The 425,527-nt window shown below is 37.7% G+C and overlaps 4 protein-coding genes, 2 long non-coding RNA genes and 2 pseudogenes across 15 annotated transcripts; 2 read left to right on the forward strand and 6 right to left on the reverse strand.

The window, feature by feature from the left end:
- Positions 1-11,737: 11,737 nt before the first annotated feature.
- P4ha1 (prolyl 4-hydroxylase subunit alpha 1) lies at positions 11,738-96,204 on the forward strand. Of its 5 annotated transcripts, XM_021259613.2 has the most exons (16): positions 11,827-12,014; positions 12,745-12,834; positions 27,209-27,316; positions 28,492-28,588; positions 29,522-29,673; positions 33,230-33,367; positions 41,520-41,759; positions 43,434-43,630; positions 47,334-47,510; positions 55,794-55,864; positions 83,331-83,430; positions 85,513-85,566; positions 88,945-89,010; positions 92,383-92,451; positions 92,942-93,038; positions 95,154-96,204. In XM_021259613.2, the coding sequence occupies exons 3-16, from the start codon at positions 27,226-27,228 to the stop codon at positions 95,222-95,224; spliced, it is 1,620 nt and encodes a 539-aa protein (XP_021115272.1). In that variant the 5' UTR covers positions 11,827-12,014; positions 12,745-12,834; positions 27,209-27,225; the 3' UTR covers positions 95,225-96,204. The 5 variants fall into 5 exon arrangements, with proteins under 5 accessions (XP_004846318.1, XP_087041546.1, XP_021115272.1 ...); XM_004846261.4 differs by lacking the exon at positions 12,745-12,834 and having other exon boundaries at positions 11,738-12,014; XM_004846260.4 differs by lacking the exons at positions 12,745-12,834; positions 55,794-55,864 and adding an exon at positions 56,852-56,922 and having other exon boundaries at positions 11,828-12,014.
- On the reverse strand, positions 58,646-124,015 carry LOC110349577 (uncharacterized). Its single transcript, XR_002395603.2, has 3 exons — positions 123,838-124,015; positions 82,730-82,826; positions 58,646-58,829 (listed from the first exon to the last, which is right to left on the reverse strand). It is a non-coding gene; the product is annotated as an uncharacterized LOC110349577 (long non-coding RNA).
- Positions 123,711-151,862, forward strand: Pla2g12b (phospholipase A2 group XIIB). 2 transcript variants are annotated; one of them, XM_004846258.3, is made up of 4 exons: positions 123,711-124,059; positions 133,094-133,182; positions 147,014-147,179; positions 151,502-151,862. In XM_004846258.3, exons 1-4 carry the CDS (start codon positions 123,849-123,851, stop codon positions 151,621-151,623), a joined length of 588 nt encoding a protein of 195 aa, XP_004846315.1. In that variant the 5' UTR covers positions 123,711-123,848; the 3' UTR covers positions 151,624-151,862. The 2 variants fall into 2 exon arrangements, with proteins under 2 accessions (XP_004846315.1, XP_004846316.1); XM_004846259.3 differs by having other exon boundaries at positions 151,505-151,862.
- Positions 151,863-153,106: 1,244 nt separating this feature from the next.
- On the reverse strand, positions 153,107-180,684 carry Oit3 (oncoprotein induced transcript 3). Of its 3 annotated transcripts, none has more exons than XM_004846254.4 (9): positions 180,495-180,682; positions 176,966-177,340; positions 176,017-176,124; positions 166,820-166,942; positions 162,803-162,925; positions 161,540-161,700; positions 160,020-160,435; positions 155,439-155,538; positions 153,107-154,052 (listed from the first exon to the last, which is right to left on the reverse strand). In XM_004846254.4, the coding sequence occupies exons 1-9, from the start codon at positions 180,553-180,555 to the stop codon at positions 153,879-153,881; spliced, it is 1,641 nt and encodes a 546-aa protein (XP_004846311.1). In that variant the 5' UTR covers positions 180,556-180,682; the 3' UTR covers positions 153,107-153,878. The 3 variants fall into 3 exon arrangements, with proteins under 3 accessions (XP_004846311.1, XP_087041544.1, XP_087041545.1); XM_087185418.1 differs by having other exon boundaries at positions 153,689-154,052; positions 162,854-162,925; positions 180,495-180,684; XM_087185419.1 differs by lacking the exon at positions 162,803-162,925 and having other exon boundaries at positions 153,689-154,052; positions 180,495-180,684.
- A 5,819-nt stretch (positions 180,685-186,503) lies between these two features.
- Mcu (mitochondrial calcium uniporter) lies at positions 186,504-359,651 on the reverse strand. 3 transcript variants are annotated; one of them, XM_004846251.4, is made up of 8 exons: positions 359,468-359,651; positions 230,179-230,248; positions 213,170-213,340; positions 211,857-211,961; positions 203,043-203,203; positions 200,757-200,960; positions 190,281-190,397; positions 186,504-188,425 (listed from the first exon to the last, which is right to left on the reverse strand). In XM_004846251.4, the coding sequence occupies exons 1-8, from the start codon at positions 359,612-359,614 to the stop codon at positions 188,348-188,350; spliced, it is 1,053 nt and encodes a 350-aa protein (XP_004846308.1). In that variant the 5' UTR covers positions 359,615-359,651; the 3' UTR covers positions 186,504-188,347. The 3 variants fall into 3 exon arrangements, with proteins under 3 accessions (XP_004846308.1, XP_021115265.1, XP_004846309.1); XM_021259606.1 differs by lacking the exon at positions 359,468-359,651 and adding an exon at positions 269,590-269,670; XM_004846252.4 differs by lacking the exon at positions 359,468-359,651 and adding an exon at positions 232,005-232,051.
- On the reverse strand, positions 215,488-215,598 carry LOC147825570 (U5 spliceosomal RNA; annotated as a pseudogene).
- Positions 329,246-330,049, reverse strand: LOC106009501 (ubiquitin-conjugating enzyme E2 C pseudogene; annotated as a pseudogene).
- An 890-nt stretch (positions 359,652-360,541) lies between the features above and the next one.
- Positions 360,542-371,042, reverse strand: LOC147825571 (uncharacterized). The gene is made up of 3 exons (XR_015440525.1): positions 370,885-371,042; positions 361,794-361,893; positions 360,542-360,659 (listed from the first exon to the last, which is right to left on the reverse strand). It is a non-coding gene; the product is annotated as an uncharacterized LOC147825571 (long non-coding RNA).
- Positions 371,043-425,527: the final 54,485 nt, after the last annotated feature.

The raw sequence follows: 425,527 nt of genomic DNA on the forward strand, positions 1-425,527 counted from the left end.
AGTTCGATCCCCGGTACCAAAAACAAACACACAACAATAATAAAAGGACAGGAAAACTTTGTATGTTTGAGCTTTTGGTTTTTTTACATATATTATTAATTTTATTGGTACATTTTAGGTATACAATATAATGACATTCATCATTGGGAATTTGTACCTTTACATACTCTATCTTGGTTCTTATTTTTTTCCCCAATCTCCTGCCCTCCCTTCAACCCCTCCGCCCCTCCCTAATTACAAAGACTTTCTTTCCATTTTTTTTTCATTTTCTCATATTAATTCCATTCCTTTCTTTCCTTTCCTGTTTGAGCTTTTGGTAGAATTCATCCCTTGATCAAGAGAAAAGCCCTCCATCTAACTAAAAGTCTGTCCCCCAGTAAAACTACTTTGGTTCTGCCCTGTTCTTTTCTTACTACTAAAGCTGCTGGCCAACTTCTTACTACTTACTACTTCTTACTACTAAACTCATTCAACATATCATCATTTTTTTTAAAGAACTCAATAAAAACTATTTTTTTATTTAAAATCATGTACAAAGTGTTATTTCTTCAAGGCTATCCTGTGGGTGTGGTACCCAGCTCTGCATTAAATATTTGCACATAGCTCCAGCAGGCCCACTGTTAGGTCACTTTGGGATCCTTATTGCACCTTAGCTTTGGTGGGCAGTCACTGAATAGTGCATCTCTGTTCAGTAGTTTCAGGGCACTTCTCACACATTGTCTGTTCCTATTTCATGGTTGAAAGAGGAGACAAGTGATCCATTACTTCCTGTAGGATATCCTTGCTTTCATTAGGAGGCAGATTACTGAAGTAGTATTGTGGTACCAGGTGCATAAATAGTTCAGGAGAGATTGCAATGGTAATCCTGATGTAGTTGTTCTCAGATATGCTGAACTGGTGGAAGAGGACCCACTCGGGCATTTTCTTGGTGATATCGTATCTTTTTTTTTTGGAACCAGGGATCAAACTCAGGATGACGGAACCACTGAGCTAAATCCCTGGCCCTCATTCAACATATATTTAATGAGCCTGAGACTCTTAAATGCACAGGATACATGAACATTTTTGTCCCTATGTGACTTATATTCTACAGAAGACATACAAATAAACAAGTGAATATACAATTTACCAAGTGGTTAGAAGTCCTAGAAAGAAAAATAAAACAGGAGAATTGATTTTGCCATTTTGTATAGGAAGGTCAGCCTCACTGTTAAGATGGTATTTGAGTAGACTCTGAAGGAAAAACACAGGAAGTAAAACTGATATCAATGGAAAGAGATTTGTAGACAAAACAAAATGAGTACTATACATGCAAAAGCTTTGGAGTGGGAATATGCCTGTCAGGTTTGAGGAAATGTTAGGACAGAGCATTGTACAAGAGATGAGGTCAAAGAGTTGTCAGACATTAGACCACATAAGATCTAATAATTCTTAAATTCTTATAAAGCTGTTGTGATGCTTTTGACTTTTACTTGGAGAGGGATATCACTAAAGGGCTTAAGCAGGAGATGATCTGATACACTTTTTTTTTTTTAAAATACTGAAGGCCTCCATAGTGAACTATATTCCCAGCCATTTAAAAATTTTTAATTTAGAGACAGGGTCTCACTAAGTCACCAAGTTACCCAGGCTGGGCTCAAACTTACAATCCTCCTTTATCAGCCTCCCAGGATGTGGGGACTAAAAGTATTCACCACCATGCCTAGCTTGATTTACATTTTAAAAGAATCATCATGTATAGAGATTGGACTGTAGGGGACAAGGATGATTAATCCTTGAATATCATTGTTGACAAGTACTTAGATTACATGGGAACGAAGAGCATACCTGGTTAGTTGGCTAGCTATTTCTTTTTCATTTTTCCATTAGATATATACTGAAGCTTTTTATCAAATTCATTATCCTTAAGGAAGGCTCAGAAAATTTGAGAGAAACAAGATATAAAGTCAAGGATATAGGGAAGCATACTTAGGAAAAAATTTGGGCTCTGATAATTTAAAAAATATATAGCTACTAATAGTTAAGTGCAATAATAATAAATAGCAGTTAGTCACCTTTCTGTCACTGTGGCACAATACCTGAGAAAATCAACTTAAAGGAGGAGAGATTTATTTTGGCTTATGGTTTCAGAAGTTTCAGTCCATGGTCTCTGGGCCTTGGTGAGGCAGAACAGCAGTGTGTGGTAATGCAAAGCTGCTTACCTCACAGTGGCTGGAAAACAAAGAGAGAGAGAAAGGGACCTGAGACAAAATATAGCCTTCAAAGGCATGTGCTCAAGGACCTACTTTCTCCAACTAGGCTGCACTTCCTAGCTTTCTACCTCCCAGTATCCCATTAAAGTATGAATCCATCAGTGGATTAGTGCTTCGATGATTTTAGAAGACTCATATCCAATCACTTTCCAAAGGGCCCACCTTTGAACACTGCTGCACTGGGGACCAAGCCTTCAACACAGGAGATTTTGGGGGACATTTCAGATTCCAACCAGAACAATAGCTAAGACTTAGCATTTATTGGGTTCCAGATACAACAATGCTGTGTCTCACACATTTATTGTTAATCTTCACATCCTGTGAGATAGATATTAATATTTGCACTATACAGATGAGAAAATAGAGGCTAAGCAAAATTAATTTGTCCATATTTACATAGCTAGTCAGAAGATGTCTAAGGGATATGTGGTCTAATAGAAGCTGTGCTTTTGATCACCATAATGTATAATAGACCTGAGTTGTATCTCTGATGGGATATGGGACAGGAAAGCTGAATATAGTAAGTATTAAAGAATGTTGGATTAATAGAATCTCTTGATCATAGATTGTGATACAATTCCCTCCGATTTAGGGTGGGAGCTATATATAATAGCTGCCTTCTTCTTCCCATAATGCCCTGCTCCCCACCTAAAGCCACCCCAAGATGGCTTCTCCCACCAAAGGACAAACTCTTTTTCCAGCATGCCCCTATTCCCACCAAAAGAGTAACCTAATACTTGGTCTCCTCCTAGCAGCTAGTGATGTCACAGTCTCCTCTAGTCCCTAGCCACTACCTCACTCAACCCCACCCCAGCTCCTACAAGCCCCACCCCAGATGTGCTCCCTGTCCCCAGCCATATTGCTTTTGTCTCTCCTTTGTTGAGAGACAGCCCGGCAGATCGCCCTTGCCCTGATGTGGCCTGGTCTGGTCTTGATTTTTGGCTCTTTTACCTGACAGATCGTTTATACATTTTGTTAAGATAGTCATATTCCTCAAATTGATCTTCAGATTCAATGCAACTCCTAATGAAATCCCAGCCTGCTTTTTCATAGAAAGAGTAAAAAAAAAATAGGACTTTATTTAAATTTTAAAAACTTTTGTACTAAAACAATACTATAAAGAACATGCAATGAAGTCAGGCACAGTGGTGCACACCTATAATACCAGGTACTTGGGAGGGTGAGACAGAAGGATCACAAATTTGAGGCCAGGGCTGGGGATTTAGCTCAGTGGCACCGAGCCTGCCTTGCAAGTGCAAGGTCCTGAGTTTGATCCCTGGTACTGCAAAAAAACAAAACAAGTTTGAGGCCAGCCTGGACAATTTAATGAGCTTCTGTTTCAAAATAAAAAAAAACAAAAAAGGGACTGGGGAGGTAACTCAGCAGCCCTTGGGTTCAGTCCCTAGTACTACAAAAAATAAAAATAAAATAGAGTGAAAAGACATTCCAGGTATGTGAAAAAATTATTATATCTGATAAGGAACGTGTGCCCAAAATATATAAAGAAAACTTACAACTCAGTAGTAATAAGATAAACAATGCTACTTTTAAAATGAGCAAAGGATCTGAATAGGTATTTCTCAAAAATAATGAAAAAATGCTCAACATCATTAGCTATCAGGGAAAGGCAAATCAAAATTACAAGATACTATTTAATTCTAGGATGACTACAATCAAAAAGGCAAATGATGACAAGATGTGGTGAAGGTATGGAATAATCAGAACCTTCATTCAGGTGCAGCCACTTTTTTTTTCCGAGTGTGTGTGTGTGTGCGTGTGTGTGTGTGCGTGCGCGTGTGCATGGGTGTGTGTACACGTGTATGTGAAGGAGCATGTAAGGATGTGAAACTACAGCTCATTTACTCAGCCTTTGACCAGTTCCAGGAATGGATATTAGGAAGGAGGGCACACATTAACAATCTTGGAGAGAAATTAGAAGTGCAGTTAGTAAGCAGGTTTGTAGTTGGACACTGTTTTACTTTATGTGGGTCAAGAAAGAGATCTTAGCAAATATGGGCAGGAAAAGGCTTCCATGAGGGCCCCTCAACTGGCAAAGAGCCCAGTCCATTTGCAAAGCCAGCAATGTCATAAACACTGGTAGGACCTTATGCTTCTCTTCAAAAGTAAAGTATGGTAGGTTTCCCTGCCACCTCTTCCCAAACATGGAGTAAAGCTTAACACACAGCAGTGAACAGATCTAAGACTTAGTTAGAAGTCGAGATGAAAAAGAACAGTTAGAGCTTACCAAGGTCGAAACTAATTTGAATACATGAGTTTGTTAGGTACATACTGTTATGGCCATTTGATTGATGAAAAAATTTCAGCATAAAAGTTAAAGCAATTCCCTCAGGGACATCCTTCTGTATTTTATTGGTGGAGAGCCATCTGAACTACACTAGTGCTCCTTTCAAACCACTGTTCTTACTACTAAATACTGAATGAATTCCAGGTCCTAAACTCTGATTCTTACTTCACCAAACAAAGTTGAGATTTCTGGCATTCTTGCTGGGTGTGTTTGAGCTCTTGACAAGTTCATTTGGTTGGAAGAACACACAGACTGGCCAAGCTCTACAAATCTTTCAGACAGCCAAGTCAGATTCCATTTGTTTATAAACAGAAGCATTCTTCTCAAATGTAATTTATTATTTTCAGTAAAATATTTCTTTTTAATTTGTAAATATTTTTTATCCTTGTTAGAATAGTTGTTGGATATTCAAACTATAGAGCTTGAAAATATTTACTTATTTAGGTGTTTTTAGAACTGGGTCTTGTTTTGTAGTTCAGGCTGGCCTTGAACTTGTGGCAGTCCACCCACTTCAGTGCTGAGAGTAAAGGTGTGTGTCACCACTCCTGGTGAAAATATTTAATGTTCACAACTGAAACTATTTATATTCAAAGGGTAATGCATTACTAAGCAAAGATACTGTACCAGAAAATGGAAGAGGAACAAATGGAATCTGCTACAGTTGTCATGCTACTCATAAATTTTCATACACCAAAATTAATAAATGAGTGTGCCTTATTCACCAGTGTATTTCTAAAGCCAGGAAAGGTTCTAAGTTTTTTTGTTTGTTTTTTGTGGTTTTGTTTTTATTTTGGTGGTATTGGTGAACTCAGGACTTTTGCACTGAACTACATCTCCAGCCCTTAAAATTTTTTTTTTTTTTTTAAATTTTGAGACCAGTTCTTATTAAATTGCTGAGTCGCCCATGCTTGGCTTGAACCTTCAATCCTCCTGAATCAGCCTCCAAAGTGCCCAACTAGGTTCTCAGTTTTTTTTGGTACCAGGGATCGAACTCGGGTCCTTGTACTTGCAAGGTAGGCGGTGTAACCATTGAGCCAAATTCCCCGGTCCCTGGTTCTCACTTTTAAAGAATCCATGTAATCACATTGCACCCATCTGGATCATCCAGGCTAATCCTCCCACCTGAAGGTGCTTACTTACATCTGGTAACTTCTTTTGCTAGCAAGGTAACATATCCATGGGTTCCAGAGATTAGAATGTGGAGCAGTCATCATACTATCACTGTGAGCATCCCCTCCCTACTGAGGCCACACAAGGTGGGTGGATCTGGGTCTTCCAGTGCAGGGTGGATCTGGCCCTTCCAGTGCAGTGTCACAGCAGCAGGATGTTAGTGACTAGAATATTTTCCAGTTTCAGCTACATTCTAGAATCCCTCATCTCTTGATCTTCACGTGCAAAGAGAAAGATTCTATTAGTGCCGTTCCCAAAGCTTATTATTCCTATGTTCAGTGACACGTCATTCACAAGAAAACCTATTTTCTTACATTTTTCTTTGTTAAAGGTAAATAATACATGCATACCCATGTTTAAAGCAGTACAATTCACAATAGCTAAATCTTGGAACTCTAAATCTACTCAGCCATAAAAAAGACAAATTTGAGTCATCTGTAGGAAAATGGATGCACCTTGAGACAATAATGTTGAGTGAAATAAATCAGTCACAGAAACTTAAATATCACATGGTTGTATGAGAAATCAAAAGTACAGATAAATTATAGAGCTAAATAAGAGATAGATAATGGGATACAGGGAGATAGATCTTTTGCAAAGCCAAGAGATGGAGGGAGGGGAAGAGGAAGTAAAAATAATTAAGATGTGCCATGTTCATGTACCAACACCCTATGATGAATGTAATCATTATGTACTGCAAACATGTACTAATTTTATAAGAAGGGTAAATAATATGTTACTCTTTACTTAAAATACTTCCGTGCCTTCTCATTATACTTGTTATAGTACCAAAAAGTGTCCTGCATAAGCTAGACTGCATACCTTTCCAATGTTTCTCTACAAGTTTCTTCCTGTGTTACTGTACTACAGCCATACTGAATTTCTTTTGGCTTCTCAAATGCTCCAAGGTTTTTTTTTTTGGTATAGGGGATTGAACTCGGGTCCTTGCACTTGTGAGGCAAGCGGCGGAACCACTGAGCTAAATCCCTGGCCCCTCTCCAAGGTTTTCTTGCTACATATCACTTATTCTACTTCCTATCTTTAAACTGTTATTATTCACACACTCTAGTCAATTCAGGCTGTTTAAACAGCACCTCTTTAGTGACACTGCCTGCTATCAATCTAAATGATGTCCCTGATTCTCCCCCTTAACAATCTGATATTTTCCTTGTTATACTCACTTATCAAAATGTGTATCCAGCCTGGCATGGTAGTGCACACATTTAAATTTACTATAGTAAAAGACATTGCCATTAATCTTCCTCAAGATGCTACCCCCTTACTGCAAACACTCTTATTCCTATTACTCTTCCCACTTTCTGAAACAGTTCTAGAAATCCTCTTTTGGTTGTGCAGCAAGAAGCACAGTGCCAGATCCAGTGATTAAGGTGGATGAGGACACACTGTGGTGTTTTTACAAGCCTGCCTTTCTGTTGGATGACACTCAACAGCAGTATTCACTACATCTGTGACACAAAAGAGGACATCCAGAACTGTTTCAGAAAGCAGCAAGAATAATGGAATAAAAGTGTTTGAAGTGAGGGGAAGTTTAAGGGGGAATACTTTGAGGAGAATTAATGGCAATTTCTTTTACTGTAATAAATTTTTAAATTAAAAAATAACTGCATATTTGATCACACCTAGTGTGTGTACATGTGTATTTGCTAATTTTATATGTTGTCAGTTTCCCTAGGAGGATTTCAAGTTCTATGATGGTATGAGTTATACACCCAGAACTTTGCATAGTATAGCTCATCCAGACAGACAAATATTTATTGGATGAATGAATTTCTATTGCTGCAAGTGCAGGTTTTAACTCTATCTAGTAAGATTATAAATTCGTTTTTTGAGACAAGGTCTTGCTATGTAGTTCAGGTTGGTCTTGAACTCACTACTTAACCCAAGCTAGCCTTGAATTTGAGGTGCTCCTCCTGCTTTAGCCTCTCGGGTGCTGGGATTTTAGGCATGTACCATCACACCTGGCTATAAACGTCTTAAAAATAGATTGTCTAATTAAAGTTTTATTTTCTAAGTCCAGTAGGCAGTATCTCAGGCAGAGTAGGGTACTGTAAATATTCCATAAATATTTATTTAATGAACTTTAGATTAACTAGACTCCACTTTCTCTTGTAATTCATATAGCATATTTCTAAAATAGTTTTTTCATCATTTTTTGTTCTCTGCCAAAAAAGCTATTCACTATTACCCATTTGTCAAATTTAACTATTAAATCTAACTGTAAAGTACATAATATTTCATAATCCTTATAACACAATTAAATACTTTACTATCTCAAATGATTTTTAATCGTTTTATATACGTGCATGCCAGGTGTTTAAAACCAGCTTTGAGGGGCTGTGGATTTAGCTCAGTGACACCATGTTTGCCTGGCAAGTGCAAGGTCCTGAGTTTGATTCCCAGTACCAAAAAAAAAATCAGCTTTGGTAACAGGGTGTATATCTTGTATTTTTGTCTTCCCTTCCTTTGATCACATAAGTGCTCAATGTTAAAAGGAAAAACTCTCATTCAAAATGTGAAATAAGAAACTGACTTTTCTCTGTAGAAGTGGTGTGTTTGACAGCTTATGTGCCTGATCATATTCATATAGTATTTTGAGCAAGGAGGATTAGCTAACTTTCAAAGGTGGGTCAAGGTAGACATCATCCTCAGAAACACAGTTACTCTGGTGAGAAGACCACTGATGATTGGCTGACTTTCAGAGATGAGTTCACTAGAGTGGAACTGTTTGTATGTTTGGCTGACTTTTAAAAAGTGTTAAGTTGTCATTGATAGGCTGCTTTTTAGAGGCTGTTTCCTAAGTTGACTTGCCACTGATCTGTTAGTTGAAATTACTTCTACTTGTACCATAGATATAGAATTATCTTTCCCTAAGAACATATATAACTTTAAACATTTATCCATGAATATTGATGAGCACATCAAATGCAAGAGAAGAGATTTAGTGGAGGTTTACTGTGGGCTAGAGTAGCTCTGCTCTGCTGTTTGACCATTCAAAGGGGATCATGTCCATCTTTTTTTCTTCTTGTCCAGGCATCTCTCATGTTCATTCTCACCAAACAGGTGATTAGGTTAGATAGTAACATGAAGTATCTTTTCGTGGCAAACAAATATCAAATTTAAGAAAATGCTAGACACCACTGCCATTGTTTAATGTTTTGTCAGCCAAAGGTTCATGTGCTGGAGTTTTGGAACCCACTGCAACAGTATTGAGAGGTGATGGAACCTTCAACAGGTGGGGCTCAGTAGGAGGTGATTAGGTCATTGAGGCCACCACCCTTGGAAGGGATACATTTCTTTTCCTTATAATGTACCCTAAGGTATTTTACTGTAGCAACACTAAAGGGACTGACACAATCACAAACATCATAAAATTCAGAAAAGGAGCATAATAATGTTACTAATTAACTGCCTGACACACTTCTGTATTCTTTTTCTTTCCTTACATTTGTTTACACCTCATACTCTGTCTCTTCATATGATAACAATTTGTTAACAATTTTCTATAGAAAAGATTAAAAATTTAGCTTCTTCCGCTAGTGTTTATTATAACTTTTAGAGTTCAGGGAGCCAGGTGTGGTAGCACATGACTGCAATCCCAGGACTCAGGAGGCTGAGGCAAGAGGATCACTGTTAAGGTTGAGCTCAGCCTGGGCTACACAGGGAATTAAGGCTACCCAGAACTACATAGAGAGACCTTGCCTCAAAAAAGCAAAACCAAAAAACCAAAAAATTTCAGGGCATATCAGGTTTCTTCAGATATATTATATTCTTCAATCTGTGGTGAGTGCTCATTAAATTCTAACAGAAAAGAACTTCTTTTTGTGGTTTAGCATTGATAAATGTTAAATCTTTAAAATTACATATCTAATAATTGGAGGCTTTTCTCACAGATTAGCCTCAGGCTCTCTAAATATCAACCTGCTTCTCCTTTACTATGTGCACATTTTTATTTGTTATTTTTGCAGTGATGGGGCCTGAAATAAAGGCATCATGCATGGTAGGAAATCACTGTACCATTGAGCCACATCCCCAGTCCACATACATATATATATATATATATATATATTTTTTTTTTTTTTTTTTTTTTTTTTTTTTGGTCCCAGGGATTGAACTCAGGTCCTTGCGCTTGCGCAGCAGGCAGCAAAACCACTGAGCTAAATCCCTGGCCCTACATATATTTTTTGATGCTAGAAAATAGCACACATTCAAATAACATTCAAAGAGGTCTCGCCCTGCATCTTTGTTTTACAATCCCGAGTGGGTCAGCACAATGGGTGATAGGAGTACGTATTCTTGGAAGCTTGGAAGAGCTGGCAATATCTTAGCTATACATGGAAGACTGTGGGTTACAAAAATATACCCCATTAAACTCAAACCAAATGTATCCTAACTTAACTTTAGCTAAATTGTAAAACTGCCAGTTGGCTACACCAATGTCTCTAGCATGGTAGAGGGAAAGTTACTGAAGACTGAAGATTGTAGTTAAAATATCTTCTTTTTAAGATTTTTACAAAAGCATATGAACATGTGACCTTTCAGGGACTTGGAAAGGGGCAGTGCAGATGAGGAAGCTGAAGCTTCCCTAGCTTTAGCAACTTTTTTTTTGGTACAGGGATTGAACTCAAGAACTTGTACTTGCCAGGTAGGTATGGTGCCAATGAGCTACATCCCCACCTTCATAGTGAATCTGCCTCTGGGTCTGAAGCCCTTCTGTGGTTCTTGACACTTTGCACTCCTAAAAATAGTGCTGAAGACTACAAGAAGCTTTTATGTGGATCATATCTATCAACATTTACTGTATTCAGAGTTAAAACAAACATGTAAATATTTGTTTTACATTTCTGCAAATCTCTTTAATGTCTGACCTAAAAGAAGATTCTCATATATGCTCTGCACTCACATCTGTTATAATAGCACAGATCTGTAGCCTCTGGAAAACCCCACTGTATTTCCATTACAGTGAAAGAGGCAAATAGTCTTAACATGAAGTAATTTTGACCTTGTTGACCCTCTGGCCATACTTTGAGAACTACTGATTTAGACATCACTGAGTACCCTTTCTCTACTTCTGTATCTGTATAATCAACCCCACCCCCCAGATAATTATCAACTGTTAATCATTGCTATACTTTTTGGCACATAATGAAAACTTTAGAAGGAACAATTTTTAATGAATAACAAATCTTAGGGAGGTCATTCTTTCCTTTCACTGACGAGAGAAAAATCACCTCCTTCATTGCCTCCTGGTAGTCAAGCTTTCTTCTTTTAGGAATATGACTCAGAGCAAACACAGTATTTGATGCCTTAACTTTAATTTGTGTGTGTGTGTGTGATTCTGGAAAATGAACCCAGGGCCTCTTCTTGCATTCTAGGCACGCACTGTACCACTGAGACCCTGTAGTGTTTAATATTAGAACAACAGATTCTAATATTTACCAAGTTCTTGCTGTTTGCTAGGTACATGCTAAGGGCTTTAAACCATTATCTCATTTAAGTTCCACAATTATCCTAGGAAACAGATAATATTGTCATACCTGTTTCTCAAATGAGGAAACTGAGATACAGAGAGCCCAACCTTGAACAGTCAGGATTTCAATCTAGATAACCTCACTCAGAAACTGATAAAGTATAAAGGAGGGAGATAGAGCGAGATTCCTACAAAATGTGGAAATGTTAGTAAAGTTAAAAGCCTTTAGGGCCAAGACAGCTGACCATACCAAGACTAGATGCACTGTATTATTTTCCACTGTAAGGTTCTTTTCTGCTCTATTTTCTATGCTCCCATGTTCCTCCTTGCTGGTGGCTTCGTCTCTTAGACTAAAAAGTCAACCCTGAAATTCAGGCGCTAAGTAGAACGCGAGCGGGGGAAACCCCGTGGTAACCCCGGTAACGGTGGAGGGGCTAGAGCACTACGCAGGCGCAGGCGCATTACATCCCAGCCCCGCCCGCGCTCCCGCGTTGCCCAGTCCCAGCCGCTCCTCTTGGGCTCAGACTCTACCGGCCTGCCGCGTGTGGGTGTGAGAGGAAGGCCAGACTGCGCGCGTGCGCAGTCCCCGGGGCGCGGGTGTGATCGAGCTCACGTAGCTAGGGCTCCAGTCGCCTCCTCCCTGGCGTGGTAGCCGCGGCCTAGAGGTTATAAAAGGGCTAATGGGCTCCCTCTGCTGCCCAGTCGCGCCGCCAGGGGTTGAGGGCAAGGAGTGAGTAACCGGCCCGGGAGAAGGCGACGAGAAGCCAAGAGCGAGCCGCCCTCCTGTCCCGTTTTCCAGGTGAGACGCTCCTGCGACCTTCCAGCTGAGGCCGAGGCCCGGGGCAGCCGGGGGTCCTCCTCGTGCGGCCGCGGCGGGGCAGTGTGTCTTCGCTAGGATGGCTAGGGGCCGGGGCCACGCGCTTCCTCGCGGCAGCCTCAGTCCTTCTCCCCGGAGCTCGGCGCCGCGTCCCCGGAGGCCCGGCCGCCCTTCTCCGCGCCCCGCTTCCCGCCGCTCCCGACCCACCTCCCGCCTCCGCTGTCAGGGTGCAGCAGCCTCTGTCCCCGCCCTGGGACCTGGACTTTCTTCAAAGTTCCTTCCCGGCGGGGAATCGCCCTGTTGGTCTTTCCGAGTTCCCTTGTACCTGGTCCTCCCTAAGGAGCTGAGAGGAACGCGAGGGCGGGGCGTGGGGTTTTGGCCGCAGCCGGCGCAGATGGTTAGCATGTGGCCCCAGAGAGCGGATTCGAATGTTTGGAGCCCGAAGCTGAGGCTCCCAGGCGTTTGTTCCCCTCGATGGAAAGTCGTCGGGTCGGAGAGATGGACCGACTCGGAGAGTTGGGGCTGAACCCATCTGTTGCGCGGCGAGGTGCCGCTTCTGCAGCTAGACGTAGCCTAGGGCGCGGAGTTCCCTGCTGCAGGAGCTGGGGAAGTTGCTGTCATTTCACTCAGCGGGGGAAGCTGGGCTTCTTCCTTCCCTCTTGGTCCCCGTGACTGTTTAAAGGCACATAAGCTCCCCACCTCGAATTTGCAGGGGTTAAACGCCCAGCCAGACGTTCCACGGCGAGGGAGAATTTTGAGTATGGATTATATGTTTCAAGCGGGGGGAAGGATGGATGGTACGGTAAGTATGAGATTATTTCTCCTGAATAATCCAACCTAAGAAATACAAAGTTCAGCTTTTGGACGCTAACTGCTTGTGTGTTCTGCACGGAGTGGAGAAGACTCTGGGAACTTGCACTGTTTTAAGAAAGGGAGGAAAAAGCAGCTAGGTCTTCTTTTAGGAATGGATCTCAAAGGCCAGAGGCTTGCCAGTTTCGACTTAACTGTTTCTCCGAGAGCTGTGGCTCTTGGACTTACCCTAGGAACGCACTCGGGAGGGATGGAGTAGCCACTACGGGAGTGGAGGAGGGGGAGAGACGTGGCAGCAGGGTTCTTTCATTGACTTTGCTCGGTTTTTTTTTTAAGGTTCTGGAAAGAAACACATTATCCTTGTAGGTTGAGATGTAGCTTATGAATGGGACTAGTCTTTTCCTAAAATGATGAAAAATTCAGTCTGCATAAAAGGACATTGGAAGGTAATTTTAACAGCACTTTAAGGAGGATTTTTTGGGATCAGGTTTCTGTGGAGAAAATAGATACCTAAAGCAGGAAATAGTCAAGAAGCTGAACGTGAACAACCTTGAATATATTTTTGTCTTGATTTGAAATATGAATAGTTATTCTCTGCTTTTTCTTCAACTTTGACTTTTAGCCTCAGGGCATTATTTTCAGAATCTTAAATGCAACTAAAAATGTTATCTTTCTTTCCCTGGGAAGCATAGATTTTATCACTTACCTGTAAAAGTCATGTCAATTTTGTTTTTGGAACATTGTGCCTTATTAAGTCCTGCCAGTGTTTTTGATAGCTAGTGACAAACGCTTCTTAGATTTTATAGAAGCCAGGAAAAGGACTACTTTTTCTGTTTTAGATGAGTAATGTTGTTTCCATTGACATTGAAAAGAGTTTTATTTTGAAGTACTGAAAGTCAAGATTTTGATATAAGAATAGTTACACTGGCCATTTTGTGTGTTGCTAACTTGGCTGTTAAAACAAATGAAAAATTTGAACAAATTCTAAGTATCACAGAAAAAAAGTGCAAATGACTTGATAAAGAAAGCTTTGTATCACCTGTGTAGTCCACATTATTGCAGGTGGATCTTGGTAAGGAGATGCTAACCTTTTGTATTAATACAGAATGATTTGAATACATCTTTTAAATTCAAACTCCTGCTTTTAGTCCAGGGATTGACCAAGAGTTGGGACAGTCATAAAGCTTGTGAACCTTCATTTCTGTGGGAGAAATGCCTTATTTTACTTACTGATTAATTATCAACTGGAATATAATTACTGCTCTTAGATTGACCTATTTTGAGGTCATGAAATTCTTGAAAATCTGCTGGCAAGCATGGATTTACGTCAGAAAATGTAAATATGTATATCCACATGGAATTTTAGATACCATTTTCTCCCCTCTCAACCCACCCATGAACTGTATTATAACCTCTAAAAAGTAAAATAGATAGGAAGCAAATGTTCAAGGATATCTAGGTGTCTTGAGGCAGAATTTCTTGAATATTTCTGAAAATTGAGCTGGGCATGTAAGATCAATTAGGGTTTTTTTTTTTTGATACTGGTGATCAAACTTAGGACCTTGTGCTTTCAAGGCAGGGACAGTGCTACTGAGCTAAATCCCCAGCCCTGACTAGATTTGAATATATAGATGGCCATAATAAACTTTTGCTAAAAAGATTTTAACAGAAGTTAATGTTGTTAAAATCATTGAATTGTTAAATTGTCTAGTCACTCAAAGTACGATTGTGTGCCCCCTCACTTCACACTGTAACATATCTTTGTTTTTTCCTCTGAAAATAGAATAGGCATAAGGTAAACAAAATAGAATGTGTAACCCTTGGCATTAAATTTTATTGCTCTTAGGCCGGGGATTTAGCTTACTGGTTTCGTTGCCTCCTGCGCAAGCACAAGGACCCGAGTTCGATCCCCGGTACCAAAAAAAAAAACCCAAAATTTTTATTGTTCTTGCAGTGAGATCTTGAATCTTAAATTATGGTAGAGCTTGGCGCAAGACCCCCCAGCCCTCTGACAAACTAAGACAGGAGGATTCCAAGTTTGAACTTAGCTCAGGAAATTTAGCAATTTAGCAAGACCCTATCTCAAAATTTAAACAAATAAAAAGGGTTGGGGACGTACCTCATTGTGAAGGCCCTGTGTTCACTGCCAGTACCACAAAACAAACAAAAAACATAATGGGGAGAAGTGTGTATAAATATAGGAGTATAAGACCGATAAAGTGGGTATGCATATAAGTGAAGCCAGTTAAAGCTTTGTGTTTCTACTCAATGAAATAAATTGAAGTTATCTTGTCATAGGTTTCCCTCTAGCCAAGTAAATATTGCACCTGAATAAAAACTTGTGAAATTTAAAGGATTCTCATTTAGGCTACTTGAGCAGCTTTTGAACTTGATAAATGAAAAACATTCTTTTTCCTCGCCTTCCTATAGATGATCAGTATGACAATTAGTATGTTTGATTGGATGTTGGCTAAAACTAGAGTACAGAGATTCGTGCTTATTTCATAGTTGTCATCAGAGAATGAGTACTGTCTGGGACTTCCTGCTTAGTGTTTCATAGAAATGGGTCCATGTTTTGGTGATTTCCAAATCTGTCACCTAATAGTAAGATTATATCAAGTTAATATTGTCAGCCTCTCTTTTACTGGACATTTGCCCTGTTTCTCCATTATAAGTAATGCAGAGAGAACACTAATTTAGTGGTTCATTTTATCCATGTGCATAGCTAGTTAACTTTAGTTTTCTTTCCTTATTATTATTTTTTTTTGGTACTGGGGTTTGAACTCAGGTCCTTGTGCTTGCACAGCAGGCGGCGGAACCACTGAGCTAAATCCCCGGCCGCTCTTTCCTTATTTTTTTTTATTTATTTATTTTTTTGTTTGTTTGTTTGGTACTGGGGATCGAACTCAGGTCCTTGCACTTGCAAAGCAGGCGGCAGAACCACTGAGCTAAATCCCCGGCCCCTCTTTCCTTATTTTTTAAGAAAGGAAACACTTGACAATAAGATTTTTAATCAGCATATTAGTCTGTTTTTCATTGCTGTAATAAGATACCCAAGGCTGAGTAATTAGTAAAGAAAGAAGGTTTATTTAGCTTGCAGTTCTGGAGGTTCCAAGAGCACAGCCCTGGCTTTGTTCAGCTCTAGTGAGTACCTCATGGGGAAAGGTATTACAGTTGTGGCAGTGTATGTGAAAGTGATCACGTGGTAAGACAGGAAGGTAGAGATTCAGGGGTCAGGCTCACTGTCTTATAACAACCCACATTTGTGGGAACTTTCTCTGAGACCAAGATTAATCCTTTCTGAGGGCAGTGTCCCCAGATGACCTAATCACTTCCCACTAAAGCCTACTTCTTAAAGACTGCACCACCTTGCACATTACCACATTGGGGATCAAGCTTCCAACACATGAGCTTTTGGAGTATTGATGTCAGAACCATAGCGATCAGTCCTTTTTCTGTTTCTGAGCCTAGAAGAATGTTCTAGGGATTAGATTGCACTCTAAAAAGATTTGGAAAGTCCTCTTCTAGACAACTCAATCACTTAAGAAAGTGTTGCTTTATCCCAGCATGATACTATTTTGCTTCATGTTAAATCTGTCTGTTTTAGTTTGGGTCTAGATATCCCCCCAAAGCCTCATGTGGTCAGAGGTGACTGAATCTAGAGTCTGTGATGCTGGGATTAAAGGTGTGTGATTACTAAATCAGTATACAGATTGGCTTGGCACTGCCCTAATCCTAGTAGTCTGGATAAGATAAAAGGGGCAAAAAGATGCTGTTAAGGTCCCTTGTTGCTTTTGCTACCATGTGGGCACCATGAACTGTTTCTCCTCTGTGACTCCCCTCTGCCTTGGAGCCAGCCAGTTATAGACTAAAACCTCTACAAACTGAGCTAAATAAACCCTTTCCCCTTTAACTCTGAGTCTTGGGTATTTTGTCTCAGGAGTAAGGAAAAGTAACTGAGAGACTATGCTTAATTATGTGCTTAATGGAAGTACATAATCTCAATTTACATCCTCTGGAACCATGGATTTATTTCCCATTTTAGTATATGTCATCTTATTTTATGTATATTTTCCTCAACTTGAGCACTTTGAAACTAGTATTAGAAAAGAGGGAATTATTGAAGGCTAGGAAAGGAAGAGGTTTACAAGAGTAAAGAAAAGGAATTTTGGCAAAATAGCCTTGGGAGGAACAAAGTTGAGTATACTTGGGTGTCTGAACCATAATCCATGATTTAGGAGGAGAGAGGCTGCTTAGACTGTTTTGGGGATTCCATTCTGAACTAATGAGCCATGGCCTGAATCATTCAGTTTCAGAGATAAGAGCATACATAACCACTTTTATATCAGAAATGATATTTAAATAATATTATAGGTACATGTAGGAATTTGTTCCTCATACACAGAGTGGGTTAAACAAAAGTTTAGCTAGATGTTTCCATTATAAGAATTAGAATTACTTTGGTCTTGGAACTTAAGACCCAAGAATTAAATCACCAGCAGCTACAAGTCATTTAAAAAAAAAAGCGTTGAATGTTGTATGAAGTGTCAAAAGAAGAACAATATACACTAGTACTCCCTTTTACCCATGGAGGCATACATTCTAAAACCCCAGTGGGTACCTGAAACCTGTTAGTACCAGATCCCATATGTGCTATGTTTTTTCCTATACATACATATCTATGGTAAATTTTAACTTATAAATTGGGCACAGTAAGAGATTAACAACAGTAAAAATAAAATAGAACAATCATAACAATATGCTGTAATAAAATTTATGTGAATTTAGCCTCTAAATACCTTATCAAACTTTTCAGCTTTTCACTTAAAGGGAGCAGTTTATGACTTTTTTGCATATCTGAATTTGCCAGTGCACTACACCTATGTTCAAAATATTTTCTTCTTCATTTTTCATTCTTTTGCTTTGTTTTGTTTTGGTACCAGGGTTCGAACTCAGGACCTTGTGCTTTCGAGGCAGGCGCCGGTACCACTGAGCTAAATCCCCGGGTAATGTTATTGTCTCAATAACTTTTTTTTTTTGGTACTGGGGATCGAACTCGGGCCCTTGCGTGTGTAGGGCAGGTGCTGGAACCACTGAGCTAAATCCCCGGCCCCAAAATATTTTAAATTCTTCATTGCACTGTGGAAATATTTTTCGATCACTTGACCATGGGTAACTGAAATCATGGGAAGTAAATCTGAGGATAGGGGGAACTACTCTACTCTGTTATGTATGTCTACAACAAAGACATCTTGTTAACATTTTGGAAGAAGGGCCCGGGATTTAGCTCAGTGGCACCGTCCCTACCTCACAAGGGCAAGGTCCTGAGTTTGATCTCTGGTACCAAAAAAAAATTTTGGGGAAGGAAGTAAGCATTCCAGAAGTAACAGAAATAGACACTTGTGGGCCAGGGATTTAGCTCAGTGGTTTCACCGCCTGCTGTGCAAGTGCAAGGATCCGAGTTCGATCCCCACTACAAAAAAATAAAAAAGAAAGAAAGAAAAAAAAGAAATAGACACTTGTAAAGTTTTAATCACTTAATTTAAGATGTCTGCTTTAATCCATTTTTTTTGTTCAAAATGTGTAAGATTCTTTACCTTAGTCCCTTGCGCTATTGTCCAAATAAATTCTCAAGTTTTTTAACCCTGAAAACCATTTCTTGAATATTTTAAGAATTATTTCAGTTAAGAAGGAAAATATGTATACAAAGACTGGACTAGTGTTTAATTTTAGAAAAATTATCCTGAAGATATTCTCCTTGATTTTATATTGTGATCATTTAAGCATTTATTGTGTCTGTTGCTATGTATTGAACATTGTGCTGAAAGAATAACTTGTTTTGAAATAATTTGCAGAATGGAGGACAGTTACATACATTTGTATTTAAAGTATTTAGTAAATGTTGATTAACTGGCTTTAAATAGATGCAAGATTTCTCTTACACTCTAATCTTATACTGTGTTAACTGGATTTGCATATCCAGTTTCTTAAAAAAAATGATCAGTAAGTGTTTATTTAGTATTTCTAAAACCTACTTGCTCAATTTAGGACTTCAAAGGATTACTTGCTATGTTGACCTTTGTTCTTGCCCCATTGTTCCAACAAATCCCTGCTCCCATTATTTAAAACTCAGATTTTATTCATATTTAAAGGTTACATTAAGATAGTTTCAGATTTACATGGCTTCAAAATTTACTAGTTGTTTCTTTTAACCTTGGAGATATTTTGAAATAGATCTCAGTTTGCTATGCCTAAATGATAAGCACTTTCATGAAGTTATATCTGAAAACAGTAAACAGTTATTATAACCACCAGGTATATCAATCAGTACAGCCAGGCATGGTGGCGTGTGCCTGTAATCCCAGCACTTGTTGCAGGAGGCTGAGGCAGGTGGAGACCAGCCTGGGCTATGTAGTGTGTTCAAGGCTGGCCTGAACTACATAAGCCCTAGGAGACTGTCTCAAGAAAAAAGTCAGTACACCGAAGTTAGGGAACCTGTTTGTCTCTTCCTTTTACTTCGGATTAGTTTGTATTTTCTAGAACTTTATATAAATGGAATTGTATAGTATGTTCTCTTTTTTGGAGCGGTGGTAGGAGTCTGTCTTCTTATACTCACCACAATTATTTTGACATTCATTCATGTTACCATATGTTCATTCCTTTTTACTGCCAAATAGTATTATATAAAAAGACCATATTTTTAAAACTCCACTTAACAGTTGATGGACAGTTGGACTGTTTGCTGTGTTTTACTATAATAGACAAAGCTGCTGTAAGCATTCATGTACAAGTCTTTGGAGGGCATATACTTTATTTTCTCTTGGATAAATGTCTAGGAGTGGTATAGCTAGATCCTATGTGATAAGGAAAATTTTTTTTCAAGTTGGTGCTTGTCTCATTATTTGAACAGTGTGTTTTTGAAGAGTAGGTACTGTCTTCTGTTCTCAGATAACATGTCTATGGAGAAAATCTAAAGGACTATTCAAAAAGTTCTAGTGAATAACTGAATTCAGGAAGATTGCAGGATAGAAGGTCAATATGTAACAATGAGCTGTGTTTCTGTGTCCTGGTAATGAACATTTCAAAACTGAAATGAAAAATTACCATCTCAAAAGCACTAGAAACCTGAAATATTTGAAGTATAAACTTTACAAAATATGTGCAACAACTCTGCTGAAAATTACAAAGCAATGATTGTACCATGTTCCTGGATTGGAAGACTCCATATTAAGGTGTTTGTTCTTCTCAAACTGATTTATAGATTCCATGCAATTTCATTTCAAATCCCAGAATTTCTTTTCTTTTTCTTTTTTGGTACCAGGGATTGAACTCAGGACTTTGCGCTTGTGAGGCAGGCTCGGTACCACTGAGCTAAATCCCCGGCCCCCAGGATTTCTTATACAAACTGACAAGCTAATTCAACAATCAATAGGGGAAAGCAGAGGAACTAGAAAAGCTAAAACACTGGGAAAAGAAGAACAAAGTTGGAAGACTTACTACCTGATTTCAACTTACTCTAAAGTTACAATAACCAAAACAGTATGGTATGGAACAAAATAGAGAATTGAGACACACAAAAATGTTCAGTTCTTTTTTTTGGCAAAATAAAAAGGCAGTTCAATAGAAGATAATCTGGAACAGTTGGATATTCATATTAAAAAATAACTTTCTGAGAAATCTTTCAACAATGTTAACATTTGGATATAGCATTTATAAAGGCAATGAAAGAATGTGTGTATGTATAATGTTCATTTCTTTCCCCTCTTCCCTTCCACTCCCTTTGCCCACTCTCCCTCTCAGATTTCTAAGATACAAAGGGGTCTACATCCTTCTAGTGGACTGAGCTACTTGTTCCTTCTCACTATCTTAGCCCAGGGTTGATGTTGCCTGAGCTTTATACTTCAAGTCTTCTTTTTCCATGTCCCCAAGACACCTTTAGCAATAAATCCAGCTATTCTTGAGTTCTTGCCCCACATCCCCAAATAGCTGATATTGCTTAAGTGTTTTCTGTGTGGCAGTATTATATTAGGTACTTTCATCTACATTAGTGCTTTTACAATTACTTGCTATTAGTTACATTTGACCTCATATTTTAATATCTTTTTTCCTTATGTAGGGACAGCCAAATAAAGATGGACATTATTGATTAATTGTGTAAATTTTTTATGTTCTATATCCTGGAAACAAAAATCTTGCCTTTTTCTTACATTAGGAAATGTATGTATTTTTAACTAAGGGTTGAAACAGTTGAAAGACATTAGATAGTTTAAAATATACAGTGTAAAAAATCAATGAAGAATGGCACCATTTTAATAAGATTAATTTCTTTCTCACATTTTCTCCATTAGCATACATTTACTTGTAGTATGTTTCTGCTATAAGAATACCTGATTTTCCTAGCTGAAACAGAAATTTTAGACATTTGAGTTTGGGCTGGGGTTGTAGCTTAGTGGTAGAATGCTTGCCTAGCATTTTCAAGGCCCTGAGTTCAGTCTGCAGCACCACAAAACAAGAAAACAAAACTAAATATTGAATTTATTTAACTTCAAATATGAGTCCAAATTCCAGTTTAAATCTTTTTAAAAGTAGATTAAAATCACATGTAGTATTCTTAAACTGTACTGTGTCTTTGAAATAGAGTTACCATTTATTGGATCTCTAACGAGCAAAAACATTGAGAAGTATTACATTCTGGTGATAGGGAGTAGAGAGTTAAAACACATGAGCATTATTTAAAACTATTAATTACAGGGTTGAGGGGAGAAACTGTATTCGTGAGTACTCTGGGTTGAACCCAGCCCTTAGTAGCACACGTGAGAATTTATTTAAGTATTATGTGGATAGAGAGTATTTTCTTCTCTCTCTTGTCTTTCTTCCTTTCTGTATATCTGTCTCACATTTCAATATTTTTACATAAGCTTTTACTACTTTTTTGACCTATATGATAGAACTTGATTCCTCATTTCTCAACTTTAATTATATATTTCAGGCATTTAAAGTGTAACTACCATTTCTTTCTTTTATTTCCAAAATTTTCAGAAAAGAACTTTGAATAGCCACTTGGTTAGGGAGAAGTGTCATACTGTTTGTAATATGACTGCTAAAACTGGATGGATTAAATGTAGCAAAAAAGGCTAGAAAGGGGCACTATAACGGCATGGTGGCGCATGCCTGTGATCCCAGCACTTGGGAGGCTGAGGGAGGAGAATTGCCCTGAGTTTGAGGCCAGACTTTACATAGTGAGACCCTGTCTCAAAAAACAACAACAAGGGCATGGGCTATATTCTGTAGAACAAAGAGAATAGGAGAGGTGGAGGCGCCATAAACAAAATCTAACCTTGCGTGTTTTTTAAATCTTAAGATTATCTTGGGACTGTGGAAGAATTTCCAAAAGGTATCCTGTGTAGCGCTCTCAGTTTAAGGGCAGTGTCTTATAGAGCTGATTTCCTATATAAATCTTGAAATATTATTAATTTTAATTATGTCAAAAACTGGATTCACTGCACAAGTACAGAAAGCTGTGGGGAAAAGCTAGTATGATTTCTAGGTTTTGATAGAAAAGTTAGTCATAGCATTAAAGCTCTTGTCCATCAGATTGTAAGTACTAGATATGTAGTTCACTCTCTGGGAGCAGAAGTATGACTGGAATTCATGGAATTAAGTTAAATGACAATTTGCTGAGGGATTATAGAGAAGAACAGAAATAAAACTAGTTCTGTTAGCAATCAGTCTTCAGTGTTATGGAAAATCCATCCTGCTTAGATGGCAAAGGCATGCCAAATCTTGACATGTAGCACATTGTAATGGCCTGAATTAGCCTGAATTCATGCTGGTCTTTTGTGTTGATCCTGAAGACTCAAAAAGACTAAAGTGTGAACACAAATGCCAGGAGTATCAGCAATTGAGTATGATATATCTATGAGGAGAAAAACTCAAAGCAGGAGTCCTCTAAAAGAAGGTTTAGAACAAGCGTGGAAGGTGTGGAGAGACTGTTAAAAGGAGCTTTGTGGAAAATTTTTAGTGTCCAAGTTTAGATTTGAATATCAAACATTCTTTAGTCTGCTTATTACTTTTTGGATTTGTCTGGGGAAAACAAACTTTTCAGTGTTGCAACTTTTTCTTGGATGAAAAATGTGAAACTGAAAGGATAATAGGATTATTTGCCAGATGCCCTGTTCTAGTAATTCATTGAAAAACTTGTACCTAAAATTCAATGAATCCTGATAACTCAACATCATAAATATTTACAATGTAGTAGAACTGTTTTAAACTCTGTTCCCAGGTTTGATTGATCTGTGGAGTGTGTGGGGCGGACTTTCCTGGAAGAAGTGCTGTAGAAAACTTTTTTGTTTGGATAAGTAGTAAACTTTGCAATTTATTTTTTATCCAAGCTTACCTGAGGATATGTGTTTCAATAAGATTTCTTCCATGCTGTTTTTCCTTATACTTAAAAAAGTAATATGCATATAAAACATTATATGTAATGTGTGTTACAAAAATTATATAATAAACACTCATGAGCCTACTATTCAACCAAGAATCAAATTATTATTAATAACTTTCTGATATAGTTACAGCACTGTTTTATTCCAGTGTAAGTTTATCTTTGGATCTTTGACTCTTCCTGCATTTTCTTTTTTCTTTTCTACTCTCCTTTCTCTTTGTCTTTTTTTTCTTTTTAAATGAGGGCAAGATGTCTCAAAGATTTTGTCTGAAAGGGCCACTTTGACCCATTTAAATTGTTTCAAGCTTGTTTGAAGTTTTAGAACAACAGTTATTTATATCTTTCTTTTTTATAAAGCTGTAATTTCTTGGGATGTTTGACTTAGATGCTCTAGAATGATTTGCTTAATAAGCTGCTGAGTGAGGGTAGAAAGAAATAGAAATGAGACACCATAAGTAGGAAATAATTATTTTTTTTTTTCTTTTGTACTGGGGATTGAACTTGGGACCCTGAGCTTGCAAGGCAGGTGCCAGAACCACTGAGCTAAATCCCTAGCCCTGAAATAATTATGTTTTTAAAACCTGTGAATGATAGAGACATGCTTGCCTATTAAATGCCACTTAAAGCTTCTGAATGAATGTGGATAAATGAGGCATATTATTAAAACCAGAGAATCATTCCATAGAATAATTACTAAAAATTCAATTATAATTTTAAATAGATAAATTGAATCTTATTATTTTGGAGGATTCTGCCTAATTTAAGGGCAGAGGCAGAGTATCTTTTGCTTGATTTCAAGGGGGTATTTATATCCGGTGTTTCTAATGCTGTATTGTTCTATACTTTCTATTGCAAATAACAGAATTCACACATATACACACACACACGCCTTATACTTGAACCTAGGTCCTTGAATGCGCTAGGCAAGCAATCTACCACTGAGCTACATCCTCACAGTCTCAGAAATTTCATTTGAACTAGTTTAGGAATAAGGGGATTTGCAGGCTTCCTTATGTGGTCTGGGAGATTCTTTGGGTAGCTCACATTCAGTTTAATAGAAGTAGAGAATTAGAGACCTGTGGATTGTAACTACTTGCGTCTGTATTACAATAGTTTGTTTGGTTTATACACTGGGTTTTTGTGTATCCTTAATGAGTAGAAAAGATGGTCATAAGGCAGATCCAACTTTAGTTTCTGAGTTTACAAATTCCAAAAAGAGCTTTTTCTAGATTTCCCAAGCCTATCCCATCTCAACCATTATGTTCATGAGGATATGTTCACTTGCATATGTCTATTTCTAGAAGGAAGAAAAATGAGAAAATGTGCTACTCTGGTGATATAGTCACTAGTAGATTATTAGGTTGTTTTTAAGGCTTGGACGAAAAGAGTAAAATCTGGAGGCTTAGAGTTCATGAGTGTGCTCAAAAACTCATAGTATTTTTAGCTACTTTCTTTTGTTATGGAGTAGTTAATCACTTCTTAAAAGGCTTAGGGTCCCTTAATATGGGAGTTTATATTTGTGGTTTATTATTTTATATAAATATTTTGTTGCTATACAAATACAAGGCATCTGCTATACAAATACAAGGCATTAATTTTCAGAAGTCACCTAACATTCTGCTATCTAGAGACAGCTACATTTCGATGAATTTCTAATGCATATTTTCTTACATAGATATAACCATATTATGATGCTAATTTCTCCTTTGATCAGTATAAATTTATTTATAACTTTTTTTCAGGTAGTGAAAACTTAATCTCATTCAATAAAGATTCCATCACAGTTGTATGATATTAGTTTTTCATTTAACTTGCCAAGCTTAAAGATAACTTTTAACTTTCTTGACATATGACACCATCATTAAATAATTTTAATTGTTAATTTGTTTAATTGTTCATCTGACAGGCATAGATACTATCTTAATTTTTGTGTCCTTTATTACTAATAAGATCATTTTTTGTTTTATTTAACTACTTACAGTTCTTTTTGTGGGGTTCCTTATTCTTTATCCACTTATCTATTAGCATATTGTTATTTTTTCTTATTGACTTCTCTGAGGTCCTAAAAAGAACTCTTTTCTGTAAATGGTTTTCTAGCTTGTAGTTTATAGTTTTTTCATATATAAACTTAAATTCTTTTGTGTATTTAAATTCCATTTGGCTTTTGGTAAGTTTTTTGTTTTTTTGTGGTTTTTTTGCAGTACTGGGGATCAAACTCAGGACCTTGTGCTTGCAAGGCAGGCATGGTGCCACTGAACTAAATCCCTGGCCCTGTTTTCTTATTTTTAAATTTAGAAATTCTCTGCTTTTGAAGATCCTATAACTTATTTTATTGTTTTACTTTGTTTTGTTGATTAGAACTGTTTAATCTCTATAATTTATTTTGAAGCATAAAAGAAGGTTAAAGGCATACTTATTCTTCATAAAACCAATGCTTTGAAGTTTTATGTAAGCCCTCTAAGTTTTCAAGTTACTATATATGAAGAAAAACACTATTTTAAGTTTCTTTTTAGTTATTTCTATAAGCTAATATTTCTTGATTTGTTGTGAGATTTAAGGAGAATGAAAGGAGACAAAAATTTTTAGTGACAATAGAAATGAAAAAAATAACCTCTTATCTGGCAAATCTAATTTTTGTACTATAATCCTGTTGGTATAGTGAAAACATTTGTATTTTTTGGAAACAGCATTTATTCATGAAGAAAATTATAACAGAGCTCTGTTTAAACAGTGAGAAAATTCTAGACTCTTTAGAGAGCCCAGGGTTTTGAAAAAGTCTTGTGCTTTGGCAGAAGCCCAGGGGAGGAAGTGCCTGCATCTGCTGCATTCTAGAAGCCTTCCCAAAGTCACTGTAAGGCAGCCAAGAAAGCAGTGCATTTCACTACTGTGTGGTTCTGGAAGTATCTGGAAGTTTGCAGCAGACTTGAGGGAGTAGATTTAGGGGTTCTTCCAGAATCATTTTTTCTGGTGATCTATTTTGATTGAGATTCAAGGTTAACTGTTGGTTAATTGATACATTCATTTGCTGTGAAACATCCTCACTAGAAAAGACTGCTACCAGAGATAAGGAATAAAAAGAAGAGCTTTGCTACTGGGATTAAAACAAGAAAGGAGGGGGAAAAAAGCCACAATTATGTAATTAGCTAAGATTTTTTTTTTTATAGACATGGTAGGTAAAAGGGGAAAAAAACCTAAAGCCTGGGCCCTTGGAGAGAAATTACTAGTTTAAATGGACAGGGCTGTTTATTTGAGATACAATTCATATACTATACAATTCATTCATTTAATATTTATGATTCAGTACTTAAACAGAGTTGTTTAACCATCAGTTACCACAGTCAGTTTTAGGACACTTTCCTCATCCCTATATCCACAACTTTTAAATGACTTTATTTTACAATATAAAATCATATAGGTTAAATATGGAACAAGTTAGGAATTTTAAGGATTAATCAGAGAACTGTGAAATCTTTTTTCCTTTAAAAAGATTGCAATGTCTTTAAAATATATTTGTAATATTCAAGCTGTCATTCTAATAAACTTGTTTTTATGAAAAAGTCATTGTTTAGATCCAGATCACAGAAGAAAACAACTTTTCAGGCTATATGAAAAGCTACTATTATTACTTACTCTAATAGTCATAATAACTAAGGAAAAAACAAGCAGGTTGAATTTTAAAGAATAAGTTACCAGGTTATAACAAACATGTATATTTTTCTTTAATGTGAAATATTGAGGTAATATTCTGAAAAATAAGAAATTAGCTATTATTAAATCAGTGTATAGTAATTAATATTATTTTGTAGGTAGCCTAATCTTGGAGTCTGACCTTTACTTTGTTCATGGACAGAATAGGTAACTTTTTGTTTGTTTGTTTGTTTTTTGGGGGTTTTTTTTGGTAATGGCTCTATTTCTCTTACAGGTGTGTGAACCTGTAAAATGAAATCTTCCAAGATGATCTGGCATGTTTTACTTGTAGGGATTCTGCTACCCCAAACTTTGGCCCATCCAGGCTTTTTTACTTCAATTGGTAAGTCTTAACTACTTTTTTTGTGTAGTTTTGCATTCAAAAATTTCAATTTTTTTGTTTTTAAATAAATAAAAATAAATTCAGTGCATTCCCAAAGACTAAAGCATTTGGCTTACCCCCTGCCCTTCTAAAAGATCCTCTCTCTCATTTTTAACTCAGTTGTTTTGCTTTAAATTATTTCTTTATTGTAAAAATCATACATCTTCTAGTTAGAAACTTAAAATTTAGAAAAGCTTGTCAAAGAATATTACTATTGTCTATTTAGCAAATAGTGCCTATATTTGTACTTCAGTCGTTTTCAATGCACAGATACTCAAATAAACTACATATTATTTTCTGACCTGATTTTTACATGTAAGAATCTACTGTGAGCATTTCTTTTTGCTACACTGTAATTTTTTAAAGTCCTTAAGAGTATTATAAAAAGAATATATCAGGGCTGTGGGTTTGACTCAATAGTACAACACGAAGCCCTGGGTATAACTTCCAGCACTGGGGGAAAATTGGTTAAAGACCAAAAGTACAGTACGTAGAATATAAGACCTCCTCATGTCCCTTGATCCTAGAATACTCTTCATAGTTTGATATGTATTGTTTTATATTTTATTTTGTATTTCATTGTCTTAAATGAGATGTTTTCCTTCATTCTCTTGACCATTTTGACCCTTGGGGAATTATAGAGCTAAATCATAAGTATTAATATATTTATGACACTTGATTTCAGGATATAAAATGATGACTCCTCTAATCCCTTATAAATAATTAAGCATAAATCATTTGTAATTTTTTAGTGTGATTTTATTGAATAAAATGTAATTAGTCCTGCAAACAAAACAAAAGGTGTAGAGGGAGGTGGTGAAGAAAAAACATTGATCCTTGGAAAGTAGTGTTGTGTTGTAATTCTGTTTGTATATGAAAAGATAATTTGCCAGCACAGCCCAAGGTTGTAAAATTAAGTAGCTTGAAAATTAGACCTGGAGCACATAATTAGAACAGGTTTTGGCTTTGTTTTGATTTAGCTAATGAAAAAGAAAAAAGATAATTTGCTCCAGCATATCTACTTCCTGCCAGTTAATCCTCTCAGAGGATGAAGTGTTCTCAGTCATTCTTAGCTGATTCTAGTATATGTGTGTTGAGGAATATTTGATAACCTTCTTTCTTTTTTCCCCTCATAGGTCAGATGACTGATTTGATCCATACGGAGAAAGATCTGGTAACTTCTCTGAAAGATTATATTAAGGCAGAAGAGGCCAAGTTAGAACAGATAAAAAAGTACGTGATGTGTTACTTAGTAAGACTGACTCCATCTGGTTGTTTTCTTTTTGAGCTAAGACCTTAGAATTCCTGTGTTTTGTTTAATGAATAGCTAAATAGTAAGGCTTTTTTTTTTTTTGAAACAGGGTCTCATTATGTAGTTCAGGCTGGTAATGAACTCACTACGTAGCTCAGGCTGGCCTTGAACTCATGATGATCCTCCTCCCTTCCTGCCCCAGCCTCCTGAGTGCTGGGATTACAGGTGTGTGCCACCACACATGGCAAGGCTTTTGTTTTAAAATGTAGTTTCTAGATATTAAATGTAAAAATTGCATTAGGCCAGCTCAGTGGTGCATGTGTATAGTCCCAGATACTCAGGAGGGTGAGGCAGGAGGATCAGTTGAGCCCAGGAGTTCTAAGCCAGCTTGGGCAGCATAGTGAAAAGTCACTTTAAGCAAATGTGTAAGTGAACTTAGGTTGGGCCAGTTTGAACTTTGTAATAGTTATTTGGCCTTAAAGATCTGTAGGGAAATGATTTTTTTTACTCTTACTAGAGGGATCAAATCCTAACTTTTACTAAGACAGGGAGATTCCATTTACTGTAGTCATTTGGGAGAAACAAAACTAAACAAAAAAAAAATCTTATTATTGTGTTTTGATTCTGCCAAGTTATATTTTATCAAGATCTTACTCTTTAAAGGGCCTTTATAATTTTACTTTAGAATAAAGTCATATGTGTAGAGGCCGGGGATTTAGCTCAGTGGTTCCGCCACCTGCCTGCCGCTTGCCTCGAAAGCACAAGGTCGCGAGTTTGATCCCCGGTACGAAAAAAAATCATATGTGTAGTTTTAACTCAGAAGCCTCTAATCTAGTCTTTTTTTCCCAAGTACCTTACTAAATTGTGATTTTCCTTAATGAGTGTATGTACATTTTTATGTCATACATTTATAGATGGGCAGAGAAGTTAGATCGGCTCACTAGCACAGCAACAAAAGATCCAGAAGGATTTGTTGGGCATCCTGTAAATGCATTCAAGTTAATGAAACGTCTGAATACTGAGTGGAGTGAGTTGGAGAATCTGGTCCTTAAGGATATGTCAGATGGTAAGTCTGAAGAAACTAATTGAGCCCCCCTCCCCATAAAAGGTATGGTAATAATCCTACTACCTATAGAAATGTCAGAGTTAGTCATAAATTCAGTTCCCAGAATGTCACGTACTCAGTGTTGTAATTATCGCCTGGGTGCATTTGGTTTGACTAGAGTTCATTTAGTCAAGATCCTGAATTCTTTGATTATAAAAAATAGTAATTTCTGCTACTGGTGACTAACACTGGTGATTTTGTTTTGAAATCTATAGAAGTGAATAGATTATTTAGCATATAGCTTCATTTCTGAGGATAATCATTTTTATTTTAGGATTACCTTCAGACTTTAAAAATTTATGTTACCTGGGTATGGTGGCCCACACCTGTAATCTGAACACTCTGGAGACTGAGACAAGGAAGATGGAGAATTTAGGGCCAGGCTGGCCTCCATAGCGAGTTCAAGGATGGCCTGGACTACCTAGTGAGACCTTGTCTCAAAAAACCAAAAAGAAAAGGGAAAAAAAATTGTGTGTAAATCTTTATTTTCAGTCAGTTTTTAAAATACTGGGTCAATTGCCAGGCTGGTGGCACATGCCTGTAATCCCAGCACTCTGGGAAGCTGAGTCAGGAGGATCATAAATTCAAAGCCAGCCTGGGCAATTTAGCAAGACATTATCAAATTAAACATTTAAGAAAGGGCTGGGAATGTAGCTCAGTGGTGGGCTTTCCCTAAGTTTGATTCCCAGTACCACAAACAACAAAATGGGTATGTCTTTATTTCTAGTCAGTTTTTAAAATACCAAGAGTGATGTTATAAAGAGAAGTAAGTGTTCCCTGTATTCTACCTAATAATTTGGTTTTAGGATTATTTTATTCAATGTAGGCACTAGATTAAAAAACGGAAGCTATAAATACCAATAATTAAGTCTTTCTAAGTGAAACAATAAAATTGTTGGAGTGTTGAGGTGTTTTAGATAGTATTAATAGAAAACTGAGTCTGGAGTTGAAGGAGGTAAAGGGATTATTAATCTTACTACATATTAGAGGCTGAAATATATATTGCATCAATGAAGATGGAAGAAAAAAACGGGCTGTGTAAATAAAATACTCCGAGAGTACTTCTCATTGTTTGCAGGCAGTGTACTATAGTAGACTCCCTTACCCATAGTTTTTCATTTTGCAGTTCTATTTACTCAGTTCAAAAATATTAAATAGAAAATTCCAGAAATAAACAAGAAGTGTTAAATTGAGTGCCTTTCTGCATAGTGTGATAAAATCTGGGGCTATCCCACCAGGGATGTGAGTTGTCCCTTTGTCCAGCATACCTGTGCTGTATACACAACTTGCCTTCAGTTACTTAGTAGCCTGTCATTTATCAGATCATTTTCACAGTACTTCGTGATCAAGTAACCCTTATTTTACTTAATAATGGCTCCAAAATACAAAAGTAGTGATGATAGCAATTTGGATGTGCCAAAGACAAGCCATAAAGTGTTTACTTTAAGTGAAAATTCTCAGGAAAGAAGAAGAAGAAAAAAAAAACCTGTGTGCTAAAGTTGAAAAAATTATATGCAGAGGTTGCTAAGATCTGTGGGAAGAATGAATCTTCTGTCTGTGAAATTGTGAAGGAAAAAGAAATTCATGCTAGTTTTGCTGTCATACTTCAAACTACAAATATTATGGTCATAATGCATGTTAAGTGCTTAGTTAAGATAGAAAGGCATTAAATTTGTATATGTATGTATAAGAAAAACATAGTATATATAGGATTCCATAGTAATCATGATTTCAGCAACCTCTTGGGATGTAAGTGGGGACTCCTGTGTTACGCATAAAATAGGGAACCTTGAAAAGTAATGGCAGGTACTTGTGAATACTTATTCACTATGAGAAGGAAATGCCTGTGATTATTTTCTGTACTGTATAATACTGTACATTACCCTGAGAATATTTTTAAGGAAATATATAACCCCGTCCCACTAGCTTTCCTACCTTTTCTACCCTCCTTCTTTCTGCCTGTCCCTACCTCCCTTCCTCTCTCCCTTTCTTTTCATCCCTCTCTCTCCCTTCACCCCTCTACACACACACACACACACACACACACACACACACACACACACACCATTCATTCATTCTAGAGTAATGACCTGTGCACTTCTTCTATAATGTGAACCTTGGCATTTTTATGTTTTAATCGGTGGTAGTTATCCCATGCTATATATATTTTTTCTGTTTTTATTAGAGAGGACTTAAGTAACTTAGATTTAAAAAAAAAACTTAAAATTATGTTTTATATGAACTTTAGTCCTTTTCTAGCTGGTTGTTTCTTTTGTACATTTCCATTAAAATAAAAATACTTGGGCTGGGGATCTAGCTCAGTGGTTCCGCCGCCTGCCTCGCAAGCGGAAGGACCCAAGTTCGATCCCCGGTACCCAAAAAAAAAAAAAAAAATGCTTGATTTATTGCTGGTCAAAGTACAAATAGTTGACCAAAAGTTAATGAGAGAGGAGGGAAGTCTCATACCTAATTTTTTATTTTTTTAAAGACTTTCTCATTCATGAATGTATTTATTTATTTTTGGTACCGGGGATCGAACTTGGGTCCTTGCACTTGAGCTAAATCCTCGGCCCTCCTAATTTTTATTACAGTGATAACATTTACATCACTAAAAGTTTAATCACTTTTTTGTTTTGTTTTCTTAAGGAGTTATTTAGCATCCATTCTCCTAGACATTACATAGTTACCAGTAATTTGATAGTTTGACTTTTGCTGTATTTTATATAAATCTTCCTTAAATTAACATTAGATTTTATGTACAGCTAATCTTGACTAATTAGCACAGTATTTGCCAATTAAATATGTAAATGTATTTTAGAAAACTAGCTGTTGATCTTAAATATATAATTAACATTTTTTCTTTGAAGAATTTCATCAAAATGTATATATTTCCATATTTATATAATGTGTGGTCAAGAAGAAGAAAAGAGAACTTTAAGAGCACAAGTTTTATTTATCATCTGTTATTTGAAAGTATAATTGGTTGTCAGTGAAAGTGTAAGTGTTTAAAATCCTACAAATAACCGGGTGTGGTGGCAAACACCTATAATCCCAGGACTTGGGAGGCAGAAGCAGGAGGATCGCCACGAGTTCCAGGCCAGCCTGGGCTACGTAGTAAGTTTAAGACCAGCCTGAACTAGCAAGAACTTGTCAAAAAAAATTAAAAAGCAAACAAACAAGAACAACAAAAAAAATCCCATAAATGAGTTCATCTCATAGTGGAGGCACTGTTTGTTTTCTTGCTGAATTGTGTAAAACTCAGTTATTATGTTAGTTGATCTTTACTCACTAATATAATTTATGCAGTGAACTCAGATTACTTAAAATTAGAAATTGGGAAAATTGAACAAGTTAGGTATATGTTATACTCAGTGTATTTTATTTTTTTCTTAACTCATGGAACTTTGGTGTTATAGCTGAAAATGATAAGATTTTGAGAAATCCTTATAAAGATTCTGCATTAGATAGAAGTGTGAGGTTCTACAGTCCCTTTTTATCCCATTTTGTCTATTTCAAGGCTTTATCTCTAACCTGACCATTCAGAGACAGTACTTCCCTAATGATGAAGATCAGGTTGGGGCAGCCAAAGCTTTGTTGCGTCTCCAGGATACCTACAACCTGGACACAGATACAATCTCAAAGGGTAATCTTCCAGGTAAGATAATTTTTCCAATCTATGAAATGCCTATTCAGTCCACTAGAACAATGTAAAAAAGACAAGTTTTTTTTTTTTTTTTTGGTACCAGGGATCGAACTTGGGTCCTTGTCCTTGCGAGGCAGGCAGCGGAACCACTGAGCTAAATCCCTGGCCCAAAAAGACAAGATTTTAAAGCTATAGTTTTTTCATAGCTTTTGGATACTTAATAGTGATGGATATGCTTCTGGCTTGTTGCTGTGAAAGCTTATATTTATGGGGACTAATTTAAGTAAGCTATTTTTAGTGCATGAGAAAAGGGAACAACCATTTTTCCAGATTTTTAAAAGAACGTGATACTGCTTATGTATGCAAAGCTATAATGAAATTGATAAAATTTGTGTTTTCATTAATTAAAAGCCCACTGGGATATGCACAGATGTTTAAAGTGTTCTATAGGATGGAACATTCTGCTTTTTATTTTTGGCAAAACTGCTTCTCTTTTATAAAGTTACATTTGATTTTATGATAATTTACATCTTACACATTTCTGTGAGTCTATGGTTTATTACCATTAATATCCCCTGTCACTGTTAACTGGAGAAATAAAATATGTTACCTCTGTTTTCATACTGAAATTGGTTTTTCTCAGTAAGAAAAAAAGAGTGGTGTGAGTTATTAGGATGTTTTCCTTGCTCATCTTCCTTCATTTCATTCTTTCTTTTTGGTATGGGGGATCGAACTCAGGTCCTTGCGCTTGCGAGGCAGGTGGTGGAACCACTGAGCTAAATCCCCGGCCCCCTTCATTTCAGTATAAAGATATCAAGTGTAAAACTAAACATAGTATAATATTAAGTAAAATTTCTGTTAAATTGGAGTAATTCCATTAGTTTGGATTTCCAAAAATGTACAAATTTGCAGATATTATTTTGTCTCTACTAATATTCATTATAACATTTTTGATAAAGTTATAACTTCTTTTGGGGGGCGGGGGCTGGGGCGTGAACCCAGGGAGCACTATACCACTGAGCTACTCTCATCTGATAATCTTTTTTTTCTTCCCCAATACTAAAGATTGAACTCAGGGCCTTCACACTGAACTACATCCCCAGCCCTTTTTATTTTTTCCTTTGAGACAGGGACTCATTAAGTTTCCCATGTTGGACTCAAACTTGAGATCTTCATGCTTCAGCCTCATGAGTAGCTGGGGTTACAGGTGTACATCACTAGGTCCAGATCTTAGAGCCATATTTTGAAGATTAGCTTCTGAGGGGCTGGGGATGTAGCTCAGTGGTAGAATGCTTGCCTAGACTACACAAAGCCCTGAGTTCGATCCCCAGCATTGTGGGAAAAAAAATGGCTTCTGGTTTTAAAACAACACATTTAATAGCTACTAACTACTTGATATGTGCCAGCTGTTCAGTACTAAGCATATATAATGAATAAGACAGACACTATCTTTGCCTATTTACACTTTTAACATACACTATGATGAATGCCTGAAGGGAGGACATTTAAGGATACCATGAGAGCACATAGAAGGAAATCTAATTCTGGACTTGATAAGAAATATAAAGGGAGACTTCCTAGAAGACATAATTTACAAAATTAAGACTTACTGAACAAGGGATTATCCAGAAAAATGGGGAAGAGGGAGAGAAGAGTGGGCATGACAAAGTATTCCAGGTAGGGCCAGGGATTTAGCTCAGTGGTTCCGCCACCTACTTTGCAAGTACAAGGTCCCGAGTTCGATCCCTGGTACCAAAACAAAAACAAAAACAAAGTGTTCCAGGCAAAGGGAACATCTTAAAGACTGGAAAGGAGAAAGCATGTCATATTCAGATAACTAACAGTTTGTATGATTAAACTGCAGTTAAAACGGTGAGTGTCTGAGGTGGAGATGGGGTTTGATTTTGTGAGAGATGAGGCTAGGGAGGTAAGCAGAAGCTATCTCTTGGAGGGGATGTAAGACATGTGAAGTTTGAACTGTCCTGAGCACAATGAAGAGCTATCAAAAAGTTTTAAACAGAGAAATTTATGATTTTCCTTTTATAAATACCATTCTAGCTACAGAATGGAGATTAGGTTGGGCCCAAGGGAAAAAGAACCAATTTTTGGTACTGCGAAAATTTAAGTAGGAGATTATAGTAGTAGTTAGTGCAGTTGGAGAGAAGTGCATAGATTTTCAGTGGGGAAGCAGATGGTAGAATTTGATGATGGACTTGATATGGGTTCTTGGGCTTGAACAGTGGGTGGGTTCCATCTAACAAAATAGAGAATACAAGAAGCAGGGGGTTTTTTTTTTTAGGGGGATGATAATTAATTTCATTTAGTTTTCAATATTTTAAAAAAACTTTTATCTTCCCATTCCAAAATTGAATATTATTTTACCCCAGTTTTGCTGTGTTTAGCCTTAGGAAAATCACTGGATCCTCGGAGAACCAAATCTTTAGAGATCAGTTGGTAAGACTCATATAGAATGGCTGAAAATAAAATATCCTGAGAATATGTAGAGTTATTTTTCATTATAGCATATTAATATTTTCTCACTTTTTTTTTTTTTTTGTTACTGGGAATCCAACTGAGGGCCTCACACTTGCCAGGAAGGTGCTGTGCCACTGAGCTATATCCCCAGCTCTCACTTACTTTTTATCTCCTCCTTGACTTTTCTTCCTCTCCTGTATTTTTATATACAATAATTTTTTATTTCAGTACATTATGTTCATTATTTATTTTGATGCTTGTAATGTCCCATTTTAGCCAGAGGGAGCCTCTTCAGATTAATATATCACTTTTGGCTTTCTGAAATCATCATATTATTCTTTGATAGCAAGGAAATTTCCTTCCTTCTGTACAGGAGTCAGGAATTTATCTAATAATGAACCTTGAGTTTTATTGTTGTTGTTGTACTGGACATTGAACCCAAGCCCTTCTTTATTTTTTGAGACAGGGTCTGGCTAAGTTGCCTAGGCTAGGCTCTCAAACTTGTGATTCTCCTGCCTCAGCCTCGCAGAGTGTTGGGGTTATAGGTGTGCGCCATACCACCTGGGTCAGCCTTAATTTGTTTTAACAGGGAATGGCATTTAAAAAGCAGAGTCTAGCTACCGGTAAGTTGTAGGGTGTTTATTACTGTTGAGTTTGTAATTTATTCCAGGTCTTTCAAATGAACAGAGATAGGAAATGTGCGAGTTCATATTAGTTCCAGTTGAAATTGAAGGTTACAGGGTTTATACTGACATCTCTTTTGTGTTGAAAATCCTGGTTCCTAATGACATTAATTTTTTTGTATTATCTACAATATGCCTAAAATAACTTAAAATAGTAGCACCTTCATTATTAATAACGTTGACCAGGCCGAGGATTTAGCTCAGTGGTTCCACCACCTGCCTCGCAAGTGCAAGGTCCTGAGTTCGATCCCTGGTACCAAAAAAAAAAAAAATAACGTTGACCAGTGAATTCAGTACTTTTTAATCCTTAGTATATATCACACCAGATATGATCAGTCAAAATACTGTCTTGAATATTCCTGAAATAATTCATTTCTCTGAATGATTATCCCTTCAACATGCTCTACAGTTGGGTTCAATTATTTCAGTGTTGTTTCTTCATTTTTAAATACTGTTGCCTGTTTTTTTTAGTTTTTTGTCTTTATATAGAATTTTCATATTCTTTCACTATCCAGTCTATACTGAGTGCATTTACACTCACTTCCATTCTTGTACTCTTCAATCTATTCCCTTTTTCCTATATGCAACCATTTTACTAGTTTTTCTATTTCCATAGTTTCTTTTCGAAAAAGAAGTAAATTTATATATATGTACTTGTATTTCCTCTTGACATTTACACAAAAGGTACCACGGTGTGAATATTGTTCTTAACTTTGGTGTTTTTCTTTCATATTCCCTAGATATCATTTCATATGATACGTAGGAATGTTCATTTATTTTTACAGCTGCATGTTAGTGTATATTGTGGAGGTTCCATAGTTTATTTAACCATGTCCCTTTATAATGAGCATTTGGTTTATTTGAAGTCTTTTTCTACTAAAAAAGTAATGTTGCTAATAACCTTGTGCGTATTTATTTTGTATTTTTGCTAACTGACCTTTACAGATATTTTTCTAGAAGTGGTCTCACTGGTTCAAAGAGTAAATGAATAGGTAATTTTGCTAATATTGTTCTAATACCCTTATAAACAAGATTTATATTATTTTGCATTTCGACCAGCAGGATATGATTGCCATTTTCCCCCATAAGATCACCAACAAATGTCAACTTTGAGATTTTTGCCAATCTTTATGGTTTAGATTGGTGCATATATACATTTGTCGCACATATATATATATGTATTTCTTTATCATTCTTATACTTCAAACTTTCCTTTTAGAATTTTTCTCCTAGAAATACATCCTTAAACACCTTTATATGTACTTTATTTGGGTGGGATTCTTTCTTTTTTTTTTTTAATCTTTTAATTTTTTTTTGTTGTTGTTGTTGTTTTTTGTACTGGGGATCGAACTCGGGTCCTTGCACTTGCGCAGAGGGTGGGATTCTTTATTCTTCCTGAATCTGAAGTTCCATATGTTTTAATTCTGAAAGATTTAAAATAGTGTCTCATAATCTTTTTCTGAAATTTTAACTATTTTTTCTTTCTGCCTTTTAAAACAAGCATTTCATGTATACTTCTTTCTCTGCTGCATTCTGAGTAGTTTACTCTTGATAATTAAGCTCTGTTTTCTAGATTCAGTTTCTTTTTAGTTATATCTGATTTACTTTTAAACCTGCCCAGTGAATTTTTAATAGTACTGAATATATAGGTTGAATATCCCTTATCTGAAATGAGTGACTAGAAATTGACATCTAAAAGTGCTTTGGATTTTGGATTTTTTTTCAGATTTTGGAATATTTGTGTGTACATAATGAGATATCAGGGGATGAGGTCCAAGTCTAAACTCTAAATATGACATTTGTTTCTGTTTCACGTATATCTTTACATACAGCCCTAAAGGTAAATTTTTACAATATTTTTAGTACAATTTCACTTTGTGACCTGTTGCATGAGGTCAGATGTGGAATTTTCCACTTGTTGCATTGCATCAGTGCTCAAAAAGCTCTGCATGTTGGAGCACTTCAGATTGTAGATTGGAGATACTCATCCTGTGTTTAGGATTTCTGGAAGTTTTTTTTCCCCTTTTGTTCAAATCCACTGGGTCTGTTATAGTGCACCATGTTAGTCAGCTTCATATTACTGTAATGAAATACCTGAAATAAAGAGAAAAGATTTATTATGGCTCATAGTTTTAGAAGTTCCATTTCAAGATCTGATGGATCCACAGCTCTAGGTTTCTGATGAGGGTGCCAGAAGGCAATAGGGAGGAGCACATGGCAAAGCAAATTGCTTACCTGATAAGCCAGGAAGTGAAGAGGAAGGAGCTAAAGTCTCACAGTCCCCTTCAAGGGCGCATTCACAGTGACATAAGGGGTTCCTGTTAGACACCCCACCCCCATCCCGACCCCAAGTCCACCATCTCCCAGTAGTGCCACTCTGGGGACCAAGCCTTTAACATTGGATGTTTGGGGAACAATCAACATCCAAACTGTGTAGCAGGTATCTTAATTGTTCATATTTTTTGTTTTTGTATTTCTTTAAATATTTTAATCTATTATTGTTTTGTTTTGTTTTGTTTTGGTACTGAGGATCAAATTCCAGACCTTGGGCTTTCGAGGCAAGCACACTTGTGAGATGGCACTACTGAGCTAAATCCCTGCCCTAATCTATTATTTTGTATTCTTAATCTGTTAATTCCAGTATATGAAGACCTAAGGGAATATTTAGTACTATTTTTGATAATTTCTGCTGTTTGCTCATAGTAGCCTGTCACATGCTTTGCAGTTTTAGATTGTGTGCTGCTTCAGCGAATGTCTTCTGTGGAAATATTGCAAAATTTGGGGAAAGGGCACATTTTCCGGAGTATAAATGTTGTTTATGCTAGATGTCCTATAACTTTACCAACCCAGGATCACTTTAGCTAATTTCTTGGTTTTAGTTTCCCAGACCATTGAGACAATGTAAATTTGAAATTAAAACCTCCCTGAGGATATGCCTGTGGAACTGACTCTGAAAAATAAAAATTCTTGTAGTTTCTCTTTGTCAGCTGACAGTATTTTTAAAGCTCATTATTTCATCCAGGGTGTAATTTTCAAAGGTTTTGCTCTACATTGAGCTCTTAAGACCAGTTGCTACTCAGAATGGTCTGGAGGCTTTCATCCCCTGTCCCTTCTGGTAGTTAAAATCAAACCTCTATGTTTCTAATTCTGGTGACTGCCTCCAGAGCAGATGCAGCTTCCTTCTTAGTGTATCTCTCTGGGTTTCAAGTTCCCTTTTCTTTCGGCATCAGGAAATTTGCCTAATTCTTATGAACTTGGCTATAGTATAAATGAATAATTTTTTTTTTATATCAAATGCTTTTTTCTCTAACACCTGATCATGCATGTGGCCCTGGGCTTAATCACCAGTGCTGGGAAGAAAAAAAAAGGAATGTTATATGGTTGTTATCATTTTGTGTACATCATTCAGAGTTAATGCTTTTTAAATGTTTCTTTCTATAATTCCCTATTTTTCTTTGTTCTTGTCAAAGTAATTGTACAATTTTTGAAAAATTTAAAAGGTTTAAAGATTTAGGAAACTAGTAATATGTCTAGCAAGGTAACAATTTAACATTTTGACATATTTGTCTAGATTGTTCTGGCTTTTCTATATGACATTTGAAATTATCTCACTGAAAAATATTCCATTATGTTGACATAGTGCTTATACATTTCCATGCTTTTAACTTATATTTGGTTCATCTGCAAAAATATATATATATATTTTTTGGTACCAGGGATTGAACTCAGGACCTTGTGCTTACAAAAATCTTTTCTATGAGAATGTTCTCTCAAATCTCTAATGCTAATTCTTAAAGAAATAATTGAAAAATAATAATATTAAGTTTTGAGTTTAAAGTTATTAATTCTTGTCTTATACTGAATTTTTCAAAAAGCAAAGTTACCTGTTGACATTGCTACCCCCTCTCAGTATCACATTTTCTCATTTCCTCAAGATATTAAGTGTAGAGTTGCAGCAGTTTTACTGCTCTCTCTTTATATATATTTTCTTGAGAAATGAAATCATATGTCCACACAAAAACTTGTACACAAATATTCATGGTAGCATCATTCATAAAAGCCAAAAAAGTGAAAACATTGCAAATGTCCATCAGCTAACAGACAGTTGTGATCTGTCCATGCAGTGGACTGTTGTTTAACAATAAAAAGGATTCTGCAACATGGATAAACCTTGGAAACATACTGAGATAAATTGATCAGTCACAAAAGACCACATACTGTATGATTATATGAAATGTAATAATAGGTACTGTAAATCCTTAGAGATAGAAAGTAGATTAGTGGTTGTCTAGGGCTGGGGTTGGGAAGGTAATAGGTTGCAACTGGTGATGGTGACAAGACACCGCCCCGCCCCGTCCCCACTGGGGATCCATCTTGGGACCTTGCACTTGCAAGGCAGGTGTGGCACCACTGAGCTAAATCCCCTGCCAAGATTTCCTTTTGAGGTGATGAAAATGTTCTAAAATTAGATTGTGGTGATTGTTGCATACATCTACAAATATACTAAGAACTAGTATATTTAAATATATTACTAGTGACCTTTAAATGGGTGAGTAAACTCTGGCATTTAAATTTTACATGTCATTAGTGTAGTTTAGAAAGAAAAGAAAATTAGCTGACAGGTTTGCTTTTCTCTCTATACATTCATCTCTTGACTAGATTGTTGGTTAGAAGTAAGACAGATGTATCTTCTATGGTGATTCCTGCTGTGTTAGAGAATAGCACATTTCGTTGTAACTGATGTTTATTTTGGTACAATGTCTGATAATCTAACCCATGGGTTCTTTAGGTACCAGGTCACCCAATACCAGTTGTGTGATTCTTGGTCATGCTACCTTACCTTGCAGATTGTTTATTTGTTTACAAGATTAAGATAAATTTTGCTTATCTCAGGACTGTTGTAAAGTTCAAGTAAAAATGAAGTGGCACTTTGAAAGCTATATAGTCATAAGTAAATATACAGTAGTATGAAGATTCTGAAAGTTCTCTGCATTTTCTTTTCATAGGAGTAAAGCACAAATCCTTCCTAACAGCAGAGGACTGCTTTGAATTGGGCAAAGTGGCCTACACAGAGGCAGACTATTACCACACTGAACTGTGGATGGGACAAGCTCTCAGGCAGCTGGATGCAGGCGAGGTGGCCACCGTGGACAAGGTCTCTGTGCTAGATTACCTGAGCTATGCCGTATACCAGCAGGGAGACCTGGATAAGGCTCTTCTGCTCACAAAGAAGCTACTTGAACTAGGTATGTTATCAGGCCTTAATTTAAGGTTATGATTATATTGGGGATATATATTATCTATATATTTATCTGTCCATCGATCCATCCACATACCTTCAGTACTTTTTGGTAGAAATTAAGAGCCTTATCAGTCAGACACTTTATCGTCTCACTGCTTCTTCTCAAAGGAAGTGGCAATTGATTTTTCTCACATGATTAGTACTGGCATTATGGCTATGTTCCTCCACTCTGTATTCTGGAATTTCCAGATTGAATCTAACCTAAATAACTTAGTCAAAAATGTTTTCATATTAAATGTTAAACTTCTTTCTTCTGAAGAGTGTTATTGGTATATTGCATTTCTTATTCAAATGTTAGAAAAATATATCTTGTGAGAATTTTGTCACTTGTGCTTTGAACAGAGATATAGAATTTCTCTAAGTATGGTTCAGGCACCACATACATCAGAATTACTTGAATACTTGTTAGAAGTGAAAATTCCTTGATTTCTACTAAATCATAATCTTTGGAGATGGAGACAAGAATTTATATAGTAATAAGTTTAGGTGGCCTTTGCTTTATAATGAAGCCTTAAAACTTAAAAAATTATTTTATGAATCGAAAAATATGCATTATGTCAGAAAAATCAACTCAGATCGATCATCTGAAAGTCAACTTTTGATAAGTGGTTTATTTTCTAGTTGGGTGAATTGATAAATTAAAAGATACTAGTTCAAATAACTTTTTTTCTTTTATTATTTTTCACTGAATTTTCCTTCTGATTTAGAACATACTTTGTACTCATTGTAGGAAATTTATTAAAACAGAAAAAGATATAGTCATCCATCCGTAAGCCAATTACCCAAAAACACAAAATTTTTGTTTTATTGTAGTATACATTCCCCTTCCCTGCACAGTATTTCCTTTTAGAAAATTGTTTTTATTGTATATCATAATAAATATTGAGACCAGTCTCTGAAGGACAAGAAGTATTTTATAATCTAGAGTTACATTTCTCAAACACTTCAATTATGTCACAGGTGAAGTCTCAACCACTGTTTTGCCTTTTTATTTTTATCCCTGTGTGTGGTTGTTGGATTTTTCTCTTTTTCCCAGCTGGATGATGTAGCTAAAAATCATCAGTAATTTTGAGTCAGTCAGTAGATTCTGGCTTATTTGAAAATTAATCTTTAGTTTCTTCTTTCTTAGAAATTTGGGGCTGAAATCCACTCAAATGTGTTTTGCGTTTATAATGTATCTGTGGTAAAGGTTGCTTTTGAAGTATGTATGCTTTGTTTTTATAGTAGTGATTATTTTACAGTCTTAGAAAAATATTTCCCATTTCCTAAAATAAGTAGGATAATAAAGATTTTAAGACTCATTTTACATAAAATTGAACATAGTTCCTCTGGCTGATTAGTAAGTTCTCAAAGTAGAAGCAATAATTGCAACCTTGAAATAAAAAGCTGTTTTTGTCTCTAGAACTGTTTTTACATAGGGTGACCATATGTTCTGACTTACTTGGGATAGTACTAGTTTACATCCATTTTTGGTATTATAATTTGTCTTAGTGGCTCTTTTTACTCTTAAAAAGTACTCTGGTTTGGAAGACAAATCATGTGGTCCCCTATATTTATAATCAGAGGGTTTAGCAATTGCAGACTTACTCGTGGACATACTTTATTTCTCTTCAAATAGATCCTGAACATCAGAGAGCTAATGGTAACTTAAAATATTTTGAGTATATAATGGCTAAAGAAAAAGATGCCAATAAGTCTGCTTCAGATGACCAGTCTGATCAGAAGAGCACACTGAGGAAAAAAGGGATTGCTGTGGATTACCTGCCAGAGAGACAGAAGTACGAAATGCTGTGCCGTGGGGAGGGTATCAAAATGGTAAAGTGGAAAAGTCAACTGTGTGTGTGTGCATGAGTGTGTATGTGTGTGTTTTGTACGTAGTTGTAGAGAGAATTAAATTTCTTTTATATTTAAGCCTATGGGGTGAAAATCATGATTGCATTAAATATTACAGTATGCCATATTAGCTTGCTGTCAGTGTCACGTTCAGTATGCTGCAGTTAATAAAATAGTTTTAATATAAAGTTTGTGGGGCTGGGGGTTTAGCTCAGTGCTTCCGCCACCTGCTTTGCAAGTGCAAGGACCCAAGTTCAATCCTTGGTACCAAAAAACAAGTTTGTGAATCATATACCATTATATACATTTGTGATGCTATTACCCTGTTCACATATAAAAAGAGGCTTATTTTATAGGGTGAAGAATCAAATAAGTTTAAGGAAGTGATAATTCTTTTTATATTTAATGCAAAAGAGATTTTAGTAGTCTTTTAAGTAAAAATAATATTCTATTGGTAACTGATTTTATGAGATACAAGACTCATCTGTTCAGTAATCTCTTGTGATCTTGCTCCTATTCAGCCTTAAAGAGATTCCTTATTTGTTTAAGAAATACTCAGAATGTAGATGTTCATCAGATTTTAACTTTAACATTTATTCTTAAAAAGACCCAAATATATCTGTAAATATCCCTTTTTTTAATGTATATTTCATATTTAAGTAATTATAATTCAAAATGCCATCTCTTTAGAATATCAGTAGATCTTAAATCCAAACTCAAAATGTTCCAAGTCTAAGGAACATTTGTTAAACTAAGTTGAACACAGGTTTTGGTTTAACTTTGGGACTTCTCAAGAGTCTTTTCATGATATGATATGTGCATTATTGTGGATATATACATAACCAATATTGACCATGGAACCACCTTTGCTTTTATTTTTGCAGTACTGGTTATCAAATCCAAGGCTTTTTGCACACTACGAAAAACTGCTGAGCTACATCTCCAGCCCATGAAACCTTTTTTAAAGGACTATCATGTGGTACTAGTGTTCAAACAGATTTTTCTTCACTACTAGCAAATTCAAGCTGAATTTTATAGTTTGATAGTGTTGACTGCTGACCGCCTAACTGCTAACAGCAAACATTTTTGTTGGCACTTTTGATAGCTGGGTTCATGGACACTTAGCATGGCATGCTTGCTTTTGTTTTGAGAACTAATGAGTAAATTCAAGGATAATAACACTTTGTTATACTCATTAAACTTTCTTTTTCATTTGTAAATATTTTAGCATGTGCCAGTCAGATTTGTGTCATTGTGACAAAATACCTGACATAAACAACTTAAAAGGAGGAAAGATTTATTTTAACTTACACTTTCAGAGGTCTCAGTGCATGGTGATTTCACCTCCATTGCTTTGGGTCTGTGGTGAGGCAGAACATCATGGCCAGGATGGGGAGCAGCAGGTGAGGTGCAGAGCTGTGTACCTCATGAGAAACACTAGGGCAGAAATCCCAGTATTCCCTTTAAGGGGTAGCCCCCATGGCCTTCTATGAGGCTTACCTCTTGAAGGTTCTGCTACCCCTCAGCTGCACCACAGGCTGGTCACTAAGCCTGTAACACACAAGCCTTGTGTGTGGGGAGTTCTAAATCTAAACTAGATGTATATCTTTTAAAGATAAGGACCGCAGGGCCTGGGATTTAGCTCAGTGGGTCTGCCGCCTGCCCCGCAAGCACAAGGTCCCAAGTTCAATCCCCAGTACCAAAATAAAATACAATACAAAAATAAAGATAAGGACTCAGTCTTTGCATGGTGGCACATGCCTGTAATCCCAGCACTAGGGAGGCGGAGGCAGGAGGATTGCCTTGAGTTCGAGGCCAACCTGGGCTACCTAGTGAGTTCAAGGCCAGCCTGAACTACAGAGCAAGACCTTGTCTCACTCCCCCACCAAAGGTAAGGACTCACAATAACTAAAAGGCCATTATCACACCTAAAAAAATTCACAGTAGTCCATATTTTTTTCTCAGATTTACATCTGAATTTTACTTTTTTTTTTTTTCGTAAAACATTTATTGGTACATTTTAGATATACACAATGATAACATTCATTATAGGGAATTTGTACCAGTACATGATATATCTTGCTTATTCTTTTTTTCCCCATTTCCCCCCCTTATGTAAACATAATATTAATACTAGTTTGGGGCCGGGGATTTAGCTCAGTGGTTTCGCTGCCTGCTGTGCAAGCGCAAGGACCCAAGTTCAATCCCCGGTACCAAAAAAAAAAAAAAAAAAACAAATATTAATACTAGTTTCAGTTCAAATTTCCAGTAAACAGATTCTTAAAATTGCCTTTATTAAGTCTTAAAGAAAATAAAATAGAACTATAAGTACAAAATGGGATCCAGCTGGTTTACGAGTTTGTTGTGACACATGTCAACTCTGCCCATAATCAGAGGCGCATCCTTCTGTTCAAATGGTTCAATCCATTTCATCATTGTATAAAGACTTACTTGATATAAAGCCTTGGGTTTGATTCTAGGTAAAGTGCATGTATGGAGAATAAACGTGAATGAATCTTTAATTTATTGTATTAACTTAGTAATTAAACTAAATATATTCCTGCTTTGTATATGACATACTTGTTTAATCAAGGGAAGAATACCAGGGTTAGTGATAGATCCCAGTTGTACAGTTCTCTCTCTCTCTTTTTTTTTTTTTTGGTACCGGAGATCGAACTCGGGTCCTTGTACTTGCACAGCAGGCAGCGAAACCACTGAGCTAAATGCCCGGCCCTAGTCGTACAGTTTTCACTGCGCATGCGCCAGGCTCTGGGTTTGATTCCCAGCACCATGGAGGGGGGATATGGCAAAGAGAAGAACCAGCTGTCAACTAATGTATTTCATTTATATAACTGATGATTGAAGAACATTTATTTGCTTTGTGGACCACCGCTACAGTAATTTTATACTCCCTCTTAAAAGCACTTGGCTTCTTTAATAACTTTTCACTTTTTTGGAACTACCCATTTTCACCTTTGTTGTTATTTTTTCCTTTTTTACCACAAGCATTTAACTGTAAGGTATATTAGGGAAACCTGTTTTTGGTGTTTTGTTTTTTTCCCCTTCTAGAAACTTTCACTTTTCTAGGTGCTTCCCAGTTACTTTTTGAAGTTTGGGAACAATGTGGGCATTCATTTCAAATTTCCATTTTCATTGTTTCTTTCCTATTTCCTGATGAGTGAAGGGTTAAAAAAGAAACCTCACCTTTTTTCCCTGTTCTCCCATCTCTCCCCCAGAAAATAATCATTAATAAAAATTTTTAATCCTGAAAACTATTTGATACCAAATATTAGCAGAGTACTGCTTATTTATTCTTCCAAATATATTCTGTATATATGCAAACATGATTATTGTTTTGTGTCTGCACAGGGATAGGTATTAAAAATATTATAACTCTTAGCCAGGTATGGTGATGCATACCTGTAATCCCTGAACTCTGGGAGGCTGAGGCTGCAAGATCCTAAGTTTGAGCCCAGCCTAGGCAACTTAGCAAGACCCTGTTTCAAGATTTAAAACAAAAAGTGCCAGAGTTGTACCTAAGCATGAATGTCCACTGGTTTAGTCCTCCATACTGCAAAGACATACATATATGTACATATATGTGTGTACATGTGTATATATTGTATGTGTATATATATGTGTGTGTATATATAATTAATATATTTATCATTCTCTTTATGTTTAGACTCCTCGAAGACAAAAAAAACTGTTTTGCCGCTACCATGATGGAAACCGGAATCCTAAATTTATTCTGGCTCCAGCCAAACAGGAGGATGAGTGGGACAAGCCTCGTATTATTCGCTTCCATGATATTATTTCTGATGCAGAAATTGAAATTGTCAAAGACCTAGCAAAACCAAGGGTGAGTTTTTTTTTCTCCTCAACTTACTGTACCTTTGTATCAGTTTTTCATTTGTAGGATAACAGGATAATTGATATGGCACTAACTCCACAGATAGTTTTAGATACTGTTGCTGCAACATAATGGACTTGTTAATTATGTTCTTTGTATGCCAGTTGCTCTTAGTTGTTGCCACGAGTAACATACTCTACAACTGGGCATTTAACACTGAATTATGAAAATCATAGATGAGATTTTTATTTACCCTTCACAAAAAGTTTTCACTGTCTTACTGAATAACTTTTCTATATACTTTGTCACCTTAATCTCAGAGATTACCCTAAACTCAGCTTAATCTTTTTCTTTTTTCTTTTTTTGTGGTGCTGGAGATTGAACGCAGGGCGTCTAACATGCTGGACAAGCACTGTCCTTGGGCTACATCCCTAGCTCATCTTCTTCATATCTTCTATGTTTTTATCTGAAAGAATATTTGAAGTATTTTTATTCCTTCTTAGGCACATTAATACTGTAGTAGAAAAATATAATTGGGTGCAAGCATCATGCTACTCTTTAAATGGTGACATCATAGTTTTCTGACTTCAACATAGGTCATTTATTTTACTAAGAAAAATAGTTAAGTGGGTGAAGCCCAATCCTATAAACTCAGTGTTCAGCACAGACATTCTTCTTTTGTGAGAGAATGTGGGGAAGACAACCCTTTATGACTTTGCCTTTTCTCCATCATCTTGCTTTTAATAGCTCATCTTATTGATAGTAAAATACAAACCACTGTCGCGTCCATAAAGAGACTGTTAAATCAGTGCTAAGCTTAGTTTTGCTCTCATTACACAGGGGCTGATAATTTTTTTTTCTGTAAAGATCAAGATAGTAACTATTTTTTAGGCTTTGCTGACCATATGGTCTCTGTCACAACTACTCGGCTCTATCACTGTAATGTAAAAGCAGCCAAAGAAAATATGAAAATGAATGAGGGTGTCTATATTCCAAAACAACTTCATTTCTGAAAACAAGAGGCAGCTGAATTTGGGTTTGCCGACCCTTGTTGTAATATAAATATTTTAATTATCTAGGTATTTGTACTGCAAAGTAAATAGTCAAATGATTAAAAAGTTTTACTGACCATCCCTCCTGCCACTGGGAGCCCAGAGGAAAGGGCTTTTGGGCCACTGTCTGTCCCGCCATTCGCAGCCCAGAGGAAGTGGCTTTTGGGCCACTTTCTGTCCTGCTGCTCCTGGCCCAAAGGAAGGGGCTTCCGGGCCACCATCCATCCCGCCTTTCCCAGCCCAGAGGAAGGGGCTTCCGGGCCACCATCCATCCCGCCTTTCCCAGCCCAGAGGAAGGGGCTTCCGGGCCACCATCCCTACTGCCGCTCCCAGCCACTGTCCCACCTCTCTCAGCTCAGAGGAGGTGAGCTGCGCGGGTGCCAACAGCACCCCCCCCCCCAGTCACAAGGAGAAAACACATAAATAAGTCTCAAAACCAGACTTCCAGATCACCTACAGCAACCTCAAAGGGAAATGAGATGGAACACTCAGATACTCAACCACCTGGACCCACTGAAATGGCAACAAAAGAGGATCTAGAAAAAATGAAATCAGAAATAATTTCTCAGATAACAGGAGAAATTGTGCTCCTAGTGCAAGACATGATTAATAAATCTAGAGAGGAGCTGAGGAACATGATGGAATCCCAACATAGGAAACAAATGGAATCCATAAAACAAATGCAAATAGATTTCCAGGAGATGAAAAACTCCATTGAAAGTCTACACAGCAGAATGAGCCAATGTGAGGACAGAATTTCAGATATAGAAGATAAGATTGCAGTTAATGACCAGGAAAAGAAAAATTGCTTCAAAATTATAAGGGAGCACGAGAAATCAATCCAGCAGCTGCTAGATGATGCAAAGAAGAATAACATAAGACTGATTGGAGTCAATGAAGAAACGGGAGAGAGTGCAGATGACATAAAAAAAAACTCTTCACAGAAGTAATGTCAGAAAACTTCCCAAGCAGGGGAAAAGAACTTGACATACAGATAAGTGAGGCATATAGGACTCCAGCTAGCCTTAATCAAAAAAAATCTACACATAGGCATATGATTATTAAGATTCCAGAAACTCAACAGAAAAACAAAGTTCTACAGGCAGTTAGAGAAAAGAAACAAATCACATACAAAGGAAAGCCCATCAGAATCACAGCAGACTTCTCAACACAAACCATCAAGGCAAGAAGAGCTTGGAGTGACATATTCCAAGCCCTAAAAGAAAACAGCCTCCAACTCAGATTAATGTACCCTGCAAAACTATCTTTCAAAATTGATGGAGAAATAAGATACTTTCATGACAAAGAGCACCTTATGATCTTCGTGAATACCAAACCAGCACTCCAAAAAATTTTACACAATAACCTAGGAACAGACATTGAGGATCACAACCCCAGGAAGCAAAGCAGAATGAACCCATCTGGCAGGACAAGGAATTAAATGTAAAGGGGGTGAACCCAACAAAAAGAAAAAGTCATGGCAATGACAAGTCAATACGTTTCAGTTATAACCATCAATGTTAATGGTCTCAATTCACCAATCAAAAGAAATAGACTGGCAGAATGGGTCAAGAAGCAAAATCCAACAATATGCTGCATACAAGAAACATACTTCATTCAAAAGGAAACTCATAGACTGAAAGTTAAAGGGTGGAAAACAATACTGCATGTGACAGGAACCCGAAAAAAAGCAGGAGTAGCTGTCCGCTTTGCAGATCAAGTAGCTTTCAAATCAACACTGATTAAGAGAGATGAAGAAGGACACTACATCCTTGTAAAGGGAAGAATCCAAGAGGAAGAGATGACAATCATAAATATCTATGCACCAAACACTAGTGCGGCAAACTATATAAAACAAACACTAACAAACATGAAAAGTCATATATGCACTAATACAATTGTAGTGGGGGACCTCAACACCCCACTGTCACAAATAGATACATCAACTAGACTAAAAATAAGTAATGAAATACTAGAACTCAATCAAACTCTTGAACAAATGAACTTAACAGATGTTTACAGAGTCTTCCACCCCACAAAATCAGAATACACATTCTTCTCAGCTGCACATGGGTCATTCTCCAAAATAGACCACATACTCACACATAGAACATGTTTAAGTAAGTGCAAAGGAATTGAAGTTATCCCCTGTATATTATCAGACCATAGTGCGATGAAATTGGAGATCCATAGCAAAAGAAACTCCAAAAATTTCATAAACACGTGGAAATTGAACAACACACTTCTGAATAACCAGTGGGTCATAGAGGAAATTAAAGAAGAAATCAGACAGTTCCTTCAATTAAATGACAATGACAATACAACATATTGGAATCTATGGGACACAATGAAAGGAGTCTTATGAGGGAAATTCATAGCAGTGAATACACATATTAGGAAAACAGAACAAGCCCAATTAAACAACCTGATGCTGAACCTCAAGCTTCTAGGAAAAGAAGAGCAAGACAACCTCAAAGCTCATACAAGGGAGGAAATTATAAAGATCAGAGGAGAAATCAATGCAATGGAGACTAAGAGAACGACACAAAAAATCAATGAAGCCAAGAGTTGGTTCTTCAAAAGAATTAACAAAATTGACAAACCCTTGGCCAACCTTATCAGAAAAAGGAAAGAAAAGGCCCAAATCCATGCAATTAGGAATGAAAAGGGTGAAATGACAACAGACCCAGCAGAAATCCAGAGGATCATCAATACCTACTTCCAGAACCTATACACCAATAAGATGGACAACACAGAAGAAATGGACAGATTCCTAGATACATATAAATTACCAAAGTTGAACGAAGAAGACCTAAAAATTCTGAACAACCCAATATCAACCAATGAAATTGAAAGTGTAATTAAAAACTTATCAATTAAGAAAATCCTGGGCCCTGATGTCTTCACTGCTGAATTCTACAAGACATTTAGAGAGGACCTGCTGCCACTACTGTTTAAACTCTTCAATGAAATTGAAAGGGAAGCAATACTCCCAAATTCATTCCTGGAAGCAAGCATCCCCAAAGCAGAGAAAGACCCAACCCAAAAAGAGAACTATAGGGCAATCTCACTAATGAACATAGATGCAAAAATCCTTAATAAGATAATGGCAAACAGAATGCAGAAGATCATCAAGAAGATCATACACCCTGATCAAGTGGGATTCATCCCAGGGATGCAGGGATGGTTCAACATATGCAAATCAATCAATGTAATACACTGTATCAAAAGAACCAAGGACAAAAACCATAAGATTATCTCCATAGACGCAGAAAAAGCATTTGACAAAATCCAACATGCATTTATGATAAAAACCCTACAAAAAATTGGAATAGATGGTCTCTCCCTCAAACTGATAGAAGCCATCTATGAAAAACCAACAGCCAGTATCATACTAAATGGTCAAAAACTGAAATCCTTCACACGAAAATCAGGAACAAGACAAGGATGTCCACTATCACCACTCTTGTTCAATATAGTTTTGGAAACATTAGCCACAACAATTAGACAAGAGAAAGAAATAAAAGGAATTAAGATAGGTAATGAAGAAGTCAAATTGTCATTATTTGCAGATGGCATGATACTCTATACAGAAGACCCCAAGAATTCCACCAAAAGTCTTCTAGACTTAATAACCAAATTCAGTCAAGTAGCTGGTTACGAGGTCAACACACAAAAATCAATAGCTTTCCTCTACACCAATGACAGACTCACTGAGAGAGAAATAGGGCAAATCCTTTCACAATAGCATCCAAAAAACTGAAATACCTAGGAATCATCCTAACAAAAGAAATCAAAGACCTCTTCTCTGAAAACTATAGCACTCTGAAAAGAGAGATTGAAGATGATATCAGAAAATGGACAGACATCCCTTGCTCCTGTGTAGGAAGGATTAATATAGTGAAAATGGCCATACTTCCAAAACTGCTATATAGATTCAATTCAATTCCAGTTGAGATCCCAGCAGCATACTTCATGGACCTTGAGAAAACAATCCAGAAATTCATTTGGAGCAAGAAGAGACCCAGAATAGCAAAAGCAATTCTAGGTAACAGAGACATGGCAGGGAGTATCACAATCCCCAACCTGGAACTTTACTACAAAGCTACTGTGATAAAAACAGCATGGTACTGGCAAAGAAACAGACCTGAGGACCAGTGGAACAGATTAGAAGATGCAGAAACAATGCCAGACACACTCAGCCATCTCATCTTCAATAAAGGAGCCAGACACCCTCACTGGAGGAAAGATAGCCTCTTTAATAAATGGTGCAGGAAAAATTGGTTTTCAACTTGCCAAAGGTTAAAACTAGACCTATATCTCTCGCCATGCACTAAACTAAAATCCAAATGGATTAAAGATCTAAATATTAAAATAGAAATGCTGAACCAGTTGGAACAGAGGTTAGGTAGAACTCTTGAAGACATCGGTGTAGGAAAAGATTTTATGAACAAAACCTCAGTTGCCTGTGAACTAGCACAAACGATCAACAAGTGAGATCTCTTCTTATTAAAAAGCTTCTGCACAGCAAGAGAAACCACCAGCAGTGTGAAGAGACAACCCACAATGTGGGAAAAAATCTTCACCTGCTTTTACTCAGACAAAGGTCTATCTCGAATCTATAAAGAACTTAAAAAGATCAGATCTCTCAAATTTAAAGACCCAATCCAAAAATGGGAATCTGAAATGAACAGACATTTCTCAGATAAAGAAGTAGAAATAGCAAATAAATACATGAAAAAATGTTCAACATCACTGGTCATTCGAGACCTGCAAATGAAAACAACACTGAGATTCCACCTCACTCCAGAAAGAATGGTTGCTATCATGAAATCAACCAATAATAAATGCTGGCGGTAGGGGCCGGGGATTTAGCTCAGTGGTTTCGCTGCCTGCTGCGCAAGTGCAAGGACCTGAGTTCGATCCCTGGTACCAAAAAAAAAAAAAAAAAAAAGAACAAATGCTGGTGGGGCTGTGGGGAAAGAGGAACCCTGTTCTACTGCTGGTGGGAGTGTAGACTGGTGCAACCACTGAGGAAATCAGTATGGAGATACCTCAAAGAACTAGGACTGGAAGTCTCATTTGAGCCCGCTATTCCACTGCTGGGGATCTTCCCCAAAGAATTAAAAGAATCATGCCACAGTGATATATGTGCACCTATGTTCATAGCAGCACAGTTTGTGATAGCTAAAACTTGGAAACACCCCAAATGCCCATCAACTGGAGACTGGATAAAGAATATGTGGTTTTTTAAATAAAATGGATTACTGCTCAGCCATAAAAAATGAGAAATTAGAGACTTTTATAGCTAAGTGGATGCACATTGAGGCGATACCCTTAAATGAAATAAATAGGACACACACGTATAAATACCGAATAGTTTCTCTAGCGTGAGAAACAGAAAGTGTAAAGAAGGACTAAAATGTATAGTAGGTAATGTGAAATAGGAAGAAAAGGGGCAAAGGGGAAGGAAGTGGGAGGGGTGGGGGAAAGGATAAAAGGGAATGGAATTAATATGAGAAAATGAAAAAATAGGAACAAAATCTTTGTAAATAGGGAGGAATGGAGGCGTTGAAGGGAGGACTGGGCAAGGGTGAAAAATAAGAACCAAGAGATTATGTAAAGGTGCAAATTTCAAATGATGAATGTCATTACATTGTATACCTAAAATGTACCAATGATTACAATGAATAATCGATAATGCAAAATAGGAAGAAAAGGTCCAAAGGGGTAGGGGTAATGGGAGGGGCAGGGGAAAGGAAAGAAGGGAAAGGAAAAATGATGAGAAATGGAAAAAATGGAAATAAAGTCTTTGTAAATAGGAAAGGGTGGAGGGCGTGAAGGGAGGGCTAGGAATGGGGAAAAAATAAGAACCAAGATGCATTGTGTAAAGGTACAAGTTCCCAATGAGAAATGTAATTGTGTTGTATACCTAAAATGTACCAATGAAAGAATTTTAAGAAAAAAAAAGTTTTACTGCTTTTCCTTATTGATACACTTTATCAAAGAAAGATTATAAATGCAAAAGACTCGTCTAATACATGTGGATGCTATTCAAGGGAATTCTAGTAAATCTGCTACCAAGCAGACTGCTACTTATATTGTTATTCTTTTTTGAATTTCTATCCTTTATTTGTGGTTAATAAAACCCACTTTACCAAAATGTCTTGGTAGAATACAGTAAGTCCCCAACTTACAAATGAGTTCCATTCCAGGAGAACGTTCATTGAGTTGGAGTTTTTTCCTCAGCCTGACAAAGTGAGTTTATACAGTACACCTGTGAAAGTTCACAAAGTCGAATGTTCATAAGCCAGGATCTTACTGTATTCACTCAGAATTAGTCTCTGGGTTTGAAGAGTTCAGTCTTCAAAGGAGATTCCTCAGTTTAGATTATTTTGTGATCAGTAAATTAAGTGACCTTAAAATTTCCCTTTTGTTAACCTCAGAAGTTTAAAAATGTTTGAAATGATTGCCTTGGCTGTCATGTCTTTCCTGTTGTTTTAACATTGATGAATTACTTTTATTTACCTTTCTGCTCAGATTATTTTACTGTATGTTATTGAGTGGCTATCTTTAAGGGAGAAAAGATTGACCTCAAAATAATTTTCAGTAGTATTAACCTTTGTATACAGTTCTATAGCTAAAAGTAATTTTAATTAATTTAATCTTGAAAGTTTTGGAATATATCATTAACTATATTATATTCCTATTGCTATAATTTAACTTCAAATTTTGGAAATTTCTTTTCTTCATTATCATATTCTTTAACCCCTGAAATTTAAAATTTTCAATCTTCTTATTTATATACCCTCTATTCATGTAACACCAAAACAATATATCATTTTAAAAAGATGTAAAAATCTTAGCGACACATAGTGTTGCACACGTGTAATCCCAGCCCTCTGGGAGGCTGAGGCAGGAGGATCACAAGTTCAAGCCCAGCCTGGACAATTTAGCAATTTAGTGAGACCTTGTCTCAAAATAATAAAAATTTAAAAAGGGGATTGGGGGTGTAGCTCAATGAACAGGCCCGGAATTCAATCTCCAGTACCAAAACAAACACAACATCGAAAAACCAACTGGCTTTCATGGCTCCACTCAAGGTGACTGGAAGTATATGGAGTTATTTCCTCTATTCACCTTCTTTTGTTAGAACAATACACCAGAGTTCTGACTGGTTGGATAAATATGATTCATGTTTTGTCTTGTAATGCATCTGTTTTGATGGTTGGCTTCACAGCTGAGGCGAGCCACCATTTCAAACCCAATAACAGGAGACTTGGAGACGGTACATTACAGAATTAGCAAAAGGTAAGAGATGTGTGTGTTCCATATTTTCCCCTCTAATGAGTGTTTTGTACATCCTACAGGAATTTTTATTCATTTAGGGGAAGTAGGTCATTTTCAGTCTCCAGCTCAAATCGCTGCCTTACCCATGAGCAGGATAACGCATGGATAAACTGCTTCGTGTTTCACAAGCTTTTACCTTTAACTAGAAGTTCTGTTTTTAATCTTTAACCGGTCTGTTATATTTAGCAAATTAATATGCTTGCTTTTTTTTAAGATTAGGTTTCGAATATCCAGGAAAGAGCCTGATACTTGTTTTCTTTTTCCTCTTTGTTGTCAAAGAGGGAAATAAAAAGCAGCAGCCGGGTTAATCTGAGAATCTGTGCTTATGCAGCTCTCATATTTGTAAGGGCTGCAGTGATGCAGATCCTCCTCCATGGTGATTGTGTTGGTCTTATGTCTTATAAAATATTATGGTCATTGTGGAGTAATCTCTGTTCCTCCCGTTGGAGTTTTATTTTGCTGACTCAAAAGTTGGCAATGGAAAGAATTATGCTTTTGAATTCAGTCTTCCAAAAATCACTTGAATTTAGATGCCTTTTACTTTGCATAGAGGTTGAATAACAGTTTTATGTGAGTTAAAAAAATGAACTTCAGACTAAATTTTTTTTCAAAATATTTAAAGAACATTAAACTTCTAGATCTGGGAAAGCGCCTGTGAAACCCAGTGCTATATATATCATTTACATAAAGCTTCAAAAGATTTTCTTAAAAAAAGTGAAAGGACAATAAATATATATCAAATAACTGTCAACCCATTTTTCTCTTGACTTCGAAGTGGCTGTTCTGACCGCCACCTTTCTAAATGTTTTTGAAACTATTACCTGCCTTCCAGCGCAGTCTGAATCCTTCCAATCACCTGTGGCTTGGCAAAACAAAACAAAACAAACAAGCCCAAAATTGCCTGCTACTAGAGTAAGTCCTTGTCCTTTCTCTTTTTTTTTTTTGTAGCTGAGCCGAGCTACAGTACATGACCCTGAGACTGGAAAATTGACCACAGCACAGTACAGAGTATCTAAGAGGTAAGGTAGCAGTGGAGGGAACTTGAATCATATTTGGGTCTAATTTCAACAGAGTCCATGATATGATTTCTAAGACCCAGACTGTTAGGTGTAGGTATTTAAAGACACCTTTGCTTGAATTTTTATGATGGACTAATAAAAAGACATGGTTATGGGGCAATTAATCGACTGCCAGAGTGATTTATTAGATTGCAAAATGCCTAGTGAGGCTCCTTAAACCCTGCTAAGTGAAATCGTATTCTCACATTGAAGTAAAAGAAGTTCCTAAAGATGTTTCATTTGGGCCCTGTTGGAAAGTTGGGTTTAAAAATCTCTGGGTCTCCAGTAGCTGTAGATATTAAGAAAATAAATACCTTGAAGGACTACATAACAAGTCAATCAGTTTCAAATTTAGCAATGTTTGAAGAGACTCTAAATTAGGTTTTTAGCCCATAGATCACTAAAGTAATTTTTGAAAATAGATCATGGTGTAACTCAGGTACACAACTTAGGACGAGCTCACAGAATTGAGTAACATTGCAACAGAAGTCCTTTTTCATTGACTTATATAAAAAGATTTCTGTTGCTCATAAATATGAAAATAGAAGTATCATTGCAGTAAATTATTTTATTTTAAATCTAAGTAATAGCCACAGATAAAACTAATTAAAAATATAAGCACCAGCCATCTCATTAGAAACATTTAAATGTATTTTTTACATTTGATAGTGATTGTTTAATCAGTTTATTTAGATTAATGTGTACTAATAATTGTAATAATACTACTAAACAGGCCTTTTTTTTTTGGTACTAGGAATTGAACTCAGGGCCTTGTGCCTGCCAGGCAGGTGCTGGGCCTCTGAGCTAGATTCTTGGCCCAAACAAGCCTTTTACGTCACAGAAAAATCTATATTTTTTCTCAATTATATAAATATTATTACTGGTGCAACCACTGTGGAAATCAGTATGGAGATACCTCAAAGAACTAGGACTGGAAGTCGCATTTGACCCACCTATTCCCCTGCTGGGTATCTTCCCCAAAGAATTAAAAGAATCATACTACAGTGATATATGTGCACCCATTTTCATAGCAGCACAGTTTGTAATAGCTAAAACTTGGAAACAGCCCAATTACCCATCAGCTGGAGACTGGATAAAGAAAATGTGGTTTTTTAATAAAATGGAGCACTACTCAGCCATAAAAAATGAGAAATTAGAAGCATTTATAGCTAAATGGATACACATTGAAGTGATACTCTTAAGTGAAATTAATAGGACACATGTACATACCGAATAGTTTCTCTGGTGTGAGAAACTGAAAGTGTAAATAAGGACTAAAAGGTATAATAGATAATGTGAAATAGGAAAAAAAGGGACAAAGGGGAAGGGGAAGTGGGAGGGGTAGGGGAAAGGAAAGAGGGGAAAGGAAAAAATATGAGAAAAGGGAAAAATGGAAACAAAGTCTTTGTAAATAGAGAGCGATAGAGGGGTTGAAGGGAGAGCAGGGGACAGGGGGAAAATAAGAACCAAGAGAGTATGTAAAGGTGTACATTTCCAATGATGAATGTCATCATATTGTATACCTAAAATATACCAATGAAATTAGTTTTAAAAACATTTTTATTTTAAAGAAGTACAGAGGGATGAGTAGAACACTTTCAGGTATAAAAATGTATCACTTTAAGAGGTGGTTTCTCAGTCTTGAAACATTGACATTTTGAATCAGACCATTCTTTGTTGTTCAGGGCAGTTTGAGCTGTGTAGGGTGTTTAGCAGCATCTCTGGCACCCGTTAGATGCCCATCATCCTTTCTCCATTTGTGACAGTTAAAAATGTTGCCAGACATTGCCAGTCGTCCCCTGGTAAGCAGATTTCCCTGCCATCACCTCTGGGGACTTGCTCTTCCACTTCTGTTGAGAACTGCTGTTCTAGGATAATAATGGAATGAAAATTCAAGTTTAAGGGAGAAAAGAATGTTGTAAAATTTTCAAGTATTACAATCTATTTCTTGTATTTTAAAAGCAGATAGTGGTGGATGCCAAGTTGTTATGGTATTTAGATTCCACTGGATACGTTAAAAAGTAATCAATTTCCATAAATTACCAATATTTTAAGTGTGACATGGTGAAATCATTTCAAACTAGGTTATAAAAACTTTAGTTAACCAGAAAATTATGGAAGAAGTACACAGATTTTTAACAAGTACTTTAGGAGATGCTCAAAGGAAAAAAAATTTTTTTTTGAGATCTAGTCTATGTAATTCAGGCCAGCCTTGAACTCACTGTATAGCCTAAGCAGGCCTGGAACTTAAGATCTTCCTGCTCCAGCCTCCATAGTTCTGAGGTAGATTATAGGGATGTGCCACCATGCCCACCTCTCAAAAATTTGATGATCACTGCTGTAAGTCATAGCAGGTTTATACAGAATACTATACTGATTCAGTATTCCCTTACTTTGTAGGGGCAGAGTCTTATGTCCTTGATATATTAACCTTAAACATCACCATATACATATTATAATTTCCTCTCTCTGCTGTATGCACCCCTTGCCCACTTGTCACATTAAAAAATATTTTTTCTCACCCTTCAATAGGTTCATTGCTGAGGCCTCTATCGAAAAAACAAAAATAGGGGCCAGGGATTTAGCTCAGTGGTTCTGCCACCTGACTTGCAAGCGCAAGGACCTGAGTTCAATCCCTGGTATCAAAAAACAAAAACAAAAAACAGAGTAACAAGAGAAAAGTCTAAAAATTTAAAGTTTTACCTGACAGAGAGCCTTTAGAAATGAAGAGCGAAAAAACCAAAGAAACCTGTGTATTTTTATGCTGTCATTCAAAAGTATGATTAGACAGAGGGTGTGATGTAATGGTAATACACTGGGAGGAGCAGCACCCGGAAGGAAGCTCCCAGCCTCCATCCCAGGCTCCTAGGGCAGTGAAGCTCAGCTGGACCCAGCACCTGGAAGGAAACTCCTGGCCTCCATCCCAGGCTCCTAGGGCAGTGAAGGTGAGCCGGTCCCAGCACCCAGAAGGAAGCTCCCCCGCCTCCATCCCAGACTCCTAGGGCAGTGAAGCTCCGCCAGTCCCAGCACCTGGAATGAAGCTCCCAGCCTCCATCCCAGGCTCCTAGGGCAGAGAAGCTCAGCCGGTCCCAGAACCCGGAAGGAAGCTCCCGGCCTTCATCCCAGGCTCCTAGGACAGTGAAGCTCAGCCGGTCCCAGAACCCGGAAGGAAGCTCCCGGCCTTCATCCCAGGCTCCTAGGACAGTGAAGCTCAGCCGGTCCCAGAACCCGGAAGGAAGCTCCCCCACTGCCATCCCAAACTCCTAGGGCAGAGAAGCTGAGCCGGTCCCAGAACCCGGAAGGAAGCTCCCCTGCTGCCATCCCAAGCTTCTAGGGCAGGGGTGAGCCATGTGGGTGCCAGAAGCACACCCCCCACCCCCGTGGAAATGAGAAGACACATAAACAAGCCTCAAAAACAGACTTCCAGATCACCTACAGCAACCCCAAAGGGAAATGAGATGGAACACTCTGATACTCAACCACCTGGACTCTCTGAACTGGCAACAAATAGGATCTGGGAAAAATGAAATCAGAAATAATTACTCAGATAACAGCAAAGATTTTGCTCATGGTGTAAGACATGATTAATAAATCTAGAGAGGACACATAAAAAAATAGAGGATCTGAGGAACATGATGGAATCCTAACATAGGAAACAAATGGAATCCATAAAACAGATACAAACAGATTTCCAAGAGATTAAAAACTCCATCGAAAGTCTGTGCAGCAGAATGAACCAATGTGAGGATAGAATTTCACATATAGAAGATAAATTGCAATTAGTGTACAGGAAAAGAAAAATTGCTTTAAAATTGTAAGGGAACACGAGAAATCAATCCAGCAGCTGCTAGACGATGCAAAGAAGAATAACAAGACTGATTGGAGTCAATGAAGAAACAGGAGAGAGTGCAAATAACACAAAAAAACTGTTCACAGAAGTGATGGCAGAAAACCTCCCAAGGAGGGGAAAAGAACTTGACATACAGATAAGTGAGGCATATAGGACTCCAGCTAGCCTTAATCAAAAAAAATCTACACATAGGCATATAATAGGATTCCAGAAATCCAACAGAAGAATAAAATTCTACAAGCAGTGAGAGAAAAGAAACAAATCACATACAAAGGAAAGCCCATCAGAATCACAGCAGACTTCTCAATGCAAACCCTCAAGGCAAGAAGAGCTTGGAGTGACATATTCCAAGCCCTAAAAGAAAACTGCCTCCAACCCAGATTGATGTACCCTGCAGAACTATCTTTCAAAATTGATGGAGAAATAAGATACTTTGATGATAAAGAGCACCTCAGGAACTTCATGAATACCAAACCGGCACTCCAAAAAATTTTAGACAATACCCTAGGAAAAGACAATGAGGATCACAACCCCAGGAAACCCAGCAGAATGAATCCATTGGGTGTGACAAATTAAATGCAAAGGGGGAGAATCGAACAAAAAGAAAAAGTCATGACAAGGCTTTTAAAACTTTTGACTTCATCTCGCTCATGAGTGTATAATTCAATCTTATTATTGTACTGGTTGGTATTTTTCTGATTCTAGAATTGCACACCATTCCTTGTGCTATATTGACTGTTTATCATCTTCTTATGTCTACATTTTAATTGGGTTGTCTATTAATGAGCTCTAAGAATTCTTTATATATTCTGGTCATGGGTTATATGCATTGTAAATATGGTCTTTAAGGACTACTTTTCATTTTAATGATGTCATTTAAAGTTCTAAATTTTGATGGAATCTCATTTATGAAGTTTTTTCTTTTATACATCATGTTTTTTGTATCCTAGGTAGTTCTTGCCTACCCTGAATTCATAAATATTTTCCCTTATACTTTCTTCTTAAAGTTTTATACTTTTAGGCTTTCTTATTTAGGTTCATAGATCCCTTCAAGTTATTTTCATGTATGGAAAAAAAGGGTTGAGGTTAATTTTTTATATATGGATACCAGGTGTTCTAGTGCCATTTGCTGAAGACACTGTCTCTTCCTTGGCTCTAGAATCGAGTTTATATTCTATAAAATGCTAAATGTTGGATAAAATGTTGGATAGTGTTTCAAAACTCAGTGGACCATGTGTGTGTGGTTCTATTTCTAGATTCTCTGTTTTATTCAAATGATCCATATGTCTTTCCTTACACCAACACTGCCTTGATTACTGTAGCTTTAGAAGAAGTCTTAAAATTGGGTGCTAAATGTCTTCCAACACTGTTTTTGTTTTTGGCTTTTCTGGGTCCTTTGTACTCCTGCATGACTTTTAAGTTTCAATATCCAGTTCTTCATTTATAGAAAGTGTGCACAGACCTGAATTTTTGTATGTGCCTTGTGTTTTCTGGTCCTGCTGGATTCTGGTACAGGTTCTAGGGGCTCCTAGAGATTTCTTGGTGTTTTCTCTGTAGATGATCGTTTCATCTACATGTAAAGATTTTGCTTCTGCCATGCCAATCCTATCCTAGTTATGTCATTTTATTGCCAGACCATTTTGGTTTGGACCTATGTTTCAGGTTCTAATGGACAGATGAATAGTGGGCATATGTGCCCTTGTTCCCCACTTTAAGGAGAAAGCATTGTATCGTCTCCATTCATAGAAGGAGTTTTTGTTGGAAGTATGGAGTGCATGTCTTTTGATCTGTTGAGAGGGTCTGTTCTACTTCTGGTCTCCTGGTGGCTTTTGCCTTGAACAGCTGTAGAATTTAGTCCAGTGCTCTTTCTCCAGGTGATGACAGGATCATGTGGCTTTCTCCTTTCCTCTGTTGAAATGATTACTTTTGGGGGTGGATCTTCCAGTGCTGAGCCAACACTGCCATCCCTATAGTGAAACCACTTTCTATATACTGCCAGATCTGACTTCTAAGAGTTTGTTTTGTTAAACAAATTTCTATCTTTGTTCATACATTTTTCTTCTATTATCTTTATCCAGTTTTAGGTTTAGCACAATGTTGAGTTCCTAAAATGAGGGGAGAAGTGTTCCTTCTTTTTTCTGCTTTAAATGTTTGATATAATTTATCAGTTAAAATGTTTATGAGCCTGTTGTTGTCATATAGGTAGGTTTTCAAGCTAGGAATATACTTTCTTTAATAAGTGCTATTCAGATTCTATATTTCCTCCAGAGTTAGTTTCATTAATTTGTCTTCTAAGTTACTTCTTAGAAGTTGTCAAATTTATTTCAAAAAAGATTTTTGTGATATGCTTTCTATATCCTTTTAAATTCTGTAAAATCTATGGTAATGTCTCCTAGATCTTAATATTGTAATTTAAAAAATGTATAACTGATATTGTGTAACAGGAAGAAAAGGTCTAAAAGAGCAGGGGAATTGGGAAGGGTAGGGGAAGGGAAAAAAGGGAAAGGAAAAAATATGAGAAGAGGAAAAAAATGGAAACAAGGTCTTTGCAAATAGGGAAGGGTGGAGGGGGTGAAGGAAGGGCAAGGGAAGGGGAAAAAAAATAAGAACCAAGAGACTTAGGTAATGGTACAAGATCTCAATGATGAATGTAGCTGTATTTTATACCTAAAATGTACCAATAAAGCTAATGGGGAAAAAAATAAATAAATAAGCTGGGAGGAATTTAGCAAGACCTGATGTTCAGATACTTCTTGATATCTGTGACTTTGAGGATAAGGCTGTTCCTTTCCTTTAGGTGTAAGAAGGGCACCTCTGGAATGAAAGTCTCATCATCTATTTCAGAGGAAGGTCATAGAATTTTTTTATAGCCTATTTGAGAGAAGATCTGAGGAACCTTCCTCCTTCTGCTGTTTGCTCAAATTCCAAGGTGCTGTATTTGGGAGTAGAATATCATGACCTATCAGAAAATATAAGTAAAACTTAAATTTGCAATAATATGATTTTGATTATTGCACTAATAGATGGTAAGGTTTTACAGAAACCAATTTGGATAGACTTGAGACATCATATACAGTGCTTTTGAGCATTGTAATTAATTCTGCTTTTCAGGTAAGCTTGAGCTTATTTTCTATCCTATCATAGAATGTTATTCTGTTCTGTCTGCAAAAATGAATCCCCCATTTTGCAGTAATGGGGATTGTGCTAGACAAAGTGTCCTACTATGAGCTATCCCTTTTTCTTTTATTTATATTTTCAGACAGGGTCTTGCTAAGTTTCCCAGGCTGGATTTGAACTTGAGATTCTTCTGAGTAGCTGGGATTACAGGCGTGTGTTACCATCCCCTGTTTGGCCAGGGATTTAACTCAGTGGTTTTGCCGCCTGCTGCGCAAGCACAAGGACCAGAGTTCAAGCCCCACTACTGAAAAAAAAAGGAACTTTAACCTTAAAATATTGACTATATTTTAACAAATAAAAATTTTTTACCATTTTGAGAACTTAATAACTCTGTTGATGTTTGGTATCTACCACTGTAAATATTTATTTCTCTCATAAATTACAGTAAAAAGCCATCTCAAATGCAAAATGGAAGAAAATTTATGTGTTCTGATGTCAGTTAATTTAATCCCTTTTGCTTTGGGAACATCTGTATTTTGAACAAAAGTTCCAGAAGAGAATTTAAAATATCTCTGTTTAAAGATATTTCTAAATACATGTGGAAATTCTTTACTTTTTTTTTTTGGATATTGGGGCTCAAACTCGGGTCCTTGTGCTTGCCCAGCAGGCGGCAAAACCACTGAGCTAAATCCCAGGCCCAGCACTTTTATAGTGTAAAACAAGTGTAAGGCAGCTGTGGTTGTGCATACCTGTAGTCCCAGCTGCCTGTGAGACCGAGACAGGTGGTTTCTTGAGCCTAGAAATCTTAGGCCAGCTTGGGTTTTTATTTGTATTACTAACCATCTTGTCAACTTTTGGCAAATCATTTCTGTCTTTTTCAATATTAAAAACTCTAAAAATTAATTATAGTTTATTAATGGAAAAGTAATTTTGGCTAGATTAAAAGATTTTAGTTTTTGAAAAATAAACATTCAGTTATGTGCTCTGAAAAAGACAGTTCATTTGGTGAGCTCATAAAATACAGTTAAAGTAATATAAATAATGATATAAATAAACAATAATCTGTTTAAAGTAGTAGAAAAAGCTTTGATTTTGGTGAATTATTCTTGGAAATGGTTTTCATTTTTTTATTCTGAAGTAATGATTTCCTAAATATGATATTTATGCATAAGATTTCATTTACCTGCCAGGTGTAGTGGTGCATGCCTGTAATCCCAGTACTCAGGAGACTGAGGCAAGAGGAAGGCCCTGAGTTCAAGGCCACTTGGGTTCCATGGTGAGTTCAAGGCCAGCCTGAAGTACATAGTGAGCCCTGTCTAAACAAAAAACTGGATTTTGTTTACCCATGTTAGTAAGAAACAAATATAACTGTATTTTTATAATATATAAGCAAATACAAATACAAAGAGTTTTGAATGATTTCAGATTTTTAAAAATTGGCATAGCTTTTGACAACACTGCCCTCTGCTGGGTTGAACAATGATTCTCAGACTTAGATAAGTGAAAGGGACAGATCTAGTTTTACTGTATAATTATCCAAGACTGAGCACTGAGGAAGTTATCGGAGATTTTGCCCCTGGTAACTGGCATTTTAAGCCCGGAACTATTTTCTGCCTTTGCAAAGAAACAACATAGTTATTTTATCTTTTTTTTTTTTTTGGTACCAGGGATTGAATTTGGGACCTTGTGCTTGCAAGGCAGGTGGCAGAACCACTGAGCTAAATTCCTGGCCCATAGTTATTTTATCTTAACTAATTATAAAAGACAGCAATGATACTCAGATTACATTGCTGACATTATCTTTGGAAGTCTTGTAACAATCCCCCAAACTCCAAAATGCTGTTGTGTTTACTTGCACATGAGCTCCCTTTGTTCTCAAGTCCTGTGATTAAGGCCAAAAGGAAGATATTTGGAGCTAGTTTTTAATGAAAATTAGAGATATGTAGTTATTTGAAGGAAGTTTTTTTTCTTCTGGTATTAAATACTATATGTGTTTTATGGGGAAAACTCTGAATAACTTGATTGAAATTTTCTGTTACTAGTTGGACAAAAGAAAAATGATCTTCAAATGATTTCTCCTATTAAAGTAAAGGCTACAGAGCCCAGGATTTAGCTCAGTGGTTCCACTGCCTGCCTCGCAAGCGCAAGGACCTGAGTTTGATCCCTGGTACCCCCCCCCCCAAAAAAAAGTAAATGCCGTAACTTTAGAGTCTAACTTAATTAAAGCAATGGGTACTGGAAGAAAGAAACCTTGATTTCTGATGATGTGATATAATGCAGGAATAGCACATCCTAGAAGAATGGACAGTTTACATAAATTACAGTATAGTTGTCATTACTGAATTTTTACCACTATTACAACAATGTGCCTTTCAGAATTGAATTCATAGAATACCTGGTTGGTTTACAATAAGGTCACTGAAGACATGTTAGCAGTAATGATTTAAGAATGGGATCCAGATTAATAAAATGCTTTAAATGAATATAGTCCTGTAGTTAGGAAGAATCTTACTAGATTTTCACATGAAAGTCAAAGTGAAATGACCCCATGCATCAGTAGAATCATTTTCTTCTGCAATGACTACAACAGAACACAATGAGTCTTTTAAACCTGTAATTATGATTGGCTTGAACTGCTATGCCCCAAATCTTCCATTGAGTTCTATATGATAACAAGGAGGTGAAATGAAAACTTGTTAAGCTTAAAGATGGACAAAGAATAAAAAGACTGGTACTGGCAAAGATTTTATGAAATAGGCAGGTATAACTCACTGCAACATTTTAAGAGGGTAATTTGACTTAATTTATAAAAAATATAAAGTTCACTGAGTGATTCCTGCAGAGATAATCTCATGAATATGCAAAGATATAAATTTTCATTACTATAATGCTGCAGTGAACATTCATGTACAAGCTTTTGTAGGAACAGACATTTAAATTTCTCAAATGTGTACACCTAGAAGTAGAATCGCTAACCCATATTGTAACTCTGTTTAATCATTTGAGAAACTGCTGAGCTCTTTGCCAATATGGCTGTACCATTTTACATTCCCACCAGCAGTGTGCTGTATCAGGGTTCGGATTTCTGTAGATCCTTGCTAACACGTATTATTTTCTCTCTTTTGAGACAGAGTCTCACTATGTAGTTCAGGCTGACCTTGAACTCACAGTGATCCTCCTGCCTCAGCCTCTCATGTGCTGGGCTTACAGGCGGGTGCCACCATGCCCAGTTTATTGTCTTTTTGATTTTGTGTTTTTTGTGTGGTTTTTTTTTTTTGGTACGGGGGATCAAACTCCGGACCTTGTGCTTGTAAGGCAGGCGGGTGGAACCACTGAGCTATATCCCCAACCCTATTGTCTTTCTTTTTGAACATAGCCATCCTAGTAGGGGTTAAGTAATACCTCATTGTGGGTTTGTTTTTTTCTTTTGGAGGAGGAGAGTTTTTGTTTGTTTGAAATAAGTTTTCATCATGTTGCCCAGGCTGGCCCTGAACTCTTGGAGTCAAGTGTTTCTCCTGCCTCAGCCTTCCAGCCTGCTGGGTCTAATAAGTGAACACGATCGTGTCTGGCCTCCTAGTGAGTTATTTTTGTGTGTGTGTGTGGGACCAGGGATCGATAGTGGTTTTGATTTATATTTCCATAATGGTTAATGATGCCAAGCATCTTTTCATGTGCTTATTGGCCATTTTTATATCTTTTTTGGAGAAATGTTTACTTAGATCCCTTGCCAATTTTTATTTTTATTTATTTTTTTGGTACTGGGGATTGAACTTGGGACCTTGTGCTTGCAAGGCAGGCTGCAGAACCACTGAGCTAAATCCCCAGCCCCCCTTGCCAATTTTTAAATTATACTTTCATTATTGAATGTAATAGTTTAATAATATTTATGTATTTTAGGAATGTCTTTTGTCAAACTTTTGGTTTTCGAAAAGCAGTAAAATTTTTATTTTAATCAGTTTATTTTTTCCTTTCGTTGCCTGTATATTACATGTTTTTTTCTTCTCAAGACAAAATCTATGTTGCTCATGCTAGCCTTGAATTCCTGGGCTCAACTGATCCTCCCACCTCAGCCTTCCAAGTAGATGGACTACAGGTGCATGCTCTTACATTGAGATACATAGATAGATAGATATAGATATATAGATATATATATATATGTATTTATTTTTTTAACCAAACCCAAAGTCTCATCCATGCTGGGCAAGTACTCTGGCACTGGCCTACATCCATCTCCAGCTGTTTTTATTTATTTTTTTGGTACCAGGGAACAAACTTGGGACCTTGTGCTTGCTAGGCAGGAGGCAGAACCACTGAGCTAAATCCCCTGCCCCCCTTTTTATTTTTTTTTGAGACATATTCTAAGTTGCCCAGATTGGCCTTGAACTTGTGATCCTCCTCCTGAGCCTCCTGCGTAGCTGAGATTACAGGTGTGTGCCACCGTGCTCAGCTGTACCTATTAGATGTCGTAGCTAAGCCATTTCCTGATCTAAGGTCACAAATTTTTATTAGGTTTTTTTCTAAGAATTATTATTTTTTCCAGTACTGGGAATCGAACCCAGACCTGGCACTTGCCAGGCAAGCACAGTGCTAATGCACTAAAATCCCCAGCCCTAAGAATTTTTATTATTTTAGTGCTGATATTTAGGTGTTTGATCCATCTTGAATAAATTTTTAAAATACAACGTGAGATAGAGGTCCAACTTTCTCTTTGCATGTAGATATTCAGTGTCCAAAGACCATTTGTTGCGTATAAGAAACCTTTTTTGCTTTAATTTTAAAGGAGTAAAGTGAGATTTGAGTGATAATTTGCTAGAATAGCAAAAATGAAAGTTTTTCTTGGTAACAGGAGACTTTGGGCAGAAGAGTAAAAATCAAGCATTGGCAAGGAACAGATTAAAGATACAGGGAGATTGGGCCGGGGATTTAGCTCAGTGGTTTCGCCGCCTGCTATGCAAGCACAAGGACCCGAGTTCGATCCCCGGTACCAAAAAAAAAAAAAGATACAGGGAGTTAATAACTGCTGATGCAAGACATGTGGTATTGAAATGGGAGATTCAAACGCGTAGAAAAACCTGGCTCTGTAAGGCTGAAGGACTGATTCCCCTTAAGTACAAGAAAAAGGGTAAGAATAGATACTTAAATGTTGTTGGGGCTAGCAAGAGTAGTTAAAGATAATAGAAGTAGAAGGGTAATGGAGGCCAGGAGTAGCTATCTTACTAAGATGTATTTAATTTGAAGCCTTATTAGAACACCTGTCAGTCATGCATTAGTTACCTATAAAAGTCACATCCAGAGTAGTTTGCTTATAAAGTTCAAAAGCCCATCAAATTGTTGCCAGACAGGGCCGGGGATGTAGCTCAGTGGTTCCTAGAGCACCTGCCTTGCAAGTATAAGGTCCTGAGTTCGATCCCTAGTGCCAAAAAAAAAAAAAAATTGTTGCCGGACAGAACAGATGGTACTATATGTTAACATATCAGGTTAGTTATGTGAGAAGATTGGCCAGAACTGGGAAAAATGAATTCTTAGTATATGTGTCAGCTGTATTCTTTGTAACAGTAAAATTGATGCTCATTTCTGATACACTGAAGACTTCTCAGCCAGTCTTGATAAATTTGCAACAGACTGCCAAAGAGACAGTTTTTTTTTCTTTTAAATTCTTTTATGGGTACATTTTAGGTATACAATATGTTTACATTTATCATTGGGTGCTTGTACCTGTACATGAGGAATCTTGGTTATTTTCCCCATTCCCTGTGTGCCCTTCACTCCCTCAACCCTTCCCTATTTATATAGATTTCGTTTCCATTTTTTTTCTTTTCTCATAATTTTTCCTTTCTCTTCTTTCCTTTCCCCTTCACCTCCCACCACCCCTACACCTTTGGACCTTTTAATATTTAAAATTATCAATTATTCATTTTAATCATTTTAACCCTTATTTACACTTTCAGCTTCTCACACTAGAGAAACTATTTGGTATTTACACATGTGTGTCCTATTTATTTCACTTAAGAGTATGGCCTCAATATGCATCCATTTAACTATAAATATCTCTAGTTTCTCGTTCTTTATGGCTGAGTAGTACTCCATTTTATTAAAAACCCACATCTTCTTTGTCCAGTTACCAGTTGATGGGCACGTGGGCTGTTTCCAAGCTTTAGCTATTACAAACTGTGCTGCTATAAACATGGGTGCACATGTATCGCTGTGGTATGATTCTTTTAATTCTTTGGGGAAGATACCCAGCAGGAGAATAGCTGGGTCAAATGAGACCTCTAGCCCTAGTTCTTTGAGGTATCTCCATACTGATTTCCACAGTGGTTGAACCAGTCTGCACTCCCACCAACAATGGAGAAGGGTTTCCTTCTCCTCATAGCACCGTTAGCATTTGTTATTGGTTGATTTCCTGATAGCAGCCATTCTTTCTGGGGTAAGGTGGAATCTCAGTGTTGTTTTTATCTGCATCTCTCAAATGACCAGTGATGTTGAACATTTTTTCATGTTTATTTGCTTCTTTAACTTGTCTGAGAAATGTCTGTTCATTTCAGATGTTCACTTTTGAATTGGGTCTTTGACTTTGGGAGGTCTGATTTTTTTGAGTTCTTTTTGTGTTCTCTTTGTCTGAGGAACAGCTGGTAAAATTTTTTCCCACATTGTTGGTGGTTTCTCTTCCAGTGCAGAAGCTTTTTAATAAGATGAGTTCCCAGTTGTTGATTCTTTGTGCTAGTGCCCGTGCTACTGAGGTTTTCTTCATAGTCTCTTCCTATGCCAGTGTCTTCAAGAGTTCTACCTAACTTATCTTCCAGCAATTTTAGTGTTTCTGTCTTAATATTTAGATCTTTAATCCATTTTGATCTAAGTTTAGTGCATGGTGATAGGTATGGGTCTAGTTTTAATCACTGGCATGTTGAAATCCAGTTTTTCCAACACCATTTATTAAAGAGGCTATTGTTCCTCCAGTGAGGGTGGTTGGCTCCTTTATCAAAGATGAGGTTGGGCCGGGGATTTAGCTCAGTGGTTCCGGTGCCTGCCTCGAAAGCACAAGGTCCCAAGTTCGATCCCCGGTACCAAAAAAAAAAAAAAAAAAAAAAAAAGGTGAGATGGCTGAGTATGTCTGGAGTTGTTTCTAATCTATTCCACTGATCCTCGGGTCTGTTTCTTTGCCAGTACCATGCTGTTTTTATCACAGTAGCTTTGTAGTATAGTTTCAAGTTGGGGATTGTGATATCCCCAGCCATGTCTCTGTTGCCTAGAATTGCTTTTGCTATTCTAGGTCTCTTCTGGTTCCAAATGAATTTTATTCAGCATTGCATTAAATCTGTGTAGTAGTTTTGGAAGTATGGCCATTTTCACTATATTGGTTCTTCCTACCCAGGAACAAGGGATGTCTTTCCATTTTCTTATATCCTCCTCGATCTCCTTTTTCAGAGTGCTGTAGTTTTCAGTGTAGAGGTCTTTTGCTTCCTTTGTGAGGTTGATTCCTAGATATTTCTTTTTGTTGGATGCTATTGTAAAAGTAATTGTTTCTGAATTTCTCTCTCAGTGAGTCTGCTATTTGCATATAAGAAGGCTATTGTTTTTTGAGTGTTGACCTTGTTTCCAGCTACTCTACTGAATCTGTCAATTAGGTCTAGAAGTCTTTTGGCCTAGTTTTTGGGGTCTTCTATGTAAATAATCATATCATCAGCAAATAATGACAGTTTAACTTCTTCCTTTCCTATCTTTATTCCTTTTATTTCTTTCTGTTTTCTAATTGCTATGGCTAATGTTTCCAAAACTGTATTGAACAGGAGTGGTGATAGTGGGCATCCTTGTCTTGTTCCTGATTTTAGCATGAAAGTTTTCAGTTTTTGACCATTTAGTATGATGTTGGCTGTTGGTTTTTCATAGATAGCCTTAATCAGGTTGAGATAAAGACCTTCTATTCCAATTTTCTGTAGCATTTTTATCATGAATGGGTGTTGGATTTTGTCAAATACCTTTTCTGCATCTATTGAGATGATCATATGGTTTTTGTCCTTGACTCTGTTAATATAGTGTATTACATTTATTGATTTATGAATGTTGAACCATCCTTGCATCCCTGGGATAAATCTCACTTGGTCATGGTGTATAATCTTGTTGATGACCCTCTGTATTCTGTTTGCATCTGTGTTCATTAGGGAGATTGGCCTGTAGTTCCCTTTTTGGGTTGGGACTTGCCCTGGTTTTGGAATCAAAGTCACATTTGCTTCCTGGAATGAATTTGGAAGCCTTGCTTCCCTTTCCATTTCCTTGATGAGTTTAAAAAGTAATGGTGTTAGTTCTTCTTTAAATGTCTTATAGAATTCAGCAATGAAGCCACCTGGACCTGGGCTTTTCTTTGTTGATAATTTTTCATTACATTTTCAATTTCACTCATTGTAATTGGGGTGTTTAGAATTTCTATACCTTCATTTAACTTTGGCAGTTCATATGTATCTAGGAATCTGACCATTTCTTCTGTGTTTTCCATTTTGTTAGAGTACAGGTTCTTGAAGTAGGTATTGATGATCCTCTGGATTTCTGCTGGGTCTGTTGTGACTTCACCTTTTTCGTTCTTTGTTTGTTTTTGGTACTGGGGATTGAACTCTGGTCCTTGCGCTTGCCCAGCAGGCAGCAAAACCACTGAGCTAAATCCCTGGCCCCAAAGTGGTATTTTTATTTTTTGATACTGAGGAGCAAACTCGGGACCTTGCGCTTGCGAGGCAGGCAGCAGAACCACTGAGCTAAATCCCTGGCTCACTTTTTTCGTTCTTAATTGCATGGATTTGAGCCTTTTCTTTCCTTTTTTTGATAAGGTTGGCTAAAGGCTTATCAATTTTATTTATTCTTTCTAAAAACCAACTCTTTGATTCATTGATTTTTTTGTATTGTTCTCTTAGTCTGCCTTGCATTGATTTCTGCTCTGATCTTTATAATTTCCTCTCTTGTACAAGCTTTGGGTTTGTTATGTTCTTCTTTTTCTAGGAACTTGAGGTTCTGCATTAGGTTATTTATCTGAGTTCTCTCTGTTTTCCTAATATGGGCCTTCACTGCTATGGCATAGAACTGCTTTCATTGTGTCCCATAGATTCCTGTATGTTGTACTGGCATTGTCACTTACTTGTAGAAACTGTCTAATTTCTTTAATTTCCTCTGTGACCCATTGGTTTTTCAGGAGTGTGTTATTCAATTTCCATGTGTTTGTGGGAGTTTTGTGGTTTCTTATGTTATTGACCTCTAATTTTATTGCACTATGGTCTGATACTATACAGGGGGTAACTTCAGTTCTTTTACATTTACTTAGACATGTCCTATGAGCTAGCATGTGGTCTATTTTGGAGAATGACCCATGTGCAGCCAATTGTTCTGATTTTGTGAGGTGGAACACTCTGTAAACATCTATTAAGTCCATTTGTTCAATAGCTTGGTTCAGTTCTTCAATTTTGTTGTTGATTTTTTTTTCTAGATGATCTGTCTATTTGTGATAGTGGAGTGTTGAAGTCCCCCACTACCATTGTATTAGTGCTTATTTGTTTTTTCATGTCCATTAATATTTGTTTTGTTTAATTGGGGCATTTGTATTTGGTGCATAGATATTTATGATTGTCATCTCTTCCTCTTGGATTGTTCCCTTCTCAAGGATGTAGTGACCATCTTTGTCTCTCTTAATTAGTTTTGGTTTGAAATCTACTTTGTCTGCAAATAGGATTGCTACCCCTGCCTTTTTCTGGGTTCCTGTGACATGGAGAACTGTTTTCCATCCTTTTACTTTCAGTCTATGAATTTCTTTTTGAGTTAGGTGTGTTTCTTGTATACAGCATATTGCTGGATTTTGCTTCTTAATCCATTCTGTCAGTCTATTTCTTTTGATTGGTGAATTGAGGCCATTAACGTTGAGAGTTATAATTGATAGATATTGACTCATCCTTGTCATGATGTTTTACTGTCGTTGGCTCTTTTATTTCTTATTTTTTTCCCCCTTTCCCTTTAATTTCTTGCCTTGCCTGGTGGCTTCCCTCTGATGGGCCTCATGGAGTTGTGACCTTCATTGTCTTTGTGTAGGACATTGCTTAGAATTGTTTGGAGTGCTGGTTTGGTGTTCATGAAATTTCTCAGGTGTTTGTCGTGGAAGTATCTAATTTCTCCATCGATTTTGAAAGATAATTTTGCAGGAAACGACAGTCTAGGTTGGAAGTTATTTTCTTTTAGGGCTTGAAATATTTCACTCCAGACTCTCCTTGATTTGAGGCTTTGTGTTGAGAAGTCTGCTGTGATTCTGATGGGCTTTCCTTTGCAGTTGATTTGTTTCTTTTCTCTGCCTGCCTGTAGGATTTTGTTCATTAGGTTTCTGGGATCTTGACTATTATATGTCTATGTGTAGATTTTTTTTTTTATCCTGGCTAGTTGAAGTTCTATATGCCTCACTTATTTGTATGTATAATTCTCTACCTCTGACTGGGAAGTTTTCTACTGTTACTTCTGTGAACATTTTTTTATGTCAATTGGACTTTCTTCTGCTTTTTTGTGGACTCCTATCAGTCTTATGTTATTCTTCTTTGCATCATCTAGCAGCTGCTGGATTGATTTCTCTTGGTCCCTTACTATTTTGAGGAGATCTCTGTTTTCATCGTCCTTAACTGCAATCCTGTCTTCTATATCTGATTTTCTATCTTCAGATTCCCTTAATCTACTCTGCATGCTTTCATTGGAGTTTTTTTTAATTAAATTCTTTTATTGGTATATTTTAGGTATACAACACAATTACATTTCTCATTGGGAATTGTACCTTTACATAATGCATCTTGGTTCTTATTTTTTCCCCATTCCTAGCCCTCCCTTCACCCCCTCTACCCTTCCCTATTTACAAAGACTTTATTTCCATTTCTCATCATTTTTCCTTTCCCTTCTTTCCTTTCCCCTGCCCCTCCCACTACCCCTACCCCTGTGGACCTTTTATTCCTATTTTCCATTTTCGATTATTCATTCTAATCCATGGTACATTTTAGGTATACAATATAATGACATTCATCATTGGAAATGTGCACCTTTACATAGTATCTCTTGGTTCTTATTTTTCACCCTTGCCCAGCCCTCCCTTCAACCCCTCCATTCCTCCCTATTTACAAAGATTTTGTTCCTATTTTTTCATTTTCTCCTATTAATCCCATTCCCTTCTATTCTTTCCTCTAGCCCTCCTACTTCCTTCCCCTTTGCCCCTTTTCTTCCTATTTCACATTACCTATTATACATTTAGTCCTTATTTACACTTTCAGTTTCTCACACTAGAGAAACTATTCGGCATTTATTCATGTGTGTCCTATTTATTTCACTTAAGAGTATTGCCTCAATGTGCATCTACTTAGCTATAAATGTCTCAAATTTCTCATTTTTTATGGCTGAGTAGTACTCCATTTTATTAAAAAAAAAACAACCCACATTTTCTTGATCCAGTCTCCAGTTGATGGGCATTTGGGCTGTTTCCAAGTTTTAGCTATTACAAACTGTGCTGCTATGAACATGGGCACACATATATCACTGTGGCATGATTCTTTTAATTCTTTGGGGAAGATCCCCAGCAGTGGAATAGCAGGGTCAAATGGGACTTCCAGTCCTAGTTCTTTGAGGTATCTCCATACTGATTTCCACAGTGCTTGCACCAGTCTACACTCCCAGCAGCAGTGGAGCAGGGTTCCTCTTTCCCCACAGCCCCACCAGCATTTATTATTGGTTGATTTCCTGATAGCAGCCATTCTTTCTGGAATGAGGTGGAATCTCAGCATTGTTTTCATTTGCATCTCTAGAATGACCAGTGATTTAAACATTTTTTCATGTATTTATTTGCTATTTCTACTTCTTTGTCTGAGAAATGTCTGTTCATTTCAGCTGCCCATTTTTGGATTGGGTCTTTAAATTTGGGAGGTCTGATCTTTTTAAGTTCTTTATAGATTCGAGATAGTAGACCTTTGTCTGAGGAAGAGCAGGTGAAGATTTTTTCCCACATTGTGGGTTGTCTCTTCACACTGCTGGTGGTTTCTCTTGCTATGCAGAAGCCTTTTAATAAGAAGAGATCCCACTTATTGATTGTTTGTGCTAGTTCACGGGCAACTGAGGTTTTGTTCATAAAATCTTTTCCTACACCGATGTCTTCAAGGGTTCTACCTAACCTCTGTTCCAGCTGGTTCAGAGTTTCTATTTTAATATTTAGATCTTTAATCCATTTGGATTTTGGTTTAGTGCATGGTGAGAGATACAGGTCTAGTTTTAATCTTTGGCAAGTTGAAAACCAATTTTTCCTGCACCATTTATTAAAGAGGCTGTCTTTCCTCCAGTGAGGGTTTTTGGCTCCTTTATTGAAGATGAGATGGCTGAGTGTGTCTGGAGTTGTTTCTGCATCTTCTAATCTGTTCCACTGGTCCTCAGGTCTGTTTCTTTGCCAGTACCATGCTGTTTTTATCACAGTAGCTTTGTAGTAAAGTTCCAGGTTGGGGATTGTGATACTCCCTGCCATGTCTCTGTTACCTAGAATTGCTTTTGCTATTCTGGGTCTCTTCTTGTTCCAAATGAATTTTTGGATTGTTTTCTCAAGGTCCGTGAAGTATGCTGCTGGGATCTCAGTTGGAATTGAATTGAATCTATATAGCAGTTTTGGAAGTATGACCATTTTCACTATATTAATCCTTCCTACCCAGGAGCAGGGGATGTCTGTCCATTTTCTGATATCATCTTCAATCTCTCTTTTCAGAGTGCCATAGTTTTCAGAGAAGAGGTCCTTCATTTCTTTTGTTAGGATGATTCCTAGGTATTTCAGTTTTTTGGATGCTATTGTGAAAGGAATTATTTGCCCTATTTCTCTCTCAGTGAGTCTGTCATTGGTGTAGAGGAAAGCTATTGATTTTTGTGTGTTGACCTTGTAACCAGCTACTTGACTGAATTTGGTTATTAAGTCTAGAAGACTTTTGGTGGAATTCTTGGGGTCTTCTGTATAGAGTATCATGCCATCTGCAAATAATGACAATTTGACTTCTTCATTACCTATCTTAATTCCTTTTATTTCTTTCTCTTGTCTAATTGCTGTGGCTAATGTTTCCAAAACTATATTGAACAAGAGTGGTGATAGTGGACATCCTTGTCTTGTTCCTGATTTTCGTGTGAAGGATTTCAGTTTTTGACCATTTAGTATGATACTGGCTGTTGGTTTTTCATAGATGGCTTCTATCAGTTTGAGGGAGAGACCATCTATTCCAATTTTTTGTAGGGTTTTTATCATAAATGCATGTTGGATTTTGTCAAATGCTTTTTCTGCGTCTATGGAGATAATCTTATGGTTTTTGTCCTTGGCTCTATTGATATAGTGTATTACATTGATTGATTTGCATATATTGAACCATCCCTGCATCTCTGGGATGAATCTCACTTGATCAGGGTGTATGATCTTCTTGATGATCTTCTGCATTCTGTTTGCCATTATCTTATTAAGGATTTTTGCATCTATGTTCATTAGTGAGATTGCCCTATAGTTCTCTTTTTGGGTTGGGTCTTTCTCTGCTTTGGGGATGCTTGCTTCCAGGAATGAATTTGGGAGTATTGCTTCCCTTTCAATTTCATTGAAGAGTTTAAACAGTAGTGGCAGCAGGTCCTCTCTAAATGTCTTGTAGAATTCAGCAGTGAAGACATCAGGGCCCAGGATTTTCTTAGGTGATAAGTTTTTAATTACATTTTCAATTTCATTGGTTGATATTGGGTTGTTCAGAATTTTTAGGTCTTCTTCGTTCAACTTTGGTAATTTATATGTATCTAGGAATCTGTCCATTTCTTCTGTGTTGTCCATCTTATTGGCGTATAGATTCTGGAAGTAGGTATTGATGATCCTCTGGATTTCTGCTGGGTCTGTTGTCATTTCACCCTTTTCCTTCCTAATTGCATGGATTTGGGCCTTGTCTTTCCTTTTTCTGACAAGGTTGGCTAAAGGTTTGTCAATTTTGTTGATTCTTTCAAAGAACCAACTCTTGGCTTCATTGATTTTTTTGTGTCGTTCTCTTAGTCTCCATTGCATTGATTTCTCCTCTGATCTTTATAATTTCCTCCCTTGTATGAGCTTTGGGGTTGTCCTGCTCTTCTTTTCCTAGAAGCTTGAGGTTCAGCATCAGGTTGTTTAATTGGGCTTGTTCTGTTTTCCTAATATCTGCATTCACTGCTATGAATTTGCCTCATAAGACTCCTTTCATTGTGTCCCATAGATTCCAATATGTTGTATTGTCATTGTCATTTAATTGAAGGAACTGTCTGATTTCTTCTTTAATTTCCTCTATGACCCATTGGTTATTCATAAGTGTGTTGTTCAATTTTCACATGTTTATGAAATTTTTTGAGTTTCTTTTGCTATGGATCTCCAATTTCATCGCACTATGGTCTGATAATATACAGGGGATAACTTCAATTCCTTTGCACTTACTTAAACATGTTCTATGTGTGAGTATGTGGTCTATTTTGGAGAATGACCCATGTGCAGCTGAGAAGAATGTGTATTCTGATTTTGTGGGGTGGAAGACTCTGTAAACATCTGTTAAGTTCATTTGTTCAAGAGTTTGATTGAGTTCTAGTATTTCATTACTTATTTTTAGTCTAGTTGATGTATCTATTTGTGACAGTGGGGTGTTGAGGTCCCCCACTACAATTGTATTAGTGCATATATCACTTTTCATGTTTGTTAGTATTTGTTTTATAAAGTTGTGTGCACCAGTGTTTGGTGCATAGATATTTATGATTGTCATCTCTTCCTCTTGGATTCTTCCCTTTACAAGGATGTAGTGTCCTTCTTCATCTCTCTTAATCAGTGTTGATTTGAAAGCTACTTGATCTGCAAAGAGGATAGCTACTCCTGCTTTTTTTCGGGTTCCTGTTGCATGGAGTATTGTTTTCCACCCTTTAACTTTCAGTCTATGAGTTTCCTTTTGAATTAAGTGTGTTTCTTGTATGCAGCATATTGTTGGATTTTGCTTCTTGACCCATTCTGCCAGTCTATTTCTTTTGATTGGTGAATTGAGACCATTAACATTGATGGTTATAACTGAAATGTATTGACTTGTCATTGCCATGACTTTTTCTTTTTGTTGGGTTCTCCCCCTTTACATTTAATTTCTTGTCCTGCCAGATGGGTTCATTCTGCTTTGCTTCCTGGGGTTGTGATCCTCAATGTCTGTTCCTAGGATATTGTGTAAAATTTTTTGGAGTGCTGGTTTGGTATTCACGAAGTTCCTAAGGTGCTCTTTGTCATGAAAGTATCTTATTTCTCCATCAATTTTGAAAGATAGTTTTGCAGGGTCATCAATCTGGGTTGGAGGCTGTTTTCTTTTAGGGCTTGGAATATGTCACTCCAAGCTCTTCTTGCCTTGATGGTTTGTGTTGAAAAGTCTGCTGTGATTCTGATGGGCTTTCCTTTGTATGTGATTTGCTTCTTTTCTCTGACTGCTTGTAGAACTTTGTTCTTCTGTTGAGTTTCTGGAATCTTAACAATTATATGCCTATGTGTAGATTTTTTTTGATCAAGGCTATTTGGAGTCCTATATGCCTCACTTATCTGTTGTCAAGCTCTTTTCCCCTGCCTGGGAAGTTTTCTGCCATTATTTCTGTGAAGAAATTTTTTTATGTTATCTCCACTCTCTCCTGTTTCTTCATTGAGCCTAATCAGTCTTATGTTATTCTTCTTTGCATCATCTAGCAGCTGCTGGATTGATTTCTCATGTTCCCTTATAATTTTGAAGCAATTTTTCTTTTCCTGGTCACTAATTGCAATCTTATCTCCTATATCTGAAATTCTGTCCTCACATTGGCTCATTCTGCTGTGTAGACTTTCAATGGAGTTTTTCATGTCCTAGAAATCTATTTGCATCTGTTTTATGGATTCCATTTGTTTCTTATGTTGGGATTCCATCATGTTCCTCAGCTTCTCTCTAGGTTTATTAATCATGTCTTGCACTAGGAGCACAATTTCTCCTGTTATCTGAGAAATTATTTCTGATTTCATTTTTTCCAGATCCCCTTTTGTTGCCATTTCAGTGGGTCCAGGTGGTTGAGTATCAGAGTGTTGCATCTCATTTCCCTTTGGGGTTGCTGTAGGTGATCTGGAAGTCTGGTTTTGAGACTTATTTACATGTTTTCTCATTTCGACTGGGGTGGGGTCTGTTAGGGCCTGTACGGATTACCTCCTCTGAGCTGGGAGAGGTGGGACAGGGGCCGGGAGCAGCAGTAGGGATGGTGACCCAAAAGCCCTTTCCTGTGGGCTGGGAGCAGCGGGAGGGATGGTGACTGGGAAGCCCCTTCCTCTGGACCAGGAGCAGTGGGATGGTGGCTCAGAAGCCCCTCCCTCTGGGCCGGGAGCAGCGGGACTCAGTACCTTGGTCTGGTGGGTCTGGTGTCCTCTGCATCTTTGTAGTGTGGAACCAGGTGGCTGCCTGTCTGCAGCGGGGTGGTTCGGCATCTTCCACATGACTCGGGACCTCGGTAGAGCGTGGGGAGACCTGCCTGTCTGCGGTAGGGTGTGCACAGACCTGCCCATCTGTAGCGGGCTGATTCGGCATGTTCTGTGAGACTCAGGACCTCAGTAGGGTGTGCACAGACCTGCCTGTCTGCAGTGGGCTGATTTGGCGTCTTCCTCATTGGAGTTTTTAATCTCCTTAATATCTGTTTGAATATGTTTCATGGTTTCCATTTCTTTCTTATGCTGGGCATTCATGGCTTCCAGCATGTTTCTGAGCTCATCTATTTTTTTATCTGTTTCTGTTCTAGAGCCTCTAATCATGTCTTTCACTCTGCTCACCATCTCTGTAGTTATCTGGAAAATTGTTTTGAATTTTTCTAGAGCCTCATTCATCTGTTTTGTTACTTCCTATGCTATCAGTTCAGGGCGTCCAGGTGGTTGATCATCAAAATTTTCCACCTTGTTTCCCCCAGAATTTACCCTTGGTAGGGTGGAAGTCTGAGTTTGTGCCTTACTTAAATGTCTTCTCATTTTTGTTTTTGGTACTGTCCTTGGTTTAGTTCCTGGGTTGATACTTTGAAGTTGTTTATTGTAATTATCTTTGTTGATATATTTAGAACCCTTATGGAATGATTGCTTCTCAGAGATGTCTTCCAGATAGAGCTGATCTTTAGGTTTTGAGTCTCTAATGGCTCTGAGGCTGTCTCATTTTCATTATACCAGGAAGGACAACTGATTAGATCAATCACAATACCTTAGCACAAGTGATACAGTCCGCAACACAGTAGCATCAAGTACCTCTTAGAAAATGACAGTTTGTGGTAGTTATTATTCTATCACCTTTTAACTGTGTGAATTAAATCAAAATCAAGGCCCAACCCAACATATGTTTATAGTGAATAAACTCAGTATAGCAACTTTACCCTTCGAGATGGGGAGTTAGAAGGCTTTGGGAGGTAGGAATAGGTAAGCAGAAGGATAGGGGAAGGTTATCAGTGAGGCCAGAGGGCACAGGCAAGTGAAGGAAAGAGAAGAAAAGAAAGATAAAGAAGAAATATGAATTAGAGGCAGAACAGGAACACAAAGAGAGATGAAGAACAATGTGGGACAGCAAGGGAGTGAGGCAGAGAGAGAGAAAGAAAAGAGAAAAGAAAGAAAAATAAAAATTTTAATAGACTAGCAAATAAGAAAAAAATTAAAAATAAGAGCAAAAAAAATAGTGGTAATTTTGAAAATAACAAAAGATAAAAATGAAGGGCCTCCTTCAGGGTATGTGACAGCAGAGGCTGTCACAATAGACTATGTGGGCAGCAGTGTGCAGATAAAAGTCAATGAGTCTCAGCACTCCAGTCACAGACTCGTGGGATTCAGGCAGATTTCTGGCTGTAAGTCCCGAGTTCAGCTTCCTGTCCTCCTGCAGGATTGAACTCTGCAAGGTTCTACTGCAGGTTCCAGCTGCCCTTCCCCTGAAGATAGTCCAGGTTCCGATGGGAGGTGATGATCGCTCCAACTTACCAAGTACGGTGGTCTGGTGTGCCCTTATTGCAGAGGTTCTCTTCACTTTTCCAGTGGGCTTCAGTTTTCATCAGGCAGCCTGAGAGAGGCCCTCTCTCTGTTGTTCACTTCTGCAGCTCAGGACAATGGCCTTTATCCCCCCCTGTGCCTCTGTAGTGTGGATCCAACTATCCCATATTCAATTCCAGAACATTTGTCACTCCTCCCAGAAAATCCTGTACCCTCTCGGAGTCACTCCCCACCTACCTTGACTCCATCCTTGGTAACCACTAACCTACTTTGTGTCCATTGGCTTACCTGTTCTGTTTATTTCATATAAGTGTAATCATGTGGCCTTTGATACCTAGCTTCTTTCACTTCATGTAATGTTTTTAAGGTTCTATCCATGTTGTAGCATGTATCTGTGCTTCATTCCTTTTTTATGGTACAATAATACTCCATTTTAATGGATATACCACATTTTATAGTCTCTATCAGTTGATGGACATTTAGGTTGTTGTCACTTCTTTGGCTATCAATAGTAATGCTGCTGTGAACATTTCTGTAACAAGTTTTTGTGCAGACATGATTTAATTTCTCATGGGTATATACCTAGAAGTAGAATTGCTAGATTGTATGGTAACTCTATTTTAACATTTTGGGGATGTGCCAAGCTGTTTTTCACAGTGGATGCACCATTTTAGAGTCCCACCAGCAAGGTATGAGGTTTCTACATCCTCACTAACACTTTATGACCATTTTAGTGGGTTCATTTGTGTACTTTTATAAAATTTATTTTTGTTTAATCAAGTTATATATGAACTTCTTACCTGTAAGTGCTATTAACATTAGATAGATCAGGGGCCGGGGATTTAGCTCAGTGGTGCCGTCGCCTGCCTCGCAAGCATGAGGTCCCAAGTCCAATCCCTGGTACCAAAACAACAACAAAAAAACCAAAACATTAGATAGATCAGGCTGAAGCCCCTTTGACCTGCACCCCAGTGAATTTCTGTACCTTATGTAGAAAGAACAGTTACTTTCCTTTTGTAGGTTTTTGGCCTAGAACTTTTAGAAAGCCAGGCACCGTGGCATTTGTCTGCAGTCCCAGCTAATCATTCAAGCCAGGTATTTGAGACCTCATCTAGAGGGAAAATCACCAAGAAAGATATCCTCCATTTAGACAGTTTTCATTAATCCAGTTGTTTTCATAGAAAAATTATGAGATTTTTTCCCTTTCCAACTTCTAACTGTAAAATGTAACATCTTTTAAAAATTAAAATATTCATTATTTTAAAAATCACATTAAACAAGCAAATCAACTAAATGTCTTTAAAAGTTTATTGTCCTCTATATTATGACTTTAAATTACAGCCATTTGACTTCATGTAATGAAATAATATCAGTAAAACTATTTTTTTGTCATGTCCTTAGTGCCTGGCTCTCTGGCTATGAAAACCCTGTGGTGTCTCGAATTAATATGAGGATACAAGATCTAACAGGACTAGATGTGTCCACAGCAGAGGAACTACAGGTAGGTAATCACATTAGCCTCCAGTTACTTTTACACTTCAAGAGATGCTTCCAGTGAGATTTCCTAACACTGAATAGGCAGTCCTTGACTTGCATCCTAGTTTGGGACTGTAAAAAGTGATCTGTAAGCTGAAACCATGCAAAGCAATTTTAATAATCAATGGAAGAAATTGTGATTGTTCTGTAACCTTTAACATTTTTGTCAAAACTTGAAGAAATATCAAGAGCCAGATATGGTGATGGCTGCCTATAATCCTAGCACTCAGGAAGCTGAGGCAGGAGGATTCAGTTCAAGACCAGCCTGGGCTATATAGTGAGACCTTGTCTCAGACAAACAAAACAAACAAACCTCTGTCAAGTGTAAATGTACAAGCAAATGAAAAATACGTAACACCACCATTTATTAAGTACACTGTAATTTTTTCATTCCCCAAGTGGCCAAGATGAATGTTGGTCTTTTTAAAATAATTAAATTGTTTTAATTCTGCTGTGAACACTTGCACAAGTTTTTGTGTGAACATTTAAATTTCTTTTGGGTTTGTATAAATCTATGAGTGGATTTTCTGGCTCATATAGTAATTCTGTGTTTAACATTTGAGGAGCTCCCAAGGTGGCTGTACCATTTTATAATCCCACCAGCAATGCATGAGGGCTCCAGTTTCATCACAACCTTGCTGACACTTGTTACTGTCCAGTTCTTGCTTTTTTATTATAGCTACTCTAGTGAGATTGAAGTTCTATCTCATTATGGTTTTCATTTGCATATTCCTGATGACTAATGATGTTGCACATTTTATGTGCATATTAGTCATTTCTATATCTTATGTGAAAAATAAGTCTATTCAAATCTGTGGCCCATTTTCAAATTGAATTTTGTGTCTTTCTGTTAAGTTTTAAGTGTTCTTTATATATTCTTGATGGTAGACTCTTGTTGGATAAATGATTTCCAAATACATGCTCCCATTGTGGGAATTGTCTTTTTAACTCTCTCGATGGTATCCATTGGCACAAAACTTAATTTTTTTTTTTTTTTTGTACTGGGGATTGAACTCAGGGACCTTGGGCTTGCGAGGCAGGCACCAGAACCACTGAGCTAAATCCCTGGCCCAAAACTTGTTAATTTTGATGAAGTCTAATTCTTATATTTTTTTTTGTTGCTTATTCCTTTTAAGTGTCTGAGAAACCATTACCTAATCCAAAGACACTAAGATTTACACGTATGTTTTCACCTAAGAGTTTTACAGTTTTTATATTTGGCACAGGGGATTGTAGCATTAAGCATACTAAACTCACACTGTACTTTTGAGCTACACCCTTGGGCCCTAAAAATTTTAATTTATACTTATATTCAGGTCTTTGATCCACTTTAAGTTAATTTCTGCATATGGTTGTGAGGTTAGAGGAGTCCAATTTCGTTATTTTTATGTGACTTTCATCATTGTCTTGGCAGTAACACTTGTCAGTTGCAGCTTTAAAAAATATATTTTTTTGTACTGGGGATTGAACTCAGGACCTTGAGCTTGCAAGCCAGGTGCAGGCACCACTGAGCCAAATCCCCAGCCCTGCAGTTTAAAAATATTGAGAAATAGTGTTTTATTTCTTTTTTAAAAACTTACCAAGAATAATTTGTATTCAGGAGGCAGAGGCAGAAAGATCACAAGTTTAAAGCCAGCCTGGGCAGCCAAGCAAGACTTTGTCTCACAAAAGGATTGGTGATGTATCTTAGGGGAAGAGTTCTAGGTTGGCATGCACCAAGACCCTGTGTTCAATCTCCAGTGCCCCCCAAAACATTTTTATTTTAAATTCCAAGAGGCAGTAATTGTGAAAATAATTAGAAATCTCAGGATTTTACTTCAAGTTATAAATTAGGGAAATACATATCCCCCAAATGTTTGCTAAAGAGAAAACACATGGTAGCTATCCTTAGTTTTCCGTCCTTGTTTTCAAAATTCCCATTGATTTTAAATACTTTTTCATTTCTCTTGCAATATCTAACTATATTAGAGACCAAAATGAGACTCATAGATTTTTTTTTTAGTAATCTTGACAGTTCTTTCATTCATGCTTTCTTTCTTCCCTTCAGGTAGCAAATTATGGAGTTGGAGGACAATATGAACCTCATTTTGACTTTGCACGAGTAAGTAAAAGAAATGGAGACCACAACCAATCCCTGAAATTTAGACATTACACTGTTGAAGAAAAAGATTTCCTAACACTTGTTAAAACTAAGGTGGACTCCATTCAAGGGAAGGTTATTGTGATAGTTACAGGGATCACAGCAGTGGGGGTTTGCAGTGAGGGTGAGAGATTAAGCTTAACTCCAAATACAATAAGGAAAGGGAGGAATTTATAGCCAAGGAGCAGGGAGGCAATCAGTAAATGAAAAATTACCAAAAAAGATAAGGGATGATTCGGGCTACCCAGACCTAATAGAATTTTTTCAGTTAGGGCAGGGAGATCATATGTCACCCGGGGATAGTGGAAGATGAGGAACCTGAGTATGTATCAAGGATGGGAGGTTCTGGCTGCACTGGTTTGGCAGAACACTTGCTAAAACTGGACAATGTAGAGATGAACAAGAAGTCAAGGCCTAGTTGCAAAGAGAATTCAGAGGAACCTGAGTAGAGTTTGCTGAAGAGGAGAATTGTCAACATGTCTATTCTCTTCTTTTTAGTATATGTGCTGCTGCAGCAAGCACAGATTCTGTTCTTTTGGTATTAAAAGTTCATAGCCTATTTGAAATTTGTGGAAGTTGATACTTTGGAAGCTTTTCAGCAGTTAAAAACACCTTGATACTCAATAGTTAAGGTACTTCGGTAAGCCTGGAAGCAAGTAAAGGGTGTATCTAAAGGCAAAACTGAACAAAGAAAGAGACCTAGAGCCTAAAATTAGACAGTAAAGCTGGGGGCACGTTCCTCCAGGAACCTGGGGCTTTGTCTTATCAGCTCTGTGAGAGGACCCACCACAATGTGGCCTGCTGAACCTGAGACTCATGTATAACATCTAGTTATGCACCCCAGAAGGGTGGCATCTTTGTGAAGATGAGTCATGTGAAGGATGAGTTTAAAAATGACCAGCTTTTAGGCTGGAGCCTGAAGGAGAGTGGTTTGTTTGCATTGTGGCTGGGGTGTGTGTGGGTAGCTGCTTCTGGGAATTTAAAAGCATATGCCTGCCCTCAGGTGATCTGGGATTTGAATTTTCACTACTCTGAGAGAAGAAACAAAAGTCGTTCAGTTTGATAGTGTTCTTAATCTTACACAAACAAACTCATCCTCCCTGGAGAGAAGCTCCTCATTCTAAGATATTTAGCTCATTCTTAGCTAAATATGGACTCAGTTTTTAAAAAATCATTAGCTGGTAATAAGACACTGTTAAGACTGAAGCAACCAACTTATTTAGACATCTCCAAGATTTTAAATACTCCAGTAATCAGACACAGAATGCAAAGTGCATAACATGTAGGGGGAAAAAAGGGATGGGGCAAAAATAACAAACTATCAAAATGATTTACCATATTTGAAAAGTAAGCCAAAGGAAGTTCTAAAAGAAAAAAAATAATTGATGGTATTTAAAATGTAATGGATAAGTTAAAAACAGTTTAGAAACAGATGAAGTGAAGTAGTGAAGCAATTACCAGACTGCATTTTGAGACAGAAGAGTAAAAAGCAGAAGAATCAGGGTTGCAGTGGTGTGCATACCTAGTTGTTCCAACAACTTAGGAGGCTAAGGCAGGAGGATCTCTTGAGACCAGGAGTTCACAGCATCCTGGACAACGTAGTAAGACACCATCTCAAAAGACAGACAAAAAAACCCCATAAAATATGTAAAGATATTGTAGTGGAGAGTAGGGTAGGGTATTAAATCAGCTCTTAAAAAGTTTGTGCTACTAGATGGGGATTCTTGATTTAAGACTAATAAGTATTGGTCTCTTTTTACTTAATATATTCAGCTATAAATGATGGTATTACTAAATCTTAATTAATTTAAGGTTTACCATAATTACTTAAAATACTTAAAATTCTAATGAATACATCACATATTTCAACAAAGTCCTTGATGTAATACCATTATTAAGGAAGGGTAGATTCGTTTGAAAGAAAACACAGTCTGTATTGTGTAATAGCCCTTTTGTGGCTCAATCCCAGAATCTTGGGTTCTTTTTATATGAAGACCTACAAAGAATAGATTTTACTGTTAAATATGTGAGGAGTTTTGATGATGTGAAAGACTATACAGTGACAACCCTGACGTTACAAAACTAAATTGTGTGGTTTTAGCTTTTTGTTTTGAAGTATTGATTCATAGGAAGTAATGAATGTGCAGGGAGGTCCCATGCACCCTTCCTGCAGCTGCCCCCGGGTCAACCCCTTATATAACTATAGTACACTGTCAAAACCAGGAATTTGGCATTGGCCACAGAGTTCATTCATATTTCATTTGTTTCTGTGTATGGCTCTGTGCTGTTTTATCACATATGTAGCTTTATGTAATTACTATCACAGTCAAGATCTATCATGTATCACAACAAGGTTCTCTTGCAGAACTCCACATACCCTGTGTCCTCCCACCCCTACTGCTGGTAACCAATATTCTCTATTTTTAATAATGTTAATTCATGAATGGAACCATACAACATGTATCCTTTTTTTTTTTTTTTCCTGATACTGGGGATTGAACTCTGGTCCTTGAGCTTGCGAAGCAGGTAGCAGAACCACTGAGCTAAATCCCCGGTCCCCAACATGTATCCTTTTGAGATTTTCTTCACCCACTATAATTGCCTTGAGGTTCACCCTCAAGTTCTTCCATGCATCAGTAGTGAGTTCTGTCTGTTGCTGAGTAGTCATCCATGGGTAATACCTCTGGGTAGTTTTTAGTTGTTATTATAAATGATGTGTATAAATTTCTGTATGAAAAAATACATTTTCATTTTTCTGGGGTAACGCCAAGAGTTTGTATCTTAATTTAGATTTAAATAGTAGATATGAAGTCTCCAGCCTGATTAAAGTATTGACTATCCAAAAGAAAGACAATCATCATAACACTAAATATTTGAGTGGGTTGTGAGTTGAAAGTAAATCTTACTGTGTATTTTTTACCCATGGAGAACAAATTTCATGAATATAGCTAAGAGGTGGCTCTTGTGTCTTATTTTTTTGGAAGCTAAAATTATAGGCATTAATTTTTAAAATAGTCTGTGTTTAGTTGATATTGGTTGATACTGTTTAGGCCAAGAATCTGTTTATTTTCCCCCCAATAATTATGTCAAAAATATCCAGTGTGAGATGAATCAACAATTAGCAAGTACTTGAGTGGGAAGTGTTTATAGTACTCAAATTACATGGGAACCTATTGGGGTTATTTTTGGCATATTCTTTTTTTCACCAGTACCAGGAATTGAACCCAGGACCTTGCACTTGCCAGGCAGCCACAATGCTACTGATGCTTAGTTGTCACTGGAGTATTTACATTACTGAATTTTATACCATTTAATTTTCTGGGGTTATTTTTTTCACAGAAAGATGAGCCAGATGCTTTCAAAGAACTGGGGACAGGAAATAGAATTGCCACGTGGCTGTTTTATGTAAGTGATGGCTAAAATTTTTAAGTTGAGATTTGATCACATGATTCATTTATTTTGATGTGTTCAGTTAAGTTTATTTAGCATAGTTCCTTAACATTGTAGTTTAAACTTTTATGACCAAGTAAAAGGTGTTAACAATTTTTTCCATTTGCAACTTTTAAAGTTTGGGAATATGGATGTTTGTTGTAGAAACTTGGGAAAACCTAAAGAGGAAAATTAAAATTACCGATAGCACCCTACTTAAAAGTAATCATTAATATTTTAGAATAATATGTATATATATACATACACATATTATTTTAGTAAACTTTTCTTCCAAATTAAATTTTTATTAAACTATATCAGAAGACGTGCTTGCTTTAGCAGCACATATACTAAAAAAGTATATCAGAAGAGTGATGCAGCTGGTATTCAGCACCCAAATCAAGAAATAGTACATTTGAATACCTTAGAAGCCCCTCCAACAGTGACTACTCTTACAGTGTTTAAAGTTTCAACAGTATGATCTTATTTTTTAAAAAAATTAATATATTGAAATTCAATCCCCAGTACCAAAAAAAATTAATATATTGATACATGTCAACAATCTAGTTTCTGTGTTTGTGGTGCTGGGAATCAAACAAAGGGCATCACTGGTGCACATACTTCACCACTGAGATCTGTTTCCAACCTAAAAATTGTCACAATCATAAAATTTGTTCCAGTTTCCCATTGTTTGCACAACAAATCATCCCAAAACTGAATGGTTTGAAATAATGGTCCTTTTAGTATCATCTCTCATCTCTCATGGTTGTGAGGTTGACTAGGCTCACCTCATGGTTCCTGGTCTCATGCATTTGGTCTGGCACTGTAGTGATCTTGAAGGCTGAGGCTGGCTGTTGGCCAGCCTACCAACAGTTTTGGCCAATCCATGAAGCCTGGGCTTCCTCACAGCATCATATTGCTGTATTGCAAGAGCAAACATCTCAAAGGAGCAATTCAAAAGTCAAGGCATTTTATGACTTACCCTCTGAAGTCATATAGTGTAATTCCTGGTGTATTCTATTAATTGAAGCATTTGCAAAGGTCTGCCTCACTTCAAGGTGATGGAACATAGACCTACTACCACTTGAGGTGCATGTGAAGAAAGCATGCAGTGCTGAAGGTGTAGCTCAGTGGTAGACAGCTTGTGTGCTTACCATGCACAAGGGCCTGGATTCAGTCCCCAGCACTGCCCCCAAGCATGAAGGGTGAGACAGATCAGGATGTATTGTAACCTTTAATTTAGAAAGATGTATTTTATATCTAGACTTAATTGTACTCATTTCATCCTTTCTCAGTCTTACCATTTGAATTTTATGAAACTGTATCTCCTTTTGCCATCTGTAGTATCTCACTCCCCACCTCTCTTTCTGCTCTATCTATATCCTTCCTCTCTCCCTGCCTCCTTTCCTATCACCATCTACCTTCTCACCGTCTTTCCTTCCTTCTCTCTTTCTCCTTTCTTCCCTATTTCCACCCCCCTCACAACTCCATTTTGTTTCCAAAAAGATGTAAGGTACATAACTAAAATAAAAATAAGAGATAAATATCACAAAGGGAAAAACCAGGAGAGAAGCTGGTAGGTTCTGCTATGAAGGATTGTATACTTCCTAGAAGTGAGTTCTCCACAGAGCTGTAGCAGTCATCTTGCTCTATACATCTTTCACTTGTCAAATTGGCAGTTACTGTTCTAATTTGTATCTCTTGTATCTTAATTTGTATCTCTTGTTAAATTGAGCATCTTTTCCTATGTTTAAGAACCACTAATGTTTCTTTTGTTCTTGGGTTTGTTTCTTCACATATTACTTTGCTTTATGAACACTGATGTTATATTATTTGGTCTACTATCCATATATTGGATTATTTTCTTTTTAATGTATATACCCTTCCTGTTTTCCTAAAATAGTTACATAGCATTTTAACTAGTTTTGTATTAATTTTTTTCATTACTTTATACTATTCCTACTGGGCCACATACTTTCATGTACAACTTTTACATCTCACCAGGGTTAATTTTCTCATTGCTTAAGAGCTGTTAGCCACTCATTATATATTTATTACTATAAAATATCCTTCATTTAATACTTTTTACCTTGATTTAAACTGTTTGATATGAATACTTTGTGTTCTTTGGGACAGCATTTGGCTAACAGATCTTATCTTTCCATTGTTTTTAAGTCACTTTAGAGGCAGCTCTGCTAACAGTGGGTTTTGTGATACAATCAGAATCTGTCTATGCGTTCTGCTTGTGTTGCTTTTTTGGGGGGTAACGGGCATTGAACTCAGGACCTTGTGCTTGCGAGGCAGGCACAGTGCCACTGTGCTAAATCCCCAGCCCTGCTAGTGTTGCTTTTAAGCCATCTTCACCATCTGCTTCCTTTGCCTTATTTTGGTGAACATGTGTTTTTAGTTAGTGTAGAGGGTTTGTGTTTTTATTCTAAATTACCTCTATGACTATTTAATCCTTTAATCTTCTAATTTTATTTATTTCGGTACCAGCGATTGAACTCAGGACCTTACTTTTTTTTTTGGTACCGGGGATTGAATCAGGACCTTACTCTTGCGAGGCAGGCACACACAGTGCCAGTGAGCTAAATCCCCAGCCCATAATCTTGTTTGTTTTTTGAGACAGGGTCTCCCTATGTAGTTCAGGCTGGCCTCAAACTCACCGTGTAGCCTGGGCTGGCCTTGAACTCATGGTGATCCTCATGCCTCAGCCTCCCAAGTGCTGGGATTTCAGGCATGCAACACACACCCAGCTCTATAATCTTCTAATTTTAATACAGGTTGATTTTGTGGCATGAGAAATGATAAAGCTAATTTTAGTTTATTTTTGTTTCTATTTTAAGTTTTGTTTACAGAAATATGTACTGAGCACTTCATATTCTTGAAATACTTTTCTAGATGCTGAAGATCAGCAATGAACAAAACATGAAAATTTTTGTCAAAATTTATGGAGATTACCTTCTAGTTTAGTAAAATACATATTTATATCTCTGCATTCCTTGATATATTGATTTTAAGTCATTTCTTTTTCTCTCCCTTTTTTGTTAATCATTACTTTTTGGAGTTTTTTTGTTTTTGTTTTTTTTTGCAGTACTGGGGATCAAACTCAGGACCTTGCACACTTGTGAGGCAGGCGGCAGCACCACTGAGCTAAATCCCCGGCCCTGCAATTTTTAAATTTATGCATATAAGCTGAAAAGCATTTTATTTTTTAAAAACTGAATAGCACGCAGAACCTAGCTGTGCAAGCAGAAGTCTGTGTGTTTCCAGGATTTCAGTATCAAATCCTGTGTGCAGTGGTGTGCTTTATCAACATCTTTGGGAATAATGCCTGCTCTCTTGCAGATGAGCGATGTGTCTGCAGGAGGAGCCACCGTTTTTCCTGAAGTAGGAGCTAGTGTTTGGCCCAAAAAAGTAAGTGTGGTTTGTTAGGGAGGTTTTGTTTTATTTTTTGTCTATTTTTCCCCTCTGAGGAAGAGATATACCCGTATTTCATGGTCTAATTGATGAATTATGAACATTTTTAAAGGTACTTAAGGACTACCTTATCTCTGATTATCTCTAGGTAAAGTTTTGGGTTTTATGGTACATGAATATCTAGTGTAAGGAACAACCACAGATTAGTATTTTAAAGTTTTCATTTGTATATTGGTTTTTATATGATTTTTTGTCCCATCCATTCTGCTATTGCTAGGTTTGCTATCTTTGTTTTGGCAAACATTTTTGGCAAGCAGCTTTGTGTTATTAACTTTTTTCTATGATCAAGTTTTTAAAGTGATAACTCACTTTCAGAATTAAATTAGAGGAAGATATATTGCTACTGTGGAGGGAACAGAGCATTTATGTACTGTAGAAAATGATAATGTGACATTTATTTGTGCTAATTTGGAATTGTTCTCCACAGGGAACTGCTGTTTTCTGGTATAATCTGTTTGCCAGTGGAGAAGGAGACTATAGTACACGGCATGCAGCCTGTCCAGTACTAGTTGGAAACAAATGGGGTAACTATTTCCTGTATTCCATAAAAAGAATTTGTGATTTTTGTCTTTTTTTTTTCCCGGTGGTCCTAGGGGTTGAATCCAGGGCCTTTTACACCAAATCATAGCCCCAATGCTCTTATTTTATCATTTTGAGACAGGGTTTCTAAGTTGCCTGGGCTGGGCTTCAACTTTTGATCTCCTGCCTCATTCTCCCTACAGTGTGCTGAGATTATAAGTGTGCACCACCACACCTGGCTGATTTTTGTTTCATTTTGAAACTAATCTATACCTTTGAACAACCTCTCTCCCATAACTTTACCTAATATGACATTAACATTGGATGGGATTCCAACTAAAAGTTCCTGATCTTAGCATGAATTTGCATTGTTCAGATCAGAATTTTGATGACAGATTTTTCTTTTTTTTTTTTTTGAGACAGGGTTTCACTTTATAGTTCAGACTCGTCTTGAACTCATTATGTAGTCCAGGCTAGTCTCAAACTCGTGGTGATCCTCCTGCCTCTGCCTCCTAAGTGCTGGGACCTCAAGCATGCATGCGCCACCACGCCCAGCTTGTTGACAGATTTTTAAAACTCCATTTCCATTTATCATTCCAAGAAAGATTGACTCAAAGTTAAATAAGACAATATCTTCCCCTCAAGAGATTCACAATCCGAGGCTATATACTAACAGATAAATCAGAATAAAGTGGGGAGCCTTCCTCAAAGCTTAACTTTTACATTTGGTTCTCAAGATAAGTCAACAGATTTGCAGGCACATTAGGGGCCAAGATTATTGTCAGGCTAGAGTAGCACCTAGGGTGCAGAACTTGAAGGGTAGGGCACCTTGCACAGCCACTTGCACAGTGAAAAAGAAAATATATCCATTTCGGTGTGTCACTTTCCACATGTGTCTACCATTACTGTTTGAGAGAGGAGTGAGGCTCATTCACCAGAGTTTAAAGATCTCCCCCAAGGATAAGGTCTGTGAGCCAATAGACTACAATGAGGGGAGGTTGGGTGAGGACATCAGGTTTTCAAAGCTCTTTGTGTTATCTAAGTGGGCAATGATGAAAGGCTTTGCTGCAGCAGCAGTGAAAGGTTGGGGAACAAACAGATTTGAGAGACAAGTAAGGACACTGATGGGGTTGGATTAGTAAAGACTGGATACAAGGGCTGGTGAAGATAGAAGAGCGATTAAGAATTAAGATTACCAGGGTCGGGGATTTAGCTCAGTGGTTTTCCACCTGCTGCGCAAGCACAAGGACCCGAGTTCGATCCCCGGTACCAAAAAAAAAAAAAGAATTAAGATACCACGCCAGGGATTTAGTTCAGTGGTGCTGTGCCTGCCTGGCAAGTGCAAGGTCCTGAGTTTGATCCCCAGTACCAAAAAAAAAAAAAAAAAGAATTAAGGTAACTACTTGACTTAGTACATGCCAATGCCAGTGATTGGGTTCTTTTATACCAGAGATGAAGAAGTAGAAAATTAATTTTTGGGGGGGTGCAATTTTAAAAGTGTCTTGGGACCAAGGAATCCTAATGGGTCCATAACACCAGGGATTGGTCAGAGTGTTGCTCCTGTAGACTGGAGCATTGATCTTTAATGTGTCTTTGTATTTTGAGGGTTGTACTTTGACAGTAGGTAAAAAACATTCTGCACGGGCCGGAGATATAGCTCAGCGGTACCGCGCCTGCCTCACAAGTGGAAGGTCCTGAGTTCAATCCCTGATACCAAAAAAAAGTGTTCTGCTTGATCTGTATCTTCTTTTTTTTTTGGTACTGGGGATCGAACTCAGGACCTTGCACTTGTGAGGCAGGCGTGGTGCCGCTGAGCTACATCCCCAGCCCCTGTATCTGTATCTTAATTCCACTTGTGTCTCATTCCAAGCCTCACATTGAACATTAGAAACTTTAGGAAATGCATAGACTCAAATATACCTACACATGTGTATACACACCTACATATATAAATATGTACTTTAAGATATGTGTAACATTTTCTGTTTCCAGTGTTTAATTGGCATCTACCTTTATATGGTTTTGGTCTTGAACTTACAATTCATGTTAACTTTTTCATAGACCAGGTTTTAGAAGGGAAGAAAAATAATATATAATTATTATATTTTTCTCTCTCACAGTGTCCAATAAATGGCTCCATGAACGTGGACAAGAATTTCGAAGACCTTGTACTTTGTCGGAATTGGAATGACAAACTGGCTTCCTTGCCCCTCCTGTTGTTGTACTCTAATGTGTCTCATACACACAATTCCTAGTCTTAACTTTCAAGGTTTACAGTTGACTAACACTCCATGATTAAGTCAATCATGAACCTCATCCCATGTTTCATCTGTGGACAATCACTTACTTTGGGTTTTCTCTTTTACAAGTAACACTAAATCACTACATTTGATTAATAGCTTAGTTGGTGTAACAGAAGGCAGAGTTAAAATGAGGAATCTTAAATTTTATATTTTAAATAACTTTTTGGTTGGATAAATATAATTAAGCATCTGTTTTAGTATTTCAGGACATCTCAACTGATGCACGGCAGGCTGGAGTGGGCTGTGTGTAGAAAGCAGATGCTTCCTAGCTAGGTGTCCTTTTGGCCTTGTCTTCCTTGCAGCTCATTTTCTGGACCTGCCTGAACCCCAGTAATAAACTAGGAATCAGATCTGGGCTGTAGGTGATGTTTGCCCCTCTGTACATTATTCTGAGTTGAGTTTTCCCCCTATGTCCTCCTAAGGAAAATACACTGTATTTTGCCAATCCTCTTCTCTCATAGCTACTCTGTGGTGAATTAATCCTGTTTGAGTTAAAATACTTTAATTTTTAAAAAACAAAGTCCTGTGTAACAACAGTAGGCCTTCTTCACATGCTCATTAGTCTGTTCTTCCACCTTTCTCTTGAGTGACTGATGATTTTTTCCAGAAATTTTGTTTTTCTTAGTGTCAGTAGTTTGCCTCTTACTCCTACTACAGCAAGGTGGTTGATACTGGCATTCTGATTAAATATTGTGCCTTAGGAGACTGGAAAGTTTAAAAATGTACAGGTCCTTTCAATGATGAGGGAATTGATTTTTAAAAGAAAATCTTTTTCTTAAAAAGCCAAAATGTTTGTTTTTTAAAAAATTCTGAAATGTGTTGTGACAACAACGATGTATTTATGATCTTAAATCTTTTTTTAAAAATGTTTCTGTTTTCTGTGTGGTATTTTTCATATTTAAATGTGAATATAGGGCCAGGGATTTAGCTCAGTGGTTCTGGCGCTTGCCTCGCAAGTGCAAGGTCCCAAGTTTGATCCCTGGTACCAAAAAAAGGTAACCTGAATATATAATAGAGCAATAGCAGGTTAATTCTAATTTATGTTACTTCCTTAGTACACAGAACCTACGTTTACACTCTTGGTTTTCACGCACAGTGATACCACATTGTTATGGAAGAAAAATATAAATATGAAACTTCAGAGAGCCTAATCAATCAAGACATGCTTTGTTTAGGCTGAGTTGTAACTCAGTGGAGAGCTTGACTGGTATGGGCCCTGTGTTTGATCCCCAGCAGCACATACCCCAAAAAAGTGTTTTCTTTCAAGAGAGCTCTGCCATGACAATGGAGTATATTAATGGGACTCACGGCTTTCTCCTACTGAAAAATAGGTATAGTAGTAACAAAGATGTTAATTTAAGCATGTTAACTGATCATAGGTCATGCTATACTTGGGTAAAAATAATACTGAGTTCCTCTCAACTACCCTTTCTTTGTTCCACCATAAATATTTTAGCACAGTATTGAGAATTACGTTCATCACTATCATCACAGCACCCAGATTGTGCAACAATAGATGATTTAAGAAAAAAAAATGTTAAGCTATGGGTGTAATTCTGTGGTAGAGCACACATATTTACCATGTATGAGGCCCTGGGTTTAATCCTTGATGCACAGGTACTGTGTTCTAGTTAAGATGGAAAGAATAGATTCAAAAGTATAGAAATGAACCAAGTTCAAAGAATGTAAAATAAAGATTATTGTCATTATGTTTTTAGCAAATACAAAAAATACCTATTTCAGGGCCGGGATTTAGCTCAGCAGTGCCGCTGCCTGCCGCGAAAGCACAAGGTCCCGAGTTCAATCCCCAGTACCAAAAACAAACAAAAACAGAAGGAAATTATATATTCCCTAATCTTACAAATTTCCATTGTATTCAACTCAGAATGTCATGTGGAGTGGTGAACTCTTCAGGATTAGATCTTATAGAACCCTTCAAAATTTCATAATTACTGGTGATTTTTCTTTCCAAATTGGGGGTGGGAGGTTCCAGTATGAAGCAATGGGTCCAGTTGTCACAGTTTTCTTTCTTTATGTTGACCTTTCAAATACATGAGCACTGGAACTGTCCTAGAAAATGTGTTTCCTCACCAACTCAGCCTGTCCTTCAAGACTACAAGTTTTGTTGTGCACTAACTTACTGCCAATAAGTATACACCAGAACATCTTCAACAGCAGGGTGAGTTAGTGTGGTAACTAGTAAGATTTTATATAAAAAGAATGAAATGATTTTAGGATTCTTTGGGTTAATGATAAATTCAGTGATGAAAATAACAGTCATCTACTTCAGTAAAAATAAAGTAGTTGTTATTTGTGAGAGGGTTGAGGAGAGCTGTAAGCAGTAAAATAATGTTTAATATACAAACTACCACGTATGTATGTGTATACAAATGAAAGACTAAATGTCCTCACGGCCCTATGTTGCCTGCTGTACGTGAAGTCCACACAAATATCTACGAAGACCTTATGTTCAAAATGAGCAGTTTACGTGCAGCACACCATGGCTAAGCAGCCAAGTGAGGCGAAACTTACAGGGTAACACCAAAACACATATTCATGATTAAGTATAAATTATTTGATCAGGAATAAAAATTGCTAGGAAAAAGAATAGAAAAATGACATTTTAATCTGAATAGCCAGCAATACACAAGAACCAATCCCTTGGCAGCACCTATTTTCTAGATGGTAAAAGTAGGTATTTTTAGAAGGAATAATATAGAAAGGAATGAATTATCAATACTAGAGTTTCATAAATTACCAGATTTATCAGAATAAGATAGATTTCATATTCCTGTTCTAATGTCCTTCAGTATTTTTCCCACCACCCTTGATGTTTTGCAAAATTATATTAAACTAGTAAAGTTCTTGGCTGCTTGGTTTTGTAACTTTTGAGAACTTTAAAGTTTATTTTCTGTATAAATGTAGCCTTCAGCAAAGCATAAATTTGACACCAAAAGACTAAGACTGGTTTATTGTTAATTTTTTTTTACAACTTAGCAAATGTACAGCCAGGGATTTAGCTCAGTGGTGCCACCTCCTGCCTTGGAAGCATAAGGTCCGGACTTCCGTCCCCCGTACAAAAACATAAACAACAAAACAACCCAAAAATGTACAAACGGATGTTAGGTTAAAAAACAAAACAAAACAAGTGGAAGCTACTTTCCCACAGCCCTAAATCTCTCTCCCATCTTCTGCTATTTGGGGCCTGGCTAAATTACCTTTGCAGCACTATTCTGTTGAAATTAATTGTACAAAACAAGATAATTACAGATTTGATAAATTCTAAACCCTGTAAAAGGAAAATCCTCAGATCTTATCATTTGGTCTTTCATTTCAAAATAGCCTTATTTCTTATGTAAACTTGTTTTAGGCTAAGCACTGTAAGAATTCAGACTAAAGTAGAACATTTTAAATACAGAGTCAGGTGCCCTTAGCCTTTCAGCACTTTTTAGGGAGAAGGATTACATCAAGGCAACCTTTTCTTAGGCATTCAATTAATGTCCACAAAGAATCAGAATTATTACAATACTTAAAGTACCAAGGGTAGTTAAGTTTTGTTATAATGTAGGTTTTTTAATTTGGATAAACATTTAAATTACATAAAATACATAATGGCTCACTAAAAACTAACCATCCTTTGATATTTGTATAATTGTTAAATCTTAAGACATGAAATAATTTACATAAGTTTATGTTCTATTTTTACTTCTAAAAGGCAAAAAGTTGAGGTTCTGTGACATGAAGCATTTTAGATTTTATGAGACAGAAGTCTTTACTAAAAATAGTGCTGGGCCGGGGATTTAGCTCAGTGGTTCCACCACCTGCTTTGCAAACTCAAGGTCCTGAGTTCCATCCCCAGTACCAAAAAAGAAAAAAAATATAGTGCTATCTTAAAGAATAATGGAGTATTAACCTGTTTATTCCAATATATTGGACAACCTATATGAAATGAACAAATTTCTTGGACAAATTACTAAATCTCTTCAAGAAGAAATAGTCTAACTAGCCCCATTATCAAGTCAAGAAATGGAATGATTAGAAATATTACTACAGAGTTGAAGCCTAGATGGTTTCACTGGTGAACTCTATCAAATTTGTAAAGAATACCAGTCCTGTACAAACTGCTTCAGCAAAGAGAGGATGGAAAGTTTCCCACTCATTTTAAAACAAACATTACCCTGGTGCCAAAACTCTTCAAAGGAAGAAAATACCAATCAGTATCATAAACATAGATATAAAATACCTTAACAAAATATTAGCAAATCCAATCAGAATAAACAAACGGCCAGGTTTGGATTAGCTAAAAAATAGGAGACTACTTTAACATTCAAACTTCAATGTATAGATGGGCACAGTGGTGCATATCTGTAATCCCAGCTACTTAGGAGGCTAAGGCCAGAGGATTGCAGCCTGAACAACTCAGCAAGACCCTGTCTCAAAATGAAAAACGAGTAGGATGCGTAGCTGAGTGTTAGCATGCCCCTAGGTTCAATCTTGAGTACTCAAAACAAAGTATATAATTTACGATAGTAGCAGGATAAAAGATAAAAAGTACATGATCACTTCAATAGATGCAGAGAAAGCATTTGACAAAATTCAATACCATTAATGATTTTTAAAAAGCAAGAAATTAATTTCCTCAACTTGATAAAGGGCTCTTCCAAAAACCTTGCTGCCTTCATACTTAAAAGGTAAAAGACTGAATACTTATTCCCTGTGTTTGGAACAAGGCAACAGTGTCTGCTTTCTTCTACTGCTATTTTATTTTTTATTTTTTAGTACTAGGGATCAAACTCGGGTCCTTGCGCTTGCACAGCAGGTGGCGAAACCACTGAGCTAAATCCCCGGTTCTTCGACTGCTATTTAACACTACTGGAGATCCTACTCAATGCAGTAACATAAGGAAAAGAAATAAAAGGCACACACATTGGAAAGGAAGAAGTAATGCCTTCATAGATGACACAACTGAGTTTGTAAATAATCTTACAGAATCTATAATAAAGCCTTTAAAAAATAACAGGTTAAGAGGAGTGAGGATACAAAGTCCATATACAAAAACGGATTAGAAATAATTCTGAAAAACAATGTGTGATGAGGTGTAGCTCAGTGGTAGGGTGGTAGCCTGCACGTGGCCCTGGGTTCAAGCCCCAGCAACACAATGCAAACATAAAAACACAATGTGTGTAATAACCTCTAAAATCTTACACTTGGAATTAAAATAGGTGCAAGAGCTATATATTGAAAAAAATAAGATACTGACATCATTAGACAAGCTCTAAAAGGGGATTTATATCATGTTCAAGGAACATGTTTTGATATTTTCCCCAAATTAATATGTAGATTCAATGGAATCCCAATCACAGTTCAAGCAAGTTTTCTTTTTAATTGACAAGTTCATTCAAAAATTTATATGGATATATAAAAGGTCTACAGTAAATAATAATTTCAGATAGGAGGAATAAAGCTGGGAGATTTACATGACCTACTTTAAAGATTTTATAAAGCAACAGTAGTTATGATCATGTGTCTTTGTAAGAATGGACACAAATCAATGGAACACAATAGAAAGCCAAGAAATGAACAAACATATGGTCAATTGATTCTCCACAAAGGGGCTGAGGTAATTTTCAGCAGAAAATGGACACTCTTCAACAAACACTACAGGAACAATTGGCTATCTCTAGCACCTACCACCTATCTACCTTGGTATATCATGCTATGTTAAAAAAAAAACAATCTTGAAGTGGATCATAAACCTATGACAAGAAAAACAATAAAAATTATGAAAAAACAATTTTTGAGTCTAGCGTAGGCAACAAGTTCTTAGGACATAAAGAACATTAACCACAAGCTGGACATGGTGGTGCACACCTGTAATCCCAGCACTCAGGAGGCTAAGGCAGGAGGATCGTTGTGAGTTCAAGGACAGCCTGGGCTACATAGTGATTTCAAGGGCAGTCTGAACTACATAGCAAGACTCTGTCTTAACAAAAAAAACCAAAAGAAAACTGACCACAAAAGAAAAATAATAAATTAGACTTTACCAGTATTTAAAAGTTCTGTTCTTTGAAAGATACTTAAAATGAAAAGTTGAAAAAAAATGAAAAATGTAGACTAAAATATTCACATTAACACATCAAAAATATACAGATTAATGACAGCCCGATTTTTTATTAGTACATATTTTCAGCACCTACATAATTACATTTTGTCATGGGGAGTTGGTGTATGTACATATTTTTATTGCTGTGTCCCCTTCTTCCCCTCCCCCTCCATCTCTAGATTCCCTTTCCCATTTGCAAAAGACAGCTGCCTGTTTCCTATTGTCTTTTATATTACTCTTTGAGTATTTGTACTTTGGGTTTCCTGTATAAGAGATATAATCCCATTTGTTGATTCTTTTTTTCCATTAAGTTTATTGGTACATTTTAGGTATACAATACAGTTACATTCATCGTTGGGATCTCGTACCTTTACATGATATATCTTGGTTCTTGTTTTTTCTTCATTCCCCTGCCCTCCCTTCACCCCCTCCACCCTTCCCCCTTTCAAAGACTTTGTTTCCATTTTTTCCTTTTCCCTTCTTTCCTTTCCCCTACCCTTCCCACTTCCCTTACTCCTTTAGACCTTTTCTTCCTATTTCACATTATCAATTATACCATTTGAACCTTATTTACACTTTTAGTTTTTCAAACCAGAAAAACTATTCAGTATTTAAACACGTGTGCCCTATTTAACTTAAGAGTATGGCCTCAATGTGCATCCATTTAGCTATAAATGTCTCTAGTTTCTCATTCTTTATGGCTGAATAGTACTTCATTTTATAGAAAAACTACATCTTTATCCAGTCTCCAGTTGATGGGGACTTGGGCTGTTTCCAAGTTTTAGCTGTTACGAAGTGTGCCACTATAAACATGGGTGTGCATATATCACTGTGGTATAATTCTTTTAATTCTTTTGGAAAGATATCCAATAGAGGGATAGCTGGGTCAAATGGGACCTCTAGCCCTAGTTCTTTGAGATATCGCCATACTGATTTCCACAGTGGTTGCACCAGTCTCCACTCCCACCAACAATGGAGAAGGGTTCCTTTCTCCTCACAGCCCTGCCAACATTTGTTATTTGGTTGATTTCTTGATAGCAGCCATTCTTTCTGGGGAGAGGTGGAATCTCAGTGTTTTCATCTGCATCTCTCGAATGACCAGTGATGTTGAACATTTTTTCATATGTTTATTTGCTTTTACTTCTTTGAGAAATGTCTGTTCATTTCAGATGCCCGTTTTTGAATTGGGTCTTTGAATTTGGGGGATATGATTTTTTTAAATAGATAGTAGTCCTTTGTCTAATAATTTTTTCCCACATTGTAGGTTGTCTCTTAGCTCTGTTGGTGGTTTCTCTTGCAGTGCAGAAGCTTTTTAATAAGATGCAATCCCAGTTGTTCTTTGTGCTAGTTCCCATGCTACCGAGGTTTTGTTCAAAAAGTCTTTTCCTATGCCAATGTCTTCAAGAGTTCTACCTAACTTATCTTCCAGCAAGTTTAGTGTTTCTGTCTTAATATTTGGATCTTTAATCCACTTTGATCTTAGTTTAGTGCGTAGTGATAGGTATGGGTCTAGTTTTAATCTTTGGCAGGTTGAAATCCAGTTTTTCCAACACCATTTATTAAATAGGCTATCTTTCCTCCAATGAGGGTGGTTGGCTCCTTTGTCAATGATGAGGTGGCTGAGTATGTCTGGAGCTGTTTCTGCATCTTCTAATCTATTCCAGTGATCCTCAGGTCTGTTTCTTTGCCAGTACCATACTGTTTTTATCACAGTAGCTCTGTAGTATAGTTTCAAGTTGGGGATTGTGATACCCTCTGCCATGTCTCTGTTGACTAGAATTGCTTTTGCTATTCTAGGTCTCTTCTGGTTCCAAATGAATTTTTGGATTGTTTTCTCTAGTTCTGTGAAGTATATTGTTGGAATTTCAATGAGCATTACATTAAATCTATACAGCAGTTTTGGAAGTATGGCCATTTTCACTATACTGCTTCTTCCTACCCAGGAACAAGGGATGTCTTTCCATTTTCTTATATCTTGCTCAACCTCCTTTTTTAGAGTGCTGTAGTTTTCAGTGTAGAGGTCTTTTCCTTCCTTTGTTAGATTGATTCCTAGATATTTAATGTTTTTGGATGCTATTGTGAAAAGAATTCCCTAATTTCTCAGTCTGTTATTTGTGTACAAGAAGGCTATTGTGTTTTTTTTTTTGAGTGTTGACCTTGTATCCAGCTATTCTACTGAATCTAGCAATTAAGTCTAGAAGTCTTTTGGCAGAGATTTTTGGGTCAGCGAATAATGACAGTTTAACTTCTTCCTTTCCTATCTTTATTCCTTTTATTTCTTTCCCTTTTCTAATTGTTGTGACTAATGTTTCCAGAACTGTATTGATCAGGAGTGGTGACAGTGGGCATCCTTGTCTTGTTCCTGATTTTAGCATGAAAGTTTTCAGTTTTTGACCATTTAATATGATGTTGGCTGTTGGGTTTTTATAGCTTTAATCAGGTTGAGATAAACACCTTCTCTTCCAATTATCTGTAGCATTTTTATCATGAATGGGTGTTGGATTTTGTCGAATACTTTTTCTGCATCTATTGAGATGATCATATGGATTTTGTCCTTGGCTCTGTTAATATAGTGTATTACATTTATTGATTTACATATGTTGAACCATCCTTGCATCCCTGGGATAAGTCTGACTTGGTCATTGTGTATGATCTTCTTGATGACCCTCTGTATTCTGTTTGCCAGTATCTTGTTGGGGATTTTTGCATCTATGTTCATTAGGGAGATTGACCTGTAGTTCTCTTTTTGGGTTGGGTCTTTCCCTGGTTTTGGAATCAAAGTAACACTTGCTTCCAGGAATGAATTTGGAAGCCTTGCTTCCCTTTCCATTTCCTTGATGAGTTTAAAGAGTAATGGTGATAGTTCTTCTTTAAATGTCTTGTAGAATTCAGCAGTGAAGCCATCAGGACCTGGGCTTTTCTTTGTTGGTAAATTTTAAATTATGTTTTCAATTTCACTCACTGTAGTTGGGGTGTTTAGAATTTCTATATCTTCATTTAACTTTGGCAATTTGTATGTATCTAGGAATCTATCCATTTCTTCTGTGTTTTCCATTTTATTAGAGTACAGGTTCTCAAAGTAGGTATTGATGATCCTCTGGATTTCTGCTGGATCTGGTGTGACTTCACTTTTTCATTGTTAATTGGATGGATTTGAGCCTTTTCTTTCCTTTTTTTGATAAGGTTGGCTAAAGGCTTATCAATTTTATTTATTCTTTCTAAAAACCAACTCTTTGATTCATTGATTTTTTTGTATTGTTCTCTTAGTCTGCCTTGCATTGATTTCTGCTCTGATCTTTATAATTTCCTCTCTTGTACAAGCTTTGGGTTTGTTATGTTCTTCTTTTTCTAGGAGCTTGAGGTTCTGCATTAGGTTATTTATCTGAGTTCTCTCTGTTTTCCTAATATGGGCCTTCACTGCTATGGCATAGAACTGCTTTCATTGTGTCCCATAGATTCCTGTATGTTGTACTGGCATTGTCACTTACTTGTAGAAACTGTCTAATTTCTTTAATTTCCTCTGTGACCCATTGGTTTTTCAGGAGTGTGTTATTCAATTTCCATGTGTTTGTGGGAGTTTTGTGGTTTCTTATGTTATTGACCTCTAATTTTATTGCACTATGGTCTGATACTATACAGGGGGTAACTTCAGTTCTTTTACATTTACTTAGACATGTCCTATGAGCTAGCATGTGGTCTATTTTGGAGAATGACCCATGTGCAGCCAATTGTTCTGATTTTGTGAGGTGGAACACTCTGTAAACATCTATTAAGTCCATTTGTTCAATAGCTTGGTTCAGTTCTTCAATTTTGTTGTTGATTTTTTTTTCTAGATGATCTGTCTATTTGTGATAGTGGAGTGTTGAAGTCCCCCACTACCATTGTATTAGTGCTTATTTGTTTTTTCATGTCCATTAATATTTGTTTTGTTTAATTGGGGCATTTGTATTTGGTGCATAGATATTTATGATTGTCATCTCTTCCTCTTGGATTGTTCCCTTCTCAAGGATGTAGTGACCATCTTTGTCTCTCTTAATTAGTTTTGGTTTGAAATCTACTTTGTCTGCAAATAGGATTGCTACCCCTGCCTTTTTCTGGGTTCCTGTGACATGGAGAACTGTTTTCCATCCTTTTACTTTCAGTCTATGAATTTCTTTTTGAGTTAGGTGTGTTTCTTGTATACAGCATATTGCTGGATTTTGCTTCTTAATCCATTCTGTCAGTCTATTTCTTTTGATTGGTGAATTGAGGCCATTAACGTTGAGAGTTATAATTGATAGATATTGACTCATCCTTGTCATGATGTTTTACTGTCGTTGGCTCTTTTATTTCTTATTTTTTTCCCCCTTTCCCTTTAGTTTCTTGCCTTGCCTGGTGGCTTCCCTCTGATGGGCCTCATGGAGTTGTGACCTTCATTGTCTTTTTGTAGGACATTGCTTAGAATTGTTTGGAGTGCTGGTTTGGTGTTCATGAAATTTCTCAGGTGTTTGTCGTGGAAGTATCTAATTTCTCCATCGATTTTGAAAGATAATTTTGCAGGAAACGACAGTCTAGGTTGGAAGTTATTTTCTTTTAGGGCTTGAAATATTTCACTCCAGGCTCTTCTTGATTTGAGGCTTTGTGTTGAGAAGTCTGCTGTGATTCTGATGGGCTTTCCTTTGTAGCTGATTTGTTTCTTTTCTCTGCCTGCCTATAGGATTTTGTTCTTTTGTTGGGTTTCTGGGATCTTGACTACTATATGTCTATGTGTATATTTTTTTTATCATGGCTTGTTGGAGTTCTATATGCCTCACTTATCTGTATGTATAATTCTCTACCTCTGTCTGGGAAGTATTCTACTATTACTTCTGTGAACAGTTTTTTTTATGTCAGTTGTACTTTTCTCCTGTTTTTCGTGGACTCCTATCAGTCTCATGTTATTCTTCTTTGTATCGTCTAGCAGCTGCTGGATTGATTTCTCTTGGTCCCTTACTACTTTCAAGAAATCTCTGTTTTCATGGTCACTAACTGTAATCCTGTCTTCTATATCTGATTTTCTATCTTCACATTCCCTTAATCTGCTGTGAATACTTTCAATGGAGTTTTTAACCTCCTGGATATGTTTGAATCTGTTTCATGGTTTCCATTTCTTTCTTATGCTGGGCATTCATGGCTTTCAGCATGTTTCTGAGCTCATCTATTTTTTTATCTGTTTCTGTTCTAGAGCCTCTAATCATGCCTTTCACTCTGCTCACCATCTCTCTAGTTATCTGGGAGATTATTTCTGCTTTGAATTTTTCTAGAGCCTCTTCAGTTGTGTTACTTTCTGTGCTATCAGTTCAGGGTGTCCAGGTGGTTGATTATCAGACTTTTCCACCTTGCTTCCCCCAGAGTTTACTCTTGGTGGGGTGGAAATCTGAGTTTGTGCTTTGCTTAAATATCTTCTCATTTTTGTTTTTGGTACTGTCCTTGATTTAATTCCTGAGTTGATACTTTGAAATTGCTTATTGTAAGTATCTTTGTTGCTTGTATTTAGAACCCTTATGGAATGATTGCTTCTCAGAGGTGTTTCCAGATAGAGCTGGTCTTTAGGTTTTGAGTCTCTAATGGCTCTGAGGCTGTCTCATTTTCATTATACCAGGAAGGACAACTGATTAGGTCAATCACAACACCTTAGCACAAGTGATACAATCAGCAACACCATAGCATCAAGCACAGCTTAGAAAGTGACAATTTGTCATAATTATTAATCTATCACCTTTAACTGTGTGAATTAAATCAAAATTGAGGATCAGCCCAACATATATTTATAGTGAAAAAACTCTTCAATATAGCAACTTTACCCTTCGGGATGGGGAGTTACAAGGAGTTGGGGAGGGAGGGATAGGTAGAAGGATCGGGAAAGGTTAGCAGTGAGACCAGAAGACACAGGAAGATCACGCAAACTCTTAAGAAACTGTTGAAGGCAAGAGGAAAAGGCAGAATGAAAGAACAAAGACAAGAACAAAACAACCTAACAGCAATAGGGAGGCTAGAAACTGTATTTACTTTCCTTTAAAACTAATGACAATTGAGAGAAGGAAAAAGAGAAGAAAAGAAAAATAAAGAAGAAATCTGAATTAGGGCCAGAACACGAACAAAAAAGGAGATGAAGAACAATGTGGGACAGCAAGAGAATGAGAGAGAGAGAAGAGAAAGAAGAAAAAAAGAAAAAAAATTTGAAAAGAATATAAAAAATTAAAAATCAAAAGAGCAAAAATTTTTTTTGAAAATAATAAAAAATAAAAATGAAGGCCTCCTTCAGGGTATTCTCTGCTGTCACAATAGACAATGTGGGCAGCTGTGTGCAGATATAAGTTAATGAGTCTCAGCAAGCCAATAGCAGACCCATGAGATTCAGGCAGATTTCTGGCTGCAAGTCCCAAGTTGAGCTCCCTGTCTCCTGCAGGGTTGAACTCTGCAAAGTTCTACTGCAGGTTACAGCTGCCCTTCCCCTGAAGATAGTCCAGGTTCTGATGGGAGGTGATGATCCCTCCAACTTACCAAGTACAGTGGTCTGGTGTGTCTTTATTGCAGAGATTCTCACTTTTACAGTGGGCTTCAGTTTTCATCAAGGAGCCTGACAGAGGCCCTCTTTCTTTTGTTCACTTCTACTCTATCTTCCGGAGCTCAAGACAGTGGCCTTTATGGCCCCCTGTGCCTCCGTATTATAGAACCAGGTAGTGGCAGAGCCAGGAGGCCAGAGCTGGGGGCAGGGGGGCAGCAGCTACAGGCACCTGTGAGGCTAAGCTGGTCGCTGGTGGGGCACAGGGATGAAGCAGGACTCCACGCAGCATGCTGGCTGGTTGCTGGCCATTTTTTGATTCTTGATATTATTTCTTGTTCAACTGAGGTTCTGTTTAAAAAGTCCTTGCCTTGGGCTGGGGATTTAGCTCATTGGTTCTGCAACATGCCTTGAAAGTGCAAGGTCCTGAGTTCGATCCCCGGTACAAAAAAAAAAAAAAAAGTCCTTGCCTGTGCCTGTGTCTTCAAGAGTTTTACCAGTTTACCTTCTAGCAGATTGTTTTAATATTTAGGTCTTCGATCCATTTTTATTGTATTTTGGTACATGGTGATAGATTCTGAACACCATTTGTTAGAGGCCATCTTTCCTCCAGGGTAAGTTTCTGGTCCCTTTGTCAAAGATCAGATGACAATGTATCTGAGGTTGTTTCAGTATCCTCTGTTCTGTTTGTCCACATGTCTGTTTTTGTGTCAATGCCATGCTGTTTTATCACAGGAGCTTTGTAGTATAACTTGAGGTCTGAGATTGTGATGCCTCCTGCTTTGCTCCTGTTGCCCATGATTGCTTTTGCTATTCAGGGTCTCTTCTGGTTCCATATACATTTTAGGATTGTTTTCTCTAGTTCTGTGAGAAAGGCTATTGGTATTTTGATTGGGACTGCATTAAATCTATATAGGATGTTAGTTTTGGCAATATGGCCATTTTGACGTTGGTTCTGCCTATTCAGGAACATGGGACGTCTTTCCACTTCCTGATGTTCTCTTTGATCTCCTTTTACAGAGTACTGTAGTTTTTGTTATAGAGAGGTCTTTTACTTCCTTAGTTGATTAATTCCTAAGTAACTTTTCTTGAGGCTACTGTGAGTGGTATTGTTTTCCCAATTGCTTTCTCAGTGGGTTCATTATTGATGTACAGGATGGCAGCCCAATTTTAAAATGAGAAAAGATTTTAAGATGCTTTGCCAGAAAAGGTAGCTGAGTGGCTACAAAGGACTTGAAAAGATGCAGAAGAGCACCTGTTACCAGGGAAATGCAAACTGAAATCATAATAAGATAACATTACATACTCACAATGGTTTAATTAAACAGACAAAGAATATTAAGTGTTGGTGAGGATGTGGAACTACTGGGACTCTCATACACTGCTGGTCAAAATGCAAGATGGTAGAGCTATCCTGGCCCAGTATGCAGTTTTTTATGAAGTTAAATACCACTTCTCAATTCCACTCCTAGTTATTTACCTGAGAGAAGTGAAAACATATATACCTATAAAGACTTGCATATGAGTGTTCTTTTTTTGGTACCAGGGATCGAACTCAGGTCCTTGCGCTTGCGTAGCAGGTGGCGAAACCACTGACCTAAATCTCTGGCCCATATATGAGTGTTCTTAATAGCCCCAAACTGAAAACAACTTAAATTTCCATCCACCATGGATTGGGTAAACTCATTGTGGGATATCCACTCAATAATATACTCCAACAGTAAAATAAAGTGAACTAGTGATATATGCAAGGGTAATAGGTGAATCTGAAAGGAGTACTAAGTGAAAGAGGCCAGGCACAAAAAAGAAAATACTCCATAATCACATTTATATGACACTGTGGGAAAGAAACCTATAGTACTACAAACAAATCATTCTTCACCAGGGGCAACAGGGAGTGGGAACTGGTAAGAAAGGCACTCAGGAACATTTCGTGGAGATAAAAATGTTCTATATCCTGGTGGTAGTCAGGTATAGACATGTGTTAAACATTGTATAGTGTACTTAAAATGTGTGCATTTCATTCCATGTAATTATTCAGTAAAGTCCATTTTTAAGAAGTTAGCAAACAACTAGGCAATGCAAACTATCCTGAATCCAAAATACCATGAACAAGTATTGTTTATCCCAAGATGGTAAGACTGGTTCGACATTTTAAATATCTGCTAATAAAATCCACAATGTTAACAAATACATTAATTGCTAGGGAAAGGTATTTGACAGTTATTCAGGATTCAAAAAACAAAACAACTTGAAAACTAGTTGAAGAAAAAAAACTTTTAACCCGATTGATGGTGTCTGCCATAAACTTCTGGCACAATTCACACTTGACTATTAAATTAATATTGAAATATTTTGGTTAATGCCAGAAATAAGGTCAAATGAGTGCCAGCACTTCTTCCAGTAAGGTAGTTCTGGAGGTCTTGGTAAATAGAAGAGATATTTGGCACAGAATTTAAAAAGGCTCATTCTGCCCATTCCAGTTCTTATTTTCCTATCCCAAAGAGATGAAAGCTAAAATACCTGCAAGCTTTTCTTTTCTGCAAGAGTCTGCCTGGATGTCACTGGGGAAATGTGCCCGGCAGCCTCATGGTGGTAACACCCGGTTTTCAGGAGTCTGGTGTCCAGTTCTTTGTGTGAAATACTGAGCAGCAGCTGTGGTGGGTTGGACACTTTCCCTGCTATGTAGCATCCAGCCTCAATATCCCCATAAGTTTTGTGACCTAATCATTTTAAATAAACTTTTTTTGCTTCAAGTGTTAATGTTATAAGCAGCTATCAGCTTTAGCCAATAAAAGGTGTAATGATTAAAAAGGGAAAAAAATTATTTACACATTACATGATCTAGTATAGAAAAAATCTGAGGAAACACACTCTACAAATAATTACATCAGATTAAGGTGTTGTGAAAGTAGAGATAATGAACCATGTTCCGAAGAGAAAGGCAGATTCCAGCTTTGGGGGCCCAGCGGCAGTAGGAGGTGCTGAGAGTGGCAGGTGGGCAGGGAAGCTGAGGGACAAGGTCTTCAAGGAACAGAGGACTCTTGGAGTGCGGATGGGTATGGGAAATGGGGAAGGCAGCTCCAAGAAGAGGCAGTGGGGACTTCACACTGAAACACAGTGTATAAGGAGCCGCCATGGAAGACACGGCTGAAACAGTAGCTTAGGGCAGATCATGAAGTTGCTTGAACCCCAGGGGAGGAAGTCAGACTTGACTGGGAAGAGCAGGGAAGAGGGGAAGTTTACTGAGTGGGGAGGGTGAGGGTGTGTGCATGTGAGACAGACAGACAGACACAGAAACTGAGGGACTGAGGACTCTGAGGGTAATTCATAAACTTAGTTGAGGGCAGGCTGGGGATTTAGCTCAGTGGTTTTGCTGCCTGCTGCACAAGCTCAAGGACCAGTTTGATCCCTGGTACCAAAAAAGACTTAGTTGAGTGGAATAGAAAATACAATGTCATCTCTGTAGTTGAAGAGATTCCCAGCTCAGCATTCCAGACGTTAAACTCTGCTGAGGATGCTTGTGGTATTATGATTTTTAAAGAACAGAACTATTGCAGAAGTCACCTTTTTCTAAACACATCCTCTCAGGGCCTCTGAAGTCAGTTTTTATTTTTTATTTATTTTCAAAAATTTTTATTGGTGCATGTTTGAAGTACATAATGATTATGAAGGTTTAAAAAAAATTTTTTTTTAAAGACACGGTCTCACTGTATAGTTCAGGCTGGTCCTGAACTCACTATGTAGTCCAGGCTGGCCTCTGCAATCCTCCTGCTCAGCTTCCCGAGTGCTGGGATGACAGGCGTGCACAACCATACCCAGCTATGCAGTTCTTCAACTAAATATTAAGTCGATTTTTTTCTATCATAGTTCATTGTCTGCAAGATACACACATCGCCTTCTTCCTTGTAACTAGAGCTTCAGAGTCCATGTCTTTAGTCGCCCTCATAAGCCCTGGGCCACCAGGTGATGGCTTCAGGAGCTCCGAGGCTCCCTGCACCTCAGCCACAGCGGCGCCAGTGCCGGGGCACACAGAGCCACCAGGCTCGCCCACAGCACCAGCAGCTTGGAGCAGAGCCTGGCGGCTCAGGCCAAGGCTTCACGTTAGGGACAGTACAGGCTCAGAGGACCCAGTGCCATACGGAAAAGACACGGTCTGAGTAAAGGGAGGATCAAGAGTAAAACTGAAGTGTTCGTCTCACTTTGCGTTTCCCATAAGCGGCCCAAGAGGGGCCGGGTGTCAGGAGCGTGCTTGTGAGCTGAGGGAAGAGAGAAAGGGAGAAGCCAGGAAAGGTTGAGTCACTGCTGTGGGCACCTGGTCCTCACTCCCGCAAGGGAACGCTCAGTAACAGGGTAAAAATACACCTCCCCTGCCCAGGCAGAGGAAAAGGGTGTTTACACACCACCTTCCTAGGAGCTGCCACTGGAAAGGACAGCCCGGGACTTCCGGGCAGCTGTATCCGCTGCAGCCCCAGATCGAGGTCTGCTCAGCCACACTAACGCTGCAGGCAGAGGCGAGGCTCGGTGGGACTGGGGCGGTGCCAATAACCAAGAGCGATTAAGAGATGGGGCTCTGGATTGAGGCTGTCCTGTGTTTGAGGCCCAGCTAACTGCGTGCAACCTGACCTTGGACAGTCAGCCTGTTTTTATGCCTCCTGACCTTCAGCTGTACAAAGGGGAGGACAACACCTGCCCCTCAGAGCTCTGAGAATCATGCCGAACCTGAGGAGAACATGTTTAGGATCCGACCACTAATAGAGTGAATGCTCCTGAGGTGGTGCTCATTGCTGTTATAATTATTAAGCTAATTTTTGTACCGGGAATTGAACTCAGGACCTTGCACTTTCGAGGCAGGTGCAGCACTACTAAGCCAAATCCCCATCCCTTATTACGCTAAATTCCACGGAAGAGTAAATCAAAGCGAAGGCCAGGCACAGGGGCACATGCCTATAAGCCCAGCTCTCTGGGAGGCTGAGGCAGGAAGATCATTTAAGCCCAGCCTGAGGAACTTAGCAAAGCTTGTTCAAAACAAAAAATAAAAAAAGGCTGGAGATGTATGTAGCTCAGTGCTAAAGCCCTGGGTTGTTTAATCCTCAGTACCACAAGATGAACACATAGATAGGTAAGTAAATAATAATAAACAACTGAGGTTGTATCTAAGATCATTGTTAAGGCTCTAGGTTCAATCCCCCAACTGGGAAAAAAAAAAGTGAGCCAAACTGAGCCATGAACCATGAAGTGTGGGTCAGATTTGACTAGGCACAAGGCACAGGCAGGCTTTCCAGGAGAGGAATTTGTACGTTTGAGACGAGTCTCCGTCTATAGCCCAGGCTGGCCTAGAATTTGAGATCCTGCTGCCTCACCCTCCTAAGTGCTGGTATTACAGACACGCAGTACCAGGCCGAGCTTCCAGGAGAGGACTTTTATGATTAAAGACTGGTACAAGCCCTGAGTTTGGTTCCCAGGAATGCAAAATAAAACAAACCACCCACCTTGGGAGAAGAGTCTGTTGTGTGCCTCCTCCTGAACCGTTTCTCTGCCATTTCCCTGTGCTTTCCCTGCAGGGCCCAGGTGAGCCTCTCTTTTCCACCTACCTTGACCCACAGTGGCCCCTGGGATTCCTGTGGCCACTTGGTCCTGCCTGTCCCCAGCGAGCTTGCAGAGCCACAGCAGGGGCTGTGACTTACAACAGAATGCAATGCAGTAGGTGCAGAGTATACACACACACACACACACACACACAGGAACACACAACCGGGGCGTGGAAAACTGTGCATCTGTGAGGGGCCAATTAGAGAGTCTTCCATCTTATGCCCCAGAGACAATGTATAACCAGCCAGACCTACGAGACCAACGTAGAGATCAAAACCATGCTACTCAAGTCACCAGGGATTCAGTCTGAGAGGGCAAATTGTTACATGAAGCTAAAGATAACAAGATAATAGTTGGATCTTTCAAAACCTTAAGTAGTCATGTTTTCTACTAAAACTTTTTTTTTAAAAAAGCCTTCTGTGCCTGGTGTGGAGGTGCACGTTTGTAATCCCAGCACTTTAGGAGGCTGAAGCAGGAGGGTCATAAATTCAAGCCCAGCCTGGGCAATTTCGGGAGACCTTGTCTCAAAACAAAAAGGGCTGGGGGTGTAACTTAATATGAAGGCCCTGGCTGTGTGGGTAGGTGGGTGGGGGCATTTTAGAACTGTATTGCAGCACCCCTCAGGCTGTCGGAGCGCTAGGCACAGGGAAGAGGGTAAGCGAGGAGACTGGACAAACCGCCAGCCCAAACCCTTCTGTGGTAAAACGCCCGGGAAGCAACCGGCTGTAAACACGGCCCGCAATAGTGCGCCCTCTGCTGGAGGAGCGAAGAAACCTCATGTCGTGGGGCCGAGACTGAGGCCTTCACGGAAACCAGAAGTTCTCAGAGGTCCCCACAACCTTCCCATCCGCAAACTCCTTTCAGCACCAGCGGAGAGAAACTGCTTGGCCCTCAAAACAGGTCTGAGCTTCCAGAGTGCAGCCATCAGCGCTTTCCAGGGGCGAGGGAGGCCAACCTGTGTGCTGTCCAAGGCCAACGCCAGGTGCGCTGCGTGCGAGACTGGCGTAAGAGCGCAGTCATCGGCAGATGAGATCATTAGATTCTTTCTCTCCATCAGAACAAAAGTGTATGATTATGAGAGGAAACCCAGGGGCAGCAGCCTGATACAGCAGCTTTTCCATTTTCATTCGTGTGTAAAATTTTAATATAAATGCGGGATGCAAACATTAATGCAAGTCAAAAACTTTCAAAAATAAATTTCAACAGTTCAGTTTTATAATAAATTCGTCAATTTTATCTAGACATTGCAAGCCTTCGGATTTTTTTTTTTTGGTACCGGGGATCGAACTCGGGACCTTGAGCTTGTAAGGCAGGCACCGGAACCACTGAGCTAAATCCCCGGGCCTCAGATTTTTAAAAAAGAAGTAAAGTTCATATTGATGGCAACTGAATGGTGTTTACAGCATTTTAAATCATACAATAGATTCCACCCCTCTCACTGTGCACTGCCTAGCACACAAGAGGCGCTGGGCTCAGCCCCTGGCAATGAAGGAAGGAAGGGAAGAAGGAAGAAAAGTGGATTAATTTCTCCAATCAAAAAATAGAGACTGGCAAAATGGATTTAACAAAAACATGACTAAAATATATTCTGCCTATAAGAGACTTCTTTTGGATCTAAAGATAAAAATAGATTGGAAATCAAAAGATAAAGATATTCCATGAAGTAGTAACCAAAAAGAGAAATGAAGCTAGGCCTAGTGGTACACACCTGTAATCCACCAGCACTCGGGAGGCTGAGGCAGGAGGATCAGGAATTCAAGGGCAGTCCGGACTACATAATGAGACTCTACCTGAAAGAGTGGAGGTTAGGAGTTGAGGGGGAGAGAAAGAGAGAGAGAGGACATGACTTCTAATATGAGACAGAGTAAAGTAAAAAAAAAAAAAAATCATAAGGAGTGGAGATTATATGTTGATAAAAGAATAACTTTACCAAAATACGATCAGTAAAAACACACATGTACATAACACTTAGAGCTCATAAAATGTAAACACTGACAAAATTGAAGGAAAAAATAGTCGTGAAATAAGTTAAGGAATTCAATATCCAATAAATCAAAGAAATCACAAGAGAAATTAGAAAATATCTTAGACAAATGAAAACAAAAACACAATAAACCAAAATTTATGAGACACAGAAAAAGCATTGGTCAAAGAGGTATTTACAATTCTAAGCCTTTTTAACACTAAAAACAGGATAGATCTCGATTTTATACCTTAAAGATCTAGAGAAAGAAGAGCAGACTAAACCCAAAACTAGCAGGAGGAAGGGTATCATAAAGATTAGAACAGAAAAATAAAATAGAGAATAGGAAAATTTACAAAACCAAAGTTGGTTCTATGAAAAGAACAACAAAAGTGACAAACCTTAAAATGACTAAGTAAAAAAGAAAAATCAGAAATTGGGGACATTTCTACTGATTTTACGGAAATAAAAAGTCATAAGGGAATACTATAACAATTATACACAAATTGAATAATCTAGACAAAATGCACAATTTCCATACCAAGCCTGAATAATGGAGAAATGGGAAACCTGAGTACATTCATCACTAATGTAAAATTGAATCAATAATCCAAAATTTCCCAATAATGAAAAGCCCTGGACCAGACAGTTGCACTGGTGAATTCTATAAAACATTTAAAGAATTAACACCAATCCTTCTCAAATTCTTCCAAAACATTGAGGAGGTGGGAGCAGCAGTTCCTAATATTCTAAGTCCAGCATTTACCTCATCCCCAACACAAATATACGATAAAAAGACTACTGACCAATATCCATTATGAATAGAATATCTCCATTAGAATACTAGCAAATCAGACCCTATAGCAAATTTATCATAAATAAGTGAAATTTATTCTTGGAATTTAGGGATAGTTCATTATATGTAAAAAAAAATCAATGTAATTAATATTACACATTAATACAATGGAGAAAAAAACACATGATCATTTCAACTGATTCAGAAAATGTGTCTGACAGATTTCATGCACTTTCATGGTTAAAAATATTCAACAAACTAGCAACAGAAGGAAACCTTGGTGTGATAGGGCCATACATAAAAATACCCATTGCTAACACCATACTCAGTGGTGCCTAACTGAAAACTTCTTCCCTAAATTCAGGAAAGAGATAATGCTAGCTTTTGTCATTTCTTTTTCTTTTTTTTGGGGGGGGGGGTTGTCATTTCTATTCACCAGTTCTGGCCAGCACAAGTTGCCAAAGCAAAATGGTAAAAGGCATCCAAATTGGAAAGGAAGACGTGCAAATGTCTATTTACAGACATTATCTTATATAGAGAGCACCCTTAAGATTACACACACCCTAAAGCCAATACGAGTCCAGCAAAATTATAGAATATGAAATCAACACCAAAAAGTCAGTTGCATTTTTATACACTAATGATTGACAATCAAAATAAGAAAAATAACAAAACAATTCTATTTACAATAGCATCAAACAATAAAATATTCAGGAATAAATTTACCTAAGGAAGTGAAAATCTTTTTTTTTTTTTTTTTTGGTACCAGGGATCAAACTCAGGACCTTGTGCTTGTGAGGCAGGTGCGGTGCCTCTGAGCTAACAGATGGTACTGGGAAAACTGGATATCCATACACAAAAAATGGACTTGATCCCTTCGTGCACTACATTCCAAAATTAACTCAACATGGCAGAAGGATGGCAAGCTTGAGGCTGTCAGGCTCGATCTGGTCATGAACCGGTTAATGAATATGCTGTTTAATTCGAAGCTATAGTTTAACAGATACAAAAAGCTGCAGGCCTCAGAAAGACATGCAGCAGAGGCAAGTGGTGCTATCTCAGAGCAGACAGAACACAGGACAGGATGTTACAGGAAAGACCATGAAAGTACAGCAAGGTACAGCAGGACATCTTCCCTGCCTTGACTGCTGCCTGGGCTTCGACCACACATTTGCACTGACCCTGAGACTGACAGATGTGCCAGACCCCTCTCCCTTCCAATCTCCTATAAAAATCCCCGCTTTCTGTCTGTTCAGAACTGAGGGGCCTCTCACCTCAGTCCACCTCCACCCAGGTGAATAAAGTCTATGCCTCTTTGCTTTCCACCAGCCTGCTCAGGTGGTCTCACTCCTCCGCCATTTGTCACAGAGGCAAGTCTGGGCAATTTAAGGAGATCTTGTTTGAACGAAAACACACACACACACACACACACACACGCACGCACGCACGCACGCACGCACGCACACACACACACACACACACACGGGATGTAGCTCAGTTTCAGAGCACATGCCCCGAATGTGTGAGACCCTTGGTTCAATTCTGAGAACCACCAAACAAAACAAAAACCTCAAAAATGGGTCAAAACAGGGGCCAGGGATTTAGCTCAGTAGTTCCACCGCCTGCCTTGGAAGTGCAAGGTCCCAAGTTTGATCCCCGGTACCAAAAAAAAAAAGGGTCAAATCCTCTATCCACGAATTCCAGTCTCCAGGGCTGGGCCAGGACATCATATTTTAAATCTCTCTAAGCAATTCTAATGTGAAACAAGGCTGAGGACACCTGATCTAACCCCACTGATCATGGGCTCATTAGAACAGTACATCTGGCTCTTGAACTGGTTCTGAAACAAGTTTTGGGGTGAGTTTTAGCAATGACCACACTGGGATAATCGTCCGGGCTGCCAAGCTGACCAACTTTGAAGGTCGATGTTCATGAGCATATAACCTATTGATGAAAGTGATCTCATTCCCTGTAGTCCTTTCTCATATATGAAGAAAGGGTTTCAAACATTTCAGTGGGGAAATAAGACAGAGAGGAAGAACTTGGGAAAGGATAAAAGCCATTGCAATCCTGGGTTTGAAGAAAAGAGATGAAAAGCATGACTGGAATTCCTGGAACAGATGTTGGGAAATACTCTGCTCTGGCCACTACATTTCTAGCCAAAGTGGTGATTTAGAGCCCCATAGTGTGACAAGGCTGATTCTGAAAGTATGCTATGAATGTAAGTAGCGAGTGCAGGTTGTCACGGAGAGAAAAGTACTTTGTAAATATATGACTTAATTTTTATCTGCTCCATCAATGATCTATTTCTCATTCAAGATGTGGCAGCCTCCCTCATCATAGAAAAGAGTGATGCTGCCTACACAACTGCAGACACCAAACCTCAGAATCTAACTGGAAACAAGCTGGAAGAGGAAGGAGTATGTTATATTCTGATCTGAGAAAAATCTGAGATGTCCTAGATTTAATTACAAGTGGCTAAGGATGGAGGTGAGAGAGAGAAGGGAAGTTAGTCACTTTAACAAAAAGATTGTTTCACATTCCTGAAGTGAATCCTTGATTTAAATCCTACCAGGTCCTCCACACCCTGTTTACTCATCAATTTATCTGATTGTCAACCACAGCCAATCCAGACACAGCATGTACTTCTCCTCTGGGCCAAGGTCCGGTCCAGCAGCTTTCCACATTTCCTGTTGTCCCAACCCTCATGTCTACAGCCAGTAGAGGCTCAGAAACAAATCCCCTGAGCCCCAGGTCCAGCACACATGGCTCCAACTGCTAACCAGGAACCTGTTCCAGGACCCAGACTGCAGTCATCACTGATGGCTGAACTGATGCATTTATCTCATAGAGTCCAGGTCTCTGGAGTTCAGGCTTCACAATTCCTTACAGCAGAACTCATTTATTCTTCACAATTTGAAGGAAAACAGGTAGTTGATGATATGCTGAATTTTCTATATATATGAAGAAACCATATTTAAATTCTCAAACTAAGAAATAAGCATTACTTCCTCACACATTAAAAATGTGATGACTTGGCCGGGGATTTAGCTCAGTGGTTCCACTGCCTGCCTTGCAGGCAGCAAGATCCTGAGTTCGATCCCTGGTACCAAAAAACAAAACAAAAAAAAATGTGATGACTAGAGGGAGCAGCCAAGAAAACGTATCCGTACAGAGGAGACTGGGGGGACAAGATGAACTTTAATATTCCTGGCAGTCCAGAATATCCATGACCCAAAAGAAAGACCCTCAGCCTTGGTGCTAGCAATATAAAGAAAACTGTCGTATTATTAAAAGGAGGAGGAGGATCAGAGGCTTTAACATAAGAACTCACACTACAAAACTCTTCATGAAAACAGGGGAAGACCTTCATGATCTTTGTGACCCTGGGTTCGCTTTCTTGGACGTGACATGGCATGGGCATTAAAAGCATGGGCAACAGAAGAGAAAACACCCAAGCTGAATTTCAACCAAATGTAAAACTTCTGTGTATCAAATACAACCAAGAGTGCAAAAGCAACCCTGAGACTATGGAAAGAATTTCTAAAGCTAAACAAGTGACAACCCAATTAAAAATGGGAAAGTAGGGCTGGGGCGGCAGCTCAATGGCAGCACACTTGTCCAGCACCTGTGAGGCCCTGGGTTCCATCCCTGGCACCACAAAGAGGGGGCACAGATAAATGTTTTTCTCCAAAGTCACAAATGGTCAATAAACACATGAAAAATGCTCTGAATCAATTTTGGGGGAGCTTTGAGAAAAAAACATGAGATACCACCTCACACTCACTAGGATGCTTGTTGTCACCAAACAAATCCAAAGCAGTTGAGTGTAAATAAGGATGTGGAGAAATCGGAGCTTACACATTACTGGAAAGGAATGTAAATGGTGCAGGCACTGTGGAAAGCCATAGACTGGTTCTCCAGAAAGTTGAACATAGAATTGCAGCCGCAAGGTCAATTCTAGGTATATACACCAAGGACTTGGGAAGCGGGGACTCCGACAGAAATCTGTACACCCATCATCATAGCACCTTTTCTACAGTAAAGAAATACCGATGAACAGAACACGGATGAACTGGAAAACATGATGCGAGGCGAAATAAACTGGGCACAGAAAGACATAGGTTGCATGATCCCATTTATGTGAAGAAACTGGATCTGGTAAATTCACAAGGACAGGAAGTAAGGTAGCAGCAGAGGCTGGGGGAAGAAGATGGAAATGAGGGATTATCGCTTGGTGGGTCCCCAGTTTCAGTTTAGGGTGATGACAAAATTCTGGAGATAGAAGATAGTGATGGCTGCACACCAACGTATGAATGCTCATATGCCACTGCATTCCATGCTCCAAACTCGTTGGTAATTAGGTTTATTTTATCACAACAAAAAATTTTAGGCAACTAGAAATCTGAAAAAATACTCTCAGCTTCACTGACAGTTACGTCAGCAAAAAGATCCTTCTCAAAATTAAAAATTATCTAATATTACTTTCCATCTTGTGTTTGTCAAGAGCACCTGGAAATGGCTTTTGGTTATACTGTGCCTGAAGTGATTAAAAGCATAAACTTTGGTGATCTAATAAACGAATTTTCAGAAAGTAAAAAAATCTTATTAATAAGAAAGATATTGCATGTTAATAAAGCATGTTATATAAAATATGGCATCAAAATATTAAAATTTTGTTTATATTGTTATTTATGTATTGCTATTATCCTTATTTTTTGCAAATAAAATCTTTTTTGTTTGGTTGGGTTTTTTTTTTTCTGGTACTGGGGATCAAGCTCAGGACCTTGTGCTTTTGAGGCAGGCATGGTGCCACTGAGCTAAATCCCCGGCCTCAAATTAGATCTTTTTAAAGGAAAAGGTATCTTTTATCTTTGATGGCACTTTTTATCTCTTTTTTGAAAAGGAGCTGTGCATTTTGTGTGTGTGTGTGTGGCAGCACTGAGGGTTGAACTCTGGGAGCACTGAACTGTGTTGAACTCTAGGAGCACTGAACTATGTTCCGAGCACAGTTTTTGTTTTTGTTTTTGTTTTTTTAGTATTGGGGATTGAACTCAGGTCCTTGTGCTTGTAAAGGCAGGTGGCAGAACCACTGAGCTAAATCCCCGGCTCCACAGTTTTTATTTTTAAAACAGGGTCTAAGTTGCTCAGGCTGGCCTTGAACTCATGATCCCGTGGCCTCAACCTCCTGAGTAGGTGGAATTATAGGCATGGGCCCCTGTACCCAATTGGAATGCTGCTTTTTTTTTTTAAGGGCCTCTAAGGATTGAACCAGGACCTTTACACTAAGCTACATCCCAACCCAATTTAATTTGATTTTCAGATAAGATCTCAGTCACTAAGTGCCAGGGATTTAGCTCAGTGGTTCCGTCACCTGCCTCGCAAGCGCAAGGTCCTGAGTTTGATCCCTGGTACCAAAAAAAAAAAGGAGCTAAGTCACTAAGTTTCCCAGGCTGAGCCTGAACTTTTGATCCTCCTGTCTCAGCCTCACAGAGTACTGGGATTACAGGTGTGCTGGGCCTCACAAATTATGTAGCTGGCCCTGGCTTTGACCAAATCTTTTAACCACTGCAACTCAGTTTTCTCACTTCTCAAATGGAAATGATATTTACCCTGCTTCATAGAAACAATGTAAATGCATGTATAGTTATTTCTCATTTAACGAGCTACTTGTTTAACAACTGTTCAGACTTATAACTCACTGCTCAGAATTACAACCTGCCTTTTTTGTTTGTACAGTTCTGTACATCTTGTGGATAGAGCCTCAATGTCTTTTTTTTACAGTACACCTTGTTTATACACTATTGCAATTTTTGCTGATTGTACTGTATAGTACAGTACTATAGTTTTATTACACATTTCAGTACTGCATATAAGAGTTATGCAAATAAAAGCAAAGTCATCAAGTTGTAGTTTGCTTTGATCATATCTTTCTTCTCAATATTGTAGTATACATACTGCATACAATTCCTCATTTAATGACCAGTAAACTTCCTACCTGCCGGGGCTGAATTCTGTTGTTAAATGAAGAGTGCCTGTGGCCTATTGTATCTTAGGCACATTCACTAAGCTTGTTATACAAATAAATAGCATTCATGAAAAGACAAATGTATTCAAGATATGTATTATTTCTCTAGTGTCTGACACTGAAGAAAAGCTACCTGACATTTTTAGAGATTGCCTCAACCTCTAAAAACTGAATGGTTTGCCTGTTTTGATGCAGAAGGGAGTGATTTGGAGCATGGTCCTATGAAACCCGTTGATCACTTATGATACAGGCAGAGCAGCTGTGCCAAAGGGCCAGAAAACTATCAGCGCACTCTTTTTATTGGGCTCACTTCTAAAGGCTATTTGCTTCCAACAGTTCCTCAGGTGATAATGAAAGTGATTCATTTGGAGTTAAAGTCTCAGATATAAACAAACTCTTCAGAAGTGATGTTACCTTTGAAACTTCTTGATGTGCAGAAATGTCTCATATCCTATGGGTGCGCATATTTTCACAAAGGTTATATAGACACTTCCAAACCATGGGAAACATTGACTCTGTGATTGTTTTATGTGTTTAGTGTCTGTCTCACACTTCTGGCTAGTAAGTGCCTTTACTACATACTTCATATGTTTTTCTGTCCTCCAAAGGATTTACTGAAGAGGTGGACAGAGCAGTGGCTCCATTCATGCCAGTTTCACTGTCAAGGGTATTTGCCATTTCCAATGAAAGCATGCAGTTTCATTAGTGAGATGGTTTGTTTATCCAGTGTTCCGTCCTGGGGTTAGAGATAAAAATGCGAAGTCACCTCAGCCTATCAGGAAAGCATACTTGAGAAATATTTTCTCCAGCGCTTCAGGGTGACCCTGCTGTCCCCCCACCTGAGCCCTTTACACATCCTCTTGAATCTCCCCAGAGAGTGGGAGTAGGGGACTGGCTTAGGGGTGTGGCTAGGGCCTTGAGACAAGCTCTCCTATCAAGAGGCTGCCCCTATTGGACAAACTGGTAACTGATCAATAGGTTTACAAGCTGTGGGGGCAGAATTTCCAGGGCGCAAACTGGGCAAGGTGGTGCACATCTGTAATGCCAGCACTCAGGAGGCTGAGGCCAGCCTTGTGACTGAGGGCCTGCTGCGAGTGTGAGGCCAGCCTGGGGTACACAGTGAGTTCAAGGCCAGCCTAAGCCACAGAGTGAGACCTTGTCTCAAAAAAACAAAAAGAATTCTCAGGGCTCCTTCTTCCTGCCTCCTGGGAGCGGGCCAACATCTCCCCCTCCAGGGCCACGGAATCCACTTTGAAGAGTTCTCCCTCTGGGCCATCTCTCAGACAGGCCCTCCCACTTCCTCACCTTTGCTCTCTAATGGCCCTGATCTCATCCCAGCCTCCATAGCTGTGTTTAAAGTCCACTTCTAGGGAACACACAGATTGAGTGTTCTCGATAGTCTTGTTCCCGGTACCGCCTGACATCCGGCTGGGTGGGCTGTGGCCCTGAACTTCTGGGACACAGGTTGGGGTCTGAGGACAGCACTCAGCACCTACCTGTCTGCAGGATGAAGCTGGCCACCGGCTTCTTGATCTTGTGGCTTAGCCTGGGGGGTGGCCTGGCTCAGAGTGACCCCGGCCCCGAAGCCGAGGAGTCCTTTTCTGACTGGGGCCTCCGGCACCTTCGGGGCAGCTTTGAATCAGTCAACAGCTACTTCGATTCCTTCCAGGAGCTGCTGGGAGGGAAGAATGGAATCTGTCAATACCGATGCCGATATGGTGAGTGGGTGGCTTCTCTTCCTGCCACGGCTGTCACAAGGAGCTCACAGGGTCCCCGTCTGCCCTGCACCTTCTCCTGCCACCTACCATAGACCAGGTTTCCAGGGGGAGCTAATGAAAATCCAGGCCACCCAGTGAAATAAACAGCTAGTACAAGAATGATCAATAAGATAGTTGTGATATATTCATCCTGACAAATTGGTGGTGGTTTCTGTGGAACTCATATATCACTGGGCTTCCTGTATTTTACTGAGAAACCTTTCCTGAGGCCATTTTTCTGCGTTTATTGGTAGGTGGGTCCTGAAAAGCAGCAGGGTGGGGGAGAAAGGGTATGAGGAACTCTGAGGGCTCCCAGAGAAGAAACAAAGCTGAGCATTCATAGATTTCTGCAACTTCCTTAGCAGCTCTGAGCTTGGCTTAGGCAGGATTTTCCTTTCCCTCCTGCAGGACACACCTTCCTCGCTGCCCCTCAAGGGCAAAAATGTGCCTGACTCTCCTGTCCCATCAGTGGTGGCTGCCCACCAGGAAGCCTGTCCCCAGGTACACCCACCCTCCTTGAGTTGTAAAGGGGGTGCAGGGGCCAAGACATGGGCCTGGCTGCCCAAGAGAAGCTCCTGGACCAGCTTCCTCCTTCATGGGACTTAAGGAGAGCAGAATGCCGAGCCCTGGGCCTCCAGTTCCACAGTTCCATGTAATTTCACATGAGGATGTGTTCTGGTGGTGCTGGGCACTGAACCCAGGCCTTGCAGGCTAGGCAAGTGGTCTACCACTGAGCCACACCCCCAGCCTTTGAAAATATTTTGGAAAGCATGCAATCTCATTGGTGAGATGGTTTGTTTATCCAACTTTCTGTCCTGGGGTTAGAGATGATTCGAAGTCAACTCAGTCCAATGGGAAAGCATAATTGAGAAATATTTTCTCAAATGCTTCCAAGAGACTCAAAACAGCTACGCACTTGTTGGATTCACCCCTCAGTCTCTCTCATCTCTGAGCAAGGGAAATGGCTTTCTTATGCACCACGTGTGACTAGCAAATATCCAGAATCAAGTTTTTCAGCGTAGAAGTTTTAAATCACATAAGAACAGGGGGAAACAAAAGACTGCTTCTAACTATAAAAACTTCACCCTGGCCCATACGGGACCCTCCCTGAACCATGTGTTTATATTTGGGTGGATCAGATAAACCTGGTTAGGCCCAACCGTTTAGCCCTGTGAGCCAGGAAATGGTTAACTCGTTTCAGGCATTTGGATCAACACAGGTGTTTTCCTTCCTAGAGATAACTTGGTTTAGCAAATAGGTAACAGTGGGATTTTTAAAAAAGCATATCAAGACCCAAACCCTCTTCTTCCTTCCCTATTAAAATGGCACCAAAAGATTTTTGGGAAGTTTGGGTCTGGCTCTGGCTGGACAGCCCCAAGTTGCCAGCAGTACCTGGTGACAGGAAGGCAAACAGCCCCAATCACTGCACTGACAATCACTCAGGAAAACAGGTTAAACCTTATTATCCTTGGAGCCCCAGGGAGCTGAGAACCAGGAGGCTGTGCCCAAAGAGGACAAAAATGCCTTCTCGGGCTGGGGATGTACCTCAGTGGCGGTGCGCCTGCCTCACAAGCAGAAGGTCCTGAGTTTGATCCATGGTACCAAAAACAAAACAAAACAAAAATACCTCCTCAACTTGACTGTGAGTCGAGCAATCTCTTGAGCAGATAACACCTAGTCACCGTCCCTGCTCCTTTTCTGTTTGCTTAGTGACACAACTCACAGGCGCAAGACTTCCCAAAGCCTCGGTTCTCAAACTCACATCCCCCCACCCCCACCATGGCTTGTTAAAAACCTTGCTGGCCCCACCCCTCGCGTTTCTGATTGGTAGGTCTGGCAATTTCTAAGGATTTGCATATTAGGTGGTCCAGGTGCCACCTTTTTCTGGGGCTACAGAGGAAAAAAGCTGCTTCAGAAACTGTTGTCTTTTGCTAGAAGTAACAGTTTAGCAACAGTACAAGAAAAAAAATGTCACATTTGGTATGTACTTAACCATTATTTCAAGCAGAGGTTCTCTACCTTGCCTACACATTAGAATCACCTGGGAAGGTTTTTATAAAGTCCAGGCACCAAATCAATGAAGTCAGAAGCCCTGAGGGCCAGACCCAAACGTTAGGGTTTTCAACCCTTCCCAAGTGATTGCGAAGCATGGCAAAAACAAAGAGAACCATTCAAAGACACCACTCAGAGGACCTCCTCCCTAGGTTAAATTATTTAGGCAGGTAATGGGGTTTTTGTGTACAGGCAGCCAAGGCAGTGCCGACACTGCTTTTCAGGCATCTTATGTTTACAGCAATTCATTTTCCCGTCAACACACAAAACCGGAACTTGCCAAAGGCTCGGGCTGTGACAGTTCTCTGTGTGTCACAGCGCAATGTGAGCTGGCATTAAGGGGTCGACTCCAGTGGAGATTCCCATGAGGACTGTTTATAAACTATAGAGCGCCTTTCGCATTCCAGGGGTTCTGATCCAGTCGGTCTGTGGTTGGACTTGGAGCTGCATTTTTTTTTTTTTTTTTTGAGGCTAAGGGGTGCGGGGGGGTTGAGGCCAGGGCCTCATGCATGCTGGGCACACACTCTGCTACTGAGCTACACCTGGCCATGGAGCTGTGCTTCTTGCAGGGAGTCCTTGAAGCACATTTGAGAAATCCAGTAATGGAAAACTCATGGGTTTGAATTAAAGAGTGTGTGTGGGGGGGTCCCACTGCTGGTGACCTTGGGCAAAGTTGCTTAACTTTCAACTCAGTAGCTTCAGTAGGCAACAAATTTTATAAACGTCATGGGAAAGACAGTCTGGTGAACAGCTCAACTGCAGTCTGGTTCTTTGGGTTGTCTTTCAACATAAAGCAAAACAATCCCCCAATCCCAGTGGCGGGGCAACACTTTCTGTTTCTGAAGCAATGTTCACAGAAGTGTTCCCTGTGGGTGAAGGGCTCTGGAGGAGGTGCTAGAGCAGAGTTTTGCATCTTGTACATACTGTCCACACTGCCACGCTTTAATAAAACCACTTTCTAGATGAATTTGTTTTGGGGATTAGTTTCAAAGAAAAAAAAGAGTATCTTTAAATATCAATCTTTAAACCAGGTGTGGTGGTGCATGTCTGTAATCTCAACAGCCTGGGATTACAAATTTGAGCTCATTCTGGACAATTTAGCAACTTAGCTAGACCCTATCTCAAACAAAACAAAACAAAACAAAAAAACGCCTGGGAATCTAGTTCCATGCAAAGGCCCTGGGTTCAGTCCCAGGGTTAAAAATCAGTCTTTTAAAAACTTTCCTTGACAAATATTTATAGTGTACGTTTATGAGGTACCATGTGACGTTTTGATCTTCATATACACTAATAGAAAGACTCAATTAAGCTAATTAACATATCCATCACCTCATCAACTTATTTTCTTATGGCAAGAATGTTAAAAGTTATTCTTTTATCAATTTTGAAATATACAATACATAATTAGCTGTGGTTATCATACAGTATAATAGATTACTAAAATTTTTCCTCCTCTATACTGGAATTTTCTACCCTTTGATGGACATTTCCTTTTTCCCCATCCTTCTCCCTCTCCCAGCCTCTGATAACTACCTTTCTACTCTGTTTCTATGAAATCAACATTTTTTAGGATCCATATATAAGCGAGAGAATACAGTATTTATCTTTCTGGCTTATTCCCTGATATGATGTTCTCCAATTCCATCTATGTCATCGGGAAGGACAGGATTTCCTTTTTAAGACTGAATAGTATTCCACAGTGTGTGTATGTTTCCTTTATCTGTTCATATGTTGATGGACACCCAGGTTGCTTCTATATCTTGGCTATTGTGAATAAAGCTACAGTCAACAGGAAAGTGCAACAATCTCTTTAGCGTGCTAATTTCCATTCCTTTGGACATCTACCAGGGAACAAGATTGCTGGGATCACACAGGAATTCTGTAGCTTTAGTTTTCTGAGGAAGCTCCACATTTTGTTGGTCAAAATGGCTGTGCTAACTTCCTCGCCCTCCTGGGAGGACACAACCCTTGACGTGGGACATAGAGACCCCCAAGTGTTTACTGCACTTTTCAGTAATGAAACTGAGAGGAAGCAGTGTATGTGGAGGGACTCTTGGGTTCCATGACCAGCTCTGCTCCTAGCCTCCCTCTTGGGTGTCTTTCAACTATTTTATGGTGTTTTGCTTTATTCAGAAGGTTTTAAGTTTTATGAGATCAGATCTGCCAGTCTCTTTCTTTATGGTCTCTGAATTTTACCTCTTGATTAGCAAACCATTCTCACTTCAAGATTATACCAATATTCTGCAATTTAAGCAGCCACAGTGAATACATAATAAATGAGTGTCCTTGTCCAAAACAAACAAACAAACAAACAAAAATGAGTGTGGCTGGGTCCCATTAAAACTTCTTAATGGGCACTAACATTTGAATTTCATATAATTTTCACATGTCATAAAATATTATCCTTGCTTTGGCTTTTCTCCCAACCATTAAAAAATATAACAACTATTTTTAGTTGGCAGGCTACACAAAACAGGCAGCAGGCTGGCCTGGACAATAATTTACTAACCCCACAACATTTGTCAGCTTGCTGCTCATATAAAGAGCCGCACCAGAAAATAAAACCACTGTGTGGATATGGCCCATTGTTGATGCCTATGCTTCAAGCCTCAAACTGTAAACTGCTCACGCTGTAATCTGAGAATATTATTTATGCCTAGACCAAGCCATCGCCTTTATTTTATAGAAATTATACTTCATGCTTCACTGCTAGGCAGAATTTCTGCAGTTAACTTAAAACATTACATGCAAAAAAACAAACCAAAACAAAACAAAACCCCTTCATCACCAGCAGGAATAGGAATAGGAATCTCAAATTGTCTCATCCCCTGTGAGTTCTCCAGTGCACAAGGGTCGAGGGGAGCCAGGAAGCCTCGAGGAGGCTGCGGCAAATGCCCTTTACAGCGAAGGTGTTAAACAGATGTTGCCGGATTTAGACATTTGTTTCTTCAGGTAAAATTTTTTCCTGGTGACTATAAAGGTAGTATATATAGGATATTTACAAAACAACAATCTGAAGGAAAAGAAAAATCACAGTGTCATCCGCAAGAGACAATCACATGTAGTCACGTGGCACGTGTGATTGTATTCACATGTGCCATGTGATTACTCATACTGCTTAACTGTACCTATTGCCCATCCCTTGTGTTACACACACTCACACTCACACTCACAGCAAGACCCCTCTGGCTTTCATTTCAGAGCATTCTGTATGGTGGCTCCAGGTCTAGGATGAGGGTTTTAGTGTTCAAAGAGTGGCAAAGGAACCATCACTAGGAGATTCGGGAAGCCGGCACTGAATGGCCTGCATAAAGCTGTCCAGAGCCCAAGCAGCTGCCTCATCTGTTTCAAAAGGATTCTAAATGCTTTGCCTCATATTACAAGTAGCAGGGTGCTCCCATATAGTCAGGGCTGAAGGTGCCATAAAGAACATTGATTGAAAGATCTCTACCCTAAGCATATTCCACATAACGGGCATAGGATCTGGGTTCCTACAGTGGGTAAGTGCAGGCTTGAGCTGAACAAACCCACATAAACACTGGTTCTCGGCTATCTTGGGATGCTTAGAACCACAGAAAAGCAACTGGGGAGGGCGGGGTGCAGCTTGTGGAGAGCACATGCTTAGCCTGGGTGACGTCGTGGATTCAGTCCCCAGAACAATAACATCAACAGAAAGCCAAAATTGAGGGAACTGCCCTGTAGTTATATGACACAGGACAAAGGAATTCCTTCTAAAGAGCGAGCCTCACTGAGCTATTGCTGAGAGGTTACCCTGTGTGAACAAATACTCCATTCTAAGAGAATATTATACTTAGCAATCATAACATAATATGAATTGCAGATAATAAAAGAATATGAATATTTGAAATTATTAGAGAAATAAAAGGAATAGAAAACACGATTTTAAAAAATGAAACTAAAGGGCCAGGGATTTAGCTCAATGGTTCTGGCACCTTTCTTGAAAGCGCAAGGTCTCGCCCTGGTACCAAAAAAAAAAAAAAGAAAGAAAAAGAAAAAAATGAAACTAAAGAGCTGGTCATGGTGGCACATGCCTGTAATCCTAGCATTCGGGAGGCTGAGGCAGGAGGATCACTATGAGCTTGAGGCCAGCCTGAACTACACAGTGAGACCCTGTCTCAAACCCGCCCCCCAAAATAAAAATGAAACTAAAAAATGAATATGTAAATTAAAAAGGAAACTGAATAGAGTTCAAAGAAATGAAAATTATAGCTATTGAAAGACATTGCAGTCAACTGATTGAATAGCAGGTAAGTCGAGCTAGAGAATATTAGTAAAATGTAAAGTAGGTTTGATGGAGCTTGAGGGAATTTAGTACAAAGAGAGAAAAAAGATTAAAAAATGAAATGGAGATTAAGATTCATGAAGAACAGGATTTTAAAAAAAAGTTTCAACATTCAGAAAGAAGAAGCCCAAGAGAAAAAACTAAATACAATGAAAAAAAGAAAATATTTATAGGGCCAGGGATTTAGCTCAGTGGCACCGCGCCTGCCTTGCAAGCACAAGGTCCTGAGTTCGATCCCTGGTATCAAAAAAAAAAAAAAGAAAAGAAAGTTAGACAGTGGCTGAAAATTTTCCAGAAGTGAAAGAAACTCATCATCAGATCATTCCAAACAGAATAAGAATACTCCGTGTCTCAATTCACTGTGGTGAAACTCTGAGGAGGGGAGAAGTCAGAACACTGTGCACTGCTGGTTGGGAATCAAATGGGACAGCTGTCATGGAAAACAGTTTGGTGGATCCTCAAAAGGTTAGGCATAGACCCAGAAAGTCTACTCTTTAAGTACAGTACATCCCCTCATGCACGGGAAATAGATATTTAAACAAAGCTTGTACACAGTTTTCATGGCAGTACTATTCACAATAGACAATAGGTAGAAACAACCCAAATGTTCATTAACAGATGAACGATTAAGCAAACTGTTGTATTCCATACAGTTATTCAGCTATACTGATAGATAATATAACATAGATGAACTTTGAGAACATCATGCTAAGTGAAAGAAGGCCGTCACAAAATGTGTTTTGAAGGAGGGAGACTCAGCTTCCTCTTTACTGCATCAGAATCCTAGAGGACAGCAGCCATTTGCAAACAGGAAGGGGCCTCGCCACACATCGAAGAACAAGTTACCCTACAACCTAGTGGGATAATATAGCAAATGTCATATCACAGTTTTTGAGGGTCAGGAATCCTCAGTGGCTTTGCTGGACAGCTCCTCCTTGGAACTTCTGCTAAGGTCACGATCACATCACTCTGCAGCTGGTGCTGCCTTCACTGGAGACCAAAGGGGCTACAAGATCTCCTTGGCAGGAGGCTTTAGTTTTTTGCCACATGGTCCTTCCCATGCGGCTGTCCATGATGGGGGGAGAGAAGAAAGAGAGATAAGACAGTATCATAGTCTTTTGTAACTGAATCTTGGAATCCACATACCTCTACTTCTGCCAGATTTTTGTTTGTTTGTTTGTTTTGTTTGTTTTTTGGGACAGGGTCTTGCTTTGTAGCCCAAGGTGGCCTTGAACTCATGGTGATCCTCCTCCCTCAGCCTCCCGAGCATGGGGATTACAGGTGTGTGTCACCATGCCCCTCCTTCTGCCATATTTTCTTGGTCATGCAGACCAGTCCTGGGACAATAAATGGCAGTCCTGGTAATAAAAAGAAATGAAGCACTGATAGATACATGCATCCATACCAGGACACGGGGGTTACTGGGGCCACCTTGGGCCAAAATCTTATACCTCATGTACCACAGCAACCATACTGTGGTGGGAAACGCTCATTTTCCCCTAAGTCTGATTCTCCCCTTTCTACAGTTAGAAGTGCCCCCTCTCATTTTCAGCTGGGCTCCTCATTGCCTACATTGAATAAAGGCTTCATTTTCTAGTCCACCTTTGCAACTAGGTGTTGACATTTGATTAAGGTCTGGCCAAAGGGAAGCAAGAGGAGGTGATGTGTGTAATGTTTTGTTGTGTTTATTAAAGGAAAGGAATGGATCCTTCTAACTGCTTCCATCCTGCTGCTGGTACAATGGATGTGTTGGCAGAGGTGCCGTTGTGGACCATGAAAGTGGGGGGCTACAGCCTGGGCTGGCAGAGTAGAAATCTAGACGCAGCTTGTGTTCTAGAAAAGTGCAGATTTCCCGTACTTACCTATAACCCTTCTTCTGGATGAGAGATTCTATCTTGTTTAAGGACCTGAATAAGATAGGTATGCAAGAGATATAAAAAATATGTGGGGAAAATTACAACACTCCTTTGAAGATCTAGAACGAGCTAAGTAAATAGAGGGCAGTACTATGCCCATGATTGGAAATACAGAGTATCCTAAACAGGCAGTTGTCTCAAAATTATAAATACAATGGATTGTTATTCAAAATCCTGACAATATTATAGAATTTAGTAAGTTGACAATAAAATTCATATTCAAGAGTAAATGTCCAAGAATAATACAGAAAATCTTGAGGAACGGTAAGGAGGAAGGACTTTAAAACATAGACTCAGTATCTAAAAACGCTTTTATGGTACTGTTAAAATTTCCATTTTGCAAGGGCATTACCAGGTGTTTTTGCTCTGTGTATGGTATGTGGCCTTACAGTGGCCAGAGAAATTAAAAGAACGTGAGGTTTAGTTTGGTTTTGCTATAGCCTTTATCTTCAAGATCATATACTAGAGAACCATTAGAATTGTTACTAAGTGCTCATAAAATTCTTTGAGATGAGGAGAAAACGACAAATATGTTTGAGATGAGGAATAGTGACTTTTAAAAGAAGAATGGAAAGTGTAGGGACCCGAGTCCTATCCCTGGTACCAACCCCCCGCCCCCAAAACAAAAGAAGAATGGAATATGCTTTTGGAAATTTTTTATTTGATGAATGTTCCCAAATACTTCATTTCTAAAATATTTCTTCCCTTTTTTTTCTCCTGCTAGGAAAAGCACCAATGCCCAGACCTGGCTACAAACCTCAGGAACCCAATGGCTGCAGCTCCTATTTCCTGGGTCTCAAGGTACCAGAAAGAGTATGTATCACCAGCATCTCATTCTTGGTCAATTACCACCAGCATTAACTCTGGAATAGTCTAAGAAGTATCACTGATACAAGTGGTCATTTGTGGAATTTAATTGAGCAATATAATTAGGTAGCTTAAATTGGATTTGTGAGAAGGAAGAAATTTTTCAAAGATACCTGATTTCCTTTCTTGGAGGCAGCTGTCCCTCAGATAAATGGATCAGAACTTGGAAACTGCAACTGTGCACACCAGACTTAGAGTATCAAGACATAACTTGAAACAGATCTGACAAGTTGGCTTATTAAATCAAATTAATGATGGGATGGAGTCAGTTGGTACCAAGCAGTAAGAGGTGTTTATTGTATTGGTCTGATTTTTGCCTGCAGCTGACTTTACAGTGACGGTCACACCAGCTATGTTCGAGTATGGACATCATAGAAATCCGCAATTGCACCTGCGACTATTTGTCACACGTTTACTAGTACACAACTGACCCTTTCCCAAATAATCAGCCTCTTCTTCTTCTTCTTCTTTTTTTTTGGTACGGGGATCGAACTTGAGACCTTGTGCTTGCGAGGCAGGCATTGGAACCACTAAGCTAAATCCCTGGCCCAACATTCAGCCTCTTCTAAAACAAGTGACAAATTAATTTCCTTTCAGACTTCTTGGAAGCCCTTTGCCTTTCTTCACTTTAGGAAAGAGGTTTCACGTAAAATGTAGCTGGGGGGAGGGGTTGATATGCAAAATATGATTCCAAATTGTGCCTTAATAAGGCTAAAGTTCATTTTTCTGATGATGCAAAGATTTTACTTTGCAGTAATTTTCTAAGTATCATAATGTGTATTCCTCTAACTAAAATGTTGCTCACCTATATAGCATTTTCATGCAAATGATAAAGAGATACGTTTTTCTCAAGACAATTTTCTTCCATCTGTCAGAATTGGATCTTAACATGTTAGAAAAAAATACTGACTGTCTTTGTCTGGATACTTTTCTTGACAAACATATAAATCTAGAAGGTCTTGGAGAAAGGTACCACCTTTGATATGGTGCCCTTGTGCCATGCACAACCTGGATGCCCAGGCAATCATTAATAACTGTACAGACACAGAAGGAAGAAAAGCCTACCAAATATGTATCATATTAGAGAAACCACACATTTTGGCTATCAATTTAATAGTTATGGAAGTGATACACACTCTATTATTTAGAACTAATCCTTAGTTCAAGGATTTCTGTAACTAAATTGAATGATCACTACGTCTATGTAATTTGCAGTTGTTTCTGTTGTGATGTATGTTTTAGTTTTGGGGACAGGCAAGATTGTCTATTTCAGGTATCAGACAATGGGTAATTTACATATATATATATATATATTTTTAAACCACCAGAGTCCTCATTCTACTTTTGGTGGGTTTGGAATAAAAGTTGAAATAAGAGAATACTCAAAAGACACCCAGGTGGAAAGTACCTATAAATACTCCTCACCTATATCATGAAGCCAGATTCGCACAGCTTCCAGACAAATCCAAGTCTGTTATCAGAAAAGCTAAAGAAGATCCTAAAATGCTCTGTCTACACCCTGCTCCAGTCTATTTTGTAGACCACACAATGATCCCTCTTCTTTGATCACAGCTCTTATCACGTCTCCACCTTGTCCCAGAGGCCTTATCAAATCTAACTACTTACTTGGAAGTCAAGGCTATCAACTTGCCTTTCTTTCTAACAGCACTGTTTTGCAGTGCTAGGCGTCCAACCCAGGGCCCTGTGCATGCTTGGAAAGTGCTCTACTACTGAGCTACACCCCAGCTCCCAGGGTTTTTATGTATACACATATGCAGGCACACACACACATACATATGTATCTCCTACTAAGACCTTTGAAATACTAAACAAACTAACTTGGTCATATGATGATCTGCTCATTTTCTTTCTCTATCTGCTGTATCCTAAATCTATCCTCACCTCTCATAATCTTCTATCAGTCTTTTTTCAGAGCCCTCTTTAAAAATCCTGTCTCATTAGTTGTCATTCTAAGATCTTAGTGACTCAGTTTTTTGCCACAACATTTACAGTTGTTTATAGGACACTTAATAAATGTGTGTACAGGCACATGCATGTGTGTGTGGTGTGGTTTGGCTATGGTCCTCTTGTCAGGAGCTGTGTACTTTGTACCCCTTTCTGCCTTTTGACATACATAGAGACACATTTCAAATGGTGCTGTATAGTCACCTCTCTAGACCCCATCTCTGAACATTGCTGCATAAGAAATCAAGCCTTCAACACATGACACTTTGAGCCTTCTGGGCCACTGTACCATTGCCCCCAGTGCCAAGAAACTGAGCTGCCCCTAGCACTGAGGAGGAGCCTTCTGGGCCACCATATCACTGCCCCAAGCATTGAGGAGCAGAGCTGCCCCCCAGCACAGAGGAGATGAACCTTCTGGGCGGCCATACCACTGCCCCCAGTGCGGAGGTGGTGAGCCAGCTGCACACATTCTCCCCCACCTCCGCTGTTGAAATGAGAAGACACTTAAACAAGTCTCAAAACCACACTCCCAGATCACCTAAAGCAACCCCACAAGGGAAATGAAATGGAACAATCTGATACTAAACAACCTGAACTCCCTGAACTGGCAACAAAAGAGGATCTGGAAAAAATGAAATCTGAAATAATTTCTCAGATAACAGCAGAGATTGTGCCCATATTGCAAGACATGATTAATCAATCTAAAGAGGACACAGATTAAAAAAATATAGAAGCTGAGGAACATGATGGAATCCCAACATAGGAAACAAATGGAGTCCATAAAACAGATGCAAACAGATTTCCAGGAGATTAAAAACTCCACTGAAAGTTTATGCAGCAGAATGAGCCAATATGAGGGCAGAATATCAGATATAGAAGATAAGACTGCAATTAGTGACCAGGAAAAAAAATTTCTTTAAAATAGTAAGGGACTACAAGAAATCAATCCAGCAGCTGCTAGATGATGGAAAGAAGAATAACATAAGACTGATCAGAGTCAATGAAGAAACAGAAGATAGTGCAAATGACATAAAAAAACTGTACACAGAAATGATGGCAGAAAACTTCCCAAGCAGGGGAAAAGAACTTGACATACAGATAAGTGAGGCATATAGGACTCCAACTAGCCTTGATCAAAAAAATCTACACATAGGCATATAATAGTTAGAATTCCAGAAATCCAACAGAAGAACAAAGTTCTACAAGCAGTGAGAGAAAAGAAAGAACTCACATACAAAGGAAAGCCCATTAGAATCACAGCAGACTTCTCAATGCAAACCCTCAAGGCAAGAAGAGCTTGGAGTGATGTTTTTCAAGCTCTAAAGGAAAACAGCCTCCAACCCAGATTGATGTACCCTGCAAAACTATCTTTCAAAATTGATGGAGAAATAAGATACTTTCATGACAAAGAGCACCTCAGGAACTTCATGAATATCAAAACAGCACTCCAAAAAATTATAGATAATATCCTAGGAAAAGACAATGAGAATCACAACCCCTGGAATCCCAGAAGAATGAATCCATTGGGCATGACAAGAAATTAAATGCAAAGGGGGAGAATCCAACAAAAAGAAAAAGACATGACAATGATAAGTCAATATGTATCAGTTATAACCATCAATATTAATGGTCTCAATTCACTGATCAAAAGACATAGACTGGCAGAATAGGTCAAGAAGCAAGATCCAACAATATGCTGCATACAAGAAACACAATTCAAAAAGAAACTCATAGACTGAAAGTTAAAGGGTGGAAAACAATATTCCATGCAGCAGGAACGTCCCCCCCTCAAAAAAACAGGAGTAGCTATCATCTTTGCAAATCAAGTGGATTTCAAGCCAATACTGATTAAGAGAGACAAAGAAGGACACTACATCCTTGTAAAGGGAACGATCCAAGAGGAAGAGATGACAATCGTAAATATATATGAACCAAACACTAGTGTGCCCAACTATATAAAACAAATACTAATGGACATGAAAAATCAAATAAGCATTAATACAATAGTAGTGGGGGACCTCAATACCCCACTGTCACAAATAGATAGATCAACTAGACAAAAAATAAGCAACAAAATACTAGAACTCAATCAAACTCTTGAACAAATGAATTTAACAGATGTTTAGAGAGTGTTCCACTTCACAAAATCAGAATACACATTCTTTTCAGCTGCACAGGGGTCATTCTCCAAAATAGACCACATACTTGCTCATAGAACATGTTTAAGTAAGTGAAAAGGAATTGAAGTTATCCCCCGTATATTATCAGACCATAGTGCGATGAAATTGGAGATCAATAGCAAAAGAAACTCCAAAAATTTCATAAACACGTGGAAATTGAACCACACACTTCTGAATAACCAATGGGTCACAGAGAAAATTAAAGAAGAAATCAGACAATTCCTACAATTAAATCCTACAATTTATTAGTTCCTATAATTCATTAGTTCCTATAATTTTTCCCCATAAGTTTATTGGTACATTTTAGGTATAAAATACAGTTACATACATCATTGGGATCTTGTACCATTACATGAGTATCTTGGTTCTTATTTTTTTCCCCATTCCCCTGCCCTCCCTTCACCCCCTCCACCCTTCCCTATTTGCAAAGACTTTGTTTCCACTTTTTTCCTTTTCTCATAATTTTTCTTTTCCCTTCTTTCCTTTCCTGTACCCCTCCTACTTCCCCTGTTCCTTTAGACCTTTACTTCCTATTACACAATATCACTTATACATTTTTAAAATTATAATATCAAGGTCTAGGAGACATTACCACAGATTTTACAGAAATTAAAAGGATATAGAAAGCATATTACAAAAATCTGTTTTGAAATAAATTTGACAACTTCTAAGAAGTACCTTGGAAGACAAATTAATGAAACTAACTCTGAAATTATATAAAATTTGAATAACACCTATTAAAGAAAGTATATTCCTAGCTTGAAAACCTACCTATATGACAACAACAGGCTCATATACATTTTAACTGATAAATTATATCAAACATTTAAAGCAGGAAAAAAAAGGAACACTTCTCCCTTCATTTTAGGAAATCAACATTGTGCTAATCCTAAAACTGGATAAAGATAATAGAAGAAAAAAGTATGAACATAGACAAAAATTTGTTTAACAAAACAAACTATCAGAAGTCAGATCTGGCAGGATGTAGAAGGGATGGCAGCGTTGGTTCAGCATTGGAAGATCCACTCCCAGAAGTTATCATTTTAACAGAGGAAAGGAAAAAGCCATATGATCCTGTCACTAGTTGGAGAAAAAGTATTGGACTAAATTCTACAACTGTTCATGGTAAAAGCTATCAGGAGACTAGAAGTAGAACAGAACTTTCTCAACAGATTAAAGACATGTACTCCATACTTCCAGCAAAAACGCCTTATATGAATGGAGAAGATACAATGCTTTCTCCTTAAGGTGGGGAACAAGGGCAGATATGCCTACTCTTCATCTTTCCGTTAAACTTTGAAACATAGGCCTGAGCCAAAATAGTCTGGCAATAAAATGACACAATTAGGATAGGATTGGCAAGGTAGAAGCAAAATCTTTATATGTAGATGAAATGATCATCTACAGAGAAAATACTAAGAAATCTCTAGGAGCCCCTAGAACTTGTATTTGAATTTAGCAGGATTAGAAAACCCAAGGTATATATCAAAATTCAGGTCTATGTATACTTGCTATAAATGAAGAATTGGATATTGAAATTTAAAAGTTATGTAGGAGTACAAAGAACCTAGAAAAGTAAAAAAAAAAAAGAAAACAAAAAGTGTTGGAAGACGTTTAGTACCTAATTTGAAGACTTCCTCTAAAGCTACAGTAATCAAGGCGTTGTTGGTGTAAGCAGACATATAGATCATTTGAATAAAACAGAGAATCTAGAAATAGAACCACACATATATGGTCCACTGAGTTTTGAAAGATTATTTAACATTAACATTTTATAGAATATAAACTCAATTAAAGAGCCGAGGAAAAGATAGTGTTTTCAGCAAATGGCACTAAAACACCTGGTATCTGCATATAAATAATTAACCTCAACCCTTTATTTACATACATAAAAATAACTTGAAAGGATCTATGAACCTAAATATGAAAGACTAAAACTATGAAACTTTAAGAATAAATTATAAGGGAAAATGTTTATAAATTTAGGGTAGGCAAGAACTTCCTAGGATACAAAAAACATGATTTATAAAAGAAAAACTTGATAAATGAGATTCCATCAAATTTAGAACTTTAAATGACATCGTTAAAATGAAAAGTCGTCCTTAAACAGACCATATTTACAATGCATATAACCTATGACCAGAATATATAAAGAACTCTTACAGCTCATTAATAGACAACCCAATAAAAAAGTACAGGAGAAGATGATAAATAGCCAGTACAGCACAAGGAAAGGTGTGCAACACTAGAATCAGAAAAATACTAATCAGTACAATAACAAGATTGAATTATACACTCATTGTATCAAACTGGCACTCCAAAAAATTTTAGAGAATACCCTAGGAAAAGACAATGAGGATCACAACCCCAGGAAACCCAGCAGAATGAATCCACTGGGCATGACAAATTAAACGCAAAGGGGGAGAATCCAACAAAAAGAAAAAGTCATGACAAGGCTTTTAAAACTTTTAACTTCATCTCCCTAATGAGTGTATAATTCAGTCTTATTATTGTACTGATTAGTATTTTTCTGATTCTAGAGTTGCACACCATTCCTTGTGCTATACTGGCTATTTATCGTCTTCTTATGTCTACATTTTAATTGGGTTGTCTATTAATGAGCTCTAAGAATTCTTTATATATTCTGGTCATAGGTTATATGTATTGTAAATATGGTCTGTTTAAGGACTACTTTTCATTTTAATGATGTCATTTAAAGTTCTAAATTTTGATGGAATCTCATTTATGAAGTTTTTTCTTTTATACATCATGTTTTTTGTATCCTAGGTAGTTCTTGCCTACCCTGAATTCATAAATATTTTCTCTTATAATTTCTTCTTAAAGTTTTATACTTTTAGGCTTTCTTATTTAGGTTCATAGATCCCCTCAAGTTATTTTCATGTATGGAAAAATACGGTTGAGGTTAATCTTTTGTATACGGATACCAGGTGTTCTAGGGCCGTTTGTTGAAAACAATATCTTTTCCTCGGCTCTTTAATTGAGTTTATATTCTATAAAATGCTAATGTTAAATAATCTTTCAAAACTCAGTGGACCATATATGTGTGGTTCTATTTCTAGATTCTCTGTTTTATTCAAATGATCTATATGTCTTTGCTTACACCAACACTGCCTTTATTACTGTAGCTTTAGAAGAAGTCTTAAAATTAGGCACTAAATGTCTTCCAACACTGTTTTTGTTTTTTATTTGTTTTTGTTTTTAAATTTTCTAGGTCCTTTGTACTCCTACATAACTTTTAAATTTCAATATCCAATTCTTCATTTATAGCAAGTATACACAGACCTGAATTTTGATATATACCTTGGGTTTTCTAATCCTGCTAAATTCAAATACAAGTTCTAGGGGCTCCTAGAGATTTCTTAGTATTTTCTCTGTAGATGATCATTTCATCTACATATAAAGATTTTGCTTCTGCTATGCCAATCCTATCCTAGTTGTGTCATTTTATTGCCAGACTATTTTGGTGGGGACTAGGTTTCAAAGTTTAATGGACAGATATAGAGTAAGCATATCTGCCCTTGTTTCCCACCTTAAGGAGAAAGCATTGTATCTTCTCCATTCATATAAGACGTTTTTGCTGGAAGTATGGAGTACATGTCTTTAATCTGTTGAGAAGTTTCTGTTCTACTTCTAGTCTCCTGATAGCTTTTACCATGAACAGCTGTAGAACTTAGTCCAATACTTTTTCTCCAACTAGTGACAGGATCATATGGCTTTTTCCTTTCCTCTGTTTAAATGACTTTTGGGGGTGGATCTTCCAATGCTGAACCAACACTGCCATCCCTATAACAAAACCACTTTCTACATCCTGCCAGATCTGACTTCCAATAGTTTGTTTTGTTAAACAAATTTCTATCTATGTTCATACTTTTTTCTTCTATTATCTTTATCCAGTTTTAGGATTAGCACAATGTTGATTTCCTAAAATGAGGGGAGAAGTGTTCCTTCCTTTTTCTGCTTTAATTGTTTGATATAATTTATCAGTTAAAATGTTTATGAGCCTGTTGTTGTCATATAGGTAGGTTTTCAAGCTAAGAATATACTTTCTTTAATAGGTGTTATTCAAATTTTATATGATTTCAGAGTTAGTTTCATTAATTTGTCTTCCAAGGTACTTCTTAGAAGTTGTCAAATTTATTTCAAAACAGATTTTTGTAATATGCTTTCTATATCTTTTTAAATTCTGTAAAATCTGTGGTAATGTCTCCTAGATCTTAATATTGTAATTTTAAAAATGTATAACTGATATTGTGTAACAGGAAGAAAAGGTCTAAAAGACCAGGGGAATTGGGAGGGGTAGGGGAAGGGAAAAAAGGGAAAGGAAAAAATATGAGAAGAGGAAAAATAATGGAAACAAAGTCTTTGCAAATAGGGAAGGGTGGAGGGGGTGAAGGAAGGGCAGGGGAATGGGGAAAAAAATAAGAACCAAGATACTCATGTAAAGGTACAAGATCCCAATGATGAATGTAACTGTATTTTATACTGAAAATGTACCAATAAACTTAATGGGAAAAAAAGAGAATTATACACTCATTAGGGAGATGAAGTTAAAAGCTTTAAAAGCCTTGTCATGACTTTTTCTTTTTGTTGGATTCTTCCCCTTTGCATTTAATTTGTCACACCCAACGAATTCATTCTGCTGGGCTTCCAGGGGTTGTGATCCTCATTGTCTTTTCCTAGGATATTGTCTAAAATTTTTTGTGTGTTGGTTTGGTATTCATGCAGTTCCTAAGGTTCTCTTTATCATATCATGAAAGTATCTTATTTCTCCATCAATTTTGAAAGATAGTTTTGCAGGGTACATCAATCTGGGTTGGAAGCTGTTTTCCTTTAGGGCTTGAAAAACATCACTCCAAGCTCTTCTTGCCTTGAGGGTTTGCATTGAGAAGTCTGCTGTGATTCTAATGGGCTTTCCTTTGTATGTGAGTTCTTTCTTTTCTCTCACTGCTTGTAGAACTTTGTTCTTCTGTTGGATTTCTGGAATTCTAACTATTATATGCCTATGTGTAGATTTTTTTTGATCAAGGCTAGTTGGAGTCCTATATGCCTCACTTATCTGTATGTCAAGTTCTTTTCCCCTGCTTGGGAAGTTTTCTGCCATCACTTCTGTGAACAGATTTTTTTATGTCATCTGCACTCTCTCCTGTTTCTTCATTGACTCCAGTCAGTCTTATGTTATTCTTCTTTGCATTGTCTAGCAGCTGCTGGATTGCTTTCTTGTGGTCCCTTACAATTTTAAAGCAATTTTTCTTTTCCTGGTCACTAATTGCAATCTTATCTTCTATATCTGAAATTCTGTCCTCACATTGGTTCATATTGCTGCTTAGACTTTCAATGGAGTTTTTAATCTCCTGGAAATCTGTTTGTATCTGTTTTATGGATTCCATTTGTTTCCTATGTTGAGATTCCATCATGTTCCTCAGCTTCTATATTTTTTATCTATGTTCTCTCTAGATTGATTAATCATGTGTTGCACTATGGGCACAATCTTTGCTGTTATCTGAGAAATTATTTCTGATTTCATTTTTTCCAGATCCTCTTTTGTTGCCAGTTCAGGGAGTTCAGGTTGTTTAGTATCAGATTGTTCCATCTCATTTCCCTTTGGGATTGCTGTAGGTGATCTGGAAGTCTGTTTTTGAGGCTTGTTTACTTGTCTTCTCATTTCCGGGGGTTGGGGGGGTTGCTGCTGGTGCCCACACGGCTCACCTCCTCTGCCCTAGGAGCAGTGGAATGGTGGCGGGGAGCCATTTAGTTCCTATAATTAATCAACAATGACAATACAACATATTGGAATCTATGGGACACAATAAAAGCAGTCTTATGAGGGAAATTCATATCAGTGAATAATCATATTAGGAAAACAGAGCAAGCCAAATTAAAGAACCTGATGCTGAACCTCAAGCTTCTAGAAAAAGAAGAGCAGGACAAACCCAAAGCTTATACAAGGGGGGAAATTATAAAGATCAGAGCAGAAATCAATGTAATGGAGACTAAGAGAATGATTCAAAAAAATCAATGAAGCCAAGAGGTGGTTCTTCGAAAGAATAAACAAAATTGACAAACCCTTACCCAGCCTTACCAGAAAAAGGAAACAAAAGACCCATGCAATTAGGAAAGAGAAGGATGAAATTACAATAGACCCAGCAGAAATCCAGAGGATCATTAATACCTACTTCAAGAACCTATACACCAATAAGATGGAAAACACAGATGAAATGGACAGATTCCTAGATATGTATGAATTACTAAAGTTGAACAAAGAAGACCTAAATATTCTAAACAACCCAATATCAACCAAGGAAATTGAAAACATAATTAAAACCTTGCCAACTAAGAAAAGCCCAGGTCCTGATGGCTTCAGTGCTGAATTCTACAAGAAATTTAGAGAGGAACTACTGCCACTACTGTTTAAACTCTTCAATGAAATTGAAAGGGAAGCAATACTCCCAAATTCATTCCTGGAAGCAAGCATCACCTTGAGCCCCAAAACAGAGAAAGACTCAACTGAAAAAGAAAACTATAGGCCAATCTCACTAATGAACATAGATGAAAAATCCTTAATAAGATACTGGCAAACAAAATGCAGGAGATCATCAAGAAGGTCATACACCCTGATCAAGTGAGATTCATCGCAGGGATGCAGGGATGGCTGAACATATGCAAATCAATCAATGTAATATACTATATCAATAGAGCCAAGGACAAAAACCATATGATCATCTCAATAGATGCAGAAAAAGCATTCGACAAAATCCAACATATATTTATGATAAAAACCCTATAAAAATTGAAATAGCTTCTACCTTAATCTGATCAAAGTCTTCTATGAAAAACCAATAGCCAATATCATACTAAATGGTCAAAAACTGAAATCCTTCACACTAAAATCAGGAACAAGACAAGGATGTCCACTATCACCACTCCTGTTCAATATAGTTTTGGAAACATTAGCCACAGCAATTAGACAAGAGAAAGAAATAAAAGGAATAAAGATAGGAAATGAAGAAGTCAAATTGTCATTATTTGCAGATGACATACTCTATATAGAAGACCCCAAGAATGCCACCAAAAGTCTTCTAGGCTTAATAACCAAATTCAGTAAAGTAGCTGGATACAAGGTCAACACACAAAAATCAATAGCTTTCCTCTACATGAACAACAGACTCCCTGAGAGAGAAATAGGGCAAACAATTCCTTTCACACTAGCATCCAAAAAACTGAAATACCTAGGAATCAACCTAACAAAAGAAATCAAAGACCTCTTTTCTGAAAACTATAGCACTCTGAAAAGAGAGATTGAAGATGCTATCAGAAAATGGAAAGACATCCCTTGCTCCTGGGTAGGAAGAATCAACATAATGAAAATGGTCATACTTCCAAAACTACTATATAGATTCAATGCAATTCCAATTGAGATACCAGCAGCATACTTCATGGACCTTGAGAAAACAATCCAAAAATTCATTTGGAACAAGAAGAGACCTAGAATAGCAAAAGCAATTCTAGGCCACAGAGACGTGGCAGGGGGTATCACAACCCTCAACTTGAAACTGTGCTATAAAGCTACTGTGATAAAAACAGCGTAGTACTGGCAAAGAAACAGACCTGAGGTTGGGCCGGGGATTTAGCTCAGTGGTTCCGCCGCCTGCCTCACAAGCACAAGGACCTGAGTTCAATCCCTGGTACCAAAAAAAAAAAAAAAAGAAACAGACCTGAGGACCAGTGGAGCAGACTAGAAGATGCCAAAACAACTCCAGACACACTCAGCCACCTCATCTTCGACAAAGGAGCCAAACACCCTCACTGGAGGAAAGATAGCCTCTTTAATAAATGGTGCTAGAAAAATTGGGTTTCAACTTGCCAAAGACTAAAACTAAACCTATATCTCTCACTATGCACCAAACTAAAATGTAAATGGATTAAAGATCTAAATATTAAAACAGGAACGCTGAACCACCTGGAACAGAGGTTAGGTAGAACTCTTGAAGACATTGGTGTAGGAAAAGATTTTATGAACAAAACCTTAGTTGCCCGTGAACTAGCACAAACAATCAACAAATGGGATCTCTTCTTATTAAAAAGCTTCTGCGCAGCAAGAGAAACCACCAGCAGTGTGAAGAGACAACCCACAATGTGGGAAAAAATCTTCACCTGCTCTTCCTCAGACAAAGGTCTACTATCTCGAATCTATAAAGAATTTAAAAAAATCAGACCTCCCAAATTTAAAGACCCAATCCAAAAATGGGCATCTGAAATGAACAGACATTTCTCAGACAAAGAAGTAGAAATAGCAAATAAATACATGAAAAAATGTTCAACATCACTGGTCATTCGAGAGATGCAAATGAAAACAACGCTGAGATTCCACTTCACTCCAGAAAGAATGGCTGTTATCATGAAATCAACCAATAACAAATGCTGGTGGGGCTGTGGGGAAAGAGGAACCCTGCTCCACTGCTGGTGGGAGTGTAGACTGGTGCAAGCACTGTGGAAATCAGTATGGAGATACCTCAAAGAACTAGGACTGGAAGTTCCATTTGACCCAGCTCTTCCCCTGCTGGGTATCTTCCCCAAAGAAATAAAAGAATCATACCACAGTGATATATGTGCACCCATGTTCATAGCAGCACAGTTTGTAATAACTAAAACTTGGAAACAGCCCAAATGCCCATGAACTGGAGCCTGGATAAAGAAAATGTGGGTTTTTTTTTTTAATAAAATGGAGTACTACTCAGCCATAAAAAATGAGAAATTAGAGACACTTTTAGCTAAGTGGATGCACATTGAGGTGATACCCTTAAGTGAAATAAATAGGACAAACATGTGTAAATACCAAATAGTTTCTCTAGTCTGAGAAACTGAAAGTGTAAATAAGGACTGAAAGATATAATAGATAATGTGAAATAGGAAGAAAAGGGGCAAAGGGGAAGGGAAGTGGGAGGGGCAGGGGAAAGGAAAGAAGGGAATGGAATTAATATGAGAAAATGAAAAATGGAAACAAAGTCTTTGTAAATAGGGAGGAATTGAGGGGTTAAAGGGAGGGCAGGGGAATAGGGAAAAAATAAGAATCAAGAGAGATTATGTAAAGGTGCAAATTTCCAATGATGAATGTCATCATATTGTATACCTAAAATGCACCAATAAAATTCATTTTTTAAAAAAGATGCTGTATGATGGGATGTGTCCTTGAGATTTTCCAGTGATCTCTTGCTCAACTGAGGCTGAATTTTTTATACTGTTTAGCCTTGGAATAGTTTTTTCAAACAAAATCTGAGATGGAAATATTAACCTAAGTTTTAATTGAGTCTGTAGTCCTATAGCTCTGTCCTTTTGACCTCCTCCCTGGTCTCTGTTTTCCACACTGTTGCAAAGAAAAATATGGCAAATGGGCCAGGGAGTCACTTACTATATTAGTAGCTAAACAATAAGAACTTAGCACCCTGTGACTCACTTTGTCTTAACCCATCGGCGTTTCTGATTTGAAGTGAACAGGTAGGTGTCAGCCATTGGAGGACTGGCTAGTTCACGCACGGAGGGCAGAGCTGCCTGAGGGTGTCCTTGGCCTAAATGTGGCATTTTCCTCCTTCTCCTCTTCTCCTTCCCTTTTGCAGATGGACTTGGGCATTCCAGCAATGACCAAGTGCTGCAACCAGCTGGATGTCTGCTATGACACGTGTGGGGCCAACAAGTATCGCTGTGATGCAAAATTCCGATGGTGTCTCCACTCCATCTGCTCCGACCTTAAGCGGAGCCTGGGCTTTGTGTCCAATGTGGAAGGTAGGTCTCCTGACGACATTTACTGGGCACAGGAGTTGTGTTCTGTTTTCACAGAGGTAGCCAGGGCCCTGTGCTCAGAGATTGTCAGAGCACGGGAGCTGCTCTCTGGAGCACTGTGGCGCCACAGGAAAGGCTGGGGAGGCTCTGGCCACTCCTTCCAGAAAGTTCTTGCTGTCCTGCCCACAGGCTGCTGGCTCTGCTCCTCGTGGAAGGGACCGCACCAAGCCTTCCCAGAGAAATGAAAATCCATCCTATAAGACTGGAAAAAGATTCGCCCAACTGGCCTGGGTTATTCATTCCACTGTTAAATAGTTTTCCACACCAGGAGTTACTCTATATAGAACCACTTGTTTTGGCTTAAGCCTGTTTTTCACATTTTGTTGTTAGGAGAGGAATTTTTAAAAAACCTCTTTGTGTAAAGGTTTCTGTACACTTCAGAATAATTATTTTTTTCAGAATAATTATTTTTAAACACTGCTTAGTTTCCACACTGACTCTCTAATTTCTTTTTCCTAGTTTATCTTAAGAAAAGTTTTAATTTCTTAGCTTCCGAAGCCAGGGAATCACATGCAGGTATTAACATTTTATATTTTCAGAATTCAGGCTTATAAAGTGCTGGCCCCGTGCCGCACACAGGCAGCGCCAGCAGTCAGAGGATCTTGAATATGGTTCATAGATCAATGTCTAGAGTGTTGTCCTAAAGTGAATGTGTGGGGACTTGGGAATATGAATAATTGATTGGGCTCTGTAAGGGGAGAATCATTCTATCCTCTGTCTGCAGAGGGTGAAAAGAACCTGCTGCTAATCTAGGGCCAGGTCAAGTTACTGCCTCCCACCAATGTCCTTCCTATTGATTCTTTCTCCTCAGTGTCTCCTTGATATCCCCCTTCCTAGTTCTGGAAAATTAGTCCAGTCTCTGAGCCCCATCCACTATTTTTTTTTCTTTTTTCTTTTGGTACCGGGGGTCGAACTCAGGACCTTGCTCTTGTGAGGCAGGCACAGTGCCACTGAGCTAAATCCCTGGCACCCCATCCACTATTTTTATGTGGATCTGTGGATCTGTGTAGTCATCTGATAGTTTTCTTTAAGGATTAAAAACAATGTTCATGGCCCTTCCTGGTACAGCCCTAGCCTACCCCTGTCGGCATCATTTTGAATATTCCAGATTTCTCTCCTGACCCCTGAACCACACACCACTGAGCTCAATGGCCCAAACCTTTCTGTCCCCACAGTTCCCTCTGCTTGGAATGCCCTGGTCATTCATCTGTTGGTATTACTGAAACAGCTTTATTGTTCTTGTGATCATATACAATAAAATCCACCCACTTAAATTTTTGTTAAGTATGTTCATAGTTTTGCAGACAATCCCACAATCAATTTTAGAAGTTCAAAAAGGGACCCCCAGCCATATAGTAGACCTCCCCAGACTCCTCCTGCTCGGCTTGAGGCAACCATGAATCTTCTTTCTGCCTCTTGATTTGCCCACTCTGGATATTTCACACAAGTGGAATAATATGTGGTCTTCTGTAACTAACTTCTTTTATTTAGTAATGTTTACCCATGTTGTAGGATGTATCAGAGTTTCATTCCTTTGTATTGCTGAAGGGTATTCTGTTGTATAGCTTTAACATATTTCCTTTATCCCATCATCAGTTGATGTATATTTGGGTTGTTCCTATCTTTTGGTTATTAATACTGCTGCCATGAACATTTATGGACAAGTTTATATGGGGAACTCTGTTTTCACTTCTCTTGGGTATATATCTAGGAAAGAAATTGCTGGGTTATATGGTAATTCTATGTTTAATTGTTTGAAGAACTGACAAACTATTTTCCCAAATAGCCACACCATTTTACATTCCCACAAGCAATGCATAAAAGTTCCAATTTCTTCATACCCTCACCAACACTGATTATTATCTGACTTTTCGATTTGTGTGTGAAGTAGTACCTCATTGTGGTTTTGATTTGCATCTCTCTGGCAAGTAGTGATGTTGAGCATATTTTTATTGGTCATTCCATAATGCTTGGGAAAAATGTCTATTCAAATCCTTTGTGTCCCTTTCTGAATTCTTTTTATTATTGAATTCTGTGTGTTCTTTTTTTTTTTTTTTGGCACTGGGGATCGAACTCAGGACCTTGTGCTTGCAAGGCAGGCATAGGCACCACTGAGCTAAATCCACAGCCCATATGATTGTCTATATGTATATTTGATGATTTATTTACTTAGAGATTTTTTTCTTTTGATACCAGGGATTGAACTTGGGACCTTGCACTTGCGAGGCAGGCGGTGGAACCGCTGAGCTAAATCCCCAGCTTGAGTTCTGTATTTTTAATCCTTTAAGCATTAAGCATGATTGTTAGTTGTGGCTATTTCTAGTTAGCCTCTGTCAGGTTGTAGAAGTTCTCTTCTTTTCCTAGTTTTTTGAGTGGTTTTATCATGAAAAAAGATTCAGTCGTTGTCAAATGTTTTTCTGCATCATGTGATATTTGTCCTTTATTCTATTAATATTGGTTCTATTATGTTAATTGATTTTAGAATGCTGAACCAAATTTGTATTCTTTCTTTTCTTTTTTTTTGGTACCGGGGATCGAACTCAGGACCTTGCGCTTGGGAGGCAGGTGGCAGCACCACTGAGCTAAATCCTCGGCCAAGTGTAATTCTTTTTCCATGTTACCAGATTCAGCTTACTAGTACCTTGTTAAAGATTTTGCATTTATATTCATAAGAGATACTGGTCTAAGGTTTGTTAGGTCTTGGTCTTGTGGCTTTGTGAGGTCTTGGTCTGGTTTTGGTATCAGAGTAATAATGATCTTGTACAATGAGCTGGCAATTGACCCCTCTTTTACTTTTGGGTGAGTTTGAGAAGGATTAGTGTTAATTCTCCTTTAATGTCTGGTAAAATTCCCCAGTGAAGTCATGTGGGATTGGGTTTCCTTTGGGGAAGTTTTTAATTCCTAATTTAAAAGTTTGAACTAATTATTGTATTTATATACACTAGCAATCTACTCACACTTTCTATTTTTTCTTTAGTCAGTTTTAGCAGTTTATGCCTTTCTAGATATTCGTCATTTCCTTTAAATTGTCTATTTTTTTGCATTCCCTTGTTGTGGGTTTTTTTTTTTGTTTTTTTGGGTTTTTTTGGTACCAGGGATCGAACTTGGGTCCTTGCGCTTGCACAGCAGGTGACAAAACCACTGAGCTAAATCCCTGGCCCTGTCCTTTTTATTTCTGCAAGATTAGCAGCAATATCTGTCTTTCATTTCTGAGTTTAGCAACTTGAGTCTTCTGGTCATTTTAGCTAAAAGCTTGTCAACTTTTAAAAATCTTTTCTATAAACCAATTTTATTGTTACATCATTCACATGCCATAAAATCCTTCCGTATAAAGTGTGTGATTCAGTGGTTTTTCATATATTCACAGGGCTGTGCAACTATCACCACCATATAATTCCAGAGCATTTTCATTACCCCCAAAGAAATCCTGTATCTGTTAGCAGTCATTCCTCATCACCCCATATCCATAGCCCATGGCAACCACCAATCTACTTTCTATCACTATAGATTGCCTGTGGCAGACACTTCATATAAATGGAATCACATAGTATGTGGAATTTTGTGCCTGGCTTCTTTTATTTAACATAATGTTTTCAAGATTTCAAGTAGCCTGCATCAGTAATTCATTTTCCTGGATATTCTTAAAATTTCAACTTAAAATACTATAGTTTCTCTGAGTTGCCTTTCCTAATTAATAACCCTAACCCCCAAAGGGATAGGGACCCTTTCTGTGGGCTTCCATACTGGCTTGGGGACATGTTAACTGTGGTCTAGTGTAACTAACTATTGACCTGACCATGCCATCTCCTTGGTCCAAACTGTGAAGTCCTAGAATTGGGGATGATGCCTTTTGTCTCTCACTGACATCTCGGAGAGTGGCTGACCAACATATCCAATGCAAACAAATGTTTCACAACCAGTAACCAATTGTGCGACCCATTCTTGAACAGGGAAAGTGATAGGAAACATAACAGTGTCACCTGAGGGAGGATTCTGTAAAATGGTGAGCATAATGATAGGGGAGATCCCAGTTACTAACCATTATTGTGATCAGCGGGCCCACAAAAGAAAGCCACTCCAAAGAGCATTTCACTTAACTGGATTGGATGGCAGCTTGTCTAAAAAGCTTCTCTTAAATGTGTGCTTTCCCTTTTAATTCTGTATCAGATGACTGACTCCACTTTGCTCTGGGGCTGCCCCTTCACAATTGCACTACTTAGGGTAGTCCTCTATGTTAACCTTTCTATTTCTCCATCTTTTTCAAGCAGCCTGTGATTCTCTGGCTGACACTGTGTTCAATACCGTATGGACCTTGGGCTGCCGGCCTTTTATGAACAGTCAACGGGCAGCTTGCATCTGTGCAGAAGAGGAGAAAGAAGAGTTATGATGAGGTGGATCCACAGCAGTCAGTCTCAGAGATGGAGCATGCCAGATGCATGACATCCTTTCTTCCACCAGTTTGGATAACACAAAGCAGGAGAAGGGAAACAGTGAGTCCTGTCCTTTGAGGAAAGTTGAGAGAGATGAGGAGAGATTAAAGTGGCTCAGCACTCTGACACTGCTCTTCCTGAGCAGGACACATTCACCTGGATTCAATTCTTAGCATAAAGACTGCACTATAAGCAAGCCCTGTGATTCCTGGACCTGATCATTCTATTCATAAGTGAAATTTTCAGGAGTCCAACCTTTGGGAGGCAGTGACTTTCCTTTGGCCTGGTTTCCTCAGTTGCCAGTAAGCACCTCACATTTAATAAAGTGTACTTTTTAGAAAATTTGAACACAGATGAATGAATTCCATTATCACCTGTGTTTCCATTTCACTTAGAAGAGACAGAACCCAACCTGGTAAGTTCCACCAATACAGGTGATTCCCACTGGTGCAGAGGAGAGGAAAGCAGGTGGGCAATGTGGAGGCTTACCTGCCGAAGACCCGTGGAGAGGAAGGGCAGGTGGAATCAGGGCTCTGAGCTTCCATTTTTCCCCCGGGGCCTTTCCCCATTGGTGTTCCAGGTCCTGAGAGGCCTTTGAGTCATGCTAACATCTGAGACAGGCTTGGCAAGGGCTAGGAAAACACCTGCAACCTTAGGGAGCAAGAGACACATGGCCATTCCCTAAATTATGGTCCTCATCATGACTATGGATTAAGATCACCTGAGGACCGCACAGAACAAGCCTGTAAGGATGCTTGGGCTGGTGCCTCCGCACTGGTGTTTTATGATAATTTCCCCAGGTGATTCTGATGCCTGGGGAGGACTTGGGGGGCACTAATCTTCCTCTACATCAGGGATTGGCCAAATCCAGTCCAAGGCCTGTTTCTGTATAGCTTTTGATACCACAGCCACGCTCACATTTGTTTACAGTTATGCTGGATTTGACTACAGCTGTTTCTGCACCATAGCAGCAGTCAACAAAAACTGCATGGCCCAGAGAGCCTGAAACATTTTTACTGTGTGGCCCTGTAGAAACAAGGCTGTTAAGCTCTGATCTAAATCATTTACTCTTTTTCTTTTGTTAATTCCACCGGTTCTAACAGGAATTATTCATTGTAGACACTTTTAAAGAAAAAAGAAACTTTTTCTAATCTTATGTAAAGGCATAATATTAATTGACATATCAAGAAATTGAATTTAGCCAGGTATGTTGGCCCACGCCTGTAATCCCAGCTACCTGGAGGCTGAGGCAGCAGGATTGCAAGTTCAAGGCCAGCCTGGGGAAATTAGTGAGACTCTGTCTTAAAATAAAATTTTAACAAGGGCTGGGGATGTAGCTAAGTGGTAGAGAGCCCCTGGGTTCAATCCCTAGTACCACACACACATACACATACATACACAAAGAGAGATTGATTTAATTACAAATAACATTTATCTTTGTGGTTTATGAAATTTATTTCAATAAAATTTATTAAGCACTAACAAGTATGGTATAATTTTGTACCTTTGTCTGTCTTACTGATTTGAAGGCATAGAATGCCTATTTAGAGGGCATACAGTACCAAACTTTAATTTTGCTAATAGTTTAGTCATTAAACCACTTAAATGCATTTGATTAATTTATTAATATTTATTAAGTGAAAATATTTCACCTAAGGCAATAAAAACATCCAAAAATATTATGCAAGAGAAAAAAATCAAAAGACATTTCCTTATTATACATTGTTTAATTGATAAACTTCCAAATCCCCTATAACTATTCTGTGTTTGAATTAAAATTTTAAGGCATGATTATTATTTACATATCTAGGGATCATTAAGTAGTTAAGTTATAATTTTAGTAAGTATTTATTTTTTGAGATATTATAATATTATAACCAGTTTCTGATTTGGGTGGTCCTACTGCATCATACACAAGGTGTTTAGTTGTAGGAAAGGACTGAGGAGGTAGGGCAAGCTTCCTCTGTGGACAGCTTAGTTTTCCACATTAGGAAGCTGAAGGCGCACTCAGACCACATCGGACAGCACAGCTGTGACCTGTGCTGTGACTTGTACCAGCCTGTGGACCAGGAGCAGTGAGGGGTTCTGGGAGTTTGTCTAAACTCGAAGTACATGGCCTAAAGAAGCCAGGTGTCCAGGAGGTCCTCTGAGGTGTCCTTAGAGGGTATGGCAGAAGTTCCAGAGAGGACAGCAGACTGAAGTGTGTGGGGAGCTAGTGTTCCCAGTTGATGCTGATTGGGCCACCCGTCAGTATCTGGCTCTGCAGACCAGCAGTGTCCTCTCCTTCTCCGGCCGCACGACGCACTCGCCGGTGACAACCCTGGGCGCAGCGGGAACTCGTGTCCAGCATTCCACAGACAAGAACGCGGCAGTGCAGAAAAACCTCCTGAAAAGATGTGAGGACCCTCAGCAAGGACAGCAGTAAAAGCTGCCGCTGTGGGCACCAGTGGAAGCCATGCACCTTGCACATGGTTCACAGACTTTATTTCAATCCTAACAGCAACACTCAGAGGCAGGTGTTACCATCCCCATGTTACAGAAGAGTACACTGAGGTGCAGAGTGAAAAAGGAACCAGCCTGATCCACACATCAGTAATGTGGAAAGTTGGAATTGCAGTCACCCACAGCCATAACTTCTGCACTGAGCCGGGATGGGACAAAAGAGACCTTTGTGAAGCAATGTCTCACATTAACATCTTTGTCCTTCAAAGCAAGGTCTGTGAGGAACCATTTACAGCCACTGCTTAATGGAGGAGGGAAAGCAGGGTCAGCCATCATCTTTACCAGTCATTCTGGAATAATGATACTGCTGGAAAGGCATGAACACACAGGCTTGAATCTCCTTTTCTTTAAATGTTTCAACCACTCTAATAACAACAAACACTTCCACCTGTCACTCAATACCCTTATCTATGTAAATATGTGGATTTTTAAATGTAGCATACCCAGTATGCATATAAGTTGTTTTGACAAAATTTTTACAGTCTGCTCTCCACACATTTATCCTTTTAATAAATGCTTACTATTGCATTAAATTAATATATGGTAGCTCGTTAGCTCTGTTTGAGTTTTTTTTCCCCTTAAAACAATGCTCTATGAACATGGTCAACAAACTATTGTTTTGTTTTTGAGAAACTATTATGATTGAAATTTTTAGATAAGAGAATATGATTTAATGGTTATTATTGCATATTATCAGATAACTTTCTAGAAAATGTACCAATTTATACCACCACTGTATACTTATACCCTTGCAAGTGTTATAATTTAGAAGTTCTATAAATTTAGAATGTATATAGTAGTGTCCTATAATTGGAATTTTAAGTACTTTTTTCTTTATATTTTTGGTATGGGGGGGTTGAACTCAGGACCTTGCACTTGCCAGGCAGGTGCTGTGCCACCAACCTAAATCCCCAGCTTAAGTACTATTTTCACTTACCATTTCACTCTTTGTCTTTTCTGTGAATTTCTTGTGCATGTCTTTTACTATGTAACTGACCACACACTGGCTTCATCCATACCTGACCACATAGGTTCTACATTATGATCCAGTAATATTCTCTTGAACAAGAACAGTTATTTTGTGGGAAGCGGGGGCAGTTGTGACATGTATGAAGGTGTTAAGCTTTTCAATGGCCAGCTGAACTGTATTATTCCTAGGGGTCACACAGATCCCAACCATGGGGTCTCACAAGGTCACCTGACCAAAGGAAGGGACATCAAGAAGGAAGGCTCAGGTCTGGGCTTTAGGAGGTAAAGATGTTCAGCTCACCTTGTGGTCTTTGCCTACAAACTTGAAGACAGGAACCTGGAAGTGCTTTGCTAGGTGATCCCGAGATGAGTACTGCTTCACTGAGTCATCTGAAACGCAGCTGAAAGTAGGACAGGTTGCATGTAAGACTTGATCATTTCCACAGAGATGGAAAAACAACCCGGTCCAACATATTTGGCCAGAGGAGAGGTAAATGGGGTGGAGTGGGCTGGGCTGTCCACCAGATTTTTGAGAAAAAGCAAATGAAATTCCCTCTTAGTGAAGATATTGTTTGACATAGCCCTCCTCACAAGTACGCCTGCCTGTCATGTGTTTCACTAGAGCAACATTAACAACATACGTTTCAAAGAAAACTTTGGCTGGTAAGGCTCTTCTCATTTGTAACATATTGCAGGGATTCTGACTTTGTGTAGTTTATTATTGGTTTGAGGAGGTGTTTCTTAAATTTAACAAGTATATACCAGACACCTAAGAGACACCAACCAATGAGCAGGTGCAAAAGGGAACAGACCACAACCTGTGCATCAAATTGCTGGATACACATCTTAGTTTCTTAAGGAACAAGTAGGTCTATGGGGGGGCAGTCATTTACCTGAAATTGTATTCATTCCTCTTTTCCCAAATGGAATGGCAGCTGCAATTTGACAGGACTTGGGGTTCAATCTCTGGTCTACTGCTTGCAGTGTAACTTCTAGGTTTGCCTCAGGGATAGCTGGGGAGAAGATGTCACTGAGGCTTCCTGCCGAAACCATGGTTTTAAATATTGAGGAAGATTTTCCCCAGAAAGGCCCAGGATGACTCTTGTGTTAGTTATCCCAATCAAATCATAAAGAGATCTTTTTCCAGGGCGGGGATTTAACTCAGTGGTTCCGCTGCCTGCCTTGCAAGCGCGAGGTCCTGAGTTCGATCCGCAGTACCAAAAAAAAAAAAAAAGAAAAAAAGAAATCTTTTTCCCCTGGACATAGTTGCTTTTTAAAAAATTATTTATTTATTTATTTATTTATTTATTTATTTATTTTCTGGTAGTAGGACTGAACTCAGGATGTTGTGCTTGCCAGGCAGGCATGGCGGCACTAAGCTACATCCGGGCCCCCATAGTTGCTTTTTAATGGGCATCTAACAGTTTGTCTACTGGGCCAGGAAAAGTGTGAGGTCAGATACAAAAGCCTCTGAAATGAGTTCTTGCTCCACATGCTAATGTACCGCTTTTCAGTTCATCGCTGTCACTTGGGTGCTGCTGAAACATCAATAAAGTTGTTTCAAAAGACAGCATCTCGACATGTATTACCATTAGCATCTTATTCCACTGAACTGGAAAGGATCTGAGCAGATGATATGGCTTCTGCTATGTCCTATATTTACTTACTCAATTTGATTATTCTGAGGTAAAATCAATTTATAGCTTTCTATTATGTTTTATAATAAAGATCAGTTGCACACCTAATCTGTACAGGAGTCTCTGCTGGGTGCCTCAGAGGGGATAAAGATGAGTAATATTTGGGTTTTGGATGTAGTTCAATGGTAGAGCTCTTTCCTACCTGTAGAAGAGCCCGGGTTCAATCCCCAGCAACACACACACACACACACACACACACACACACACACAAATGTGGTTTACAATACACACAGAGTAATATGGCCTATGATAGTCTAGTACCTATGATAACAATACTAACACTTAATATTTAAAAGGTACTTTTCATCTAAATGTCTCAGCAATTTCAGTTTGTTTGCCTAAAAATACTATTATTCTTCTTTGAAAGAGAAAATGAGACAGAAAGGGTTCTTACAAGGTAATGCATAACAGGGCAAATTTTGACTCTTGACTTGGCATTTGCTGTCATTAGATAATGTTAGTTCTCACAATTCCAGGTTTGTGTGTTAAAAGCAAATAGCAAGGCCAGGGATTTGGCTCAGTGGTTCTGCCACCTGCCTTGCAAGCATAAAGTCCCAAGTTTGATCCCCAATACATAAAAAAAAAAGCAAATAGCAGTGGTATACGAGAGTCCACAGTAATTATTTATCAAAATGTTCCTCAGTACTTGACTTTAGAACCCAATGTTTCTTTTTCTGAGAATTCACTTTTTTGTTATATTTTACTTAGGCTAGAATTAAGCTATTTTGCATTCTCAGAGAGTATACCAACTAAAATCTGAGGGGAGTAGATCAGGTATGTTCAACATCTAGGAGAAACCAGCTTGAAATAAACTTAAGCTGAAGACAATGAATACTTTTAAAAGTGAATAATCAAAAAATGTTAAATATAAGTAAATATATCATACTTAGTTTCGTTTTGTGGCTGAGCTCCAAATTACTATTCTGAATATTCTTTCAGGGATTTGCTGAGTGAATATTTAATGGCCTCTTCTCTCTGCTAGGCCTTGAGGAGGAAGGAGGCCTCTAGTTCATCATCTGACAGATCTGGGACAGCTTCACTGAGGAAGTAAATGACACTGAATTCCAAAGGGCCAGAAAGAATCAGACAGGAAAAAAGATTTCAGGCAGAGGAAATAGTACAGGACACGTCAAGAGGCTGTAAGGAGCCAGGCTGAGTTGCCAGCAATTCCCTCTGGCTGGAGCGGAAAACGGGGGAGGCCGAGGGCCCAGTTCCCTCCTGTGCATAAACTCTCATCCTCTTTGCCCACACTGCTGCACTTTTCCATTCTTGCCTGCACTTTTTTTCTCTTACAGCACATAGATATTTCTCTTTTGTATGTGCTAAGGGCTAGATGAATGAACAATGCAGCTTCTCATAACCAGGTAAAACAAACAGTCCTTTGTTGAGAGTCTGAACAATAAATACAGAAGAAAATTTCACAGGCATTATTGAGATTTTAGGTCACTCATTTCCAGTAAGTGAGTTATGATTATATCCTTCTTAAAATTAAATGTGAGCCAGGCATGGTGGCGCACAGCTGTGATCCCAGCACTCGGAAGGCTCAGGCAGGAGGATTGCCTCAAGTTTGAAGCCAGCCGAGGCTACATATGAGTTCAAGGTCAGCCTGAAGTACATAGCAAAACCCTCTCTCAAAAAGCAAAAACCAAAAACCAAAAAAACAACAAAAAAGGATAACCAACTTACTGGGGATCACTTCAGAACGGCACGAAAGCCAAGGGGCTATGCTGCCCTGTATAACAGACCCCTGTAACGGCCACCCCAAACCGCTCAGGACCAGACTTTCCTCTCGGTGCAAATGAGCTGAGGAGGCTGCAGGACTCTGGGTCCAGATGCACCTCTGGAAAACAGCTGCCATTCCCACTAGAAGTAGGAAGGAGCCACTAAAGGGTCTCAGCAGGTGTCAAAGTCACATTTCCTTCTGAGTGGCTCCTGACAGCTGAGGTCTGACAGGTGGGCACAGGAGGTTGTTTTTGTTGTCCAGGGCCAGAATTATAATAGGTCTGGAATTGAGAGGAAAGGGTTGGGCACTGCTATTTTTTAAAAAGCTGATCCTGATGTGCATCCCACACTGAAAACTCAGTGTACGAGATTGACAGCAGCAGGCGAAGGCAGCTGTGGGGAGAGACAAGAGGTAAAAGCAAACCAGAGACTTCTAGGAGCCCACAGACCAACTGGCCAAGAGCTGAGCCCGGGGTTCAGGTCTGCGCTTTGGACCATGGCTCTGTGTATGAAGCTGCAGTCCTGCCCCTACCTGAGCCTTGCCCACCTCCATTCAGAACAAGAAGGCACACATGAGAGTATTTTGGCGTTTGCATGTATTTCCCTGGGAATGGCTGTGAGCACTGTTAGGTGTTCAGTGCTCCCTGAACCCAACCTGCAAACCTCATCCGGGGCCCCTTAGAGGATATCGTGGAAACCTCTGTGCTTTTCTTCTCCTAAAATCTGCCAAGTATTTTTTCTCTCTCCTTCACTACCAAACTTCTTAAAAGAGGGGTCTACACTTGCCACTTCACTTCCTCCTCCCCACACATTCTCAGCCCCCCAACAAGGCTGAGCTCCACCTGGCAAGCACACACACCCTGCCCTCTCTGAGCAGCCCCCCATCCCACAGTTCCAACTATACAGGGGCTCATTCTCTGTCCTTTACGCCAGTCCTCACCTATTCCTGAGCCTGAGCTGCATTTCCAACTGCCCACTGACCTTCACTTGCTAGATGTCCTGCAGGTATCTAAAAAATGTAATATTAAGTTGGTGCAGGCCTGTAATCCCAGCACTCTGGGAGGCTGAAGCAGGATGATTGTAAGTTTGAACCTGGGCAATTTAGCCAATTAGCAAGACCCTGTCTCTAGAAAAGGGGATGAGATGTAGCTCAGTGAGAAGTTCCCGAGTTCAGTCCCCAGTAGCACCAGAACAAAACACAAAAACAAAAACACCTATTTTGTATGATCAGATTCAATATTTTCACCTTAAATCTGCTTTTCTACATCTGCCTTTCATCTAGGGTAATGGAGCCAGTTAGTCACCAGAGCTGTATACCTTGGAGTCGTTTTAACTCCCCTCCTCCTCCTCCATCCTTTACCTCCAGAGCATTAAGGGCCCCTGAGCTAACGAGCAGGTGGGGCGCAGGGCTAGGAAAGACCACATGATGTACGGGCTGAGGGTGCGGCTCCAGCGGGCATTACCCGTCCCGGATGAGGTAGTACTTCAGGATCTCGTCGATCTTGGAGGTGGGGGTGGCGAAGCAGCTCTCCACCAGGCTTTCCAGGCCGCTCACGTGCACCAGGGGCTCGATGCCGAAGTAAAGGGAGTCGCGGAGCTTGAGGCTGGGCAGTGCTTCCCGGTAGGGCTCCTCGAACTCGTCGTCCTTGAAGATCTCCAGCGTGAAGGGGAAGACGCCGTGATTGCGGCTCATGATTTCCAGCGGGGAGTTCCGGAGGCTGGGTACGTAGCCTTCTGAGATGGTGTACAGGCGCGGGAACTCACAGGTCACCGGGATCAGCAGCTCGCTGGTCCGGATGATGATGTCCCCGCTGCTCCCCGGGGTCTGCTTGGGGAGACCTGTCACGAGGTTGCTGGCCACGATCTTGTCATTCACCACCTGAGCCAGGCCAGGACAGGAGAGGAAGCGAGTTTATTTCTGCAGAATTTTTTCCCCAAATCTGTTTACATCGAAAACTGTTTTTTTTTTTTTAATTGCTCTCCTCTGTTAGCAAAATGCCCTGTTAGAGGTTTACAATCTGCTTCTCAGTCACTGCACACATCCCTTTGGAGCACTGCTTGTAAAACCTCGTCTAGGCAGAATCAGCAAATTCCAAGCTCTGGTGTTTTAGAAAAGGACAGCATCGATGTGGTGTTTTTCAGGAGTCTCAGAGCTGCTTAACCCCACTGCACTGTGACCCTATGCTGACCTCAGCCACACCCGGAAGCTCAGCGCTACAGTAATGCAGGTTACTCTCAGCCTTGCCTCCGGCCCAGTCTGCTCTGCATGCACCAGCCTTACAGGGACTCTCCACTGGATTAGCCAGAAACAATCCACAGAACTTGCCTAAAGTGTTCCCCAGATAAAAGGCCCTTTCTTTTCCTCTCTCCTTGGGTAAGCCACACGCACACTTCCATCCCAATCCAAGTCCCGCTTGTCTCTTACTGGACTCCAAGAGGCCTTGTCATCTGTGTCACCGTTAATGCCTGTTGTCTTTTATGTGTTGTCATCTCAGTACAGCTGTGTAAGTGGCCAACAGGCAGGAGTCTCAGTTCATCTTCCCCTCAGACTGCAGCACATGCTGTGTGCAGATTTTTGGATGAAAGGAGAAACCTTTGACCTCAACCTGGTTCAATACTAGAACTTATTCACTACATCCCAAATGAACCATCATCTCAATTTAATCACTTTCTTCCAATAACAGAACAGGCAAGTGGCCAGTGTCCCAGTACCCCTGGTGCTGATTCGGGCAGGGAAATGTCTGGGCATATGGGAGAGAGGTGGCTGGCTGAGAACAGGGTAGCAGAACCCTCCTGCAGTGCAGCCCCATGACAGATTCTCAGTAACAAATTTGTTAAACGAGTGACATCAGATGTTGGAAGCTCACTTCTTTCATGTGGAAATATCCCATCTATGACACAAGCCACACTGCAGATCTCTGCCAGCTGCCTCCCAAGTGACTGGGTCCTGGTCATTCCCCAAGGATCCCCAGGAGCAACCTACATCGACCACGGTGCCACATGTCTTGAGGGAGAAGAGGAGGTTGACGTGGGTGCCATTGGACACTCCTCGGCAAGAGGTGTTGGTCAGGAAGAGCTCTAGGCCACCAACCAGCTCCCTGGGGACACTCACTTCAATGGCGTTCGACTTGCACACCACAGGGACTGCAGGAAAGGGGCTACTGTTAGAACTGGAAACTGGATGGGGAGGAAGAGTCAGGAAGGCTTCTGGGGGAAACGATCTCTCCTTCCCACAGCCTATGCTTTTTGTTCTATTCTTTAGGAAATCAATGATATTCAAAACAAGTTAGTGAAATAAGACCAGGATTCCTAACTTCCAAGATGGTGGTCAAATAATGCTCCTCAAATACATTGTTCCTTGAAATAGGAAATACGGTGTTCAAGTTTCAATTCAACAAACATTTGTTTATAAACATTTGTTTATGGCTAGCATAACTTGAAGAAGTGAAACACCCAGAGGATTAATTTTTTAGCACCAGTGCAATTTATTGGCAATGCAGAAAAAGTATTGCTTTGATACTGGTTTAAATGACATAATGGTACTGCCTTGATTTTACTGTTAATTATGGCCCCATAAAACAGGGGTAATAAACAGTGTTACTGCACTCGGGGAGGGCTTCCAAACTGTCCTTGCACTGCTCAGTAAACCATAAACTCTGACTATAAAACCCACTTTAACTTAATATAAAAAAGATCGCTTTTCCTTATTATTCCCATGCTCACTTCTCCAGACTACAGATACCTCAAAGGGAGTACTTATGGGTGCAGTATGTGAGGCTATATCACAACTACGAGTTCGTAAAAATAAGAAATAAGTGCTTGTTAAATATTTTCTGGATGAGCGAATTAATATTCTGGATACTAGGGACTAGATTTCCAGAAAATAGTTCTCAGTGTGTGGTGGATGGGAGAAGAATCCATTCCCCAGGGCTTCAACTTAGTTTCAATCCTTTTTATCTGTTAGAAAAGAGAACTAAATCAATGTCTTCTACTTCCAAATGGAGTCATACTGTGAGCCATCAGAATTTGAGAAAAATCAAAGGTAAACACCAAAGGAAAGAGAGCTCTTGGAAAATCTTTTCTTAAAGAACTCTGAATGATTCCCAGGTGATGTCCTAGGGACATCAAAGAGTTGTTGTTGCTCAAAGAGTTGTTGTTCTGGAAGATGAGAATCTGAGACACCTGGTGGGTAGAGGGCAGGAGGATGCATAAAGCAGAGCAGAGGTCAAGCCTTTCTGCATACTACCTTGGCAAGTGTGGTTGTCATCAGCTAGCACCAAACCCCGGGGACACTCACACTGGTAGCCCTTCTCCGACCCAAGGCAAGAGTGGCTGCAGCCACCATTGCTATTGTGGCATCCTTCGATGTCTGCAGGAGAAACCAACAGAAGAAGGAATCATCCATCTCGCAACCCTTTCCCCCTCGGAATCTTGGCACTTAATATCAGGGTTTATGTTTGACCTGTAGCAGCATCACTGTAGTCTAACCCAGTATGAGATGTGTACACTAGCCCACAAGTTGTTTGCTGAATGCTATAGCTACAGAGAGTAATCTTCCAATCTCCACAGCTCTATCCACCTAAGCTGCCCAGGCATTTTGTAGAACGTCCTCCAGTTTGGTTTTGCCTGATGTTTTTTCTCATGGTTGAACTGGGATTATGGGTTTTTCAGGAGTAAGACCCAAAAGTCATTAATTGCTACAACACTTAATGCACCCAATTAGAAATTATTATTGATGAAAAGGAAATGAAAGAGTGTAAATTCAACTGGATCAGCTGGATGCATCAGAGTTGCAGCCAATTGGCTGGATCATGGACCCTCTGTTGAATCGCTAGGATCAAGAGCTTTGGGGAAAAAGGGTCTTAGACTGACAGCAGTCAGTTGTTTTTTTTATAAAAATGGCCTAGGGCAGTGGTGGCCAAACCTATGGCATGATTTTTTTTTTCTTTTAGGACAAAAGATGTTAATGTATGAGTTATTTTTTCTAAGCTACAGGTTTAATTGCAGTGTTGACACTTTGCTATAAAAAAAGTGGGTTTTGGGTTGCAGTTTGGGCACTCATCTCTAAAAGGTTTGCCATCACTGGCCTAGGGACTGGGGAAGAAGCTCAGTGGTAGCATGCTTGCCTGGAATGCTCAACACCTTGAGTTTGATCCTCTATAAAGGGGATAAAAGGCCAATATACTGAAAGTCATTCATCCAAACTCTTGGTGGTATTTTATCTTATGAGGTTTTTTTTAAGTTTCCTCCTTTTGTTTTTTTTGTTTGTTTGCTTTTTGGTACCGGGGATCGAACTTGGGTCCTTGCACTTGCGAGGCAGGCAGCCGAACCACTGAGCTAAATCCCCAGCCCAACTTTCCTCTTTTTAATGTTTGTATTTTCAAAATGCATAGTCAAATGGACAAAAAGGAAAATATTCAATTGAAAATTGAAGAAGCTACCATGTGACTTGAAGCCTAGCAGAGGAAAAATAACCAGGAACCTGGGCATTATCTTCTAGGTCAGGGGTTGTCAAACTCTAACCTGATACGTGTTATTTCAGGTAGTTTTCTTGGGACACAGCCATGTACACGTGTTTACCTATTTCTATGGCTACTTTCTCACTGCATGGGCAGAGCTGAATATTTTTATTGATTCTGTATGGTCCACAGAGTCTAAATATTTATTACCTGGCCATTAAAGAAATTTGCTGATCTCTATTCTAGGGTATACTTGGAAGGAAATGTTTCAGATCATCTGAGATGCTTAGGGAACTATGTAAGCTGATTTTCAGGTATTAGATATAACTCTATCAGTTCAATGATAGTAAGGAAAGAAAAATAGTTCTTTGGAACATCAGTAAATTAATAGGATAAATAAATTTTTTGTGAAACATATAGAGAATAAAATTGCAATGAATTAATCTTTGCAAAACTTTAAAGACATTAGCTGTCACTGTTTATGGAATTTAGAAATGGATGAAATTATATGCAACAGTGTGGAAGAAAGCGTAAATACGCTGTAAGATGCTAAAATCAACATTAATAGGAAATTTGTTTTCTAAAAAGTAACTTCTTTTTTGTGGTAGTGCTGGGAATTAAAACCAGGGCCTCAGACATGCTAGGTAAGTGCTCTGCCACTAAGCTATACCTCTGGCTCCCAAAATGAACTTTCTTAAGCCATTTTATTTCTCTGAATTATAATAATTCCAATCTTTGCAAGATGAAGGAATTACCCTAAATGTTCTCTCAGAATATTTCTAGGTCTAAAAATGCAGAGCAATAAAAAACTTGAAAATCTAAATTGCCTTAAGGGATTTAAGTCTTTCAGGAGGATATACCAAAATGTGTAGGTTGGGCATATCTGGCAAGGGGAATTTTGGGTCATTTTAATTATCTTAATTTTACTCCTCTGTATTTTTCCTATACTTTCATAATAAAATATAAAAATTGATTTAAAATTAATTTATTTTTTAAAGAAGATATAATTATTCAATAGCCCCAGTGAAGAAATAAATATATTTAGACTATCAATAAAATTTAAGGATTACTAATAGAAATATCAATCCTAAAGTATAACTCATATATAATTTTTATCTTTTGCTAAAATATTTTTCATTTATGGTGATTAGGTTTTAAGATTATAGAAGATTGACTGTAATAGTTCCAATAAAGTACTCATGAATGTTCCTCATGGACCATTTCATTAATATTCAAATATGCAAAATTTATTACATAAAATAATTAAAATTTAAGAATGATTCAGGACATTACCCTTATTCAACAAAATTTAAAATGTCTTTTTATAAAGGACAGGAGTTTCATATTCTAGTAATGTTCCCTTAGCAATACAAACTTTGTTGTATGGAATAAACTGTGGGCACTAGCCACAATTTTTCCTTTTGGAGTAGTATTATATTATTTTGAATATTATGAGAATAAAATTAAATCTTATAAGTAGTACTATAGCGCTATGAATCCCCAAATCCAATTATCCTGCAGGACAAATCATACATCTGCTGTAAATAACAATAATTAAGCTGTTTCTCCATGTCACATTTTCTATTAAGTGTCATGAGAATTCAGACTGATGAAAGCAGAAGTGATGACATTTCAGCTGCGATAACTTACAAAAGTAAATGTGTCTTAGGGAAGGGACAGTATTTAAGTTTCATGTAATAATAGATTATTGAAATGTCACATAGTATCCTATAAATATGTACAATTATTGTCAATTAAAAATTAAAATAAAATAATAGATAATTTTAATTTCAATTATGTGATATACATTAGGGTTTCTTTTTGTTACTTAATCATATAAAATATACCTACATCTTTGCTATTAAGAATAATTCATTTTATTTATCCTTTAAAAACGTATTTATCGCTAGTAAATACAAAGCATACAATAAGCATCGTAGGTGGAGCTTGTTAAAAACTCAAGCTCTAGGGCCTCCTCCCAGCCTACAGAAGCAGAATCTCAGGAGAGGGACCTGGCAGGGGCTAGGTGCAAAGGCCTCAGTGATTCTCATCAGCAGGGAAGGTGGAGAAACAGTGTAAACCATTGGCTATGCTACTGCCTGTATTATTTTGCTATTCCAGGTGTGCTGCTTAGACTAGCAGCATAAGTGTCAACTATACATTACGTAGAAATACAATTTCTTAACCTCATCCCAGACTTACTGAATCAGAATCTGTGCTTGAACAGGACCCTACATGATCCAGGCATGGTGGTGCAAGCCTGTAATCACAGCACTGGAGGAAGTGGAAGCAGGAGGATCAAGTTCAAGCCCAGTCTGGGCAATTTAGCAAGACCCTGTCTCAAACCTATAGAGAGAGAGGCAAGGAAGAGGAAGGGAAGAGAAGAGACAGGAAGGGGAGGGGAGGAAGGGAAGGAAAGGGAAGGGAAGGGAAGGGAAGGGAAGGGAAGGGAAGGGAAGGAAGGGCTGGAAATGTAGCTCAATGTGAAGGACCTGGGTTCAATCCTGAGTACCATTAAAAAAAAAAAAAAGATTCACAAGCACACTTGAGTTTGAAAAACATGTAATAGTCTAATTTCCCCTAAAAGAATATGGGTTTCTGCCTCTTGTAAAATTCCTTCCTGTTGAATCTTGGAGATAAAATCAACAGTGACTTCTATTCACAATGACAATGAGCCTCTTTTGTCATTTCTTTCCACCGCCTGCTGCTCTCCCCTAACACCTAGGCTCTTTCCTGAATGGCAAAGAATAAGCTGATGGTTTCCTCCGGGCTCTGGGTCTGGGCCCCTTCTTGACCCCACTTACCTTCACAAGTCTTGCCATCGCTTCTCAGCACACGGCCGACCCCACACTCACAGCGATAGGAGTTTTTCAGGTTTATGCAGAGCTCACTGCAGCCACCGTTGTTTTGCTCACATTCATTTTCATCTGTAGAAGAGAAACCACACTGTTGCTACATCTTGTCCCAAGCCCTGAGCAGAATCTTCACATCTTCTCAGAATCTGCTGGACATGTTGCATGCCCTACTCCCCACTGTGGTCCAGCATCAGCACTTCTAGGACCTCTTATCCCCAGCCAAGTCTTTTGTCATCAGCCCTCTGCTGTGTGCAGGGCACCTAATTACTTGCCCAATTCCCTAATTCCCTCCCCTTTTAAGGGCAAAAGCATGAGGAAATGAAGTGCCTTTTGTGTCCTGGATATATCTACTTATTTGTGTTGGCAACTCTCGCTTTTTTTCAAGGAGTTTCTGAAAAGCTGCTAAATAAACACAAAGTTATAAATTAAATTGTGCTCTAAATCATGAAAGGAGCTGACAGTGCAGAAGGAGATATCTGATAAAGTATTTTGTAAGTCTTCTGTTACAATATGAACTGCCCTCAAGACCTATTTTAAAAATTGGAACAGGGCCAGGGATTTAGCTCAGTGGTTCCACTGCCTGCCTCGCAAACACAAGTCCTGAGTTCGATCTCCGGTACAAAACAGAAAAAAAAAAAAATTGAAACAGTCGGATCGGTGATTTAGCTCAGTGGCATAGTGCCTGCTTTGGAAGCGCAAGGTCCTGAGTTCAATCCCCAGTACTGGAAAGAAAAAAAAAAAGGAACAATTTAACACTGTATTTAAGTAGTAGTTGCTAAACTTTTAAAGAATCTGATGAAAGATATGGACTCTTGCCATCAAAAAATGCACACTTGGCAATAAATATCTACCCACTTCCTTCCACAGACAAAGAAGGGGAGGGTTGGGTGCTAAACTCATCAAGGCTCCCAGGGATAGCAGACCTGGATACAAGACATAAGCCAGGGACTGGAGTTTTAAACATCCATAAGGTGGCAGTAGGTGTGACCTTGGACCAGGGAGAGGAGATAGCTGGGCCTGAAGCCCTGCTTAAGTCCACAACCCCTGCAGAGGAATCCCCTTGCTATGATTTGGACATGGTTTAAGTGTGTCCCCAAAGTTTCGTGTGCTGGAAGCTGATCCCTGGTATGGTGATGTCAAGATGTGGTAGGACCTTAAAGAGGTGGGCCCTAGTGGGAAGTTATTATGTCATCAGTGGCACTGCCCTTCAAAAAGATAAACATAGAGTTTTTGTGGGGCCCCACAGGGTCTCCCCCCAGTAGGTCTTGGGCTTCCTGTGGTATCTTTTGCTCACTCACGCTCCTGTCATGAGACCATCCATCCTGAGGCCTTCCCTCAGCAGAGTAGGTGCCAGTAACATGCCTTTGAACCTCTGGAACTGTGAACTAAATGTTTTAAACCTCTTTTCTTGACAAGTTACCAAGCCTCTGGTAACTTTCATTATAGTAACAGAAAATGGACTGATATACCTCTTAATCAGATTGAGAGTATCAAAATTTTGCCAGGTAGACCAGGAAAGCAATAAGGACACTCTCTGCCTGAGGCTGTAGGAGAGAGAAAAGCCTTTGTAAACAATGGAAACCCTAAACCAGGACCCTGTCATGGTTGAAGAATGGATTTATACTTCCCACCTGGTGAGGGAATCTTTGAAGCTGAGACGCTGTTATAAAATTTGACCTCAACTAGTATACCTTGGTGATATCTGACAAAAGTATTTGAAAAACTGCTCTGCAACAAAACTTCTTCAAACCAGGTGATAAGAGCAGAGAGCCAGAGGAAAACAATTACAACAGAAGATGGATTGTAGAAAACACTACAAATGATCTACCACGAGACAGTATAGGAAGCTAACAGGAGTCTTTGAACCAGAGTTGATAGAATAATTCAGAAGTTTATAATACAAATACATAAAAATTAACTGAAAGATAAAAGAAAGGATATACCAAAATGGCAAAAAGAAAGTATATACCAAAATAAGCATAGAACAAGACAAGATGGAACAGAAAGCAAATAAATATAGAAATTGTAGAGGTGAAAAATATGGTCAATAAGACTAGAATATTAAAAAAAGACTAGAATATGAATTGAGCCCCTTCTTTCCTTCCCTCAATAGGGTGCCTATAAAGTGATGGTCAGTGGCTGCAGCCTTTTTGAATGTGAATTGGGCTACACTTTCTCCTGCTCCTTGGAGTCCTCCATTCCAACCCTGGACTACTTTCCTTGAGAATGATTTTTTTCTAATGTGAGGGAGAAATCAATTTCTACTTATTTAGGACATTATTATTTGGGATTGATTGGTATTTACAATCAGTTTAGATATTCTATGCACCAGCAATCCCATTCTTTTTTTTTTTTTGGTACCGGGGATCGAACTCGGGTCCTTGTGCTTGCACAGCAGGCAGCGAAACCACTGAGCTAATCCCATTCTTATAGATACACAACAGAGAAAATCTCATACATGGAATAAACTATCATTTCTATGTTAATTTTAAGAATATGCAGGACAATGTTATATAATGCTATTATGAGTACAAACATAATGATTACCCTTGGAGGGTGGGAGAGGAAAATGAGATGCAGAGTGATGACTTGACCTGCAAAATTTATTTAAACAAAAAAGAAAGCAAAATTTAATTGTAGTTAAATCTGGGTATGTTTGTGTGTATTATATTGTATTTTTTCTTTTTATTTCTTTTTTTTTTTTTGGTACTGGAGATCAAACTCAGGACCTTGTGTTTACAAGGCAGGTGCTGGAACCACTGCGCTAAATCCCCGGCCCTATATTATTTTTTATACTATTCCTTCTGTCTGAAAAATTGCATAATTTAAAATAAGTATTTTAAATTGTTACATTTATTTATTTATTTACTTATTTTTTGGTACCAGGGATCAAACTCAGGTCCTTGCACTTGTGGGGCAGGGGTTGGCACCACTGGGCTAAATCCCCAGACCTAAAATTGTTATATTTAAATGAAAACTAAGGCAGAGAAAGAAATGAAACAGCCTGGAATGTTAACCTTGGCTCCCAGGGAGGGGGAACCTGTCTTCTCTGACATGAGAGAACTGAGTGCTAGGTCAATTACACTGCACCTTCCCCTCCTCAAATTAATGGAAGTGGTCAGATATTGAGACAGAGGCAAAGGCCTATTTTTAGCCATGCCAAGAGTGCATCACTAGAAAGCACACACTAACTAAAGATATCTCCATACTAACAACAAAGTCTTTCAACTATAATTGACCCTCAAACACAACCCTCCCCCCAAAAAAGAAAAGAAACATGAGAAAACAGGCAACAAAATGTACCCCCAAACTCCCACTTTCCCTGAAGCTAATCTATTGATGGGGAGGAAATGCAAAGCTAAACAACTGACTTATAGGAAGTGATAAGAGGGGACAAGAAAACCCAGGTCAATAAGGTGTATGGTGAACTCAAAGATAATATAACTAAACAGATAATGGACTTAATAAACAAAATGATCACTGAGCTTTATCACTGAAGACAGTAATAAAAAGCTAGCTGAGCTAAACAAAAGAATACAAAACACAAATGACCAGTTTAGCAAAGACTTAAACTCCATGAAAATGTACCAAACAGAAATCCAAGAGATAAAAATTCTATTGGGCAGTAAAAGTGACCAAATGTGAGGCAAGAGTGTCAGAACTAGAAAATAGGGATGATGCAGGTGACCACATACTCAGATACCTTATAAACAACAAGAGATCATGGAAAATGGACCCAACACCTGCTAGATGTTGCAAAGAAAACTAAGATTATGGGAATTAGTGAAAAATTGGAAGACAGTGTGAAGGGCATTAAAAAAAAAAACTGCTTACAGAAATAATAGAAGAAAACTTTCCAAGTACAGGAAAAGAATTTAACATACAGATAAGCAAGGCATATAGAACTCAAAATAGCCACAATTAGAAAAGAACTTTTCGGGCCGGGGATTTAGCTCAGTGGTTTCTCTGCCTGCTCCGCAAGTGCAAGGACCCGAGTTCGATCCCTGGTACCAAAAAAAAAAAGAAAAGAACTTTTCCATATAACATCATTGTAAAAGTCCCAGAAGTCCAACATGAGGGTAGAATCTTAAAAGATGTTAGAGGAAAGCAACAAACAACTTATAACAGTAAACCCATTAGAGTTACAGTAGACTTCTCAACATAAACCTTAAAGTCCAGGAGAGCTTGAAGTGAAGTGCTTCAAGCCCTAAAAGAAAACAACTTTCAAACCAGACCAATGTATCCTGAAAAACTATCTTTCAAAATTTATGGAGAAATAAAGTCTTTCTGTGACAAAGAGCACCTTAAGAAATTCATGACCACCAAACCAGCACTCCAAAAAATTTTCAAGGATACCCTAGAAAGAGACAATGAAGCCAACAATGCCAAAAGGTCTACTGGAATAAATATATCAGGTAGGAGGAGCAGTTAAGAAGAAAGGGAAACAAAAAGGTATCAGGAATAGGAAAAACAATGTAATGACAGGAACAAGTTAATATCTCTCAGTAATAACTCTCAATGGTCTCAACTCCCCAATCCAATGACACAAATTGGCAGACTAGATTAAGAAACAAAATCCAATGGGATGCTGTATACATGAAACACATTTAATCCCAAAAAATCCATAGGCTAAAATCAAAGGATGGAAAACAATATTCCAAAGGAAAAGGGACCCTGAAGACAAGGAGGAGTAGCTACCCTATTTTCAGACAAAATGGACTTCAAGCCAAAACTGATCAGAAGGACAAAGAAAGTCACTACATATTGGTTAAAGGAACAATTCAACAGGAAGAGATAACAACTGTAAATATATATGCACCAAACACCAGTGCACCCAACTTCATAAAACAAACACTACTGGACACAAAAGAGCATATAAACATCAACACAATTATAGTGGGGGAGCTTAATACCACACTATCACAAATAGATCAACCAGATTAAAAAATCAGAGTTGAAACATCTTTGAACAAATGGATTTAATAGATATCTACAGAGTGTCCTACCCAATAATCACAGAATACATATTTTTCTCAGCAGCACATGGAAATTTCTCACAAACAGACCACATACAGCCCATAAAGTATGCTTAAATAAATACAAAAAATTGAAATTATCTCATAGAAATTACCAGATCATAGTGCACTGAAAATAGAAATCAATGGGAAAAGAAACCACAGAAATTACGCAAACTCGTGTATATTAAACAATACATTCTTGAAAAGTCAATTGTTCACAGAACCTATGGGACACAATAAAAGCAGCCCTAAGAGGGAAGTTTATAGTTGTGAATACCCGCATCAGAAAAAAAGAACAAGTTCAAATAAATAACCCAATGATGAACTTCAAGGTCCCACAAAAACAAGAACAATCCAAATCCAAAGGTAGTACAAGGAAGGAAATTATAAAGGTCAGAGGAGAAATGAATGAAATTGAGACCAAAAAAAAAAAAAGAATACAAAGAATCAATGAATCGAAGAACTGGTTCTTTAAAAGAATAAACAAAATAGACAAACCCATAGGTAGTCTTACCAAAAAAAGGAAGAAAGAGACACAAAATCAATGCAATTAGAAATGAAAAAGGCAAAGTTACAATTGACATGACTGAAATTCAGAAGCTTATAGTAACTACTTTGAAAACTTGTACTCTAATAAATTTGATACTCCAGAAGAATTGGATAGATTCCTACATATGTATAAAATTACCAAAACTGAGCTAAGAAAATGTAAATCCAATAACAGACAATGAAATTGAAGCAGTAATTTTTAAAAAACCTACCAACTAAGAAAAACTTAGGATCTGATGGATTCGCCACTGACTTGTGCAAAAACTTCAGGGAAGATCTAATGGTAATATTCCTCAAACTCTTTAATAAAATTGAAAAGGAAGGAGTACTCCGAAAGTCATTTTTGGAAGATAGCATTACCTTGATTCCAAAACCAGACAAGACTCAACTGAAAAAGAAAACTACAGGCCAATCTCTTTAGTGAACATAGATGCAAAGATCTTCAACAAGATACTGGCAAAAGAATGCAACAAATTATTAAAAAGATTATACATCATTATCAAGTAGGATTTATCCTAGGGATGCAAGGACAGTTCAACATACGGAAATCAATAAATGTGATACATCACATAAGCAGAAGCTAGGACAAAAATCACATGATCATCTTAATAGATGCAGAAAAAGCCTTTGACAAAATCCAACATCTGTTTATAATAAAAAATAAACACTGAAGGAAATAGGTATACAAGGTTGTTATCTCAATCTGATAAAAGCCATTTATGACAAATCTACTGCCAGTATCATATTAAATGGGGAAAAACTCAAAGCTTTTCCTCTAAAATCAGGAACAAGACAAAGATGTCCACTATCACCACTACTGTTCAATATAGTACTCAAAACTTTAGAACAATCAGGCAACAGAAAGAAATAAAAAGGACACATAGAGGAAAGGAAGAAGTCAGACTATCCTTATTCACAGAAGACACGATCCTTTACATAGAAGACAAAAAATTCCACCAAGACTCCTAGAACTAATAAATTCAGCAAGGTAGCAGGATAAAAAAGCAACACCAAAAATCAATAGTGTTCCTATACACCAATGATGAACCAACTGAGAAAGAAATTAGAAAAAGACCATTTACAGTAGTTTCAAGAAAAATTAAATACTTAGGAATTAATCTAACAAAGGAAATGAAAGGCCTCTACAATAAAAACTATAGTACTATGAAAAAAGGAGATTGAAGAGAACATCAGAAAATAGAAAGATATCCCTTGTTCCTGGAGAGGCAGAACTACTGTTGTCAAAATGGCCACACTTCCAAAGCTCCTATCTAGATTTAATGCAATCCCAATCAAAATACCAACAGAACTAGAAAAAACAATCCTAAAATTCATATGGAACCAGAAGAGACCCAGAATAGCCAAAGTAATTTTGGGTAACAAGAACAAAGCAGGAAGCATCACTATCCCAGATTTCAAGTTATATTGCAAAGCTACAGTAATAAAAACAGCATGGTACTGGCATAAAAACAGACATGTGGCTCAGTGGGACAGAACAGAGGATGAAGAAACAACCTTAGGCACATTTGGCCATCTGATCTTTGACAGAGGGTCCAAAAACATACCCTGGAGGAAACAAATGCTGCTGGGAAAACTGGCTATCCAGATGCAAAAGATTGAATCTAGACCTGTATCTCTCTCCATGTACTATATTAAAATAAAAATGAATCAAAGATCTGAATTTAAAACAGAAGCATTAATCTACTGATGGATAAAATAGGTAAAACTCTTGAAGACATAGGCACGGGCAAGGATTTTCTGAACAGAACGCCAATTGCACAAGAAATAACATCAAGAAGCAACGAATGGGATTGTATCAAATTAAAAAGCTTCTGCACACCAAAGGAAACAATCAACAGAGTGAAGAGACATCCTACAGAATGTGAAAAAGATTTTGCCAGCTATTCCTTGGACACAAGGTGAATATCTAGAATATACACAGAACTCAAAAAAATTCAACCCCCCAAATAAAAGACCCAATTAAAAAATGGGCAACCGAAATGAATAGGCACTTCTCAGAAGAAGTACAAATGGCCAATAAATACATGAAAAAACGTTCAGCATCTCTGGCCATTAGAGAAATGCAAATTAAAATAACACTGAGATTCCATCTTACTCTAGTAAGAATAGCAATTATCAAGAAGTCAAATAATAAATGCTGGAGAGATTAAGCAAAAAACTGAAACTAGAAATTCCATTTGACCCAGCTATTTCCCTTCTAAGTATCTTCCTGAAAGAGTTCAAGACATCAGATTATAGTAATACATGCGTATCTATGTCTATAGCAGTACAACTCATAATAGCTAAGTCTTGGAAGCAGCTTATATGTCCATCAACAGTTGAATGGATAAAGAAGATGTAGTATTTATATATAGCAGAATACTACTCAGCTATAAAGGATAAATTTGAGTCATTTGTAGGAAAATAGATGTACCTTGAGACAATAATGTTAAGTGAAATAAATCAGACACACAAGCTGAAATATCACATGGTTTCTCTTATTTGAGAAACTCAAAGTATAGATAAAAGAGCAATGTAAGAGACAGAAAATGAGAAACGGGGAGACAAAGCTTTTGCAAATGGGAAAGGGACCAAGAGGTAGATGGAGGGGGGGGAGGAAATGGGAAGGGGAAGTAAAAAGCATCAAGATGTGTTACACTCATATACCAATTTGTCACAAGGAATGTAATAATGATGCACTTCAAACATACACTAATAAAAATTAAAAATTAATAAAATAATTTGGGATGGAAAAAATAAATGAAAACTAAATAAAAACTAAAATTGACACATGCATAAAACAAAAGTCTGCTTGGAATTTCAGATGATTCATGATCTCTGTGAAGGACATGCACCCCAGATAGGAACTTGAGGTTTTGATAGGCAAAGATGACCAAGATAAATTAAGGAAAAGATGTATATAATATGCTACCTTTGATGTAAAAAGAAAAACAAACACATATTTGTGTTTTAATGTCTGCCTGAAGAAATCCTGGAGGCAGTAATAAGAAATAATATGAGGCTTTGGAACGTGGTTTGAAATGAAGTTATAGCACATTTGAATTAGGATGCCAGACTGTCATCAGAAATATTTGATCTAGGGCCAGAGATGTAGCTCAATGGTGCTGTGTCTGCCTGGCAAGTGCAAGGTCCTGAGTTCGATCCTTGGTACCAAAACCAAAACCCAAACCAAAACAACAACAAAGAAATATTTGATCTATATTTGCAATTAGTAAGCACAGATAAAATTTAGTTACTCAAGTTGTCCCACACATTTTTGATTTTTTCAATAATTGAGTCAAGAATCAGTTTTGAAATTAAACATCAGATCTTTGGTCACACTAGGCGTGCCTCAGGCACTCCATAGCCACCTGGCTACTACGGCAGACAGCACGGCTCTGGACTCCCCCTCATCACATCATAAATTCGGCTTGAGCTTTAGCCGTGAACTGAAAAGTTAAACACCTTGCAAGCATTCAGAGGTACAAACTGGGACAATGGCAGAGCTCTGAGGCAGGAAGATTTTGATCTGTCCCTTTGGCCCTAACAGCCCATGTCTACCTCCTGATGACTTCTTACCAAAGCACGTCTGCCCATCAGGGCCCAGCACAGTTCCTGGAGAGCACGTGCACTGGCTGGTGTGCAAGCAGCCACTGTGGCAGTCCTCATCGCAGATGTCATAAAAATCTACAGAGAGATGAAGATATATCTTTATCTTTGAGATATGAGGGCCAGAGGACTCTCACTCTTGAATCTCATGAGTGCGGTCATGGGGTGTGAGATCCCAGCTACCATCAGGAAAATTTTCATAGTTCAGAGTTTACATCACCCAAGAAAAACAGATAAACTGCTTGAGGGGCATCTTCATTAAACCATTAAATCAGTGGTTCCACCTTCACATCCACAGGGTTTCTGCAAATCTCACTGAACATGAGCTATACAGGAATGTGATAACTATGTACTGCAACTATGCACTAATAAAAAAATGGGCAAGGCCTAGGGATTTAGCTCAGTGGTACTGCACCTACCTTACAAGCGCAAGGTCATGAGTTCGATTCCCAGTACTCCCCCCCCACCCCGCCCCCCACCCCCAAATCCAAAACCAAAAACATGGGCAATAGACTAAGTAAGAGTACTCTTCTATGTACTCTTAAAGTGCATACCGGGGCTGGGGATGCATCTCAGTGGTAGAACACTTGTCTAGTGTGTGCAAGTGTTCTTCTATACTCAGAAAGGCTGGAAAACCACTATTTAGCTAAACTAAATCAACATTTCATTTTCTAATGCTTTGTTTGAATGGAATAAAAACAACAACAAAAATAACTGATCCAGTTACATTTTCCTTTCATTTTCTATTTCTTCAGGAATTTTTCAGAAAGTCTGAGAATAGATTTCAGAAATCACAACCTGGAGGTATTGTTGGCCCCCAACCAAATCAATGTTGTTCAGACTTTGAGACGCCACTGCCACTGTCACTAGGTTTCACACGGTACTGTCCAGCTGTGGACTTGGGGAGGAAGATACTCACGGCCGCAGTAGACATGGAAGCAGACGCTGGGCTTGGTCAGACTATACACGTAGTAGCCTCCCGGGCAAGCCTTGACCTCCACCGTGGTGTTCCACAGGCAGCAGTTCCCCTTGAAGCTGGCACAGGCCTGGCGCTGCACAATGCCATCGCCTTCTAGGGGTTGGCTGCCATTGAGCCAGATGGGTGCATGGGTTCCACAGTGGTTTTCTGGTATGCAGAAGGTGGGCATGGCGTCCCCCGCCATGCCCGTGAAGCGGTACCACTCCCCATCCACATGGTTATCACACAGAGGCGTACCTTGAGACTCATCAAATTGGTGGTCAGTGTTCCTCCAGGGCTCATTCAAGCTGATGTAAGCAGAACAAGGATCTAGGGCTTGGGACGGAGAGGGTACCTCAGAGACACCTAGTGACCCTTCAGATGACAGCGCCAGCGCCCCAAGTCCACATTCTTGGTCTTGCATTTTGGCTTTTTTGAGGTCTAGAAATTATCTAAAGCCTCCAAAAGTAGTTGTTTAAGATTCCTCTATGTGATTTAAACATTTTTCACCAATCCCCTGTACAGCATTACTTCAAATCTATTTAAGGCTTAGAGTTAGCATCAGATTAGATGTTTTATCCTGGTGTTATCACTGAATAGAAGGGTAACTGTCCAGATAAGGGAGGTTAGGATTCTTCAGGGCAGATCTATTCTGTGTATTGTGTTCACACATACCCGGAGGCTGTCCTTTATGGAAGTCAGTGATTAATGCGCCCAGGGGAAGTTGACTAGTCTTGGGGGGGGGGGGGCTAAATATTAGTGCGAAGAAGCTAAGAACTATAGTTTGGAATAAAAGAAGACTGAAGGAAATATATCAGTCTTCAAAAATCTGAAACAGTCTTATGGAAGAGGAATTAAGTACTCAGTTACAAAAACAACAACAAACCATTAAGGGAAGTTCAACTATGCAGTCATGGGAGAGGCTGTGTCACAGCACAGTTAGCTCCCCATCTTTGGGAGTTAAAAGAAAGAGGATTTGAATGGCTATTTGTAAAGAAGATTATAAACAGAATTCTGCCTCAATGGGAGGTTTAACTTGATAGAAAGTGTAAAACTCATTCCACTGTAAAGAAAAAGGCCTCAGGCCCATGTCAGCTGCTCTAAAATACACATTACACTGGCAAGAAATCACCAGAGGAAATATAACCGTTTGGGACAAGAAATAAGTGGGATGTTGCATTTTTTTGAAAAGTACTTTTTTTTTGGTACCAGGGATTGAACTCGGGTCCTTGTGCTTGCGCAGCAGGCAGGGAAACCACTGAGCTAAATCCCCGGCCCTGCATTTTTTGGGAAATAACAGATTTGCAGAGCTGCAGATGGCAAGAGCTATCTTCTTCAAATGTCCACAGAGGTATGTCCACTGAACCCGGGACCACAGTTTGATGTTCCTAGAGGGGAAGGAATGTCCTTAGCCCCTTTCCCCTCTCAACAGGGAAAAATTCCCTCCACTGCTTTCTGGCTGTGGCTCTCTTGCCAAGCAAATTTCCAGTGCAATTTCACAGGTGATTATAAATTCATAGAAATATTTTGCTCATATCCTGGCTCTAATTTTGTAAAAAATGGTTAGATACTCAACCTTTAATGGCTTCTACAGAAATTCCTATAATGACTATTCCATGATCTATAAAGTTTTTTCTTAAAGTTAACTGTCACTTATTGTGCTATTAAAATTTTACTTCCTCTCTTGTAGGGGATCTGTGGCACGAGGAGAAATTTATCCACCCTCTACTGTAAAATAATGATGTGTACATATTTATATGTTAACCACTCCATATTGTCTAACCTTAAATGCTCTCATCCCATACCATTCCCCCTTAAAATAGTGACTCAGTCCTTTAATAATCTGGCCACTGGTGTTAAATTCTGTTTTCAATCTCAGTGTGGAGTCCGGAGTTTGGTATTATGCATATGGATCCTATATTGCTGATAGATGCTCCTCAATGGGAGGGTTTCTAAAAGAGCCTGTGAGTTGCTCCTGAAGTTGGCATCTAGGGGACCCGGTCTGCCGGCAGCTGCTCTGCCATCCTCTAGGATGCCCACCCTCAAGCTGTGACTCCTGCACCTGTGCACAGCCCCAGTAGGTCAGAGAATACAAGCCAGCATCCCCATCTTTTTGGCCTGACTCGACTCACATTACCCTGGCAGCCATGGTGAGATCAGCAGGAAACTACACCCCTGCTCAGTCTGGAAGCCCTTTCTCCTTGTCCCTCTCTCCCCTCGCCCATTGATTCCCTCTTTCTTACCTCCTCTCCTTTCCAGTACCTCCTCTCCCTCTTCTTCCTTCACTTCTATTGTCTCCCAGACAAGCATTCACCCCAGGCCCCAAAGTTCTCCCTATATTGAGCCGAACATCCTAGAGTGCTGGAGGTTGGATGGGGGAGGCCTGGGAAGGGCCAAGGTCGGAGGACTAATAGGAAGATACTGGCTGGAGGTACTCAAGGGAGTAGAAAGAAGGATTCTGAGCAACTCTTGGTTAACGACTGGCAGCAGATATAGATAATTAAGGATGGTAGCTCAAGCCTATTTAAGGGGACAATTTTGGACTGACAGAAAAGGGTTCCCATGTACTCTGCCCCCGCCTCCCCCCACATATTCATTTTACACACACTGCACACATTACTTAGCTTGACACCTTTGACACAATCAATGCACCATTGCTAATGCATTAACTCAAGACCATAGTTTCATTCACATTTCCTTAGTTTTCACCCACATCATTCCCTGCCCCAGGATCCCACTCAGGATACTACATTACACTTAGCTTTGTCTCCTTAGAGTCTCAAGCCTACTTTGTTAAAGTGCCAGAGTTCCTGCAAAGAAATAAATCAGGGTCAAGCAAATACTGAGCTAAACAAAAGTGCCAGGAGGAATGGTTCCCTCCACCCTGCCTCCTATCCTGTGTTCCAGTTAGAATTTAGGTTCTATTGGAGAAAGAAATGAGTAAGTGAAATTGAAACTTTCTTTGCCTAGTTGGCCAGTTTTGTGCCAAACCAGAGAATGGAGAGAGTTTAAGAGTTATTTGGTGTGAGCAAAAAGTCACACATATTTTCAAAGGTCAAGGCTAAAGTCTGGTTTATCCGTATCTATGCCCCTCATGAGGGCAGAGCTTTCAGACCCTTGAATTTATTTAAACAAAAAATTCTAGCCTCATCTCTAAAACTTAAGATCATCTTTTATTTTTAAATTGAAACTATAAAAGTACCTCAATATAACAAGGTTGGAATTCCTTTTACATGTATGCCAAGAAACATTTAGCTCATGGAAAGATGTTGGATATGGTGGATCCATGGAAATTTTGGATGCCCAGGAAAGAGACTAAATGGAACATGTAACAGAAATTCTCTGAAAATATATTTCCATAGATAATGAGATTTTTCTTACACAATTCTAGAACTGGCATTTGAGACATTGAAATCTATTCTTAACCTGTATGCAGTTGCAAATCACAACAACAAAGTTTTTTGTGTCAAGTTCTTGACACGAGACTCACCCATGGGCGACACGGGGCTGACTATGATGAAGAAGCAGGTGAGCAGCAGGAACTGAGGCATCTTTCAGGACCAACCACCAGAAACAGACTGGAAAATCCTCTTAATATCTGTTTTCCTTTGTCCCTTTTTCAAGAACTTAAAAAAAAAATCTAAGCTCCCATGGAGAAGGACCTTATCAGGACTGGCTGGAGTCTTATCGGAGGAAGAGGATGAGGGGATAAGGTGTCCATTGCTCTGGCCTTGACCTCAGATAGAAGAACTGCTTTACACTGTCAGCAGAGTTATTTTATTGACATTTTTCTTTGGGGGGGAAACCCTCACAATCTTTCATCCTCCTATTGTTTTCTCTGAAGAATTCCTTGCAATGAATCTCCAGTATCTTATCCAGAAGGGAACTCTTAATGAGGGACATCCCCTCACGTCAAAACTTGCTTTGTGACTTTAGGTATTGATTCCATAATGTCACAGGCATACCACTGCCCAGTGGCCACATTAAATAAGAATGGAATAAAGCCACATCATTGGAACTAGTCATTAGGAAATGTCTGGGTTAGAAGGCTAAGGAGCTGATAGTAGTGCACAAAAAGATAGTGACAGGTCTGGGATGGGTGCAATATTCTCTTGAAGAAAGCTCCTAAGTCTATTTTATTATGACCTCTTATTTATTATGGTCTCAAACTTCCTAAAAAAAAGTTAAGCTTGTGATTTTACTAATTCTAGCAGTAATACCTATATTTTCATGGTGCCTTTCTTCTCAGAACTTTCAAATGTGTATTATTTATGTCATGAATTCTCACACTAAAAAAGGGATAGGAGCTTAAAATTAGGAACAATCATTAACAACATTTTGAAAAGTTCAGTCTCAAAACGTATTGGAGGTCAGCAGACACAGCTATAGTAATTTCAGGTGTGGAGTTTGCTAGCTCTCTGATATTCTAGTGTCTGCACACTTGGGAATTAGCAAGCATTAATACTATAGATGATGTAAAGAGGAAGGATAAAAGAAGCGCATGGAAGGTTTGTTTTTTTTTAAATGCCATTTTAAAGAAAGATCTGAGTCAAAGCTATATTTTCCTCTTCCAATCTTACCTTAGCTGGGGACTTTGAACTTCTTTTATTCCTGTACTTACTTTCATCTGATATATATATTTTTAATAACCAGATATCTAGTGACTGGAAAAGGAATTTCATCTGGAAAGTAGTCCTCAAAGTTGTCATCATAATCTCTTAGCACGATATTTTGCTGACCTCATTGGAATTCAAATTATTGTGACCTCTTAAACGCATCAGTTAAATTAAACGTTAGTGCTTACAAAGGGACCAAATGCCATGCTTATCAATGGGTTTTGACAGTGAATAAGGTAAAAGTGGTCCCTGCAAACAGTTTATATAGTCTAGTAAGTGGTTCCAACAGATCTAAATTTGTAGTTAGTTACTTTTAATAGGAAGCAGGTAATTTGACTGCTAGCTTATTCAGGTGTGGTTTGAAGCCAGCAATGGTGACCCATGGGATTGTCTCATTGTCAACTACTGCTGTTAAAGTGTCAGTGCTTTTAACAGAAAAAACCAACCCCCACAATTTCCTGTCCCTAAGAAGCCGTCTGAGTGTTTTGCATGTGTCACAGAGAAAGAGGACGTGTGCATGAGAGATAAAGCCAGATTTGCTGCCAGGATTGACTGCTAGAGTCAAGGACTTTTGACAGATATCCCTTTGATTCTGTAAACAAGAATTTCCAGGATGGTAAGATTTTTTACCCTTATTTCTATTTTTTCCTTTTTAGTTGACCTGTCCTTTCTTCTTTTTATGATGAAATATAAAAAAAAATGCAAAAGTAGAATAACAAACAACCAGCTGCAGTAATTGCTAACATTTTGTGAATATTTCATTTATATCTGCATTTCTAAGATGTGTACTTATGTAATCATACCATTATTACAACTATGAAAATAATAATTGCTTAATATCTGATACCTCATCCATGTTAAATTTTCCAGATAGTTTGAAATATTCCTTTTTATTGCTGTCTTGAGTCAGGATTCAAACAAGATCTATACTGTATATTTCATCTGGTGTGTCACTTAAGTTTTCTTTACTCTGTAATGGTCTTCCCTTTTCCTCCATGCCATTTCTTGAAGAAACCCAATCATGTGCCATACAGAATGGCCCATATTTTGGATAGTTGGTTGCTTCTTTGAGGTTGCCTTTTAGCCTCTTCTCCCTCATATTTAATGTTAACACTTGTTTTTAACCTTCCAATCTTTCTAAAGCATGTGCTAATAGAATTTTAAAATATGCTGGTGACACTGAAGGAATTTAATCCATAGAGGGTAGAAACAGATAGGTTAGGAGGTAGAAGTCAGTCTGTTGTCCCTCAGGTAATGTGCCATGTGGAAAGCTATCAATATACAAAGGGTACCTGAGATGGGGGAGTGAGTAAGATCGCCCATGGAAAGGAGGATCCAAGATGGAGCCTTGGGGAAGCCTATCATCAAAGATATGGGTAGAGGAAGAGGGTGCTGTAAAGGAGATTGAGACTCGACTTAGAGATTTATGGGCCGAACCAAGAGTGAAGTCACAGGAGCTGAGGTGTTTGAAGGAGTTGCTCAGCATGTGACACATTTATGCAATAAATGCAAATGAACTTATAAAGTGAGTAACTATGTTTAATTGAGTTCCTTAAATTAACCTACACATTTATCCTAAGGAAATAACCACAGAGTACATCGTGGAAGACAAGGAGTTTGGAATTATTTTGGAGAGCAAAGAACTAAAGGTTGCTGGCAGTGATAAATATGAATGACAAGGCTCACAGTTTTGGTGAAACTGAGTTCAAAAGTCTAAGAAGTTTCCCATTTTCATCAAATCCTTCCAGGTAGATAAAAACATTCAACCTACTTATATATCTTTTTGAAAGCATCTGTGTGTTTACTGCTCTACTCTCACAAGCAGGAAGTCACATTAGCATGAGACAGGCACTCTTGTTAGACATCTTTTCCATTCACCGTAGTCAGGAACTCACTGACCCTCCAGCCACTCAGTGTGGTGCTTGCCTTCAGGATTCACCGATGAGCTGTGACACACATGTCCTCTAAAGCAACAGTTCGTGTACAACAGTGGTTCTCATCAGAATCACTAGCAGGGCGTGTTGAACACAGCCTGCTGCCCACTCATGGACCCTGACTCGGTTGGGAACCAAGACCTTACATTTCTGTGGCTTCCCAGGAGATACCATGCTGCTGTTCCAAGGACCCAACCCTGAGAACCCTATTTTTTTCCAGTTCTAAAAGTTGAAGCTTCCTCAGCAAAACTACCTACATCAACAAACTCAGTAATATATTCAACACTGATCATGATCTATCACTAATGAAAATTCACTCTGCTTTTTTCTACCATGATAAAATATATGACAGAATTTACCACTATAGCTATTTGTAAGTGGCATCAAGTACAATCATATTATCTGAAACCATAATCACCACCCATCTCCAGAGCTTTCCCATTTTCCTAAACCAGATTTATTAAACATTCCTTACTCTTTCCCCAGAATCCATAATTTCTGTGAATTTGACTACCCTAGATACTTCCTATAAAGGGAATCATAAAGTATTTGTTTTTGTGATGGGCTTATTTAGGACAATGTCTTCAAAGTCCACCTATGTTGTTAACATACGTAAGAATCTCATTCTTTTATGGCTGAATGATAGTCCACTGTATGCACATATCATATTTTATGTGCAAATACCTGTGTGAGTCCTTACTCTCAATTTTTTGGGGACATATATGCAGAAGCATAATTGCTGAATTACAGTAATTCTGTTCAACTTTTTGAGGGTGTACTGTGGTACATTCCCAGCAGCAGCAGAAAGGGCTCTAGTCTTTCCACATCCTCACCAACACTTGTTTTCTGCTTTTGTGGTCACAGACATCCTAATGGGTGTGAAGTGGTATTTCATGGTATCATAGTTCTGATTTGTATTTCCCTAATAATTAGTGAAGAGGAGCATCTTTTCATGTTTACTGACCAATTGTGAGTTCTTTTTTTGGAGAAATGTCTATTATTCATCTTTTGCCCAGGACCCCCCATCAAGTTTATTGGTATATTTTAGGTATAAAATCTTGTACCTTTACATGAATATCTTGGTTCTTATTTTTTTTCCCTTCCCCTGCCCTCCCTTCACCCCCTCCACCCTTCCCTATTTGCAAAGACTTTGTTTCCATTTTTTCCTTTTCTCATATTTTTTCTTTTCCCTTCTTTCCTTTCCCCTACCTCTCCCACTTCCCCTGCTCCTTTAGACCTTTACTTCCTATTACACAATATCACTTATACATTTTAAAAATTACAATATCAAGGTCTAGGAGACATTACCACAGATTTCACATAATTTAAAAGGATACAGAAAGCATATTACAAAAATCTGTTTTGAAATAAATTTGACAACTTCTAAGAAGTACCTTGGAAGACAAATTAATGAAACTAACTCTGGAGGAAATATAAAATTTGAATAGCACCTATGAAAGAAAGTATATTCCTAGCTTGAAAACCTACCTATGTGATAACAACAGGCTCATATACATTTTAACTGATAAATTATATCAAACATTTAAAGCAGGAAAAAAAAGGAACACTTCTCCCTTCATTTTAGGAAATCAACATTGTGTTAATCCTAAAACTGGATAAAGATAATAGAAGAAAAAAGTATGAACATAGACAGAAATTTGTTTAACAAAACAAACTATCAGAAGTCAGATCTGGCAGGATGTAGAAAGTGGTTTTATTATAGGGATGGCAGTGTTGGTTCAGCATTGGAAGATCCACTCCCAGAAGTCATCATTTTAACAGAGGAAAGGAAAAAGCCATATGATCCTGTCACTAGTTGGAGAAAAAGTATCAAACTAAATTCTACAACTGTTCATGGTAAAAGCTATCAGGAGACTAGAAGTAGAACAGAACCTTCTCACCAGATCAAAGACATGTACTCCATACTTCCAGCAAAAACGCCTTATATGAATGAAGAAGATACAATGCTTTCTCCCTAAGGTGGGGAACAAGGGCAGATATGCCTACTCTTCATCTGTCTATTATTTTGCCCAGTTTTTAATCAGTATTTTTTCTTGTCATTGAGCTCACTGTTTTAAACCAAACTTTAAATTGTAAATTCCTTAGAGGCAGGACGCCCATTTATTTATGGTACTGGTGACTGAACTAAGAGTCTTCACATTGACCTGAGCTACATCCCAAGCCCTTTTTTATTTTGGAAACAAGATCTTGCTAAGTTTCCCAGGCTGGCCTTGGCCTTGCAATCCTCCTGCCTCATGTGCCACTGTGCCCAGCAGGAACCATGTTTTTATTTTCTTCTTTAAAAAATATCCCCTGCAAAGGCTTGTCGGAATGTATAGGAGTCATTATTTGTTGAATACAAACGATGGCTTAACATTTTCAGCCTTACCGTTTTATATCTTACATACATCTCGGGGCTGTTGGTGTTAGGCAGCTGTCGCCACCAGGAGCAGGACTCCAGCCATGCAAGCTCTTTTCGTATCCCCTCCTATTATGCTAAAGCAAACAGACATGACCTGTTTTTGATACGCCTTTGGTGAATTTAGCAGCATGTGGTATTTTCCTGTCTGGTGATCACTGTAAATTTGATGTGATCTCCAAAAATAATTAATAGTTAATCTTGCTTTCTTCTTGGCAACTTTCTAGAGTCCAGAGTAATCAAGATGGTCTGATAGAATGGAATTTCCTGCTGATCAGGAGATGAGTGTATCAGTCTCAATGCTAGTGTTGACTTTATTAATGGTCACAGAGGTCACTCAGCCTCTTGGTGGCTCTGGAAAACTTAAAAAAGTAATGAGCATTTTAGTTCAGGAAGAATCAGTGTAATGCCTGTTCTGAAATATAGGGCCCAATAAGCTTAATTTGATAATTATTAAAAGCAATTTTAGAAGAAAAGGTTTCTCACCTGGAATCACAAGAAAGTAAGTTTTAAAGAATGAGATGCTACTGTTCAAAAATCGAATAAGTATTTATTGTTCCAGAAGGTACATTGCTTTTTATACATATTTCATAAATGATACAGGATTTTACACGTTCAATGTTTTGCTATTGTTTAAAGGACTTTTCTCCATGTCCTCCCTCCCTTGCCTCCCACACACCCCAAAAGGATTTGCTCATGGCACTGTGCTATTTCTTCTTAAAAACCCTGCTCACAAACAGGATAAATGGTTTAAAAATAATCCACACAATGAAAATAAACCAGGGGTGGGGGATGGGACAGGGAAGGGAGTGGGAGGAGGGCTGGGGACTGGCGACATGCATCCTTTCATTCGTCATGCCAGTGAAGGGTGGTGGCGGAAGCAGCAGTAGCCCTGGCTGGCCTTCAACCTCTGCAAGGCACCTGGAGTCTGGGTTTGTCATTAAAAGTTTTCGCTTCATATACAATGATCCCAAAGAAGGAAGAAAAAGAGAAAGAAACCTTTTGCCACAGGAGGAGGGATGAATCATGGGAAAGAGAAGAGCCAATCAGCTGTGTGGCAAGCCTGTCATCCTTGGCATCGTGCCTCCACAGCAGTGAAAAACAGGTATTAGACACAGATTCCTCTGACTCTTCAAGTGCAGGTGTTGGCTCAAAATATGGTAGAAAACATTTTGATAGAATATAAGATTAATTCTTTCTCTCAATTTAAGGTGAGAAAAAATAGGGTGGAGAAGGCAGGCTGAAGGAAGCTATAGAAATGTATTCCTGTATAAAGATAAAATGCACCCTTTGAGATCCACACACTTGATTTACAACAACTGCAGCGGTGGAGGAAGGAGGGCTCACAAACAGTGTGAAAGTATGTGTCCTTTGAGATTAACAAAGCCTCCAGACAAGGCAGTGCCATCAGGGTGGCCTGGAATGCTGTCACACAAGCAGATTAACAGCAGTGACATTATTCTGGTTCTGAAATGACTATAGAGCCACGATTTTTTAGCCAATCTGTAAACATCACATCTTCCTGATTTGGTGGTACAGTGGAACACACTCCCTCTAACCTGGTGAAGGGAGAGGGGATTATCAGTGGGATGGGTATATAAAGGAGGAAAATACTTCCTCCTCTGAAATAATTAGTAACAAAACAAAACAGAAAAACTTCATGCAGTGTTGCCAATGATTTCTATACTCATCCAGAGCACTGGGATATATAGACACTTAAGAAGGAATTAAGGGATAATCTAAAGTGTCAATTATCAAACAGTCATAACTTGGCTCCAATAATCATTTAGATAAATTAGTGTAACCAATAGGTACAGGCAGTGGTCAGAAAAGGGGTCTAGGAGGGAGAGATTCCTTGTAACTTTGCAGAGACTGGGTCCGATTTAAGATAAATGCTAATGATATGGGCTCAGACTCTGTTTGCCACCCACATAACATGAGGATTTGCTTTTCTGGTATATTTATTTATTCCTATGTCAAAAATAAGAAATGTTAAATTTAAAAAAAAATAGAGTTGAGTGGGGTGCTGGTGTGTTACTGTTTTGCTGACCCTGCAAAGATGCAAGAAACAAACACTCCAGCATCATTTTCTCTTTATGAATCTCTCAACTATATAATTGGATCATTTCATCTGAAATCTGAGATGCTGATTAAGACAATATTCACTAAGCCCTTTGAGCTTATATTCCATGATCCCTGATCCTCAGATTTTAACATTCTTTTCTTCCCTAAGAATTTTTTTTTGTTTTATAATTAAAGGTAAAAACCCTCTACCCCCACATGGCTCCCAGCTTCCACCTGCAATGCTTTAATTAAAAAGGCAAGAGTTATACACAGGTGTTCTTTCTGTCAGGATTCATAAGCTCTTTGCAGATCAATCTTTTTCACCAATTTGTCGGAGGGGCAGATGTACTTGCAATGGGTCTCTCAGTCTCTTAAGATCCATTTCTGCCTAAAATAGAAAGAAAAGGTGAGAGAAACTGGCTAGTGAAGCTTCCAGTGACATTACTGCCTGCTGAGAAAAGAAAACTGTCTTTTCTCCGTTACTCTGAGGAAAGAGATCATCTCGGTTACTCTGAAAATCAGAAGACAAAGAGCTGCAACCTAAGGCACAGAACAACCAAGAGGGAATCCAGAATAAAAGTCTGGCCGTGGCAGTTTTAGCTGACAGCAATCCCTCTAGGAAAGGCAGTGTTAGCAGAGGGTAAGACAGCCGGGGCCTTGGAATGTAAGGCACATCGGAGACACCTTGATGTGTTGGACCACAAACTTTTGCAGGGATCCAAAACTTTAATTGATGCTATTTAAGAGAATCTGTTTTTCACTTAGCCAGCTGACTTTAAAACAAGGATATGCAGTTAACTGCAGCACTCTGAAAATCCACCACACCCTTGGACCTTGCCCTGGAGGAACCTTGAGTGGGGCTGAAGCATTTGTATTTGTAAGAGCTCCAAAGATGGTTCTGGTCAGCATTCCCTTCAGCTGAGAACCAGCACACACACAACAGAAGACAAAGTGCTGTTAGCCTGAGGCAGGAAGATGGATTTAACCTATTCAAAGCATAATTTCATCACCAATGAGAGACCAAAAAAGCAGAGAAGCCAGGTGTGGTAGTGTACATCTGCAGTCCCAGCATTTGGAAGGCTGAGGTAGGATTGCCATGAGTTCCAGGCCAGCCTGGACTACAAGGTAAGACCCTGTCTCAAAAAGCCCCCCAAACCCCAAATCAAAACAAACAAAAAACCAAAACCAACCAACCAACCAAACAAACAACAACAACATCAAAATGAGGCAGAGAAGAGCAACTAAGCATTACAGAGGACTTAAAAGTATCTAGGAACTATTAAAAAATTGCTGATGTCCCCAGAATGACAACAACAAAAAAACAAAAACAAAATCGCTAAAGTCACAAAAGACTATGGAGAAAAGGAATGAGGATTTATTCATCAAAGTGAAAGACATCAGATTGAGGAGGCATACCCATAAATTTGAAAGATGCAGTTTTTTTAAAACAATAAAATATGGGCCAGGGATTTAGCTCAGTGGTTCCGCTGCCTGCCTCACAAGCGCAAGGACCCGAGTTTGATCCCCAATACCAAAAAAAAGTAAAATAAAATATATCAATTTTTTTAAAAAAGCATTTTTTAGTTTGATAATCTCTGACTTGTGCCTGGTAAAGATTTCTCAGTCTCTCCTTGCTGGATTTTACTTTTTCTTGGTGGTACTGGAGATTAAATCCAGTGCCTTGACATTGAGCTACATCCTCAGCTCTTTTAATTTTTTTTTTTTTTAAATTTTGAGGCAGGGTCTCTTGCTAAGTCACTAAATTGTCCAGGCTGAGCTCAAACTTATGATCTTCCTGCCTCAGCCTGCCAGAGTGCTGTATTATAGGAGGGCACTGACACACCTGCCTTAGAGTTTACTTCTGCTCCATTGCTACCACACATTTTAGGTGAGAAGTCTTTGGGTTAATACTTCTAGGAAGATTAAAAGAAGAAGGGAAAGTAGACAACTCTAGTTGAAAAATAGTAGACTCTAAAGAAATAAGTAAAAGTAGGACTAAAAATATAAGTATGCTTATGTCAAAAGGATAGATAGGAGCTGCAATATTTCCATCTGTTTATATTGGAAAACCTTTATAGAAGTGTCTATTGCTTATTTAATTTTATTAACTGAGGAATAATATATGCAGGAGGAAGAGGGCTGGATCATTCTCTCAGTTTACCCATTTGAAGTATTGTGGTTATGGATAATAATGATATCATACAAGATGGGGCTTAGATTATCTTAATTTTTATAAAACTTACCTGAGCAATTGCATCCTTGAGTTGATTGTATTTCTCTAGGTCAAAACGTGATTTTTTGGCTCCTTTATGGAAAAATAGTAAGTATTGTCTGTCTCTGGCTTCTGGATAAACATATTCCTACAAAAAAAAAAAAAGGTAAAAAAATTATGAGTCTTTAGTATACTACCCTCATGAAATAAGTATTTACTAACTGTTGTTTGACACACACGCACATTGTGCTGTGTTAAATATTTAACTACTTCTTAAACTATATATATTTAGATGAGCTCTCACTATGTCACCCAGACTGGGCTTGAACTCCTGGGTTCAAGGGATTCTCCTGCCTCAGACTCCTGAGTACTGAAACTACTGGTGCACTCCAGGCTGAGATTCTACTCCTGTAGCTGTAGTCTACTCATTTCTACTGTTAGGTTATATTCTACTGTGTGACTATATCACAATTTATCTATCCATTCTACTATAGACGGGCTATGGAGTTACTTCTTGGTTCAGGCTCTTATGAATGATGTTTTCAAGAACATTTCTGGATTTGTCTCTTTTGAGCCCATACCTACAAGTGGAAATCCCTGATCACAGAGTATGCATGTATTCAAACTTAAGAAGTGATGGCAAAAAGGTTTCTGAAAATGGTTGTACCAACTATACTATCAGCAAGATATGAGATTTACTGTCACTCCATATTCTTGCCAATACTTGGTATTGCAGTTTAAAAATGTCAGCCATTCTAGTGTGTGCGCAGCAGTACTATTTTTTTTTTTTTGTACTGGGGATCGAACTCAGGACCTCGCACTTGCGAGGAAGGCGCAGCTCCACTGAACTAAATCCCTAGCCCAGCAATACTGTTTTTAAAAAACAGCGATACTGAGATATAATTCACATATAATTTTCCCACTTAAGGTATAATATTCAATGGTTACTAGCATAATCTGCAACCATTACAACATTAGAACATTTTCATCACTTGAAAAAGAAACCCTGTATATTTTAAGTTACTTGTCATCTCCCCCAATGCTACTAATTCTAGGCAACTACTAACCTACCTTCTATTTGTATAGATTTGCCTATTTTGGACATTTCAATTAAGAGAAACCATGCAACATGTGGTCCTTTGTGTCTGGCTTCTTTCATTTAGCATAATGTTTTCGAACCTCATTCATTTGTTGCATATAACTGAAATTAATTTCTTTTTATTGCCAAATAGCATTTCATTAAATGGACATACCATATCTTATTTATCCATTCATTAGTTCATAGTATTTAGTTTCTACGTTTTGTCTATTAAGAATAATGCTGCAGGGCTGGGGATTTAGTTCAGTGGTTTTACCGCCTGCTGCACAAGTGCAAGGACCCAAGTTCAATCCCCAGTACAAAAAAAAAATGTAAGCAACAAGAATAACGCTGCCGTGAACATTCATGTACAAGCTTCAGTGTGGCCATGATGTTTTCATTTCTCTTAGAGACAAAGAATATTTTCCTGATCACTCATGGGGTTCCAGCTTTTTCATTTCATACATTACTGGCCATCTGGATATCTTCTTTTAGAAGTGCTATTTAAAATCTCTTGCCATTTTCCTTCTATTGGTGTTTCTTTTTCTTACCAATTTGTAGGATTTATTTATTCTGGATATAGATTCTTTGTTGGATTTACAAGGGGGAATCAAATTATATAGTGAATGTTTAAAAATTTGATTACAGTAAAAAAACACATTGGCATTAATCCCTCTTGAACTACTCCCCTTCACTTTTTTTTTTCTGGTACCAGGGATCGAACTCAGGACCTTGTGCTTTCCAGGCAGGTGCAGCACCACTGAGCTACATCCCTGGCCCCTTCCCTTCACTTTGAACACCCTCACTCTTTCTTGCCAGTTTCTGAAGCAGTTCTGGAAGTCTTCTTTCATGAATGTGTTTAGAAGGTGTGAAAAAAACTACGGTGAATGCTGTTTCCAAGCTCCATCCAATGGAAAAGCAGCTCTGTAAAAACATTATAGTGTGTCTTCATCCACCTTACTCACTGGATCTGGCACTATGCAACTTCTGACTCTTCCTCAAAGTCAAGATGACCATGAAAGGTAAATGTTTTGTATCAATTCTGGACATGGAGGCAGCTGTGACAGGGCAACTAAAGATACTCACGAGAGGACTTCCAGAACTGCTTCAGAAAGTGGTACGATGATGGGATGTATGTTTGAAGGGGGAATATTTTGTGGGGGATTAATTGCAATGTGTCTTTTACTGTAATAAAAAAACAATAACTAAACATTCACTGTAGTTTTGATTATATTGTGTCATATACTACAAATTTCTTCCTCTTCTTCTTTTTTTGCATTCCTGGTGATTGAACCCAGGGTCTTCACACTGAGCTACATCCCCAGCCTTTTTTACTTTTGAGGCATGGTTTTCTTAAGTAACTAAGTTGCCTAGGTTAGATCAAGGACTACAGATGTGTGTCCTCATGCCTGGCTATAAATGTATCCTTTTAGCCTACTCACTTTCTTCATGATGTTCTTTAATATATCAAAGTTAAGTTTTTGATGTAGTCTCAGTTTTCATTCTCACCCTTTATGGTTAGCACTTCTCATTTTGTGTAAGAATCATTCTGTATTTCAGTCATGAAGATATTCCCCTACATTATCTCCTAGGAGCTTCACTGTATTACTTTTTATATTTAGATCTATAATCTATCTTAAATCAATTTTTGTTTATAGTGTAAAGACAGGGCCATCTCATTTTATATGAATATTCAATATCTATAACACCATTGTCCGAGCCATCACTCATTGAAAAAGACTCTGCTTTCTTTGTATTGCCATCTTTTAAAAATCATAAGTTCATTTATACTGGGTCTGTTTCTACACTCTGTTGTCTATTGGTCTATTTGTCTATTCTTGTGCCACTGTCTTAATTACTGAAGTATTAAACTAGAGTAGTTGTCCTGATATCTCATGGAGCAAATCCACTTACTCTTTCAAGAGTTTTTCAGTTTTCATATCCTTTACATTTCTGGGTCAATTTTAGAAGCAACTTATTCAAATCTCTTTCCTTATCCCTAGATCTATTGAGATTTTGTCTAGGATTACACTGAGTGTAACAGATCAGTTTGGGTAGAATGGACATTTCTGCAATATGTACTTTTAAGTCCATGAACATAGTATATCATTCCACTTATTGGGTCTCCTTTATGTTTTTCTACATAGAGACTTTGCATATATTTTGTATGATGTATTTCTAGGTATTTTTAAAAGTAATTTTAAAGGCTGAGGATGTAGCTCAGTGATAGAGTGGTTGCCTGACATGTGGTAAACCCTAGGTTTGAACCTTAGTACTGGAAAAAAAAAAAGTTAGGCTTCCTGTTCAAGCTGAATAGCTGTGTTTTCACACCATTTCCAGATAATGAAGGGATAACAGAATATCTTGTGTACTTGCCCACTCCAGGACTACATGTCACTGCTGTTCTGTGTTTTAATTCTTCCTGTACTCTAAATTTTCTAAGAGTTTATAATTGTTTTACAATTTAATATTCATTTAGATTCATTCACAGATTTATAATTTTCATTACCTTCAATCCTTCCTGTTTTTTTCACTTTCTGTGATAATCTTCCTTCTGCCCAAAGAACACAGATATGATGATGACGAATTCCCTATTTTTCTGAAAAATGTCTTATTTTATTTTTGTGGGGTTTTTTGTTGTTGTTGTCCTGGGGATTGAATCCAGGACCTCATGCATGTTAAGCAAACTCTCTATTAATGAGCTACATCCCCAGGCCTCTGTTTCACCTTTATTTTGAAAAGATATTTTTTGCTACATATACAACTCTAGGCTGACAGTTATTTTATTTTCATATGCTGAACATACCACTCCACTGTCTTCTGGCTTTCACTGTTACTGCTGAGAAGTCAGCTTTCAGTCCTCTGAAAACATGCTTTTCTTTCTCCTTTGGCTGCTTTTAAGATTTTGAGTTTGAGTTTTGAAATTCTGCTACTGATATGTGTGTCTAGATGTGGATTTCTTTTTCTTTATATTGGTTGGTATTTGTTGGAGTTCTTAAATCTGTAAATTGATGTTTTTCATCATTTTGGAAAATTCTCAGTCATTACCTCTTAATTTATTTTCAATTTCTCTCTTCTAAGATGCTAATAAAATTAAATACATATCAGGCTTTTTCACTGTATCATCTGTGTCTCTTAACCCTTCCTGTATTTTACAACTTTTTGTCTTTCTTTATGTCACGTTGAATGGCCCACTGCACACTATTACATGGTTTTTCTCTAGCAATGTTTGATAGCTTCAATATAGGATGAAGAGATTGATTCATTCCAAGTAAAAGCTTTGTAGAATATATATGGTAGAAAAACAAAGGCATAGGGATTGTAGGATATTAAGAACAGAATAGCAATTGGTCCAGGGGACTCAAATATTGATTATACCCAAAGCAGGCCATAAAGAGTTAACCCCACAATTGGCTTGTTTATAGAAGTGAGTCTGGCTGAAGCCTATGTGCCAAGGTCAGAGTAACATGTACCCAGATTCTGTTCCCACAACTAAAACTTCCTGACTAGAAGGACAATGTTTTAATTACAACCATATATTTTGCCTATTCTGTTCCTAATTCGAGGATCCTTTGTCTTGTCCTTTATGAGCCCTGTTTACATTAATTTCCATAGAAACTGCACGTAGCTTGCCTTTATTCCAATTGTTTGCCAATAAAAGTCAGTGCCTGGGACTGGCCAGTGACCTTGTTGGTTGCACCAGCATTGGTCATTCTGGCACCCCGCTTTCTCTCGCCTAGTTGTCTTTTAGTATTATTGCATCATATACTGGGCTGGGTACTGGAACCTAACTGCAGGGGTCTCTGGTAAATTGGTTTAAATGAGATAGAAAAGGAAGCAACACAGGAGGTATGTGATAGTGAAAAGTTAAGAGAAAGAAGTCAGTAGCCTAATGGTCTACTTAAGATCAAATGAGACAGTGAGTGAATAAAAGTGGGAGAAATAAAAGAAATTGTGATTAGAAATTAGCATATTGATTTATATTATAAGGAAGAGAGTTCTAGGAGGTCCTGAAAGGCCACTGAAGTGGTTTCCTAGAGCAGAATATAAATGATGGATGCTGACATCAGTGTAGGAAAAGATTTTATGAACAAAACCTCAGTTGCCCGTGAACTAGCACAAACAATCAACAAATGGGATCTCTTCTTATTAAAAAGCTTCTGCACAGCAAGAGAAACCACCAGCAGTATGAAGAGACAACCCACAATGTGGGAAAAAAATCTTCACCTGCTCTTCCTCAGACAAAGGTCTACTATCTCGAATCTATAAAGAACTTAAAAAGATCAGACCTCCCAAATTTAAAGACCCAATCCGAAAATGGGCAGCTGAAATGAACAGACATTTCTCAGACAAAGGAGTAGAAATAGCAAATAAATACATGAAAAAATGTTCAACATCACTGGTCATTCGAGAGATGCAAATGAAAACAACGCTGAGATTCCACTTCACTCCAGAAAGAATGGCTGCTATCATGAAATCAACCAATAGCAAATGCTGGCGGGGCTGTGGGGAAAGAGGAACCCTGCTCCACTGCTGGTGGGAGTGTAGACTGGTGCAAGCACTGTGGAAATCAGTATGGAGATACCTCAAAGAATTAGGACTGGAAGTCCCATTTGACCCTGCTATTCCACTGCTGGGGATCTTCCCCAAAGAATTAAAAGAATCATACCACAGTGATATATGTGCGCCCATGTTCATAGCAGCAGTTTGTAATAGCTAAAACTTGGAAACAGCCCAAATGCCCATCGACTGGAGACTGGATCAAGAAAATGTGGTTTTTTTATAAAATGGAGTACTACTCAGCCATAAAAAATGATAAATTAGAGACATTTATAGCTAAGTGGATGCACATTGAGGCGATACTTTTAAGTGAAATAAATAGGACACACATGAATAAATACCGAATAGTTTCTCTGGTGTGAGAAACTGAAAGTGTAAATAAGGACTAAATGTATAATAGGTAATGTGAAATAGGAAGAAAAGGGGCAAAGGACAAGGAAGTGGGAGGGCTAGGGGAAAGGATAGAGGGGAATGGGATTAATGTGAGAAAATGGAAAAATAGGAACAAAATCTTTGTGAATAGGGAGGAATGGAGGGGTTGAAGGGAGGGCTGGGCAAGGGTGAAAAACAAGAACCAAGAGAGACTATGTAAAGGTGCAAATTTCCAATGATGAATGTCATTATATTGTATACCTAAAATGTACCAATGATTAGAATGAATAATCGATAATGTAAAATAGGAAGAAAAGGTCCAAAGGGGTAGGGGTAGTGGGAGGGGCAGGGGAAAGGAAAGAAGGGAAAGGAAAAATGATGAGAAATGGAAAAAATGGAAATAAAGTCTTTGTAAATAGGGAAGGGTGGAGGGGGTGAAGGGAGGGCTAGGAATGAGGAAAAAATAAGAACCAAGATGCATTGTGTAAAGGTACAATTCCCAATGAGAAATGTAATTGTGTTGTATACCTACAATGTACCAATAAAAGAATTTAATTTAAAAAAATGATGGATGTTGAAATGAAAAAAAAAACCCTCAAATAAATGAAGGTACTTAAGGTTTGCTATTTTTTCAATCTTGCTTTTAATTATTGCCCCTTAAGAGTCTTCTCTAGACACTTTTTAACCTGATTGTTCTCCTTCCCAAACAATACTATATGCTGTATATCTACTTATATATTGTAATATCTGTTATGTTTTTACTCCCCAAGAAACAATTTTCACCCCTTTCAACATCCCCTCTCTTGAAAAGGCACGGGCTCAATTGTGGGAGGGCAGTCCACATGCATTCTGTAGTAACTGTCCATTTTCACTGCCAGGCTCCTTTTCCATATAATAAAGATAGGTGGTCAGGTCTCATTGGAGTATTTGTAAAATTCAATATTGCCCTGGATTTATTATTTCAAAGAAATGGTCATCTTATAAAGATTCTATTGGGATGTATTTAAACTGCTAACAAATGCTACAACTCAGTGTAAGAGTTTAGAAGAGGTTAAATGCTATTGAATAGGTATTTTGCTTCATAGTGTTAATTATGAATATAGGTAAAGGATATTTAACATAAAAAGTTACTCTCTATTTGGTCAATGTTTTCCTGATCTAAGTGAATAGTGGCAAATGTTTACTATTGCTGTTTTGTAACTTGTCACTTGAGGGCAGCAACAGGGTTTGGGAATCACAGAGGTGGAGAATGTAACTAGTTAAGACAGATAAAGTATTAAAGATTCTACCACATGATATTGAGAAAAAAAAGGGGATGACCTTGTGTTCACATGAATACCTGCACTATGCTACAGTGGAAGAAAACATTTACAAAACAGAACTAGTTGTAAGCTGTAATTATTCTCCAATATGTTTCTATTTCTAGTCTAGGTCCAGACTATTTATAGTTTTCAGAAGTAACCACTCAGAAATGAAGTCAACAGAAGAGCAGAGTATTTATCCTCACTGAGCCTCAGTTCCTCAGCTATAAAATGGGGTATTTGTTTATTTATTGAAGCAAAAACATTTACTGGTACATTTCAGATATATATAATGATCACATTCAGCATAGGGAATTTGTACCTGTAGATGATATATCATGCTTCTCTTCCCCCCCTCATTTCCCTCCCCTCCTTTCCACCCCTCTTTACCTCTTTATTTACAAAAGCTCTGTTTCCATTTTTTCCTTCTATTCTTTTTTTCTTTCTTGTCCCTTATTTTCTTTCTTTCTCCCTCCTTCCTTGTTCCCTTTCTCATTTGAGCATTTTCTTCCCATTTCCCAATATCTATTACACATTTTGGTCCTAATTTCCACTTTCAGTTTCTCACACCAGAGAAATAATTTGATATTTAAATGTGTGTTCAACTTATCTCACTTAAAAGTACTGTCTCAAGGTGCATTCCTTTAGCTAGAAATGTTTCAAGCTTATCCTTCTTTATGGCAGAGTAGTACTCCACGGTAAATAAAAAACTACATCTTCTTTATCCATTCATCAGTAAATGGGCATGTCGGATGTTTCCAAGATTTAGTTCTTACAAACTGTGCCACTATAAGCATGGGTGCACATACATTGCTGTGGTATGATGCTTCTAATTCTTTTGGGAAGATACAAAGAAGGGGAATAGCTGGGTCAAATGGAACCTCTAGTTTTAGTTTTTTTAGGAATCTCCACAGATTTCCACAGTGGTTGCACTAGTCTACACTCCCACCAACAATGGACAAGGGTTCCTTTTTTGAAATGGGGGCATATATTTACAAGGCTGAGATTAAATATGGTCTCAAGAAAAGGTAACTAATACTAATGGCCAAGCAAAAGTAATGGGCATTTCACAAAAGTGTGAAGAATGCTTAATCATTTCAGAGTTTCAGTAATCAAGGAAATTAAAAGTCCACAAGGAAATTCAATTTTGTACTTCAGTGATGGGCAAGAGATACATCAAAGGTGTTCTCTAGATTCAAGATCTAACTGGAAAAGTCCTAGAGTGTGGCTAGACATAGCTGTCATGTATTTTTTTTTTTTTTTTGGTACTGGGGATTCAACTCAGGACCTTGCCCTTGCAAGGCAGGTGGTGGAACCACTGAGCTAAATCCCCAACCCCATGTCATGTATTTTATATGTTCAGTTCATTCAGTCTTCTACATATAGAAGACTATAGATATAGCCTGTGTTACATGATGAGGAAATAAACACTGATTGAAACCAAATAGCCCTCAAAAGATACCATCCAACAGGAGGAAAAAGATGTTGTACAAATAATTACAGTATAAGATTGCATGAGATGAGTGAAATGAGAAGCAAAATGTACTACAGGAATTCAGAAGAGGGAGAGATTGAAGTCAGCTGGAGGGAACTCGCCAAAAGTTCACGAAAGGTAAGCATTTAAGTAAGTCTTGAAATGTGACAGGTAGAGATCAACGGGGAGAACTTTCCCACTTGAATGAATGATGTGAAGAAAGCAATGAAGTGCTGGCAAACTCCAAACATTCTAGGGGAATAGCTAATGCAGTTTGGTTTATTTAGAACACATAGTACATACATAGCTGGAGTTGAGAGACATTTGAAGAGGACAGGCAGCAACCAGTTATGAAAATCCAGGGAGACGAAGGAGACAGAGTTGTGATAGATACAAATGACATGGCTGTTCAGTTCTGTGCACAGTAACTAGTTCAAACCAGACAATTCGGCCAACTCTGGGCAGGCATTTGAAAGACATGAACAGTCTGCTTTCTTTTCTACTAGACATGTTTGGGAGGCCCAGAGAGGTTAAATAACATTCTTGTTCTTTCATTTTCCTACATATAAATAGGCCCATGACCACTGAACAAACAACAGAAAGAGAATACCTACGTTCAATAGCAGCCATATAAAAAAATAAGAAGCAGCTCTCAGCTTTTTTCTGATACAGAAAAAACCAGAAAAAGTTTCTCTTGTGTCTCAGCTACTTCAAGTGTCTTATTTAAGGGAGTGAGTGCTAGGGTGAATCTGTGATGGTAGCAAAGATATAATAATAATAAATGATGATGGGGCTGGAGTTGTAACTCAGGAGTAGAGCATGTGCTTAGCACATGGAAGGCTCTGCAATCACCAGAACCATATTAAAAAAAAGTGATGACAAATCCCTCATACTTTCCAAAGTGACACTATGGGTTTCCAATATATTTAAACCAGCATTGGAAAAAAAAATTAGTTCTAGATACTGATATTCAATAAATGAGCCTTGGTTTATTTAACAGATGTGTACAACTGGTGGTGGGCTGCTTGCTCTCTTCTTTAAAAAATTTTGTAATAACAAACATAAAAAATAAGTAAGTTTTATTACTCATACATATTAACTGTATTATCAATTTTACATATGGTCCAAGATAATTCTCCTTCATTCAATGTAGCCCAAGCAAGCCAAAAGGTTGGATGTGCCTAAAAGTGATTAGGTATTTAATACACTTAATCATGAAGTAAAAACATCAATACAACACTGATTCTTTCACATACACAGAAGTAGTTCAGAGTTTAAGTATTTGATTAGTTATCATCAATTCTGCACTCCAAAAACTCAATAGAAAGTATGTGACATTCCTCATCCAACTTTTAAATTAATTACATAACACACGAATGTGAGTGAACAAGCTGGCCACCATAGGAGAAGTCGTTGCTCTCTTATTCTATTCTCATGATAGTCTATTTTTCTAATATAATGGTTTGCATGTTCTCTTAATGGTCTGTGAGCTTCATAAGGGCAGAAACCATGTATTACATCTGCTTCTATCTTTATCACCTACAACAGTACCTGATACATAACTGAAATCCACATGTGTGTGTGCATGCACTAAAGGAAAACAAGTACTTAGAAAAGAACTGGCCTTGGAAAGAAAGTGAAAAACCTTTAACAGACAACTACCTCCCTGACAACAGAAACTTCATTACTGACTCAGAAAAATGTTATTTGAATAATTCTTACCTGGCGCGTCATTACAAAATATGCATACATGGCCATGGCACTTCCATAAGTGATGAAGTAGGTGACCGGCTCCATGATGTCCCAGGAATATTCCCACCAGGTGAGCCGGGCCAAAATGCCAAACTGTGTGGCCATGTAGGCAAGGCCACCCCATAGCACCAAAGTGGTCCTCTTCTCAGCTTTTCGGCTAATTTCGATTCGTACCTGATGGGCACATGTGTTTGAATTGTAAAGAATTTTGACATGGAACCAATTTGAAATTCTTACTTAGTTTTAAACTGTTCTAGGTCCACTAAAGAAATAGGGCTTATAATCAAGGCATACAGTAGGCTCACCTCTAGTAAATACTAACTTGTTTTCCAAAATAGTACTGGTAGTTTTCACTGAATAAAATTATCTTACAGGAACAACTAGTTTTTGTGTGTTTTATTAAAGTTTCACCCTAGAAGTTGGTGAAAGTATGGGAGTGAGTTTCAACGGCTTATCATCCAACCACAAGATCACCTTCCTTATGTTTGCTCACTCTGTGTACAAGATTTAATCTATTAGCAATTTTAACTCAAATGCTATATGCAGCAGAGTGAGTCAGGGCATGGATTCTGGATTAGGAGTAGCAGAGTTCAGGCCCCTCATCAGCAAAACACCTTTAACTTTAATTATTCTGAAGAAATCAGAAAATGTACAATATTCAAAGTATTTGTTATCTTTCTAAATTTTTAAATCTAATTTCTTAAAATGAAAATACAGTGAAGCACTGCATAATGGTGATTTGGTTATGATAGATTGCATATATGATGGTGGGCCCACAAGACATTAATGGAGCTGCCAAATTCCTATTACCTAGTGACAGTACAGCAGTTGTAATGCCATAGTACAACACATTATTCATGGGCTGTGATGGTGCTGGTATAAACAAACCCACCGCATTGTCAGTCATATAACAGTACAGCATATACAATCATGTATAGTACATGATACTTGATGATAATAAATGACTATGTCACTGGTTTATGTATTTACTAGACTATATTTTTTATTGTTATTTTAGAGTACACCTTCTATTTTGAAAGGTAACATGCCAGAAGCAGCCTTGTAAATCTCCTACTTACCACATCACATGTTTGGCAAATCAAGTGACTGGTCTATACCAGCGATGGTGAGCCTTTAGAGATGAATGCCAAAACTGCAACCCAAAACCCACTTATTTATCATCAAGTGCCAACGCTGCAATAAAACTTGAATACTGAGGTTTTAGTTTAGAAAAAAAAAAAAACCTCATACGTTAACATCTTTTGTCTTAAAAGAAAAATAACATGTGTGCCATAGGTTTGCCACCACTGGTCTATACCATCTAGGTTTGTGTAAGTACATTTTATGATGCTGTCATAACAAAATCACCCCAGAGACATATTTTTAAGAATGTATCTCTGTAATTATATGAAGCATAACTGTACTTCATATGTACAGTCATATAATGTATGTACATCATAAAAAATTAAAAGTATGACTGGGAATATAGCTCAGTGGTAGAAAACTTGTGTAGCATGCATGAGGTCCTCAGTTTGATCTCTAGCACCACCACAAAATTAAGGGTAACACATGTTCATTGCACAACATTTTGAAAAGTATAAAGCAGAAAAATTAATCATAATCCTTTTACTATAGTAGCATTTTGGAATCTATTCCTTCTGATTTTTTGTATGTAAGTATAAATATAAAAATGTGGACACCTATATGCATAACATACTTAAAAACTGGATTATAGTATACAATTATTTTAGAATTTACTTTCCATAATATATCATGAATATTTTCTACAGTAAATTAGATTTACATAAACATTTTAAAAGCTACATAATATTGCACATAATATTCACTCTTAACTTTGGCTAAAATCATTAGCCATTTTACTCAGAATCTTTCCTGATGAAGGGGCTAGGGATTTGGTTCAGTGGCATTGCGCCCGCCTCACAAGCACAAGGTCCTGAGTTCGATCCCCAGTACCCGAAAAAGAATCTTTCCTGTTGAGCAACTATTCCAATCTTTGTTTTAGAGATCGTAAATCTGCTTAAGGGGAGCATATTTAGGCCTCAGAACTCTAAGTCCATTATCAAGCCTTCAAATATTCCTTCTTATGTCCTTTCTTAGCTTAGAATGGAACTTTTTATGGCTGAGTCCTATAAACTATTGTCCAAATTTGACTGACATGACTCAATTATGTACGACTTAGAAGAAACAGAAACGTGTGCTCTAGAAGAAAGAGAAGTCTGAGACATGGATTTTCACCTTTTCCAGGGGAGCCAGCTGCTGTTTGAGATCCTCTAATCTCTCGATGAGCTCCCTTTCCTTGTTTAACTGGTGCTGTTCGATGCACAGTGTAGTGTACAGCTGCTGGACTAGTGTCTTCACGTCGTTCAGCGTTGCTGCATTTTCATGGCTTAAGAGGTCTGAAAGAAAGGAGTTATTTCATTTTTTGTTGTTGTTTTTTTTTTTGGTACTGGAGATTGAACTTGGGACCTTGTGCTTGTGAGGCAGGCGCTGAAACCACTGAGCTAAATCCCCGGCTCAGCGTTATTTAGTTTTTTAAAAGTATGTCTTAAATGAAGAGTAGGACTATTAGACAATGACAAGATTATAAGGTAGATCCTCCACTAGAGGAGTACTACCTTTAGGGTTAAACTGAAAGAGAGTAACAGTTTTTTAAAATTAATTGCCCCAAAATCTAGAACATAAATTCAGATTTGGGTAATACAACAAATTTGAAAGAAATACATTATATTCTTGGAAGTCTAAGTGATGTAAATGTGACTATGAATAAGGAAAATATTAAGAAAAAGAATGCAAATAATAATCTTCACGGCTAGGGTTTGTGTGGCTCAGCAGTAGAATGATTGCCCATCATAGGTAAGGCCCTGGATTTGACCCCAGCACTGAAAAAAAAAAAAAAATTAAAGACAAAAAATTAATTCAAATGTTAAAACTAGTAGAGAAGTTCAGAATCTGCTTATCATGCTTATTAAAATGTTGATCTAAAATATATTGTCATTTTAATTGATATTTTCCTTTAGAAACGCCTGAGGAAAACATACACAGTATTTCAAATTTGCAAAGACAAAGTTGTAAATAAAAATAGCATCATCTTAAAAATTTCACCCCCTATGCATCTTCTCCTGAGTTCACCAACTTGTATTCACTTCTGGTGAAGAAACACAAGAGACTCACTAGCCTCAATATCATACTCTCAAGGGCATAAAGTTATGGGAATGACCTGAAACACTAAAAGATTAAATTCTTTGATTCAATATTTCTTCTACTGTGAGTAGCATGTGTTTCCAGAAATCTAAAAATTACGTTCTGAGAATCTAATAAAAACTCAGCTGAGCTCAGCTATTAAAAAAAAAAGAGAGAGAGCGTAGACATAAAACTTTTTAGAATTTTATTAGCTTGAAGTGTGACATTTTGTTAGGTACAGCACAGGTCAAGCCTCTTCTAAATCAAAATAGGCCACAGTCGAGAATTAACCATATATTTCAAATATTCTTCAAGGAAGTCCAACTGTACAGTTATCCCAGAAATTCAATCAATGAAAATCTTCAAATAACGGTAGCAAAGTGGGTGAGAGAAGACCTGATTTAGTAGAACGAGATAGAGCATCTAGCGCAGTATCTTGCATGCTTTAGTAAATGTGTGCTGTGATGGGAACACCTAAAAGCAAGAACACTTTGAGTCCCAGAAGTCATCTATGTCAACAAATATTCTTTGTACAAAGTCACCAGAGAGGGAACCATACCCTGAAAGGTCAAAGTAACTGGCCCAGAATGTTGGCATGAAGTGACAGAGTCCTTGCCTCCTGACTCCCAGCTCAGGAGCTGAGTTACGATGCTTCTACAATAACAATCTTAATATTTCTCCTACAAGCTCACTCCCCTTTTGAAAACATAATTCCTGAAATAGGAATGGCTCATAAAACTCATAAATATTATTCCATGTTACTCTCAAGATAATTGTATGAGTAAGCTTGATGCCCACAATTTATAAATGATGAATTTGAATTCCAGAAAGATAAGATTAAGAAATATTTTTGTTCCTCGTACAGACCTTGTTACTAGAGGGGGGAAAAAATAAAATAAAAGGTTGTTGCCCTCCCTGATGAGATCTAGTAATGATATTCATAAAGTTGCAGAGCTGGTAGGGGCTGGGAAAGGATCTGGCTGGTCGTGCAGTGACTTACTTTTTCCATTTCAACTTTCAGTGCCATGATGACACTGTATTTGCTTAGGAAGGAAGGGAGGGAGGAAAGAAATAACCAACTTAAACAGAAGCTTCTCCTTTTCCAAGTAAGGCCTGGGCAGGTTAAAAATATCCAAATATATACGGACAACCATAATCTGAGGATCTATAAAATCTGAAACAAGCTCAGCATTTGTTTTACAAGAAAAGTAAGTTTCTATTCATTGGAGACTACTTAGATTAAAAATTAATTTTCATTGCTGGGCGTGGTGGCACTTGCTTAGAATCTTAGCTACTCAGGCAGAGGGTGAAGTACTTCAAGGTCAGCCAGAGAAACTTCTTGAAACCCTGTCTCAAAATAAAAAATAAAAAGAACTGGGGATGTAGATCAGTGTGAGGCTTTGGATTCAGTCTTCAGTATTTACCTTTCCCTACTCCCCAGATTAGTTCTCATGTTAGGGGTTCTACTGTGTAGAAAATTTATTTTATTTTATTATTTTTTTTGGTGTTGAGGATCGAACTCAGGACCTCATGCCTGCCAGGCAGGCACTATGCCACTGAGCTAAGTCCCCAGCCTGAAAATTTTTCTTTTTAATATTTATTTATTTATTTATTTATTTTGGTACCAGGGATCAAACTTGGGACCTTGCGCTTGCGAGGCAGGCAGTGGAACCACTGAGCTAAATCATTGGGTCAAAAATTTATTTTTTTATATCAATATTTTCTTTGGCTTCTGGGTTATAGTATAGTTAAAGTTCTTTCTCCAAGGTTGTAAACACACTTCTTTTTTGATTCTTTCAGTAACTTCAATATTTCTTTTTCTTCTGTAAGATTTAAGTTTTGATTCACAAACCCTTTGAGATAGCACTACTAGGTACTTATCCTACATATGCATGCAAGACTTCTTAACTAACATACATTCAAGGTTGCCTGATGTTGACACAAACTGTAGCAAAAGATGAAAACAACACAAAAGTCTGTAAATTATGAATAGGTAAGTAAAGGTAATGTACAGTCACAGAATGTATAACATAGCAGCTGTGAAAAAGAATTAATGATTCTTTATGCACTAATGTTAAGATCTTTACAATCTACTACAAGGTGAGAAAAATAGTTCGGTGGTTTTTATACCTTGTCAATCTGCTAAATTGATATTATGTTTCCCAGAATATCCTTTTATGTATTGTTCTGAATTAGGGCTAACTAAAAGAGAAATTCAGGTGAGATTTTGGAAGGCAGAAATGAAACAGAAGATGCCCTGAGGGATGTTGTGGTTAGTAGTAAAATAGAGGCAGAGCGGCCTGAGGAACCAGCTGGACCTGCTCTTCCAGCTCTTTAACTCAACTCTTTACTTCCCTGATTAACAGCAAACCTAGGTTCACAATCAGAGGCAGCCTTCTTAATGTCCTGTCCAATGTTATGGTAGTCACTGTCAAATGTTACTTATTTATAGATTTTTAACTAAGTAATTATTTGTCTTAAATTTACCATGTACATGCTGTTTTAAAATATGTATAAACTATAAAATGGCTAAATTGGGCTAATTAAATATATACCGTAGACCCTCAAGTTATGACCAGCTTTACATACAACTTGGATTAATTAGGTTAATGGAAGATTCATCTGCCTCTTGTTATCTATAGCATGTGCCCTGATAAACATACAGATCTCAGCTGTACTGACTTAGTTACAACCAGCCCTTGGGAACCAACTGAGTTTGTAAGTTAAGGGTCCACTGTATTACCTCACATACTTTTTTTTGTGGTAAGAACACAGTCTCTCAGCATTTCTTTTTTTTTTTTTTTTGAGACAGTCTCGCTATGCAATTCAGGCTGGCTTTGAACTCACTATGGAGCCTAGGCTGGCCTCAAACTTGTGATGATCCTCCTGCCTCAGCCTCCCAAGTGCCACAACACCTCTTAGCAATTTTCAAGAATATAATCCACTGTTGTTAACTATAGTCACCACCTTGTATAACAGATCTCTTGAAGTCATTCTTTCTGAAGGAAATGCTGCATCCTTTGACATTAACATTTCACAACCTCCTACATATTGCTAATTAAATTTAACAGAATGAGAAATTCAGTTCCCCAGGCACACTATCCACATTTTAAGTGCTCAATAGCCACATGTTATTAATGTCTATAAGTACAGTGCACAGGGAAGAAACATAACATTTTCAGTATCATGCTAAGTCCTATTTAACAGTGCTGAAGGATTTCTCAACCAGCATTCATCACTGTCCTACCCTAAAAATTGGATGGGCTTGGATTTCCACGTTCCCTGGCAAGCTTTTGATTTGTTCACCCATGCCACTGCTTCGAAATTATTGAGTTTTCACTGATCTTCTAAGCTCCCGGATTCTTACTTCTTTAGCTTCATCTACAATTGCACAAGGTCTAGTGCCCATAATAAATATTTTGTTCCATAACATTCTTGTGGTTGTCTCCCTAACTGTACCCTGACACAAAAAATATGTACAGTATGCTACTATTTGCATAAAAAGAGAAAAATATATATTCATATTTGCTTATGAATGTACAGACTATCCTGGCAGGAGACATAAGAAATGAAAGAGTGCTTGCTGATACAGAAGAAAAAGGATAGCTGGGGAATAGGGGATAAGAATAAGACTTTTCCCCAAAATTCTTTAAGACTTTAGAAGTAGACCTTATGAATATATTATCTATTCTAAAGTGAGAAAAATTAATGTGCAACCATAATATCTTCTAACATCAATGAACCCCCCCCCCCCCGAAAATAAAAAAGGACCACAGCAGATCTCATGGACATCCAATTTTAACCTGGCTAAATGTAAACAGTTCTTATCTTTCTGATTGTGTGTCAATAAAGCCGTAGGGGATTCTCAAGTCTAAACTTTATTTTGTTAGGTTTTCCTGATAAGAAGAATGTGGTTCTAAGGTACTGTCCTGGTGGAGGAATACAATAATCCTGAACTCTTGACCCTGAAAAATCTGCTCACATATTTGAGAGATGAAGTTATAGGAAGAGGGAAAATAAATCTGCTAATGGCTTAACAACAGCACTTTGGGATAACTGATGTATGCTTCACTAAAAAGCACTTACAAGTTTACTAGTATTTCTGTACATGCCATCAATGCCAGGATAATTAAGGTAGAGAAAGATAGGAGACATCCTAATGTAATGGGTATTGAAAATTCTTTTCAAGGTCCAAAGGGGTAGGGGTAGGGGCAGGGGAAAGGAAAGAAAGGAAGGGAAAAATGATGAGAAATGGAAATAAAGTCTTTGTAAATAGGGAAGGGTGGAGGGGGTGAAGGGAGGGCTAGGAATGGGGAAAAAATAAGAACCAAGATGCATTATGTAAAGGTACAATTCCCAATGAGAAATGTAATTGTATTGTATACCTAAAATGTACCAATAAAAGAACTTAACAAAAACAAAAAAAAGAAAAAAAGAAAATTCTTTTCAGCAACAAACATGGTTTGGGAAGGATTTTGGCTATCTGGGTCTCTAACAAGGTGATCACTATGGCTGGTGTTTGACTTGCCTGTTCAACCTCTCCTCTCAATTTATATCATTAAGAAGGAAGCAAAGTCTTCAATATTCTCTGGATAGATAAGCAAGGAACAGGGCTTTAGTGGTGCAAATCAAATGATTGTTCTTAGCAGAAAAAGATATTCTCCAGTGATAAGGTGAATATATTCTCTTTTTTTCTGAGAATAACAGAGAGGTAGTTAATTATTATTTCAACATGGATTGGGATAAAAAGGCTTCTTGTGCTTTCTACATTCCTCCCTCTATTCTGGATTTATTTATTATGAAGTCATCAAATTGAGAAAAGAGTTACTCCTCTTCTACAGTGAGTGCTCAGACAAGCACCCAGCTGCAGGTGGGTACAATTACTGAAAGAATGCGATGGAGTTTGCACCTAGCCTCTGTGTTCTGACATGTTTCCTTGTTCCAACTTTGGATACATGTCCTGTTGTTCTAAATTGCAGCTTAGGTACAGGGTGGTCAACACTTAAGGATCCACAACACCTACAGACTGCCAGTCCTGCATAAACATGGAACATGGCTATTCTGGACTCCATATGAATGAGCCCTCTATCTTCAGGGCCTGGTGTAGGTGTCTAAAATTACAGCTCACACAACATTCATAAGGTATTTATAGTTCCAAAGTTCCCATAAACAGGGTAATGAAATAAGAAAAGTGTTAAGAGGGGCTAATGAATGAATAGAAAAGAAAGTTGTGCTAAAATTTAAAACCCTGGAAAAGACATGAACTACTTTAGCTCTTTAGATAAAGCAGGTGTGTTCTATCTTCCCCATGTATATATTAACCTTAGAACTACTCTTCATGATTTGACACTCAAACCCTTTTATACTGCCTTCTTCTTTCTTTCACTCATGGCCTTTTCTCTAATGAGATAGCAGGTAGGGAAGAGGAACTTGGCTGCTCACTGGAATGCACCATATCCCTCTCAAATAAGAAATTCAAACTGGGGCTGGGGATTTAGCTCGCAAGCCCAAGGTCCTGAGTTCGATCCCCAGTACCAAAAAAAAAAAATCACAGGAGCTCATTTTGGGCTGGGGATTTAACTCAACAGTTTTGCTGCCTGCTGCGCAAGCCCAAGTACCCGAGTTCAATCCCCGGTAACAAAAAAAAAAAAAAAAAAAAAAAAATGAAATTCAAACTGCTCTCTTATGGTAAAAAAAAAGTGGTGCTGCCTTGGATGCTAACAACACCTTCCTCATCCAAGGACAGGGAGATAATATGTTGCAAACAAAATTCAAGCCTATTTCATATTTTAAAAAAATATTTTCTTTACTTTAAAAATCAGAAAAAACAAAATGTAGACTTAATATTATTTCAGTTTCTGAAAGAGGATATCTAGGGGCACAATCTCTTGTTGGCTGATAACAGAACTAAGAGTATTTTGATGCATGAAATTAAATACTAAAAAGTCTTTAAAAATTCTACATAGCCGGGGATTTATCTCGGTGGTTCCGCCATCTGCCTCACAAGTGCAAGGTCCTGAGTTCGATCCCCAGTACCAAAAAAAAGAAAAGAGAAAAAACACAAAAAAACTTAGACCTTCATGCTGAACTTTTTCTATGTTGATCCAATTCTTCAAGGCAGGATGGAAAGGGGAGATTTCCTAGGAGCCTGACTGAGGGAGTAATGGTAGCGGAAGGGACATCAACAGCAGCAGTAAGTGACAATGAATATCAAGCACAAAGACAGAAAGCTGATCCAAAAAGATACAACTCAAAATGCTGCTTCACTGGATCCTGGGATCAAAAGAAAAATTTTAGTATTTTGCTGATCATGGATTTTCTTACACTAAATTTGTTTTTATTTTTAAAATAGTACATTAAATTGTGTATGCCTACAGTTCCAGCTACTCAGAAGACTGAGGCAGGAGGCTTGCTTAAGCCCAGAGTTCAAGCTCAGCCCTGGACAACATAGAGAGACACTGTCTCCAAAAAAAAAAAAAGCAGCACTAAATTGATTACTGAGTTCTTCGGTTCTTAAAATGTGCACTTCAGGCAAGCACCTTATTTTTCCCTGAGGCTTATTATTATACAGAGGGTCCCCAACTTAGAATTTTTTAACTGTACAATGGTGTGAAAGCAATCTGGGATCAGTAGAAAACACACTTTGAATTCTGATCCTTCCCTAGGCTACTGAGATGCAGTATGATGTACTCTTGTCATGCTGGGCAGTGGCTGTGAACTGCAGTTCCCAGTCAGACACATGACTGTGAGGATAAACAACCAATACCCTACAGTGTGCTGAGTTACTGGTTTTTAGATACTGTGTTGGTTTTTTTGCATCCCATCATGTCTATAAAATGCCTATTTGTGTGTGCACATGAGATATTCAACACTTTTTTTTTTTATAAAATAGGGTTTGTATGAGATGATTTTGCCCAATTTAAAGCTGCTGCTCTGAGCATGTTGTAAAGCTAAGCTAAGATGTAATGTTTGGTAGATTAGATGTATTAAATGCATTTTAAATTTACACTCGTTTCAATTTATGATGGGCTTATTAATCCCAATGTTAGCCAAGGAGCATCTCTATAATATTGACTTTCGGACTGCTGAATTTTGGCCATCAAAATAAGAAAAACAGGGCCGGGGATTTAGCTCAGTGGTTCCGTCACCTCCTTTGCAAGTGCAAAGACCTGAGTTCAATCCCTGGTACCAAAAAAAAAACAAAAACAAAACCCCAAATTAAAATCTGTTACAATGTTTGAGAAAAGAGGAAGCTCATTACTTATTTTTAAAAGATTTATCTTATATTACTATTATTATTTTTTGTGAATCAATCCCAGGGCCTTTCACATACCAGGCAGTGTTCTGCCACTGGGCTACTTCCCATTCATCTTGCATTATTGTAATTATTATTTGTGGTGCTGGTTTCTTCCAGGGTCTTGCACATGCTGGACCTTGCACATGCTCTACCACTGAGCTACGTCCCCAGACCTTTTGTATAATTTTAACATTATAAAAATAATATGAGGGCTGGGGATGTAGCTCAGTGGTTCAGCCACCTGCCTCACAAGCGCAAGGTCCTGATTTCAATCCCTGGTACCAAAAAAAATATATGAATTTTAGCTTGTATGGGAGGAAGATTAAGTTAAGCAGGACACTTATTTGTATGAATGCCAGATAATAAAACATTGCAGTATCTATAGACTCTTAAGTGGTCTAGACAAGTGCCATGTATTGAATGAGTTCTTCAAATGAAATAGTTTATTTGTAGGTAAAACTTTCCGTATCTTTGAATATTGTCTGTTTCTCAAATTTACCCAAGGGAAAAATACTGTTCCTTCCAACAGCCCTTTCCACATTTCTGTGAACTCATCAAGGCTCCTCTTTTACCTCTCTTTGGTGGCCGCACATGATACGTTAAGTCATTAATGACCAACTTGAAGTCATCAAGGAGGAGGAGGTCTATCCCTGTTGAGGCAGCAACTCGAACACCATCTGTGAAAAATTTTAAGTAAAACCTGTCATATGTCCATAATTATTCAAGAATAGTCAGAAAAAAGTAATCCTCAACATAGATTTTCTAAAATTACCCCTTCTTTTTCAAATTTCAGTTAACTTTTCATTTCATCCCCCAGTTTTATGCTGAACAAAGTTTAGATTATCTGGAGTTCTTTGTTTTTGAAAAGGCCTCAAGTCTGAAGATTTATCAAAATGCTTTTCTCTGCAACTGTATGAACAAGTGAACAAGTGAAATAATTACTGCTCATAGAATCGGGTAGCAGATGGAAATCTAAGGTTACCGGGAGAGCTGTACGGACTTAAGACTTGTCTGTAATGGAAGCTGGCTGAGTTTATAACAAAATGAAACAGTGTTTTCTAACATATGGTACTTTCCAGTATAGTCACTGATTAACTGCCAATTAATTCAGTAGGGACGGCCGCTAGAGTGAGCAAAGTACACCAAGCTTGTCTACTAAGTATATTTTGCTTGAATTTGAAATACTTAAAGCACAGAAACAAATACTTAAAGGACAGAAATGTGGCAAGCATTGACAACTGGTGAATCCAGGTGAAGGGTAATAGGTACACAGTGTACTAGTCTTTCGAGTTTCCTGTAGGTTTGAATTTTTTTCAAAGTAAAAATGAAAAAATAAACTTAGGCACTTAAAAAATAAACAGATGTCACATCAAATGGGAATTTTTAGTGCCTGAGTTTATATTCTTTTCACATCATATACTCTACTTTGGTAATAATTTATGTGAAAAACCTAAGATCTAAAAGAAGTTCTGGCATTTTATATCTCTAGAGTTGAGGGCTCAGCGACTGGAAAAATTTATTCTACATATAAGGTAGTGATAAAAGGTCTCAATAGTATAAGATGCAATTGATTGCTTATCCTTGCCTGTGGAATTACATATGAGCAGCTTTTGAATGAGACTCCCTATGCATACACGTTTGCTAAAACTCAACAATTATATCCTGAGAACCACTGGGAGAGAAATCATTTTCTCTCCTAGATCTTGCTAAGTGAAAAAACATTTTCTAAAGTTAGCAGCATATTCTTTTGCAGTGACCTGTGTACATATGTGTGTGTGTGGGTGTGTGTGTGTATGTAGGTGTGTGTGTGTGTGTATCTGTCTATTTATTAATAGTTTGGGAGAAGTGAGAGGAAGGTGAGAATTAAAAATCAAGGTGACTGTACCTGGTGAATAGATTGCAACTCGATCAATTCCCCGATCCTCTTCTTGCAGCTGTCGTAAAAACACACCAACAGAGTCGGAGATGGGTTTGAGTATGAACTGGCAGCGTTCACGCCGGGATGGTAGCCTCACAGATATCACGGGTAGCCCATTTTGATAAACTACTGTCACATCTGAATGAAAAAGACCCACAAACATATGTTAGATTTTATTGAAAGTTAAAGCCATGGTATTACTATGTATTCTGGAGGTCTATTATTAGTAGTAGTGTGGCTTAAAATTTTTTTTAAGAAGGCTTAAAAATGCCCTTTTGCCTTAGTTGAAGCTTATTTTGGGAGCTGGCTTAGGGGAGAGCAAAGAGATTAAAAGAATTCATTGTTCAGATATGAAAAAATGGACAAGAAACTGCTCTGAATAGATGGAGGGGAGACTGTCTCAGGGGTACAATGCAGGGTTCTTGCTATTGATGAATACAAGTGCTGGTACCATTTGGCAAGATTTGACTGAGGAGCCACAGACTGCTGGCTTAGATGCCACAGCCTGGAGGAAGGGTCTCAGAATGCAGAGCTTTTGAAAATCCCCAGGGAATGGCATCTTCCTAAAGTACACCAGTGAAACTCTTACTCCAGGACAATTAACTCATATTTATAGTACAATATTATGTCCAACTTGCCTGATAGTTAAACATTCCATTATACAATATGGACACACTATGATATAATTAAAACCAATTCCTTTCTCTTGAACATCTTTCTGAGATTAGCTAAAAGCCAAATCTCAATTTTTGTGATTTTATCACAAAAATTCAGATTCCTTGAAGACATTTTCTTCATAGTTTCTTCCTCTCTGGATCTCTGTCCTCCAAATTTTAGCTGGGTTGCTGTTCACAAACTGATCTCTGTTTCTTTCTCTTTTTGTGCTGGAGCTTGGAAGCTACCCCAGAGTGTAAGCTGAGGCAAGGTAGGGGTCAACTCACATATTTCTCTTTTTCTGAAGATCACAGGAATGTGCTCCCTGTGGTCCAATGTCTGAATATGGTTATTTCAATATTTTGTCCATGTTTTTGTTTATAGCAGGACAGAAATTCTTATTACTTAATGGAAACATGATCTGAATCTTTACATAAAAATTAAAAGAACATCCAAAATCTCTATTCCCTTTTTCCTTCCAAAGGCATAGACTATGCTTCCCAAGAAAGAACAAGTCAAAATGACATGAACTAATTCATAGTGTTAGATCTAAAATTTGAAGCATTTAAACATATTTGAAAAATTTGTCACTTTTCTTTTCTAAGAGAATTCTTAGCAATCAATCCAATGTTCGGAGCCTCTGATATGTGAATATTTATGTCTCTTCTATAGGCAGTAATGTTGATTGGGTCATAAATTTAGATGATTAACTTATTCACCTGGTATTTTTAGTCCAATTATGTGTTTTCTGTATGTGGAAAAGATCATCATAGAGCTCCAGAAATACACAAGAATGAATTTAAATAAAAGATAGAAGTCTTTGTATTAAACACCTAACATTTCAAAGATTTCACTAAAACAGTTTCATAGGTAAGTGCTTAAGGGTTAACTGCTTTAAAATAACTGAGACAAAGTCAACAGAGAAAATGATGGTCTTGTGCATCCAGTTTAACTTCTCCCTTTAAAAAACATGAAGACTTTCAAAGGAATGAAATATGAAAGCTTGGAGCAACTCTGCATGGAATAATATATTTCCGAGCTGACAAATCTTTGTTATAATACTTTTTAAAAATAAACCTCCAGGTCCCTTTCTTTCCCACACACTAGATTATAATATAAATGTTAGGTTTCTTAGTTTGCAACCAAAGAAGAACAATTACCAAAATTCCTCAAATTTAACAATATATAAAATAAATGGCTGGTTAACGTGACCGGTCACAGTGGGCATTTACCATAATGACCACTGTCTGCTACTATTCTCTAGAGATAAATATTTTTGTAAAGTGTAAATTACATTCAGTGGCTCTTTGATTAGAATTTTTGACCTTTTGTTTTTATGTCCCTACCAATAAAATAAGAAATAAACTAAATAAGTTTATCAACAGTGTGCTTCAAAGAAACTTAGAAGTTATAGGGGATCTGACATGAACACTGGGAGCCAAAATGTGACAAATGGATTTTGCATCAAAACAAAAGGTCATGGAATTGTGCAGACTAAGAAAAATAGTTGCAGAAACTACAAACATTTGGGATTAAGGAATTCATTTTTTTAAAATGCCTTTGGCACCAGTAAAAGAAAGATGCTATCAGTTGAGTACAGCCTGAGGGGCCAGAACGTACCCACCCTGCTCAGACCCCATGAGTGGCCTTGGTATGGGGCAGGCTGCACCTCCTTATTCTATCCATGGAAATCTTTAGTAAAAGGCAAAAGATTTATATGATCTGAAGAAAAATCAGAGTACACTTCCTTATTTTGGTGTGATCTGAATGAAATGGAGTGGACTTTGGGACCTGGGGCCCAAGGCCAAGAATAACTTACGTAAACTAAGAACTATTCCTTAAAAATCTGGAAGAGGTATAGCACAAAAAAACCAGAGAGGAATATCTTGGACAAATGGTTTGGCATAGCATGCTCAGCTGGAGTGGTGTAGGAGCAGACACACTGAGAGTGATCCCACACTGAGTAGGCTGAATAGGTGCTGAATACCAAAAACATAACTAAAGCCAAGGTCACATCATAGGAGACATGCACTAACTAACGAGATCTCCACAGGAGTGACAGAGTTCTCTATCCTAACTGATCTATAGCCCTCAACACAGAAACACTAGAAATATAAGAAAACAAAACATCAAAGGCCTCCCCAGGAGCTACTTTCAATTGGAATGGAAGGGAAGGAATTTCCAGATAAATAATAAAACATGAGTAGTTAAAATGTTTGAAGAGATCAAAGAAGACACAAATAGATTCATGAAGAAATTATTAAGATGTTCAATGAGCTCAGAGAGTGTAAATAAGCAGATAAAAGGATTTAATTAATAAGCTGATAAATGAGCTTAAAGATAATACTAATAAACAGCTGAGTGATTAAAGAAGACAATGTAGGATATGAATGACCACTTTAGTAAAGAATTACAGATTAGGGCTGGGGATTTAGCTTCGTGGTTCTGCTGCCTGCTTCGCAAGTGCAAAGACCCAAGTTTAGATCCCTGGTACCAAAAAAAAAAAAAAGAAATTACAGATTATAGAAACAAATCCAGCAGAAATCTTGGAAATAAAAATTACAATGGAAAATCATACTAATAGACGTGGTCAATCAGAGGAGAGAATATTAGAACTCAAGAATGAAGTAGTATCCAGTCAGTGATAACTCTCAAAACAAGAAACAACAAGAGGTTGGCTCAAAAGTTCCTAGAGGACTCTAAAAGAAGGAACTTAAAAAGTATCAGTGTCAAAGAAGGTTAGAAAGAACTAGAGGTATAAAGAAAGTATTCACTGAAATCATTACAGAAAACTTTGGTCAGATGTTTTTAAAATGCTTGTATAAAACGTCAAGAAGGTTTGGATAGTGTTCAAAATAATGAGTAGGGCTGGGATTTAGCTCAGTGGTTCTCTCATTTGCCTCGCCAGCGCAAGGACCTGAGTTCAATCCCTGGTGCCAAAGAAAGAATAAAATCTCCACTAAAATGTATCACTTTATGAACATTATTACATCTTGAAGACATTATGAAAGGAGACTGTTAAAATAAGGAAGTGCATGTGGAGAGTTACCTGTAAAACTACATGGAACAGAACTTTATATGATAGAAGACTGCAGTGACTTATAATCTTGCTATTGTCTCTTTCTCCACAGCCCCACCCTTTGGTAATATTCTGCATCAAAAATGTAAGATATAATCACACAGTTTTAGTGCTAAAGGCCAGCAAAATAATACTTTTTTTTCCTTTTTACAGCTAAGAATGACAAAGTCCAACAAGGTTAGATAATATTTCTAAATCACACAGTTCTAGCTAATGTAATTTGGTTCTTCTCATTTGACTAGAAAATCATTTCTGTTAGGTCACATATGATTTTAGCTTTGGGAATTTTAGCTTTTAACTTGCTATTTTAGCTGCACCCAATGATGTTAACTATTCTCTCACTTTGTAAAAAGAGTTCCCTTTGGTGTCTATGATACTGCACTTTCCTTGTTCTTCCACTTTTCTGTCTAGACCTTCTAATTGCCTTTATAGGCTACATATTCTCCCTCTATCCCTTTAAAGTTTCTAAGTGCTTTGTCCTAGGCCTCTGTACCTTTCAATCACGTTCTATATAGGTAATCTCATATCTTCCAAGGTATCAACAACCATGTAATACTGGTGATAACCCAGAGCTATATTCAATTGTCTGCGGGACAATTGGGTTTCCTACAGGCATACCTCAAACTCAAAAACCCTAAGACTGAATTCATTTTCTCCTAACCATCCATAATCTCAATGAATAACACTACTGATGTTTAACCTCTGCCTAAGCCAGAAAATGACCTAGTATCTTTGATTATTCTTACAATCCCAACCTGACATACCTCAAGTCTAATCAGTCTTCACATCTTTTCTTCTATTTTAAAAAATATCTGAAATCCCTCTAGCTCTTTATACTACGATTGTTTTAGCCTAGGCCACCATTACCTCTTTCTTCTATCAACTACATTGTAATTAGAGTCCTTACTTCACTCCAGCACATTGCTCTGGTTCAATTAACCACACTGATACAGGGTAGTCTTTCTTTTTCCAAAGGAAATGACTATCCTGAAGTTGTTGGTGTTTATCATTCCTATCCATGATATACACATAAAAACACACATGTAGGCAGGCACACATACATGCACACAACCTCAATGAACAATAGTGTTGGGATAGCTTGCTTCTAAAATGGCTTTCTATGATGGTTCTTTTGTCATTAATGTTCATGGCCTTGTGTGGTCACATTCCACATCAAGCAGGGCTGGTTTGTACAATCATTAGAAACAGGAGAAGTGAAGATGTGTAACTTTGAAGGTATGTCACAAGACTTTGTGGCTTCTGCCCCACACTCTTGGCTTATGTTATCTGTTCTGGGGAAATCCAGTCATCATAATAATCCTGCAGTCCTATGGAGAAGCCTGCATGAAGAACTGATGCCCGGCCCCTGCCAAAGGCCAGCTCTAATTTGTCAGGAACAATAGTGAGCCACCTTTAAATTGGATCCTCTCATCCTAGTCACGCATTCAGATGATTGTTGCCCTAGCTAACATGGGATTGCAACCTCCCATGCCAAACTGCTCAACTAAACTGTTCCTGAGTCCCTAATCCACAGAAATATGAGCGATAATATCAAATTATTGTTTTAAGCCCCCTTGCAGTAATTTGCTCTATAGTATTCGATAATTAAATATAGTACGGTTTTATATGTATTTAGACTTCATCTAAATGATCACACTGTATACAATCTGCAACTTGTCTTTTATGTTCATCATTGCCTTGAGAACTGCCAAAGTGGAACCACATTTATATAACTTACACTAGTATAAAGAATTTCATTGCATGGATATATATCATCCATTGAAAACCCAGATATTCTCCATTATTAAAAAAAAAGGCTAGAGGGCCGGGGATTTAGCTCAGTGGTTCCATTGCTTGCCTTGCAAGCGCAAGGTTCCAAGTTCAATCCCTGGTGCCAAAAACAGGCTAGAGTTGGATGCACTAGTCAATGCTTTTAGTTTTTGATATAATTTCTTTTTCTCTTTCAAGCTATGTATCTTACACTCTACTCCTTGAGTTATTTAGAATTTACTTTTGTGATGCAGTAAGTCAGTTCTAACATTGCCATTTATTAAAGAGTTCGCTCTTTCTCCTCTTTTTTTTTTTTTTTTTTGGTACTGGGGATCAAACTTGGGTCCTTGTGCTTGTGCAGCAGGCAGTGAAACCACTGAGCTAAATTCCCAGCTCTCTCCTCTGACTTTTAAAGCTAATTCTATCACGTGTCAAATTTCCATATACACAATTTCTCTAATCCAATAACCCTTCCTGTACCAATATGTTACTGTTTTCATTATCAAAGTTTTGAAAATATGCCTTATTATGCACTTTAGGTAACCCATGCCTTCTTATTTTTCTGCTTGATTTATCTTAGTTGTTTGTAAAGTTTTACTTTTTCCTATAAATTTTGAATAAGAGCATCAGTTCCTGTTGGGCTTTTGATTGCCACTGCATTGAGTTTACAAATTTATTTGGGAAAAATGAACAGTTTTTACAATGTTGTCTTTATGTCCTTTTTTTTTTTTTGAGACAGGGTCTGGCTATGTAGTTCAAGCTGGCCTTGAACTCATTATGTAGCTAAGGCTGGTGTCGAACTCACGGCAATTCTCCTGCCTCAGCCTCCCGAGTGCTGAGACTACAGGTGTGTGCCACCACAACCAACTTTACGTCCATTATTAACATGGTACAACTTCAGATTTATTCCTATCTTATGTCTTTCAATATAGTTTATTCTTTTCAATAACTGTCATATATTTTTACTAGTTTTACTAGTTTACTAGTTTCTATAAACTTAAGTAACTTTAATATCATTTCTATATTCATAAGCGTAATTCCAAAAGTCCATGTTTTTTGTTATGTTAGACAAAATGTAAAATAATGATGATGATGATGATGACGATTGCAGTACTAGGCCTCGCCCATGCTAGACAACCATTCTAGCTGAGCTACATGCAAAGACCTTCTTATTTTTATTTTGAGACAGATCCAATTAAGTAAGTTACTCAAGCTGGCCTCGAACTTGAAATTCTCCTGTCTCAAATTATAAAGTTGTCATTTCAATAAGATAAATGTATATTCTGGTAAAAGTGAAAAAGCTTCTTTACACATTATAGCAAAATGTCCTGGGAATATCTATAATTAATATGTACACACAACTGAAACTTTTTTTTTTGGTACCAGGAATCGAACTCAGAACCTTGCACTTGCGAGGCAGGCTCCAGAACCACTGAGCTAAATCCCCGGCAATATGTACACACAAAATGGGCCTGTTTCAAAGTAACCACAGGAAAAAAGTACTTAAATATGTAAAATATTTTAATTTTTATTTATATTATTCATAAATATTAATATATTAAAACACTAAGTCTGTCTCACATATTATCATTTGAAGGCCAATCATTTGGAAAAACACAAGAGCTGATAAAAAATATGATGTTATGTTTAAGTAAAAAAAATTAATTAAAAGACACATTACCTCTAATTGCCTTTGTCCTGTTTGTGTTGCTATAACAAAATATCTGAGGTTGGGTTGGTTAAAGGAAAATAGGTTTATTTAGATCACAATTCTGGAGGCAGGGATGTTAAATATGGGGTTTGTATCTGGTGAGGGCCTTATATGGCATCATAACATGGTAGATGACATCACATGGAAGACGCATATGTTTAAGTACCATGTGGGTGTGTGTGGCACAGGCCAAACCAGGATAATCTGGCTTTATAACAATTTCTTCTTCCAGTGGTCAATCCAGTTCTGCAAGACTCAACACACCTCCTAGAGACCTAATGCAGTTTTGAGACTCCTAACCCAGTTTCCTGAGAATTAACCTAGTCGCTTGAGAAAGACAATAGTCCATTTGTGAGAGTGGGGATTCCGTGACCTAATCACCTTCAAAAGGCCCACCTTAGACAGTGCTACAATGAGGAATTAAGCACCAGCATGAGTTTTGATAGAGACAACCCATCTAGAAACATATGTAAATAATTCCATATTACTATTTGCAAACTTGATTATCGTATAACCTAAACTTCAATGGTTTGATAAATCCAGTTGAGTCTTTCTAACCAGTAATATAAACTGTGTGTTCTACTGGGTATAGAAGTCAGGGGTACTGTGTCACTGAGCTACATCCCCAGTCCTTTTTAAATTTTTAAATTTCGAGACAGGGTCTTACTAAGTTGCTCAGGTGGGACTTGAATTTGTGAATCTCTTGCCTCAGCCTCGTAAGTGCTGGGGTCACAGGCATGTGCCACCATGCCTAGGAAGTGATTTTAATTAAATCAAATATATATTTCATTGTGTGCCACGTTAATTAGTACTTATACTGTCAAATCTTGTAGAATTATGTAAAAACTATTTTCATCAAGTTATTGTGAAGCTTCAATGATAAAAGTTGTGAAAGCACATAGAATTAAAGTCATCTTTTAATATATGGTGTTATTAGTTGCCTGTTAAATAACTGTACTACCTGTGTAACTTTTGGTAATTCTAGTTCTTTAAAGTAAGTTTATGAAAATAATTAATTTGTCATAAATGTCAAAGCCTTTGTGCTAAGTAAAAGACCATTCTTTCCATTTATCTACTTGTATTCTATTAAGAATTAAATATTTTATTTTGGTTTTATAAAAATGAAATCTTGTCCTAATACATTGTCCCAAATTTTTTTCTTTAAAATAGAGTTCCTAATGGTGCTACTGTGAAAGTAACTGAAATTGTACTTTGATTCTTGGCCTACTTTAATTCCTGGGGAATAAAAAGCTGTATATAATTCTAAAGTACACACAGTAGAGAAAGATAGAAAACTATGGGCACTGGAATCTCCAATTTAGCGACATCTGTGTGCACATTACTGTATACAACAGAACCTCGGTTCCTTCACCTATAATGCAGGTATGCTCTTGTTTTACAAGGTTGCTAAGAAGATTCAATGAGAATATATGAACATGTCTGGTTTAAAAGTTTCTCTTGCTTTTCCTAGCATCTAGAATCTAAAATGATGTAACACATGTCTGAGAAAAATTTCCAATTAGCCCTTTAAATGTCAAGAACATAAAAATGATTTGTTTCGCTGAGAACAAGGAGAAAAGAGTCTTACTTAAATACCAAATGTTGGCCAGGTTCTGGAGCACAGGGAACTCTTGTTGGTGGGAATACAAAATGGTACAGTCACTTTGGAAGATGGCTAGTAGTTTCTTATAAAACCAAACAAAGGTTACCAATCATGCTCCTTGATATTTACTCAAAGGAGCTGAAGATTTATGTCCACACAGAAAACATGCACATGGATGTTTATAGTAGTTTTACTCATAATTGTCAAAACTTGTTTTCTATGACTGAATGAATAAACTGGTACATTCAGACAATGGCCTACTATGTAGTACTAAATAGAAATGAACAATAAAGTCATAAAGATATGGAGGAAAAAACCTTTTTTTTTTTGAGACAGGTCTTGCTACACTGCCCAGGTTGGTCTCAAATTCATGGGCTCAAGCAGCCCCTTACCCCTGCCGCCTCAGACTCTTGAGTAGGGACCACAGGTATATACCACTGAACACAGCTACATGAAAAATATTTAAATGTATATTACTAAATGAAGCAAGTTAATCTGAAAGAGCTACATACTGTGTGAGTCCAGCAATATCACATATTGAAGAACACAATACAATGGAAACAGTAAAAAAGGATCAGTGGTGGCCAGGGGTTTGGGAGAAGGGAACATAAACAGGCAGAGCACAAAGGATTTTAGGGGAGTGAAATTACTCTAATGATGGTGAATATATGTTATTATGTGTTTGTTCAAATCCACACAATATAAAACACCAAAGCTGAATTGTGATGTAAATTATGGATCATGGATGATGATGATGTGTTAATACAGGTTCATCAGTTGTGAGGAGTGTACCGTTCTGATGGAGGGGCGATGACAGGAAGATGTGTAAAGGCACACATATCTCTGCATATTTCTCATAATGTTAGAATCTAAAACTTTTCTTAAAAAAAGAAAGTCTGTTTAAAGAAGTATAAGTTACAGGGTTGGAGATTTAGCTCAGTGGTGCTATGCCTGCCTTGCAAGTACAAGGTCCTGAGTTCAATCCCCCACTACCGAGAAAGAAAGAAAGAAAGAAAAAGTATGTTATACAAGCTAATTTGGTGTTTCTCAGTATTTTTAGTTAATGAAATTCTGAAAATCTGATGAAGCTATGGATGAACTCCACTCTTAACCTGATTTTTAAAAAATTCAATTTATACGTAAAAACTTACGTATAATTTATCTTAACCTGATTTTTAAAAAATTCAAACAATTTATACATAAAAACTTACATATAATTTATTTTGTTGCATTAGAAATTGATTTCTTTGTAACACCATATTTTAAGAATAAATACTTATAAAAATTTAAGTATTTTTCCTAATTTTTAAACCAACAGTAATGGAAATTTCCTTTTTTAAAAAAAGAAATAAATCAAAGTATATAAATTAAAAAGAAAATTAATTTTATTTCTATAACAAAAAACATTTCAATTATAAGGGCCATTCATAATAAAGAAGTCATATATAGGCCTAGCTTTAGTAATGTGAATATCATCTTTGATAACTAAAAAAGGCTGTGCCTTGCAGTTTTGATGAAAGTAAACAATGAAATCTCTGAGAAAGACATATGGTAACAAACATAATCAGGCCTCTCACACCTCTTTGCCAGAAGATGCTAGGCTAGGGTTAGGCAAGGAACCTGGGACTGTCTATGAATTTATATCACTGGGTGGTTTTTTTTGGTACTGGGGATTGAACTCAAGACCTTGCACTTGCGAGGCAGGCGGTGGAACCACTGAGCAAAATCCCTGGCCCTATATCAGTTTTAATGTGATATCAAGAGTGAAAAGATTACAAATCCAAGTTTCAATTTTGAGGTTTTCTGAGTGGAAGTAATCTTTAAGAGCTCTGGAGTACATGCCTCAGAGATGCTGGCAGAATTTTTCACTCATGAGTAGCCTATAGAGATACTTCTTTCAGCAGTGGAAAATTCACATGGTTATCCATTTCTAATTATTTAACTCATAGCAACAGCTTAGCTAAAGGGTTTATGATCTTTCTGCCAGACCTGTGGTGACTGTAAGGTCTTAAATTAAAAGATTACACTCATTCATAAAGCCCCAAATGTCCTAGAGCAAAAAATAAACTCTTCCTGTACTAATCTTTTTTCTCCTAAAAAGCGAAACTCTTGTCAAAGGCTTAATGAAGCAAAGAAGAATTTTATATTTTGATCCTTTCTACTGATAAAACCCTTGTTCTCATGAAATTGACTGTGTGCTAGCAAGCCAGATTCATTCATTAAGCCTGTTGGAAGAGTCTTCAATGCCATTATGTGCCAGTAGGAAAAAACGCGATGGTTATTACAATGGGCAAAGCTGTTTTCTCTTCTGAGGCAATGTAAGTATCCATGTTGCTAAGTTTGGAAAATGTACCATCTGTGCAGAAAGTACCAAGATCTTCCTTATAGAGAAAAAAAAAAAAATCCTGATGTGGTTATTTTGGCAAAGAAATTTAACACTTTTTCAAAGATGCTGATAGCTATTTATGTTAACAGCCTTTCAAATTTGCCTAAGAGAATCATATATTAGGAACTCTGAGGAAGACTGTGTCAACATGTATATTAACAGACAAAAACTAGGAACTAACTGCACAGAGCAAAATCAGTTGTTTCAAGTTGCTTTTAGTGAGAGAAATTGAAGATAGTTCCCTCAAAATTTACTTCAAAATACTGGAAAAAAAATGATGGCAATCCTTGGATGGATTACATCACCTGAAATTAAATACAAATGTGCTTCTACTCCAAGCTAAGACAATTCAAACACAGCATATAAAGCTTAAAGTTCTTTCCAATTTTGGGTGGCTGCTTTTCTTGGCAATGTGAACAGCCACTCTTATAGAATCTTCCTAAGAAAGGGTTTCTGTGATGAAACAAGTTCATCTATGTTTTGGTTAGCTTTCAAAATGAAATTTCTACTTACAAAAGATTAAGTCCAAATCATCAAATATATACATTTCTAAATGGGAAAACATAAGGTGTTTCAATTTTCTCAGTTTCATAGTTAGGTTGATAAAAACTCTGCTATATTAAAACACAGAGGCTCTGAGTCCTGTCACCATTGGTGATTAAGTAGTTTCACTATTTTCATTTCTTTTTTTGCCAAGTCTTTCAGAAGTTGTAATGAAAGATGTATAGTGATGGACTATGCCTATGTCCTCAAAGGCGGGGGGTGGGGCTGGGGCATTTATCTGGCTCCTCAAACCATTCTCACACCTCAGGCTAAGAATTTATAAATTATCTATACTTGGGCTGATTAAAAAGATGGTTGTTTATCATTAAAAAGGCATTTTCATTGACTTTCATTACTAAATTATTTGCCCTGAAACAATTTTCATAAAGAAATCTGGTGTAGGGCTGGGGATTTAGCTTAGTCGTTCCACTGCCTGCCTCACAAGCACAAAGCCCTGAGTTCATTCCCCAGTACCAAAAAAAAAAGAAAGAAATCTGGTGTCTTTCATTAAGTGCAAAATAAATTCAAATCTCTACCATAATTCTTAATATAGAACTAATTGGGCTATATTAAATTTCTGGATAAAGAAACTGAAGGCGGCTAGATAAGGCTATTTTATTGCTCTTTTTCTAGCTCACCTTTCAAAGTTTCCCTATCTTTCCTTGAACCTGCGTCCTGGTTTATACAAGTCAGTTATTCTGACTTTTTTATTAGTGTATGTTTGCAATATAGGATAGTGATGCTTGTTTTGAGGAGCTGGTACATACATATAACGTATCTTGACATCTGCAATCCCTTTACCTACCCACCTCCTTAGCTACCCTCTCCTCCCAACCCCAGTCCCTATCTCCAAAAGTCTGCTTTCTAGTTTCCTATCATCTTTCCTTTATTTTTTTTATTTCTATATTAAACTTCCCATAGAAAAGAAACTATGTGTTATTTAGTTTTCTGTGTCTCAGCAGAAGGGTATCAAGTTCCATCTATTTTCCTATAAATGACACAACTTCACTCTTCTTATGGCTGAACATATCTATATCTATAGATAGATACAGATATCACATTTTCTTTTCTTTACTTTTCTTTGGTGCCAAGGATTGAACTCGGGTCCTTGTGCTTTCAAGGCAGGCAGCAGAACCACTGAGCTAAATCCCTGGCCCTTCACATTCATTTGTTGACAGGCATTTAGGCTGTTTTTCCAGAGCCTAAACTGCTATTAACATAGTATGGATGTATCACTATAGCATGATGTCCTTAATTTTGGGGGTAATATAGGCAGGAGAGGTATAGCTTGATCAAATCGAATTTCTATTTTTAGTTTTTTGAGAAATCTCCATATTTATTTCTATAGCAGTTGTACTAGTTTACATTCCCATCCACATCCTCACCAGCATTTACTGTTTTGTGTGTGTGTGTATGTGTGTGTGTGTGTGTGTGTGTGTGTGTGTGTGTATGTTTGATGATAACCATTCTGATGAGGGTAAAATAGTCGATTTTGATTTATATTTCCCTAATGGCTAAAGATGTTGAACACTGGCCATTAGTATTTCTTCTAATGAGAAGTGTCAATTCAGTTCATTTGCCCTCTTTTTGACTAGGTCATTTTTGGGGGGGTTAATTTTTTGACTTCTTTATGTATTCTAGATGTTAGTCCTCTATCAGAAGAATAGTAGCAAAAAATTTTCTCCCATTCTGTAGGTTGTCTTTTCACTCTATTGATAATTTCCTTTGCTGAGAAGAAGCTTTTAAATTTGATGTAACTTCACCTGTAGAATGATTCAGAAAGTCTTTTCTGTGCCTATGGGTTCAAGTGTTTTCCCTATGTTATGATATAGCACTTTCAAAGTTTGTTTTTATATCTAGATCTCTGATCCATTTTTATTTGATTTTAGTACAGGGTGAGAGATGGAGATCAAGTTTCAATCTTCTGCATATGGACATGCAGTTTTCCCAGCTCCATTTGTTAAAGAGGCTATCTTTTCTCCAACATATAATTTTGGCCTCTTTCTCAAAAATCAGATGGCTGTAGGTGAATGGAGATGTTTGTGTACTTTTTATTCTATCCTATCAGTCTACATTTTTGTTTTTGTTAGTAGCATGTTGTTTTTGTTACTATAGCTTTGTAGTATACCTTGAAATCAGGTATTGTATGCCTCTAGCTTTGCTCTTTCTGCTCAGGATTGCTTTGGATATTCTGGTTTTTTTCTGAGGCAGACAAATCTTGGGATTGGTTTTTCTAATGTTGTGAAGAATGTTGATATCTTAATAGGGATTGCATTACATCCATAGATGGCTTTTGGTAATATGGACATTTTTATATAAGAACCTCCAAAGACTTTAAGTAGGTATAGAGCAAACAACTCAAAGATTTCACTATTAATCATTTACACTTGAGGATCTACAGGATGAGGACATTTTTCTCTTAGAAATGGTAACTCACTATTTCTATTTTATGGATGAGGAAACAGTTTTTAAGAAATTGCTTGCTTGTGACTATAAAGTGGTTACATTGTGGAAATGGGATGAAGCGCAGCTTGTACTTGTAACCTCTAAGCTTGAACTCATAGCCTCATGAAAGGAGATATGGGCAGGGGTATATGGATTTGAATCTGCATTCTAAGACTCCAAAATGGTTCCAAAGTAGGGTCCATGGGATTAGGGATTCCACGATTTGATTTGAGGGAATCTGTTTCACTTTGAAGTTGTACGTAAAATTTCTTATGTGGACAGACAGATATTTCTAGAGAAATAGTCTAGAGTTTCAGTAGATTCTTAAAAATATTTATGACAAAAAAATCAAGAACCTGTTACATCACTTTGGTAGGGAGGTTAAATGTTTAGATTATCTACATATTTTATATTAGCTATTATAGTCATAACTAGAAGATTTGTCAAATAACATAATTAAGAAGCAATTACTAAGAAGCAGTGTATACAAGTATATATACTAGGTATATAAATATCACAATTATGTAATGTGGCATTTTAGACTCCATACTTTTTTTTTTTTGGTACCGGGGGTTGAACTCAGGACCTTGCGCTTGTGAGGCAGATGCCTCAGACTCCACACTTTTCAAAAATAAGGGTCAAGCCATCATTGAATATGACCCAGCAGTAATGGCAAAGAACAGTGAATGATGGTAGAAATGTCTGTTAATGATGATTGAATTCTATTGGAGTAACTATATATTGGCAGTTTCCTATGTTACAATGACCTAGGTAAAACTAATTTAGAAGGATAAACTAAGAAAGATATATATAATTTGGAGGTAGTAAAGATATCGAGCTACATTACATAAAAAAATTTTGTGCTTCTATTTCTGGATGACTAATAGGATTTGTTTTCTTAAGAAGGGCAAATACTAGCAAGGAATAGGGAGAAACCTTTTTTTAAAGTTGTTATCCCTTTAGCTTTTGTAAAAATATTGCTTTCAACTCCTCAAGAAGTGTAGGGACAACCTATCAGCATTTATGTGCTGGGATAACATTCAGTCATACCCCAGCACAACTGTATCATTATTAAATTATTGAAATGCTTCTATAGATTGGTATATAGAATCACAGTTAATTGCAATGAAATGGCAAAATGTACATAAATAACAATGTGAACCCATTAGTTCAAATTAATTGCCACAGAATAGTATAACTACTGGTACCTGAGTGTCCTGTTTTAGTGTGACTTGGTTGATATTACATATACACCTAACTACTGAGTATATACACTACTGATATATACTGACATTGAATATGTAACAATTTCAAATATTTCAAAGGCTAGAAACTTTTGAATAAAATACTGTTAGTTCATCAAATGCTGAGAGGATTTAGCACTATGATAATTACTTTTTTCCATTGAGAGGCATTCTGCTTATTGTAACTATCTAAAGATGCGTCCTGGCATTAGTAATGAGACATGGGAGTGGTGTAGGCATAGACATTGACAGCCTCCACATGACTCCACATATTGCACCAAGATAGCATGGGGGAAAGAAATCCCACCCATTGCTTTTGGGGGCCTTGAGGAGGAAGGGAGTAGATGGCATCACTGTTTTCTGGATCTTGGCCATGTGAGAAGGTCTGGTATTCCCATTACATACTAAGTCTTGGCTGGGGACAATCTGCTCTCTGGCTGCAACAAAGTAGATTGCTACTTTTTAACATATGTGTCAACTGGTAGGATAGCAGTGTTTTATGTCTTCAAGAAACAGAAGAAAGCCAGCTGTTATTTTCCTTGTTTTGATTCTGGCCTGTTTTCCCTTTCAACCTATCCATACTACAAATGAGTAACCACAAAAGGATACTTCCTTCAAGTTTTGAGGATTCAGCAAATATGACCAAACTGTCTATAAAATAGATAACTAAAAAGTTTTGGAGAATGTATCTTGATAGCTATAAAATCTATACAGAGGATTCTAGGATTTTCATAATTCATATTCTGGTCTTATTCAGTTTTAGGTGTCCTTGTGAATTTGCAGAACACTCTTTCAGTGGCTGCTATGTCTATAAATTAATGTTTATAAAGCTGAGATTTGAGCTCTATCAAACTAAACTTTATACAGAAGGAACATATTTAGCAGTCAACTTAAATTAAGCAACTTAAAATGTAAATGTACAATACTGGGTAGGAGAAATGACAGTAAAAGTTGTAAGCACATCCCCCACCACCACTAAAACACAACCAAAGCTTAGATCTGATTGCCAGTTTGCAACATTGAAGACAGTTAAAAGAAATATCTGTGGTCCCCAAACATCTGTTCATTCCTTCCCACATAAAAGAGAATTACACCCCTGAGCCTAAGGGAAGAGAGACAAGCAAAAGCAGAGGGTGGTCTCAGACTTTGAATTGTTTCAGTGCAGGCTGATACCACAAAGGGGAGAGATTATTTGATCAGTAATCATTGCATGAAAGCCCAGTGGTTATGAAACGCAAAAGATGTTACTTCTGTGACCTTCACATTAATTATGTCTCCAATTTTGAAATGTAAGTGAATATTCTGTGATCTATGAAGTCTTGAGCCCATTTGTTTTTCTTCTTGGTTTTCCCTCTATATCCACTAGTTCCTCATTCAGATTTTATTTCCCTTCTTTAACCCTTCTCTTTCTGGCACCAAACTCACCTTAAGTGAAAGAGTATAGCTTATAAATTTGTATGTCCACCAGAGAATGGGAAACACTGAGCTAAGGAGGAGGGGGAAAAAAAAGACTTAAAAAAAATGGGTTTGCCACAACTCACCATCAGAGGGCACAACAGTACTGCAATAAACAACTCCCAAATTCTGCCAGGAAGAGAGCCTCTGGTGCACCTATAAAAAACAAAAGTCACATTCACTGTCAGGACAGAATAACAAATGTTATATCCATAAACGTGCACAGAAAAAGAAAAACAGCTTTTGAGTATTCTTTTTAGAAAATATTATTTGTAGAAAAGTTTAAAAATACAGGTAAAACAAAGATTTTCAAACTTCTAACATCCTGAGATGTTAATGGTGAATTGTGTGGTGTGTTTTCAAGATTATTTACAAACACATTTGCATTCACATACAGAAGTACAAGCCTGGCATGGTGGCACATGCCTGTAATCCCAGCACATCCCAGGCTGGCCTGTGAGGTCAAGGCCAGCCTGAACCACATAGCGAGACACTGTCTCAAACACACACACACACACACACACACACACACAAAACCACTACCCCAAACCAAACCAACCAACCAACCAATCAACAAAAAGAGAACAAAAGCTACATTCAACAAAATTAGGATTATAACTAACAAATCTTTTTTTTTGTTTTTTGGTACCGGGGATTCAACTTGGGTCCTTGCGGTTGTGAGGCAGGTGGCAGAACCACTGAGCTAAATCCCCAGCCCCAAAATCTTTTTTTTTTAACAACTTATAAGACCAGTATTGGTTTTAAGTGCTATTGAGTCTAAACTAAATTTTCTTGCTTCTTACTCTTCCTAGCTTATTTAGACCTGTATTTCTTTCCTATCTTTAACCAGGTACCAGACAACTGCTAGGCAGCAGTATAACGAATTTACCATTATCTGGGTAGCCATAGGTCTTTTTGTTTACTCTGTTTTTAAAAACTTGGACAGGCAACTTTATTCCTTGAGTTTTCAACTACCACCTTCTTTGGAGTGTTTGTTACCTCCTCAAAGAGTAGTGTCATTGTGGTTATGGATCTGGAATTTAGGTACTCATAATTAAACTAGGTTTCAAAAAGAATACTGCATACATTTCTGAGTTACCAAATACTTAATTTATTCCTTTTACTTTCCCAGCCCCCAAAAATATCAAAGAAGAAAGGAAAACATTAAGTGACTAAAAACCAAAAGTAAGTCTCAGAGCTTGTTATCTTCCACTACATCAGCCTAAAACAAATCATTTAGGACTCTATGACAAAGCACACCTTAATACACTATGGCATATGGCTGATTTATATCCTTTATGTGAATATCATTAATCCTCACATCCTTCCAAATGAAGAGAGTAGGCAGAAATGTGAGACTGGTATTTATTTTTTTTAATGTAAATAAATCATTTAAACTTTCTCACGACTTGGTCCATAGCAAGTCTGGCTTTTTAGGTTTAAATCTTTGATTCATTAGGAATTACTGTTAGTCAAAATTAAAAAGTAGAACTCCAACTAATTTCCCTGTAATGACAACACAGCTGTCCCATGTAGTGAATAATTTTTTTCCTTACTCATTTGAAATGCTGTCTTGATAATTTTCCAAATACTTATATGAATTTGGATCTATTTCTGAACTTATATTCTGGCCAATTATCTATCTTCTCATGACCTAGTAACTACATTGTTTCAACATTCTAGTTTTATAATATATTTAAATACCTGATAAGTTTTCCTTTGCTAGATTTCTTTAAGAATTTTCCTGGCTAGTTATGCGTATTTCTTCATATGAATTTAGAGTCAGTTTATCTAGCTGTATACACATGCACACAAAATCCTATTAGTTTCAAGAAACAGTATGATGTAGTAGTTGAAAACCGAAAATCTGAAATCATGCTGCTGATGTTCAGATTTTAGTTCGGTAACTTACTCTAACTGCAATCTTGGGCAAGTTCATCAGCCTCTTTGTGTCTTGGTTTTACCTTGAAAAATGGACAAAGAGTAATACTAACACCTACCACACAAAGTCAGTGCAAAGACTACCTGAGTAATACATATAAAGCGTTTAGAGTAATACTAACACCTACCACACAAAGTCAGTGCAAAGACTACCTGAGTAATACATATAAAGTGTTTAGAACAGTGCCTGCCATTGAGTACATGCTCTACAAATATTTGCAAGTGTTTTATGTTGAGATCATATTAAAAACATACATTAATATAGAGGGAAGTATCGATATAAAAAATTTCTTTCCACAGATCCTCTTCATATAATGCTTTTTGTATTGTCTTGTCAATATTAAGATCACCATTCCTGCATTTTTAATATTTGCATATACCTGTTGTGTCTCTACCTCTAAACCTTATTATTCTTTCTGAGTTTCTTTGTTTTAGGAATGATTCTAAATAGTTTTGTGATCTATTCTGGGAATCTTTTAATAGGAAATTTAGCCTATTTAACATTTATTTACTTATTTATATTTATGTAACATAAATATTTAATCTTAGTTATAAAATTTTACATTATTCTTTGTTTTTATTGTTACATTCTTCTTAAAAATAGTTTACTACATGGTGTGTGCTTCTTGTGTTTTAGATATACATGAATTTCTTCAAATGATATGGAAGGATTGCTTTTTTGTTCCAGTAGCTATTTCAGAGTCAAAGTTCTTTTAGTGGGGTTTAAGGTCCAGTATTATCTGATACTCTATTATCTCTCTGACTTCATTTCCTACCATGCTTCCGCTTCACCACTGTATTTTAGGCCTTCTAGACTTATCTCTGTGGAACAGTTATATTTTTGCCTTGGGAACTTTGCAGTAGCTATTATCTCTACTTAGAATACTTTTTATCCAGATAACTATTTGGCTCTTTCACTTTCTTCAAATGTTCATCAAACTTTATTTTTTGAGTGAGGCCTACTCTGGCCACCTAATTTAAAATGACAATGCCATCATTTGGTACTCCTGATCCCCTTCAGGCTGTACTTTAGCCCTTGTAGATTAATATCTCTTAACAAATTATTTACTTATTATTATGTTTATTATTTGTCTCTCTTGACTCAAGAAGCAAGAATTTTTGTTTGTTTGGTCACTGACACTGTTTGCCAAGTAACAAGTCCTCATCAAATACATGTTGAGTAAGTAAAGTTTTATAACTACTGTATAACTTTGTATAAAATATACTTCCACTAAAGCATAAAGTATTTTCTTTATTATGAGCAATAATGAAGTTTTGGCTTTTTTCATCCTATTCTATCACCCAGTTTATTTCATTATTTCTCTTAAGAGTTTACCTTTCATTTCATCTATGTATAACCTATCCATGTACCTCTCTATCTGTTTCTACCCCAAATACTTAAGCTTTTACTGGATTTGTTTTAAATGACATCTTTTGACAGTTGGATATGAAACATGACTTTATATAATTTCTGCCTCTCGGCCTCCTGACTTTTATTAGTTATATCATTACACTGTCAAGGTTTTAAGGATATACATTCTGCTCTGTAAAACTAATTTCCATGTTTGTTTTAGTCTTAATTCTATAGATCCCATGTTTACTGCCAATTTTTTAGCTGTAGTTTCTGCTTTCATTTCTTGGTTGGCTGAATTTCTTCCTATAGAAAGGCTCATGGGTGCTAAGTTTCTTGAAGCTTGGCATGCTAATTCCTAATCTTTCTTTGAGAACTTGGGAAAGACAGAGAATGGGTAAATATCTAAGCAATATTAATACCAAATGAACAAGATAATTTGGTACCATCGCAGAGCCCTGAAAAGAAAATAAAAGTTTATACTTTTGGTGCAAGGTAGACCCCATCTTTGACAAGTAACTTGAGAACTCCAAGGAAAAGCAAAGACTTATGGTTAAGTTAAAGGAATATATAATGTCTGCCCTTTCTTACAACTATTTCTCTTTAACCTTAACCACGGGAGAAAAATAAAATGCCACGGTTATCAACTTGGAGTAAGACTATAAAATAATATAGCTATATTTCCCAAGTCACAGAATTCAAGCCAAAAAATCAAACTTTAGTATTATAAGGGGACATTTTGTGTCCTAAGATAAAATTGTTAAACTCAAGCCAAAACTTACTTTATAGGGTTGGAGATACAACTCAGCGGTAGAATGCTTGCCTAGCATATGTGAAGCCCTGGGTTCAATTCCCAGCAATCCAAACAATCCAAGACCTTACTTTTAAATCCTTTGCTACTATCATCAATTATGCAACTTTCCCCTTTCACAGTTCAGAAGAGCAAATTCAGCAGCATACACCTGCCAGCAACTTGAGAAGACTGACAAGTCTAAATAAGCTCAATTTCCTCAAAATATTCATAGCCAAATATACATGAGATGAAAAGTGGGTGGGGGAGTTATTTTCTTATTAACCTAGTTCTCTTTATTTATGAAAATACTGGGATCTAACTTCAGTAGGCAATAAATATCTAATAACGCCATCAAACTATACCAAAGTATATTATATTAATTATATTAAACAGATTTAGATGCAATAATTATATATATTTGTTCAAGACTCAATCCTTGTTATAAATAGCCTCACTATACCACAGTTGAGATATGTAAATTATATCCCCTGCTGTGTGGTCCTTAAATGCTTATAAAAATGGATTCTTTAATGTTTCAAAAATTTATTTTTAAAGACCAGAGTACTCTTTTTTTCAGCAATTTTGCCAAGCCTATCTTCAGAATTCAGAGGTAATAACCATGCTATGTTAACACAGTAAAACTATTTCATGTCTAAACCAAGACTATGTACAATAGTTCCTACACTGTAGAATCAGTTTCCTCCATATTCTTGATACAATGAAACCGTTGAAGTATTGATATTTTCTTTTTTTACTACTTGTTATCTACTAATATACTAAAGTGAGCACTGTGGCTTCAACCTTAGAGATCTGAGAGAGGGCAAAACACTGAAGTTAGACGATCTGGACTCAGTGGTCAATTCACTATCTTGAATTTCAACCCTTACGACTCAGTTTCTCCATTTGTTAAATTAACAACAACCACAACAAAACTATTTCACAAGGCTGATTTCACTTCAGGGTAAGTGAGAATATAAAAGTGAAAACACTTAAATGATACTGTATGTTCAACACTTTACTTTTCTATACAAATATAAATTCAAACCTTCAATCCTCCCAAGAGATTGATTGAGATATGGCCTCACTATGTAGCCCAGGCTGGACTTGACCTAGCAATCCTCCTTTCTGGCCAGGTACTGACTCTTGTAAAGAATTTAAGAAGTAAAATGCATTCTAAAAACCACAACCCAGGGCCTCGTTTATGCTAAGTTAGCACTCTGTCACTGACCGCATCCCCATCCCTTTTTGAGACAGAGTCTTGCTAAACTGCTTGGGCTAGGCTCACACTGGCAATCTTTCTGCCTCAGCTTCCCAAGTAGGTAGAACTGTACAGGCATGTGCCATTGTGCCCTGTGTCTATATGTTTTTCACAACTTTTTCATTATGAAATGTTCAAACACACAACAAAGTTTAAAGGATTTTACAGTGAACAATCTTATACCTTTTACCTTGATTCATTATTATGTACCTATCCATCCTTCTATTTGCAGAAATCATTAATTCTCATAATTTCTTTTACTATTTTTTAATGTATTACATTTTCCAACTCCATATTCTTTATAAGTATCCTGCTTCTAGTTTTTGCCCATAACTTTTAATTTGTCACATGTAATCTAAGTATCTGTTTAGATATCTGTCTTCTCTTCAGACTTATGATCCGGCCTGGAGGCTACATTAATTTCTTTACATATGGGTATACGGGTATCATATGGGTATATGGGTACACCAGGAGAAGGTAGACACTTGAGTTATTTTGTCTTCCTCTGCTTACCTTCATTTCTTTGACAAGTTTTACAATTGCCTTGTGTTCCAGTTTTCCTTTAGATACCAATTTGTTCTTTTACTGCTGAACTACTTTGAAAAACTGATTTCTATAGGCATTTGGGAAACAGTCAGACTGTAAATTTCTTCATTCATATGTTAAAGGTCTGTTTTATTTTGGGCTGCTGAAGTTTAAATGGATTCCATGTTGTATTGAAACAGTTATTAAATGTACTACTGATTATTAAACAACAAAAAACCAAAATATAAAAAACTGAAAGGGTTCACTGTCACATTAAACCTAGCATTTGTGCCTTTCAATAATAATCTGTACAATTCAAAGCAGTATATAGATATAGATATAAGGGAATGAAACCATGGGAACAGGAACTCTCAGTATTTGTTAAGTAAATAAACATAGTTGGCTTGAAAGATGGGTATATTTAAAAATGGAACTTCCTTTGGCTGCTCTTTTTGATAGACAGTTGTTTTGCAATAGTTCCTGCATCACCTAAACTCACATTTCCTTCTCTAGTGCCATTAAGTCTGTAAAATCTCAGTAGTTTTTGGTGTAACAATACTGTGGAGGCAGTGCATCAATAAGTTAGCATACTGAAATGAAACTACTTTCTTTGAAGTAGTATGAAAGTTAGGTAAATACAGAGAACTTTTCAAAATATTTCAAAATAAACACGTGCTAGTTATATTATTCTCTATGCTTAAGTGAACTGAAATGTTTTATAGTTTTTAAAGTTTTTTTTCCCATACTTTGATGTGCCTGAGGGCTAGCCATTTTGTGCTTGTTTAGATAACTGCTGCTTAAAATGTAGCCCATGAATCTGTAGAATTGTCATCACTGGCAGTAGGTTAGAAATGCAGATTCTCAGGTCCCACCTCAAATTTCTGAATCAGGACCTATATCTTAGCAAGATCACTAGGAAATGCAGATGCACATTAAAGTTTGAGGAGCACTGGTATGGTTTACCCAAATGAGATTCAAGGGGATATATTAGTTATATTTCTTATTTGTTAATACAGTAGCATATGCAACTAGGACTCATGGAGAGGCAGTGTGATGCAACAGAAAGAACTCTGCATTGAGAGTCTGAAAAGCTGGATTCTAGTCGCATCTCTACATCTGTGACCTTGAACCTTAACTCTGTTCAACTGTAAAATGAATGGATTGTACAACATACACTGTAAGGTCCTTTCAACTCAGAAAGCCTCTTTATGAAAATAAATAGCAATACATTCTTGCCTGACAAAGTAGTTTAGGGAAATGGTTCAACTATATGTAATATTTAAAGAAACTGGACCTACTTAATGTTATGGAGCCTTGTCTATCAATTATTTTACATTTATTCAGGTTTGAAACTCAACCTCTTTCACTTTCACACTTGGTTTCTTGAAGATACACAGTGGTGAATAACTTAGTAGGTGGGTGGCTGCTATTAATAATTCTCCTCACTGCTTCCTTTGTTCTTCAATACTGACAAAAATATAGGTAACAGACAGGATTCTGGAAAAATTAAAAACAGATTTTGTATTTCGCACAAGAGCAAGAGAACATTTTTGTTCTTAGGAAAACATGGCTGAAGTATTTAGACGTAAAAAACTATGATGTATAACACCTATAAATAATAAGCATCTGTGGATTTATCTATATGTATATAGAAAAATAAGGGACATGTAGCAAAGTATCAGTAATTGAGGAATCTATGTGAAGTATGTAAGTCTGTACACTGTATTCTTTTTGCAATTTTTCTGTACGTTTGAAAATTTTCAAAATAAACTGAGGGAGAAAACAACTAACATAAATATCTATTGACCCCAATATGCCTTTTTGTATTCTCTCCCCCTTTTTCTGGTACTGAGTAAGGATTGAATCCCCACTAAGCTACAGCACTTTTCTTATTTTGATATAGGGTCTTGCTAAATTGCCCAGGCTGGGGTCAAACTTGTGAATCTCCCACCTTACCCTCCCAGGGTGCTGGGATTATAGGTATGTGCCACCGCAACCAGCTTGTATTCTCAATTTTAAAGAGAAATAGGTAAGGTTCATTTATTTTTTCATAACCTTTAAATGGCATCAGAAAAGCTAGAAATGAGGGGAAAATCAATAAATAGGACATTCCAGTCACTTACATTCCTACATTGCTTATATTGACTCATAGACATAAGTTTTTTCCTAGGTAAGGATAAAAGGGGGAAAGAAATGGTGGTGAGAGGTTGTCTCACATCTTCCATATATTAATGAAGTAAACAATTTCCAACCAAGAAGTCAACTGTGAATGATTTTTATTTTTGCTCCAGTTTTAGCTAATATTGAAAAGAATGCAGTTACCACTCAGAAATATAAATAACTACAGGCTTTTCTTTAACTCCTGCAATGAGAGGGGCACAACACCTGCTACAGAAATCACTCTCCGCCCTCCCACGTGCTTTGTAAGTATAATGGACTTACTTCTACCACAAGAAAAAGAAAAAAAGAAAGTTATAGTAAAGTAGTTGGTTTTGTTTCAGAAACTTTCCATTGTTTTGTTTACCTAATTAAAAACAAAATAAACATGCTGCCTGCATTTACAGCATAATTGTCCTCCTTCATCAGCAATCTCAAACTAGAATACTAGCAATAGAATCATAGACCAGTTGACTAGCAATGTTCCTTCAGTCTTTGCAGACTGTATCCAATAGGAATACTGAAGAACAACAAATTCATCTTCAATTAATTGGTCATAAGTTTTGTCTTTAACACTCTGGTTACATGAAAATGCACAATTTTGATAAACTCCTTTTCTGTATCTTTTGCTAAAGGGATTTATTTTAATTTGGTGATTTTTTCTTTTTTTTTTTTGGTACCCGGGATTGAACTCAGGTCCTTGCTCTTGCGGGGCAGGCTGCAGAACCACTGAGCTAAATCCCCAGACCTTGGTGATTTTTTTTTAATTTGCTGATTTAAAAAATATTGTTAAAGCAATTCTAAGGTGTAACTTCAGCTAATGAACACATTACTTAAAATAATTACCAAAAAGTAAGTCACTAAAAGTCTTAAAAGTCATTAAAGTGCAGCACAAAGGAGAACATCAAATAAGACATTTAAGAGAGTTTTCATATATAATTCAAAACTGAAAACATTCAACCCAGAATGGTCAGCCCACTCTGCCTGACTCCAGTGGATCTCTCCTATTGTGCATGGGACCAGGCTCTTAGCAAGCGATTCTAGTCACAACTTCACACAGTTTTAGAGACTGGTAGATCCTTATTTGCAAAGAAAGATTTGCATTACTAATATCACCACCACCCTCTTTAAATTCTAAGCACGCATAAGGCCCAATGTCTCAAATTAATTATTTATCCTTGGCCTGTTCTACAAGAAGTTTGAACCTCTACAACAAAAACACAAAAACACACACCATAAAATGAAAGTGAATTTTTAAAAATTCAAAATAGACAAAAACAAGACCCTCCCCCCAATATAATTTGACAACAAAATTAAGGGGGAAAAGAATGTGTGGACCATCAACCTTCAACACTGCTATATTGAGGTCCACATGTGATTCTAAGTCTCATAGAGGCATAATAAGTCTCACAGTAGGCAGAATAATGGCCTCCCTAAAATGTCCATGTCTTCATTTCTGGAATCTGTAGATAGGTTATGAACAAAGGCAAATTAGAATTCCAGATGGAATTAAAGCTATAACAAATTCAGTTTAAAATAGGGAGATTATTCTGGGTTACCTGGGATATGATCAACGTTATCATGGAGTCTTTAGGAAAGTTAAGAGCAAGATGTGATTATGCAGAGCTATAGAGAGACTAGTGTGAGACTAGAGGACATTTTGTCACTGGAGGAAGGGGACCATGAGCCAAGGAATGGGGTGTCCCTTGGATGCTGGAAAAGGCATGGAAAAAGACTGTCCTCTAGAGTCTCCTAAAAGAAACTACCTTTCCTGACAAGATGATTTTAGTCCGGTGAGACCTATACTGGACTTGTAGCCTAATGAATGATAAGATACAGATTTTGGATAGAACATGTACTTAGCATGTAGGAGGCCTTATATTTGATCCTCAGCAAAGAAAAAGGAAGAGGAAGAGAGACAGAGAGAGACAGAGAGAGAGAGAGAGAGGGAGAGAGAGAGAGAGAGAATTTTTAAGCCAGCAAATTTGAGGTAATTTGTTATACCAATAGAAAACTACTACTGCTTTGTAGCCCCCAAGACAAAAAGACAACACAATCTATGACAATTCTCATCAACAGAAGGCAGGAAGCAATGTCAGAAAAGGAGAAATATTTTGTAGTACAAAGTTTCGAAAGAAATTTCTGATGCAGTATTTTATATAGAAGGTACTGAGTAATAGTAGATATAGGGTTCCCGGTAACATTCTGGATATTAAGAGATTTCATGGGTTTATTTCTTATAGCATCCTCTGTTACACTATAAAAACTTCTTCTTTTTTTTTCTGGTGGTAAGGATGGCACACCCAAAGCCTTGCACATACTAGGCAAGCACTCAACCACTGAGCTACATCTCCCTCCCAAGAAGGTCTTAAAATACAATTAAATAAAGTCAGTCTTTGAGGGGGTAAAATAATATAAACCAAGAATACTTTTAGGGAGCAGGATCAGTAGATTTGAAAAGATTCAAATTTAGAATGCCATAAAAATTATGGACAATTAAAAACTATTAACAGATTTATACACAGATAACTCAAAAACAATGTAGCATAAAAAGTAAATTGTCGGCTATGTAAATTATAATACATGAAAAATTTAAAATATACAAACACACATCTATTTTACCTTTCAAATGTAACTATGCATATGTATAAAATAATATCTTGAGAATGTTGAATATTAGATATAAAATATAGAGAATGATACTATCATTTTATGGTACCTTATTATTTTTGTGATAGTTACCTCTAGAGAGGGGTTTGAGAATTGGAGATAGAACAAAGGTAAGTTTAATTCTAGTATAATGTTTATTTCTTAGTAAAAAAAAATCTGAAGCAAATTAACTTTTGAAGTTGAGTTGTGAGTATATGGATATGTTATATAATTCTCTAATTTCTTTTAAAAATATTTCTAAATCATTATTTGTTTTTTTTTTAAAAAAGACTTTATCTTTCAAATAATCTTCCCTAAACACCATTTCTTTAGTTTGGTTTTTTGTGGGGAATGCAAAGGAAAAAGCCGGAGATTCTATTTCTTGATAAAGGCCTAGTCTTTAGACAGATAGAATCTTACAGTATTTATTGATTTGAATTTGGCTTTTGTTGCTCAACACTGTATTCATCAGATTTATCAATGTTCTTGAGTGAAGCACTAGCTAGTTTTCATTGCTGCCTATCTATGTATTTATTATATGAATCTACTGTCTGAATATTCCAAAATGGACATTAGGCTATTTCCAGATTTTGCTAATAATGCTGCAGTGGAACATTCTTTCTATGTCTTTTGGTACAAGTACATATGCATACCCTTTTGTCCACTGCTAGGGAAGAAACTGCTGGGTCACAGACTATGCAAATGTTTAGTTAAAATAGACACTGTCAATTCTGCAAAGAGGCAGGTGCCAATTCATATATCCACTGGCAGTGTTTAAGAGTTCTAGATGTTTTATATTTCTGTGAATACCTCATATTGTTAGTTTTGTTAACTTTTAGTAGTTGTGAGCCGGGTGTGGTGGTGCACGCCTGTAATCCCAGCACTTGGGAGGCTGAGGCAGGAGGATTTCTCTGAGTTTGAGGCCAGCCTGGGCTACACACTGAGTTCAAGGCCAGCATGAATTGCATAGTGAGACTCTGTCTCAAAAAAAAAAAATTGTTAGGTGTGTACAGTTATCTCCTACTAGTTCTTTTTTCTTAATGACTGAAGAGGTTGACAGCCACTTTATATATTTATTGACCATTTGGATATCCTCTCTTGTTAGGACCCATTCAAGTTTCTTGCATATTTTTTATTTATTTTTTTAAGTTTATTATAAAAATTCTTAATATAGTTAGGATGAGCCCTCTGTTTGGGCATATATATTTATAAAATCTTTTCCCACTCTTAGCCTGCTTCTTCTCTTTATTTATGGTACCTTGAACAAAAACTTTAAATTTTTAATATAGTCCAACCAATAATCTTTTCCTTTATGCTTAGTACTTCTTGTACTACTTAAGAATCCTTTTCCCAGCTGAAGGTCATGAAGATATTCTGTTTTCTCTAACAAGTTTTATTGTTTACCTTTTATGCTTATATCTATATTTTACTTAGAAGGGTTCATTTTTGATTTGATATGAGGTAGGGCTAAAATTAAATTTTCCTACATAGTATAAAATTGACCCAGTACAAGATATTGAAGACCATCTTTCTCCTCCCCCCAGATATATACTGAATATGCAGATCAATTTGGGGGAGAAATGACAGCATTGAGTATTCCAGGCAATAAATGTGGTATATTCTTCCATCCACTTGAGTGTTGGTGATTTCCTCTGTAGGTGTGTTATATCTATTATTTGATTTGTTAGGTATTTTTTTGTTTTTGCGTAGTATAAATATGCTAATTGCTAGCATATAGAAATACAACTGACTTTTAAAGACTTTGTACTAAAATGTATTATGCAACTTTTCTGCATACATATGTCATAAATGTTATAACTTGATGAATTTTCAAATGGATTATGTCCAATATACAACTGACTTTTGTACACTGGCTTCAGCATCCTTGTGACACACACATAGTAATTTTATATTTTATGTGTAGATTCTTTTAATTTTCTGCATACATATCATATCACATCAACTGCAAATGAAGACAGTTTTATTTATTCCTTTCCAATACTAAGACTTTTTATATCTTTTTTTACTGCACTGGCTGGGACTTACAGTCTAGTAGTGAATAATGGTGTTGGTAGCCACATCCTTATCTCAATTCTGATCCTGATCTCAAGAGAAGTCTTTCAGTACTTCTCATTAATTGTAACACCTACTGTAATTTTTTTGTAGGTAACACTTTATCAGATTAAGGAAGTTCTTAGCTATTCCTATTTGCTGAGGGCTTTTGTGATTGTTGATTTTAAGATGATATTTGTATCTGTCTTCATAAAGAAGATGGCCTACACTTTCCCTTTCTTATAATGTCTTTGTTGGCTATAAAACAAGATATAAAAGTATTCATACTTTTCATATTCTCTGGAAGAGATTTTTTAAAAATAAGTATTACTTCCCTCTTAAATGTTTTAAAGAATTCACTAGTGAAGCCATATTTGAGCCTGAAGTTCTCTATGTGGAAATCTGTAATGACAGGTTAATTTCCTTTATAGATGTGAGATTAATCAATTTTTCTCTATCCTAGCACTAGTTTTCTAGGTTTTTTTTTTTAAGTAACAGCATTATTGAGATATAATTTACAGACCAAATAATGTACTATTTAAAGAGTACAATACAATGGTTTTTAGTATGCCCAATGTTGTACAAATACCACCTCAATCAATATTGGAACATTTTCATCACTTCCAAAAGAAACCTCATCCATTAGCAGACATTTTCCATTTTGCCTACTCCTAACCCCTGAAAACCATTAGTCTACTCTCTGATTCGATGGATTTGGCTATTCTGGATATTTCATATAATGGAATCATGAAATGTGCGGTTGGCTGTATTCCCTTACCATGCTTTCGAGACTCATCTATGTTGTAGCACATATTGGCACTTACTTCTTTTACTGCCAAATAATATTCCACTGTATGTATATGTAACTTTTTTTATCCATTTGCCAGCCAATAGACATTTGAGTTGTTTCCACTTTCTGGCTGTTAGGAATAATGCTGCCACAAACAATTCATGTACAAGTTTTGTGCTGCACCATTTAAATTCCCACCAGCAAAGTGAGAGTTTCAAATTCCCTACATTCTCCCCAACAGTTACTGTTTGTTGTTCTGACTGATGCTACCTTGGTTTAAAGTAGAATCTCATTATGGCTTCGATTGCCCATTTCCTGATGACTGACAATGTTTTGCATCTTTTCAAGCACTTACTGGCCATCTTGCTATCTTTATTGGAGAAATGTCTATTCAGAGGCATTGCCCATTTTTAAATCGGGCTGTCTTTCTAAGTCTAGTGTTGGTTATCTTTATCAACAATTAGCATAAATTTGCTCCAAACACTTTAACTTTCTGATGGCTGTAAGATTCACAGTGATATTCTCTTTTTTTGTTTCTTGTATCAGTAAACTGTCTACTTTTTCTCAGTTTGTTAGTTTTGGCTATACTTCTTTGATATATATTTCAAATACTGGAAGATTTCTCAGTGAAAATGATTAATTACCCCTACTAGTAATGATTTCTAGCTTAACTCCATCCTGGGTAGAGGAAATGCTACCTGATTTCAATCCTTTAAAATTTATTATTATTTGCTTTATGGCTTATCTTATAGTCAAATTTGGAAAATGTTCCATGTATACTTGAGAAGAGCAAGTATTCTACAGCTGCTGGGGGTCATATTTCCTGGGCTTTTAATATCACCTGAGTTAAAGTTGACATTTTTGTGTGTGTGACAATTAAAGGGCTTAACTTTGTTTCCTAACTGACTGAAAGGCAAATTATTTTACCCTCGCAAAGTCAAGATCTCATTCAACAAAATGTTGTGAAGACTATTTCAACTAAGCTGCTACACTGAACACTGTAGAATTAGTCAGGCAGAAAAGCATATTTGTTTGTTTCCTTTTTATGAGAAGACCAACTTTATGTTAAAATGCATATTACTCTTATTGAGATTGGAAGAAAAGATTAGACTGGGTTTTTTAAATCTCTGGAGTTTTATAACCTAATTCACTTTTAAACTGGCTTTTAGAATGAATATATACATTTTTAAAAGTTTCTCACATATAATTCATAATATTTAAACATCAAATGAAATTTAAAATTCGCTGACTACTTCACTGCATTTTACATTCAGGGGCACTTCATTAGGAGTGTCAATCTTTGTATTTCATGCAGGCTTTGTGAACCAAATACTTTAGTGTGAAAAAAATTTAAACCCTATAAATTTCTTCAATTTTCATCATAGATCTTTGCTTCCTTTCGAATCTTCTTCCAATAGTATAGAAGCCCATCTCTTGTCACAGCAGGAATAATGACCTGAGGAAGTTAGAAAGTTAACAAAAACAAACGAGAGCAAAAATCAATTTCAGCTGGCAGAATGGGTGCTGAATCTAGGAACAGAATTTGAAGTACAAAGTTCAAGTTCAGGTCTCAATACTGACTTATTGAAAGAACAGATGATGATGATGATGATGATGATTACTGTACCAGGGATCGAACTCAAGACCTTGCACTTTCGAGGCAGGCGGTGGCACCACTGAGCCAAATCCCTGGCTAAAGAACAGATTATTATATGGAGTCTAGTAAGTCACCATTTGGGGGAGAGGCAAACCCAGAAAGACATTATGTACAAGAAGGACTTGGTAGGGAATAATTATTGACCAAAACACTGTTAACTTCATGTTGTTGTCCCATTAAGAAATCCTAGCCATCGGAGGAAAAGGTCCAAAAGGGTATCTATTTGCTTACTTGCCAACAAAATAGCAATTCCTTGTTATGCTTCTGTAACAACTGTGACAAATAATTACCTAAATAGTTGGCCTCTAGCTACTGTAAGCATGAGGTCAGAAGTGCAAGTGAGAAATAGGCAGTTTTTATTTCCTTCCAACAATTAAGGGAGGCAGTTCATAAGTATGGCTTATCTAATAGGAGAATGACAAAAATTATTAAGAATCAAACCTAATAGTTCCCAAGGTACATGACACATAATACTTTATTCTTTACTGACAAGATTTCTAGAAATGTTAACAAGCAATAGCAACAAAAATGCTAGGCATGTAAATATTTGCTGTACACATGTATAACACCAATGAAACTCTCTGAAGCACAAATTTAAAGTAAATGGATCATGTATTCTTGACACATTTCCATTGATCAAAGATGCCCTATTTAAGCACGGGTATTACTTCCCGCCCTGTAGCAGATATATTACTACTTAATTTCACAGAATAAATGGTACGTATTTTCCCCTTAGACTGGTCTTCAAGAGGAAAAATGTAATTTTCATTTAGGTGAGCAGGAAAAAAGTTTTTATGTAGATCAACAATACTGTCTCACTATATTTTTCAGTGGATTGTACATTAGTTAATAATACTGTAATCAATGTTAAAATATTTTGTGTATAATAATTACATCATGATTATGTAGAAGAATATCGTTCTTAGGAGACATACACTGAACTTTTTGTGGATGACATATCTATAAAGGCTCAGTGCAAAATGTTAACTACAGTAGTGGATGTAGCTAAAAGGAATGTGGATGTTCACTGTACTATTCTTTCAACTGCTCTGTAGATTTGAACATTTTCAAAATAAAAGGCTAAAAAAGGAAAGCATTTATTAAAAGTCCTAAAATACTAAGGTAAATGAGTTACCATTGACTGAGGAACTCCAAGTGCTGAATACTTAGAATACTGTAAGCTCTTTGTAAAGTCACCTCTGACTTCCATTTTATAGTCACTGAGATTATGCTTGCATCTAAATTACTGATGAGTATTTAAAATACTGGGATGGAAGGAGCGGTAGAAAATAGGAGTAGCAACAAAAAATTTAACTGACAAGTTTTGTGTTATTACGTGTGTGTCCAGGCATCTGTGTCTTAATTCTTATCTAAAACCTCTGCCTAAAAAACCAGGTTCTTAGTTTGGAGACATGAGGTTCATGCTAAGAATCTCAATAACCACAATGCCCTCAACAGAGAGGAACGTAACACACATACAGTACTCTTTTGTTATAAAAGTCAGTCAGTGAGCTGCAAGGACCATGATGGGCTAATTTTGCTGGTCAAAATCATTTTGTAATACTTAACTGGAGACCGAATAGCATTGGTTCAGGAGGTTTACTCAGGCTCCCCGCACTCTTAAAGGAAAAGCTCACTAGTTATTTCCTTCAGTGCTTCCATCATCTTCTTCCAGAAGATCCATCTTTGTTAAATATGCAAACATACAGCACAGTTTCAAACATATGAGACAGAAAGAAGTTTGTGTGTAAATTGAATAAAAAGTTTTCTTGTCTCCTTTCTTTGCTTATTGCTACTTTCCTTTCTCACCAAATGTGCAATTTAACCACAAAGCTACTTCCTCAAAGTGGCTCTCCAGTTAAACTAAATAAGATTAGCAAGTCATAGGCTGTTCCTGGCTCACCTCAATTTATCAAATGAAAATTGACCTAAATCAGTCTCTGCTGTTGACTTTTAGAAATGCTAGCCAATCCAGACACCATTTTCCATGGGCTTCTCCCTTGAAATTTTCAAATGTCATCCAATATCTAAAATTTCAAATCTTTTTCTGCCTTGGCCAGCGGAAGAGAGAATTTTACAGGGATAACAAAGTCAAAGCTGGCATCTTTATACAGTGAATTAATGCTTCTTAAATGGAGGAATAACAGGATTAAGAATTTAAGTAACTTTTATTTCTAAGGTATAACACCGTGGGCCAGTGTGTTTAATGTCATCAAACAGCATCATTACTGTTTTTATGTCTTGATAATACAAGGTCTTAAGGATGGCCACAACATCACCTTCTCCCTCTTTAGTTTGAACATTGTTAAATAATTCAATAACTGTCTTTAAGGGCTGGGGATTTAGCTCAGTAGTTCCGCCACTTGCCTCAGTAACTGTCTTTAAGTAACAATTACAATAAACAAAAGTAGGCCAATCCTACAATCAGAGTGTGTTAAAGGAATTCAAGGTTGTAAAACTGAATAACATAAGTCAAGAAGGCTGATGAATTTTTGTGGCTTCTCAGAATAGTACTCTCTGCTTTATTTTCGAAGAATGAGTTAGCAAAATGCTGTGAATATCATTATTTCCACAGAAGAACAATCATAGTTTGCTTACACTTAGCCTGGCCCTTCCCACTAATTCCACATCTGAAGCACATTAAAATTGGAAAAGTTGCTGGAGAGGACAAAGAACTAGATTGTCCAAGGAACTTTTTGTTCTAAATCACATTTTAAAAATCTGATAAAATCACAACAGTTACTTAATTATAAAGTGTTTAAGCCTTTTGTGTTATTTTCCTCACATCTAATTCCTTTCTTAGAAATTGAATACTGTTGATTTTGCCTATGTTCAACCAACTATTTTGCATTTCACAAATTCTAAAAGAATAACACAAATCAAAATATTAACACATTTAAAGGTGAGAGTTACTACTTGACTGGATTTTGTTAAGGTATTTAATATATGCAAGGCTACTCGATAAATGTTAATTTCCTTTAGGAAAAAATCTCTGGGTCACTGAAGTCCATTAGTGTCTACTACAGTTTCCTTATCACTTTACTAATACAAAGTAAGATATTCCAGCTTTTACTGACACTCAAAATACTTGTTGAGTTAGACTATAAGTCCTCTGAAAACAGGAACAGCATTCTATACTTCTTTTAATCATTTATTAACTATGTAATAATTGTCATGTTAAAGACAATAATAATTCTAATACTCAAGACAGTGGTTACTGCAAGCAGGGTCTAAAGAACAGATTCACATACTTATCTATAGTAACCTTAGTTTTCCTTTTTTTTTTGGTGCCGGGGATCGAACTCAGATCCTTCCGCTTGCGCAGCAGGCGGCGAAACCACTGAGCCAAATCCCCGGCCCCAGTTTTCCTTATAAAGTATAGCAAGACTATACTTCAGGGTCTAATAACATAACTCAGGCACTAATAAGAAGGTAGAAATGCCAGTAAGACCAAACTGGCATTCTGCAGGGAAGATATGCTATGAGATGTAACTATGTAGGACTAACGGAACCTATTTTATTGTGTAATGGTGTTGGGTACAAGGGTAAGAAATAACATATCTGAAGAGTCTACCCACCAAGGTTCACTATACTTTGCCTATGATGTAAATACACAAGGTATTTGTTCTGAAATGAGAGGCCTTATGTTTGATCCTATAGCAATTCTAGAACTAGTAACAGAAGCAGGAGGAGGTAAAAAAGCAAAGAATATATTCCTAGCCAGGCATGGTGGTGCATGTCTGTAATAACAGCATTCTGGGAGGCCAAGTCAGGAGATCACAAATTTGAGCCCAGCCATGGCAATTTAGTGAAATCCTGTCTTGAAATAAAAAATACAAGAAAGGGCTGGGAATGTAGCTCAGTGCAAAGGCCCTGCCTTCAATCCTCAATATCAAGGGAAAAAAATCTCCTGAGTCTTCATGCATCACAGTGTTTTAGGGTGTATCAGGGGAAGAGTATAAAGAAACTGCCACCCAATAAGTTGTTATAAATTCACTATTAATGAAAAAGATTGAAAAACATATTAGCAGTAAGTTGGCTGCATAACATTTTTTATTAGTCAATTAAGTTGTCAAATGCAACTATTCAAATAATGACATTACATTTCCACTGTTCATCATGTTTACAGAAATTTACTTTTTGCCTAGCAGCCCAGAAAGTTCTCTGTAATGAAGTTCAGTAACCTCGCCAGACTATGTCTTTATTTTAATCACTCTGCCTTAGATACTTAAAATACACCAACTGGCTGGAAGGGAATAGTTTTCAGTTACCAAAGTGTAGGTAGCCAGGAAATTTCCTTTTGCTCAAATGATTACTAAAGGCTCTATTGTACAACTGACTAAATCTCTTTATTTTTTGCCCATTCCTACATGTTGTCTTTAAAGTGTTCATGGAATTCTCTAAAGAAAAAGAATCTGATGTAACTGAGTGTTGAATCATGGCATACCAAGACCTAAAAGATCCCTCTAGAGTTAAAAAATCTAAATGCTACAGTTATTATACAGGCTCAATGATTAGACCTTTAAGGTAAATTTAACTTTTACAGAAATCAGCGTATTGCCTGAGATTCCCTAAAGGGTTCATCCTCCTCCTGGATATGATCCAGATTTCCCAGTATTTAGCAAGTTATGCTGCACTGTTTGTATTTTAGGGTTTAGGCTTGTGCCTAATTTCACTAATGATGAGCTTCTTTTCTATTGTTCCATCTTCTTGTTTTTATTGAGTATCAAAGGACTGGGAAAGAGTGAAAATTCCTTCACTCTACTACCTTTAACTGACAACTTTCCTCACACATTATATTGAGATGAGCTAATCTTTAAAGGAATAAATTATAAGATTGATAAATTTTAATACCTCAGGGAATGAATGATAAAAAACCAACATCAGCAGTGTGAAAGAATTGCTTAGAGGAAGCCTGTGCCAAGAACGACATTTGTTTGGAGATCTGTTCAAGCAACCATGCCAGATCAGTTATATCACTTGGATTAAAAGTAGCTGCAGAATGCTTATAATATAAATGACTTTCCTGGAGCCTTTATTACTTTACCAGGATTAGGATTACCAGTATCACCTGACCATCACTAAAGTCTTTTGTACTCTTCCATGTGATTTAGCCCTCATTTGTAGAGCTATTATGTGGATAATTGCCTTTACTTTCCCACCCCCTGCCACTCAAGTTCAAATAGTTCCTCCACTTTCAGGAAATATAATTAGGTGGTTTTTAAGGTTTACAATCTGTAGGTCTAGGTATAAAATATACAGTTAGTTACACATTGTGGAGTATAAAGTTGAATTATGTTTCTGTTTTGTTTTTATGGTACTGGATTGAATCCAGGACCTTCATATTGAGCTATATCTCCAGCCCTTCTTAGTTTGTTTGTTTTTTTTTAAAGACAGGGTCTCCCAAATTTGCTAAATTTCTCAGGCTAGAATCAAACATGTGATCCTTCCGTCCCAGGGTCCCAGAGTGCTGGGATTACAAGCATGTGCCATCATACCTGGTCTGAATTATGTTTTTAGGGACTGGGGATTTAGCTCAGTGGTGCTGCACCTGCCTTGCAAGCTCAAGGACCTGAGTTTGATCTCTGAAACCGAGAAAAAAAAAAGTGAATTATGTTTTTAAAATATTCATGTACACAAACGCAAGGACCCGAGTTCAATCCCCGGTACTAAACAAAACAAAATATTCATGTACAGACTAGAAGGACATACCCCAAATTGATCCATAGGTAATTATTTCTATACAGTTTCCAAATTATTTACAGTAAGTATATATTTCATAATCAGAAAAAATGACAAAAATAAGCTATTCATAGTGTAGATGTCAAGAGAAGTGGTATTCAAATGAAAAGATTCTCTTTATGCTTCTTTCTCAAATTTTGCTTGAGTTTTCATCACCTTCTCTCATTAAAGGTTTGGGTTTCTGTAGCCTTCAAAGTTGTTTACAGCTCTGGACCTTACATCACATTGCTGGTTGATTCTTTTGCTCATAAAAAGACACTCCGTCTCTAAATGTTCATTTACAAGTTGGCTGGTTTGGCTGGTCACCTGCCACTCACCAGCAGCCCACAGCTGGCTGTATTGTTTGAATTTGTGTTCTAATGGGATCTACACACCTTCTAAAAGTTCTCATTTCAGCTTCCTATGGGGAATCTATTTGGAGTCCTGCTGTGAGCCATCCACAACATATAAAAAATCCAGAATGTTGGGTGAGGACCCTGGACTCAGAGCTAGACAGTGTTTCAAAGGCTGGCAGCAATGAGCCCTTGCTCTATTTCATGTTTGGCACAACTTAGAAATGCCAGTGATGAATGATCCAGAAATCAGATGTGATGGTTATAGCACATCCTGAACCTCCATGCCACAGAGATGACGGCATGTCAATCGATAGATTATGAATTTACCCAGGGACTGCATGCCTCTCTCCACCAACTTCCCACAGGCCACTAGTATACAGACAACACAAAATTTGAGTGTCCGATAAAACATTACAGCAGTAATGAGACAAGAGTTTAATTCCTTTTTATATTTTTTGCAATAATTTGCTTCAAATTATAGCAATAGAAAGTTATAGTTAGGAAAAAGCCCCTCCTTCCCAAAGCTATTTTAAAATATATCTCAATAATGAACACTGAAGATTACTCATTCGAGATCATCCCTAAAGATGCTCCTTCGCATCATGCATTCACCTCTGAATCAGGCCGGGGATATAGCTCAGTGACAGACCTCTAGCATGCTCAAGGCCCTGGGTTCAGTGCCCACCCCACACCAAAAAAATCTCTAAGCCTCTGTATAGAATTCTGTTCTCTCTGGCCACTGGATCAGAGATACATTTTCTTACTTTTGTCTGCCTCTTGTTCTGCCTACTCTCCCCATGTCATATTAATAATGAATTACATGAAATCTTGAAGGGCTGTTGGTATAGCTTAGTGATTAAAGCACTTGCTGGGCAAGTAAAAGGCCCCAGGTTCAATCTCCAACACCAGGGAGTGTGGGAAGAAAACAAAATTACAAGTAGTATAATTTCCTTGTTTTTAAAATAGGCACTGTGAACATCCACAGTGAATAGTGAAATAATACTGTTTCCTACAATATGTTCCATATAAGAAATTGCTTTCAAGTATATCTAGTATACAAATGACAAGAACACAGGCTGGGCTGAGTGAAATTTATTTTTTTCCTGAAAAGAAAGGAACACATAAGAGAATGTTGTAGATTGTGGATGAAGAAAAAATGCTCACATAAAATTCTCATGTACCAGAGATGGGATGTTGCTTAGTGGGTTCAGTCCTGAGTTACATGAATAAAACAAAAAACTATAGGTAACAAAATAAAATTGAAAAAGGGGATCTTCTGGTAAAATTCCTTTTTTAAAATTTTGTTATTCTGAGAGATTATCATTTGCCCTCACAGATAAGTTGGTTAATAAAAAAGTTATTTTTCAAAAATTTAAAAATTATCAGGCCGGGATTTAGCTCAGTGGCACCACACCTGCCTGGCAAGCGCCAGGTCCTGAGTTTGATCCCAAGTAGAAATAAATAAATTACTTAATTAATTGAAATAAAAATTATCATTACTTGGTCTCTAAATACAGAAATAGGAATCATCAAACAATAAGCTCAAATATAACTTTTAATTAACAGTGGGCCTTTTCTATCAAACTAAACTGAAAAACTCCTTTCCTCCTGCTCTGGAATCTAATGTCCTGATTGAAAGAAAGTAAAGAGGAATTGAGTGACTGTCTAATGAATAAAGAAAATAAACCCCTATTTTAAGAATAACATGAAGGGGCTGGGGATTTAGCTCAGTGGTTCTGCTGCCTGCTTCGCAAGCGGAAGGTCTCGAGTTCGATCCCCGGTACCAAAAAAAAAAAAAAAAAGAATAATGTGCCCCACTGATTCCAAATGGCTGATTATATCCTCCATCTTAAAATTTTTTTCTTTCAATTCTATGACGCTCCAGGAATTCCTGAATTTATTTCATTTATGATTGACTCTTGCTCCTGCAGTTGTCAACAAAATACCGTCAAGGCTTATTTTTTGCCCTTCTCTTTTCATATTTCATTCTGTTTGGAGAGCAAAACCTTTTTAGAACATCAAGCTATTATCTCAATGAAAATGATATATTGAGACCTGTCTATATTGACTTTCAGATCCAAATTTCCAACTACTTATTAGTTATCTCTAATATTCTTTCAGTTCCTTAAGCTAAAATATGCATCCAAACCTGCTTTATTCCTATATTTCCTATTTTTATTAATTATAACTCCAACCCTTTGGTCAGTCTCACTCTGAATCCTCATAGTCATTTAGAATCCTCACTTCCTGCTCTTAGCCAATTCTGTATCTTATCCAGTCTGTTATCACCCTTCTAGCTTCTTCGAACGACACACCCCCTCCCATCAATACTGGAATAGTAGTTAAAAACATAATCTGCCTTTGCTTTCCAGACACCAAGAAGTGAGCAGCTTTCTTCACCACATGCTCCTGACATGATGCACAGGCCCCAAAGCAGTGGAGCCAACTGACCATGGTCTGAAAGCTTAAACTCATGAGTCCAAATAAAGCCCCCTCCCACAGTGGTGGGGACCCAACCTGGGACCTCACATATGTTAAGCAAGTGCTCTATGACTGAGCTATATCCTTATCCCTGACCTTTTTCCTTTTTAAGTTGTTTGTCTCAGGCATTTTGTCACAGTGACAGAAAGCTAACACACACAATAACAGGTATGGAAAGTTTAGTGATTTGGTTTCAGATTCATTGTCACAGCTAAACTTTCAGATTATATTGCTTGCCCCTCTTTTGTTCTCTTCTTTGCACAGAGAAAATGCCATGTAAGGGCACAGTGAGAAGGCACCATCCACAAACCACAGAGACTTTACCTGAAACCAGCAATCCTGGTACATTGATCTTGGGCTTCCAGCTACTAGCAGTGTGAGAAAATAATTGCCTGTTGTTTAAACACCCCATCATCCACCCAAGAATAGATTATATCAAGTTTTTGTGCAGTATCAGAGAAGAGTATCCACTGTTATTGAAAAAACATTTCATGCCACCCAGATATGGGGACTATTATGCAAAAGGAGAAAAAAAGAAAAAACATTTCACACAAGGGATATTCGGTTTGTACCCTGAGTTAAACTAAAAATTAAATAAGAATGGAATATATTACCTCAGGTTAATGATAACATTTTAATGCCTTCCTTGTGCTAAATGCACTTGTTCTGAAATTTTTTTTTAATCCCTAAAGTGATTCTCCTTACATGTATATATGGGGGAGGGCAAGTCCTGAAATCACAAATAGATTTGAATTCCAGTGCCTTCATTTATTAGCTTTGTGATTTCTGAGCAGGTTTCCGTAATTGCTTGAAACCTTCGTTTCTGTACCTATAAATCCAGCTGTTGCTAGATGTCAAATGACTAATGTATGTAAGGTACCAAGCAGAATGCTTGGGATTCAAAAAACAAATAAATAAGCCAAAAACATTGCTTTTGTTACTACTACTGCCTCTTGTCACTTGTCCTTCTGATATATCTGTCCACAGGGGCACCAATTCCCTTCCATAAAGATTGGATGATGCTATCTTCTCTTCAAAACCCCTTTATTGGCTCCTCACATATTGAAGGACAGAGCCAAAACTTATGATTTTGAAGGCTGTCTAGAAATTACACCAATCTCAGCTCTTCTTTAAGGTACTCAAAGGATACTTCTTTCTAAAACTCACCTTAAAAATGTTAGTAGAGTCTGATTTTCTCCATCTAAGTTGTTGTCTACCCCATGAATATGAAGAACTTATCTGGAAATTTAATAAAGTTTTATGGAACTTCATTTTTGAGTCAAAATTGTAAAAATATGTCTTAGGATTCTGCAGGCTTTTGAAGTGAGTGTTTCAGATGACCATGATTGTTCTTGACTCACAAACTAATTTCTACACAAGACTTACCTAGTTTCAGGACATTTACTTGAATCCTTTTTCATTTGACTGACAATAAGCTCTGTATTAGAAGCCAAACACTAAGAACCTGGCAGAGTTTCAAAGATAGCAGGTGGAAGAAAAGGTAAGCCAAATGCCTTATATATACTGATAAAAATAAAAACAAAAACCCTAACATCCACAGTGGTAATAATATGGTATTATAAAAAATCACTATTCCTTAAATTCAGTTATCCTTGTGTAAGTATTCCATAAAGAAATCATTGATCTAGTACAGAGTAAAATAAGCTGTCAATAGATTGTTAGAAAGTTTCCTGTTTCATGTTGCTTATCGACTAGCTTGAGTTTAAATCTTTTTGGTAAAGTGATTAAATGTTGAAGTAAACAGACTGGACAGAGATCAAGTCTCCATCCACATTTTTTTCCTATTTCTTTCTTGTATCCATCCTGCTAACAATCTGCAAATCATGCTAATAAAATGTGTTATTTCACGAACAATATATATTCCTAAGTGAGAAAAGGTGAAAGGTTCTCAGTGTCTACCTTCCACTGACCACCCAGTAAAATATCCAGTGAAAACTTATGTAAAAAAACCATCAGGCCTATTTCTAAATAATGCTTAAATTGTGTGGGGAAGGAAGGAGAGGATAAAGAGAATATCTATATATCTGTTTATCTAGATTAAAAGGAAGAAGAATAAAGCACTAGATTTCACTGTTCCAATGAACGATTCAGAACTGAGTCACTTGGGAGCTAAAATTTGGGCTTTGGTTGTATAGTGATGACTAATCTTATTTAATAAAAAGGACAAATAAAAAAGAACTCACTGAACTTAAGGAAATGTCACTAGTTCTCTTGGCAAAGAATGCATTAAAAGACACCAGTTCTGAAGAGAAGCACCTTAGGGACTTTAAAAAAAAAAAAAGATTTCAGAACAAGTTCATTTAGCACAATGGAAGGCCTTAAAATGTTATCATTAACCTTAGGTAATGTATCCCATTCTTATTTAAATTTTAGTTTAACTCAGGGTACAAACTGAGTAGCCCTTACCTAAAATGCCAGAGAAGATGTTTCAGATTTAGATTTCTTCAGGTTTTAAAATATTTGCATACACATAAAGAAATATCTTGGGGATGAAACCAAGTCTAAACATGAAAATTGTTTATGTTTCACATACAACTTGTACACATGGCCTGGTGAGATATTTTCACACATTTTTATTGCCCCTGTGTTTTGACTGTGACCCATCACACGAAGCAGGCGTGCAGTTTTCTTCAGTCCAAGTACTAACCAGGCCTGATCTTAGCTTCCGAGATCAGACAAGATTGAGCTTATTCAGGGCAGTATGGACACATGCCAGGTGTGGAATTTTCTTTTCTTTTCTTTTCTTTTTTTGGGGGAATTTTCTAATTGTGGTATCATGTCAGCACTCAAAAGTTTTAATTTTGGGAGTGTTCAGGATTTTGGATTTTCAAATTCAGGACGTTCAGCCTGTACTAAATTAATGTAAATTACTCTGAAAGAGTCTTCTTTGTCCCTTTACCCTGCAGATACTCTGCTTTATAAGAGGGTTTGTAAAAGGCCAAAGTCAGGTTTTTAAACTCACTTACACTTCCAAATAATAAATGAAATTGCTTGTATGTGAAAAGCAATAAAATAATTGTTTCTTAATGACTTCAAAAACCACATTAACTACCAAGCAAATGTCACTCTTTAGAGTGGTGTTAACCAGACTTTAAAAAATTACAAACTAGGGCTGGGGATTTAGCTCAGTGGTTCTGCCACCTGCCTCCCAAGTGCAAGGTCGTGAGTTCGATCCCAGGCAAACACACACAAAAAAATCACAACCTAAAGTAGAGAAATGCTGTAAAAACAAAACAAAAAATCTTTACCTCCATATTTATGTTTTACACTGTGCTTGTGACAAGAAGTTATTATGTAGCTAAGTGGCACCATAATAGACTATACAAAGCTTTGTATAATTTCAAAAAAGAGGGAAAAAATGGCAGGAGGATTGAATCATCCCATGGTAGTAATGCATGTATGCAAAGTAATGCTGAACTCAAAAGAATCTAAATAGTGGTAATCAACATATGTTTATATTTCAAATTGGCCATATAATTTCAGCAAAACATTTTCAAATAAAATTAAAACCATTTTAGTTTTACTAATTTTTTTAAATGACTTTATAGCTATGAAAGTGCTCTATGCCTCTATGACTTAATTATGTACCTCACAATTTACTTCTCAATCCAGTGCCTATTTATAGCTCCTTAAACTGGTCGACCTTATTCTGGCCTTATAGCCCTGCAGAGTTTCTTTTCTCTGCCTGGAATATTCCTTCCATACATTTTTCACACGATTAACTTATCATTCAAGTTTTACTAAATAATTCTCTCCTTTTTTTTTTTGGTACCAGGGATCGAACTCGTGTCCTTGCGCTTGCGAGGCAGGCGGCAGAAAATAATTCTCTCCTAAGAAGGATCCTCTCTTTCCGTTCAATCTAAAAGCTAAACAAACACCCTGAACACAAAACTCAGCTTTATTATATTCTTGGCACTTCTCACTATGTGACACTTTCTTTTTTGTTGTTTTTTTTTTTTGGTCTATGTGATACTTTCTTACTGAGTTGTACTGCTTCCACTCCCTTCCTGTCCACACAACTACTAGAATGAAAGCCTTTATAACTGGTTCCACTCTATGTTCCGGCACCAAAGGCAGTAACTGCACATAAAAGACATTCATTCCAATAATCACTGCATACTTGAATGAGTTAATGAATCAAAGGCCTCCAGGTACCTGCCTATATAGCCCTTCATGGTCTTTGTTTAAGTTCTACTTCAAATGAACTAACTGAAAGCATTTATGAGACAATCAGGAAAATTTAAGCCATTAGTGGATATGTGAGGCTATTAAGGTGATAGTATTAATTTTTTTAAGATTTGATGATGGTATTGTGGCTATCCTTTTAAGTCAGAGAAATATATTGAAACATTTATGGAAAAATGATATGATAAATGATTTCCATAAAATAGTCATGTGTGTGTGTACAGGGATAGAGGTGAGGATAAAAAAGTGAAATAAGATTGGCCATGTGTTGATAACTGATGAAGTGAGGTACATGGGATTCATTAAAATATTCCTCCAACCATCACAATGCTTTTCAATTTTCATAATGAAATATTAAGAAGAATATAAAACATAAGTTTAAGGTTATTTATTACCAAAAAAAGAGCCTGGAGGATAGAAATTGAAAAGCCTTCAACACAAGCCATTTTTTCAGACTTTTCAGCTTGCATAAATAAATTAGGAGCAGAGGATATTACTGACAAACAAATTAAACAGATCAGATTTATGAGTTTGGATTTTTTTCCTTTGTGGCAAGTATTGTCAGTTCTTTCCACTTCTGCATTATTAAATGAAAGTTCTACAGCTTCCTTAGGCTCACTGAGTATCACGATAGGCAAGTAGAGGTGGGAGGAAATGAGCCAATGGGATAAAGAAATAAAGAAAAATTACAGGAACATTGCTAATGATTGTGAAGAAAATGGTTTGTAAAAAAACGCACAAGCAGGAAAAAAAACCCCACAACAAACAAGCTACTCTATGAGCTACAATAAAATAAGCCAAGATGGACTACTATGGAAAACTCATCTACTTTTGCTCCTGAAAGTTACTGTTTAAGCCTATCTTCTCTTATAGAAAAACTCACAAAGGAGAGAGGGAAAATGCGTATTATTCTATTCTAAGAGAAATACAGAAACAGTGAGTCCTGAATAATACAAATGAAATATGATCCAATTCTCTTGGTGAATAACCTGAAGACTATACAGGGAATGAAACCACTGTTGGTTAAGCTATCTCGAAAAGCAGCTCAACACAATTACTCAGGAGTCATAAATATTGCAAACTAAGTTTGAATGGTGGTGTTTTTGTAAAAGATTTAACAGATTTATCAGATCACTTTTCATAGACACTTATAAGGGGAAATATACAAACAAATATTATTTTAATGTTCAAATAAAGGAATAAGACAAAAAACAGAAAGTGAAGCTTTAAGGACCATGCAAAAGAATCAATATTCTGTTCACTTTTAATGCAAAGGCTGAACATTTTGAAGATATATGTGTGTATGTGTATATATATATATACATATATATAAATATATATGTATGTATATATATTAAATATATTGGAGCAGGGCAGGCTGTGAAAGCTGGGGCTATCCAACAGCCTTTTTATTCAGTTCCTTATTTAATTACAAATTTCAGGCCTCCCTCAGGTTCTTGCCAGGTTCACTGAAAAACTTAATTAAAAACTTTAGCCAGAGCTGTTGGCTTTGAATAACTACAAACATTCATCTCCTTCTCCTTCTTCTCCTTCTCCATTTAAGAAACTAAAATGGGGTTGATTTATATTTCAATTAAATGCAAAATTATTTTTGAGGCTAAACAGTGAGACTGCCAAATTGTCTTATTTTTTGTCCCTAGTCTATATACTCTTTCTAAAAATGCTGATGTTACTGAACCAATGTAGATAATTACCTCAAAGGAGTCAGGCATAGTGGGCTGGGAATGTAGCTTATGGTAGAATGAGTGCTTAGCAAGTAGGAGGCCTTCTGTTTAATCCCCAATACCTGCCCCAAAAGAGGTCATACACTAAAATGCTGTTTCTAGCCATTTACCTCCCACCTCCCAAAAGGGTACAAGATAAAGCTAGAAGCCATTGAAAATGAAGTAGGCCTTCAAAACACAGTGGACCAATCTCTCAACTGTGGAAATTTCTGTTTTTGAGTTGCACACTTAGTAACACAACTTCTAAGGTCAGAGTATCCTGAAAGGAAATCTCAAAGAAAGGTGGAAAATAGGCTTAATTAAGAATTACCTAGAAGTAACTTCTTAAAACCCCCAGAAAACAGATTGTTTCCTATTTTCTACTTTTAGAATAAATTAGCAAATTATCAAGAAAACAAAGTGGCAATGAATTATAAAAGTCTACCTAAAGAAGTCTGGGTCAGAGTCAGTCCAAGCCTCTCAAGAGGAAATAGGAGGAATGGGAAGAATGTGGAACTCACAGAAGGCCAAAGTTTAACATTAGCTCCAGGACTAAGACCATGACCTCCCTCAGATTCCTCACTTCTCTGAACTCTGGTTTCTCCTGTGACATGAAGACTGGATTATGTGATTTTTTTTTTTTTTCGGTACTGGGGATTGAACTCGGGACCTCGTGCTTGTGAGGCAGGTGGTGGAGCCACTGAGTTAAATCCCCACCCCAGGATTTAGTTCAGTGGCACCGCGCCTGCAAGGTCCTGAGTTCATCCCTGATACCAAAACAAAACAAAACAAAAACAGATTGTTATCTTTAAGGCCCTGGTTACAAAATTCTGACAAGAACTTTTAATCCTATACCTTCTATACTATAATTTCAGATTATTAAAATACATTTATGGGCTGGGGATTTAGCTCAGTGGTTTTGCCGCCTGCTACACAAGCCCAAGGACCCGAGTTCAATCCCCGGTACCAAAAAAAAAAAAATTTATATTCATAATGATGTTCCTGAAGTAGCTGGTAATATAGTCATTCAATAACATATTCACTACAATAAACCTATAAAATGTACAGAACTGATTATATTTTAGAAATACTTTCCACAAAAAGGATTCAATATGTTATAAATTAACATTAATTATCTAGAAATTATTTAATCAATTAGAATCTCTCATCAATTCCATTTCTAAAACATTTTAAATTTCTACCACACACTAATAATTAACTTAATACTTGGTATTATATCGGAGAATTGAACATACTACAAATTTCTAGAGAAAATTGCTTAAGATATTATGAATATGGTTTTTAAGGTCTATCAGCCACTATCCCTCAAATTAACATGTTAAACATTTTTGGTTTCTTCTTTCAATAAAACTATTTAAAAAGTTCAACCTCTAAGATCTGAATACTTTATTGTATGTGAATTCTACCTCAATTTTTCAAAAAACACATACTAGCAAGGTTAACAAAAAAAATCATCAAAACACAATTCAATTAAAAGATTTCTTGGGCCAGGGATTTAGCTCAGTGGTTCCACCACCTGCCTTGAAAGTGCAAGGTCCTGAGTTTGATCCCCAGTACAAAAAAAAAAAAAAAAAAGATTTCTTGCTGGGCATGGTGACAGACGCCTGTAATTCCAGCACTGGGGAGGCTGAGGTAGGAGGATCACTGTGAGTTCAAGGCCAGCTTAGGCTACATAGTGAGTTCAAGGTCAGCCTAAACTACACAAGGAGGCCCTGTCTCTAGGTAAGTACAATTTTCTTTCTTTCTTCTTTCCTTCCTTCCTTCCTTCCTTCCTTCCTGTCCAGTTTATACTAGGGGATGTTTGCCTTTGTTATCAGTGATTCTTAGTCTTTCAAACGAAGAGACCAACTCAGAGGCCATATTTTTAAACAGTTTTCTGAAGATATATGGGTTCATCGCTTCCCAGCCTTTTGGCTAAGATCAAGTGAAGATATATGGGTTCATTAAGCCATTCAGCAAATACATTTTGACTTGACATGAATAAGTCTTTTCCATCTTTTCTTTGCATTATATACTAAACTGGTTATTTTAAAAATCATTTAAAACAGAAACTAAAATTATCTAATCAAATGTTAGATGTTCAATCTCAAAAGTAATGTATTGCACTCATTATTTATAATTGTTATGATATGAATATAAGTAACTTACTAAAAATGCAAATCTTAATAATTACTAACAACAAGATGAGTTTTTTTCCTATTAGATTAGAACAGATTAAAGAGATTTAAAAGTCTCAAATGTGACCTCTTTGCTCAACAATTCTGCTTTCAAAAATGTTCTGTAGTGAAATTGTCAAAAGTATACAAAGATATGAGCGCTTATTGGAGAACGGCTTTCCAAAGGCTGGAACTCAGTTTACCACAGTGTTTGCACCATCAAAAACAGTGCCTGGTATATAGTGAGTACTCACTAAATAGTTATTAAATGAATGAATGTCCACTATAAATAAGTTAATTATATTGAATATTTAGAGACTAGATTATATATCGATATAAGAAGAAAAAGAAAATAGATGGAAACAAAGCTTTTGTAAATAAGGAGGGGAAGAGGGTTGAAGGGAGGGGAGGGAAATGGGAAAAAAAGAAGAGCAAGATGTACATGTACAGGTACAAATTCCCTATGATGAATGTTATCATTATGTATGTATAAAATGTTCCAGTAAATGTCCTGCAAAAAACCCAAAACATAGCTGTTAAAAAGAATGAGGCTTAACTATATATACATCTATGAAAGTTTCTCATGAAGATCGCAGGTGCTAAAATTTTAAAAATTAAATGTCTTTACTTTGATAAATAATAGTGTGATTTTATATTTGTGCTAAAATATACAGTATAATTCTCTATCTGTGCTTAAATTATAGCACATATTATATATAGAGAAAAGTATGAAAAAAATCTATATCAAACTGTTATTGGTACTGAATATCTCACTTTTTACTCTGTGGGACTTTCATATTGTTTGCCTTGCTTACAAATAACACATATTACTCTAAAAATATTTCTAATTTTTTTTTTTTATTAAACACACCTAGAATAAAAGTCCTAGGGCTGGGGATTTAGCTCAGTGGTTCCAGCGCCTGCCTCATAAGCGCAAGGTCCCAAATTTGATCCCCAGTGCCAAAAAAAAAAAAAAAAAAAAGTCCTGGAAGGAGGATACATAAAAAGTGCTGGGATTAGGGTATTTTTTCCCCTGTTAAAGATTAGTTTACTTGGCCAGGGATTTAGCTCACTGGTTCCCCTGCCTGCCTCGGAAGCGTAAGGTCCCGAGCGAGTTTGATCCCTGGTACCAAAAAAGATTAGTTTACTCAATAAATATGCTACTCTAAATAGTTTTCTTTTCCTTTTTATAGATTATAAGTACATCTTCTCCCTTTATGCATTTATATAGTGTCCCAATTTTATATATCATTATTACTTTTGTAATTAGCACCAAATAACATAAAATTGAAAACTTCAATATATTAATGTACATAATAGAACTGTTTTAGACCCGAAGCTCAGAAATTATATGATGTTAAGGTTACACAACTATTAAAGGGATAGCTAAGGCAGCCCCCTCAAGGGTAACTATCTACAACTAAGAATTTGTTGTAAGAAACTGTACAACAATTATAAATATCTATGCACCAAATAGCATGGCTGTTAATATCATAAAGTAGAAACTGCAGATGGTACAAGATGAATCATATCAAAACATATTAATAACAGGAGACCTTTACTTTTTAGACTATCACAGTTTATGCAGACAAAAATAATAAGAGTCTACTTAAAAATCTAATTCATAATTAGGGGTATGTGGTATATTCTGTAACCTGAAAATTTAAAAGCAAGAAACTTATCAAATGCCTTAAGAAAACTGACTGTGCTAAGTCACAAAGAAAACCTCAATACATTCTAAGTAGCAAAAATAAAGAAAATGTTTTCTAGTCCTGTGAATGTGGAAGAAATGATATATAACTTCTAAGGCTAGGTCATAAAAGGTAACAAGTTTCCACCTAGTTCTTTTGGGATGTTTACTCTTGGAATCCAGCTACCATGTAGTTAGAAGATTATATTCCAGCCTAAAAGCCCTGCAGAAGTTTCATTAACAGCCAGCTTCAGCCATATATGGGTAAGGAAGGCCCAGTCATCAACTTACAGATTACAACCCCATAAGATACCTCAAGAAGAAAAGAGGCAAAGGTAGAAAGGAAGGCAAAGCCATTTCGTCCTCAGGAGCTGACAGGCTTCTTAAGGAATGGCACTCAGACTTGAGGCCTCTGCATCTCCCAACAGAGGAGGTTCCCAGAAGCAGGGAGTAAGGATCCCAAGGAGATACTGGTGAAGGCGCTCGGGCAAAGTCTAGTTCTGCTCAGGGCTGGATTCAGCTCACTCACCTCAGAGGCTGGCATACAGAGACATGCACTGTAGAGCTGTGAGTATGAGTGAAAGGCCCAAGGGCTGGGTCTGGAAAAGAATATCTTGCTGCTTTTTTGTGGGGGTCATAGCCCCCATCTCTCTTTCTCTCATTTGCTTGAAGGAATGAGAGTGGTTTAGGGGCTTGTAGCATTTGGGCCTCTGCCTTGGATAATAATGAACAACTTGGCTTTGGCCGGATATAGGTGCTTACTGATACATTTACTTCTTGGAGTCAGAGTATAAGTTTAGAGAATTAGTTTTCACTGAGATCCTATAGTACCAACATTATATAGGCATTTCTGGAAAATTCAGCCCTTATGCCTTCTTAAACTCCTTAAAAAAAAAAAAAGTATCCTAAGCAAAAACCACCTTCCTGGGCCCAATCTATTCAATACTATAAGAAGTAATAACAAAATGATTATTGTTGGTGTAAGATACTAATTTTGGTTTGTTACAAAGCAATAAATAACCAGATCTCACCATATCCCTGTTTTAACAAAATAAACCCAGGAAGGGGTCCAGGCAAGGGGGGGAGATAGGGAGATCGAAGATATACCAGCTACAAGGTCCTAATAGCCTCAATGAATGTGGACATTCTATGCCATAAACATGAACTAAGAGGGCCCGGGGATTTAGCTCAGTGGTTTCGCCACCTGCTGCACAAGCACAAGGACCCGAGTCAATCCCTGGTACCAAAAAAACCCGAAAACAAAACATGAACTAAGATTAACAATATCAACCAGAATGAAAATGGGGAAAGGAGAACTAGAGGAGGAGGGAGAGAAAAGGAAGGGAATTAAAGAGAAATAGGCTGTATTATGTACATGTACCAACACCTTAAGATGACTATAAAATGCATGTACTGCAAACAAGTACAAAGAAAAGAAAAAAAGTAAACCCTCAAAGCCGAGTGTAGTGGCACATCCCTATAATCCCAGCACTCGGGAGGCCGAGGCAGGAGGATTGCTGTGAGTTTGAGGCCATCATAGGCTACATAGTGAGTTCAAGACCAGCCTGAACTACACAGCAAGACCCTGTCTAAAAAAACCATTAAAAAAAACCCCCACAAAAACAAAGTAAGTCCTTAGAGTTGCAACGGCCATACAGTAGTATTAAGTGGACCCTGGCTACTAAGCTTCTACAAAAATGTTTTGGTAGTTCCTCTATCCTCTTCATTTTGTTGCCTGTTCTGTTTTTGAATGGTTTCAACATCTGGCTTCAATCTCTTGGTTTATTTTGGCCAAGTGTGGGTTCAGGGCAGACTCTGCCTGATCATTGTGACAATGCTTATTTCTAGGTAGCAGCATAATCATCATTGCCACTGATATCTACTGGGCACCAGACACGAAAGCAGCATCACCATCACTGCCATCAACATCTACTGGAGACCAGCCGTGTATGCACTATACTTAGACGCATAACTTAATCTACAGAACAAACTCCTGAGGGGGCATCATCATTATTCTTATATTCTTATATTCACAAAAACACTGACTTTACCCAAGGTCAAACAGCTAGGAAGTGGAAGAGCTAGATTCCAACTTGACTTCAAAGGCTCTATTCTATAATTACTACACATATGGCTTCTTCAGATAAAGGGAACTGAGGTAGCAATCTTTCAGTCTTTTAAAAATCTTTATTAGGTTTTTTTTTTGGCATTCAAAAAGAATTTCCCACATAAAAGAAAACATTCAGAAGGGAAAAATTAAAAATAAGTTTATATAATTTCATATTTTTACACAAAAATCTTTATGAAGAAAACTTTACGACCAATATACTTGCACTCAAATAGTAATTAATCAGATTAGTTGCACCTGGTGATTCATGGCATTTTAAAAACCCTATGAAGAAGAACAGTGGGCTGAAAGTTTCCTGATAAAAAATAAAATAAAAATAAACTCTTTTCCTATATCTGAAAAGACAATATAATTAAGAAGAAACTTCAACGATAAATAGTATAATGTTTTCCGCATTATTTGTACAGAGAAAAACGGGATCTAAAGAGACCTTATCCCAGGGCCAGCATAAAAAACTTACACCATTCCCCTGGTTAGGGATATACATAGGGATGGATGCTGTGGAAAGAATAAAAACTCAGAAAGAGGTGAAATAATAAATATTAAGGATTATGGTTTGCAGCCTACATGGCACATTAAATGAAAATGCTATTTTGTCCACTTTGAACAACTTTTTTTAACTATGGAAAGAAATAGCCAGCAGCTGAGATTTATAGACTTACACTTAAGACACTGGTCATTTCATAATTTAAAGGATCTAAAATGACATAAGATCCAGCATTAGTTTGATACCATTGGAGAAAATGCAGGGCAACAAAGACAAAATGTGCCAGTGCTTAACTCTCAATAATGAAGAGTTTACCTCACTTTAAATTTTAACATACTTGGGCCGGGGATTTAGCTCAGTGGTTTCAACGCCTGCTACGCAAGTGCAAGGACCCGAGTTCAATCCCTGGTACCAGAAAAAAAAAAAATTTTAACATACTCTTGCCATCCCTTCCCCCTCACCTACAAGGCTATCAAGAACATGTCATAAGAAACTATTCCTTCTGAAGAGAATCAATCACTCTGATGAGAATCCACTCAGTATATACCAATAGAGCAAAGCTTTCAAGATTTTGAAATGCCTCCAAAATATCTGATGTTTATCTTTGTTAAACCACAATATAATTCTTCATTTCTTATTTCTCTATAATCAAAATGAAAAGCACTATTATGATTTAAAATATACACTGGCTTTGAGATCCTAAGAGAATGTATTTCAGCTGTAGTGTTTTTAGTCACAAAGGTACTTTTGCAATCAAAGCTTTCCTAGCCTAGTGGCATGTAGCATGCCTCACAGCTTTTATTATGTAGCAGCAGCCTTCCCTAGATGCAGGCCTATAAATAAATAAACACTAGGGAATCCCGGGAATACCCAAAATTATTTTATCAGGCAAACAGAGATTCAATTTAAGAAGTGATGTATATTTCAACTCTATACTTGCTGTACCTTCATCTCCATTCATCTGCAAAATGAAAAAATAAAATACATCAGAATTATCTTGCAGAGTTTTCTTAATACCACAGAGAAGTGCCTATGATTCATCTTAGGTCTCATTAAATTAACAATCTTTTCATATTTGATTAGGGTTCTGGGAAGAATATAGCACACACAACTTCCTATGTAGCTTTTCCCCCAACCCTCAACAGGAAAGAGGACAGAAGGCCCTAAAATTACTTAAAAATTATTTCACTTCAGGCCGGGGAATTAGCTCGGTGGTTCCGGTGCCTGCCTTGCAAGTGGAAAGTCCCGAGTTTGATCCCCGGTATCAAAAAAAAAAATTATTTCACTTCTCTCTACCAAAAAGGCCAACATTCACTGGACACAGATCAGAAAATATCTTTCTCCCCATCTCCAGTGCTGAATTTTTCAATATGAAAGACACTAGACCTGGATCACAATGCTGGCATCACAACTTGAATGCTGTAGGGTTAAGAAGAATCCACAAGGTTCAGAATTATGAACTGCAGTTGACAATTTAAGCAGTCTGTAATGTTCATGGCACAAAAATTTCCCATAAAATCTGCTGAATCTATCCGCTGTTCAAATCAGAACCAAAATCAGCAAATATATCAGAAATGCATAACCAGAAATAGCTGATGGGCCATGTCCTAAGAGGAGAAACTGATATCCTTTTAAAGATCTCTGATTATGCTAGGTGGTATTTAAATTTCTTTTCTAGTGCTCCACATTGTATGGTTTGATTTAAGCAGTGTGGTCATCTAAAATAACTTTAAAAGAGAATAACAATTTCTGTGCCATGATTAAAAATGTGCATCTAACTTCAGAAGCTGAGAAGTGTTACAAAGACAAACATATTGATAGACCTTTACTTGGGTACAAATTTGATGGACAACAGAGAAATAACATGTCTTAATGGGGATTAAGGGAAAGTTAGGAATCCTGGAGATAAACTTCACCAATCATATGTTTGAGGAAAGGGGGGTGAGAATAAGAGCTAATATTGTGTGTCAAAGATGTTTAATCCTATTTGATCTGGGTGTAGTATGAAAATGGAGCCTAAAACAAAATCAGAGCTCAAAACAAGATGATTAGACCATACAATGATCGATCCTAACATTATAAATTCTTGTGCCTATGAAGCTAAAACTACATAACTCTAAACATATCACAGAAGCAATAAATATGTTTCAAATGCTATATTATAGCTAATATATAAAGGCAACCACTCAAATTCAAGCTATTTGACTCTAGTAGATATTAACTGTTAGATTTACTATCAATAAGAAAATGTGAATTGTGTACTATTATTTAGAGCTAAAACACTGGACTACCTATAGTATTAAGATTATAGTCTTAAGTATCTTAACTGTTTCCAAAGCCCCCAGCCACTCCAATCCTTTCTTTAGGTCTGGTCAAGTCACCCAAAGAAAAGGAGACAGAAGGACTGAGGATATAGCTCAGTGGCTTGAGTGCTGGCCTAGCATGCAAAAGGCCCTGGCTTCAATCCCCAGCACTGCAAAGATCAAGTTATAACCATGCTGTTTAATTTTTACTCATGTAAAATCCAAACAAAACCTACTCCTTACAAGTCCCAGGGAGTAGACATAGCAATCATCCAAGAAAGTGCAAATAAACGAGTGCCAAGTACAGTCTTGTTTTTTTCATTTGAAGAAAAAGATAAGGCATAAGACATTCATGAAAATAGCAAAATTGGCTCCAAAACATAACACCCCATTGTAGATTGCTTTCAGAGGAAGAGTCAGGCATTCTCATCCATTACTCTCTTTAGTCCTCCCTTAGAAAATGTGAGGTTTATTCCAACAAACCACCTCTTTCATTGCAGTATACTTTAAAGTAGGAGATGTTACAGACTACAAGTAAGAACTCTGTCTAAGATGACTACTCATGATGTACTATTAGGTGACAACACAAACTACAAGATGATTTTTCCTCTGGTCCTCCTGGAGATAGAACCCAGGGCCTTGTGAATGGTAGATAAGCATTCTACCACCAAGCCTTCAAAATGAATTTTTTTTTTTCAGTACTGGGGATGGTTGTCCAGGCTGATCTCAAACTTGGGATTCTCCTGCTTCCACCTCCCAATTACAGCCATATGTCACCGTGCCCAACTCAAAATGATTTTTTAAATATACTATTCTCTACTCATCTCTTACCAATGTGAGTGTAATGTAAAAATTTCCAAATAGAATGTACTAGGTGAAATTCATTTATCACTAGTTTGTTTGTGTAACTTCTTATGCTACTATGCCGGTTTTCTCTACCATCATATTTCAGTGCTGCAATGGAAAGTAGTCATTAAATTGTTTAACCATACATGCAAAGTCATACACTCAAAGTGAACAACTATTTGTTTAGGTAAGGATGGATACCTACTGAATGAATAAGCCAGAACTTTCTCCCCACAACTGGAATACAGAACAGAATCAGTTCTTGTTTCATGACAACTGTTATCACTGTTCTTAAGTACAAGATATCAACTCAATGCCTATTATGTACACAGAAGGACTGGGGTGCTGGAAGAAAATAAAGAATTATAAGACAAGGTCCATAACTGCTAAGAGGTCACAATCTAATTAGCAAGACATTATAAAATCATAAAAATAGACATATACTGGTATATAACAATACTTAAGTGCCAAATGAGAGGTCAATTCAATTAAACTTATATAACCAAGAGAAACTAAATTTTCAATGAGGCAAGATTGTTGTGGGTTGGAGTGGCCAGAAAAGCTTTCTTAGTGGGTAGGACCTCAGTCATACCTGAAAGGATTTTTTGTTGTTGTTGTTTTTTGTACTGGGGATCAAATTTGGGTCCTTGCCCTTGCACAGCAGGTGGCGAAACCACTGAGCTAAATCCCCGGCCTGAAAGGATGTTTTTATAAGTTACAACAAGGACAGCAAGCTTGTCTTTCAAATTGTTTTGTTCAACTTATTATAAAGATAATTTTATAGTGTATTATTAACCTTACATAAAGTGTATACTTTTAAGCTTGAAGCTAAATTAGGTCCTTGAAAAATTCTTCCTTCCTCATAAATATATTTTCCTTGCTTTTGGATATTTGAAGTTCAAGATGTAAAGATCTATAAACAAAGAGTAGGAAAACACAAATTTGGTGATTTTCAAGAGAGTAAATGGTGTGGGAAGCATCTAACTTCAAACTTACATAGCCATCAGTGATGGCATATTTCCATACAGATTTAGTGAGAAAACCGGGGAAACAGTGTTTTATGCTTCAAAATAATTTAATCCCAACAAACTTGTGAATTAGTAACTATAATCTTCACTAAGAAAACTGAGGCTAAGTGAGGGCACAGAGCTAAGAATCAGCACAGCTAAGATTTGGAACCAGATTCTAAATACATTTCTTTCTACTGTGTGACTCATTTTTTGGTAGCAAACATAGTGGCTTCTCACTCTACGCTGATGTGTTCAAATACAAAGCTGGAGAGGACAGACAAATAACAACTAAAAATAAACTAGCCAGAATTCCACAAACAGCTAGATAAAACTACATTGACATCTCTGAACACTAATCTCACATCTAATTAAATGGTCATTTTGGTAAATTAGTCAATTGTGCTTCATAATATTCTTGAACTTGTACTGCACAGGATAATGCCTTATTTAATACAGTCTAGTTTACTTACTGTTCCGTGGATAACTTTCATTTCAAACTGGTAAGAAACAGCTTGTAGGCAAGGATATTGTTATTTTTCTTTAGAATCTCTAAAATGTTTAATACATTCCCATAGAATATATTCAATAAACATGTATTAATTAAGAGTTGCTGAGCAACACTCCTTTGATTTCCAAAAAGATTCTCTTTACTCATTTCTATTATTATACTGACAACTGACACTAAATTAAAATAAGTGACTATACATACATTATAATATTTCACTTACATATTAAACCAAGGTAAAAGTTGCTGCCCTTGTAAGGATCTTACAACAGACATGGGTCAGAAATAAAGTGAGCCTTTGTTTCCATGAAATGAGCCAGCCGGAGAACTTTACATAAATGCTAAAAGTGAATAAAATTGCAATTCTGGAGTATATGCCAATGCACAAAAGAAGCTCATTGCAATCTGTCAGATAAATGCCTCTCAACAAGCATGACTTTCTAGAATACATTTGGAATTTTATATTCTATTTCCTTAATCTGCCACTAACTGGCAATCACAGAGTGTTTTTTGGACATTGGGGCATATTTCTGTTTTGCACATCTTTAAAAACTCTGAAATATGTTTTTAAAATTTTATGTCTAGTCTCTGCACACCACAGGCAGGTTTACTAACCTAAGTGGTAGGGGGTAGAAGGAAAGGAGGTGGGATGATGTATGGAGGCAGAGGAAGAGAAGAGAGGAGTTGTAGCGTCAGTAAACGCAATCGCTAACCTTGCTGCAGAGGCACCAAGGTTATTAGAAAACTGCTGGCAGTAGCACCACCAGACTTGTCTGGAGCAACCACCTCTGCCATTTGCTTTGCTGACTACATGGAAATTGGGGAGATTCTCTTGCTGATGGTGAAACTACATCTGCGTGCTAAGTATCTGGAAGCAGGAAGAGCCCTAGATAAAGGAAACGAAAAGCTACCTGGTAGGATGTGGAATCCCCACTTCCTTGACAACAGCAGACTCTGCTTAAACAGCTCTATCAAGCAAGTAAGAGATACACTAGGAACTGGTTGATTAGTGTTTTAAAATCATTCTCTGTGTGTTTTTTGCTCCTCATTCCAACAGGCGCATTATCATTTTAGAGCTGAAAACACATCAGCATTTAGGAATTGCTCCGGGTTTGAGGGATCCCAGGGGAAAAGGCAAATCTGCTCTGTAATATACGTGAGCCAGAGCGGCAGTGAGCACGGGTGGCCCTCACACCCACGTGCACCTAGGAGCAGGCTTTCCCCACATCACAGTGCACCATGTGCTGAAAGGAGGAGATTGATCCCTCGCCTCTGCACAGCCCCCTACATTAACATTTTACAGGAGCTACTGGGAACATGGAGGGCTCTTCCTGACAGACAAGGACATTCAGAGATTTAATCCTTGCTGACAACTGCTTTGTGGCACTTTCCAGGAAGAAAGCTTAAATTGTTTAACCTCTCCTACAACTGAATGTAGTCAATTAAAAATTGCATTTGCTGGTTTTGGGTTTTTTTGGTTTTTTTTTTTTGGTTTCTTGAGTCAGGGTCTCCCTTCATAGTTCAGGCTGGCCCTGAACTCACCAGGTTCCCCAGGCTGGACTCGAACTCACAGTGATCCTCCTGCCTCAGCCTGCTGAATGCTGGGATTACAGGTGTGCGCCACCACGCCCAGCAAAAAATTGCATTTGCCTTCAACAAAATGCTCAGGAAAATTATGACTAGCTACAAAGTGGCTTGATTTTAAGTAAATAAATTTATATTAACCTTAAAGCCCATAACTACTAGCTGGATAAAAGACATGCTTCTTTGAGATCTATTAAAAAACTAAGCAACATTTTCCAATTGTGGCAGTATTAATTTGATAGGAGCTGAAAAACAAAAGGAAAGAAAATAAAATCCTCTGTATTTCCCCTTTAGTTAAACTGAATGAAACCCCACTCCCACCCCCAGGCATACTCTTCACTTTGGTTTTCAAGAGGCAGAGAGGAAATCTTTTTTCATAGGTGCAGGTAAATGGGGACCTCTACCTTGCAGCCCAACACGAAGGGTTAAGTGAGGAGCTGTACCACAACCACCCTGGGTGCCTGACTTCCTCCGGGCTTCCCTTGAACGAAGCAGCAGAGTTAATGACGTGGAACAGCCAAAGGGTACAATAATTAGATATTGACTTCTGGGGGCTGGTAATTTCTATAATGCCTATGGCTCTAGACTTTGTAATAAGCTTTTCCTTCCCCTGCTTTTGAAACTAGAGTTGGGGACAGAGTACAAGAAACATTTTTCCCACATGTATGATTTTAGGGTCTTGCCATTTTTTCTTCCTCATTCCATTCCTCACTATGTACTTTTCTTGGCATGATCTTTGTCTTCTCCCTTTCTTTGAGAAAATAAACTGTATCTGTTCTGTATTAACTTTCAGTAAAAGAGCTCCTCCCCCCAGAATCTTTATCCTGCACCCCCAGAATCTCTATCCTGCAAGGTTTATCCTTGGCATGGTTTTCCCTCAGAAGAAAATGGGATAGAAATTCCAACAGCGTTCCACTAAGCATACCATATACCTGTACCAGGTAATAAAATGTGACTTGACAACAGTCCATGCATTGACATTTTCTAGCCAAAATGGAACACGTGTAATGCAGTGGTTTCATTCAAACTATTTAATTAAGTACTTAGGATGGATATTGATTATGCTTAAAGTGCATTCTGCAAAAATTTCAAGTTATTGTTTTCTTTTTATACATGGGAACTCCTTTCACACTTTCCTATAGAACTGCAGGCTGCAAACTGCTCCATTTGGCCATAGGCTCAGTGAAAGTTACTGACAATCACAAATAATTCTAAATTCCTCGAACAGTTCTACAAAATGTTGGCTCAATGACTACACGATTGTACTACTTACAATCTGTACTACTTACAATCTCTGCTGTTCCTGGCCTTGCTACGTATCAGCCAAGATACAATTCATACATGGGCCTAAACGCAAAGCACTAGTAAGGGAAAGTAAACATATGTTCTTGTAAAGTAAGAAAACAAAAGTTAAAATAAGTTCCACATGAGTAGAAGCTCAATTTGATTTTTAAAAACAGGTAGGAATTTTAAATGGAAAAGTATGAGAGTATCTGGAAGAGACTGAGGAATATATATGTAAGAATATAGTATGCACTCTACAAGTGGAAATGGATGAGTTATGTAATGCTAAAGCTCTACAAGCACTCCACAAGGGAAGGTTCTGGTGGACTGAGAAGGGCTATGGCACTTTTTTGTGTTCCCAATTCTGTGTTTGTCCCACTTGAATATGTGGTCAGGATAGTTTTTGTGGAATCAGCAATGGTGAAGGAGGGTTCTGCAGGAACCATGATCCAGGGACTGTAGAAAGGAAACTGCAGAGCCCTGGCAGCATTCATGGTTTCTCTAATGGATGCAATCTCAAATATCTGATGAGGATGAAAAGGAGTTTCCACCTTTTTCAGTCTATGCATGGACACAAACTACTGCATCCTTGTTCTGTTAAAGTTGGTCATATATTTGGATCTTCTACAGAGATCCTGTCACTAAAATGTATTCCAGGATCATCATCCTTTTGTCCAAACTGCAAAGAACTTAAATGTATTACAGAAACCAAGGCAAGAGGATAAAAAAGAACTAGTGAAAGTAGATTCCTAGTTTTCTTTTTGGGGGGGGTGAGGGGGTGGGTAACCAGGAATCGAACTCAAGGACCTCACACTTACAAGGCAGGCAGTTCCTATTTTTCTGAAGAATGTTTGGTAATTAAACAACTTGTCATTCTCATTTCTCACCTAGGAATTCATTTAGGTTGAGCTCTATTTAAATCTCAGTTGACTCCAGGAAAAACAAAACATCTGCCTATGTACAACCACATGATCATTTGTTTCTGAAAACCAGAAACTCCCAAGGCTTGTCTTAACCAAAAATGCAAGAGATGGATGATGGTTCAAATACTGTATGCTTGGCATTTTGTTTTGTTTTGTTTTTTGTTTTGGGGAATCCTCACCGTGTATAACTCAACTAACCTTAAGTCAACAAAGTCCACAATGATTCATTTAAAATTAATAAATCTAAGAAAGCAAGGAGACTGTATTAGAAAGCAAAGCATCAGAGTAAAAGTAAGCCATGGGGAAAATTCTGAAAGCTTACAAACTGGACTAAGAATATGAGTAATGTATACACCTAAACAAAAAGGCCCCTACTGACTCCAAGTAGCCTCAGCCTCAAAAATGTCTAATCTCCAAACTCCCTGTCTGACAAATTCACTCAAATTTCTCCACATTACTAATAACAAAACACAAACTTCTGTATTAGAAATATGCCTATCTACATTTCCTCCACAGTTCTGCCCCCCTTCTCCCAACTCCAGTGTTCCAATTCTTAAATTGCATTATGATGGGCTGGGGGCTCAGTGGTTCTACCACCTGCCTTGAAAGCACAAGGACCTGGGTTCAATCCCAGGTACCACACACACAAAAAAATTATATTAAGATGATACAAATACCCCAAATTAATAAATATTAACTGAATTACTGTTTCTACGTATTAGATCAGTTTGGAGGACATTAGTGTCACCAAATTATAACACCATTCTGTGTTTGACTATATTTGTGTGGTTAATATTTGTAGGCTGTTTTTAATTCTTTAACTGCTCTTTCCCATCTAAACTTCATTTAACTCTTAAAATAAGCCTGTGAGTGTGAGAAAGATACTAACATAGGAGAAAACTAGAGATGCAGCTGACAGGGCAAAATCCAGACACTGCTATTCCAAGTCTTTCCTAGACCTTTCCAGATGTGTGGAGGATGGGGAAGCAGGGCAGGAGAGAAGCTCTTTGTGCTTCACCTAAATCAAGTAGCTCTGATGTTTCTGCTACTGCAAAGAGATTGTGGTAGGGCCAGGGATGTAGCTCAGTGGTGCCACACCCGCCTGGCAAGCTCAAGGTCTTGAGTTTGGTTCCTGGTTGGGGGAAGGGGTATTATGGTTAATTTGTTCTAACCAGTGATGAAAAAAGTATCTTTCCTAATAATCTAAATGCACACACACACACACACACACACACACACACACACAATTAGCTAAATAATATTTTAGAATATTGGTTTGAAAGAACAGGCATGTTTAATTTTCCTTCTCCCACAGCTACTTTTTAAACATGCATTTGATATAATTTACATATCAAAATTTACTTTTTAAAAGTGTGAAATTCAGTGGTTTATTATGTTCATAAAGGGACACAACCATTATTACCACTATTTAATTTCAGAACATTTTCATCACAGCAAAAAGCAACCCAATATGCATTAGCAGTCACTTGCCCATTCCATTCTCTCCAGGCCCTGACAACCATTAATCTACTTTCTATCTCTATTAATTTAACTATTCTGAATATTTCATGCATGTGAAATCAGATAATATGTGACTGACTTCTTTCATTTAGCATATTTTCAAGGTTCATCCATGTTATAGCATGTGTCAATATTTTTTTGGGGGGGTACCATGGATTGAACTCGGGTCCTTGCACTTGCGAGGCAAGCAGCAGAACCACTGAGCTAAATCCCTGGGCCCATGTGTCAGTAGTTTAGTCCTTTCTGTGGCTGAATAATATTCTAGTGTAGAGATATACTACATTTTGTTTATCCAGTTGATAGACATTTCAGTTCTTTCTACTTTTGGCTATTGTAAATAATGCTGTTATGAGTATACCTGTATGGTTTTGTGTGAATATATGCATTTATTTCTTTTGGCTATATATGTAGAAGTGAAACTGCTATGTGATATAGGAAATGTACATTGAACTGTTTTTTTTCCTCATGCTCTTGGGAAAGTTAATTTTATTTTTCCCATTAATTTATTGGTACATTTTTGGTATAAAATACAGTTACATTCATCATTGGGATCTTGTACCTTTACATGAGTATCTTGGTTCTTTTTTTTCCCCCCTTCCCTTCCCCTTCCTTCACCCTCTCCACCCTTCCCTATTTGCAAAGACTTTGTTTCTATTTTTTTCCTTCTCTCATATTTTTTATTTTCCCTTTTTTACTTTCCCCTACCCCTCCCACTTCCCCTGCACCTTTAGACCTTTTCTTCCTGTTATACAACATCAATTATACATTTTTTAAATTACAATATCAAGATCTAGGAGACATTACCACAGATTTTACAGAATTTAAAAGGATATAGAAAGTATATTTCAAAAATCTTTTTTGAAATAAATTTGACAACTTCTAAGAAGTACCTTGGAAGACATATTAATGAAACTGACTCTGGAGGAAATATAAAATTTGAATAGCACCTATTAAAGAAAGTATATTCCTAGCTTGAAAACCTACCTATATGACAACAGCAGGCTCATAAACATTTTAACTGATAAATTATATCAAACAATTAAAGCAGAAAAAAGAAGGAACACTTCTCCCCTCATTTTAGAAAATCAACATTGTGCTAATCCTAAAACTGGATAAAGATAATAGAAGAAAAAAGTATGAACATAGATGGAAATTTGTTTAACAAAACAAACTCTTAGAAGTCAGATCTGGCAGTATGTAGAAAGTGGTTTTGTTATAGGGATGGCAGTGTTGGTTCAGCATTGGAAGATCCACCCCCAAGTCATCATTTTAACAGAAGAAAGGAAAAAGCCATATGATCCTGTCACTAGTTGGAGAAAAAGTATTGGACTAAATTCTACAGCTGTTCATGGTAAAAGCTATCAGGAGACTAGAAGTAGAACAGAAACTTCTCAACAGATTAAAGACATGTACTCCATACTTCCAGCAAAAACGCCTTATATGAATGGAGAAGATACAATGCTTTCTCCTTAAGGTGGGGAACAAGGGCAGATATGCTTATTCTTTATCTGTCCATTAAACTTTGAAACCTAGGCCCCACCAAAATAGTCTGGCAATAAAATGACACAATTAGGATAGGATTGGCAAGGTAGAAGCAAAATCTTTACATGTAGATGAAATGATCATCTACAGAAAAAATACTTAAGAAATCTCTAGGAGCCCCTAAAACTTGTATTTGAATTTAGCAGGATTAGAAAACCCAAGGTATATATAAAAATTCAGGTCTGTGTATACTTGCTACAAATGAAGAATTGGATATTGAAATTTAAAAGTTATGTAGGAGTTCAAAGGACCTAGTAAAGTTAAAACAAAACAGTGTTGAAAGACGTTTAGTACCTTATTTTAAGACTTCTTCTAAAGCTACAGTAATCAAGGCAGTGTTAGTGTAAGGAAAGACATATAGATCATTTGAATAAAACAGAGAATCTAGAAATAGAACCACACATATATGGTCCACTGAGTTTTGCAAGGTTATTTAACATTAGCATTTTATAGAATATAAACTCAATTCAAGAGCCGAGGAAGAGACAGTGTTTTCAGCAAATGGCACTAGAACACCTGGTATCTGTATATAAAAATTAACCTCAACCCTTTATTTCCATACATGAAAATAACTTGAGGGGATCTATGAACCTAAATATGAAAGCCTAAAAGTATAAAACTTTAAGAAGAAATTATAAGGGAAAATATTTATGAATTCAGGGTAGGCAAGAACTACGGAGGATACAAAAGACATGGATAAAAGAAAAAAATTGATAAATGAGATTCCATCAAAATTTAGAACTTTAAATAACATCATTAAAATAAAAAGTAGTCCTTAAAGAGACCATATTTACAATGCATATAACCTATGACCAGAATACATAAAGAATTCTTAGAGCTCATTAATAGACAGCCCAATTAAAAAGTAGACATAACAAGATGATAAATAGCCAATACAGCACAAGGAAAGGTGTGCAACTCTAGAATCAGAAAAATACTAATCAGTACAAAAACAAGACTGAATTATACACTCATTAGGGAGATGAAGTTAAAAGTTTTAAAAGCCTTGTCATGACTTTTTCTTTTTGTTGGATTCTCCCCCTTTGCGTTTAATTTGTCATGCCCAATGGATTCATTCTGCTGGGTTTCCTGGGGTTGTGATCTTCATTGTCTTTTCCTAGGATATTGTCTAAAATTTTTTGGAGTGCCGGTTTGGTATTCATGAAGTTCCTGAGGTGCTCTTTATCATCAAAGTATCTTATTTCTCCATCCATTTTGAAAGATAGTTTTGCAGGGTACATCAATCTGGGTTGAAGGCTGTTTTCCTTTAGGGCTTGAAATACATCACTCCAAGCTCTTCTTGCCTTGAGGGTTTGCATTGAGAAGTCTGCTGTGATTCTGATGGGCTTTCCTTTGTATGTGATTTGTTTCTTTTTTCTCACCCCTTGTAGAATTTTGTTCTTCTGTTGGATTTCTGGAATCCTAACTATTATATGTCTATGTGTAGATTTTTTTTTGATCAAGGCTAGTTGGAGTCCTATATGCCTCACTTATCTGTATGTCAAGTTCTTTTCCCCTCCTTGGGAAGTTTTCTGCCATCACTTCTGTGAACAGTTTTTTTATGTCATCTGCACTCTCTCCTCTTTCTTCATTGACTCCAATCAGTCTTATGTTATTCTTCTTTGCATTTTTCTTTTCCTGGTCACTAATTGCTATCTTTTCTTCTATATCTGAAATTCTATCCTCACATTGGTTCATTCTGCTGCACAGACTTTTGATGGAGTTTTTAATCTCCTGGAAATCTGTTTGTATCTGTTTTATGGATTCCATTTGTTTCCTATGTTGGGATTCCATCATGTTCCTCAGATCCTCTATTTTTTTATGTGTCCTCTCTAGATTTATTAATCATGTCTTGCACCATGAGCAAAATCTTTGCTGTTATCTGAGTAATTATTTCTGATTTCATTTTTCCCAGATCCTCTTTTGTTGTCAGTTCAGAGAGTCCAGGTAGTTGAGTATCAGAGTGTTCCATCTTGTTTCCCTTTGGGGTTGCTGAAGGTGATCCAAAAGTCTGTTTCTGAGGCTTGTTTATGTGTCTTCTCATTTCCACGGTGGTGGTGGGGCTTCTGGCACCCACGTGGCTCACCTCTGCCCTAGGAGCTTGGGATGGCAGTGGGGGAGCTTCCTTCCAGGTGCCAGGACCAGCTCAGCTTTTCTGCCCTAGGAGCTTGGGATGGCAGTGGGGGAGCTTCCTTCCGGGTGCTGGGACTGGCTCAGCTTCTCTGCCCTAGGAGCTTGGGATGGCAGCGGGGGAGATTCCTTCCGGGTTCTGGGACCAGCTCAGCTTCTCTGCCCTAGGAGCTTGGGATGGCAGCGGGGGAGCTTCTTTCTGGGTGCTGGGACTGGATCAGCTTCTCTGAACTAGGAGCTTGGGATGGCAGTGGGGGAGCTTCCTTCTGGGTGCTGGGACCGGCTCAGCTTCTCTGCCCTAGGAGCTTGGGATGGCGGCAGGGGTACATTGAACATTTTGAGGAACTGGCAAACTGTTTTCCAAATTGGCTGTACTATTTTACAATCCCAACAGCAATATATTCTCAGCAGTACTTGTTATTTGCCATCTTCTACTACTATTATAGCCATCTCAGTGGGTGTAAGGTGAGATTGTCTTATTGTGATTTTTGACTCACCCTGCCTAAGTGACTAATGATATTTAGCATCTTTTCATGTGCTTATTGGCCCTCTGTCTATCTCCTTTGGAGAAATGTCATTTCAAATCCTTTCCTATTTTTAATGGAGTTTTTCACTTTATTATTCAGTTATAAGAGTTTTTCTAATATCGTATACAGTGGATGCTCGAGTTATGACCTGACATACGAACAACTTGGGTTACGACTCAAATTTTAGTTTTAACTTATGACCAAAGTCTTCAGTTATGACCTGAATACCAGCTGCTTGTACTTCCAGATAGTCTCAGATATAGATTTAACCCTTAAAGAGTTCTTGAAGGAACATTACAACATTCTTTCCTGTGTGGGGTTAATTGAGAAATCCTGGGCCAATGTCTCTCTAAGGAAACAGATCTGCCTGAAAGAAAGTATGGCCCAAGATTACATAGGAGAGAGACTTTGAAGGCAACTGGCCCAACTGAGTTACAACCAGTCCTCAGGAACAAATTGGGTTCGAAAGTCAAGGGTCCACTGTATAGAGGTCCTTTATCAAATACAGGTTTTAAAAATATTTCTTCCCATTCTATGAGTTTATTTTTAATGTCCCCAATAGTATCATTTTGCAGAACAGATGTTCTACTTTCTTGTTTTGTTTTGGGGTTTTTTTGTTTGTTTTGTTGTTGCTGTTGTTGTTGGTACTGGGGATAGAACTCAGAACCTTGCGCTTGGGAGGCAGGCATAGAACCACTGAGCTAAATCCCCGGCCTGTTGTTTGTTTTGAGAAAGGGTCTCACTATATAGTCCAGGTTGGCCTTGAACTCACAATGATACTCCTGGCTCCGCCTCTCGAGTACTGGGATTATCGGTATGCACCACTACTCCTGGCTTCAGAAGTTTTACATTTTGTTGAAGTTCAATCACCTATTTTCTTTTGTTATTTGTGCCATCTAAAAGGTCACTTGGCTGATTCAAAACCATGAAGATTTATACCTATTTCTTTCTAGAGTATTATTACTTTAGTTCTTACATTTAGGTCTTTGATCCATTTTGAGTCAAGTTTTTCTCTACAGCAGGAAGATGAGATCCAACTTCATCTTTTATGGTGTACATCCAATTATCCTAACATCATCTGTTGAAAAGACTATTCTCTGTCTTGGCACCCTTGTTAGATATCAATTTACCATGGGCTGGGGGTGTAGCTCAGTGGTACAGTGTGTGCTTAGTATGTTTAATCCCCAGCACCAAAAACGAAAAAAATCCACTAATCATAAATGTCAAAATTTACTTCTGGATTTTCAATTCTATTCAATTGTCTATCCTTATGCTTAGTTCCACACTGTTTCCATTATTCTTGCTTTGTGGGAGGTTTTAAAACTGGGAAGTGTGAGTCCTTCAACTTTGTTCTGCTTTTTTCAAGAGTCTTTCAGCTATTGAATTGTCATATAAATTTTAATCAGTTTATCAATTTATGCAAAAAAGAAGCAGGTATTTTGATAGCAATCATGTTGAATCTGTATAGCAACTTGAGAATACTGCCATCTCAACAATAGGGCTTTCTGGGCCGGAGATTTAGCTCAGTGGCTCCGCCACCTCGCAAGTGCAAGGAACCAAGTTCAATCCCCAGTACCAAAAAAAAACAAAAACAAAAAAACAATAGGGCTTTCTGAGCCATGAACACAGGATAGCCTTAAGATTTTTAGGGTTTCTTTCAATGTTTCATGGTTTTTAAAGTGTACAAATCTTACACTTCTATTAACTCATAAGTTATTTTGACCACAGGTACAATAGAATCGATGTTCATTTATTACTAGATATGTTAATGGTCCTCACTGTTTCGACATGGGTGTGTTTTTGGTTTTTCTATGTATCTATCTATTTATCTAGTGGGATGGGTGTTGAACTTAAGGCTTTATACATGCTAGGCAAGTGCTCTACCACTGACTACACCCCCAGCCCAGTATTTCGGTCTTTATCTATAATTTATTTTCTTTAACTTTTCTTTTTCACTATTTGTTCACACAATTTGAAAGTTTGTGTAATCTGTAAACCTGAAAAAAACTATAGTAATGCCATGACCACTGTCTCCACCTCTAACCTCCATCTCACCTCTTTCTCATACCCACAGGTAATCACTTTGACTTGATGCTTTTTTTTCTTTCATATCAGAATAACATACTTATGGTACCTCTTCTTGACATTTTGGTTCATGTATCACCTACTAACTTTGTACTGTAGGAAATAAAAGTTAACTCTTTTTCATATTTCTGCATACCTACTGACTCTAGTCAACTTATCCTTTCCAAATAGTTATGTCATGATCTTGTTTTCATCATCGTGGCTATAAATGCTATTACCACTCAGCCATATAGTACACTATAACTTTTGCTTTCCTGCACAAGCTTCTTTCCTCTCCTCCCCTGCTCTCCCCCTCCTTCTTCCTATGTATTTAAACCGTTATATATTCTACCAATCCTTCTTAAATCTGTCCAGAAGCTTTCTGAACCACTCCAACCTGGACTGGTTACTTTCTAAGCATGATGAATAGCTGTCATCTCAAGATGTACTTTGAAGGAATCCAAATGCTGCCATCCTGATCAGAGACCCCTCTAAACCACCCCCTCCAGGCACAGCTGCACCTGGGGAATCATTATCAGTCCTAGCCACTACTCCCACTTTCCCAAGCCTCACCCTTGGGCAACCATTACCACATGTGTTCTCTCAAGCCTTATTCTTGGCAGGTAGCCACAACTCTCTTTCACTGAACTCTCCCCTCAACCCTGACCCTACAAAAGACTCTATTGGGCCAGAGATTTAGCTCAGTGGCACTGCGCCTGCCTCCCAGGAACAAGGTCCTGAGTTCAAGCCCCGGTACCAAAAAACAAAAAAAGATCCCATAGCCTGTGTGAGAGTTAACTGGTCTGGTGTCTAGTGCTAGAGCGGTCCCTCTCAGGTTTGTTCTGAAATAAAACTATCCTGTTGAGCTATACTTCTTGGTTTTTTTCCTAACATACTTCTGGTATCATTTTCAAATTTTCTTTCACATCTAAGATCCCACTTCCTGAATATTACCTCCTTCCAGGTGTACTTTTTCAATTTGATAGAGCACATGTTCCAGTAGGTTCTTGGGGAAAAAATGCGTAAGAGGAAAAACTAGAAACCTAACGTGTCTGAAAACATCTTCAGTCTCCCTCACCCTTATGCAAAACTTGGCTAGGCATAAAATTCTAGATTAAAAACAGGTTTGCATCAAAATGTAGAGGCTATTTCTCTTTGCTCCCATTGCTAAGAAACTTAGAGCTCTGATTTCTGATCCTCTGTATGAAAGTCATTTTTCTCGTGCATTGTTTTTTTGTCTTCATTATTATAAAATTTCACAAAGATGTCCTTAATCTGGGTTTCATTGTGCTTGGCAATGGTGGACCATTTTAATTTTAAAAACCTGTCTTTCAGTAATGCAAAGTTTTTTGGAAGTTTCTTTGATATTTCTATGCTTTCTTCTTTCTGGAATTCCTATTACTTGAACCTCTTTTGATTATGAACCTCTTGAATTGATCTTCTACTTTTCCTATTTTTCTCTTCCAATTGTTATCTTGGGTTGAAAATCCAGCTCAGTGGCACAGCACTGGTGCTGGCAACTCTTAGCACTCCCTCCACCCCACCCCACCCCCAAGTCTTGTCTCTTAGTTTTATGTTATGGGTCTCTCTTCAAAATTTCTACAGAGTACTTTATTATCATGTTTCATTTCCAAGACCTCTCTGTTTTTTTCTGTGTGTATGTTTGTTTGCTTTGAGACAGGTCTCACTGTGTAACCTAGGCTGGCCTTTAATTCACTATGTAATCAAGGCTAGCCTCGAACTTGTGATCCACCTATGCTGGGACTACAGGTATGCAGCACCACATTTGGCTCTCTGGCTTTTTGAATGGTCCTTTTTTAGTGTGCCCCATACTAGTTTTAGGGTGGATTGATTTTTCTTATTGTCTCTGCATATAATTAATGAAAAAAAGTATAGAATTCCAAGAGTCATTAGGAGCTGGGTTTTGTGATATTTTATTGTTGGTTTAAAAAAAGGTAAGAGTAATGAAGTTGGGGACACACAGAAACAGACACAAGAAAAGGCAAACTGCTTCTATTCAGAACTTATTTTTCTAAATATCCTCTACTGGGTATCATTTTTCTTATTGTCTTTAACTTACTTAAAGAAATTCTTGGAGCTGTGAATGTAGCTCAGTGGTAGAACGCTTGCCTAACATGCTTGAGACCATAGGTTTCATCCTCAGGAATGCAAAGGAAGATGAATGATAGAAGGAAGAAAGGAGAAAAAGAGAGAAGGACAAAAGGAAAGAAAATCTAATTTAAGTAGTGAATGAATGAAACCTTAATAATGTCACTTTTGAAAGTTTTTTAGTACCTATTCTAAACTAACCTCCCACTATGTATGGACAAATACAGGGTGGAACAATGTTCTAAGAAAGTAAACTTAGAGGAACACAAAACAAAAATATAAAGTTGTTTTCCCTTGATTTTGGGCTTTTATCACCAAAGTAAGTCAAATATCTCATAGTTGCTAAGGTATAAGACAACCAGGTAAAGAAAGGGCAAGGGACTAGATGACTCTTACAATTCGGATTGCTATATCTCTGAAAACATCTTGTCTATTCCCTTGGGGATGCATCCGGTAACAAATCCTGGTCTAGATAACAGCTACACAAAACTTGAATACCATAAACTAGAAATACAAGTAGGCCGAGCTGAGTTTCTTCTTGAAAAGCAGGTTAAAAGTATGAATGAAATCTAGCACTCCTCAAAATAAAACAATTCTTCTTTCACTACAGCATCATATTGAGAGTAAAGAGCACATTCTTCCCTTATGGCCTCACCAAACTGAGAAATTGCACAGAAGAATATTTTTCTCACGCAGGCACCCTGTATTGCTTCTCCCAATGTGAGATTGTAATATAATAAGAAATATAAATTTAATATAAATTTGATCTCTGGCCCTGGTACCTGGCACATAGCTCCTAAAATCCTTGGAAACTCCAGAGTGATGAGTGTTTTTTATATGCTGATGAGATGACTGACTGGTACCTAGAAGCCACTAGAAAACTTTGGGATGCAGGCTGATCACCAGAAAGACAACGACCCTGTGCCAGACGAAGTAGCATTCATAGGTTCCAAGGATTAGAACATGAACATCTTGGGGGGGGGGGGCGCATTATTCAACTGACAATCTGGGCTAGCTTTAGTAATCATTCCTCAAAAAAAATTAAGCATTCAAATTTTCTCATCCATTTCTGGCAGTAACAATAAGAAAATCCAAAGGAAAAAAATAATCTATTTGCAAAGCACTACTGCTTCCTTCATTTGGTCCATTCCCCTGGAAAAACACTACCAAAGAGTTCAAGAGTAGCAAAGATTTGTGATTCAGCAGTGAAGTGCAAATACATTGTTATCAAGTCTCTGAAAGTAATGAAGTTAAGCATTTCACCTTCTGCGAGCTAATGCCCAGAGCCCTTTTCTATTTGATAAAAAAGTAACAGCAGTAAGGGGAACCTCATGGGCTAACACTGTTAAGAGCTAATTAAAGATACTGAATCCAAAAAATACTTTACTGACTTCTACATCCAATAAGGCCCAAGGACAAATGGTTATATATTTTTAGCTATAAATGAGTATTGGGGAAACAGTGAACAATATACTCTCTAAATATTTGCTGTATATTCTTCAACAGCTCATAACATGTATAAACAACAGAAGCCTTAAATGAATCATTGAGACTGTTCCCATCTTATCTGACACTACCCTGATATTACTACGCTTTGTGGGAGATGTAAAAGAAAAATAATAGAACATCATTATACAGCTTATAAATGGATTGTGTTACCTAAGTAAGCTGTAAGAAACTTCAGATACTATCAGTCTACTTTCTCTCAGGACAAGTACTGTACTACAACAAACAATACAGTAGTACTAGCAACATGACTTTAAATGAATTCAAACTCTCTTTCTGGCCCTGTGGCAGCTACCTGAATCCAAAGAAGGGAATATTTTGAATTGAAATTTTCCTTAATCCTTGGATTTTAAAAAGTATTGCTACATTTTTGGTGTAAACTAATACTAGTTCACATGTGCAAAATATCCTAAGTTAGATCTGGGAGTACTTTTGTTCTTATCAATATTTTAAATCAGAATCAAAATCCTTTTACCACAAAGCATAAAAAAGTGCTGAATAAAAATGTAACAAATATCTGTTAAAATGTGTAGATAAGCACATAGAAAGTCAGATAAATTCCCATGAGCCTAAGAGTAAATCAACTGAAAACTAGAGGCCTTAGGGGCAAGTGCCCTGGTCAGGGTAATATATACTCTTACATTTTTAAAACAAGGACTCAAACAGATATTTATACACTGCTGTTCATAGCAACACTATTCACAACAGCCAAAATGTGGGAAAAACCCAAATTCCATTAATGGATAACTGGATAAACAAAACGTAGTATATGCTTTCAGTTATATTCAGCCTTAAAAGGAAAGGAAATTTGGGACTGGGGATTTAGCTCAGTGGTTCCACCGCCTGCCTCACAAGCTCAAGGACCCAAGTTTGATCCCCAGTACCAAACAAAAACAAAAACAAAAACACAACAACAACAACAAAAAAAAAAAAAAAAGGAAAGGAAATTTGACATGCTGCAACATGGATGAACCATGCACACAGGATAAGTGAAGTAAGCCACACACGTAAGGATAAATACTACTGTATATGATTCCACCTTTAGGAAGTAGTTATAGTAGTCAAATTCTTAGAGACAGAAGGAGAACAGCAGTTAGCAGGACCTGGGGAGAAGGGCAACATGAAGGGCTGAGACAAAGGAACTGCCAACCTAAAATTCTATATACAATTAAAGTATCACTAAAGGGTAAGAGAAAATGATCATATTCACAAAAGCAGAGTACTGTGTAAGAATTTATATAGTTTTTAAAAACTGCAACCATTTAAATTATGGAAATTGTCCTAAATGCATACAACAAATGAAGAAACATTTATTCAAGAAAATCTATTAGATCTCTGTAAGAACAGCAAAAACTTATAGCATCTGAACCAGAGCTTGCTCCCTCTCCTACTCCTGTCCCCAAGTTCGGCATGATACAAATTCCACTCTGGGTGAGTGCAAAGGAGAATGAAGGGGCTCTTGCCCCAAACACCCAAGTCCCAATTGAGGACTATGGTATCATCCCAGGATGGGCAGGCCACCCACATTATACTTCCATCTCTGTGTTGTAGAAGCTCTGTAACAGGCTGTCTACCCAGCCCCTACTCAGAGAATGAAAGTTCTACCCTGGAACTTGGCAAGCAGGCCAAAAACACTAGAACCACAACTGCCCTTGCCCATTTATAGAAATAAAGGGAGGAAGAGAGGGGGGAGGGGGAGGGGAGAGAGAGAGAGAGAGAGAGAGAAACAAGTAAGCAAGTATTACTATCTTGGAAGAAAACTCCAGAGACAATAATAGTGGTACAGTTCCTAAAAACACAGGATCATACTGTATGGAAAAGTACAGACAGCCTTAACTCTGAAACAAACAAACAAAAAATCGTAAGACTAGGACTCTGAATTTGAAAGGGTATTAGGTTATCTTAAGCAATTTATTTCACTTATGTGTTCCATTTTAATGTGTCTGGGTGATACATAAACTTTTTAAAAATCTAAATCTAAAGTTTTTCAATAAGTATAAAATAAAATAATTGCAAGGTAAAGCATTTCATTTTAATCACATTTTTTCTTACTACTAGAAAAATTAATGATGTGTCTTACAATTGATGGCATCTTAAAGGTAACGAAAAATAGTATATTACTAATAATAATCACTGTGAGTAGACTAAGCTCACTAAGAGGCTAAGATTGTCATCATGCTACTCAGTGTACAGACATTACAAAAGTTTGATACCTTCATTACTTAGCATACACCTAGAGTTCAAGACTGATTTTCTCAGTTCTTACCAGGATTCTAACATGAACATTGAGTCCTAAATAACGGTTTTTAAAAGAAGAAATAAAGTACCAAAAGCCTATGAAGCCTTATTATTATTGACTATAAGGCAGATTTTTAAAGAAGACATATCTAAAGACCTGGACAAGAAGATTTAATTATTAAAATACTAAAAGGAAGTCATAGTCAAATAATTTCACCTAGCAGCATTCTAGGGATCCCAAAGATAGAAGTTAAGAAAAATTCTATGGTAATTTTGTGCAGAAAAAGGCATTTTAAAAACTGAATTTAGTAATTTTTATTTTATTTTTTGCTTTTCTTCTCTGGTTCAAGGTCAACTACTCTCTTTCCCAATCCCATTTTTTCCTCTTGGAAAATTTTTACTCCAAGAAATGAAAAAAGTAATTTTAAGAATCTTGACATTTTCTATGTTCCCTTAGAGATTATTTTCTCGAGTTGTTCTGATCATGCAACATCTGCCGAAATTAAAAGCCAAAAGCATAAGAAGATGAAGATAAAACAACTAGTACAATTTCTCCCAAAATTAAATGAACTTTTGTCTCTTCATTCTCTTTTAATTCCTGTAACAACTCTGAATTCTTATTTCTAAAATTTAAATGACTAAAGGGAAGAAGGGAAAGGAAAAATTATGAGAAAAAGAAAAAATGGAAACAAAGTCTTTGTAAACAGGGAAGGGAGCACAGGGAATGGGGAAAAAATAAGAACCAATATACATCATGTACAGGTACAAGTGTCCAATGATAAATGTAAACGTATTGTATACCTAAAATGTACCAATAAAAGAATTTAAGCAAAAAATAAATAAATAAAATTTAAATGACTAAACTTTTTGACCAATGTTATTCCAAAAGGAAAAAAAATCCATTCAAACATGAACCTTAAATCCTTAATTCCCATCTTTATAAAGTCATCAAAACCTAATGTACCAGGCCGGGGATGTAGCTCAGTGACACCACGCCTGCCTCACAAGAGCAAGGTCCTGAGTTCAATCCCCGGTACAAAACAAAAACAAAAACAAAAAACCCTAATGTACCGAAGACAAATAAGCTGAACTGAACCAATTTGATAGTAAAACTCACAGATATAGTCAAATCAAAATATTTCCTTTCCCCTCAAAAGGCTTCCTGAGCTCCTTTTCCAAAAGGAAGAATTCCCATACTCCTATATATTTTCTCTGAGCCTGTGTAAGGTCTGCCTCAATTTTTAACTGTCATTTGCAGTTAGTTTTCCTAGGCAACTTCAGAAACAAGAGAATCATTACAGACAGCAGATAGGAAATTATTTCAATTTGGAAACACTTAGAGTCCTAAACCAGAATAATCCATTATGATAATTTAAAAGATTTAAAATAATCCTAGCTTGAAATAAGTAATACTTTTTATATACAGAATCTAAAACTAATCTGGATGATAGAAAGCAAGTCAGTGGTAGCTTTTACTGCAACGGGAACAGGGAACTTCTGGAGTGATAGAAATGGCTCGTCTACTTGAGTGTAACGTGGTTACATGGATATACAGACATGTCAAACATATTACTTGTACACATGAAAGAGGTGTAGTTCATAACACAAGTTGGCTTTAAAAGGAACAAAAGATACAAAACCAAGGCCAGGTCCTGTAGGAGTCCCCTACAGGACAATCTCTTCTGATTATCACTTTCATACCTACTGGCCTCTGGGATACTGTTTAATGAATTTTATTTAAATCAGAGGAAATAAAGATTTATGAATACATACAGATTCCTTTGAAGAACCATAAAATGTTAAGCAACCTGGCTTTTAATCATAGTCGATCAATAAGTATCAAAAAAAATGGGACCAGAAATCTATGAAGGACCAAATTTACAGAGAAATAAAAATATCAGGAAAAGGACTGTGATATTGAACATTCTGTTTTAACACTCCTAGTCATAAGATTTTTCAATCTCCTAAAAGTATATGTAAGAAAAAGAATTATGTTGTAAATTATTTAAAGGTAAAATTGAAGAGTATGTAATGCAAATATTCCTAGAACTCTAAGGGTTCTAGGAGTCCAAGCAGCCAGATGCTATAGATTGCTAATTTAAGACTTCAGTGATCTAAATGTAATGAATAAACATGGGTTTTGCATATTTTGTACTTAGAACACAAGAGGCTATCAAGAAGCCACATATTTGAGCTGCAGTAAGTGTGGCAAACTTTGATTCCACCATAAATTAGTAATGAAAATTAAATGCCTGCAGCTGAATTTAATCTACCTGAGATTCCAGAAAATTTAGTCTTGTCACATTTTTCATACTGAATATAAAAAGAAAAAAGAGTTACACAAAAGGTACTTCAAATTTCCAACCTGCCCCTAATTTTATACCATTGCATATAAACTTCAAGAAATGAAGAATAATAATTTGAATTGTTTTTATTCTGGAAAGTTTTAGAGCCTCTATAACTTACTGATGAGAAGGGGATTCCTTATTCTTGGTGGAAGTGCTGGCTTTAATAATATCTGCGATTGGGCTGGGGATTTAGCTCAGTGGTTCTGCCGCCTGCCTTGCAAGCCCAAGGACACGAGTTCGATCCCCAGTACCAAAAAAAAAATCTGCGATAGAAAGTCCTGCCAGTTATTAAAATAATAATCTCTGAAATATAAGACATGTTCCAGGAAATAACAACTTTATAGGGAAGAGTTGTCATAAAGCAAAACAAAAACTAATAAACATTTCCCTATTACTCATTACCCTCTTCCATCAACTCTTATTTTCTTTAATAGTGCTAATGAAACAGACTAGATTTTGCAACATCTTATGAACAAAATTATTTTAATTCATACATTTCTAACAATCAGTCGTAAATTACACTATGCTGTCAAGAACTGAATTCTTTTTTTTTTTTTTGGTACCGGAGATCGAACTCAGGACCTTGCGCTTTTGAGGCAGGTGCTGAAACCACTGAGCTAAATCCCCGGCCCAAGAACTGAATTCTTAAGAGACTGAGGTTACTGAGCAAAACATGCTTTCAATAAGATGCTTGTTCAGAATGCTGTAAAATCTATTTCTTTCCAAAGGTAAAAATTATAAAATTATGTCACATTTTTCTCACTCCATAAAGTGGTACTCATTAATAAATCTACATAAATTTTTCCAATTATGAACAGAAAATCTGTGCTATAGAAATTCAAGCCATCCTCCTGATAAATTTCATTTTCTTTGTATGGTTAAAAAATCATACATGTCTACTTAGAATTTGATGGCAATTCTTTTTCTTTTTTTTTTGTTTTTTTGGGGTTTTTTTTTGGTACCAGGGATCAAACTCAGGTCCTTGCACTTGCGCAGTAGGCGGCGAAACCACTGAGCCAAATCCCCAGCCCTGGCAATTATTTTTCATTGTGACTCTGAACAGACTATGGCTCATATGTCAATTAGAAATATTAAACATATAACCCTAAATTGTTTAAAGGATGCAACTCTTTAAATTCAAATGACAACTACTCCCTACAGTGCAGTCTTTCTAATGAAAAATTACAATCACCATTTAAATATTTTATAATTTGAACAGGGCATGTAAAAACTCTTAGTTTGGCTGGTAAACAGAAAACATTGGGAATGTAAACTACATCATGTTACACTACCTTTCAGCCACCAGGCCAACCTAAACTTATCCTTCACAATAGCTGAAGTTACTGGTTATGAAATAGGTTAAAATGTTGCATAACTATTAGGGGAAAAATACTATGTCTACATGTAAATTCCACTCCCAGTCAGCAACCACCTCCCCTGAATTTTTTTTTTTAATATCTTCAAGTAACAAGTTTATACTGTCCACTAAATTGAATAATGGACTATTTGGCAAGCCAGAAACTGGCTCAATCATCAAAGTACAAGAAAGGAAGAGGAAAATAAACTGAAATTGACTTCTATAATGCCCCATTCCTTAAGTCATTGAGTGAAACTGAAAGCCACAGGGCAGAGAAAGGCGAAATGTGTGGACAGTCAACATTATGTAAATGTGGAGTGAATGCCAAAGGGCAAAAAGCTTGCTTTTCCAAGTAGAAAATCTAACACTTCAAACTAAACTGTTCTGCTTACTTGCTTACTGGTGGTAAATGCCCACTGTATGAGAAAATTAAGAGTTAATAACTTCCTATAAGGTTCTTTCTTTTTCTTCTACTTGTGTGTGTCCAAGAGAGGCAGTGTGAAGATAGCCTCATCATCATCTTGTCTCTTAGGCCTTTCTTTCTGCATTTTCCTATCTCAGATGGTATGACCCAGTTACCTATGCCAAAAACTTAATCAAATGAATTATACATAAGGATACCTGAATAACAGCCTTTTTGCTGTCTCTCTACTTCCAACTCAGTCCCCGACCAGACAGGTGAAAATGATCTATCTAAAGTGAAATCTGATCATCTTATTCCCCACTTCAAATCCTTCAATGTCATGCCATTGTGTATGGGATAGACTGGAACTGTAACATAATATGCCAGGTCGCACTATTAACAAACCTTTCTCTCCATCTCTATTTCTCCCCATTCCAATATTCCATACATTTTAAATGAATTTATGGTTCCTTAAAAAAAATTTACAAAGGCATTCTATTTTATGCTTCCATAGTTCCCCTTAACTCAAACGTGTTTCCCACACTCTTCCTGACAGCCCCCACCCCAAGCTGGCACCACTCCATACTCCTTCACCCAATTCAGCTGATCTCTTCCTGGAGGTGTTGGACCTCTCTACAGAAGGTTAGGTACCAGAATTATCCATATTGTCTTGCAGCGGTAGGCAAAATAAAGGTCCTAAAATACTTCCATGCCCAAATCCTCAAAATTTCTGAATATGTCACCGTAAATGGCAAAACAGACTTTAAAAATGTGGTTAAGGTTGAGGACTTTTAAAATCCACAGCTAAGATTGAGCGGCCCTAATCTGATTTTACCGTCTTAAATCAGAAAACTTCCCAGTTGCAGACAGCCAAAAAGATAGAAGTCTGAGAAGAACTGGACCCATCACTTCTAGGTTTGAATATGGGGAAAGGCTCATGGGACAAGGAATCCGGGTGGCCTCTAGAAACCAGAAAAGGTAAGGAAACATTCTCTCCTAAAGGGTCCGGAGGGAATACAGCCTACTGATACCTTTATTTTAGCCCAGTGAGACCCCCACTGGTCTTCTGACCTAAAGATCTAGAAGCAATAAATCATCTTATTTTAAGCCACTAAGCCTATGATCATTTATTATAGCTACAATGAAAAACTAACACACTTGGAGATAGTTCCGTGACACATCACTATGTAAACTCCCTGACTAAAACATAGTATTCTTGAGGGCAGCAACTCTACTGAAAACTTTCTCTGATGGGAGAGGCGGTGCACACCTGTTAAACCCAGCTACTTGGAAGGCTGAGACAGGAGGATCACAAATTCAAGATCAGCTTAGGCAATTTAGTGAGATCCTGTCTCAAAATAAATAAATTAAATAACTGAGATGTAGCTCAGCATTCCCTGGCTTTGACCCAGAGTTAAAAACAAAAATAAGGGCCAGGGATGTAGCTTAGCACAGTGCCTGCCTGGCAAGCTTGAGGACCTGAGTTTGATTCCTGGTACCAAAAAAGAAAAGTGAAAAAAAACCAAACAAAATAAAAACAAAAAGCACAACTGTTCTCCGTACCTACAGTAGTACAGTTCCTGTCTATACAGGAGCTAAATAGTATTTTAGAACTGACACATGTTCATCATTTAATTCCAAAGACCTTATTTATTAGCATTAAAACTTTTTTTTTTGGTACTGGGGATCAAACTCGGAACCTTGTGCTTGAGAGGCAGGTGCCAGAACCACTGAGCTTAATCCCTGGCCCTTTTTTTGTGTGTGTACCAGGGATCGAACTCAGGGCCTTTCTCTTGCAAGGCAGGTGCGGTGCCACTGAGCTAAATCCCCAGTCCTATTATTCAGGCTGGGGATTTAGCTCAGTGGTTTCGCCGCCTGCTGCGCAAGCGCAAGGACCCAAATTCGATTCCCAGTACTAAAAAAAACCCCAAAATGCCTATTCATGGTTTCAAAAGAGAGGAGTAAATTGCTTTAGTTATATTTCACTTTCTCTGGGTGAGATACTCCACATGCCACCTCCATGTGTACCAGTACACAAACACACATGGGGCATGATGCAGCACAGAGGGTTACTTCACAGAACAGTCTCCTGGGGGACAGGGGCATGATGCTTTATTGAGAGTGAACATGGCCTTATATTTGGTAGGTATTACAAATACTTCTTTGAAAAGACCTCTTCAGACCACTTTTGCTAGCTAGGCATAAATTCTTTTCCTCCCTTCAGAGATTAAAAAAATATAAAAACTACAGGATGTTATTCTAATTTTGGGGGGGGGCTTTTAAAAAAACTACTTTTATTCTTTAGCACTGACGCACAGGCTGGCACCTCAGTGAGAAAGCAAAAACCTTATATTCAAAAATAGCAATTTTTGTACAGAGCTTTCTGTATTGTTGGGTAGGGGGAACAGGGGAAGAAGGAAATGGAGCACACTGTACTTGCCTTTACCCAACTGAATTAAGTTTTTATTAATTTTCCCCAAACAACATTTGTACTCCCTGTGCAATAAAGTTGTACCTTCCTGTGTTTCTTCAGCTAGAAGAGATGATGGTGGTGACTTCCTGTTGCTAATCTCCAAATTACCACACCTTCTGCCCTTTAGCCATTAGCTCTTTCAGTACCCATGTTATAATTTTCCTGTAGCAGATTCTTTGTTTTAAATACCTGACATGGATTATGCTTTCTTGGTGAGGTCCTGATTGATGAAAACCACTTGCTTGACAGTGTACCATTTATGTTTTCTAAAATGTTAATTTGCTTTTTCATATATTGATCTGCTTTCATATGGCTCTTTATAAGTAAAAGTAAACTTTGAGGTCATGGACTGAGATCAAAACTCTCACTTCTCAAGACACATACTAAAATGAAGACAAGAGCAGGGTAGGGAAAAAAAGTAGATGGGGAAGGTCAAGGCACGAAATACATGCTGGAAGTTATCTCATATTCTAGCTACCAATGAAAACTCAGGGAATCGCTCAGATTGAGCTGTTCTTTGAAGAGAACAAAGTACTATTTATTACAAACAGCTCAGAGTGGATACAGAAGCAATGATAATTTTAATCACAGCCTCCAAGAGCCACATCCATTCAGTGTATCATGCAGTTTCTCCTAAGAGGTTCCCAAAATGGGCTAGTGACCTGAAAGAAAATTTTTATATATAAATAATTGTTACTGGCTATAACTTAAAGCAATCTGCTAAAAATGCACTTCTTAAATACTAACAATCCAAACATAGGTTGCTATCACCATACAGTATAAACATTATTGTTTAAAAACGAAAGAAGGGGCTGGGGAATTAACTCAGTGGCATTGCACCTGCCTCGCAAGCACAAAGTCTTGAATTCGATCCCCAGTATGGGGAAAAAAAAAAGAATACCATCTAAAAACGAATGAAGAATACCATATGGCTGTGGAAACTTCTGTAAGACTTCATTTCAGGGGCTAAGGATATAGTTCAGTGATACAACGCTTGTGTAACACTAGTGAGGCTCTGGGTTCAACCTCCAGATACGGAGGGGAGGGGTTGGTTTCAATTGAGCAACTATCCCTAAACCAAGTACTTTGACATAATCTAAAAATTCTTATCTGGTTCATGTGCATGCATACACATGTCCCAAGAGCTATCACATTTAGATTTAGAGGATCATTTGTGCTTCACCAATTTAATTTGCTTTAAATTACAGGTTTTGGACCAACTTATAATGATGTAATGTTAATAAAAACAACAAAGGCTATATTTACGTCCCAGGCACTAGTCTAAGTGCTTTGTAGATTTAATTTATATAGTATCCACAACTCACTGGGATAGGAAGTATGGTCTGTCCGCTCAACATTACACAACAAGCTTAAAGGCATTAAGTAATTGCACAAGTTCACAGAGCCATGGCAGCTAAAATTTGGCCACAAGTAGTCTTGAGCCTGGAGTGAGTTCTCTCAACCTCTATGCTACATGTCCTAACTTAGTCAAGGTCCTGCACTAACCAGAAGGCAAAGCCAAGAACCCAATACAAGTATTGATGTAAGTATTAAAGCAACACTTAATACAAAACAGTTATAAGACGTGAGTTTATCACTCTGTAGCTCTACCCTTTTAAACCCTAAGAAGTCCTCAGCATCACCCATAATAAAGGTCAGTAGACCTAGGCAGTAGGTGTGGGACTTCAATGTCATCTGTAATTCAATCAACATGCATAGTACAAAAAAGAAAGAAAGAAATGTTTATGATCAGAAAACCTTGGGTTGAGGGGCTGGGGATTTAGCTCAGTGGTGCCACTGCCTGACTTGCCAGCACAAGGTCCTGAGTTCATGGTACAAAAAAAAAATTAAAAAGAAAAAGAAAAACTTGGGTTGAAATCTTAACTTTACCATTAATTGGTTGTAAACTATTGAATAGAGTATAAGCTCTGAAGTGAGACCTAGACTCAAATCCATAGGGTAGGATGGTTCAGTTTGTGCACAGTAGAAAAGTGCTAAATAAGCAAAGTGGGGCTGAGATTTAGCCCATATAGAGCTCACCAAGACACCCATCCCAGTGTGGGGACAACAGTTACTGAGCAGGGTGGTAAGCCAGGCCAGAGGAAGCCTGGCTGCCTAACTGGTTCGCCACAAGGTATGCCTTTATCTAATTCAAACAGAAGCCTCTCATAGCTAGTGATGACTCTGCCTGTTTACTCCACTACTTACTACTAGCTTTCTAACCTAGGGCAAGTTACCTAACCACTCTTAAATTTCTCCCTCTGGAAAATAGGCTTGGAAATAGTACTTGCCTCATAGTGTGGTTTCCAGGATTACATAAAATGATGCAAGTTAAGTTTCCTGTAGAACCAATCATCTAATAAGCACACAATACATTGTAACTATTAGTATCATAATCCCTCTGAGACTTAACTGCTAAAATAAATACCATCAACTTCACAAAATGTTTCAGGACAAGGGATACAAATCAGTGCATAGTGCTTACCTAGCATTCACAAGGCTTTGGGTTTAATACCCAGCACTGCTCCCCCTCCAAGACATTCCTTGAGACACTAAATTAAATTTATTGAAAATGAGTGAGCATTTTTATCAAATCTAGCATATTAAGTAACAATTCATAAGTATAAAAAGTTCCTGATACCTAGCAATTAATAAAGGCAATGACTGTGATATGACTGCTTTTTCATACCATGTATTTTTGTTTTGGGTATATCTTATCTTGGGATATAATCATGACTGTGGATCTTTTGATTGTTTGTTTGCTTTTGCAGTGTTGGAGATCAAATGCAGGGCCTTGCACATGAAAGGTAAGTGTTCCACCACTAAGCTATACCCCCAGCCCTCTCATGGATCATTTTAAATTATGAGAGAAAAATTACCTCAGTGGAGAAACATGTAAACAATAAAGATGTAAGGGGTCCAAGACCAACTGGTATCCAGTCTAAGAAAAGAAAAATCTCTATCTGGTTGGGGCTAACAAGAAAGAAAGAAGAGAGAGAGAGAGAGGAGGGAGGGAAGGAGGAAGGGAGAAAGGAAAGTCAAAATTGAACTTTCCTGCTAAAAATTTGAGCCTCTCAATTTACTATACCTTACATTCACATGACATGCACAAAGCACCAGATTTACACTTTGTGACATAAATACATTTTCTCTGGACTGGGAAACAATATTCTTCAAAAACTGCCTGCTATTCATTTCAAGCTCAAAACAGATATTTGACCCTACTCCCTTTGGGGCTCCTTCTACTCATCATACTGCTACCTGTGGGATATGTAAAACTTCTACTGCCATAAATTCCAAGCTTATAGTCTCAAAGCACCTACAACTTGTTACAAGAAACACAAATTTACCACAGACCTGCAAATTCGAGAGTTTAACAGGCTTCTAATTCTGTAAATGAATGATACTGTGATCCAGGCAGCAAGAAAGACCCAAAACAGCTAAGATAAGTGTCAGATCTTATATTTCCTTCATGTGTGTCTCCAAAAGTACTCTCAAATTTCATTGTTTTGTTGCCATTCACACTTATTTCCACTATTCGAAAGCTAGCTATACATGTATCAATATAGCAGTAAGAGAAGAATGTTGTCCCAACATTATCAATGCCTGTATTTTCCTAGCACTTAGGCATAAGGTACATTATGTATTTTCTATTGATTGTTCTGTCCATTCAAGAATCATCCTGATGGGATGGACACCAAGAGGCTCTAGATTCAAATCTGGATCTGTAACTCAATAATGATATATCCTCAGCATGCCATTTAACCTCTGAGATCCTGTACAAAAGAATTTATTATAAAGTAATACATGTATGGAAATAATTACTTCTGCCAACACTATGTCATACAAATAATTATAAAAATCCCTTCTTTAGCTACCTCAATGTACTTTAAAGGAAAGTTTAAAGGTACTTTCAGGAATAAAAATATTCCAAGCCAAATGTGGTGGCACATGCCTGTGATCCTAGCACTCAGAGAGAGGCCCACAAGTTCAAGTCCTGCCTGGGTAACTTAATGAAATGCTGTCTGAGAATAAAAAGTAAATAAATAAATTTTAAGAGGACTGGAGCTACAGCTAGGTGGTAAAGTTCCCCTGGGTTTGATAACCCAGTACTACAAAAAAAATTTTTTTTAATTTAAAAAATAAAAACTTTCTACAAATCCAAGCCCATACCAATTGTATTAGCTTTTAATTCTTTAGAATCTTGTTATAACACTATTATAGTATTATAGAGGTAATACACACAAGTGACTCATTCAAAAGGTAATCACCATTAGGAAATTCCTACAGGCATAAGTATTGACAGCTGGCATAATCAGCTTCATCAATATTATCTGTCTGGCAATACTTGCTGTTTTCCTTTGGTATATTGAGTAGTATTTTACGCAGCAAATGCTACTCCTAGTAGAGCAGTAAATGTGGAGCCTCAAGTCTTCCTACCTATTCTAACATCTCCCATGGGTACTCAGGGCAAGAGATAATTGCCTCCATTTAATAAATGAGGAAAGTCTAGGCAATCATCTAAACATGTGGAATTTAAAAATGAAACTAGAACTGGAGCAAACCCTCAAACTAAACAAATTTCCCTGCCCTTTCTCTTACTACTTTGGACAAAAGCACAAGAAGCAAAACGCTGTCGCATAAAAAAAACTGTAGGAATTATCTTCATGAAATCTTTGGTTTCCACTTGGCAACTTCACAAACTATATATATAAAACTGATCTCCATTAAGATCAAGGGCAGACTCATGTGACTCAAGCTGCACCATTTGGGCAGGAAACACTGGAAATCTGGCAAAATAATCTGGCAAAGACAAGGCTCCCTATATCACGATCAAGCAGATGAACAGGGCTGCTATTCAGTTAACACTGACTGTCTACCACTAAAGTGAACTTACTACATTTACCAAGAAGTTATTCTTTATTTGACATGCATTAATTACTACTAAACTACATCATCTCTTATTTGCTAGAGCATAGCTCATGAAAAAAAGAAAAGCACGCCACAAAGAAAACCACTCCCTTAACTGGCTTTAAAAAAGGACTAGGAAAAAGGCAGAACAAGAATCACAATTCCAAAGTTAAATATGTGTGCATTATGCAACTACAAACATGTTGTCATTGGTACAATATTTTACTAATGATGTATGGCAACTTTGTATGGTATACTTGTTACAGTTTATATCTAGATGTCCCTCTAAAGCCCCGTGTGTGTATATAGATGGTGCTTTGTTGAAGTGATTGGGTCATGGGGGCATGATACTCATCAGTGACTTAGTCCATTGATAAATTTATAGCTAAATGTGATGGTGGGAGATGAGTCACTGGGGATGTGGCCTGGAAAGGTCTATCTCCTGTTCTCCTCTCTTGATCACTCTGTTCCCTTCCTGCCACACCATGAGTTCTTTCTCCTCTGCCATGCCCCTCTGCCATGCTGCCCTGCCCTGGAGCCAACCAACTATGAACGGAAACTTATATGAGCCAAAATAAATCTTTCCTCTTTAAAGTTGTGGGTGTTGGTTATTGTATCGGTGACAAGAGAGTAACTAAGACAATACCCAAATTAAAAATGGCTGCTCATCCAGACATGAGGTCTACAGATGGCTGGTTTGGTTTAAAAAAAAAAACTAAATGTTACAGCTGCTGAAATTTATCACCAACTTGAATTTACACAGAGAACAGTCCATAGAAAGTATCAAAACAATGTACAAACTTTCAAAAGCAGAACATGAGGAACAATTTCTGAACCAGAAGATCTGAAAAGACAAAACTATCAGAGGCCATCAAAAGGGTTTTATGATACAAAGACAAATATTTAAAACAGCCTAATTGCATAAAAAATATTTTAAATTGTCCCTAAAATTTGATTTTAAATATAAAACAAGTTAATGCTGGGGATTTAGCTCAGTGGTTCCACTGCCTGCCCCGCAACCGCAAGGACCTGAGTTTGATCCCCAGTACCAAAAAAAAAAAGAAAAACAAGTTAAGGATATAAATAAACAACTCACAGGAGAAATATGAATAGCTAATAAGTATAAGAAAATGTTCAACCTCATTCAAAATCAGGACAATCATTTAAGAGACTATAAGATTCTATTTCATATCCATTACATACATAGAAAATAAAAAGTATGATAACACAAAGGACACGAAGCAGTTTAAACTCATAACCTGCTGTTGAAAAAGTAAACTGGTATGACCACACTGGACAAAAGATACGCAGTTGTAAAGAAAGATACGCAAACCCTGTATCCTAGCAATCCTACTCATAGGAAAAAACAATTTTAAAAAGCCTGACACACGTACCCAGGAGACCTGTGCAAAAATGTTCACAGCAACATGTTTTAATTATAGAGAAAATTGAAAACAGCTGCATGACTATCAATGGAAAACACAAGTGTTCAAAATTTTTTACCGAATAACCGAGACTGAGGAATTTATAGCAGTGTCTCAAAGGAGGCCAGAGCCTCAAGAACCTGTTTGACAATACCAATAGGTACATAATATGTCATCAAAGAGAAGAGGAAATATATGGCACAGGGGGAAAAACCATTTGAAGAAACAGTGACTTGAAAACTTAAATGTGGTGAAAGACAAACTATGCTACATCCATATTATAGAATCTTGTGCAGCAACAAAAAGGAGAAAAGCCATGATACATGCAACAGTATGGATGCATCTGCGAAACACTGTGCTTAGTGAAAGGACGTAATCTCCAAATGTTACACATTATTTGACTCTATTTGTTTGACAACCTGCAAAAGTACAGAAACAGAGAACGGATAAAAGGGTTTCTAAACAAATGGAACTGACCTGCATCCTGACGGTGGAGTTGGTTCCACAAATACATACATATGTTAAAAATTCATACAAATGTACACCCAAAAGTCAATTTTATAATATATAAATTTTTAAAATCTGAAATGATCAGTATCTCCTCCAAAATGATATGTGGCCAAGGCACATGGCATCATGTAACATACCTACAATATGAAAATATGAAAGGGTACAGGATCATATAGTTAGAAAATTATCCATATAAATACTATGACATTTCTCTCAAAGGTGGATAACAAAAGTCCTAAATAAGAGCTCTTAAAAATCAACCATGAGTAGCTGGATATAAGGTCAACACTCAAAAAACAATAGCCTTTTTATACACAAATAGCAGACTCACTGAGAGAGAAATTAGGGAAACAATTCCTTTTATAATTGCATCCAAAAAAAAAGAAATATCTAGGAATCAATCTAACAAAGGAAGCAAAAGACCTCTACACTGAAAACTACAGCACTTTGAAAAAGAAGATCGAGGAGGATATAAGAAAATGGAAAGACATCCCTTGTTCCTGGGTAGGAAGAACCAATATAGTGAAAATGGCCATACTTCCAAAACTACTATATAGATTTAATGCAATGCTGATTGAAATTCCAACAATATACTTCACAGAACTAGAGAAAACAATCCAAAAATTCACTTGGAACCAGAAGGGACCTAGAATAGCAAAAGCAATTCTAGGCAACAGAGACATGGCTGGGGGTACCTACCACAATCCCCAACTTGAAACTATACTACAAAGCTACTGTGATAAAAACAGCATGGTACTGGCAAAGAAACAGATCTGAGGATCAGTGGAATAGATTAGAAGATGCAGAAACAACTCCAGACATACTCAGCCACCTCATCTTTGACAAAGGAGCCAACCGTCCTCACTGGAGGAAAGATAGCCTCTTTAATAAACGGTGTTGGAAAAACTGGATTTCAACCTGCCAAAGATTAAAACTAGACCCGTACCTATCACCATGCACTAAACTAAGATCAAAGTGGATTAAAGATCTAAATATTAACACAGAAACACTAAACTTGCTGGAAGATAAGTTAGGTAGAACTCTTGAAGACACTGGCATAGGAAAAGACTTTATGAACAAAACCTCAGTAGCACAGGAACTAGCACAAAGAATCAACAAAGTGGGATCTCATCTTATTAAAAAGCTTCTGCACTGCAAGACAAACCACCAACAGAACTAAGAAACAACCTACAATGTGGGGAAAAATTTTTACCAGCTGTTCCTCAGACAAAGGTCTAATGTCTAGAATATATAAAGAATTGAAAAAAATCAGACCCCCCCCCAAATTCAAAGACCCAATTCAAAAATGGGCATCCGAAATGAACAGACATTTCTCACACAAAGAAGTAGACATGGCAAATAAAAATATGAAAAAATGTTCAACATCACTGTTCATTTGAGAGATGCAGATGAAAACAACACTGAGATTCCACCTCACCCCAGAAAGAATGGCTGCTATCAAGAAATCAAGCAATAACAAATGCTGGCAGGGGTGTGGAGGGAAAGGAACCCTTCTCCATTGTTGGTGGGAGTGGAGGCTTGTGCAACCACTGTGGAAATCAGTATGGAGATACCTCAAAGAACTAGGGCTTGAGGTCCCATTTGACCCAGCTATTCCCCTGCTGGGTATCTTCCCCCAAAGAATTAAAAGAAACATACCACAGAGATATATGTGCACCCCTGTTTATAGCGGCACAGTCTGTAATAGCTAAAGCATGGAAACAGCCCAAGTGCCCATCAACTGGAAACTGGATAAAGAAGATGTGGGTTTTTTATAAAATGGAGTACTACTCAGTCATAAAGAACGAGAAACTAGAGACATTTGTAGCTAAATGGATGCATATTGAGGCCATACTCTTAAGTGAAATAAATAGGACACACATGTGTAAATACCAAATAGTTTCTCTAGTGTGAGAAACTGAAAGTGTAAATAAGGATTAAAATGATTAAAATGAATATTTGATAATTTGAAGTAGGAAAAGGTCCAAAGGTGTACAGGTGGTGGGAGGGGAAGGGGAAAAGGAAGAAGGGAAAGGAAAAATTATGAGAAAAGAAAAAAAAATGGAAACGAAATCTACGTAAATAGGGAAGGGTGGAGGGGGTGAAGGGCGCACAGGTAATGGGGAAAAAATAAGGATCAAGATTCATCATGTACAGGTACAAGCACCCAATGATAAATGTAAACATACTGTATACCTAAAATGTACCAATAAAAGAATTTTTTAAAAAATCAACCATGACTCTGGGTGTGGTGGCACACACTTGTAATCCCAGCACTTTGGAGGCTGAGGCAGGAGGTTTGATGCAAGTTTGAGGCCAGCCTGGGCTACATAGTTCAGGGGTACCCTGAACTCAAAGCAAGACCCTGTCTCAAAACAAACAAAGATGCAATTGATGTCTTGCAATAAAGTGTGCTTAGGGGAAAAAAGTGCCCAGTTTTTTAATACTTATTTCATGAATTTTTAATCGAGAATTTAAAAATAATAATATTGCACAATTAAAAGGATACCTTTCCCTGTCACATTGGGTTCATGAATGCAAAACCTTGCAGGGGATGGGAGATATTCAGTCTGTTTATTTTTTTTCCCACCTTTTCCTTCTTATTCAACCTCTCAAGTTCAGTGTTCCCAGAATAAAAAGTCGTTGAACCTCTGAGATGAAGGGGACCCCACTGACAGATCAGGAAATTAACACTGATAACCTCCATGACCTCACTTTCCACAACGAACCAAGATTCCCAAAAGAGAAAGTCACAAAGCTACAACAGTGTCCTTTAACCAGGCTGTGTATTCCAGTTACCTGAAACAGACGAGTTTAACATCTGCTGTTATAACAATCACTATCAGCACGCTTTTTCACATAGGAGGTGCTGCAATTTGGACAATGAATTCTATGGTCACTCTACCCTCGTTTAGGAACCTAACTCACAATCTCTGTCACCAAAACACAGAAAGAAGTGTACACAAAAAGAAGTCCCTTACATACTCAAAAAAGGCAGGAAAACAATCTGATTAATCTAATGAATTAATTTTATATATTACAACTAATAAAATTCTTCAGATCACAGAATTGCTCTATGAAATTCATTCCCTGATATTTTAGGAGAAAAGTACCTATCAGTCACGTTGAAGAAAAATAAATCAGCCATTTAAAAAATCTGGATTTTCCAGGTATGTGATACGACTTAAGAGCTTCTGATCAATATTTTTTTTCTTTTAAGCCTGACCATAATTTGAATATTTTATAGAAGCTTCTCTTCTTGGTTTTTAAAAAGCTACAGCAAGGCCAGTGTGACTGGTATCAAACAGTCCTGTATTCCAATACTATAGGTATTTAAATACTGTACTTACCACTTAAGAACCCATCCCCTACCCTATACACAATGGGTGCTCAATAAACACTTGTGGAATGAATGAGAAGAGAAAAAATATGTCCATTACTATCAGACTGCAAACAAAGACTGAGTGCAACGAAACAAAATATAGGCAGAACCAACTGGGATGATCTGCACCAAAAAACATTAAAAACAGCCATAACTATGGGATGACAAAGTTCTCGAGATGGATTCTAGAATGGTTCATAACCTTTGTGAATGTGCTTAATGTCACAAGTGTATTCCTTAAAATGGTTAAAATGATACATTATAAATGTATTTGAGCACTTTTTGTTTATCTCATTTTGAAGTTCCAGTTGGCCTTCAACTCACTGTGTCCCCCAGGCTGGCCTCCAACTCATGGCCATCCTCCTGCCCTATCCTCCCAAGTGCTAGGATTACAGGCATGTACCACCACACTAGGCTCACAATATTTTTTTTTTAAATAGCTCCTCAGCCAAATGTGACTATAGACTTTCACAGGAAGACACTAAGGCTATAGCGAAAAGGCCATAAAAAATATTATGATATACGGTTAAGGAAAAAACTTTTAAGCAAAAAGCCTCTTGTGAAAAAGCTGTACTGTGAGTATATTCTATTTAACAAAATATCTGTACTTGTGACATGCAGTTTATGTATAAAATATTGAAAAGGGCTGGGGATTTAGCTCAGTGGTTCCGCTGCCTGCCTTGCAAGCACAAGGACCTGAGTTCGATCCCCGGTACCAATAAATAAATAAATAAATAAATAAATAAATAAATAAATAAATAAATAAAATTGAAAAGTATTCCACTGGAAGAAAACTTTAACTTTAGGTCTGTAACTAACTTTATCTCTTAAGGCTCATAGAATTGAGCCTATCAAAATAAATCTGCTTGCTTTAAAAACATCGAATTAAATTGTCTCAATCTAAGTTGTCTACAAGTCTTCCAATTTTATAAATAGGTTTCTAAACTCACATGACTAATCCCCAACTTTATAATATTAATATGAAATAATAATCTGAGGGTCTCATTATACAAATCAACAACAACAACAAAAAAAGATGAGGGGCAGATCACTTAAGAAAACTATCTTACACCAAATACCAAACAATTAACAGAAAATATAAAACCTCAACTGGTGGCACAGGAGCTGACTGCCAACTGCTGACCCAGAGGTCTGCCTAAACACTCCTGCAGTGCTTTCCAGCAAACCCAGAAACAGGCCAGGCAGCAAGACATCTGCGTGGTGGCTCAAAGAGAGCTGGTAGAGCCAGACGTTTTTTGTTTTGTTTTGTTTTGTTTTGTTTTGTTTTGTTTTGGGTACCGGGGATTGAACTCAGGACCTTGCACTTTCAAGGCAGGCACTGGAACCACTGAGCTAAATCCCCGGCCCTAAGCCAGACGTTTTTAAGAAAGGAGAGTGGGTCTGCCTCTTCAAATAACCACTAGACTTGCTGTTTCATGTTCCATCTCATAGCTGTGACCAGTCAGCCAAAAATTCTAGCATTTTCTCTTCTCCTCCAATCCCTTCCACATGTAAGAGTTAACTGGCAAAATGAAATCAGTGCAGTGATCAAGTCTGTCACATTCTATTACTGCTATTCCTCAAAAAATTAACTTCCAAAAATCTTTTTTACATAAATTAAGAAAAAGTTGCTTTGGACCTAGGAGAGGCAAAATAAAGCCAAAGGATCAACTATATACTCTATAACCAAAAAAAATTATACAATATTCAGAAAATACTTTCTAGATTAAGAGTAAATTGACAAGAAAAATAGAAAATACACATACATATTAAAAATATTTAACCCCATTTTACACACACACACACACACACACACACAGATTCAAGAGGGAGAAATGAAGATGATGAGCTACAAAAAACAAATGGCTGGATTTCTGGAAAGAGCTGCAGAATTTAATTACACCATAGAACAGGACTTTGCTAAGCCTCTCAGAATCAGCTGTCATCAGGCACTAAGAGAATTTCAAGTAGAAGTAAAAGTACTACACAGAACAGGTTACTTCAAGTCTAATTAGCTGGTCTCAAATTCCATCATTCACATATAAATCCTTCATGACTTCTTCATGGCCACTCTTCCAATGAAAGCATCTATCCCTTTGGGTGATAATGCAAAATGAATTTGTACTTGTCAAAGTTTTCCCATCTATTTCTAAACCCATAATACAGTAATTTATGTAATAAAGCTTATACTGCAAGCTTCTAGAAGCAGAAACAACTTATATAGCACTTTAAATATGTACAGGAAAAAAATGCTCCCAATAATTAGAACCAGGCCTGACATACAGTAGATAGTCAGTGAATATTTGCTGAATAAAAGATTTAATTATCATGAAGACTGCCTCTCCTCCGCATAAAGATGCCTATGCTGCAACGCCATCGAAACAGTGGAACAATCAAGTGCCTCCACGCTCCCTCACACACATGCCCAATGGATCCCAAAAATCAAATTTCAAGTACTTGATCCTCCCTTTTCCTTAGCTGGCTTGATTACACCCCTAGTGGTTTTACAGCTTTGTACCCGCTAAAAATCACCTTGGAGTTGTGCAAAGAGCAAGCTTCCTTCTTATCACATCTTCAGGAGATAGACCTTTCTTAACTTGGGTTCTCTGGAGCTTCTTGTTTCCTACAATGAGTAAAATCAATCCCTACCATGTATCTGTCCTAGCTCCGCCATGGGCAACAGATTCTTTTTAAATTAATGACTCTCAGCTGGGCACAATGGGTCATGCCTATAGTACTAGCTATTTGGGAGGCTGAGGCAGGATGATCACTTAAGTCCAGGAACTCAAGACCAACCTAGGTAATACAGCAAAACCCAACCTCAAAACAAACAAAATTAATGACTTTTTTTTATTACTAGGCATATCTATATATGTAAAAGTCTGGGGACATCAGTCTGATTTATCTTCCACTGTATCTTACATGAATCCTACTAGGTATGATACACAATCACTCCAGCCAATGAACAGGCAAGCACTCAATGAAAAAAAGCAAAACACAGCTATTAATTTATAAGTGAAGACATTGACCAGCTGTGGCTAGAAGTTGTGTCTTTAAGAAATGTATTCATTTCTTAGCATTATTTACTTAAAGTACTAGAGAGCTTTTAAGAAATGGATGAACTGGGCCGGGGATTTAGCTCAGTGGCACCGCGCCTGCCTTGCAAGCACAAGGTCTTGAGTTCAATCCCCAGTACAAAAAAAAAAAAAAAAAGAAAAAAAGAAAAGAAACATGAACACTTCTCACAGTAGAGATGCCTCTCAATCTACCTGCCTTGCAAACAGTACCTTCTACTCTCAAAAGAAAATTGTCTCTACATGTTTATCCCTTTCAATAAACTTCTATAAATCATAAGGATATGTGTTTAACATAATTTGTTTCTGCCAAATGAAACTTGTTTTCAGTCATAGGCAACTAAATGCTGCTCTCTCAAGGGCTCAATTATTAAAGTCATTAACTGTTGTATCTGAGGAAAAAGATGGTGTGTACAATAAAATATATGAATAAGTAAATGGATTAATATTTTATTAACAACTACTGATATACGATGGAAAAGCCTACATGTCAAATACAGCTAGAATCTTTTTATACATCCAAGAAGTCTTGTCTATTAGATCTGGAAACCTTTTATCTCAGAACCACACTCTCCTCTCCGCACAGCCACAACTGGATTGAAGGGATCTGTGCTGACAGAGAGCTCATTAAGAGACACAACCACACTTAACAGCAGCACACTGGCTGTTATAGCAAAGGAACAAATGACTCACAGTGCCTTCTGGTTTGAACTCATTCTTGTACTACATTAGCTTTTATGACCTCACTGGAACAAAGGTCACAAGTCCAAGAAACAAAAAACATGCAAAATGCACACGGGGATGAGATGGAAGTTAGAAATACAGACTTTAAAAAAAAAAAAATCACAATTTTGAGGCTTGTTGTTCAAAGCATTCCAATACAATTGGTAAGTAAGATGTTTGAATTGAGAAAAATCACTTCTTATGGGATATTCTGTCATTTCACTGTTAGATTCACAAATTATAGAGCTTCCTATTTTGAGATAATGGAAAAGAAGCTTCACAACAGAAGGGAAAAGATCATGAGGAAAGCACTCTTTTCTGGTGGCAACAAACAGTAAACAAGGAAACTTATTCTAAAAATGGGGGAAGACAGTGATCAGATCAAAAACGAGGAAAAAAATAAAGCTTAATTTTCTTTACTGGCCAATTTCATATACCTGGCCCACTTCTAAAGAAAGAGGCTGATTAACCACAGACCCCAAAACTCAATCCTGCAAAAAGTCAGACTGTGGGCGTGTAAGAAGCTGGCATTCTTTAAGCGGAAAATGTTTTTCTGTCTCAGAAACGTAGAAGCCTGAAGGACTATCACAAGGGAAACTATTAAATTGCTAAATTCACATAGAACAGATATTAATACTTTTAAGCTAAAATTTTTTTAAAAAGCATCTATACAATGACTTTATTCCAATTCCTAACAGAGAGTTTTTAAAAATCCTATTTGATGTTATATAGTTTAATGAGATTCAACCTTTGCTAGGCATAATCTCACATTTATTTTTAAAGTGATAAAGGGGAATGGTCTACCTAAAATTTGAACATGAACTTCACAGCAATGTATACTGGTCATTCTTGCCTTCTCTTTTTCTTTTTTTGGGGGGTGAGGGTCAACTAGTCAAAAAAATTTAAGGTAAATTATACCTAGACTCTCCAATTCATAGCCTCTATTCAGTAATTATAATTTATCGTGCATTTACTACATGCACGTCACTGTACCATGGCATTCAAGTCATAGTGTTTGGACTATCCAAATGCACATAGTATTTGCCTTCTAATATGCACCCAAACATATTTTTGACCCTAGATGAATATAACAATGAGAAGAATGCCCTAATAACAGTATAAATAAAAGGGCTGGGAACTTTAAGATTAGCATTTTCACCAACAGAAAAGGAGTAGGAAGACATTCCTACAAAAAGAAGCGAACAAAGTCAGAGAATCAGAAGTCCTATCCTAGGAAGCCAACAAAGCAAAAGCCTAGGTTGCAAAAAAGGAAAGGAGAAAATAAGGAGCCCTGAAGGTTAGACTGGGTTCAAACTATGAAAGGCTTTCAGTACCAAAGCCCACAGACTGTAAGCTTTATTCTCCAGGCAATAGGAAGCACAGGATTTTAAGCAGAGAGATGACCATTATAGACTGTGCCAAATATAGAATTTCCACAGATAAGAAACTATGTTCCACTAACATTTCTTTATGCTTTGTCATTTATAACCCTTCTGAAATAAGAGGCTAGGATATCAATGTCATGGCTATCAGCACACATTTCCTTTCTTCAGACAAGTAAGAATACATATTTCTTTGCTTACCATCAACTTTCTAGAAAGGCTCTTTGTCTTCCTGCCCCATTTTACCTAAGACAAATAGCAAAAACCACAGCAAAAGGACTCTTTAACATTTGCTCACTCTACAAGCTAAATCCAGTAGGCAGAGTGCACACTGTTACTGTACACAATTGCGCTATTCCTCACGCCAGGTGGCTACTTTGTTGTTGTTGTGATGCTGAAGATTGAACTCAGAACCTCATGCATGTCCATTAGCGCTGTGCCTCTGAAAACAACCTCTAGTCCCAGGAACTGTTTCTTATTTGTTGGACATATAACAAAAGAGGAAAGAACAGAAAAAACTTCTCAATGCCCCCAGGGTACTTATTCATACAACTTTTCTCAACTTCCTCTCCACTGTGCTCAAATAAATTTCTCTGACTACTATAATTACAAGCTTTCTTCCATTTACAGAGTTAGAAAACTTTTCCAATAGTTTTTATTTATAATACACTGTTAACTCTCTCCCCAGTCTAGTCTAGGATTTCTCCTCCTTTTAAAATTTCTCCAGCTGCACTCCCAGCAGCTAGTAAAACAGTAGCTCTACGGTGCAGGGCTCTGCCTTGCTCCCCTGCCAAGTGAAAAGCAAGAGAAAAACAGAGTTGCTAGGGATGTAATAAACAGAGTGGTGCCCTGAGGCCTACATCCAGGGAAGTCCACCCTTCAACTTCAGGGCAAAGGTAAAAAGCAGAAAAAAGAGGAAAGATGCCAAAATTCCTTCTAAGGAATTCATATAGAATATCATATGGATAACGGCTACCTACTTCTTGAATCTCCTCCCTTTAAGTTTAAAATTATAAATCCCTTATACTCTTTATACTACTTGAAGTTTGGTACCAAAGGCTAGCAGTCACCCTTTTACACAAAAGGCACAGAATAATAATTTAAAATAAAGTATGTGTTGAATTGAGGTTCCTGTTCATCTATATTACCACTTTTGTTCCCATATTGTCCTCACAAAGTTTGTTATTACATTAGTGATTACCCTTCTTTGTTTTCTTACTTCAAAGACACTCGCTAATACATCTGGTCATAGATGAAGGAAATGAAATTAGTGTGTCAAAAAGACAGCTGCACTCCTATTTATACTGCAAGCACTATTCAGCATTGCCAACATACTAGCTGGGCATGGTGGCGCACACGTGATCCCAGCATTCCAGAGGCTGAGGTAGTATGAACCCCACAAATTCAAGGCTAGCCTGGGCTACACAGTGAGATCAAGGCCACCCTGAATTACAGAATGAGACCCTGTCACAAAAAAACAAAACAAAACAAAAACAGAATAACCAACATATGAAACTGACCTTCGTATACACCAACAGTTGAATGGATAAAGAAAATGTGGATATCAGAAGCCAGATGTGATGGCACACACCTGGAAACCCAGAACTCTGGGAGGCTGAGGTAGAAAGATTACAAATTCAAATCCAGCTGGGCACCTTAGACCTTGTCTCAAAAATAAATAAATAAATAAAAGTCTGGGGACATAGCTCAGTGCAAAAGCCCTGGATTCAATCCCCTTTATCACCCCCTCACACACACAGTGGTATGTATTCACAGTGGAATACTATTCAGTCAGAAAAAAGAACAGAATCCCATCATTTGTGACAACACAAACCTAGAGAATATGTTAAGTGAAATAAGCCAAGCACAGAAAGACAAAAATTGCTTGGTCTCACTCATATGTGAAATATAAAAACATTGATCTCATAGAAATAGAAAGCAGAATGGTGATTTACCAGAGGCTTGGGTGGTTAAGGGAGAGGGTAGAATGAAGAGATGACAGTCAAAGAATATATAATTAGAGTTAGACAGGAGGAATGTTTTTGTTTGTTTGGTTTTGGTTTGTTTTGTGTTTTTTTGGTAGTGGGGATCGAACTCTGGACCTTGTGCTTATGAGGGAGACAGCAGAACCACTGACCTAAATCCCCAGCCCCAGGAGGAATATTTTTTTGTGTCCAGAATAGGCAAATACATAGCAACAGAAGTAGACAAGTGATTTCCAGGGGGAGGGGGAGGAGAAAGAGAAATGGGTAATAAATATTAATGATTATGGAGTTTCTTTTATATGTGATAATGACCTGAAATTAATTGTGGTGATCATAACTCTACAATCATACTTTAAAGGGGTGAATTGTATGATATGCAAAATAGATCACAAAACAAGCTCTAAAAAAACAGCTAGAGATATAGCTCAGTAGTACGGTGTGTACTTAGCAACTTAGAAGTATGAAGCCATAGGTTCAATCTTCAGCACCAATCTCCCACACACACAAAAATATACACACCTAAATGCAAATACATCTGAGAACACAAACTAATTATGGGAGTTTGGACTATACAACAACCATGATACCAACAACTACTGTGGTGCCAATTGAAAAAAAAAAAAAAACCTTAGAGAAAAATAAAAGAGTTCCATTCAAGGGCCAGGGATTTAGCTCAGTGGTTCCAGCGCCTGCCTCGAAAGTGCAAGGACCTGAGTTCGATCCTGGTACAAAAAAAAAAAAATTAAATTGCAAAAGAGTTCCATTCAAGAAAACTGTTTATGGTCATTAGAGCTTAAGCCACATGTTATATGCCCTACATGTTTCATTAATAAGACCAAAAAGTTTTGGGGAACATTTTAGTGAATTATAACCAGTATAAACATTGAAGGCAGGGCTGGGGATTTAGCTCAGTGGTTCCGGTGCCTGCCTCCCAAGCACAAGGTCCGGAGTTCAATCCCCGGTACCAAACAAACAAACAAACAAACACAAACATTGAAGGCAGTATCTGCCTGTAAAAGCTCTTTGACCAAATGGTAACATAACAATTTCTCCTAGAGCCACTATGTCAAGCATCCAACAGCTTTATGTTGACATCAACTAACAAGGTCAAAGATTGTACACCATTTAAACTGCTAAGTGCTTGCCTTAAAAATATATATATATCATCAAAAGGGCACTGTTAAGCAAAGGCAAAGTAAGCATATCAAAAATACCTCTGTTAGGGCCAGGGATTTAGCTCAGTGGTGCCCTGTGTCGTGCCCCTCCCCCGCCCCAAGCCTGCCTCCCAAGCACAAGGTCCCAAGTTCGATCCTGGGTACAAAAAAGGGCCGGGGATTTAGCTCAGTAGTACTGTGCCTGCCTCGCAAGAGAAAAAAAAAAAAAAAACGTTTTAAAAATATGTGAGAGCTCCATTAACATGTAGAATTTTATATTTTATGTATACATTTTAAATTAATTTTTTAAATGATAAATTTATAATCCAAGAAGATGTTCCAGAAAAATAAACTGTATCTTCAATTTTGAAAAGGTCTTATGAGTGTCTAGAAAAACAGAATGTTGTACTAGGATAATAAACCCTATTAGTTCCATCAGACTATTGGTCCATCCTATGCAGATAACAGACTATCTTAGTGCATCCCTTTCTTTTTTTTTTTTTTGGTACTGGGGATCGAACTCGTGACCTTGCACTTTGCAAGGCAGGCGCTGGAACCACTGAGCTAAATCCCTGGCCTAGTGTATCCATTTTATTAAAATGGAGATGTGGCCGGGGATTTAGCTCAGTGGTTCTGCCGCCTGCCTCGAAAGTGCAAGGTCCTGAGTTCAATCCCTAGTACCAAAAAAAAAAAAAAAAAAAAATGGAGATGTGCTAATTTTTAAAACTACAACATAGTACCTGACCACAGTGCCTGACCACTCTAATCAACTGCTGTCATCTCCCCATTTAAGTTTTTAAATCCTGATTCAAGCAACAATAAAAAGATAGAGATACATAGACAGATACGCAAAAAAAATTTTGTGAGTGGGAGAACTCCAACATTTAGATAATTGAAAAGCTAACCTAACATTTACTAAGATAATAATAAAGGGAAGAGTAGCTCAGAGTTTTTGTTTACAACCTATTTACTAAAGAAGCTTAGCAACATTTCTCCTAAACATCTCAGGAGGCAACTCTGGGTCATAGTCCTGCTTTTCCAATCATCACAAAGGGCCAACCCTTGGTCTTCGGAAAATATAAAAGAACCATCTGAGGGGAACAAACGATGTCTGGGTTAGGAGGAAATATTTTCCTAAGAGAGTACAACAGTCTTTTCCACTCAGATTTCCTTTTAGAACTAACAGATAGTATGGGCATTCTAGGCAGCAGCGGTCTTGGGGAGAAAATGAATCACAGAAAGTAGTCAGGATCTTAATATACAGTTACCTAATGATCCAAACCTGGAGGTTAAAGGTAAATCTAAGCAAGCAGAATGATCTACCAAAGCCCAAATAACTTTCACTGTAACTATCCAAAGAAATATAGAAAGGAATAATGGTAAACATTAAGCAAATTAGTCTTCCAAAGGCAAAATAAAATAAATCAAATCCACATTTCGAACCTCCACGTGTACATACAAGTCTCGATACATGTGTAGGGGCAGAAAAAGGGATGATTCCCTTTCTGCCCATCATAAAGGCCCATGGCCAACACCTCTATACCAAAAGAATTCAGAACAGGAGAAAATAATAACAAATTGATTTGATCATAATTTTAAGTGACTGAAGACCCAAAGACCAAGGCTGAACTATCCATTTTATGCTTAGGTTTGATGAAGCATGGACAGCCATGTAGAAGTCTGATTGGACAACAAAGATATGATCTAATGCTAATAGGCATGGCTGTCTGCTTCTTGGGCTCTCTGTGCAGCATTCCTTTCTCCCAGGTATGGGGAAAGACCCCTTGTGAAATGGAGGTCTTATGACCTACTATCAGAGAAAGGAGGTCTTGGCCAGCTCCAAGACAGAAAGGCAAGAGATCAGTCATATTTTCAGGGTTTGTGATTGGCTCTGGGGAAAACGAGTTCTGTTTTCTATGACCTGGTTTGGAGAAGAGGAATTCTAGTTTCTGCAGCCTACACTGAGAGAGAATGAGGGATGAGACAGAAAGGCAGATGTTCAAAGAGGAACTTTGCTTCTGAGGCCTTCACTTTGGGGGCTCATTTTCTGAGACCCAGGACCTGCAAAGGGTTTTAAAAACTGAAAGGGTTTCTTCTAACTTACTACGTTATTTTTGAAATTTTAAAAAATTAATTTTTGTTGATTTGCAAAACAGTATTTGTTTACAACTGTTTTTAACAGAATATATATTCACAGTAAATGCTAAAAATTAAATATAGAAATACATAACAGTTACAGTCTTATACAATCTCATCCCCCAGAAACAACCACTATTAACACTTTTTAAAATCCAATGTTTTGGGCTGGGGATTTAGCTCAGTGGTTCCAGTGCCTGCCTTGCAAGCACAAGGTCCCGAGTTCAATCCCCAGTACCAAAAAAAAAACCATAAAAAGATTGACAGTAAAATCCAGTGTTCTGGCACAAGGTCCTGAGTTCGATCCCTGGTACCAAAAACAAAAAATCTAGTGTTCTGCAGTTATAAAATCTCAATGTAGAGGATCCACAATGGTATTATGCATAAAATACCTTCTCCACCTCCGGATCCCCAATGAGTGATACTAAAATATTCTTTACAGTGTTCCTGCCTAGTGTTCACCCAACCTCTGCTTGAACAATCCCTGTGACAAAGACCTGATTATCTCTCAAGGCCGTCCACTACTCTACATCAGCCTTTGTCTACTGCTGAGTAGCTGTTACTTTCCCATCAGATCATTCTGCTTTGGCTCTTGAATATACTTGTTTTTAAATGTTTATCCTTAAAATAAGGTACTCAGACATGAACACAATACTTTGGGCCATAGTCCTCAGTCATTATGCTTCTATTAGTACAGCCCAAATCATACTGTGACTCACACTAAATCTGCTGTCAACTGAAACTCCTCAGGTGTTTTGCATTTTACTTGCTATTAAACCACATCACATCCAACTGCAATTACATTATTTTTTTGAATAATATACATGGAATTTTACATCAATGAATAATACATCTTCATCAATTCAGTCCATCCTTTCTGTCTAATAGCTATTTTCAATCTCAGTTGGAAAATAATAATACTTCAACTATGTAACTTATCATTACCAGCTTCCACTCATATATGAATTTGCAAAAATGCTGAAGATTAAAATATTACTCAACTACAAAAAGGAATACAGCTTGACTTTGGTGCTGGACCCAGGAGCCTTTATGTGATAAAAATGTGCCTAGAACTAAATATATACTGAAATGACTACAAGTAAAACTGATGAAACCCCAAAAGATTTGTGAATTATATTAATGTTAATATCCTTGTAATGTTTTATTACAGTTAATGTTGCTATTGGGAGAAACTAGATTAAGGGCACACTGGATCTCTCTGCAGTATTACTTAAAATTGCATATGAATCTGTGATTCTGCCAAAATTTAAAGTTTAATTTTAAAAAATAAGTAATTTTTAATAATAATGTCTGGCCCATTGCTACAATCTCGCACTCTCTGCTGTTTCTGTGGTCACTAACACTAGAACTTTCTACCATTAGACATCTTTGTCCTTTTTATTAGGATTCTTTGGGGGGATTGTTCAATCAGCTGTAAGTCCAGTTAAGTATAAAAATTCACAGTATTTAAAATATTAAAACCTTGGTTTAGTATCTACTACCTTAACTTTAAATTTTCAAATTTTTCAAAAATAACTTAGTATTACTATGCCTAAAGCACAGCGCTACCAATAGAAACATGTGAGCCACATATGTAAAGTCTAGTAGCCACATTAATTAAAAAGAACAGATTAAATTAATTTTAATAGCATACATTATTTAACACAATACATAAAAATAATTTTAACATGTAAATAATCCAGTTAATTTTTGTCCTTGTAGCACATCCCAAATGAGGCACTTTTTTTTTTTGGTTTGTTGAGACAGGGACTCACTTTGTAGTGCAGACTGGCCTTGAACTCATTATGTAGGCCAGGCTAGCCTAGAACTCAGTGATCCTCCTGCCTCAGTCCCCTGAGTGCTGGGGTTACAGATATGTGCCACCACGCCCAATTCAAGGAGGCACAGTTTAAGTCACAAATAGCTAAGTATTACAATATTGGCTGGCTTGGTTATAGCACTTCACTCTACTAAGCATTCCACAATCCTATTCAGAAGAAAATGAGGATACTCTACAACTATCTTTTCCTCAAAAAGCCAGGCCCTCCTGCATGCTAGGAAAGCACCCTAGCACTGAGCCCCAGTCCCAGGCCAATATTTACAACTTTTAAAATTCATTTTTAATCATCTATTCTAGAATCCTGCTTATGTATATAGTTGTTCTTTGGTTTGAAATCTACTTTCTTGTTCTCAGAAGACTAATCTACATTTTCCCATCACTTCTCTCATTTTCTAAGAGTTCACAAAGACCTCAATCTCATATACAGTTCTAAGTACTATAGAGTGTATTTTTTCTGAGATACCTCTATGCTCCCTTCCCTTATATGGCTTTTTACTATTCTTCTTTTTTTTTCTTGTACCGGAGATCGAACTCGGGACCTTGCGCTTGCAAGGCAGGCGGTGGAACCACTGAGCTAAATTCCCGGCCCCTTTTTTTAATTGGCTTTTTACTATTTTGAAATTAGACCACCTCTTATTATTATTATCATTTGGCATCATTTCCATCCCTCAAGTTAAAAAAAAAAGGTTCCTTACCAGAACTATGGTTAAGAGGTAAACAATTATGCTTTCACTGCCGTCTGTTTTAACATCATTGAATATAAATAGCAATCTTACCTTTACTTATTCCTATTACTCCACAGTTTTTAAAAATGTTTTTGTTGTCAGAGTAACATTTAGAAACCTAATCTCATCTTGAGCCCTTTCTGATCATACTCTAAGAACTCTTAATAATATACATAGTCTCTCAATTGGTCTTTTGTAAATGTCCATTTCAGATCTGAGTAAAGGAAGACATTTTTTTTCATAGGATTCATCTGTCTTTACAGACTTCATTCTGCTCTTATTCGTAATTTCCACTTAACACCACTGCTGCCTTTTCTCCGTCTCCGTCTCCGTCTCCTTCTCCTTCGTCTCCTTCTCCTTCCCGGGGATCGAACTCCAGACCTTGCGCTTTCCAGGCAGGCAGCACAACCACTGAGCTAAATCTCCAACCCCTGAGGATCATTTTTTTCTTGAACCACGTTTCTATTTAAAGCTTTTATTTCTATCTATGCTTTTCTAAATTTTGTAAAATGCAACTTTTTAAATAATTTTCCAAATTTTCTTCAATGATATTTTATCATTATAATGAAAAGCTAATCCTTAAAAAAAAAGGTTTACATACCTTCTATGAAATTAAATTACCAGAAAATTTTGTCAAAATTGAGAGATATTCCAATTTAAACTAGTAGAGATTATCTGAACTTTTCAAAAAAATATGTAAATTTGAAACATTTTATATAGCAGGTATCACCAAGCACTAGCCTAAATGCTTTTCACACACTGCATCACTTTATCTTCACATTTCACAAAATGGATTTTTTCATTTTAAAATGAAGAACATAAATTTGAGAGAGATGAATGTGATTTATCCAAGGTTTACCAAAGAGGAAGTGGTAAACCCAGTCCGGCATGAAAGCCTGTGCTCTTTCCAACCCCCATACCTTTCCTTCAGCACTTTTTACACAGATCCTATTTATGTTATCTTTTTCTATTTAATATTAACCAGATAATCGGATATAAATGCCCTTACTGAAAGATTATACCCACATTAACTCCATTAAATGTAGACAAAACATTCAAAAGGGTCATTTTAGTCTCATGGATATTCTTTCCTATAATTTAATCATGCTAATCAATAGCCTACATTTGCTACTACAACAGATGGAATATGTGATAGCTACAGAAAGCATTCATTCTTATGTTCTAGTTAAACAAACTATGAATTCTTCCAATATCTACATTTCTGATGAGAAAAAATAAAATGAATGCATGATCAAAGTATTATATACAAAACCTTGTAATCCTAGATACCAGTGTTTATATTCCCGATGGGGGAGTGTTTAAGGAGTATGACAAACTCAGCTATACTTCTTCTGGATATCTTCCCCCAAAAGAGTTAAAGACAGGGCCTGGGATTTAGCTCAGTGGTGCCACACCTGCCTCTCAAGCACAAGGTCCTGAATTCGATCCTCCAGTACCAAAAAAAAAAAAAAGTTAAAGACATATTACAGGGATACTTGCATACCCATGTTTATAGCAGCACAGGCTAAATCAACAGATGAATGGATAAATAAAATGTGGTATACACAATGGAATACTACCCAGCATACGGAAGGATAAATCTGAGTCATTTGTAGGAAAACAGACACACCTTGAGACTATAATGCTAAGTGAAATAAATCACAGACAAAGAATGTTAAATATTTCACAGTTTTTCTTATGAGAAACCCAAAGTGAATTTAAAGAGCAAAACAGAAGACAGCTGATAGGAAACAGGGAGGAAGACCTTTTGCAGATGAGAAGAGGATCTAAGATGGGGTCAGGGGATAAAAAGGACTAAAATGAAATATGTACATGTCATTTACCAACTCCTTATGATGAATGTACTTAAATTATGTTTCACAATCATGCACTAATAAAAAGAGCAAAATAAATAAAGTTGAATTTAGAGAACTGAAGAATAGTGGTTGGCAGGGGTTGGCAAGATGATCAAAGGATACAAGATTTCCATTCAACAGGAGGAATAAGTAGTGCAAAAGACATATTTGCACAGTGACTATAATTAATAACAACATATTGCATACTTTCAAAATGTCTAAGAGTAAATTTTGAGTGTTCTAATCACAAAATAAGTATGTGAGATTAGAAAAAAAATGGAGTACAACAGAAACCAACAATAGTTGTTTGATATACTTGGCAGTAGTGAGCTCCCTGCTCAGATTCCACAAGAAATCTAGGGATTTAATTCAGTTCACAAGGACCCTATCATGTTTGATCTATGTTAGCAGTCCTTTTTAATTTCTTCCACTTATCTGTCTTTGCACAGCACAATCTCACCTTCAATTTTTTAAATTATGACAATCTCTCAGTGATCAACATTCAAAAAAAACCAAGTGATACCAGACACGGTGGTGCATTCCTGTAATCTTAGCACTACCAGAAGCTGAGGCAGAAGTATCATAAATTCAAGCCCAATCTGGGCTCCGCAGTGACTCGGTGAGACTGTCTCAAAACTTTAGGGGGGAGCTCTGACGTAGCTCAGTGCAAATACTCAGAACTGCACGCCCCCAAAAAATGTGAATGACACTGAAAAGGAGACATAACTGCCTTACTTGAGAAAAAGATTTTATAAATTATTGTTCAAATAAGTGAATAGATGCCAGAGTCATAATGAAGAAAAAGCTTTAAAAAAGACATTCTTCCTCTTCACCACTCAACAATAGAAAGACAAAAACCTGATTTTAAAATGGCCTAAAGTTTTAAATAGGCATTTTATTGGCCACAAATGGCTAATAAGCACATGAAAGTGCGTTCAACATCTTTAGTTAATAGAGAAAGGCAAATCAAAACCATAATCAGGAGTATAGCTCGGGGTTAGAGCTCATCCATGTGTGAAGAACTAGGTTCAATTCCCAACACCAAAAACAAAAACAAAACACCATCACTATGAGACAGCACTTCATACCCATTAAAGCAGGCTAAAAATAAAAAACTATCAAGAATATATGTGTTGGTGAGGATACAGAGAAATTAGAACCCTCACACATTGTTGGTGGGATTTAAAATGGTGTAAAAATTCTGGGAAACAGTTCAGAAGTTCCTCACAAAATTAAACACAGAATTATCTTATGACTCAGCAGTTCCACTAGAAGGTATAAAAACTATTCAAGAAAAATGAATATGTATGTCCACAAAATACCTGTACACAAATTTTCTCAGCAGCATTATTCATAATAGCCAAAAAAATGGAAAACAATCCAAATATCTAGCAACTGATGAATGGATAAACAAAATATGCATATATGTATATCCATACAGTATTATTTAGCAATAGATAAGAATGAAATGCTAAAACATTTTGCACAATGAATAAACCCTGGAAACAATGATAAATGAACAAAGCCAGGAACAAAAGACCATGTATTATATGGTTCCCATTCAAATGAAATGTCCAGAAGAGGAAAGTCCATAGATAGAAGGTAATAGGAAGTGGCTATTTTGGGGCATGGAAGTTTCTTTTGTGGTGATGAAAATGTTCTGGAATTAAATAATGGTGATGATTGAGAACTGTCATTCCCCACACCCCAATACACACCTAGTATCCGGAATTAAACCCAGGGCCTTCACACTGAGCTACATCCCTAGCCTTCTACTTTTTACTTTGAGTCGGAGTCCCACTAAGTCACTAAGTTGCCTAGGATGGCTCAAACTTGCAGTCCTCTTGCCTCAGCCTCCCAGATTGCTGGTATTACAGGCACGCACCACTATGGCCCACCAAACAATATTTTTAAAACTTGTGAGCTGTATACTTTACAAAGGTGAAAGTTATGCTATGTGAATTGTCCCTCAATATACTGTGTGTGTGTGTGTGTGTGAGACAGAGAGAGAGAGAGAGAGAGAGACAGAGACAGAGACAGAGACAGAGACAGAGACAGAGACAGAGACAGAGACTGCTACCCCTTGACAGTAAGTTAGGGACAGCCATAGCTTTCCAATATCCATTCCTTGGTGCTAAGAACACCTAGAGTTAAAAGCCCCTTAGCTCAGTGGTTCCGCCACCTGCTTCGAAAGCACAAGGTCCCGAGTTTGATCCCCAGTACCAAAAATACTAATAATAATTTTTTTAAAGTTCTAAGTCTAAACACATGGAGTAATTTGTATTTTCTTACCGGCTGCTGTCTTTATATCCTTAATTATTTCAGAGAGGGGCCTTTAAAAAGGATGAGGAAAATGAATTTTTCCTTTTGAATACTCTGCAGAGAACTACAGGCAAATATACCAGTGAAAGAAAATCACAGCTGTTCTTTGAGCTCAGAAAACAAAAGGATCTCTGAGAACAGATGAAAAGGAAGTTGTAAAGTCTCAGAACTGCTAAATAAAAACAAACAAAAACAAAACTTGTATGGCTAATAGAGCCTTTAAATAATGAGATTTTTACATGTAAAACACTCAGGATACATAAAGTAGCAAATCCTACAAATATTAAATATTACATTCAAATAAAGCTGTTTTGTGAGACCTGCAGTAAATCATTCCCAAGTCCAACTACTGGATAAGAAATGGGGATTGTTATAATTTTCATCCATAAATCCCAGCAATTAGTATTCCAAAACATGACTATCCTCACTTATACTCATCAGTCAGTACCATTTCAGGTACAAATAGAATGAGAAACTCAGAAATGCTTTAAGTACTTTGGAAATGTATTATTTCTGAAAGACCATAGGTAGGAGTAGGCTTTCAAGTGGGTGAATCTACCAGTTCCAAACTGCCTCCTGATTGCCCAGCTTACATCTATGATTAATATCATCAGCTGTTTCCTTTTGTGATTTAAGATGGCAGCCACTAACTAGTACTGGCTTCCCAAGCTTCTCTGAACACAGGAAGCAGAAGAATGGAGGTTCCCTTACCTAACATCCTTTGCTTCAGGTTGACTGGGTCAATTTAGATCAAATGCCTATTCTAGAATCAGGAACTGCACTAAGGAAACTCCATGTATAGACTGCCTTCCACCTGGCCTCCTGAATCAATCACTGGCAAGAATGGAATTACCATCATTAGTTTAAACCAAGACTTACTTTTTCAAGTAAAAGCCACAATAAGAAAATAAATAGTCATGTGTTGCTTAACAATGGAATAGGTTGGGAGAAATGCAGTTAGGTGATTTCTCAACATAGAGTGTAATTACACAAATTAAGACAGCTACAATGTCACTCAATCATTGTATATGGAGTTGGTAATTACGCGGTGTACATCTGTGTTTAACAAGACTTACCACATACACACAAAAACAGACAAGTGAAACAAACATTCTGAGAGACAAGTTATCTTTACTATCCACAGTGTACCCTGACTTTCTCTGTTATTTTATAATGTGTTGGCTGCCACAATACTAAATTGATTCTATGACCCCTTAATAGGTTGTGTCCAGCAGTCTCAAAACAACCAGCTTGGCTAATGAGAGTTCACACCCGAGACTAGGGTCAAATTCAGAAACCATAATGCTGCTGGTATAATGAAGAAAGAGTTAAATGGTTGTTTCAGAATCAACTATAACAGTGCTCACAATAAACTCTTGATTAAACATTATCTGGTCTTATAAAAGTAGTACTAGAAAAATCTAAATCTTATAGACACAATGAAAAAGCGTTTTTGTCTTCTCATTTAAAAACCCTGTTAAACTTTGTGGAGCCAAGGTGGTGGTACACACCTGTAGTCCCAGATAGTTAAGAGGCTGAAGTGAACCCAGAAATTCAAGGCCAGCTGGCACTGAGACTCCATCTCAAAACAAAACAAAACCTTCTGCATGTTGAGGTTAGAGAGATCACATTCAGACTATTCACATGAATGCATGCTCTACAGCCAGGGATTTAGCTCAGTGGTTCCGCCGCCTGCCTCGCAAGCACAAGGACCCAAGTTCGATCCCTGGTACCAAAAAATAACAACAAAAAAAGAACAAGAACGCATGCTCTACAAAGACCTACCAGGTATGGCATCAAAGAATATTAGAAAGAACACATAGAACAAGTTTTAAAAGAAAGCCAAACAGATACAGATAGACCAATAGTTCTCAACCACAGGTGATATCTGACAACACCTAAAGACACTCTGGGTTATGATAGCTGAGGGCAGATATTCTACCTACATCTACTTGGTACAGGCCAGGAATGCTGCTGAACAGGTCACAATGTACAGGAGAGGCTCTCAGTAGCAAAGAATTGTCTGACACAAAATACAGTCAGTGCCAAGGCTGAAAAACTATTACTATCTATGGTCCAAAAACTAAATGCCACTCTATGGTATGACAGAATTAAATAAATTTGGACTTGGTATTCCAGTTTTAGAAGCCAAGTTTCAAAATTGAAAACAGAGTGAACAAGAGGCAGAATTCACTTTATTCACAGTGGCAATTATTCTGCATTCCAAAGGCAAATTTATACTTCTTTGTGAAGTTGATTTCTTTTTAAAAATAGTCTTAAAAAGCAGTTTTCTGTCACTTCATTATAATGCAATTCTTTAATTGGAAAAATCTACCAGTATACATCTGGGGCTATAGCCTTTTGTATTCTGATGCAGTAATGAAAGCTAAGGCAGTACAAGTAAATACAACTGCAATACAGTGTTTTTGGTCAGCAAAGTGAAAAGAATTAAGAAGCCACTTCTTTCAAGGCCCACCAGGATGGGACATTGAAATAAAAACAGAAGACTTCATCCCTGTGCTCACTGGACACTATTCTTTCTAGTATTTATCTTTGCTAGATTCCTCATGCTGATCTTCTCCTGAATAATATACAAATAATTTTAGTCATCCTATGATACCCAAAGTTCATGGGGTTTAGTAACACATAAATGCCTTTCTTGTCTCTACACCTCTATTTACATTCCTGCTTTCAGCAGAACATCTCAGAGAAGGACAAAGTAAGGTTAGTGTCCTCACTGCTAAAACCTCCTCTCCAGTGTTACTTCATATTACACTTCCTGTTGCTTATGTACTCTAGCCCCCTCAGCCAAGCTCCTCTTCCTCCAACAGGTCAAGCTCATATAGCATACCTATGATTCACCCCAATTCCAAACCAGGGGGTTCTCACTTGTTCCCTCTACTGACTGAAATACTCTTTGCCAATATCCTTCCATGGATTTCTCAACATGTGTCAGCTTAAGCACCATGCCCTTAGAGAGGCTCTCTCTGACTATTCAAGTCTAACTTCAAATTTGTGTCACAATCTACCATGTCAAATTTCCTGTGGCTTTTAAGTACTCAGTGCCTTCACATGGCCTTCCTTGTTTGGGGAATTTCTCATCTTAAAAGCCTGTCTCCCTGAAATAGAAGTCAAAAATTCACTTTCCCAGCCTTTCCGGAAAGCAGTAAGCACGTATGTGGCCTACATTCTGTCATCCAAACATATCCACATGATATTTCAATTATGAAGCAAACTATACAATGGAGACATCAAGTGGAATCCATTCTGAAACAATGTTTCAAAGTGACATCAGCTTTCTTTCAGAAGTGGGCAAGGCAGAGATCCCAGCAGATGCATCTCATGCTCAGCAACTGCAGAACAGGTTTTAATATGTTCCCAGTGGCAAAAGCAGTAGAATCTTTAATGATTTGGTCCTGAGGTATAATTTGGGCATTGTTTCTCACTAAGCAGACTCCAAGATTGATTCTCTGGCTTCCCTGAAGATTCAGCCTAACAACCTTAAAAAGATTTATTTTGGGCTGGGGATGTAGCTCAGTGGTTCTGCCAGCTGCCTCCCAAGTGCAAGGACCAGAGTTCGATCCCCGGTACCAAAAAAAAAAAAAATCTTTTTTTCTGCTTATACTAACTAGAGTAGGCACTACCATTCACAACTAAGAACTCTGATTCATCCTTTGTAAATTTTTTCTTTGGATTTTTACAATATGATATTTTTACAATATATTTTCTTATTTCATCTATTCGCTGTCTCTCTCCATGAGAACATACAATCCACGAGGACAGGGACATTGTATGTCTTACTCATTCCTGTAAAACCAACTATTTAGAATAGTGCTTCACATAAAAGAGACACCCCCCAAAAACAAGCCTTTTAGCATTGCGCAAATATACTCATGAAATAGTTGGGAAAAATTCAAAATACCAGTGTTTCAGGGGTTAAAAGCTGAAAAGGATTGAAGTGGACCAAGACATCAAAGAAGCTTTATGAAGGAGATAACACTTATGTGAAATATTGAAAAAATAGATTGCAATCAGGGATGTACAACAGAACACATATGTCTTCCAAAGCATGAAAACAAAAATGAGGCACTAGGAAGAAGTATGGAAAACAGAAAAATATAGGATTAAGGAAAATTATGTTGAGCTCAGTGAGAAATATCAGACAGGCAAAATGATCAAGCTTATGAATGATTCTGAATGCTGGGCTTGGAGAATGTTGTATTTGATGATGTTTCAAGAACACTAATCCTCAATGAGTATTTTCATCTGCTCTTTATTCTAGATGTTATCTGCTGTGTAAAACTACAACAGCTACCCACACATTTTTTACGGAGTTCCCTCTCTGAACATTGGTGCTCTATATTTATCTGTTCAAGCTGAAAGTCTACTAGGGAAAGAGAATTTTATAATTAACCCTCTTGCAACCAAGTGAATATCCAATTTAAAAATAAAAATCTATTACTGGGCGGGGGGGCGGGGGGGCGATTAGCTCAGCTGCATCGCATCTGCTCGAAAGCGCAAGGTCCTGAGTTTGATCCCTGGTACTGAAAAAAAAAAAAACTATCACCAAAATGGCCCTTATTTCCCAAACCACATCTTCAAAATCAGATTTTGAAATTTCTCTCAACTCTATTTACCTAATACCTATAATCTACTGGAATATCGCATTGGTTCTATGGATGTAAACTAGAGCTTTGACAAAAGAAGTTGGTTTTATTTTGAATTAAAGTTACATAACCACTCCAAACACAGAAAGATGATCAATTTATTATAGAATGCTTTAGAGAGATTCCCTTAAGAATTCAGCAAACATAACAACTATAAAAAGACCATATAATTTTATTTCATGCTATTATGTGAAATAGAAGAACTTTAGAAAAACTCTCAAGTTTTGGAAAGCAATTTGACAATAATGATTAAATATGCATGTGTATATGTCCTTTAAACCAGCAATCCCATACTTATCTCATAAAAAAATGTACTAGTATGTAAGGACATGTACAAGGTATTTACGACAATGTTAACACTGACAAAAAACAGGAAACAAAATGAATCAGTAAGGGATCAGCTAAAAGCTAAAGCTGTTCCATGAGATAATCCCTTATGCGATAGCATATTATATAGCCACTGAACTAATGACTTAGAGCTCTATTCATTGGCTTAGAGGAAGCTCTAGTATCTGTTACTATTTGAAAAGAACAAGACCCAGAAAACAATGCATAATAAGACCCAATTTATAAAACTATAAACAGTGTAACCATATAAATTCAGTTATTAAAAAAATTCAGTTATATAAAACTGTGTTGATACAGAAATTAATATTTTAAATAAAAACATGAGAATAAAGACTTCTTAGAAAACAGCTAATACAACCTTCTAAAGGATGTAGAGATCATTTATTCAACATCACTAAATAGTGCCTATTTTGTCCAATAACCTGGGAAAAGGTTTGCTATCTCCTCTTCCAATAACAGATTCAGTAAAAAAAAATAGGGGAGATGGGTGGGAAATCCATCAATGTTCTATTTTATTTATTTATTTATTTTTTCCCTTTTTGGTACCAGGGATCGAACTGGGGTCCTTGCACTTGGGGGGCAGCTGGCAGAACCACTGAGCTAAATCCCCGGGCCTAATGCTCTATTTTAAAGTTGCTCTAATGAGAGAATACTCTTCCAGATGTCTAGCTGGAGTTTGTTTCTCTGTAAGAAGGAATGAATCTAACTTAACCATACACAAACTTGTCTTCAGATATTTTCAGAACTAATGTCATTAAGTTCAAGTTAGCAACATTTACAAACAGTTTCTTACTTTCATGTACAATGTAGCTGTTAAAATTTTAGTACCTGGGCCGGGGATTTAGCTCAGTGGTTCAGGCACCTGCCTCACAAGCACAAGGTCCCGAGTTCGATCCCCAGTACCAATAAATAAATAAATAAATACCATTTTAAAAAATGTTAGTATCTAAGAATTGAATGTGTTCAAGAGACTTCAAATGTTAAAAAATAACAAACTTTTTAAAAATTGCAACTCAGATGACAAAGATTTAGTTTCCCTTGTATAAAAGAGCTCCAATAAATCAAAAGACTGACATCACCATAAGAGTTAAGAAACATGAGTTTTAGCTCACAGAAAAAGAAAATAGAGTACTTTTAAGAAGATGGTAGTGGGGATGCAGCTCAGTGATACAGTGCTTGCCTAACATGTGTAAGACCCTGGGTTTGAGTCTAGGCACCGAAAATAAAAAAGAAAGATGTTCAACTTCAGTCATAATGAGAAATACAAATTTAATTTATATTGAGATATCATGTTTTCACCAGCCATAGATCCAAAAGTTTGACAAAACATAGCGTTGGCAAAGATGTAAGTAGATAATGATTTTCATGCCTTTTAGGAACACATTCTATAAATTCATACCTGAGCAATGATGGGTATACATTATTCATACTAGCAATGTAAGCAGAAGCAAAAAATCAGGGACAAATGTATAGCAGAAGGAAATGGTTTTTGCTTTTTGTTTTTTAGTACAGGGTAAATATTCCTTATCCAAAATGCCTGGGATCAGAAATGTTTCAGATTTTGGAATTCTGGCCCTTTGGAATATTTGCATAATACATAATGAGATATTGGGGCTAGGATACAAGTCTAAAATACAAAATTCATTTATGTTCCATGTATACCTAGTACAGCCTGAAAATAATTTTATACACTTTTTCACAAGAAAAACAAAATATATTTTTCTGGTATACACCAAAAAGGTTCAGGTACTTCATTTTTTAAAATAAAACCTAACTTCCAGGCATGGTAGAGTGTGCCTGTAACCCCAGCACTCAGCAGGCTGAGACAGGAGGATTGCTGAGTTCAAAGCCAGCCTGGGCTACACATAGTGAGAACTTGTCTCAAAACAAAACAGTCAATAAATAAATAAGAAGTAAAATAAAAACACCACAGCTTAAGACAGTCTTACATAAAAATCTAGGAAAGAACAGGCCACCTAAGGAAAAAAATAAATTAAAAAGAGGGCACAAGGACAGGCTGGACAGCCAAGAGCAGGAGGTCTTAGTTACAGACCAGCTTTGAATAGCTTTCTTGCAGGTACCTAAAACCTGTGAGGTTTTTCCATAGCTCAGCAACATGTGTGTTCAAAGGGTTGATTATGACAGGCTTTCCTAAAAGGCTCTGACAAGAGAGCACAATGGTGCTGATATCATGCAGGGCACCCCACTTGTCCTTCAGGATGTCCGTGTAGATATTACCGTGGTTGTCCATGCTGGGGCAAGAGCACTGTGTGAAGATCATTAGTATCACTGTGTGCTTACAGTAAGAGTAGCCATGGGAACCCTAGGGAGAGCTTGTTCCAAGGCCTTCGCATATCAGCTATGCCAAGTGCTCCATGAAGGCCCATTTGAAAAGGTTGTCTGACTCAGGAAGGCAGAAATCCCTTTGTCACCAGACATCATGAAAGTCATCAGCTCCTGCTGTAGCTCCTGTCCAGAGGGCCCCTAGCAGAGACCCCAATGGGCTCGATTTCTTCACAGGCAGCAGTGATGATGGTGACAGCTAGGTCACAGTTTGGGGAGGCCATCTGGATGGCCCGGGTGGAGGGACAGGAACTCAACACAAATGTAACTCAATTTTACACAATATTTTTTTCCATTAAGTAAGTTTATTGGTACATTTTAGGTATACAATAAAGTTACATTCATCATTGGGATCTTATACTTTTACATGATGTATCTTGGTTCTTATTTTTTCCCCATTTCCCTGCCCTTCATTCACCCTCTCCACCCTTCCCTCTTTACAAAGACTTTATTTCCATTTTTTTCCTTTTCTCATATTTTTTCTTTTCCCTTCTTTCCTTTCCCCTACCCTTCCCACTTCCCCACTCCTTTAGACCTTTTCTTCCTATTTCACATTGTTATACCATTTGAACCTTATTTACACTTTTAGTTTTTCACACCAGAGAAATTATTTGGTATTTACACGTGTGTCCTATTATTTCACTTGAGAGTATGGCCTCAATGTGCATCCATTTAACTATAAATGTCTCTGGTTTCTCATTATGGCTGAGCAGTACTCCATTTTATAGAAAAACCACATCTTCTTTATCCATGCTCCAGCTGATGGCCATTTGGACTGTTTCCAAGTTTTAGCTATTACAAATTGTGCCACTATAAATATGGGTGAGCATATATCACTGTGATATGATACTTTTAATTCTTTTGGAAAGATACTCAGCAGAGGGATAGCTGGGTCAAATGGGACCTCTAATCTTAAGTTTTTTGAGGTATCTCCATATGGATTTCCACAGTGGTTGCACCAGTCTGAACTCCCACCAATAATGGAGAAGGGTTCCTTTCTCCCCACAGCCCCGCCAATATTTGTTATTGGTTGATTTCTTTTGGTTTTCTGTTGTTGTTTTTTTGTTTTTTTGTTTTTGGTACCTGGGATCAAACTCAGGTCCTTGCGCTTGCGCAGCAGGTGACAAAGGTTGATTTCTTGATAGCAGCCATTTTTTCTGGGCTAAGGTGGAATCTCAGTATTGTTTTCATCTGTATCTCTCGAATGACCAGTGATGTTGAACATTTTTTCATATTTGCTGCTTTTACTTGCTTGTCTGAGAAATGTCTGTTCATTTCAGATGCCCATTTTTGAATTGGGTCTTTATATTTGGAGGATCTGATTTTTTTAGTTCTTTATATATTCTAGATAGTAGACCTTTGTCTGAGGAACAGCTGGTAAAAATTTTTTCCCACATTGTAGGCTGTCTCTTAGCTCTGTTGGTGTTTTCCCTTGCAGTGCAGAAGATGAGATCCCAGTTGTTAATTCTTTGTGCTAGTTCCCGTGCTACTGAGGATTTGTTCGAAAAGTCTTTTCCTACGCCAATGTCTTTGAGAGTTCTACCTAACTTATCTTCCAGCAAGTTTAGTGTTTCTGTTTTAATATTTAGATCTTTAATCCACTTCAATTTTAATTTAGTGCTTGGTGAAAGATAGGGGTCTAGTTTTAATCTTTGGCAGGGTGAAATCCAGTTTTTCCAACATCATTTATTGAAGAAGCTATCTTTCCTCCAGTGAGGATGGTTGGCTCATTTGTCAAAGATGAAGTAGCTGAGTATGTCTGGAGTTGTTTCTGTATCTTCTAATCTATTCCACTGGTCCTTGGGTCAGTTTCTTTGCCAGTACCATGCTTACACAATTTTTTAATGCACTTGTTCTGTGACTATAATTCTTTATAGTAGGTCAGGGGTGGAATTTTCCACTATGGCATGATGTCAATGCTCAAAAGGTTTCACATTTTTCCATGCATGGCGGGACATGCCTATAATCCTAGCAACTAGGAGGCTGAGGCAGGAGGATTGCTGTAAGTTCAAGGCCAGCCTGGGCTATGTAGTGAGTTCAAGACCAGCCTGAACTACATAGTGAGACCCTTTCTCAAAAAAAAGTTTCACATTTAGCATTTAGGATCTCAGTTTTTTGTTTGTTTCTTTGGGTTTTTCTGGGGGGTACTGGGGATCAAACTTGAGTCCTTGTGCTTGCGGGGCAGGCGGTGGAACCACTGAGCTAAATCCCCAGCCCCAGGATCTCAGATTTTTTAATTCAGGATGCTCAATGTATATAGTCACACACCTATATAAAAGCTTATTTCTTAATATTCTCGGTTATTAAATCAATAGACAGATGATAGGGTTTCCAATGGCCTTAGAAGACTTCCATAGTTTTCATTAAAGTGGAAAGGAGTTTTGAGAATGGCATCTTGAGCAGGTGGACTGTTAAAGATGCTGCTCTGAATACCTTTGTTGTAATTTGTGCTTGTCATTTATGCGTGTATAAAAACATGGTCAGGGCAGTAACCAATTCTATTTACCAGTAACACAGTACAAATATGGGGAAAGAATGTCTGTCTTATCATTCTCAGGTACATCACCAATCAATTTTGTTTTCTGGTGCTGGAGACTGAATTCAGGGCTTTGCACATGCTAAGAATGTGTTCTACCACTAGGCTACACATCCAACCCCACAAAATCTATTTTTTAAAGTATACAAACACAAACACTTATACAGCCTTAATACTTAACACTTAAACATTTCGCGGAATATTATGTCATTAAATGTATATAACAAGTTTGTTGAATTTTGGATATTGCTAAGCAAAGGAAGAAAAATAGTTACATGGTTTTATACTGGTATAAAGATGAACTATTCTTTTATCAAAAACTAGATAAACTATGCAAGCACAAAGACCCGAGTTCGATCCCCAGTGCCAAAAAAAAAAGATAAACTATCAAAAGAGGTCTAGAAGGAAATATAGAAGAACATCAACAACGATTATCTCTAAATTGTATTTTTCTTCTCATTTTTCTCTATAATTCACCTTTTCTATGAAATTTAAATTTTTTATAATAGAAAAAAAAATTGAAAATGGATAACCCAAGCATGGTGCCACATGTCTGCAGTCTCAGAACTCTAGAGGCTAAGGCAGGAGGAGGGCCTTGAGCCTAGGAGTTTCAGATCAGACTGGGCAACTTTAGCAAGACTGTCTAAAAAGAAGGGCAGATATAGTCTGCATTTGGGCCAAAGCGATCAAAAGTACAAGGTTAGCCAGGGTAATTCAGTGAGACCATCTCAAAATAAAAAGGGCTGGAGACGTAGCTCAGTGCAAAGGCCCTGGGTCCAATAACCAGGAATGAAAAAAAAAATTTCTGAGTATTTTAGAGGGGAAAAAAAAAGAACAGCATCATATACATGAACAGAAAACTAAGTTAATCTTTGTTCTCTCTGACAAATATACCTGATAGGTTTTAAAATGTTAGTTGCCAAAAAAGAAAAAAATTTACAGAAAATAAATGTTTTCTGAAGACAAAAGTAACAAAACAAATTAAGCTTTGGTAGGGAAAAGGTACCTTTTCTCCAATGTTCAACAGCTTTGAGGAAAGAATGTAAATTTTAGTTAAAATGTCACTCAAGAAAGTATCACAAGCTCTCATAAAAAAGAAACAGACTAGACTAGGCTTATGGCTAAGTGATAGTGCTTGCTTTACCATGTGTAAGGCCCTGGTTTCAGTCCCCAGCACCATTAAAAAGAAAAGACCAAATCTTTTTCTCTATTTCTTAATTAAACCCAAAACCAAAAATGATTTACACTATGGTTACCACCCTTGAAGGATTTATGTTTTTAAAAAGTAACTCTATCAATCATGTTTTCAACTCTGGTTACAGTTAAGTATAAAAGAAGAAAGAAAAAGAGAAAGGGAGGGAAGGAGGGAAGAAGGAAAGAGAGGACTGCCAATAAGGACGCTCAATCTTATTATATCACTGTAGTACTGGCTATGCCCACACCAAGTAAAGTGGAAGTTTAAATTTCCTTAACAAAATAGAAATAGGAAAAAATAAGACAGCAACTGATGCCTTCATGAGAAGACATATACCTTTTTTTTTTCTTGGTACCAGGGATCAAACTCGGGACCTTGCTCTTGCGAGGCAGGCGGCAGAACCACTGAGCTAAATCCCCGGCCCCAACCTATACCTTTTTAATTATAATAAATCGATATGATATGGGGCCGGGGATTTAGCTCAGTGGTTTCACTGCCTGCTGTGCAAGCGCAAGGACCTGAATTCGATCTCTGGTACCAAAAAAAAAAAAAAATGATATGCTAGTCTATACATTTTAATATTTATATAGAAAAATTCCTCATAAACTTATTTTGATCTTTAGATTAAATGTACAAATTCCATTTTCTTATTATTTTCATACTATCAAATATATACTTAATCATAATATTGTTGAGTTCCTCATAAGGAGCTTAAGTCAATAGAAATTTAAAGTTGTGGGCTGGCAATGCAGTTCAGTAGGAGACCACCTGCCTAAAATGCGCAAGGCCTAGTGTTCTATCCCCAGCATGGCAAGAAGGGGTGAGGCAGGGAAAGGGGAGGGGGAGGAGGGGGAAGAAGAAGAAAAAGAAGGTGATGATGATGATGATGATTTAAAGTTGCAATTACCAGCAACAGGCCCAAACTGATTTGCTTGTATGTATAAGAGATATTTTCATTTCAACAAAATTAAAATGCTTCTTTTTTAGTCTCAACAGCAAATATAACCATTATCCCCACCCACAGACAACACTGCCTAGAAATAGCAGCAATACATCACTCTAGCAAGACATCAGACAGATGCAAAATTACTGTAGGTATATTAGAAATCATCTTAGAACAACCAATAAAATAAAAATTTATTCAGAAAGATCATGGAAGACCTAACAGAGAATACAATACTTGAGCAGAGACTTGAGGGAAACAGGAAATAGGCAAACCTCCATGTGTTGAGAAGAGAATTTTAATCACAGAAAATTGCAAATGCAAAGATGCTGTGAGGCGGTGCATGTCTTAGTATGTTTGAGGAACAGCACAGAGGTCACTATGGCAAGAATAGAGCAGGCAAGAAGGAGAGGGGCACAGATGGCCATCAGGAGAGCCGAACATTCCACAGGAGAGAGCAGATTGTTGTACATTCTAGAACTCTCAATCAGCCAGTGTGGGAGTAATTACACCAGGAAAGAGGCACAAGCTACAAATGAGAGGCTTTCCCCTTGCTGGAGACCCAGGTTATCACAACTACCTGGAGGCCTCTTGAAGCCTTTTACTCTGAGTGAGATCAGAAGCTAAGCAGAAGAGTCTCTGGTCTGATATCATCACTCCCACTGCTGAGTTCTATCATCAGGAAGGACAGACAAAAACAGGGAGACTGAATTTGGAACCTGTTAATATAATCTAGGTGAAATACTTGGGTCTCTGGATATAAAAAGCTGCTCTGATCTGAGTCCTTATGTGGCAATAGTTACCAAGCTTTAAACAAAATCTAAACCTGACCAGGTGTGGGAGCACAAGCCTATAGTCCCAGCTTCTCAGGAGGCTAAGGCAGGAAGATTGCTTGAGCCCATAACTACCCCGTTTCAAAATTATAACAAGAACAATAATAGTAATATATAATGCTAACCTCATCAGCTCATTCCTGGTTCTAAAATAAGACTGCCAGCTGGACTTACAAAGTTCTTCAAGAAACTCAAAGTACCAAGAAAAAGTCTTAGATGGACCTTATGTATCGTCAGCTATGAAGGGTTCTATTATCATTTCAACTGAGCCAACACATGTATTTATTGAATACTTATTATTTATATACAGCCTTGAAGGTGATGCAAAAAAAAAAAATCTATAAACCAAGTCCTTTTTTCGGGGTTTAAAATCTAAGCAAAATCATTCATTTAAAAAAAAGATATGTATTTAAGACAGTCAAAGTATAAAACATGTGCTAGGCCTAATGAGTATTTTGTGAATTGGAAAGAAGACAGAAAAAAAATCACTAATCAGATGGGTCATGAGAGAGTCAGATTGTAAGAAGGAAGAAAGGAACAAGTAAGGGCCTTCTAAGGAAAGAATCTACAAAGTGAATGAATGAAGATAAAGGTGGGAATGCTCATGGTGGTTAGGAAGTATTCTATTCAAGGCATTCAAACACATGGAGAAGAGCTGAGCACAGCCTATATGAACTTATAATCCCAGCTACATGGGAGGCTGAGGCAGAAGGATCTGAAGTTCAAGCCAGCCTGGCGGTGCAGGACACAAGCTGAAGATGTTGCTTAGAGGTAGAGCGACTGCCTCACTTGCAGGAGCCCCTGGGTTTGGTCTGCAGCAACTCAAGAGCATGGAGTATGCTGATACATATTAAACTCCTAATTCCATCCATCATTTACTAGTCTGGGGAAGTTATTTAAAACTGTCCTTGCCTGGCAAGCACAAGGTCCTAAGTTTGATCCCCAGTACCAAAACAAAACAAAACAAAATTCTCCTGCCTTAGTTTCCTCAGCCTGTTTAAAAGACTATTCAGAAAAAAATTAAATAAAACCACACATTTACATTACTATGCATAACCTGGAAAATAACATGCAGTCACTGGCTATCAAAAACATTTTCATTACAGATGGAAAAATAAATTGTAGTTCAATTATAGAAGGCCTTGAATACCAGTCTAATTTGCATTAAATTTTATAGGTAGTGGTGAGCCTTTATGTTAGGAAATGTGATAGTAAATAAGGTTTTATTTTTTTAATTTTTTATTTTTGTGACGCTATAGGATTGATCCTTGAGCCTTGTCATGCTAGGTAAGTGCTCTACCACAGAGCCACACCATTAGACCCCATAAGTGAGGTTTTAGACCAATCTGGCAGAAAGATGTACAAGAATGAATTGACTGCAGAGGAAACACTGAAAGTTGGAAACTTATTTAAGCAAACATCCAGGCCAACTGTAAGAATCGAAACAAGTAGAGAGTGTTGATAATAGGAACGCAAAATGCAAGATAAATAAGGAGATTCCAAATAGGATTTAGATACTAAATAAAAGGGTGAGATACTAAACTATGCATTTAAAAAAGAGTTAAGATGGTAAAATTTATGTTATGTATATTTTACCACAATTTTAAAAGAAAGTGGTAGGAAAGGATTACATATGAAAGAAAAAAGTCAAAATTAATTTTAACACAAATAATTGGGAAAACCAAAGGTACCTGTGAAAAAGGTCACAAAAGGTCTCCATTTGGGAACAGGACTCTACATTTGGGTGGGAAGTGACCCCTTGAGAACCAAAATAACATGTAAGGTAAGCAGAGAGACAAAACTGAAGCCCAGGGCCGGGGATTTGGCTCAGTGGTTTCGCTGCCTGCTGCGCAAGCACAAGGACCTAAGTTTGACCCCCGTACAAAGAAAAAAACTGAAGCCCGTTCACTGATCTAACAAAACATCATTAGGAAGGAGAACACATCACCACACATTAACAGACTCAATACACTCACGCCACAACCACTCATCAGTCTTTTCTGTAGTAACAATGAATGAACATTATGACTTGTTGACTCTACTTTAGAGACCAAGAAGAAAAGATGTCTTCTTCTGAAGCATCCCCAAAACCTGGGAACAATAAAAAGAAGCCACTAACACCACCTACTCTATTCATCTTTTTTGCCTGAAGTTTTATTCAGAAAGAACTACTTTTTAACAAAACCCAACCAGTATACAAAATATTTTATGAGATATATGTACATAAATTTTTCCTCTTTATTCAAAAAGTTGTGCTAATCTTTTTGATTGAAGATTTGTTATTTTTTGAAATTTATTCACAATAAAAATACTCAGGGGGCCGTGGATTTAGCTCAGTGGTTCCGCTGCCTGCCTCACAAGCGGAAAGACCCGAGTTCGATCCCCAGAACCAAAAAAAAAAAAAACCCTCAGAATTCTTGAGGCTAATTGAGTCTCCCCATAACTGAAATAACTTTATCCACTATAAATTCATTACTTACATCACAAAAAATAAAGCAGAGAATTCATGCCTTGTGATAGATGGTTAAACAATGACCCAATCTAGTTGTAAAAGCTGTTCTGAACTTTCTACCTAACCTCTCTTTCAGCCGGTTTAGTGTTTCTGTTTTAATTCTGTTTTAATATTTAGATCTTCTATCCATTTCGATTTTAATTTAGTGCACAGTGAAAGATTTAGGTCTAGTTTTAATCTTTGGCAAATGTAAATACTGAATAGTTTTTTTGCTGTGAGAAACTGAAAGTGTAAATAAGGATCAAAATGTATAATAGATAATGTGAAACAGGAAGAAAAGGTCCATAGGGGAAGGGGATGGGGGAAGGGGAAGGGAAAGGAAAGGAAAGAAGGGAATGGAATCAATATGAGAAAAGGATAAAATGGAAACAAAGTCTTTGTAAATACGGAGGAGTGGAGGGGTTGAAAGGAGGGCAGGGGAATGAGGGAAAAATAAGAATCAAGATATATCATGTGAAGGTACAAATTCCCAATGATGAATGTCATATTGTATACCTAAAATGTACCAATAAACTTAATGAACAAAAAAGTAAAAAATATATACCTGGTTGTTAGGAATATTAAATGACTTGGTTTCTATATATCCAAAATGTAGTAGGTTTTCATAAAATAAAAGTATTCAGGATTTGGAAAAAAAAAAAGCTGTTCTGAACTGAAGCCAGTACCAAAAACATTTCTTAGTCAAAATTCTGGAGCTCTTCAGCTCTGAAGGAATTCCAGTGAGTGCCTGTGTTAGTCCAGCTTGCCTTTACTGTAAAAAAGATAATACCTAAGATTATAAACTCAAAAACAAAACAAAAATTCATTTTGTTTCACAGGTTTGGAGATTTTAGTCCATGGTTGTTTCATGTTGCTTTGGGGCATGTTGCAAGGTAGCACATCATGATGGCAGTTAGGGTCGAGGAAGCTGCTTTACTTCATGACAGTGAGAAGCTCACAGTTTATAGAAGTTTCAGGCCAGAGTCAGCTGGCTTCAAAGGAGGACAGCACCGCAGAGGGGCATTGCAGAGGAGAAATAGTCCATGGCAGGACAGGCAGGAAGCCTATTCATCTTATAATGTAAATAGGACTGTAACATTCCAATACCACAACAGCACCCTTCCTAATCCTGTAATTCTGACCCCATTTATTCTAATATAGAAGGTTAATTCATTCAACTTATTCTCCATATATCCCTTAAATGCTTGTAGTGTAATTTTGTGTTTTTAATTGTGAATTCTCAGTATTTTTGTATACTTTTTTCCTTGAATAATATGCACATGAAATGCTTGTTTTTCACAAGGTGAATGCACCATGTAATCAGTACCTAAACCTAGGGAAAAAAAAAAAAAAACTAGCATCCCACACAAGCCCCTTCATATCCTATTCCAAACACTTCCCCTAAGCCCCACAAGAAAAATCAGTCTCCTGACTTCTCTCCTATCAGTTAGTTTTACCCATTTTTTTAAACTTATGTAGGGCTGGGGATTTAGCTCAGTGGTGCCGTGTCTGCCTGGTAAGTGCAGGTCCTGAGTTCAATTCCCAGTACCAAAAAAATGAAAAAATAAACTTATGTAAATGGAATCAGAGTAAGCATGATTAATCTGATTTCTTCTGTTCAACATTATATTTGTGAGAATCACAAATTTTTACATGTAACTGTAGTTTGTTCATTCTAACCATTTTTTAATATTCACACACTATGACCATTTTACTATTGATAGGCAGTTGGAGAATTCCAATTTGGACTATTAGTCCTGCTATACACATTTTTGTCCCTGTCTTCTGGTGACTATATGCACACAATTCTGTTGTGTATAAATCTAACAGTGGAACTGCTGAGTCACAGGGCATGCCTGTGTTCGACGACTTTGGTAAATAATTAAAGAATTTTTAAAGAAGACATATTTTAAAGTCTTTATAGTGAGGTAAGAATGACTTATGATTCACTAGAAGGTGCTCACTTCCAAAACTAGTTCTTTCAGGAAGAAAAGCATATTGAAGGAGGATAGTTCATGCTCATGGTTCCCAAAGGAGGCAATTTGCTTTAGAATATTTTTACCAACAATCTGGCTTGTGACACTTAATAACACTTAGAAGTAAGGAAGTGTGCCTTGTCATTTCTGGAACTGATGATACTAAAATTCAGAAATAATTGAAGGGCCATACTATTATCAATAAGGTAAAGTAACAACTTTTCAACATGTTACATGTTCACCGGGGATTTAGCTCAGTGGTTCTGCCACCTGCCTCTCGCAAGCACAAGGACCCAAGTTCGATTCCCAGTACCAAAAAACAAAACAAAACTGTGAACCAGAATGTAAGTGTTCCAAGTCAGAAATCTGCATCAGGTAAACCTGTACTCTTAATTAGAATCTTGAAAACTGATTTTAAAAAGGGGTAGGGATGTGTAGCTCAGTGCAGAAGCCCTAGATTCAATCCCCAGTACCACCACCAACAACAAAAAGAAATTTTTTTTTTTTAATTTGGAAACTGAAAAGAACTTCATGCTTTGCTGCAATGGAAGTGATTTTTGATTTTTGATTTTTTTGGTATCGGGGATCAAACTCAGAACCTTGCGCTTGCAAGGCAAGTGGTGGCACCACTGCGCTATATCCCCAGCCCATCAGTTTTTTTTTTTTTTTGGTTCTGGGGATTGAACTTGGGTCCTTGCGCTTTTGAGGTAGGTGGTGAGACCACTGAGCTAAATCCCCAGCCCTGAAAAGAACTTCAGAACTACAGTATTCTACCTTACAGGTGATTATTTAAATAAATGCCTTCTACCTCAATGAACATGCTAATAAAAATTCACTTACCAACCTTCACAAAAAAACAAACGAATAAAAGTATTTATCCAGAAACCAAATAGGCACAAAAAAAATAAACAAACTTAGGAAATCTAAGTATGGATTTAGCTGGTAATAATACATCCAGATTGGTTTAATTGCAACTAATATGCCATAGTGATGTACATAAGATGTTAATAACAGAGAAGGGGGGGAGGGGATACCTGGAAACTCTGTGTACTATCTTTGCATTTATCCTTAAGCCTAAGACTATTCTAAAACAAAATTTATTTTTAAATGTCAACTGAAGCTACAAAACATAATCTGTAGATTGTAATGTACTTGCTAAACTCTTTTCAGAATGCAATCCAGATGTACTTTAGAAGGTATCTATCTCTATCTCTCTTTCGCTCATCTTTCTCTCCTCTCTCTCCCTCTCTCTCTCTCTCTCTCTCTCTCTCTCTCTCTCTCATCTACGGGATTGGATACATAGATACATGAAGACACCATTGCTGATTTTAACTTTACCCTAGCTATAAAATTATGACCAAGGATCAGACTTCTTTTTTTTTTGGTACCGGGGATCGAACTTGGGACCTTGTGCTTGCAAGGCAGGCAGTGGAACCACTGAGCTAAATCCCCGGCCCCCAGACTTCTTTTTTTATTCCATCTGATCTAACCTTTCTGTGTATACACTGTAATGATTCACTAAGGAGCAATCATCCAGTAATCTTCAACAAATAAAATAAAAGCATCCAAATTCCAAGTAAGGCCAACATTCCAACAACTGTACCTTCATGGTTTAAATCAAGTCTTTGCTTGATGTAGAAATAAAGGAAAGGAATGCACTGTGTCTTTCAACTAGTTGAGAAAACAAGCAACCACTAATATGAAACCTAATAAAAGGAACCCTGGGCAAGAAGACAGGGGACCTGGCTTCTAGCTTCATTTCTACAAGTAGTTTGCTCTCTGATCCTTAAATATCTGTTCCTCAATACCCATGATTTCAAGGCTATATTAACTACAAAAATTCTTCCAAGAATCAGGAGGACCTTGTATAATCACTTCTTGGCTGTACCAGATATTCTCGTTAAATCTTTTATCCTTATCTATCCCATAAAACCCTTAGAGAATCTAAAATATAATAATATCCCACTGTCATCATAGCTTTCTGTTACCTTTACCTTGTATTAGTAATCATACATATATGATCAAATTCAGTAGTTAGGTTCAATGTTGACTTTATGGGTAATTTGATGATTCAATTCTTATCCAGTTCAGTTTATGATCAGAATCGTGGAGAGAACTAACTCAGCTAGTTAGTAAACCAAGGTACCAGTGTGTGTGTGTGTGTGTGTGTGTGTGTGTGTGTGTGTGTGTGTGTAAAATATTTACTTGCTAGTCAGCAACATTTTGACATAGGTCTAGACTTTGCTGTTTTCTCTTTAGAAGCCTGTTTGAAACCAACTGTGACTCTATCAAGATTATATTTAAATGAAATTTTTATTTTGGTTCTTGTACAGTAGAGTTGACAAAGTTTTTATTAACAAGCCAGATAACAAGTATTTTAGGTATATGGACCATATGGTCTCTGTAGTAACAACTCCACTCTCTCCTTACAGTACAAGAGCAGCCATGGACATACACAAATGAATGGATCTATGTTTTGATAAAAACATTTATAAAAACAAGGAGCACTCTAGGCCATAGTTTGCCAGGTCCTATTTTATAGTAACAGGGGACAGTAAAATCAACTGGAAAGATAAATTTTATAAAACCACATCATAAGTTCACACCAAAATAAACTTGTTTGCAGTGGGAAAATACTTATGAATTGTGTTCTTCACATACCTGTGAATGTTCAAGTTTCCCCTGTGTGAACAGGTCACACCATCAATACCTAAGACAGAGCAGGAAAACACTCTCCCTTACATGGTTGTTATGATATAACAGGGGATGTGTTAATTTACATACGCAAAATTTACAAGATGACCTGCAAAAGTAAAATACCAGGTTTTAGCAACTTTAGCAATAAACATAAAAACCCAAACCTGATTAATGTCAACCATTAATGTGACTTCTATCGATTAAATCAAATAAGACAAATATAAAAAGTATTGGCTTTCCTAGAAGAGCGCTTCTGTTTTAATGCAACTCAATTGGTTTAGACTAGCAAATTTTTGTTCCTCCAAACCTATTAAATTTCCAGGAGGCCAGAGTAAGCTGTTTAAACTAACAGTCCTGATTTTCTCTCAGATGGGACATGGGTTGCTCACCAGTATGAATGCTCAGGCCAAGTTCAAATGTATCATCCCTTTGTGTCTAACCTACTAAAAATGTTCCATCCTGCTACAGTCACCTCGCTAAATTGAGCCCCATGTTAGCTACCAGGTGTTCAACAGCAGACTGGAGCAAAGAGCCAGCCCACAAGGATCAAGCAAGTGCCTTTTAAAAAACTAATCTTAAGAAGTTTCTCTACATGGCTTTGCAAAGTAAGCAAAAACCATGCCAAATAGTAAAAAAGGCACTTACTTGACTCCCACAGGCCAGCTCCACACTCTAGCAGCTAAGATGTCACTGGCATGGTACATGGAGAGTGAGGAAGAAACGGAATCTTGCAACCACTGTAGGAATGGTAGTGAAAGACCTAAAAGAACAGAAAAAAGTAAAATCAATGTCAAAAGTAAAGGCCCTCAGGAGCCTGCTCACATGGGTACCTCAGGATATAATGCCAAAGAAGAAAAGAAAGCCTCAAAAGATCTTATTTATGTCATTCTTATCTACTAGTTTAAGTAACCCTTAGGACAATAGGGCACTTTTTGAAGAATATGGATTGTAACCTAGAATAAATTCAGATTGATTTTTGAAAAGCTCTGCAATATGCTTTACTTCAGAAAAGTATTAAATCTTTGATTACCATAGGGTAAACTCAAAATGATGTAAAAATTAGGATCCTGAATAATTCACAAACCACTACTTTTAGAAATACTTTTTTTTTTTTTTTTGGTACCGGTGATCGAACTCTGGTCCTTAGCTTGCGAGGCGGGCAGTGGAACCACTGAGCTAAATCCCCGGCCTTAGAAATACTTTTAAAGGGGGAAATTTTTTTCATCCTACCTCTGTGCTTTTGAAATCAACAACAAGAAAAATGGATAGAACTTTAACAAACAATGAGGAAATAGAATTTTTTTAGTTTAAGGGAATTCTGACAACAGAAGTCTCAAACAAAACTCAGAAAACTTCGATGGATTAAAAGAGGTGCGGAGGGGACCTAGGGTGCAGCTCAGTCCTAGAGCGTTTGCCAAGCATGCACAAGATCCTGGGTTTGATCCACAGCACCACAAAAACTCAATCAATCCAGTTAATTTGCTTTGCCACGCAATTCTCTGGAATAGGGGTTGTTTGAAAATAACCAGAGATCTTTCCAAAACAAGAAAAAAACCAAAAGAAGCCCTTTCACATATCACTACCTCCTCTCCCCACACCTACACTATGAATGAGGAAAATAATTGTGTGGTTAGCAAGAAAAACAACAGTAAAAAACAAAAATCCTTTTTAATTATCTTAAATCACTTTCCTCCTTCCTATAAAAAAAACTCTTCCTTTACTGAAGATCTCTTTCTTTTTCCCTCAGAACCACGGAAGAAACAAACAAGCTGCTGATTTTCATCATCCTTGAGGCTCTAGAATCTATCAAATGAAAAGCAGCAAAAATACTTTTTTATTCTAAATAAGTGTTAGCCAAAAGACTAGTCTTACAAGACCCTTAATTCTAATATGCTTTAAATTGATCACTCTTTTTAACAGACAATCTAGTGGCTCACACTGCCCAGCTCTCAATTAATTTAATTAGAATGAGATACTCACTGTTAATAGCATATCTGGCCAGACTACATCTTTAGTGCCTAAATAACCTTTTTTTAAAATTTTGACTTGTGTTGCCTTGCCTTAGCTACTGTCCCTGGAAAGCATCCCATTTTCAGTGTTTCCCTCGCTACCTCAGCATTTCCAGTTAATGCACTATATAGCAAGTCATCTGGAGGGACCTGAATGAAGCTCTGCACTGTATATTCTGTAAAAATGCTTAAACCTTATGAAGGATGCTATAAATGAAACATAACAGCATGAAATTGAGGACATAAAAAAATTTATCAGAGATTTTTAAAAAAACGACTACAAAATAAGACTACACAGTACTTGGACCAGGGATTTAGCTCAGTGGTTCCGCTGACTGCCTCAGAAGCGCAAAGACCTGAGTTTGATCCCCAGTACCAAAAAACAAACAAACAAAAAGAACACACAGTACTTAATGGTACAAGATCCCAATGATGAATGTAACTGTATTTTATTCCTAAAATGTACCAATAAACTTAATGGGAAAAAAAAGAATACACAGTACATTAAATGGATGCACCTTGAGGCGATTCTCTTAAATGAAATAAACAGGATACATATGTGTAAGTACCGAATAGTTTTTCTGGTGTGAGAAACTGAAAGTGTAAATAAGGACTAAAAGGTATAATAGATAATGTGAAATAGGAAGAAAGGGGGCAAAGGGGAAGGGGAAGTGGGAGGGGTAGGGGAAAGGAAAGAAGGGAATAGAATTAATATGAGAAAATGAAAAATAGGAAACAAAGTCTGTAAACAGGGAGGGATGGAGGGGTTGAAGGGAGGGCAGGGGAAGGGGGAAAAAATAAGACTCAAGAGAGATTATGTAAAGGTGCAAATTTCCAATGATGAATGTAACTGTATTGTATACTTAAAATGTACCAATAAAATTAATTTTTAAAAAACAGTAAAAAAAAATACATAGTACATGAGTTAATAGGTAAGTTTATTATTAAAGTAAATATTTCACATCAATTATCTGTCTCAATACACACACACACACACACACACCCCTTGATTCCTAAACCTCATTTTTCTCTGGCTTGTTCCATAAAACCATGATAAAAAGGCCAGGGTTTAGCTCAGCGGTTCTGCTGCCTGCTTCACAAGCGCAAGGTCCCAAGTTCGACCCTCCGTACCAAAAAAAAAAAAAAAAAAAGATAAAATTCAAGAGCAGTGGTTTTTATTTTTATTTTTTACCATAAAAGGCTATAGCCTTTTATAAATACAGCAGATAGTCTCCAAACTGCAGACAATTCCAAACTCACAGAAAGAAACAATGAATTAACACCAGCAAGTTTCCATCCACAATTTGTCGGCACTTGAAAAATCTGAGGATTTTAGCAAACCATGCTTTTGTTGCGGCAGCTCAGCCCCTTCTGAGCACACTGTATTACAGCAGATAGTGCTCTGCATTTTGCACAAGGCGTGTGTGTTCACCTGTGCAATGAAACACGACCTTCTCTGCCTTCACTGAAGTACTAAGGGTTTTCCAAGGAATACAATAAACAAGGCCACTGCACACCAAAAAAGGAAATTGGGATTTTGGAAGTCAAAACAACATTCCTTAGTCTAACTTTTAAAATGACATAATAGATTCCTCTTTCCTGTCCCACAAAATATTCAGTCAACAGGAAAATGATTAAATATATGGAATAGAAGGGCAACCCACTTTGGTCCCCCTTCTGTCTCTCTTAGGGAGAAGCTTTCTTTCTCCCAATAAATTTTTCCTACTCTTTAAAACAAAAAACAAAACAAAACAAATATATAGAGAGACAAAAATGCTACATAGTAGTTAAAAATAAACCAGAAGGGGCCGGGAATTTAGCTCAGTGGTTTCGCCGCCTGCTGCGCAAGCGCAAGGACCCGAGTTCGATCCCCGGTACCAAAAATAAATAAATAAATAAAAATAAAATAAACCAGAACCACATGAACCAATTATTTTCAAAGTATTAAAATGAGGGCCGGGGATTTAGCTCAGTGGTTCTGCTGCCTGCCTTGCAAGTGCAAGGTCCCAAGTTCGATCTCCGGTACCACAAAAACCAAAAAACAAAAAACCCGAAAGTATTAAAATGAACAAACTGAAGGATACATACAGTGTAATACCTTCTAAGTAAGTGTTTAAAATGTGCTTATAATAACACATAAAGATTTATAGATACATAAACATACACATGTATAGACATATACTCATAGAGTAAAAGAATAAACACGGGTGGATGATAAACACCAATTTAGAGACAGGACGAGAAATAGGATGGAGGAAAGGTATTTGGATACAGCAATTACAATGTTTAATTTCTCAAGCTAAAGAGCATACATTACTCCACTTGTTTTTACAGATCCAACATACTCCTTTTTTTTTTTTTTTTTTTTTTTGGTTTTCTGAGACAGGGTCTCCCTGTGTAGTTCAGGATGGCCTTGAACTCACTATGTAGTCCTCAAACTTGCCCTGATCCTCTAGCCTTAGCCTCCAGGGCATACTTAACAATTTAAAAAGAAAAGACTTTTCCCCTTGGATGTCTGATTAGACAGTGTAATTTCCTTACATAGGACACCTCCCATCCCTAAAAGAAAACGCCCTCTGGTGATGGGACGGCCTTTCTGGGTGAGCCCCTCTGACAGCACAGCCATCAGCACTTTGTCAGTGCTGTGATTTTCTGATGCTGGCTGTGATGTGACCTTTGGAACCACAACTCAAGGCTTAGCCTGTCTCCACTTTTAATCTTACCAGAATACTCCTTTTAGGCAAAAAATCTATGATAGTTCTCTTTCATTCTCCTCTGGTACTGCTAAAAGCTCTAGCAATCAAAATGAAAGCCATTATATATTTAAAGCTCACCCAATTTGTGGCACTTGGCTATGCTAAGAACTTGAATTTATTCTGAATCAAAGACTAATGCAGAATGAGATATTAAAATCAGAGAAAGCATTACTAGAGTTCAGCTCTCCGTTAAAGAAATACTCCAAAATTGTGTGATACGTTACACTAAAGTTCTGTTTTCCCATCTTAACAACTCATCAACATCTCATCAACTGTGCATAGAAAAAAATTTTTTTCTTTTTTTGGTACCAGGGATCAAACTCGGGACCTTGTGCTTGCAAGGCAGGAGGCAGCACCACTGAGCTAAATCCCTGGCCCAAAATGTTTTCTTTTTTTTTGGTGGTGGTACCAGGGATTGAACATAGGGCCTTTGCCCTGAGCTACATACCCAGATCTTTTTTTTTTTTTTAATCTTGAGGCAGAATCTCACTAAATTACTAAATTGCCCAGGCCAGGCTAAAAATTGCAATTCTCCTGTCCCAGTCTTCCAGAGTGCTGGGATTACAGGTGTACATTACCCCACCTGGCTGAAAATATTTTGTTTTGATACTTAAGTCAGAACTTAAATTTTTTTTAAAAAAATTGTACTTTCTTTACAGTTAAAGAATAAAATAAAGAAACATGAAATATGTAAGGTATGTGAATGTATACCACTGGGGATTAGAGTCCCCTAATGGGGAGGGCAAACCTAACCAGTTTTTGAACAGAAAATTCATTTTCCTATCTATTCAGCAGCTTCTAGCACCACAAAGATAAGGGAAAGAGAGTTGAAAGAAACTGACATATCAAAACAGACATAAACTGGTGTTCTGCCTACCAAAAAAAAAAAAAAAGGAATTCCACCAACAGCAAATGAAAAGCTTTTAATCTCCAATCTTTTCATTAGGTTTTTACTACTTCCACTCATTCGACCTATCTTTAAGTACTTCTTTAAAGTATTCTGACATATATATTGTTTTAAAAAGAAAAAAACAGGGGCTGGGATTTTAGCTCAGTGGTTGTGCTGCTTGCCTCACAAGCACAAGGACCTGAGTTCGATCCCTGTTACCCAAAAAAACAGGTTTTTATCACACTTGGTCATTTGCTATAGTCTTGCTTCATGGCAATGAGGTCAGAGGAAATTTAGACACTTAGCTCCAAAATAAACACCTCCAAAAGTCTGTCATCTTTGGAAATATGTATATGTAAGGAATTTAGAGCTGGCATTATCTCTTTCAAATAGTTCTTTTCTCTCCTCAATAATGTCCAGGACTGCCCAGCCCCTAACAATACATGCGAGGTACGTTATTGTATCAATTTCTTAAATTGCTTTTACATAGCAGTTCCATTGCCTTTTCCCATGACTACTGTTACTTAGCCTTTTATATAGTCCTGCTTCTTTCAGCATAATGTGAACTGTTTTAAGATTACTAGCTGCTGCATCAATCAGAGAAGTCATTCCTTCTTGACAGTCTATGACCTCCATCACTGTCGAATCTGAGCATAGAGAGCAAGATGATCTATAGCAGAGTTGAAGGATTTAAACAATGGACTTTAGGACTGCTTAGCTCCCCAGCTCTCATCCACCCAGCACTGAGCCTATGTTCCTGACATGTACTGGGCTCTGCTCACAGAGATGGAAGAATTTATGGACTACTTGTAGTTGCCTATAAAATAACATGAGGGGCCGGGGATTTACCTCAGTGCCGCTGCCTGCCTCTCAAGGCCAAGGTCCTGAGTTTGATCCCCGGTAACAAAACAATTAATAATAACATGGGCAACTACCCACTTTCTAAGACTTCACACTAAGTATTCCAGTAGTAAAACCACAAAGGAAAACAGAAACACTTTCTGTTTCAGGCTGGCAGTCCACAACTTAAAATTAACGTAGATAAACGTACCATCCCATTTTGCTTCAACACTCCAACCTTAAATGCTTTATCCTTTCTCCCAACTCTCCTACTCTCTCCCCACATCTTTACCTCTTCCTCTACTCTGTCAACAGTTCAGGAAAAAAAGTTTAGAGAAAACAAGACAAAGGAGAAAGTGGCACTAAAGGCATAATAACTGTGTAAGGGGAATGAATACAGGGTAAACTGTTTATCAAAATGTCAGAAGTATTTATGAAAACTGTCCTGGAAAGGAACTGGAAGACTGTTTATCTTCAAGTTCTCATCCTTGTGAGAATGTAAAAAATATGATGCCTAGGTTTATGATTCTATACAAGGCTTCCAATGAAATAACATAAAAGTTACTTGTAAAGTGTTATACAAAAATGAAACATATCTTATAATTAAAGAAGCCCTTTAGAGTTCACCTAATCAAGCATTCTTATTTAACAAACAAAAATATTAAGACCAAAGAGGTTAAGTGACTTGCCCAAGATCAAACAGCAAGATCAAAAGATCAAAAGAAGAGACGCAACAGCGCTCCAGATTTTGACCTCTAATATACCACATGGCACCTAATCCTCTTCAATAACTTTTTTTTTGGTACCGGGGATCAAACTTGGGACCTTGCACTTACAAGCCAGGCAGCGGAACCACTGAGCTAAATCCCTGGCCCTCTTCAATAACTTTTAGTTTATTTATTTTCACAACCCACTCACAACTAACATCCCTTCATTTATTTAACTATCTCAGATAACCAACAGAAATATTCTGTGATGGTACAGCAATCCCTTGCTTATAAGATTTTAAAAGGTTCACTATCAACATTGCAAATATAATCTCTTATGGTACAACAGATACTGCAATGTCTCTAGGAAAATTGTCACAGTTATCTAAGAAACATATACCTACCTTACTGTAATACCCAGAAGACTGAAGATTGACTGCTTTCTAAATAATCTGTAAAGTATGTAGTCAATTAAAATGCTAGAGAATCACTCCAAGTAATTTATTTTTATACCTTTTGAGAAACTGAGGTGGCCAAGTAATAGGTGTCTCCCATATTTATATTTTTAACATGAAAATGAAAGTTGCTAAAATTTTACAAAGAAATGTTTCATGCTTAGGAATGCCTACTTAAAAATTTAAAAATAAGTAGTGCTCTATTATACAGTAGGGTGACTGTGGATAAATGCACTGTATTTGAATGTTTTTACCCACATAGAAATAGTATAAATGTTTGAGCTAACAGATATGGTTACACTGATTAGAACACTACAAAATGTACACATCTATTGACTGCATCACATTATACCCCAAAAATAGGTAAAATTTTTATAAATTAGGAAAAAAAACCCATCAGTCCTCAATAAGGAATCAAAACAAGGTAAGGCCATTAAAGAAACCTTTATCGGGCCGGGGATTTAGCTCAGTGGTTTCGCCGCCTGCTGTGCAAGCGCAAGGACCTGAGTTTGATCCCCGGCGCCAAAAAAAAAAAGAAACCTTTATCAACTCATATACTATAAAATTGAAAAGTTAAAGAGAACAAAGTCAAAGAAAACTACTCAAAAGTATTCCTCTAACCAGGCACACTGAAGTATGCCTGTAATACTGGCTATTGTGGAGGCTGAGGCAGGGAAATCATGAGTTAAAGGACAGCCTAGGCAATTTGGCGAGCCCTTGTCTCAAAATAAATAGGCTCAGAAATATAGCTCACTGGTAGAATGTCCTTGTGTTCAATCCCAGTAGAAAGAAAAAAAAATTCCTATAATTAATGAACAAAATATTAAGAGCTACCAGTATTACACAAAGCTTTGAAAGAGTGTAACACAGAGAATACAATCTTGCAACAAAGATTTGCTGAGTACTTTTCATGGTGTGTGTCCTTTTCATACTGCTGTGAAAAATCTCCCAAATCCTACCAGAAAGAGGAGGGAGGCAAGTACATGAGAATAAAGTAGGCATCTCATTTGATATATAAATCTTTAAAATCACTTAAAAATAATTAGAGCACAACTGCACTTTAAAATACAAATCAAAGGCATAGAAAAGATAACAAAGATGCATACTTAATGTAACATAAAAATGAACATTTCGAAGGTCAAGAAATAAAGTTTCAGAGCTTGAGTAATGCGGTCACATGTTGAACTGAATTGCCCTTCTACCTGGTACTAGTTAAGAGACACTCCACATGCAATCACCAAGGTCAATCAATTCCTCTGAAATCTCCTTCCTCTTTATTTCCTTTTCTCTATCCCCAGTGCTACTGTCCTAGTTCTAGCATCTCTTGCCTGATCCGCTGAGCTGCTCCTTACTAGTCTCTTTCCCTCCCTGGCCCCATCTCTCCACCCACCCTTCACACAGCTGACAGTGTGACCTACCTAAAAGCACGACACTGATCAGGTGATTCTCTTACTTAATTCTTCAACATGTGGAGAGCAGGCTGTGCCCTATGCCATGTTGTATAGGGTAACAGCCTTCTGGCTGTGCCTTGCCCTGAGTGATTCTATTCTATAAAACAGCAGTTTGGGTCCATTTTGAGTGCAGATGCTAAGGGAGAATGACTTGGTAACTTGTCTATGCAGTAAATAACCACCAGATATTGGGCACAACAAACTTAGGGTCCCAGCTATCTAGCACAATTGTAAGATATAAGCTGATAAATAAACTAATCTCAGTCACAAAAAATTGCCACTTGTGAACTTACCAAATTAAATGAGGGGCGCATGGACACATGAAAGTGTTGTAAGAAAAAAACAGGCCCAGGAGCTTATAGGACACATTAGACTAACAAATGATGCAACCCACTCACCCCAGTCATATAAAAGGAAGGACATCCAATACCAGGTACAAGTGGCGCCACAATCGTCGGACCACATGGTGAAAGCAACACAATGTCCATAGGCCATGAACTCTAGCCCTCTATCCCCCAGCTTCCATTCAGCTAGAACTCCCTGCTTGACATGGCCCACTCAAACTGCCTTCCTGCCATCCAGGATTGGGTGCTCTCAACAAAACGTGTGCCTGCTCTAAGAAGCTCCGCCTGCTCTGTCACCTTACCCATTGACCTGCAGTGACTTTTCAGATCTCTGTGGACTCTGCCTTGCCTTTCAGTTCTGCCTCTCCCAATCTTGCAGCCACTGTTAACCTTTTCCTGGCCATGTGGAATCTTATACATTATTGTACAAAGTGTGAGGTGTGACTTGAGCACTACAGATAATTAGTGACTAAGCTTGGAATAAAAGAACCGGTAGCTTGCTCACTGGCTACCAAGTGAACCTTCAGTACTTGGCCTGAGGAGGCTGATGAGACTGATATAGCTTGTGAATTTATTGTTATTCAATAAATTCTAACACTGCAGAAAGACACAAACATGTACAGTCTATGTTAGAGCATAGCTTGCTTGTGACAACTCATCTATTGAGAAGCTGTATTTGTTAAACTATGGCTTAAGTTGTTAAATACTGGGTCCCACCAGTATTTAACAAAACAACAGAAATTGTGTATGCCTCAGAGATAGTAAAATTATTGTTTCATGAAACTTTTCTTTAGTTTTACTTGTGCACAATGCACACACATAATCATGATGTAAAACATACTTCTACTGTGAGTTTATAATAAACCACTATTAACATACAGAATAAAATTTCAACTCATTCACAAGTCCCTTCACCATCAGAGCTGGTCTCTCCCCACGGAACAGTGGTTAAGAAATAGACTCAGGAGCCAGATTGTTTGGGTTGATGTGCCAGGTGTGTGATTTACTGTGTGATCTGGGTAGGTAATTTACTGACTGTGTATCACTCACCAGCTGTAATCCTAAGCAAATCACTTAATCAATCTGAGATAACTCAGTTTCACTATCTGTAAAATAAGGATAACTACAGTCCTCACATCAGAAGATAGCATAAGAATTAAGTGAGATAGGGCTACCCGCTGGGGACCCCTCCTGCCTCTCAGGAGCTTTCCTACCAACAAATATCTTCCAAAAAAAAAAGAATTCAGTGAGATATAAAGTGCTTGCCATATGGTATATTTGATAAATATTAAATATCATTGGTATCACTACTATCATCCAGCTATTCTTGTCTACACTCTGGTTGTAACAAACTACCAGCTGATTCTCAAATACATCCTACCTCTTCATACCATCATGTCAGATCTTGGTGCCACCTGGAATGTCTTTCTAGCCTCCCCCAATATTGTATTTTCTCATGTTCCAGCTCAAGCAAAGCTTCCTCTATGAAGCCTCCCCAAGCTCCAACAGATAACTCTAAGTGTTCCCACTGAGTCTCCAAAAAAAAAAAAAAACAGCAGCAGAAGCAGCACAGCCAGTCATACTACATAAAAATGCCCTGGCCAGGCAGTGAACTTTTTTAGGACCACCATCAAGGCATATCTCCCCAGCACCAGCACAGAAACTCACAAGAGTTTGAGTTCCACAAATATTTTCTGATTGATCCCAGGTTATTTAACCTTTCTAGGTCTTCATTTTCCATCAGTACAAAGCATATTTTACCTAGAGGCTTGTTGTGGATATGCTAGAAATGTTTTAAAAGAACAAAGCAATACTCAATACTGTTTAGCATTCCAGACTAAATTACAAGATCCCCGGGCACAAGCATCTTAGATCTCAGCCAGCTAATGTCCTGGATGGGGTGAGTGAGTGGAGAAAGAAATTTCAGAAATGCAGTGAGAAGGATATGAGAACTTTTAGGGGAAAACTGCAGCAGATACTTAAGAAAAGAACAGGGCTGGAGATGAAGAGGAAGGAGGACTGACCCTCAGAATGGTACAGCTTTAGTTCTTGCCAGACCTAGGTTTAAATCCAAAGCATTTGTCCTATGCATCTCTGCATCCATAGCACTAAAACAGTTTATGATACTTAAGAACAAATAAACCTCTCATTCTCAATTTTCTCAGCTATAAAACTGGGATAATACCTCTCATAGGGTTATGATGGGAATCAAAGGAAATAACAATGCCCTCAGATCTTAGATGCTTTTTTCTATATCTACTCCTCTATTTATAGAGGTCAGGTAGCTCAAGCTAACCTATTTGCTTTTTTTATTATTAGACAAATTATCAGACATATTAACTTTCTCTGTACTAAAATTTAAAACAGACATAATTATTCCTAAATATCCTGTAAAACCACTTACTATACATAAGTGGAACAAAGAAGGCCTGTTTTAGAGGGCAAAAAAAAGAGAAGTTTTAAAGGATCTTGTTACCTATAAAGAAGTACAGTGTAGGACTGTACATTTCTGACTTTCCAGTGAACAGTCTCATATACCTAATGAACTCCTCATCAATTTTCCTATTATTATTACAAGTACTCTTCAAATGACAAAAACAGACAATAAGTAGCAAGAAAAAATGTAAATCCTGAAAACTTTAGTAACAAAGCATGAAAGATAAACACCTCACTCTTAAATTAATAAATACAAGTGCCATTAAAGAACCTTGGGAAAAGGTTTTTATTTTTAAGAGATGTTAAAATGCAATGTCATATTACCCAGTTACTCTAGAAATGCATTAGAAAAAGTTTAGCCTTAGCATGCTATTAGTCCCAGATGGTGATGTAATTTACCAAGTTATAGTTTTACCAACATAAAAGATTTAAGCCTGTATACAATTTATGGGCCAATAATTCATTAAACTTATTAAAATTAATTTGAAGTCAATTTTCATTTTTACACAGGTCATCTCACTGTAAGCACTTAACAAAGTACAGTGAAATAAATGGATTGCTTCCCTTTTACTTTTAACCGAGGACAGAGGACAGATTTTTGTTTTCTGTTGGTTTGGCTTTTGTGGTACTGGAGTCTGACTCCAGCATATATTTGTAATAATCTGCACAATTATCATGCTTTTGCTGGCTACAGACCAAAAATTAGTGAGGCCTACAGAGCTAATCCAGTGGTACCAACTCTTTTCACCAATTCACCCTAAAGAAGTGTAATATAGAACCAAGGACAGCTCTGGCAATACCATGTTTCAAGCAATTACCCAAATTTGGCTAGCTAAGCAACAGGATATTAAATAAATCAAGGGGATGTGTGCGATAAGATATACCTCTTTGTCTTGTCTCTCAGTAAGATAAGGTGCCCACAAATAAAACATTTACAGAACTAGACAAGTCAGTGTCAATCTTCGTCCTGAAGAAAAAGTCTATCAGAACTCAGAGAAGACAGAATAGAATGGAAAGGGATTAAGAGCTAGGAATCACACAATTATGATTCATACTAGGACTTCTTGAACCCACCTCCATTTGGGGAGAGGACTGGGGATCAAATCCAGAACCCTTTGCTCACCGGGAAGGTGTGACGAACCCACCTCCATTTAAAAGAATTTTAATCTTAGGTCTGTTATTAATCACAAACATAACCTAACAAGTCACTTCACTTAGTTCTTAGGTCTATAAATCAAGAATGTTAGATTCAAATGCAGCTTTAGTTGGGTACAGTAATACATGCTTATAGTCCCAACTACTCAGAAAGCTGAAGCAGGAGAATCACAACCCATCTCAAAGTAAAAAAGGCTATCAATGCAGCTCAGTGATAGAATGCCCCTGGGTTCAATTCCTAGTACTGCAAAACAACACAACAGAACAAAAACAACAACAAAAAAGAAATGTAGGTCACAATCTTTACCCTGGACCTTAGAGATTAGAGTGTCTAGGGTGATCAAGGCTGAATTTTACCTACAGAAAAATTGCGTAAGCATTTACCATGGATATATCTGACATCTGAGGATGGAGCAGACTGGCTTGAGTACAGGGAGTATTTGAGGAAGATGGGGCCAGACCATGATAGACTCAATTAAAAAACAATTTGCCTCTGCCAGGCACATAACCTCATTAAAACCCTGAGGTTAAGCTGAAACAGTATTGTTGCCAAAGACTGCAATGTGTAAAGGACAGCCACAAACCATAACAATATGACAGACCTGAGTAAGATATTAAGTAATTCAGCAGGCAGTTGACCATTAGGAAATGGCCATACTTCAAGCCTGTCATAATCAGAGACAGTTTGATTTAGCAAAGGAACTACACAGCCCACAAAAGCAGCTCCCCTTCAAAGAATCACCCTAGAAAACAGCAGCCACCTTCACTAACCATACAGAAAGGCATAAAACAAACATTTTATATCACTCTAAGTTCTGGTCACTTGCTAAAGAGCAGTAACAAGCTCTTCACACAGTAAGGGATAAATGGCACTAATGGTGCTAAAATTTTGAAAATGCCCTGCACCTTTACTCCAATTTACTCAGTTGAAAGATGTTTTAAAGTAGGCCAAGGTGTTATGAGCCTGTAATTCAAGCTACTTGGGAGGCTGGGACAGGAGGATCACTTGAACTCAGGAGTTACAGGCCAGCCTGGGCATCAAAGACATTTTAATGGAAGGTAAAAGGGCCAGTTATCCTTACAACTTTGCAACTGCATTTGCCAATCAGCTGAATTACTGCACTGCTTTAGACTCATTCCCCAAACTCAGAAAAGATGTATTTCAAAAAAGAGAACCATTGAGGAAAACATTAAGCAGTACTATAACTGGCTAACCACCCTCCTCCCAGCTCTAATTTACCACAGCTACTACAGCAGAATAAAAGTGGCTCAAGTTCGACTTGTGATCCAGTCCAGTGCAGACTGCCATCTGCTGCACGTACACAGGATGTCTCCCGAGCAAGCTTCACTCTTAGTGTCGTTTCCCAGGAACCTTCTAAGGGAGACCTTTATAAGGCCTTTCTGGCAAATTGTTTATTTACACATTCACTTTATATATGTGCTTCAAATCACATCTACTTAGATTCCAATTCATGGGGTTTTGGAATACAATAACTTACTGACAGTTAATTTTATAATAGAGTCGTGAGATGTAAAGGAGCAACAGCAATTTACAAGAAAAAGAACACAACTAAGGAGTCATAATCTGTGGGGCACACAGGGGTCCAAAACCTTATGCACCAGCTCTGCGATCTGCGCCTCAATTTGAGACATGATTTCAAGATACTAATCTCCAAGAGATACCTTTCAAATTGAATGTGTTGAGGGGACTCATAGAAATACCAAACGGAGGGCCAGGGATTTAGCTCAGTGGCGTCACACCTACCTTGCAAGTGCAAGGTCCTGAGTTTGACCACCGATACCGAGAGGGAAAAAAAAAAAGAAATACCAGATGGAGACAGTTATGCATGAAGATATTGTAGCAACTGTAGACAAAACTTCTGTAAATAAGGGGGGGTTGAAGGGAAGGGAGGGGATTGGGAGAAAAAGAAGAATCAAGATATATCATGCACAGGTACAAATTCCCTTTGATGGGGCTGGGGATTTAGCTCAGTGGTTTTGTCACCTGCTTCGCAAGCGCAAGGACCCGAGTTTGATCCCCGGTGCCAAAAAAACAAAACAAAACAAAACAAATTCCCTTTGATGAATGTGATCGTTATGTATATTTAAACTGTACCAATAAAATTAAAATTAAAAAAAAGAAAGTGACAAGAATGATGAGATGAGTATGTTTGAAGTGAGAGGGTGGATGTTGAAGGGGATTCATGGCAATATGTCTTTTACTGAAATAAATATTTTCTGATTAAAAAATGTGTTTACATACTTTAAATCATCAAGTTCAACTCTGCAAAATCTCACAATTCTAAGTTCACTTACAAGTCACCATTTCCAGGACAACACTCTGCCCTTCAGAAAACACTCCACTGTAATCCCCAGAACAGAGCAGAACACTTTCATGAAGTATCCCCATAAGGAAGACGCTCACAGCCTGATGGATTCGCATAGTGGAAAATATGAGGCACAAAATTTTAAATGCTACATGAATAACACACCCAGACAGTATTAAAAACAAACCGTGCAAAGTCAGATCTCTTACTAAAAGACAGAAACAAAGACAACTTGGGGACTCTTTAAATAGTTTGGGGGAGAGAGGAATGCAATCAGATTTTTGGGTGACCTTAGATTTTTTTAAGAGAAAAAAACGACTTAACTGGAGGCTATGAAACACATAAATCTGAACTGAACTGTGGAAAAGCTCAGCTGTCACCCAAAAGCTTCAGCAAAACAAAAGCAATATGCCAGTATGCCAAATATGAAAAAGTACAATTTACTCATAAGAATGAGAATGGGGGGGGGGGAGAATGAAAATAGGATCCATAACTATGACTAATAGTAGCAATACTATCTTGGATTTCCAGAGTATCAGTTCTTTTCATAGCTCTTAGACAATTTTATGCTATCAGGGGTCTCAGGGCATTCTCTCCGAAAACCTCCAATTGTTTCTTTAAGAGCTCTGTAATCAGAACAAGGCAGGTGTTGAGACTGTGGAGAGCTGAAGGCACTGGTTTCTTCTCTCAGGCTGTATGCAGTGATCCTCTTATTACCACACTATACAATTTAGCCCTAGGAAATAAAATCTACACTCATTCTCTCAGACTTGGCCAGAAACCAAAGCCTTTGGGTATAGAAAGTCCAAAGGAAGGGAACCTACTGCCTTGTTAGCTCAAGAACTCCAAGCCAAGTTGATCGCTTGCAAATGAAAAAAAGCCCTCTCTCCCTCCTCCCCCCCCCTCCCGCACACACCCCAAGTCTATTCGAACAGAAACTCCCTTTCATTGCCAGCCAGTGAAACCCAGCAATAGGTGGTTAAAACAACCACCAAATCTCTGTCTCTGTGAACTTGTCATATCCGCTCCTCTGCTGCCTGCTGCCCACCCGTCTTTCTTCAGGCACGCGTGAAGCTCCTAAGCCAGCCTCGGAAAGGACCACCGAGGACCTTAAGGACCCAACGGGACGGAGCTGGTCTCTGAAGCAATGCAGCATGCATCTCCAGGAAGCCGGTTCCCCGAGCACACACATGCAGGAAGTCAGAAGAGGGATAAAGTTTGATTTTCCTTCTTAGCCATTCCCGCAGGGCCGAGAGAGGTTGAGGGAGCGGCCTGCCAGGGTCCTGGGCCGCTCTCTAGGGACAACGTGGCACTGCCACTCTCCTAACAGACACAGACAGCCACGGCACTCGGGACACCCAACGCGCCCAGCCAGAGCAGGAGGGAAGGGGACACGCGCGGGGCTCGGCTTGGGAGCCGGGGCAGAGCTGCTAAGGGAGGAGGGAGGGACCGCGACGGGAGGCGGGTCAGGAGAGATTCCAGTCCAGTCCCCTCCCCGCCCTGGTGTCCCCGGTCCTGCGGGAACATCCCCGCCGTCGCCCCTCCTCCTCCTTCTCCTCCTCTCGGCTTCCTCCGCCCGCCGTCCCTCCCTGGTCGCCGCCGCAGGCGCTTGAAGGGCACGGCGGCTCCTCGGTGCCCGGCAACACCGGGAGCGGCCGCGAGTTGAGATGAACTCGCCCGCTGCCCGGCGGCCTGGCAGCCCCGCCCTCCCCGCAGCCGCCGGGCGCACTCGCTCACCGTCCGGTGGTGTGGCTGCTGCCGCTGGCGGCTGACTCCCAGCCCCGAAAAGCAGCCAGCAGTCAGCACGCCGCAGCCGCTGGCGCCCCCGCCGCCGCTCCGGGAGGAGAGGAGCAGCAGGAGCGATCTACCTGCGGCGGCCGCCATCTCTCAACTGGAAACGGCGCCGGCCCAGGCAGCGCAGCGGACGGCTGGGGCGGAGTTAAGAGCTGTCACTCACCGACGCCGGACCAACTGTCGCCCTTGACTGACTCGGCGAGGCGGAGCTTCCTGCAAAGCCCAATCGACGGGCGGGAGAACCACATTGCAGGCTGCCTGTCACTTCCAGAGTTACCTATTGTGGGACACAGTCAATTACGGGCAAATTCTAGGAAATCTGTAATAGGCACCTGAGCCCCTTAGAATAGAGCGATAAGAGGTGACATGTTCGGCTTGGCTAATCGTCACCAACTAACGGCAGAGCTATAAGGGTAACTAGGGAAATAGATACGTGGCGCAAAGCTTTGTTCTAAAATGAGTTCCAAGTGAGTGTTCTAAGTTGGTAAAACAGGCACCAAATGGATAACCATTAACTAGGAATGCCGTAACTCCCAATGACATGCCAAGTTAGCATTCGCAACTGATAGTATTTGGGTATGCTGAAATTAACCCTACATCATAAAGTGACCTAATTAATGACTGTGATGTGTAGCACACTGTAGGAGGACTAGAAGGATTGCAGTATCCAAGTCTCCGCCAGAATGAGTAGTGTACATGCCATCACTGTGAATCAACAGATCTGTATTTACTCATGTCAAATACCCAGTTAATTTTCACATCAACTTTATACTGATTCTCACATCCTCCAGAAACGGCCCGCTATTTCTTACCACTCTTGACCTTGCACGCCTTTATTAAACTATAGAAACAGAACAAGTTGATGATGTAATACAAATCATGTAAAGATTCTTTTAATGAAGTTTCAAATTGCTAAAATAGCCATTAGAATGTACTTTGGAATAATTCTTAATTATTCTTGAAAGCACTTGATGTTCTTGAAAATACTTCTTTCCATCAGAAAAAGTTCACAATGAGGTCTCACTGAAAACTGTAAGAAAGGAGATTTGAAGTTTCCAAATTTCTTTAGAAAAGGAAGTCCTTGCTATCTGTTTATTATGATGCGCTGGATACTTTTCATTCCTCCCTTTAAAACCTGGAGCAGGAAAACATTTTGAAAGCAAATATAAGTATTCTAAATTTTGGAAAACTGTTTTAGTGTAGCCTTAGGTGAAGTTAAAACAAACAAAAACACAACACACACGAATAAAATTGTATCACTTGTTCTAATAATATTCTTTAAGGTTTGACTGAAATAACGCTTTCTTGGCCAAGAATAGCTAAATTATAATGTGGAACTTTGGGTGTAATTCTGACACCCCCGCCCAGAACAGTAAGATGATTGGCTTCTCCAGGTGAGACTGTCATTTCACTCATCCAGAAAGCTTTATTGCCCAACAAGTGAAACCGGAGAGCTCAGGAATGACCTTCCCATTCAACAGCTGCACAGAGCAGTCCCCCACCCCATCCCACGCCTCCTTGGAACTCCATAACATTCCTGGAACAATTTCACTTACAATCATTTTCCACCCATCTATATTTATCCCAAATGCATTTTATGTGTTTATCCACGCTGTGCCATTTTCCCCTTCTCTGTCACCCCTTCATGCCTTCTTACTAAGATTACCATGGATTTTAGTTTTGTTTTTGTTTTTTGAACCTTTGTTAATGTAGTTATGAACCAAAAATTTTCCATCCATCCTTCCCTCCCTGCTATGAGAAATTTTACTAGAATTGCATTTCCTCTATTTTTTCCAAGTATGAAAATTAGATGTACATCCTGCAGTATTAAGATTTAGTCCTGTGCATTTGCTATTCACTAAATAGCTTTTTTAATGCATATACAGAGGTCAGTGGTTCCGCCACCTGACCCACAAGCGCAAGGACCCGAGTTCGATCACCGGCACCAAAAAAGAAAAAAAAAGAAAAAGAAATGCATAATACGGGCCGGGGATTTAGCTCAGTGGTTGCGCCACCTGCCTCGCAAGTGCAAGGACCCGAGTTCGGTCCCCGGTACCAAAAAAAATGCATATACATGACCTGGAGGCATTAACAAAAGCTGTCTTCCTATCTATTTACCGAAACGGAAATGTGTCATCTTTTATCTATCAAGATGAAATCACTGATACACTTGAAGTAAGCTGTGTAATTGGAGGATCCACTGACTAAACTGAGTTTTTATGATCCAGGGTTAGCAATTACTCTAAACAAATGGGAGTTATCTCCTCACAGAGAAAAACCTTCTCCATAGATGCAAAGGACATATCTCATATGGGTTGGGTGGCCAAGTCTGATGAGAAAGTGTAGATTACAGCAAGTCAGCCTCATACCTAGAAAAAAGAATGAAAAATTAACATTCACTGCAAACCTATGTGCCAGAGCCCATGCTGATCACTCTACAGACAATGCCTTTATGAAAGAAGGTAAAGTAACTACAAATACTTTAAAAGATTGTTACTTTTATAAGAAGTCTGAGAAAACCTCAATATTGTCCAATAGGACCAGGAATTGTTTACATAAGTTACACAACTAATCTTAAAACAGAATATTATCCAACCACTTAGAAATTAATTATCTTACCTAAAAATGCAAGAAAATGTATAATATAGATGATGTTATATATGTATAATGCAGACAGTGATTTCTAGAAGAATAAATAAGAAAACATGCTACATTTGGGAAGTTTTAAGGGACAGCTACCCTTTTTTTTTGGTACCGGGGATTGAACTCAGGTCCTTGGGCTTGTGCAGCAGTGAAACCACTGAGCTAAATCCCTGGCCCAGCTATCTGTTTGAGTGGATTAAATATTCCTACCTGCATGTTATTTTTATAATTATAAAAATATGGTCACTAAAACCTACAAAGTTGCTGAATTGTTTCTGTGCCAATCCTTAGAAACAAGTTGATCTTTTTTAAGCTAAGCTAATCAGAACAGATTTCTTGGAGCATGAAATCTTAACTAGGTTCCCTATTAAAATGTAATCGAAACTCAGCTCCCAAGAATGACTCAACCCAATGGAGTATTTGCCTAAGCATTCCAGAAGATCCAGGGTGGGTAGGTGATACACAGGGTTTCACTGACATGAGCAGACAGCATGAAAAGAATCTGCTCAGAGGTCTGGGGAATGTGTTTCGAGGTTCACCAATAATTAGAATTATTATTTGAGATCAGCAGTTCTTAAAAAAACAGGAAAAAGTATATGAAGAAGGAGGAAGGGCAGAGGGGACGGGTGTAGCCTTTAAATATTTATCATGAAACACAGCCTAGATCTGTTTGCTGGCTATTTTTGCTTCATTCTTTTTCCAGATGTCATTATTTCCATTTTTCTACACTTACCCATCTGCAATCATCTCTCCATCATTAATACACATTCCCATTACTTCCTAGTTTCTGTGATTTTTTTTTTCTGTCCTTTTTCTGTTGGTTTCTCTGGATCATAAATATTTCTCATCAAGGTAACTGAGAAGGATTCAACTGCTCTTAAACCCCACTATATATCTCTTCCTGGAGATATCTCCTCACACCATTAAACACAAAAACACACACTCATTTTTATTTCTCTCCTTTCTCTTCCTCCAACATTCCCAGTTTTCCTACTCTAACACAGACCCACTTGAGATCAGATAGATTTACATACTCCCTCTAAGAATGTTTGTGTGGCAGGAGACTCATGTCCTGGCCTCCAAAGGATGACTAACTCCCATATTCGTTTTATAACTCAATGACTCTATGATCTAACATCCATTCTGCCATTTCTGTTAAGAGTAGAACCCCAGAAAAATATTGAGTTGAGAATGGCAGGGCTTGTTCAAATAGACTTGTCTTTGCTGTGTTTCTCAGGATCTGAGAAGTTGACAACAAACTTTAAAGCTGTCCTTCTGGTATTAGATTGGCTCATGGCCACCTATATCCTTTGCTATTTACTAGACTTTTGGATCTAAGAGGAAAAGAATTTTTTTGTCTCCATCTAAAGTGGTTCAAAGGGGCAAGACACTAAGTTTGCACTCAAGTAAACCACACTTCCTAAGTGTCCATAAGAATTCAGCTCTTATGGAATCCAACATATTCATTCCAGAGTATTCAAAAATGCCAAAAGATCATAAGAACTTGCCCTGACAGAACTGAATTATTCCATATCAGTAAAGTAGCTCACTTCTCAGCAATCTGCTTCCTATATATCTACCCACTGTATCTTGAACATTCCCCAAAACTGCCAATGTCCAAAGTTTTGCTCCAAACAATCATCTGTTCTTCTCTTCTTTTGGATACCAGATCCTCTGAGAGTAAATGTCCATGTAAAATGCAACTCCATCTTGCATATTCTCATAATTTGCTGCTTGACTTCCCATCAGAGCTGCTTGGTAGTAGGTCTGAGCTGGTCTGGCAGTAAGATCTATCATTTCCATGACTAGTAGAACTATTTGGTCAGGCTAATTTGGCTAGTTGGGCCACAGTCTCCTATTGCCATTAGAGGTATATTTTGTATCACAATTATTTACATTACTATCTTTCTCCTTCAGAGACCTTCCAGGTTAGAGTTGCCAATCTGGCAAATTAATTGAAGCTAACTCTCAATTTTTTTTTTTTTTTTTGGTACCAGGGGTCGAACTCAGGACCTTGCACTTGTGAGGAGGCAGGTGGCAGAACCACTGAGCTAAATCCCCAGCCCTTGAATTGAAGCTAACTCTAGATGAAGCTAACTTTAGATGATGTGGCGAAGCCCAACAGACCTCCCTTGCTGCTTGACAAAGTTCCAGCTGGAGGGAAAAAAGGGTGGAACACATCGTACCCTCATGTTTTATTTTTTCTTGCCATAATGTTTATAATCGTTACTCTGATCACCGGAGTCATTGTGTTTGTGACTAACAACAAACTCTCCATGAGGCAAATTGGAAATGATATATTGAAATCTGATCTGGCTCACAAGCCCCAAATTCCAGTTACTCTTAGTTCTATTGCCACATCCACTTCTAAAGAAACCTCTCCTAAAACCCCCTCTGTTTCCCCACTACTATAACTCCCCCTCTTATTGTTGACATTCTATTTACTAAAGGGGTCTTACGAAAAGATTGGAAGGACAGACTTTGGATGAAAGAAATAGTGGAAAATGGGGAAAAGAAAGAAAGTTAAGACAGGTAAATGCATTAAGGAGACAAGTTACTCAATATTTCTCAAAGTGCTGTAAATATCTCCTGCTCATGGACAATGAACCCAAATGACATTTAGTTAACATGAATAGAGGTAAAGAAAAATAGAGAGCTAATAGCAACTATATTAACCATTGTGCAATTTCTCAAGGGCCAGCTGGCGACCACAAGTTTGACACTTAGTTGATTAAATCTCTCTTGAACCCCCACTGATATAAAGATTTTGATTAAGTTACTTTCTGTTCTATTTAGGTGTGGGTAAATAAGGGGACAATTGTAATTTTTAAGTATGTATTCATGATGTTCAATGAAATGAAACAGTTTAGAGGAATTGTACTTTGTCTCACAAAAAATAATCTTTACTTCAATAGAAATTGCTAATGCAGTTTAAAATGTAAATATGTTCCACCCAATGCCTCCCAGCTATTGCTTAAAGATATAAAAATAAAGCAGACCCTGAGGCTTCTCAGAGGGAACCTGGACATTGCTTGTGGAGGTTCTTTCTCAGCGCAGTCCCAGGACATCTCCCCTTCCTACCTTACATCGACTGCAGCTGGTCTGTGGCAATGATGTTAGTTGCTCCTAAGATTTCTCTCTTGCACAATGCATCTATAGGAGCCTCAAGTATGGCAATCTGAAAAAAATACTTTTGGGGTGATACATAGCCACATGAGTCTGCTTTCTTCAAGGGGAGAGATATCTTCATATTATGCCCCAATTTCAGCTCTTCTGAAACTAATTTACTGTCAAAATGCTATACGTGTTCTCAATTTGGATGTCTTCATGAGTACTTATTTACACATGAACACATAAGGATTCTGGGCCATAGGGTATAGCTGGTGGGAGATAGGGGGTGGAGGAAACTGTGGCCAGGGTATTGGTCTTTGCCAGTTAACAACAGGTGCGAATGCTGCTCTTTAAATTTAGCCACTGCCCTTGGCATCTTGTCTCCCAGCCATCACTTACGGCAACCACTGCTGATTTGGAAAGGATCAAAGAGAAGATGACAAAAGGATCATATTTATTACAAGGCAGAGAGAAAAAAAGTTTTGTTCTCTTTTATTTAATAAAAATTAGTCTACTGCAAACATGTACTAATAAAAATTAAAACTAGTCTAAGGAATCAAAAACAACATGAGTCTCGGAAAGTGAAAATACATCTTAAAGGAATGAAAGGGGAAGGAAATTACTCAAAGTGATAATCATTAACAAATCATTCTTATTAAGCACTTAAAAAGCCATTCTAACTGCCAAAACTTGGGACAAAAATCATCTAAAATTTGGGTGGAGGCTCAGAAAATGATTGTTATTAATTCAGAGTTTAGATAAGGGGATAAGAGTTGGATAAGTACCAGTCATTCATTAGTCATTCAGCCAGTCAAGAAAATATAGTGAATGCCCATAGGTGATAGGCAATACAAGATAGGAGAAATTTTTTGAAAATTTATGTTCCCTAATTGTGTATTTTTTTCTGAAACATTCATGTAGCCACCTTAAGCATGACCTTGAAATTGAATCAATTTTTCTCATTACTTGGTGGTCCAACATTTATATATCATTCAAAAAAAATGAAAGATCACTTAAATAATCACTAGGCATTAATGTAATATAAATTTAAAATATACTTCCAGTGCAGTACCACCCCATCCAATATTACTAAGAACACACAAAGGAACTCCAATTTCTTTCTGTCGGTGTAAAGTAGGGTATAATTCTATTTAATTAGTTTCTAACTATTTCAGTGTCTAGAGTATGAACTAAATTTTAGTCTCAGATAATTATAAGAAGATATTGTGTTGCTTTTTCATGCCTTGTTTTGTTAAGATGTGTATCTTAGGTTGAATGGAAGTAGGGTTATCCAGTGTCAGGGATGAGTCAACAGACTTGTTGAATTATGGTATCCACGGACGTTACAATATTAGGCCTGTTCAATAGAATTAATCTGTCAGTCAAATGCTCCATTTATTGCAGAGAAATTTTCCATATAATAGCACTATTTTTTTGACCTAAGATAGAATAGGACACAAATCTCATCTGAGAATTCTGAGTTAATCTGGAAATACCATTGTTATTTCTTTCCATAATACAGAACTAATTTAAGAGAATTTGTGAAAGGGCCAGAGATTTAGCTCAGTGGTTTCACTGCCTGCCTTGCAAGCACAAGGTCCTGAGTTCGATCCCCAGTACCAAAAAAAAGAAAGAATTTGTGAAAGATTTTAAAGATTTGAAGCCTGACATGATGACATATGCCTGTAGTCCCAGCTTCAAGAGGCTGAAGCAGGAAGATTGCTTAAAGCCCAGGAGTTATAGGCCACCCTGAATGATAAGAGATAAGAGAAGCAGACTTGAGGGAAGGAACCTCCATGGAAGCAATATTTAGTCAGATCTGAAAGATTAGTAAATGGCAGAAGGAGCATATAGATAGCTGGTAACTGGAGGCCATGAGAATACCATTCAGGATGTGTATGCAGAAGAAAAGTATACCTAAGACATTAGTTTCCATGTAATGTCCTATTTTATTTGAGTGAATGAATGCAAATATGAATCTTAATAAAATATGATATTTTAAATATTTGAACAACATAGTAATTCAGTCCCCAGGGCCATTTTATCAAAGGAAGTACATTCTGAACTATTAAGTCTGGTTGGGCATATTCACAGAGAGCTGGGGTGATATATTCAGCAAAAATCTCTAATCCAAAACATACAAAAGTCTCTTAAAAATCAATAGGAAAGAAGACAGCCACCCAACAGAAAAATGGGCAAAACAGGTGACCATTACTTCATGAAGAGGATATCTGTACCACCAAGAAAACAAAGGGAAAGGTTATGGGCTTCACTACCATCAGTGAACTACAAACTGAAAATCATAGTGCAGCACACCAGCCCACCAAAACAGTTAAAATTAAAATGATGAAAATATCACATTCTGGGGCTAGAGATTTAGCTCAGTGGCACCATGTTTTCCTGGCAAGCACAAGGTCCTGAGTTTGATCCCCAGTATCAGAAAAAAAAAGAGAAAGAAAGAAAAGAAAATACCACATTTTGGCAAGACTGTAGAACAATCATTACTTTTTTTTTTTTTTTTTTTGGTGCCAAAGATTGAACTAGGGACCTTGCGCTTGCAAGTCAGGTGGCGGAACCACTGAGCTAAATCCCTGGTCCCAGTCATGACCCTTGTATGTTGCTGGTGAGAGTATAAATTGTACAACCACCCTTCTATCAGTTATAGTACCACCAAAATCCAAAAATCACACCAATCATTTGAACAGAGGCAATTTAATATACAGAATTATTAAGGAGGGCTCCTTCTCTAAGTTAAATTTTAGTAATTACAACGATTTCTCTGTTTTCTCTGCCCTGAGTGTTATAGCTGCTTCTAGCAGTTGTTGCCTCCAGATCTGTTAGTTATCTTTTTTACCCTTTCTTATAGCTAGTTAACAATTACTAATATTAAATGATCTCTGTTCAAGGAACTAAAACAGATTTTGTCTCCTGATCCACACAGCATTGGTACCAGGAAAGATCCAGAAAACGGATCTTCAAATATGAGATTTAAGGATAGTTTTGATTGAGGTTCTGGGCTTGAATGCAAGGCTGAGTTCCTCACTGATAACAAAGTGGATGCTAGGAATCCATGCCATGCAGTTTATTCACATTTAGTCTAATTAGCACCTCTGAGTGAATGTGATTAATTACATACCAAGGCAAGTGTTTTGGGGGCTCAAATGGCTACTGCATTTTACCAATATCCTTAATGACAAATCCTAGAATTGTCCAGGGGTCTGGAACCCAGACATCTAAACATGTAGGTTCTCATGTTACTAGGAGTAGGTGCACAGAAACCAGGGTCTTAAGATTAAAATTGTGTAACTTTTATATCCTGATAGCCAGAAATAACTCTTCCACACACATTATCAGAGTAGTGCAGACTTGGAAATCTTTCTGGGAAATTACTCTGTGTATGTAAGAAGGATAAATGAGCCACTAAATTCAAAACTGGCCAAGTTGCTAAAACAGAAGTTTCTATTATAAACATAAAGAGAGATTGAAAGATAGAAATAGAAAACACCTTGGAAATAATATAGTTTATTCTCCAAGTGGACAAAAAAAATTAAACTGACTTTCCAAAGTGAATGACTTGGCCAGGAATAAGAATTAATTTAGTAACAGAGCTGGGATGAATAACACCATCAACTAAGTACTGAGAACTTAACTTTGTATCAAGCACTGTGCTCAGTGCTTTTATATCTCTTAGCTCACTTTTCTCACCAATATTACAACATAGGTTTTTGTTTTGTTTTGTTTTTGAGAGAGGGTCTTGCTCTATAATTCAGGCTGGCCTTGAGCTATGTAACCCAGGCTGGCCTCAAACTCAAGGCAATTCTCCTGCCTCAGCCTCCCAAGTGGAGATTACAGGCATGCACCGCCACACCCAGATAAAATAGGTTTTAGTACTCCTCTTTCCAAATGAGGAAATTGAGATTAAGTAATTTGTCTAAATTCAGTTCCTAAACTCAGGAATGAAGGACCCCAGCACCTACATATTAATGTAATCTGCCTCTCTGGAAGCTGCACTCTCCATATGTAGTCTTATTATAGACAGCTAAATTGGGTAGAAATATTATAGGCAGTCAGACAGGACTAGGTTCTTGAGGGAGTCAGTCCAGAAAATGAGAACACATCCCAACTGTGGCTGGAGGCGCATCTGAAGATTAAAATCACAATGGCCAGATTTACATACTTCCCTAAGAAAATTTGAGATTATTAAAATGTCCCATAGAAATAAACCATTATCTCACTAGGGGTGGGCCAACCTCCCCTACCCACTAAGACTAAGACTACTAAATCTGAGACTACAAATTATCGACCAAGAATAATGATGTCATCCATATGCCCTTGCTACTATTGGATCAATATTAGCTAAGTGCCTATACTTGTAATCCTGTTGGCTGATTATAATTTGACCTGCGTTGTACCCACCCCTCATGACTTTGCTCTATAAAACTTTCTCAGAGATGTGGGCTCTTTGGGTACTCCTCCTGTCTCTCAGGAACTATTCTTAGTCCCCATTCCTATTCCCCAATAAATTTCCCTTCTTCTGTTGTTCCTTAGAATTCATTCTTCAACTTTAGGGAACAGAAACTCAGCATATCTGACATCTAGAAGATTGGGGGTTACATATCTTTCCCCTATATTAGTCTGATATAATCCCCCCCCCGTGTCTGTCTGTGTCTCTCTCTCTCTCTCTCTCTCTCTCTCTCTCGCTCTCGCTCTCGCTCTCATTTTTTTTCTTCAGTACTCAAAGTTGAACCCAAGACCTTTGCACTGAGCTACATCCCCAGCCCTTTTTTATTTTTTGAGATAGGGTCTTGCTAAGTCATTAAGTTGTCCAAGCTAAGGTCAAACTTGTGATTCTCCAGCCTCAGTTTCCCACAGCGCTGGGACTACAAGGATAACTATAAACACAATTCTTTAATGCTACAATCCAGCATTGATGTGTGTGAGTGTGTGTGTGTTGCTTAGGATCAAACCCAGAACCCTGAACATGATAAACAACACATGTTCTGCCATTGAGCTAAACCCCAAACTTTTTTTCTCCCAGACAATTCAGTAACACAGTTGGAAAAAAGCAGCATAGAGGGTTAGAGTTGAAAAAGATTTGAAAGGCTTTCTAATTCAGTCTCCCAGTCCACAGTAAGTCGTTGAGGTCTAAACTCATAACCAATTATCCCACAGCTTCAGAGCTATTTAGCAGTGGAGGCGGAACTGTAAGCCAAGTTTCCTAGCTCTCAAGGCAGTTCTCTTTTTCCTATGCCACAAAATCTGTCCCTCCTACAATCCTTTCTTTCAGAGTGGTTATTAGTATAGGATCCAAAGTTCTTGCTGACTTTTCAATGGATTGGCTGATAAGACACAGGAAGGGAAGGTCATTAAATGTATATAACATCTATTTCCTGGTCTGTATTCAGTGCCGCCTCCAGCTGTACATAGGTAGGTACTTTGTACTTTGTACTTTTTGTTGAAAAGTCTCCTCTGTTTTCAAACTGTTTCTCTACATTGGCTTTGCCTTGATACCTCAAACGCTGATACTGTTTTCACCATTAGATTGGAACATGGGAAACCTCCATTAAAATGCCAATGAACAGCCTAAAGAAAGATCTTGCCAACACCTTGGCTGGAGTTTATGTGTGCAATCAGCATTTGTCTCCTGGAAGAGTCCTCAAGGAGTGAGAGTCTGGAGAGATCGGGATTTTCATGGCAGGATCTGATGGGTGTGAAGTAGGCTGGGTGGTGACTGCAGTGAGGAGCCGTGGCCACAGGAAGTCACTGAATACCTGGGGAAGGCAGAAATGAATAGACAGTAAGGAAGTGGTACAGAAACAAGGGTAGGGAACAGAGTACCTTTGTACACATTAGAAAAAGAAGCCCTTTCTGCACATCTTAGGAATGGGACATAGATGCAGTTGCTACCTACTGCTCCCCATGTACGCTGAAGAACATTTGTGACAGATTTGTATCAAGCACACATATTGCAGTGCTGCCGAGGGAACTGCCCTGCCTGCTACCCTTGCCGTTGTTAATCTTTTCTCAAGACAGTGTATAAAGAGAGAGAGAGAAAGAGAGAGAGCCAGGGCTTTAGCTCAGTGGTTCTGCTGCCTGCCTTGCAAGTGGGAAGTACTGAGTTCGATCCCCGGTACCCAAAAAAAAAAAAAGAGAGAGAGAAAGGAATTAGTATTTACAGTGCCTGGCTGCAGCTCTCACTATATTTACTGAGCTCCTACTCTGTGCAGTCACTGTCATCACAAAAAACTCTGTGAATTCGATATTATTATACATTATTATCCCAGTTTCACAGATGGAAACTAAAGGTCCAAAGAGCTTTCAAAATTTCCCTGAGGCACACAACTGAAAAAAATCTTTCAAAGAGGCTAAGTACTGAGGGCAGAGCTGAGTCAAATTGAGGTCCTCTGACTCACACTTATCTAGTCTCCATACACCACACCCCTCCCAGAGGCTGCTTCCTAGAGCTTGTGTGTTGCACATCCCCCACCCCATGCCCCATTTGTTTTGTTTTATTTTTTGGTGTTGCATATTCTCAGTTATGCCAATTCCATTCTTTACTACACAGCGCTGACCTTCAATGGTCTAATTTATCATAGGTAAAACTGTTGGTGTCTAATTTTAAGTGGGCCACCTGGCAGGAAGCATATGGTAGACCCTTTGACAAGGTCATAAGAAGGTTAATTAAGTCTAGATTTTAAAGTTTTCTAGGCTAGGGTTGTAGCTCAGTGTTAGAACATTTGTCTAGCATGTGCAGGGTCCTGAGTTCAATCCCCAACACCACAAAATGAAAAAAAAATTCTTCTAAAACCTGAAAGTAAAAAAGAAATAGTATTGAGTACTAGCCATTAGCAAGGTGTGCTGAGTGCTATATGAATATTACATTATAACATCTTGTTTAATTTTCACAGTATTCTTATGAGGCAAACACTATACTAACTCCCATTTTTCCAATGAGAAAATTGTGGCATTGGGAACTAATGAACTGGCTAGTAAGTAGTAGGGCCAAGCTGTGGTTGCAGGTTACCCAACACCAGAGAACATACCTTGAACCACTCATTCATCCCTACCACCTTTCCTGGTAGCAAATGAAACACTTCAGAATATGAGGAAGATCTCTGTGAATCCTGTAGAACCTTGAACTATTAGTTCAAAGGTAGCCAGGCATGGTGGTGAACACCTGTAATTCTGGGGGGACGGGGGCCCTGAGGCAAGAGGATTGCTGTGAGTTTGAGGCCAAGCCTGGGCTATCTAATGAGTTATAGAGTGAGACCCTCTCTAAAAATAAAAATGAAAACACCCAAAGTAATCACTGGGGGCTGGGGATTTAGCTCAGTGGTTTCACTGCCTTCTGTGCAAGGACCCGAGTTCGATTTCTGGTACAAAAAAAAAAGTAATCACTGGGAGCCCTTAGGAGATCATTTCATGCAGGTAAAGGAACAAAAAGAAGATCTTGTACTTTTAAAAATAATTTTTGATACACTGATTCTTTGTGTATGATTCAGTATACTTGATGGTAAGCACATTTTGGATAAATGCCATGTCTTTGACTTTTTCTGTTTTCCTTTTTCTCAGTCAATATAGAATAAATGATATTGAGACTTTACTATGGAGAAAGCTGTATAGTGACTGATACCAAGCTTACTACATAATGAAAGATTCCAATATTTATTGAATGATTGGTTAGAAGCTGTACCTAAAATTCTCTAAATAGCTAGGCATGGTGGCACACACCTATTAATCCCAGCACTCAGGAGGCTGCGGCAGGAGGATTACCTCAAGTTTGAGGCCAGCGTGGGCTATATAGTGAGCTCAAAGAACTACAGAGCAAGACCCTGTCTCAAAAGAAAAATAAATAAAATAAAATTCTCTAAATTTATTTCAACAAGACTTAATGCTTTTAAGGGCCAGGGATTTAGCTCAATGGTTCCACCACCTGCCTCGCAAGTGCAAGGACCCGAGTTCGATCCCTGGTACCAAAAAAAAAAAAAGACTTTATGCTTTTAGTAATTTCATCATTTGATTTGCAATGCTAATATTACACTGGCTAGGTGAAGGATTAGAGTCTGTAGTTACTGTAACAACTTGAGAACTAGTGATAGGTGGTAAATGTTCAATAGCTACAAACTTTCTGGGGACTAAGCTGAAAGTGAATGTTTTCCTTTGGTTTTAAAGTTTCTCTCTCTACTGAGAGCAACAGGCTGCACTGACATCCAACGTTTGTAGCTCAGTTAATTCACTTGTGTTCTCTATCTTGTTTGGGAAAGTACAGGAAATCCTTTATTTATAGCAAGTCCACTCACAGTTCTAACTTCAGGATCCTGCCTCCAACTGTCTTGTTCAACTTAACATATCCTCGGCAAACCCCAAACAAACAAGTATATGGTGCCCACATGCTTGAAGAGATGCATTTCTCCTTACTGCAAGAAAAAGACCCACATGGGCCAGGGATTTAGCTCAGTGGCACTGTGCCTGCCTCAAAACCACAAGGTCCTGAGTTCGATCCCTGGTACGAGGGGAAAAAAAAAAAAAAGAAAAAGAAAAAGACCCACAATTTAATGTCTGATGTCTATACATTTCTGAACAAATATACAATGAGGAAAATAAGTATGTAAAACAAATATTCCTACATCTATTGTTTCAAAAAACCAGCACGAAGCTTAACATTTATCTAGAAATTGCTTCAAAGATAAAAATCCAAATATTACCATAGCCTTCTGTGACTTACTAAAAACAGTGCTGGAAGTGGTTTTGGATACCTAGATTTTAAGTTTAGATCTACTGCTATACAATCTGTGGGCCAGTTACTGGATCTCTGCTTCCCCATCTGTGAAAAAGAATACTAAATTCTCTAGGTTGTCATAAAGGTCAAAAAAGAAAAGAAAAAGATAATGTACATAAAACTATGTGGCATCCTTAAAAAAATGTCAGTTTAGCCAGATATGGTGGTGCACACCTGTGAACCCAGCACTTGGGAGTCTGAAGCAGGAGGATCGCCACAAGTTCAAAGCCAGCCTGAACTACACAAAAAGACCCTGTACAAAAACAAGAAGTCAGTTTAATTAAAATCAAGAATTTTATGCTGAAAATATTTCTTCATCTGCTAATTTGTTGTAAAATATCTAAAAAAATAATTAGGAAAAATGACTTCCAGGAAAGGAAAAATCTGAACCCCAGCCCAAAGGGGCAAGGATAATTAAAATAGTATTATTTAACCTGGTTGGTATTTATAACAAATGGTAATTTTAATTAATCATTAACTGTAATGTTTATTTTCAGTATAACTCTTGAATGCTACTAAATAAACTAGAATTCAGACTGCGCACCAGCTAGGCCCTCCCTCGTTTAAAACGCTGCTGTGGGCTTCTGGTGATAGGGCTGATTTCAGGGGGTCCTCACACGTCTGGCTGCCCTCCGGCTGTACTTGACCCATTGCCATGTAAAGAAAGGTGAGATCAATGTTCTTTAAAAAAAAAATAATAATGATTAGGAAAAAATGAGATCTTTGTTCATTTGGGCCCTACCTTTCTGAACTTCTGATTTAAATGAGAAGTTTCACCGTTCAAGAAGACTACATGAGCTTTATATCCTTTCTAGGTAGGGAAATTTTTCAATAATACCTTTGAAAATACATGTATGCCTGAGAAGGGGACCATGTGTCAGCTTATATAATAAGAACTCATCTAACTATAATCCATCTCTTAGAATCTTTTTATTTGATTGAAAACGTCTTAATTTTTGAATGCTGACTGTTCTCATTCACATCTGTAAGGTGAGGCAACAGACATTTTAAATGTAGGACAGAAGGTGCCCCCACCTCCTCTTCTATTTTCTCTTCTCTGGAATGGACTACATTACCCCTCAGATCAACACAATGGACCAGGCAACCCACGGAAAAACTGAGCTCTCCAGTTTGCTGATTCACATCTTCTTTCAGCAAAGAGATAATTGTTTTTAACTTGCAATGCCTTTTTTTTTGGTCTGACTCCTAATGAGCTTCTGTCAGCCAAGATCTTTTTATATCACACAAGCAAATATTGAAATAATGAAATGACAATGTCCAAAAAAAATTCAGTTGGAGATTTTCCCCCTCAAGTAAGCGAAAATATTATTTATTCTGCCTATCTATAATGAAAAGTTAACTGAACTAATGATGGTTAGACTCTCATAACATTAGGCTGACACTTGCATGAAATCCAGTAATTTAGTCCTGCAATATAATGGCAGGATCAATTAACAAAATATAAGAAGGCTTAGGGGCCGGGGATTTAGCTCAGTGGTTCCGCCGCCTGCCCCGCAAGTGCAATTTGACACCTCGGTTTCTTTATACATAAAAATATAATAAATTATGTGCTCAAGGAAGAGGGTGTAGCTTAGTGGTAGAGCACTTGCCTAGCATGGGTAAGGCTGTGGGGTTTGACCCCTAGCACCACCAACAAAAAACATAAAAAATTTCATTTACTCCTCTTTCCCCTCCATACCCCGTAGAAATAAAGTAATAATCAGGGAAATGGTATCAATGCTATAAAAGATTTCTGATTTCTCTAGAATGTTGTTATATAAAGGGAAATGTCCTTTTTAATATTTTCACTGGGATTTTTAGGTACTTAGTGCTCTCTGAGTTCGAGTCAAATCAATTCTATTTGGAAAAGATTACTATTTTTACTGCCATTGTTTGCAAAGCCTTTGCAGAAATAGAATAGGCTACAGAGAATATGATTTAAGGAAACAAAATTGTTCCAAAAGATTGTTGGCAGTCAAAAATTCTTCTGAATCACATTATTATTCCTAATCAAAGCCAGTTTATTAATTCAGAGCTGTCTATAGCCCTGTTGTCTAGGTAGCAGATACCAGCTAACAAATGAGGATACCTCTCAGTTGATCCTAGCTATTCCAGGATTTTTGCAAAGTGCCTGAGAAAGATGTGTAGGTAGTGAGAGGTCTTAAAATTTAACAATAGTTGATAGACACTTCTAATCTTTTCAGTTTTTCTTTCTTTTTAGTTTTTGTACGCATGTCAACCCTAAGAATTTTAAGGGGTTTTCATCTATCTCATGTAGATAACAGGAGAGTGAACAGATAAATAATATCCTACCTGGTTGCTAAAAGAATTATTATCTGGGGCCAGGGATTTAGCTCAGTGGCAGCACCCCTGCCTCGCTAGGGCAAGATCCTGAGTTCAATCTCTAGTACAAAAAAAAAGAATTATTATCCCTGCAATGTTTGTTTGTTTATTTATTTTGGAGGGATAGGGTCTTGCTAATGTGCCCAGGCTGGTGTCAAACTTGTGGGATCCAGGAATCCTTCTGCCTCAGCCTCCCAAGTAGCTAGGGCTACCAATATTGCCACATGCCTTCATTTTAATTTTTGAAGGTTGTAATGATAATGTGCTTTGTTATACAATTTGTTTGTCATGTTAGAGTACCACCATATCCAAAGCTCAGGGCTGGAGGTACAACTCAATAGTACAACTTACCATGCAAGAGATCCTGAACCTGGGTTCAATCACCTCGGAGAAGGAAGGAAAAAAAACCCAGATCAAGACATTAAGAGATATTGACTCAAAGATAGGTCTGAAATGGAAAGATTCATTTATGAGGTAAGAGAAATAGAGAAATATGAGTAACGAAAACCTGAGCCTGGTAAGACCCAAGATGCAGGACTGGACTGGTAACTGACAAGAGATTCTTGCAGGAAGGTCAGAACTGTAGATGCCTGGCAACAAGTGTTAGGGATTAGTAACTAGGAAACTGGAGTCCAAAGGCAGGAAATGCAGTTACTTTGGTTACAAAACATACCCACAGAAAACCTGTAAATTCCCTGAGGTCATATCTTCATTCATTCAGTCAATAAACATATATTAAGAGCCTATATATTCCAGACACTCTTCTAGACACTGGGGAATCAATCAACAATGCAGAAAAAGGTTACTGATTTTGTGCAGCTTATGTTCTAGCTGGGGGCGAGGGGACAAACAATACACAAACAAATAACAAAATAGTATCTCAGGAAAAATAAGTCTGACAAAATTCAAGAGGGGAATGCTGGGAGTAAAGTGTGGGAGGACAGTTTTAAATACGGTGGTTAGGGAAGGCTTCTCTGAGAAGATAGACTATAAACCTAGACTTAGGGGCTGTGGTTGTGGCTCAGTGGTAGAGCAAGGCTTGCCTAACAAGCAAGAGGTCTTGGGCCAGCTCCACAGCTCTGTAGAAAAACACCTTCAATGAGACCAAGATGGAGGGAGTCATGAAGGTGTCCAGGCAGGAGTGTTCTAGGCAGATGTAGGAGGCCGCTGGCAGATGTGTCAAAGCCTGAACATCTGAAGAAGTCAGGTGGCACTTGAGGACACAACTCTGTCATTTAGCGCAGGCGCATGACAGACTTTGTATAATAATAATGAATCAGCATGGACAACCACGCACATAACACGCAACTATGCAAGGTCGCACAGCTGTTTTGTCTTATTGTGTCCCATAAAAACTGATAATGGCCGCTATAAATGGTATGTTGTAAAATTTAAGTTGGTTTTGTTTTGTAATGTCTACCCCATGAGTGTTCTTTTCTCTGAGAACTTCTCCTGACCCAGCCTCCCTTCACCCAACTGACCCTAACAGCAGAAAATACAGCAAATGGAAAGATTTTGAGGTAGTATCTTGTCTAGCACATGTGAGGGGTAGTAAGAAGGCCAGCATAGTTGGAGTGGAGTGGAAAGAGCAGTCAGAGAAACAAGGAGAGACACCAGTGATATTGGGCCCCATAGCCCACTGTGAAGACACTGGCTTTTACTTTGAGCAAGATAAGAAACCACCAGAAACTATTGAGCAGGGAGAAAATACAATGTGACCTACACCTTAAAAAAAAAAATCTAACTTTGGTTTTGACACTATATAAGGAGGCAAAAATGTAAGACCATTTAGGATACAGTTGGTAAAATCCAGGGAAGAAAGACCCATAGCTCACACAGGCTGGTAATGCTGGATAAGTGAGAAGTGGTTGGAATTTGCTGTATTTTGAAGGTAGAACCATCAGGATGTGCTAGTGGTCTTGTCATAGGATGTGAGAGGAAGAGGAGAGTTAAAGACAGTAGCAAGATTCTTGGCCAGAAAATCTAGAAAAAATGGAGACACTGTCTACTGACATAGGGAAGTTTGTGGGAGGAGTCTTAATTTACATTGCGGCCTCTTAACCTGGCACATTGCAATGTTCAAGGAATGTTGATAATCTAATCTGAATCTAGTTTTTGTGTATTTGGGAACAGAGTTGATCTTGATAGAAGACTGACTTGTTTAGAGTTATTAAATTAGAGTCTTGTTCCCGACTCTGTGGCAAAGTTAAAACCAGTGGTGTTAGAGCTGGTTTGTACAGAGTGAATTGCTAAAAGTTTAAGATAATGCAAGATATTAAATACAACCATTATTTAAAATTGAATTATATAAACTTATTGCTGGTAAGTTATATTAAGAAACAAAAATAAGAACATTCAAAATGCATTACTTAATCATTTCATTACATTGTACTATTATCTACACTCTTAAGGTTACTTATGTACACTGTATCTGTATGGTGGAAACACTGTATAAAGTTGTGCTACTGGACCTCTCATTCCAACTTTGCGTTCAGAAACCTTATGCCAGTAGCTTTAATTTGGCCATGGTGTATTTATTTACTTATTTATTTATTTTGGTGCTGGGGATCAAACTTGGGTGCTTGCACCTGCGAGGCAGGAGGCAGAACCACTGAGCTAAATCCCCAGCTATGGTGTATTTATAATACAGAAATTCACAGATGTTACAATTTTTTTCCCCATTAAGTTTATTGGTACATTTTAGGTATAAAATACAATAACATACATCGTTGGGATCTTGTATCATTACATAAGTATCTTGGTTCTTATGTTTTTTTCCCTTCCCCTGCCCTCCCTTCACCCCCTCCACCCTTCCCTATTTGCAAAGACTTTGTTTCTATGTTTTTCCTTTTTCATAGTTTTTCTTTTCCCTTCTTTCCTTTCCCCTACCTCTCCCACTTCCCCTGCTCCTTTAGACCTTTACTTCCTATTACACAATATCAATTATACATTTTTTAAATTACAATATCAAGATCTAGGAGACATTACCACAGATTTTACAGAATTTAAAAGGATATAGAAAGTATATTACAAAAATCTATTTTGAAATATACTTGACAACTTCTAAGAAGTACCTTGGAAGACAAATTAATGAAACTAACTCTGGAGGAAATATAAAAATTGAATAGCACCTATTAAAGAAAGTATATTCCTAGCTTGAAAACCTACCTATATGAAAATAACAGACTCATATACATTTTAACTGATAAATTATATCAAACATTTAAAGCAGAAAAGAAAGGAACACCTCTGCCCTCATTTTAGGAAATCAACATTGTGTTAATCCTCAAACTGGATAAAGATAATAGAAAAAAAGGATGAATATAGATAGAAATTTGTTTAACAAAACAAACTATTAGAATTCAGATCTGGCAGGATGTAGAAAGTGGTTTTATTATACGGATGGCAGTGTTGGTTCAGCATTGGAAGATCCACCCCCAAAAGTCATCATTTTAACAGAGGAAAGGAAAAAGCCATATGATCCTGTCACTAGTTGGAGAAAAAGTATCGGACTAAATTCTATAGCTGTTCATGGTAAAAGCTATCAGGAGACTAGAAGTAGAACAGATCCTTCTCAACAGATTAAAGACATGTACTCCATACTTCCAGCAAAAATGCCTTATATGAATGGAGAAGATACAACGCTTTCTCCCTATGGTGGGGAACAAGGACAGATATGCCTACTCTTCATCTGTCCATTAAACTTTGAAACATAGGCCTAAACCGAAATAGTCTGGCAATAAAATGACACAATTAGGATAGGATTGGCAAGGTAGAAGCAAAATCTTTATATGTAGATGAAATGATCATCTACAGAGAAAATGCTAAGAAATCTCTAGGAGCCCTTAGGACTTGTATTTGAATTTAGCAGGATTAGAAAACCCAAGATATATATAAAAATTCAGGTCTATGTATACTTGCTATAAATGAAGAATTGGATATTGAAATTTAAAAGTTATGTAGGAGTACAAAGGACCTAGAAAAGTAAAAAGAAAAAGAAAAAAAACACAGTGTTGGAAGACGTTCAGTACCTAATTTTAAGACTTCCTCTAAAGCTACACTAAGGCAGAGTTGGTGAAAGGAAAGACATACAGATCATTGGAATAAAAGAGAATCTAGAAATAGAACCACACATATATGGTTCACTGAGTTTTGAAAGATTATTTAACATTAGCATTTTATAGAATATAAACTCAATTCAAGAGCCTAGGAAAAGATAGTGTTTTCAGAAAATGGCACTAGAACACCTGGTATCCATATATAAAAAATTAACCTCAACCCTTTATTTCCATACATATAAATAACTTGAACAGATCTATGAACCTAAATATGAAAGATTAAAACTATAAAACTTTACTGTGCAAGTGCAAGGACCCGAGTTCGATCCCCGGTACCAAAAACAAAAAAAAAAAACAAAAAAAAACCCTATAAAACTTTAAGAAGAAATTATAAGGGAAAATATTTATGAATTTAGGGAAGGTAAGAACTTCCTAATAAATAAATAAATAAATAAATAAACTTCCTAGGATACAAAAAACATGATTTATAAAAGAAAAAATTGATAAATGAGATTGCATCAAAATTTAGAACTTTAAATGACATCGTTAAAATGAAAAGTAGTCCTTAAACAGACCATATTTACAATGCATATAACCTATGACCAGAATATATAAAGAACTCTTACAGCTCATTAATAGACAACCCAATTAAAAAGTAGACACAAGATGATAGTACAGCAAAGGAAAGGTGTGCAACACTAGAATCAGAAAAATACTGATCAGTGCAATAACAAGATTGAATTATACACTCATTAGGGAGATGAAGTTAAAAGTTTCAAAAGCCTTGTCATGACTTTTTCTTTTTGTTGGGTTCTCCCGCTTTGCGTTTAATTTGTCACGCCGAATGGATTCATTCTGCTGGGCTTCCTGGGTTTGTGATCCTCATTGTCTTTTCCTAGGGTATTGTCTAAAATTTTTTGGAGTGCTCGTTTGGTATTTATGAAGTTCCTAAGGTTCTCTTTATCATGAAAGTATCTTATTTCTCCATCAATTTTGCAGGGTACATCAATCTGGGTTGGAGGCTGTTTTCCTTTAGGGCTTGAAATACATCACTCCAAGCTCTTCTTGCATTGAGGGTTTGCAGAAGTCTGCTGTGATTCTGATGGGCTTTCCTTTGTATGTGATTTGTTTCTTTTCTTACTGCTTGTAGAACTTTGTTCTTCTGTTGGGTTTCTGGAATCCTATTATATGCCTATGTGTAGATTTTTTTTGATCAAGGCTAGTTGGAGTCCTATATGCCTCACTTATCTGTATGTCAAGTTCTTTTCCCCTCCTTGGGAAGTTTTCTGCCATCACTTCTGTGAACAGATTTTTTATGTCATCTGCACTCTCTTCTGTTTCTTCATTGACTCCAATCAGTCTTATGTTATTCTTCTTTGCATCATCTAGCAGCTGCTGGATTGATTTCTCATGGTTCCTTACAATTTTGAAGCAATTTTTCTTTTCCTGGTCACTAATTGCAATCTTATCTTCTATATCTGAAATTCTGTTCTTACATTGGTTCATTCTGCTGCATAGACTTTCAATGGAATCTTTAATCTCCTGGGAATCTGTTTGCATCTGTTTCATGGATTCCATTTGTTTCCTATGTTGGGATTCCATCATGTTCCTCAGCTCCTTTATTTTTTTATCTGTGTCCTCTTTAGATTGATTAATCATGTCTTGTAATATGGGCACAATCTCTGCTCTTATCTGAGAAATTATTTCTGATTTCATTTTTTCCAGATCCTCTTTTGTTGCCAGTTCAGGGAGTCCATGTGTTTGAGTATCAGATTGTTCCATCTCGCTGACCTTTGGGGTTGCTGTAGGTGATCTGGAAGTCTGTTTTTGAAACTTGTTTAAGTGTCTTCTCATTTCCACAGGGCGGGGGGGCCGGTTTTGCTGCTGGCACCAGCGCGGCTCACCTCCTCTGCCCTAGGAGTGGTAGAATGGCAGCAGGGAGCCTCCTCTTGAGCACTGGGATTGGCTCACCTCCTCTGCATTAGGAGTAGCAGAATGGCAGTGGCACAAATGTTACAAATAAGGACTCCCCACACCTACTCTCAGAGTTGGATAAATCTGTAAGTGAGAATGGGAGAGGATGAAGAAATTGCCACATATTTTGTAAATGTACCCATGAACAAGCACTGGCCAGAGAGTATTATAGTACAGTTAAATGAGACATCCCTGTTCAGGTGACCAAGGGATGAGGACAGAGGAAATAGAGAGGGACATGCAAGTAATTCCCACATAGAAAAAGAAAGGCCTTGCATATTGATCAAACTAGGAATTGCTAAGAGAGATGAAAACCTACATTCAATCAATGTTTTAATAGAATTAAACCTGGACCAAATTGCACACAGTTAGGAGAGGAGATTAACAGCTTTGAACACTTTGCACATTTGATATCCTGTAGGATAAGGAGAAAATAGGAACTGTAATGCAAGCAAGACTTCTCAGGCCTTTAAAAAAAACGTTAAGGATACTAAGACACTATTCCTGTGAGACAGCTAGAAAAACACTTTATTTTATTGTTTTTATTTTAAAGGAAGGAAGCTGGAATCCAATGAATATTAATGAGTTGTTGAGGATAACAGAATGAGTGAGCCATTCTGTTGAAGGGGCAAAAAGTAGGATGTCCCACATCCTAGCCACTGTAAGAGGAACGAAAGTAAATTTTTTTTAAACAAAAGCACACCATTTAGTGATCCACTTTTCAAGATAAGCAAATTTAAAATGTTTATCAACTATGAACACGGCAATTACAAAGAAAAAAAAATGAAAATGTCAAGAGACTGAGAAAAAAATACAACTTTAATATCCAGTTTTCCCCAAATCTATTTGCTGACTTTAAATGTTTTCAAAACTGCTCTCTTTTTTTCCCTTTTATTTGGATATATTCAACTCCATCTTCCACCTTCTGTCACTGGCTTTGTTTCAAAGCTTTACTCTTTTTTACTTATGATATTTCCATAAAGTTGTCTTCCACAGCTCAGTAAAATTTCACATTGAGCCAAATCACTTAGTTTAAGCATTGGTCTTATTTTCCCAGAAATATGTATGGATGTGGGATATAGAATTATTGAGTCAAAGGATAAAAGGTCTATCAGCACTCTAGCAACATATGACTTGCTCATATTACCTTTGATTATTTAATTTGATGGCTTAAAATATGTACTAAGGCTGAGAATGGTGGCACACACCTGTAATCCCCACACTCAGGAGGCTGAAGCAGGAGGATCACTGGGAGTTTGAGATCACCTGGGCTACATAGTGAGTTCAGGCCAGTCTGAACTACATAGCAAGACCCCATCTCAAAAAACCAACCAATCAATCAACCATACTAAGTTCTTAAGTGAAAACTGATATTTTGTTTTAGTTTGTATTCTGTGATTATTAATAAAACTGAACATTTTTCTGTATAAATTTGCTCACTAATATGTCATTTTCCTATTTCTTTGAGGCTAAGTATAATTTTATCAAATTGTATAATCTCTTCGTATAAGAAAGATATAAGCTCTTTATAATTTTTGCTGATATTTTTCCATTCTGAGATATTTATTTTGGTTAATTTAAACAAATCTGCTCATATTTTCCTTTGAGTTATTGTTGCTTGTAAGAATAAAAAACAATCACTCTCCAGAGGCTCATTACATATTCAGTTCTATTTTCTTCTGATTTTTCCATTGTTTAATATTTTATACCTACTCTTTAATTCATCTGCAATTTATTTTGATGCATAGTATGAAGGAATGGTCTAAACTGCTTTTTCCAAATTGGTAAGTATTTTGAAATGGTCCTTAATTTCTTTACTGTTTGAGACAATGAATTCAAATATATAATAGGACTATTTCTGCACTATGCAATTTTTTACTATTTTAATGTAACATTTTGGTACATTTTATATTCAGTTGGTTTAGTATTTTCTTCATAATTAAAAACTTTTTTCTTTCTATTATTTGCATCCTTATTTTCCCAGATCAAGTTCTAGAATTATTATAGGGAGTAAAAAGATTTTTGATAGTGTGTAACTTCAGTCCTTTGTTCTTTAGTAGAACCATAGTTATTTCCTTAATATCACTAATTATGCATATTAACAACTACTAATTAGGATAACAATAAGGAAAGAAGTATATGAAGTTGACTAATGCTATTGAATTCTTCAGTATTGTCTGAAATACTTTCAGTGTCTAAGGGCCTGATGGAAAGATTTTTGTAAGACTTAAAAGCAACAAAAACATCTACACAAAGTTCTCCCCAGGAAGCTATTTTATGATTTGGAAAAGAAAGATTTCTCTTTGAAGCAAATAAATACAAAGAATGTGAAACATAAAGTGATTGAAAATATAAATTTAGCATGCCCTTGAGTCTATTGTGTATCTTTCAATAAACCTTTAATAATGCTGCTGAAACATAAGCCAAAGTATTGTGAACAGTTTAACAATAGAGAAACTTGTACTTATTGTACAATTCAAGTTACTTTGCACATACATTAATTTGCCTAGGAATAACTTAGAACCTCCCAGAAAGTAAAAGAAAGATTCTTTTTCTCAAATTTATTTTTCTCCAAAAATGACAAAATTCTTGAAACTTATATAGATATTGAGAGCTCTATATTTTATGGTAAATATCCCTTGGTACTTAAAGTGAAAACTGAATTTCACTGTCACAACCTGAGCTACTAAGCTTTCACGATTTTAGATGGGGCTCTCTATAGATCTCCATTGTTACCTTCCAGGCATGCTGGTGCATAGCTATAATCCCAGCTCTCTGGGAGACTGAGACAGGAGAATTTTAAATTAGAACTCAGTTTGGGAAATTTAGCAATTTAGTGTGACTCTGTCTCAAAAAAAAAAAATTAAATGACTAGGGATGTAGCCCAGTGAGAAGGCCTTGAGTTCAATCTCTAGTATGACAGGGGGAAAAAAGGCAACAGCAGAAAGGTTCAAACAGAAGTATTTCTCTAGGATTCTATAGCAAAGATCTAGAGCTTCATTCCCAATTGCTCCTAGCAATATTTAAATGTATTATGGAACAAAGGTGTTAGTGCTTTAAATAAAATCAGGAACTAGACCAGCCCAATAAGAACAGAGCTGTTCTTTATAAATGGAAAGTATAAAGGGGAGTAGGAACTCACAAAGAGCAACTTCATGTGCCCCACATTTCTTTTTCAAAATGATTCTATCAAAGATATTTCATTATATAATTGGTTTTCATTATAATTGGCTCTTTAAAAAAAAAAGCCTACCACATTGGAGAAAAATGTCATGAATATCTAAGAACTACTAATTTATATGTCCTTATTTGTAATTTATCCAATCTTTGGAGATATGATTTTATTTTTTCATTTTGCCTTTATAACCTCTCCCTGATAAAACCTACACTATCTTTTGCTTTTGATTTGCCCTGTTATTTTAACTATACATTTCTAGCTCTCTTTTATCACTTAATTTCCTGTTTTGTGTTGTTAGAGTCCTTGGTGTCTTGGGTGGAACTGTGTTTATTCATCCAACTGAAGAGCCACACCCTCATAATTAGAGACTTGGTCACCATTCAGAAAATGGTACAGTCATTACCAAAACATTAGGCCACAGGCATTTATGCAAACACTGTTTTCAATGAGTCTAGAAACTAACCAAGAAAGTCACCAAATGCAATGGGTACTCTTTATCTATATGAAATAAGCTTAAAATTTTGTAAGAAAAATCCCATTGTTACAAATGTACTTTCTAGGGCTGGGGATTTAGCTCAGTGGTTCCAGTGCTGCCTCACAAGCGCAAGGATCCAAGTTCGATCTCCAGTACCAAAAAAAAAAAATTTTATTGGTACATTTTAGATATACATAATGATAGCATTTATCATAGGAAATTAGGTACATGGTATATCTTGCTTCTTTTTTTTCCCACTCCTCTCCCCTCCCTTCAATCCCTCTTCCCCTCCTTATTTACAAAAGCTTTGTTTTCATTTTTTCCTCCTGTTCTTTTTTTTTCTCATCCCTTCCTTCCTTTTCCCCTGCCCCCTCCTTTGTTCCCCTCCTCATTTGAAATTTTTTAGAGAAATTTAAAAATAAGGATTCTCAGGAAAATTAAGAAGGCAGTCAGTGTTAAGATTTATTATTTTTTCAGAAAACAATCAAGAGCTCTTAAGAATTATTTGAAACAACAGTAGTGGTTAGGGATATCACTCTTTTTTTACTTCAATAATTTTAAATTTTCATTTCATATACAAATAAAGAGCAAAATAGTACTAGATAAATAAGAAATAGAGAAAGGTTCATATAATTCCCTAAATTACCTACTTGCTGTTTCAAAGGTATACAATATTAGTCATTTTAAAAAATGATGTAAATCTATCTTTATTGAGATGTGTTAGTTAGCTATCTGTGATTATAACAAATACCTGCCATAATCAACTTATAAGAGAAAAGGTTCATTTTGGTTCATAGTTTGGGTTCAGTCCATGATCAGTTGGAGCTGTTGCTTTGGCTGGCAGTGGAGCATCACCGCAGGACACATGGCAGAGCAAAACCATTCATTCCTCTCAATGTTGGGAAGGAAGAAAGAGGAAGAAAGGGTAGGTCCCAACTATTCCCTTTGAGGGCCCACACCTAATGACCTAAAGTTCTCTTGCTATGCCCCCCTTTCAATGGTGCCATGGGCTGGGAACCAAGACTCTAATTTAGCACATGGAGTTTTGGGGGACACACCCAAACTCTACCAACATGGAAGGGTATTTATAATTCATAAGTTGATAAACAGAGGTTACAAGAAACATGATCTCACTTTTGTTTAAAATAGGAAAAAAGGAGATATAAAGTGAGACCCTGGCTCAAAAAAACAAAATGCCAGGAGGCTGAGGCAGGAAGATCGCCTCCAGTTTGAGGCCAACCTGGGATACATAGTAAATTTAAGGCCAGCCTGAACTTCATAGCGAAACCCTGTCTTAAGAAAACAAAAACAGGGCTGGGGATTTAGCTCAGTGGCACCATGCCTGCCTTGAAAGCACAAGGTCCTGAGGTCAATCCCCAGTACCAAAAAAAAAAGAAAGGAAGGAAGGAAGGGAGGGAGGAAGAAAAAAACCTCACATGGTATATATGGAAGGACGTATATCAAAAAGAAAGTATATGTGTGCTGAATTCAAGATAACTTTTTGTTTTGTGTGTTTTTTGAGACAGGGTCTCACTACATAGTTTCAGGCTGGCCTTCAACTCACTATGTAGCTATCAAACTTGTGGCGATCTTCCTGCCTCAGCCTTCTGAATGCTAGGATTACAGGTGTATGCTAACACACTCAGCCTTAGGATAACTTTAATATCCTTAACATTTTTTGTATTTTCTGAATTTTTACAATGAGCATTTATTACTTCCATGATCAGACAAAACAAGGAGGATATTTCTATTCTTTAAAAAACAATAAACAGGGCCGGGTATTTAGCTCAGTGGCACCCCATCTGCCTCGCAAGTGCAAGGTCCTGAGTTCAATCCCCAGTACTGAGAAGGAAAAAAAAAAAAGAATAAACATGAGTTGTTTGGTAATGAGAAAAGAGTCATCTATCTCTCTATCTCTGTCTGTCCCTCTCTCTGTCTTTCAATTCTGCTTGCTTCTGATTGACTCGCTATGACCTACAGGTTCTAGCCCCAAGGTGGGAAAGGTGACTGCCTCTGGCTCCCGACTCTCATAAAAGCATATCCACATTAAAACAGGCTTCCTTATTAGCACTAGCAGAGCAGCCACAGGGCACACTATCTTGACTTCCAGCAATGTGGTGGGAAATGAATGGGAGAGGATAGAGAATGTCACTTTCTGATGGGACAGGTCTTGGTCACTAACAAATTAGGCCAATTGTGGGACTCTACTCTTTTTCCCTCTTTTGCTTCCTGGCCATGAAGCAAGCAGTTTTGCTTTGTCACCAGCTATTGCCACGATGTGCTGCTTTGACAGAGGCCCAAAACTATAGATCAGCTAATTATGGACTGGAACATCTAAAATTGTGAGCTCAAATAAACCTTTTCTCTTTATAATCTGATTATCTCAGATATTTTGCTCTACTGAGAGAAAGCTAACATGGTTCCCAGGAGGAAAGAAGAGTTTTATCATCTAAAGAAGAGAGGAAGGGATGTTGATGAGACTAAGATAACAGATATCCAGTATTTTAGATTTTTGTCAAGAAAAATGTAGCTTTTGGGGGTTGGTGAGTGGTACTGGGGATTGAACACAAGCCCTCCTTCATTTTAGGTAAGCACTCTACCACTGAGCTGCATCTCCAGCCTTTTGGTATTTTAGTCTAAGACAGAAGCTTGCTGGGTTACCCAGTTTGGCCCCTATCTTAGTTACTTTTCTCTCATTGCTGACACAAAACACCCGACACCCAAAGTTAAAGGGGGAAAGGTTTATTTGGCTTACAGTTCATAGAGGTTTCAGTCTGTAATTGGCTGGCTCCAAGACAGGGTGCCAGAGGATGGGAAGAAGGTAGCAAAGCAGCAAGGGACCTTAACAGCATCTTTCTGCCATCTTCATCTTATTCAGATTACTTAGGACAGTAGCACTCACCCTCTTAATTCTAGTGCCCTTGGGCCTAGCACCACCATGAATCAATCACACACTCTAGATTTAGCCACCTCTGAAAAACCATGAGGTTTTGGGGGAATATCTAAGCACAAGCCACAACAGCCCCTTACTCTTTTTTTGGTACTGGGGATCAAACTCGGGGCCTTGCGAATTCAAGGCAGGCAGTGGCACCACTGAGCTAAATCCCCTGCCCAGCCCCTAACTTTTTTGATTTTGCAGGCTTAGCCTCTTGAATAACAAGGATTATAGGTATGTGCCATCATGCCCAGCAAGAATAAAGAATAGTGAATTTTAAAAAGCATTCATACACAGAGATTCAGTGTATGGGAACTAGAAGTCACTGTTCAATGTCTAAACTGCAATACTATTCATCAGCAAGCATTCATCTAGTGTACCCTATGTGCCCAGTGGCTTATATACTACTAGGTAGTAAACAAAAATCAAGCAAAGAAAATGTTCCTGGTTTCACAGATTTTCCATAGTCAGGCATTAGCAACAACTCTTTAAAAATGAGTGTGAAATTGTCCTCTGGTTAGAAATTTGGTTGCAATAGTTGAGATTTTAGAAAAAATGCAATTGGCTTTCATGTAATTCTTTTCTCACTTGTGTGTGAACACCATAATAAGATCCTATTTGTGAAAGAAACTGAAGTGAGGTAAGTTGTGAGATGTGAGATGAGTACAGTCTTCCATGCTTTGATATTAATGGAAAATTGCAGTATCTGGACACACTCCAAGGCGTTCTGCAGCATTCTTGAGCTGTAAACTCTGTTACTTAACCTGCCCTTGGTGACTCTGGGCAAGCCAATGCTATAGTGCATGTTTAATTTCAAACAAAAATTCTTTCTACAGTTGACTCGGCAATGACACACCTCTTTTAACAGGCCAATAGGTCAAGGTACACAGATCAGAACAAGACATTAATTCTATGTCTTTTTAGTGTTTATCCTTAGTATAGCAAACACCTAACATTGAATTTTTTTTAATTTTGGAAGGAGGAGACTCCAAGTAAGTTTTGGATAATGTTACTTTATATATATTTTTTTAAACTATGAAGAGCATAACAATTATCATTCTCTGACCTGGAGATTCTCAACTCTGTCTCCACATAAGAATCACCTTTAAGTGGGGCATGGTGGGTGCATGGGGGAGACAAGGAAGAGGCAGGAAGATAGCAAGTTCAAGCCCAGCCTGGGCAATTTAGCAAGTTAGTGAGACCTCAGAATAAAAAAGGGCTGGGAATGTAGCTCAGTGATAAGGCCTTAGGTTCAATCACTAAATTGAAAAAAAATCATCTTTATTTATTTATTTACTTATTGAATCAGGGTGTTGCTATGTTCCCCAAACTGGCCACAAACTTGTGATCCTTCAGCTTCAGCCTCTCAAATAGCTCGGGTTATAGTTGTAGGCCACCACATCCAGTTCAAGAATCATCTTTAAAAGAAACAAAGCAAAACTGGAGAGCCGGGCATGGTGGTGCACATGGGTAATCCCATTACTCGGGAGGCTGAGGCCAGAAGACTGCCAAGAGTTCAAGGCCAGCCTGGACTACACAGTGAATTTAAGGTCAGCCTAAACTGCATAGTGAGACCCTGTCTCAAAAAATCAAAACAAAACTGGAATTGGGATGAGGGATAGAGACCTGGCCTTAATATCCTTTTAAAATCATTGGAGGGGGTCAAGGAATGTAGTTCGTTGCATGTGCAAGGCTCTAGATTCAATTACACACACACACACACACACACACACACACACAGCATTATAAAACTACCTAAATAATAACATACTCAGTAGCCAGGGTGGAGGAGAAGGAAGATCTTTTGAATATGGAACACTTGGCTATATTCATTTTATGCCAGCCTGATTTTCATTAGAGAATGAATCACTTTAACTGTTTTTTTTTTTTTTTTTTTTTTGGTACCAGGGATTGAATTCAGGTCCTTATGCTTGTGCAACAGGTAGCAAAACCACTGAGCTAAATCCCCGGCCCACTTTAACTCTTACGATTTATTCACTTTTAGGACAGGGATAAATGATCCCACATCCATTCATCCATTCATCTTCTTTCCTTTCATTCTTTTTCTTTCCTTCCTTTCTTTCATTCATACATTTAATCACTCATTCATTAAATAAGAATTTAATGAGAGTAAGTGCTATGCTAGGTAATAAGGGTACAGAAATAGAATTTGTAGTTTTATTCAAATGTTACAATATTAATAAGTTAGCACATGTAAATTTGTCATCCTGTGATTCTCAAGTAAAGTTCAATTTTTGAAAAATAGCTACAAAAATACACACCAATCTTCCCTGGTTAGATTTATTTCATTAAAAAATTGAGTTGAAGCTTGAGTTGTTGTTAGGCAAACATCAATATTCCTGACCTATTGTGCTTTCAATGAGTCATATAGCTATCCATCTGTCACAGTGTAATTCTCAAATTTTCATATATTGAATGAAAAAAATATAAATGCATTTAATTCATTAGGTTCCATATAAAAAAGGTTATCAACTTTATGTGTTACCCTAATTTAAGACTCTTCAGATGTCTTTGGAGTATTTTTGTGAAGTTTTGGTAGTTCAAAGCTTTTTTTTTTTGGTACTGGAGATCGAACTTGGGTCCTTGCACTTGCAAGGCAGGCAGCAGAACCACTGAGCTAAATCCCCGTCCCTGGTACTTCAGATATACCAAACCCTTCCCAGAAAATCCAGCAAGATAATTTATTATTTAGCTTCTCTTAAATTCCCAAATTGGGTTACCTTATAAGTAGGTAAAGGTAGAACCCTTCACTAGGAAAAACAAACAAACAATCCACTTTAATAGCTAACTCTAAGACTAGGGTTGCTAAATTATTCCTGGGGGGACCTGGACATTCTCATACTGAAGAAGCAGTTCTGGATATATTTAAAGCTAAGAATAAATGCAGGCTCACCTCACTCACAGAAGTACCACCTTCATTTCTGACTCAGTAGTGCACCCACCTAAATCCAAAGTAAAACTAACATAGGAGGAAAACAGCTGAAGAGTATGAAGACAGAACAATATTTCAGCCAAGAACAGATTCAAAGCTAATAGGTTCCAAGAGAGCAAGCCTTGTCCATAGCATAAAGTTCTCTGTAACCAGGAGTTTTATGTTACTATCGTATAATTGTAATTATTATAAGGCATGGGTTTGCTCAAAAGAAGAAAAAATATAATCAATGGAAAAGAATCAATAGAAGAAAAAGAAGTAATTCTAGGTTTAGGGTACTGTGTTCTGAATCTTTTTTTTTTTTTTTTTGTGGTACCAGGCATGGAACTCAAATCCTTGTGCTTGTGAGGCAGGTGGCGGAACCACTGAGCCAAATCCCCAGCCCCTCCATTCTGAATCTTTATATCTCTTGAATATTCATATATTGAAAACTATTATTGCATTTTGATGGTATTAGGAGGCCGTTGGGAGACAATCAAGATTGGAGAAGGCCATGAGGGCTCTGAGTGAGGTTGATGCTTCCATCACAGTCCTGAGAAGGGCTGCAACCTGGAAGGGAGCCTCACTAGGACAGACCATGCTGGCACTGATCTCAGACATCAGCCTCTAGAACTGTGGAAAATAAAATTTTTGTTTATAAACCAGCCAGTTTGTGGTAATATGTTATAGCACTTGAACTACTAAGATGGGGGGGACAGATGGATTTATATTTTTGAGATATACAACCATTCAGTACTGTGCATGATGAATCATTGTGGTCTAAGATACAATAAAATTATTACTAACAATAGGAAGAACAGCTAATAACTACTTTCTTTTAGACAAGGTACTCTTAATGCTTTACATGCATTATCTCATTTAATACTCATACAATCTTAACTACTATTATTATTATTTTTCTTTTTTTTGGTACCAGGGATTGAACTCGGGACCTTGCGCTTGCAAGGCAGGCGCCGGAACCACTGAGCTAAATCCCCAACCCTTAAACTACTATTATTTTCATTTTTTTCCAATGAGAGAAATGAAGCTCAGAGAATTTAAGTAACTTGATTAAAGTAACACAGCTTATCAGTGTTTAGGTTGAGATTCAAAACACAGACTTGCCTGACTCCAAAGCCCATGCTTTTAATCAAACATAATTCACTGTCCTAACTTAGAACTAGAGATTATGTAACTCCAGCAACCAGCTCAGAGAGGATTATAGTACTTTTAAGACTAACTTCTCTGAGCCTTTTGCAATGTATCTGTCACCAGTGATGTGAAAAACTCTAATGGTGATGAAGCACACTGGCAGGTAGTTGCAAACAGGAAGTAATTGTAACTGCTGAGCATGTGCTACACAAAGTTAGGGACTGTAACCCTCTACTTGGGTATAAAAAGCAAAATCCATCAATATAGATTGTGGTGACTAATTACAAGAAAGAATATTGCCAAGACTAATTGTTCCTCTTTTAAAATAGAATAATAAAAGTTACACACTTTAAAAAAAAAAAAAGCTGTTCTCATTTTGCATTAAAATGCAGTGAGTAGAGTTGGGGCTAGAGCTCAGTGGAAGAGCACTTGCCTAGCATGCACAAGGTCCTGGGTTTGATTCCCCAGTATGGCAAATTTTTTTAAAAAAGAAAAGAAAAGCAGTAAATACACATCATATCTGGATTATCTTGGACATTGTTAGCTTAACAGGGATGTTGGGTCTGTTGAACTCAAGTAGCCTCTACTAGGGGAAATTTATGTTAGTAATGAGATGGGGAAGTAACTGACTTTGATGAAACTTTAAAAAAATAAAGGTTCTCAGCCAAGCATGGTGGCATATGCCCACAAACCCAGCACTTAGGAGGCTGAGACAGGAGGATTGTTGTAAATCTGAGGCCAGCCATGGCTATATAGTGAGTTCAAGGCCACCCTGAACAACACAGTGAGACCCTGTCTCAAAGAAAACCAAAAAGGAAGCTGGGGGTGGTGGCACACCCCTGTAATCCCAACACTCAGGAGGCAGAGGCAGGAGGATTGCCATGAGTTTGAGGCCAGCCTGGGCTACAAAGTGAGTTCAGGGCCAGCCTGAACACAAAACGAGACCTCGTCTGAAAAAAGAAAAGGAAGAAAGGAAGGAAGGAAAAGAAAGAAAGAGAGGGAGAGAAAGAGAGGGAAAGAAAGAAGGAAGGAAGGAAGGAAGGAAGAAAGAAAAGAAAGAAAGAAAGAAAGAAAGAAAGAAAGAAAGAAAGAAAGAGAAAGAGAGGAGGTTAGGGGGCCGGGGATTTAGCTCAGTGGTTCAGCCACCTGCCTCGAAAGCACAAGGTCCCAAGGTCGATCCCCAGTACCAAAAAAAAAAAAAAAAAGAAAGAGAGGAGGTTGGTTCTCTGGCAGCCCCAATTCTTTTATGTTGCACCAAATGCAATGAGTTGATGTCAGCAGAAATCAATATACGACTAATGTAGATCTCCATTCTACTCTGGTTTTAAAACCCTTTTTCTATTTCAAGATTCACTACTCATAACCTTGGATTGAACAGAGTTCCGTAACATTTAACTTTCATGCGTATATTAGAAGGTTAAAATAAATCACTCAATCAGGAAGAGAGTAGAAAAATTTTTGGTAATAAGCTTCAGGAGATATAAATATATAGATGTGTGACTTTCTTTTTGGCAACTTCTGGAAGTATATATACATGGATATTTCTAACAAATATAGTATGGGCAGTTTCTGACTAACAGTTAAGGGCTGCAGTTCCTATGGTGGCCATGGAGTCAGAAATTCTAGGGTCACACCCCCAAGAGATTGCTGCTGGTTTCCCCCATAGTGTAGCTGAGTCCAAGTGTGGGGTATACAGGGATATTATAGTCTCATGCCACATGGTGCATAAGAATCCTGTCATTTGGGAGGCTGAGGCAGGAGGATTGCTGTGAGGTTGAGGCCAGTCTGGACTACATAGTGAGTTCAAGGCCAGCCTGCTGAACTACATAGTGAGACCCTGTCTCAAAAAACAAAACAAAGTGACCCAAAAAATAAAATAAAATGAAACACATAGAGATCTCGGGAAAGCGGATCTCTAATCCTCTCCACAGATTCTGACTCAATAGGCCTGTGATGGTGTGTGGAAATGTGTATCTCTGATAAGCTCAGAGGCAAGACAGCTGCATCCCCTGATCACACTCTGAGTAACACTGATCTAAAGATAGTGGCGAATTTAAAAGTTCACAAATTTTGAATTTTTATCACATTCCTGTCTGACTGCATATGGTGGCTGTGGAAGAATAGACTCTGGAGAAAGTAAAAAGTAGCAAAAGGTGTGTATCCATTCTTAGAGTGGGCAGAACTCTTCCTCTGTGGACACAACTTACATGATAAGAAATACTTTTCCATGATAAGGATACAAATCTAGTCACAAGGGCACCTAAGGGGCCCACCTCTCAATAGACCAAGTTTCTAACACATGAACTTTGAGGAACACATTCAAACCACAGCAGAGATAAGCACACAAATTAAGGGGAACATTTGTTAGGTGGATGGATTTAGGCATAAATTAGAGAAATAATTCATCTTGAATTATTCTTTAAGCTAATATCCTGATTCTAAGTCCTTTGCAGCTGTAATTTGATGTTACTAGACCAATACCATCAGCATTACCTGGGAATTTATTAGAAATTAAATCCTTAAGCCCCACCCAGCTCTACTGACTCAGAAATTCTGGAGGTGAAACCCAACAAGCTGTGTTTTAATAAACTCTCCAGGTAATGTCAATGCATGCCAACATCTGAGATCACTGACAGACTCAGTATGCATCAGAATCACAACGACATGGTAACATTGGTTTGAAGTGCTTTTTCAGTTATAAGCCTAACTTTTAAATATGTCTGTGGACATTCTGAGAAACATTGTCCTAATCCAAAGGTTTTCAATTTTTTTTTTTCTTACCAAGACCATTATATTTCCTGAAGAATACTTATAACTAAAACAGGTTTTGCAAAACAACACTTGATCACAGGCATGCGGTATACTCTGATGTTTTCTAAGTCCTTATTTAAAATGCTGATGTTTGGGCTGGGGATGTAACTCAGTGGTAGGGTGCTTGTTTAGCATTTGCAAAGCCCTTAGTTTAGGATCCCTAGCACAGGCCCAGGATGCCCTAAATCATTGCTTCTCAAATTTTACAATGCATTTGCAGATTCTTATTCAGTAAGTCTGGGGTGGGATGGAGCTTGAAATTCTGCATTTCTAACAAGCCTCCAAGTGTTATTAATGGTACTGATCCACTTATTACCTTTTTAATTGCAAGGCCAAGACTATAAGGAGTCCAAAGCAACTTGATGTGGCTTTCTTTCTTTTTTTTTTTCTCTCTCTCCCTTTTTTTTTTTTGTGGTGCTGAGGAGGATCAGACCTAAGCCTTCGCTTGTGCCAAGCAAGAGCTCTACCACTGAACTACACCCTCTGCCCCAGTGAACACACCTCTCTTGTTTATTTATTTTTAAATTTTCCTGTGGTACTGGGGATTGAACCCAGGCCTTTGTGTTGAGCTACATCCCCAGCCCTCTTTTATTTTTTATTTTCAGACAGAGTCTCACTAAGTTTCCCATGCTGGACTTGAATCTGTGATCCTCCTGCCTCAGCCTCTCAAAGCGCTAGGATTATAGGTATGTGTCACTGCCCCAGGCTGTGTCTCTTTTTATGATAATGAGCTTGGAAGAAACTGCAAATAGACTAGTTGTTATTACTTTGCCCCAGTGAAGTGGGCTAACCCTAAACCTAACCCTAATCCTAACCTGTCCTTAAAATCATTGCCACTATTTATGGAATTCAAACTCAATCTATGTGAGTGTAAGCAGACTCTGATTTCCAGCAGATCAGGAGATTTTTGTCATTATCTAACCTTGTAGTAGCATAGCCTTACTCACTCTTGGTTAAATACCAGAATTAGAAAATAGAAAAATTCAGTGTCTTCCTGGCAATCACGAGGCCCTGAGTTCAATTCCCGGTACCAAAAAAAAAAAAGAAAGAAAGAAAATTGAAAAATTAAGATCACTAGAACAGTGTTGTGTCTTGTGTCACATTACTAAAATATTCCTTCATATGAGTGTTAGCATTATGTATGCCTAAAATGTACCAGTAAGTGTTTTGCTATTAAAAAAAAAAAAATAAAACAGTAATGTCTAAAAAAAAATCCCTTCATAAATAGGTGAGGACATTCAAAGAATAGTACATAGAAAGGTCAGAGTATTGCCAGATCAGAGCTGATTGGCCCCTGTGGGTGGGTACCACATTGGTGAATTCAGACTAGGATCTGGCCCTCTGTCTTGCTGCTCAGAGGCCTGATATATAGGCACAGAAAAGTGCCAAGACTCAGGGCCCTGACTGACATTCACCTTGGTCACAGAGACTGATATAAAAGACAAGAGTGTGGGGCTGGATTGTTTGTTTTATAATGAAAAGTATAATTGCCAAGAGGACTGACATTTGTGTCCTTAGACATATATCCTTTCTCTTCCAGTAGACAATTGTATATGAAAAGGCAAATTATACTTATGAGGTTGTGGGTGAGCATGGAATCAGAGAAATGAGTTTGTTAAATATTTCAAAGGTCCATAGATCATCTTCATTACAGAGAATCTATCTGCTAAAGGGCACCTTTTCCCTTGGCCAACTTTAGGTCCTGTAGCATGTCTCTGAGAACCTCTACCTTCTAGAATCTTTTTTTTTTTTCCTGTAGAATCTTTCTTTACCTATACAAGTCCTTTATTAGGTACATCAAATTTTTTAAGCTTATATCTTTTGGATTTGTTTTTAATCTCTGCTCTGACTCAGAATTATGTTATTTATGTAGTTTCTCAGAGTACCCTATAATTTTTTCTTTTTCTTCTTCTCTTCTCCCCTCCCCTCCTTCTTTTTCTTCTTCTTCCTTCTTTTTCCATTCCTGAGGATTGAACCCAGGACCCAGACCTTATCTATTTATTTTTAAGAGATTAGGGTCTCCCAGTTGCTTAAGCTTATCTCCAACTCCTCGGTTTAAGTGATCCTCCTGCCTCAGCCTTCTCAGGTGAGACAGAGGTGCATCACCACACCCAGAGATTCTATTTTTTTGAGAGATATTTTGTTTGTCTGTGTTTATTTATTTATTTATTTATTTATTGGTACCAGGGATCGAACTCGGGTCCTTGCACTTGCAAGGCAGGCGGCAGAACCACTGAGCTAAATTCCTGGCCCTGCCCCCCTTTATTAACAACTATAGGTTTAGTATTGGAGTATTAATGTCAGAAAAATGTCATTTTCTATACTTTTTTAAATTTTAATTTTTATCAGGATTGGGCATGCAGCTCAGTGGCAGAATTCTTTTTTTTTCTCTTTTTTTTGGTACTGGGGATCGAACTCAGGACCTTGCACTTGTGAGGCAGGCGGTGGAACCACTGAGCTAAATCCCCGGCCCCAAAGAATTCTTAACATGTCAGTAGGGCCTAGACTTGATCCCTAGAACTGCATTAAAAAAAAAAGTAATACTTTGCAGATTTTTTAAAAGGCCAATAGTGTTAGATTATAACAAAAAACAATGGAACATCACTCCCTTCTCCTCAAATAAGTTACCCAGAGACAGCTGTGTTCAACTTTTAAAAAGCACTGCTGTAGATACTTACCTGTAGTCATATCTCTAAAGAGTATCTTTTTTTTTTTTTTTTGGTACAGAGGATCAAACTCAGGACCTTGAGTTTGTGAGGCAGGCGCAGGAACCACTGAACTAAATCCCTGGCCCTTTCTAAAGGGTGTCTTGTTTTGGGTTTGGTTTTTTTTCTTTCTTTTTTTTTTTTCTTTGGTACTGGGGATCGAACTTGAGTCCTTGCGCTTGCAAGGCAGGTGGCAGAACCACTGAGCTAAAGGGTATCTTTACACTGTTATTTCTTGAATTTTCAATTTTAGACATTGTTTACTGACTTCTATGGAAGATGAAGATTTGGAAATTCTTTTTGTGTGTATGTGGTGCTGGAGATCAAACCCAGGACCTTGTACATAGTAGATAAGCACTGTATCACTGAGCTACAGCCACAGCCCCAGATTTGGAAGTTCTTATATCTACATCCACATGTTGATTTGTCATTTAAAACTGCCCATTTAAGTATATTACAATGTTTTACTAAGTAAGTGATGTTTACATTATTAGAATTTACATAGATATTATTCACTGTTTGGCCATGAGGTAAATTATGAGAGCATTTTCTTTGTGAAAGTCTTGGCTTTCTTTGGAGTTCATGATTGGCTTCACTTTCCTCTGCCCCCAGTTAGCTCTTCAAAACACACACACACTTCAACTTTAGATTTACTGAAAAATAGTGAAAATAGTACAGAGTCCTCACATAGTCCATACCCAGGTCCTCCTGTTACTAACATCTCGCATTAGTGTAATGTATTCCTTGTCAATGAACATTATCAATGAACCAATATTGACATATTACTATTAACTAAAATTCATGCTTTATTTCCTTAGTTTTTACCTACTCTCCTATTGTGTTCCAATATCCCAATTCAGGAAATCATATTCTATTTAGTAATTGTGTCTTAGCTTCCTCTTGGCTTTGGAGAATTCCTTCCCTTGTTCTTTTTGTTTGATTTCTCATATCTCTGCTCAGGCAAACATGAGAAGATTCAGCCCACCTTCCTTGGTTTTGATTTTCTTAGCTTTTTCTTTTCTCCTCTTCCCCTTCCTTCTCCTCCTCTTCCTCTTTCTCCTCCTCCTTCTTTTCCTCTTCTCCCTCCTTTTTAGTGCTGCAGATTGAACCTAGGGCCTTTTGCATGATAAGGTGCTGTAACACTGAGCTACAACTACAACTTTGACCTTAACATGTTGATGAGTATTGGTTAGGTATTTTGTAAAATGTTCTTCAATTAGAATGTGTCTGATATTCTTCTCATGATTAGATGTAGTTATATGTTTTTGGAGAAAAGACCATGAAGGTCTTTCAATAATTTTCAATATGGTCACTGTAGTAAGGGTTTTGCTCCCCTGGGCATTTCTTCTAGAACCCTCTGCTCTGCTCCAATTTGGATTTGGTTCTCTTTCTAGATCTACTAATTGTTATTTTTCATAATTTTCCTTGAAATTCTCTTCATCTTCCTTCTGTATTAGATTTCCTGTTTCTGGTATCTCTTCTTTTAATGGTCTAGTTTTTCATTTGGGTAAGAGATATCCTCCAGTGAAAAGGTAGGCTCCTGAAAAAGGGTATATAGGAGACAATTTTTTGAGTTTTTACAGTATGGGTTTGTTTGTTTTTTGTTTGAGACAGGGCTTCACTATGCAGTTCAGGCTGGCCTTGAACTCACTATGTAGCCCAGGCTGGCCTCAAACTCACAGCAATCCTCCTGCTTCAGCCTCCCATGTACAGTACTGGGATCACAGGCATATGCCACCAGGCTCAGCTTAGTCCTTACAGTATGCTCTTATTCTATTATAATCAATGAACAGTTTTGATGATTTTGTTCTATTGATTTCTTCTTTGTTCTCTCATAGTCATATGTTAGATGGCCTGGTAGTTCTTTCATTTTATTTTTCCTCTCCTGTTATTTACTCATCTATATCATCTTCTATTTTAAAATTCCTGTGCCTATTTCATTAATGAAATATCTTCTTTTATCTGACTCAGGATGCCAGTTTATGAAACTCTTTTCTTCACCTCTCTGTACTATCTCTTCTTCATCCAAGCGTTTCATTTTTTTGAGAGTGAAGTTCTTCACTTTTTTGATGACCCTTTTATTATCCATTTACATTTAAAAGTAAGGGAGTGAAAACCCTGGGTGCAAGCTTATTGTGCATGGGTAGGACTTGTAGCCTGTGGGGCACTTCTACAAAGGAGGCTGGTGAGTGGCTTGTGCCTGAGGGCCTCTGACTGGCTGCTGACATTCTAGGCCAGTGATGGTGAACCTGTCAGTGCCCAAACTACAACCCCAAACCCACTTATTTATCACAAAGTGCCAACACTGCAATTAAATCTGAAAACTGAGGTTTTAGTTTAGAAAAAATAACTCACACATTAATATCTTTTGTCTTACAAGAAAAACACAATAACAGAACTTTCAATGATACAAACAGATATTTATTAAAAGGTAAAAGTTTTGCATCTGGTGTGCTTTTGCACAATTAATGTGATCTTTGATGTTATATGCATGCTGATAATTTGTCAGACTGTGGCTGGAGAGACTTGGCTTGCGTGCCAACAGGGAAAGGTCTGCATGCCTGCTGCGGCACACATGCCATAGCTTTGCCACCACTATTCTAGGTGTTAAGTATGAGAACAAGAGGATGAAGGAGAATTTTACCTAATTCCCTTTTTAGGTTTTAGGCCTGATCTCTGCCTTCTATTTTGCTTATTAGCCCTGAGCTTGAGACCCTTCTAGTTCAGTTTAAGAGGTATTGCTTGAGTAGAGAAGAGTCTACCAGGAAAATAGAGGGAGTCTGTTAGTCTAATAGTCTTTGTAAATACAAACTATCAGCATATCAACTATTTTCAGCTTACTTCTCAGTTTCAATATGCCTAGTAACTCCTACAGCGTAGTCAGCTTGTTTTTTGTGCTTCTCCTTTGGAAAGGCAGATGACAACAGCTGAGTTTTATCAGTTGGCTATTTTCCCATCTATTTTGCACCATCTTGGTTAGTTCCCTTTTCATTTTCATCCACATCTAATAGGTTATCATGACCTTTTGATTCCACCTCCTAAATATCAACCACCCCACCCGTTGCTCCATTCCAATATTATTGTTTTAGTTTAAGCTCGTGTTATTTCTCTCCTACATTGTTGCAACAAATCTGTTTATTGTCCTATTTTTGGTCTTTTTCTACCTCCACTGCTTTATCCATCTCCATCTTCTAAAATTTTCTAAAACTTAGATCAGTATTAGAATAACTTCCAAACTCTCCATGAACAACCTCCCACCCCTTCAGAATCTGGACTCCTGCGTACCTTTTTCTTTTTCTTTTTTTCCAGTATGGGGATCTAAATCAGGATCTTGTGCTTGCCAGGCAGGCACAGTGCCACTGAGCTATATCCCTGGCCCTTTGCATACTTTTTCTAGTCTCATCCCTTGCCTCTATCCCCAATGTGGTACTCTAGTCACACAGCAAAGCAAACTATTTTCATTTTCTGATACGCCTTAAGAATGTTTCATTGGGCCAGGGATTTAGCTCAGTGGTTTCGCCATCTGCTGCGCAAGCGCAAGGACCCGAGTTTGACCCCTGGTACAAAAAAAAAAAAAAAAAAAAAGTGACAAACTTATTAGGGCTGGGGATTTAGCTCAGTGATTCCTGCGCCTACCTTGCCAAGGTCCCGAGTTGGATCCCTGGTACCAAAAAAAACAAAAACAAAAAAAGTGAATAAGAATGTCTCATAACTCCTTTCCTATTTCTAGATGTTCTTTTTTTTTTCTTACTTAACAAATATTTGTTGAATAAATGAAGGCAACATATGAGAAATTTGAGGAAGTCTGAGTTCCTGCTGTTAGGGTTCCCTGAAGTCCTAATTATAGGATTCTACACAAAAACATACTTGCAGGCACATGTGTACATTTCCTTCTGACTAATGACAAGAAAGACATATAAACTCAGACAGGAAAAGTTGTCACCTCTACAGGCCTGACTGCAAGGCAGTTTGACATTGGCTACTATGAAGTCTCTGGGAAGCAGGAGTTTTTATCTCTTTGTTTACTCTGGCATCCTCAGTGCCTCAGACATGGTAAGTGCTTGTATTAGAATACTGACAGGAAACAGATGGCAGGTTCAAAATAAGATAATTTGAGAACATTTACAAAGGTGTAGAGGAATCACAAATGATAGCAAAGTAATTCAGAGTTTATGACAATGAAAAGCTGTTACCACCCCTAGAGGTCTAAAGGGAGAGGTTACAGAGCCCTGCCTTTCGAACAATGACCCCAGTCATAGCCACTGAGCTGGAAAGGCCCACATGAACGTAACCTCAGTCCAATTCACAGTCTTCAAAAGGAGGTAGAAAAGCTCAGGCTTACACAGCTGTCTTTTAAAGCATCTAATCTAGTATGAGGTCAAGCAACAGGAGTCTGAGCCAAGGCTCCAAGTGTGTGACATAGTTGCCATTGCTCTTCTGTTCCATATTCCCCAACCTGGCCTCTACAGGAGACTTTTTTTTCTTTTTTAACCAGATATAATTTTCTTTCCTATTTCACACAGAAAACTTCCTACAATACCCCTCAACACAGTGCTCTAAACAGTGACTGTTACCTGGTATGAAACCTATTTGTCAAACTGGGTATAACCAAATAAGGATAGTGGCGAGGTTGATATGGTCTTTGTAGTTTGAAGTAAGCCCCCAGCCAATAGCTGGGGATACAGAAGTTGAATCAGCTCCCAGGAAAAAGGAATTGGCAAGTGCTAAACTGACCCCCTCCCCCCATACAGGGTTTTAGTTAGAATTCTGAACCTAAGAAATAAGAATGCAAATCAGCAATTGAAGTAAAAATTGTACAGACAGATCAAAACAATGAGAGTTGAAGGAAAGTCATGTAATGGACATACAGGATATTTTCAGACCTAGGCTGGTAGAAATAATGTTTCTAAGACACAATTAGGCATGATGCAGATTGACTCAGATATTGAGTACTATGGAACTCAAAACAGAAGGTCTTAGGTATCTATGCAGAGAAAGACATAGGAAAGAGTAATAGTCTACTTTTTTCTCCCTCCCCTATACTTTTAGCTTTCCAAACTAAGATAAAAGCTTTTGATATGAATATTAATTATAACAGGCATATGAGATCTTAATAACTGCCATTTACTCAGTAGCTACATTTATTGCCTTAGATATATTCTCATTAATCTGCATAACAACTCTATAAGTTAAATAAAATTATATTTTGCAGATGAGGAAATGGAAGTTTAGAAGTAATAAGTAAAACATAGCTCTAGGATTTCAATTCAAACTTATTTGGCTTTAAAATCAATATTATTTCTGATACATTAGCTGTTTATTTTAGTTTTTTTGAGACCATGATTTCAGTCAGCCTGAAGTCTTGGATTTCTTTCGGTCATCATAAATGATGAGAATAAGCACATTTAATGTATTAAGTCCATAGGAATGTGTAGATTAGCTTATCACCAAATTTTAACTTGATTAAAATACCAAGGATATTTTACTCAACTTTAATTTTTTTCCCCCCTGCATGTCAATTATTGTACCTGCTGTATTCAAAGTACTCACTGAAAGAAGTTAGCTCACTTGTGGTTCCTGATGGCTGGGCAATCTGTTTTGTTACTCTTTTAGAATGTCCCTCCCCAGACAGGTGGTCTAGGGACAAGCACCTGTCCTAAGCCTTGCCAGTCCTTAGGCTTTGCTGGTAACCTCCTACAAAGCTTGCCATACAAGACAAATTGAACCAGTTGAGATTTTTTTCGTTCAAATTGGCAATGAAATTGCAATTGGAATTGGCAAACAGAATTTCAGGTAATGAAGTAGAATTGAAGCCATTGGGTCTGTGGTGAATCTAGTTGAAGCTGTAAGATTAAAAATAAAGATAGGGTCTGGACTGTAGCTCAGTGATAGAGCACTTTCCTAGCATGCATGAGACCCTGACTTCAGTCCCCAGCTCTGTCAGATAAGGAAACAAATAAAAAGGTATTAAAACATACACGGAGGGCTGGGGATTTAGCTTAGTGGTGCTGTGCCTGCCTCGCAAGCACAAGGTCCTGAGTTTGATCCCCGGTCCCACACATACACACACAAAAAAACTAAAAAAGAATGTTAAAAAAAAAAATACATGGGTGGTCCCTGGTTTATGATGGTTCAGTTTAGGGTGTTTATCTTTATGGCAATGTGAAAGTGTACCCAAACAACCACTCTGTTTTACACTTTCAGTACTGTATTTACTAAACTATATGAGCCAGTCCATATTTTATTATAAAATAGACCTTTCAGATATTTGTGTTGTTTTATTAGATGATTTTGCCCAACTCTAGGCTAATGTAAGTGTTCTGAGCACATAAATGTAGATTAAGCTAAGCTATGATGTTCAATATGTTAGGTATATTAAATATTTTGATTTTCTGTAGTGCTTACGATTGAACGTAGGGCTCGTACATGCTAGGGAAGCACTCTTTTAAATTTTTGTTTTGAGATAGGGTCTCCCTGTATTGTTCAGGCTGCACTGGTGATCCTTTTGCCTCAGCCTCTCAAGCAGCTGGGATTACAGGTGTGTACCACCATGCCTGGCTTACTTGCATTTTGGGGGGGGTACCAGGGATCGAATTTGGGACCTTGCTCTTGCAAGACAGGCGGCGGAACCACTGAGCTAAATCCCCAGCCCTTACTTGCATTTTTGACTTATGATATTTTCAAGTTAAAGGGTTTATTAATTTGAGGCTCATCATAGAAATCAGTGTCACAAAAAGAAACAAATAACATATGGAAATTAGAACAGAAGTTTTATCTACAGAGGAACTAATTACAATGAGAATGCAGGTGTAGAGGAGACATGAGAATAGCAGAGACACCCAGTCTAGGCAGCAGGGGAGCTATTACCACTCCTAGACTCAAAGTGTTGAGGTGAAAGGGAGTTAGAGGGGAAAGTTGGATGTAGTGAGCCAGCTTGAGAGGCACAGTAGTTTTTGGTTGAGGGAAACAGCTGCCTAAAGTGACCTTCTAGGGAGAGAAGGAGAATAAATATGCTGACCTCATTCTCTTGATACTATTACTGGAACACTGGGGTCATGTCCCACAGTGAAAAGAATGAAACAGTGGATAGAGGAGTCAGGGTGCAAGCAAATTTATTTAAAAGATATAAAGGCAAGGGAGCAAGGTTCCTGCGGCTGGGAGGGAGTTCTGAGTAGGATACCCACAAGGGCTCTTTGTCTAGAGGTTTTTAAGGGGTTTAGAAAGAAGCTCAGGCTGTTGTGTAAGCAATATAATTTCTACCCTATTGGCGACTATGTATTTTTTAGGGTCCAGCCTATTCAGTGTTCGCACCATGTCCACTCGGGGCCCATGCACCCTTGAACCAATAGCCTGCCTGATCATGCTCTGGGCAGGTCCCAGACAGCGAAGGACACCCGGAAGGTGTTTTTGTAAGGTCCCTGGAAGGTTGTAACTCAACAGACTTCATTTTGGGCTTCCCAACTATTTGGGGACTGCTGCCCTTACTGCCTAATAGAATCCTAACTCTTGTTTGGCTAATTTTTGCTACAATATGATCCACACAGGCCAGGCTTCCAGGGAAGGAGCACCGTGGAGAAGGGTGAAGTGTGGATCTGTGGGGAAGACTGAAGATATTTTGGACATGGCGAGATAGAAAGAAATAAAGCAATGGATTAAAGGAGAGCAGAATAGACACGTAAAGAGAAGAAGGTGCTAAAAAAGAGAAAGAGAATATGTCAACTACCAGAGAGACTGAAAGCGTGGCTCCTTCCCAGAGTTGTCTCAGTCCCTGCTGACTTTCTGCATTGAGATCCTGTGCCAGCTTTAGTGTCAGTGTAACTTTACAGCAGACCCTCTACCTTTAAAGAGTCTGCACTTCTGTTTCATACAATTCCGAAAGCTTAATAAAATGCTGGGTCCAATGAGAATAGTTTATTTCTCTTAGAAATCCTGCAAACAAAGACATTTGAGACAGGTAGGCCACTTACTGAGAATGAATTATAACACCCTCCTCAGCTTTTTGTAAAGTGTCCAAATTTAAAAATAAAGGTGCCAGTGTCATGAAAACCACCTACTGTCAAAATTGAGAAATTATAAAACTGACCTAATTAAACAAGCTCTCTTGGATTATGGAAAACATAGTCTACTCTTTGAAAGAATCACAGACCATTCTGTGGAAAATTAAGATAATACTACATTTTTAACTTGCCTTCTCCCAACTTTATTAGTTTATTGATATACTAAATTGAACATACTTAAAGTGTGCAATTTGACCCATTTTGACATATGAATTCATGATCACAATCAAAATAACATTTCCATATGTTCCAAAAATTCCTAGTCTCGCTTTGTAATCCCTTCCTCCTTCTACTCCCACCCCCAGGCACTGATCCACTTTCAGTCACTATCGATTAGTTTGCATTTTTCTGGAATTTTGTATAAAATGAGGCCATGGAAATGCTAATTTCCCTGATTTGATCATTACTCATTATATATACCTATATTAAATTATCACTGTATCCCCAAAATACATACCAATAGTGTCAACTAAATTAAAATATACCTGTCTTCCAGGATTGCTGCAAGGATTAAATAAGGTACAACATACATTTAACTTTTCATTCAAATACTAAATATTACTACTATGAAAGCAGAGGGGGAGAGCATTGAGAAATTAGTCTGTCATATTCAGCTTGGTCTCCTGCAATAAACACCATCAATTGTATGGCTTAAACAATAAGAATAGGGTCGGGGATTTAGCTCAATGGTTTCGCTGGCTGCTGCGCAAGCTCAAAGACCTGAGTTCAATCCCCGGTGCCAAAACAAACAAACAAAAACAACTGACATTCCAACAATAAGAATATATTTCTCCCAATTTTGGAGGCTTAGAAGTCCAAAAAAAGGGTCAGAATTATTAGGTTCTGGTGAGGAGGGCTCTCTTCCAAGATTACATATGGATGCCTCCTGTGTTCTCAGATAGAGAAAAAGCGGGTCAGCAAGCTTTATCTTTGATGTTTCTTCTCATGAGAGAATGTTATGGTTTGGTCTAGATGTCCCTCCAAATCCTCATGTGGTCAGTCATAGGCTCGATCTAGAGTGTGTGAAGCTGGAATTCATGATGTAGTGCTAGGCTCAAGAGCACTAGGATTAAGGATATGAGTGCTATCCACCCTAATAAGGGGCAGGGAAACTCTGCTAAGGTTCCCTTGTAACCTTTGCTGCTTTGTGCACTCCATGTTGTTTCTCCTCTGCAATGCTTGTTTTCCGTCCCATGCTTGGAGCCAGCTGATTATGGACAGAAACCTCTACAAATTGTAGGCCAAATAAACCCCTTTCCCTCCAACTTTGGGTGTCAGGTATTTTGTCTCAGCAAGGAGAGGAAAGTCATTAACACAGGGCACTAATCCCATCACGAGGGCCCTACCTTGAAGATCTCACCTAAACCTAACCACATCCCAAAGGTTCCGTCTCCAATGCCGTCATATTGGGAATTAGGACTTCAACTTGTGATTTTGGATGTGGGAGAAGGAGACACAGCTCAGTCCATACCAGAGCCCTCTTTATCTTTCTAGACCTACTAAATGTACTCCCACAATGAGGTTCCACAAGACTTTGTCAATATCATGGCTCTGAGGAAACAGATAAAATATTGGGTTGGAGGAATAGCTTAGTGGGGGAACATTTGCCTAGCATGTGTGAGGCTCCTGTGTTTGATCCCCAGCACCACCAAAATAAATAAATAAATAAATAAATAAATAAATAAATAAATATTTTTAAAAAATGTTGACCAATGTCTTTCTTCTTGAGGGCAAATTCCATTTCTTTCCTTTTGTTTTTATATAGCTTAATATGTTATTCTTTTTTTTCTGGTACTGGGGATTGAACTCGGGACCTTGCGCTTGCAAGGCAGATGGTGGAACCACTGAGCTAAATCCCCAGCCCGCTTAATATGTTATTCTTATATATCAAGTACTCCAGGAGTATTTATTGATATAACAATATTTCTCTAGTGTTCCATAGATTACAATGCATTTTCAGATACATTATCTCATTGTGACCCTCAAAGTTACCCAGAGAATTAAGGATAGAAGATAGTATTAATCTCATTATCAGATGAGGAAAACTAGGATTTAGAGAGTTTAAAAACTGATATAATAGCTCTTCAAATGCAAAAGAGTCTTCTACTTTGGCACATTGCCTACCATGATTCTTGATGAAAGAGTCTTGGGTAGGTACTTTAGCCGCCAGCTAATACTAATATATTGAATCTTTGCAAGATAAAAGACAAAACTAAGACAGTTGGTGATATTTGATATTTACACTTCAATATACACTTTTACAGAGAATCACAGTGTTATGACTTGTGTCTAGATGTCCCCCCAAAGCCTCATGCAGTCATAGGTGGGGCTTTTTTAGAGGTGGCTGGATCTAGAGTGTGTGACACTGGAATTAATTCAGGGCAATGCTAAGCTCAAGGGCCCTAGGATTGAAAAGGAAAGGTGTGGTATGGGTTAATCTGAAAATGGAGTTAATAACTCCAAAGTTTTATAGTCTATAATAAATGATTATTGTAAGCACATATTTTCTTGGTAGTGCTGCCAAGAACATAACTCCCTATCTAACTTGTTAATGCTGCCAAGGACATATCTTGATATCTACCTTCAAGATTCCCTATCTGCCCAGGACTTGAACCTGTCCTGGAATGTAACGTACTCTATACGATGCATTTCTGATACATCCCTAGTCTCAGGCCATCAGGTGCCTTGAGGAGGTCTGGTGCTGGTGGTGAGGACCAGTACAAGGGTCTCTAACTCTTCATTTCTGTTTGCCAGTGCCACTGTGACCTGCTGCTGCTGGGAGGAAGGATAATACAGGTGGGGCACCAGTCCAGGCCATGAGCAGATTTATTTTTCAGCCCAAGCAAATTCCTCCTTGGCAGACCCTACCCTGAACTGAGGTATACTCCAAATATGAGTCTCCCTTATCTAGCCGACCTTACCCTAAAATTAATGTTTCTTACCCCGAGTTTGAACTTGCTGTAGACCAATCAGTAATAATGACATTATATGTAACCAATATGTACCAATCAACTGCTCACTCTGCTTCTGTACTAGTTCCTGCTTGCAAATCCTATATAAACTGTAGACAGACAAAAGACAGTTACCTGGTTCTCTGAGGAATTATCCCAACCAGGCCTGTCGACGTAAATAAAGTTTGCTTTCTGCCTCCAGGTCCTGGGTGCCTGTTGGTATTTCCTGTTTGCCGCTACAGGATTAAGGAGGTGAGTGCTACCTGCCCTAAGTAGCCTGGATAAGATAAAAAGATAATGGCAGATGCCATTAAGGTCCTTTGTAGAATTATTGATAATATTTTACTTTATTTGTATACTCTAGACCTTGCTTATGCTAGGCAAATGCTCTATCACTGAGCTACCACAGACCTCTGGAAGTATTTTAAAGGCACCAGATAATGTATGTGTCTTGTTCTAGAGATTGGTAACAATCTTATAATACTTCAGCCTCATAACATTTTACATGTATTAAACCACAACTGATAGATTAAAAAGAACAAGACAACAGAAACTTAAGGGAAAAGGAGATAAAGTGAGAAGTAATTTAAGAGTGCCAAATTTCATATCTTGCATACTTAGCAATGAATAGATATTGTTGAACTTTGATAAATCAAAATACAGAGGTATCTTTATTTTATTTATTTATTTATTTATTTATTTATTTTTGGTACCAGGGATTGAACTCGGGTCCTTCCACTTGCGAGGCAGGCACTGGAACCACTGAGCTAAATCCCCGGCCCTGTTTCTTTATTTTATATCTTGAGGTACTATTTAAAATTTTTTTAATCATATGTATATATTACTCTTATAATTGAAAATTTAAAACACATTGCAATACTGTGAAATCTAATGACTTAGCTAGAGCAAATATTTTGAGCTCCAATTCTTCCCTAATCTGCTTCACCAAAGCAGTTTCCCAGTTGTACTCTAACATATAAGGTGACCAAGTGCCTGATGTTTGTTTGTACTTATTTATTTATTTATTTATTTATGGTACTGGGGATTGAACTCAAGACTTTGTGCTTGTGAGGCAGGCAGCAGCACCACTGAGCTGAATCCCAGACGTTTGTTATTTATTTCTATGAAACTTCCTTCTGATATATTCTGATCCTGATAGCATCATGATCCTCCTGCCTCAGCCTCCCTAGCACTGGGATTACAGGTGTATACCACTGTGCCTGGCCACATCCTGGCTATCTTGTAACTAAACTAAAGCCTAGTGAAATATGACACATCCATAAGGTATGTCCACCACTGAATGGACACTACAGTTATTACTGTAACATAGTGTTGGTGTGTGTTCTGTGTAAATCTAAGGAGTCCATCATAGATTAAACATCTCTTACACTTATGAACAAAGGGGTTGAGTTGAGGTGGGGATGACCTAATGCTTAACTGCTATCATTTGGGTTTCCCTATTAGCAAACCCTGAAACAAAGACTGGAGTGCAAGTACAGTGGACCCTTCACTTATGAACTCGATTGGTTCCTGGGGGTTGTTTGTAACTCAAGTTGGTTGTAAGTCAATATGGCTGAGATCTGGATGTTTACCTGGGTACATGGTATAGATATAGATAACAAGAGGCAGATGAATCTTCCATTAACCTAATTAACCCAAGTTGTTCATATGTCAGGCCGGTTGTAACTTGAGGGTCCACTGTACAGTAGTTTATTTGGAAGAGCAGGGAAACAGGGAGATCGAGTAGGTAAAAACGACTGTATCACTTCTTATGCAGCCAAGTCTGTTGAGTGAGATTCACACCCACTGAGATTCACCATCTATATTTGATACTTGTTACTATTCTGGACCCTTCATGATTTAGATCACAGTTTCAGGGTCATTTTACTATGTCAATCAGATTTATGCAAAAATATGTATATTTACAGGAAGTATATATTCTCTTCTCATTTTTACTTTGGGCATTCCTTATTTTTTTATTTTGTAAAATATATCAAACAAATAATATAATTGACACATAAATTAACCATGCCAATTTTACATATTTCCTTCAGTTTTTGTTTTGTTTTGCTTTGTTGGTGTTGGGCATTGAACCCAAGGCCTACTTTCTTAGAACTTCCAAGAACTACATCCTTAACCTTTTTTGTATTTTTCATTTTGAGGCAGTCTTGCTAAGTTGCTCAATTCCCCAGGCTGGGTTTAAATCTGAGATCCTTCTCAGATTTTAATCCTCAGCCTCACAGAGTGCTGGAATTAAAAGTGTTTGCCACAATACCTGGCTTGTTTTGTTTTTTAGACAGGGCCTCACTGCGGTCTTGAATGCTCTACGGAACCTTGACTGGTTTTGATCTCATAATCCTTTTGCTTCAACCTCATGAGTGCTGGGATTTCAGGCTTGTGCCACCACATTCAGTTTTTTTGTCTGTTTGTTTAATGAACAAAAAGTTCTGGATAAAAGCTATAGCCTTTCATCCCTTTTTCTCTGTCTCTTTTTTCTCATAATAATTACTATCTTCAAGGTGGCATATATTCTTTTCATATTCATTATACTTCTACTTTAATATTGTACATATAAAAACTTACTTTTTAATACAACATTATATTTCCAGGATTTATCTTTATTGTTAGATTTAGTGCTGTATAGATTTCTATTATATGAATAAATCACAATGGCTGCTGGTGGATATCAGTTGTTTCCAGTGTTTGGTATTATTAAAATAATGCTGCAATTCTCAATCTTCTCTAGAATTTCTACTTAGAAATGCCTTTATTTTCATGTAGTTTATAACTTCTTCAAGATAGAAGTTTATACTTTAGGTCTTTAATTTAGTTGAGATTTATTTTTGTGTATACTGTGAAGTAGAGACCTAATTTTATCTTTTTCTATGTGGAATATGTGAAAAAACTGTGAAAAATTTCCATCTTTTTCATGTTAAATCAAAATAGTTCAGATAGGTGTCTCTCTGATGGATAAAGGTTTAAAAAAAACATTATTATAATGCCATAATCATGCCTAACAAATTAGCACTAATTAAATTCCTTCTCCATTTTCAATTTTTTTTTTTTTAACCAGGGATCAAACTCAGGACCTTGTGCTTGCCAGGCAGGCACGGTGCCACTGAATTACAACCCTGGCCCTCCATTTTCAAATTTACCTAAATCGTTAGCTGATTTCTTTGACTCAAGATTTAGGCCAGGTCAGCATACTACATTTGGTTCACATATCTCCTAAGTCTATAACAGCTTCTCCTCTCTCAACTTTTATGCCATTTATTTAAGAAACTGGGTCATTTGTAAAAATCCCCACATAGTGGATTTGGTTGCTTGCATTCTTTTTTTTTTTTTTAATTAACCTCAACCCTTTATTTCCATACATAAAAATAACTTGAAAGGATCTAGGAACCTAAATATGAAAGACTAAAACTATAAAACTTTAAGAAGAAATTATAAGGGAAAATGTTTATGAATTTAGGGTAGGCAAGAACTTCCTAGGATACAAAAAACATGATGTATAAAAGAAAAAGTTGATAAATGAGATTCCATCAAAATTTAGAACTTTAAATGACATCGTTAAAATGAAAAGTAGTCGGGCTGGGATTTAGCTCAGTGGTTTCGCCGCCTGCTTCGCAAGTGCAAGGACCCGAGTTCGATCCCCGGTACCAAAAAATTAAAAAAAAAAAAAGAAAAGAAAAGTAGTCCTTAAACAGACCATATTTACAATGCATATAACCTATGACCAGACTATATAAAGAACTCTTACAGGATCTGGAAAGAATGAAATCAGAAATAATTTCTCAGATAACAGCAGAGATTGTACCCATAGTGCAAGACATGATTAATAAATCTAGAGAGGACACAGATAAAAAAAATAGAGAAGCTGAGGAACATGATGGAATCCCAACATAGGAAACAAATGGAATCCATAAAACAGTTACAAATAGATTTCCAGGAGATTAAACATGCCATTGAAAGTCTATGCAGCAGAATGAGCCAATGTAGACACAAGAAGATGATAAATAGCCAGTATAGCACAAGGAAAGGTGTGCAACACTAGAATCAGAAAAATACTAATCAGTACAATAACAAGACTGAATTATACACTCTTTAGGGAGATGAAGTTAAAAGTTTTAAAAGCCTTGTCATGACTTTTTCTTTTTGTTGGATTCTCTCGCTTTGTGTTTAATTTGTCACGCCCAACAGATTCCTTCTGCTGGGCTTCCTGGGGTTGTAATCCTCATTGTCTTTTCCTAGGATATTGTCTAAAATATTTTGGAGTGCTGGTTTGGCATTCATGAAGTTCCTAAGGTGCTCTTTATCATGAAAGTATCTTATTTCCCTATCAATTTTGAAAGATAGTTTTGCAGGGTACATCAATCTGGGTTGGAGGCTGTTTTCCTTTAGGACTTGAAATATGTCACTCCAAGCTCTTCTTGCCTTGAGGGTTTGCATTGAGAAGTCTGCTGTGATTCTGATGGGCTTTCCTTTGTATGTGATTTGTTTCTTTTCTCTCACTGCTTGAAGAGATTTGTTCTTCTCTTGGGTTTCTGGAATCCTAACTATTATATGCCTATGTGTAGATTTTTTTTGATCAAGGCTATTTGGAGTCCTATATGCCTCACTTATCTGTATGTCAAGTTCTTTTCCCCTCCTTGGGAAGTTTTCTGCCGTCACTTCTGTGAACAGTTTTTTTATGTCATCTGCACTCTCTCCTGTTTCTTCATTGACTCCAATCAGTCTTATGTTCGTCTTTGCATCGTCTAGCAGCTGCTGGATTGATTTCTTGTGGTCCCTTACTATTTTAAAGAAATTTTTCTTTCCCTGGTCACTAATTGCAATCTTATCTTCTATATCTGAAATTTTGTCCTCACATTGGCTCATTCTGCTGTGTAGACTTTCAGTGGAGTTTTTTTTTTTTTTTTTTTTTGGTACCCGGGATTGAACTCGGGTCCTTGCACCTGTGCAGCAGGTGGCAAAACCACTGAGCTAAATCCCAGGCCCAATGGAGTTTTTAATCTCCTGGAAATCTGTTTGTATCTGTTTTATGGATTCTATTTGTTTCCTATGTTGGGATTCCATCATGTTCCTCAGCTCCTTTATTTTTTTATCTGTGTCCTCTCTAGATTTATTAATCATGTCTTGCACTATAGGCACAATCTCTGCTGTTATCTGAGAAATTATTTCTGATTTCATTTTTTCCAGATCCTCTTTTGTTGCCAGTTCAGGGAGTCCAGGTGTTTGAGTACCAGATTGTTCCATCTCGTTGCTCTTTGGGATTGCTGTAGGTGATCTGGAAGTCTGTTTTTGAGGCTTGTTTACATGTCTTCTCATTTCCGGGGGGTGGGGGGATGCTGCTGCTGGTGCCCAAGCAGCTCACCTCTTCTGCCCTGGGAACAGTGGAATGGCGGCTGGGGAGCCTTCTTCCAGGCATTCTTTTTTTTTTAATTGTTGTTTTGCAATGCTGAGGATAGAACCTAAGGCCTTACACATGCTAGGCAAGCATTCTACCATTGAGCTCACCCCCATACCCATCCTGTGGTATTATAGTCATCTACGCAACATATTTCCTATAAACTAGTAATGTGTTGTAAATGCTTCATTAGATTCAAGTTCAATGTTTTTGGCAAGAATACTTTTTGGGTACTTCCTATTTAATTACTTCAGGAGGAATATAATATCTGGTCTTTCAAGGGTTTTTTTGGTACCAGAGATCGAACTCAGGACCTTGCACTTGCGAGGCAGCTGGCAGCACCACTAAGCTACGGCCCTTAAGTTTTTTATTAATAGTTTTTGTTTTGCTTTGTTTTGGTATTTTGATATGGGGTCTTGCTATATTCCAGGCTAGCTTCAAAATTGCTATGTAGTCTAGGCGAGTCTTGGGATCCTGCTGCCTTGACCTCTCAGAGTGCTGAGGTTATAGGTGTGGGCCAGCATGCATGATGTAAACTTTATTTTTTAAAATATCATCAGATTTACAGAGTTCCTAGATTACCCTCTCTCTCACCCTCTCTATTATTAATATCTTGCATTTGTGTGGTATATATATTACATTTAATGAACCAATATAGATACCTTACTATTAATTAAAGTCCATGGTTTAGTCAGATTTCTTTTTCTTTTTTTTTTTTGGTACTGAGGATCGAACTCATGACCTTGCACTTGCGAGGCAGGCGGTGGCACCACTGAGCTAAATCCCCAGCCCTAGATTTCTTTTTATTTTAGTTTATGTCCTTTTTCTGTTATAGAATCCCAACCAGGATACCAGGGCTATCTCACTTTAATTATGTTAGTTTTGACCAATGGGTTCAATGGTATTTTTCAATGGTATTTTTAGGTAGATAAGCCCATTATAAAGTTCTCCACACAAAATTTCACTTAATGGGTTGAGAACCTATTGGTAATCACTGAATTAGATCCATTATTTCATTAGGAGCTGCGATGTCATGATTTCTAAATTCTATGATTTCTTCTGTAATTATTAGCCAGACTTATCCTTTAACTTTCCTTTTTTGGCTACTTGTTTCCTGTAAAATACTGTATAATTTATCTTGCATAGATTTTAATGGTTCTAAGTGTTAATGATTCAAATATACTTATGTGTTATGTGTGAGAAATTCCAATTACTCTTTAGCTTTTAAAATTATTTTCACAATACAATAAAGAAAATGTTATATTGTTAATCAAAAGTGTGACTTTCATCTGTAATATTGTGAAATATATATTTGGTTTTGTCCATTTTCTGATTTATAGCTCCTAAAACCCTTGGAATCTCCAGAGGGATGAGAGTGTCTTCTGTATGCTGAGTCTGCTGGTGGCTGGAAGCCCTAAGCAGCTTCAGGAAGGACACTGGTCACAGGAAAGGTCAAGTCATAATTTACAGGGTTGGGACTTTTAGCCCTAACTGCTAACACCTGGGGAGAAGAGACAGGCTGAAGGTTAAGTTAATTATCAATGGCTAATGATTTAATCCATCAGCCCTTGGTAATAAAGCCTTTATAAAACCCTCAAAAGGATTGGCTTCAGAGAGCTTCTGGATAGCCAAACTCATGGAAGTTTCTGAAATGTGGCACCTCTAGAGAGGACATGGAGGATCCCAGCCTTTTCCCACTTCAGCCTGTGGATCTATTCATCTATGTCCTTCAGAACATCCTGTATAATAAACCAGTAAAAATGTTTACCTAAGTCCTGTGAGCCACCCTAGCAACTAGAACTGGAGGAAAAGGTGTGAGAACTTCAATTTACAGCTAGTTGATCAAAAACACAGGTAAAACAATCCTCTGGCTGGTGTCTGAAATGGAGAGCAGTCCTGTGAGACTCAGCCTTTAACTTGTGGAATTTGATGCTATCTCTAGGCAGATAGTGTCAGAATCCAGTTAAATTTGAGGAACCCAGCTGTTGGCTACTGAAGAATTTGTGAGAAAATTGCTTGCTGTGGAAAAAAACACATAGACATCAGAAATATTCTGTGTTGATTCTGGTGTGGTCTGACAGCATGGTGAGAGAAACTGAATTTGTTTATTTTTTCCTATATGATCTCCCTCTAAGTAATTTTTTTTTACACCAACACCAAAGCTAGTCTTTAAACACACAGACTGCCCAAAAGCATGTTGTTGAAAGACTATTTTTTGAAAGGCTAATTAAGTTCCTTAAAAAGGCTATTATAGCATATTTGTATAATACAAAAAATTTCAAGCACTTAACTGACATTAACAACTAGCTCTCATAGATTTTTAAAACTTAGTCACAATAAGTAGTACTCCTGATTAGTTTGCATGGTGTAATAATAAGTGCCATAAAGATGTATAGCGGAGGAACTGAGAACCAGGCAGTTAAAGGAAGTAGCCTGAAGGGGCTACATAATTTGGATACACAGGCCTAAAAGAGAGTTTATAATAAAAATATAAGAGAATAAAGCCCCTTTTACAAAGCTATGGCATGTCAATTGTTTTCCTTTTCCCAAATACAATCCATGTGTGTAAAGCAAATATAATTTTTTCTATTAGTTAAAAAATTACATAATAGGCCGGGGATTTAGCTCAGTGGTTTCACTGCCTGCTGGGCAAGCGCAAGGACCTGAGTTCGATCCCCAGTACCAAAAAAAATAAAAATAAAAAATTACATAATATTAGAAACATAGTGATAAAAGAAAAAACTTGGAAGGTCCTAAATTTAATTTCAAGGGCTGGAGGATGGAGGTGAGGGAAAATAAGGAAAGTTAATTAGTTAACAGCAGCTATAGGGTCAAACTAACAAAGGACTATTCCACATTGCTGAATGCGTGAATGTCCTTATCAGGTGAATTGTCTCTGGAGACACCTTAGACCCGGCAGAAGTTAAGCTTTTGAATTCTATATTAATGCATACCATATTGGGTCACTAAGAGTTTACAAGAGCCGAACGACCACAGGATTCTATCATTAAGGGAATTGTCCAGTGACAATTATTTATTAATAGTTTTTGGTTTGTTTTGTTTTTTAGTTTTTTGAGACAGGGTCTCACTATGTAGTTCAGGCTGGCCTTAGACTCACTATGTAGCCCTGGCTGGCCTTGAACTCGCAATGATTCCCAGTGAGTGCTGGGACTACAGATGTGTGCCACCATGTCCAGCATAATATATGTTTTTTTAAAAAGTGTAGATATGATTAACATAAGAGCTAAGGAAAATACATTAGGCCAGGATAGTCCTACATTCTCTGTTAGTTTTGCTAATTTAGAAATACCATTGGTTCTTTCAAACTTTCCAGAAGATTGGGACTGGTAGGGATAATGGTAGTGACATAATGTTTAAATGACCTTGGTTCATTATTCCATCACTTACTCTTATTCCTCAATCATCTGAAATCTCACTGGGAAAAGTAGAAAAATACAGTCTAGTAATTTTTTTGGTCACAGTTTGGTCATCAGCCATTTTAGAAAAAAAAAAAAAAAGCTCCTATTCATCCTGAGAATGTACAGGTTATTACAAGTCTGTATTGATTATCCATAGAGGCAGGCAATGGAATGACATCTATCTGTGTGCTCAGATGGTCCTGGAATGGGAGAGTCATTCCTGGGGCCACTTTCAAGGTTTTTCCAGGATTATGGGCTTGACAAGTCAGACATTGATCATGCACTCGTTTTTGTTTTTGTTGTTTTGTTTTTGCTTTTGGTTTTTTGAGACAAAGTCTTGCTATATTGTTAGAGGCTGGCCTTAAACTCACAGCAATTTTCCTACCTCAGCCTCCCAAGAGGTAGATGATCAAACGCTTGTGCAACTGCTCTGGAAGTTTCCTCATCAGTGTTTTGTTAGGATCTGAATTATTTTATCTGCCCCATGGTAACAGAATGGAGTGCTTAGAGGAGTAGAACTTTTAGGGATTTGGGAAGTAACAAGCAGCCTTTGGGGACTTCCTAGAATTCTTTAATGATGTTTCATTTATTCAATCTTGCTTTTCAGTTTCTGGGGCTTGTATCTGTCATTTTGGGGCATGTTGGATTCCTTTCCTTTTTTCTTTTCTTCTCTCCTTTTGTTGAGAGATCATCTTGTTGTCTGCATTGCCAGGCTGGCCTTGAGTATGTGAGTCTCCTGCCTCAGCCTCTGGTCTACAGGCATGCACCGTCATACCCAGAATATACTGTAATTTCTTTTACATCTTTCAAATGAACTTTATGCAGGACATAAAACTTACTTGATGAAGGGCCGGGGATTTAGCTCAGTGGTTCGGCTGCCTGCCTTGCAAGTGCAAGGTCCTGAGTTCGATCCCTGGTAAACCCCCCCCCCAAACTTACTTGATGGGCCAGTTTCATGGATGGCATGCTTAACTTGAATACCACCCATAGAATCTCCCTGGTATTTCTAGGGGTATGGTTTTTAATTTTTGTAATAACTATTTGTGAAAGTAATACCAGAACAGGAAGCAGGTTGGCAACTTGGGGCCCATTTATTTTTAAATAGGCATGCTATTGACATTAAAAATCCTTTTTTTCTACAACATATCAAAATCATGACTACTTCAAATGCTTATCTGTCCTCAGTATATACACTTATGTCTTTTTGCTATTTTACAAGCTTGGATAATTTTGCTGGTTGAGTTAAATAAGAGAATGCTCATTTTTCTAGGAATACATGTTGGATTGTAACTACATACTGAACTTGGTGTTTTCCTTGAGAGTTTTTAGCATAGCAACCATCAACCTAGCGCATCAATTCTTGATTAATCACTGATTTTGTGTCAGTTGCTTTGCTGTTGCTGAGACAAAATACCTAATATCCTCAACTTTTTTTTTTTGGTACCGGGGATCCAACTTGGGTCCTTGGGCTTGCTGGACAGGTGGTGGAACCACTGAGCTAAATCCCCAGCAGCCTAATATCCTCAACTTAAAGAAGGAGAGGTTTATTTTTGCTCATGGTTTCAGTGGGTTCAGTCCATAGTCAGCTGGCTCTAAGGCAGAAATGGCATGGCAGAACAGCATGGTACAAGAAAGCTGTTCACCACATGGTGGCCAGGAGGCAGAGAGAAAAGGAAAGAGTCTGGGATGAGAATACACTCTTTCAAGTTACATCCCCAGTGACCAGCCTCTTCTAACTAGGCCCCACCTCCAAAGGGGAGGGACTTTTGGGGGACATTTTAGCCCTAAACCATAAGAGATGTTTCTTGTAAATGTGATCTAGTAGTCAAATTCTGGGTAACAAATTTGACACAGTTGTAAGTCTCTCTTTCATTGGGAAAATGAAAGTTAAAACACACACACAAAAGAATAGCAGGTTCAAAGAGGTGTGGGGAGAAATATATAGGCTTGAGGGAGGTAGAAGCAGATTCTTTTATGTTAGTCTGTGACCTGAAAAATATTGGGTATGTTCAGTCTTTTGTATATCTTCTATAGCATCAAGAACCTGAAGACCTACATTATTTCCCCAAACAAGGTCCAAAGAGGATTCTATAATTTTGGTGGCCGTTGATACTGCTTTTAGACAATTTGGATATGCCAGACTTTTAAAGCCCATTTGAATCAAGTTAGGGCTACCTCATGTTCTGTTTCCCAAGAAAGCAGTTCCTGAGTGCTATTTTTAGTTAGCTCAGAGTAGAAAAGCCAATAAAAAATTGGTGATTCAGAACCTACAATATTCTGAAAATTCAAGAAGTTCTCTCTGAGTTGTCTCTTAGTCATACATCTAGGATAATTTTGGATGGTGTATAATTTTTCTGAAGACAAATTCCTTTCTCAAATAATTCACAATATAAATAATGCACTGCCTCTTATGAACATTGAAAGTTATCTTGAGAGGCCTTGTGGTCCTTGTAAGATAGTTGGGACAGATGTAACAGTTTGAGTTTTGAATCTTCTTTAGATGAAGAACACAGGAACAAATCATCTACATACTGAATCAAGATAGAATTTCTGGGAAATTGCAGGGTTTTAAGATCTTGATGTATAACTTTCAAGAACTGTGTTTCCCTCAGGCATTACTCTTCAAATATACTGTTGATTTTTTTTTTTTTTTTTTTTTTTTTTTTTTGGTACCGGGGATCGAACTCCGGTCCTTGCATTTGTGCAGCAGGCAGTGAAACCACTGAGCTAAATCCCTGGCCCTGTTGATTTTTTTTTTAAGTAAAAGCAAACAAATAATGGCCCTATTGACCCTATTGCCCTAAACAAAGTGGAACACGAGTACACTACTGTGAACCACTCAGATTCAACTGATTCCCTTGCTAGTAGGGTTTGGATTTGGTATGCTTGAAATGCTTAATTATAGCTCTGAAGTCCAAGACAAACCTCTGTCTCCATCCATTTTTTTTTAATAGTTAAGATAGTGTTACAGAGACTAATGCATGGAATAATTAGTTCTTGATCTATTAGGTCTTCTAGGAGTAGAGTGATTCCTTGTATTGCTTCAGGTTTTAGCTGATACTGAATTTAGGAAATAGCTTAGAAGGGTCAAGTTAAATTTTAATTAGTTTAATGCTTTTAATTTTTCTTACACCTACGGAAGAAGGTGCCTGTAGGCTATCAGCAACCAATTTGTCCCTGGGGGACACAAAATGTTTCAGTGTCTGATGGATCTGAAATCTATCTCAATTTATTTCTAAAGAAAATTTTTTGATCCCCAAGTATAGACAGCAGATTTCTGCCTAGTAGACTTACAAGGGGCAGAATCACATAATAGGCTACATGATTTTTTTTTTTTTTTTTTTTTTTTGGAGACAAGGTCTTGCTTTGTAGTTTAGGCTGGTTCTGATCTGACTATGTAGCCCAGGCCGGCCTCAAACTCATGGGAATTCTCCTGTCTCAGCCTCCCAACTGCTGGTATTACAGGCGTGTGCCACCATGCCTGGTTTAGTCTGCATGATTTTTTTTTTTTTTTTGGTTCCGGGGATCGAACTTGGGTCCTTGCGCTTGCGCAGCAGGCGGCGCAACCACTGAGCTAAATCCCCCAGCCCCTAGGCTCCAAGATTTTTGAAAGAAGGGCCAATGGTAAGAGTAATGGATTCCAATAAAGGAATACTTTGAACTTGCCTTAAAACTTCCACCAGAAGGATATTTTTCTTATTCTGAGGAAGTTCTTGATACATTACAGTGGATTATAATGTAGAGTTACTCTGGGATTCATCAACATAGTACAAATTTCTTCACTGATTTTAAATTTGGTTTGTTCTTATTGATTTAAAGGAATTATAGGCAGTAGCTCACCAAAATTTTTTTTCTTAAATTCTTTTATTGGTACATTTTAGGTATACAATACATTTACATTTATCATTGGGAACTTGTACCTTTACATGATGTATCTTGGTTCTTATTTTTTCCCCATTCCCCTGCCCTCCCTTCAACTCCTCCACCCCTCCCTCTTTACAAAGACTTTGTTTCCATTTTTTCCTTTTCTCATCTTTTTTCCTTTCACTTCTTTCCTTTCCCCTACCCCTCCCACTTCCTCTACCCCTTTGGGGCTTTTCTTCCTATTTCACATTATCAATTATTCATTTTAATCCTTATTTACACTTTCAGTTTCTCACACCAGAGAAACTATTCGTATTTACACGTGTGTCCTATTTATTTCACTTAAGAGTATGGCCTCAATGTGCATCCATTTAGTTATAAATGTCTCTAGTTTCTCATTCTTTATGGCTGAGTAGTACTCCATTTTATTAAAAAACCACATCTTCTTTATCCAGTCTCCAGTTGATGGGCACTTGGGCTATTTCCAAGCTTTAGCTATTACAAACTGTGCTGCTCTAAATATGGGTGTGCTTATATCACTGTTCACCAAGAAATTCTGCAGAGCCACCAACACTAAGAATTGTCAATTACTTCATAGTTAGCAAGGAAGAGTCTTTTCCTATGCCCCTTCTTTTACAAATAATATTAGGTGTCTCTATCAATGAGGGTAAAATCGGAAGTAGGTCTTTTTCTCTCCCCCACCCCTGCTCATTTCTCCCTCTCTCTTCAGTGCTGGGAATCAAAACCAGGGCCTTGCAATGCTAAGTAACCATTCTACCACTGAGCTATATCTCCTGCCCCTACATTTCTCAGTTAGGGTGAGGTCTCTGCAACTGTTGTAATTTTAAGGCCCTTAATTTGTTTGCTTGATACTTTCCTTTTTGGTCTAATGTCCTTTCAAAATGTTCTGTAAGATCCTGTAGTGCATTCAGGGAGTTAGCACTCATTCTTTAGTAAGTCATTTATTTTTCTGTGCAGTCCATTAACAAAGTGGCCTGATAAAGCCACTTTATCATCTTGGCCTTTAAGGCCAATGTTGTTTGAAAACTTTTAGGCAGATATAATAGCCCACAATGGATTCATTCCTTTTGGTTTAAAGATTAGATTAGGCCCAGTCTATTTATGGGGAATACTTCAGTGTAGCTTATAATGGGTGGAACATTTCTCTAGTCCTTCACACCCCTTCTTTGGATACACATTTAGTAAGATCTTCAGGGTCTCTACTTGGATTATCTCATTGAGTTTTTTTCTAGCTATTCCTAAGCATTCCCTGTGTCCACTAGCATATGAACAAACTGATATAAATCAGGAATTCCTGAGTCATAGGTCCTTATAATGATTTAAATTTTCCTGTAAACCTGGTTTGGTCCTTTGTAGGGTCAGCAAAGTCCTTATAATGGATCAGATCCTAGGTTTAAATTCAGCTGTGACAGGCATTGCAAGATTTGAAGTTCATTTGAAGGAGTAATTTTTAGGGGAAGCTGGCATTGAGGAAGCTTAGGTAGGAAAGGAGAGCGATTAAAAGAGTTAGTGGAGAGCCGGGGATTTAGCTCAGTGGTTCCAGTACCTCCCTCGAAAGCGCAATGTCCCGAGTTCGATCTCTGATACCAAAAAAAAAAAAAAAAGTTAGTGGATTCAGAATAATCAGGTAGCAGAGGGTACAGAGGAGACAAGGAGTTAGTAGTCTGACTTTTAGACTTTAATTTTTTATTAATGTGTGTAAAGATTCCTTTGGAGAAGTTATTTTGAGTTATTCTATCTTTTGGAAAGTCCTATATTCCACAGAACATAGTAGATTGTTTCTGAGAGGTTCAGGATATTCTAAATTGAACTGTTCTAAGTTGAAGGTTTTTCACAGTGGCCTCCATGATTCCAGATTATCCTTTGTAGTATTCATCTATGTTTTCAAAAAAGCATAAGATCCTGATCTATAGTGGGTATACATATAGGACACATGGGTTTTTGAGGGAGATAGGGAAAATGTCTTTTATATTATTAGTCAGTTTCCTGTCACTGGGACAAAATACCTGACCTACACAAGTAGACGAGGTATAGTTTGGGTTATGGTTTCAAAGGGTTCAGCCCATGGTTGGCTGGCTCCAAGGCAGAAACATCATGGAAGGAGGCAGGGCAGAGGAAAACTTCTCAACCCATAGTGGTCAGAAAGAAGAGTGAGAAGAGAGGAACTGGAAATAGGAATTCAGCTTTCCAGGTCAGGCCCTCAGTGACCCACTATCTCCAAGAAGACCCTATCTCTTAATAGCACATTCAGGAATGAACTCATTAATAGATGAATCCACCAATGAGTTCAGCACTACCATAATCCAATCACCTACCAAAAGCCCCACCTCTGAACATATGAGGCTTCTCAAGAACATTTTATATCTAAACCATGACAAGAGGCTCATTGATTCTACTGCTATCCAAAAACCCAGGGAATCAGATTTCTTCCCTTTATAAATATAAGGTAAACTTACCAAAAAGCTTCACCAAAAATCAATGGCATGCATCATAAAGTCAGAAAGCTTGAAATGCAAAAACAGCAGAGCTTGGTAGGTTGGGGGTGTGTGGCTCAGTGGTAGAGCATTTGCCTGCCATATGTAAGGCCCTGTAATCAACCCCAGCCTATATATATATAGAGAGAGAGAGAGAGAGAGAGAGAGACAGAGAGAGGGAGACAGAGAGAGAGAGAGAGAGAGAGAGAGAGAGAGAGAGATACAGAGAGCTTGAATCCAAGATAGGCATATCCAGAACCCAGTGGTCCAGGAGAAAGCAGTTAGCACAATGGAATCCATGCATAGTTAGTTACATACTGGTGTCAGGGCTCAGGAAGTCTTTTTTTTTTTTTTTTCTTTCGGTACCGGGGATCGAACTTAGGACCTTGCACTTGCAAGGAAGGCGCTGGAACCACTGAGCTAAATCTCCAGCCCTTCAGGAAGTCTTTTGAGGTTTCATTTTCTGACTCCCTAACTGTAAAAAAAAAAAAATCATATTAAAATTTTTATCCTGCATAAAAGAAAAGTTCATGAACTATCCTGTATAAAACAAAGGTTCAGTGAATTCAAACTGTACATGTTAAGAAATTTAGCTCACAGCAGTTATAGTACAGTTTAAACATAAATGTGGAATTACATGGCTCTTTATTGTGATTGGCTATTATAAGTATACATTCTTCTTAGAGTAAGTAGAGCTATATAAGCTTATTTGTA

The sequence above is a fragment of the Heterocephalus glaber genome, unplaced genomic scaffold (assembly GCF_053883595.1).
Source record: "Heterocephalus glaber isolate CG9 unplaced genomic scaffold, H.glaber_assembly_v1.0 deba00001497, whole genome shotgun sequence".
Taxonomy (NCBI): Eukaryota; Metazoa; Chordata; class Mammalia; order Rodentia; family Bathyergidae; genus Heterocephalus; species Heterocephalus glaber.

What these genes read in the sequence shown, in the direction of transcription:
- P4ha1 (XM_004846261.4), top strand. Translation starts at nt 27,226, where the DNA reads ATGAAATCTTCCAAGATGATCTGGCATGTTTTACTTGTAGGGATTCTG. An exon ending in AGGCTTTTTTACTTCAATTG is followed by an intron (nt 27,317 to 28,491) that starts GTAAGTCTTAAC and finishes TTCCCCTCATAG; the next exon opens with GTCAGATGACTGATTTGATC. An exon ending in ACTAGTTGGAAACAAATGGG is followed by an intron (nt 93,039 to 95,153) that starts GTAACTATTTCC and finishes TCTCTCTCACAG; the next exon opens with TGTCCAATAAATGGCTCCAT.
- Pla2g12b (XM_004846258.3), top strand. Translation starts at nt 123,849, where the DNA reads ATGAAGCTGGCCACCGGCTTCTTGATCTTGTGGCTTAGCCTGGGGGGT. An exon ending in TCAATACCGATGCCGATATG is followed by an intron (nt 124,060 to 133,093) that starts GTGAGTGGGTGG and finishes TTCTCCTGCTAG; the next exon opens with GAAAAGCACCAATGCCCAGA. An exon ending in CTTTGTGTCCAATGTGGAAG is followed by an intron (nt 147,180 to 151,501) that starts GTAGGTCTCCTG and finishes ATCTTTTTCAAG; the next exon opens with CAGCCTGTGATTCTCTGGCT.
- Oit3 (XM_004846254.4), bottom strand. Translation starts at nt 180,555, where the DNA reads ATGCCTCAGTTCCTGCTGCTCACCTGCTTCTTCATCATAGTCAGCCCC. An exon ending in CGATGGCAAGACTTGTGAAG is followed by an intron (nt 162,926 to 166,819) that starts GTAAGTGGGGTC and finishes TTTCTCCTGCAG; the next exon opens with ACATCGAAGGATGCCACAAT. An exon ending in TTGTAGGCAAAGACCACAAG is followed by an intron (nt 154,053 to 155,438) that starts GTGAGCTGAACA and finishes ACATCTTTTCAG; the next exon opens with GAGGTTTTTCTGCACTGCCG.
- Mcu (XM_004846251.4), bottom strand. Translation starts at nt 359,614, where the DNA reads ATGGCGGCCGCCGCAGGTAGATCGCTCCTGCTGCTCCTCTCCTCCCGG. An exon ending in AGTTGCAATCTATTCACCAG is followed by an intron (nt 211,962 to 213,169) that starts GTACAGTCACCT and finishes AATTTTTCACAG; the next exon opens with ATGGTGTTCGAGTTGCTGCC. An exon ending in ATTTTGTAATGACGCGCCAG is followed by an intron (nt 190,398 to 200,756) that starts GTAAGAATTATT and finishes TTTTTTTTGTAG; the next exon opens with GAATATGTTTATCCAGAAGC.